The 576,716-nt window shown below is 38.6% G+C and overlaps 2 protein-coding genes across 2 annotated transcripts; one reads left to right on the forward strand and one right to left on the reverse strand.

Moving 5' to 3' along the window:
• Window positions 1-39,494: 39,494 nt before the first annotated feature.
• Stk39 (serine/threonine kinase 39) lies at window positions 39,495-310,078 on the forward strand. The gene is made up of 18 exons (XM_027946124.2): window positions 39,495-39,940; window positions 97,845-97,957; window positions 112,309-112,417; window positions 116,231-116,372; window positions 118,092-118,147; window positions 139,725-139,834; window positions 140,097-140,198; window positions 142,991-143,124; window positions 151,336-151,384; window positions 151,487-151,552; window positions 197,489-197,611; window positions 197,732-197,761; window positions 205,125-205,187; window positions 207,456-207,523; window positions 253,770-253,822; window positions 258,460-258,528; window positions 305,867-305,931; window positions 308,540-310,078. The coding sequence occupies exons 1-18, from the start codon at window positions 39,736-39,738 to the stop codon at window positions 308,612-308,614; spliced, it is 1,632 nt and encodes a 543-aa protein (XP_027801925.2). The 5' UTR covers window positions 39,495-39,735; the 3' UTR covers window positions 308,615-310,078.
• An 86,885-nt stretch (window positions 310,079-396,963) lies between these two features.
• B3galt1 (beta-1,3-galactosyltransferase 1) lies at window positions 396,964-397,944 on the reverse strand. Its single transcript, XM_027946007.2, has one exon. The coding sequence runs from the start codon at window positions 397,942-397,944 to the stop codon at window positions 396,964-396,966; it is 981 nt and encodes a 326-aa protein (XP_027801808.1).
• Window positions 397,945-576,716: the final 178,772 nt, after the last annotated feature.

The following is a 576,716-nucleotide window of genomic DNA, read 5'->3' on the forward strand; positions in this document are numbered from 1 at the left end:
CACAAGTAAGCTTAATTTTTCTTAGAAAAACCATATTAGACCATTTGCTTTTGTAATTAATGGAAACAAAAGTTGATTTTTTTCTTATATTGGATAAAACAGTAATTAGTAGCAGCAAAAAATTGTAAAAATACACATTTCCAAAACACACCTTCGTACTAAGAAAAGCCAAACAAAAGAGAGTGGTAAAACTAAATATAATTATTTGACTTCATTTAGCAAACCTCACTAGTGGTCACTATATGCCAGGTTTTAAAATGTGACTGATTTCCTGGACAGTGCTAAGTGGGGTCCTATTCCTGCCATCACTTTTTAACTTGCGTAAGTGACAGTTCACATAGCCCTGCAGTTGTGCTCAGACCAAACAGAAACTCAAAGCAAGACAGATGGCATGGGATTGAGATAGGTCCCCACCTCAAGCCTCTTCCCCCTCATTCGTCATCTCAGCCCCTGAATGTCCCAGCCAGGAAGCCCTGTCACAGCTCTAGGAACACCCCTCCTCCAGGGATTCGGGCCAGGGGCTCTTCTCCTGGCACCTCACAGGTAGTAGAGACTGAGGAAGGCACTGGCTGCAGCTGGGGGGAAGCGATGGAAGGAGGTGTGAAGATAGTACAGTTAAACTTGAAGATTCTCCCTGAGGAAGGAATGAGGTGTCAGCACACGGGTGGAAGCTGGGTAGGCTGGGCCCAAATACAAGAGAACCTCAATGCTGCCCGTTATGACACCTCCCCCTTCCTATCTTCCTTGCTGGTCCCTTCTCTTCGTGCTGTCCAATCGACAATTTACTAATTCATTTTCTGTTGCATCTCTCTTTCCCACTAAAGAGAAATATTGTAAGAGCAAGAATTTTGCCTGGTAAGAAAATGGCTGAAGCAAGGGCCTTGCAATCTGAACTGACTAGGTTCACAGGCCAATCCTGACCAGGGGTGGGGAAGGATTCAGGAGGCTGCCCAGTAAATAATTCAGGCTTGAGGTTCATCCAGTCTGTCACAACTACTCAACTCTGCTGCTATGGCAAAACAAGCAAACAAAAAAACAGCCATAGACAATCTTTAAACAAGTGACCATGACTGTGTTCCAATAAAACTTTATTTACAAAAACTGTCAGTGGGCCACATTTGGCAGTCCTTTGCCAAGTGATATTCACATATAGAAGAAAACATACAGGGTGTGTTGGTTTATGCCTACATTCCCAGCTTCTCGGGAGACTGAGGCAGGTGGATTCCAAGTTTGAGGCCAGCCTGGCAACTTGGGGAGACCCTGTCTCAAAATAAACAATAAAAAGTTTGGGGGCTGTATTTCAGTGGCAGATCACTTGCCTAGCACACACACTGTTTTCAACCCCCCAAAATCACAGGGGGAAAAAAACTGTAATAATGACACAAAAAGACAAAAATGATGTCACTAAGCAGGGAAACTACACTGATCTCACTTGTAAGTATTTACCAGGCACATTGAAAGAGTCTGCAATGGCCACAGATGTGAACATTAGGCATCTGCATAGAGTACTGAACTCAATGCCTCAGAAAAGCATTTAATGTAGTCAACTTCTACTCTGCCTGAACAAGAGTTTACACACCTGTGCATGGTAACTTCACACCCATCAAGTTGCTAAAGGTTTAAAAGCACTCCTTATTAGAAAAACACTATCATGCATGGAACATCATCAATCAGGACACGATGCCAGCTGACAGACTCATGAGCACGTGAGCACAATGGTCAGGCAGATGTACAGGGCATGAGAATGGGGCTAGAAAAACCAACTTGTGTTGGTTAAAGCTTAGAAATCTCTGCTTACTTTACCTGTGACACTGAAGGCAAACAGACTATTTTAGATCATTTCAGATTACAAAAATGATTGTGTAGGACCTCTTCCTATATCTGAGAATAGGGCTTACATATGCACCAGAGTTGATATTTGGTCAATATTAGGATTTAGACAGTAGGGAAGGGGCAGATTCCTCACAGGTTTCCCACCTAATGCAAGCCGCTTACAAAACTTTTTCCACTGATGAACAGGTTTAAGAGCTGCTGACTCATCTCTCATGTTTTCAAACCCCACCCGTTTGTGTGGTATGCCTGAACTTGACCTATATATGACCTCCCTGGAGTTGTGTTTTTAAGCACCTCCATCATCTTTTGTGAGCTGAGCACTGAGGGACCAAACTTATAAGAATAGCTCCTTGTATCAAGTACAAGCCCTGGTGCTAGCAGCAAAGAACTGACAAGACGTGTGCAGAAATCCTGGGATCATGTGCAACAGCTGACTGTATTTCCGAGAGAGCACACCCTTTTTGTCTTTATATACTTTACTCCTTGAGTCCTGTGGGAGTTCCCAGGGGCCCTATCCCGTGTGATTTCTCCCTTATGCTTAAGCATAAGCCCCAGTAAATCCTCCTTTGCTTGGTATTACTTGCTTGCCTCTTTGTGATTTGTGTTTTGAACTGAGCAAAAGAAGCCAAGGCTGAACTGTAATACTAAGAGCTGACAAGACTAGCATCATGAGTGCCATGCTTGTAAGAAAAATGACCAATAATCTATTACTAAGGTATTAGAAATGTTGACTTCCTGTGATGGTGATAATAATTGAGTCCAAAAGTAATAATTGAGTCCAATCAAGATATTCATGTCACAGGAAAATTTACACCAATCATGATCTAATGAACAATGTATTTCATTGAATTTTCACATTTCCTGAAATCCTATAGCCTATTGACCACTTTTAATGGCTTCAGCAAAAGTTTGGTTTGCTTACTAACAACACTGAAATGGAGGCATGTATCAAAGCTCTATGGCACACTGCTAAATCAGTAAACCTCACATATAAATCTAGTGTTAAGTCCTTGAAAACATTACTACCAGCAGACACAAATATTACGATCCATAAGATTATAGCTGGTGATGTCTTAAACTCATAACATTGTTTCTTGAGGGGAAATTATTTTACCCCTAGTAAAACATATTAAGTGACCAAAGGTAAAACCATCTAACACCAAATTAAAGAAACAAGATCCTGTGTATAATTACAGATAGACAATATGAAGGCGACACTCATCTTGAAAATTATTATAAAATGACCTTGAAGGCAATGACTTCTTCTACCTTTTAAAAGAGACAATGCTGGTAGATAATAATAGAAGCAATAATAAACTCCACCAACAAATATTTTGGGCTTGCTTTTAATAATATTAACACAAGATATTCAGAAATATTCAGAAATTCAAACACATCCTTGACATTAAGCAAGTACCAACACAGAGACTTGATGTAAAATACTGAGGACAGAGACACTGAAGATGGAAGTTCAGATATCATCATTCAAAAAACCTTCCATCACAAACAAACAAAAAAACACTATTACCAATATCAATCTATAATAAATACTTGATTTTTGGTCTTTGATGATTATACATGGCATCATTATAAAAGCAGCCATTATGCTTATTTTCTTGATTTTTAGATGTATTTCTTGTTAAATTGGCTTTAAGAACAAATATGTGAGAAAATGTCACTCAGATTGTGAGTGATTTGAAATTACAAGTAGAATGATATTTTTTTCTTTGAAATTATTCCACACACTTACATAGTTTGATTTTTTTTTTAGTTTATTCCCCACTTCCTTTTGCCAGTTTCTATATGTGAGAATATGGAGTAAACTCCCTTTCCCTTGGAATGTTACATCAGTATCCCCCACAAGGGAGTAACTGATTTTAACTACTAGGCTTAAACATGCATATATTCAAGATTTTGACAGAGACTATGAGAGCTCAGACTGCAACAGGGCCACACCCTGATCTTCAAAGCTTCGCCAGTTCCACCATCTTTCAGAGAGCATGTACTTGTTGTTGTGGCTTCTTTGGAAAACCAGCTTCTTTGGAAAACCACTTGAAGAAAGGCACATCTAAAATTTTAGTAAGACCACGTTCCACAGGAGCCTGTGGCAGGTGTATTCCCTGTGAGGTTTTTTCCCATTTTCCTCTCCCCTTTTAGCATTGTGAACATAATAACATTCTCTTTGCATGCCAATGAACACTATGAATAAGGAAACCATACTTTGAACATCTCCCATTTCCATCATTTGTAACACCTTGGAACCCCAGCATATAGTTGCCAGTAGCCCTCTTGGAACCTAAAGAACATATCTACAAAGAATACAACTCCCAAAAGTAACGTGGATGGCCCTCCAGGATGGCCTCAACCATGGCATCCATGGGACTTCATGGCTTTGTCCAAGCCCCTCCCTTGTGTGAGCTGACCTACTAACTGACTTCCAATCATCAGGATCTGGCAAAGGTGAGATTAGGTTTCCAGACACTATGACTTCTTTCATGTTGGCCCACACATTCTCTCTTTCTCCAGAGCTCTGAGGAAGACAGCCACCATGATACAAGCCACCCTGTGAAGGTGCCCATGTGTCAAGGACTGAGGGCAACACCCAGCCCATAGCATGCAGAGCAACCACCCCCCAGCAAGCCTATGCCCTTTCTGCAGAATATGTTAGATCCTGGGCTGGGAACTCAGGCTCCTTGCAGAAACTGAGACAAAGAGTATTAAATTTCAAGTCACCAAGTTGTGAGGTAGAGATCCTGGGTCACCACTCAGCTCCAGCCTTTTTCAGTTACAATTTCCAACACAGTCCCCATTTTAAGGAAGATTATTCAGGTACTATAATGAAACTATAGGTTACAACTAGAATATGCAAAGGACAATGTGATATCTGCAAATTTTTGAAGTATATTTAAGGTTCCTCACACAAACATATTCCAAGTGGATAGAAGAATAACCTGGAAAAACTCAAGCAATACCATACCTAGCAATGGTAGAGTAGGGAGTTTCAGGTCAACTCTGCTGCTGAAAACAGTTACAAGAAATTAGAAAGAGTGGTGCACATCTGTAATCTTAGCTACTTGACAGGCTGAAGGAGGAGGATTGAAAGTTGGAGGCTAGCCTCAGCAACTGAGCTAGACCCTGTCTTAAAAAATAAAAAAAGCCAGAAAAGGCCCAGTGGCCCGCGGCGGGACAGAGCTTCCAATCACTCCTGCAAGGTAGGCGGGCCTGCGACCCACCGGCAGAAGAGGAGCAGCGGCCTGCTGAGAGGCAGAGCCGCCCCCTCCCCCTGCGCCGGCAAGGTAGAGGGAACTGGGACCACCCACAGAGCAGGCCCAGCGGCCTGCTGAGGGGCAGAGCCGCCCCCCACCCCCGCGCCTGCCAGGTAGGCAGAACTGTGACCACTGACAGAAAAGGCCCAGTGGCCCACGGCGGGACAGAGCTTCCAATCACTCCTGCAAGGTAGGCGGGCCTGCGACCCACCGGCACAAGAGGAGCAGAGGCCTGCTGAGAGGCAGTGTTGCCCCCTCCCCCTGCGCCGGCAAGGTAGACGGAACTGTGACCACCCACAGAACAGGCCCAGCGGCCTGCTGAGAGGCAGAGCCGCCCCCCACCCCCCGCGCCTGCCAGGTAGGCGGAACTGTGACCACCGACAGAAAAGGCCCAGGGGCCCGCGGAGGGGCAGAGCTTCCAATCACTCCTGCAAGGTAGACGGGCCTGCGACCCACCAGCAGAAGAGGAGCAGCGGCCTGCTGAGAGGCAGAGCCGCCCCCTCCCCCCGCGCCTTCAAGGTAGACGGAACTGTGACCACCATCAGAACAGGCCAGACCTGCAACCGACAGACAGAACAGGCCCAGTGGCCTGAGGAAGGGTAGAGCCGCCCTGCCCCCCGCGCCTGCAAGGTAGGCGGACCTGCGACCCACTGGCAGAACAGCCCCAGAGGCCTGCAGAGGGGCAGTGCCACTGCCTGCGCCTGCAAAGTAGGCAGAACTGCGACCACCGACAGAACAAGCCTAGCGGCCCGCAGAGGGACAGAGCCGCCACCCGCGCCTGCAAGGTAGGCGGACCTGCTACCAACCGACAGAGCAGGCCCAGTGGCCTGCCAGCGTGGTAGGCACATTGCCCCAATTGGAGGAGGGGCAGAGCCGCTGCCCGCGCCTGCGAGGGAGACTTTGCAACTATACAAGACCAATATAAATATATAGGGGGAAAATTCAATAGCACAACAGTTTCACCAAGTAGAAAGGAACACGAACAGTATGAAGAGACAAGGAAAGAAAGGACCACAAGCAATGCAGGTCAACTCAACTTTAGAAGAGGTAATAGCTGCAGCAGATGGAATGTCAGATAAAGAATTCAGGATATACATGCTTCAGATGATCTGGAGTCTCAAGGAAGACATCAGACAGCAAAATCAGACAATGAAAGATCACTTCAACAATGAATTACATAAACAAACCCAAGAAGCAAAAGATCAACTATTCAGGGAGATAGAGGTTATAAAAAACAAACAAACAGAAATCCTAGAAATGCAGGAAGCAATAAACCAACTTCAAAACTCAATTGAGAATACTACCAGCAGAGTAGAACACTTAGAAGATAGAACATCAGACAATGAAGATAAAGTATTTCAACTTGAAAAGAACATAGACAGCTCAGCAAGACTGTTAAGAAACCATGAGCAGAACATCCAAGAAATATGGGATAACATCAAGAGACCAAATTTAAGAGTCATTGGGATACAGGAAGGGACAGAGTTCCAAACCAAAGGAATGAGCAATCTATTCAATGAAATAATACGAGAAAACTTCCCAGACTTGAAGAATGAGACAGAATCCCCAATCCTAGAAGCCTACAGGATGCCGAATGTGCAAAATCATAAGAGACCCACACCTAGACACATTATAATGAAGATGCCCAACATACAGAATAAGGAGAGAATTTTAAAAGCTACAAGAGAAAGGAAGCAGATCACATTTAGGGGTAAGCCAATCAGGATAACAGATGATCTTTCAACACAGACTCTGAAAGCTAGAAGATCCTGGAATAACATATTTCAAACACTGAAAGAAAATGGGTTCCAACCAAGAATTGTGTTTCCAGCAAAATTAAGCTTCAGGGTGGAAGATGAAATTAAAACCTTCCACAATAAACAAAAGTTAAAAGAATTTGCAGCTAGAAAACCATCTCTTCTAAACATCCTTGGCAAAACATTACAGGAAGAGGAAATGGAAAATAACAATGAAAACTAACAGTGGGAGGTAGGACAGTAAAGGGGGAAAAATAATCAAAGAGGAAAACAAACCATGTTTAGTAACATAAATAAACAAATATGGCTGGAAGAACAACCCATATCTCAATAATAACCCTAAATGTTAATGGCTTAAACTCACCAATCAAGAGACACAGGCTAGTAGAATGGATCACAAAACAAGACCCAACAATATGCTGCCTACAGGAGACGCATTTGATAGGAAAAGACATACATAGGCTGAAGGTGAAAGGTTGGGAAAAATCATATCACTCATATGGACTTTGGAAACAAGCAGGAGTGTCCATACTCATATCAAATAAAATAGATTTCAAGCCAAAGTTAATCAAAAGGGATAAAGAGGGACACTACATACTGCTTAAGGGAACCATACACCAACAAGACATAACAATCATAAATATATATGCCCCAAACAATGGTGCAGCTATGTTCATCAAACAAACTCTTCTCAAGTTCAAGAGTCTAATAGACCACCATACAATAATCATGGGAGACTTCAACACACCTCTCTCGCCACTGGACAGATCTTCCAAACAAAAGTTGAATAAGGAAACTATAGAACTCAATAACACAATTAATAACCTAGACTTAATTGACATATATAGAATATACCACCCAACATCAAGCAGTTACACTTTTTTCTCAGCAGCACATGGATCCTTCTCAAAAATAGATCATATATTATGTCACAGGGAAACTCTTAGACAATACAAAGGAGTAGAGATAATACCATGCATCCTATCTGATCATAATGGAATGGAACTGAAAATCAACGATAAAAGAAGGAAGGAAAAAGAATACATCACTTGGAGAATGAACAATAGGTTACTGAATGATCAATGGGTTATAGAAGACATCAAGGAGGAAATTAAAAAATTCTTAGAGATTAATGAAAACACTGACACAACATATCGGAATCTATGGGACACATTGAAAGCAGTTCTAAGAGGAAAATTCATTGCTTGGAGTTCATTCCTTAAAAAAAGAAAAAACCAACAAATAAATGATCTCATACTTCATCTCAAAATCCTAGAAAAAGAAGAGCAAAACAACAGCAAAAGAAGTAGAAGGCAAGAAATAATGAAAATCAGAACTGAAATTAATGAAATCGAAACAAAAGAAACAATTGAAAAAATTGACAAAACTAAAAGTTGGTTCTTTGAAAAAATAAACAAAATCGACAGACCCTTAGCCATGCTAGCGAAGAGAAGAAGAGAGAGAACTCAAATTACTAGCATACGGGATGAAAAAGGCAATATCACAACAGACACTTCAGATATACAGAAGATAATCAAAAATTATTTTGAATCCTTATACTCCAATAAATTAGAAGATAGTGAAGGCATCGATAAATTTCTTAAGTCATATGATCTGCCCAGATTGAGTCAGGAGGATATAGACAACCTAAACAGACCAATATCAATTGAGGAAATAGAAGAAACCATCAAAAGACTACCAACTAAGAAAAGCCCAGGACCGGATGGGTATACAGCAGAGTTTTACAAAACCTTTAAAGAGGAACTAATACCAATAATTTTCAAGCTACTTCAGGAAACAGAAAAAGAGGGAGAACTTCCAAATTCATTCTACGAGGCCAATATCACCCTGATACCTAAACCAGACAAAGACACTTCAAAGAAAGAAAACTACAGACCAATATCTCTAATGATCCTAGATGCAAAAATCCTCAATAAAATTCTGGCGAATCGGATACAAAAACATATCAAAAAAATTGTGCACCATGATCAAGTAGGATTCATCCCTGGGATGCAAGGCTGGTTCAATATACGGAAATCAATAAATGTTATTAACCACATCAATAGACTTAAAAATAAGAACCATATGATCATCTCGATAGATGCGGAAAAAGCATTCGACAAAGTACAGCATCCCTTTATGTTCAAAACTCTAGAAAAACTAGGGATAACAGGAACATACCTCAATATTGTAAAAGCAATCTATGCTAAGCCTCAGGCTAGCATCATTCTGAAAGGAGAAAAACTGAAGGCATTCCCTCTAAAATCTGGAACAAGACAGGGATGCCCTCTCTCACCACTTCTGTTCAACATAGTTCTCGAAACACTGGCCACAGCAATTAGACAGACGAAAGAAATTAAAGGCATCAAAATAGGAAAAGAAGAACTTAAATTATCACTATTTGCAGATGACATGATTCTATACCTAGCAGACCCAAAAGGGTCTACAAAGAAACTATTAGAGCTAATAAATGAATTCAGCAAAGTGGCAGGATATAAAATCAACACGCATAAATCAAAGGCATTCCTGTATATCAGCGACAAATCCTCTGAAATGGAAATGAGGACAACCACTCCATTCACAATATCTTCAAAAAAAAAATAAAATACTTGGGAATCAACCTAACAAAAGAGGTGAAAGACCTATACGATGAAAACTACAGAACCCTAAAGAGAGAAATAGAAGAAGATCTTAGAAGATGGAAAAATATACCCTGTTCATGGATAGGCAGAACTAACATCATCAAAATGGTGAAATTACCAAAAGTTCTCTATAGGTTTAATGCAATGCCAATCAAAATCCCAACGGCATTTCTTGTAGAAATAGAGAAAGCAATCATGAAATTCATATGGAAAAATAAACGACCCAGAATAGCAAAAACAACTCTAAGCAGGAAGTGTGAATCAGGCGGTATAGCGATACCAGACTTCAAACTATACTACAGAGCAATAGTAACAAAAGCAGCATGGTACTGGTACCAAAACAGGCGGGTGGACCAATGGTACAGAATAGAGGACACAGAAACCAATCCACAAAACTACAACTACCTTATATTTGATAAAGGGGCTAAAAGCATGCAATGGAGGAAGGATAGCATCTTCAACAAATGGTGCTGGGAAAACTGGAAATCCATATGCAACAAAATGAAACTGAATCCCTTTCTCTCGCCATGCACAAAAGTTAATTCAAAATGGGTCAAGGAGCTTGATATCAAATCAGAGACACGCCGTCTGATAGAAGAAAAAGTTGGCTACGATCTACATACTGTGGGGTCGGGCTCCAAATTCCTCAATAGGACACCCATAGCACAAAAGTTAATAACTAGAATCAACAAATGGGACTTACTCAAACTAAAAAGTTTTTTCTCAGCAAAAGAAACAATAAGAGAGGTAAATAGAGAGCCTACATCCTGGGAACAAATCTTTACTCCTCACACTTCAGATAGAGCCCTAATATTCAGAGTATACAAAGAACTCAAAAAATTAGACAATAAGAGAACAAACAACCCAATCAACAAATGGGCCAAGGACCTGAACAGACACTTCTCAGAGGAGGACATACAATCAATCAACAAGTACATGAAAAAATGCTCACCGTCTCTAGCAGTCAGAGAAATGCAAATCAAAACCACCCTAAGATACCATCTCACTCCAGTTAGATTGGCAGCCATTATGAAGTCAAACAACAACAAGTGCTGGCGAGGATGTGGGGAAAAGGGTACACTTGTACATTGCTGGTGGGACTGCAAATTGGTGCAGCCAATTTGGAAAGCAGTATGGAGATTTCTTGGAAAGCTGGGAATGGAGCCACCATTTGACCCAGCTATTCCCCTTCTCGGTCTATTCCCTAAAGACCTAAAAAGAGCATGCTACAGGGACACTGCTACATCGATGTTCATAGCAGCACAATTCACAATAGCAAGACTGTGGAACCAACCTAGATGCCCTTCAATAGATGAATGGATAAAAAAAATGTGGCATTTATACACAATGGAGTATTACTCTGCATTAAAAAATGACAAAATCATAGAATTCACAGGGAAATGGATGGCATTAGAGCAGATTATGCTAAGTGAAGCTAGCCAATCCCTACAAAACAAATGCCAAATGTCTTCTTTGATATAAGGAGAGTAACTAAGAACAGAGTAGGGTCGAAGAGCACGAGAAGAAGATTAACATTAAACAGGGATGAGAGGTGGGAGGGAAAGGGAGAGAGAAGGGAAATTGCATGGAAATGGAAGGTCCCTCAGAGTTATACAAAAGTACATACAAGAGGAAGTGAGGGGAAAGGGAAAAATAATACAAGAGGGACAAATGAATGTCAGTAGAGGGGCCAGAGAGAGAAGAGGGGAGGGGAGGGGAGGGGAGGGGGGATAGTAGAGGATAGGAAAGGCAGCAGAACACAACAGACACTAGTATGGCAATATGTAAATCAATGGATGTGTAACTGATGTAATTCTGCAATCTGTATATGGGGTAAAAATGGGAGCTCATAACCCACTTGAATCAAAGTGTGAAATATGATATATCAAGAACTATGTAATGTTTTGAACAGCCAACAATAAAAAATTAAAGAGTTAAAAAATAAATAAATAAATAAAAAATAAAAAAAGGATTGGGGTTGTAGCTCACTGGTAGAACACTCCTGGATTCAATCTCCAGTTTGGTAATAAACAAACAAAAACAAATAAAATAAACAATTACAAAATAAATAAATATATGTAGACGTATAGATATAACTAAATCTGTGCGACTATTTCAGAACAGTTGTAAAACAAGGAGAAATAATGGGTCAAGATCTACCCACAGGAGGAAGTGCAAACACAGGAGCCAGGTCCATTCGTCCATCTTTGAGCTCAACAACTCCAAACTGCCTGTGGAGGGGCTACTAAACTAAGACTCCAAGGATTGGGAAGAACAAATGCAGAGTTAGGTTTCCCCTTCACCACCATTAATGAGAAAGGTACTAGACCAAGGCCCAGCTCTGGGGCTGACACTCCTAAGAACCACATCCTAAAAATAGAGACCTGGACAGTGTAAACAGGTGGGCTTCTCACCTAATCTTGACAATCTTAGGACTAAGGGATCTGGCATTGTCAATGTCTGCAGCCTAGCTGCTGAGAAGAACCAAAATTGATCCCCTCTGAAGACAGAAGGAAATATCCAAGGTCCCAAATTTCCTCTACATTTATTTTTTATTTTTGACACTGCTGGGATTTAACCCAGGATTTTGGACATGCTAAGCAACCGCTCTACCATTGACCTGCATCCAGAGTCCTGCACAGCCTGGCATCACAGTAAAAACCCATCTCAAAAATGAATAAAATAGCTGATTAATATGTTGAAAAAAATGTTATAGAAATTAAAAATCATGCTGGAGAGTTGCAAAGAAGTTATTCTACGTCTAGAGTCCTACCTACTTGTGGAATGAGGAGCTCCAGGAGATCTAGGCCATGCCAGGCAAAAGAGCAAGACCTGTTGCCTTGGGTGGCAGGGGAGTTCAGAGTTTCAGCAAACAACCCCCAAACCAGCATGCACCTGTAAATCCCAGCTACTTGGAAGGTTGAGGCAGGAGGACTTTGAATTCAAGGAGAGCTTAGGTAAATACAAAGACCTAATCTCAAAACACTTTCTCTCTCTCTCTCTCTCTCTCTCTCTCTCTCTCTCTCTCTCTCTCTCTCACACACACACACACACACACACACACACACGGAAATTCTACAATGGAAAAAATAAAATCACTGTACCTTAGATCCATCTAAAGAAAATGTCCATTTTGGAGCAGAAAAAAGAGGATGAAAAATGAAAAGTACAAGAGGCAAGGAGATCAACAACAGAAAGCAGAGTAAATATGTACCAAGAAAAGTTAGGGCAGAAAAAGAGAAAATGGGAAAAAAAAAGGATAAAATGCAAACTTCTCTACATTAAAAGTTACCATTTTGTCTAGGGGTATAGAGGTAGAGTGCTTGCCTCACATGCACAAAACCCTGGGTTCAGGTTCCATCCCCAGCAAGGGAAAACAAAGCAACCAACAAAAGGGTAAGTAAACAAACCACACAAGGAGAGCATATTTGCAAGATGCAAATCTGACCCAGGACTATCTACCAAATGAAGAAATAAGTCCTACCAATTGGAATAAAAGGATGAAGCATGGCTGGGACATCCATACTTGCTTTCAGCCAACTTCTACAAAGGACTGAGACGAGAAGCTTGCAAGTTAACAGCCAGCTTGGGTAATTCAGAAACTATGTTTTTATATTGATCCTCTCCCCAGTATCAATAAAAAAAAAAAAACTAAAATTCCTGGATCTATAAGTCAGTGTTAGAATACTTGCCAAGCAGGGGCAAAGAACAGGGTCCAATCCCCAGGACCACATCAAAGAAAAATACTGAAAAGGTCTTAGATGTGGTTCAGTGGTAGAGCACTTGACCACAATGTGAGAGGCCAAGAGTTCAATTACTGTGAAAACTGAAAAAGAAACTCTAACCTGTCTTAACACAATGACTAGCTAATCAAAAAATTTTAGCCAATTTGAGCAGATAGACCCACAGTCAATCCCAAGCAGAGGCCACTGTGCCCAAATAAGGCAAATAATTGCCAAACCACACAAATCTCAGGATCACATGATCTCTGTAGATCATTTCATGTTTCCCCTTATACATACAGTTCACTAGCAGTCAGGTGGGATCAGTCCAAACAAGCTTTTCCTGAAGTTGGAATCCATTCTAAAATAAAACTTTTCCTGGCTTAAGAAAACATTGTTAAATAGAAATAGTTTCAGGGTTTTTTTTTCCTTAACAAAAGTACATAGTTATCATTAATGAAAGCCTTTTAAGTTGTAATTAAAATAAATATAACCTTATAAGCAATAATCTAGAAACTGTGATGGGAGCCGGACCAACTATCTGAGAGCTTGAGGCAGATTACTTTGAGCCCCACAATTCTGGACCAGCCTGGACAACACAGGGAGACCCTGTCTCAAAACAAAACAAAATATAAAGGCTGCCACCTCCAACAAAAAAAATACAATGGGTGCAAAATACATGAATAATATCAATTTCAAAAGTAGGTAATACCTAGGAGAAAAATCTTCATAAAAGGTACATATTTATAAAATGACAAAACTCTCCTACGGGTCATCATTTTGTGAAAAGAAAGAACACTTTACCTAAATGGAGCAACCAACCTTGTTCCCAAATTAAAAACCATCATCAGTCAAATAAAAGAGACACACCTTATAGGAAAGTACACAAACAACAAGGTGTTTAATAAACACAAGACACTGTGTTCCATCACCTCAGTGATGAAGGAAATGCCAAAAGACTTCCAATCAGTTGCAGAGATATGAGGGTGCACAAACCCTGGGTCTGGGAAGGAGCACTCCAGGTCACTCTTTTCTGGCCTCCATCCTTGATCTAGCAAGCCCCATCTCACAAGCATGATTAGCACAGCTCGGCTTAGCCCAAGGCAAACTTCTATGAACAGCTGAAATATCCGGGTCTTAATGCTTCCACGACAAAAGACCATCTCCAAGGAAACTTATAAACAACAAACTGTTCTTATAGTTCTGAAGCAGGTCAGGCAGAGGTGAGGATTGCTTCCCTGTTGCAAAAATCTTTGTTTTCTCACCTGAATCCACACTAAGGTGGGCCAAAGAGCCAGCAAGTTCCCCTGCCTCCCTTATAAAGTACTCCACCCTTCCCTGGGCTCGGCCCTCTTGTCCAATCTCATCTAATCCTAGTGACTTCCCAAAGGCTTCTCCCCTTGACCTTCACCTTAGTGGGCAGGGATTCAACATCTCAATGCAGGTTCAGATGAAATACCTGGACTCTGACCCTAGGAACATTTTCAAATGTTGAGTCAACTAAAATAATCCCAACACTTATGAGGTGACAATAAAAATGAGTCATTAACTGTCTTAGATAGTTTTGGGAGGGTTATCTTTAAGAGATACACAGAATATTTAATGAAAAATCTGTCCTAACCATGCACACATAGTTATCCAAGACAAGGGGGCACCAGCACCATCTTACCACTTTTGTGTACATCTGAAATCTTACGTAGACATTTCTAAATTTTTCTGTTTACATTTACCAAGAGGGAAAAAGCTGAGGACAAATTTGTGACTAAAAGCACACAAAATGAGTTCATTTATTTTACATTGTAGAATACATGTGCTGCTTTAAACACACCATGGTAGGGTTTTATGCTCAATAATAACCTCCAAAATATGAACAGTATAATGACCTTGGACTACAATTTCAGATGACTTCTTTTGTGATACATTTCTGCATATTCATTTTTTTCCTGGTGCTGGGCATGTATGCTAGGAAAGCATTCTACCACTGAGCTACATTCTTAGCCCTATATGTTAAATTTTTAAGTAAATATTCTATTTAGATAATTTTTTTTTTTTTTTTTGAGATGGAGTCTCACTAAGCTGTTTAGGGCCTCACTAAATTGCTGAGGCTGGTTTTGAATTTGAGATCCTCCAGCCTCAGCCTCCTGAGCTGCTGGGATTACAGGTTAAAACAGGGTGGGGCGCAGTAGTGCACGCCTATAATCCCAGCTACTAGAGGCTGAGGCAGAAGGATCTTAAATTCCAGTGGTAATTTTAAGAAGACCTTATCTTAAAAGGCGGGGGAGGGGTGGAGATATGGCTCAATGGTAGAGTGCCTGGATTAAATCCAGGCGGGCCCAAAGTCACAGCAAACCAGTTGGAGAGGCATGATGAATTCTCTAATAGGGAGTCTGCTGTTCTAAACATCAGCCCATTCACCGTTTCCTAGGATTTTCAAATAACTTGGGACTCCAACAAAGGCATCTGGGTCATTGTAATAGGGGGAGCAGAGTCTTGGGTTTGGGGAAGGGCACCAGCGCTGCAAGACTGGAGGCCCTACCTCCTCCGGGAAGAAGCCTATTTAGATAATTTGATACAACAATAAAAACAATTTCTGTGTGTGTGTGTGTGTGTGTGTGTGTGTGTGTGTATAAAAGTTCTATCACTGAGCTACATCCCCAGTTCCCAGCAATTTCAATTTTATGCAAGGGGCAGAGTTCCAATAGTAATAATATCCAGAGGTGATGCTAGTTAGAAAGGACTGAGGAGGCTAGAGCCCAGGACCTACAAGAATCTATGCTTATCCACAGAAAAGGAACCCACCCAGAGCCAGGTGCAGTGGGGCATGCCTGTCATCCCAGCCACTAAGGAGGCTAAGGCAGGAGGATATTGAATCAAGGGCAGTCCAGGCAGTATAGTGAGACCTCATCTGGAACAAAAAGGGAAAAAATGATAAAGAAACCAAAGGAGTACATGACCCAAACATCCACAGAGAATGGACAGAGGAAGAGAAAAGGCCAGAGAGTCAGAGACCAGCTACACCACCTGACAGGCAATGTCTGGAGGCAGTGTTGATTCTCCCACAAAAACACTTAAATGACAAGAGGAAAGAACAGGCTCCTGAGTGGGCCTGAGAAAACCATATCCTCAGGTGAAATATGGAATGACCAGTATGAGCTGAAGATGAAGTTCCAGGAGCTAGATTTGCAAACAATGCAAATTGCAGCAGCCTCCAAAGTAAGGGAGAGAAACAAGAGGGGCAGAGTTAGGGAGTAAGCGTAGGTAGCAAGGGGAATGTGCAGTGTGAAGGCTATAGAACTACCAGGAGACCCTGCCAGAGCTTCAGAAATTCACAGAATCCGGCCTCATGAGGCCCCTGCCTGTAATGAGCTAGCTCCCAGTGTCTTCAGAAACTTAGGCTTCACTCTAGAATCCAACCAACTTCTGAGGCATTACCTCAGTGCCCCGTTCTCTTCACCCTCATTTTGCAGGTGAGTAAGCTGAGGCTCAGGAGAGATATTCACCTAAGGTCAAGTGGGTAGAGAGTGGCAGAAGTGAGACTGCACTCTGTTTTTCAGGTCCTGTCAGGATCCTATGCCCTAACCAACTTCCTGCTTCACCACTAGCCTTGTGTGTCTCAATAAGTCATTTTCCAGGGGCTGGGGTTGTGGCTCAGTGGTACAGCGCTTGCCTAGCATGTATGAGGCACTGAGTTTGAATCTCAGCACCACATATAAGTAAATAAAATAAAGGTCCATTGACAAAAAAAAAAAAAAAAGAAGAAGAAGAAATCATTTTCCTCCAGGAAAACTGACAGATGAAGGCATGGTTGTCCCACGTGTGGCATCTCATATTGGAATAGGTAGATCCTGAGAGTGCCACCTACCCACCTGAGACATGATCCCTGTTCTTCTAGTCTTATCAGTGAATTAACTTTCAAAATAGCACTCTCAAATCTGCCTTCTCTTCTGTAATGGTTGCTACAAGATATTTCTCTCCTTCTCACAAAGAACTTAAATTTCTAATCAGCAAAAACACAGGTTGTCCAAGGACAACCCCTGGGACTGAATGAGCCACCAGCACTCTGGCAAAAACCCTCCTGAGTGGCTCCTGGAGCCCAGGGAATGGGGTTTTGCGGAGCAGCTGTCCTGTTCAGATGCACGGTGCCCAGCGGGCCAGGCCCAGGATGCTGGCCCTGACCACAGGGCAGGCTAGGCAGCAGACCTACTGTGGGCCATCAGCTGTGGACAGCTCACGAAGAAAAATAATGTTTTAAAGGAAATATCTTCTAGATTTTTAAAAAATGCTAAATAAAACAGATGCGATTAAAATTTTCATCTACCTAGACAAACAAGTTTTTTCAGTTTTTAAATTGAGCTTTTGGCTTGTTTTTGATTTTGTCTTCTCCATTATTGGGGATTAAACCCAGGGGCACTCTACCATGAGCCACATCCCCACTCCTTTTTAAAATTTTTCTTTTGAGACAGGGTCTTGTAAAGTTGACAAAATTCTTGAAGTTGTGATCCTCCTGCTTCTGCCTCCAGAGTCTCTAGGATTACTAGAATGTGTTATCATGCCTGGTTTTACTTTTTTGTTGTTGTACTCAATGTTGGAAAGGAAACGTTAAAATGAGCACTCTATTGCCAGGTGTGGTGGTGCACCGAGAAGGAGGCACACAGGGCAGAGCCAGCTTTGAAATGGCCTCAGAACCTAAGTTTACCTAGTTGAGGTTCCTGATTCGCCCTGCTTATTTACTGTCTGTGGAACGTATTCCTGCTGTCTCCAGAAATCCATATCCTCTGGGAAAATCTAAAGCACTTTTAAGTGAGTAGCATAAAGAGATAATGGATAAACTTGCAAACAACGCAAATTCCTGAAACCTCCAAAGGCAAAAGGGGACAATCGGGTGACACCCTAGTGTGAGGGCTTGCTTTTGGACAAAAAGAAAGACCAAGTAGAGTCCCAACATCAGAAACTCAACTGAAGAGAGGCAGCTGAGACCCCTGAGATTGAAGACAGGACAGCAGGATTATAGGCAATTAATAGGTGAAAACACTAATTTGGTATCACTGTGGACTCCACCACACTCACTGCTCTCTCCTACTCTGTCCCCAGTCACCACACACTATGCATGCTCTCCCACCATCAGGGAACCCTCTCCACCCACTACCCACCACCGTTACTCCCTCTCTTCCCACCTACAACATCACTATTCTCTCTCCCACGTGTTCCCCCTATCACTTCTCAGTCTCCCACTCACTCCTCACCACCGTCAATGTTTACTTTTCTACTGTCTTCCCACCATCATCCCTGTTCGCCCTCCTACCCACTCCTCCTACCTCATACTTCTACTCACACCCTATCATAACCACTCTCTTGTGTATTAGTCAGCTTCTGTTACTATAATAAGTACTCGAGATAACCAACTTATAAATTAAAAAAAGGTTTCATTGGCTCAGGCATTTAAGGTTTTTAGTCCTTGATGGGTTGTCCCTGTTGTTTTTAGCAAGATAGCTTACCATGTTATAGCATATGGGGCATCAAAACTGCTCACTCTTAGGGATGAGGTTAGAGAAAAATAGGAAATGGCTTCTCTCCCAGAAGCCCCCCAGTGACCTAAAGACCTCCTGCTAAACTCCATTTCTTAGTTTCCTCAACCTTCTATGGTGCCTTCCTGGGCAGCAAGGAACCTTTGGAGGATACTCTCCCATCCCCCTTCCAAATTCTAACTGTAATCTCAGTTATTCTGGGGGCTGAGCCAAGGAGATCACAAGTTCAAGTCTAGCCAGGCAATTTAGGGAGGACTTGTGTCAAAATAAAATTTTTAAAACGTATTGGGGTGTAGCTCACTGGTAGAGCACTTGTCTAGCATGCTGAAGGCCCTGGGTTCAAAAACCTGTGCAACAAAGCAGCAGCAGCAGGGGGGGAAGATCCGTACTATAGCACCTAGTATTCAGTTTCTTTTTATATTTACATTTCATTTCACTGCAGCTCTGACTTAATACCAACAACAATGGTTTTGCATATTTGGGCACATTTGAATATATACATTCAACGTGCAGCAGTAAATAATTTCTTTGCATAGGCTCTCAGGCTATGTGAGTTTTATTTGCAACTCAGATTTTATGGTTCCATGACAGAGTTTTGGGGTAGTTTTGTTTGTTTTTTCTTTTACTAAGATTGTGTCATGCACAAGTTGGGGACTGGAAGGTGATTGGTATGATGTGGCATTCATGTTTGTCATTCATGTTATCATCACAACAAATTTACTCTACTAATAAGGACTGAGTCCAGATCACAATGCAAAGAGCTTTAAGTTCTATTAAGATCCAACCCCTTCCTCCTGGGAGTGATCTTCAGTTACTAGATTACTCTGATAACATTTGGAAAGGGTGCTACTTCTTAGTGGTTTACATTATAATAATAAGGTGGAAAAGGCAGAAAGAAAGAGAACGTGGGGAAATAATATCTATGTAGTGTTAAATCTAAATTCCTCCGCTGGACTATAAAGATGGGGCTGGTATTGCAATGGGCTTCTTCTTATGGGACCTAAGTCCCTTTTCCCTTAACTGAAAAGAGCAGACTCTCTTTCCCCCATACAGCCCTGTCCTCTCATTAGACACTTCTCCTTCTCATCTACTTCGTGAAGAAAATGAACAATTTTCTACAGGAGTTTCCTGGGTTTGAGCAGAAGTTTCAATCCCATCATGAATGAGCTATGTCATTAACATAGGCCAAACATGTGTATGTCTTTCCACATCAGAATTCATTGAATAATAACAAATTCACAGGATACCTCCCTTGAATCAGTGACAGTTCACTAAAGACTTGTGGGTCACCTGGTAGTCATAAGTTGGGCAACCATAGGTTCTTTTATTCCTTTTTTTTTTTTTTTTTTTGGTGTGGGGTACCAAGGATTGAACTCAGGGGCACTCAACCACTGACCACATCCCCAGCCCTATGTTGTATTTTATTTAGAGACAGGGCCTCACTGAGTTGCTTAGCACCTCGCTGTTGCTGAGGCTGGCTTTGAACTAGCGATCCTCCTGCCTCAGCCTGCAGAGCTGCTGGGATTGCAGGCATGCGCCACCACGCCCAGAACTCCAATCTTAATTTCTATTGTCTTTAACACTCAAGACACATACATCCCACTTCATATAATTATATAAACATGTTATATTAAGACAGAAAAGGTTTAAGGCAGCCACAGGGATTTCGGAGGCTGAACTGAGAGGAGAGGCAGAGAACAGATATAAACAAAAACTGTAATTTTGTAGGTGAAATTGCAGAATTGTCAAAGTGCAGGAACTTATTTTAACCTAAAGTCCTGATGGGTGACAGTTTCACAGTGTCAGCTTGGAGTGTCAGCTTGAGATGTCAGTTTGGAGTGGTCAATGCATGGTAGGAGAAACTGCACTCTGCTAAAGCCTGAGGACAAAGGTTTAGAGGTTTGTCACTGTGGCAATTTTCCTGGGCAAGGCTCATGAGTGATCAAGTTATCAGGTCAGGCTTCCACTGTGTCCAGTCTTGGAGTGCCCTTTCTGTTATGGGCCTCGAGTGAGAGGTTGCTTCATTCAGCAGTCAGGTGTGTTTGATAAGCTCATAGGCCTATTTTTTTAATATGAATTTGATATACTATTCATCCATGTGCTTTACAGGTTGACTTTTTAAAAAATATTTTTATAGTTATAGGTAGACACAGTATCTTTTTTTTTTTTTTTAATTTGTATGTGGTGCTGAGGATCAAACCCAGTGCCTCACGCATGCGAGGCAAGTGCTATACCTCTGAGCCACAACCCCAGCCCCCACAGGTTGACATTTTTATCAGTATGATTAACTTATTTGTCAATTTGTACCTTATGGTTGTGCTAGGCAGGTTTAGTTGTGTACTTTCACAAACAAGGTCATTTCACCATAGCACTTAAACTCAAAAGGGACTAGCTTATGGCAAAGTATTGCTTTATGAAGGAGTAATACAGGTTTAAGAACAGCCTGGAAACTGTGGTTCCATGTATCAATGGAGTAACTCAGAGCAGGGCACAGCCTGCTCTCCATAAATACCTAGGCAGATGTAGATGTGTCTAGAAAAAAAGATAAGCAGATATAAAATGGGGAACAAGAAAATGCTAGTTGCAGAAAAATAAATGCAGTTTTGCCATTTGAGGACAGGGAAACATTCTGTTGTTTTGTTGCCAGATTTTAGGCTGAACCCATTGGTACTCTACCACTGAACTACATTTCTAACCATTTTTATATTTAATTATTTATCTGTTTATTTATTTTGGTACTGGTAATTGAACCTAGGAGAACTTTACCACTGAGCAACATTCCAGTCCTTTTTTATTTTTTATTTTGAGACAGGGTTTCACTAAGTTGCCCAGGCTGGCCTTGAATTTGTAATCCTCCTACATCAGCTGGGATTACCAGGATGCACCACCACCTCTGGGTCTCTAATGTATTTCTTTCATCACTTTGTTTGGTGACATCAGAAGCAATCAAATAACATTATCATATTCCCTGGTTTTCTACAAATGTTTAAAAGTATATACAACATCACCAAGTTCTGTACCTCTTATAAGTGGTAAATTGGAGTATCAAATGCACTTATTTTGTGTATTTCTATAAACAGCTCATGCCATGGACTATCAGTGCTCTCTGTAGTATTGGAAATAGAATCCTTGGAGACTGTGGCAGAGTGCTTCCTAGCAGTGCAAGACCCGGGTTCAATCCCCAGCAATGAAAAAAAGTTCCTCTAGATCCATTCCTGATACCAAAATCTGAATTAGTCAACGTCCCCCAAAGAGGGACTTTGTTAGCAGAATTGACCCTAGAGATTATGGAGCCTCAGAAGTCCATGGCAAGCTGTGAGTAAGCTGGAGATTCTGGGATGTCAATACAGTGGCTCAGGCCAAGCCTAAGGGCCTCAGAACCAGGGAGGCAGACAACTATTAGTCCAAGGCCTAAGAAGCACTCAAGTGGCTGCTGGAGTTCAAAGGTCATAGAGATGGAGTTCTGATGTCTATGGGAAAGAAAAGAATAAGATATCCAAGATCCAGAGGAGGGAGCAATTTGTCTTTGTTTTTGTTCTATCCAAGTCCCCAACTGAATGGATGGTGCCTACCCACACTGAGGACAGATCTATCCCTCTTAAGTTTGCTCAGACTCGCATAACAATCAACTCTGGAAACACCTTCACAGACATATCCAAAAATAATGCTTTATAAGTTTTTGTTTGTTAAAAAAATGGGTCTTGCTACATTGCCCAGGTCCGCTCTGAACTCCTGTATCCAAGTGATCATTTGGCCTCAGCCTCCCAAGTAGCTTTAAGCATAGGCTTGCATCTCTGTACCCAGCTCTCCAGGTACTCTTAAATCCAAATAACTTTTTAAATTTGACAACTAAAATTAACCATCATGGGGCCAAACTAATGCATTATTTATTTATGTTGATTATTCAAGTTAACAGCAATTTTGGCACTTTAAAAACACAAATTAATAGATAGCATTGTTCCCAGAGTACTGTTAATGATGCATATAGTTAGCTTCAGAACTAATTTTATAATATCTGGATGGAAGAATAGTTACACCTATAAAACATTTGTCTCTAAACTCAAAGTAAAAAAAAAAACTGCTTTAAGAAGGAATATCCCACTCTCGGAATTTGTTTCTTGCCTACAAATACCCTTCTACCCTGGCTTTACATGGCATTGAACAGCATAGTACATCTATAGTCTTTAAATAATTTAATTAAATTAACCAAATTTGGTTAAAAATTTTAATGCAGAATAACAACACACATGTTTCTGTCAAGAGATAAAAAAGCTTAGTGCAGAATTTAAATTAAGGCTCTGGAGTTAGAGTACATTTGAATCCTGGCTCTGCTACAGATATACTGAGAGTAGATTTGGGTTGAAATTACTTAACCATCGTGAAATTGAGTTTTCCCATCTGTAAAAATGCACATAAGGTGATCTCTACCTCAGTAGGATGTAGGTGGGCATGAAATGAGACAGTGCATCCAGAAGACGAAGCACAGTGTCTCCATAAACTGTAGCTACTGCTATCATAATGAGAGGAATCGTTTTGAATTATAGAGGTTTCTAAAAGTCATCCTGAAGCAATATATTGGGATCCAACTTTATCTTTGTTAAGATGATTAAAATTGTATTCATTCACATGTGGGGTTCTGAAAGAGAAAGTCACATTCATGTTTCCCTTACATAATCAAAGAAGAATATCATTATGTAAAGAAAAAAGCATAATATTTTTTAAAAGCTGATTAATTTAAGGTCAAAACATCTTCTAGATGGGGCTGGGATTGTGGTTCAGTGGTAGAGTGCTTGCCTAGCACGTGTGAGGCCCTGGGTTCGATCCTCAGCACCACATAAAGTAAAATAAAATGAAGATTGTGTCCAACTACAACTAAAACAAAATCCTCTAGAAAGATACCATTGTTCAGAGTACTTTATGTATTAACTCTGTATGAAGTCTAAATTGTTTAAGTGGACATTTACCTGTTCTGCCCTTCTGATCCTAGCTTCAGCATTCTCTCTACTGAGCCCTGGCTGTCACAGATGGTTCAAAACAGAACCCCATGTCCTAATAACTTGAATGTTCTACTTTGGGAGTCTTGAGGGCAAAACAATAGTCTTTTGGGGGTTGCTGAGGATTGAACCCAGGGCCTTATGCATGGTAGGCAAGCACTCTACCACTGGGCTCCAACAACAGTCCCATTTTATTTTGTTTGAAAGAGATTCTCATTATGCTATCCAGGCTAGACTCAAACTCCTTGATCTTCAGCCTCCTGAGTGCTGGGACTACAGATGGATGTCACCACTATGCCTGATCAAAACATTAACCTTATTCATATCACAAATGCCCTTATCTCTATGAAAGTATGTGCTTACATGTCTCTCTGCCCTATTTTCTTTTGGGAATAGGAACATTGCATCCTTCATCTTTTCATCATTCTATAGTCCCTTGCAGAAAGCTTTGGTAGGTAGAGGTACATGGTTTGTTTCTCTAAAACAATGCACTGAATATTATTTCACTCTAACAATTTGATGGAAGTATTTTTAAAAATAGCTTAGGGCTGGGATGTAACTCTGTGGTATAATGCTTGTGTAGCATGCATTAGATCTGAGTTCAGTCTTCAGCACTGCAAAAAAAAAAAAAAAAGAGAGTTCACATTTTGGTTGACTCTTGTTATATATACCATGGGATTGGACACCTGTATGATACTTGTATAATGGCATATTGCTACCACTATAATATAATTTTCACTTGGATGATAAAGATGTGATGTAGAGTTGTCTATTGTAACAGATGTACCACTCTGGTGGGGGAATGTTGATTATGGGGCAGACTATGGGATATCTCTGTGCCTTCCTCTCAATTTTACTGTGAGCATAAAACTGCTAAAAAAGGAGGAGAAGGAAGATGGCAGGCCTTGGAAAACTGGGAATGGAACCACCATTTGACCCAGCTATCCCTCTCCTCAGTCGATACCCAAAGGACTTAAAAACATCAATGGTGATAGTAGCACAATTCACAATAGCTAAACCATGGGACCAACCTAGATGCCCTTCAGTAGATGAATGGATAAAAAAAATGTGGCATATATACACAATGGGATTTTACTCAGCAATAAAAGAGAATAAAATCATGGCATTTGCAGGTAAATGGATGGCGTTGGAGAAGATAATGCGAAGTGAAGTTAGCGAATCCCAAAAAAACAAATGCTGAATGTTTTCTCTGTTATAAGGAGGCTGACTCATAGTGGGGTAGGGAGGGAGAGCATGGGAGGAATAGATGAACTCTAGATAGGGCAGAGGGGTAGGAGGGAAAAGGAGGGGCAGGGGGTTAGCAAGGATGGTGGAATGTGATAGACATCATTATTCAAAGTACATGTATGAAGACACGAATTGGTATAACATACTTTATATACAACCAGAGATATGAAAATTTGTGCTGTATATGTGTAATATGAATTGTAATGCATTCCGTTGTCATTTTTTTAAAAAAATCAATTAAAAATAAAAAACTGCTAAAAAATAAAGTATTTAAAACAAATAGTTCTTATTTCATGTTCTTAACTCAAGAAGATTTAGTTCTTTTTATTTGTGATTTTGCTAAAATTGTCCATTTGTTATATCAAATTCAAGAAAACTACTCATAACCATTGAGCCTTTGAAAGTTGATGATCTGCTGGGAGCCCCTTTACCCTTGTGCTTTACTAGCTTCTAGTGTCACAGTATTACTGTTAGGGTCACCACAGTTATTTTCAATTCTTGCTGTATATCAAAATTATCTGAATGATCAAACATAGGGCCTCAAATATGCAAGGCAAGCATTCTACCATTGAGCTACCTCTGCAAAATCCATTCCCCTGTCAGTTTTGCTTTGGTTTTTGATTTTTCTTTTTCTTTTCTTTTTTTTTTTTGCGGGGGGGGCGAGGGGCGGGGGGTTACCAGGGATTGAACCCAGGGGCACTTAACAACTGTGCCACCTCCCTAGTCCTTTTTATGTCTTATTTTGAGATAGGATCTTGCTAAATTGCTCAGGGTTTTTTTAAATTGCTGAGGCTGGCTTTAAACTCATAATCCTCCTGCATTAGCCTTCTGATTTACTGGGATTACAGGTGTGCCCCACAGTGCCTGACCTTGTTTTGGTTTTTGAGATAGGGTCTTTCTGTATTGCCCAGACTGGTCTCCATTTCCTGTGCTCAAGGGATCCTCCTGCCTCAGCCTATGAGTACGTGGGACTACAGGGTCATGCCACCATACCCAGCTGGCATTAAGATTTTTCCCATACTGCATAGATGATTTTGATGGACAGTCAGGCTGAAGGCCACTTGGATCATATGTGCCTTGCTCTGGGACCAACCAAAGTGCTGTTCTCCGTCATCTGACTTGAGCATGGGCTCTATGTCCATTGACATATGCCATGAAAAGGTTGCAAATGACTCTCTTCTGGACTGATGTAGATATAAGTGCTTTGTTTGGAGTGAAAAGCATTAGTGCTTTTTTAAATTGTGGAATGTTTCAAACATATAAAACAGTAGGGATAATAATGTAATAAAAACTCAATGCCCCCTCCCTTTCCCTCCCACCCTTCTGCCCTATCTAGAGTTCATCTATTCCTCCCATGCTCTCCCTCCCTACCCAACTATGAATCAGCCTCCTTATATCAGAAAAAACATTTGCATTTGTTTTTTGGGGATTGGCTAATTTCACTTAGCATTATCTTCTCCAACACCATCCATTTACCATGATTTTATTCTCTTTTAAAGCTGAGTAAAATTCCACTGTGTATTTCCATAATAGCTACCAAAGTACGTACTTACTATGCAGTCTGACAATCATTTTTTGGTACTAGGGATTGAACTCAACCACTGAGCCACATCCCCAGCCCTATTTTGTATTTTATTTAGAGACAGGGTCTCACTGAGTTGCTGAGTGCCTCACCATTGCTAAGGCTGACTTTGAACTTGGGATCCTCCTGGCTCAGCCTCCTGAGCCACTGCAATTACAGGCATGTGCCACCACACCCAGCACAGTCTTAACAATCTTATAATTTTGCTACATTCATTACATCTTTTTATTAAAATAATAAAGCATTACAGATGCAAAAGACACATTCTGTGTGCCTTTCCTTTCCTGTTCTCACTCCCTCCCTCTCTAGGGACAACAGCTGGATTTGGAATTTGTTATTCCAATCTCCATTTCAACACATATGGATTTATTCAAAGACTGTATTTAATATAATTTCTTGTTATTAAATATTACATATATGGTAGTAGATTTGATATATTTTATAAAGTTGGGCCAATGTTTCCAAACTGAGAGTTTTCACATATAATCACAGATTTGTTGGTTTCTCTTGAAACAGCACAAAGATCTGGGAGCACTGCGCGGACTTTCTGGCATGACAATGTGCTGTACTGAGCCAGTATCTTTGGTGTGACGCTGGGTCACACCTACCCACCTCTCACACTGGGCAGATGTTCTCACATGCAGCTGAACTGTGTCTCCTTTGATATGGGTATGGCCACTGATATGATTTCTGTTTCATTAGAACCTTTTTTTTTCTTCAAGGTCATTTCTACTGAGCTCTAGGTGTTTAAAGTCAACTGTGTGTAGCTCTGGGTACATCGTTAGCTGCCTTCTCACTCTTTTTACTTATTTGTGGTTTTTATTTTATTTTTGTGGGGTGCTAGAGATGGAGCACAGGGCCTCACACATGCGAGACACATGCTCTAGCCTTGAGCTGCATCCTCAGCCCTCATTTTTATTTTTTTGTCATTTCTGCCATTTCTTTCGGAATTCTTGACTTTTGCATGAACTGAAAGAGCACTTTTGTTTTGTGTTTTTAAAACCTTGCCAATCAACAGTAAAAAAAAAAAGTTATTCATTTTGATCATCACAGTGGCTAATCATATTAAATTTCTGTGACTCTGTGACCTCTTTTGATTTTTCTCCCCAAATTAAATGTTATTTATGTATTTTAGTAACTTCAGGAAGCATTTGAGGCTCCAATAGTCTGGACTCTGGATAAAGGGAGTTTTTACTGGGTTATATAATTCTTTTATTTTTAAAATTTTAATTAGGGCTGAGATAGTTTTATCTTTTATTTGCTTTTCCATAACAGCTATCAAAGTACGTACACTTTATAGTCCTTAAACATGTATTTATTAAACTGGCCATAGGGGCACATTCCTATAATTCCAGCTGTTTAGGAGACTGAGGCAGAAGAATCCTAAGTTTGTGATCAGTAAGGGCAACTTAGTGAGCTTCTGTATGGGATGAAGCTCAGTAATAAATTTGGTTTAATTAAAATTGGTTTAATCCCGAGTCCCAGAACAAAACAAAATGAGACACTACTCATATTTATTGAATAAGAGGCAGTGTAGCTCTATGGTAGAGCATTTGCTTAGTGTATGTGATGACCTGGATTTGATCCCCAGCAATGAGGGGCGGGGGGCAGTATTTACTGAATGAAAAGACATTAATAAGTTAAATTTAGTTTTATGTTATATCTTACTCCTTACAAGCCAGTTCAGCCCCTGGCCCTTCTTGGTTTCTCAGAATATTTGTAACTTAAGATGCCTCTCCTGATAAAGAGCTGAGTCTGGTGGGCAAAGCCTTTCAGTGGAGATGGAAGAGTGTCCAGGTTGTAGGATAGTTTTGGTGAAGGATTTTTGAGTAAAGTGAAAGGCCTTGAAGCATCCTTGGTATCTCAAAGAATCTGAAGATGAGAGGGATCAACAAAATATTTTCAGAAAGTGCTATTTTGCCCATAATCAATGGATTCCTCTTTGTGGTTCTTCAAAGAGATAGCAGTAAAAAAAATCATATTGCTTTAAATTTCATTTTGATATCATTCTGCCTAAGATGAAACTAACAGGCTTTAGAGAGATGACATCATAAAAGTGATATCTCTGCTGAGCAGATGACTGTAGTCCCTTCTGGTGTTTCAGTCAACAGCACCCCTTATTAAACATGGAATTCTTTCCTGATATGTAGAGATAGTAGGGCTTCAAGTGAGCCTTCTCTCTGTCAGGATCCAAATCATGGTGGTCAGAAGCTTCTGTGATAATCGAGGAGGCATTAAGGGTCACCCAAGTAATTTTGTGTATAATATAAAATGAAATAATCAATTTCAAGAGCTGGTTGGAAAATAAATGAAAACATGTCTGGAAGTTATAGTTCACATATATTTAATCCCTTAAATTTAAAAAGCAGTGTCTTTATAATAATTCAGATTGAAATAGATTTAAGCCTCTTTGCATTATGGCTGGGAAATAGGTACTAATGACACCTTAACTTGAAATTGGGTTAAGCCTAATAAGTTCGAATCATATCAGCTCTGCACTTTGGGTAGTAGTTAGCATCAGCTTGTCAATGATCAAGCTGGTGACTTCCATCATCACATTAAGTGTAAGGTGACTTGGTCTTCAAAGTTGGAAAGCTTCATATATTTTTGAATGCGTTTTTCAGATGGAAATTTGATTCCTCTGCTAAAAATCCATTCAGATACTTCTCCCAATTAATATAATGTTAAAAGGCTAGGGGTATTGCTCAGAGGTAGAATGTATGCTTAGTATGCAAGAGGCTCTGTGATCAATCCTCAGCACAAAAAAATAAATAAGTAAATAAAAATAAGTAATAGTAAAAGCAAGTCATGATGGAAAATTCAGGCTTTGATAGAGGAGTGGTTCCCAAATAGTAACTAATCTTCATTAGCATTCACTGCTCAAGTCAGTCCATATAAAATACAGTTGGTTAAATGACAAATTGCCTAATCCCACTACATTACTTTCCTAAGGCTGCTGTTACCAAGCACCACAAACTGGATGGCATAAAACAATAGAAATTTATTCTCTCACAGTGTGGGGGCCTTAGCCTTCCCCTGAGACTGCTACCCCTGAATCTGTCCTGATCAGAAATCCCAGAGCTGCCACTGTACTACTATAGTAACGTTCTGTGTGTCAAGATATACTGCACATACTGACTCACAGGCCTGGGATGATTGTGCCTCTTAAGAACACAGAGGCACAGAAAGTTTAGGCAATCCACTAGGAAGTAGGAGCAGGGGTTGAAAAATAGTAATGTCTGACTTAACCTTGTTGGCTTTCCACTGTGCCCTGCCACCACTATAACTCAAAAAATATTTGTTCCTTAGCCAAGTGCAGTGGTGCATGCCTGTAATCCCAGTGACTTGGGAGGCAGGAGGATCAAGAATTTAAAGAAAATCTCAGCAATTTATAGAGACCCTGTCTGTAAATACATACATACATACATAGGGTTGGGGATGTAGCTCAATGTACAGCATCCCTAGCACTGGTTAAAAAAAAAAAAAAAGTAAGTTTGATCCTTGTCTTTGAAAGTGATCTTTTAAATAAAAATCCAGTTCTTTTACAATTTTCCCCTCAAACATTTAGTAGAATGATAGGTATAAGAGCATTGGAGATGGTAAACATGATGCTAGATTTTCTTTATACCTAAGAACATCTGGCTTATTCCTACAAAGCCAAGGCAGTAACTTTTGTGTTAAGATTATAGATTATCCATGAACCAAAGACCATCTGTCAATCAGAGAACTTTCAATTCCTTCAATAGATGTATTTCTAAAATATTTTATAGATAACCTTTGTATAATCTACTTATTTTTATAAACATTGGTGCAATTTGACGTTTTAAGGAATCTTTAGTGTAAGATGGCAGACTAGATAAAGGCTGCACTTTCCAGTTGCTCCACGGCTCAGGATTCAAGGAGTGGGTGTACTGTTTTTTAGAAAGATGGGCAACAGAGGGAATTTACTGAAATTCAATAAAAGACAGTCAGAGACTCACAGGGACCCAGAAGTTTGGGTGCTTTGAGCAGAGGACAATAAAGAGTACATTGGCACACACTGCATATCATCTCCTTAAGCAAGCTGTGTGGAAGAATGCAATTGAAACAGACACAGAGAAAATTGTACTCAGGGGAATTCAGGTCAGAGACGTGAGAGGAGTGCAACTCTTTTCCCCCTTTGGGTCTGGTGACTCATGTGACCAGTTGAAGAGGATCAGGGAAACAAAACAGGTGGGCAGGATCACATTCAGGGTCTGAGCCTGGTAAAGCTGTATTCATGGGCAGTGGAGTGTGCAAGACTGTGGAGGGTTTGGCTATTGGACCCTATGAGTAGAATTCTCAGGAGGCCCTTGAGACTCAAAAGCCCAGCAGAAATTGGAATATGCCTGGCCCGAGGGGCATGTTGATCTAATCTCTCCAGAACGGATACAACCCAACAAAGTCCCAAAGATCTGATCAGAGCTAAACTCCAGTTGCTGAAACTGTGTATTTAGAACTCTGTATCACACCTGCCTTAATAGTGCACCAATCTCTTCTGTCTGGACAAAACTCAAATTAACAGTACTTCAGATTCCATGCTGCCTTATGCTGGTGAGAAGGGAAGGTGAGAGCTATTTCAGCCAGCTTCAGTTCAAGGGCACCCCAATTGACAGCTCAGTGAACAACATAAAAAAAATGGTTTAGCAAGCCAAAATACTTGTTCTCTCTTTAAGGGGTAAAGGGTACATAGCCTAAGAAGAAATGAAAAGAAGGATAGTTTTGAAGAAGCAGTCAACATCTATCCTTGTTGACAGTTTGATCAATCCCTGGTACAGACACACACACACACACACACACACACACACACACACACATGGAACCAAACAGAAATATTGGAAATAAAAGGTACAAAAAAATCAAATAAAAACTGTTGTTGAAAGTATCTCCATTAGAGTAGACCACGCAGAAGACAGAATTACAGAGCTGGAAGACAAAGTAGCCAGCCTTGAACTTTCAACAAATATTGAAAAAAAGAATATAAGTAACTTTGATCAGAATATACAAGAAATCTGGGCCAACATTAAGAGACCAAAATTTAGAATCATGAGAATTGCACAATGTTGTAAGATGCAGGTTAATTTCATGGATATCCTCTTCAGGGAAATAAATCCAGAAAAAATTTCAAACCTTGGGAATGAGATGTGCTTCCAGATACAGGAGGCATTTAGAACCCTAAATAGACAAGATTAAAAAAAGAAATACTCCATGACACATTATAATTAAAATGCTTAACATGGAGAACAAGGATAGAATTTTAAAAGCCTGAAGAAAAACAATAAGTCATGTTTAGAAGCAAGCCAATCAACATTGCTTCTGATTTACAAACTCTAAAATCCAGGAGGACTTGGAATGATGTGTTCAAGCCCTGAAAGTAAATAAATGTCAACCAAGATTGCTATATCCAGCAAAGTTATCCTTCAGAATCAAGAATAAAAGAAAAACCTTCCAAGATAAGCAATAATTAAAAGAATGCATGAGTACTAAGCTGACACTATAGAAAATACGCAAAGAAATACTACACACAGAAGAAATAAAAAACAAATGCTAGAGCTCACACATGGATGAATCTCATTTCAATAGTAACTAAGCAAATGAGAAATATGACCAAATTAAACATTATAAATAAATCAAAATGGCAGGAACTAATAAAGCTCTCTCTACAGTCATACTGAATCTAATGGGCTCATCTTTCTAATTAAAAGACAGATTAAAAAGTAAGACCCAACTATATGTTGATAGCAAGAGACTTATTTTACAAGCAAATACAGTGACAGGCTAAAAGTGAAAGGATAGAAACTGATATTCCATGCAAATGGAGCCCAAAAGCAAGTAGAAGCAAATTTGACAAGAAATTATGCTAAAATTAGCCAAAACAGAAATTATGCTAAAAATTAGCCAAAAAGGCAAAAAAAAGTCACTTCATACTGGGAAAGAGAAGAATCCAGCAAGAAGATATAACGATAGTACATATTTATGTCCAAAATGTCATGTCAGTGCACCTAATTATGTAAAACATACAATAATCAAACACTTAGATAGGCCCCAGAACAATAATACTAGATGATTTCAACACACCTCTCTCACCAACATGTAGTCAGACATAAATTTAGTAAAAACTCTTCAGACCTTAAAAACATTTTTAATCAAATGTGTTTAATAGACATCTCTAGAATATCTCATCCAACAACAGCCAAATTCACTTTCTTCTCAGGTGCTCATGGAACCCTCTCCAAAACAGATCATATTTTAGTCTACAAATGAACTCTTAGCAAATACCAAAAAAAAAAATGTGATATAATTCCTTGCATCTTATCAGGTCACAATAGTATAAAATTAGAAGTCGACACAAAAAAATGTTACAGAGATGATATAAAGACATAAAGTTTGAACAGAACACTTTTGAATGATTATAGGTGATAGAAAAAAATCAAGGAAAAATTTTAAAACATTCCAGAACCTCTGGAACTCTATCAAGGTGGTTCTAAGAGGAAGTCTTTGTTTTGTTTTGTTTTGTTTTAGCCAGGAGTGTCTACATCAGAAAATCAGAAAGATCCCAAATAAACAACCTAAAGATATATCTTATGGCCCTAGATGAAGAAGTACCAACCAATTCCAGAACCAGTAGGAAGAAAATAACTAAGATCAATGAAATCAGTGAAATGCAGGATAAAAAATACTAATGCAAAGGATGAATAAAACAGAGTTGGTTCTTTGAAAAGACAAAACTGATAAAACCTTAGCCACACTAACCAAAAGGAGAAGGGACAAGACCAAAATAGATAAAATCAGAGATAAAAAAGGAAATATCACCACAAACAACACAGAAATTCAGAGGATCATTAGGGATAATTTTGAAAATTTATATTCCAATAAATTGGAAAATCTAGAAGAAATAGACACATTTCTAGACACATTGCATCGGCCAAAATTGAACCAAGAGGATATAGAAAACCTAAATAGGCTTGTAATAAGCAATAAAATTGACACAGTAATAAAAAGCCTTCAAAAAATGAAAAGTTCACAAACAGATGGATTCTCCACTGAAGTATATCAAACATTTAAAGAACTAAAGGCAGTGCTCCTTAAATTACTCCCTAAAACAGAAAGGGATGGAACATTTCCAAATTTATTCTATGAAACCAGTCACCCTGGTACCAAAACTAGATAAGAAGACATCAAGGAAAGAAAACTTCAGACCAATATTCCTGATAGATGTAAATGCAAAAAATCATTAAAGAATTAGCAAATCACATTCAACAACATATTAAGAAGATTATACATCATGAATATGTTGGTTTTATTCCACAGACATAAATGCAAAAATCCTAAAAAAATTAGCAAATCATATTCAACAACCTGTTAAGAAGATCACACAACATAAATAAGTTGATTTTATTCCACGGATGCAAGGATCATTCAACATAAATTAATAAATGTAATTCACCAAATAAAAAGAATTAAGGGCACAAATCACATAGTCATCTCAATAGATGCAGGAAAAAGCCTTTGACAAAATTTAATACCATTCACAATAGAAACACTGAAGAAACTAGGAATAGAAGGAACTTACCTTAGCATCATAAAGGCTATATATTAAAACCCTCAGCCAGCATCATAGTACATGGGAAAAAACTAAATGACTTTCCTCTAAAATCTGGAACAAGATGAGGATGTCCACTTTACACTTCTGTTCAATACAGTACTTAAAATTCTAGCCCAGGCAATTAGGCAAGAGAAAAAATAAAAGGGATAAAAATAGGAAAGGAAAAAGTCAAATTATCACTCTTTGCAGATAATATGATCCTATAATTAAAAGATCCAAAACCTCCCCAGAAGACTGCTAGATAATAAATAAGATTCAGCAAAGCAGCAGGATATAAAATTAGCATACACAATTAAGTAACTTTCCTATATAGCAATAACGAATTTATTGGAAACGAGACCTGGAAAACAATACAATTCACAATAGCCTCAAAAAATAAAACTAAAAAAGAAAGAAAGAAAATACCCAGGAATAAATCTAACCAAGAAGATGAAAGACCTCTAAAATGAAAACTCTAGAACACTGAAGAACTTGAAGATGACCTTTGAAAATTGTCAAAATTACCATACTACCCAAAGTATTATACAAATTCAATGCAATCCTCATCAAAATACCAATGATATTTTTCACAGAACTAGAAAAAATATTCCTAAAATTCATATGGAAGAATAGAAGACCCAGAATAGCCAAAGCAATTCTGATCAAGAAGAGCAAAACTAGAGGCATCACAATACAAAGTCTCGAATTATATTACAGAGCTAGAGTAACAAAAACTGCATGGTATTGGCATAAAAACAGACATAGAGACTAATGAAACAGAACAGAAGATGCAGAGACAAACCCACACAGATCCTTGACAAAGGCACCAAAAGGGACAATTTTGAAAATTTATTTTCCAATAAATTGGAAAATCTAGAAGAAACAGATACATTTCTAGACACATTGGATCTGCCAAAATTGAACCAAGAGGATATAGAAAACCCTTTAAAGAGGCTCATAATAAGCAATAAAACTGACACAGTAATTGACAATAAGATTGACACGTGTAGGGGAAAAGATAGTCTTTTTAGCAAATAGTGGTGAGGCAACTGGTTATCCATATGGAGCAGAATGAGACTAGATTTTTTTTTCTCTCACCTAGCACAAAATCCAACACAAAATGGATCAGATACCAAGGAATTTAAAGAGAATCTCTGCAACTCCTAGAATAAAATGTATCCTCAACACTCCAACATATAGGTACAGACGATGACTTTCTCAGTAGGAAACTTAAAGCTCAGGAAATAATACCCAGAATGTAGAAATGGAAGGGTAGCAAATTAAAAGCCTTCTGCTCAGCAAGGGAAACAACTAAGGATGTAAAGAGAGAACTACAGATTAGGAGAAAAATCTTTGCTAGCTACTCTTGTGACAGAGGAATAATAACCAGAATATATTAAGAACTAATAAAACTTGCCACCAAAAACACCCCCCCCAATAGCCCAGTCAATAAATGGGCAAATGAACACACTTCTCAAAAGCAGAAATAAAAATAGCCAACAAATATATGAAAAAAAAGTTTGACATCTTTAACAGTTAGGGAAATTGAAATCAAACTACACAGAGATTTTACCTCACTGCAGTTAGAAAGACAGTCTATCAAGAATAGGAAAAAAAAAAAATAGCTGTGCAGGCTGGTGCAGACCTTTAATCCCAGTCACTGGGGAGGCTGAGGCAGGAGGATCATGAATTCAAAACCAGCCTCAGGAAGTTAGTGAGGCCCTTTTATGAGGGCACGAATCTTATGAACAGAAGAGCTCTTTCTAGTAAGAAACTCTTCCTGCTCACATCTTTAAGAGTTGTTCTGTAATCCTCAGCACTGGGATAGGAAAAGCAAAAACAAAAACCTGCTTCTATCCTACCCCAAAGAACCTACCAAAAGAGTCCCCCCCCCCCTTTTTTTTTAGTACTGGGAATCGAACCCAGAGGCTTTGCCCACATTATGCAAGTGCTTTACCACTGGGTTACATCTCACCCCTTTTTATTTTGTGACAAGGTCTCACTAAATTGCTTCAAATTTGCTTCAAACTTCCTCCTGCCTCCGCCTCCTGAGTAGCTGGAATGACAGGTATTTGCCACTGTGTCAGGTCCCAATGAACTTTTAAGAACTGGTTTTAAGGGGAAAAATGATTAAGTAAATATGACTTCTATTTTGTCATATGAATTCATATTTCAACTTCCAAACCACAAATTGGGATTATGAAGGCCAGGAAAGTTCTTGGGACTTGGTAGAAAAATATGATATTATATTGTTGAGACCAATATCCAGACTGAAATCAAACACAGATCATTTAGTCAGGTGTGATAGTGCACACTTGTAATCCCAGTGACTCAAAATCTAAGGCAAGAGGATCACAAATTTGAGGACAGCCTGGGAAATTTAGTCTCACTGTCTCAAAATTAAAAACAAACAAGCAAACAAACAAAAAACCCAAACAACATTTTTTTTAAGGGCTGGGGACATAGTTGAGTGTACAGTGGAATCCCTGGGTTCTACCCCCAGTATTGACTAAAACAAAAAACAAAAATGAAAAAAAAAATGCACAAGGAACAACTGTTTCATAATCACAGACTAGATATCTGTCTCCAGCTGGTAGCTTTTCAAATGGCTACAAGAATGACTAACTGCAAGAGTGCATGACTGGGGCAGACCTATCTCTTCCACCAATAAATCAGTTTAAAGAATGTTCACTCTCAGTGACTTTTGGCATAAGTTTTTTTAATATTTATTTTTTAGTTAAAGTTGGACACAATACCTTTATTTTATTTTTATGTGGTTCTGAGAATCAAACTCAGTGCCTCATGCATGCTAGGCCAGCACTCTACCACTAACCCACAACCCCAACCCTTGGCATCAGTTTCACAGATGAAGAATACAACATGAATAATATTGTAAAATTGTATAAAATAATTAGATTTGATGTATAAGTTAATGTTTCCATGAAGAATTGAGTAAAGTAGAACTTAAAACTTTAGGTATAAAGAGTTAATCAATTTAATATGCAATTTTCCCTAAAAATCCATTACTGAATTTAAGTTGAAAGATGGGGAGAGGTGCCTTTAAAATATAATCAGTTTTTATTTCAATGCTTAAGAGATGCATTAATTCAGAAACTAAAACACAGAATGGAAAACAGGGGTCTAATTTTTCTTAAATTGTATATAACTGCCTCATTATGTGTCAGCATTTCTCAACCTCAGCACTATTGTGTGCTAGATAATTCTTTGTTGTAGAGGTCTGTTTTCCTGTGCTGTGATCAGAATGTTTGACACACCCCGCCCCTCCACCAAAATTTGTATGCTGAAAACCAATCCTCAATGCAATAGCACTAAGAGTTTTTTAGCCTTTAGGAAGTGATTGGCTCATGAAAACTCTTTCAAGAAGTCCTCCTGGTGGCCAATTGGAAAGCACTCTACCACTAACCCACAACCCCAACCCTTGGCATCAGTTTCACAGATGAAGAATACAATATGAATAATATTCATGTTATATCACTGGGGATAAATATATAGTCTGTGAATATAGAATAGTTGTTGTTTTTTTTTTTTTTATGGGAAACTAAATGATTTGTGTTTGATTCCAATCTGTGATATTGGTCTTGACAGAATCATGTTTTCCTATTAAGTTCCAAGAATTTTTCTGGCCTTCATAATCCCACTTTATGGTTTGAAAGTTAAAACAAAAATTTACATGAGAGAAACAGAAGTCATATTCATCTGATGATTTTTCTCCCTTTAAAAGCCCTTTCAGGAAGGATAGGAACAACTCTTTAAGAGGTGAGCCCATGTGGCTTGGAATAAGGAGCTTCCCTGAGTCTTGGGTTGTAGCTCAGCGGAAGAGCACTTGCCCACCCTCATGTGTGAGGCATTGAGTTCCATCCTCAGCACCACATAAAAATAAATATATATATATTTTTAAAAAGAGCTTCCCTGTTGATCAGACGCCTAGAATTTGTTTATGAAAGAGTCTATTTTTGACATATATTAGAACCAATACATTTTTTAGCTTCTCTGCATAAAAGAATGTATACTTTCTTAGCATAAATTTCAACTCAAAAAACCAGAACCTGGTGGTTGCTTTATCCTAACTATCCCATAATGCTCTAAGTACACTTATGCTCAGCTTACCTCCATGTTTTGATAAGCAATTGGCTTTTCTTCTGGAGAATTTGTTTTTTTTTCTTTATTCTGAATTAACTTTCAAACATTTTAAGAGACCTTTGTACATAAAATTGAAGTCGTGATCTTTCTTTTTTTAATTACATGTTCATTATTCTTACCTGCTTTTGTTATTCACCATCATGGAACCACACAGGAAAATATTGGCCAAATGACCAATATGACCATTGGCTCACTGAACAGTTTTAGCTCACAAGGATGGTGCAATCTTGGTCCTTCTACAGGGGAACACAGTGAACTTTCAGTGTTAATATGACACTAATAATTAGAACGATCTATGGTTTTACCATAGCAATTTTAAGGGATGAGGCAATTTTGGCGGTGTTGAAAAGGCAGCAATTAATTAAAACTTTTCAGTGCAGTTTATGCTTCAGTGAATTCTTTATGTTCTGTCATAAGAAACGTCTAGTATCAGGCCTCAGTGTCCTAAAGGGTTAATGTGGCATGTTAAGGGCACAGGATTAGTGGTAAACCCTCTAAATCTCTCCTTCTCACTCTCTCTTTGGAGCCAGGGCTCCAACCCAGTGCCTCCCGCAGGCTAGGCAAGCTCTGTGCCCCTGAACTACACCCCCAGTCACTCTCCTAAATCTTACTCTAACTTCACAGCCTCTTACATCACCTCCCTGGGATCCAAGCGGCTTTAAACAAAGGAAGACAGTCTGTGAACAGCCAGGGATTTAAGGAATCAGGTTTCAAGTAGTACGAAAAAGTAGAAGGATTGAGATTAGATTAGGCAAGGTGGGAAAGGGATATTGACAGGTAAAGCGCCGGAAAGTTACAACTTGGGTTATTTTTTAACTGGCGTCCTACAAACGGACGCCGTGTAGGTGTCTCACTCGCTAACTTGTAAATGAACTTGAGGTTCTTTTTAGCAGAGTAGACTCCTGAAGCTGAGAACCTGGCGGCCGTTCAACGACCCCGCCCTCGGGGTCCCAGGGGGCGTCTTCTGGAGAGTCTGATTGTCTGGGGCGAAGGCGCAGGGAAAGCAGGGAATAAGAAGGGAGAGGACCGCAGGCCGCGAAAGCACACATAAAGCAGCCTTGCTCTTCGTGGGTGGAAACTTCCCAGGCCGCGAGCAGAGCGGGAGGGGGCGGCGGGGCGGCGGTTCCCCTAGCCTAGGCAGAGAACTGCGCGCGCGAGGCTCGGGGCGCACTGCGAGCGCGGCGGCCGCCGCCTCCTCCCCTCCCCGCCTCCGCTAGCGCTGCCTCCTCCCTCCGCCCGGCTCGGCCTCCCTAGCTCCCTCCCCTTGTGGCTGGCTCCGGCGGCAGCGGCGGGCGGGGAGGGCGTGCGCCGGTCGAGAGGTGTCGGCTGCGAGGCAAGGGAAGTTTCAAGTGGAAGGTCGTCCGCCGGCCGGCGCGTCCTCCCGCTCTCCTCCGGCAGCATCATGGCGGAGCCGAGCGGCTCGCCCGTGCACGTCCAGCTTCCCCAGCAGGCGGCCCCGGTGACAGCAACGGCAGCGGCCCCGGCGATCGCAACAGCAGCGCCCGCCCCAACCCCGGCGGCCCCTGCGGCCCCAGCCCCGGCCCCAGCGGCACAGGCCGTGGGCTGGCCCATCTGCAGGGACGCGTATGAGCTGCAGGAGGTTATCGGTCAGTGCGGCGATCGCGGCGGGGTCGGCCCAGGCCGGGCGCTGAGGCCGGGAGGGAGGTGCGGTTGTGGGCGGGAGTGGGTGCAGGATGCTGGGTTCGCCTGCAGGCACGCCCGGGAGGCAGAGGGGCCGGCTCCGGGGCCTACTGGCCTTAACATTTTTTATTTTATTTTATTTATTTATTGGTTCTCTGAGTGCTGGTGCTGCAGGAGGCGGCGCGGCGGATGTGACTCGCACTGCAGACGAGCCGCATGCTGCAAACTTTTATCTCCCGGATCGCTGGGGCGGCGGAGCTGGGCACCCGGCAACGCGGCCGCATCTCCCTCCCCCGCCGCGCGCGCGGGGGCCGGAGACCGTGGCCGACGGCCACGCGAGCAGACAGCACGGGTGGGGTGGGGTTGCGGGGACGCCGCCCTGGGCTTCGAGCGCCCCTGCGTCGCGCCTGGCGGACCGGGTCCTGGGGGACTCTGCGGGCTCAGCCGCGCCTCTGCCTCGCGTCATGACCCTCTCGCCGAGGGTAATTGGGCCACGTAGAAGCCGCGGAGGCCCAGGTTCTTTCCGAGGCCGGGGAGGATGCTGGCCTCCTTCCTGACAGCCGCCACTCCACGCCCGCCCTGCAGCCCAGCTCTTAGCGGCGCGCGGCGCGTCCGGGTACCCGCCTCCTTCAGTGCCGGGGCGCGCCGCCTGCCGCCCAGCCCGGCTGCCGGGGAGAGCGGGCGCCCTGGCTTACTGCCTGGCACCGGGCGGATGCTTCCCTCTGGTCCAGGGCTGATCTGCTAGAGTGGAACCTGGGGCTGCCTGTGATCTGCTCTCTGTCTTTAGGTGCCTTCTATCCGGCTCAAAAATATCCCCCTATCTTATATTTTTAAATGCTTGCAAAGTCGAACGGCAAGAAGCCGGTTTTACTTTTCGTTGGGCCAACCAAGTACGTGAAGGACCTTCTCTTAGAACCTTCTCTATTGGATCCTTCAGTTAAGTCTTGTCACTTGACGAAGGCTTCGGGTAAAGTGGGCTCTTAGCTTCTATCCTTATTGACACTGGGATGGGGTGCTGCTGTCCCATAATCTTGATATTTAAGGATAGTGATAAAAAGGAATTCAGGGTATCTGTGTTAAATATTTTTTCAGCCTTTTACTTAAAAATTTTAATTCCTTACCCCCCACCCCCCTTTGGAAAAATCATTGTTAAAGAAATTTCATTAGGTGTTTAAACTAGCCTTTATTTTGCCTGCTACTGTGTGGAGGAAACTCAGTTATGTATTTATTTCATAGATCTATGAAATACACACACATATGTATATGTATGTATATATATCTTTATGTCTGTCTGTGTGTGTATGAAAATGTGGGCAGGATAGTAACCTGGGAATCAAAAGGTCCAGATAACCTATATAGATATCTGTAGACAAAATTCTTTGAGTACTCAGATCTTCTTTGAGTACTCAGCCAGTCTTCTGGCTGAAGACTCTTAATGGATTAATCTTCATATCACTGCTTGAATTGAATAACTTCAGGTGCTTCTCAAAACTTAGAGTTCTTAAATAAAACCCCTTTAACCTGGCCTATATATTAGCCCCTCACCCTCAACCTGTATGCCTCCTCCCATATTCTTCCTGATTGTACCAGAATCCTCTGCTGTTCTGACAACACCTCAGGTCTTCATCCTTACCCTCTCTGCAGGCTTTTTCCTCCTCTGAGGGCCTGGCTTTAATTTTTCTTTTTTTTCCTGAAGACTGAACCCAAGGAATGCATGCTAAACACTGAGCTACCCACCAAGTCCCAAGTGCCTTTCTTTGTTTGTGAGTCACACTCAGCTTTCAGAGCCAGGGTGAATATTTTCTGAGAAGCCTCTGTTGGCTTCTCTCTGGCAAAGTATAGTGGCTGCTCGCCTGCATTTGTGTTTTTTAAATACCTCATAGCATGTAAATCTATAGTTTTTATTTGCTCAACAAGACCAGAAGGCCTACCAAGTCACAATGGTCCCTGCCCTCAGAGTCTTCAGGAGTTATTAGTAGAGGAGGGTAGGAAGGCAAAGGATTCCATAGGATCTGATCAGTGAGGGTTGGGAGAGCCCAGCGGGGAGAAGGAGTGCTAGGAGAGAATGCAAACAGGCTAATTCTCAGAAGAGGTCATAGTTGAGCTGGGACAGAAGTCTGAGTGAGTTTGTAAGGTGCTTAATTATTTCTATTGCTACTTTCCCTAACCAGTTGTCCCTAACATGGAGAGGTTGGTTTAAAGGTTGATTGTTTTCTATAGGATCTGGACCAGAATTTACATATACTCAATTTTTATGCTTATTTTGTTAATTATTAGAGATAAAATGCAAGCTTTGCCTTTTGAAGACAATATTTTGAGTTGTCCACTTTTGTGAGCTAATGGGTGAAATCTTAATGTAAGTAGAATTAATTGCAGGGCCTCTTCCTGCTTGTAGTAACAACACTGTTAATTATGGTTGATCAAATTAACGGGGGAAAAGAAAAGAAATTTACCAGTGGAATTTGAGAACAGAAATACCTGCCTATTCTACTTCTATTTTTGCACATCATATTGTGGGAAATGCTTTTCTACATTTTAAATGTATCTTATGTTTTCCCAACTAAAAGAGATGGCCTGTGTCGAGGTCCTGTAACTGAAAAACCAAATTGCTGGAATGGGTTTTGGAAGGGCTTAATGTTTACAGGGAATTACAAACCCATTTCCATTTAGTCTGTAATACTGGTTGATTGAACTTGTGGTTTAGTGCTTTTGTTTAAACATTACAAGCAAGAAGTTAGTAGCTCAAACACTGAACCAGTTTCTACATGAATGCTAAGTTGACAGCCTTTGCCTTTGCCCACCATAAGGCAGGTGTCATATAATATGACTTCAGCAGTGTGAATGGTGACCAGCAGGAGGCTAGAATATGCCTGAGCAGAAAGCCAAAGGGAGAGACATTGTGCTTTAACTTTCCAGAGTGGCACAGGAGCACTCAGAACTTTTTCTTCCTTTCCTTCTGGTTAGAGAGAGTTTGGGGTTCCAGGATTTAGGAGAAAGTAGGATTACTAAAATTCAAACAGCAGTTTCCTTTTTCTTTTTTAAACTTATTCCGTTTCAGAAAAATAAAACACAGATTTTTTCAAGTCTAAAAATAAAGTTTACTTTTTTGTTGCATTGTTGTTGTTGTGACATTAAAGAGCAGGGGAGAAATTGTATGTTTTTAAGAATAATCTGGTTCAGAAGTTTATGTGTGACCTAGAAATGATATAAAAATCTGTTGGGGTAAGCTTTATACTCAGAGGGAGTTAAAAATGAAATTATTAAATTCCTCTGTCAGCTAATATCCTTGTATTAGTAGATTTCAAACATCCCTGTCTCCGGTACAAGTAACTGTTCTTTGCAGGCTTTCTAGTCAGTCAATTTGTGTCTTTACTTTCATTTATCTTTTGTTTTTCACCTTTCACCTCAACCCACCCCCAAATTCCATCTTAAGAAATGTAAGGGGCACTTGGAGTTATGCCAGTTGAAAAATTAGTTAGTTGGTGTTATTAATAGTATCACCTTGATTCTTTAAATTAATCAAAGGTGAATTATGTAAATGTCGACTTGGGCATCTCTGGGAGAATGGAACAATCTCAATAAAGTTTGAAGATCTCAGTCTTTGCCATATTCGTTTGTGTGTTTGAAGCAGGTAATCCCAGCAGTGCTGTTATCTTTGTTTATTTTCCCCTGAGAAACTCTAAACTGACTTCTGATTCAGAATGTTTGATTTTCTTAGTCTGTGTGTGGCCAGATGAGCCTTTCTTCATGTAATTTTTTGCACTTGATTTTTCAGCATTGCTTCACTTTTGTCCTGGGTGGTCATTTAGAATGATCTACAAGTAACAATTTGCCATCTTAGTCAACAAATAGAACTGACTGCTAGAATGGTAGCCCAGTTTGATAGAGTTCCTCTTTAGGTGCATTTCTCCAGACTCCTGTATCAAGGCCTGTGGCCAGGTCTTGAAGGAGCAACAGCTTATCCTAAAATGAGATTTGCAGACAGCCCAGGGATTCCATGATTTAGGGGTTAGAACTGGTCCTAGAGGCCATTTAAGGACAGTAGTGGTGCCTAGGGAAGCTGGAGCAATGAGTGTGTATTCTGGTCTCACAGACCTTTACACCAGGCTGCCTTGCTGCTTTGATTTTGATTAGTTTAGCTTTTTTTTTTAAAAGTATTTAAAGAGGGCTACTGAAGACAGGCTTTGATTTTAATGATTTCATCTTAAAAAATATAAAGAGAAAAATGCTTGTTTTAATTTATTTGCTGTGATTATATATAGATTCTATATGTATTTATGTACATATGTATACATAGATATTATACATATTTCAAAAGTTTTTACTATTTTTAACCTTTAAAAATATTTTTCTTTCTTGTGGTGTTGGGGATGGAACCTAGGGCCCTGAGAATGCTATGCAAGCATACTACTACTGTGCTACACCTCACCCTGTTTTAACTTTGTTTTTTTCCTTTGGCAGTACCGGGGATTGAACCCAGGGCCTCACACATGCTAGGCAGGTGCTCTACTACTGAGCTACATCCCCAGGCCCTTATTTTAACCATTTTTTTAAGTGTGCAATTCAGTGGCATTTATTATATTCTCAGTAGAAGTGCTCTTTAAATAAATATGCTTTCAAACTTTAAGTTTGGGCTTCTGGCTCAAAGGCAGAAAATCTTGAGGTTAAAAAAAAATAATATGGGAGAGGGACTGAAATTCTTGCTTTGTTGATTCATTTGTGACTGATAATATACATTTCCTCCTGACTCTTGTGGTTTATTGTACACTGCACTTTTGGATGGTGTTTGAAAATAAATTGCAGCAGTGCCAGCTCTGGAGTCGGATGGTCTGGTCTGTTTTATGTCCTGCCATAGCGGTCACTGTCATTTGTGACCTTGAACGAATTACTTAGATGTGTCTGCACTCAGTTTCTTCACTGGTAATATGAAGGTGATAAAAATAGAGTTGTGAGGATGAAGAGAATGTAAAGCACTTGTAACAGTGCTTGGCACAGGGCACACTCAATTAGTCTTAGCCATAACTAGCATAAACTCCATTTGCTAGTCAGATTCAAGTTATCAGGACAGAACACAGTCCTGTCTTTGGCAAGACTTTGAAGTGGCTTGAAGAGTTTCTCTGCTTGGTTTCTGCCAGGGAAGGAAGGGGGAGGGAGAGGGAGAGATTGCCTTCATGTCTGGTGGATGCCTTGCAAGGGGAGCCAGAGGCTCAGGTGGGGCTGGCTTCTTGCATCTCTGTAGCCCCACACCACCCACACCACCGCTGCTGTGAGAAGGAAGCTAGAGAGAGACCTGTGGAGCTCCTGGCGATTTGGATAACTCAGGGGTTTGGGTGCCAAATGGCCCTCTGACAAGTGGTGAGAGCATCCTGCGGGAAGGTTGCTGGGGAGGAACAGCCCATTATGGAAGGGCTCTGAGAGCAACCTGCTAAGATGGCACTTTTCTTCCACCTCTGAGTTTGCCCTGAAGGGTGCCATGCTGGCAGGAAATGCTGCTGACTAAAAGAAATATTTACTGTGTGTCCCTGTGAGTGAGAGGAAAGGGGCCTTCACTTTCAGATAAAGTCATCTTCTTTGTGCTCCTCTCTCCTCCCCTCAGCTTACAAATATTCTCAAGACTCTCTCTTTTTTTCTTTTTCTTTTTTTGCAGTGTTGGGGATTGAAGCCCCTCCTGCATGCTAGCGAGTGCTCTACCTACCACTTGCTACACTCCCAGTGTACCACTGGGCTACACTCTCAGTCCTCTTTCTTATCTTAAAAGACAAAAGAGAACAGCAATGGACACCATCACTCTGTTTGCTTCTCCCCCCTCTGGCTAGGTCCTTATCTTTTTCCTTCCATTGACAGCTAAGCTGTTAGAAGGAACCTCCCATTCACTTCCAGCCCTCTGCAATCTGGCTTCTTTCTGTCTTCTCTGTGAAAAACCTAAGTTGCTCTCTCTACAAGCATAGCAATCCCTCTGTGGCCAGAGCCAGGGACATAGTGGTGCCTTTCAGTCTTCCCCCCTCAGCAGGTCTGGGCACCATCTTTCATTTCTGATGGAATGACAGCCGGGGCTTTGGTGTCATTTCTGGCTCTTGTACTTCCTTCTGCTTCCCCTGCCTGCCACAGCTCCCTGGAATCCATACCTCTAGGTCTGAAACTGAAGGGCTGACTTTGCATTGGTATTTGGATACCTTCATAAGGTCTTTGTTTAAATGCTGCTCGGGAACTCTATACTCACCATTAAACGAGGTCTCTCCACCCTTATATCAGTCCTAATCCTGCTTCTTCTACGCTCTGCCTCTTCTTGAAAACTCTCAAGCGTGAAATATTATAGTCATCCTGTGCTTTTTCATCTTCACCAGTCTTCTACATCTAGTTGATCAAAGCCTTAATCTTTAGCATCCTTGAAATCTTTGGTCTGCCTTTGACTTTCCAGTTGGCCCCCACGGGTCTAGTTCAAGCCTTTGTCAGTTCTTATGTGGATTATTATAATTTTCTAATCTTCATTCTTTGTCCCCATTCTTGTTTCCAGCTCCAGTTTGCATTGTTACAAAGTGATATCCCTATGCCATTTTTTTTTTTTTTATCATTGCTCACAGGCTTAAATTGCCTTAGTAGCCTTCCCATCATCCTCCAGATTCACTCTCTCCATGGCTTTTAAGGCCTCTTGGAAATTATCTCTTGTCTCTCTTTTTATCCACATCTTGTCATTTTCATCCTTAGGATGGACCCTGTAGCCAGGGGGATCCTTGTGCAGTTGCTGAAATGCTTCATGCTTCTGTAGCTTCTGTGGGGCAAGTTTTCCCTCCACTACCCTTCTTTTATCTGTGTAAGAGTTCTGTCTCTTCTTTTATATTGTACTCTATTGGAGTAAAAGATGAATGTTGAAAAGTATACCTAAGGCAGCCTTCTCTCTCTCTCTCTCTCGATACTGGAGATTGAGGTCAATGTTGGTCTACTCTGAGCTGCAACCCCAGTCTTTCTTCTTCTTTTTCTTTTTCTTTTTTTTTTTTTTTGGTACTGGGATTGAACCCAGGGGCATATTACCACTAAGCTACATCCTCAGCCCTTTTATTTTTCTTTTGAGACAAGGTCTCACTAAGTTGCTTAGGGCCTTGCTAATTTGTTGAGTCTGGCATTGAATTGGGATTCTCCTGTTTTAGCCTCCCAAGTCACTGGGATTATAGGTGTACGTTACCATGCCTGGCCAACACCAGTTATTTTTAAAATTTAATTAATTAATTAATTTTAATCAGGTATATATGACAGCAGAATGCATTTTCATTCATTGTACACAATTGCAGTCATATATGTACCTAGGGTAATGATGTCCATCTCATTCCACCATATTTTCTGCCCCCATTCCCCTTCCTCATCCCTCCCTCCCCTTTGCCCAATCAAAGTTCCTCCATTTTTCCCATGCTCATCCCCCTATTATGGTTCAGCATCCACTTATCAGAACATTCGGCCTTTGGTTTTTTGGGATTGGCTTACTTCACTTAGCGTGATATTCTCTAACTCCATCCATTTACCTGCAAATGCCATAATTTTATTATCTTTTAATGCTGAGTAATATTCCACTGTGTGTATATATATCAGTTTCTTTATCCATTCATCTATCGAAGGACATCTAGGTTGCTCCCACAGTTTAGCTATTGTGAATTGTGCTGCTATGAACATTGATGTGATTGTGCCACTGTAGAATGCTGTTTTTAAGTCCTTTGGGTATAGACCAAGGAGTGGGATAGCTGGGTCAAATGGTGGTTCCATTCCAAGTTTTTTACGGAATCTCCATACTGCTTTCCAGATTGGTTGCACCAATTTGCAGTCCCAGCAGCAATGTTTGAGTGTGCCTTTTCCCCCACATCCTCGCCAACACTTATTGTTTTTTGTATTCTTGATAACTGCCATTCTGACTGGTGTGAGATGAAATCTTAGAGTAGATCTGATTTGCATTTCTGTAATTACTAGAGATGTTGAACATTTTTTCATATATTTGTTGATTGACTATGTATCTTCTTCTGAGAAGTGTCTGTTCAGTTCCTTAGCAACCCCAGTCATTTTTTGATACCGTGTCTGGCTGTGTTGCCCAGGCTGGCTTCAAACTTGGGATCTTCCTGCCCAGCCTCCCAAGTAGCTGGGGTAAGCACCAGCATGCCTGGCTGGGTTCTTTTTTTAAAGACCCTGAATAAATGATTTCCCTGCACAGAAACAATCTCTAGAACCCTCCCTTCCTACTTCTCTGGCCCTGTTGGGTCCTTCCATCCCTAGCAGTTCTCCCACTTAGGCCAATTGTTTCCTTTGTGCCCAGCCTGGCACTAGGCTATTAATGCCTCCTTGAGGACAGAATCTCATTTCTATGCTCAATGCCTCACATGACATTTTTGGTAAATGTTTTCTGGATAAAGGCCTTAGTTCTGGGGACACATATTTTCTTCACTCCTGGTGGAAGAGGAACATTGTCTGATGTCTCAAAAGTTTGCCTTCCTGGATCCTGAGGATTTGATATTGTCTGTGGTTAATGGTGGCACTTACTCTGTTGAGTTTGGGCCAATCAGCTTAAAGTCCTCTGTAGAAATTAGCTCATTGATCCTGGTAGATCAAGAGTAAGCACTCTGAGTGCTTCCACCTGTTTGTGTTATGGGGCACAGAGAGGCCTGGCTCTCCAGAGGTCAGGGGACTGAGAAGTGGCGTCTACAGAGTACAGGACCAAGGCCTGCCTGCCAAAGTTCAGGAGTCCTTTCACTTAGTTATTCTAGGGCCAGACAGGGAAGTCCACTGCCCCCTCAAAAGCCCTAGAGCTTTCCTTTCTTGAATGTACCCAGGATCTCTGTCCTGTTATGTGTTTACATATAACCTTCATTTATAAGCTCTGTAGGGCCTCTTGCTGTGTAGAAATCAGGATTGTTGGAGAGGATCAGGAGCACAGGTGAAACACAGGAGCAGAATTGCAGACCAAGTGGCTTTCAGAGGTTGTTACAATGGCCAGGGTTGTATTTTTATAAATTATAAGGGACCAAGAGTGATAGGATGGGAGTGGTACATACCAAGACCATAGAACTAGCTTTTATTTTTAAGTTGAAACCATTCTAATGGATGCTGTAACTCCTCTTCAGTGTATCTTTTGGGAAAGATCATTTTTTTTTTTTCTTATTTAGATAGAATCCTCATGTCATCATGTGAGGCTTTACATTTCCTTCCAGGTCAGTTTTGTTTAAACTATATCAAAACAACTCCAAGATGATTGAAATGATTCAGAGGGTCTCTCTCTCTCTCTCTCTCTCTCTCTCTCTCTCTCTCTCTCTCTCTCTCTTTCTGTGTTTCAAATGTGCCATTCATTGATTCAGTTTTTTATTCTAGAAAAGGATTCAGTATTAATTAAAAAGGCACTTCAGACTTGGCTTAACAGGAAAGCAGAAGAGAAATGGTAGTGTTTTAGAGAATGGTTTGGCAGTGCTTTATTTCTAGAATTGATTTAGATACACACTTTGGAATCCAATGTGAGTAAATGCTGAAGTATTTTAAGTTTCTTCTTATTTGCCAAACAGTTATTCGAGAATGAATTCTGGCTTGGCTTTAAGAAATGTCTTAAACGTTGAGGAAGTAGATGAATTGACCTTTTAAACTGATTGTATATTTTGGTACATAGGAAAACATCATTTTAAGATGGAATTGTTGGAAATCTTGACACTCATTTTATCTTTAATTTTATTTCAAATTGCTTCCATTAAGTGACGTTTATGCTAAACTATCATATAGTTCTTCCCTTAGGTAAAATTATACATTTTGGTGACATTTATAGGGTTTTAGTTTTCCATTCTTTATTCACTGTTGGAACTCTGCCAGAAAAAACTAGATGGAAAGTGGAGATGGATGACTTTCTGCCATGTAAATGATAGATCTTCATCTGGAGAGTATTTTGGAAACCAGTGAACTGTGACATTTGAGACTTCTCATAATCACTCTATTGATAGTTGAGGTCTTAGAAGAATTCATGATCTTGTTTTGAACTGGAAACATCAGTTGGTATCAGGGTTGTAATAAGGAGCACTCCAGTTGCTTTCTTCCCTGCCCTATTTAGTTTGGTGATCAGAAAAGGATTATGTTTTTTGGGTTGGTAGCTTTTGGGGTTGTATTGCTTAGATTTTAATTTAAATAAACCAGTCTCCTCTCTTCCTTTCTTTCTCTACCTTCCTTTTCCTCCTTTTTTCCCGGCAATGCCTCTCTCCCACGTTGCTTAAGGGGTGACTCAGAAAGCAGAGGAAGAGGAGCATCAGAAGAGGGTTCCTAGGGGAAGGAGTGGAAGGTCAGTGCTGGCCTTTAGTTCCCAAGTGAGAGATGGCATAAGCATGAAGAGGGGATAAGGACATCCAGTTTTGGAAGAAAGTGAAAAGAAAATCTATTGTAGCACCTTTGTTTTATAACTGAAGACTCTCAAGGTCAGAGTTGAAGTACCTTGTCTGTGATCCCAAAGTCCTTAGACTCCCAGGCTCATGATTCCCGCCTAGTTCAGTATTTTCTTCTGTGTACATCACATTGTTTCCCTGTTTGTGGGAAGGAAGGGAACATAGAATTGAGAATTTATTAATTATAAGCTTTGGGTATAGTTCAGTGAAAAAGAGTGTGTGCTTAACATTTGTAAGGCCTTGGGTTCAATTCCTAGCACCACCACCCCCAATAATTTATTAACTATCATTTCATTTTATTTTTCATTTTTTTATCGGTGCTGGCAATCAACCTCAGGGCCTTGTGTAAACTAGACAAGCACTCTACTGAAGTAGTGAACAACTCCCCCCCCCCCCCCGAACTACCATTTTAATAGAGTAAATATACATCTGAGTACATATTTACCATATAGTAAAAATCTTATTTCTTTAGAGGTGTTAAAATGATTTTCATATATCTTTGTTCATCGTTGTGATGGTTTAACATGTAAACCAAACTGTATATAAATACATAATACCTTTCTTTTAACCATCATCCTTTGCCTGCTGTATTACAATAGTGTGAAGTATTTGGTTGTAATTTGTCAGTGACGTGGACATGGGTACGTGGTGTGCACTCCTTTGTGTGTGTGTGTGTGTGTGTGTGTGTGTGTTGCAAAGTAAGGCTGAGGAACAGGAAGGTGGTGGGTGAGGAAAGATGTTTGAGATAGATAGGCTGTAGGATTACTACTTGGAACAAAGTTTTTGCACAGGGTCGGGTTTTTGCACTTCTGCCGGGCTAGGAGTAGCTAGCAAAGAACTGTCCAGTGTGGAAGTTAAAACATGTTAAAATGTAAATTATGTTTAAATTGAAAATTAAGTGGAATTAAAGAAGTAAGAGAAGGTTCTGAAGTTGTGCTGCTAACATTTTGAGTGCCCAGTAGCCAATTGTGGCTGGTGACTGCCTTGTGGGGTAGTTCAGGTGCAGGCTATCTCTCCATTGTTGCAGAAAGTTTCGCGTGGCAGAGCTGGGTGGCATTTCTCAGATACCTTCAGAGACTGGGTGGATAATGTTACAATGGCTGTGAGTGGTGCTAGACTACCTCCTAAACATGCTCAGGCATTGCCACTACTGTAGAAGTTCAGGAAGGACATAGGCATCCCAACCCTGATTTGTTTAAAAGTCTTTGGTTTCATGTGCTCAGTTGGGAGTCTAATTTTCATATTTCCAGGTGAAGAGTTCTTCTTTTTGTGTGTGTGTGTGTGGTAACAGACACCCCTTTTGACTTAGGGAGTCAGTTTTAAGGCATGAGTTTTTATGTTACCCACTGAACTCATTCTGACAGTGTTCTTGTGATTTCTATAAACATAGAGGTTCCTCCCAAATAAAATGAAGTATTTTCAGAAGCATCAAAATGTTATATTTCTTTAAAAAAAAACTTAAAATTTTTGGGGTTGGATGGTAGCAGTCAGAATCATTTTTTTTAAAAAATATTATGAAGAATTGACTGAAAAGTTTTTTTTTTTTATTTTTTATGAAATTGCAAGGAAAGTCTGAATTTCATCCTACTTAGGAAAATAACACCTATGATAATTTTAATCACTTAAAAGGTGAGTTTTCCGGGTCCAGTGGTGCTCACCTGTAATTCCAGCTGCTGGCAGGCTGAAGCAGGAAGATTGCAAGTGCTAGGGAGACCCTGTCTCTAAAACAGGGTATGGGGCTGAGATGTAGCTTGGTAGTAGAAGGCTTGCCCAGTATGTGGAATCAGGGCCCTGGGTTTGAACCCCAGCACCACCAGCACCAGCATCAGCACCAGCACAACAGCAAAGAAGAGTTTTTTCTCCCTTGAGCTGAAAGATTTTGGTATTTGAGTCATCAAAGGACTAATGGTTTAGTATAAGTTATACATCATAAGTCAAATAAAATATCCAGTGTGTAAGTCAGTACTTTAATAAAAATTCATACAGAATTACTACTATTTGGGTTAGATACTTGCCTTACTGGCAGAAGGAATTAACTACTAAAAGGTGACAAAAAATCTGGATAGGGAGAATAATTGGTTTAATTTTGGACAGTTGAGGAACAGTCTGTACTTTCTCACGTTTAGTGTCCCTTGAGTGACTGGGGCTGTAACAGAGGATGTTTCACTCTGTAATCCTTTTTAAATTTTTTTTTTTTTCTTACAGATGCCCTTTTAAGCTTCTGGAGTCCCAAACCCAGGGCCTGATCTTAAACAAGAGTTGTTGTGGAAACATTTCTAATACGGCAACTTTCCTGGGTAGTTTGGTGGCTGAAAGGGGGAGAGGAAGTGTTTTTGTATAGCTCTGAATTGTGATCATTAGAATAAACTTAGACTAGTACTATTTTTGGCACAAATCAAGACAGAATAGATTGTTTACCTTTACTAAAATAAATACTCATGGTTGTTTAAAAAGTGACAATGCTGGGGTGGGTGTGTAGTTTAGTGGTACAGTGCTTGCCTGCCTAGCATATATGAGCCCTGGGTTCAGTCCCTAGCACTGAAAAGAAAATGTCATTGTGGCTGTCTTGGCCCCAAACTGATGAGCTTCTCAGTTCCTCTGTAGCCATCTTCCTGATGATTTCCACAGAAGCAGCAGGACTTTCTGAAGGCTCTGATTTCATGTCCTCTTTTTCGGGCCCACTAGAAACAGATAACTATGTGTGCTTAACAAGTCTTCAATGAGAAGGGGGATATTAAAGTTTCAGCTACTGAGTAGGTAAAAGTTATAATCAGGCATATTTTTCTTTTTTGCTTGTGCATATACATTATGGTCCATTTCACTCCTTGTAATAAAAATAATATTACCAGGTATAGAGGCACATGCCTGTAATACCAGCTGCTTGGCAGGCTGAGGCAGAAGGATCATGAATTGGAGGCTAGCCTCAGCAATTTTATAGTAAGACATTGTCTCAAAAAAATGAAAGGGATGGGGATCGAGCTCAGTGGTAGAGGGTCCTTGGGTTCAATCTCCAGTACCTCTACAAAAAATAAATAAATAAAGAAAGAAAAAAATATACTACCTATACCTCTGAGGTTATAAAAAACTCCAGGCTTATTTATTTTAAGCTTCCCAAATATTATAGAAGCAATAAAAGATGATCATTGCAGAAAATTTGGGTATAGATGATTAAAAGGTGGGTAAGTTACTAGTAACCTTATTACCTAAGACTAGATAGGTACTGTTTGAATTTTGGTGTCAGGAGTACAAGTTTAAATGAAATGGGACTTTGGGGGAAAAATGTAAATTGGTATTTTGGGAAATTGCTAGTTTTTTGCATTTTCTTTCACAGTTAATTTGTTCAGAGCAAGAAAGATAAGCAGAAAGATAAGCTTGCTAGTTCTAGATTAATATTTGTTTGTCAAAATAATTTGTTTGATTCTTGTGTGTGTGTGTGTGTGTGTGTGTGTGTGTGTGTGAGTATGTGTGTGTGTGTGTGTGTGTGAGAGATTTTTGGATCAAACCCAAGCGCCTCGTACATGCTCAGCAAGCACTCTATGGCAGAACTACATCCCAACCCAATTCCTTTCTTGAGAATTTGGTACACATATTGAAAAAAAGTGTGTAAGTGAATTTTTTCTTATACTTAAATGTTTTCAGAATCACAGAATATATCCATCAAAATCTATATTGTAGTTTAATATTTCTGTAAAATTACCTGTCATACTTTGCCTTTTGTCCCTTGGGTACTGTTGGAACACCTTGTTCTGATATTTGGAACTTTCTCTACTAGAAAGTGGAATGACTTTACAGAAAGTTCTGGAATAGAAGCTGAGTGTAATTTTCTGGGCTGAAAGTATAGCTCAGTGGTAGAACACTTGCTTAGGGTCCTGGCTCCTAGGTCCTGGGTTTGATCCAAACAAAGGGTAGGTAACTTCCTTATTGTTTATGGGTGTGTTTAAACAGAATGATGACTTTCAGATTTCACACTGACCTTTCAATACCAAACCTAGAGCTGGTAGTGTGAGAATTTTCTAGATTGGTGAAATATGTGATGTCTTTTTATAGAACTAGCTATCTGATTTATGGACATGTGGAAGAAATGAATCTTTGGGAATTTAATTTGAAATGAATGTTGGAATTTTTGATCTTTTAAATTTCAGGGATTTTATAGTATTTAGAACAAAAGGATGAAATAGCTATTGGCACGACTAACCTTTATTTTATTAAAAAAAGGTTTTTAAATTACAATAGTATAATACTTGAGTATCCAGTAGGTAAAAATAACAACCCTCAGTTTTCATTGCTCAGAGATATCCTCTGTGGGTCATTAGCTATGTATCTTTTCAGATGCTCTTCTGTGTATACATATACATGCATTTTTTTCCAAAATGTACATTATGCATGTAATGTGGCAACTATACATATTGTTCTGCAATTTGTACATTTTACTTCTAACATAAAAAATGTTACTCATATATTTTATTTTCATATGTTTTCTGTATATATTTATAGTAAAATATACATTTTATATGTATTCACAGATATAATTCTAGGTCCTTTCTCTTGGCCCAACCTTATTTTAAGATACTCTTGCCAGGCATGGTGGTGCATGCATAATCCCAGCTGCTTAGGGAGCTGAGATGGGAGAATTCCAAGTTTGAGGTCAGCCTGGGCAATTTGGTGAGACCCTGTCTCAAAATACAAATTTTTTAAAAGGCTGAGGATTTATCCCAGTGGCAGGTGTTTGCCTAGCATTTACAAGGTCTTGATTTCAATCCCCAGCACCATAAAATGATGAATGTATCGTTTGATTACAAGGAATAGGGACTCCCTAAAATGAGGAAAGTAATAGGGCATTTGTTATAAAGATAGATGTGGAAATAGGGAGATAGGAATATCATCCACAACCCCAGGTTTTGCAGCATCACAGGAAAAAACTGAGCCATCTATCCAGGTCTTTGGAAATTCCAGTAAAATTGACCTTTCATGGACCCTGGAGGTGAATAGGACAAACAGTAGGGATTTTTTTTTTTTTTTTTTTTTGTAATTCACCCTCTGGATCCTCTAGCCTTAGCACAGTGTCTAGTCAGTGCGCATTTGCTTTTGCACATGTCTGCTTGCTTCTCTTCTGTTCTCTTCCTTATCCACTGCCTGTGCATCTCTTCTGTGTCATATAGTTTCTGCTGAGTCAGAATTTTGGCTCATTCAATGCCCCTATGGCTCATGTAGCTTCTCACTTTTTTTCTTTTAGCCACAGCCCTGCCTGCTAATTGCTGAATTCCCTTCATTATTTCCCAGTCTTAGTTCCAAAGAGTCTGGTTTTTGCCAGAATCCCTTCATGGAACACCCAACTGCCCTAAACTTAGAAATCCTTCTTGTATAAGGGCATAACATCAGAAGCTCCTGACTGGGAAAGGACCTCAGGTATGACAGGCACCTTGAGTTAGTCATTTATGTAATAGTGAGAGAGGGGGAGAGAAGTGACCCAGTGTGTGTATCACCCCAATCAGCAAAACATAGTACTTATCTATTTTTTTGTTTAAAAATGAATACACAGTTTATTCTTTTAAGTCAGTAAATACTTCCCTTGGAAGCAACCTCCCCTTTTCCATGTGGACTATAAATTGGGAAAGCTCACATCCAGTCTCAATTGTAAACTGTCTTTTATTCTGAAATGCAGATATCTGAATCGCGAAGTGCTGTCTTACCTTTTCTGCTGGATTTAAAGTACAAGAAATAGCTCATTATGTTTATGACATGAGATTCTGAGAAAATGTACCTAAGACTAGCGGCTGCTAAAGGAGCTCATTTCCCTCTGTCAATAGTTTTATCTCAGCAGTATCTTCTCCCTGGATATTGGGAAGAGAATCTGATCCTCCCATGTTTTATAATGTACTTGGCAGTCAGAGTTTCAGGGATGAAAGCCTGTTAGTGTCCCTCTGGAAGAGTTCTCTAAGGTGCTTTGTTCTCCTGAGGGTCACCATCAAGTACCCTTTGTTTTTTTTTTTTTTTTTTTTGCCTGTTCTCCTTTCTGCTTTACTCCAAAGCAGTGGCTAGAGGGTGGAATGTTTCAGTGACCCTTGAGCCTCTCAGACCTTGACTTTGGTGCCTGTGTCCCTTGAAATCTCAAGGGCAGTTTCCCTGTTACTTCTTTAAATAAGGAACATGCTCATAGAATGCTGTTAGTCTGGTTTCAGATCACTTGAAATGTAATCTGATTTGAGAGGCAGCGTTTCAATTCCTGCTTACCAAGAGGTTGTTTTGATTATCATTTTGTAGGAATTTCTCTTGGGTAAAAGGAAGGTGAAGAACATATTTGGATGAGAGCACCAAATGGTCTGATGACATTGTAGAAAGTTTCTTCTGGTAGTCTTGAATTCTTTGTTTTAATCTGCTTAAAAATGCCTTTTTAGTACATAAGCAAAATTAAACATTATTTCATTAAAGACTGTACAATACTCTTTCTTGTTTAGGAGAAAAATCTTTTAAGTCCTTTTTGGTAAGGACATGTGCAATTTAAAGCCTTCATTTGATGCCCTGGTTCTAGCTGATAGGTATGTTAATCTCTATTTGATTGCTTTGGCTGGGAGTTGAAAAAAATCACCTAGTGCCTGGCTTAGGGCGTATTTGTAAATGTGCTTCTTTTAGTTCTCATTTTGTGAAAAAGTGAAATGAATTTTCCTACTATTATTTTATTATAGATTTGACTGTTTGATTACTGAATTTATATAAAAAGTTTTAACATTTTCTCCTTTGACTACATCCATCCTTTCTTTATCGTTTTCTGCTTGATGGATCTGATCAGTGCATAGTGAGTGTATATGTAGATTCTTCCTTATAAATTACTGTAGCATGACAGTATTCTAAGAAAGTGAATTTTTAAAATTGGCTATTCCTGTTTTGGTTTAATTTTCACTACTGTTTTCTTTGTTCTCGCCTTGGAAGTGACCAAGTGTGTGTGAATATGATTTTATGTAGGATATATGACTATACTACTTTTTTGCAATGTGTATACAGGCATACCCCAGTGGTATCACAACTGGCAAAAAATATATTTATATGTATGGGTGTATAAAATTGTATGTGACAAAGGAAAAATTATATATAATAATAGTTATTTGACTCCTGGGAATTTTATTGTATCACTTGATTTATTGTAATCATTGAGAAAATGCCCAGTGTCTTTTGTCTCCTCAATGACTTCTAAGAGCTACTCAAGCTGACAAGATGATTCTGATACAGACGCTTAATGGCCCTCCTACTGTTGGCGAAGGACAAGACCAACTACTTAACACACTTTGTGTCTGATCTTTAGGTCAGTCCTTCCAGGGTTGGTGTGAGTATCCTGATTTTATAAATTGGGAATTAGGACTCTGGCAGTCATATGTCTATTGAAGGTCACATGGCTGAGTTTGAACCCTGTGGTGTCTGATTGTGAAGCTCCTGCCTTTTCCAGGGTTCCTGTGCCTCCTCTGCTTTTGCTATCTGTGCTCCTTTTAGGATTCTCAAACTATCAGGACAAAGAGTGAATTTCTACAAGAAAGGTCCCTATTTTTAAGGCATCACTTGGCAGCTAGAGCTGAAACTCACAAGTCAGGCAGACCCTGGTTCCAACCCCAGTGGTATCACAACTGGCTTTGTGATTGTGAACCTGTTATTTGGCCTCATTGTGTTTCATCATCAAAATTGGGGCTATCATACTGGTTTTGCAGGGTTGTTGTAAGAATTGAAGATCATGAATATGAATGTATAGTAAGTAAAAATGATGATGATAATTATAATAGCAGTTAGCACTGAGGAGCTGTGTGTTTCAGCCTCTCAGCTAAAAGCTTTTCATAGGTAGCTCATTTAATCCTTACAACAATCCAATGGGCTGGTTTATCTATTGCTATTTTCCTGGTTTTACATAGAAAATCCTCAGAATATGTAGGCCCTTATAGTTTATGTTTCTGACATCAGTGTACCCTTACATTGGTATGGTTAATTGAAAATTCGCTGACTAGAGAATTGACTGCTATTCAATAAATATTAGTTAAGTACCTACTATATGATATTTAAGGTTGATAAAGGTTCTCCTTCTAAGGTTTATATTTTAGTGGTAACTTTTCATATATTTATTCAATATTTTAACAGTTTTATTTTGAGGGATTAAAAAGGATTAATTTTATAGTAATTCAAACATTTAAACATTTCACAAATAGAAAAATCAGGGATATAATTATCTACATTCCAAACCAATTTTTTTTTGTGTGTGTGCCCTTAAAATAATTACTGCTTGGAGATTGAAATGGAGAAAATAGGTTAAATGCATTTATAAAAATGTCAAAATGAATTCCACTATTATGTATATCTATAATGCACTAATAAAAACAAAAAAGAATAAAACCTAATGCTGCTACATTGGTAGAGAGGGTTCTGAAGATGATGCAAGAAAACAAGAAATCTTTAAAAAATAGTTTCTACTTGTTCCTATCTTGTCCTCTCTTCTAGCATAGAAAATACCTAAAAATGCAGTTGACAAATAAGTTCCATAATGCAGTAATTGTAATAACCTGTCTTCTGCCTAAATCAATGATTGGAACATTGGGAGGTTAGAAAAATTATTAGCACTGATGCTAAAATGTTGACCACTCTATAAAGAACACAGAATTCTGGCAGTGGATATAAATTTCAGTATAGAAGAGATACGTTCCCATGCCAAATGAAAGACGCCCAGGATTTTGATCATGCAGTTCCCCAAACTGAAATCAGACTAGTCAAACAGCAGATTTTTAAAAATTTAAAAGGAAAAACAAAACAAAACAAAACATTCTATACTCTCAGTCTTCTCCATAAATACACCTGTAATCTTTTGGCAGGTAGTACAGACACCGTGTGGGTTGGAAAACCTCTTCCTTACTTGTTTGTAAAAGTGGAACCACGCTTCTCAAATTGTGAAAAAAGGTGGGAGAGTGGGAATTCTAATCTGAGCAATCATGGGCTGGCAGCGTTTACACTCAAGGACAGTTTGATTATCCTCCACCTATTTTTTTACTCTTTGCTGAGCTCTGGTGTGTGCCAGGCTTTGCTACATCTTAGTGATATGAAGATTCCTTTTGGGATTTCACCTGAGAAACTTGAAGAGTCTTCAGGAGAAAAACAAGGAAATCATTACATCCCAGTGAGTTAATGCTCTGGTGGAGGCATGCAGCTCTGGGAACTAATCACCCATCTCCAAAGTCCTTCTGTCGTTCACTGACAGTGTTTTATGTAGTACTCCATGATCCTAATGGACAGGATTGAAAAACCAATTTGCGAAATTCCAGTGTGTTGCAAAGCTTGTTCCAAGACAGAATTGAAATGAGAGACAGGACTCAAAGGTTTGGTCAAACTTGGCAATTCTGTTCTTAAAAAGAATTCGTGAAGTTTGGTGCTGCCTTTACAAACGTAGTTCAGTGCTAACACCAACCAAATGTATATGTAAGTGTGTGTGTGTGTGTGTGTGTGTGTGTGTGTGTGTGTTGATGTGCATGTATTAATTAATGCTTTTATCTTTTATTTATACTGTGGACTCTGAGACCATCCCTGTTTAAACTTTCAATGAGGAAGAGAAATAATGAAAAGAAACAATGGTTTTTCTTGTTGCTGTTGCTAGTAACTAAATTTACCATTGTTCCAAGAACTCAGGATGTGAATTTAATGCACTTGTGCTTTGAGCAGAGGTGTCCGGGTGGCAGTGGAATGTTTTACTTCATCCCCTGCTTACATGTTCACTTGCTTACCTGGACTGAAATCAAGAGCAGTTCATTATGACCTAATCAAGTAAATAATTTCAATGCAAAGGAAACAGACCCAGGAAGCAAAAGGAATTACATTATTTCTGACTGACTTCTACATCAGCATTTGAAGCGAAGTACTTTTACCTCTTACCACAAAATATCATGGAAGGTGGTCTATTTAAAGAGACCCTTGCAGAGAAGCCCAGGTTTAGTGGGAGGCACTGTTTTTGCAGCAGTAGGGTAGTGTGTATACCTTAATCTTCTCAGGTGTATACATGTACAATTATTATCATTGATAATTTCAGTAAAAATTTTGTTGTTTTGTTCTTTGAACTTAATCAAGCTTATCCTGGAAAACTGTTTGGAACTAGAACTTTCCCTAGAAATACTGACTTTCATGTTATGAACTAATTTTTTTTTTTGACCCACTTGAAATGACTTGCTTTGATTTTGACATTGACTAACTCTATCATCTCCTGGAGTGAAAGGTGAGGTACATAGCAGTGTTGTTAGTCATATCCTCCAGGTCATCACTACTGTGTTAATGGTTGCTCTGCAAATGTTTTACATGCATATCTCTGCTTCATTTTGGTGGTGCTGGGGTTTGCATGCTAGGCCACTGAGCTACTTGTTTCCTCCTCCTCCCCAGGCATATCTCATTTTGTTCTCACATCAAGCCAATGAGGAAATGAGCCCAAAGATATAAAAAAAATTTGCTAGGTTAGATTGAGTTTGTCTGAGTTTCTTTCTTTCCTAACCTAAGACCTCCCAGCCCCATTTTTTTTCTTTTTAAATGTCAGTGGGGTCTTGCTGCATTGCCCAGGCTGTTTTTGAACTGGGATCAAGTGATCTTCCTTAGCCTTCCAAGTAGTTGGGACTATAGACCTGCACCACTATGTCAATCATGTCCATTTACCATTACTATTATTGCTATCCTGCTTTAGCAGGAGATCTCTTACCAGGTGAACCAATACCATCTTCATCATAATAGCTTCTCAGCAGAGAAATTCTCACTTTGTTTGGCATTAACTGCTTCTGCTAATTGAGATTTCTCTCAGCTTCACTGTTGCCTTCAGGCCCTCACCTTGATGGTAGAAGAGGAAATCACTTGTGTTTCTGCTTTCAACTAGTTGTCCGTCCCCAGCCCATGCTGGGGATTGAATCCAGGCCCTAGCATATATGTGTGAGGCAAGCCCTCAGCCTCTGTTTTTGCTATTTGAATCTCTGGTTTGCTTCAGACTTTATCATTCAAGGTTTATTTTTGCATCTTACTATGTGATGTTCCCTAGCACATAACAATAGGCTGTGGGGCATCTTCCCAGGGAAGAGTCAGTCTTGCCTTGTGTTATGTTTCATTCCATTATTTTCTTACATTATAACTTCTATTAACAAAGAGCAGTGGTGTTCATCAGCAGTGTACCATCAGTGTACCCTAGGAGAGTACCTAAGAAAAGGAAGACTGTTGATCTAGTCCTTTTAAAGATTGATTTGAATAAATGGCCTCTTTAGTTCCTGAATACAGATGATTAGACACCACACAGGTTGCTAGGAAGACAATTGAGAAAGGTTGTTTTTGCATTAAGAGGAGTGTTTGCCTGCTTCATACTACTTGAGGGGGGATATATCAGGGTTAGTTATGCTTTCTTCTTTATCTAAGGACATCTGTCTGTCTGGCATGAGTCTAGAGAGTAGAAGCACTGAGGGGACTTAAAAACACCACTTGCAATTTAGCAGGCAAGTAAAAGAGGCCACAGGAAAAAGTTTCCCCTTCTGGAGGAAGGAGACAGAGCCGGAGACCTCTGGAAATCTCCCAACAGTATGACGGTACTCTGCAGTGGGTGTTGACCAATAAATTGAGTAGTATGTGTAGAGATGCTTGATAATGGAGTTACTTCCTGGTTAATCCAATGTAGGTTGAAACTATCATAAGTCAAAAATGCATTTAGTACACTTAACCTACAGAACATCATCGCTTAGTAGCAGTGCATTTGTGAGCATCAGTTGCTCACCCTCCTGATCATGTAGTTCACTGTGAGCTGCTGCCCAGCATTGGAAGAAGGTACTCATATTACTAGCCTAAGAAAAGATCAAAATTCGAAGTACAGTTTCTGCTGTATGCATATTGCCTTTGCACCATCATGAAGTCAAAAAATCATTGAGTTGAACCATCTTTATTTAGGAACTGTCTTGTATAGAAAGTGAACACACCTAGAATACCTGAAATACTTTTTTTTTTTTTAACTTACTGGACATAAATGGACATTAGGGCCACTAAGGTGCTCTAGGTACCACATAGGCTGATGAGAGAATTGAGTTCTGCTTGGGTGTTTTTGCAGTTACTGGCTGCAGGGTAACAGTGTTCCACATAGATTGGTGTAGCTTCCCTGGGTATCTGGGGTTGCTGCCCATCTCTAAGACTAATTGAACTCTTCTCTCCCAAACAAACAGCACTCAGTGGAAAATAAACAAGAAAGCACAAAAGCATCCCACATTTCTTACTGCTCTGTTTTCATTTCAAAAATCTTTGGAATCTCAAATTTTTCAGGGGTGGTTATTGATATTTCTTGCCCTGAAGAATCTTTGCTTGTGGATTTATTTATTTTTTCATGCATCTAATTTAAGCCCTGCCACAGTCTGGCCTTAGTCTGTTTTTCAAATAATCTTTCATTATTCCTCATCAAGAGGAGTTTTCTTTCCTAAAAATAAATGTAAAATCCCACCTTCTTTCTGTCTTTTTTTTTCCATACCAGGAATTGAACTCAGGGGCACTTGACTACTGAGTCACATCCCCAGCCCTATTTTGTATTTTATTTAGAGAGGGTGTCACTGAGTTGCTTAGCACCTCACCATTGCTGAGTCTGGCTTTGAATTTATGATCCTCCTGCCTCAGCCTCCCAAGCTGCTGGGATTATAGGTGTGTGCCCCTTGCACCCAGCCCACCTTCTTTCTTTTGTTGCTCCTCTGTCTACCTTCTGGAATGCTATCATCTCCTGTTTTTTTTTTTTTTTTTCTCCCCCTCATAATATTATGAGTTTTTCTAGATTTAACCCAGATGTCCATCCCAATGCTGATGATGGTTTTCAGTGCTGAAGATTAAACCCAGGGCCTGGAACATGATAGGCAAGCATTCTACCCTACCCCTAAGCTACACCTCCAGCCCCCAAATTCATGATGGGTAGGATTCTTAAAGAAAGTCACATAAAGTTATGTATTGCAGCTTTTGGGGCATAAAGCTTATTTTCTCTGGTAACTTCTAATATCTTGGAGAGTAGGAAGCATGTCTCTATTGAGTTTTAAATCCCAAGTCAAGTTTAACTGATTCAGTCCACTTGGTGGGAGCTGGTCATTATTTGTTGAATGGGTGCATGAATTTACGTTTGTCTTTTTGATTCTTTAATGGCCTTTTCAGTGTCCCATTCATACTTACCCTTCTCTGATTCTAGACTGGACTTTACTTTTATTTCTTTTACTTTGGGGGATGTGTAAGGAGTGTACTCTGGGCTTTTCCTTTGCTCTCTGTGTTTGGAATTACCTCAAAGAAACTGGACAGTGTTGATTTTGTCTCTGAGCCTTTCCAGTCACATGCAGGAGTTTCTGTACAGACAGTCATGTTCTTTAGGGGACTTGACCCTTGCTCTGGCGATCCCCACCTTGCTTGATCATTTGTCTTGGAGGAGTTGGGAAGCAGAGGACATGAGCCCTTCTATCCTTTGTTGTCACCCTGGTCCTCGTGATAACTCTGTATCCCACAGCCACCCTCTGATGGTAGATTGGGGCCACCAGCTTCCTCAGGAAAGACAGGTAGATACCGTGAGAGTGCCCCTCCCCAGGACATTCTTTTGGGAATTTTCCCAATCTTTATGATTCTATTCAAGTTACTTGTCAAATTAATTTGGACCTTCATGGCACACTGCTTGTCCCTATCTATAACAAACGAAACCCTCTGCTGTCCTGTTGGCTTTCAGCAGACAACAGCAGCAGTGCTTATGATTCAGAAGAGAGGTTTTGCTGGGCAGAACACAGGAACCATCCTCTTATGATGTATGTGGTCATGTGCTGTTTAAAGCTCTTCTCCTTCAGGATTCTCTTAGGCAAATTCATGCCAGTAATTTCCGTGTATTGCCTTATTTGGTTTTTTTTTTGGGGGGGGAGGGGTGGGTATCAGGGATTGAACTCAAGGGCACTTGATCATTGAGCCACAACCCCAGCCCTATTTTGTATTTTCTTTAGAGACAGGTCTCACTGAGTTGCATAGTGTCTCACCATTGCTGAGGCTGGCTTTGAACTTGTGGTCCTCCTGCCTCAGCCTCCTCAGCCACTGGGATTTAAGGCATGTGCCACCGTGCCCGGCTGTCTTATTTGTTTTGGGGATATGGTCTTGATAATGTTATCCAGGCTAGTCTCAAACTCATGGGCTCTCACCATCCTCATGCTTTAGTCTCCCAAGTGGGACTTTGGTGCACACTGCAATGCCAGGCTTTGTGTTGCATTTGTACAATTGTATTATTTGTAATGATACATTTGTATTATTTGTAATAATACCTTGTGACAAGGTATTATTTGATTCCTAAATATCCTAGTATTTTCAATTTTCAAGACAGATTTTAATTGATTTATTGCTAGCAACCAATTTTGTCCAAATCTTGATGCTAACATAGAAGTGACCTTGAAATCAGTAAGTACTCTCGTGGTGGTGGTGGTGGATGTGTGTGTGTGTGTGTGTGTGTGTGTGTGTGTGTGTGAGAGAGAGAGAGAGAGAGAGAGAGAGAGAGAAGGAAGAATACTAATGCACTAATGCTAATGTTTCCAAGCAGGGCTGGCTTTGACTATTAAATACACACACACACACACACACACATACAAAAACACATGTGGGTGGGTGAGGAATAGAATGAGAGATAGGATAATCTGTTCCTTATGTCGTGTTTCTGAAGTAAGACTTATTTTTTTTCCAGATCTATATTTCTGCTGGTAGAAGTTACTATGAATACAAAGTTGGTCCAGGTATTGTAGTATACACCTGTAATTCCAGCTACTTGGGAGGCGTAGGCAGAAGGATCTTAAATTTGAGGCCAGCCTGGTGAATTTTGTGAGACCCTGTTTCAAAATAAAAAATAAAAAGGCCTGGGGATATAGCTTACTGGTAGAGAGCCCCTGGGTTCAATCCCCTGTACTGTAGTACTGCAATCAATCAATCAATCAATCAGTAATTTGAAACAATGAATTTGCTGCTTTTGTGCATTCTGAGACTGGTCTTTCTTTGACTGTGAGGGTTTCTAACTCACTGAATCTCCTTCTCTGGTAATGAAGGTGCATAAGAGATCAAGCCAGGTGGACCGTAATGGCATGCATTCCCTGTGTGACAAAAGAAATCCAAATGCAGTACTTCCCAGGCACCTGTTTGTAGAATGTTTTTCTTCAGTAACTTTAGAGTGGGATGCTTTTAAAGACCGCAGCAGAGCGGTGCTGAAACACACAACCACCAACTTTGGCTTTGTAAGTTTATTGAGATTCATCAGGTAATACTAGTGGAAGTGGGAGGAGTGCCCTGTACCTGACAGGGCACACCCCCTGCTGTGAACCCAGAACTGGGGCAGGACTTATCTAACCAGCCCCACACCCCAGGTACTTAGGCTGACTTTTTTAAAAGCTTCCTTCCAAGAGATATGTTAAATAAAACTTCCCTATATGCTAAAGGGGTAGGCATGCAGGTAGTCACTAAGCCCAGCCCCCCCCCCCCCCCCCAACCAGGTGACCTAACTCCTCCTGGGGAGATCAAAGTCCTGTGCTGTTCCTGAGATCAACCAGCCTAAGAGGTGTGGTGGGATTAGCCTTGCCTCTAGAAGGTTGAAAGCACATGAATAATGTCTCCTTTTAAAGGTGGCTTATAACAATGTTTCTCATGTTTCTCTGCCTAAAGACTCCTATTTCCCTAAAGTTTACTCAAACTGAGGATGGCGATTTGCCATTTCATTAGATGACTCACCTCACTGAAGAAAGACATTTAGCCTTCTCCTAGACTGTCCAAACCTAGGATTTTCTTGCAGGAATCCAAGGAGCTCTGGAAACAGCCAAACCTTACTTTTGCTTTGGTTGCAGGCACACTTCTGTTTCTGTCAAAATAAATTAGGCTGGTTAAGTCATAAATTAGGAAAATATTTTGCAAGTTGTGCTTGTTATTTAACAAGTAGGATAAATAGCTGGCCTTAAACAAGACAAAACAAAAATGAAAACAAAAACCCAAGCCAACCCCAAGTTGGTTGCCTGAAGATCATTTTACTGTTTGCCCAGAGCATACATCTTCTCTAGGAAGTGTCAGGCCTTTCCTCTGTCACCATCTGAGTTCATTCACTCTTTACCTTCTGCAAGTTTTCCATCACCTTGACCTTTTCCCTCTCTGCCCCTCAAATTGGGTGGGCAGTTGGGCAAAGGCCCAGGAGGGAAGTGCCAGGGAGCTGGTCCATATCAGAATTGTGTTTCCCATCTTTCCTCTTGCTACAAAGTTTCTTCTCCTCATTTTGTTGATTTTATCCACTCTGTGAATGATTCCCTTTGTCAAGCTTATTGGAATGCCCTGTGGGAGGGATGCTATGCAAAAATAATAATAATAATAATAATAATAATAATAATAATTGTATTGCATAACTGCCCAGTCCCTAGAGATGCCAGATTGCCCTGGGCACCCAGCAGAGCCTCTTCTCTGGCAGGTCCTGAGAGAGCAGGGGGAAGTGCAGTGGAGAGGCCTCTACCTAGGACCAAGGTCATGACATTGACCTCATCTCTGATAAAAGGTTTATTTTAGGTTTCTAAGATGCAAGCCTTTCCTTAGCCAGAAGGGATATTTCCCTGACATCCCCCTCCCCGCCCCCCCCCCCCCCCCCTTGTGTGATTCTTTCCAACTGCTGTTTCTTCACAAATAAACATCAGTTTTGTTTCTCCTGTGTCACCTCGAAGCAACTGATGTTCATGACTGATTACTTAAAAGGGCATCCTCATAGTTTATTTTGATGAAAACAAAATCCCAGCGAGCTCTGTTAGGTCCACTGTGTTTGAGCAGGTGACATGTTGATGTTTGAGGTTTGGAAAACAGACACAGAAGAAGGGTTTTTAGTATGGTAGTTGAAGAAGCCAAGGAGTCCAAATCCGGCTTGGTGGACTTCAGACTGATGCTGTGTGAATCCTCTGAGATAATTCCAGGCCTTTAAACTAAATACCAGACAGGCAGGCCAGGTGGTCACTGGTCTTATGGAAAGGGCCATCTTGGAAGAAAGAATCTATATGAACTCTTATCCACCTAACATTTTTCTCCCTGTAAAATCAAATTAAATCAACCTCAGTTTGGAAGCCATAAAAATGGTGTGTATGTGTGAGAGGGAGAGGTTAGATTCTTTTGGCCATTTGGTAGTGGCAGTCGTGTGTGGGAGGGATTTGGCTATGAAGGATACATAAAAAATAATGAAACTGTAAACTTATGTCAGAATAGGGTTTTATTTTGATATAGGCCGTTACATACCATTATTATTTTTTATTATGAAACCTTCATTTGGTATTATTATGGGAGTGGACAAGCGAAAAATATTGAGTAAAGCAAGTTGAAAACATGAGCTGTGGTTCATTTCCAGGGCCGCCACACAGGCCATTCAGGGTGGTGTGTCGAGTGAATGAAGAGAACTCCAAGATGTATAAGAATGGGTAGAAACAGCAAATGGCCAAGTGAAAAATGGAATGGAATACCATCTTTCTCTCTCTTGTTTTTTTTAAAAGTCAAAGCAATGCCGGGGGTTATAGGGTTTAAGCAGTCTTAATTTATGGCACACTGTTACCTGGGGTCTGTTAGGGCCCTTCTCAGGAATAGTATTGCATGAGTTTTTCTTTGTCTGTATTTTCCTTATTCATTTATTTTCCCTTTAGTCAGTTCTTTGTGTCTGTATATCCTTTAACTTGTATGTGTTCTTATAAAACATGTTATTGTTGAGCATGCATACTTTTCCTGGAGCAAAATTCACATAATATAATTATTCTATTTAAATGGAACACTTGAAGCCAGGCACGGTGGCACACACTTGTAATCCCAAAGACTTGGGAGGCTAAGGCAGGAAGATCACAAGTTTGAGGCCAGTCTTGGCAATTTAGTGAGACCCTGTCTCAAAACAGAACAAACACACACAAAATTAAAAGGGCTGGGGTGTAGCTCTGTGGTAAAGCAACCCTAGGTTCAATCCCCAGTGCTGCCAAAACAAACACTTAAGTGGCTTTTAGTACATTCAAACATTGTGTAATTACCACCTCTATATAGTTCCAAAAATTTCCGTCACTCCCTATACACATTAAACTGTTACTCTCTGTTCTCTCCTCTCCCAGCCCCGGCAACTTGGAATTTGCTTTAATGTTCTCAGGACATACCTATTCTAGATATTTCAAATAAAAGGAATTGTGTAGTATGTCCCTTTTTTTTTCTTTTTCTTGGTAATGGCAATTGAGTCCAGGGGTACTTGAGCACTGAGCTATATATATCCTAAGCCCTTTTTCAAAAATTTCATTTTTTGATAGGGTCTTGCTAAGTTGTCCAAGCTACCCTTGAACTTGAGATCCTCCTGCCTCAGCTTCAGAGTAGTTGGGATGTGTACTGTGCCTTGGCTCAATATGTTACCATTTTGTGTGCATGTAGGTATTTTAAAATACACTCACAGGTTGGGAATGTTGCTCAGTGTGAGAGCACTTGCCTAACATGCTCAAGGCCCTGAGTTGGATTTGCAGCATCATAAAACAAAGCAAACAAAAAACCCCACTTTTTAGTGGATTTGATGCTTTCTTTTTTCTTTTCTTTTTCTTTTTTTTGCTTTTATTTATTTATCTTTGCATCTTTTACATTTATTTACCACAATCCTGAGGGACAGGTATTATCATCATCCCTGTTTTATAGGTAAGGATGGAGGCACAGGGACGCTGAGATGTCAGGGCTTCTGAGCAGCAGTATGTGAATGTGGGTGGGCTGAGCCTGGAGTTCATGCTGCTTGGTGCCCTGTCCAGTGGCCTCTCTAGTTTCTGACATGTGCAATTTCAGAGTTTACTTTTCCCCACATTGACAGAAAGTGGCCATGGAATATTCTGCTCTAGAAAATTCTTCTATCACATGTACCATAATTGAACTATTTCCCCATTGATGAATTTTTAGGATGTTTCTATTTTTTTTTTGTAGTTACGAGTCATACTGAAAGGAACATTAAGGGCCAAGAAATTGCTAAAGTAATATACATTTATTGTAGAAATATGGCCAAGAGAACAAGCTAAAACATACATATAAATTATTTTCTTAGAGGTAACCATTGTAGACAGTTTTTAACATAGTGTTCCAGTCTCTTTTATACATTTTTAAATAGGGGGTGGGAGTCCTTTATGAGAAAGAATGATATTATAAATGAAGTTTTATAATAGAAAGCTTACAATATTCCATGAATATCTTTATATTCTACTTAATATAAGTGAATATTATTATTAATTACAGTGAATATTTACTAAAAGTGAATATTTAAGTTTTTAAAATGTGGTAGGGATGTTATTGATTGATTGATTGATTGATTATGGTACCAGAGATTGAATCCAGGGGTTTTCTACCACTGAGCTCTATCTCCAGTCCTATTTAGTTTTCATTTTGAGGCAAGGTCTTGCTAAGTTTCTGAGGCTGACCTTGAACTATGATCCTGTTCTTAAGTGTTTTATACCATTTCACAGGAACTGTATGAGGTATATATGTTTATTATAGCAGAAGAAATTTATTTGTTTGAAATATACAAAGTGGCTTTGTGTTCCATCTCTTGTGTTCTTGCTTTTAAAAATTTAGCACTATATATGTGTAACTATATATATTTTTGGTATTGGGGACTGAACCCAGAAGTACTTTGCCACTAAGCTACATCCCTAATCCTTTTAATTTTTTGTCTTGAGACATGATCTCACTAAGTTGCTTAGGACCTTGCTAAGTTGATGAGGCTGACCTTGAATTTGTGATCCTCTTGCCTCAGTCTACAGAGCTGCTGGGATTCCAGGCATGCACACCATGCTCAGCTAAATTCAGCATAAACTATATTCTTAGGATTAATCTGTCCACATACTTTGCTGTGGTTTCCTAGACATTTGATCTCACTATGGTTTCCTTATTTTCTTCAAACATGTGGTCCCCACACAGCAGTGTAGGGACACCTCTCTCTGTATGTGGGTTTGGGGAGGTGTCTGTAGGAGATGCACATCAGGGCAAAGGATAATGGATTAAGGGTCATACATATACTTAATTAAGTGTCAGAAAAGGCAGATTGTTGCCCAGAATGGCTGTGCTGGAGTCTACACTCCTATGCTGTATTTTTGATGTGTCTCCAAGGTGTGTGTACGAACACCTAGGAAAAGGAAAAGCTATATACACCAAGCTGCCATCTGGACATCTACAAGGAAAGCAGGAGGGACATGAGGGTCAGAGTACACTTGAGCTTATTTGTCATCAGATAATAATGTTGTAAGAAGAATGTTTTCATGTGTGATTTGTCATTATAATGTGCTATTTAAAAAAGGTCTGGAAGCATAACTTTTCCCTCAAGTTTACTATTACATGCAGTGAAAACACTTGGGATTGTGAATGCGTGGGTTAAGATTAGTCATAGAGCGTGGAATGATTTCTTTCGCAGCCTTGAGGCATTTTCTCAACAGTTTCCACAAGTAATACCAGTAAGCTCTCTTTAGACGTTTAATCTGGGGCCCTCACATCTCAACATCTCAGGTGGCTCAGAGAGGTTAAGCAATTTTCTTTAGGGCATGGGATCAGGAGAGTGGGCCATGTTTGATGTGGGGGAGGTGGAACTGGAGAGGTGAGTCAGAGTAAAGGGCTTCTTTCTAGAGTAATTATTGATTGGAAGGTTAAGATTTGGGGTGGTGGGTGGTCACTGCTATTTTCCTGCAGGTGAGGTGGAGAAAGCCTTCTTCAGATCAAGTTTTAGTAACTTCCTTATGCAAACACTTCACTGAATGAATGTGTTTCTTTGGTGTGTTTACTAAGCTCAGTTATTAAGGCACTCTTTGCCTTACAAGCTGTTTCTCTTTCTATAAAAAGAAAGTATGTGATCTTCAAGTCAGACTCAAGCTTCCTTCTTCTAAAGTAAGAGTAACAAAGGTTGTGGTTGACCTAAGAAAATCAAAGGTGCCTTTCAGATTCCTCTTAGACATTTGTATCACCTGAGAGACCTTATTCTTTCTCTGGAGTCCAAATGAATAATGATTAGGAAAGTAAGTGTGCTTGGGCAGGGTCGTTAAATACGACCTCTCCCACATCTGTCCCTAGTCCCAGTCACCTTCCCCATTGTCCTGACTATATTTTACAGCTTTGCTGATAAGAGAGCCAGTGTGTATTTGTGTCTTGAGTTTTATATTCAGAACCAGGCATAGAGGTAGTTATGTGAAGTTAAATGAATGTGCTGTGCAGAAAGAGGAGGGGTTTGCATGCAGCAGTGTGGTGTTTTCCACTCCTACACAGCGATGAGTATAGGTTTCCTCTGATGAGCTGGCTGAAAACAGAAGGCAGGATGTTGATGATGCACATAAAGGTACGTATGTTTGCTATTTACATCTAAGTGAAATTTAAAAAAAATAAACCAACTAGAACGCAGATGCAGATATAAAGTCACATCTTGTTCCCCCGGGTGTGTGTGTGTGTGTGTGTGTGTGTGTGTGTGTGTGTATGTGTTGTGTATTACTGGGGATTGAACCTTTGGAGTCCTGCATGGTAAGCAAGTGCTGTACCATTGAGCTGCAGCCTCCACCCTAAAGTTACATCTCTTAAGGCAAGGGATACTTCTTATCTCCAAATTTTACCCCAGAACTCAATGGTTTAGAGTTTAAAAGCTCACAGCATGGTTGAGAAGGCAGAAACTGCGGCTTATCTTGTTCCCGGGGTTGGTGAACTCTGTGAACTCTAGAGCAGAAATGACCCTTAGAAGCAGGTGCAGTTTGTGGTAAGTGCACGATAGATGTGTGCCTGCCAGTGGATACTTAATGCTATTTCCTCTTGACTCATGCGGTTGAACCGAAGGAGAGTCCCTCTAATTTTAATACCCGCTTGTGTTGAGCAGGGAGGTCAAGCAATCCTGCCATATTTAGTGACACTCTTGAGAGAGGTGGGTGAGAGGTAACAGTTACACTTTGCCTTGTGGGTGAATCTAAATTAAAACATTTTTATTGTCTAGGTTTATAGCCACCTGAGACTTTTTTTTTTTTTTTTTAGACTATTGAAGTGCAGGATTTTAAAGTTCATTTGAGAGGAAGTGAAGTTTCAGTTGTTCAGTGCAATTAAATGAATAGAGAAAATAGGCTAATTAACTGCACTTTCTCTTTTTCCTTTTTTTTTCAACTGTATAATGCCTACTCACAATCAAAATTTTGATGACTATATTTTTGCTTTATTTCAGAGGAAGAGAAATAGAGTAATAATCAAATCATATATCATTTTTCACAGGTGGGGGAAAAAACCTACCTTGATGTTCCCATAGAAAACAAAAAGGTGTGGTGGCACACACCTATAATCCCATCTACTAGGGAGGCCAAGGTGGGAAAATCCCAAGTTTGAGGCCAGCCTGGTCAATTTGCTGACACCCTATCTCAAAAACAAACACACACTGGGCTGTACAGAGCTCAGTGGCAGAGAGTTTGCCTAGCATATCAAAAGCCCTGGGTTCAAACCCTAGTACCAAAAAAAAAAAAAAAAAAAAGAAAAGAAAGAAAAAAGGTTTGAAAACGACTTTCCTAAGTTCAAATTTCAGATCCATTATTCAAAGTGTGACTGTTTGCTTAACTAGTATACAAACAAATGGAAATGGGGCTGCCTTTGTGTGTGGTTAGCTTATATGATCCTCGAACTGATAAGGAATTTACAACACTTACAAAAGCTAGAAATTTTATGAAATCACAACATACATTTTCTTTCATAGTTCTTTTATGAGCCAATATGTATAGGCCCTTTCAAGAAGGGTTGGTTAAAAAAAAAATGATGATAAATGACCTTTGAGGTGAACTTTTGATATTTGCATTGCAATTCTGTGGGTTTAAACTTTTAATTTTTAAAATTGCTGGTGATATTTGTGAAATGCATCAGTTTCCAATATGTTCTTAATAGAGGAGATATGACCCTTTAAAAAATGTAAGCATACATAAATAAATATACTTATTTTATGTTCTCTGATGCCTTCAGAGTTGGCATAGCCTATTGTAGCATGGATGGAACTTGAGATTTTTCTGGTTAATTTCTTACCTTAAGAGGAGAGTTTTGAATAGACATATATCTGAATAGACACTCAGCTTCATGAATGAGCCTCACTTTTTCTACAATCAATGTTTTCTTCTGGTGATCTCTTTGTATTTTCTATCATGCTTTAAAAAGCCTAATGTATTTTAACATTTTGACTTTGGCTTCAGACTCTTCACCACCATCAATAAATTTATCACACTACTTCTGGGCATTTGCTTCATATGGGCGTAGGGGTGCAAAGACAGGGCAGAACCCAGTATCCTATGTTAATGAAAATAGGAGATAGGTAGGCCTCCCTGGATTTAGGTGGAAGAAGGTGGAGAATGTGATTTTAGATGATGATGTATCCTTGGGATGACCACCAGGCCTGTTCTACTGTCAGGCTGGTTGGTTTGTGGTATGGTATCCAGCAGCCCTGAAGCACAGGAGCTTAACACAACACGAGGGTATTAGGGTATTTCTTGCTCTCAAAGCAAATGCTCCAGGTCAGTTCTCCTTTCCGGAGCCACTCAGGCTGCTTCAATCTTGTGACTTTCTCATCTGTCAGTTTGGGGCAGGAGGGGGACAGTGGGGGAAGCCCAGCGCAGTGCCTTCCTTTCCTCACCTCAGGGTATTCACTGCTCTGGTTGCCCCTCTCTGATCCTTGCCTTTCCCAAGATTGCATAACCCTAATCTGGACATCCCTTGGGCAGAAGTGGGATCCACCCGGTGGGGGGGGGGGGTGTATTTAGTAGTTAATGCAGAAACACACAAAACACAGATGTAGTACATTTTAATTGCTCAATAAATGTTAGTATCACTGTCATGACTGTTTCAAGGCTCCTTTCGATTTTTTTCATGACGGTTTTTATCTAACTATCTATTTATAGTGTTGGGATTGAATCTAGGGCCTTGCATATGCTAGGTAAGTGCTGTACTACTGGCCCACTATGTCAGCCCTTAAATTTATTTTGGGCTGGGGAACTAGCTGGGGATGTAGCTCAATGATAGAATGCCTGCCTAATACACAGGAAGCCCTTGGTTCAATCCCCAGCACTACAAAAAAATAGAAAACAAATTTAATGTTAAGTAAATTTTTGGATGGCAATGCAATATATGCTCATTGAGGAAAAATTAGAAAATATATAAATGCACAAAGAAGAAAATAAAAGTTACCCGTAATTCATTGTCCAGAAGATAACCATAATAATAATTTGGTGTTTATTATAATTTAACAAATTTGAGAGTATATTATGCATCATTTTAAATCTGTTATTTTTATTTAACACATTGATTTCCTGTTGTACCATTATTCTAAGATTAGCACAGTGTTATTTAAACTTGCTTTCAACACTTACTATGAAAAATTGCAAACATGCATTTGAAATTTGTCCATCTTCTATGTTCCTTTTGTCCCCAATGCTAGAGTCTTGTGCGTGCTCTACCACTAAGCTACATTCCCAGCCTCTCATCACTTGTATTCTACTATTAATATTTTACCTTACTTAATCACTTACCTATTTACCTACTAATCCATCTTATTATTTTTTCCCATATATTTCAAAATAAATTTTAATGTGCTATATTAACTATTACTGGTTTATCTTCATAATTGTACTTGGTTTACATCTAGATTCAAAGGAAAGCCCATGGAACTTGCTGAGAGAATTAATTTTTTTTGTTTGTTTGTTTTTCTTTAAAGAGATAGGAGTCTTACTCTGTTGCCCAGGCTGTCTCTGAACTCCTGGGCTCAAGGGATCCCCCTGCCTCAGCCTTTTGATAGCTGGGACCATAGGCGAGACCACCATGCCCCACCTTTAATTAGCGACTTTAATGCTTAGTAAACAGTGGCCATTGGTTGACTCCTCAGTAAAGACAAGCCAGCTTCCACCACCCTGCTGGTGGGTTGTATCCTGCATTTGATAGCCTCAGGTTCTCTGAGCAGGGGAATGAGGGACTGTTTTTGTCCTGTAACTTCACTCTTGTTCTGGTGTAAGAAATTTACCTGAGCTTTCTGTTTGAATGATTGATTCTTATTTTCTTGATGACTGGTGGAGGTCAGGGAATAGTGTGGGACAGCCTTGGTGGACACTGAAATAACCTCTTGTATCTCTTTGATGCCTATCTCTCTGATGCCTGTTTTTTTTTTTTTTTTTTTTTTTAAAGTTGTCCGCCCCAAAGGGTGAGGCCAGGTGTGGCCACTTTGCTTTGTGTGTAGTTCCCAGCATAGCACCTGTGTATTTAGGCACTTAATAAATGCCCATTGACAAGTTGACCATCTCTGTTAAACCCTCAAAGTCCTTGGGCTTGTTCTACTCTGCAAGCACCTGGTGCCTTTCACGAGCATTTCAAGAACACACATCTGCTCTTCAAACCTTATAACCCTTTATTGTATTTTTAAGTGGCAAGAGGCCCTTACGATTGAGCAGGCTCTGTGTTTCCCCCTTCATTCCCCATGTTTCACATTCCAGGGTGTTCAATCTCAGTGTCACGTCAACACCACTTAAAACACCTAATCTCTGACATTGGTGACAGCTCTGACATATTCTTTCTCATAAACTGAACCTTGGTAAAGTGTCTTCCTAGTAGTTGAGGCCCTTTTTATAACTGGATCCCTTATGGAAAATGAAATCTTTTCCCCTTCTTTTGACTTTTCTCTTCCTTTTTGGTGTTTTCCTGAGAGTAGGTGATTTCTTGGCCGTCTCAGGTCAGTCACCCAGTGTTTGGTTATTCCATGTTGCTAGATTTTTCCTGTAGGCAATTTCAATTCTTAGTGACTAGGCTAACCAAGACCTTGATAAATGGAAAGGAAATCTGATCACTTACCCGTTCCATACCCCCTCCTCTTTCCTCTTGTAGGTGGAAGTCCCCCACCCCTATTCTAAGAGCTGTGGTCCTTCACTGAGAGAGATTTCAACCACTCCCCTCCCATCCATTGGGACATTTGTCAATATCTAGAGACCTTTTTTGGTAGGAGTTGGAGGGACATGCTACTAGCCTCTGATGGGTAGAGACCAGGGACGCTTCTAAACATCCTCAGTGCACAGGACGGACCCCACAATAAGGAGTCATCTGACCTCTAGTGTCAGTATTTCGAGGTTGAAAAATCCTGACCTATATATAGAGGTCCTTTCTGGAAATCTTTTCATCTGTGGCATTATATAACCTCTACTTTTCCCTATCTGAAAGGCCATCTGCACCTGAAACCTAAGTCCTGATGCTTCTGAAGTGGAGATGAAAATGTGTGCTCACTATACTCTCCCGGCCTCATCTCAGTTCACTTGTTGAGTTTATTATCCTGCAGCCTCTTTAATCATTGTAAAAATCACTAGGTGTTTCCCCGTTTTTTCATGTACTATGTCTCTTGGATTGCAGTGATCCTATCCAGACCCATGATTTTAGCAGTCTACCCACTGCCACCTATAATGGAGAAGTGGGTATCTATGAGATGGAACTGGGGGTATTATAACTGGCTATATCTGAGGACCACTAGGAGAGCAAGAGGCAGTTACTTTTCCTATTAGATGTATTCACATGGAAGGAGAATTTTTTCATGTCAAAGGCACCTGGATCCAAATCTTTACCACTTTATGAAAAGTGTGATCTTGGGCCTCAGTGTGCTCAGGCTTAAAATGAGGTTAAGATTCTCATGGGGTGGTTTGGAGTATAAAATGAATGGGACCACGTCTGTACTCGTAAATAGGGACTTGGAACCCAGGGGTGTTTTACCACTGATCTATATCCCTAGACCCGTTTATTATTATTATTTTGAGACAGGGTCTCCCTAAGTTGTCCAGGCTGGTCTTGAATTTGCCATCCTCCTGTCTCAGCTTCCCATATCACTGGATTATAGGCGTGTACCATCACACTTGGCAGGACTTGGTGTCTAATGTACTGCATCAGTGACTTCTGTTGGACAGAATTTTGGGAAATACTTTGAGTTTGATGGTGGTTTTCAAACTTCACTGTGCAAAGACTTAGGTCCTCAGGCTACATCCCCATAGATTCTGTTTGGGAAGTTTGATCGACTCTGGGAATTTGTCTTTTTCCCAGGAAGCCAGTGGTCTTGCAGATAAAAGATAACTTGGAGAAATCCTGGCTTTCCCGTTCCCAATAAAGGAGGGGGCCTCAGCCTTCTCAGGAAGCCACACCTCCTGCTAGCTGTTTTCTGTTTCTCTGGGACCACTGACAGAGAACAGTCTTTCAGAGTGGTTTCAAGCAGGACAAACCTGTTCTTTGTTCTTACTTTTAATGACAACTGGAGATATCTTTATTTTGGATGGTCTCCTTGAACATTATTTTGACTCAGTGTCCTAAGAAGTCTTTTTGGGAACTATCTCAGGAACACAGGCTAGAAAAATTTCCTTGTTCATTGGCTGATGGAATTATGATTTGGGCGAGAAAAGGGTAGATTGGAAAGAGGTGGTATTTATTTTCAGTAGGTCTTGGAAGGCTCTGGGAACAAGAAACGAATATGGTCAGGATTTCTTTCAGCTCCGAACTGCATTCCTTTAGGAATGCAATGACAGTGACTATATTCCATCCAGTTGTAAATTATTCATGTCTACTTTATCTGTTCTTTCACTGAGTTACACCTGGCAATCTAAAATATTGGCTGCAGTAGTATTTTAAGGAGATTCTTTTTGCAGTCGTGATTTGAGGGGCGAGACGCTGGCTCACTGAGTGTCCTAAGAAGGACCCGTGATGACCAGAACTTGCTCACTCCTGAAACGAATGCTTGTAATATCCTGACATAGGACAAAATAAATAGCCCAGACCTGCCCATAAATATATATCAGTGCCTCTCTGTGCTGGAATTCTGGGTCAGTGTGTGTTCTCAGAGGTCTCTTTCTGTGGGACACATTCCACCCACACCTTTCTATCAGAGCTGTGTCTCACTGCCAGCTAAGGTTTGGCCTCTGCAATGTGGGCTGCAAATCCAAAATATTTAAAGAGAAAAATGTCAGAAGGGAAGAAATTTCCATTATTCATTTAATAAATGAAAGTGTGAGGTAGAAATTAAAAGTCAACTGGGAAGTATAGTTGGAAAACATAAGCTATAAATTGTTCCTTCAAGTTTTAACTCCTTCTTGTCAATTTTTCCCCTCCCCGAAGGATTCCCTGTAAAGTCCTGTCAGGTTTCCACATGCGGTGGTGCATGTCTGTGTTCCCAGCCACTTGGGAGGTTGAGGCAAGAGGGTCGCCTGAGCTCAGGAGTTTGAGACTAACCTGGACAACACAGTGAAAGACTGTTTCAAAAATTAAAAAAAAAATTAATGCTCTGTCAGTTGAATTTAATGAGTTCCAAGAAGTGAATGTGGATCTTAGATGAAAAGTATAAACCAGAGTCATGCTGTTCAGGTTTGATATTTTCCAATTCTTGCATTTATAATGTCTATGATATAGGTGTTAGTTTATCTGAGTAAATGGGAAATACTTATATTTGATAATGTTGGGTTTCTGAGCCCATGGTAGGTAGATATTCTGTGAATTTTATAATAATAAAATAAAATAATTTTATTATTTTATAATAATAAAACCAAGTAAAGGCAATACAATTATTTATAAATGGGTACAAAAATAAAAGGTAATAATGGTTAAATGGCACTGAAAATGAGAAAGAATTTGCTTCACTGAATAGTTATTACAATTTTAACCCATGGTATCCTTTCAATGTGTCTTAGAGTTGAGACCAAGGTAAGATGGTAGCTTGGTATGTTCTTGTAAATTTAGAGTGTGCTGATTTCTAAGGCTAAGGCATGACATTTAATATTCCTTTTTTTCCTTTTTGGTCTAATCACTCATAGTCTTTCCCACTTCTTAAATATTTTGATGCATATTTTTGGTGCATTTGTTTATTTACATACTTTTGCAGTGCTGGGAATCAAACAGGCCTCTTACATGTTAGGCATGTGCTCTCCTCCTCAGCTACATCTCCTTCCCCTTGATGAATAACATTTTCATGACTCTTTCTCCTTTTTTAAGTTCAAGAGAGAAACAAAAATGCATGAAGAATGGGACATTATTTTGTTGGCCCTGTGCTGCTATTGTGGTTCTTGCTAGAGAACGTGACATATGGACAAAATAAATGGCCCAGACCTGCCCATAAATATATATCAGTGCCTCTGCTGACCTGCTGTGCAGGTCAGACACTATCATGAAACCATGTCCAGAGATTCTTCTAGCCTGAACATTTCCATGGGCCTGCTGACAATTTAATTATTTCAAGCAATATTTGACATGGCAGAATATCAGTTGTCTGAAAAATTTGGACATCCTTTTGGGTTCTTTATTCAGGCTAAGCCCCTTCCAGAAGACATGAAACTGCATTGACATAAACATGAATACACAGGATTACTGTTTTCTTTTAGAAAGGGAGTCACTGTGGAGTTCAACATGCGCTTTTCCACCCATGGCTTTGAAACATGGCCAATTTTGGAAAGATGGACCTTTCTCAGTTTTCTAGGATGGAGTTCAGGTTCTCCAGGGATAGTATCTGGTCTGTGGATAACCACCGCTGCTTCTCCTTCATACATTCTCCAGAAATGGTTGGACTTACAACTTAAGGTTAGCAAAGAAAAGCAAGGGATTGGTGACATGCTGAGTCTGAGGCTAGTGAGCCTCCACAGGGAGGCTGCTGCTGGCCTTCTTTTAAGGCTGAACTGACTCCAGCGGTGTCATCCCCTAAATGGTGTAATCCCTTAGATAACAGTGCATCAAGAGATTCAGGAATTTCCTTTTAAACATCCCCGGAAGCTAAAGCCCCTGAAGCACCTCCTGCCCCTGCTTCTGTTAGCATTGCGGTTCCATGGGGAAGAATCTGGAGGACAGCTGGGAAAGTGGGAATTGCAAGAGCGGATGATACCTCGTTAGATGTGCACCGAGGAGTTTGGAAGCCTCAAGGGAAAGACACCTTTAGAACATGGTGTAGTAATCTGTGTATAGCATTTATTTATGTTATATATATTTGTTGTATGTGTAGTCTATATTCAGCTTCCATGTGTTTTGTATAGAGGTTTATTTCAGTGTAAATGTGTCTTTAAAACCATTCAGAGTTTTCTTGCTGCGTTTCATCTGTGGACTCTCGCAGAAAGTGTTTAGCTACTTAATGAACGCTAGAACTTTGGCAGTTACTGTTCTGGAGAATGCCATGTCCCCTCTAAATTCATGTTTGATTCTCCCATTTTAAGAAAGTGCATGTCCTCTGGTGTAGGTTCAGCTGACTTCCTGCTGTGCTTTTGTGAGTTATTTCGGTATCTTAGGTAGATAATCTTTAAGTGAAATTGACTTCTTTTTTTTTTTTTTAACTCACTTGGTTTGGCAAATCATTGACAGATAATGGTTTTATAAGCAGTTTAGTGAAATGCCAAATACAACAACTTTACAAGAGCCTTGAAATTATGCACCTGGCATTATTTTAGTTTTGATTTACACTACAGGTGGGTTATCCCTCTGAAATTATTATGCAGTCTTGAGATAAAGGTGGATGCAAAGACTAAAGGCAGTTTTCGCGGTTCAGTAACATGCTGAGATGTTGTACTACCATTAATGTAATTATAAATATGTTTTAGGAACATGAAAAGTGTGATCTAATTCTCAGAACAGCAGAATATGAAGGTATAATTATTGTGATTCTATATGTGAGCGAATGTGACTGTGAACAAGCAGAGGAATGGGAATCGTAACCAGGGTTATGTTTGGCTAATGGAGTTTAAAAAATACACTCTTTGTCCTTGTTGTTTAGCATGGCTTAATTTTCAGGAAGGAAGAAAAAGAACTTTCATTTACTATTTAATTACTTCTTTGAAGCCTCTAGAAGAAAAAGAATTGGATGGAAAAAATATCTGTAAATGCCAACTATTTCTCCTTTTGTTTTTTAAAACATTTCTGTATAGGAGGGCAGTGCATATGAACATCCATCTGTAAGAGGTGTTGAGACAGTTCTAAAACATCTCTTGGCTGTGTGGAAGGTCATCCCTCCTAGGCAGTGCCTTGGTTTTCCCTTGTTCTTGGTGTTGGAGGTTTGTTGAACAGTGCATGACAGCCAGTCCTTTAAAATTGTCATCTGAAGCAGGCAGACCATATTTCAGTAGATGGGCCAGCATTGGCAGAATTTGGGGAAGGGGAAGAGACAATCAAGAATATTCATTATAAAATACAGTGGTGATAATGGTAGAGGGGAATATGTATTCAGATTTACTACGCAAATGTTTTCTACCTACAATTATCTTCCTATTGGTCAGCAAGTGCTGTGGTTCTACATCCACTTAAGCCCCCAATTCCAACCACTTTACTCTTCTCTTTTTTGGCCACTCTAGCACATGCCATGATTAACTTGAGCCTGCACATCTGTAGCAACTTCTGCCTAGTCATGTTGCATCTTGCCTGGCATACAGCCTTGCCTCCATGTAGCAGCCAGAGTGACCTTTGTATAAATAAAATGTAAGCCAGATCTTGTAATTCTTTTTTCAGAACACTCCAAAGTACTCACGTTGGTCTACATGACTTTCTCTGTGTGTGTTCCTTCTCTTGCCTACCTGTACCTGTCCAGCCATCTTTTCCCACATGAATCAGTGAGCTCTAGCCACATCACCCTTATTTCTGTCCTTTGAACTTACCAAACTTGTTCCTGCTGCAGCCCTTTACACATGCTGTCCTCTCTTCTTGGAATGCTCTGCCCATGGATCTTTGCTGGTGGCTCCTTCTCAGCACCCCAGATATTACCACCTCAGAATAGCTTGCCTGTGCTGTTCCCACCAATTTTATTTGGTGTAACACTTAAACGGCAATCTGAAATTATCTCATTTGTGACTTTTTTTTTAAATTGACATCCCCTCCATTATCTCATTTAAGACTTTTTTTTTTTTTTAAATTGACATCCCCTCTTAAATTAAAATAAAATAGTAGGAAACCTGGTACTTTTTGTTCTTTGCTTCTCTTCCAGCACCTTAAATAGTGCCTGGCCATATTAGAAGCTCTATCAAATGTGTATTATCTGTTCTTTTTCTTGTTTGAGATATAGATTGAAGCTTTTTCCCAACTCTAGGATGCCATTATTATTTCTATGGTGAAGGCATTTGTAATTATTAGACAGAATCAGCAGATGTGTTTTTGGTCACTTTTCCTCATCCATCCCTGTTGGTGGAGGGCTTGTTATAACTGTCCATTTTGTTGTCTTATTGGATGGGTTTAAAATTTATTTTTGGTATGTAAAAATGTGAAGGTGACTGACACATTAGGAGACTGAGTCTGAACCTTGGACCTTTCCAGGATTTTGGTCCATATACTGTATTATAGGCCAAATCCCAGAACCTAAACCTGAGGGTTTGGCCAATAGGCTCTATTTTCTTTCTTTCTTTCTTTCTTTCTTTCTTTCTTTCTTTCTTTCTTTCTTTCTTTCTTTCTTTCTTTTTCATTATGGACAGGTGGCACTATCTTGACAGCAAACAAGGAAAATCAGGGAATGCTAACTGTCTTCAAGAATTCAAGGTAGGAACATTAGGTAACCAAGAACTTCACAGCAGGGATATGAAACTGAATACTTAACGTTATTTAAGTGGCGTAAATGAAACAGTGGGAATAAAGATCAGTTTAACAAGTGCTTATCAATCTTATCAGCCTAGTGGTTTAAAAAAATGATTAAGTGATTGGCTATAAGCCTTCACTAAAACTCATGCCATCCTGGGCAGCAGCTCCCTGCAGATCAAGGTCTGCTGTGACTTAGGATAGATGGTAGATTTGGGTACACCAGCCTCCTGCTGCAAGAAAGCAATTTTAATGGAAATACCAACATTTGTAATGGTTATTTTTCTTATAATATCTTGCCAGCTCATCTGTATCCATTGGATGTAGACATAGCATTGCTGTTAGGAAGTGTATTTAATATGTAACTTGGAGCTCAGTGTATGTTGAACGAAAGTGAGTGCAGTGCTCTGGCTGCTCAGCTTTATTTATTATGTTTCCTTAGTTACCATGCTGTTTGAGGTATGGTGTTTTTTGGATTAATAAAATAAATGTCTGTTTAACTGAAGTTCCACTTAATTTGAACTATAGTTGCTAGAAATAGTTTTGAAGTTGAATTACATGTTTCTTGCTAAAGAGGGAAGTAGAATTCTCCTCATCTTTTGTTTATAGTGAATTTCTGAAAATGCACCTAAAAAAATCAGATAGTAAACGGACACGTTATTGGATGGAGAAAATGTTGCATCTTCATTTTTAAAGAGTTAAATACACATAAAGTCCCAAATTATGGTTTCTTATAGAGGGAATTGCTCCTTCTGGACTCTGATGGCCAGGCAGGGGTGAAGAGGTTGGTCAGGAGGTCTCCAGGTGCTCTAGTGTCTCCTTAGCAGGTAGGTGCCTGGAAGTCTAGGGGATGACTGAAAGAAGATATGTCCATGATGCTGTAACAGTTCATCTTTGGTTCATGGATCAGCAGCATCCCTTCACCTGCAAACATAGAAATGTAGAACTCGGATGCCCCAGACCTCCTGAACTAGCATCTACATTTTCACAGGTTGTGCCATCTCCATGTCTTTCAATGCCTATATACTCCTAATACTTTGGATTGGCTCCTGGCAGGACTGCAGGAGGGAGCAGTCTCCTGATCTTCCACCAGGCTCCCACTGATGACTGGATTTGCAGGTGACTTCCATTCTGAGGAGCTCCAAGGGTGAAACTGGTGGACACTTAGCTTGCTGCTGCTTCCCTCAGGGCTTAGCTTTGGTCTGGGCCCTTCTTCAGGGCCCTTCAGTCTCTTTCTTCTTGTTCAGCTATGCTCTCAGGCCTGCAGGGGCTGTCAAGTCACTACAGTCCACCATACCAGGCATTTGCATTCCTGTATTTAGGATCTCTTCCCTTGTCGTTCTTGTGTTCTGCTATCATCTCAGACTACAACATCATGTCCTGCTTTTGGGTGAGTGTGTTGAGGGAGGGAGGAAGGGAGACATTTCTCATGCAGAGGTTGACCTTATTTCCTGTACTGTAGTTGTAACCTGGGGGAGAAAGTTGGGTTGTCAGGGGAGACCAGATAAGCAGGAGTTAGATTATGAGGACCATCAAATCAGATGGAGAGGTAGAGAGGGGTGGATGGCATTAAAGTAAATGGACTTTTTTCCTTCTGTCCTTGAGCTTGTCCTTGCTGCTTCATGGATGTGGTAGCCAGGGATGTTGAACTACCTGAGAAGTGGGGCAAATTGTATCTTAAACAATGAATCATTCCTCTGCCTAATTTTCTGTATACCCATCATTATAATATAGAAGTTAGGATTTGAGGAGGGAGAGTTGATAGGAAGCTGGCAGAAATTGGCCCTCAGTGGGAGCAGAGGTCATCATGGGGAAGGAAGATAAAAATGAATTTTCTTAAGAGGTTGCAATAAACCTAGTTCTAGTCTCTACTCAGGTTTCTGGAATGATCATATCATTGGTAATAGTAACAATGTCTAGATATTGTTAAACATGACGCAGACACATTTACCTTATTACGTTTGAGTGTATTATTGCATTTAACACTGACAGTCTCCCTGTGAGGTAGGTATTACCATTTGTTTTTTATATTGAAGAATCTGAGGCATAACACACCAGCAACTTGCCCAAGGTCATGTAGCTTCCGGCTGTCTGAGCCCAGACCCTCAGTCCTAGTTAGGATTCTACTACTCCACCAATAGGAAGTAGAGAGGTGTGGGGCTGAGCTTGGAGGTACAGAGTGAACTTTTTTTGGGAGTGTAGATATTAAAAAGGGTCATTTTAGGTACCGAGTTTGAAAATGGAGGAAAATGAGAATTTCAATAAAACCTAACATTGTTAGTAGAGCTTGGGGAGGCCCCTGTCTCTTGATGGAGCTGATGGATATCATGTTCCCTAGACTCCTTACTCATTGATTGCCTTGAAGCTCCAGACACACCTTTGTAGAATCTGCTTCCTTTGTTGGACTGGTCATGGGCAGACCAGGTTCCTCCTTTGCCTGCTGTGTTCTTCATAAACTCTGCTACTAGGGGGCCCTGAGGGAGATTCTGGAAGGCAGAGTAGGGAGGGAGAAGGGAGAGGCTTCATCTGATTTGCTGATTGTGCTTGTCAGCTTTGCTTTAGAGGTTACCACCATGCCACACATATTCAGGAATTCTTGGTTCTTCTCGCCAGCTGCTTTATACATCTTGGAACCCCTCAGAGATGTCCCACTAGCCAGTCCTTGTGTGAGTCCCAGCCCCTGTGGATCCTGTGACCAGCACCTTCTCCTCAGATATCCGTGTCCCAGTTCCATCCCTTTAGGATTCCTCCCCTGGCCTTTTAGATTCTGATTGTCCATATTTCCCTTTGGCCCTACAGCCCTCTGGGTAGTAGCTTGTTCCTGAAGCCACTCAGCGTTGTTCTGTGTTTCAGTCTTCTAGCACCCACTGGATCAAATCTTTACACCAAATAGTGTCAGTTGCTATACTTGGTGGCATTTCTATTTTTCTAAACAACCCCTGGCTGATAAACTTTCCTCAAGCCCAGGAATCTTGGTAGAGGAATGGAGAGAGAAACCAATACCTAGGAGCTGTGATTGTCTAGTTTAGGAATATGGGAGAATTGCCGAGATGCTTTATAAAAATGCAGATTCTAGGCCTCCAGTTGCAACAGTTCTCATTCAATAGTTTGGAGATGGGCTCAAGAATCTACTTTTTATTTTTTTTGTTTAGGAATCTTTAATAGCTATTCACAATTATGAAAGAAAATTTAACATTCTTCATAAGTTAATAAAAAAGTTGGCACAAATTATATTCATTATAACTGTCTTGTATATGTGCTTTCTGTGTGTGTGTGTGTATAAACATAAATTTTATACATATATGTAATTTAATAGTCAGATTGTAAATCCCTGGATAATTCATCTACCTCTGGTATACCCTAGTTACCAAGCTAATTAATGTCTAAATTTTATTTATTAAATTTCAAAACAAAAATAGCATATTGTTTTTCTTTATTTTTCTACATCAGGTATCCATCCATAGATTTCTTCTTATTTATTATAATTATAGATATGTTTTATTGGTCACAGTTGTAGAAATGCCATACAATTTGGAAATATTGCTCTGAAAAGTAATTTCCTTATATAGCAATACAGCAGAATAATTTCTCGAAATCTCCTCAACGGAATTACTCTTTCATCATTGTTTCCATACTACAAAGAGGCTACAATATAGTCTATGCCTTTCCTTTACTGATTTGTATTCACTTTATTTCTATTTAAGAACTGCTTTTTATTTAAATATTTTGTTGGTTTTTAATTAATTAATTAATTTTACAGTAGAATGCGTTTTGACACATTGTACACAAATGGAACACAACTTCTCATTCCTCTGGCTGTACATGGTGCAGAGTGACTCCAATAGTATAATCATAACATGTATATAGGGTAATAATGTCTGACTCATTCTACTGTTCTTTCCATCTCCACTTCCCCTCTACATAATCCAAAGTTCCTTCAAGGAATCTACTTTTTAAATCTTAGGTGTTATGGATGTAGTTAACCTGTCTTAGAGGTTTTGCTAATATCTGCCTAACTCCAGGGCATGTGGGGCTTACACCCAAACTATTTTTTTTTAAAGTGAGATGGAGGCTGTGGAAATGCTAATAACCTTTGACTGAAAGCCACCAAGGTTGTACATTGCCCCTGGAGGCTGAAAACTCAATTTCTGTTTAACCAACAATTTCTGATGCAATTAGCTGGGAGAAAGCAGCTTTCTCCACTAATTGTGCATCATCTGCTCGTCAGGCCCTGCATCTCCTGGTTTGTGTCCAGCCAGAGGGATACCTTTTTCTTTTTAACGCAAAGGCACTCAGTGAGCATGTAGCTGAGATGGGATGGGATGAGACCAACCTCAAAGTAGATACCAGCTCCTCTTTTTGTATTTAGAGCCCTTCCCTTTTCCAGGTGGCTTAAAGTTGGAGCAATAAGGAATCAGAGGTTACCACCATGCCACACATATTCAAACTAGGACATTTGTGCCTGTTGGCTTTTGCCAGTGGGTGTATCTGTTTATCTGTGTGAATAGTAATGGACATTCTTTTGTGGAATGTTGGCTTCTATGTGGTTGATTTAATCAGCAAAATGAGTGGGTTTTACTGGGAGGAATTGTGCTACTCGTTCAGAGCAGAACAGGAAGTTTTTCAGTCCTGCCAGATCCTGGGGTTTTGCATGTATAGGGGCAAGGACTTCAAAAGGTGACCTTTGGCTAAGTATAAAAATCAGATTTTCTCTGTGGGAAGGTGTCCATCCTGCAGTCCAGGTCCTGATGGAGTGTCTCCTGAGACGGATCACCAGGGCTGTCATGGCCTGCTGCCTGTCCCCTTTACAAGTGGAATCATCCAAGACTCTTTTTTACATTAGCCTGCCATATTTTGTGTGGCTTCATGCTTCATGCTAAGTAGGGGACAGTGGATTCGCTGTTTAAAATGTGGAACATTCTAGTGGAACATTGTTTTTTAGAATGAACTGTCCTGTGATACTGGCTCTAGAACTGAATTGGGTATTCTGATAATCAAACAAGTCTCAAGGCAGATGGCCTCCCAGGATCTTTCCTCGAAGTTAACTCCCACAGGCCTCACAACTACCTGCTTAGCCACTCACACACAATGAACAATGAAGAGAAAGCACATGGAGCAGAAGTGTGCTTTGTCCTTGCACATGGGTCATGAAGCCTGCCAGACCCAACTTGGAACACAGCTTCCCTTTCCTTGTCCAGAGGCAATCTCCCCAGTGGTGGGTTAGAGTGAATTTCATTCACTTAGTGTGAACCCTTATTGAGGGTCTCCAGTGTTCCAGGTAGTGGCCTGGGGAGAAGGGCAAAATCTAGGAAAAATAAGGTGGGAAGACATGGCTCCATAAGCATGTGCATGCTAGGGTGAGGCTGTGGAGAGTCCCTGGGAACCTTGAGGAGGTGACTGGCTCAGCAGGAGGGGGTGTTTGGGAAGGCACCCCAAATTATCCATAACTAATCCCTGGAGTAGGTTGTCCCCCAGCCCCATATCAAAACAAGTTGGTCTTTTTTTTTTTTAAAGTAGGACATTCACTGATGGAGAGGTTATGTATTTTAATCCTAGTAGTTATGTTGGGTCAGTCTCAATATTAGGACTAAAATTTTAGAAAAAAGTTTCAGCTTTAAGGGGTTGGACCTATAAGTAAGTGCTCTTGAGCCTATTTTTTTTTTTTTTTTCCTGATGCTGGGGATTGAACCCAGGGCTTTGCACCAGCTAGGCAAGTGCTCTGTCAATGACTGCTCAGTGTATTTTCAATTGGCAAAATAATCATATGCAAAGTGACTTTTTATCTACCACACATCATTCAGAAAACAAAAATGTCTAGAATATTAATCTCAATATTAATCATAATGAATTAGAAAGTAGAGTCTGCTATTTAATAGCTTCTTAGCACATGCCACTCTTTTTTAACCTGGTGTCTAGAATTTAACCATATGCTCTAATAATAATTTTAATTATTATTGAAATATTATTAAATTATTATTAATTTTCTTTACATTGTATGTGAGATAATCCAAATTCATATACCTTCTGAATATTTAGTAAATATAGTATAGGTTGTTTTTTTTTTTATTGTTGGATTAGGTCCAAGATGAGTTTCTTTACATTCATTGCAGTTTGATTCCACATCCCACTTTCCTTCTTTCTCTCTGTATCAGAACCTGGGTTGCGTTTTGTTTTTCTGTGGTATTATCAGATGGTCTTTGATGAGTTACATCCAAGGACTGCTTTTTTTGGTGGGGTCTGTGACCTCTAAGTGTTTTAATAAGCCAGCTTTCTCAGGTAAGGTGGTTTGTCCAGGCCAGACGTGAGACATAAGGACATTCTGCTGAGTGGAGTTTTCTCCACCTCAGCTTGGCATTTGCCATCTTAAAGTAAGCTCTAAATCTGCTCCAACACCCCAGAAGGAAGCTCTAACTCATTCCTTGGATGAAGGCTCACAGAAGGCCATAACTCTGCCAGCTTGGCTGTGACACATGCCAGAGAACCGAGGAGGGTCCATTGGTTTATAGCTGCCTTGAGCAATGTGGTCTTGCTGCGCCAGGCTCAGTGTAGCTCCCTGGTTTTGTACTGCACATTCAGTCAGGTCATTGTTAGAATCTGTTTTGTAAATTTATGTGTATAGCAAGTTGTGTGTCACATCTGCCTCTCCATTATAGTTCCTTATGTTTGACTTGAGATTTTATTGTGTGTATGTTCCTCTCATGTGAAATGAGCCTGATGACAGAAGAGTAGCTCTTTCTCTGTGTGAAATTGCAAGATGAGGTGGATGGACAGCAACATGGGACAAACCAGTTTGGGTCAGTGCCCTTTGGGTCAGTGCTCTGAATACATACCTATATTATGTTGAATCTTATGGCTTGTTTCAATCAGCTTTTTCACTGCTGTAACCAAAAGACCTGTCGAGAACTACTTTAGAGGAGAAAATGTTTATTTAGCACTCATGGTTTCAGAGGTATCAGTCCATAGATGTCTGACTCCATTGTTCTGGGCCCAAGATAAGGCAGAACATCCTAGTAGAAAGTGTGGCAGAGGAAAACGGCTTGGAACATGGCACCAGGAATGAGAGAGAGAGAGAGAGAGAGAGAGAGAGAGAGAGATTGATTCCCTCACCACTGATAAGTATATACCCCATAGACATGTCCTCACTGACCCACCTCCTCCAGCCACATGCTGTCTGCCTACAACAATTGCTATACAATTAATCTCTGTCAGTGAATTGATTCACTGATTGATTGGGTTAAGGCTCTTTTTTTTTAATTTTTTTTTTTTTCCCACTGGGGATTGAACTTAGGGGCACTCAACCACTGAGCCAAATCTCCAGCCCCATTTTGTATTTTATTTATAGACAGGGTCTTATTGAGTTGCCAAGTGCCTAGGAGGCTGGCTTTGAACTCATGATCCTCCTGTCTCAGCCTGGGATTACAGGCATTGTGCCACTGTACCCAGCAGGTTAAGGCTTTTTTAACCCAATGATTTTACCTCTAAACTTTCTTGCAGTGTCTCACACATGAGTTTTTGGGGGACAACTCAAATCTAAACCCCAACATTGTTTTTTTTTTTTTTTTTTTTGGCTCTGCTAGGATTTGCACCAGGGCCTTATACACACTAGGCAAGCACTCAAACACTGAACCATATTCCCATTCCAAAAATGTAACCAGTTTTGACTCATACAGCTGCAATCTAATAAATAAATTTAAATCTGGATCATCAGGTTAAAAAGAATATATCTCTGATAAATAGCAGTCACATACTTGTGCAAAATGTGACCTGCTCTGAGTCACAGTGCTTTTTAAATTTTTAAATGTTAATCTCAATCATTTGAGGTATAAATCAGTGGTGGAGTGCTAGTGCTTGTCTAGCATGCATGAGTCCTGGGTTCAATTCCCAGTACCCCCACCCCCACCCCCAAATTAAATACCAATGTTAGTAGAATCTCACACAAAACCTGAGTTTTTAGCTATTCTCCAGACTGCAGACAATCTTGCCATGTTAGGCAGCTGGGCCGTGTAGAGCTCACATGAGTCCATCCAACAGAGTCTTCCCCCACTTCTTTTCTGGCCCTCATATGACTGGCTGGCCTTGTGGGCTTTGAGGTTGGCCACATGCTATAAGTAGAGCACACAGAGTGAGCTGGGGAAAGTGAGGACTGGAAGAAATCATTTGATCCAAAGCCATTTGTTGTGTTTACTACACACCACCAGCCAGCCTCTCTTTAAAGAAAGCCTGATACTGCTCAGGACTCTGTTTATTGGCAAATGACAGGTGAGCGTAATGAAGGATTCCTTTCATGTTCTACAAGACGGTCAAGCTCATATTAAAATTTTGGCTTGGTTCTCCTCATGTAAGTAGGATGTGATGATAGAACCTCTTTCCCCGGGCCATCATGAAGGTCAAAAGCTGATGTAATGCCTTTTAAAAAATCTTGCTATTTATGGAAAGGAGTTGTTAGACAATTGACCACATCCCACTTTAACCTAAAGAACATCTTTTATGGATTAAGGAGTGTGTGTGTGTGTGTGTGTGTGTGTGAGAGAGAGAGAGAGAGAGAGAGATTTCAGTGCTGGATGTTGAACCAGAGCCTTGTGTATGTGAAGCAACTGTTCTTTCACTGAGCTACACCTCCAACCCTTTTTTAATTGCCCAGATTGGCCTCAAACTTGTGATCCTACTGCTTCAACATCGCAACATTTGGGTGGGGGGGAACTAGAAATAAAGAGAATACTCATCAACACAAAAAGGGCTAAATAAATCTAAATAAATTATAGTGTATTAATATTATGAAATACTATGTAACATTAAAATGTCAAGTTGACAGGAAACCAGTTGACCTGGAGAGATTTCCTTAAGAAGCAGTACTATCTAAGATTTAATTAGTGTTTACTGTGTACTAGGCATAGTTCCGGGGGGTTCCCAAATGTTACCTCATTTGATTCAGAACCATCCTATGAGCTAGGTACTATTATTGTCATCTTACAGATGTAGAAACTAAGATGTAGGGAAATCAAGTAACTTATTAAGGTTAAGTAGTTAGTGTGTGGTAGGGCTACATATAAATTCATGCATTTGGGTGGACAAATATGCTTTAAAAATCATTATTTAGGTTATATTTTAAAGTATGTTATAAGCCAGAAGTTTTGCTATAGAATATTAGTTCATAACTGTTCCTGAATTCTCTGGTTTCTTTTTTATTTTAAATTCTTAACATGCTGTATCAGATGTCAGAAATCATTTAGTCTCTTGCTTTCCAAATTTAGCTCTCCTTTCCTTCCTTTAAAGCCGACAGAATCTTCTTGGTGCTAAGCCTGCTGTGCCCTCTTGTCCCTTGGGTACCATATAAACAATGCTATTTCCCTCTTTCATGTTACAGATGGAGCAGTGAGTCCCAGGGAGAGCCTCGTGTTCATCGAATTGATGTTTTCAAAGGATGTGAAACACATTAGGCTATTAAGCCACATAGGTGGATTTTATTATGCCCATTAAGGAGAGCTGAAGTTCATTAATACCATAGATGAGAATTCTTCCCTTAGGTGGGAGTTCTACAATGTCCTGCCAGAGACCCTTCAGTTGAGTCTTGCCTCTTGTATTTAGTATTGCATTATTTATACTACATGTTGGTTGGAGAGTGACTTAGATGTTGAAAGGCTTTTTGTATTAGTCTGCGGGGAATGCCATAATAAAATACCAGAGACTGGGTGGCTTAAAGAGTCAAAATTTAATTCCACAGCTCTGGAGCCTGGGAAGTCCAGATCAAGTTGTGTCTAACTCATTTTTTGTGAGGACTCTTCCAGGCTCACAGATGGGCACCTTCTCTCCAGTACTTACATGGAAAGGAAATCGAGGAGAAGAGAATTCTCTGTTATCTCTTCTAATAATGATACTGACCCTCTACCTTGTTTAATCTTCCTTACCTCACGAAAGGCCCAATCTCTACAGTCACATTGGGAGTGGGGTGGGGCTTGTGTTAGTCACCTTTTCATTGCTGTGACCAAAACACCTGACAAGAACAACTTAGAGCCCAGTGTGGTGGTACACACCTATAATCCCAGCCACTCAGGAGGCTGAGACAGGAGGATTGAGAGTTCAAAGCCAGCCTCAGCAATGTTGAGGTGCTAACCAACTCACTGAGACCCTGTCTCTAATAAAATACAAAATAGGGCTGGGGATGTGGCTGAGTGGTCGAGTGCCCCTGAGTTCAATCCCCAATAACCCCCCCCCCAAAAAAAAAAAAAAGAAAAACTTAGAGAAGGAAAGATTTATTTGAGTTCACGGTTTCAGAGGTTCAGTCTGTGGTCAGTTGACTCATTGCTCTGGGCCCAAGGTGAGGCAGAACATCATGTGGAAGGGCATGGTGGAGGTCCATTGCTCCTCTCATGGCTAATGGGATGCACAGAGAGAGGAGCCAGGAACAAGATATATAATCCCCAAGGGCACGCCCCCAGTGGCCTAACTCCTCTAACCATGCCTCACCTGTCTTCAGTTACCACCCAGTAATTCAGTTATTAATCCATCAAATGAATTAATCCACTAATTAGATTACAGCTTATAATCTAATCACTGTACCTCTAGACATTCCTGCATTATCTAACATGAGCTTTTGGGGACACCCCATATTTAAACCCTAGCAGGGCTTCAACATATGAATTTTAGGGGAACACAAACGTTCAGTCCACAGGAGCTTTCTAGTCATTGTTCTTAATTGCTATATAGGAAACAATCCTATAAAAGGATGTATTCTACTTATAAAAGGAGCAGGCACCTTTGGACCTTTATTACCTAGTGAATTTCCTGCCACATGTTAGAGTTTTAATTACTGTTCATTGATGAAATAATTCAGGCAAACATCTTTTTTTTTTCTTTGCCTTTTTGCCTTTTTGTGCCTGTAGTTTTCTTGGGGCTGTTAAGCCACAAGTCTTTTCTTTCACATTAAGTGACCAGTAGTAATGTTTCAAGAAGGTGTAACTTTGGTAGACTCCAGGAACATTGTTTGAATAGTGGCAGTACCACTAAATTAAGCATGAAGAATAGAGGCCAGATAATGAAGAGGGCAAGGAGAAGTCACAGGAAATCTGGGCTAAGGATAATTGCTATTATTAAGCATGGAATTTAGGTCTGAGCTTTCTGTCAGGACAAAAAAGGAAAACATGATGCTACATATTTCTCATTATCTATTAAGTTATTTGGGAAGGGGACCTTTTTGCCTTAGAACTAAATACAAGGAGGAATTCATTGCGTGGGTCATGGAAGGAGGAACTTTGAACAATGTCTAGATTGTCATTAGCAATAGTAGTAATTTTTAGGAAAGAAATACTGAAGTTCTTTGTGTTAGTTTCTTATAGACTTAGTGAAATACCAAGTTACAGTACTAAATTATCTTTTAATGCAATATTTCTTCTGATAACGCAAAGTGTGAAATGCAACTATGCAATTTTCTGGTGATTTACCTTAATACTGCCAGCAGCAAAAAAAAAAAAAAAAAAAAAAAAGAAATGAGAAGAGATGTGTCTACTCAAAGAAGAGTCTGTATCTTGGTAATGAACTCAAGGAATCTCTCACCTCTGATTGCCATTGACATGACTACTAGCTGAAACTTGTAAGCAGCTGTTTTTAACCTGGAATTACTTACCAAAATGAATCGAGATAGAGGGACTTTAAACAGTGTTTGAAAACATGGGCAGCCATACTCTTTTAGTTTGGACATAATCCTATAGAATGATTTATTTTATTTGAAATGGGAGTCAGGATAAGCTGAGAAATTCCTGAAATGTTCAGAGCTCCTTATTCCCTAAACAGTGAATGATACATAATTGAAAACATAGGACCAAATGTTAATGAGTTATATGTATTGTTCAAAATAAAGACAAATTGCTGTTTAACACTTAGTTGCTACTATTTTATCTCACATTGCTAATGTTTGTCTAATCCTTGGATTTACAGGCTTTACATTTTTAACTTCCTGTTAAACTAATCAACAAAGCATATAAAAATCTTAGAGCAAAACTCTGCTCATATCATTTCTAAATGTCCTTAGGAATTATGCAGTTAGGTCACTTCCGCGTCTCCTTCCAAAGCATGCTTTACTCTAATCTTGAGTATGTTAATGTAATACAGCAGGTTTCCAGTTTTTGATCATGACTCACAACAATGCATGTCGTGGTGCAGCTTGGATATAACTGAAACCAAAGTTTAATAAAGTAGTTCTTGCCCTTATTATGTAAGGTGCATTCTGATGCTTTCTTTCATAAAGTGCTGGTTTCCATCACCAGTAAATTGCTTTCCTGATCAATGAATCCTGACTGGCAATCTGAAAAGTCACCAGCCGGGTGCAGGTAGTGGTAGACAAGGAATTAAGGGTGCCTTGTTCCGGGGTCCTAATCCTATGTTTTTCAATTACTGCCCCTCAAAAATCTCCACAAAATCCTTGATCTTCTCCAGACCCTGTTTCCTCATTCATAATGTGAGGGGTTGGACTCTTAACTTTGTTCTCCATGGCTCTTGCTGAAGGACATCTCTGGATTCAGGGTGGAATCTCCCAGAGTGTTCAATGAATGATGAAATCCATTCATGCTGCGACAGTGACCTCAGGTCACGAAGCTTCACATTTGCTCTGTCTTGAGATGAGAGCCAGTTGTTCTTTAGTCAGCTATAATTGTGAAGCATAACCATTCTCTGGTTCTAAAGCTCTAATACAAGATGTTCCTTCCCCCACTACTCCTGCTGGCTTTTTAGACTTCTTATTTGTGTCTATATTCTTGAACGTGTTAATGGAAGTCGGAAAATTTTATAATCAAGGATTTGACTGTGAGAGGTTCCCCATTACAAATACCCATTTCATGTTTTCTAGGAGTTGGTTTTCTTCTCTCTCTCTCTCGTTCTTTAGCTCCTCTGACTTGAAAATATTCTTGCCTGTGGATTAAGGATGAAGGAGTGGGGTTAGGGGGATATTTACAGCAGGCAGAGCCAGAAATGGCTTCCCATCAGCAGCTAGTTAAAGCTGTTTGTTGGTTTCTCTGCTGGGTACCAGGTCCAGTGCTAACCAGCTGTAGCACTGTCTCTGCACCTCCCCTCAGTGAGACTATAAAATATACTTTGCTATCACCAGGGATCTTTGTAGTGTTTGGCTCTGGTGTCTGGAGGATTCTGGATGGAACCCAGCAGGACGTGATCTGCAGGGCCGATGAAGCCAACCTGGTAGGACTCTTTGAGTAGCTGCTGACGGAGCATCCAGGTCAGGGAGAGAAAGGGAGGGCCTCGGCAACAGCTTCTGAAGATAACCCTCTCTTCCAGCCAGGGCTTGGAGAGTGAGCTCACGTGACCTTTCCCTCCAGGTTGGTTCTCTCTTGTTGAACAGTTTAGGGCCAAAGAAAATATCTTCCAGGCAAGGGCAAAGCAAGTGAGGAAGGGAAGGGTGTGCTCTAGTTTTTGGAAAGTAGGAAAAAAAGTAAAATCCCAGCTCAGGTGCATATTAGCTGTGGGGCCTTGGGCACGTTTTCTGAGTCCCAGTTTTCTCACATATAAACTGAGGCTAATGCTAAATATGTCCAGTTTGTAAGGTGGCTTTCATGAGTAAGGTGGGTGGTCAGGACAAGGGAATCTTCTTGCTGGGTAACACAGATTGCGCTTTGCTAAAATAAGAGTGTTGGAACTAAGACCTGGCTTTGGAGCATGACAGTGAAGGGGGTCAGAGCTGAATGAGGAAACAAGAGGGAGGAAGAAAGGGTGGAGCTCTCAACCTCAAACACTCATTTGGGCGCGTCTTTGGGGTGGCAGACTGCCTTGCTTTGCACTACAAGAACCATGCCTTTTTATTACATGTACTGAGGAAGCTAACCCCCCTGAGCTGTCTTCTTTATGGCCAATGACCCCCTTTCTCTTTTTTAATGATAACCAATGACTCATTTGAGAAGTGTTTCCTGAAGAAAACCTTTAGAGAGGTTTGCACCAGCACTCCACAGCGTGCTGTGTTCCTAAGCCATGATGTTTGGAAGTTAGATGTACTCAATGCATTTCTGACATGGTATGTTCCATTTAGAGTGGGTTTATCAGGATGAAACCCCATTTGAAGTTGAGAAGCCCTTGTGGGATGGGGATGTAGCTTGTACTTTGAAGGGGGTTAGAGCTGAGGAAGGCCAGAAGATGCTATTTCTTTTACTTGGCATCTTGCAGTGCTAGAGGATTTATGTGATTAGAATACATTTTTGGTATTATTTGTAGAATCAAGATGCCTTAACCGGGGGGCTTTTTTGCCCCTGTGGAATAGAAATCCAATTAGGAGCTCTTTGTGCTCTGCCACCAATCATTACACGTCTACATTTTACTCTTATAAAATATGGATAATGACATGACTGTCTCTTAGGAATTTGAGTGCATCATCTAAGGATCAAGAAACCTTAGAAATAGGAGATTCACATGAATGCCTAAAGCTTTTGTGATCACACATTTGCATTGTTTTGCTTGACATTCTTGAAAGTTGTGCTGTTGACATGAGAACACTGGGGCTGATCCCGTTTTTCTTGTAGAGTAAACGCTGAAGGAATAAGCTCCAGGAGTGCTTAGCACAGATAGGTTGACCCAGTGTCTTATGGAAGTCCTGAAGTAGCTTGGGCTGGAGTGGCTGGAGTGGTTTGGTTTGGGCTGAAGTGGAAGAAGAGCCTAAGCTACTGCAAAGCACTGCAATTAGAAAATATCAGGACTTGAGCACAGTCTTCCCGTGCAGGGAAATGATGTGGATGCTCATATCCTTTGTGACAGTGTCTTTAGTCATCCATTGTGTAGAAACATAGATTTTCCTTTTCCCTCTCCAGATAATTACTTTAGAACCTAACATAACAAATGGTAACATTTTTAATTCCTTGACTAGAAGATTAAAAAAATAGATATTTATTTTCGAAAGCGTCACAAATAGTAGCTGGACAGTGTACCATATAATAGCTGATGTTGCTTTTTTTTTCCATTTCAGGCAGTGGAGCTACTGCTGTGGTTCAGGCTGCCCTATGCAAGCCCAGGCAAGAACGTGTAGCAATAAAGCGGATCAACTTGGAAAAATGCCAGACCAGTATGGATGAACTATTAGTAAGTACAAGAGAAGGGGTGTCTGCTGCTGCACTTTCTTAACCCATGGGTGTTTGGAGTTGGGTGGGAGAAGATCAGAGTGGGTTGGTGTCATCTTCTATCTTGACACCTATATTTCTTAGGAAGCAGCCCTCACCGCTCCCCTGCTCCCCTTATTAACTTCCTTGCTCTATTATTGTGTCATCTAATGTTCACCTTACTTTGCTTTTGACAAACAGCATTTTGCTCAGTCTGCCTAATCCTAGTGGTCTCACGTGTTGACACTCTATTTTATGCATCAAGAGAGCACATTCTGTAGGATGCCTGAAATCAGTGATTTCAGACTGCAGAGTTGGATGATGAGCTTCTGGCCCTCCCTCTAGAGTGTATGGCACACATAGGAGTCACTCCCCCAAATATTTCTTAGTCCTTTTGGTTTTCAGAAATTACAAAATCACATACAAATTAAAGATGTTTAAAACAATGCATGGCAGCTTGCATTTGGTTGATGGCAGGAGTTTGTTTTTCTGACATGGTAACTTGCATTTTTTATTTGGGATGAAGGATGTTGCTTAACTAATTGGAGCTTTTTGGTGTGTGTGTGACTGTAGGAGCATCAGTTGGTTGAGGAACATTTGCTTTGCTTTTGGCTTAACTGACTCATTATTAAATGAACAGCTTGGCAAATGGTTATTAGTTGCCCAGCAAACTGTGAAGGGTTTGAGAGTTTAATCTCATAAATATAGTTGTCGTTCTGCCTGCCAATTTTCTTTCTTTTTTTTTTTTTTTTCCTTTTGGCCATTTGTTGAGGATAATAGAAAACTGAGGTGGAGGAGTTAACTGATTGGTTATCCCAACACTAATCCCAGTACAAATATTAGTCCAATAGCTCCATACAAGCTACAAAGTATAATGACGGTTGGCTCCAAATAAAGAAGCCTTTTGTTATAGTCTACATTGGGAATGGAATGTCATTAACAAGAGCTTTTTGTCTTTACTCAGAATATAGCTTTTATTTCGGGCTTAATTACAGTACACTATAGTATAAATTAAGCACAAGGATGAAGCTGTACTTTTCCAGATCTGTTTGGCCTTCCATTTTAAATTAGGCTACATAATGCATAGATTTCGCTGGGGGTGATTGCTGGCCAAAACTTAGATGAAAGCTATGGCTTCCACAATTCACTGTTGATTTTAAAATCCCACCTATATTTAAGAATTTTGCTCTTAAAATTTCAGCTGTGCTTTGCTCTTATGGAAATTGCTACCGCATGCTTGTCTATTTCTTATTATTGTGGTGACCAGTAAAATTGTAACTTTGTTATCTAACCAGTTTTCAAGGTCACTTCCCCTGAGTGGGAAAAGTATTGAAAACACTGTGGGGAGAGTTGGGTCCTGCTTCTGCCACTAACTTGTTTTTAACTTTAAGAGCTCTGGGTTGTTTTAAAAGAACTGAATTGGAAGATCTCTAAAATGCCTTTAAGAGTCCTCAGATTCTGTGGCTGCACATAAATGTACATTAACTTTTTTTTTTAAAGTTTGGAGTATTGGAGTATGCATTAAACTTATGCACTGTTTGGCTATATCAAGAAATAGCACCTGATGTTAGTGGTTTTGGGGGTGCTGTGTTGGAGGTCCCAGCTATTGGCAGAATATTTCTGTGGGATATGTTTAAAGTTCTTGTGCACTTGTGTGTACTTGGTGGTCCTGGAACCAGCCTCCTAGGCCAGATGGATCTCTGGTCTCTGATTTGTTAAGTCCTCAGTTGCCCACAACCTCCACATTTTCATCAGCAGTTGGCTGCCTGCCAGGCATGGGAGCCATGTAAGGGTCCAAGCAGAGGTCAGCAGGGAGATGATAATTCTAGTCCTGTCCCCGGTTTTCCTGGGGCCAGTTATAGCAGTATCATTTGAAGGTACTCGTACGTAACATAGCTGGCTGTGTGAGACTGGTATTTTTATGACTGTATGCTTAGCTCCATTAGTCTGATTTATGAGTTTGCCTATTAGCAATGGTTAATTTATTTCTCTCATCCTTTTTATTCTCCCAATGATGCCCAGTTGTAATATAGTGTGTATGCATTGTTATTTATTTTTCACGAGAAAAGGATACTAAACCTAATAAATTTATTACTTTGATCTTTCCTTAACCTTGAACATTTGACCTTTTGCTGTCTTGATATATTTAGAGAAGAGAAGAATGGGTTTTGGTTTTTAAGGATGTACTACTCCTAAGTCCTTTTCAAACAAAGAGAAAGAGAACTTATAGTATAGTCTTTCTAAGGTTGCCAGACTTTTGTGGTCTAGTTTATTGACACATGAGATCCTGTGGAGCAAAGTTGCTGTCATCCTTTCAACTTCTAATACTGCTGTTGCTTGCACTTTTATTATTTCTGTGGGTTCACATTTTGACAGTGTTTGGACATCCGGCATCCTAATAATCCTTTAAATCCATGGGTGTGTGTTATATACAGGTCAGTGCACTGCATCATCTCACAGACTGTGCCATGAGTTAACTGGAAACCATTGTTCTTCGAAGAAACAATGGCCACTGGGTCTTTATTTTGTGAAAGTGTTATGTCATAGAAGTCACAATTATCAACTATTTGCTGGCTGTTGGGGCAACTGCCTCTTTTGATGCAAGTGTCACCTCCCAACCCCCAATCCCTGCCTCATCCCTACTCACCCCAGCCCCTCTGTCCTGATCTCCCATTCCCTGCCCTGTCCCCACCTCCTTTGTCCAGAGGCCAGGTGTGATACCATACAATAGTTTTGGACATTTAGCCTTAGCCTGCTTCTTTATGTCAGCAGACTGTCAGCACATGTTTCTGTGGTCCTGGAGTCGGTTCCACATTTTGCTGAAGAAAGATCCAAGTCTTCCTTGTTTCTGAAACAAAGTGCTAATTGCAGTGCTGGCTTCTCTGAGAATTGAAGGGAGGAAAAGAAAAGTTAGATGAGATCATTGGCACTAAATAATTGGTGATTTAAACTGAGACTGTTGAGTAACATTTCTCAAAAGCCAAGGTAGTTATGTATCTAAGATACATTTATTTATTTATTTGGCAGATGTGGAATTTCTATTGTGTGTTTAGGGATAAGTTTGGAGTGCTTATGTGGGAGTGCATGGTTGTATACTCACTAAAAACTGCCTTTAACAGCGATTAGGATAGAGCACTCCTAGGATAAATGTTTTTATTGGAATGATTTGAGGAGCATTCAATTAATCTAAACAAATTCTTTTTCTATACATTCTTTTGAATTTTCTTATGTTGTGGAATTTGGCCCTCAGCTGATCCTAATCTCTCGGGGTGAAATGATCTGGTTAATGGGGTTTTGCTGGTTATTTTATATACTCCTGACTACCCAGCACAGATGCACTAATAATTTCTGAGATTTGTTAATCCTGTATTTGTTGTTATTCCCACTTTTGTCAATCCCACTGTGGAATAAATGACTAATTTTATAATCATCCTAACACTCTTTAGGAGATATTTATAGTTTTAGAGCCGGAACTTATTAACACCATAATTATTAAACCCTGCTACATGCTAGACATTGAGCTCAGTGATGGGAAAACAAAGAGAGTCTCTGTCCTTTGAGGAGCCCACGGACTAGTAAATGAGTATCTAAACTTTTGTGTTGGCAAGATATTTATTATTCATTTATTTATTATTTTTAATTTTTTTTGGGGGGGGGTACCAGCCATTGAACTCTCAGGGGCACTCGACCACTGAACCATATGCCCAGCTCTATTTTATATTTTATTTAGACACAGGGTCTCACTGAGTTGCTTAGTGCCTTGCTTTTACTGAGGTTAGCTTTGAACTCAGGATCCTCCTGCCTCAGCCTCCTGAGCAGGTGGGATTACAGGTGTGTGACACCATGCCCAGCAAGACATTTATTTTTTATTTTTGACTTTTTGCAACACTGGGGATTGAATACAGGGCTTTACACTACTGAGTCCATCCCCATCCCTTTTTATTTTGTATTTTGAGTCAGAGTCTCACTAACTTCCCCTGGCTGGCCTTGAACTTGTGATCCTCCTGCCTCATGAGTAGCTGGGGTTATAGGCATGTGCCATTATGCTGGCCTGATTGGTGATATTTTTGAGCTACAGATATTTTTCTGCCCCCTTCTCTACTATTTACCTAGTAATAGTTTAGCAGGTTAGTGGACATATTACTGCTCTCCAGTAAGTATCCCACTGAATGGGGGCGGGGGGTCCTCGCTTTCCAATAGGAATTTAAGACTTGCTAAATGGGTCTAACCTACTATCTTGCAGACTAATATATTCTATATAAAGATGGCCTTGCTTGAGGTTTCTAGAAAGAGCTTGGTTCTCGTGTTTGTGGTCAGCCTCAAACGTTAAGGGTGCTACCCTAGAGCACATGTGATTTCCTTGAAATTCACTCCATGAGTAGACAATCAGTCCTTTTTGAAGTCATCTGTCTTTTTAGCCTCTCTTAATGGGTGCCAAAGTAAATGCCATAGATATGACATAATCCTTCTTTTGATTTACCCTAAAACACACTCTCCCCAGCCTTTAGGATGCTCTCCTTGATTTATCCAGGGATTGATGAACATTTTGGTTCATCTCCTTACTTACCTTATGACTCGTAGGCCTTAACCATATCCCTCTTGGCCTTTTTCTCTAGACTTGAGTTCTCATATGTTTAGTGTGTCTTTGGTACCTAGCCACAGAAAACTCAGCCTCAATCTCTCATCTTTACACATACATCAACACCATCAAAACTTTACAGTGATAGGGGTAGGAGAACTGTACTTAGATACTTATGGGAGAAATCATAGCCCAGGGGCCAGGCAGAGTATTCTTTTCTTTTCTTTTTTTTTTTTTTTAAAGAATGAAAAAAAAAAAAAAGAAAGAAAAGGAAAAGGAAGAAGGAGAAGAAGTGAGAACAAAAAAAGGAAGAAGGCCAAAAATATAGTTGTGATTATTATGAAATTATGTAATGATCATTAAAATATTTTAGTTGTACTGGATGACAGATGTGAACAAAGTCATTTCAAAGAAACAGTGACTGTATGAAGCCATGAGTGCTGGGCATGAGGCAGAGGGACGATTCTCCCTGGGTCAGGATCTGCTTTCCTGACTCCCCACAGAACTCCTGCCAAGGACTTCAGTCCCTGTTTTCTCAATGAGGAATTATGGCCAAATTTTATTTTTTCTCACCAAAGTTCTATGATTGTGTATATTTGAAAATCTGTTTTTAAGTTCACTTGAGCAAAATTACACGTTACTAGCAAGTCATGCTTGATAATTTAGGATAGAGTCAAGTCACTGTGATATTATATTATGGGAATAACCTGTAAGTCAAAGACAGGGTGCACAGTGTGCTGACCTTTCTTCTGTGTACATAGTGAAAGAATTCCTCAGTCGTCGAGTTGCCTTGAACTGGATGCATTCTGGCATTTGCCCTCTCTTCCCCCATCATCTTTTTAAAGGTATCTTGCTGTATCTCTCTAAAGGGATGTATAGATACATCAAGCATTTTTCCCTCGGAACAAAGCCACTGCCCTCATTTTGCTTTCTGCTGTTATTTCTCTTTTCTCTCTTACCTGCTGTGCCAGCCCTTCCTCCTTCCCTCCCTCCCTCCCTTCCTCCCTTCCTCTCCATCTGCCTGCCCTCCTACCCTCCCTTAGAGGAATGGATGGATTAGCTATGATTTGTAGGTTATTTTGGAGAATAAGGCTCCAGATACTTCCCTGGTTTCATGATCATTTGAAGGGAATAGTTATCTCCTAACCATGACCTGATACAGGCTTCTCCTATCCCTTTTAAATGAACTTATAATATTTGGGGGCCTCTAAGCAGGTCCTCCAGGCAGAAACTTTGCCCCCTTTTCCTTTCAATTGAGATTTAAAGGAAAACAACAATATCAACAAATGAATAAACCTTCCAAATCTTGTTTTTTTTTTTTTTTTTCCTGTAGAAAGATTATACTGGTTAAAAAGCTTCCAGCTTAAGTTGACCACAAATAGTATAATAAGTATGCCTTCTTTATTGCTGAGCACTATGAGATTATTTTTCCATTCTTTCTGATCTTAAGAATGTTCAAATTAGTAAATCATTTACTCATATCTCACATCATTCCTCATCATATGTGGGAACAAACTGTGTTTGGCTGCTTGTTGTATTTCTGTATACCCCAAGGGTCTAGCACTGAAATGCAAGCCTGCTGCACTAGATAGAGTATTATTTTGAGTGTTTCAGGTCTGAACCACTAAGTTGTGTTCTGTTTGTTTCTTGCTACTCAGCTTTGTAATTATTTTCATGTGATTTAGTGTTTGTGTTTATCTAAGTATCATCCAATCAAAGACAGGATTAGAAGTGGAAAATTTTGGGCTATTTTGAAGACATGAAAACATTTTTAAAAAATTAGAGAATGAATGCTTATATGCAAAACAAATTTATTTTTATAGTTCCAAAGTTGCATTAGCTTAGAAATATGTATAATTCATTTGGAGAAAGCAATTTTCATTTTTTTGCAACATCAAATTTAAAAGTTATACCCTAGTTTCTTCAGATACTAATTAAATACCATAATTGAATTTACTTTTAAGTGTTTTTTATACATTCGTTAGAAATGGCTCATGAAGAGGGCTAAATCTCATGCTGTTAAAAAAGTCAGCAGAAATTATCATGGCAAAAGACGCTTTTCTGGGCTTGTGTGTTCTTAGTTACAGAGACCTAGCACATGCTCATTTTCAGAGTAGTTTTACCCCTCAGACAGAACATACCTTTAATGACGCTCACTCTTTTTACCTCGGTGGTGCCATCCTCATAGACAAATGGGAAAGGTTTGTGTTGAGATGAATGCTTTTGTCCCTTCCTGGGTTATTTTGAAAATGACTGCATGGTGCTCAGGGGAAGGTGGGAGGGGTCTCTGCCCCTTCGGCTGCTGTTTGGGGAGGTTTGTTCCCTGGCAGAACCCCCGATGGCTCATGGTGCAGTGCCCAGGAACAGACACAGATCCCCTCACATTCTCAGCCCTTTCTTGAGGAAGCCAGATACAGCAGCAGTCTTGAAAGTTGGCTCTTTGGTCTCCAGCAATACAGACTGGCTGAAAAGAAAAAAATTTCCTGTTTCTGTTTTTATGGCATCTTCAACTTGACTTTTTCCAAGTGCTCCCTGTCACAGTTCATTAAATGATCAAAAGGCTGTGGTAGATGACAGGGTCTGAATCCCATTCCATGATAGTTCCCACAGAATTTTCAGACCCCCTACAATGTTATCTCTCACACACACACACACACATCAAATGATATATATTATAAGTATATTTATGTTATTGAAAAAATGACTCTTCACCATTGAGTTTCCTTCCTTTCTTCCCTCTCTCCTTCCTTCCTTCCTTCCTTCCTTCCTTCCTTCCTTCCTTCCTTCCTTCCTTCCTTCCTTCCAACCAAGGGCCTCATGCATGCTAGGCAGTGCTCTACCACTGAGCCACAACCCCAGCCCTACTACTGAGGTTTTCAAAATATTTTTAGTTGTAGATGGACACAATATCTTTATTTCTTTTTATGTGGTGCTGAGAATCAAACCCAGTGCCTTCTATATGCAAGGCAAGCACTCTACCCAACCCCCTGAGTTTTCTTATAGCATTTCAGTGTCACTATTTTAGGGCCAGGGGTGTGGCTCAGTAGTAGAGTGCTTACCTTGCATGTGTAAGGCCTTGGGTTCCATTTTAACACCACCAAAACAAAAACAAAAATTCAGTATTTTATTCTTTGGCCTCTCTCCCCCCATTTCTTTGGAAGAAAGTAGGAATACTGGTGGCTTCTACATTTTCTATCAAATTGTTTAGTTTTCTCACTTTTTGCAGAGCACTCAATTAAGCTCTGGTCTGTACATTTTAATTTGTTAGCAAATAGATGTTTAACTTAACATTGTGATTTCCTGGCTACTTTTGTGGGATTTTCCAGACCTCCAAATGCCATGACACTTTAGATTTTTACAATCAACAGCTCTGTCTAATTTTAAAGACCTCTCTATAAGTACTTGTTAAGGCTTGCAGAATTTATGTTTCCCATATAAAAGATATGTTTTCAAAATACCTAGACATCTCCTATTTCTATTCCTGCCTCCAATTAGACTATGTTTGAATAAACTCAGATACCAAATCACATGAAAATAATTATAGAGGTAAGCGATGAGGGAAATTTGTCGGTTCATTTGTAAGTGGTACAGATAATACTTGACTAACTCTTCCTTGAATAGGGTTTTCTCTGCTTTTTTTTTTTTTTTTAACTTTTTTTTTCCCTAAGAGTCCAGTTTCCTGCGTAAATAGTATATTGTTTTTATAATTAAAAAATTCACAATGACATTTAAAAAAAATTTATAGTTGTAGATGGACAAAATGCCTTTATTTTATTTGTTTATTTTTATGTGGTGCTGAGGATCGAACCCAGTGCCTCACACATACTAGGCAAGCGCTCTGCCACTGAGCTACAGCCCCAGCCCTCACAATGACATTTTTAATGCTTGAAAATGACAGTCCAGAAAAATACATTGCTCTTGAAAGAGTTTTGTTAATCTTTTTATTCCATTCCTTGGCTGACATTCAAAATTACTGAAGTTTATTTTAAATCATGCTACTTACCGTATTTAGTTATTTATGAATATTGATTAAGTTGCCTTTCCTAATAATGCTGACATTATGGAAGTGCAAGCTGGAGAATGACTTTCTGAAGTGTTTTTATTTAACTAGGTTGCCCCCTTGTCTACTCTTTAAATGATAAAGGGTATTGCAAGTTGTATTTGGTTCTCTCTTCTATTTGGAAATTCACATTTTATTTGATAGTAATTGTAATATATGCATACATGTAGTATATATTACATATATATGTTTAGATTAAGTTGCAATGTGGAAATGTGCCTGGTAGCTACATGTTTTTCTCCCCACTTCACTGGAAGAAGAATGCATCTTGATGCTTAGCTTGAGGCAGTGATTCTCAGCCTTGGCTTCACAGGAGAATCACCTGGGAGCTTTTGAAAATTTTCATTCCCAGGCTGTATCCTAAACCAATTTGTGTCAGCCTCCCTGGGCTAGGACCCAGGCATTGGTATTTTTTAAAGTTCCCCTGTGATTTCATTGTGCAGCTAAGGTTGAGATCCACTGCTTTAGAATAAAGTAAGGATTAGAATTCCCTTACATTTAACTGCAAATAATGTTGGAGCTTGAACAGGTTTGATTTCTTAAGGAAGGTTGAACAGGATATTTTTGCCACCGGTATATGATAAAGAAGTATTTATATGGAATTTGTTTAAGTTGTGAAAATATGCTAATTTAGTTAAATATGGTTTAATATTTTGAATTCGGAATCCATTTAAACTCTTTCCTTTCAGTAATAAAATCTCTTTTAGTGCTTTGTAAATCTCATGGTCTCAGAGACAAAAGAAACCAGACTTTTAGATGTGTCTTGATTCTTATATCTTTATTTTATTAAAAAAAAAAACCTCTTTTTTTTGTAATTTTAGATGGACCGCATGCCTTTATTTTATTTGCTTGTTTTTGTTTGCGGTGCTAAGGATTGAACCCAGTGCCTCCCCCTTGCTAGGCAAGCATTCTGCCACTGAGCCCCAGCCCCAGGCCCCTTATATCTTTATTTTTCATTTTTATTTTTTTAGGTATTGAGTATGTAACACAGGGAAATTTATCACTGAGCTACTTCCCTAGGCCATTTAAAAAAAAATTTTATTTTAAATTTTGAAACATGATCTGATTAACTTGCTTATTAGGGCATCTCTAAATTGCTGAGGATGACCTTGAACTTGAAGTCCTCCTGTCTCAACCTCCTGAGCTGCTGGGATTACAGGCATGCACCACCACACTTAGCCTTATATTTTTAAATTTGTATTAGTTCTCCTTTCTTCTTCCCCAAACCCTTTGCATAAGTATACATTAGACTCCCTATTCTAAAAGACTTTGAGGCAGCTTACCACAATATGTAGAATGTGACAGGTGGCATAAATTAAACATAGGGTGAAATCACTAGGAAAACACAGATGGGGACAGTGTTAAGAGAGGAAAGAAGCTAAAAAATCATAACCCTGCATTACAGGAAAGTCCTTAAGGCCGCAGGGCCAAACAGTGTGCCAGGTGACCTTTCTCTAAGAAGAAGGCAGTGCAGCTGCCAAGGTCTCTCTTTGTGCCTTGAGACACAGGAACTTGGGACACTTGAGGTTAGTGATCAACAAGCAAAGAAACTGAGAATTAATATAGAAGACAAAATTAACTTTTAACATTTGTGTTACGTGCTAGGTTTTCTGCAAGGAGTTTTATGGATCTCACTTTGCTTATTTCACAATATTTTTGTGCACTTGCTAGTATTAATCTTGTTTTACAGAAAGGAAAACTGAGGCTCAAAGACAGAGGCAGGATAACCTGCCTGTTTATCAGCAAGCCAGTGGCAGAGCCAAGCTTCAGAGCCCACTGTGACTTAGAGTATAGCTGTTTTTAAGAATCTGATCAGAGGATCAGATTCTTGTTAATCAGACTTCCTGCTTGTCCACAGTGCTATTTCTTTATATAGGAATAATTTTGGGGGGTAGAAAACAAAAGTCACATAGCCATAGATGGAAATCTTTCATAAATACCCTATTCAAACAGTTCCCCCCACCATTTTGGCGGGTATTTTCCCTTCAAACCATATTTCTAGCATAGGATTCTTTATATGTGTTGTGTTCTCCATCCACCTTAACATCTTAGAGGCCACACCATGTTGTGGTCTGTAAAATTTGCCAAGCGGCTGCAGCAGCAGCATGTGGATGGCCTTTACCTGTCTTCCCCTGGCACACGGCCCAGCAGTCTCTGTGGCTGCCACTTCATTTTGAGCAAATGGGTAGGGCACTGTCCTGGTCACCCCATTTTAGGTCACCTTTTCCACTCTTATGAAATATCACTTGCCATGCATTTTGGCTGAAGGTGTGTGAGCAGAGATGAAATCCTGTGCTGCAGCTTGGTTTGGCACTTGATGACAGACAGCTCTGTCTTCTTTCACTGGACTTGCAGGTTAGCCAGTACGTGAGATTCTGAACTGTGGTCTTGGCAGATCTGTTGCCTAGATTTCAGAGTTCTGTGATTTCTTCCCACTTTTACCTCCTGTTGTCCATCCCTGTGAATTTTTTACCATTGTCTGTTTGGGTGAAATTCAAATCACTTAAATACTGCAGTCTTCCTATGTCAAACTATGGCTTCCCTTCCCTCTCTTTAGGGTGGCCTCAGCTACACAGTGCCCTTGGGCCATCCTCCCACCTGGCCCTTTTTTCCCTGTCCCCCCGCATCATGGAAGCAATCTGAGTTTCTTCCTCTCATCTTCCCTTAACCCCAGTGTTTTTCCGTCTTATCCAAAGTTCAGTGTCTGTCACTGTGCCATTCTAAGTCTGGTTCCTGGACTCACAGCATCAATATCACTTGGAAGCTTGTTAGGAATGCAGATCTCAGGTCCCTCTTTCCATCTACTGAATTAGAACCTGTATGTTACTAAACTCTCCATGTGACTGGTACACATGTTCCATTTTGGGAAACTCTGCTCCAAATTATGCTTTTCTATAGATTGTGACTTAGTTAAAAGAGCTTGAACCCATTCCTTCTGTAGGAATAACTGGTTAAAAAGTTTTCGTCCTATCAGTTTGTTTGTCTTTGGACAATACTTCAGTTATTTTCAAGGATAGGAACAAATGAGTATATTAGGGAATAAATATCTTTTCCTAACCAGATAAATGAAGTTAGTGCATTAGGAAAAGCTTGGATAATTTAGTGGATAGACTGTTACCAAGAGAGGATTCAAATAGCAACATTAGCACTGTTTTGAAAAGAAGTAGAGGAGGACTACTGTTCCCCGCCTCCCCCCCCCCCCCCCCCGCCTTTTGGTATAGGAGATTGTACCTAGGGCCTCATGCACACTGAGGGGTGTGTGTGTATGGTGGTAGGGGGGGCATCATTTTGTGAAAGGAATATTCAATTTAAGAAATGTTTATATTTTTCAAATTTTTACTTTGTTATATCTCTCTAGAAGTCAATTAAACAAAAGGTTAATATGTAAACTAAGGGTTATATAGTCCTATAGAGGACCTATTTCTTCCTTTAAGTGTATTTATCTCCTGAATTTGGGGTGTATCATAAAACATAGTGACCAGGTTTTCTCCAGAGGCAAGTTTCATCCTTAGGTATCAGAGGCTCTCCTGCATGGGAAGGCTGTGAAGTCAAATGGATGGGATAGATTGTGAGCCTAGAGCCTGATGCAAATGTATTGGCAGGTTCCCCACCCCTGTTCCCATCTGCCTTTAAGCTGCTGCTGTGGTTGTATTTGAAACAGTACTTTCTCTGAGACATCTCCTTCCCCTCCTTTTAGAATTTGTAAGTTGTATGCATCAGTTATCTGAAAGAGTTGAATACACACACACACACACAAACACACACACTCACACACTCTCAGTTTGCTCACTGCAGTGTCAGAGAACCTGACACTCTGGTTGGATAGGAGGTGATACTACAGCCATATAATGCAAAGGGCTAAAAAGTGTGTTTTTATAGACTCTGACCCAGTCCTGCTTTGATGCAAAAGAATCTCATTTCACATAAACATTGATTGTTTATTGTATATTTTGATTAATGATTTTAAAGTTGGCAGTTAGGAAGATAGACGTTCACTTACATTGAATATAAAATGTTGAGAATTTAGAGCACACCTGCATGGAAGCTTCATTGTCCCATTTTTGTGAACAATGGGCCACTTCTTTAAACTGGACCCTGCCTAATGCTGCAGGCTTTCCACATGGCCCATCCCCCCACAGAGCGGATGCTGGTGACTTAGAATAGTGATGTCCCAGGTGGTGTTCCATTTCTCCTTCAGAAGCATCTCATGATAGCAGAACATGACACTGGAAACAGATGGAAACTGGACCTCTGGTTTCAGATTTTGTTCAGAGGCAGGAGTGGTTGAATTAAAATGTGTAAGATATAGAAAACCTGTAATCAGTTAAATGGGGGAAAGGAATGATAGAGGGGAAATATTAAATATATCATGAAAAGAAAATAGAAAAGTTAGTGTATTTCTTAGGAATTTGCCTTCAGTAAGAAGCACTTTACATAAACACCCCCCACACATAAAGTATATATATACATATATGTAAAGTATATTTTATATATATATATATATATATATATATATATATATATATATGTAGATGCATTTCATGTTGTGGGATTTTTGGTTAACTTATCTGACAAACAGGATCTTCTTAGTAATTTGAGGATTAGGTAGTATTAAATATGCAAATATAACAGCCCATATTAGAACATGTTGGTCAGTAATCTTTGAGAAGTTCATTATGATTGAAAATATTCATAGGATGCATAAATGTACTTTTCTGTCATCATGAATGTGCATAATAGGATCCTTCGATGACTTAGGGTCTTGTGGTTGTGGGCAGCACCTTGGGTGTGAGTTGCCCTGGAAGGTAGGTACCTTTAATGGAGAGTTAACTATTGGACTGCAGCTTTATGGGAGTCCTCTGGCAATGCCTGGAAACAGAATACCAAAAGCAATGTGAACTTGAGCGCTACAGAAAAATGTGTTTGTCTTATTTCAAAGCTTTGTCATTTTATGTCTTTACATAAAAAATTTATTTTTTTCTATAGCGATGTTTCCAAAATGTGAACCATAAAGCGTTCTTTTTCTGCTGTGCTAATGCGGGTTAAACTATGACAGGACTTTTGGAGGCTGTGACTCTTAGTGTGAAATATAGTATCTGATGTTTCCCAAGCTTATTTTACTTTGCCTGACCTGCCCCATCCTCTTTTTTTTTTTTTTTTTCTGGAGGGAATATCTATCATGGAAGACAGTTTGGGAAATGATACTCTAGCATTTTCACATGCTTTTCTCATTGACCGTCACAGCAGTCCTGAGAAACAGACAGTTTTGCTGTCCCCATTTGGATGAGGAAGATTATGAGACCCAGCAGAGTTCATGCTGGCACCAGAATTCCGATCTCCTAATGACTCACTTGTGCCAAGGCCTTTGATTCAGGGAGGAGGAACTTTGTCCCACAAACAGGTCTCTCTGCTAGCAGACTGGAGGGTCATTTGGGCTGTATGCTGATCTGAATTTCCTTTGTCCTGTGGCTGACCCACAAGGCTCTGTGGCATCTTGTAGTGGACTGTCTGAGTTTTCCAGTTGACAAGGATGAAAGTAAGCCCTTATGTAACTGCTCTGAATTCATGGCTCAGGCAGCCCCTCCTGGATGCTTTTGAATAGCCAAGTTGCCCAGGTGTTCAACCATGCTTCACTTGCATTTTGCTTCCCTCTTTGTTCCCCATAGTACTATGTCATGTTTTGTTCTTTTTGCAGAAAGAAATTCAAGCCATGAGTCAGTGCAGCCATCCCAACGTAGTGACCTATTACACCTCTTTTGTGGTAAAAGATGAACTTTGGCTGGTCATGAAATTGCTAAGTGGAGGTAAGTGGGCTTTGTTGTTGTTTGCTTGTTTTCGTCCTCCCCCTTTTGTGGCAGTCAGCATAAACTGAGGGGACTTCAGTTTGATCCTTCACTCCCATAGTTGGAAATTCTGTTTGGTTTACTGTTGCCAACAGAATACTCTAGATTTCATGTTTCTTTTTCTTTTCCAGGAATGAGCCTGGGGGTGCTCTATCTCTGAGCTACATCCCAGTCCTTTTTAAAAATTTTTATTTTGTGACAGGGTTTCTCTAAGTTGCCAAGGTTGGCCTTGAACTTGTGATACTTTTGCGTCACACTCCCGAGTGGCTAGGATTACAGACATGGGCCACTGTGCCTTACCAGATTATTTAGTATTGTTATTCAAAGCCTTTCATAATCGAGCTGAACTTCCTGAAGTATCTGTGTCCCCTTTTTCCTGTGTTACATACCCCGACCTTCTAGGTTAGGTGAGGCCTGGGTCCCTGAATACCTTCTTGAGCTCTGATGTCTCCAGGTCCTTCCCTGAACCTCTCCTCAGCCTTAAAGATCTCTACTTCCTTTTCCATGTACTCAAGCCCTTAGAGGTTCCTCTCTGCAGCTACAACTTACTCTCTTCAAAGATATTTTTCTTTTTCCTTTTTTGGAGCTGGGGAACAAACCCAGGGCCTTACTCATGCCATGGGAATTCTATACCACTAAGCTACATCCCTACCTAGTCCTTTCTTTTTAAGCCCCTTCTTTTGTAACATTATTCAGGTCATTGCAATATACTGAGTCATTTGAGTGCTGTTTATTAACACTATAGTGTCCTATAGCTATGCTGTCCATGTCCTACCAGTAAGGTGTGACTCTTGAGCCCTTGAAATGTGGCAGCATGACTAAGGGACTTGAGTTTCTGTTCCCTTTCTCTTAACTCATTTAACTCACCACATGTGGCTAGTGGCTATGGTGCATATAGAGGGGGCTTCCTGAAGAAAGAACTGTCTAACTCACTTGGCTTCCAGGGAGTTCTTAATGTACATTGTTTCAGTTGATGTGGAGAGAGAAATACATACTCAGTTATTTGCTTATAGTGTACATCAGAAGTGGTACTATTCTCATCCTGTTGAATTTGAGAAGGGAAAACAACTTCCCCTCTCTGCCTCGGATCTTGTAAGTTATGCAAGTCATTGACAGTAGTTTAATCTTCAAGACTTTTTCATATCTATGTATTTGATTTTTTAAAAAAATCTTTTAACATCACTCTTAGGAATGAGAATGGTAACCATTAATTTCATCAAACACTTGCTGTGTGGCTAGATTCTGTTCAAGGCAATTTACTTACTTTATCTCATTTGAACTCTCTCTCTCTCTTTTTTTTTTTTTTTAATTTCATTTGATCTTGACAGCATCCCTGAATGACTGGTGACTGTCTCTGGGTTTCAGAAATGACACCAAAGCTCATGGGAGTTAAGCAACTTGCCCAAAGTTATACACACAGTGGCTATTAGTGCTGGAATTGTGACTGCAGGACCCGTTGACTTATAAAATATGCTAAGGCTGGGCATGGTGCTGCACACCTGTAATCCCAGTGACACAGAAGACTGAGGCAGGAGGATTGTAAATTCAAGGCCAGCTTTGGCAACTTAGTGAGACCCTGTCTCACAATAAAATATAAAAAGGAAGGGATGTAGCTCAGTGGTAGAATGCTGCTGGGTTTAATTCCCAGCACTGTGCCAACAATAAAAAAAACCTCAACTATTCTGCATTGCAAATATTCTCATCTTCATTTTGTAGATCTGCATGTTGAAGCTTAGAAAGTTCAAGTGGTTTCCTTAGTGCACCGAGATCTCTCCGATGTTGTCTTCAGAGGTGCAGCTCCCTTTGTTCTGAGATGTGAAGTGTAGTTTAGAACAGAGGAGAACATTTTTGTGCTGCCTGGACAAAGCCACAACTGATGCAGCTGCATTTATATGATAGTGCCCATTTTCATCTGTAGATCCAATTCCAACTGAGGTGAAACCAGGGACACATTTTAATTAATTTAATCTTTTTTTTTTTTTTTTTTCCTTTTTAAAGAAACTCTTGGATCAAGCCGAGACCCAGAAATGAGATGACGAAAGCTTTGTAATTGGCTGGAGTCTGCTTGTATAAGTCTCAGTAGGGAACCTGGAGATCCAAGTTCTGTTCTCTTCCTGGTCCTTCTTAGTCCTATGATTAGCCTTTGTTGTCTTGAGTACCTACTTTGGTTTTTAATTAAAAAGGAAAGAAATGCTACCTTCTACCCCCCCCCCCCCCCACCCCAGCCACTGCTATGGTGTTGTGTCGAACTGCCTGCTCCTTCTTGTATGGAGGGGTGGTGCTTTGCCAACTAGGTGACCAGTTCTCTTCTTGTGGGGTTCCATCCCCTCAAGAAGAATTAGAAATCTTGGTGAGCTGGCCCAGAAATAGTCCCAAGTCCTCTGTTCAAGTTGGAACTTTTACCTTTTATAAACTTGTCTTCCCTTCTGAGGATGTGATAGAAAATTCATTGTCATTTGTAAATGTATAGAGACCAATCCAGGCTCCCAGGACTTTAGGTACGAGGAATAGGCTTTCGGCAGGTTTCCACAGGCAAGGGGAACGTGGGCAGGTATTGACTCCTGCTCCCTCTTCTTTCAGTAGGCCTAGGGGGTGGGTATATGTGCTTGGCCTTATCCTTATAAGAATAAATATAGTTTTTGGAATTATTGTTATCTATATGACCCCTATATCTAAGAGTCAATGCATAAGCAGATTCTTTTTTTCCTCTGGGGAGGAAAATATGCATTTTTTTCTTCTGTACTAATTTATAACATGAAATCTCTTAATGAGAGGCAGGCCATTAGTCTGTTCAGTGGTATCTGATGGGGAAACTCAATCCTCTTATTTAATCAGAGAGAACCCAGAGCCAAAATTCAGGTACTGAGGTAAGCCATTTGTTAACTTTTCAGAAATGTGGAGCCCCAGGGTAATTATGGCTTTTAGAATGACCCAGAGGTTTCGAATATTAATTAGCACGTGTTGAAACGTGAATTCACAGTGCCAAGGATACCAATCAGTATATTGTAGCATAGTAATTGGTATTTATTTCTTCATTATAAAAGTCAGTACATGAAGCATCAGGAAGATTAAAATAAAGATTACTCAGACTCACAGATAGGGATCTTTGGGTTATAAGGAGAGGTCTAGCAGCAACCTACTTTCCTTACCTCTCACCTGTCTTTCAGGTGTTAAGAACTTTTCTTTTTTACTTAGAAGTTCACTATTTCCTTTCTCTTTGCCTCCAACTCCAGTTCAGCTATCTGGAACCCTCTTTGGAGTTTTTACCTAATTATACATATAGAAAGTGACCCTGAATGATCTTCTAGTCTCAGGCCCCCCGACCCCACCCTTTTATGATATGAGACATTTACTATATAGCTCAGGCTGATCTTCATCTCCTGGACTTAAGCAATTCATTCTCTTTAGCCTTCCAAGTACATAGGACTATAGGTGTATGCCTCTGTGCTTGGCCTTTTTTCTTTTTTTAAGTTGGGATGCCGAAGATTGAACCCATGGCATGTGCTGAGCTATACCTCCTGTTCTCAGATCCTAACCCTCAATGAGAATAATTTTCATACTGAAAGTACTTTTGCAAACTTGGTGCAGAGTTAGTGCTTCTGATCATTGGGCTTCCATTTAATTGTTAGTAAGCCTTGGTAATATTTGCATCAAATCAACAAGAAAATTTTATTTTGATGTTCCCATTAATGTTCTAATAATGGAGTGCTAATCTGATAATGGAATGAAGGTTCTTAGCAATTTCTTTTCATCTTCTTCTGTTTGTCCTCTCAGGCTCAATGTTGGACATCATCAAATACATTGTCAACCGAGGAGAGCACAAGAATGGAGTTCTGGAAGAGGCAATAATAGCAACAATTCTTAAAGAGGTTTTGGAAGGCTTAGACTATCTACACAGAAATGGTCAGATTCATAGGTATGGTACCACCAGAAATTCAACTCTTCATTTGCTTAGTCCTAATTTGTAAAGAATTATGAGGAAACATACATTTCAAATAGGTATTGGCATTATTTCCAACTTAGGCTAGGGGCTGGGGTGTCCTTAGTGGTAGAGTGTGCTTGCCTAGCATGGGTGAGGCCCTGAGTTCTAGCCTCAGCACCACCAAGAGAAGGAAAGGGAAAAAAATGCTAAAACCAATTTAGGCTGAATAGATGGAAATAAAGTACTAGGGGCTAAAAGTTTAGCTCAGTGGTAGAGCATGTGTTTATTAGCATGCACCAAGCCTTAGATTTGATCCCCAGCACTAAAAGAATCTCAAACTAAAATAAAACTTATGAGACAAGAACACAGTTTGATGAATTATATTGGTATCCTCTGGATTGGTTTATCTGCTTTCACTGAATTAAGAGCTGAATGTAAAAAGTGCTGAATGAACTCATAAAAAAGTGGTTAACATAATTACCCTTGAAGTGTACTCATTTAAATTGAATAGCTGCTCCAACTTTGAAATATAGGCAAGACTTACAAACATTATAATATGTAATTATTTTTGACATGATAGTGAGAAGGAAGGAAGAGACACTAATTTCATCTTCTTTTGTGACATAGTCTTTCATGACTTAGGGCATGTTGTTGCAAGGCTTAGTTTCCCCATCTGAGATAAGGCGATGGTGCTGTTCATCTTTCAGGCAGTTTCTGAAGTTTAAAATTTAGGAACCTGTGAGTACACTGTGTTCCAAAAGTTGCAGAGTGGAGAGGAGAAGCCACTTTGCAATAATTCTTGAAAATAGCCAAATAGCATAGAATATGAGTGCCTGATTGCTTCAAAAAGGGTAGTGATCATAGGGATTTTTGCAAGTACAAGCATTTACCAGTAATGCTAATAATGTAATTTCTCTACCTTGAATCAGCAAGCTATATATTGAATGGTCTTTATTATATTTTTTAATAATTAGGAAAATATTACTTTAGAAATCAGACTTATAAATTATCATTTTCTTTAAGTGCTGAAATTACTCTACATAGCTTCTATATAGTAAATAAGTAGTATATAGAATATTATAATTAATATTTATCATTATTATCTTTCCAGAGGAGAGATCAATCAAATTTATTTTAAGATGGTGATGGGATTATTTGAAATAACGGCACAGATGAATTTAAATGGAATTGTAATAACTTTACACAGAGAAAGCTTTAATTCTTTTTTGTACTGGGGATTGAACCCAGGGGCACTCAACCACCCAGCCTTTTTAATTTTTTTTTTTTTTAATTTTGAGAAAGGACCTTACTAAGTTACTGAGGCTGGTGTTGAACTCGTGATCCTCCTGCCTCAACCTCCTCAGTTGCTGTAACTATAAGTATGTGCCACCATGCCTGGCACAGGCTTTCATTCTTGTTAATTAAATACCACTATTCAGTTTAGGGACATTCTGTAACTCCAAAACACAAAATAGTCTACTTCGTAGTGATTTAATTAAATATAGAGAATGATTTCACAAGAAGTGAATTCTGACTGTGCTCAAGGAGCAAACTATAAAATGACAGTGTACCCTGGTAACTTTAAAAATCTATGATATAATTTTAATATTCATAAAATAATAATTGTATGTTGTGTTTAAAAGTCTTTCCCAGATGATCAATGTAACATAATGTCTGATTCTAAAATTCATTCTGTTTTTTTTTTTCTAATAGGGATTTGAAAGCTGGTAATATTCTTCTGGGTGAGGATGGTTCGGTACAAATAGCAGGTAAAGCTGATAAAGATGAAAACTCCTTACTTGTTTACAGAAATATTACAATTTCAAGGACTGTAGATTCATTCCTATGAAATGAATAAATGCATGTAATCTCTTTTAAGAATGCATCTGGATGTTCTGTCCCACAGGCCATGCATTTAGAGTATGTTTGGATCTGAAGCATGTTTTCTAGTGATTTGTTTAGATCTTCAAAATAAGTATTTTTTTTTAATATGCAGAACCTTTTGACAAAGAATGATTGTACTTTCAGTTTTATGTTTTCCACTATTCAATCTGAATACATTTACATAACCATTTATATGAACCATTTTATCTATCAAAGAAGTTTTGAGCAAGTTTTTTGATGAGTTTGAAAGTTTAAAACATGGTGTACCTTAATTTGAAAGCCTCTGATGGAAGAGGTGGGTAGAAAGAGTTATGAACTCTCAAAACCCAGGACTTAACTTTGTTCTTGAATCTGACTCCACATGGCTGTTCTTGACAGCTGATGGACAGAGCTGCAGCCAATGGCTGCTGAGTGAACTCATCAGGTGAGGACATTCCTTGTTATTCATCAGAGAACCTGAAAGGCCTGGGATAAAATGTAGCCACTTGTGTATCAACTCTTGTTTCACCCCACATCCTTGAGGGTCCAACTCGGCCCTCCCCTTAGCTATCGCCATCTCTCAGTGGAGGTGCTTTGGGAGTATTTGGCTGAATGGCCCTTTGCTGTTCTGGACTGTCCCCGCCATGGTATTCATGGAGTATTCAGCTCTCTGGTTTCCAGGCATGAAATATTATTTAGCAGCCTTTGCTAGCAGTGTCCTTGGAAAAAAATCACTGATTTGGCTTATGTTGTTAAGAATGTTGAAATTTGCCGCAAATGATGGATCAGCCTAATTGCCTTTTTTTGAGTTGGTGTGGAAGAATCTTCTCTTCTAACATAGGTTTAGGGTCTTCATATGTTTAGCTATTAGACCAATGTTGATCTTAGTCCTTGGTCCTGGTCTTGTTTCTAGACAAATCTAATGATCCACAGTTGTGAGAGATGGAAGAGTTCAGTAGAATGCCAACCCCAATATAAAGGCTAAACTTTGAATGTTCTTGTCTCATTGTTTGCCTCCCTGTGGGTGTTAAGAACCTTGCAGATGAGCCCCTGGCCAGTATGGCACGTTAGATGCTGACCTTGGCCTCTGTATAGACTTTGGAAGGAAGAGGGGCTTTTAATTTTGATTTTTTTTTTAATGGAGGGTAGACATATTTTAAAAATACAAATGGAAATTGGGAATTTCTTTTAAATCACATGCACTCCCCCCCCCCCCCCCCCCCAAGAACTAATAATGAAAGTGATTATCTTTGGAAAGATAAATTTGGTCATGTGCAATGGTTGATTTAACACCAGCGGGAAGGCACTGTAGGTATTATTTAAGCCCAAAGACTTTGGAATCAAAAGAGTCCTGATTTGACACCTATTTCATGACTTAGGGCATGTTGTTGCAAGGCTTAGTTTCCCCATCTGAGATAAGGTGATCGTGCTGTTCATCTTTCAGGCAGTTTCTGAAGTTTAAGATTTAGGAACCTGTGAGTACACTGTGTTCCGAAAGTTGCAGAGTGGAGAGGGGAAGCCACATTGCAACCAGGAAGCATTTCTATGTAAGCATTAATGTTAAATTGTATAAAAGGATCCTAGAAGAAAGGGGTTGAATCTTTAAGGCTCCATGATTTCTTTTTTAAATTTTAAAGAAATGCATTTATGCTTAATTACTGTATTTTCTATTTTAAAGAGATTGTTCAAATTGTATAAGCTTCATGTCCCATGAAACATGGATCTAACCCTGCTTATAGGGTTAATGCAATAATTAAGTAAATGTTCAAAATGCTTAGTACATCCAACAAAATCAGCAATCAATAGGAACAGTTCACTGAGCACAAAATAGAAATGGCCCTTAGCTGAAAAATAGCTTAAACTCACAAACAGAAAAATGCAGATTAAAACTACATTGAGATACTTTCTATCATAAACTTGAAAGTTTGGCAATAGAAGTTGGTGAGACTTTCAGGAGATAGGCATTTTAATACTTGTTGGTAGTACTACAAAGTTAAATCTGTAGGGTGGAGGAATCTGCTGATATCTCTCAAAACTTGAGGTCCATTTACCCTTTGTCTCAGCAACCCAGTGGGGCCTTGGAGTCAGCTCATGGAAACCTTTTATGTACCTGTGTGCATCTCTTCCCAGTTCCATGTTTGATAACATCACATTGCTTGAGATTAGTCCTGGCGGAAGTATTCACACCATGGTAATCTGCAGACACTACAGTCGGGGCCTTTTTTGAGGGAGAGTTGGTGGTTGAACATTTACTAGCACACCACTACAGCCACCTCATTGCTGGGAATTTATCCTCCAGTTACATCTGTTTATGTCTATAATGACGTAGTCATAGGTTACCTCCGGCATTATCATTTGTGATAGCAAAAGATTGGAAATAACTCAGGTGTCCTTGTTTAATATGTTATATGGTGTAGCTACACTGCGGAATACCCATCAAGTATAAAGGAGAATGCAAAGTACTCTATACACTGACATGAAAAACAAAATTGCCAGGCTCCTTGGTTAAGTGAGTTAAATAAGAGTAAACAACAGAGGGAGGCAATATGCTACTTTTTGTAAAATAATGGGGCTGGGAGAGGAGAAACAAGAATCTCACTCTATTCATTTGTATTTGTGCAAAGACAGTAAAGGATGATTGTGTGGGAGTGAGATTGTTCGGTATAAACCTTTTATCACATTTTGAATTTTAAACCATATGCAAGTATGACCTAGTAAAATACATGAAAGGAAATGACTCAGTAAACTCAAACTGTCAATAAGTCAAAGCCATTTAAAAACCTTTAACATGAAAAACTTCCAACATAGTCCACAGTAGAAGGAAGGAGCTTCTTCCACTCAGCATCCGTCGTCATTATCAGCCTCCCACTGTGCTTCTACTTTGGTGGCTCTCGTCATTATCATCCATGTAGGATTTTGTCCTTGAGCTAAGTTAGTGCCTTACATATATATATATATATATATATATATATATATATATATATATATATATATATATATATATTGTCATCACTCTAGGGAGTGCCCCTTATCCCACAGGCTAGGGAGAGTTTGAAAAAATAAATGCTTCAACACAACAAGCATCAGCTGAAAAAAATTGGTGAGCAAGACTCTGAAACCACCCAGCTCAAGAGTAGTCCAGTTGTTAAGAGTACAGATTTTGGTATCAACTGGCTTGGTTGGAATACATTGCTCTGGGACCCAGGGCAAGTTACCAAGCCTTCAGACTCTATTCTTTTAAAGGGGGATGAAAATATGATCCATCTCATCTTTTTCTGAAATTGAATGAGGCTCTTCATAACCAGGATCCTTAATAGTGGGTGGCACACAGTAGGCTTGCAGTGATGTCAGTGCAGCCCCACTGCAGCAGCAGCTGCTGCCATTACTGTCACTGGTGTTCCCATTAGGACCAGTGTTACTACAGCCAGCAGGATCACAGCTTCTCTAATGCACCTAGAGACATACAAACCTTGAGGTGCAGCTCTAAAAAAGGGAGTTTATGGGTTATTAAGAGGTATGGAATTTGGAAGTAAGTGTGCCATTAATCTTGCTCTAAACTGATAAGAAAGTACAACTAGTTTTCTCAGGTGATGAAATTGTCCTCTCTCACCAAGAGGGTCAAGGTTGGAGTGAATTGCCTTTGAAATGCAAAGGCAGGTCAACCCCTGCCTTATTCTGCCACTCTGTACCCTGCCAGTCACCTCATCCCATTATTCTTGTCAGATTAATGTTCTGAGCTCTTTCCCTTGGCCCTCTGGAACATGTTGTCCTTTTCTTTTTCTCAGCTGAGATCCCCTAAGGTAAGGTTTTCTGTTTTTCATTCTGTTTCAGGCCTTTGGGTTTTTTCCTCGCTGTGGGTGGTTGTGGTGCATGTGACCCAGTAGGACATTATGCTTGGGGGCCATTGATCAGAAGGACACTTACGAAAATCCCTCATGTCGGGGTGTTGTGAGGATTTAGTGAATCTGTGTGTAAGGGCTGTGACTTTTATGCGCCTGGCACCTAGTGAGGACTTTGTTTTCCAGCCATTCACAGTTTCCTTGGTCTCCTTTTGTACATGTGACTTCTTGCCTGAGTAATAACACGAACTGGAACTCTCCTTCCCCTGATGTATAGGGTGGTCTAGCACACCATTAAATAAATGTGTTTTCTTCATTTTTGGATCTAGAGCTTTCTAGAATTCGCATTTAATTTTTTCCATATTCTCTGACCTAAGCAAAGCATTGAATTTACCTAGAATTTAGAATTTCAACTTTTAAAGTTCCAACTGTAACAGGGCAATTAACTTTAAAAAGCTTTTTCTTGTCTCCTTGGATTGGTAGATGCTGCTGCTGTCCCTGATTTATAGGGGAATGACTTAACAAAAATTAGGATCAGGAGTCTTTGGATCGTTTGCTGGTATCTTTGGTGGATAAAATAGGGGACGTGGGTGGAAAGTGGAGATAGAGACTCAGCAGCAGCAGCCAAACTGACTCTCTGTGGTTGGTATCTATTATATGTGAACAAATAATATAATGCTTTAATCTGGATGGTCTTGCTCTTTCCCCTTTGTCTCTTTCCTCCTCTTTAGGCCCTATGTTTAAAATAAAAGTCAGGGGAGTTTCGTTTGCATATATTTCTTTGACTGTACCTTGAGAGTATTATGTACTTTGTTTTAAAGTAAGGGTAATTTTGCTACTTAAAGACATGAGTCACTCTACCAGGTGCACCGATTCCTTTTTCAGAACTTTGTCAGACAAAGTCAGATATAGGAACCTGAGGGAGACCATGAGGAACCCTTGCCTTCTTATGTACCTAAGGAGTGTGGTAAGGCTAATGTCTTTGGTTGTATTGACAACAGCATACATTCTGTGGGAGGGATATAGCATTCTCTTGACTATGGATGTAGAATTGGTAACTAATGTGTAGAGTGCTTCCTTTATGTCACACCAGTTTGGGACTTACCATAACTCTACTGGGGAGGAACTATTATGCCTTTTTTTTTTTTTTTGTACTAGGGATTGAACCTAGAGATACTTTAGCACTGAGCTATAGCCCCATCGTTTTTTTTTTAAATTTTTTATTTTGAGACAGGGTCTCGCTAAGTTGCAGAGTATGGCCTTGAACTTGCAATCCTCTTGCCTCAGCCTCCTGAGCTGCAGGTATTACAGGCAGGCACCACAGGCAGGCACCACTGTGGCCATCTCTATTATGTCCATTTTACAGACAAGAAATGAAGGCATAGAGCCAGGAAAGTAATATGCCAAGTTGGCATGTAGGGTCGTCCACAGTAGACCAAAGCTTCAGATTCAGGCTGACTCGAGAGCTTGTCATGCCTTATGGGTGAGATTTCCAGGGAGAGGACCCTGGATCTAAATTTAAATGACTTCAGTTTTGGATGGAACATTAGTAACAGTCACTAGCTTTCCTATGTACTCCTCTACATAAATTGATTCTGCTTTGGACCAGGGAACACATTTGGCACCTTCTTTCTCCTTGTTCCTTCAAGTTGAAACATAAAGTATCCCTAGTAAGATATTAGGAGATGAGAGAAGTGATTATCTTAGGTTTCATTTGGCATAGAATTAAGCTCAGTGGCACTGTACTCTTTCCAGACTGGTAAACTTCAGTTTTGATGTAGTGAATTAAAACCCAGGGACTGGGATGGGGAGTAGCTTAGTGGTAAAGTGCCCGCCTAGCATTGGCAAGGCCCTGGATTCCATCTCCAGCACCACAAGCAAACAAACAAAGCAAAACAAAACAAAAACACAGAGCACTGCCCACTCAGGGTTGAAAGAAAATGCTTTCCTTCCTATTGTATCCTCTGTGCTTAGAATGCCTGTGTGTGACTCTCTGATAATAAATTTGGATAGAATGCCTTGGCAAATGTAATAGGTTTTGCTACAATATATGATAGAAGGGGGAGTGGCTGTTTGAAATTCATGGTCTTCCCACAGCATAGCATTTTATTTTCTAATTTGATGCTGTGTCATGGTGTTAGTGGAGCTTTAGCACTTTGTCTGGCAATTGACTAAGCCTGTTGGTCCAGAATTAATGAGAGACACTATTTTAAGCAAACAGAAAATGCATATCAAGTCACTTCAGAATTGTCACTGCAAATCTGTTTATTGTAGGATTCTTTTATATAGGGACTACTCCTTTATTGTTGTTTTTAATTTTGGGTGGTACTGGGGATTGAACCCAGTTCCTAATGTGTGCAAGGCAAGAGCTGTACTGTTGGACTGCACCCCAGTACTTTTTATTTTGAGACAGGGTCTTCTTACTGTCACTCAAGCTGGCCTAGACTTGCCATCCTCCTAACTCAGGCTCTCAAGTAGCTGGGATTATAGGCATGTTCCACTAAACCCAGCTGGACCATTCTTAAGGTATTGTAAAAGTGTTGGTTTCAGAACATTTGATTTCTGAAGAACTTTCTAGACATGTAATACTGTATTCTACATGGTAGCTCTCATGCTTATTTTCACATCCTATTGCTTTTTAGGTGCGTGCATATGTGCACGCGCATGTACTGTGGTCTGAATATCTGCATCCTCCCAGAGTCGTTTCTTGGAAACTGATTCCTAATGTGGTGGTACTGGGAAATTGCACCTTTGAGAGGTGGTTTGGTTATAGGGCCTTAGCGCTCATTTTAAAGAGGCCCAGGAGAGTTGCTTTCCCCCTTCTACAGAGTGAGGGAACATCAAGAAGATGCCATTTATGAACCAGAAAGCAGATAAAGCAGGCAAAGGGAGGACTGCCAGTTTCCCCTTCTTGCCCAGAGTGCTTCTGCTTCAACTTGCAATACTTCTAGTTTCTGCTTCATGGCTTCCCTTCTTCATTTGGCTAAACTCCTCCTCTTCCACCACTCAATTCAGAGCACTCATTCCCTGTGAAACTTTTTCTGATCCTTTTCTCCACTATCTCCACCATTTCTGGGTTTAGCCCCTCAAAGTGGTGGCTTCCAAGTGCTGTGACACTGTGCTGAAAGTTGGGTCTCTCTTTTCCTCACTTTCCTCCAGACTGGTTATTTCCCAGAGTTGGTAACTCCGCGTTGCTCATCTCTACATCCCAGATAGTGCTGACACTTGGGAGGTGTTCAGGAGCTTTTGGTCAATGTGATCTGACTGGAGACATGCTAGACTCTGTCTCACCAGTAGGCTGTGCAAATACATGTGCCCGTCAGTGGCAGAGAGCACAGATGTAAGGCTGAGCTGCAAGTTCAAATGAGTAATTTTATATATATATATGCATAGATATAGATATATATAGATATACATACATATATATAGATATGTGTGTGTATATATATATATATATACATATAAAATATTGTGAGGGTGGGGGTGCAAATATTTAAAGTATTTAGGCACATGTACTACTCTATATTCTTAAGGCTGAAAACAGTTTTTTAATGAACATCTTTCATCTCTGATCTTGGGCATGCTCTGTCTTAGGTACCTAGCAATTAAATGATTAATAAACTTGAGGAGTAAAGCAGAGAACATGAAGTAAGGAACATTGGATATACCCAGAAAGTAGAATAAGTACACAGGCAAAATTTTTGCAAGTTACAAAGTGCTTTATGGTGAACCAAAATATTTGTTTTGTGTTTTGTGTTTCAGGAAAAAATTATAATTATGTGAATTTTTGTGTTTTGTGTTTCAGGAAAAAATTATAATTATGTGAATTATATGGCTTAATGGATTAAGATAAAAGTCTAATTATCAATTTCTTTTCTGGCTTAAGTAAATGTGGCTTCCTGATTTTCGGGGTCTTGACAAATGGTGACATTTGGTGAAAGCTCTAGCACGAACCAAGAATGTCATCCATTCTAGAAACTTGGCTTTCCATTCCATCTGCACATCATCGGGGAGGAATACTTGAGGGTGTTTTGAGCAGTTTTCTGTCCCTTAACAGCTGCTAGCAGTTGTTTGAGCAACAATGTAAGGAAGTCTTACTGCGTGAACCCAGAGGAGAAGAATCACTTTGCGCTGCTTCCCGGCTGGAATCTTTCCTCAGCTGTGCACATTCAGCTGCATTGGGAACAGGCTTGAGCATTAGGGCTGTCTAGGGGGGCCAGGGCAGATGTGACTGGGTCTCTCTCCCTCCTTCCTTCCCTTCTCCCTTTCCTTCCTCCCTCCTTCCTTCCTTTGCCTGCAGTATCATTATTATATTAAATTTCATATATTATCAAAGGCTACAGAGGTCTGGGTAAAACACATTTTGAGACTTTCTGAAAGCAAAGCAATTTAACTCAGTTCTTCACTTGATTATTTTTTTCATTTACTTTTCTGTTTCCCATTTGTTATATAGTCTACTCCTTCCCTGGTGAAAGGTGAACATCGGGTTTTTGGGTTCAGTGTCTTATGTGGTTAACTGACATATTTGTTGAGCATTTACTAGGTTCCAGGCACAGTCCTCTGAGCTGACAGAGTGGTGAGCAGCAGAGACATGTTTTTTTTGTCATGGAGTTTACAGTTCAAGTGAAACAGGCATTGAACAGTTAACTATAAAAATTTAATGTCCACAATTTGTATGTGTGCAAGGAAATACCTATTTCTGGGGAATTGAAGCTAGTCATACTTGGATTATTTTAATAGGCTGTCCTGGGGGTAAATCTTAAATATGTATTATAAATAGGAATGGGTTTTTGGTCAGTAACATAAGTTGCTGCATACATTGTGCATTGATTACAGATTTTCTGGAAATTTAAATAGTGTTAGCATGTATTTATATTCCAAGGTATTTAAAATTTAACCCTTGTCTATACAGAGTACTCTTGGGGTCACAGTAGCCAAGGATTATCTAGTGGACTCCCTCAATCACTGATTTATGTCCTGTGTCCTCAGCTAGGGCCTTTGCTTGTCCTGGTTTCTCTCAGTATGAAATGGTATTCTCAGGCTCTCAATTTCAACTCTAAAATTGAATAACTAAGTACAAAGGAACTCCGTTGCCCTGATGCCCTCCAACAAAGAGCTGTTCTCACAGTCTTTCCTGCTGCTTTTAATGGCAGGACCATCCTTCTATTGAATTAGCCAGAAATTGTGGTGTTGCTTGGCCCTTGTCTTTCCCTCAGATCCTATGGGCTGTCCAATGTGTTAGTAAATTCTATTGCTGATCACTTCTCACCACCTCCCCTGTTACCCTGTGGTCCAGGGCACCATCCTCCCTTGTCTGTGTTGGTTAGGTAACATCCTGAAGGCTTCTCTTCCTCTACCCTTGCCCCTGTGTTTTGTTCTCTACATAGCATCCAGAGGAATGCTATTTCACTAAGTTGACTTATATCATGCCTATTCTCACAACCGTCCAGTCCCCCTTCTGTCTTAAGAGAGAAAGTCAAGTCCTCAAGGCAGCCCACAGGGCCTTACAAGGTCTGGCCTCTTATTATCTTCTTGACCTCGTCTCCTGATTCTTTCTTGTCTTCTCTATGTTCCAAGCAAATGAACCTCCTTGTCTTGCATGTTCCTGCCTCAGGATCATTGCATGGGCTCTTCCCTCTATCTGAAATATTCTTTTCCTTACCTATGTCAGATCTAGGCTCAAATTTTGCATCAGTGATCTTTCTATGGCCATCCTGTGGCAAATTGCAATCCTCCTACCCCAAACTTTCTGTTCTCTGCTTTACTTTTCCTGACTGTACACAGCACTGTCCTCCATCGATCATAGTGGTCACTGAGGTGTGCCACTAGCAGCAGCAGTCTCAGTTTGATAAAGACGCAGTCTCATGCCCTCCCACGTGCTGACTCAGAAACAACACAGGTAAGGCCAGCAGTCTGGGTTTTAAGAAGCCCTCTAATTCCAATGTATAATAAAGTCTGAAAACTACTGCTGTGTGTTGTCCTTAGTAATTTTGTGTATTATCCACATTAATCTCATCCATTTCCCCAGCCCTAACTTAAATGTCAGCTCCACGAGAACAGGAGTTTCTGTTGTGCAGACAGTCTCAGTGCCCAGAACTAGTAACAAACAGCCCTGAGTGAGAGCTTGGTAAATGATTATTGAATGAATTAACAAACATATGTGTATTGGTCAGCTCCTCATCACTGTGACCAGAATACCTGAAACAAACAACGTGGAGAAGGAAAGGTTTATTTTGGCTCACGGTTTCAGAGGTTGTTCAGTCCACGGTTGATCAGCTCTATTGTTCAGGGCCTGAAGTGGGGCAGAACATGGGGGAAGGGCGTGACAGAGGAAAACTGCTCAGGATAAGGTGGCCAGGAAGGAGAGAGGAAGGGAGAAAAGGAGGGAGAGGGAAGGAGGGAGGGTCCAGGGACAAGATATAGTCCCCAAGGGCACATGCTACTTCCTCCAAACCGTGACCTATCTATTTGAAATTTTTACCACCTCCAAGTACTCCATTCAGATTATTAATCCACTAACTGGATTAATCCACTGATGAGGTCAGAGCCCTCATAATGCAATCACTTCCCAGAAGCCCCACCTCTGCATTAGGGACCAAATCTTTTGGGGGACATCATTCCAGATCCAAGCCATAACAATGTGACTATATGGTAAGTGTAGATTAAAAGAACTGAGCAACAGAGCTAAATATATGATCCTCATCATTTAGTGACCCTGCCTTGTTAGTTTTAAATACTAAGTTTTTTTCATTGATGTTTTGAAAATCTTAAAAATTATGTTGTCCTCGACCAATTCTTCTTGAAATTTTGTGGAAAGGATGTCAATTGTCTCTTTAAATACTTGTGTCATCTGAGTTGTGTTATTTTAATCCTCTCCCATAGGAGCACTTTCTTTCAAGTGTACAGATGGGCTATTGTGGTTCAATGGAGGCTTCTGATAGCAGAGCTAGTTAAGTGGAGATTTGTATGAAAGAGACCACCTGCAGGGATATAAATATCACATTGGAAATTTAGACTTATTAATATTTGATCTAAGTTGCTTATGCCTGTCATGTGGATAGGCCAGCCAGGAGCCCCTGTTGACTTCCGAAGCGTGTCTTTGACTTGGGAAATGATAGCACCTGTATAATACACTCATCTAGTGGCCTCCTACAATAGCTCTGACAGTTTAGCAGAGCAGGCCTGCAGACAGGGGACTGATGACTGCTGAGTACCTGTGGACTTGTTTGAGGTCATTCTGAAGGTCGTAAAGCTGATCACTCTCACATCTCCTCAGACTTCACTTGAGTCCTTGCCAGTAGGCTCCCCACCACCACCTCCCCTGAGACTTTTAACTCTATACTTTTTGACAGTTCAGTTGCCCCAGGGCTTGGTTCCTTCAGCTGTAAAATAAGGAAGGTTGACAACACGTTCTCCAAGGACCTCTCTTGCATCAAAATGGTCATTAGCTGACTCTCTCAGGACTATTTTAAAGCATTCAGATCAGAGAATGATCTTGGCCGTGGAGAAGGAATTAAGCCAAATGTCTGTTCTGGGGCTGTTGTCATCAAGAGCATCTTTAAAATATCCCTCCTACCTACTGGGAGTCAGAGAATAATGAACTTGTGATTTGGGGATTATCTTGGTTTTCCTTTGTTCATGGTAAGTATCATATTTAATAAAAAGTTGATAGTGATCTCTTGACCACATGTATCTGTTTGTGGTTGGACTTGAGAAAACTAGCATGGGATTCCAGCCTTCCAGGCCACATTTGAAGGAAATTTGTTGAATGATGGCAATGTCTAGAACCTACCCAGCTGAGACCCCAAGCATGCAAAGGCTTTCTTCTTGGTGGTTTTCTTACTTTTACAGATGAAGATACACCTTTAGGGAATAAAAAGATGATGTCTTCTGATTTCTTGCCTCCTTTTGCTGCTAGTAGAAGCTGTGAAATTGTCATTCTCCCATATTTCAAAGAAAATCGGAACAGCCTTTCCTCATTCGTTGATGGGAAACAGATTTGTCCAGAACAGTTGATTAGTGACTCTCCAGGATACAGACTCAGGAAATCCCAAATGATGGGGCAGATGCCTTGGACACCATGCTGTGGATGGGGGCCACAGTCAAAAGAGCCAAATAAGGCCATGGAGCACCATTGGCTTATAAAGAAGGAATAAGCAGGATGAAAGCCAGGAACCTACTGAAAAGGTCAGAGGAGATTGGGTAGTCAGTGAGAGTGTTGGAGGACTGTTTTTGGTTTTGTCTGGTCCTCCTGGGCCACCTGGCTGTCCTGAGCAGGACAGGTGGTGTGTGAGTAATTGATTGCTAATGGTAGGTCAGGTGCCAACATACTTACTGAATCACTTAAAAGATGAACATATCCAAGGTTTTTGCTCTGATAAGATAATGATATCACCCTTGATTCATCAGAGGTCTTCATGAGTGGGAGAGAAAGCAGTAGTGCTGCATATACCTCTGCTGAGAATGATGCTCACCTAGCTGCTTCTCTCCCTGTGTCATAGCATCTCCCCTGAGCAGCCATGAGTGATGGATAGTTAGTAAATGTTGGGATTGTTAATTGTTTTCATGTACTTACAAAAAAGCTTTTTTAAACATCTGAGTATTCTCATGAGGCATGTCATGTGTATGGGTTTATTTGTCCTACTGGACACACTAGACAGTGGAGAGTCATTGGGTTTGAGATTTCTATGTGGGATGTGACTCATATTTTGTAATGCCCTTGTACTTAGCAAAGAACATGTCATAAAATACATGAATGTGCATCCATAGATTATTTTTTCCTGTACCCTCTTTTCGTGGCCATGGTTTTCTTCATCCAAGAGGGGAAAGAAGGAAGCTGTGTAGTTGGCTGTGCATTGGAGTCTTCCAGACATTATGAGTCATGCTGAAGCACTGCTAGGAGGCTTTTACACTCCTATGTGTATTGGGCCAGCTGAGGTTCTTGTTGCAGTGCAGATCTTGATCCTGCAGCTCTGGAGTGGAACCTGAGGTTTTCATGTCTTAGGCCCCCAGGTGATGCTGACTGTGGTCTATGGATCCCATTTTGAACAGCAAGATTCCAGATTAGAACATTGAAGATATTGCTTTTTCCTGTTTCCTGGAGTGTATTATTGTGTGCTTTTTGTTTTATTAAGTTTTTTTTTTGGGGGTGTGGGTGGGTAAGCATTGCCTTAAGTAGCAACTCTTGGGGAAAAAAAAAAGTAAATTAAACTTTTATTGCAGCATGTGCCCCAGCCCCCTTTAGATACCTCTGCATTTATTTTGATTTCTGCCTCTGGTATTAAAAGCCATGCTTAATACTGGAGCTGTTTAAAAATCTGAAATAGCTCTGTGTGCTCAACTTCTTTTTTCCACCTGATTTCTACCAAGTTCTTTTGGGGATTACAAATGACTTTGGCCTTTGCAGTGGCTAAGCAGTTGGGAGGTCCGAAGAAATATGGCTGGCCTGGGGAAAAGAACGGGGAGGCATGAGTAAGAGTTAGGAAGCCTCTGAGTGTAAATAAAAGAGGACTTGATGAGGTTCAACAACAAAAACATTTGGTTATCTCCCATAACAAGAAGTCTAGGGCACTGGCCTAGGGAAATCCCAGCCATCCTGAGCTCTTCCCTGCTTCCCCCTGCACCCCCAGTGTGTGGGACAGCATCTGTCTTCCTGGGCTGCTCTTGCTACAGCATCATCTCTTCACATGACTGCTCCCGCACTGGAAAGGGAGTGGGAAGCAAAGGAGTCTTGTGGGGCCGTTCTTTTATTCAGGAGGAAAACTTCTCCACAGGCAGATACACTGCATTCCACTTGGATTTCACAGGTCTGAACCAGGGCAGACCCTCAGACATTATGAGAGGCCAAGCGCCATCACTAACTTAGATCAGTAAGATTCATCCCCTGTAGTCTGGCAAAAATGATACTGGTAGAGCAGAATGGGGTGTGGATGCTGGGTTGTCAGCCAGCCGGAGTGTGTGCCACAAAGACTAATAGCATTGAGAACCTGCTGTGTTCTAAGCTCCCCATCTTAAAGCCTGAGAAGCGATTGCTTAAAGAAGTTAGGTAAATTAGTAGGGAATGTAATTGCGACTTACATTTCCAGCCTGTTTGATTCCAGAGTGTTCCTCAGAGTGGAAACGGGGCTCTTTTCTACTCCTGGATCTTCCCTTTGCTGCCTCTTCTTTTCCTTTTAGTCTCAGGGATCTTTGGGCAGGACCCCACAGTGCCTCTGAATGAGGGCCACGTGTGTCATTGTTTGCCCTTCTGACAGGCTCACATTCACAATGTGCCGAAATGCCACTGCGATAATAGAGGGGAAACTGCTGCTGTGAGCGAGGTGGCATTACTTCAAGAAGGAAGCCAGCACAGTGAGTGTTGGTGGCTCTTGTCCCAGGTCTTGCCACATCCTGACTTGGCTCTGTGTTCTGCTACTTGCCCTGGGTTGTGCTGAGTTCTACTGATCAAGGCACAGTGTCCATCTGGACTCTTCAGGCATCCACTGGGCTCTCTCCTGCCTCCGGTTGCGGGAATGAAGGAGGATATAGCTCTCCGTTGCCATTCAGACTTGGTTCTCAGGGGCCAGAGGTCTGATGACATTTCAATGATGGCAAGGCTCCAAGAAGGTGGAAAGTTGCTCCAATTTAATTCAAAAACAAAAATAAAGCAAACAACCACTTGTAGATAAAGACTGAATTTGAAAATATATTAAGAAAATGAACCTGAGAGATGGTGATCTTTTGCGTTAAAGAAGCTTTCGGCTAAAGTATGTGACAACTGGATAAGCATTGCAGTCTGAAGGCTGTTGTCACCCATAGACAGGCTGAGTAATGGCCTGAGATGAGGTTCTTTGTTATTCTGTGCCTGGGAAAGAGAAAATTTTGACCAAAGAGTGCCATGACGAGATCTGGACATTAGGAAGAGTGACCTGGATGGACTAGCAGGATGGATTGCAGTGGAAAGAGGCAGCTCTCTGATTCTGCAGCTGCGTTCCATGACCAGGGTTCTCCTTGGTCTGTGTGTTTTCTCTCTCACGGGGGAATTCCCAGCGGAAAATGGCACTTCCAGTTCTAAGTGTGGTGCAGGAGCAAGCTCCTCCTGTTGACGTTGTTCAGGTTGTGTAGTACTCACCCTCTATCTTTTCCCACGTTAGCTGTCACAGGGAGGTCAGGATTGTGTCTAAAGCAAAATCCTGCCAGCCCACAGTGTGTCTAAGCCCAGGCAGTGCACACTGCTGTTACTGAGCAGCAGCGTGGCCCTGACACAACGTCCTGATATAATACAGTGTGAAAAGAATGAAATACGTTGAAAATGCTTACTATGGTCTACTCCTAACCGAATTAAGAAAATATTTGCTTCTGCTTTATATCCATTATTGTTTAGTTTACATAATGTAAGTCACGGTGCACTTCTTTATATGCTTCTTGGGATTGCAACATTTTAATTTTAAGGAAATCCATGCTGCTCCCAGGGGCTGGGTGCTAGCAGTGCTGAAAATGGTCCTGGGTGTTTTGCAGTAAATTTCAGTTTTGCCAGTGAAGTCTTGAGAGTCCCTCATGAGAAAGAAAGAAACGGAGGAAAAAAAAACTGGGCAGCAAATCACATTACAAAGGGATTGTTTTTGATGATATAAATATGACATTGAGGATTAACCAGAGAACCTCAAACTAGTTTTCCTGAGTTGGGTAATCACAACTTGATCTTTACTCGGGGAAGAGCTTAGAGTTGTGGAATATTAACGCCATTATCCTATTCTGAACTTCCTTTTCAGTGAAGAAAAATACACTGAACTTTCCTGAAAAGGAGCCTATGAGCTAAGTGGCTTCCTTTTTGAAGGACTGTGGATTTTATTCATGCCCTCAATAACTTGCTATGTGTTCCTTGGCAAGTTATTTAATCTTTTTTTGTTTTAAATTTTAATTTAAAATTTTTTTTAGTTGTAGATGAACAAAATACCTGTATTTTATTTATTCATTTTTATATGGTGCTGAGGATTGAACCCAGTGCCTCATGCATGCTCAGCAAGCGCTCCACCACTGAGCTACAGCCCCAGCCCAAGTCATTTAATCTTTTTATACCTTCTTCTTTTTCAATTCTTATATCCACTAAGTTGTCCTATTTTCTCAAGAATTTGTGTGTGATCCTTCCCCTTACCAGAGTATCCCTTCTCATACCGACCCTGTTGATTTTACTGCTGGGGTTACGGCTGCAGTTGGCCCTGCCCTCTCCTCTCCTGAATATCCCTGCATGGTTACTTTTCCCACATTTTCTTCTCTAGAGAGAAAGGGCAACAAGTTCTCTTCCCTGATGCTCCACTGTGTTTGGGCTCCTCAACTGTCCTTTCCAGTGCTTCCTGACTTTATAAAGCCTTGCATTTGGGGAAATGAGGCTGCTCTATAGCCAGAAACTCCCAGGGCCCCCTAAAACCAGTAGGGCTCTCTCTGTCTCCTAACTAACCCCTTAGATCACTGAAAGAATCACTGTCTCTCTTAACCCTTTGTGTCTGCCTTTAGGAAGTGCTGAACTATCAAGCATTGATTCTGTTACTCTCTAACCAATCGAATCGACCTGGAGCCAGTTTTTTTCCATGCACAATTCAGGTTTCTTTTCAAAGATAATTATAGATGCCATAGAAATTTGAGGTAGGTGAGGATTGTTCCTTACTCATGCATAACCTCCCTCTTAGACTTTAAGGAAATCAGTTTTCAGTCTAATTTTGCCTTGATTAGCAAGCAAGCCCCTAAATGGTTCTCACAATTTGTTCTCTAAGCCCAAGGCAATCCTTTTTCTTGTAGGCGAATGAGAAATTTACTTGAGGCAGACAATTCAGGATTCCAGATGCAGTTTTCCTTTGCCCTTATCTTTGGCATCAGGAATCCAAATAGAACATAGAACTGGTTAGGGGTTTAGTTTATACATGGGCCTGACTAGATCCTTTTATTCTATACATGCAGGGGTGGGGAGAATGTCTAAAAATTTTTCAGCTGCTCTCAGTGTGTGGAAAACTTAGTTTTTGCTAATGGAAAGCCCACTTGTGACCTGCATCATGGTGGTGTTCTCCTTAGTAACAATCCCTTTTTGACATTTCACCTGGACCATACTTGTCTGTATTCAGATATGGATAATAGAAATATTTCTAGCAGCTGTCCTGAATCAAGTGCTGCCAGAACCCCTCAGTGCTGGGCATTCTTGGTTAGAAGGCCAGCTGACCACTTGGGTTGTAGGGTTGCCAGCATAATGTCACTCAGTATATGTTGAAGTATTTTTAGGTAAATTTTAGACATCAGAACAACACAGCTGGCTAGTTTTGCAGACTAAATTAGGCTGGAGGAATTGCTTTCCCAGTTGTTTCTTCTTCATAAGTTTTAATGGATTTGTTGCCAACAACAACAAAAACGGGTGCTTTTACATAAAGATTGCTATGTCCGGCTTCTCTGGGAAAACTGGGAGATCTGGGGACATCAGGTCCCCATTTCCCTGATGCTGACTTTCTTCTTCAGCTTCATGGCAGAAGCCTGCCTTTGGCCTGAGTGGGGGAGGGGAGTACTGAGAATGGGCTCCAGGGTCCCCAGGGGGCCCAGCACTCAGCTGCACTGATACTGTGTGTCAAGTTCCCTGATCACTGGGCTCCTGCTGCTGGTTTCAGGACCCTCCTCCCTCCTTTAATTTCCTGCCTGGCCCCTGTAGGTATTTGAGTTCTTGACCCTGGCAGCTGTCAGACAATTTTTCTTCTTGGCTCCACACTTGTGCTTTGCTCATGCTGTGTCTTTGTCTGGAACTCATTTCCTGTTAGGCTTGACTATCAGATCTTCACCTCATTTGCAGGGTTGGGTCCAAGGCCCACTTCAGTTACAGTCTTCCATGACCATTATAGTCGTAGCCCCTGCACCTCTACACAGACAACGTAGTGTTAGATTTTATATTTTCTGTTGTTGATTATTTCATGTCTTATCCTACTGAGATGGTGACGTTCTTTTTTTTTTTTTTTAAGAGAGAGAGAAAGAGAATTTTTTTTTAATATTTATTTTTTAGTTTTTGGTGGACACAACATCTTTATTTTATTTTTATGTGGTGCTGAGGATTGAACCCAGTGCCCCACGCATGCCAGGCGAGCGCGCTAACACTTGAGACACATCCCCAGCCCAAGATGGTGACATTCTTATAGTTGAGAAACACATCTTTATCTTTCTTTCTCTCTCTCTTTTTTATCTACCTCAGAAAATTGCTAATGCTGACCCCTCAGCCCACATACATGGTTGATTAGAAGGCAGAGAACAGTAGCTTATTGACCGACCTAACAGTTATTGTAAAGAATATTCATGCATGGTAAAAATTAGCAAGAGAATCTTCCAAATATGAAAGGAAAATAAAAATAGGTGCAAGGTAAGAAGCCTGATGAGGAAACAGAAGCCCATTCAGATATGGACAAGGTTAAGTCCCTTGTTCAGTCTTAAGCATTGTGACTCTCCACCCTCACTTATCACTGCATGCTGTTTCCTGGTAGATCTAACACTCTTAAAATCTGATAACTGTACCTCAAAATCCTGTAGATCCTCCTCAAGGCTTAGCATTGAAACATCAAAAATAAAACAATGAACAGTGTTGCTTAAATGATTCTTGACAAATTAAATAAAGGTGATGGATGTACATTGACAGAATTGCAAGGTCAGGATGCCCAAACTGCTTCTGTCACTCAGGACATGCAGAATGCCCTCTGCTGGTGTCCTCTCCATAATGGACAAGATGATGTGCATGGATGATGAGCACCATGTGCAGTGGCATCACTGGTGAGGCTAAGTAGGCACTGGGGTCAGAAGTGAAAAGTAAGCAGCTGAGTGGGGCTATGTATGGGCCACTGGCTGGAGCTGGGAGCAGTGACAGGTGAGGTGGGAGATGACAGGGGGTCAGGTTTATGTGTTAGGCTAACACATTTCGACTTCACCCTGGGGGTTGTTGGACATTTTAAAGACTTTTATGGAGGACTCAGGTCTGGGCCAGAAAAGCCTGGTTGCTAGAGCCTAGATCCGGGGAGATCAGGCAGTGGGAACTTAGGAGGCTGCCATAGGCATCTTGGCAAGGAGTGCTGACTGACACTGAGGCGGTGGCTGGAGGGAAGGGAAGAAGTGGATGGGCTCAAAAGATGTTGGAACCCTTTACTTACTCGGATGACAGCTTCTTTAAAGTCCCTTTTATTATCCATATTCTCCAGTTGTTCTGCAGGTTGGAAGATGGGCTGGCTCACTCTACTTGGAGCTTTGATTTCATGTTGCTAGAGAAGTGCTTATGGTCTCTGACCCAGTATTTCCTTTGGCCACATAGATATGCCCCTTAGGAAGCAAGGGTGGCTTTCACTCTGCTGTTCTGCCACCCTGTTCTCACTGTCATACGTAAGCTAACTCAACAGAATATACCAATTTTCCTGTTTGTACAAGCACACTATGTACTTTGGTTAACATGTTCCATGTCTCTGTACATGTAAATCTTTCCCTATACACATTAGCCATACACAGGAGCAAATTGTGTATTTATTCTGCTCCCAAGAGCTAGTGGATGTTAGGATTGGTGTTTTCTGCTTCTGGAATTTTTGTTCTAAGCTTTAAGACATTTAACCATCTGTTTATAACTTTAAAGTGAATGTTCTAAGTGGAGGCTATGAATAAATATGTGAATCACGAAGGATATATTGAAGGGATATTGTCAAAAATGAAATGCTACTATATATCTTGCTCAGCTGTTTTGCCAGCCTTTAAAATATCTAATGTAAGCACATAGTATTTTTAAGGAATTGAAAAGATATGTAATGTTAATTTTGGATTTTTATCTGGATTATATTTTCAGGAAGAGACTTTAGGGTCCAAGATTGCTTTAGCTACATTAAGATGAATATATTTTTCACTTAAAGCAGCCTTTACTCATATCCTTAATTATTTACAGATTATATATATAATTTATTTGTGCTATCATGTTATAAGATAATTTCAATAAAAAATCGAATGTTGAATTCACTGAACTTAATATTTTTGAAAGCATTTTTGTATTCTTTTTCTCTAACCAAAAATAGTAGATGCCTACAAATGGTTCAGTTCACCTAATTCTCTGTAAGAGGATGGATTATATATTCTCCTGCCCACAAGAGACTTGATTGACTAGTTCTACAGGTTTCTTTTCATAAGACTTCAGTTTTCTGATAAAATTTCTTTAAATTTTCTGATAAAAATTTAAAGAGTTTTAGAGTTGGACTTATATATGCAAGTTAAATTATATGGCAATTATTTTTTCCAAAATGTAATTTTGCTTAATGTTTAATATTAACATCAGAGTAGTAGTTGGAACAAAAATTCCATTTGTCAATTTTCATTTCTTTTACTTGTAATTGAAATCCTTTGGGGAGTAGAGTATATTTAAATGTAAATAAAATGAAACTGTCACCATGTTTCTATTTAGGGAACTGGTTATCATGTATTAAATCACCCAGTTGCATAACTTAATACTATAGGCCTAAAGCAAATGTTAATACATTTTGACCTTGGTTTGTACTTAGGTTGTTTAGTAATTGCTGTCATTCTGACAGTCAGCAAAGGGAACTGGCAAAGGAGAATTACATTAAAGCTGTTTGCAGGAGCCATATTCCACAGTATTCTATGTGTTTGGTGTTGAGGTGTTAACTACCCTTTCTTATTACTATTTACCAGTTCACTATCCAGGGGTCTTTGACTTGGCTATTACTAAGTATACTAGTCTTTAACCTATTAATTACTTTTGACCTTTATATAAACATGTATTTATGATTTCATGCATTAATAAACACCAAGTGTTCCCCTCTCTCTTGTTATATATAGAGATAATTCTTACATATATGCTTGTCTGCATCTACAGTGTGCTTAATTAATCTCATACAATGAACTTTATAATGGGTGTTAATAAGTGTTATTTTGATTCTACAAACCATTCCATCTCTACTTAGGAAGATCATTCGGAAAGCAAACATGAGAAAAAAAATAGTCTTTTCTTACTGAGTTTTTCATTTGTGTTGATTGCTGCATGTGGACAAACCTAAGCTTGTTGGCTTTGTATTTGAGGGTTTGTGCATTTGCCGTTACAATTTTGCTAAGATGTTGATGAACACTGTCAAGGCGAGGATATTGGAATGGGAAAGATGGATATTATTCCTCTTTTATTTAAAAAAAATCTCTCTATACATTGAGAACTTTGAATTAAAGCAGCTAGAAGATCATAATAAAAAACACAAAAAGGAACCATACCACATACCTTAGCACACTTTCTCCAGTGATATTCTTAAAAATGATTTTCTAAAATTAATCTTGTCTAAAGATAAAACAACTTTATATTCAGTGTTTTGGAAATGTTTACATTTTCATTTGTGTTGTAATTCTTTATGATACATTGTGACTTTTGATAACATTTCAGAAGAAAACATAATTTGTTATGCTGAGCTCTGGTGCCAGGGAACTTGCTGACCCATTAGGGTGTGCAGGATGGCAGATGGTAGGACCACCCCCTTGTATGACTGAGAGATCTCCAGGAACATGTTTGCAATGATTCCTTGCCACTGTAATGCTCACCAGAAGAGTTATGTTGAAAGAATCAGAATTTATAATCAATAATGTCTTACCCAAAATAATGTTGATTTTTTTTTCCTTTCAGATTTTGGGGTAAGTGCATTCTTAGCAACAGGGGGTGATGTTACAAGGAATAAAGTAAGAAAAACATTTGTTGGCACCCCATGTTGGATGGCACCTGAAGTCATGGAACAGGTAAAAAAAAAATAGAGGTTATCTTGGTTGATACAGTGCAGTTAGTAATATCATTAACACACTAGCATTTCACTCACATCAGTCATTTTAGTAGAATGCATCATGTATCGTAGATTCAATTTCTAACTGCTAGACCTTAGCAAACTGATGTGGAAGTTATGCATAAACAACTCTGGATTTCAGACAAAAATATGGAATTTGTGATGTGTAACATGCCTGCTCCATCATTATTGTTTTTTGTTTTCTGTCTTTTTTCTTTTAGGTGAGAGGCTATGACTTCAAGGCTGACATGTGGAGTTTTGGAATAACGGCCATTGAATTAGCAACAGGAGCAGCGCCTTATCACAAATACCCTCCCATGAAAGTAATTACTATTGGAAATAATATGTTGGATTTGAAATGTGATTGAATGGCATCTATTCTCTAATGCTCTTGAACGAATTTATTTTTCTCTCAGACTTTAGGAGAATGAATGGGAGGGGTACAGTCAAGTTGAATGTTGTTTGATTTTCTCATTGGACAGAGTGGACAAAAGTAGTACAATTCCCAGCTTTGAAATTTGATTTGCATTGCTAGCACAGACTTGAGGAAAGAATCTGATCAGATTGGTTCATAGAGGTCTATAGCTATGACAAATGCTGGTCATTAATCTTTTGAGTGCAGCATAATCCCAGGTCCTCAAAGAAAGTCTAAGAGTAGATTATGGTGATGTCATCTTTGCAGATGGATTTCCCAGATTTTAAGATCTTTTTTTTTCACGATCTACACCATTGTCACCCCTGCCTTTATAATGTAACATTGGTGGCTCCTTTAATGTAAGCGAATCACAATGCTTTCACAAAGCAACATGTACTTTGGATGCTATTTTCAGGATTTTGTCGTTCTTTTATCAGACCATAGTCATTATTTTTCTTAGTTCTTAGTTGGTAGCATAAGGGTTAATTTCCTCAACTGGGTTTAGTTTTGAGGCTGAAATAGTTTAATGGAAATTATGAAAGTATTTTAAAAGGAATATGGTCTGTGGATGTTTCATGTTTATTGGGAAAAAATTAGGAGAATTAAAAACATTAAAACCAAGGATAAACAAGTTAAATAGCTTTGCTGATTAAAAAGAAGTAGGGGTGGGGGTGTAGCTGAGTGACAGAGCATGTGCTTAGCAAGTGCAAGGCCCTGGAACTGAGCTACAGGACCCTTCTTCCCTCCAAAAAGTAATAATTTATTATTTTAGAAAATTTGGAAGTAGAAATAAGAACAAAGAAGAAAAATAACCATCCATAATCTCATAATCACAGAAAATCTATATTAAGGTTTTAGTGTAGTTACTTTCTTTGTTTTTTATTGTTTGGTGCAGAGGATTGAACCTATAGCTTTGTGAATGCTAAGCATATGCTCTCTACCACTGATATACGCTCCTACTCCTCCTATATATATTTCATTTTATATTTTTAACATAGTTAAGATTTTAGAGTGTGTGTATGTGTGTGTGTGTATGTGTGTGTGTGTGTGTGTGTATGTGTGTATGTGTGTCTGTCTGTCTGTCTGTCTCTCTGTCCACATCTGATTCTTAGCAGAACATTTAAAATCCAAGTATGAACAATAGAAGTGACCCTTTTGGAGATAAAGTACTGAAATTACTCTGAGGACTTTTTCTTTCACCTAGTTTTTCTTCTTATTTTCTTTTTTTCTCATTGCTTGGCACTTCCCATCTGAATCCAAAGGGCATTTGCCATCCCAGCCTGAAGCCCATTAGGACGATTCTTCAGAATCTGCAGTCCCCTCCATTCTGCTTTTGGCTATTATCCTCTACAAACAATAAACTGTCACTTTCATCCTTCATCTATTCACACATCTGAAAGTGTTTGAAAAGAGTCTTGACATGTATAGCATTTGCATAAATTAGGACTGATTTATGCATTAATGAGGTTTACTCATTTTGTAGGTCAGTAGTTTTTTACACATTCTACTTTTTAAAAGTAAATAATTTTAAAGTTAGTGCAAAAGAGTGGAATTTTTACCTTTGTGATTAGAAGTTGTATTTCATTTTGTTCTGTCCATCTCCCCCCCACCCCACGCCCCCAATGCAGCATGGCCTTTTGGACTTATTATAGTTTTTCATAACTCAGTTATATTCTGGCTATCTTTCAGTATCTTGTTTTCTCAATTTTGCCAAGCCTTTTTAGCAATTTCTCTCTCTCTCTCTCTCTCTCTCTCTCTCTCTCTCTCTCTCTCTCTCTTTTCCAAAAGGAAATCATGTTACCTCCTGGGATGTTGTGATTTTATTTTTAGGTTTGGTAATATGTTACAGAAGCCCTGCGGACGGGTGGGTCCTCGCTTATGAATGGCTTGCACACATAAATGTGCCTTTCTCTCCCTTCCACACTCTCTTTCCCAACCAGACAGGGCTGGAGCTACGTGCTCCTTGAGGCCCTGTGAGAGCCAGTTCCCAGAAAGCCCTGTCCCGGTTGCTTTTGGAAGATCATTTTTAACACATACAGCACATTTTTGTAAGTTCTGTCAGTGGAGCAACAAAAAGGTTAAAGGGTACATGAACAGATTGGCAGAGGGAGATGAAAGCTTTTAGTACTCAATTTTTGGAAAGTTAAAACTCTTGGAAAAGCATGTTTGTACCTAATGAAGGAGGATTTTTGATGCTTTTTTAAAAATTTGTTTTAATTAGTTACACATGACAGTACCATGATCTTGACATATCATACATTTGAATCAGATGGGGTATAATTTCTCATTTTTCTGAGTGTACAGGTTGCAGAATCACATTGGCCATATAGTCACGTATACACATACAGCAATAATAATGTCTATTTTATTCTGCTGTCCTTCCTATCCCCCATCCCCTCACTTCCCCTCCCATCACTTCTCTCTACCCAATCTAATGTGACACACTTCTTTTTTTTTTTTTTCCCTCACATAGTCATACATGTATTCTGTATAACGATGAGGGTCTCCTTCCATCTTCCTTGCAATTCCCCTTCTCCCTCCCTCCTCTCTTCCCTATTTAGTGGTAATCTTCTTCTCATGCTCTTCCTCCCTACTCCATTTTGAGTCACCAGGGTCTTTGATGCTTTTGTAAAAAATGACAAATTCCACTGTAGCAATTGCTATACTGAGGTTCTGTCTTCATGCGTGTTTCTGCTGCAGGTGTTAATGTTGACTTTGCAAAATGATCCACCCACTTTAGAAACCGGAGTAGAAGATAAAGAAATGATGAAAAAGTATGGCAAGTCCTTTAGAAAATTACTTTCACTGTGTCTTCAAAAAGATCCTTCCAAAAGGTATGTCAAACTTCGTGGAGGAGTTAATGACCTGGTTTGAATCCTGACAAAGCTTTGTTTGTGGATGGGGAGAGGCTGTGTGAGGACACTGGGAAGGTACTTCTAGTCTCAAGGGAACCCTGCTCTGGCCCCCGGATTTCTATCCTATTAGTGGAAGACAGTGTCTGTCCAAGGGGGAAAAAGGAAAGTGTAGACAACTGGGAGGCAGAGGAAAATTTTTGTTAATAAGATTCACTGTACTTGTTAGGTGTGGGCTCTGTCATCAAAGGAAATGAAGTAAAACCGAAATCAAAAGAAATTGGCAGTGCCTCATTCAGAAGCTGAGCCAATATTCTGCACTGTAGGTTGAGCTGACCTCTCAGGATTTGAATATCCGGCTAGCACCAGTCTAAACCAGGCAGAGCTATTGAATTTTGCATGAGCTTCCTTTTTAGTTGTAGAACAAGTTGTTTGTGCTGTTTAAAAGATTATCAGTAAAGAAGATTAAGGAGATTTTTACCTAGAAAGATTAATCCTATAAACAGAAGCAAATGGCTTTGAATTAACTTTAGTGTTTCCTCTTTATTCCTGTGTTATTGCCCTGAAATCTAGGTTGTCTGTCTGTTGAATTCATTTCTTCCTTCTTACATTCTCTTACTTTGAAATATCCTGGGTAGTGATCATGGAGCTCAGAGTTCTTTTCCCTAGAGCAGAATGTTAATGATGTGTACCGCATGAATGCCTTGCCTGGGAAGATCCCTTTGTACAGACCTGGTTGTGTGTGGCATCATCCTCACAGACCTGAAAAGGATGCTGTCCACCCGCGGTCTACCCTAGCCCACTCAAGGATCCAATTTTATACTTATATTTTAAAACATAGTAATTTGATTTCTCTTCTGAAACTTTCTTTCATAAAGATGGACCCTCCTGCTACAAGGGATTCCTTTATTCTCTGCCTTAATCTTTATGGAACTTGTTAAGCCTTTAACATCACACAGTAAATTCCTGTTTGAGCCAGGCTGCCCTTCTCTGGATTAAACACATTTTGCAGGATATTTCAGAAGAGCAAATAGTCAAGAAGACTAAACAACCCAGCCTCTTGAATTTATTTATTGTAAATAATGCTACAAGATGTTTCAAAACTGTTCAAACATTTCAGTTGTCCTTTTATGTTTGTTGCATAGGATTCATTTCCTCAGAGTTTCTTGATTTATTTCTTTGCTCCTTTGGGGTAGAAATGCCCCTAGATTGCAGTTTGGTCCCTCAGCATTTTCTTGTCTTCCCTTGTGTTTGGCAAAACTTTTGACATCACCTCGAAGACAGAGTTTGATTTTTCCTAGCTCAGTGAGAGGACTGCTTGTTTTTCCATTTGTTCTGCATTGTTCCTGATGGTCTTTGAGAGTTTTGAACTAGTTGAGATCCCACCTAGTGGCTGTGATGCAGAATGTCTGGTAAGCACATGGCTCTATGGGGTGGAATTGCCAGTGTACTTAATGACAGAGCAGTATATTTCTTTAGGAAATTTTTAATTTGGTCAAAATAAATTAGATTGACATGCAGTGTATTTGACGGACCACTTTTATTTCTTAGTAATCTTGAAAGTTTTTCCAGGTTTCCTTATGTTATATGAGCTGAAATATTAGGTTCTATGTTATAAATAAATAATGAATAAATAAATAAATAAAATCCTTTAAAAAAGAGCCATAGGCCATGTATTCACATTCTTATGAAATCTTTCCCTTAGACTACCTGAGAACATTATTGATGGACAAAGTGTTAATTGCTTAGTCATTTTCTCTGTAACCTCATCTGCCCTCAAGATTGTGTAGTTGTTCTCCAGAAACAACCATTATAGTCTCTACTAGTGGTACATCCACTTCCTGAGATGCTCTTTACTTTATTGGAAAGACACGGATTGGAGAATGTATGTGAGTTAGAAAACAAACACACACACACATACACACACACAAAAGATTCGTAAAATATGACAATGGAAAAAAGTGATATTGTATTATTTTTACATAGGGTATTTTAAAATAAAATATGTGCTTCTTACCAGATTGATAAGGATTTAACTGAGTGATGCAATTCTGAAATTGTGAATATTCCAGAATATTTTTAGTCCCCTGAGCCTTTGCACATTGCCATTCAAGAACTCTTGCCCTCCCTCTGTCCCTTCTCCACCCTCTTTTTATACTCAGTTTGAATGCCACATCTCCAAGTGGGGTACATCTGGGTGGGATTGCCAACTCTGCATTAGCCTTCTCTTCCTGACTTAGTTTCTTGTCAATACAGTGGGTCTATACTACTGACTTCACAGGCTTGCTGGAGGATGGAATAAAATCAGGCATGTAAAGCAGACAGAGGTGGTACAGTGCCTGGGGAGTCCTTAAATGCTCAGGAAATTGATATTGCTGTTCATTATTTGCCTTTTTTTTTTTTTTTCCTGACCAAGTGGAACTGCTGTAACCTTATGCAATAATTACAGCATGCTGATGATATGGCTTTTGTAGCATGTACACACAATTACACTGTGTACATGTTGATTTACACACCCAAACTTTCCATGAATTTTGAAGAAGGACCTGTGCTATTCATCTTTATGTGCACAGTGCCAGGTCTGTCATAAGTACTTGGTGTTCTTTCTTGAACTCTTGGAGATATTTGGGTGTTTGAAATTTTGGGGGGTGATTTGGGCCCTTTGAAAAGAATTTCAGAAACAGAACCAGATTCAAGTGGGTTGAAGAGTTGATGGAAACTTTGGGGTAAATTTTATTTCTATTGCCTTCATGTAGATCATCTACCTGTAGTCTGAAAGTAGTTGACTGGTCCTAAAGCCCTGATATTGCTAAGAACCTTTTGAACAATGAGAAAAAAAAAGTATCACAGGGAAACAGTAATCAGGACTCATTGACTCCTGTGTAGGAGCTCTCAGGCTTGCTGTAGAGGGCTGAGCTTTTTGTCAACCTTGAGAACTCATGGGATTTGCCTTCTGAGAGAGAGCTGGGGTGTTGGAGCTCTATGCCTCCTGGGGTCTATGGATTAGCATAGACACAGATACATATATTTTTTGTAGCAGAACATCTTGCTAGTTCTTTAAAAAATGAGCCATGATCTTATAGATTACATGCTTTGTATGGGTGACAAACTATAAAAAGAACCAACGTTTTCTTTGAGCAACAAGGGGGTGGATGTCACACAGATTAATCTTTTAGAAATTAATAAAAACTTGACTATTTCTTGGCAGGGGGATGGGGTAAGAAGAGCAGCTCTGCATGAGGTCAGTGGGCTGTTAAAACTTATTAATGCAAGTTGTTAGAACGATTTATACTATAGCATATTCACCCTGAATCCTTTGAGAATTATTTTAAGTCTCAGTGGACTTTAGTTCATCCATATGTATTAACTGGATCCTCCAAGAGCTTTTCTTCTGAGAATGTTAGTACTTGAAGACTACTGCATTGTTTTTTTTAAAGATTTAAAATGGAAACATCATTGAAAACCTGGACCATTATATTGGTTGCTGGTAGCATTTTAGCATTTCTTATAAAACAGTGTCTGGATTTATATTATGTTAGTGACCATAGAAGACATGACTGTGCAGAATTCTTTCTCCTGAAGAACTCAGCTGAAAGGCAGGAGCACTTATGACTCCACATTAACAGTTACTATGGCATAAAACTAAACGAATGTGAGAGGCTAAAAGCCACAACAAAGAACCCAGAACAAACCCTGAGATCTAAGTAGCAGCAGGCACCTCTGCTTTCCTAGCACCTTCTGCCACTCTCTTCCCTCTGTCATTTTCCACTTCTTCCTGCTTCTTTCCCCCCCTACTTCCTCAGGTAGCTGGTTTGGCACACGTGGGATTGTACCCCAAAGCTACAAACACTTCAGCTGACTTGAGCAGGACAAGGAGCCAGTGACGCGTTAGTTACTCTCTGTATAGATTTGGAATGATCTATAGCTTAATATTTGTGCCTGGGGGTTGGGGGAGATTATGGGTTTTTTGAACCATTTTTAATTTCTTACATCATCATATTTTTATGTTTACTGATGAAGGCCAGAGGTGGAGAGAAGTGCAGAGGAAGGGGTTTTCTTTTGTGCTTTTCCCCTTTACAGTTTTGGTTACCATAGAAATGACCTTGCTGGGGAAGGGAAAGCCTTTTCCCAGTCCTGGAGCTGAAGGTATGCCTGGCATTTTCCAGCCTCCTCTCTACTTTGGTGCTAGACTTGACCTTTCCTGTGCACAAGGAGAATGGGAGGCACAGAAGTGAGAGGGTAAGGGAGGCATTTTGACTCCCCAGCTCAGTACCTCTCTCTGCTAAGTATCTCTCTTTCCTGTCCCTAATTTTTTTTTTCTTTTCCACTAGCACAAGTCTCGTTTTTATTGCATCTTTCTCACAATCCCCACTGTACTGAACAGATGCTTAGATTTGGGTCCTGACTAAATCTAGCTGCAGGAGTTACAGTACTGGGTCCACATGTCTAGCAACGTCACTTTCACCTCATAGATGATGAAAATATGAAATCGAGCTACCGCAGTTTTCTGTTCTGTGCTAGGCACTGGGAATATAAAAATAAATCCTGTGTAGTTCCTGATTTGGAAGGGCTCCTGAGCCAGTGAAGTGGAGGTGGGGCCATAGATCCAGATAAATGGAGAGTGGGAGTGTGTGTAGAGCAGGGTGAGCATGGTGAGCCTGGGGTCGGAGCTGTGCATTCTATCTCCAGAAGCTGGGAGAGGTGCCTTTGAAAATGATGACATCTCAATTGTTTCTTGACTGATGAGCAAGGTGTGCCAGTTGGTTATGGAAAAATTTGAAGCAGGAAAATCACTGTGCTCCGTGTCATGAAAGATCAAGAGATGGGTGAGAACATCACTGTAGCTGAAGGAGAGAGTACGTGGGCATGAGGGAGATGATGGAGGAATCCAGATCTAGAAAACTTGCTTTTACCTCAGGCCACCGAAATCTCTGAGGATGAATAAGAAAGGGTCAGTTCCCCCCCCCCCCCCCCTTAGGTACTAATATGGGCAGCATTGTGATGATGCAGTGAATGAGGAGCAAGAGGTAGCAGAGAGATGAACTAGGAGGCTGTTTTACCTGTTGGCCAGAGATGAGACCATGAGGGTTTCAAACAAAATAGTGGCCCTGACTTTCTTAATCATCTTGATCTTAGAGTTGCTTTCACTTTTTAGAGAAAATCTAAGTTATTTATAGTCTTCTTTTCTTTTCCCTCCCTCCTTCCTTCTCTCCCTCTTCCCTTCCTTCCTCCTTTCTTTTTTCTTTTTCTTTCTTTCTTTCTTTGTTTTTTTGAGACAGCACTTGCCACATTGCCCAGGCTGGTTTCAGCTCTTGGGCTTTCATGATCCTCCTGCCTCAGCCTCCTGAGTTCTGGGATTAGAGGGGCACACCACCAGACCCAGCCACCTTCTTGGTTTTTAAATTTTTATTTCATGTTGTGAGGTGCCACATGGGCCACAAAATCCTTCTCAGCCCCTGTGTAATGTCAGTTAAACATAGAATGAATGATAGAAGTAAAAAGCTAGAAATATTGCTGATGATCAGGATGAGTAGGCATTAAAATAATAAGCAAAGTTATGTCATTAAAATGGCTAGATTCTTTCTTAAGTTCTGTGCTTTTTAACCAAGGTGCAGATTCATAAATATAATGAGTTTACCAAGGAATATTGCCTACCTGTTGTTTAGGCCTTTATTTACTCAAAGCAATTAGCAATTTACAGCTATTTATTGTAGTGGATATGGAGACTTAGGGTCCTTTATCAGGTAACTGTAGCCAGGGTTCCATTTGAAATTTGAGGAAAGAAAAAGTAATAACAGTTTAAGTAGAAAATTTTTACTGCCCAGAAATACACTTATGGCCCCTGTTTGTGGCACTGATGTGCTCAATGATGTCTCCTAATTCTTTTTCATGCTTGGGTTTGGTCCCTAGGAACACTTTAGAGGAGCTTCCAGTTTCTGAAGCATGGTTTCTAATCATTTCAAGTACTAGGAATCTTCTAGATTTGCATGCCCAGCCCCAGTGTAATATTCCTTGTACTTTTAGTAATCACTGCCTGAAAGAATGCCCAATGATATTCAATGATGCTTACCCAACTCCCAGTTTTTGATGCTCCCAGGATTTAGAGCATACAGAAAATGTGAAAAAATAGAAAAATGCTTATTTCTATATTAGCATTTAAATTTAACAATTATTAACATTTCCCATATTTTCTGCCAACATTTGCTCAACTGTTTAAAACAAAGTGAATAATAGACTTAATACTTCACTTGCCTTACTTATAAAATGAATGTGTCCTACATAACCACAATACTTTTTTGCACCTAAGTAAATGAATAGTAGCTTCCTAAAATTACTGCTATATAGCGCATTCACACTTCTGTAATCATTTTCAAGTGTCTTTTGTAGCTTTGTCTCTTTCTTTCCAAATGCAGGATTCAGTCAAAGGTCATGTATTGCATTTGGTTTTATATCTTGTTAAGTCTGTTGCAATCTGGAAGAGTTCCCTCATGTCTTTCCCTTTCCCTTTGGGGAGATGTCTGGCCAACTGTCCTAAACTCTAGATTTAGTAAATTTTTTCTGTGTGACATTTTTTTTTTTTCTGTGCTGGGGATTGAACTCAGGGCTGTGGGCATGCTAGGCAAGCTTTCTACTACTGAGCTATACCCTCAGCTCACAATTCCAAGTCATTAGAAGGAGCTATTGGTGAAGGAAATAATTTTTTTAAAAAAATTTTAGTTGTAGATAGAAAAAATACCTTTATTTTTATTTTTATGTGGTGTTGAGGATCGAACCCAGTGCTTCACACATGCTAGGCAAGCGCTCTACCGCTAAGCCACAACCCCAGCCTAGGAAATAATTCTTTATGGAAGAATGTCAGTTAAACATAGAATGAATGATAGAAGTAAAAATCTAGTCTTCTGCCACTTTGCATGAAACAATTATTTAAAGCCACATTACTAAAGCCATTAGGGGAAAGGTTTTCAGGAACATGATATTCATACAGTGCCAAAGTATTACCCAACGGAATACTTGCTAATTGCAATAGGGAAAACCTACATTTACAGTGGAGAGCTTTGGGCCTGGGGACCAAGTGGTTCAAGTTAACATCACTAACAGTGAAATAGCCTCACAGTACTTGTGCCTGAGATGCTGCAGCAAGAAGTATAGGAAGTCCAGCTGGAGTACCTGGGATCAAAAATGCTTGTATCAGAAATGTTGCAGATTTCTGAGGTTATTTTGGATCTAGGAATATTTGCAGACTTTACCAGTTGTGTATCCCTGATTCAAAAGTCTAAAATCTGAATCTGAAATGCTATAAAATATGAAAAACTGTTAGCATCATATTAGCATTCAGATGCTACGTGAAACCTATTTGACCCTTCAGACCTAACTTTCAGTTTGAAGGAAATATAGGATGGAGAAACAAGTTGAATAACACCACAATTTGCATGTATTTCTTTATTGATTGATTGATTGATTGATTGATGATATTAGAGTTTGAACCCAGGGGTGCTTTACCACTGAGTTACATCCCCAGTCATTTTTAGTTTTTATTTTGAGACAGTATATCATTGAGTCTCCCAGGCTGGTTTCAAGCTGTCCATCCTTTTGCCTCAGCCTCCCAGATACCTGGGATCACAAGCATGCGCCACCATGCCCGGCTGAAGTTGCAGTTTATTAATCTCCACCACATTTACCTTCCTCTGGGAACAGTGGTGCATGTACACTTGAAGCAGGTTCTTTCACCAGGCAGACAGAGCTTGGATACAGGATCTGTGGGCCCTTTCAGTAACTGCTGCTCCTGGGCAATCACAGAGCACAGTAGGCTATAGTTTCTTTGACAGGGTCAGATTGCTGCTTGTAGGGTTTCTTAATAAACATAGGAATTCAGCTTACAGACATGTCAGTCTGTCACCTTTTAGAAACACTGAATTCACTTAGTGAAGTGTAAGAATGAAGAATGAAAAATTGATCATGCCCCAAGCTTTTAACTTACAGGAGTTTATGTGTTGTGCAGTAGAGGTGTTTAGAAAGAACTGGAAAACTGGCACTATTTTATTTGGTGCCGAGACTCATGATTAATTTAGTTTCTGGTTTTGCTGGTCTTAAAATTAGTCTTCCAGAAATACTGTAAGGTTAAGTTGTATCATCAAGGCAGTGTATTTATCAAGTGATCATTGTTTCAACTCTAATTTATTATTGATCTTTCAGGCCCACAGCAGCAGAACTTTTAAAATGCAAATTCTTCCAGAAAGCCAAGGTAACATGCTTAAAAACCCAAGTCAATCTGCTATTTTGAAATCACTGTGAATTCATATGTATCATGTTTGGTGTTAAACTGTTGGGATCATTTGTTTTGCAGAACAGAGAGTACCTGATTGAGAAGCTGCTTACCAGAACGCCAGACATAGCCCAAAGAGCCAAGAAGGTAAGCGCCACTGTCCCATTGCCCTGCAGGAGCCGAGCCCCACCCAAGGAAATGATTCCCACATACTCAGGACATGTTGTTTAGTCCTGATTAGTGATCACCTAGATACATGCCTTTGCCTTTTGGTTAGCTGGGTTTGCTGTTAGGTGTTCGGGTGTGGAAACTGTGAGAAACTCAAATGATTTCATCTTTCCATTTATCATCTTTGTTGAAATAAGGTCAGAGTGGATGAGGCTGGAATACTGAGGAGGTAAAAATACCTTTGAATATCTTTTCTTTGTGATTTGCAAAAGAGGAATGGTCATTTTTAAACACAGTTTTAAATGGAAAATGACAAACTCTTGTTTTTCATGGTTGTTTGAATGTTTCTGGGACATAATTCTTTCCTCGTAAAAGATCTGTGATCTCATTTGTAGTCTACCTTATGTTGACTAAGTTACGTTAACGACAATCTGAAAAATTTTCCATTCTAGTTTTTAGATTTTTAAAATGGCATGTATGTGTGAGTGTATTTATTGATGTTTGCATTTATGTAGAGTTTTATTTATTTGTAATTAAGTTCATTCTGGTATGAACTCTAACAAAATTTAACCACTGGTTTGGTTTAGCTTGATTTTAAATATTAAACATTTATAATTTAAAGTATTTACATAGTCATAGAATTTAGGAAGGGAAGTTCTTCCCCTGGCCCCTGTTAAAGTTATAAACAAAGCTGATACGAATCTGAGTTGTCTGTGCTCTAAATAAAATTGGCAAAGAAATGTGCTTTAGAGAATGCATGTCATTATGCCCAGGGTATAAGTAATGAAGGTTAACTTAGGAGGTTGCCTTTTCTAGAACATAATGTAGAAAATGCATTTAGGTGATGCTTTTAGAATTGTTTAAACAAATTTTAAAGTAGACTTCAAGGACAGACCCACTATGTGTAGATATCTGAGCTCCTCTCCTGGAGCAGCAGAACTTGGTGGTTTGTATTGTATTTGCTTTGGAGATGTTGGTCCCCCTGTTGTCTCTGAGGGAACAGGGGAAACTGGGCAGACAGTCCATCCTGTGGTGCATGTACCAAGGCAGCACAGATAAGTCTTCTGTCTGAGGCAGCAGATTAGAACCCAGAAGTGCCTGACCAGAATTTGAGGATTCCTTAACTGCAGACTGAGGGTGGAGCCTGGAGAGATTCCCTGTGTGTTGGAGTCTGGCCCTGAGTCCTTTGGTGGGATGTCTAAACTTTGTGCCAGAGAGGATAAAAGCAGTTTGGAAGCCATTGGCTTGCACAGTATACATCTGCAAAGGACTAGTGTTTTGGTATTCAGCTTTGCTTTCTTCTTCACTGAAGTTTCATCTGTTTTCATCCTGTTAGCTGTTTCCTCATAGCCAGCGAGGTTTCCTAGGCCTGCTTCCTTTGCAGAGCTTTAGCCTAAGACCTTCATCTTAGTGCTGCACAGTTGTCCAGCCTTTTAGTCACCTCGCATGCAAGCAGTTGGCCATCTCTCCCAAGCTTCCTGTGCATTGTATTTCTTCCCCCAGCCCCAGGACACTGGAATTCTATGTGATACCTCCTCCCTACCTTGCCTGTTCCATCTGATCACTCACAAGGTCCTCTCCACGTATCCCTCCATAACTTCTCTATTTTATTTTATTTTATTTTTGCTCAGAACTGGGGGTTCAACTGGGGGCACTCTAACATTGAACTACATCCCCATCCCATTTTAAAAAGTTTAATATTGAGACTGGGTCTTTCTAAGTTGCCCACGGCTGACCTTGAACTCTTGATCCTGCTGCCTCAGCCTCCTGAGGAGCTGGGATTATAGTGCTGGCAGGTGTGCTTCCTTGCCATAATCAGCAGAGTGTATTTCTTCTTTTTGAGATGTGCCCAGAGGTGAGTACTGGCTGAGTGATCACATGTTCTTTAATAAACTGAGGAAAGGCCATTTGGAACTGTTTTCCACTCACTTGAATCCCCGAATGCCTAGCAGACTTTTGCTCCTAGGATTCCTGTTAATAGTGAGCACATCCTTCCCTGTCTTTACCTTGTAATGTTGGTCAGCAAACTTGATGTTCCTTCCTGGAAACTTCTCGTGCAGACTTGGCCATAGACGGTAAATGTTAATTTAATCCTCAAGTGCAATGGAAACTTTTATCCTAGGATGTCTTCACAGTTCCCTGTTTTTTTTTTTTTTTTTTTTTTTATACAGTGTTTAAGTTGCTTTTGTTCAAATTTGGTACAAAGATCTTTCATGTTACTTGTGTCTTTCATTCTTTCTTTTAGTGAGGTCTTTTCAGCTACTTGCTTTCCTATTTGCTCCAGTGTCTCCTGGTTGTTCTGCTTTCCAAGGTGTAGATTTGTTCCTCAGAGGCTTCTTATTGATGCTGGTGCTTTGATTTTTGTCACTTCAGTTTGTTGTTTTAAAATAGAAACAAATAATTCGTGCATGCACTATTGTTTAAATGACAACTGGTTCTGTTAGCAAAGTTCTTAGACAGTCAGGCAACATGCTCTTCTCCCTTATGGTGACCACAATTAAGAGAGATTTTTTTTTAAAACACAAATGTTTTTCATATTTAAAAAATATAGGCTAGTCTTGTAACTGCTTCCATAAAATTCTGCAGAACCTACCAGTGCTGTTCTTTTGCAAGGGAGAGCGAGAAGCCTGTTAACATTGTTTGGCCAGGCTGCAAAGCATTGGTTGGAAGCCACATAATTCCAAGAGGGTGGGCGATTTGTCTTCATCCAGGTTTTAATTCAGGAAAAAAATAAATAAATAAGATACCACCGTTGCTTTTCTGGTAATTTAGTGGTATAAACTGTGTGTGCATGCATGTGTGTGCGTGTGTGTGTGTGTGTGTGTGTGTGTATGAATTGCAGAAATTAAGGATATTTGTTTTCTTACTGTAGAGCATTTGGTTCCTTCTGGGTTCTTTTGCCTATAGACAGTGTTGTTTAGGGATCTTCTTGATTCTTTGGTGCTGCTAATTTTTCTGTCTGTAAAATGGAAACTCTCTCTTACCTGAGGCATGTAGTGAAGGGTAATGAGAGATTTGATGTTCTTGGATCCTAAGGTGGTCTATATAGTCTTAAGTAAGAACATGCCAGTGAAGACCCTTGAGAACAGAGTTTAGTCCAGTTGTATAACTTCTTTTCAACTTTTCACTTATCTTTCTGTATGAGAAGAGAAGGCTTTAATGCCATTACTGCCTCTCAGCTGGCTCTCTAAGGGCCTGTCTCCAGCCAGCTTTGGAGATTTGGAAGCTTAATCACGTGCGTTTTGTCATTTACTCAATTTAGTAGGTGGGGAAGGATGTCAGTCATCTGTTAAAATTGAATTCAGATGCTTAGGGCAATGTGCATCTTCCGTAGGAACATGCAATTCTCAGCATTGGCTGAGGTGTAAGCTTTATGCCAGTGATGGGAACCTTGAGTCACTGCACCCATCCTCATGTTCAGGTGTTTTCTGAAACCCACATGTGGTGGGACAAAGGGCAAAGAGTTAGTAGTTACACACATATCTAACTGCCAACTGCTCAGCCAAGAACATATTGGCCAGAAAAGGGATAAGGTGGGGGAGGTAGTACCCAGTGCTTTTTAGGTGGTTTTCTGTGTTTTCATGGGAGGTGGAATTGCTGCAGAGCTTTTGCCTGCATTTTTTTAAACACATAAGGGGAAACTTAAAAATGATTAGTTATTATCGGAAGGTGAAGGGGATATTGCATTATTGCCACTTGTGGGTAGAATCATTGTATTTTGGAAAGATTGGGACACATTGTGGAGTTCCCAGAATTTTTATTTCTTTTTGTCTTTCTTGGATTTGTTTTGTTTTTGGTACTGGGAATTGAACCCAGGATTGCTTTACCACTGAGCTATGTTCCCAGTCCATTATTATTTTAAATTTTGAGACATGTTCTCACTAAATTTCCTAAGCTGGCCTTGAGCTTTCAATCCTCCTGCCTTAGCTTCTTCTGTAGCTGAGTTTATAGTCTTGTACCACTAAGCAGAATTTCTTATGTGAGCCTGTGAAGTTGTTTTTGTATTAAGGACCTAAGGATGTTGGTCCTATTTGATCCTCCTGTGTGCTTAGGAATCCATGAACAGAAATAATTACAATTCACTTTTATTTGATACCGTGCATTGATAACTTGCCCTATGTGTTTTATACAGTATGGTTATCAAAATCAGGAAATTCACATTGATCTGATTCTATTATTTAACTTTAGGTCCTAACTAGATTTTTGCTAATTTTGTCAATTTTCCCATTAATGTCATTTGTCTGATCCTGGACCCAATCCAGAATTGTTTAGTTATTGTGTCTCCTTTAATCTAGAATGGTCTTTTCTTTTGCAAGGAAATATTTATAGTGTATGTCTTTATGGCTGCACATTCATAGGATGTCAATGATAGGATTTCCCTGATTTTAAGTGATCCAATACATAAAGAGCACTTTGCTAGCAGATTTAGGCAGGAAGTGAAGATGGTACTGCTCTACTTCCTGCATCTGGGCTGAAAGGAAGGTTACCAGAGCTGTTCCCTTCATCAGGTGAGCTGTTTACCTTCTCTGGGCCTAACCCATATAGTGGAGCTAGCCACATTATTCAGTGCTACAGAGTGATGAGTGCTGATCTGTGCAGGATGGCTGGCTCTGTGTTTGATGCCATGGGGGTTTGGTCCACAGTGATGTCATGATAATCATGTAAATAAGGAGAATGACTATTGTGTCTGCATAATAATGGACATTTTTTTTAAGTGTGTGGAGAAGGCAGGATTGAAGAGAGTTCTGACAGTGGGGGGTGGACGAAGGAGATGTCTTCTATTGCTGTTGCCTTGGATGAAATGGAGAATAAGTCCATAGAAACCCTCAAGAAGGAAAAGAAATACAATCATGATTTTACTGCTGCTTCCTGTTCAACTATCTTTATAATTTCTTTCCAGTCTCATCAAGATACAGGCAGAGTGGGTAAGAGCCAGGACTTTCTCTCACTGTAGCAAACCCTCTCTACCAATGACAAGTTTGATGTGTGTATTTGTGAAGAGACGTAGAGCAATAAGAATTAAATGCACATGCATCAGATATTCTTCCACAGCTTTCAGATCCCTCTCATAGCTTTTCCTTGTTTGTGCTGAACAGCTATACTTGAAGACAGATGGGGCAGCTGTATTACCATACTCAGCACATGAAAGTGTGTGAGGTGGAAGGACCTGCCCAAAGTCCCAAGGCTGGCAGAGGCAGGAGTGGGACCCCATTCTTATTTCTGGTTCTGTTCACTTTCTACTAAATCATACCTCAGGAGGAAGAAGAGGAAAAAGGAGTGGACAAGAATAAGCAGAGTAACATAGAGTAAGTAGGAAAAGGGGTGTAGATTTGTCATTCTCAGCATGAGGGTGTCCACTCTATTTATGAGCACTAGGAGATGCTAAAAGCATCACAGTAGGAACCTGGGAAGTTTGCCAGAATTTGAGCAGGTGCAAAGGGAGTAAGGGGATAAAAGGGCTTTGGAGAGTCTGAAGGGTAGAAAGATGTCTAGGGAGAATATAATAGCATCAAAAGTTATTAAGCACTTGTCAGAAACTCGTCTTCTCACTCTTAAGCAGCAAAGATAATACCTCCCATGTTGGGAGAACTGAATTTGGCAACTCATAGGACATGCATGGCACAGTGGTTGGGACAAAATATGCAATAAATGTTTGTTATCATCATTATAGTAAATGTTATTATATTTATGATCACATATGTTGCTTTCATTATTACAATTTCCTCATTATGATGCCACTGTTGTTTTCATAAGTCTGAAGGACTGCTGCTGCTATGGGCCACACCTCTGCTGCTGTTCTGTTTCTGCTGCTACTGTAACAGCTGCTTCCAACAGCAGACTGAGGTGCAAATAGAGACATGCTTGGTTTTAGTTTTGTTCCAAGTTTTCCCAGTAGAGGGCAGCAGTAAGTTTTAGTCAAACAGTAAAAGTTTTGGCTTTTGAAAGGTATCAGACCAGTCTGGTAGTTAGGGATAAAAGGTAGGTTAGCTCCCTACTGATCTATGAACACAAGCAGCAGCCTTAGTCAGTCCAGGGTGTTTCATTTGGCAGAGGATTCAAGGTGATGGCCTAAGTACTTTTCATTGTTACCACTTTTATTTTAAATTTAAATTAATTTATTTATATTACGTTTTCTATTACCAAATCCAAGAAATGTACATTATTCATGTCAGAACAAAAAGTCTCAATTTTGAAGATAGGGTTCCAGTATTTGGGGGTCAAATTTATATACAGTTGGGGTGGTGGCAAGCTATTTCCAGAAAGTTCTTTGGTTTTTGCAGTTCTCCTTAGAGCTGAGTAAATAAAGGTAGGGAGGATTCAAAGTGTATGTTAATCGTGAAGGGCAAGTAAACAGACCTCTACAACAATTCCCACATGTTATAGATTTAATATAAAATACTCCTGATGATTCAAATGGGCCTGAGAGTGCAGACTTCTCTCTGCTTAGTTTCTTACTCTTGTGTAGAAACAGTGGTAATATATAAATATATAAATATATAAACAGTTGGTTGTATATCTCATCCAGGAGCCCACATAGATAAAAGGTAGGACAATGGTGATGGAGGATATTATTTTTCCTATTTTTGGAGCTGAGAGAACAGTAGACTAGAAAATTTAAAGCTATTGGTTTAATTGGGACTGTAACTGGGACAGGTATTCCCAGAGTGTAAGCTCATGGATATGTTCATCAATTTTTAAATTTTAAATGCTTTGGTTTTGTTCAGTTTAGAAGACAGAGTTTGGTCAGAGTGGTGCTTTTGGTCACTAGGGGGTGCTATCAGAATAGTACATTTCAGACTCAGGACAGGCATACTTACTAGACAAACCCTTGCAGCTGTGGAGTTCTTCCTTTTGCACTATAAGAACTTGATTGGTGTTGGTGCAGGAGGTGAATTAGACAGATAAACACAGAGGAAAAGACAAGAGAAAAGCATCATAGGGAATTGTTTTCAATGCACAGGGTGATTTGGGTTTTTTAAAAAAGCATATATTCTGGAATAGTGGCTCCTTTCTGATTGCTTTTGACTAGGAACATTGGCTTTTCACCCTGGAGATTGTGATTTGCTGGTCCCCATTTATGGGAAATGTGTGTATTTTTTTAGATTGGAGTATCTTTGAAGACACTTAGTTTTGTAAACATCTACAAATCTCAGAGGTCAACTTTTGGAGAATAAGAAACAAAGATGTATAGGCTGAAAGTATTTTAAAAGATACTATTTTTTACAACTTTGTAAAGAACTGATTTTACTCTTTTACTGGAAATGAATGGGCAAGTCAGTGTTCTCACATCACGTTCAGTTACATGTTGAGGTCTGCATATTCAAATATGCAATCATTTTTACTTTGGGGAGATTTGCTAACTTTTTCCAAATGCTTGTGTACATAAAGCTTAATTTACATACATGTGCAGAGAGAACTGCATGCATGCCTGTTTACCTCACTACCTGTGCATCCCACGCTCTCTGAGCATCCTTGGTAATCCACCAGGGCCTGACTGCTTGGAAAGCCTCCTCCTGAACTTGCACCTTTCCGAGCCTAAGACCTCTTTTGTAAAGCTTTCTCATATGGTTCCCCCACTCCCTTCCTGGGCCTGGTCTCTCACCAGCACAACTTGTACCTCTTGGGCCTAATTCCTTGCTGTACTTGGTGTCATTTGTAGTTTGCTTCCTTACACTTTTACCTTCTGCAGCAGCCTGTGAGCTCTTTGCAAGCAGAATCGGTGTCACGTTATTCACTGTGTCCCCAGTGTTCAGCACTGTCTTGGTCAATTCATGACTATTTTTTGGACAGAAACTTAGGGAGCAAAATTGTGGAGTCATGGTGATAGCCTTTGTGGGATCTAATGTTAAAGCACGAGGGAGGTAAAGCAGATCTTTTAGTTTTAAAGGAGAAAAACAAGGTGTTTTCCAGTTGGTGCTGTATTCCTGAGTGTCAAGTGTAGGACTCAGGTTTACAATTCTTTTTTTCATCAACTTTCTGAGAGTCCTGGGCCATTTAATTACCTTGATTCACCTTTGCTGCCCTTTCTTAAAATAGAATGATTAGATTTTATCATCTAATCATTATGAATTTCGGACTTTGGGTTGTTTGACAGCAAAAAAAAAAAAATTGTCTCTATGGTTGAGCATATTTTAATTTTTTCTCTCAGCCAGCAAGTACATACATTTTCCTTTTACCTGAAGCCATATTTAATTAATGAGGTATTCTAAAACTAGATTTGAATTAATTTTAGTTTTCTCTAATGTAGGATTACTTATAATTTATTCCCTCATTTAGGGGAAATAATTTTAAACTTTCTTTATCATGATCCTGCAAATCTTTAAAATGAGTATGGCATGTTGGAGAAGGGAAAGAAAAGGACATGGAAAAAAATGGAAATTTTGCACATCCTAGGGAAAGAATAATGTCACTGTCAGGGGGAGGAAGTTCAAGTGCTTCACTTCCTGTTCCCTCACTTTGTGGTCATTCAGTCTCAGGGAATATGCTGAGGTGAGCAGGGGGTATAGGACCCTGAGAAACAACCTTGAGGGTGGGGGCAGGATGTGCTTGTTTTTGGTCTAATAAAATTTGATTGGCTTAATAGAGATTCAGGATTAAATTATATTTTCTTTTTTGAAAAAGCAAGTATTTTTTTTTTTTAACTTTAAAGTCAGTAGTTTTAAAACAAATTAAAATTGAAGGGACCCAGTTAAGGCCATGCTTTGATAAAAGATTTTTTAAGCTTTCCATTGAATTACTTCTGACAGATTCAAATTACTGATCTAGAAGTGTGTCTAATGACTTTTATTTGTTTTTTTTTCTCACAGATACACACAAAGTAATGAAACCCTTGTATAACTTACAAAGCAAAAATAGAGCTAATGAATGTAAACAGCAGCCTTTAATTGAACCCAAATTTGAAAGGCCATCTGAAGTTGTTTGGGTTGTTTTATACCCAGTTTGTTAGCAGATGTAAGTAAATTGGGGAGGACCAGGGAAGGCCCCTGGATTAAGAGAAATGTACTGGCTTTGAGGAAGGCTTTGGGAAGTGGGCAGAGCAAAGGCCCAGGAGGAGCCCTGGTGATGGAGTTGGGGCTACCAAAGTCAGTGCTTGAAGGTGAAGGCCAACCCCAGCTCTTGAGACAGATTTTTAGCTAGACCCTGGCTCTGCCACTCACTCATGGGCCTACCTTGAAAAGCTGCTATATTGCCTGTGCCTCCTCTATGACATGCATTCTGTTCAGTGGTTTCTCACTGATTTCTAGGGAGAAAACTAGATTCTTTTTTTTTTTTTTTTTTTTTTTGGTCCCAGAGATTGAACCCAGGGGTGCTAACTAATGAACCAAATTCCCAGCTATTATTTTTTAAAAATATATTTTTTATATAGAGAGACAGGGTCTTGCTGAGTTGCTTAGGGCCTTGCTAAATTGCTGAGGCTGGCTTTAAACTCACGATCCTCCTGCCTCAGACTCCTGAGTCACTGGGATTACAGGCATGTGCCACTGTGCCCCTTTGAAGGAGGTTGTTGTGTGGGCATGGGCCAGTTCCTTTCTCATTCTTAAACCTTCTCTTGCACTCTATCCCCAGTTCTCCATGTGTCTGTTTACTTTTGGCCCTTGTACATGGGGCTGTTTCCTCTAGTTGGGACTGTCAGCTCCCTCCATCCTCAGCAGAACTGCATTTCAGTTCAAAGAGTCATTTTACCAGAAAATGAGATTAGTCTATGCTGTAGTTATTGCTCTGTATCCCAACTGCGTTTTCACTTCAGATCTTTGTGTATATCTTTATAGGCTGACATATTTACCGGATAATATTCTACTGCAAGAATGACTGCAATTAATAATTGATTCTTTTTTGGTGGACATTTAGATTAGTTCCAGTTTTTTTTATTGTTAACCACAGTGGGATGCATATCAGTGTACATGGATTATTGCTATTTTGTTAGAATAAAGTCCTAGGAATGGAATTGCTTGATGAAAGAATATATGACTTATAATTTCTTTTTAAAGAGATGGGGTCTTGCTATTTGATAAGACTAATCTTGAACTCCTGGGCTCAAGCAATCATCCTGCCTTAGCCTCCTGAGGTCCATGCCATTGCACCCATCTTATGGCTTATAATTATTAATTCATATCACCTTACTGATATTTACTTACTAAAATGGGAGGCATTGTATTTCAAACCCAAGCCTGAATCTTAGCTTCTTCATCCGTGGATAGTATTTTATTACATGTCTGAGTGCATGCGCACATACACAGACACCCAGAAATGCTTAGTTCACTGCCTAGCATGTTATTAAATTTTATTATTTATTTTCAGTTTTAAAATGTTATTTAGGTGCATTTATTTCATTATTCTCCTAGATATGTAGTTAGCTGATTTGCAGAGAGAATTCCAGATCTTCTGGCAGTTTTGCAATCTTGAGACCTTCAGTAATTCCAAGAGAGATTAGAATGCACGGCATATTAAAGCTGATCCATATAGAGCTGGTGACATAGGTCACAACTTGGGGCTCTGAACGCTTAGGGCCTTTACAGACATTAGGAAAGAGTCCTTGGTAGTGAGAGGTATGGGGAGCCCTGTCGTTCCGCAGCCTGTTCTTGGACAAGGAACTGTTTTCAGTGTGGCTGACTGTGCAGTATTGGGAGGTGTTTCGCCCATTATTCTGTCACTGTAATCTCTTCTGTCCAGAACAAACAATTGATAAACCAGCTGCCAGCCTGAAAGGAACGATGCTGCCATTTTCTTCATCTGTTGGCTGATGGCTTCAGAGCGCTCATTATGGATGTTCCACATCAGCCATTTGTGCTGTCCCAGGTGTTGGGCACACCGAGCACTTCCAGGCACAGATCTCATTGCACCATTTCCACGCTGCACTTTTCCAGTTTTATTTGCTTTGGTTACATACCTGGTTCAGATCTCCTAGGATTTTTGCCATTTGTAACTTCTAGAATTCTAAAGTCCATTTTTCTTTCTCTTTTTTTCCCCTTGAATGATTGCCTGGGACATTTTTAAAAAGTTTAACCTTGAGACTGCATCCCCACTGGCCCTTGATTGGCTTTGAACCTTGCGCGACGTCACCAAGCTTTTTCAGAGTCTTGATTTCCTCACCTTCCCTACTCTTAAGGGTTCTTGCGAAGTTGAAATGTGACAATTTATATCCGACGCTTGTGCAGTGTCTGGATCATAACAGGGAATTCATAAAGGCTCCCCCCCCCACCCTTTGCTTTCTCCCTTTCATTGTGGATCAGGAAACATTTTGTAAGGAAGGAATGGTGTATTGTACGTGTGAGCATAAGGAAGTATTTAAATGTCAAGTGAGGATTGCCTTTTATTTTCTTAAGGAAATGAATGTCTGAGGTTAGTGGATTTCATCCTGCTCTTTCATTCTTTCTTCCTGTTTCTGTAGAGCACAAAAACCCAGCAGCCACAGCCTTGCTTTTTAGGTAAAGCTGCTGGTTCTCGCTATTCTGCCAACGCACACAGTAGTGATACTTTTTTTAAGGACTCTTATTGAAGTTTATTTAGAAAAACTAAGATTTTTTTTTTCTGTTTTAGACATAAGATATCTGATTTCTTAATTTACTGATGAATTTTAAAGTTAGAAAGGTTTCTCTCACACACACACATATATAACACGTGTGTATGTGTGTGTGTGTGTGTATGTGTGTGTGTGTATTGAACAATTACAATGAACTTACTTACCTGTTAGGACAAAGTGTAAGGTTTCAGTAATACAGCTGAAGCAACTCCTCCTCCACCAAAGTTTTCAGTGATTGGATGCCATTTTTTTGGGAGTCCTTCGGTTTTTCATTATTTTACCTCTTACAGAGATAGTCATCTGTCCACCTTCCTCACAGATACTTAATACCTGGGTTAGTGGTTCTGACACTTACTATGCCGATACCCAGGCTCCATAACCAGAGATTCACATTTGACTGGTCTGGGGCCATGACCCATTATATAGTTTGGATCTGGAATGGCTCCCAAAGGCCCATGTGTAATAAGCTTGTTCTCCAGAGGTATTTTTGGGAGGTGATAGAACTTTTACGAGGTCGCACCTAGTGGGGAGTTTTCAGGTCATTGGGGACTGTGCCTTTGAAGGGGACTGTGGAACACTAGTCTGTGTGTCTGTCTGTTCATCTGTTTCTGGCTTTCTAGCCACTATGAGCTAAGCAGCTCTGATCTTTCGTGTGCTCCCTACCATGCTTTGTTGTTTTGCCACAGGCCCAAGTGATCATGGACTGAAATCTTTCAAACCATGTGCAAAAATAACCTTTTTCTCTTTACAAATGGATGATCTCTGTTGTTGGTTACAATAATAAAAAGCTGACAAATACAATCTAGGAGTCTACTTTTTAAATAAGCAGTCCAGGTGATGGTGATGCAAGTGATGGAGTCAGACCCTGTCTGCTCTTGTCTTCTGGGTTGGAAGGAAACAACATTGCTAAGCTCACCTTATAGAAAGTTTGTTTCATAGTTAGGTTACGTGGCTATTTAGTTACAACTTAAATACCTGTATTTTGTCTGCTGCTTTTCTTCCTTTAACCACTAGCCTTTGGGCAATGCAGTTGCCATATCTGTTACTTACATTTCCTTCTTTTTATTGCTGGAGCAGCTGCTCCTTATCAGTGTTCTCTGTTAGCATTCTACCGGTTGCTACCTAGGGTGAGGTAAAGCTGCTGTATCTCCTTAAAGCATCTTCTTTTGGTAGTAATAGGTTTTATATTCATTATTACAGCTGCAGGCGTGCTCTGATTTTCCTGGCATTACTAACATAGGCACTCATTTCCACCATCTATCTAATGCAAGAAGGTGTGTGGCAGTTTCGCATCTTGAAGAAGCAAGATGGATGAATGAGCCTTTAGCATCGCTTCATAGAGTGGGAGGTACTGCGGTACAGACCATGAAGAGGGCCAGGAAGCATTGTGGTTCTCGTTTTATAGGAGAGCCTCTAATAATATGCAGAGAGTTTCAAACTATGCAAAGATTATATAAACTGGAATTAAAATCATAAAGGGTCTCTAGAACTAAAGGAGAGGCTAGCTACACTTTCAATTGGCACTTACCATCTGTGACCAGAGCACACTGGTAGAGTGTGAATGGTACCAGTGAGCCAGGAAATGGATACCCTTATCCCTCAGGGCACTGGACAGGGCCTGTGACGGCTGGAGTCCTGCAGTTCCTGGATGAGTCACTCTATCGGCTGCTCTCAGTATACTGTACACATTTGATCATTTCCTGTGCATACTGTGAGGTAGACAAGATTATGAGACAGTGATCCAAACCACTGGCGTTACAATCCTGTGAGCCATCAAAAAATACCCTACCTGGTAGTCTAAGATTTTGACTATAGGAAATGAGGAATTTGCAGAGTCCAGTTTAAAGACCACTGGTCTCACCCCGTCTCCCTGGAGTAGAGATTGAGTGGGTTTTTAATTAGTGATTAGCCTGGATTGCTTTTGACTCCTCGTTCAGTGATTTTTTTTTTTCTTTTTAAATATTGCTTAAGCTGAAGTAAGGTGACAGAAGTGAGGGTTAGGATACAAGCTCACTGAAGAACAGGAACCTCTGATTTGGTTCTCTGTCATCATCGCTCAGCAAGATAGATGATAAAATAGGTGCTTAGTAGATGTTGGCCAAGTGAATGATCGTGAATGGAACTGGTTGTGTCCTTCCTGGGCAGATAGATGTCTTTCTAGCCTCCTCCAACAAGCATTTGGTGATGTTCTTGTTCTTATCTCTTACCAGTTTTTTTTGGGGGGAGAGGGCAAGTTTTTTGTTTTGGAATTGAGGATAGTGAAGCTGTTACATTGCACATCTAATTTATATGTCCAATAGCCTTAGAAAGATCAGATGAATTGGACAGTGGAATTCAAATAGACATGGAAAACTCCTTTTTGAATTTATAAGGAGAAAATTGCTCCTTTTTTTGGAATGAATTTTGCTAGTTTTGGGGTGTTTTTCCCCCATGCTGTGTGCATGTTCAAAATAAAATGAGTTGGTTATTGTTATCAGTGAAACCATAGCCTCTCTTTTAGCATTAGGTACAGCCCTACAGACAGAGACCCCTGCTTCTGGCACTATGATAGATTGGATAATACGAGGTGTAGACTCTGCCTCAAACACTGATTATATTTTATATTGCATTGAAAATAGAGGCGAGAGAGGGAGGGAGAGAAAAGCCCAAGGCTGAAACAGGGTGGTGTGGTGCTCAGGAAGGATGGGGTTGCCTGAGGGCGGATGTGGCTGCCTGCTCTGTAGCATCATGGGAGGAGAGCTGTGTCTAGCCCTTTGTTGAGCCCATACATTGAAGTTTCATTTATTTTAAAACGTGACAATTAGAAGTTGAGCCTAAGACTCTTGAATTAAGCCAGTAATCCTGAGACTTTGAAAGATGCCTAAAGTATCCCTAAGTGGATAATATCTCTTGGCTTCCGGCAGAAGCAAACATAAATCTTCTTTGAAAGAATACTTTCCTCCAAAGATAAATAAAACATTAGAAGTAAACAACTGATTTAGGCTCTCCACGAAATTCAGATATTAGAATCATCTATAATTGTTCTGCATCTTATATAAATACTCATATATGAAATGTTTAAAGAAATAAAAGGATCACCAAAATGAGCAAGTAACAAAATGTCAAAAATGACTAGGCAGATTAGAAAAAGAAATAGCTTTCAGAAATGAAACTTATAACTGTTAAAATAATATATAACAGCTATGTGCAGTGGTGCATGCCTGGAATCCCACTAACTCAGGAGGCTGAGGCAGGAAGATTGCAAACTTGAGGCATGCCTGGGTAGCTTAGCAAGGGCCTATCTTAGAAGAAAGTAAAAATAAAATACAAGGTCTGGGGATGTAGCTCAGTGGTAGAGCACCTTGGGTCAATCCTCAGTACTGCAATAAAGAAAATAAAATGGCTGAAGATATAGCCGGTGGTATAGCCAGCATGAAATAAATATACATCAAAACTGAGTCAAGGAAAAAAAAAAAAAAACATTGAAAGATTGAGTAGTCCTATAGGTAATAGACAGAACAGGATATTATTTATTATTGGTAGTACTTTATTAAACAAATCTAACAAAAGATGTGTAAGAATTTTAGGGAGAAAAAGTATACACCTTACTAGAAGACATTGAAGAAGGAGAATAACATGCTTATGGATAAGAAAACTCGATATAGTAAGGAAGTCAGTTTGTCCTAGATTGATTGATAGTCACCACTGTTGCAAGCCAGATTTTCTAAAAGATTTTTGAGAAACTGACAAGCTTATTCTAAAATTTACTTGAAGTACAAAGGCTCAAGAACATGTTATGTCAGTATGAGACTATGATGTTGAGGATAGTTGAAGGATCAACATAATAAAATAACCCAGAAATAGACCTTTGTATATAGAAAACATGATATAGGAAGAGGTGGGTGGTTAATCTGTGTGGAAAGGAGGGTGTGCTGTATTAAGTAAAAGTAATAGTAAGAGTAAGTAATAGTAAGAGACGAGATTTACACCCATATGAAAAAATTTACCCTATACTGTACATATAACTCATTTCCCAACTATTAGAAAGCCAATGTGAAAGGCAAAACTTTAAAACTTTTAGAAAACGAAAACATACTACATTGGACCAGACAAGGTCTTCTTAAGTAAAATCCAGAGTCTTTTCTTAAAGACTATTCAAGTCATCTGTGTTAAAGTGAATGACAGCTGTTCATCAGAGGATACCATTAAGATCATATGAAGAAACACAAACCTCAAGCTGAGAAAGAATATTTTTAAGACATACAAAAGACAGATATTTGGTATCTAAAATAACATAATGAGCTTCTTTAAGACATTAGAAGAATGAATATAAACACACAAAAGTAGGCATTTCCCAGATCAAGAAAGACAAATGGCTCAGAATTAAATCAAAGGATGCACAATGCCACTGGTGTTGAACATAATGTAAGTCAGTAAACAGGGGGTACCACCTTACCCCCATTAGGTCAGCAAATCTAAGGATTCTGGCAGCTCCATGTCATGGACAGAATGGAGACCTATTGTGTCTCCAGTGAATACCTGATGGTAGTGAAGTGGCCCATCTGAGTTGGAAGCATGTTTGGCACCTCTTGTATCTTTCAACCCTGGAATTCTGTAGGATATTCCACACACTTTGCTGGGGGACTTTGATAAGAATGTCTAGAACCATATTTATGATTTTAAACATAGGAAAATATATACAGATATATAGGAGAATTAATAAATGCTATATATCAACACATTGGGATATCATGTTGCTGTGGAAATGAACAGCATGGATGCGTTTCAGAAAATGATCAGTTGAGCAAAAATGATCAAACTATTGAAGACTCTATGCAGAATGATATTGGTTTTTTTTTTATTGTTTTGTGGTACTGGGTATTAAACCCAGGGCCTTGAGCATGCTAGGCAAGTGGTCAGAACTGTACCCGCAGACCTAGAATGATACCATTTTTATAAGGTCAAAAACAAGCAAAAGTAAATGATATAAGATTAGGGGATATACATTTGAGAAAACATGATTTTTTTTTTAAAAGCCATCAAATGATAAGTACAATAGTCACGGTAATGCCTGGGTATAGGTCAGGGTGGGGTACGTCCCTGTAGCACCATTTTAAGATGGGTATTTTTTATTGTGCTTCATAACTTACATAAATGAAATCTATGTTGTTTATATGTACATACTATTATAACTACAATATAAAGAGCCAGAGTTTCTAAGTTTTTGTTGTGATACCTCTGTTTAATAAAGGTTCAACAATGGGCAAGTTATCAAACCTCTTTAAAGCTTGCTTTTCCCAACTGAAAATGGAGTGGTACTAATAATACCTATGTCACTGAGTTGTGATTGTCAAATGGGACACTCCACAGGACGTAAATCTGTGCCTTACACAGAGTAAGTGTACAGTAAGTTTAAATTTGTCAATTCATTATCTTTTTCTTAAAACATGATGGGTGATCCTATATAAATTGCTTTGAAATATAGTCGGTAGTGCTTCTACACAGAGTGCACTTCTAAACTGACAGTACAACGGGAATGAAATGTTCAGAATGTGAATTTAAATAGGTATAAATAATACATATTGATTGATTCAGAAGTGTTGGGTGGAGGTTCCTTGCCTCTGGCAGAACAAAGAAGAGCCTCTGAAGGGAGGAGCAACCTTTATGGCCCCTGAGTCTTTTAATTTTTAGAACATTAGCAAAATGCTGCACTTAAATGTGGTGAAGGAACATCAGAGAAAAGCAGTTTTGCAGAAGTGGGTCACAGGTTGTTACACCACGGGGTCAAGCCATCTCCCACCCTGTGCTCTTGCCTTGGTGGCAGTCGCGTCCTACTTTGTCAGTTATGTATGAGCCTCAGCAATACTGGAAGACATTTAGAAAGTGTATGATTCCCTAGGTCATTTAAGTTGCATGTGCATTCCATAGTGGGTAGGATTTTGCCAGGGTTGTTGGAGCAGCTGTGTTGTAGTTAGGTTAAGATCATTTACAATTTGGTTGGTTTGGAAATATTTAGACTGCCCACATGGATGATCACTAGACTGAATTTGTCAATTATGGCATTATTTGTACTAGAGCAGGAGTCACCATCTAGTGAGTGGTTCTTGGGCTCTTTACCCATGGTGTGGGAAAACGGAAACATTTTCGTTATGTGTGGTCACTGGGCACAGTCACCATGATTGGTGGTACAGTAGCTGTTACCACTTGCATTATTAAGGAATGTGAAAATTGAGTAGAATTTTCAGTATTGTCCCAGAGTTTGGGTTATTTTCACAAGCATTTTTTATTTTACTTTTCAGTGTGCCTTTGGGGCTAAGAAAAGGTCAGCTGATTCATGGGGCAATCTGAGTGTTACAAAGTTAAATGAAGGTATATCCATGTGAAACGATGTTTTTAAGGTCAAGTAGCGAGTCAGTGAGTCCAGAGTTCCTTTATTTGATGAAAACTCCCTGGTAAGAAATGCTCAAGCTAATTCCACATTTAAGTGCTTCCCAGAGGATGACAAACAGAAATGGTGCTTGTCATGCACTAAGTATAATTAATCCTAATGTCTTTTAGGACCCATGTTTTCTTCTTTCAAGCAGGCACGTGATAGGTTAGACATCTTTCCAGGAAACTCCAGAATCCCAAAGCCTTTCAAAACATTTCTGTGTGGCAAACCGTGTTAGAGAATGACTTTCAAATTTATGACCAAAAGGTTTTTACAAGATTCATTCATCTTGTTGTGAAGTTATTCATAGGGAGATTAGAATCATAAAAAAGCAAATTTAGAATATTTGAGAATAAGAGTTGAGGATGAAAATCACAGTCACCCTGTGACTTTCAATTTAATAGCTACAGAGTTAACTAGTGTTTATTTTAAAAGCAAGAAATATTTCATAAGCATTGCCATTAATGCTAAATAGCTGTTTATTGGTAAACTACCCAGCTGAGAGGATTTTTAAATTTAAAGTTATGAAGCAACCATCATTCTCCAGGTGACTAATCTGTTATATATTAAAAAAAAAAAAAACCAACAGATCATCAAACAATTCCTTGAATTTTGTTTGGATTTTATATTATCATGTATTTCACATAATTCTGGATTATATTTTAAGCTTCAACTCAAATGGAACTTAATTTGGGATGCAGTCTGTTCTTTTAACTTTTAATTCTAATGTATGTTTAGTCAACAAAAGAGGTATTAATAACAACCATAACAGTAGCTGGCACCCAGGTCAAATACTGTGTTAAGGGTTTAATTGATAGTTTCTCATTGAGTCATTGCAGATTCTCATAAGGCAGATACTATTATATGTCTATTGCAGATAAGGAAACTGAGGTACATAAAAGGTATGTAATTTATCCAGAGTCTCACATATGGTAAGTGGTAGAATGTGGATTTGTACCTGCATTTGTCTGACTTCAAAGCTAATATTTTCAAATGTTATGCAGTCCTACCTCCAAACTGACTGTTTACTTTAAAAACACATTGGAATCTTGATGTATTATAATTCACAGGGTTTGTACAGAAGGATTGCAAAGGAAGACTGCCTTAAATGAAACCCTCAATGTTCTTTAAAGGAAGATGGAATTCTTATCTTGAATTTCAGTGCTAAAGTGAGGTTCTGAAATACATATAACCCTTCAGTGGGACACAACCAATTTCATTTCTCCCAGAATTGAAGTCATTTCTCACGCAAGGTCTTGCTCTTTTGGTGATTAATTCTAAAACCTTTGATTTTAAAATCTCAATTAATTAAGTGTCATACAGTCTTTCTGAAGACACAACTGGTATTTACTGAGTATGTCAGCTTTTCTATCAAATTGTGTTTATTTAAAAATTTCTTTTTAATTTCCCAGGGTTTATGACTGCACATTGTCAGTCTGAGCTTTCATTTGAAATTGACTTCCCTTTAGCAAGACCCTTTATTTCTGTGTCAGAGAGGTAAAGTCATATTGTGGGCATTTTCTGAGGTATGCCCCAAACAAAAACAGTTCAGTCTGTTTTTTGGACTGTGTCCAATCTACTGACTTTTTTGTTGTTGTTATTTATATAAAAAGGCTTTAAGTTACTGGCATTGTCCAGAGATGGTCCTTGGTTTGCTGAATCATTGAGTTATTTTGTTCCTAGGACAGCACAGCCCTGTGTTGCTACCAGTGAGTGTTAGGTTGAAGGGGTGTGTGGAAGCCGTGCAGTCTATTGGAGTAACTAGGGTGACCTCAGTTCTCTTTCATTCTCAGACTGACAAATTTTGTGCAAATATTAGAGGTCATAATGAAAAAAAAATAGTGAGCATTAAAAGAAAATAAAATCATGGCATTTGCAGGCAAATGGATGAAGTTAGAGAATATCATGCTAAGTGAAGTAAGCCAATCCCAAAACCAAATGCTGAATGTTTTCTCTGATATGAGGATGCTGATTCATAATGAGGATTGGGCCGGGAGTTGGGGGAGCATGGGAGGAAAAGAGGAACTTTAGATAGGGCAAAGGGGAGAGAAGGGAAGAGAGGGGTCATGGGGATAGGAGAGACGTTGGAATGAGATGGACATCATTACTCTAAGTATTTATGTGAAGACACTGGTGTGACTCTACTTTGTGTACAACCAGAGACATGAAAAATTGTGCTCTATTTGTGTAATATGAATTGAATTGCAATCTGCTGTCATATATAACAAATAAGAATAAATAAAATTAAAAAAATTAAAAGTCAACCTACCTACTACTGACTGCAAGGATCATCTTTTTGAAATTCTTTTTCACATATTACTTATCTGCTCAAAAATATGAATAGTTAGTCTTAGTTCTTACTCATTTTAGCCCCAAAAGATAACATATAGTGCATTTCTCGCCTTGCTTTTTTTCATTGAATGTATTTCCACATCTGCAGACAAGCTCCTGGCTCCTTTTATTACTATATGGTGTTCTATCTTAAGACATATCATAATTTATTTAATCATTCATCTATTGTGGCACATTTGAGTATTCTCAAATGTTTGCAACTACAAATACGGCTTCCTTAATGATTTTTGTGTATGTGCCATTTTTGGCATGTGTTTTAAGTTTTTCTGCCAGGTAAATACTTAAACTGGAAATGCAAGGTCAAAGAGGTACATATCAGTAACTGGGTTGATAGTGCCAAGTTGTCTTCTAAAACATCATATTTTTTATTTATTTTATTTTTTTAAAATTTTTTTAATTTTTTAAAATTTGTTCTAATTAGTTATATATATGACAATAGAACACATCTTGACACATTATACACAAATGGACGACAACTTCCCCTTCCTCCGGCTGAACATGGTGCAGAGTCACACTGTTATGTAATCATACATGTTTATAGGGTAATAATATCCATTTTATTCCACCATCCTTCCCATCCCCACAGCCTCTCTCCTCTTCTCATTCCCTCTGCACAATCCACAGTCCCTTCATTCTGGACCCCTCCCCATTATGGATCAGCATCCACTTATCAGAGAAAATATTCAGCCTTTGGTTTTGGGGGTTTGGCTTATTTCACTTAACATAATACTCTCTAGTTACCAGCAAATGCCATAATGTCATTCTTCCTTAAGACTGAGTAATACTCCATTGTGTATATATGTTACATTTTCTTTTTTTTTTAATTTTTTATTGTTGGTTGTTCAAAACATTACATAGTTCTTGATATATCATATTTCACACTTTGATTCAAGTGGGTTATGAACTCCCATTTTTACCCCGTATACAGATTGCAGAATCACATCAGTTACACATCCATTGATTTACATATTGCCATACTAGTGTCTGTTGTGTTCTGCTGCCTTTCCTATCCTCTACTATCCCCCCTCCCCTCCCCTCCCCTCCCCTCTTCTCTCTCTACCCCCCTCTACTGTCATTCATTTCTCCCCCTTGTATTTTTTAAAACCTTCATCTCTACTGTTTTTTAATGAGAATGTTAGACTTCAGGTAAACTGAAGCCCTAAGTAGTGTAGTGGCTGTGGAAAATATGATTGACATTTTCACCACTGCACCCAAACTCTGAAAGCATAATTTTCATTTCCATTATGTATCTTTGCAGACCTCATCCACATGTGAAACTCCTCTTAGGGGCACGTAGCTCTGCAGTTCCTGTCACTTTTTTTTTTTTCCCCTGAATTTTGGTGCCATGACTGTAGTGTACTTACTCTGGCATTTTTTTTTTTCCTGCTCAGGACTGAACCCAGGGCTTTGTGTGTGCTAGTTGAGCACTGAACTGCCTGGCTATACCCCTAGCCCCCGACACTCAATCTTATATGACCTACAACAATTATTTCTTTTGTCAAGTTTTTCTTTTCTCATTTTGAGTTTCTCCTTGATGACTCAGGACTATGTTTCATACATCATGATTTTTTAAAAAAATCATTTGAGGAAAATTGATTTATTGTTTTGGCAAAAAAATAATATATGCCTATTATGAAAAACTTAATTGACAAAGAAAAATACCCATATATAAAAATTTCTCCAAATACTGGCCTCCAGGGATAACAACTATTAGCATTTTGTTACCCATTCTTCCAGTTATCTCTTTATGAACATGTATGTACCTACATACCCACCCACCCCCACACAGATAGATATGTCCATTTTTACATATAACCTTATACTGTTGAGTGGCCTTTCTTCCTTTAATAAAAGACTTAGATCTTTTCCCATGTCATCTGGCATGCTTCTGTATAATTATTAACGGCTATACAGTTGTTTTCATGTGCATGTAATATTTAACCAATGTGGCACAGATTGGCATCTGTGGTTATAGTTTTCTATATGGGAGAATACATTAGATGTGGGTAATAGTGCTTTAATTTGGGGGTACAGGAAAGGTTTATAATGAAAGAGATGCATTAAAAGCAGGTAAACTTGTGGAATCAAATAAGTACTCATAAAAAGAACAGACAATTTACAGAATTGTCTAGATTTGAGCTGTGGAATTCAAATCATTAGTTATGGCCTTCAGTAGCACCACTCAGCCATCAAAGAGTGTTGGGATATCTTACACATAAATAAAAGGAATAAAAACCCGAGAGATGTTCTAGGAGGAATAACCTTTGCATGTATTCATGAGTAAACAAAAGGAATCATTGCTTTCTTCCTTTATCCTGCTGGGCACTAACTGCCTAACTTTCTTTGTCCCCAAGATATTTTGGAGTGCTTGTCTAATTTAGAATATTATAAAAGCATTTTTCCTCCTGCCAAAGTACAGAGAAGAGCAGTGTTTTCTGTTTCTTGGAGAATAGTTTGCTTAGAAAAGTACACAGTCTAATGAAAGGGCCTGCAGCTGTGGGTTATTTTGAAGCCTACTTGAAAACATTTTGTGTGTTTATTTCTTTACTACTTCACTTTATTTCAAAAGAGATTTGAGATGGGTTACAAAGATGCAAACAGTGTAGTTGGATAACATTTATTTGATAGATGAGAGGAAAAAGGGAAAAGAACATAAGGATAGGATAGATAGTAAATAGGAACCCAGGAGGGAAGTTAGTTCACATAATGTAAATGAAAAATGAAATTGCCATCATTGGCAAACCAAAGCAGTTGAATATGAATGATTTTTGTTTGGTTTAGCCACAATTTTAAGTCCTATGTATTTGTTCATGGTGAACCTCAGATTTGGCTCTGAGCTTGGGTGATGGGTATGTAGCCTTAGTGTTGTGATTAAAAAAAAACAAACAAACAAACAAAAAAAACCCTTCTACTCATAAAAGAAGCCCAAATATTCCTGATATTAAGGACAAAGATACAATTACTTAGAGAAGAGATATTTTAAAAGTATAAATTCATGGTCCCAGAATGTCACAGCTAGAAGGATCTCCAGGGGTTGATCTGTATAGCCATCTTAGGATCAGGCGAGACTTTGTAGTTGTGCTGTGCATTAGAGTGGGCTCTGGAGGGTGTAGGGTCTGCTTATGACTTTGACTTTGAGTCAGTCACTCAACCTCTCCAGTCCACAGTTGCCTTGTGTGCCGAATATAGGAATTAATTCTTTCCTGATAAGATTGTCCTGAGGATCAGATAAATAATACAAGGGAGAGAAATGCAAATCAAAACCACTAAGGGATACCCTTTCATACCCAACAGGATGGTCATGATAAAAATGACAATTACAAGTGTTGACAAGGATGTGGAGAAATTGCAACCGTGTTCACACAATGCTGGTGTAGCCACATTGGAAAACAGTTTGACATTTCCTCAACAGGTTAATATATATTGGAATATTTGACCAGAAATTCCAGTCCTAGGCACATACTGAAGGGAAATGAAATGAAATATATACATGAATGTTCATAGCAGTGTTATTCATAGTAACCTAAAATAGAAATATTTGTCATCAAGTAAGGAATGGAAAGAAGGACCATATATGGTATGATTTCATGTGTATGAAATATACTTCACAAGCAAATCCTTAGAGACAGAAAGCAGATTAGTGGTTGCCTAATGCCAGAGGCCGGGAAGAAGTGAGGGATAACTATTAACGGACAAGGAGGTTTCTTTTGGGGGTGCTGAAATTTTTCTAAAATTGATCGTGGTGATGGTTGCACAATTATGTGAATATACTAAGAATTGCTGACTTGTACACTTTAAATAGTTGAATTGTATGGCAGGTGAGTGTCATATCTAAAAAAAAAAAAAACCTACAGAGAAACTGCAGGACAAAGTTCTTAGCTTTGTGCAATAAGTATTCTAAGTAAAAACTCAATAAATATAGTCCTTTTTAAGAAAACAAATTAAGAAACTTTGACTTAACCTGATTATATGGCTGCCTTTCCTATACTAGACCTCAGTTTCCTTGATGTCAACACAGGCTGCCTCCCCTGCAGGAGAGCCCCTGCCAAAGCTGGTATGGCACCTGCTTTCCCTTCTGATGTGGCCCACAGTAGGGTTGACTTCCGTTGGTTTTCATTTGGCCTTGAACCTTTCTGTTGTAATGATTTTTTTAAGTTTTCCAATTGCGTATGTGATATAAACCTTAGAACTGCAGAATTTCCAGTTAGCCATGATAAACTGTTTGAAAAATTGATTCATGGCCTTGCCTGCTATTGACTCTTCAGAGACTGATCAGCCCGTCTAAGAATCACCCAGGCGTTCTGGCCTTGGCCTTTTAAAGCCATGCAGCCTGTCTGTGGTCCTTTCACTTTCATACTCTCTGGACAGCCAAAAGCAGTGGAGACTGATGTCTTCAGCAAATCTCACCTAACTTTTGAGATCGTATTGTTGATGTGAAGTGAAATTTGGGCTTAATGTTAGAACTTGGGGGAGCATGTTTTTATTATGGTATTGAAAGTGCCATTTGGGCCTTGCATTCTTGCATTTGGGCCTTGCCAACTCATTGATCCATGGAGAAATTATGAAGGTCAGTGTCAGCCTGATACTTTAATCCAGTGAAACTGACAGGTTTTATATAATTTAAATTATATGACTTTGCTATAGAGTGGTGTTAAAAAAAAAACAAAATAACAAAAAATAAATAAATTGCATGCTGGGGGTGTAGCTCAGTGTATAGCATTTGCCTAGCATGTACAACTCTGGGTTCTATCCCCGGAATGGCAAAAAGAAAAGAAAAAGTGTGTGCACATACACACACACACAGATGATCAACACCCTGAAAAACATGTATGTTTAGCTTATATCCTATAAAACTTTGTGCCTTGCAAGATGTAACTGAGGGTTTGATGAATATTATAAGATGTAAGCTTTCTGAAAATTAGATTTCCGGAATACCTAGGTTTCCAGAAAGCTCTCTTCTTAGAAGTAGTTGGGTAATGATGTCTTTGTATTAGGACCCTTTTTGGAGCATAAAGGAAGTCACCAAGTATCGTTAAATTTTAATAAAAAGCTAATGAAGAAATTGGCTCCTCAAGTTAGCAATCCCACTTGTGTCTGGATTGGTGACTTCATTCTGTGATGTTGAGACTTACTCTGATGTGTTTCACCACTATTAATGATTACCAGCTGGCTATCACAGTGTGGTCAGTCACCCCAATACTAGTTGGTTGACTCAGCAACACTAGTTTATTATGGTCTCTCGTGGTCTCATGATTGGACCCAGAAAGGCAGCTCTTGTGTGAGGTCTCTCATACAGTTACACCAGCTGATTGGTGGCTTTTTGAGGTTTGCCCCACACATGGCTGGGGGCAACTGCAGAGGGATATTTGCTACGACCCCAACTGAGATGTCTACCCTAACCTTACACCTGGATCTCCATGTGGTCTGTCTTCCTCACAGCATAAGGAACTAGGTTCATTTTGGAAAGCATAATCTGTATAGTTACTTTTTGGTAAAAGGCAATAATAGGAGGAGAAGAAAAGAGTCCCAGTGTTTGGTAGTAGAGTGATAATAGTGAGCTGCAGATGACAAAAATGTGTGTAGAAGACAAAAGTAGGAGATAAAATAGTTCAGGTGGTGATGGGGGGGAGACCAGACAAACAGCCCCTGGTAGGTAGGGTGTCGTGGGTGCTTTCTGGGCCCATGGTCACTGGAAATGCATTTGAGGTTGTGCCCTTGGTGGTATCCCTCTCACAAGTATGTGGCACCTTAATCAGTCCCATTAGGTCTCTGGAAGGCAGCAGGGCCACTCTCTAGTGGCTGTAATAAGCTGTCCATAGCAGATGGTAAAGTGCAATAGGTATTATATCAAAACCACCTTGTGGTACACATTACTAGTCTTCCTTTGAAGACTAGTAAAAGAATATTTATTATTCTTTTTATTTTTTATTCTTCATAAAAGAATACTAGTATAAAACAATTGTGCTGACCTTGAATGAGAGAAGGAGTGCTTGTAGTTATCCTTTCTCACCCCTTCTTCCCTTGACACAGACACCTGTTTAGATTATTAGCCAAATATATGCAGTTGATTTTAAAAAGTCAAATATTTACTGGGTACCTATAATAGGCTAGGCACTATTTTAGATTGGAATATTTGACTAAAGAATCTGGAAATCTAGACATTACTTAGTATTGTTTTCCATAGTTTTTCAATTACACTATATAAATTCTGAGATTCAGTGTTAGTTTGCTCTGAGGCTTCTAGAAAATCATTTAGCATCTACAGTACTTCAACTTATAGACTCTTTATTAGTAATACCTATTTGTATAGCCCTTGTAGGCATTAAGATATCTATATAAAAATGAAGAAAGCACATGTAGTACTTAATAAATGTTAATGTTATTTTTTACGGTCAGTTCCTTTGTAGACTGTAATTCAGTCAGATGTTCTCAAACAGAATTGTATGAGGTACTTGTATAAAATCAAGCATTCAATGATATGTTCGTTTAGTCATTTCAGTCACCTTGATTGAACACCTAGAATTTTTCAGTTAGTTGTCCAGGCACTAGAGACTTAAGAGATGAACTGTATAGACAAATCCCTTTCTTGTAGGACCTCCATGAGAAAGGTTCCTCTGTGAAAATGCATGATTTGGTGGAGAGGAGACATGAGCCAAAATAGCAAACTATGCACATTTTCAGAAGGGATACTTTTATGTTTCAGATAGAAGTGGTATGGAAAGGGCTTGAATGACTGTAAAACAGCCATTTTTGCAGGTGAACCTAGGCATTTTCAAAGGAGACATCCATGTGTGTGCTATTGCCTGAATAGTGTCAGGAGCTGGTGAAGACACTCCACTAGGTAGTCATCAGCTAACCATGGCTGGTGTTGGGAAATCGAATTTTAGGACCTGAAGCAGTATGTGTTAAGAAAGTTTCATAGAATAGTAAGTTAATAGCTTGTTCTTTTTCTCTCCTCTAGAGTCTTTGAGCATAATTATACCTATGCTCATTGATTCAACCTATCTATTTATAAGAGCCTAATCCAGAGTATGAATATGAAAAAGTTTCATAAGAAAGTTTATCTTTAACTCAGACATTATATCATTAATACTTTAAATCTCATTATAACATTGTAACTTGAATGCCACATCTTTCTTCCTGTAAGAAGAACTTTGAGAAAAATTGTGGCCTGATGTCCTCTATTCATTAATTATCAGTGTTCATAATGATGATCTCAAATATCTAAAAATAGTTCTATTAGGCTGCACATTTCTAAGAAAATAGATAAGTCTACAATAATTTTTAAAATTCCACCTATTTGGATTTAGTCCACAGTCCACAGGGATTCATTCTCTAAGTTTTGAAGGTGATGAACACAGTAATTTTTTTCTAGAGCAGAATTCAGTACAAAATGGCATTTTTTTTTTTGAGCATACATGAAGTTTTGGGAACTGGACTAAAATGTTTCACACATACTGTCATATTCATCTGTATCATAACCTGAGAGGTAGGTATTGTGTCTGTTTTACAGATGAGGAAACTGAGACTTAGTGGCTAAACAACAACAACAAGTGATAAGATAGATGGAACTAAGTGTCATATCTGTCTGACACCAAAACCCGTATAGTGGTAGTCACCATGCCATGCTACCACTTTGTGGAAGGGCTAATTTCATTCTTGTTCTTTATTTCTTAAATTTTCTATAATTAACATGAATCAATTCGGTGTTTAAGATATCAACAGCATAATCTAATACATGTAATTATGTTAAATTTAAAACCATATATCTTTTGTATATGGTGTGAAAGTACAAAACTACCTGACCCTGAACACTGTATTTTCAGCCATTAAATAGATGTTATCACAGTGTTTACAAATACAAAAGTATTAAGATTTCTGCTTCAGTTATTTTAAATAAAATAACACCTATTGATTTAAGATCTTTAGTCCCAGATTCTAAATTGGTCTTCATATTTCATTGTCAACATAATTAGAGAATTGCCTTTGCACATCCTCGACCTTGGTAGGCATTTCCGTATGTGGGAAGGTCATAGGAGATTCTTGAGGAAGTTTGATGATTAAAGGAAGAGAAAGATACCTGAGTGGTTGGTGGACTCAGCATAGGTTTTTGATGAGAGCAAGGAATTTGACATTTTCCCCTCTTCCACCAGTGCTCTAACTTCATTTGAGGAGCAGCTATGGATACTGTAGGAGATAAATCAACTGTAGATGATTGAACCAAGTAATTGAAAGTGGTTTCTTTAGTTCTCCCTAGTCCAGCCCACCTCCTACAAAAGCATCTTCCTTTCTGGTATTGAGTTTACCACAAAGATCCTTTGGAGGTTTCGTCTCAGTGATTCTTGGATAGAACCCAGAAATCTGTCTTCTTTGCAATTAACCTAGATGAGTTTTATGACCAGGCATATTTGAGAGCTGCTGGGCTAGAATAAAGCCTGAATGCAGAGAAGCAGTAGGGAATGAGGGGATAATGCTGGGTTTGGTCCAGAATGTGAAGGGCATGAGATTGGGGACACAGTGCTCTCACCTCTGAGGAGCCCATGACAGCACCTGGAGTCAGGGATGCAACTGTAGAAGTTGGATTAGAAAGAGTGGGTGGCAGTCTGAGGGAGGAGACGTGGGCTGACAGACACTAGTGAGGATATCTATCTAGGCCTAAGCGGATGGTGCTATGAACCAGACCTATGGCAGAGGTGTAGGAAAGAGAGAATGAGTGACACTGAAGTGCTAGAATTGGAGGAGCCTGGTAGAGAGTAGAAGTAAAGCAGCGGAGGGAGAAGACAACAGAAGAAGGAGAGGCTGCACCCATAGGAGGACAGCAGCACCTTTATTAAAATGGTGCAAATTGGGAGGGGGCCTGGTTAGGAGGGCCGAGCAGGAGTCTGAGCACGCATATGAGTTCAAAGCTCCGCTGGGACTTCAAGGTGAAGGTCTCCAGTAGGTAGATGGAGGTGTGTGGCTCGAGAGATTTTGATTGAGAGAGCTGTATTTAGGAGTTTTCCCTATGGAGGTGATTATGGAAACCGTATGATGAGATGAGATTGCCACCAAGGACATTACAGAGGGAACAGCAGTGTCCTGGTGGAATAGCTAGGAAGCAGGGAGGATGAACTGTGAAGGGGGGCGAGGAAAGTACTGTCACAGGAACCCAGCAGGTGGAGCTGGGCATCAGCTTTATGTGCTGCAGCGAGGTCAACTGAGGGCTGACAAAGGGACTTTGAATTTGGTTTTGCTTTCATAGGAGGGGGAGAGGCTGGACCGCCAGGTTAATGAATGAAGAGAAGATGAGGAAATTCGGGCAGTTAATTTTTCACAGTCTGATGGTAAAGGGCAAGAAGAGACATTTACAGTTTGGGATGTGAGGTTTTGAGGTCCGTGGAGACCTGTGTAATCCCAAAGCTCAGTGTCGGGGAGGGGAGACACAGAAGGTAAGTGAGCCAGAGTGGCAGTCGGGGGATCCTAGAGGGCAGTGGTTCACAGACAGGTACTCATTCATTCAGTGAAAATTATTCTTTTTCATATATCATGTATCAGCACTGTGCTAAGGCTAGAGACAAGACAGTCTTATTCTCTGGGTAACGTAAGAATGGGAGTGGGCAGTGTGGACTGGAGCCTGGGTGACTGGGGAGAGTGATGGCCCTGCGTGTTAGGGAAGGAGACCCACCCATCAGAGCAGATGCTGTGTTAGTGTGGTACTGGAGCTGAGGAGCGTGCAGGGTGTGGTGGGCAAGGACTGCATGGAGGACGTGGTACTCCTATTGTCCTATGTGGGATAGATGGTGGTCTTCCTTCTTTAGACAGCAAGAAAGCTTATAAGCACTGGTGAATGCTTTGGAAACATTGGAAAAGTCATGGTTTTTATCATCAGAACAGAGGGAAGATATGCAGAGGCTGCATGGGTGGGCAGGAGGTGGAATACAGTGTCTTGAAGAGCTCAGGGTTGGTTGGTTAGTTTCCTGGGAGTGCTCGGAAACTGAGATAAGAATTTAATGAGAGATATGCAACAATCCAATTTTCCCATAGAAAGAGCTCCCTGCCAGCAGTATGTTGGATGGTAGGAGAGGCAGGAATAGAAGGGAGGCCAGCCTAGTCGACTGGTGTCACATGCATCTGAGAACTGGTGGGGAGTTAGGGAAAGGTTCAGCAAGAAGAGTTGACATGACTTAGGTTTTGAAAGGTTTTCCTGAGGGAGGGAGGTTGAGATTTTGAAGGACAGGAAGAGATCTGTGGAAAGTTTGAAGTTGATTTCCTGCTTTTGGATGTGGAGACTGTTTGCAAGGTGGGAGGAAATGTTTTTTTGGGGGAAGATGCAGAACACTCAATGTGTTGAGCTTGAGGTGCTTATGGTTCATCCAAGTAGAGACAGAAACATACGCCTGCAAAGAATAAAAGGCCGTGGCCTGGAGAGGAAAAAATGTATGTCCACAGCACAGGAGAGGTGGCTGAGACCACTGTGTGCAAAAGACACCACAGATGTGTAGCGTACATAAGGCCTCTTGTGCAAGAACTGATTGTTTTGTGAATTTTCTGTGTGTGTTCTTGCCTTTCTTCTCTTAGCTCTACAATATAGCTTTTGCACTTTTACTGGGGTTGGAGGAACAAAGGGAAAAAAAAGACAATAGTAACCAAAGACACTTAGTTTTACTACTGATTAGCAGACACCACAAAAGATTGGATCCTACAGTGAGGCTTGTGTGATTATGAAGCTCACTTTGGTACCAATTCTTGCTCTACTCCATCCTTACCATGAACCATCCGACTCTGATTTCCTTTTGTACTATATTTTATTTTTTATTAACCCATGAGAATATGACTGTGTTATTTCTTGGTTTCTTTTCAAATCAGTGGCTGGTCAGATACTGTTTTTGTTAGGAAAATACATGAATTAGAATATATGGTTTTTCTAGAACCTTTTACAGGGAAATCCATGTCATTTATTTTGCTGCTCTGGCAGTCTCTTTTTAGTATGAAATAAATTAGCAAAAATAGAATTTATGACCCTTTTCAGTATTGAATTGAAGCACAGTTGAGACATTACTCCAGAAATAAGACTCCTGTCTGGAGCATTTTTGCACTGGAGCCTTGTACCATAGCTTTCATTTATTACCGAGGATTAATTTTCCTGGTGATGTAAAGGGCAGGCGTCTTATCTTTCTGGAGGTAATATTTTCTGTAAGAAGTAGGACAAACAATGAAGCTGTTAGTCTATTGTTTTGGTTGAAAAAACATTCGTTAATTCAGAACTTGCTTGAGCAGCTATGTTGCCTGGCTTCTTAGGCAACACCCCACAATGATCTGTTAGAGATTTAAAGGTGTGAACTGCTTGTACACTTTGTTTAAATCCTGGTTTTGAATAAATAAACTAAAAAAGTCATTTTTGAGTCAGAGGGACAAAAAATTGAACATGGATACTACTAGTAAGGACTTGTTAGTGATTTTGAAGATGGTTTTGTGATCATGTTTTTAAATATCCCTATTTATTAGAGATGCATACTAACATACTTACAAGGAAAATGATATGATGTCTGGGATTTGCTTTGAAAGTACTGAGGCAGAAAGAGTCAGGATATATAGATGAAATTTGATAATTGCTATTGGTGGATAAAAGAGGTTTCTTATACTAATGTATTTTATATATTATTTTTATTTTATAATGTACTTTTATATATTTATGAACGGCATTGAAAAAAAGATTTGTCCTGGGCTGGGGATGTAGCTCAGTGGTAGGGTGCTTGCTCAGCATGCCCTGGGTTTAATTCCTAGTGCTTTAAAAAAACCAAACCAAAACAAAACAAAAAACAGATTTATCCAAAGTCAATGTGGTAACCAAGAAAAAGAGGATGTTGAAGGTGTGTTCTTAAATAGCATCTCACTCTTCCTGACTCATAGGGTAACAACCTTTTTGACTCAAGAACCAATGCATATGACTCCCCAGCTGAACTGTTGTCTGGGTGACAGTGATACTGTACCCCCCCCCCCCCCCCCAGGGTGTGGGCAGGTTTCTGGGCAGTTCCTACTCCATGTTTCTCATTGGCTTCAGCCTCCAGTGGAAATGGAAGTGCAGGGGATTCTTGATCTTCTGACATTTTTGTGACTTTCGAATGCATGAGACATGGGATGAGCTATTTGGAGGCATGGTCTATAACGAAATGGACAGTAGAAAATTTAAATATAAGGGATTTCTGCATATTGGCTTGTGGTACAGTTATTGGCTCTTCTTTCTTGTAAGTTCAAACCTGCAGTGGAATCAGACCCCCTCAATTTTTTCAAAACAAAGTAAAAGTAAGTGTTTCACAAGCGTGTGTGTGTGTGTGAACTAACCTCTCATCTGAAGACTCTGCCCTTTGCAGATGGCATGGTAGTGAAATGTGTTGGTTACACAGGAAAATGATTTCAGTGAACCAACACAGACGTGTTTGCTTCTTTGAATTATTCCCATCACGAGAGGATGCTAATATATCATCTCAGAGGCAGATGGGCCCACCATCCATTTTGATCATCAGCTCCACTGTTGTTTGGCATTTAGAACTGTGCCTTTCCTCTCAGGATCTTCAGATAGATCTTCTTAAAGGAAGGCCCAGAGTTTTCCTGATGCCAGCTGCTGCTTTGCTTAAGCAGATAGAGTAAATTAAGCCCTTCAGCTGCCCTGTGCGCATTTCTGTTAACATGGTACCCCAGTGGGAGGAGCCATGATAGATGCTATAACTACAAAGGATAATAGTTTTCTGAGGACATGATGGTGAGCCTTTGGGTTTCAGGGTGAGGTAGGTTGGCCCGGAAATTTCCTGTGTCTGTGTTTTAGACTAGGATCGTTCATTTGTTCATTTATTCAACTAGTACTTCTAAGTACCCACTGTACATTGGTAGTATCTGTAATGGGTGGCGATCCACAGGGGTGAACAGTCCTTCACAGAGCTGGGATTTCTGTTCCCTGTAGCAAATTTCAGTTATATTGGATCTGGGGATTACGGATGTAAGGAGCTACAAGGGTTTCAGGAACTAATGTGGACTTCCTAATTTGCCTTTTACCCCTATCCCTTTAATAACTCTGATGTTGTGTTATTAATCCCGAGCATCCCTGAAGGTAAACTGGTGGGAAAGATTCCCTTATGGAGCAAGGTTTGCTTTTTTTCTGGCAACAAAGTGTCATTCATTCATTCATTCATTCAAAGAATATATATTTGGTTCCTACTAAGTGCAAGATATTCTAAATATAAGGGTTCAGAATAGATTTAACTACATCTTATCCTTGGGATCATGGGGTAGCTCTATTTTTTTCTTATATGCTAGAACATTTTCTTAACATCTTTGGAATTTTGTAGCACATACCAACTTAACAAAAACAACAGAGTTGAAGATGTACTGTAAAACAACAACAGCTACCTGGCTAATTGTAAAGCCAGAGCATTAATAAACATGAACTTGTATCATTGATTGCATTTTCTGTGTGTCAAAATTTTTGATAATGGTTTCACTGACTGGACCAAATTGTTTATTGTAGTGCAAGTTTTCAGTCCAGGATTTGTAGCATAAAAATGAAACATTAAACATGTTGGGAATCCTAAATTGCTACATTTATACAATAAATACAGATGAAGGTAACTTGATATTCTTGTTTTAACTCTGTTGTTATGTCAACGTTTTAAAGTTTTTTTTTTTTTTTTTTCATTTTTCATTCTTTAAAAGTTGTTTCGTAGCTCATCTTTCTATTACTCCCTTGTCTTCCGAAACAGAAGTCCTCATCTTTTTTTGCATGGCCATGTTCTCAAGGTTTTTAAAAGTGTAATTTTTAGTTTTAAATGTTTGTTTTTTAACAAGTGTCATACATAATAACGACAATGATCCAAATAATGTCAAAGACACACTGGGCAACGAAGGCGGAGGGAGTGCTTCTTCTCTCCTCATGCTCCTTCAGCAAAGCATTCTTGGTCTTTCTCCACCCAGTGATATGTCTGATTGGTGACTTTGGAGGGAGAAGTCAGGCACCATTCCCCCCACCCTCCCTTTCTCCTGGAGTGCCCTGGGTCACTGTGGCCCGGCCTGTGTGAGGGAGGAATGTGCTGGGCAGCATTGCTGGGGACCAAATAGGTAAGTCTCGTCTAAATCCAGGGATCAGTCTCTGTGGAAAGGCTGCTCACTCAGTGAGCAGTCTCCAACAGCACCTTTGCGATTTAAGGGTGATGTTTTGGCTCCAATATGCTTATTGGTCTTATTTCTAAATTAGTGCAGAATTAGGGAGACAGGTGTTTTCTACTGGGACTCCTTTCACTGTGTACAGCATAGTGAAAAAGAAGTCCCCCCTTTCAACCCGGGAGCCATCACTACATTTTGTGAACCTTTCCAGAAATGCTCTCTGTGCATGTAGACATACCTAGAAACACATATGTATCCCTCCTTTTGTTTTCTTTTGTACAGTGATGGACACTTTGTATCTGTTAGGTTATTCTGATTATTTTATCTTAACAGTCTGTTTGATGCTTTTAATCAGCTGCACACTATTCCATACATAATCTGGATGTTTATTAATTTTACAACCAGAAAGAATAAACATGCTTCCATGTGAATCCCTTACCCTGATCAGTAGTAGACACTGCAGAGCTCTGCTGCAGGGAGCCCAGGATGGCAGCTGCCTCCCAGGCATTCTCTTCCTTGTGGAAGAGGCATATTATGTGTCTCAGTCTATGCAGGTGATGAGACGTGGCCCTTGATTATGGCCAGCATGCTGGAAATTTGCTGTGTGTGGAAGTACTTTTTCTGTCATTTAACCAGGAACGATGAGCTGAGTAATATCTGAAATGTATCTGTAGGGTCGTTAGTAAGCATTTTTTTTTTCCAATGAAACTCCTTGTTACTGATATCTAAAAGTTATTCTAAAATGTTCCCATAAATTTATGTTTCAAAATCAGATGTCTTAGTGAAATTATAATATTACAGCTATCCTCTGTATTACATTCTGTGTGAGAGTTGCTGAGTCTGGATGTAGTTTTCACTGCACAAAAATCAATACATTTGAGTATCTTTCCAAGCTTTTTTCCTGTTCCATTATTCTGTAATTAGAGTTGGTTCTTAACAGAAGGTTTACCAAGGTGGTGGTGTTGATTATAGTACTCAGACTTAACATAAATGATGTTTAACCAGTAACTAACTCCTATTCTTGATTTTAGGTGTCATTTCATGGTAAGAATCCAGTCTCTGATAAGTTACCATAGTTTGTACCACCTTCGTTACTTTTCATTTTATTGTCCTTTCTGCTCAGTTCCTCTTAATATTTCACTTGGAGATATTACCACATTACACTAACAAAACCTGTGGATGCTGTTATTGGCGTGTTCTTTGCTAGCTAATTTGCCTTTTGCCTGTAAATGCCCACAGTGAGGCTTCTGGGTTTAGTGTGTGGCTCAGTCAGGCTACAGTCAGAGAAACAGAACCAGTAAGAGTCATATAAAGAGATATATTGCATAGAATTGGATTGCTGGAGTAGGAAGCTGGTTAACCAGGCTGAAGTTCACAGTACAAGCTGTTAGGAGGGGCAGGTGGGAACCCAAAGTAAAGTTTTTCAACTGATTGAGTGTGGCCCCCCCAGATCATCAAGGATAATTCCCCTGGCTTCTGATCGGGCATGAACTCTAATTTTATCTACTAAGTGCCTTCACAGCCATGCCTAGGGGAGTGTTCAAAGGAATAATGTGACTGTTGCATAGCCAGGATGACACCTGGAACTGCCCACCACAGTGTTTCTGAGTCACTGTGAGCATTCTTCTGGCTCTAATGGTCTAGCTCCCCTCCTGGAGCCATGTTCAGTTGGCTGTAGCCTCTCTCACCCCCCAGGGCTCCTTCTTCTGCAGTTAAGTTAGCTCATAACTTGCTGCTGTATCCAGGCAGCTTTGCCTCTGCTCCAGGGCCAGACATGATTTTCTCCTTTGGTTTTACCAGAAGCAAGAAGCGTTTGCTCATCTGTGTTATTTGTCTTACAGGATGGAACATTCCTATTGTTTGCCTTAATAGGTAAAGTTACAGATCCGCCTGGCACCCGTTCCAGCAGAAGCTTTAGTTCCCAAAGACAATAGTTGCAAAATTGGATGCTGCTTTCTTGGCTTGTTGCTGTTGTCATTGTTCTTTGTCGCCCTCACTTGGGGAAATGTCATATTGAAGTTCTGATAGGATTAAAACAGAATAAGAAGTCTAATTGCTTCTGTTTTTTTTTTTTTTTTTTTGGTGCCATCTTTTTCATAAGAGTTTCCTTCAAACTTCCAGAACATTCTCTTTTGAGACTGCCTTTTCATGTTGGAGTTCCAAAGTTACAAAATTCCATTGTCATTATCTGAAGAGCAACATTTATCAAATTTGATTCTGTTCATTTTTAAAATATGGTAAAACATTATAAGAAAGTTGTTACAAGGTGTCCTTCAATGAACTAGCCCAGTGTTTTGAGTCCTTTATTATTAACTTATGAGAGTCTTTTGTTTCTCTAGAAGTTCTTTAAATAACCTATAGAAACTTCATATCCTCATATCTTTAGTCTGTCCTTTTACATTCGAAAGAAAAGAATGCTAAATTTTAGCAGAACTAGATAAGCAAGGGGTCAGCAAAATGTTAATGGGAATCACTTGCAAAAAGGGTCAAGATTTAGCTGTAGCCACTTATCTATGATTAATAGAAATGGTCTCTTTTCTTCTTGGTATTTTAATATGTAATAACATGGTCAAATGGAAATAATTTGTAAATTTAAGTTAAAACCCGAGTGTTCGGAGGCCCAGAAGTCCATAACTGGAAAACACTGACCAAGAAGCAAAGTATGACAGGTCTCTTATATGGCAAGGAAAGGCAGGTCTCAAATGTTGTGTCCTTGCTTATTTAAAGAATTACTAAGTGTACAAAAATGAAAGTTAAATTTAGTAAATCTCCTAACATAGTCCTTACCCTGTCTAACTAATTATATATAACAAATCACCTTAAACCTATGCCTTGAAACAACAACAGTTCTTTCATTAGGTCTCCCAGTTCCTGTGGGTAAGGCTGGTTGGTTTCTGATCTCAGGCAGCCTCAACTTCAGTCAGGAGGTGGTCAGGCCTCTCTTCTCAGGGCTTATCTGGGCCACCTGGCAGTGTGAAGGTTGCAGGTCAGTTGGATGCCTGAGGATTTCAGCTCTAAGTGTTCCAGTGAGCTCAGTGGAAGGCTTGTCACTTTTTCTCATTTAGCCTTGGAAGGTTTTTTGATCTGCCTCATTCTGATGGCTATGGGTGAGGCACTAACCCATACAGATTAAAACAAAGGGTGCTGGACTCCATCTCTTGACATTGGAGTTGCAGGATTATAGAAGAACCTGTGGGACAGAAGATCTTTTTTAATATCTTTATTTTATTTCATTTTTTAATTTTTATGTGGTGCTGAGGATAGAACCCAGTGCCTCACTCATGCTAGGCAAGCGCTCTACCACTGAGCCACAACCCCGGCCTCCACAGAAGATCTTATTAAGGGCATCTTTTTTATAGAGGGACACGATACCTTTATTTTATTTATTTATTTTTATGTGGTGCTGAGGACTGAATCCAGTGCGTCACTTCGCTTGGGAAGCACTCTATCTACCACTGAGCCACAACCGCAGCCCTTCAGGGCATCTTTGGAAAAAGACTATTCTCTCTTTTACCCTCTGGCCATGACAGTTCACATCTCTCCCACACACAAAATACACTCTCACACTACTGAGATCCTCCAGAGTCTCGTCCTATTATAGCATCAGGCTTAAAGTGAAGGATTTGTCATCTAAACCAGATCCGAGTACAGATAAAGATCCTCAGGACCAGTTCCAAAATACAACAGGGGGACACACATCTTAGAGGCTGGCCCCAAAAGAGGAAGCAGTGGGACATGAGTCTAGAGTGATTCTGGAATCTAGCCAGGTGCATGGGGCCACTTCCTTGACCAGGGCACCGTCTTCTTCCACTGTTTTCTGTGGCTCTCGGTTTCAGTCTCTGGGCTCTTGGTTTTGCTCTCTAAGTCATTCTTCCTTTTCCATAAGAAAGAGCCAGTGTTTGTTGCTCAGTAGCCTTCTCAGACTGCCTTTGCTCTCAAGTTTGGGAATTTGAAGGCCCTTTTTTACTTGGCACTCCTTCTTTTCTTTTAGTTTATTTAACCTGGCAACATTTCATAGTACACATATCTAAATAACTTTGTGGGTTTTCTATGGGTTTTATTGGATTCATTCCATTAGACAAGATCCACATGAAAGGTGCTTTGTCTACCAGGGGCTCCCTATGAGGTGGAATCGGGACAACACCTTTATGAGCCTTAGAAGACTTGTTATTTAATGCAGGGCCTCTGCAAGGCAAGTTTTTAGGATCCTTGTTAGACCTCAGGTATGTTTCAAAGTGTCTATGAGGCAATACCTTAGATCTTTCTGAAGTCTCAATAATGAGTCATGCCATTTCACCCTGACTTTGGTGTTTGCTCTGAAGCCGTTTCTTGGTTTGAGAATTGTTTAATGTTTGGAGAGGCTGGGAGTGAGAAGCAATTTTATATTTCATAGTTTGTTCCTTAGCTCATCTCTCTCTGCTCACATTTTATCATAGGCAGGGAGTATAATCTAGGTGTCACTTTAAGTGTTCTGCCTGGAAATCTCTTTAGCTAGATCATTGAATTCATTAGGTACATTTCTGTTTCCCTCTTTGCCATAGATGTCAGTGTCACTGCAAAACAAGGTCCCGCTCTCCTCCAGCTTCCAGCAACATCTTTCTCACTTTAATCCCTCACTGACAACTTTCTTAAACCAACAGCAGTCATTTTATTATCTTGCACTGTTTGTGTGTCAAGAATTTGGAAAGGACTTGTCCTGACTTGGGGTCTCTCAGTGCTTGCTGTCAGCCACCATGGAAGCACATCTGACTGCTGTTGCTTTGTGTCGCTCAGTTTGGGGTGATTAGGTAGGTGTCGACAGTGACTGGGATAATTAATATACTGATTTCTTCCTACTGTTGTCACCCTAAAGTTCCAGTACATTTTCTGCTCTACTTTCAGAAATCTCAAATTCAGCCAGGCATGGTGGCGCACACCTGTAATCCCAGTGGTTCTGGAGACTGAAGCAGGAGGATCGTGAGTTCAAAGCCAGTCTCAGCAACTTAGCGAGGCCCTAAGCAACTCAGTGAGACCCTGTCTCTAAATAAAATATTAAAAAAAAGACTGGGAATGTGGCTCAGTGGTTATTTTCCTGTTACCCCTCAAAAAAATAATTACAAATTCAACCTTTCCCCTACCTCCCATACATGCTTGAATGCTTTCTTCATTTTCCCATCATTTGAATTCCAGACCTTCTGATGGAGTGTACAACAGAGGTGTGAACTCACAGGCCAAACTTGTCCTGTTGACGCATTATTCTTTATTTTTTATTTTTTTGGTACCAGGGATTGAACCCAGGGCGCTTAACCACCAAGCCACATCATCAGCCCCTTTTCAGTATTTTATTAGAGACAGAATCTCATTGAGTTGCTTAGGACGTCACTAAGTTGCTGAGGCTCAGTTTGAACTCGTTATCCTCCTGCCTCAGCCTCCAGAGTTAATGGGATTACAGGCATGTACCACCACACCCAGCTGATGTATTATTCTTTAGGGTGTGCAGAGGAATTAAAAAAAAAAAAAACAACTTAACATTTTTATTAACATTTTTAAAAATCAAGAGAAGTCACGTAAAAATCCAAATTATCTATTTCAGAAAAATCAGATCTGGCAATGCTGAGTCTGCCTGCCTGAGGCAGCTGTCAATCTACCTGGATGCACCCTTAGGGGGAGACAGGTTCTCGCCTGGTCACCCATGTCTTCAGCTGGCTGGCTTTCTGCATTTTCTGATTAGCTCTCGCCGGCCTTTGGATTTGTTATAGTTCTTTAAACAGCTTATTTTTAGCCATTTCCTTGAACTAACCCCTAGAACCCACTACCTTGTGATCCATCCATGTTACAAGACACAGTAGGACTCATTAAGTTTTCACTTTTTCTGGGTAAAATAACTTCTCTTGTTCTGCACGCCCAGCTCTCTTATGAATGCCTTAATAACAGATACTCTCTAATACTATCCCTTGAAAGTTATCCTCTCTTCTATGGTCTCACAGATTTATATTTTTGTCATAGCACCCACTCTTTATTGAAATGATTATCTTAAATATTGTCCATCTCTCTGAACTATGAATTACTCAAGGTAGAGGCTTTGATTTTTCTTCATCTTTGATCTATACCTTGTTACAAAGGTAGGTGTTCAATAAAACGTTGTTGACTGAATGAATAAAAAAGTGATTTTGAAAAATGGCTAAGGCAAGCTTTCTGCCCTAAGGAGGTATACAGTTGATAGTTCATCCATCAAAGGCAATGCTAAGCAGAATGGCATAAAGTACAGGCAAAATTGCAAGTGGGAGCTCCACTAAAGTCCCTTGGATTGGCAAAAAATTGATAAATAGATCCCACAGAAAGGCAGATCAGGCCAAGGTATGCATGTAATATACATGTAAAATGGTAGAGTTGGGGACAGTGTGGCAATTTGTACATAGCTGGATGGTAGGATGTCTAAAGGGAAGTGGTGGGAAATAAGTTTTGGGGGTAGAGTATGAGAGACTTGAATGTTAAAGACTCTGGACACAGCCTGTCTATGATAATGAACACTAAGAAAGTGCTCGTGTGCTCCTTGTGGCAAAACAAAGGATAAAAGAGGGAAGCGATTTGATGCTCAGAGACTGGTCAGTAGTTTGTTTTATTAGGAGAGGCCAGAGATCACTGTTGAAGGGACCTGATGTACAGTAGCAGTTGAGGAGGTCAATTTGCAAAATGTAATGTTGGATAGATCTGAGTGTGAGGAAAGATCAACATGTATTAATAACAATATCACCCGTGATGTCTTGAGTGTTTATTATGTTTAAGCCTGATGGTAGGATCTTTATATGACTGTGCTTTTTGCCACCATGGTGGGGATGTGGGTGGCAGTCTGGGGGGCATGGGGAGCTGTTGACTCAGACAACACTGGAGAGAGTCTGAAGGAAGCAGGGGGTGGAGGATTAACAAATGGGTTGGAGGTAACAAATTCAGTCTTGAGAAATGGCTGAGATGTTCATATCCAGCCAAGCACATGAAAAACAAGATGAGGAGATGAAGTTTCCAAGGACATCTCAAGTTGTATGCAGGGGAGGAACAGCCATGTTTCTGGTAAAGACAGAGTACAAAGAATAGCAGGAGGCAGAGAAGGATAAGAGAGGTAGAAGGAACAATGTCATGAACACAGGATTGAGAGAGCTCAAGGTCAAAGAATAGGGTCAGCTGTGTTTGCAAGAGATGGTGAATGCATGTCCAGGATAATCCCATGGCTGGCTTCTCAGGAATGGGTTGAATTGAGGGACCATATGGCCAGGGGCCACTGCTGGGGTACCAGGAAGTACAGCATGGAGCGTCAGCTGTGGGCTTCAAGTCTTGCATGATGGGGAGTAAAGTGGGCAGGCAGGAGAGGACCTAGGCTGGAGGGGACAGTGAGGCCAGGCATCAGGCGCAGAATGGAGGTACTGCTGAGAGAGGTGGTGCTCAGAGGGGGCGATGCCAGACTGTGAGCTGCAGAGACAGTAAAATATTTACTGCTGAAACCTTATCGAAGTCTCATTATGTTTGTTAATATTCGATCACATAGAAGGCTTTTTGTTTGCTTGGCAGTGCCTCAAGTACATTATAAACAGAAATTAATTAGAAACATTTTATATACTTCAAGTTAATGGGATGCCTGAGACCAGAAATGTCACTGACTGCTGCTTTCTGTTCTGTCCTATGTGTCCTCGATGGGCAGACAGAGGGTGAGCTCCCTGGATGACCCAGGTTTAGTCGGTGGTTGGGCACACTGTAGCTTCATCAGGTAGAGGAGAGGTCAGCCCAACCATAGGGTTTCCAGTAAGGAGGAAATCATTCATATGAAGTCCCATGTCCAGGATGAAGTTAATGTGGCAGTGGAAGAAGCTGGCAGGTGGTTCAGATGGGCATGCCAGATTGAGAACCATTCTACTAAACTGTGGTCAGTATTTCTTTGGGTCACATTTATCATAGTATGTTGGAGTCACACACTTCCTTTTCTCACATCGAATGCCCTGCCTAGAAAGTTCATCTTTTGGCTCCCTTATATTTTCCCCCATATTCTTCCTCCCTGTTCTGGTGTCAGAGGCCAAGCAGCCCCCCTGAGATCCTGTACCACCTCTTACTTATAGAAAGCTCCTGCTCAGAGGGACACTAGAATGATTAGGCAGAGCACTCTGGCGACTTTTCTTTCTACCTTGCTGCCCTGTTCTTCCCCTGGCTGCTGTCTCCCAGCCCTGCCTTGGACATCTGGCCTGGTGGCCACCAGAACTGACCAGTGAGCCACACAGCTCCTCTGTCTGTCCAGCTGAGCCCATCTTCTCCCTTTGTCAGAATCATAACTTTGGTTCTTTTATTTAATGAATTTTCATAAAAATGTTGTATAGAGAATGTGAATATTGCTCTCCTTTTCAGGTTTGTATAAATATAACTGTTTAATTGTATTTTATTTCCAGTATGGGAATAAATAGTGTTGCATGCAAAACATTTTCTAACCTCATTATTGTTGACTCTGACTTGAGGAATTTGTGGAATTATGAATTCCTCTAGGTGCTACTTAATTTGAGCTTGTTTCTCATAGAAGCACTGAAGTTTGTTTTTTTAAAACTATTGACCAAAAATAGAGAACAAATCATTCTACTACCTCTTGGTTTTACTAAATGAGCAAATCATTTAATTGAATAGGAATGATACAAATAGAATTCTGAGGTAAATAATCTCCCTTGTCGTCATCGAGGAGATAGGGTGAGAATAAAAAGTATCACACACCTTTTTTTGGAGTTTTTAATTTTTTAAACTCTTCTCCAGTTCCTAAATAAGAAGATCATTTGCTAAACTAAATGAGGCTTAGCTGCCTTGCTTCTAAAAGGTAAAAGTTGTTCTTCATCTCTACAAACTCCCTACAAGGATGTAACTTTGTAAAATTGATTTCTGTTCTTTCACTAGAAGTCACTGTCATATAAATACACCGTGAAACCTGGGTTTCAAATTTTGCTGCAAGTTTATTCCTAGGAGTAGGCCAGGGGGACATTCTCAAAGACAAACTTGGCCTCTTGTTCTCTCCACTGTTATATCTATATGTTTCCCTACCTAGATTTTTGAATGTTCTTTGTCTTAATTTAGTCAATATTTATACTTAACTTGTTTAACTAATATTTGTCACGTAAAGGCTTGGTCCCATCATTTTTTTTTAGTGTGTAGGACTGTAATCCTAGACTTTTTTTTTTTTTTATCTTTCTCTTTTCTAGCAAATAAAACTGAAAGAGACAACCAGGGTTCTGAGATAAAATAGAAATGGAAGAGGCCATTTTATTGTTTGTAGTTTGATCTGCTTGTGGAAATGGAACTGATCTTGTAAACACAGACCCAGAGAGGGGAGGGCGTGAGCTAGGGTGCATAGCTGGGCTGTTTCCAGGAAGAACTTTCCTTGGTGTGATCTCTTGAAGAATACTAATTCTCATAATTTTAGTAAGGTAGAGTTTTATTCTGTTCCTGACACATAGTTTTCTCACTTATTGGATAATAGTTTGTTTTATAACAGATAAAGCTTTAATTTTTTTTCTTTTCAGTGCAGTCTTTGACACATGGCCCTTGCCATGATCAGTGTTGCCAAGAAAATAATTCATTTTATTGTATATGTCAACAGAAAATTATTTTCTTTTCCCTTAGTAATTTCTTTGTAGCTTTAAAATGAGCAATCTCTTCTGAAAATCCTGAAGTGTATTTCAGCATTTTTTTTCTATAGTACTTTGCCATCATCCATAAGCATCATTAAAATCAGTATCATTAGAACAGGATTTTATAGGAACTCAAAATCTAAGTGGAATAAATATCTTACATCAAGCACTCAAGGGGTTTTAACTAAGTCCTAAGTGTTTCAAAGGTGAATTCATTAAGAAATATATATATTTTTTTGGATTGGGGAAAAAAAAACTTTTAAAATAATCATAACTATATGCAATTACTAATAACTTTTTACTTGCCTTTTAACTTTCTGTATTGGAGCTCAGATCTTCTAGACCAAGTGATCAGGATTACTTTTGCAGATTATATGGCAATGCCCTCCAATTTAACTTAACTGTGAGCATGTGCTGCTTGTGGCTTCACATTGACCTGAGTTGTATAAATAGTTGCTTTAGATTTAAGTTCTTTGATGCTTCCTTTGTGTTTAATGGTGTGCCTGTGATATAATTAAATCATTTCTATTATGGGAAATGGCCTTTCTTCATATCATACTCTTTCAGAGTCTTCACAAGACATTTTTTAATCACTTCTTTCTGATAGTCATTCAATGGCATAAAGAGATTGGTAGTCTGAAGCTTCGTTTCTCCCTAGATTTTGTCTTCATAGCATTGTCATCTCAGGGCACTTTCTGGGCCTTCATCTCCTTGTCTGTAAAATGAAGGGGTTGAATTGGAAGTCAGAAAGGTCATTTGTACTCCAAGATCCTCTGATTCACTGGGTCATGAGCTGTTGTTACATCACATCATCTTCATCTGCTACAGTGTTTTGTTTAATTACGACTCAGTACATTTTTTCCCCACTTTCAATTCTTATTCTTTATTTTAGTTCTAGAATAGAAGTAGACTCATGAACCTTAAGATTTAGGGGGTTTTTTTTTGTTTGTTTCACTATACTTTTTAAGACAAATTACTTTGGTTAGAGGCTCATTCTCAGTCATCCTGTCCTTTTAAAAATGTTACTTTACCACAGACATCTGGAAGGCATGCCCCATGGATTACATTTCTATCCTAGTTAGGAAGGAAGGAAGGAAGGAGGGAGGGAGGGAGGGAGGGAGGGAGGAAGGAAGGAGGGAAGGAAGGAAGGAAGGAAGGAAGGAAGGAAGGAAGGAAGGAAGTTAGTTAGTTGAAATAGTTGAGGAAGCCAGCCTGATTATAACCTAAATACTAGCAAGGCTGTGGATGATCATGCTGCATGGGTACAATCTCACAAGTCTCTAGTGTACTACACAAAGTCTGTTAGGATTAGCCTGTTACTGTTTGTTTGCTTAAATAGGTTGAGCAGAATCCTGGAAACATGGGCATGATGTCAGGTTCTAGAAAGAGCCAGGCAGCCACAGAAGGGTATTTGTTCTGTGGTCTAGGTTTTAGCTAGCTGGGACCTCTAGTCTGGTGTGCTTCATTGGGCTTCTGGGTTTCCCTGCCTTCGCTCCGTCAGTGGTCCATTGCTTGTGTGTGTTTCCTTAGGCAATTCTGAAGCCTATCACATGGCCTTGTATATGTAGTAACTGATAAAATGGTTAACTGAGTAAAAGTGAACAATGATCTCAGTGTATAATGGCTTATGTGTGTGGTGTTCTTCCAAAATAGTTGCATTTCAAGAACACAATATTTTTGGAAGGAGAATGAGTGTGGGAGTCTGGAGGCTGTGTGGTCTCTTTGGGTGTTGATTTCTAGCTATCGCTGGACTGATAGCCATGGGGGTCATCTTCAAGGTAGTGTGTGTGTGCCATGTAGCTCATACAGCAGTACCAGCGAGCCCTGCAGATTCAACTAGTGAAGTGTGGTGTGGGCTTGTTTTGATTCAGGTAAGACGAGTTCCAGGGTCAAGCGGTCACCTCCACAAAACCGAAGACGGGGACTGGGAGTGGAGTGACGACGAGATGGATGAGAAAAGTGAAGAGGGGAAAGCAGCAGCTTCTCAGGAAAAGGTAAATGACACCGGTGACCAGCAGCAAATCTGCATGCATTATATTTCTGAAGAATGTGTGTGTGTGTGTGTGTGTGTGTGTGTGTATGCACATATTAATGAGTACATATTTGTTTTACAGTCACGAAGAGTAAAAGAAGAAAATCCAGAGGTGAGCAGCAGTTCTGTCAGTCTGTCTGTCTATCTATGTGAGTATGTACTTTTCCACCACTTCATTCTGCCCTGTGGTATCAGTCTAATCCATTTAGGAGATAGACTGAAAATCTCACAGAGTAGGGCAAAAAAGGGAAGGTACGTCATTGTTGTAGGCCCCGATTCTGTCTTGAGTTTCTTCTGGCCTGCACAGATTGCAGCAAATTACTTTACTCTGAGCCTCAATTTCCCTTGCCTTTAAAACAAGGAACAATCAGAGTTCTTGTAAGGTTGCTGTTGAGGATTGATTAAATCATGTTCATAAGATACTCAGTGGAGGCCTCGGCATCAGCTGGGTAATAATTACTTTTAACTCTTAATATTACTGACATTTAGAAAACATAGGTGAGCATACAGGCAAAATTTCTTCTAAATCTTCAATTTACAGTAATACAGATACTAAATGGTTAGAAACACTATTTGTCTTGATTTTTAAATCTCTGATGTAACTAGGTAAGCAAGGTGCACTCATTTAATGACTTCATTTTTAAGAACTGCTCATCTTTTGATTAAGGGATCGTTTTTCATTTAATTCCTCCATCTGATTAATTATCCTAATCCTTAATGTCTAGTCATGACTATAGCTCAGTAATTCTCTTAGAGGAAATTTGAGCATATTTAAATAGCTCCAGATATTTTAGACTTAGTAATTAATATAGACCTTATTAAATTCTCATTATGAAAACAGAAAATGTTGGGCTACAAAGTATGTCCATCCCAACTTTTTAAGATTGGTAGGCATTTCCTTTTGTTTGGGAGGAGCAAATCTCACCATGGGGTTTTAAGTGGCAGTAGCCAGCTGGGCATTGTAAGAGTGATTGACAGAACTGCAAGCCCTTCTCCCTTTGTTCTCCCATCATCATCCTGGCCACTGTAGGTCTTTCCTGGGTGTTTTCAGTGTACCTGCCTCTCAGTGGTAGTGCTCCTTCAGGTCCTGTTGAGAGAACAGGATCATGGAGACATATGATAATCACATGAATTATTTTTTTCCATTTCACATGTAAGATATAAGCTTTAGTCAAGGACATTTTTCCCCTGTGCTAGGAGAAATGGTGATAAGCGTCAGAGCAGGGCATGTTGGCTATACAGTTTTAGAATGCTGTGCTAGAGTTTAGATGTTGTGCTAGAGTTTTAGAATGATCTTAAGTAGGTCTCATGTACTCTGCCCTCTCATTGCCCACTTTCCCATTTAATCTGGAGCAAAGCACAGAGTACAAGTTTTTTTCATCTGTTGTTAAGAGTATCTCTAATTAAAAGGACGAGTTCTTCTTAGAAGTAGAACATAATGAGATGCTTTAGGTAGTGTCATTGACCCCAAAAGCATTCATTATTGGTTTACTACAGGACATCTCCACTGAGTGATATTCATTGATCTTGCCTTACTAGTATAGAGAATGGGTGTTGGTCTTTTTCCCCATGAGAACTGGTTAAGAGAATATTTTACTATGTGCTCATTGAAATTGCTGATAACTTATTTGGCTAATGGCAGGATCTTTTTGGAAAGAATATTTTGTGCACAGGTAAGAAAGGGAATAATGTAGGGTAAACTGTGAGTTGATTCTCAAGCTTCACTGTTGATCTTGATGGGGATTTGAAAGTTGTAGGCAACATAGCATCTAGACTCATTTGATTTTCCAATGGAATGTGTCTGTCACAGATTGGTACAAATTTAAGGAAGCATATGAATAGACTTCTGAATTTTATGGAAGCATACATGTTTCATGTAAACACTACCACTACATTTTAGGAATGACCTGACCCTGTTTCTTGGGCCAGTATTCTAAACTCTTGATAGTGCTGTCATTTCATATCCTGAGCTATATTACCAGGTGCTTTCAGCTTTTAACTAAAATAGTCCTCTGATTTGCTAGCCACCCCCAACTGCTTCCTATAATTATGGAGAGCATACAGTATTTTATTTATCTATTATATAGGGAATTAAAAAGTTAAATTTATTAATATTTAATGTACCTATATATGTGTGTATATATTATATATAATATTTGACACACATTAAATATGTGCCTGCTGTGTTTTAGGAAATGTTGGGAACATATCAGTGAGAGAAACAGAGCAAAATCACTGTCCCTGTGAAACTTACATTTTAATAGGAGTAAAAATAAATTGTTAATTTGTAAATTATTGTTACAATAGGATAGGAGCAGTATGTTAAGGAAAAAAAAAAAGAATGTGTGGAGATGGAGTGTGGGAGGAGGCTGTGATTTTTGTTGGGGTTGGTCAGGGCAGGCCTGATAGAGAAGGAACAGAGAGCAAAGATTTGAAAATGGTATAGGAGAACTAGAGTTCATAAAAACTAAAGACTGCTGTTATCTTGCTACCCTGTTGCCCCTGTGGCTGTCACTTCTTTTCACAGAAGTTATCAGGTGGCAGTGTTTCTTGAGAGACTTTTTTTTGTTCATTTCTATATAAATATATACTTAAATCTAGCATATCATCTAAAAAACATGAATGGAATGATAAAACTATAATGTTTTTGCAATATGCCTTATTTTCTTGGAAATCTATTCATATTAAATATTGTAACTACCTCTTTATTTTTAATTGTGGCATAGTGTTACATTAGATGGATAGAAATGGTTTATTTAACTCTTTCTTTCTTGTCAGTCATTTAGATTGTTGTACGGATGTCATTCCCTTCACTTTTTTTGTGTATGCACTTGGGTCAGCACATATGCAAGTACAGTATAGATACTTAGAATTGGGATTGCTTGGTTGAAGCGTCTTCAGATTTTGGATTTTTCATAGTTGCTATCAGTAACTAGATCAATGTATATCTTTAAGCATCTTTGAGAATGAAATGCTTATCTGTGCAAAATGGCACATTTAAATGCCAGAGTAATTATATTTTGATAAGCTTTTCAATAATGGTTGTCATTTAAATTGCAGTCTAGTTGTGCTTTGACCATAAGCTGGTAGAAGTCTGGGCTAGTATTTTATGCATGTGTGTGCTCCCCTTGCATACATGATTGTTGGTGACATGAACATCCATGCACAGAAGTAAAAACAAGAAGCAAGTATATGAATAGGCATGTAGTATTTCTGAGGAGGTCATAAATGGGAATAAAGATCAGAAGATGTTATGTAATTGAGGTGAAGTGCAGAAAATGTAGCCTTAGTAGTGCTATGTTTAGACAGTAAGATGCTAGAATAAATGGATATTTTAGGCATGGTTAATTTGTGAGGTGCTGTTTGGTCTCTGGGGAGTCCTGGGGTACAAAGTATTACAATATTAGTTAGTGAAGATTGAGAAAGCCGGAGTAGGATCTTTGTCAGAGGGATCTTGGGAAGATGCTGCTTATCCTGGAGTATATTTGGAGGCCATTCTATGTATGTCTAGGAAAATTTCAAATATAAACAATACATTTTCAGAGTTATACCATTTATCTTAAGATTCATAGCTAGGTACTTTGAAAAATTGGTCATGTGTTCCTAGAGAAATATTTTAGAAATAGTCTTGCAAAACTATTAGTCACCCACTAGTAATTAATGATTTGTAATAAGTACATAATTCATTCTCATTTATTTATCATCTTATTCTACTTGGGTGGAAGAAAACTTCAGAGACTAAAGTTTAATAATTACATTATTATTCATGATAATATAGTTAAGTAATTGATAAAATATGTAAACTGTACCTGATGTCTCTGGAATTGGGTTAGCCATTGTGGAAATTATACAGGAAGAGAAGAGCACCTGCTTTCTGGAAGCTTCTATCTTTTGAGGCCTGAAGCAGAGTGCCTTTTGTGGGTAATGTTTCCTACTTATATATCTTCTTATCTCAACTTTTCATCTGTTATCCTCTTATTGACCTTCTTTTGATCAGTGGTTTCAGAATTTCTTTTTTTCAGGCTCTGAGATAATAAGTACTTGTTTAATGACTTTTTGTCAATTTTACATTATACTTTTAACTTTCTACATGAAAAGTGAAATAAACTTTATTTTTAAATTTAGTTTCCTTTGGTTTTTTCATTGAATGGAGGAAGATGTTCGCTAGGGCTTCGGTTAAAGCAACATTTTTTTTTACAGCGTCACCTCAGATAGGTGGCATGAGAACAAATGATTCATAGTCCTGCTCAACACCAGAGAAAGTGAAAGATTTAAAATATTCGGTGCCTGGATTCAATCACAAAGCCACAGATGCTAATTTACTAGTTAGGGGTGGTGTCCCAGCTACAATGCTTTTCAGAGGGTTGATCCTGTGATTCTGATTTGTGGCCAGGTTCAAGGTCTACTGACTATAAAAACGTCACAAATCAGGCTGAATCCAGAAACCCAAAGAGAAATCAGGAAGATTCTGTTTTAAATATCTGCGTATCAGAAATTTCAAAATAAAAGAAAGAGAAAGGCAGAAGGAAAAACATTTTTAGAAATCTCTTGGAGAAGTCCTTACTCAACCAGGCTTAATGAAACAGGAGTAAATATTTTTGGTTGAAGCCCAGTAGGACCCACAAAAAGTACATTGAAGAGCTTTGTCATGGAGAGTTTAGTCTAGCTTAATTATGAAAATCTTTCTGTTTCTTTACTCTGGGATCTTATCTCAAGGAGAAATGCATTTGAGGTGGATTTAGATTGAGGATGTTCTTACTAGATATTAGGTATAATGAGAAGGTTAAATTTATTGCTTATATTATTCATTATTGTTAAAGTAATGGTTTTTAAGACTTCCACTAGCTTTTTAAAAATTATTTCTGATGAAACATGTTTTCCAAATCCCCATCAACTCTTAAACATGTTTTATTCTCCACCCCACTTTTGTGCTACTGGGAACTGAACCCAGGGGTGCTCTACCACTGATCTGCATCCCCAGCCCTTTTTTATTTTGAGACAGTGCCTCACTAAATTGCTCAGGCTGGCCTTGAACTTGGCAATCTTCCTGCCTCGGTCTCCTGAGTCACTGGGATTACAGGTGTGTGCCATTGTGATTGGCTGCATATTTGTTTCTATATCTTTATGTAGAAGGAGAAAACATTTCATTTCTGCCTCTAAATTTATTACAGTTAGCTTTAGTCATCTTAGACTGCATTAATATGATACTTTAATTATGCCACTTTCTAAAGTATGTTATCACTATAGGTAATTGGCCTTCTGAGTAATGTTGGAAGTTAGATTTATGATCAGAAATCTGCTATATTTCTGAAAATAAACCGCATTTTGGAATAATTCTAGACAGAGAAATGGTACAAAGATAGTAAGTGCAGAGTTCCCTTCACCTGGTTTTTCACACTTGTTAATTTCTCCTGGAATCCTGGTATGTGTATCATAACTCAGAAAATAATATTTTTATATAACTATCAACTAAACCCCAGAATTTATTCATATTTTACTAATTTGTCCACTAATGTTCTTTTTCTTTTCTTGGATACAAACCAAAATACCACATTTCATTTAGCTATGTGTTAAAAATAGAAAAAGAAAAGATTAGACAGAGTTCTATGAAAGTTGTAAAGCATATGTTTTTTCTTTCTTCTGTCCATTTTGAGATATTTTCCTCTCTTTTACCCTCTCCCAGATCCCCACTGAGGTTTAGTCATAGAGTGGTGTCCAACATTAATTTATTTTTCTTTCCCCTTTCTATTGAAACATTTGTTCTCTTAAATGCCCTTCTATTTAAGAGAGGGAAAACTGTTCAAAAGGGGGAATATATCTGATAAATTTCTATTATGCTGTTGATATGTAACAGCTGCTTAATGGGTTAGCATATTTTTTTCTTTTTTGAAAGTTTTTCATTTAAGAGTATAACCAAAAGGCCATCCTCTAGTCTCATGGAGAGGGTTCACAATAGTGATATTGAGCAACTGCACGGAATTGTCAAGGAAGATATTTTTGTACAGGGGCTTTCAGCATTCTGAGCACCTCTGGACATCTTCCAAGGAATAATTTGCATTGCACCATTGAGAATAGAAGCTGGTCCTTTGGTTATATGCCACTTACACCTCCACAGTGACTCATAAGGCATGTGTGGTTCCCTTGCCCACTCCAGTCATAAGCTCTCCATCAGACCAACTGCCCAGGAATAAGGGACCTGGGTGGGTGATGGGCCTCCCCAAGGAAAGGAGATGTTTTCTCCTCTGTGTCAATGCTAGTGAGGGTGCTTAGCTTACTGTTGTTCTTTGGTTAAAGGTAGGATATGCTGTACGGGCAGTTGTGATGTGTGGTTATACATCAAACCTAAATTCAGACTGGGGAATAAGACTGAATGATTCTTCCCAAGAGGTATTTGGTGTAGGCCATTGCCCTCTGGCTAATGAACAGATATTGTTTTTTTCTTCTAACATAGTCACCCCCCAACATTTTATTATAAAACATTCAAACATACAACATTAAAGCATTTCATTGTGAATGCCATATACCTATCACCTAAGGTATAACTTACACTTGCTTTATGACATGCAAATCCATCAACTCATCCATATTCTCATCTGAATTTTTTAATGTACTTCAAAGTAAACTGCAGACCTCAATGTACTTTCCCCTGTTAGTTCAGGATGAACATAGTTATTTTTGAGGAAGCTCAGAGGGTATGAATTTTATATCCTTAAATTTTAGACAATTTTTGCCAGAAAGAATTTCTGATTATTTTAGAATTGGTAGTAGGTTAGAAATGGAAGATCCTTTTCATTTGTTTTCATTGCTGTTTTTCTTTAGTTTTTTTCTTTTCTTTTTTTTTGTTGTTGTTGTTTCTTGTTTTGTTTTCTGTCTTTCAAGGTTTACTACAGGGCAGAGTTCATAAAAGTCAGTTGTGAGGTAAAAATGATTTAGGTGTCAGCTCAGGGCCACAATTCCAATTTTTGAGAGAAAAATGTAACCGATCCTTCTGTTGGGGAAAATTATTTTAAAAAACCCACTTAACGTTATACATTTGTGAATTACAATCAATAGTTACAGTAATAATTAAAGGGGCAGTTTTTACTGAGTCTAAAACTTCTCATTAGATGAAAATATCTAATGAAAAAAGTTGTTATCCAATTTAAAATATCAAATAGTCTATGCTTTTTCACTTTGGCTGAGTCGCTCTCTCAAACCCTACAGGTCACCCTGGAGAACCCTTTAAAGACACAGATGTTCTCCCATCTAAACAAAATTCTGAATCACAGGCCAAGTGGGACCCAGGCATTTATAGCACATTCCCTGAGTGATTCCAATGCAGGCAGTCAGAAGCATTTGGGATATAGTTTAGGAAATACTACTGCTTTAAGATCTGAACATTATTGTCTCTGGCAGTTGGTACACAGTGTAACTACATTGACCTTGATGTCTCCTTTTGGCTTCCTTGAGTAATATCATGGTGGTTCTCTTAACAGATCTCGGTGAACACCAGCAGTATCCCCGAGCAAATACAGTCCCTCTCCGTGCACGACTCTCAGGTAGGTTCCTTTGCCAGTCATTTCCATTAGAGAAGCTTTGTAGGCAGACCTTTAGAGAAACCCACCATTTAAGCAGGTAGACAATTTCAGAGTACATTGCCAAACCTGGGGCTTATAAACTCTCCCTTTGAATAGATATGGAAAAAAAGGATGGTTATTATTGACCATCCTTTCACGACCTCTAGCCTTTAATGATAGGTTCAAGAGCAAGAAAAAATTACTAGAATGCTTTTGAAATTGCTGGGACTGTGGAAAGTACGCAAAGGAAAGAAAATGACTCACCCTTCTGTTATATTCCAGCCACAAAACATTGTAGCTAATTGATACTTTTCTTTTGCTCTTGGTTGGATTTCTATAACCTCTTTTCATAATTCTTTTATTATTGAATTTTATGGGCCAATTCATCTCTACAACTTGGCTTGTAAAAATAATAGTCCAGTGACAGTGAAATGCATGTACAATGCATTATTATAAAAGGCGTATGACAGAAGACCTGTGCGGTGAGTCATGCTGAGTGTAGTCAAGGATGCTGAGCAATTCAGGGCAAGGACTGTGGGTATAGAGTTGCAGTGCAGAGTCACATTCTAGTTCTGCTATAGAATTGGTAGGCAAATACTTCTGCTCTTAAAGAGGTTATAATAAGCCAATCCCCAAACACCAGAAGTCAAAGTTTTCTCTGATATGTGGAAGCTAACACACAATAAGGGGCGGGAGAGAGAATATAAATTCAGTGGATTAGACAAAGGGGAATGAAGGAAGGGCGGAGAGATAAGATTAGGAAAGACAGTGGGATGAATCTGACATAACTTTCCTATGTTCATATATGAATGCGCCACAGTGAATCTCAACATCCTGAATCTCAACATCGTGTATATCCATCAGAAATTAATTAAAAAAATAAAATAACTATGGCAAAAGTCAGAAAGATCAATAGAGGGAAGGGAGCAGGGGGTAGGAAAAGGGAAGGGGAAGGAGAGGTATTGGTATCTGAATTAGAATATGATATATTCCATGCTTTTATAATTATTTCAAAATGAATTCTACTTTCATGTATAACTAAAAAGAATCAATAAAAATTTGGCATTCCTACCACAAAAAAGTGATTATACTATAAAGCATCATCAGCCTTAGAATCACAGTATTTTTTCCTAAATCTGTATGTTTCATTTAAATTTGTTTCTATTTTGCCTGATCTCTGTTTTAGAAAGCAGTTATTTATTTGGGAGATGGCTAGAGCAACGGGGTTTCTTGGTTGTGGAAAGCCTGTTTGAGGTCTGATAACCTGGCCTTTATCCTATGGCTGAGGAATCAAGACTTGCAAAGATTGAGTAGTTTGTGCAAAGTCACACCATGGGTCAGAGGCAGAACCAGAGTTCAGTGTAGGGCTTTATGCTGTGTCAGTCAACTCAGTAAGAGATAAACAGTAGGGATTCACTGAACGATGAAAGGCAAATAATAATAATAACAAAAAAGAAAGCAAAGTGAGCAAAGGAAATAGCAAAAGGGATTATAATAACTAGAATTGTTTAATATTTTATAGTTTATGGCTCACTTTCATGTATATCGTTTTCCCAAAACTTTTTGAGGCAGGTATTACCCCTGCTTTGTAAAGGGGAAAACAAGTCTTTTCCATGGGCTTGTTCCATGTTTACACAGCTGGTAAGTGGCAGAGCCAAGTCTTGACCCTGAAGTCTTGTTATTTTTCTCTTCTTAGACAAATAAATCTACTAGTGGCTAAGGATTCATGGGAATAGGGTGGGGCTATGTGGCACAGGCACTTGAAATAGATAATCTATGTTCAAGGAAATAGGCCGTGGGTGAGAAAGGCAAGAAAGAGAAATGGATGCCAGTCCTACTGGTTCCACCGTCCTCTCCACCTTAAGGTTTAAGGTGCCCAACCTTTGTGCATCACCAAGGTCCAGTGGGTGAGACTCCATTGCTCTAGCTATAGGGTGCCACTTTCGATGGCTCCACTTTGGATGGCTGACCCTACTTTGAATTTGCTGCAGCTTGTACCAGTCATTCACAGTGTCCACCCTACTACTGAGTCTCTCTCTTTGAAACATTCTGTCCACATTTGCAATGGGAATTGGGCATCATTTTGATCTTCACTTAGAGGTGTTGTGAGGCCAAACAAAACCTGCAGGTCTGAAGTCCTAGTTTTGAAATTTCCAGAAAGAAAGGGATGCATGGTTAAAGGATATGGTGATCCTATTCATTCTTCTTTCAATAAAGTTTCCAACACCATTTGCTGTTGTGTTTTTAAAGGGCCAACCCAACGCAAGTGAAGACTATAGCGAAGCTTCTTGCGCTGTGAACCTCGTTTTAAGATTGAGGTAAATAATGCTGTTGTTTATTTTCCATCATTTTTCTTATAGTACAATATTCTGATCTCTTTCATTAACTTTTCAGGACATTAGCATAAAATAAAATTGTTTTAACTTACTTGATTTCCCCAAACAACCAGTGTATGCCATATTCCCCAAACTAATTGTGCTCTTTTAATTGCTTGCTAAAGAAGACCAAGAGAGAAAAGCACTATATGAGAGTCTGCAGACTCAGGGTACCCATCACTAAGCTTTTTTTTTTTTTTTTCTTTTCTTTCTTTCTGGGGTTTTTCCTTTTATTTTTTAACAATGTAAGATCACAGTAAGAGATTTTTAATGAGTTTCTTTCACACTCCAGCAGTCAGTCTCTGACAGAAATAAACCATGCTTGTACTACAAGTTGCCTGTTCAGAACATTTTTCAGTGGCAGGTTTGATCAGCCACTGTGGAGAAATGACAGATATATTTTGAAAGAGCCTTCATTCTTCTAGGAAATGGATACAAATATGGTGCCTGACAGTTGATAGCCTGGTGAATGAAAGCTATTTCTATTTTAAGAAGTTTTTAATTTAAAGGTTTATCTACAGATATTCTTTGTTGAGCATTTGGAATCTCAAGACAAAAGAAAACTGCTTAACCTCATTGTAAATAGCTTAATTTACCAGATTGGTCAGAATATTATCACATTTTGGAGGTATTCTAAAAAAATTGTGTGTGTGTGTGTGTGTGTGTGGTGTATTGTGTGTTCTCCTTCGGAAAATTATGCAAATAAAATTTGGCTAATGACATGTTCACATGTTCAGAACTACAAAAAGTGGGTTTATCATCATGGTTAGTTTCTGCCCTCTAAGTTGTCTTGTCCATTAGGGCAGATTATCACCACCAATCACCTTTACTTCTGACAGTCAGTCAATCTGCAGTCCATTTTCACATACTTACCAGGAGAACCTTATAGGAACCTTGGTTGTGGTTTAATTCAGAGTTGATTTCCCAGCCAAGAAGTGTAACTATTACAAGACTATTTTTCCTGATATTTGAAAGTAGCCTTGATTATTATTCGCAATTAGCAAATTTACCTCTGCCAAGGAATGAAGCAGACTGTTCCCTTTTGTTTGCCTTTAGAATCAGATATTTCTTTCATTTATTTTTCACTTATTCAATTATTCATTCATTCAACCAGTATTTATGAGGAACCTACTCTGTGCCAGGTCTAGTGTTTGTCATTGATGTGCAGGGGTGAGTGAAACTCTAGAGTTTACAGTTTTGCTCCTTGAGTATACAGAGTTGCAAGTGACCTTGAGAATGTAGTAATCAGGCTCCTGCTTTGTATATGCAGGATTCTTTTCTATGGTGTTTCTGCTAGATGGTCATCTAGCCCCTGAGTCTAATTCAGCTCTCCTTTTCTCCACAATTGCCCTTTTGACACTGAAAAACTTTGTTGAATCCTCAACCTTCTGAGGATTCAAATGACCTTCCTATTTTGGGCTCCTATGAGCTTTAATTATGCCCCATTGAGTAAATGGCAGGCTTTCTGGATAAAAGTCTCCCCAGATATGTGTCCATAAAAAGCATGATCCTGAGCCTTGCCCTAGTTATTGTTTTGTTCTAGGTACTAGAACTATATAAAACAAATACATTTCCTCTCTTTTCTGAGAGAGTCATTTGTATATTTTCAGGGCTCAATCTTCCCTTTTCCTAGGCAAAAATGCTGCAAATATCTTTAGCCTTGCTTCTTATAATATAGTTTCTACTTTGCCCTATAGTCCTGGTTGCTCACTTTTGTTAACATTTAGTCTGTACCTGCTTTGGTTACCTTTTCCTTTATGGGTCTTAGGTTGTCATATTTATAAGCTTGGGGATTATAAGCATGTTGCTCCATGAAGAAGGGTTCTACATTTAAATAAATTAAGAAATAATGTATACTATTCATCTGTTTGTATAACACACACACACACACACACACACACATACACACACCTTTTTTGGAAACCATAGGAACATTTAAATGTTCTAAAAAGTTCCACAGGACAGGAATTTGTTTTAGTTTGTTTAATCTAAATCCTTTTGACTCAGCTGTCTTTTCATGCAGTTATTTCCCAGTTTTAACCATGTCCTATTTGATCATAGTGCCCATGTGTAAACAGGACTCCCATGTGGTCTGAGCAGGGTGGAATAAGGCAGTAAGATCATGTGATGTTTTTGCAGTGCACACTCTTTCTCCTTTATCAGTTCAGGTTTTCATTGTTTTCTGAAATATCAATGCATATTGGTGACACAGTTGTCATGACACAACAGCAACCAAAACAATATATTTTTTTTTTTTGTTTCTAAGCTTAGTTCTGAACCACAGCTCATTTTAAAACTCTGGGTGTGACTTAGTTATCACTAGAACATCCACCTGTGAGCATTGACATGCCCACCACATATTTCAGTCATGATCATCTGTGTATCATATTAGTTACAATGTTTGGGTAAATGTCACTTTCCCATTGGATGAATCTCTCTTTCAATCTTAACCTAAAACATTGATTAGTGCATTTAGTAGTTTAAGGGAGGGTCAGGTCTTCTGGCATTTGTTTGAAGCCACTCATTTTTAAAAAATTTGTTTTGTTTTTAATTGACACAGAATGATTGTACATATTTATGGGGTATAATTGACATTTTACAGTGTCTAGTGATCAAATTAAGGAAATTAGCATTTCTATCACCTCAAACATTTAGTGTTGGACAGACTCAAAATCCTCTCTTCAAAGTATTTTAAAATATATAATAAATTGTTGTAAAGTATACATTCTCTTTATACTAGAGTTATGAAACTAGAGTTATGAAACTCTAGAATTTATTCCTCCTTTCTAATTATATTTTGGTATCTGTTCGCCAATCTTTTCCTATCTCCCTTCTCTCCTAATCTTGTATCCTCTAAAGACCACGATTCTACTCTCTATTTCTATAGAATTCACTTTTTAAACTTCTTCCTATAAGAGAGATTATTTGATCATCTTGTCTTTCTATGTCTAGTCTATTTCCCTTATCATAATGATCTCTAGTTCCATTTATATTGCTTCAAATGACAGGATTTCATTATTTTTGTGACTGAATAGTACTCCATGGTATGTGTATTTGCACCACATTTTATTTATGCATTCGTTAGCTGATGGGCACTTAGGCTATTTCCATTTCTTGTCTATCATGAATAGTGTCGCCATAAACATACAAGTGAGTACAGGTGTCTATTTGACACACTGGCTTCCTTTCCTTTGGATATATACCCAGTAGTGGAGTTTCTGGGTCATATGTGTTCTATTTTTATTTATTTTAGGAACCTCCATACCATTTACAAAATGGCTATTTATATTTACTCCAACAGTATAACTAGTTTCCCTTTCCTCTATATCCTTGCCCGCACTTGTTTTCTTTTGTCTTTGTGATGATAGCCATTCTAACTGGGGTGATCTTTTTGATTTGCATTTCCCTAATGGCTAGTGTTGTTGAGAGTCCTTGTACTTCATTGAGAAGTAGCCTTTGAAAAGTAAAAGTTAACTGCCCTTACATTTTTGTCATCATTCTGTGCTAATGTAAATGTACATTCTGTACATATTGAGCACCTACAAAGTGCAAGGTACTGTTCTGGGTGCTGTGATATACAGTAGCAGACAGAAAAGACAGATTTCTTGATCCCAGGGATCTTACATTCTAATGTCAGGGAGAGGAAAAATGTTAAGTATTCAAATTCTGTCTCTGTCATATCAATTCTCTGTCATATCAGTTCTCTGAAAGAAAATATATGTCTATATCTATGTCAGGAGTATAGAAAGCAAGGGGAAGATTATTCTACATTAGAGAAGGTGTATTAGTTTTCCGTTGCTATGTAAAAAGTTACCATAAGCTTAGTGTCTTCAAACAGCAGCCATTTGTTATTTCAGAGTATCTGTGGATCAGAAGTGTGGCACAGCTTGGCTAGGTCACCTGCTCATTGACTCAAAGACTGAGTGCAAGGAATCCTCTGTTGCAGCTGAAGGTCCTCTCTCAAGCTCATGTGGACTATTGGCAAAGTTGTGGGCTGAAGCCCTTAACTCTTGTAAGCCACCCCCTCCACCGAAAGTTCCACAACATGATTGCTTTCTCAAGAGCAGCAGGAGACCATCTTCCTTCCCCTCCAAGGTCTCAGTCCTTCTGGTAAAGACTTTGTCTATTAAGTCAGTCTCACCTAGGGTAACCTCCCCTTTGATGAACTCAAAGCCAAGTGATTCAAAGCCATAATTGCATCTGCAAAATCCCTCCACCTTTGCCATGTATTGTAACTTAATCCAGGAGTGATATCCCATCTTATTTTCAGGTCCTGTTTATACTCCATGGGAGAGGATTGTGCAGGACATGTATAGGAGAGAACAGAACTATTATGGCTGTCCTAGAATTCTGCCTACCATAGAAGACCTTTCTGAGTAAAGTGGTATTTGAGCCCACAGACCCTGTGATAGAAGAGAGGAATCAAGCCACAAGGTAGAGTGAACAGCAATTGTAAGGTTCTATTTGGGAAGCAAGTTTTAAGCAGGAAACCATTATGGGCAGAGTGGTAGGAGATGAGTTCCATAGTCAGTGCAGGAGCCCAGTCATGTAGGGCTCTGTAGCTTGTGGAGGAGATTTCGGCTTTCACTCTTCAAGTATGGGAAGCTGTTAGAGCCCCATGAGAAGAAGAGTGATATGATTGATCTCTGTTAAATTTTAAAGAGAGCTCTGCTGTTGCTTAATAGAGAACTGATTATATAGTGACCATTTAGGGTGGCAGCTAAAGCCCCTCAACAGGTGACTACAGAGCTTCAATGAATGATGGTGTGACTTGGACCAGGATGGGGACTAATGGAGGTAGTAAATAAAAATTGACTTCTGGGTAAGAAGCAAGAACTCAAAGATTACTCAAGGTTTTGGCCTGAAAATATGGGTTATTGGAGTTGTTGTTTCCTGAGTTGGACAAGAGAATTGGAGTAGAATCAAGAATTTAGTTTTCGACTTGGTGAGTTTGAATCATCTATTAGGTATCGATATGGAGATGTCAACTAGGCATTTGAATGTGTGATTTCAAAGATATCTGAGCTAGAGATGTAACTTTGAGAACTGTTGGTGCATACAGCATTTTAAATGATGAAATCAGATGAATCATCTAGGGAGTGAGAGAAAGTGGAGAGAGGGCTAATATCACAGGTAATGCACAGGTAAGCAGACCCAGATTGAGAGGCAGAGACTGGATAAGGAGAGGAGAATGAGGCTCCTATAAACCAAATGGAGGGAGCGTCTCCATAGTGGAGGAGTGTAAAATTGCATCAAGTGCTGATAATAGATCAAATACAATGAGAATGGAGAATTCACCATTGTATTTGGCAAAATACATTTTTGACCTTGGCAAGAACTGTTTCAGTGGAGTGACGGGGACAAGAGCACTATCACACTGAGCTCAAGACACAATGGGAAGAATGATACCAAGGACAGATCATTAGTTAAACCAGATAACTCTTACTAGAAATTCTTCATACAGGGGAGCAAGAAAATGGGGTGATAAGTCAGTGAGAATATGGGGTAAAGAGAGATTTTTTTAAAGCATGTTTATAAGTAAGTGGGAAAATCCACTTACTTATAAAGAAGAAAAAGATTATAAGAAGAAAAGATTGAGAGAGGAAACATTGTAAGGCTGATGTCCCTAAGCAGGTAAGCAGGGGTCAAAGTCAGATAGCCGTGTAGGTGTCGGCCTTGGAGAGGAGAATGAAAGGTCCAGTGCTGGATAGTGCAGTCCCATGAGGGAAGGCAGCAAAAGAGTCTCCCAGGAGGTTGATAGACCTGGGGGTGGTATGAAAGTCCTCTCTGTTGTTTGTATTGTCCAGGAAATTATTGTTTACGATAGGAAGGAAAGAAGGTGTTAAAGGTAATAGGAAGAGAAGAAGATAATTGTGCAAGAGAACAAGGGAGTGAATCTATTAGGGAAATATGGTAAGATTAACAGACTGCACAGGGATCATTTGAGGTAAATGACTATGAACTTTTAAGTGTCCTTAAAATGGACATTATCCTAAAAGCCCAGAATGTAAATCTGTGTGTATATGAGTCTAACTGAAATGGAAATACAACATTTAAAAATATTCATACTGGTCCTTTGAGTAACACTGTTTAATAAGTAAATTCAGGCCATAGAATTGCCATCAAGATGACCTCTTATGTGCAAGGTGGCAGTCCCTGGCCCTCTTTTCTCACTACCAGTACTTGCTTATATGCCTGACTTCTTTAGAACCTCCAAAGCTATAAGCTCCTTCAGAATCAAAAGCCCGCCCTCTAATATTGATCCCTGCCATACAATTTCTTCACACCTACTCCCCATTTGAAATTTACTCTGGATCATTTGTAACTCCTCTGGGCCCAAACAGCTATCTCCTGAACCAACCTGTATGATAGGATGGTAGAATGCTCTTCTCAGTCAATGTTTATCAGATTTTGAAACTAAAATCTTTTGTAACCCTTTAATTCAGTTCCATTGCATGTCAAGACTCTGATATGTGTGTGCATATCTGCAGTTACACGTATTTACATTTATATATACACATGTGTATATACTTGCATAATATGCATGTTCATTTTATACATGCACTCCCTCCGTCTCTGTCAATCACTGGCCTATACAGTCTGTGGATATCAGCAGGCATGCTTTCCTTGCTTTTTCCTGAGGCCATTTGGGGATGGCATTCATGTGTGCTGTATTCCACAGATTAGTGGGTAGTAGACTTCAGTTCAAGCCAGCCTTCTCTCAGTCCTAAACTAATGCTATGTGGGTGGCTACCCTCACCTCTTGGAAAGGTCACACTGACTTTTACAGACTCACATTCTAGGAGCATGGCTTCCTTCCTCATTGCCTACCTGTCTGTCTCCTTCCCATCTTTTTGAAAAGCCTGTCTTTATTCTGTGAGTAGTAAACAGAGAAATATTCTGCTTTCCCAAATGTCCCTTTTCACAAGAAAGGACAAATACATTGTGGTTACAGGTAGTTTATTTCCCAGTTATTTATTCAGCTCTAGTGGGCATTGGCAAAAAACTAATTCCTTTCTTTAGAAGATATATTATTGTTCCAATTTGCTTTTCAAAGTAATTTGTTATATGTAAGATTGGAAAAATAGGTTTGAACTTTAGGTCTCAATGTTAAACGCTAGAGATAAAGTGTAGATTTTTCCTTTTTTTATGTGTACTTTGCACATATTCTCTTGTCCATTATGTATGTAAATGTGATCTGTGACATAAAAAAACAAATATAATAAAGTCAGGTATGAGATAAGGAAATGTTCTTAAACACATCTCAAGAGAAAGCTATCATGTAGGCCTCCTTATAATTTATATACTGTCAGGAGATGGTAATAAAATCTCTGACTTAAGTCAAACGGTACACATACATTTTGCCATTAGTATATTTTTCAAAATTTAAAAATAGTTGCATATTTGGCATAAAACATACATTTTTTTAGAATGAGGGCATTGACTTGGAAAAATGATAAACGTATCAGGAAAATTATTCATTCCTTTGTGTTCAGTGCTGTTCATACTTTGACAGCCCAGCCCTATGGATTACTTTTATAGTTTTGCTGAAGATAGCCATAACAATCATCGTACCCATAGATATTTTGACAAGGTGTGTTCCATCAACCAGCTTATAATGAATTTGCTTTGTTTTTATACAGTAGTATCATTAGATCTTGATGGAACAGTTAAAAAGCCCCCAGATCAATGCAATGGTTTTGCTGTTTGTAGGGGAAAAAATCTCTAGAATAAGATATTTATTTTAACAAAAATCCATCAGTATAATAATCATTGCCCAATTTGACATTATTTTAATTTCTCTATTAAAAGGTAAAATATAAAGAACAGGCTTATTAGTAAATTTTGATTTCATAAGGAAAGCTAGATCTCTTAGAAACAGTGTTGATCGCTGTTTTAGCATTAGTATGCCTTAATTCTATCATATCATTATTCAGGAGGAATTAGAATTCTTAAGCTATTTTTCATCCTGAAAAACAGGGTTAATTTTATAATTCTTACTAGTTAAGTGGCTGGGAGGCTTGATTAATTTTTTTTCCCCAAAAGGTTAGAAGGTATAGGCATAGTGTTCAGTTGAGCATTGCTTTTCAGTACATGTTCCTTTTCCCCCTCCTCAATACATTACTTATTTGCTGCTTTCTTTGTGCAAGGCTTTGTTGAAAACCCCAAGATGAATAAGACAAGGCTTTTGCACTCCCAGAGCTTAGCACGTAGGCGGAGAGATCAGATCCCGCACAAATGACTCTAATGCAAGGTAGAAAGTGATAAGTGCAATATGAAGACAGATAAAAAGAAGAGCTGTGGGTAGTTAGAGGAAGGTGAGAGCCCTTTTGTCTGGATATTATCTTTGGTTTGCTTGTTCCCATAGTAACTGGTGTTTGTGTTTTTCAGCAACCACATTTTGAGAAGAGTAATGGGTAGGGTGAATCCAGGGGCAGTGTCAGGCCATGGGATTTGGTAAGAGGCTTGCAGTCTTCAATTATTTTTGACAAGACCACGTTTATTTTTCCGTTAGTGGGATGTATTATTATGTAAGTGCCAAATTATTAGAAATATGTTTTTTAGCCTGAAAAATATTTGCATTTTACTTAGCTTTTTGGATGTTCTCTTTGGTATTTTCTTTCCTTTGAAACTTAGAGTAATTGTTACACATTTTGGCTTTATTGTCAGTGGTATCCTTCAATGAAATGAGGTACATACTATGAGCCAGGCAATACAATAAGCATGTCATATACTTTTTGGTTAATCATCATAAACCACCATAACACTAGTGCCATGGTTGTTAACATTTCACAGGTGAGGAGTTCAAGGTTCAAAGTTGCGTAGTATTTGTCCAACAATAAGAAACTCTTCAGAAGCAGAAACAGGTCTTGAACCCATCTCTGTTTAACATGCCAGTCTATTCTTTTCCACTTGACCCTCTGGCCTTGCTTTATTTAGTCCTTCCTGGATGTACTAAGAAACCCATGTGTTTTAAGGAATGTCACATTTAGCCTGTCTTCTCATTAACATTTCACATAAATATTCTTTTAACAATGTTTCCTGATAAACTCATCATTAAATATTGTGACAGGAATACCTGAAAATGTTTTTCTTGGAGGAGATGCTCAAGATGATGATTCAGATAGCAACCAGCATTTGCGGTGTTATATAATTTTAAAGGCACAGTCACATCACTTGTCTGCTTTAATTGTTCCATTTGTCCTACATTTGCTACCAAAAGATGAAAAAGAAAGAAACATCAGAGATGTTAGGTAGATTTCCGACAGTCTTGAAGCTGCTTCCTCTAGCCTGGTGGGCATCTGAGTCTTCTAACGTTAATCCAGCAGTGTGATGGTGTGGTGTACAGAGATGGTTTGAATACAGGTGACAGTACAGGTGATGACAGGGTAGTGTAGGATGTTGCCTTTTGTATATTTCAAACCTCTGTGCTGGTAAACTTGATAGAGGAAAGGAGGCTTTTATTCAGAAAAATCTGGTAATACAAGGGGAACAAAATAGAAGAATTTAAAATCATTCATTGTAAAATTGTCATTTTTTGATATTGAGGAGACATCATGAATACAAAGACTGTCATCAATAGGAATTTATTGAATTCCTTAAAGGTATTATTACTTCTTTATTTTTCAGCCATATATGGTTATCTTAGTAATTTAAAAAAATCAATAAATTAAAAGAAAAAGTTAATAAGAAAATTATAGATTCTCATTATCCAGAAATAAATCATTATTACTCTCTTAATAAACATTCTTCTAGACCTTCTATTTACATATCAATACAAATTCTAAAAATACTCTTCTAGAAGCATTTTGATAAAACACTAGTTTATCATCTGCTTTCCAACTTATTCTAAATATCAATTAATATAACTCCATATATTCCTTTTCAATGCTAGCTTTATATTTCATTAATGGGCTAAAATTTATATCACTTGAAAAGTATGAGCCTGGGGATGTAGCTCAGTGGTAGAATAACTAACTTTTTTGTGAGGGCCCTGGGTTAGATCTGTAACAACAGGCGGGGGAAAGATATTATTTGATATTTAGGGAGTTCCCAGACTTTTAGTATGGCAGCATATAAAAGCTTATACTATGTGTAAAGATGATGTTTGAAAACTGTCCAGTAGAAAAAATCCCATTAGCAATGAATTTTGACCTTTGTGAAATACTCTTAAACTTTGGGAAACCTGAAAATGCATAACTGAGTAAGCCCAGGATCAAAGCACAGGGGGATTACGTAGGGGCTGGTTGTGGCTCCTGGGTCAGCTTCCCTGTGGAAGCAGTCACTGTTTCTCACGCTGTGAAAGGACTGAGTTCTTAGAGCAGGATTTTACCTAAGGCCGTGCACTGAGAAGCTATAAAAATGAATTATTATTTTTTATTTATTTATTTTTAGTGTAACTTGCTCACCAATAATAGAACACAAAAAAGGAATTCCATTTTAAAGTCCTCCATTTGGGTTTTTCCTTCCAATGTATATTTTTAAGAGAATCTTCCTTTGGCTGCTTGCTGTGAACACCCTGGGGTAGGAAGAAGTGACATGGAGACATGATAGTCAGAGGAAATGAGAGGTCAATGTTGTGCTCTTAGAGCCTTACACAATGCCCAGCATGTGCTAGACCTCTAATAAATGTATATTACACAAATGCCAGCTGAACAATTCTTAATGAAAGGCACATTTCACAAACTTCATGGGGATTTTTTGGGGGCAGCTTTCTGTTCTTGACAGTATAGCTGAAATGTGGACAAAAATACTTCTTTGTTAGACTTCATTTATAAAAATTCCTAAGCAAATTAATACTTTGGGTATAACCTCTATAGTTTGTCCTTTTAAATACTCTGCCCTTAAAATAAATATGGACTCCCTGCTGCAAGGGTTGCAAGGACAGTTTCTGACAGAGATGTAAAAGAAATCATGCTACATGCAGCCTTGCATGTGCATTTTCTGCCCTTCAGATAACCCTAGCCTAAATTGCTTCTCCTGGGTTTGTCACCAGTGTTCCTTGGCTCTCCTTACCTTTGGGTCTCAAGTCCCAGTGTTCATGTTTTATCATGCCAGTGTGATATGCTTCTTTCCCTGTAACCCCTTTCTGGCAGAATGTTCCCTAGTTTAAAAAAAAAAAAAAAAAAGTCTTCCTTATTCTCCCTTTTCCCATTGAAAATGTGATGAAGCCAGGTACCAGTAGGCAGCTAAAAGATGGAAGCCAGTCTTCTCTATGGAGCACACCCATTCCTGTAGCCCTGGGGCAGAGTGTGGTCAGGGGAGCTCTCATCTGACCTCAGAGAAGTCAGATGGGTTGGGCAGTGTCACATGACTAGTCAGTGTCAGTGCCAGGCACTGATTCCCAACATCAGCCTAAAGGGTTGAGCTGCAGGGCATCCTCTTTATTGTCCCCTCAGTGCAGTGCCACTGCAGGGTCACTGGCTGTTGGTCTTGCATGCTGGACCAATGGGTCATACATTTCTGAGTTGCATACATCTTCCATGGATTCTTGCTTTTTTATCATGGGTCTTTTAATGACATATCACAGAGAGGTGTGAGGGGGAAATGTGCAGATCTTAAAAAATAGTGGTGTTCCCTAAAAAACTTCGATGGCATTTAAGTCAATATTAATTTGGTTGAAATTTGAACAAATGCCTTAGTATTTTGTGTTATCCTTTCTGTTGCTCTGCAGAGCCTGTCTTTCTTATCCCTTTTTATATTCCACCTTCCCTGGCTGCTGATGAGGTAACCTGCTGCTCTTAGCATTCTAAAAATTCTCTTCTCCAGTTATATCAGGGATGGTTGTCTCTTAGGACTTGTCCTCTTGATCAGAGCTGAATAATTCTAGAGACTGTTTGCAAAGTTATTTCAGTTCTCAGTTACCATATCCCTGGAGATAATGAGTGGTAAGATTTCTCCCTCAAATGTTAAGTCTTGGAAAGGTAACAAGCATATTTTAGTTTGGGGGCTTTCTTTGCGGTAACTTTTTTTCCCCATTGAAACCAGACTTCCTGGAATATAATTTCAACTTTATTTTGCAATCCCCAAAGTGTTAGAAAACTTTGTTATCCTAGGTAAAATTCATATAGTTGTTAACTGGTTGTGTTGTGGGAAATCTCTGCTGCTCAGTGAATTTCATTGGTTGGTCTTTGTATTAGCTTTTTATATCACTGCCATAAAAAATTAGCACAGACCCAGTGGCTTAAAACAACACAAACTGACTATCATCTAGCTCTGTAGGTCAGCAGTTCAGCAGAGGAGTCTCTGTGGGTTAGAATCAGAGCATTCACAGGCAGTATTCCTTCATGGAAGTCCATAGGGAATGGTGTTTCGTGACCCTTTCCAGCTTCTAGCATCTGCTAGCATCTCTCACCTCCTGACGCCCTCCTTCCATCTGCAAAGCCAGCACGTTAAGAACACTTTGAACCTGCTTCTGTCATCACCTCTCTTCCTCTGACCGCAATGACAAAGGTTCTCTGCTTTAAAGCATCTGTGGGATTAGAATGGTCCCTCCTGGACAATACAGGATAGCCTCCCATCTCAAAGTCCCTAATAACATCTACACAAAGTCCCATGTGCCATATAAGGTAACTTGTTTATAGGTTCTTGAGATTTGGTCATGGACACATTGTGGGTGGGGCATTGTTCTGATTAGTAGAGAAAGATTTTAAGGGTCTCTCTTCAGTTCATGGGGTATAATTTCTTCCCTAGTTTATTTTATGCCTTCTTTCTGGTCCCACATTTCTTGATATTACAGAGCCTAATGCAGCACCCACCACATTGCCAACATTCATACTCCTCTAAATTTGACCAGTGAACTTTAGGGACCTTGAATTATTATTATGGAACACTTGTAGGGTACCCCAGTGTTTCCCAAATGCTATGAAGAAGATAGGCCTATATACAAATCTTACCTTTTCCTATCTTTATGTGTCAGATACAGTCTCATGGAAATAAGCAGTTGCTGTCTTGTTCCTTTTAGAGGGTAAGAGGGATTGCTTAGAAATACCAAGTAATTTGTACATGTGTGCCTCCTACAGTGTCTGTGGCAGAGATGCAAATCTGTGGTTCCCATGTGCTCTTCTTAAGCATCTGACACCCATTTCTCTGCTGGTGGTAGTGCACAGTGGGTCCAGGCCTTCACATCACAATAGCTCTACCCTATACACATCTGATTATTTCCCAAAGATGAGTAAACAGAGACAAGACAGGAGGGTACAGGGCACAGAGTCAAGAACTGTAAGTTCTCAGTCAGTGGCTGGATTAATAATTACCATCATAATAATATATATTCTAATATGACCTATGTATATTTTCCTATTCATAATAATATACTCTCTATATGTTATTCTGCATATAATATGGCATATTGATATATATATGTGGGTATAAAACATATAAAAATACATATGAGGGGCTGGGGATGTGGCTCAAGTGGTAGTGCACTTGCCTTAGCATGCGTGAGGCCCTGGGTTTGAGTCTCAGCACCACATAAAAATAAAATAAAGATATTGTGTCCACCTAAAAAACTAAAAAATAAATATTTTTTAAAAATACATATGTATTTTTGCACATACAGAAAAATAGCATTTCCTGCTTGCTACCATGCAAAGTAATACATTAAATGCCCATTGTTTTGTTTTCTTTACTTATAACAATGTTGCAGAATACATACTAATATTATTCTCATTTACAGATTTAAAAGACCTAAAGCTCAAAAGTTAACTTACTTGCCTACAGAGTTACACTCCTGTTTGATATCTAAACAGGAATTCCAATTTGTTATCTGATCCTGGTGGGTCCTCATTTAAATACTACTCTGTATATCTTGCAGTGAAAGAAAAGACCAGAGAGATAGATTGGCAGAGACTAGATTATGAATTCTATGTTATTCTTTGGGTAATGGAATTATATAAAATTGGTTTGGAGGCAAGGCAGTAAGAGAATCATCAGAGCCTTTGCTAAGTTAGAAGCTGAAGTTTATTGGACTCACTGGCTCTATTCCTGCCATTATTTAACATTAGCTGTATATTCTGGATGTTATGTGGCTGCTAGCCGGGAATTGGTTAACCTTGGGATGTGTTCACCTTCTTTAGTCCTCTCTCCTTCATCCTGGGTCTTCTGTAATTTCATGCTTGGCCAGTCCTTCCTTCCTTCCTTCCTTCCTTCCTTCCTTCCTTCCTTCCTTCCTTCCTCCCTCCCTCCCTCCCTCCCTCCCTTTCTTCCTTTCTTCCTTCCTTTTCTTCCTCCCATCCTCCCTTCTGTATATGCATGTAGTACCAGAGATTAAACCCAGGACCTCATGCATGCTGGGCAAGTACTCTACCTCTGAGCTATATCCCCGGAATTTTCATATTTTTTGAAACAGGGTTCACTGAGTCCCAGGCCAGCCTTGGACTTGTGAACTTCCTCCTTGAGCCTTCCTAGTAGCTGGAATTACAGGGTCTACTGCCCCTAGCTCACACTTGTTTTTCTTTGTTGTCTTGTGCCCAGTTCAGTCAAGGGTCTAATGGCTTAAAAGTTATTCAGTGACCAGTGTTATCAGGGCTATCGTTGGTTGTTCCATTTGCTGATGGTGATGGAGATCATCTTATCAAGAGCGTGATGCATTAAGTCATTGCTGGAGTTCACCAAGCTTAGTCTGTGGGATTCTGTTGAGGGTATTACGTGGAAAAAGTAAGCTCTAGGATCAAATCACTTGGGAGGCATTACCCAAGAAATCACTTGTGGAATTTCAGAGTTTGGGGAAAGAAATGACATCAGTACCTGTGTATGGTGCCAAGTTTGGATGCCACTAACAGGTGGGCAGGTGGTAGTGAATCCAGAAGGACACAGCACTGATATAAATGGAGACTACCAAGAGACAACAACACAGGAGGTAGAAGAAACAAAGTAAGAGCAGTGATGGGAAGACGTGGGCTCTTCAGGGAGAGTTTCCTGGCTTGCTTCTTTTACCCTGGTCCTGGTCTGCCTGGGATCTAGAGATGGCTTCTAAGAGGTGGCCAAGCTTGGCCCAGTGTCTATGAAAGCAATGAAGAACCCTGACTTTCCTGAACTTGAAAGCATAGACTGAAAAAGAAGTTGAAAATATCCACAGTAGTTTAGGGAACTGTGGCACAATAAAAATTCATCACTCGATAAGGATCTTAATCAGAATGTGGCTGCATAGAGTAACTAGAGATTATTTTCTGAGCTTTCTAGTTGCTAGGCCACCAAGAAGTCAGACTATCATACAAATATGAGAACCATTCTTTAAAAATTTTCAGAAAATAAAACTCTGCCCTCTCCCTTGGTAATCTACTTAACTCGGCAAGTTTCTTCAGTGAGGTTAGTAGGTAAGTGACTTTAATCGCCAAAGGAAAATAAGACTTTCAGTGGAGTTTTTAATGAATTTGGATATTGGAAATACTGTGAAATGTACTTGACCACAAAATACTTGGGTAAGTCCTCTTCAAACCCACTGGTTTATTTTTATTTCCATTTATATCTCGTTTTGAAAAAACATTGAAGGACTTCTGCCCTAGCTAAGAAAAGAAGTCACTGCAGAGAGGCCTTGGGCAGGGGCTGGATTTCCCACACCCTAAGGGAGGGTGTTCATCCGCACCATGGCTGAGCCAGAGCAAGCTGCAATGGCTATTAGAGGACTGCTCTTCAAGGCCCCACACAGGTCATTTGCCAGCATGCCAGCTATTTACCTTTGTTGTCTTAATGTAGAAGCTCTGGGGCTTTCATTAAATCAAAGCCGGCATGTCTGTCTGGAGCTGGTTCTAGAATTTCTAGCAGAGGAGCCCATCCAAGGTCAGCTCAGTTGAAAGGCTTATGGTGCTTTCAGCCTTTGATCCGCTCTTTCTGTGATTAGATTGCACCAATTTGCTCCCTCCCCTGAAAGAAAAGGCTTTCTCTGAGAATGTTCCGATGAAGTATTAGTCTCCTAAAAGGTTCAGAATGGATGTGTATTACCACAGCGTGGGCTGTACCATTTTAAACTCTCAACGTTGTAAATCACACCAAGGATTCGAGTCAGATTGGCCTTTTGACTGCATTAGCCTAACTGCTTCTGCTGCAGGGAAGTGGTGTGTTTGCTTACTTGTAGCAATATCTAAGTGGCTAAGGAGACACTTGTTTCTCAGAATATTCCTCTACCTCCCCTCTCCTCTCTCAGAAGGTCAAGAAGAAAATGGGGAGCTGAAAAAATCCAGGCCAAAAGATATTTAACAGCACTTCATTTATTCTTTTGTTTAATCAATTTATTGAACCATCTGTTCTATCTGGGATTAAAAAAAATAGTTTTGTTTTTCTTTAGGCACTACCTTCAAAGAGCTCTGTTCAATTCCCTTCCCCATCTTTTAATGGCATCTTGGGTATCAGGCCATAATTTTCCGGTCACTTAGGCTATTAAGAAAGTTAAGTCTAGTTTAAACTTCCAAATGATGCTCGGTTTCCCTTCCCCTCACCCATCTGTCCCCTCTGCCTGAAGAGGGGACACAGCTCTTTCACCCTTTTCTTTCTCCTTTCTGGGCTGCTTTCTATTCTTTGTTGTCACTGCTTCTCTAAGACTTAACTGGCAGCCACTGTCCTCTGAGGCAGGTGTCCAAAGGCTAGCCCTTTCGTGGGGACACTCAGAAGAGGTCTTAGCTAGCTTCCCTTCTTCCCTTCTCCTGGGAGAGGTGAGCAGTGGTACTTGGGAGTTGGGTAATGGCAAGATGGCTTAATTGCGTCCACCTTCCAGTTGGCTACATTGACATACCTGGCCATGGTGTGTGTGTGTGTGTGTGTGTATACGTGTACACATGTGTTTACACATGCACTCATGTATGCACATTCTAAGGCTGCTCCTTCTCAGCACCCTGTTAATCTTGTCAGTCATTAGGGGTAGTGCTGATGGGTAAATCTGTTCCTTAAGCAGGAATCAATCTAGAGAGTGAGATGCCAGGCTTCCTTCTCTCCTTGCTGTCACCTCTGATCTGTAGAATGACACCCTGGGGACACCTGCAGTTAAGTTGGTAGTGGGGAACCCTTGCACACTCCCTGGAACTGATAATGCATGATGATTCTCTTCATTTTCTAATCCCTTCCACTGTATTCTCTTTATATGGATAGTGGATGGGGGAGTCAGAGGTCATGATGAAGACTAGGATAGCCATTTTGGCCAATAAGCCATAGAGGAGGGGCTGACTTATTTATAATAATTGCAGCACTTTTTGGAATATGGGATGCCTGATGACTTTTATCCTTAGCATAGCATCCTAGCAACCACCTGTGGGGCAACAGGAAAAGATTCACTCACTATCCACCGACACGCTGATTCATTCTAAAGTATATTGCACAGCTTCTGGGCAAGTTACCATGGAGAATATTATGAAACCTAAACCTTGGCCTTTGAGGATCTCATTATGCTTTAGTCTAAGAAAATAAAGAAAGGGACATAGAAAACTAAATGTATAAGTTAACATATGGTAAATTACTCAGGTAAGTATAATTAAGAATAATGGAGGACATACAGTCAATCAACAAGTACATGAAAAAATGCTCAACATCTCTAGCTGTCAGAGAAATGCAAATCAAAACCACCCTAAGATACCATCTCACTCCAGTAAGATTGGCAGCCATTATGAAGTCAAACAACAACAAGTGCTGGCGAGGATGTGGGGAAAAGGGTACACTTGTACATTGCTGGTGGGACTGCAGATTGGTGCGGCCAATTTGGAAAGCAGTATGGAGATTTCTTGGAAAGCTGGGAATGGAGCCACCATTTGACCCAGCTATTCCCCTTCTTGGTCTATTCCCTAAAGACCTAAAAAGAGCATGCTACAGGGACACTGCTACATCGATGTTCGTAGCAGCACAGTTCACAATAGCAAGACTGTGGAACCAACCTAGATGCCCTTCAATAGACGAATGGATAAAAAAAAATGTGGCATTTATACACAATGGAGTATTACTCTGCATTAAAAAATGACAAAATCATAGAATTTGCAGGGAAATGGATGGCATTAGAGCAGATTATGCTAAGTGAATCTAGCCAATCCCTAAAAAACAAATGCCAAATGTCTTCTTTGATATAAGGAGAGTAACTAAGATCAGAGTAGGGACGAAGAGCAGGAGAAGATTAACATTTAACAGGGATGAGAGGTGGGAGGGAAAGGGAGAGAGAAGGGAAATTGCATGGTAATGGAAGGAGACCCTCAGGGTTATACAGTGGAGGGGGTAGAGAGAGAGGAGGGGAGGGGAGGGGAGAGGTGGGGAGGGGGGAGGGTGGAGGATGGGAAAGGCAGCGGAGCACAACAGACACTAGTATGGCAATATGTAAATCAATGGATGTGTAACTGATGTGATTCTGCAATCTGTGTATGGGGTGAAGGTGGGAGTTCATAACCCACTTGAATCAAAGTGTGGAATATGATATGTCAAGAAATTTGTAATGTTTTGAACAACCCACAATAAAAAATTTAAAAAAATAAATAAATAAATAAATAAAGTAAAGGTCTATCAGCAAAAAATTAATTAATTAATTAATTAAATTAAATAAATTTAAAGCCAAAAAAAAAGAATAATGGTGTAGTTTTTTGAATAACAGTGTGACCTGGAGAAGCATACCAAGGCCTTGGCCTGCAGTGGAGGGTCTGCAGAGGGCAAGTTAGGTGGTGGCTGAGTGTTTGTGCTCTGGGGTGTCTCCCCATTCTGCTGTTCAGCTTGTAGCTACTCTCTGTAGATTGAAAGGAGGGGAACACCTAGGGTATGGAAGAAGAAATATGAAAGGGTACCAAGATACAGTTTTAGGGCCAACTTGATTTTTTTTTTTTTACTGGACTGATTTTGAAATAATTATACTCTTGTATATAATTTTATCTGCCATAGTTTCTAAGATGCAAATGAGTACAGTTTGAGTATACCTTTAAATGCCTGGGACCAGAAAACATTTTGGATTTCAGATATTTTTGGAGTATTTACGTACATATAATGAGAAATTTTGGGATCTAACATAAAATACATGTTTGTTTCAGATACACATAGCCTGCAGGTAATTTTATACAATATTTTTAGTGGACCTGTGTTTTGACTGTAACACATCCCATGAGGTCAGGTGTGAAATTTTCCACTTGTGTGTCAGGTGTATTCTCAGAAAGTTGCAGACTTTTAGATTTCAAATTTTCAGGTTAAGAGGCTCAACCTGTAATGCATTTTTAAGTCTGTGCCTTTGTTTTTCAAGTAGTCAGTCAAAATTGTAAGGCATTTTCTGTTTACTGAATGCTTTTCTTTTTCTCTTCTCTGTTCAGGGCAATTCCTCTTCAGTGTACTTAATTTCTATATTTACTTGAAAGGAGTACATGCATTCTTATGTTTTTCCTACATTTACTTGAAAAGAGAATTTAACATGATTGTTCTCTTTGGCAATGGGCCTATTAGAAATGCTACCTTTCGGAGTTCTCAGTCCTTCCCCCAGAGACACTTGTCTTCTCTGACCTGGACTACGTGCGTGTTGCCTGTGCTTCTGCAGAGTGCTTGCTCAGCTTGCCACCCACTCCTGCTTCTTTCCTTGGACCTGCCCCACCCCACAGTGCAACAGATGAAGTGTGGAATTGGTGTGTTTGTAGATTTGGTGGAGTGTACATTTTCATCTTCTACTTTCTTCTCTTTTTCTGAAATACTGATGCTTTCATAGTTCCCTTCCTGTTTCCTATAGAATTACTAGAAGCTGCTCTTTTCAGGGTTCTCATCTTTTTTTATAAACAGCCTTTAGGTCATATTCCAGAAATTTATCATGAATACTTTAAGGACAAATCAAGCAGATTCTCGGTAGCTTCTCTTAGGCAAAAATTGACTTCATGATGTTCAGTAAATCACTGTGTTTAAGGGCTCCAAACTTATCACAATGGCCTTGGACTCCAGTTGCATATTGAGTGATAAGGAAAGGACATATATTTTTCCCAACCTACTCTCTACTATATTATTAGTGTTGAAACTATAGAAAGGACCATTAAGTCTAAGGTTACCTTAAAGGGAGGTTATCTCTGCCATTAAACTGACAGCACCTTTGATGTACTCAACAGTATGGCAAGGACCTTTCCCCCGTCCCTCAAGTCAGCTGTTGTTATTTACTGATACAACTGCATAACTCCAGAAGAAAGGAGCCATAGAAAAACATTTTAACATGTTGCAGAGATGAACAAGGACTTTGGAACAACCTCCCCAGAGAAGGGAGCAATGATTATTTTAACAAAGTGCCACCTTCTCTCCAATTTGAGAGGTTGCTTTCCACTAGCTAAATCCTCCTAATAATGCCCACATCTGTTATTGTTCTGACCGAAAGAATTGTGATTACTTTATATAAAGAGATCCTTACTCTAGAGAATTTCTATAGTGCATAATCTGCAGCCTTCTCAGCACAAATAAAAAAATGGAAATTAAAATTCTCTTGCTTTAAAGTAGACATCATAATGCTGCTGAAACTACAGGGGACAGAAATTATAAGCAGCTCAGAGTCTTCATAGAGTAATGTACCAATGACAAAGTTCAGGTCAGAAACCAGGGAAAGGATTAAAAGAGGACAGTGGTCCTGTTAGCTGAGGCCTGTGCCTTTGGCAGTAGTTGGAAGCTGTGTCTGTGTTGTGCTTTTGGCTTAATTGTGAAGTGTTGAATGCTTCCTGCAGTGTCACCCCTGCAAGGAGAATTTGCAGAGAAAATTCACATTTGCATTGCTTCTCTGTTTTAAGAAGCAGCTGCAACAAGATTTAATTGAGCAGGGAAATATTGTTTAGCTACATTTTGGAGGTTGTTTGTTTGTCTTTTTTTCTGTAGATACACATTTAATTGCTCCTGTTACCGTAGCTTATATTATTTATTTTCAATTAAGAAATTAGGAATCATCAGCCTTCAGATTAGACTTGCCTCTATTAGTTATTGGTGAGTGGTTTTTGCTATCAATCACTAATAAATAGAACTCAGATTAATTAATTTCCATTTGTTCAGCAAACATTTTGTTTTAGCACTTAACCACATGTCAAACACTGTGCCAGACATATAAAAAGTAAATAAAGCAAGTTAAATGATACAGGACAACACACTGGTTTCTGAGTAAAAGGTGGGCTTCAAACTATATTTTGTATTTGCAGTCAAAAGTCTGTTAGTTGATGACTGAATGTAGGGGGAATCAGACAGTGGAGACATAAAGGTCAAAGAAGTAATAGTTCCTAACCATTGGGGATGATTATGAACTTAAAAAAATCAGATTAAAGTTATAGCTTGCCTTCTCCCTGCCCAAGTGCGTATTTAACATTTACATAGCATTTTGCAGAAACCAGTATCTACAGACCCCACAGAGTTCCTGAATTAGGATGGGAGCCAGATTTAAGATCCTTGAAACCTCTTGTTAACTGTTGTTTTCCAGGAATGCCAAGACACCTTCATAACCCCTGCCTTTGAAATTGCTAACCTGTCTTGAAATAAGAACTATATCATAACACTTACCTGTTTGTTAATAACATACAAAAAGAAGAGTGTTTTCTCCTTTGAATGAAGGTTTATGCGCAGATGATTTTTAAAGGGATAAGTCTTCCACACAGATGGACAGATGGGGCAGGGTGATACTAATAATCTACTGACCAAGGAGAAGAATAGAAATTGCCATAAATTCACAGAAAATAGTTTTTGCATATGATCACTTTATAGTATTCATTTTTGCTTAACACTCATTGAAATAATGAGATATTTGTGGGAAATGAAGCGAAAGAGTAGGTAAACACAGATTCAGGTCAGATTATATTATCTAAATATTAAGATATTCATGGAGTGAAGCCCTTACACTCCATGCTTTATATGTTTTGAGCGTATTCCACTTATTGGAAATGGAAGGGGTAAGCATTGTGAAGGAAAAAAAAAGTGTTTTTAAATTGTATTGTTTTTAACTAAGCAAGAATTATTTAGCCAGAGGAGTTTTGCAATATTCATGGAAAATAGCATGTTGAATAATGGCTTGGGATAAAGGGACTGATAGGTGGTACCATGAAAACATCTGGAGGAACCCAAATTTTAGTAAAAATTAATCTAAACACATGATGTAAATGAATAATCTGTTTTTACTACCTTTTTCCTGGGAAGATTTGAGGCAACTTACAATATGAAAACATTACATAGTTATACACATGAAAGTAAAGTGAAGTTTGAAACCATCTTGAGAGGGGAAAGAGGATTGATCTGGAAACCCAAAGTGATAGACCATTGAAAAGGAAATTTGGTTTATAGCTGTTAGCAACCAGGAAATTAGAGAGCAGTCTACATAATTCTCCTTTCCTGATCCAAGTAAACCTGTAAGATTAGAAGATTATATAGAGGCAAGCTTTTGGTTGAAACTAAACTCAAGAGGATTTTATCTCATAGCTATTTCTATAAAGAATCTTGGACGACATAGCATAGAACTTGGCCCTATAGTATTTTTGCCAAAAGTTCATAAATGTTCTTAAGTATTTTTTTCTTAGGTTGACCTTCCTTAAAAGTTCAAGAGCTTGTCTTCATTGAATTACAGCATAAATTTATTTCTTCAGGGACAAAACCAGTGGATCTATTTTCTTTCTACTGATCAATTCTGAGTGAAGACCTTGAGTTAAGGAAATGCTTTTAGCAGGGACGAAATGTTTAGCAGTAGTCCAAGTGAAGAGTATGAAAACCACCCACATGCTTGTTTGCTGAGTGCTAATAGAGGAGAGTTCTCATGTTCAGATATCACATGAGCAACTAGAATGTCACCATTTTCTTAGGAAATTCAAAGAATTGGATTTTTATGTCACTCAGACAAAAGGGCCCCCACTTTCAACATGCTGCAAAAGGATGTGGGGATAGATCATGAATTTTTTTTTAAAGACCCTGAAATATTTTTCAGTGAACATTGTACTTCTAAAAGCATATATTGTAGGAGAAGTGATTTTAGCCTGGGCATATAATTTTGCAAATAGGTATGAATAATTGGCTTTCTCTTCTATAACCCATGTATATGCTTTGGAACTTTTATTATTTTAAATGCTGCATTCTAAATACATCTCCTGTAATTTGGCTTTAAAGGTTAGAAGGATCACATGCTTTTGTTTTAATTTTAGCAAGTGTTTATCACAAACCGCAATATTGGTTTTAGTGTGTTGATGTTAAAAACAAACTCTAAAGGAACAGCTTCCCCTGGACATACCTAGGGAGGTTAGATCCTGTGATCTTTCCACTAGATCATGAATTACATATGGCTGAGGACCAGGTCTACTGTTTTCACCCTGTATCTTCAGGTGCCTAGCATCGTTCCTGGCACAGAGGAGCTTATTATTAGACTTTTGCTGGAAAAATAAATGCATTAGGTTCTTATCTATGTGCTATGTGAAATGGGCATAACACCAGGTAATTAAAAAATCAAGGCATTATTTAGATGCAATCAGTGAAAGGGAAATGGGAAACAGTCCTTTTGAAAGCAGAATTTGATGGGAAGCTGTATTAGGAGATGTATTATGCCCTTGATTTTAATTATGCATAAAATCTAAGGGAACATGAGCATGGGGCCTGGGCAACTTTGTGGGTTAACTGTTCCACATGTTAAGAAAGAGCTTCCATCACTTTATTCAATGCAGTGAGTATTTTTTAAAGTGCTTACTCAGTGGCAAAGTAGTGCTGTATTAAGTACCAACAGAAAATAATCCTTGGTTTTGAAGAAAAGATAGACATGTACAGAAATAGTTTCCATGTGACAGGTTAAGTCTTTGATAATCCTAAGTTTTAAAAATCATAAACATTTGCTCAATTAAATGTCAGAAGATGCTTTTATTTTTTAAGCTTTAGCTCAATTCTCGGCCTTTAAGTCTTTATTACTCAAATGATGAGTCATTGTCACACAGCTTAGCTTTCAAATCTTAGTGGCTCTTTTTAAAGAAACTTTAAAAGGTAATAGGGAACTTTTCTTCCCTTATTATAGAAGTAATACATGTTCATTAGAGGAAATTTGAAAATACAGAAAGTTATAAAGAAGAAAATGATTACCCTTCAGACCATCATTCAGGAGGAAGGACAATTAACACTTGGGTATATTTCCTTCTATTCCTTTTACTCTACATGTGCTTTTTATTGTTCCAATTATAGTACATAGGCATTTTGGTATTCTGCTTTTTACACTTAGGATTACATTGTAACCATTTTCTCATGTCATTAAAAATCCCTTCTATAAACAAAAATTTAATAGCTGCATAATATTGCATCTTGTGGTTATTTTACTGCAATTTATTTTGTTATCTTCTCATCATTGGAGATTTAATTTGGTTCCAGATTTTTGCTACTATAAACAATGCTCTAAAAACTGGCATTATTCGGAAAACTGTCAAATTTCTCATTTATCTCCTGTGGCAGATACATAGATGTAGAATCAGTAAGTCAAGGGGTATATCCTTTGAGAAAGTTTGGACACAGACTGACAAGCCTCTCAAAAGATGGTATCAGAATCTTCCCCTAAGAGCAGTGAAGGAAAGTTTAATGGGCTGTATCCTGGCCAGCTTATTGTGTTTCCTATGATCATTTTGTAATCTTTGCTAATTTAATTTGTTAGATTAGAAAGGGGTGATTAAAGTTTATAGTTTGTATTTCTGCTGAGCCTAATCTTGTAATACCCAGGTAGAAAAAGGGGGGGGGGGGGCACAGAAAGACCAGATACAGGGTTTCCAACCCAAGAAAATAACTCCTATGTTAAAAAAATGATTTTTTTAAAGTAAACTTATTTTTTAAATGATGCATAAAATTGTACATACTTATGAGGAAATTCATATCTCTACTATTACTCTAGAAGAATTTGTGCCATGTTCCAAAATGTGCCTTAATCTAAACAAAGCAAGCCTAAGGCTTTCCTTTGAAATGAAAATGCTTATTATAATAGCAAAGAAAGAAATTGGGTTATTCTGAACTTATTTGTTTAGTGATTAGCCACTAACGTCAAGTGGTCATTATTTCCTTATTAGAATCTCTCCGATTATCCCTTTAGTAATGAGCTGCTGTGGAGCAGTCTCTTCTTAGCATTCAGTCTTGTCTCCTCTCCCAGCCTCTCCCTGAAAAGATGGGAGCACGATCCTTCCCTCACTCTTACAACAGGTGCTACTCTGCTGCAGCTCAGCCAGCCAGAGATACCAGGTGAGTCTGGAGAGAAATGCCATTTCTCCCTTTAAAATCTCTGCTCCTAAACCTGGTGTCTGTTTAGATGAGCAAACATTCTTGCTCCTACCCAAGAACAACACTAAGCCATTTCTAGAGAGAGCCTAGAAGAGCTGTTGGGTCACTACCATGTTCTCACCTTTAGGGCCAAAATAAAGATACATCAGATAAATCAGCCTTGTTTGATGCCAGAAAGTAATAAGCATGATGGCACTTGTTTTCTTCCAAAGATACAAGGTTGAATGTTTCTGTCTCTGATGGAGTCCTGTAGATTAACCTTCCAGTGATTAAAATTTACAAGAATGAATAAGGGTGGGGTTCCATTCCATGAGCCTTCTTCCCATGCCCAAATATCTTAGGACCAAGGCAGCAAGAACTTTTCCTGGATGGCCTCACAGTATTGCAGTGTTGGTACTAGAAAAGTGGTGGTTTGAATTTGGGTTAGTCCTACAGAAGAATATTTTGAGATGGGCATTGTTCTTGGCCAGCCCATCCTTGTCTGTCTCTATATAGGAAGTCTGCAAAGTAACATGGGAATTCTCCAGTTGTTTTCCCCACAATTTAACAGCTTGACAGACTTGACTTCTCTCCATGCTAACCATCTATTTGCCAGTTAATGTGAGGGAAATGTGAAGGCTGGGAATGACTCTGGTTCTGTAAGTGCTTGCTTCACAGTAGAAACATTTCTCTCACTCTGTAAATGTGTGTTTGAGAAAATAATGGAGATAGGAGTGGCAGCAGAGTGACATGGTAGCACTTTGCTACCATGGTAGAAATTTTTCAGGAAAAGAAAGAGGCATTCATGGTCTATCTGGGATGGGAGCTCTCTTAAGGAAAGCTTGTCAAACACTTTTGATGAACCTTTCTTTCCGGCTCTAAATTCTATGATGAGTCATTAGCTTATCAAGCATAGTGTGTACATTACTTCATTTCTACATGTCCTCTTTTCCAAGTCTAGAACATTGCCATGTGCCAAGTTTGTGTTCTGTACACATCTGAGCTGAATGAGTGATTTTTCTTCCGCTTAATTCTTTCTTAGCTCACTTGTCTATATAACATCTGTGTTGCTTCCTTAATTTTTTGATCATATATACTTAATTAAATGGTCTGTTATACATATTTTTGATATTTAAAGAATTATATTTGGTACATATTTTTTTGAAAAGGGCAGGGAAAAACAAGAACGGGCCTCACTCTCCTCTTTAACTTAGTTTCAAGAACTGGTTATTTTAGAATTGGAATACCAGTACTATTTTTATGTTAATAATCATTCTAACATTGAAAGAAGCTTGACAGGAAGGAAGTATGTTGGTGATCATGTGTCAGATACTGAAGTGAAATAAATTGCCTTTTGTGTCCCAACCAAAGTAAGACCACCATCACAAGCATTTGTATTTCCATTTTCTGAGACTCCTCAAGAGCAGAAATATTTTCTCATTTGTAACCAGTAAAAAGCATGGACAGCCTTTCTGGACACAGGAGGTTCCCAGGCCAAACTTGAGTCATCAACGGCCAACTTTGATACCAGCTCCAAGTCTCTCAAATACACAGCTGTTTGGCAGCCAGATCCATGCTCTAGTTCATCAAAAGCCTTTTCAGGTCATTTTAAAATGTTTTATTAATGGCCACATCAACAGGATAAAGGAGGTCAGTATGCTGAGGCGCAGATAAAAATGAGAATGGTATTTTTTCCCTCCCAGTTGGCTCAGTAGGAGATCCTATTAGTGCTCTAAAAAGTTATATAATTAGCATGGCACCCGCTGCTCATTTGGTAAGCCAAACTGATTTCTAATGTTCAGAATACAAAACATGGAAATGTCATCTTCATACGCTCTCTCTCCATGCTGTCACTGATAGCCGAGAGCGATTCTGAATGACAGAGCTGTAATAACAGTGATGATGAGAGTCACAATTAAATAGCAGCCTGAGTTTGGAGCAATGTTCCTGCAGGTGTTTCCATGTCCAGGGAGGCCCTGGATGGTGGCGAGCATACAATGTCAATGGCCCTTTCCATGCAGACACAGAAAGTGGCCAGATGTGTCGGCTAAAACCAGCAAAATGGGTGCTTTTCTAGTGTCTCCTTTCTCAGGGAATTTTCCTAATTTGACAGACAGGAGTCTGTGCTGTAGGCAGGTTTCGTTCTTCTGTTCTGCCTTTCTTATGGTGATCTCCCACATGGATTTGACTCAACAAAACCAAATATGTAAGTTATTTATAAGAGAAAGAAATATGGGACAGGTCATCAGGAGTGTCCTCTAATTCTCATGGGTTTATTGAACTTTCTGGTAGTTTTCAAAATTTTCAAATCAGATCTCGTGGCCAGTCTCTTTGTTTCTTTTCAACTTTCAGCAAGAGCATGCCATTTCTACTTCCAAATGACCAGGTCCTGTGTATTCAAGCAAAATTGGGATTCTTGAGAAAATAAAGAGGCCTGTACCTCTCTGAAATTTTGTATTATATATGTAGGGTTTTATGGTTAAAATATGTGGGACTTAGAGGAGGTCTCACAACTGCAGTTGTGCTTAGGTTAGGGAATAAGGAAGAGATAAGGAGGAAAAGATCTTGGGGACTAAGATCTAACATGAAGAACTCAATAGCTAAATTTGGTGTTTATTTTTATTGACATTATTTTAAAAATACTGACTGAATGCTTGTCTTTGCCAAATATTATTATCCATGCCTTCTCTCATCTGATCCTTGTTTTTTTTTTCTCCTGGTATTAGGGATTGAACCCAGGGATACTCTCCCATTAAGCTATAGAGCTATATCCTCAGCCCTTTTTTTTTTTTTTTTTTATTGTTGGCTGTTCAAAACATTACATAGTTCTTGATATATCATATTTCACAATTTGATTCAAGTGGGTTATGAGCTCCCATTTTTACCCCATATACAGATTGCAGAATCACATCAGTTACACATCCATTGATTTACATATTGCCATACTAGTGTCTGTTGTATTCTGCTGTCTTTCCTATCCTCTACTATCCCCCCTCCCCTCCCCTCCCCTCCCCTCCCCTCCCCTCTTCTCTCTCTGCCCCCTTTACTGACATTCGTTTGTCCCCCTTGTATTATTTTTCCCCTTCCCCTCACTTCCTCTTGTATGTACTTTTGTATACCTCTGAGGGTCTCCTTCCATTTCCATGCATTTTCCCTTCTCTCTCCCTTTCCCTCCCACCTCTCATCCCTGTTTAATGTTAATCTTCTTCTCATGCTCTTCGACCCTACTCTGTTCTTAGCTACTCTCCTTATATCAAAGAAGACATTTGACATTTGTTTTTTAGGGATTGGCTAGCTTCACTTAGCATAATCTGCTCTAATGCCATCCATTTCCCTGTAAATTCTATGATTTTGTCATTTTTTAATGCAGAGTAATACTCCATTGTGTATAAATGCCACATTTTTTTTATCCATTCATCCATTGAAGGGCATCTAGGTTGGTTCCACAGTCTAGCTATTGTGAATTGTGCTGCTATGAACATCGATGTAGCAGTGTCCCTGTAGCATGCTCTTTTTAGGTCTTTAGGGAATAGACCGAGAAGGGGAATAGCTGGGTCAAATGGTGGCTCCATTCCCAGCTTTCCAAGAAATCTCCATACTGCTTTCCAAATTGGCTGCACCAATTTGCAGTCCCACCAGCAATGTACAAGTGTACCCTTTTCCCCACATCCTCGCCAGCACTTGTTGTTGTTTGACTTCATAATGGCTGCCAATCTAACTGGAGTGAGATGGTATCTTAGGGTGGTTTTGATTTGCATTTCTCTGACTGCTAGAGATGGTGAGCATTTTTTCATGTACTTGTTGATTGACTGTATGTCCTCCTCTGAGAAGTGTCTGTTCAGGTCCTTGGCCCATTTGTTGATTGGGTTGTTTGTTCTCTTATTGTCTAATTTTTTGAGCTCTTTGTATACTCTGGATATTAGGGCTCTATCTGAAGTGTGAGGAGTAAAGATTTGTTCCCAGGTTGTAGGCTCTCTATTTACCTCTCTTATTGTATCTTTTGCTGAGAAAAAACTTTTTAGTTTGAGTAAGTCCCATTTGTTGATTCTAGTTATTAACTTTTGTGCTATGGGTGTCCTATTGAGGAATTTGGAGCCCGACCCCACCGACTGTAGATCGTAGCCAACTTTTTCTTCTATCAGACGGCGCGTCTCTGATTTGATATCAAGCTCCTTGATCCATTTTGAATTATCAGCCCTTTTTAAATTTTGAGACAGGGTGTCACTAAGTGGCCAATGGCCTTGAATTCACAATCTTCCTGTCTCAGCCTCCTGAGTAGCTGGGATTACAGATGTGCACCACTGCTCCTGACTCATCTTCTCAATTATGCTATGAAGTCATTTCTGTGATTACCTTATTTCATATGCAAAGATACTAAGACTTGGAAAGTTAAACCGGTCACCCTCAGATCTTATGGCTAGTCAGTGGGACCATACCTGTTTAAACTAGAGAATACTATCTTTAGAAACCAAGCTCTGCCAGGCTGAGTAGACCTTGTGACAAAATGTTTTTTTGCTTTCCTTTGACTTACCTTAGAACCAACTCAGAGATCTTGACAGGGAAGGAGGTTGAAGGGAGGCTGTGGCAAGGAGCTGTGTTCCCTTTCCTCATGCCCACGTGACACAAGCCTATTGTACATGTGGGAATTGCCTGCAGCTCAGCACCCCTGGCTCAGCAGCAGCATCCTAGAACCATAAATGTACCTTTTTTTAGCCACCCAGACCTCTGGTCCATATGCCAAGGCCAAAGCACTCACAGCTGGCATGCCTGTGAGTCCTGCTGAGGTTGAACCCATCATTTTCTGTTGGCTCGCTGCTCCTGTCTCCTCGCAGTGCAGTCCCCATTCACCTCTCCTAGACCCAGGCCTAGTATGATGTCCACTCCTCTGATTGTAGCTCTGACCTGTGTATCAACTGAAGTGCTCTCATTCCAAAAGCCTTCTGTTGTTATTTCAGTAGTCATTTTGGGTTGGTCACCTCCATACCTAGCAATTTTGTCAAGTGTGCTTCCAATCCACAAAATGTCATTTAGGCAGGTGGGGAGGAGTGAGATGCCCCTGAGTTCATTCGATTTCTTGAGCATTTGCTGAGAACTTGCCCAGCTGTTGAACCCTGCTGTGTGAGGCACCTTGGAGGAGACATTGCCTGACTTTGTAGCTCCTCTGATCCCCCTTTTAGATCCTGTGTGTTTGTTTAAAAGGCTTATAACTAACTGATCACTGACTGATTTACTATACTTTTATCTTTCTATAAAGATTGACATTCAGCAGTTTGCCCTTTTTTATCAAATAATTCTCTTAAATTAAAGTTGACAATGAATCAATGATTATTCAGTTTGCCTTAAACTGGTGGGGAGGGAGCTCTCCTGTTTGTTCACCCCTTGAGAAGGGTCCTCATGGCCTACACGGTCCTCCTCAGTCCCAGGGGCCCTGTTTTGTTTTATCATTTTTGATACCCACTTTCTAAAAAGCACAGCTTGAATTTATTGTAAAGAAGCAAATAGCAGGTTGTTTGCAGGATGTATGTGTGTTTCTGTAGATTAAGAACTCTTCTTTATCCCATCTGACCTCCTTTATTGTCTTATTTACTTAAGACAAGAGGTGTTGGGAAGTGAAATTGATCAAATTATGTTTTTGTGCGTATATGAATATGCCATGCTGAAACCCATCATTCTGGATAAATAACACACACCAATAAAAGCAATCAAATAAGCACTAAAAGTTATAGATACAAAGGTATTCCATCTTAACTTTATAAAAATAAATAAAATGCACTTAAGAAAGAGAATGTGTGTTTAAGAAAGCTAAGGTAGCCTTAAAAACGTGTCAGAGATCAACAGCCTGGGCATAAAGATTAGTCACTGAAAAACATCCTGAAGGAAATTATTGGGTGTGTCTTTTTTATTAATAGTTAGATAAGAAAAGTGCCTTATCCCACCATCTTGTTAAGTCCTTCGCTTTGTGTTGCAGTTGCACACATAGGAATTGCTTATTAAACATTTTTAAACACGTTTTTCAAAATCATCCAAATGGGAGTTATGATTCTGAAGCCTGGGTCTTGAGGCCCCTCCATGACCACCAGCTCCTCATCTGAGAGTCACACAGCACATAAATACAGGCCAACAGTTGTTTTGAGCCTCTGGAATGAGACTGTGTGTTCCCAGCATCTGCCTTAGGGTCCTATCCTCAGGTGCGCCCTCCATGGAAAGGATAACACTGTGCCACTCAGATGGGGCTTCCTGAATAAGCCAAGGGTTTTTCCATTTTGGGCAAACTTCAGGTACTTGGAATTTTCCAACCAGAATGACTTGATTGCTATGCCAAATGACTGGTGTTGTTTTCTTTACTTGGGACTGTTGAAAGAATGGTTTCTTCCCAAACCATTGTGATAATGAATGTCATAAATTAGCATTTCAGAGGCTGAGAACCAATTTAATTTTTAATAGAGGTTCAAATGTTGACTTTTAAAAACTTGTCAGAATCAGATGGTGTATCAGTTTGCTAGGGCTGCCTTAACAAAGCACCAAGGAACACCAAGCAACAGGAATTTATTTTCCCATTCTCTGGAACCTAGAGGTCCAAGATCAAGGTACCTGCAAGTTTGGTTTCTCTTTAGGTCTCTCTGCATGGCTTATAGAAAGCCACCTTCTTACTGTGTCCTCACAGGGTCTTTTCTTCTGCAGGTACATATCTGTGTCCTTAATGTTCTCTTCCATAAGGAAGATGTTGTATTGGATTAGGGTTTATCCTAGTGACCTCATTTAATCTTAATTACATCTTTAAAGGCTCTGTTACTAGCACAGGCATGTTCTGAAGTACTGGAGGTAAGACTCCAACGTATGACTTTGGCAGGGGACCCATTTTGAGTTTGTTTGTTTGTTTGTTTGTTTTTTGCAGTACTGAGCATTGAACGAGAGCCTTGGGTATGGAAGGCAAGTAGTCTATCTATGAGTCATACCCTCTGCTCCCCACTCATCTTATTTTATTTTGAGACAAGGTCTCACTAAGTTTCTGAGACTGGCCTCAAACTTGTAATACTCCTACCTCAGCCTCCTGGGTATCTCTTACAGAGGGGTCCACATTTCAACCCATAACAGAGAAAAAGGGAAAAGGCGATCACAGGGTGGCCACATCTTCAGGGTCACTTTGTAGTAACAGGAAGAGTTGTGTCGTTAGATCCTCAGTGGGACTTGCAAAAGTGTATCTATGGGAAACAGACAAACCCGAGCTTCAGGTTTCTCTTTTCTCACTAATGGAATCTTCAGATTTACAGAGAGAGAGAGAGAGAGAGAGAGAGAGAGAGAGAGAGAGAGAGAGAGAGAGAGAGAACATATTTCCAAAAATCTTACCCAGAGAGTGTATGGCATTTATTCTCACTTTAAATCTTCTCATACAAATCATGCTCACCCTTGCAGGATGCGTTAAGTACAAGAAGCTTCCCAGGTTCCTTTGGATGGGTTCACCCTGCTCTTCTCCCAGCAGGCTGGAGGAGTTGTGCCTTTTCAATTTTTGAGTATTAGCCTTTAGAGAATCATATAACCTCAAGTCTCAAAAGGAAGCAGATGCCTCTTCCTTTGAGAAGATTTTTCGATTTCTTTTTTTGTTTGTTTGTTTGTTTTGACATTATTTTGAATCAAAGTCCTGTCCTAATCCAGCCTTCTGACTGATGTGACCTGATGTGCTGTCACACACCTGATGTGTTTCCTTCTATTGTATATCTGCAACCTATCACATGACCAATGTGATAGCAATGTTTTTTTTTTCTTTGCAACTCTACAGACAGATAATCATTTGCTGAAGTAATATCAAAAAGTTCAACCTGAGGATTTATGAGAGCTTTGAGGACCACCAGTACTGGGCTTAGATGCATTTGCTTATAGGCCACTTCTCTAAATGGATCAAAAGAGAAAATATATGCTCACTTTCATACTATTTAACTTAATTGTTTTATGATACCACCTGTAGGACAGAGATGATTCTTTTTAATGTTCTAATCTACAAGATACTGGTATTAATAATACCTCTTAAAATTAGCCCTTCAAGATTTTCTTCTTTGTTGAGCAGACATTTTAAACCTCATTGAAAATGATCATTTTCCTTTTAATTTGCTAATTTTTGTGTAGTTTTCCGTGAATTTATTCATGTAAATTAGTAATAAAATTATAGGAATAGTTTCTTGCTACCTCTGTGATTGCCTGGCTAAAATTTAAAAGGTTTGTTGTTGTTTAAAACTTTTAAGCAAAAAAAAAAAAAAAAAAAAATTATCTCTTTATTCTAAAGCAACAAAGTTTGGGGATTCAGCTGAGCATGTGTCCAAGTTGTGGACCAGCCACAGGGGTCCCACTAGAAGTTCAGATATTCTGCAACCGCCTCCTGCAGGTGTCAGTCAGCTGGCTCTCCAGGGGAGGATGTCAGCCCCCCACATGTTCATGGCAGAATATTACCTCTGCTTCCCACGGAGGTTTCAGCCAAAGTGAAAGATCTGTGTTCAGTCAACACATAGACTATCAGACCCTTCGAACACAGATAATATAGTCCTGAAATGCCCCCTGCAGCATTGACAAAGACACTTGTGGGGCCCCAGGAAGGAGTCTGTATAGACCATCCATTTCTCTATGAGCTCCTACTGTTGAAGTAAATCACCAGGAAACAATGTACTTTGGCTGTATTATTTCAGCTTCCAGAAGAAATGCCATCGCTCAGGTCAGATATGATATTGTGCCTTCAATACCTGGGAGACAGAATTAGTTTCTGTCTTTTACCCCAGATAGTTGGAGACATTGGTATGAAAAAAAAATTACTTTTCTCTCTTTTACAACACAGAATTGAAAAGGTTGCTCAGTCTCTCTTATAAAGGGGGTTCCAGCTAAAGGTGGGAAAAAAAGGAGGGGAGGATCAGATATCACAAAGACATAGGAAAGATCAGTAGAAAAGGAGGTGGCAAGAGGGGGAGGAAGGGCAGGAAAGGAGAAGGAATGTGGAATGAATATGTAAATATACCCAGGGAATTTTACCTTTATGTGTAAGTAGAATAATCAAAAAATAAACAGACCAATAAAAGGAGGCTCAGTAAAACAGAAGAAGGAGAATGGGGAAAGGGAGGAGGGAAAACAGGGAGAATGTGAACTGAAGTCGAATTTCATGCATGTATGAATTTGTTGGAATGGACCCAACTCCTATGTTTAACTGTAATGCTCCAATTAAAAAATTAAAATTGCCACAAAAAAGGAGCTTGCACAAAAAATTTGTCCTTGAAATTAATGCCAAGCAAAACAACTACTTTTCATGTTTCTTGTTTTGAAAAGTAAGAATTGTACTATGCAGTAGTTTCTGTTCTCTTTCTTAGCTGCAAGCAAAGTTAACTCCAGTGCTCAGCTGGAGTAATTGTATCTCAAGTATGTGGTAATATCTCTGTATGTTCTTTAACTAATTTGTCATTTTTTATTTTAATTTATTTTTGTGGTGCTGGGGATCAAACTCAGGGATTTACAAATGCTAGGCAGTCACTCAATCACTGAGCTACACCCCCAGTCTCTGTTATTTTTAATAACTAAATGTTTAGTTATATATCTAGTTAAATTTTGAAATGATTTTAACAGCCGTTTTGCAAGAATTAAGTAAACTAAATAAATAGTACGCAAAGAATATCATAGTTGTCTATAGTACTTAGAGTTTGTGATGGTTTGTTCCTTGAAGGAAACTTCTTTTGTCTTAAAAGAAGTTTAAGAATGCTGCAAATATATGGAGCTCTTCTGCCCACCTCCCTGTATACTGTATCAGACTTTGTACCTACACCTCGCTGGCACGATGTCTAGATACAAAACGGATATTTACTAAATCCATGTCTTGCCTTTATCTTTCTATTATTAAGGATGTTGGTTTGAGAGCCCAGTGCATTGAACAAAGGTAGACATCACGGACACATTGATAAGTCTATGATTTCTCTACAGTAAAAACTAACACACCTTAAATTTCCATGAAATAATATTAATAAAGGCTGGTTTTTAAAAAGAGGCATATCCAAAGACCCTTACCTAATAAGCATTCTAAATATTTTTTTCTGCTACAAAAAAGTATGCTGTTTGACCAAACTATTATGTTGCTTGTCCTCTCAGCTGTACACATGAGTCTAGTTTTTATGTGGTCACTCCTTTTCCCTATTTCCTGGTAAATAAAAAAATAAAAAACTTCTGCAAATATATTCACTAGACATTCTAAATGCTGAAAAAGACTACTTGTGACACATGAAAATATAGTTCCATAATCTTGATAGGAAACAGAGCCTTTATACTATAATCTGTCCACTTGTGATTCATCATGGCTGAGACAGAACACAATTGATTTTGTGCTGCGTAGGTGGAATATTAAATTTTTAGGTATTCAGCTCTGAAGTAAATAGGACAGAATGTGACCATTTCAAAAATGGTAGGTACATGTGTATTCATTCTGTTAGTTTTGGCTCTTTCCTCTGTATTGAAATGTTTGTTTTTTTTTAAAAAAAATAACCCTAGAAAGCATTAGCAGATAGTGAATAAAGAGTCACACCTGTTCATTGAGGTTAGAGGATGGGTAAGGCAGGGCAGAGGAAATGGCTATGCCCTCTGCCATTTGGGCACAGAGATCCTCCAGAGGTTTCTGCTAAAGAAAAACACCTTAACTTAATGTAATTACTTTCAGATGAAAATGACTTTTTGTGGATAGAAAAGCCAGTTACTTGTGAGAATTTTTTTTTTTTTGGTAGGAGATTTATTCGTAGGTGTCAGCACTGTACTGCACGTGCAATCTGAAGTTTCTGTATGCAGGGCTCTGCCTGTGCACCTCTCATGTAGGTAGCAGCCGTGTGAAATCACAGGCAACCAGACTACTTGCTCCCTACAGGCTGCAAATCTAAAATAGTCCTTCAGGCTGTGTTAAAATACAAAGTATCAGAGGCCCAAGCCTGAGGTTCTAGTTGCAGAAAACCCTGCAGACAATTAGCACATGAGGCCAAATCCTTTAAGATGTGTGGAGATACTGTACTTGAAGAAAATATTTGTGTGTGTGTGTGTGTGTGTGTGTGTGTGTGTGTGTGTGTGTGTGATGGAGACTGGAATCCTGGATGCTACCAACTTATATTTTCTAGGACAAGGGCATATTGGGGGTTTGTTGAAGTATAACAATAAAGGTATTTTCGCTCTTTAGAAGACTCATTGATAAAAGACTTTTGAGGCATATTAAATACAAGGGCAGGAGTTGGGGATGAAGGATGAGGTATGTGATTCATGATCATGTTTCTGGTGCACATGGTGCCTAAAGCTTGGAGATACATACTGGAGAGGAGAACCCTGGTTTCAGGCAGAACTCTGGAGCACAATGCTGATGGGTACAATTGTGGCTCTCAAGCTCAAAATCTGCCACATCATTCATCTGAAGCACATTTCCACCTATAACATCGCTCATTGCCTAGAATAGTTCTTAACTTAGTGTAGGGGTATTGTGGGGTGGGGGGTACTTGTCAGAGATTGCACCTCTGATCACCCCACCTGCAGTTTGAAAACCACCAATCTAGTTTAAAGAGCAGTGGTCTAGCCAGGTGTGGTGGCACATGCCTGTAATCCCAGCAACTCAGGAAGCTGAGTCAGGATCGTGATTTCAAAGTCAGCCCCAGCAAAAGTGAGGCACTAAGCAACTCAGTGAGACCCTGTCTCTAAATAAAATACAAAATAGGGATGGGGATGTGGCTCTGTGGTCGAGTGTCCCTGAGTTCAATCCCTTGTACCTCGCCCTCCCCCAAAAAGAAAAGTGGTCTACATGTTTCAGTCCCAGGTGTCATTATTGCATTAATGACTCCTACTATAGGCCTGACACCTAGTAGGTGATCAATAAGGATTTATGGAGCATTGAGTGAGTTAACCAGCTGTGTAATCTTAGGCAAAACATTTAATCTCTTTAGCTTCAACTTCCTCACCTGAGGAATGAGAGGAATGGATTAGTTGACCTCTAGGGCCCCTTTCAGTTGTAAAATTATATGATTCTGTGATTGGACCTTTGCCTCAGAGGAAGATTAATTTGACAGGGGTGTGAAGGATGGGTGAGAGTGAGCACTAAGAGAGGGGAAACATCCCTTTTTCTGAGTTAATCTCCTGTTTCCTTCTCTACTACTATTTTTAAGCACTTATTTACATTGGGTTGCCCCTCTAGTTACATGATCAGCTGCATTTCTCCAGGAAGATTGCAAGCTCTGCAGGGACTTGCTTTTTCCCTGCTTCTGTGTGCCTCAAAACACAAGGCATGATAATGCCTGGCGGCCATGCCGGGGAGTTTGCACCATTTTCATATGGCTCATTTATCTGCAAGGGATGCATTACTTCTGCTGCTTACCACAGAGGAAACTGAAAGTTAGCTGAAGCGGACTACTGAAGGTCTTGTTAGTAAGTGGGTGACCTGCAAATTGAGCTCCAATAACCAGTTGATGGGTGTGAGTCTCAGTTCTTAAGGCTTCCTAGTAAATTGACCTAAAGACTGTGCTCCGGGGAAGCCAGAGCTGAATGGGGGCACTTCTTCACACTGCTGCTAATGCTTCCTGGGTCTCTTATTTCTGGTTTGTGTTGTTGCAGGTTCCTTCAACTTATTCTGACATTGGCATTGTTTTGATGTCTCACTAAGTACAAGAACCTTTTGCTGAGCTACACATTTTTCTGCCAGGCGTTACACCCGGAAAATGGCTCCCTTGGCCTTCAATAGCCCTTTTTCCTTTTTCTGAGCACCTTAGTTTACACAGTAGCAATCTCTATGGGTGGTATATGTTGTGTAAGAGTGTGTCTAAAGTATTCTTTGTTCACTGAATCATTTGGTCTTATTTGTGACCAATGATGGTGATTTGGCCTTCACTTTGTGGTGAAGTTGTAGAGAAATGGATGATTTGAGAATTCTTAAGGAGCTAGAACTCTCCTTGGTTATTGGCTTTCACTGCCATTTACTCCCTAAGAACTGAGGAATATAAGGGCATTTAACAGAAGTGACGCATTCCCTTTAAATATGTTGAGTTGGGTTTTTGTTGTTGTTTTGGTTGGGGGGGACATCTGTTTGGACATTTTGTGGAGCAATACCATATAGGCATTGCATAATGGATTTATAGCTCTGAGGAAGTACCTGGGATTGAGTTATTGATTTGGAACTTATCATCCAGGGAGGGATTAAGAAGAGAGAGAGTGGACCATAATCATTGCAAACAGGCAGACAGAGATAGAAGAGTATTGGGGGCAGATACAAAGGGCAGCTAAGGAACTGGGAACACTAGAAGATTGTACCTCAGAACTAAGGGAGGGACACTTTACAAAAGACAGATTCATAAACTGCATTCATTCATTTGCTAGTTCTTCAGCACATAGCATCTGGGTGCCCCAGGCACTGAGGGGAAGAACAGTGAACACAGGAAGATGGGGCTGGGATTTGGAACTTCCTTCTAGTGGGGAGCCAGATATTGAAGTAATATCCACATGACTACTTTATGCAAAAGGTGCTCTGCAAAAACTGGGGGCTAGGAAAGCAAGTAGGAAAGGGGCTTACTCTCCTCCGGCTGCTCTCACTTGCTTTCCTGGCCTCCTATGGAAGTCCTGGGTCTACAGCCCAGGAATCAGGAGAAGGAAGGAGATATAGGTGGACCTGGCAAAACCCAAGCAGGGGAAGAGTGGGAAAGAGGAAGTGGGGAGACAGGCAACAGCCAGGTCTGGCAGGGACCTGCTAAGGATTTTAAATTTTGTTAATAACAAGAAGAAAATGCACCAAGGTGGCATGATCAGAGTCGAATTCCCGTACGATAACTGGCTCTGGCAGACTCCGAGTGAGAAGGTTGGTGCATGTGCAGACACATGTTTGGGAAGCTGGGAGTGCCTTGGTAAGGGCTGTGCACCTGAGCAGACGGCAGGTGGCATGGATAAGTGCTGGATAAGTGATTTTGGTGATATCCTACACTCCTTCTAAATCTCATTTCCCTCATTTTCAAAATAATAGGGGATGATGATAGTAGTGCTTACTTCAAGGGTGGTTTTGAGCATGGAAGGAGATAACACATGTAAAACACCTTGCATCCCAGCAGATGGTAAGTGGTGTTGTCGGAGGGCATTTAGTGCTGTTAATAACAAAACACCAGAGGCTGTCCATTTATAATGGACATATATTTACTGGCTTACAGTTCTGGGGCTTGGGAAGTCCAAGATCAAGGGGCTGCATATGATGTGGGCCTTCTTACTGTGTATAATCCCATAGTGGAAATGCAAATACAGACAGGAAAATGAGATCAAACTGGTAACCTCAAGCCCCTTTATAATCAGCGTTGTTGCGTTCACGTGGATGGATTTCACCTGACCTAAACACTTCTTATCAGGACCCACCTGCCAACACTGCTGCACTAGTGAGTAAGTTCCCAACACAGGCTTTTGGTGGTCACATTCAAACCATAGCAGCTATGAATTATTATTGCTTCCCTGTCACAGCTGAGGAAACAGATTACAGATGACCAAACAGGTAGTTTGTGGCTTTGAACAGAGACCTCTGTCTCTACAGTTCTCATTATCTCTTCACCCTGTACTGGCTGCCTTCTGAGGTGGAGGAGGAACATCTGGCCAGCTTCGCAGAGCTGAAGTCCGTGTCTCCTCTTTAACCTGTGGAGATGAACTTCAGCTCAATGTGCAGAGTAGAACAAGAAGCAGGCTGAATTAAAATGACACCCTAATCGAGCTCTAGCCCAGCCTGTTGGAAAGGTTTTCATCCTGCCCCTGACCTAGAGAGAGAAATTCCAAGAGCTGGTAGTGTGGGCATCCCTTTAGAATTCCCTGGACACCAAGAACCTTACTCTGACCTGGAATTTCAAGTAAAAATAAGGGAGAAGAAGGCAGTTTTGTAAGAAAATTTTGGCTGCTTAGAAGAAGGGGCCATTTCTGGGTTCCTGGGAAATATGATCCCTTTCTCCTTCACAAAGCATTAGAACATCAGAGCTTGGGAAAGAGTGGGCTCTCATCCTGTCTCTCAAGCATCCTGTGCGGATGACAGAGACTCTTTCTGATACTCCCAACAGCATGTGGGCTTTGCACTTCTATACCTTTTAGTCACATCTGGTTCTTAGGGTGTGTGTGCCCCCTACCTCTGTTGGCAAGGAATAGGAGATGTTGACATGAAGCTGGAGAATGCAAAGTCCTGAGCTGGCATTTTGGCTTTTGAGCCTTCTGAAGCAATGACTCTGTCTGATGGTCCTGACACAATACATTAAGAGGCACAGATGAGTGCTGCACCCTGTGAAATCTGTACTTCAGCAGCACCAGCCTTCTCATCTTCTCATCCGCTACCACTAGGAAGAGCTATGCCCACTCAGGTGATCCCCGTCACCACGCTTTTAGCCAGCTGCCCATGTAAGTGTTTACTGTGTCACTTGAAGATGAACTGAAAGAACAAGAAAAATTTTCCATGTGCAAAACTTATTTTGAATGCACATGGCAAAAAACCAAAAGAATTTTGTCAGTACTGAATAGCAGTCGCTAAAAACTTTTTAAAAATCAGTTCCAAGCCAGGCACAACGACATGTGCCTGTAATCCCAGTGATATGGGAGGCTGAGGCAGGAGAATGGCAAGTTTGAGGCCAGCCTCAGAATCTTAGTGAGACCCTGTCTTAAAATTAAAAAGGACTGGGATATGGCTGAGTGATAAAGTGCCTCTGAGTTCAATACCCAGTACCAAAAAGAAAAAAAAATTAAATCTGTTTCAAGCTTCTTAGTTTATGGGTTATATTTTCTATCTGGTTAAATTCCTGTGACCTTATTTTTCTTTCCCATGATTAATTTTCATCCATTGAAAGCACAGACTGGTGCTCTCAGACTATGGGCTAATGCATTATGTATTTGCCTCTTTTTAGTAGATTCTTAAAAATAACATCAAAGTCTTAGCATTTCAGAAGACATTGTGCCCTTCTATTGTCCACAATTTATGTGTTAATATCAGCAGAAATGATAACTTATATTCAACCTCACTAATAAGTGATAATAGACTGAATCTGACCCACACATAACTGTCAAAGTTTTTAAATTATGTATTTTCAATTTAGAACTATGGAATTTCATATATAATGTTAAATTTCTTAATTACTTAGCAACAGTTGCTCAGATTCCTACCTGGCCATAACCAGCTTATGTTGAGTAGTGGTTGCCTCCCTTACAGTAGGGAATATGCTTTCCCACTGAAACAGCCCCCACATCTTTCTGTTCTTCAATCCACTCTCTGCTTTACTCATTTGAAGTTTCTTCAACAGTGCTTACAAATCATCAGCGAGAGTATAAATTGGTGCAACTTAGGTGAAGGAAAATTTGACAATACCTATCAAATTGCAAATGCACATAAACTTTGGCCAAGCAATTCACTTCTAGAAATTTATTGTTATACTCAGATATTTGCAAAACAACATGAGAACAAGGTTATTCTTTGAAGCATTCTTTATAATAATGAAAGATTGGAAACAATCTGTTTGCAGAATGGAACTAGTTCAGAAAAGTTAGCAAGTTTTCACAAAGGAAAACTATGTAGCTGTACAGAAAAGAATGAGAAAACCCTCAATGAACTAATATGGAGAAGTTCCAAGGTATGACAGTATTAAGAAAAGAAAGACAGGGAACAAAACAGTGGATTTATTATGCTACCCTTGGCATTGAATGTGTGTGTATGTTGGCAAGGATATGCAGAAACACCTTAGGAAGAATCCACAAAAAGTCTAACATTGATCTCCTCTGAAAGGGAAACCAGATATTTGGGTAAGGCGTGAGGGAGAACTATTTTTTCACAGAACTAGCCATTGTACTTTTGGCCTTTAAAACCACTTGATTATATTGTCTATCTAAAAATATTAATTTCCTCCTGAGCCCTATAGGCATTTGGATTTTTGATGTAGGGTATGCATACAGTGAGCAATAAAGGGGGGTATGTGCCTAACCAAATGCAAGTGTTTTTACTTTAGGATTAAGAGTGTTTTTAATAAGAGTCATCACAAGCATGCTGGGCCTTGAAGCTGTTACTGTCAAGTTTTTATCATTTCCTCTGTGAAGTTGCACTGATTTAGTTTTGAGTTTTAAATCATACCTATTTTCAGCTTCCCTGAAATCAAGAGTGTCCTGTGCGACATCAATTAAAGTAGATGTACTTTCAATTAAAGGTGTTAAGTATGCGTCTGAAAAGATTAATTCTTTATAAAAGGATGACCTTCAGTAGTTAGACCCAATTAGGCATTTTTCCAACTATATTTCATCTTGATGGGACAAGTCTACTACTCACAATCAATCACTGTGATCTTTTCAAAGGTGAGCGTCTTAGGTTCAGAGTCATAAAAGACTGCCTTGACTAGGCCATCCCCATGACTTGAACCACAGCAGACATAGGTAGAGATTGTGGGTGTTGGATGAGACTTTCTGTGGTATTCATATATAAAGCATTAGGAAGCATGTGATGATATTCCTGATAGAGTTCTTACACCTCTCTTATTGCAGTCTTAGTAGAACAAACTAATTTAAATAGGACCAATCAAAAGAAAAAGGTCAAAGGATACCAATTAGTATTGAATCAAATTCTTTTATATTTTTTCCTCATTATGTCATTTCATTATTAAATGCATTATTAGTACTTGTTTTCCTAGTGATCGTTTTTTTTTTCTTATTGGACTACTTTCATTCTAATTTAACCTCTGTTCATACACAGCACACCACACCAAGATGATTAAAGATACTAATGGTTGTTGGTGGTTTTATGATAATATGCACAATCTTAGGGAATCTTGTTCTTTTAAAGATGATAGGAATTGAGCATTGCTGTTTGTATTGGTTTCCAATATAGACTTATTTATCCTCACTCTGCCCTTCATCAAATTTGTAAACTTAGAGAAGCCATTGAATGTAATAAACTAAAAATGCAGCAGGGCAGAGCGAGAAGAAAGATGAATAATGGGAAATTAGCTATACCCCTTTGCATATCTCAAAGGCTGATTGTTGGAATCAAATGAGATTACACACACAAACACACACACACACACAATATATATATATACTTTTTCCCTGGTATTGGAGAAGGATTGGTTCCAGGATCTCCCACACAGACCAAAATCTACAGATGTTCAAATTCCTTACATAAAATGTCAAAGAGTTTTCATGAAACATTCTCTTGCATATTTAAATTATCACTAGTCTACTTTTAATGCCTAATACAATGTAAATGCTATGTAAATAGCTATTATAATGTTTAGGGAATAATAAACAGAAAAAAAGTCTGTACATATTCAGTACAGACACATTTTTTTCCTGAATATTTTCAAATTGTGATTGATTGACTTCCATGGATGCAAAACCTGTGAATTTAGAGGACCAGCTGTGTTTGTGTGTGTGTATCTATGGAGATATATTGACAGATCTATCTAGATAGACATGTAGCTATAAATATAGGGGTGTTTGTGTGCGTATGTGTTGGTGGGGGGAAGGAGAGACATATCTCTATGTTGCTTAAAGTATGGCCCAGTTACCCTGGGAATTCATTAGATCTTTAGAGAGCTCATGAGGTCAAAACTTTATAATAATATTAAAAAATTATTTACCTTTTCACTTCATGATTTCACACATGTTCAGTGGAATTTCAGTGGCTACCTACCTGACACTCAACATTGCAATAGATCTCTGAAACAGCTATAAAAATGCAGCTACCTTAAGCCAAACATTAGAGAGGCTTGCAAAAAGGTCAAACAATATATTTTTTCTTTTGGAAAAGAAAGGTTTTTTTTGTTTTATTTTGTTTTGTCTTTCACACTACTGTGGACCAAATTCAAGGCCTCATGTGTTAGGCAACCACTCTGCCACTAAACAACAACCCAGTCTAAAAATAATTTTTCATAAAAATACGTACATACATGAGATAAATTAACATCATTCTCAATTCAATTAATCTTTAAATTTTTATGATTTTTAACTTGTAACAGTAAATTTGTGTGTGTGTGTGTGTTTTACTGGATATTGAACACAAGGCTTCATACATGCTAGGCAATACTGAGCCATATATCCCCAGCCCTTTTATAAGTTTTATTTTGACATAGGATCTCACTACGTTGCCCATGCTGGCCTCAAACTTGCAGTCCTGCAATACTATCCTCCTGCCTCAGCCTCCTGAGTAGCTGGGATTACAGGCAAGTGCCACTGTGCCTTGCAAAACTTCTAATACAGTAAATCTTGATAGAGTCCCTATATAAACAAAATCCCTGTGGGGGACCTAATACTTTTTAAGAATGTAAAGGAGGTCTAATACCAAAATGTTGGAGAACTGCAGATATATAAGAGCACTATTAAAAATACATGGTGATACATACAGTTTATTAAGACACTTTAGGCTGATCAAAATAATGTAGCTTGCAGACAGCCCTTCCACTGTTAGTCACTGATTGGTAATGGCACTTTCTACTGTCAAGGTAGGGATGTGTAGTTGGGGTCCAAGAGCATCTGTGAATACCATATAATTATCTTCAGTTTCATGCATTGGTCATGCGTCTACTTTTTTATGGTTAGAGTATATATACCATTTTCACGGTTGTCAGATTCCCAGAAGATCCTAATGGAAGTACACCTATAAGATTTGCAGAAGGTCCCTGGTCCTATTCTGTTCCCAAGAAGAGCAGTGATAATGTCCAGGTGGGAATCCTTCAGGGAGCTGCAGACATCATGGCTCAAGGACCTCATGTTTGAGCTTAGGCTTTTTATTTCTCTCCACAGCACTTGTGGAAATTAACTTTTATAGGCACCGAGAAGGCCTTTCTTCTAGTGGGTATTAGGCCCTTCGCTTTCTTAAGGCCACCTTGCACTTAGTGTGGTAGGATAAGGTAGGACATAAAGACTGGAGATCAAGCCATTGACCAAGAGGGGCCCAGAGACCGTGTCATCATGGTGTGGCCGCTGTTCACAGGGACCAGGAGATATTGCAGAGGTTTAGAGAACTAAGCTGAAGTGCTGAACAGGGCCTGCTCAGCCTGGCCTACACTGGTAGGAGGACATTCAGGGGAGGGTGTTCAGCCATCTCTATCTGCTTCTGTCTTGGACACCTTGCTGCTGAGCTAGTAGTTGAATTCTGATGTAAATTACTAGTTTCCTAATGCAGTTCCGTAAGGTGTTAATAAACTTTATTAACTTTTTAACTTTAAACTTTAAATTCTGGCATCTGTTGAAAGGTGCTTATAATATTTTAGTGTTATGAGAACCTAAAATATTTCTGATTATAGCTTGCTGCCACTTATTATCATTTCTTGAAATTCAATAGAAGTAGAAAACATGTATTCTAGATATTTATTTGTTTATCTCCAGAGTGTCATTCATTTTTTAATTGCGTATGTTACAGTTTTATGTAAGCATTTTATATTTACTTAAAGTTTTATGTATTCAATGGGCAGTTTCATAACATTCAGAGGTCTGGGTATTTAGATACATAACTATAAAATGCATACCTTGGGCTGGGGTTGTGGTTCAATGGTAGTAGAGCTTAGATCTCCTGCTTAGCATATGTGAGGTACTGGATTTGATCCTCAGCACCACACAAAAAATAAATAAATAAAGTTATTAAAAAAAATGCATGCCTTGTTTTGGGCATTTTGTTGCTTGTTTTTAACAGGACTATTTCTCCTTTTTTTTTTACAATAAAATCTGTATTTCCAGGGAAAATATGAAAAAGCATGGATTATCATTTATTTTGGACTAGAGGCACCTAAAATTTTAAATTATGAAATTAGATTTATGGTTACTAATTTAGTACAGATTTTCTAAAATTAACATTTTGTTTTTGGAACTTTGTGATACAGGTATGTTTAAATAAGGTAAATTAAATTAGATGAATAAATCTTTTCATTTATTATTATCATAACCATTTTTTTCAGTGGAGGAAATATTTGGAGGTCATCCAAACTAAAATGCTAACTATGTGTTAGTAGCATCTTGTAAAACTTGGGATTTATTTAGTTTGATTAAACTTTGCTTCATTAGGTTTTAATGTGCTACATGTTATGTATTTCAGAAACTCCAGAAAGGAACTTAATGATATACGATTTGAGTTTACTCCAGGAAGAGGTGAGTTTTAATTGAAATTATTATTTTAGTGCTACAAGAAACATTTCAGAAATTGATTGCAAGCATGTGGTTATAATTTGCTATTCAAAAATGCTTTGTCTAAAAGCAAAGGAAGGAAGGAGGGAGAGAGGGAGGGAGGGAGGAAGAAAGGAGTTTTGATAATTGTAAGGATTCAAAACTGAACCACTACTGACTGCATGAATCCCGTTGACACATGCGGTACAGTGCATACTCACACATATAAATTGGATATATTAGCTCAACCATGAAAATAAGTACTGGCATGGTAATGGGAAATTATGAATATATAATGAGAAGCACCAGCAGTCCTAATGAGTGTTGAGCAGCAAACAATGGTGTCATTCAAAAAGGTAGCACTCTTTGCCTCCCGGTCTCAATTCAGGTTTCAGGAAACCTCTCTTGGGGAGTGTTTGTTGCCTCTTTTAGCTCTGTGCACCAGGGGTGAGCTTGATAGGAACAATGTCGATTGTCTAGTAGTATGCAGTTTGTGTATTTTAAATAAGTTGTTGCAACTGCTTGAAAGCTGGTCTGGTTGTTCCTTCAACTCCTGCATGCCTGAAATAAAGGACCATCTTTTATATTTTGCACCTAGAAAAAAAAGATTGGTTTGCCTTAGAACCTAAAGTAATCTTGGTTAAGTAATAGATAAATAACATTTAAAAGTTTCCAGAGATCACAATACTAATTGTTAAGAAAAAAGTATACTATTGCAACTATTTGGTTTTTAAACAAAATAACCCAGAAAACTTTAAAATCAGATGTTAATGCTGAGACCATAACAGTTTTTCATGACCTCTAAGTTCAGATTTTTACATAGATGAAAATGGTTTCCTCAATGTCTATACTGAAGACCTTTCTTTTTAAAAAAATTTTTAATTTATTCTAATGTTATACATGACAGCAGAATGCATTTTAACTCGTAGTACACATATAAAATACGTTAGTCTCATACATTTTAATTTACAAATATATGTAATATTTGATTTATTGGGGCTCCACATAAATTTTAATTTGACTAAATAAATTGTATTTGCTAAAATTCTGAAAACTCCGAGGTGCAAGGACTTTCTACCTTGATAGCTGTTCATTAAGTAAAATGTCTTGACATCATGCTTCTGTCACTTGCAAGGAGAAAAACAAACTCAAATGCCCCTGGAGCCAAAGTAAATGGTGGGGCACTTCAGGAGACAGGGCAATTTAATCTAATATATTGATGTTCAGTTGTTTTTTTAAAATAACTTTTTAGTTGTAGATGGATATATGATACCTTTATTTTATTTATTTATATTTATGTGGTGCTGAGGATCAAACCCATTGCCTAACACATGCAAGGCAAGTGCTCTGCCACTGAGCCACAATCTCAGCCCTGATATTCAGTTTTGAGGGAAAAAAAAAATTGCTGACAACTAAATAAAATATGTTCCTGGGCTATATGTGGACATTGACTCCTGCTTTTGATCTCTAGTCTTCTGTAAAGGCAAAGATTTCATGATTTCCATATATTTAAATTAAACTAAAATATGAAGTGTCTTTTGCAAAATAAATGTCCATAGGGCCCTCATGAATTGCTAATTGATTTTTCTTTCCAGAAATCTCCATCTTTAACAATTTAGAGTCTGTCTGTAGAAATTATACAGCACCACTCAGGGTTATCAACAAAGCTATTTATTTTATCATAATATAAAAATACTGACCAGACAATGCTGTGATAAAAATCTAGTAGTTATACACTATCTCAAATACAGTAAGTAGAAAGAACAGATTCTTAATTTAAGGTTGCTTCTTTTCATCTAATTGTTTGAAATTAACTATGGCAATGAAAATAAATTTTAATTTTGAAAGGTAACAAAGGAACAAATTTCCAAGTTGAGGATTTCTCTGGATAGGCGAGCCCATTAATGCATTTGCATTACTGGTCCATTTGTACTGGCTTTGGCAGCCTCATTTGCCAGGGCTCATTTGAGAGTCTCTGCTTTTGTTACCCAAACAGAAACCATAGCATTGACTTCTCAATGCTAGTGCACGCTTACTGAGCAACTGAGCACAGACCCATTACTAAGGGAAGCCCCACATACATTTCACTGCACTTCCGTGAATCCTGATACTGTCTGTATTTCAGACATGATCTGCAGTGAATCCTGTGGATGCACACCAGCTGGACCCTGAGTTTGTGCTGTGTGTAAACATGAATAAGTATATACAGCATAAAACATAACACAAATAAAATATTCTCTGTCCTCATTAGAAGACAAGTCCTTTGTGTTTACTCTGTCACTGTAGGCTCTGGAAGCCAGGCATGAATACTAGATTATTTGATCCATTGATATAAAGAATGTTGAACAGCTGAAAGAAAAAATAGATTACTAATGAAACATGAAATAATTATTTCACATTTCTTTTCTAAATTGTTACTTATGCTTTACTTACGTGCATACAAGATGACTGCATAATGGCACACACACCGATGTGGACTACTTCCCATTTTGGCCAGCTTATTATCACCCATTTGCCATTTTGATATGACTCATCTGGTGCCCAAGAGTCCTGAAAATAGAAGGACATGCTGTACACTTTAATCATTTGGGAATGTCTGTTCACCGTGGTACTGTTTTAGTGCTAGCCCTCCATGTGGCTTTGTTTGACTATCCCATTTTCAGCTACGTTCTGTGATTGCAGCTCCTTACTCAGGTATAAGATCTTATTGCTGCTTTACAGCTGGTGTAACACATTGAAATGCTTTAACAGATGATCAGTCACTGAAATATAATGACTGCCTCCTGCACACCCAGTGCCTACTAGGTGTTAGATACTTTAATTCAATGTGCTTCTGTTCCTGAAGACTTGGGTGGCATCCAGGAAGGTGGAGAATCGAGGCTGAGTGTTCCAGCAGCTTCAGAAAGAGAAATCACATTCAGGGTAGAGCCTTTCATTATGCTATCCTGGGTTCCACCTTAGGGGGTCATTTCATCACAAAGGGACTTTTATAAGGTTCCTTTTGTACCTCTGATGAAAAGGACAAGGCCCAAGATAAGTTCACTTAATATGGGATTTCATAGTTAGTAAGGTTTCTATATATTTCTTTGCCATTTTACTTCATTTTGTCCCATTGTATGATGATCCCATTATGAAATGAAACCAGTAAAATGGTAAAATAACATGATTTCTCTGAAAGTATAAAGAATATACATTAGGTTTCAAATTATTATTAAAAATTTGAGGAATTGGGCCAGGTGCAAAAGGGAGACAAAGAGAGCAGGAGGGTGGAAGGTGCCTTTCAGGTGAACTTTGTCATTAGCATCTTCCTTGCCAATTTTTTTTCCCCCAAGTACTTTCTATGTGACAAACACTGGGCAGAGCACTTCAAATGCCAAGAATTGTGAAAGACAACTGTAGCTGCAGCTACATACTCATGTGTGTGCATGCATCTCTCTCTCTCTCTCTCTCTCTCTCTCTCATACACACACACACACACACACAAACACACACACACACACACACACATATATATATATATATATATATATATATATATATATATATATATATATATATATATATATATTTAATTCATTTGCAAGCCACCAGGGCCAGTTTTTGCTGTGGGCAGCTCTTAGCACGTCAAACTACAATCCGGATTTAATGCCTGTTGGATTTAGCAGCCTTGAGTTGCTTTACTTTGAGTTGCTCCCTGACTTTGGAAGACACTGATATCAAGCCTCCAGCTACACCTGCAGGCTGCCCAACCAGTTTCTTTGTATCTAGCTACAGTTCTGGATGTTTGTGATGTTGTCAGAGGCTGTGGAGACCAAGTCACCTCTCTCGTAAAAACATAGAGGTCTGTAATGGTTCTTTTGAGCTTGTGGTAATTTCTCAATTCCTCTTTATAAAGTCTTCAAATAGAAGATAACAGTGTTATCATGTTCATTCATAACCCTTCAATTAAGCAATTTCAGCTATATTCACTTGCCACAGCCTGTTCAGTCCCATCTTTATGAGATTGCCAACTCCTGTCACTTATCATTGAGAAACTACATTATTTTACTCAACCACATTTTCTAAGAGAATGAATCTGTTGCTATCAGATGATCAATGTCATGTTAAAGGAGTTTCTTAATAGCATGAAACTAAGTGGCTCATCTTAATAGTCCAACAAGCTCACAGGCTGTTTATACCAAATTTAAGGTTGTATCAGATGCCGCTCATTCGGCCTTTGCCATAAATTCTGAATCAGTAGCTAGAAAAGGTTTGATGGTGGCTGGATTTAACCTTGGCTAGAAGAAAAGCAGCATCACAGGGAATGGTTTTATCTCCTAGAAGTGTGTTTGAGGAGGAATTCAGATCATAACCAGAAGGCAAAAGTTTTTTGGTTCATCAAAAGTGGAAAAAAAAACAACTTTATAAAACATCTGTTGAATAAATAGCAAGATGCAAATTGTACATGGTAAAATATATTTTATGTTGCTTTTGATTTTTTTTTCTTCTGACAGAATCTGAATTACTGAATTAAAACTCTTGTGGGTGATTTTTGTAAATGAAAAATATATATTTTACATTGTACTGGATTGTTGATTTTTATTTTATGGTTACTAATACATATTCATTTCACATTTGGACAGATACGGCAGATGGTGTATCTCAGGAGCTCTTCTCTGCTGGCCTGGTTGATGGTCATGATGTAGTTATAGGTAAATTGTTTTTTAGTATGCAGTGTCATTTTCTTGATGTATCACGTGAAAATGTGTTTGTTTAGAAGCAAAAATTTTCACTAAGGAATAATTCATTCTACATTTTTAAAAATTCTTGATGAATTCTTACCTATTATGTGAAAGTCAAAAGCTCTAAATATAATTCTCTCCCATTTACCTGGACGTGATTTATCAGATGAGGAACCTCATTTATTGGACACATAACAAAGAATCCAGAACTAAGATCCAAAGTCTACCATGTAGCAAAAATAAGATACAGTAAATTCCATGCACCGAAGTTTGGGAACCTTTGAGGCCATTTCTCATAGTTTCTCTATCCTTTCTAATAAATCCAGATGTTAGTTTCCCAACCTTCAGCAGTACTTATCATGAAATCTAGGTTGGAGGGGACTTTAAGATCATTCAGCCTAGTTCTTTTGTTGTATGGTTAAGGGAACAAATTTCCCAAAGAGGTTCTGAGCTTTGTCCAGAGTCATGCAACTGGGTTTTGGCAAAGCCACTTCACTTTGAAACTGTGGGTCTTTCTACCACTTTGAGAATCAAAAGATAGTTGCCTGGAAATGGGAGAGTCTGCTAGACGTGAGCCCACTGAGAGGAGCAAGCAACAGTGCTTGGACCTCCTGACCGGCAGAGGAGGTGGAGATGCTTGAAGAGGCAGGTGAGGTCACTGAAGAAAACCTGGGATATCCTGGTTCTACCCAGTAAGGATGGATAGCTCCTTCTCCTCAGCAAATTCTGAGTTTATAAATACTTTATATATTCTCTATTAGTGTCTAGCCATCATAATGGCCCTGAGTAATCAAGAGTGCTTAACATATTAATGCTAAAACATTACATTAATTATATTGTTAATTATAATAGCAATAACTAAAAGAATATATGGTCCAATAAAACTTCCTTCAAAAATACACAAATCAAAATTAATGTTTGAATTTACAATGCTCCCTCTAAGTGATGTTTTACTATTAAAAAAATCATCCATTCAAAGTAAGTTCTTCCCAAGTAATGCTGGAGTATGTGACAGAGGGAATTTGAGGTAGATATGTACAAGTATTGGAATAATTTGTTCCTATAAACTTGCATTGTTAGTCATTAGAAAGTAAATTACTGTATTTTATTTAAATAATAATATATACTAGATTTATGTTGGGAAATTAGAATTCTGATTAAAGAATCAGCATGTATGTTATTCATATGCAAATAATACAACATAAATATAAAGATACCTTTAAAATTAGAAAAAATATGTGTTGATTATATATGAAGTGTGCACAGTAACTTCACAAGGAAGCTACAATTCCATTGCCAAAGGTTCCTACAAGGGGAGATATGTCATATTTTAAAGGAAATTCACACAAACACATTTACATATTCATATATTTATTTATATGTGTATTTCTATTTATGTCCTACCTTTCACACTTTCCTTTACATTTCTGTGTGATCTCATGGCCAGCTGAGTTCTTGCTCAAGTTTTCTGATCAAATGTGAGGGGGAAGCAGAGAGAAAAGGTCGATTCAACTTTCATGTCTACTTTAAATTCCATCTCAGATTTCTTTCTCTAAACTACCAGTTCCTTGATAGAGGTGAGCACTATCATTCTCATTAGAAAAAATAAGCACACACCTTGGTATCTTGGTATCTTAGCTTGGTATCTTAGCTCAACCACAAAAGTGTGGAAAACAGTTAATGACTAGATCAGGATATCCTGCAAGATATATTTCCCTTAAAGAGAACTATGGCTCATATACTGAGCAGCCAGAATTAAAAATTAATCAACAAATGAAGTGAAAATAATAGTTAAAAACCCTCTTTTAAACAGCTGCTGATGTCTTCCATTGGGCACAAAGTCAAGGACCACATTATCTTCATTTACACTGATCCTGACAAGCGGTTGGAATATGGGAAGTAAGAGATCTGTGGGAAGGCATTAGGTCACATCTGTCTTTAGGCATGGTCTTGCTCCAGGCCTACAGTCAAATTTAGTGTACCTCTTTATTTGCCCCACACTCAACTGAGTCTAAAATAGAGGGTTTTTGTTGTTGTTGTTGTTGTTGAATGTTTAAAAGGAAGGAACTAAGAAATTAAGTCAGAATTTCTGTATAATTTATTAAAATGCGTTTTAAACAGTAAATAGCCAGAAAGCTTCTGTTTTTCTATGACTTAATTATTCTTCTTAAAAGTGTCTTCATTTTGCCTTTTTCCCCTTTGGAGCTAAAGCATGGCTATGTGTAAGATGCTGGAGAAAGCACAGGCCTGGGTAACTCTTCCTTAGACTTGCCCAAGGACGTGATACCTGAGCCTTTGCAGGGTTTGCATGTTTCACTTGATAATCACCATTGAGAACAGGTTGTTTTTGATCACTATTTTATGTAAGGTAGAGAGAACAGGTTGTTTTTGATCACTATTTTATGGATGTAAAACTGAGGTTAAAAGAAGTACCTGGAATATTGTAGCTTGTACTGGTCCTTGAATTTCTGTCTCTGGACTCCAAGTTCAGAGCCTGTCCTTGACACCCTATATAGGGTGGTTCTTGAGTCTCCTGGGGGAAAAAAAAATAGCTTGTCTTCGTTTTTTATTTCTTAGAGCAGCTTGACAGAAAGATAAAATATGTTTGATCCCGTCCTTCTAACCAATCCCAGCGATTCTTAATCCCTCCCTCCTCACCTATTTCCCTCCTTACTGGATATGTCCCACCAGCATATGAATATGTTTTTATTTCTCCCAGCTTAAAAAATTCCTACCTCTGTTCACCTGACCTCTTGATACATTTACTTTCCTTCACCCCCTTACAGTTAAATTTATCAGAACAATTGCCCCTGCATTCAATTCCTTTCTTACGGTGGTCTCTTGAACCCGCTACAGCCAGGCTTTTGACCTCCCCACTCCACTCAAACTGTTCTTTTCAAAGCCCTGTCTGGGGCGGACACACCTGGCAGATGGGATGGCAGATGCACAAGTAGGAGCAGCCAGAAAAGGGTGAGGTCCTGTGGTGTGAGAAGGACTCCATCTTCCTAAAGCTGGGGCTGATCCTCTGTGCTCATCTTCCTTGGCCTGTCAGCAGCACTGGCACAGTTGACAGGGCTCTCCTCATGACAAAGTTTTCATTTGACTTTCAAGACTCCATCCTCTTTTGGTCCTCCTGCTCCACTGGGAAGACGGTTTGTCCTCGTCTCCCTGACCTGTACATTTTGATGTGTCAAAGGACTCTCTCCTTGGACCTCTTCTCTTTTCTCTAGTCACTTACTCCTTTGGTGATCTCTTCTACTTTCCTGATATCAAATATTTTCTATTCTCTGGCTTCTAAATTTATATCTGTGATCCAGATCCTTTGAATTCTGGACTCACATCCAGCTCCCTTTTTAGCATCTTCATTTAGCATCTGAAATTTCAATTCACATCTCCAAATTCCAGCACCCTGGTGTTTCCTCCCAACCTACTGCTACAGTGGTGTGGCACTCTGTTGATGTCACCTCTAGCTTTCCAGGTGCAAAGGCCAAATATCTGAGATTTGTGCTTGACTTTTCTTTCTCTCCTGCCCGACATCTACCATATCTGAATGTGCCAATAGTTACTGACCATCTTGATTCCTGTCCTATTTCAATCCCTTCTCATTTCCAAATTACCACATTTGTCCCTTTACTGGTGTCCCAGCTTCTATCCTTGCCTCCCTTCAACCTATACTCATTTTAGCAGCCAGAGATATCAAATCCATAGAGAGAGAGAAAGAGAATAGTGTAGTCAAATCCATAGAGAGAGAGAAAGAGAATAGTGGTTGCCAGGGGCTAGGATGAAGGGAGAAAGAGGAGTAACTGCTAATAGATATGGGGTTTCTTTAGGGGTGGCGAATATTTTGGAATTAAAAATAACAGTAGGCACACATCTTTGTGACTATACTTAAAAAAAGCACACCAAATTTTGCACTTTAAAGTGGTAACTTTTATGATGTCAAATACATCTCAATTGAAAAGGAGTCAGATTACGTTAATGCCTTAATCAAAACTTTCTTAAGGATTTCCATTCCACCCCTCAGTGGCCTCTGGTCACTGCACTGTGTGTACCCTGTCACTTCTCTCCTCTTGACTCCCCTTCCACAGCCACACTGACCTTTGGACTGCCTCCAGGATGCACCTTCTTCAGGCACGTGTCTGATTACCCCACATCTCCTGGGGCTTAAATACTATCTGCAAAGAGCTTTCCCCAACCAGACTATTTAAAATTGCACACCACCCCTAGCTCTCTTCCACCTTTTTTACTTTATTACCTAGCCTGGTCTCTTCCTCTTCAGTAGACTACATGTTTCACTCATTTATTTTGTTAAGTGTGTGTGTGTGTGTGTGTGTTTCCCCTTGAGCATCAGGTTCTTGAAGGCCAAGTTTTTTATATATTTTGCAAATTGTCATATGCTCTGTGTTCCAATCTGTTCATTTCTCACAGTATGCCCTCAATAAATACATGGTAAAGATAAACAAATTCCATTTTGAAATACATAGATATCTTATAACACTTTCTTTAGAAACAAAACATACTTTGAATATAGAACTCTAGTGTTTTAAGAATCTTTTAAGATTGTAAAACTCAGATATTATTGGTAAAAATGCTCACTTGAGGAAGGCTGTGCAACAGTCCAATTCATATAGAGATTTGATGATTTCTTACATGTGTATTTTTTCAGCTTCTATAAAAATAAAATAGCTATCATTTAAATAGATTAAAATATGGGCTTTTTCCCATCAGCATTTTCTTTTGAATTGGAGTAAATGCTTACGGTAGCATGAAAGAGCTGAAAAAAGCAATAGCCTATGTTATGGAGCTGTGAATGTTATGGCTTTCACCATAGCACAGCAAACACAGGATACAGGAAAAGCTTCATTGCTTACCTTCAGGGTAATCTGCCTAGGGTACGCAGAATTTGGATTGAGGAATTTACAATTTACAAAGCAGAATTTGGATTGAGGAAGGGCTGGTATAGTGAAATGGAGTGATTACTTTTCATACAGAAGCAGGGCAGTGAAGAAATTAAATGCACTGTTTGTAGACTGAAATCATAAGCCCACTTCAGTTGTGCTTAAATTCAGCACTACCTTAGGCAAGAACAGGAAACAGTTTTAGGCTCTGTGTAAATAGACATTCATAAGGTTGGCAATGCCTTCTGGGTGGGTGTTGATTTGAAAAAAAAAAATAAGTTTGCAAGATGAAAAACTAGATGATATGCATGTACAAGTTTACTTATCTTGCCTAACTGCTTTGGCTGGAAAATGTAAATAGACCAGATCTGAATCCCTATTCCACTTGTCTCAAAGAGGATTCCCAAGGATGACCAGAGAAACTCCTTTGCCTCCTGATTAAAAAACAATCCATTCGAAAGAAGTTTTCTCTGGAAGGGGAATTGGGGAGGGGGAGAAGAAGAACAAAAAATTTATTTGTAAAAAGGAAACAAAAATCCTAAATTCTGTTCAGACCTTGTGATGAATGGTATTTTTTATTCTCTTTATAATGAGTTTCAGAGCTTCAGCATGAGAAGGGACATGGGCAGATGTGTTAAGCTAGGCAGTTGCAGGACCTGCTCAGCAGCTCCAATCTGTAAGTGCTACCAGAGTCTTAGGTACAGGACTGATCACCTGTGCAAGAGAGGATGCTACCTTGGGAATGCCCTGGGACACCTGACCACTGACTGTTCCTGTTGGGGTTTTATACCTCTTTTCCTGGCTGTGCAAGAACATATGTCTGTTTCCTTTAAGTGGAGTTTAGAGCCAGATGTTGGAATTTCTGTCTCCTAATAAAAGAACTGTTTCTGCATTCATTTGTACAATTTTCCTCTGATGGAATATTGAGCCTGGCTGATTCGTTATCACTGAAATGAAAGCTTATTTTAGCTATATGTGTTTCCACAAGCTCGCTCTGTGGACTTTCGGATGTATTATTTATGTTCCTGAAATGTTTATTTTCTGTTCTTGAAGAATCATATTCAAACCTGTTTGCTTTGCAAGACTTGTCATTTATGTCACCTCCATGATGCCTGCTTTCTGCCTGCCCCTCACTTCCACAGTTGGGAGGACAGTCTGTATTCCTCTAGGATATGGAGGATTAGATTCTCGCCACCCTGTGACACAGGCTTCTGTCACACAGTGCTTCCTGGTGCTGTCTCTTCTTCATGGGGAGGTCAAAGGGGCATTTAGGGTTAGGCCTGCTTTCTGTTATTGCCTCTATCATCCTTGTTGCACAGAGGTGTTGAATTAAATCATGGGTAAAGAAATACATTCAATTCTGTTTGACAAATGTAATTCTGGATCAGCATGTGAATTGATAATATTGCAAATATTGTTACACTCTTTAAAAATGAAAGAGTGATTCACATGATTGTTCTTCCTTTCCCCCCTCCTGCCTCCCTCTTTCTCTCTCTCTCTCTCTCTCTCTCTCTCTCTCTCTCTCTCTCAAACTGACCTACCCACATAGCCTGTGATGGGATGCCTAGAGGGTCTCCTCTCCCCTAGTGCTTGCTGAGTGTTTCTCAAACCATGGGCTGTGTGATGCCTGCATCAGGGTCTTATCTGGGTTGCTTATTCATCATGCACAATTCTGAGTTCCAGTCTAGTGTCACAGCATCAGGAATCTTGGGCATGGAGTGAGGAAATTGTGCTTTTTAAACAAGCTTCCCTCTGGGACATCTTATACTATTGGAATTTCATGGTCATGTGTACTTTCTGTTTGTAGCAAGTAACCTTTGGAGACTGTTTTTAGCCCATTTTATCACGTGTATCTTCCCAGTCTTGCTAATGTCCTCTGTTTTTCTGCTTTACTTGATTCTCTTCTCTCATTAGAAGTCTGCTTTTAGACAGTACCAGTTCTCTTTTTTAAAGTATGCATTTGCATGTATGGATGGTGCGGATGCTGTATGTGTGAAAGAGCCTCACTGGTGTCAATTTTTACCATAAGGAGTCATTACGGTTTTTATTAAAACTAACATTGCTGCTCAGGGTGCAGTAGCTCCTCCAGGTGGCTTTAGCTTTTATCTTTCTATATAATGGCCAAGTATCTTTAGGCTTCAAAGTATGCAAGCAACAGAGTCTTGGCTCATTCATGAACATATGGTTGACTGTGCAGTGCTGCTCCCCAGCTCTCTTCAGGGCAGTTCGAGTGTGTTATGAATGATTGGGATTTATTGAGCAGCAGTGCACTTTTACAATGGAAAAAGAGTGAACATCTTCTCTCTTATATTCAGTTAAGTGATTATGCTGTGGTGTTTACTGATGTTGAAATTTAGTGAAGAAAAGCAGTTTTCATTAACAAAATGGTGTCTTTGACAACTGTACTATGATTTTCAAGTGGGTGTCAGTTTAAAAAGGAAGAAAACTCCTTAACCCCTCATGTTCCATTGTCCCATATATAGGACACCTGTAAAAAAAACAGGACATAATGGGATAAGGAGTTTTCCAGGTTTAGACAGGCTTGGAGATTGTTGAATGATGTTGATAATTATAGTCTAGCTATTCCTGATTTAAAGTGGTCTCTGTGTTAAGTTTAATCCTCCAGGGAATTAGGAACTTTACATGCCTTGGGACTGCTATCCAGATTACTTTCCTTGATTTTCTTTTTACCAGAAATGTTGAACAATTAAATATGGCTCAAGCTTTCCATTTTCAAAAAAACACTGCTGCCAATTTCATTATAACTCATTGTTCCTGGTTTCCAAATACCCTTTAAAAAAATCTTTATTGAAGCATTTATTACCTAAATAGAAAAATATCACAGTGATATTAAAAATTGGTGTACAAAAATTATTTTTAAATATTAACAAGTGATAGACTAGACTTTAATATCAAAGTGCCATGAATATTGGTTATTAATTCTAATTCTGTTAAGATGAATGACTACCATTTCTAAATGAGTTAAAATATTCAGCAACTGAACTCTTTGGAGAAGAGTTTCTGAAGTGTCACTGTTTCACCATCCACAAAACTGTTTGCTCTGTGGAATGCTGGCAACCAAGCCAGAGAGGTTGTGCATACATACACACAGCCCCCACAAATTCAGCATTTATTTGGTCATAGACCTAAGGTTTAATGTATTTTTCAATTTTATCTAATTAAAGCAGAAAGACAGGTGGGCAGAAGCAAAATGGGTAAAATGGTTGCTTTAGCAGAGTGTAGTTTTTATAATCTGGTGACCATACACACCTGCCCAGAAGAAAGTGTGGCTAGCAAACTGTCAGAAGCTGAGCTGCAGTGCTCCCTCACAAGTCCTCTGCCAGCTTAGCCACTCTCTGTGCTTACCTGCATGTAGATTATAGGTAAAATGAGCAGCTATCCAGACAAGGATTGGCAGATCTGTCCTTTATAAAGAACATTTGATTTGGGACAGAAAAGGATGATGCAAAACTACTCTTCAAAATATAGACAAATATTTCCTGAAGTTCTGGCATAAAATTACATCTGTAATTTCCCTAAAGATGCTTCCTATTTCTATATTACACGATTATGAATCAGCGCAGCAGTAAACCAAGCTTGCTGCAAGCCCTGATTTTCCAATTAACACTGTCACTTTTTATTTCGTTAGGAGTTGGGTACCCTCTTTAAAAACCACTGGTACAGAGTCCAGTTAAGACTTGTACTTAATTTCACTTAAGTGAAATCAAAGCTTGCTAGTGGATTAGTCTAGGTCACTAGAGTCTTGCTCTTTTTAATTACTTCAAATTGTCCTGTTTTAATTAAAATGTTAATCTAGCTTTAAACTCAGGAATTAGATATGCCTCAAGATTATACTCAATCCAGCCAAACTTTTTTTGAGTATTACAGTAATCACCATATTACCAGTCCCTGCCTATGACAAGAATATTTTTCTTATGGAAATGTAATAGGGTTACTTTGGATGAGGAACTCTAGTCTACCCTTTATGATAACATCCATTTTTCTAAAATAACCAAGTGTGTAAGATTTAAGTTAAATGATTCTTTTCTTAAATAATCATCCAGTAGTATCTGATTCGTGTGTGTGTGTGTGTGTGTGTGTGTGTGTGTTTATCCACTTCAGAAATCTCTGGGTCTACATAAATTTTAACTATTCCCATCAATAGTACAATATTCTAGATATAAATAGATGGTCAGATATGCTTATTATTAGCCTGACAGGCAGGTCTCCACATTTCAAAATGAAATATCACTGCTGGTTTTTTAACTTTATTGGTGTGTCTCATAATAATTTCTTATATATCAGGAAATAAAACTTCTTGTTTACCTAATCACAATTTTTTTTTAAGTCAAGGGAGAAAATTAAGCCCACATTTTGGCTCCAAGTGGGCTTATTATCACTGTTTTGGCATCATGTCTAATTATGACTTTAGATTTGATACTGTAACTTGAATTTGATTACCATTGATTTTTAAACAAAGGCTTCCTTGCCAATCCTAAGAAAATAGTTCTTAATCTTGCACTTTGTAAGTTTAACATCCCACAGTTTACATAAACAGCATTTTCAAGACAAGGAGACACTTTACCTGGTCACCTTCTAATAGAGTAAGAAACTTGTCCTTGTTATCAGGATTATGCTCCCTCCAGTGTAAGATCAATATTTGTACCCAGTTTTGTTCTTGGGCTAGTGTTTTTAAAAGCACACAGTATGTTTTATAACTCATGGTAAACAACCTGTAAATGCAGGTTTTCCTGAAGTATTCTGTGTCTGATGAGCCATAGATCCATCTAGCAAGACAGTTAGGAAAGCATTCAAATAGCCCTAGGTGCAGACTCATGGGTTTGGCTATACATTGTTCTGACCAAAGTATACTTAGGCAGAAGTGAAGGAGTTGTCCATTAGACTTGGAGGGTGAGGATGTTTCTGCTTCTTAATAGTAAAATGCTGTAACCTCTACCCTTCTTGTTCAGTGGTGAGAAGTTTGTTACTTGAAGTGAGGACATTATCAGATTCAAAGTATCTTTTCAGTAATAAACCCCCTGGAGGGCTAATAAAGATTCTGAGCCACACCAGTTTGTGGTTATTGACTAGGTTTTTAGAAATTTGATATACCCATGAATAATTTCTTCACTGGATGGGTGGGTCCAAGGTCAGAAATATGTTGCGGATCTTTGTACATTTTTGTCTTTCTTTGATTTGCAGAGTCAGGACAGTACAGAACATCAAAACTGCTGAGGCACTATGTAGTCTGACTTCCCTTCCTAACTGGGTTGACTGTTAACTCTTACTTATCCTTCTCCATAATATCTTTCTAGTCCTTGTATTTGTTTATGAAAAGGTGAGAATGACATACATGAGAATGTAACACCTGATAGAAAGGTGGAGTAAGGTTAAAAGAGTATAATTTAGGAGGTGTTATTCTTGGGAAACATAAAAATACTACAGATTATTCTGATTGATGGGCTTCTCAGCCCCTGGCACAGTTCTGGATTTCTTTTTCAAAAAATGTTGGCTCTTTTCTTAGTGCTCATGAAAATTTTTATTAGGTAAGAGATGGGTATGAAAAATTAATTTTTATATTTTTTCCAGATGGATTTTTAATGTCAAAAATATAGAACTCTGCACTTAAAATAACTCTGAACAGTGGCTTTTGTATATTTAATTAGCAACCATGAAATACCTATGCAGTTCAAATGTCTGCAGACTAAATGGTTTTTGACCACTGTTCACAGATATATGCTTGGGTTTATTACTGGGAGTCCCCAAAGGGAGGTGTGCCAGGGGTCCTTAAATCACTTTGGTAGTGCTGATTAGCATGTACTGGTATCATTGGTTACCACTCACCAGTGTCACCAGCCAGCATGAGGGCCCCATAACAGGTGTGCTGCTTCCAGAGGTTCCCAGGGTACTTCCCAGGCCAGAGTGCTGCTTGCTTTGATGCAGAAGTAGGGAGAGGGGCCTTCTACCATACATTGTCACACAGGCCCTGAAGTTCCTGTACTTATTCATTTGTTAAATAAAGGGTCTATGCTACTCTCTGATGGGTACACATGGTGAACAAACAGACAGGGTCCTTGCCCTCATGAAACCTGCAGTCTAGCATGAGAGGTAAGTCTTAGGTGAGTCAACATGTCTGTGAAGTCACAATCTATGAGAAGCATTCTGAAGGAAAAACAGTGTGCTCAATAAAGAGCAGTGAACAGAAGTTCTACATGGAATTTAAGAATAAAGAAAGCCTTCTTGAGGAGATATCTGTGTGAAGTCTGAGTTCAAGTCTGTCCACATTGGGCATGTTCATAGATAATGGACTTTACAAAAGATGACCAGGGTGGACGGATCACGAGAGTGAGCAGAGGATGATATGAAATGAGTCTGGGGCAGAAGCAGGAGCCAGATCATGAGGACCTTGTAAACAGCCATTAGCTGTACTGACTTGCAAAAATGAAATCCCAGTCTTTAGTGTTTTGAGTTCCCATGAAAAGTATGAATCATGGGCCTTTCTCATCTTTTTCCTATTGAAGAGGACAAATGAATATTTTCCTTTAGACTCATTTCATTCTGCAGTTTACTATGGGTTTGATCCCTTTGCTGCCTGAACTGATTGCCATTTGAGGTGAATGGAAGCTACAGAGGGACGAGAACACTGCTCTGGAAGACCAGAGAAATAAAAGCCAAGATGATGTTTCCACATTGTAGGTTCATTATGTTGGAGGGCATTGAAAAGTGACTTGCAATTTAATGTTTGGGGACCAGGAGAACTGCAGAGATACCATTTAATAATTCTGAATCCAATTACTCTATCAAGACGAAATTAGAATTTCTAGAAAAGGTAAAACTTAGGCATTTAATTGCAGGCATTTTCCTTATATTAATTGGTAACCAAAGGGCCTTCATGTATAGTCCCAAAAGGATGAAGTAAATTTTCTATTTTATAATATTGCCTTATTCTCACAAAAATAGTGGAATGGGCTGAGATAGCACTATACATACCAGTAGAACTATTATCATTATAATAGAGTACAGATACATAAAATATTCATGTTCATTGAGTTAAAGCAAACCTGCCGTTTCAAGTCCATTAATTGCTGTTGAATTTAGTGAATTTTCTTTCAGGGAATAACATTCTAATTATCTAAATTAAAGTGTGCCTCATATTCAGAATGCAGGCTCAATAAAAAAAGTCTTTGTGTAGCTACCCTGTGTCAGGGTGAACTGGATGTAGGGCTGGGGCAATATTTTGTGGGAAAATTGCAATATTTTCCCACAGTTGTGGGAAAATTTATAAGTCAGTAAAACTTCCTCATATGACTGGTTATTTCTTTGTTTTTACCCTCTCTTTAATTTACTTTATTCTCTCTGCCATACTTTCAAGGGAAAAAGCTTTGCAACCTTCTGAGGACTCAAGAAAAGACACACATTTAATGGCATAGAAATGACTATGCAGAACTGAAGTTTCCATTAACTGACGACTCCCACAGTTCTTTCAATAACTGATTTCAGATTGTTTATTGGTAAAGCAACCAATTAATCGGTCATTAGTAAAATCAATTTTTATTTGTGTCTTTGTGTGGGCCACATGGCTCTTCATACTGCACAGAGGTTGAATATACTTTATCTGGAATATTTGGGACCAGAAGTGTACCAGATGTCCAATTTTTTAGACTTTGGGATATTTGCATATACATAATAAGATATCTTGGGAATAAACCCCAAATATAAACATGAAATCAATCTATGTTTCATATGGACCTTATGCACAGTTGGAAGTTAGTTTTATTTGATATATTAACTGATTGTGTGCATGAAACAAAGCTTCAGGTTGTGTAGTTTTCTGCCATGGTATCATGTGAGTGCTCAAAAAGTTTGGGAATTTGGAGCATTTCTGACTTGGAATTTCTAGATTATGGGTGTTCAACTCACACTATTTTTTTGCAATTATCTTTTAAAATTATCTCCATCTTTATTTAGGCTTTCAGGATCTGGTGTGGGGAAGGAGCAGAGGCATTAAAATCAGAAACATCCTGGTTTTGTCAGTCGGTGTGTGTGGCATTGGGGAGTTTGTTCACCTTTCCTGTCCTCGATGTCTTCTCCACCCATGGGGTGACCCACTTAGCCCACAGGTTACAGGAGAGGTTAGTGTGATGATAGCCTCTCAGCAGCACTAGTAAGTGGTAGTTCTTTCCTCTTTATATTTTAGAGTCAATTCACCTGTTCTCCTGTCCAATATCAGACTTCTTTTGTGAAATACCATCCCAGTCAGAGAATACAAAGCGAGCCTACAACTTCCCAAATAAAATGAGACTCAGCTCCCTGGCAGAAGTAGAGGTAGAAATTCCACCTGAGAAATAATGACTGAACCACTACAGTCCTACTTACTGTCCATGAGATTCTCATATTGGTTTTTGCCGCTTCTGTGCTTGTGGTGGGAGTTCCTTTCTCTCATTACTGCTCTGCCCCAAACGGTGCTAATAAGAGGTATAAAAACCACAAAACGAAAACAGACACTCAGAAAGAAATAGGCAACTGAATAAGTTGGTCTAACCAAATAGTTTGCTTGATGTCTATCTGGAGGTGACTCTAGGGATACCTCCTTGTTTTAGTTTTCTGCCTGTCCACCTCTGCCCTTTCTAGCTGGAAGGACCATCCAGCATGTGTGTAATGCCTCAAAATCTAGGCGTAAGTGGAGAACCCAAGAGAGAAATGCAGATTTTCTTTTTCCTTAAGTTTATTGTTTGAGCCCTGATTCCTCAGCAATGATTTACCTTTGTCACTTTATGAGTTCTTTTGCTGGACACTTAACCTCTCATATTAGATGACAGGAATGTCCACCAGCTTCATGGGGAGTTCACATCCTGACCAAATGGTGTGCTTGCCCAGAGGCTGCAACAGCACAAGCCAGATAGAAGACGAGGCAGTAAGCTTAATAAATATTAAGCATCACCTGGAACTTTATCCCCTGAATTAAGTGATGCTTTGAATCCCCTCTATAAAGTGTGAGACCCAGGGCATGATGGATGCTAATCTGTGGGAGATGGCACTCTAGTGGGTACCCTCCTTCCTGCTTCCACCAGGTAAATTTTACATATAAAAAGAGGTTGTTCCCAAACTTGCTTGCATAGGTTTATTTCTTATTAGAATTATAGCATTTAATTTGTTGAAAAAAATGTGAGTTCAAACAGTGAGGTACTTCTTCAAAACATAAGTTGAATGCTTTGGACAATCTTGATAAAAGCAATTGTTAAAACAAAAACTGTTATTAGATTAGGTATGGAAAAGATAACTCTAAAAACACAGAAGAATTTTTAAAATCCAGTATTTTTAAAATTATCTTGGCCCTACACTCCAAGATTAGACTGTAAATATTAAAACATTACATTTAGCTGGGCAAGGTGGCACATGCCTGTAATCCCTGCAGCTCTGAAGCTGAGGCAGGAGGATCGTGAGTTCAGAGCCAGCCTCAGCAAAAGGGAGGCATTAAGTAACTCAGTGAGACCCTGTCTCTCAATAAAATACAAAATAGGGATGGGGATGTGGCTCAGTGATCAAGTATCCCTGAGTTCAATCCCTGGTAAAAAAAAAAAGAAAGAAAGAAAGAAAAAGCATTACATTTAAGGCTCATTTGAATCACAGTTTTATGTATCCTGCTTAAACTATTTACATTAACTAACTCATTGATATTCCTAGCTTCATCAGATATTAATATTTCTTCCATTAGTACAGGTAGGACCAGCTATATAATTTGTGGGGCCTAGTGCCAGATGGAAAATGTAGGCTTATTTGTTCAAACATTAAGAATTTCAAGGTGGTGCAGCAGAGCATTAAACACCCAGCACCCTTCTGAGCCTGGGCCCTGTGTGTCTTCCCAGACTGCAATCTGTGAGGATGCAAAGATGTGGGGAGGAAAGTTCCCTGGGGAGTGTAGCAGCTTCCCTTGGTGAGAGACAGCTACCCGTTGGTGAATTGCTGCTTAGAATGTGTTTTACTGAGCTTAAACCTACTGTCCTTTAATTTGTACCTCTGAAACAATGCAGAACTTATCTAGTCTCCTTTTTAAGTATTTGGAAACTGCCAAGGCCTCCTTTATCTTTTCTTCTAATGCACTTTTTTGGGTAGCAATACAGTCTCCATAACTTTCTCTTCCTCATCACTGGATACTCTCTTCTTGTCTTTTAGTGTCCTTCTCATGGACAGTGCCCACCTTATTGTATACAAACTCTGAACTCCTAAGGGGATATGAGGATGGCACAGCTTGGGGACATGTTGAGAAAATACTCTATTAGAATTTTAGATAGAATAGATACATTATTTTGTTTTGAACTTGTTAACCACATACTCTGTTTAAAATGTTTAATGTTTTTGTTATGAAATATGAATACATAGACAAGTATGTTAAATACTATGATGCAGGCAATGTTCACTGAGATATCATTGCTACTTCATTTCTCTGTCCCTCCCTTTTAAAGTCTTTTCCAACTGGCTCCTACTCGCCTGATTTGCTCTTATTCATAATTTGTATACTTGATTTCTGTGGCCTGAGGCTTTTACTTTGTTTAGGTCCCTGCAGAGTCTGTGTAGCTGTACTAGAAACTTCTCTCCAGAGAGTTCTACTAACCCTCTTTCTGGCATGATATTTAAGTTTATTAAAATTCTGTGAAATGAACCTCAAAAGTATTATGCTAAGTGAAAGAAGAATAGACAAAAAGGTCACATATTGTATGATTCCATTTCTGTGAGAAAATCCACAGCGTGAGAAGGGTGCTTGGTGATGGGAAGGGACTGCTTCACAGGCACAGCATTTTCTTTCAGGGTGATGAAAATATTCTGGTCCTCGGTAGAGGTGATAGTTATACCACATTTTGAGTACATTAAATGACACTGAATTGTCCACTTTAAAAAAGTTAATGTTATATGGTATGAATTTCATTTCAATAAAAATAAATGCTGTGATATGACTTTATGGGTTTATGGAATTTAGGGAATTTAGAGTTGAATATATAGAATGAAATCAGTAGTGTTACTATTTTAATAGTAATTGTGTTACAAGTATTTACTGTATTCCCAGTGTGATGTACTGCTTTTCCTTGGAAAGCAAGAAGGTGGTTGTACATGGTGTACTAATCCTGACAGGTCAATTGTGTGTGAAGAACAAATTAGGTTCATGTAGTATCTTAGACTGTGGCTTCATTTTGCTCATGGCAAAAATGGAAAGTTCTGTACTTTAAAATAATATTTTAGGTACTAAAATGTCCTCCCTTGTCATTCACCTAAACCACTCACTGGTTGGTGCAAGACTTGGAAATGAAAGCAGTTGGATCAAACCAGGTAAGTTTTCCTTTATGGAAACTCCAAAGAATGTCTCTTGGACCAAGTTGTACAAAAATTTTAATTTCTATATAGCCTATTAACATTCATTTCAAAATAGAATGAATCGTTCCAAGCCTCTGGTGGTGTTTTACAAAACTGTGAAGAAGATAGAGCAATGGGAACATTTTCTTCTGATTCTACATGTTTCATATGAAAACAATCAGTGCCTCCCAGAAAACCACACTGTGTAAAACTTGACCCTTGAAACATTTTGGAGAATTTGAATGATTCTCTAGAAGAAAATGCATTTTCACTTAGAGCAGTTTAAGCTACAAGGGACAGAAGACTCTGTTCAGAATAATTTAAGCCAGGACCTGAACTTACCTAACTCGAAATCCAGAGGGAAGGAGGCTTCAGGCTGTTTAGCATCTCAGTGGCATCACCCAAGACCTGGGTCTTTCCTTTTCTGAGCCTAGCTCTTGTTGCCTTAATTTCCTTCTAGGGCTCCTTCTTTCAGAGTCTAGAGTCCTAGCAGGCTGCCAGTGGCAGACAGTGCTGTCTTTCCTGATTCACACTGGCTTCTATGGTACTTGTGAGGAGCCTGGCATTTCCCTTAGAACCCTGTCCCCAATCTTCTCCCACTGTCCATGCTGGCTTACTGCCCATCTCTAACCAGTGGGCAGGGTTGAGCTCCCTGGGGCCTGACTGTGGAGTGTCAGCCACAGTCTCCGCAGGCCCCTTGATCCTCTCGTCTTAACTCTTTTAAAATGTCTTACATAAAACACTCATTCTAGGCGTAGACAGTTCTTTAGAAAATTTATTATGTTGCTTTTAGGTTATGCCACAGTAGCATAACATATCTTTCAAATGTGCTATTGAAATGTGTTATTTGCAGCCCATTTTCAAAAGTAAGGAATATTAAAGAGGGGGAGAAACCAACATGTACCTTCAAGGGTGCTCATATTTCACTAGTGAGTGTCTTGTACTTGACAGGAGAGCAAAATCTGGTTTGTTTATGCATTTTTCCTTTCCTGTGATGTGTGTTTATTTTTAATAGGCGAGCCCTCTTTTACAGTGGGTACACAGTTGGCGCTTCACTGCTGATTGTGTTGTTTTGTTCCATTCCCTTAACTCTATTTTGTATGCAGAATTTCAACCTTAATTATATATTATAGGTTTTTCCCTGACTTTAAACCATGACTCCTTTTGTTTGAATATGTTAAAAAATAAATCCCAAACTGTGAAAAACTGATTTTTTAAATTACTACAGCCCACATTTTCTATCTCAAGTCTTAATTTAATCACTGTTCTTGAGGAAATGAACCTAGGCAGCCTTAATTGAGTGCCTCTGTGCCTGTGGAATTCTTTTCCTCTGTTGGCATACCCAAATTGAAATTTGTTGAGCTTCAAATTTTTACCACGAAGCCTCCAAACCACGTTTTATTCAATAATGCATCCCGCATCCTTTTCTTCTGCTCTGATTCTAGCTTCCCAACAGTTTCTTTGGGGTTTCTTCATAGTGCAGAAGTTGCAGCCTAGTGGCTCAAGGTTCCAATGTTGTGTGTAAAAAACATCTCATTTGGCCTCAACAAACAGGATTTTGGAATTAGTTTACAACATTTAAAAAGTAGGACAGTTGACATAGGAATCTGGCTCTGACCTTTCTTAGAAAACACAGAAGATCTGAAAACAGTTGGGCATAAAATTCTGAGTGGGCAAAATTCTGGCCCTCTTATCCATCTATGTACACTTAGCTCCCAGGCCCCTGAAGGAGTTTGAGTCTATGAGTCCTGTAGCAAGTATTCATGCCCACGGGCGCAATCCCGTTCTTGGCCCACAAACACAACATCTTATCTCCACAGACTTAGATAAAGGCAGTTTAAGAATACTTTTTAAGCCAAAGACAAGTATGCTTGTTCCAGCCTATCAGGTTATAGATGTTCCCTGATAGCTCATGAAAAATCATCAGCATCCTTAGACAAGATCATGAACCAGAAGAATATACTATTCATCTAACTGTCCAGTTTTTGGAGAAGGTTTAATGCTAGACCATTAGAACAGGAAGTCCTATCCTGTTAACCTGTTTCCCAAAGGTGGGGTGTCCTGTGTATCTACCAGAAGCCATTCAACAACAGCCAAGGTGAATGTCACTTCTTCTGATACTTAGTCTCTTACCCAGGTTCCCTGTTCATTTATCAAAACTTCATTTTTAGTACTTATCAGTACTAACTGAATCAGTGTGTGCTCCACACCTGAACTATAAAGTTTAAGCATTCACCTACAAACCACATTAATAAAACAGCAGCAACATACATGGCTTTTTTCTCAAAGATGATGGCAGTATCATCCTAATATTCCCTTAGTGCTCTTGAGCATCGCTATCTGACCTAACTAAGACCTCTTCATCTCCCATTGGACAAACTCATTTTATAGCTTGACCTTGGGTTCTTTGCATTTCTCCTCAGGCAGATTATCACTCCCTCTATCACCATCCATTCCCTTCTAATGTCAGCGTGCTGCTGGGGCTGCCTAAAACATTAATGAGAACTACAGACCAGGCATACCACTTAAAAGTAGTAATCTTCTCTTCGCTTAGTTTCACTAGTCTGATTTAGATGTTATAATGACAAGTCCCATGTTTGGGGAAGTTTTTTACATTGGAGCAAACATTTTTCTCTTCTCTCAGTAGTGACTTGGTTGTCCATTATGCTGTTTGTACAGTCAACAGAATTTTGCAGGCTACAGAGCTTTAAAAATGTTCATAAGGTCTGCCAAGAATATACCTGGCTTTTTTTTTTTTATTGCTAAACTGTGTAATCTGGATTGTCCTTAAAAGCTAGTTCACCTGGCATCTATTCCCATAATAAGCCACTTTAGAGTCTAGTTAAGCACTGTGGATAGTGAGGCCTGGTAAAATATAATTTCTAGAAAATGCTGGTCATTCTGTGGCTTTTAGGGGAGGGAGTTCATTTATCAGTGGACTGAACTCCATGCACACAGAAATGTTTGTTGGTATTGTTGACCAATGTTTCTTAGAGCACTAAAATGATAAAATGTTTATTCAGTAAATATTTGTTGAGTGAATGAATTATTGAGTTGACTTAATGCATGCCATTCTGCATATTATAAAGAAATATGGGGTTCTTTTTGCTATTGGATTTTGTGGTTAGTCTTAAATTGCTGGCATGTCCTCCAGCAAAAATGGGGGTTCACATTTATACAATTCAGGTTTAGAGACTAAGCAGGAGGGGAATTCCAGAGGTTTCTATCTTCTAGAATTATGTCTCAGAAACCAGAAGTTGGATGTGCAATCATTTTTTACTACATTACCCAGGCAAGAATGAATTCATCATTTTTATCTCACCATTTCTCATTAAAAGCCTAATGCCAATATCTCGTGCAGAACAGTGCCAAGTTTCAGCTTCTACTAAACTAAGAATTGGATGTAAGTCTGAACAGCACACTGTGGACCTATGGCAGATTAACTCTTTGGAAATGGAAAATATATATGTGTGACGGACCTTCAGCCAGGCAGAAATAAATCCTCTGCATAATCTTGCCAGAATGTCACTTGGTTGTGAACCGAGCCCCTCATTTGTCTTGGGATAGCTTGTGTATCAAGTGCCAGGCCACTGCAGTCCTTTCTGCTTCTCCTGTTCTCCCAGGAAGCTGCATCTTCACTGTCTGGTTGGTGAAGGCCCATCATTGTCACCCCTTCCTTTGTCATTAGCAGCACTCTCACCTTATTGAAATCTGTAAGATGAGGAGTTTTTCTTTTTAGTATAGTTTTTAATAACTGTTTAGTTGGTGTTTAAACATGCTTCTTATTTTGTTCTTCAGCTTTTAACCCATTGCTTCTTTTTATTTGCCTTTGAATTATATTTCATGTAAGTTTTTCTTTTAAAACCGACTAGAAATTTTAATCTCTCATCAATAGTTATAAAAATAAGTTTTTTTTTTTTTTGCATCTAGTGGACAACCTTGATCATGATGTTCCTACTGCTTAGCACACTGTTTATTTAACTGTGCATCTAAGGGGTGATTGATTGGTTTCCTTTCTTTTATTTCTTTCTTTTTTTTTTTTTTGTTGGTTAGAATTTCCTGCAATTTAAAAAATTCTCTGTCTGTAATAAATATGTGACATAAGTAACACTTTATTGGACTGAATGACTGTTTCATTTCTACTTTTTTAGAAGAACATCTCTGTTTCTGGATATGTATAGAGAGAATAAAACTTAAAAGATCCAAAGTTGTTTTTAAATTTCTCACATAATTATTCTACAGAGTGGTACTGACATCACCTCCTTCTTCTCTCTGGCCATCCTCACATTCTCAGTTGTTAAACTGACTACCTCTCCTACACCACTGACTGACTGTTTAACATCCAGATTTTGTGTTTCTTGTTCTTGCATAAAAATCAAATGAATTCCCTGAACCAGTTATGGTGGGGTCTTCGGGAACAATGAATGGGGATGGGCTGGTAGCAGAGGGAGTGCCATCTGGGAAGAGCTAGTTCTTGAAGGCAACTTACATGATGATTCATCTCTCTGATAACTAGAAGATGGGTAAGCAACCCATCTCCTCACCCTATTTTGGCTCTGTAAGTCCTCTAGAAGCATTTTTCTGAATACACCAAAATATTGTCATTTTTTTTATTGACCTTTGTTCATACCACTTCTGTATCTAAAAATCTCCAGTTGCTTCCTTTGCCCCACAGGTAACATTAAAATTATTTTGTCTACCATACAAGGGACTTAAATCCTGACCTTTTTATTTTTAATCTCTGTGACATTATTCCCACAGATTTCATTAAAGTAATCTTTACTTCAGCCAAACTCTAACTATGAACGGCCTCACTCAATGCCTTGTACCCTCCTGTCTTGGTGTGTTGCTTCATGTTCCTTTCCTTTGTTTAGAGCAGGAAGTATTAACTTGGAATTTGTTGGTCAATGGAAGAACTTCAAAGAATGAACACAAATTTTGTGCAAAATTTTGTGAGTCTTGGAATGTGATTTTTTTTTTTCCTGCAGGAGAGAAGCCAGAACTTTCCTTAGACTTTCAAAAGAGACTGTTAACTAAAAATAACAACAAAAGGTAATAATAATAATTACTGGTTTAGGCCATCCTTTGGCTTTATTCTTCCTTTTAAATAGCAATATCTTACCATTTTTCAGGGCCCTGCTTGCAGGTTACCTCCTTCATGATACCTCCCTCTTTATTTGGAAATACTGTGTTCTTTGGCTTGACTCTCAGACTAACTTTTCAGATCTTAAGGTACTGTTATGGTTTAGACCTTGAATGTCCTCCAAAGGCCCATGTGCTAAAGACCTGGTCCCCAAGTGGTGCAGTTGGGAGGTGGTAGAACCTTTGCAAGGTAGGGCCTAGTGGGAGACCTTCACGTCTTTGTGGGGGAGCATGCTCTCAACAACGATTTTTGGGACTCTGGCCTCTTCCTCTTCCGCTCTTTCTATATAATTATGTAAGAAGTTTTGCTCTGCTACATCCTCTTGCCATGATGTGCTGCCTTACCACATGTCCAAAGCAACATGGCCAATTGATCATGGGCTGGAATCTGCATAACTGTGAACCAAAATAGACCCTTTCTTTTATAAGTTAATAATCTCAGGTATTTTGTTATGGTGACCAAAAGCTCATTAACAGGTACTATTTTACTTTCTATCCTGTATTCTATGTAGTTGTCCATATATAGAAAGTTTTGGAGTTGGATATACATGAGTTTGAATCTTGTTTTTATCATGGAATAGTTTTGTGGCTTTGAACAAGACGCCTCTTTTTAGCTTTATTGGTAAAATAATAATAATATCTATTCCAAGGGGGTGGTTGAGAGGATTAAATAAATAAAACATATTAAGCACCCTATTTTTCCTGGCACATAGTAGGTGCCCAATATATGTGAATCCCATTATCATAACAGAAGATCTACTGGTGGCTTAAAACATAAGGGCATTTTTGTTTACTTATGAAGTCTGGAGGTGTAGTTCCAGGTGGTCGTTTCATTTAAATGGCTGAATGATATAATGAAAAAGCTAAAATGTTTCCATTCTTTTGTGCCACCATTTAGAATATGTGGTTTCTTGTCTTCATTTTTATTGCCTCGTGGTTGCAAGGTAGCTGCTTAAGCTGAGGGCATGGCATCCTCATACATATGTGACAAAGGGCCAAAGCTATACGGTTTCCTAGAGAAAGCCTAGTAAAACATTCCACAGAAGCCTTCTAGAAGATGTCCATTTACAGTTCTTTGGACAGAATGTCGTCTTAATGACTATTGCTTCTGTGGAACATTACACTAGGCTTTCTCCAGCCTGCTGAGAAAACCATGTATACTGAATACTGTGGAGTGTATGTACATCCTCACTCTTCCACAGTTGGCTAATCCAAGTCTGTTAATCCTCTTCTTTGTCATGAAAGTGTGAGGATGCCAAAGCTTGTTTGGATTTGGTCTCTATTTTGGGTCTTGATCAGTGACATTTACATAATTTTGGTACTCTTGGTTGTTCTAAATGATCTGTACTGTCATTTTTAAGGTGGTTTTAAACATGCTCATGATCTCTCAGAAGTTTTACATGTAAATATCTAAAATTGGTAAATAACATAAACTCAGTCACCTCCATCACCACCTTCTATCCCAGTGATTCTTTTCTCATGTATTAATAAGATGTCACCTTCACCAACGGGGGGCAGAAATTTTCCCCTTAGAGTAAGTAGGGAAAGGTTTTTTAAAATCTTCCTTAAAGCAGGAAAAAAAAAAAAAAAAAAAGATGTAGAAGCATCAACAGCAAAATAATCCTCAAAGCAGCTTTCCTTTGCTACAGCTTTAAATGGGACCAGCTGTCAAATTCTTGAGTATTGAAGTGTTTAAAAAATCTCGGCTGAAAGGAAATAAGATCAAAACAATGATGGTATTTCATGGTGGGAAGTGTTAGCTCCAGTTCTCTCTAAAGTGGTCATGATGGAGAATATGGTGGGGTTTTTTGATGTTTTCCACTCCATTTCTGGGTTCCCTATTTGGCTCCCCAAAGTGATCTTCACACAGGCCTCATGACTGCTTTACAGGAGCGTAGAGGGCTCTTAGATGAGCTGGAAGTCACACTGGCACCTGCTCTTTGAGGTGGTGGAGGGGACCCCATGCATACCACTAGTAGTGCCTCTTAAGTCCTGACTCTTATTTTAAGGACATCTCTTAAAGCAATAGCCATCTGTTTTAAGAGGGTAGATATTAAGAGGCAGCATGAACTCTGGCTGTTTAATACAAGTAAGTGGAGGGGGACAAAACTGCATGTGCTCAAATCCTCCATCAGTCTCTCACAAGTTGGTGTAACCTTGTGGGCAAGTTGTTTTATCTCTCTGTGCCTCAATTTCTTCTGTAAAATGGGGTAAATAAATATTAGGTTCAACCCCACAGCATGGCTGTAAGGATTTAAATCTAAAAACATAAGTTATCATTGACCACTAATAATAGTTTTATTTATTCTGAATGATCTCATTATTCTAGTTTGTAGAACTTCTCAAAGTCAAAATGAGGAACTGTCAACTCATGGACTTGCTCAACAAGTAGTCATTAGCCATCCATGAAGCTAAAATCTCACTACAGGGAACATAGAAAGATGGAAAGGACTTTGTGACTTGGATGTGATTTCAGCCAGCTGGGGTTGCCCCTGCCATGCCACTCCCTTAGGGTCTTAGCAGACATCACCTGATGATTTGTTTTGTTGAATTATTGGATAGCCATGAACACTGCAAGGAAAGATAGAAATAATGTTTCTATTTATTCTCAGGATTGGCATATTTTTATTTTACCATAAATACTCCAGAGCCTTCTATGGTTAACTTCTAAATATACTCTGGTACCAAAGAAGCTTCTATGAAGAGGAATGATGTTATCACAGAATTTAAAAAGGCTGTGGGGTATATATACATCTTCACTCTTCCACAGTTGGCTAATCTAAGTCTGTTAATCCTCTTCTTGACATCCTAAAAGTAGAGGATTATGATAAGCCCAAGAAAGGGGCCGGGAGGCCGGCGTCTGCTTTGTAGTGACCTGTGGTAGGCTGGGAACTGCCGTGCTTCCCCCGTGTGCCTGCTCTTTTGAATCAACTGGAGTTGCAGCTCACTGCTTTGGAGTCGATTTTTTTCCGGTGGGAAGAAAAAGCCAGATCTGCCCAAAGGTAATGAGATCTGGCTGCCTTAAATAGCACGGGAATAAGCAGCACTGACTTGTTCTCTCTGCGCCACGCATGCAGCCCAAAGCCTTGTTTGCCCTTTTCACTGCTGTCAAACACTCTTCTGATTTTTATTCCTTAGTGCATTATTGATGATCATCCCCAAGTCAGCGTCTCTTCCCTGACTCCTCTTGTGTATTTTGATTGCTTGTGACGCCTCTCCACACCCACCCTCATTACTGCACACATCCTACCAGTGCCTCCTTCTCTACCATAGCCAACAGCTTTATTGACACAACAGCAATCTCCTGGCATCTCCTAAGGACCTCACGGTGTCCCTTTCTTGTCTATTTCCTTGCCAGCATGTTTTGTTTGTCTTCTTCTGGTTTTTTAATTCCCCAACTCAATGTGACATCTATTCCCCTCATTTTTTTAACCTGGAATGTTCTTGCTCCATTTGTTGTGCTAAGGTATCTAAGGCAGCAAGACAGCAAATTGAAGCGTTCTCTCTCTTCACCTATTAGGGAAGGAGTGGAATTCTAAAATTCACATCATTTTCTTATGTTTGATATATGTGTAAGGTACTTGTGGTCTCTCATTCCTCTATAAATACATAACATTTCTAAAAGTTCAGTCATCTCCAATTTCAGAAGTTTAATTATCACTGCAGGGTCCAAGGCAAAAGTCAAAATAATTGTTCCCTGGATTGCTCTAGTTCTGTAGGTTTTAGCATAATAATGATCTAGGCCCCCTTTAGTCCTCACCAATCCTGCACATCCTCACTAGTCTGCCTTCTTTTCTTCTGCCTTTTTTCAAACAATTTCTGATAATGGCAACAACAACAAATAATATTTCTGATGCTCATGACTGTAGTTGGCATTAAGGATAATGTTCCTGAAGAATACACTTAAGAGGGGGTCTGTTTCCTCCATTTCAAACAAGATTGGAATTTCTAATGAATCAGTTTAATTGTACTAGCTGCTGGTGCTGGCCATATACCTATAACAGGTGAATTCCCATCTAGAGAAATGCGAGTAGGGTCAAGACTTAGAAGAACCATTACTATGGATGCCGAGATGTATGTATTTGGCATACCAAGTATTTTCTTTCTTCCAAAAACAATGGTTTATTTAATGAATGAGATAAACATGAAGGCCATTGCAGCAGGGTGTCTTGGGCTGCCAAGAGTTTGAAATGTAAGGATGTTTCAAAGCTATTGCATTTTTTAAATATTTATTTTCTGAATATACATTATATGTTATGGTAGGTGCGCACTGAATATTTTGATTTTCTAAAGCATGCAAGTTAATATTTATTATTAATAGTAATGCATGTATGAAGTCTTTCAGGTTATGTTTTACTATTTAGATAACCACTTTTCTCCCAAATTAATGTCATGTATCCACCAAGAGTTCAATAAGGCAGTGGTTTCATTAAGATGCACTGCCAGGTAATAAAGTTGTAACCAGTGTACTGTGGAAATAGGTAATGAAGGAAGATTGGAACTTCCTTCTATAGACAAGCTCAAATGTAGGATAAACAACTTCCTCTTGATCATAAGTGATGCACAGACAGCCCTGCCTGAAGATGAAAGGCTACAGTCAGTAACCCCAAGGGGTGTACCTTTTGTTGTGAGGACACATTATTGCTGCTTTTCCCTGCTAAATTTATTCGTGCAGTGTTGTATGAAACACATAAAAAAAAAAAAATCAACTCAAGTTCTTCTACTGAAGAATGTTTTTCTTCTACTGTTGTTATGTCCCCCTACCCCACCTTACAGTGCCACAGATGGAGCCCAGGGCCTCTTGCATGCTAAGCACTGCTATACCACTGAACTGCACTCCCAGTCCCTGTTATCTTCTTTGCAACAGTGGCTGTTCTATGTTACCTTTAAAAGCCCAGAGGCTTTCCTGAACAATGGTATCAGGAAAGAAAAATTAATTCCCTGATAGAGGGTTTCTTATCTGTCAATTAAAGGAACAAATACACTGAGATATAGTGATTTCTCTATTCATAAATCATCTGGAGAAAAAAGCTTCCCTGCATATGGTTTGTTGTATTAGAACACATGCACTATGCACACATGTGTCTTCAATATATGAGGCAGAGCTGCCTGAGAGCCTAAGGCCAGGTCCTTTAAATGCCTACTTCACTTTGTCTTTTTTATATAAATATTTTTTTAGATGTTGATGGATCTTTATTTTATTCATTTATTCATATGTGGTGCTGAGAATCGAACCCAGTGCCTCACACATGCCAGGCAAGTGCTCTACCACTGATTCACAACCCCAACCCCTTCACTTTGTCTTAATGTCTCTTTACACTTGAGTGAGAACATCATTCTACATGGGCATTAATTATGAAGATTGATTTTGTGTGTAAAGCTTTTCATTTTAAGACATACAAAGAAGTTAGTTTAACATATTTAATGATAATTTCAATCCCAACCAGCAAATCACAACTACTAAAACATTTTTATTGTTACAAAATCCAAACCAAAATTTTGTGTTTCCCCAAAAACTTTTATAAATACTAACATTTTAAAATTTCATTTTTAATGGATGTGTGAGATTTTGATACATGTGTACATTGTTGAATGAAATCAATGTGATAAACATATCTAGCAATAACATTTTTCAGTGTGTATTGTTAACATAGTTATTAACTGGCTTCATGTTTAAAATTTTTGACTATGAAGGGGCTGGGGTTGTGGCTCAGCGGTAGATCCTCAGCACCACATAAAACTAAATTAATAAAATAAAGATATTAAAAAAAAATTCTTGACTGTGAGATGAAGTTTGCAGTCCTTGGTGGAAAGACCTAGAAGACTGGACTGTGTCAACATCCTCTGTCCCCTCTGCCCTCCAGCTCCATTCCTGTTCCAGGGTGCTGGGCCACTGTGATGTAGCTCTCAGCCTTGCTCTGCCAGTACCTAGGCACCTCTTTCACCTGCTTTTCCTCTACTTGGAACATGTGCATTCCCCACTCTCCTTTTGAGAGGCATATTAAGTGTGCCCTGTTCCTGGGATCTGATCTAGACCTCTCAGGCACTGTGCCTCTGGGCTGAAGTTGTACCTTGCTTCTGCTCCTCCAGGTGCAGGATTCATTTGTTTGCAAAACACAAGCCAAAGTTTGCATTACTTATGTTTATATCTCCCCACATCTAGCAGGAACACCAGCTTATAAGAAACTGTTTAGTAGCCAAATGATCATACTGCACATATTAGAATGCACACCTGTTTTTTTTTTTTTTTTTTTTTATCCATGCACCTTAATAGGCAACAGCAACAATCAACTTTCTCATAGGCAGCTTCTCACCATTCCATCCCTGTTAGTGCCCCCTAACCTTGACCCCAATTCAGAGGCCAAGTTCTCTGTGTGCTCTTTTCATGAGCTGCTTTTACATGATAAAATGTACAATCTGAAGAGTCTTGAAGAAGTACTGCTGCCTGTCCCCTTGATACATCCAAGGGTTGGAAACAACTGAAATCAAGCTTTTGCATTTTCGAAATAGGATGGAAGCTGGCATGAAAAGGCAAGAGAACTTTGATCAAATCCCATATTGCATGTTAGGGAGAAAAGACCTGGGGCAGGTCATCAGAGTCAAAGGGATAATCTAGCAATGAATCCCTCACCTCCATTATCTGGGAGACCATGCCTAGGGATCATTGAGGTGGCCTCAGGTTGAGCGTACTGTCAAGAGGCACATGGGGATGCCTGAACTCTTACTAGATTTAGCCAAATGGGGAGACAGAATGAACCCACCACTTTCCTCCCCAAAGGAGAATAATTCCATCTCTACTAGTTTCTAATCGCTTACAGTTTCTATAGTACGAAATTTACCTTTCTATCTCAAACTTAATCACAGATGTTTGGGAGCATTAACATATTATCCTCAGCATAACGTGCCGCTCATTTATTTTTATTCATTCACTTCATAATTCCTTATATGCACCTTCTGAGAACTGTGCTGGGTTTGGGGTGTACAGCAGTGAGCCCAGCATTTGTCTTTGTCCTCACTTTACCTTGGCCATTGCTGGTTTGAGAGGGGAATGAGTCTTTCAACATCTCATAAGATTGGGGAGGTTACTTCTGTAGAAAGGGTTGGGTGGCATAAAGGAGAAGCTGGAGTTCTGAAACTATGAGCTTTGATAACTCCATCCTGATCAACTCTGCTGATCTTCGTCTTTATGGGGGTGGGGGAGGGGGTGGAGAACAGCTTCTGAAAGGTGCTTCCTATTCTTGGCCACCAGGCATGCTCACAGAGGTTAATTCATTCTATGCTCACTGGTGCCAGGTGCGTGTTGGGTACTGACCGGGAACCTGGAGATGACAGATGGGTCTACTGTAAAGGAGTCCCAATCTGGCTGCCTTGTAATTCTGGTGACTATATCAATTTATCATCTAAACTAGAGCATTTGAGGGTAAAAGGCATCCCTTTCTGAGTGACACAAACATCCTTTCTGCTGCTGCACTGAGTCATTGTTTTGGGGAACAGCCTTCTGCAAGTGACTGCCACCTCTCCAAAGAGATGCTGATGTTTCTTCAGTCTCCAAGTCTTGGGGTGGCATCAGTGAAAATGATTTCAGCTCCCAGGACGGATGGGGATTTGTGTGGGTTTTGTGGCTTTCTGGAGAAATAAATTCAGTACTTAATTTTGTATTTAACATGCACTTTTTTGTGTTTTATTTTATCCTTTTTAGTTATATACAATGCCAGGATACACCTTGATATAATCACAAAAGCATGGAATCCAACCTGCTCTGATTCAGTCCCTAGCATTCATTCCCCTACTCCCTACCCTCTACTCCATCACTCCATAGATCCTTCCTCAGTTCATTTTTTTTTTTAAATTAGTGTCCTGTGAATATACCTGATCCTGGACCCACCACATCACACCCATGCAAAAGTTCAGTTGGATTTATTCCACTGTTCTTCTCTTTTCCTATTCCTTCTTCCTCCTTGTCAATGCCCTTCAGTTATTCTACTGATCTTTTCTCTATTTTGATGAAATTCCCTCACCTCTTTTTTTTCCCTTTCTTTCTCTCTTTCTTGTTGTTTTAACTCCTCTGCCTAATTTTGAACATATCAGAGAAAACATTCAACCTTTTGACATGCACTTTGTAAAAGCTCATTGATGTCAGATAATTTAATGCAAAATAAAAGAGGATTGCTAATCAAGAAAATAAATAAATAGCTGTAGACTTATACCAGACAACAAATGGCAGGACTACTATAACAAGTGTCCCTCTGTGTCCTGGGGCAGGACTAGGGAGGTTTTAATTTCTGCATATACTTTATGTTTATTAACCTCTAATTTCATAGGTCCACCAACTGGTGTCCTAATAACTTTGTGTGTCTCTCAGGCCCTTTGGTGACCCTCAATACAACCAGCTGGCACCTCAAATTTCTGGCAGGCATCAGCATCGACTATTTTGCCCACCCCCTCCCTAAACAGAAGCACTTAGCTGCCCCTTCCTACTACTGTCTTTCAAAGAAAGGTGTTAAGCAACCTTGCAGCAGGAAAGTGGGATAAGGGCAGTGGCTGGGGAGGGCCAGGGGAGGAAGTTATCAGAATGATCATCCAGCTTTAATCCTGTTAAAGCGAGAACTTTGTTCAGTATAGTTACATCTCTCACTTTACTAGGTAAAATTGAAGCTGGAGATACAACATAAAAAAAAAAAAAAATTTCAAACCCATCCCACCCATCCCAGCTTGTACTCTGAAACAATTAACAATAATTTATTTAAAAATGAAAAATATGGGTCAAGTGTTAAATTGGCTATGACAATGGAACAAGCTCCTTTGGCTAGGTGTAGCTCAGTGGTAGAGCACTCGCCTGGCACCTGTGAGGACCTGGGTTCAATCCCTAGAGAAGCTGCTGCTTTTTTTTATTTTTTCCTGTGATACTGGGAATTGAACCCATGGCCACATGCATGCCAAGCAAGCACTCTACTGTTGAGCTACATCCCCAGCCCAGTCTTGCTGAGTTTCCCAGCATAGCCTGGAACTTGCCGTGTTCAGCCTCAGTCTCCTGAGTAGCTGGGATTTCAGCCATGTGCCACCACCCGGCTCCCAGCAAAGTACTTGTTTTTGATATTTCATAGAACTCTTTTCACATTCCTGGAAATGTCTCCATTCATCTCTTATTCCACCACCGATTGTGAAGTTTCTGCCAAGAAGTTTCATTTACTGTTTTACCTTGATGTTGGCTATTGAAGCACACCTGGCTGGTTTTCCTATATAGTACTTAGTCAAAACCAATTCAGCAAGGATGGTCAGTCGGGGGGAAGTCTAAAGCAGTGCCACTCAAAGTGTGAACATGCACTGGCTTTGGCCTCGGTATCAGCCAGCTACGTGATTAAGCACACTATATGACAAATATTTTGGCAACTAGCTACTTTGGGCTGCATAGGGAATATTATCTTCCAAAGTCTCATATTAAATGTTAGAAATAGGATTAGATTTCAAGTCCTTTAGATTTTAAGCCTAGTTAACCCTTGAACTGATTTGATTCTTTGTTATTAAAAAAGTGAATTATTATCTGTGCCTCATAACTCTGATTTTAAAGGCTTCAGAATAAATCATAAAGAAACGAATAACTCAACACATGAAGATAAATTAGATGCCTTTCTGTGGGGCAGTGTCACATACTGTGAACCAAGGCTGGCTCCTTTCCTCCTCCACATACCTGGCCACGTGTGCAAGAACTGTTTCTGGGGTTGGAGGTGTAGCTCAGTGGTAGAGTGCTTGCCTGGCATGCTCCAGGCCCTGGGTTTGATCCCCAGCACCACAAAAGTAAAAGAAAAAGTGAAAAAGAAAAAGCTTCTCTTTGGAAGGCTGCCACCATGTGCTGGGCTCAGAGTCCTTCAGGTTTCTCTGGGCTTTGTGCTTGTGCCAGATGGCTCTGCCTCAGTTGGCTGGGTTGACTCATAATTCAGGTAGTGTTCCTCATATCAGTGTATTTACTGTCTCATTAATTTTAACTTTCCCAAAGCTTTTCCCAGGCCAGAAGCCACTAGGCTAAATCTCAAGCTTTGTGTGTCCCATTAATATGTGACTATGTGAAAAACTTCTCTATAAAACCATCAAGGTAAAATGAGAGCGATGATAAAAAATGTTGATCCCATGAAGTGGAGCATTGCTTTTCATTTCCCACTGCTGTAGCTCCTCTACCTGATTAGAACTTTCCTGCAATTTGTGTGATTTGACAAGGTTGTGAAGACAGCTTGAAACTTATTTCTGTGTTTTTGTTTTTAATCAAGTGATTATATGCATTGAGGGAGACCCACATTATTTTTAGTCTTTTGTATAGACTATCTTGGAGAGCAGTTTGGTCCATTGTTTTAGTTTATAGTACTTACTGCCTGTGAGTCTTCAGGCCCTCAAAGTTGGTTGTGAGGTGGTCATTAGGTCCACCAGTGTCTTACCTTCATGCCTTATATATGGATAGTCTTGCTGATATTCCCCAAATATGCTCCAGGATGTAAAACTCTTATTTGAGAATATAGACATTTAGCAAAATTAAATAAGACCTTGCTGTACAGGCCTGGGAAGGCATTTCTTTGTGCCTTTAGAAATCAAAAAGGAACACATTTCCCATGTTATATCTCTTCTGCCTTTCCTGATATGTTCACTTTCTTTTCTTCTTTGTTTAATTCTCCTCAAACTCATGACCTGTACATCTAAAATCCCCAGTGGAAGAGAGTTGAGGTTTCTGAAGCTGCACAGGAAGCTCTAGGAGATTTTCCATCATGTGGACTGATGCCACTTGAACTCTGTCCGGTACCTTTTCTGCTGGGTGAGCCAGAGGGAAGGTCTGATAGGCACTTATCTGATGAAGAAATGTCGATAGCTCTTTGACAAAGGCAACAAAAACCACACTTACATTATTGTCAGAAAGTAGCTGTAAAAAGACACTACCAACTATGCGTATGAAAAGATGTTCTATTAGGAAAATTCAAATTAGGACAATTGTGAGATAACACTGTGCATTTATTAGAATGGCTAAGATTAAACACTGATCATGCTAAGTATGGTTGGATATATAAGAAACTGGAACTCTCGTATACAAATGGTGGGCCTATCCATATAATGTACTCATATAATATGGGTACATATTATATGAATCCATTTGTATAAAATATTAGAAAATACAAACTAATGTATAGTGACAGAAAATAAATCTGTGGTTTCCTGAGGAGAATAGAGGGACAGGGATGAGACGGTATGGATTACTGAGGGGCACAAAGAAACTTTTGAGGGTGATGGATATGTTTATTGTCCTGATTTGAGTGATGGTTTCACGAGTGTCTCCAGATCTCAGAACTTATATTCTATATTTGAATTTGAAGTATGTGCACTTTACAGAATGTCAGTAAGGCTCTTATAAAACAAATAAAAGACCTCACATCTGAGTTCCTTATGTCAGCATAAGAAAAGATATTAGGAAGCATTTGAGACATTAGTGTTAAGATTTTATTTTATTTTATTTTTTTTTTAATTTTTTATTGTGGGTTGTTCAAAACATTACAAATTTCTTGACATATCATATTCCACACTTTGATTCAAGTGGGTTATGAACTCCCACCTTCACCCCATACACAGATTGCAGAATCACATCAGTTACACATCCATTGATTTACAAATTGCCATACTAGTGTCTGTTGTGCTCCACTGCCTTTCCCATCCTCCACCCTCCCCCCTCCCCACCTCTCCCCTCCCCTCCCCTCCTCTCTCTCTACCTCCTCCACTGTATAACCCTGAGGGTCTCCTTCCATTACCATGCAATTTCCCTTCTCTCTCCCTTTCCCTCCCACCTCTCATCCCTGTTAAATGTTAATCTTCTTCTCCTGTTCTTCGTCCCTACACTGTTCTTAGTTACTCTCCTTATATCAAAGAAGACATTTGGCATTTGTTTTTTAGGGATTGGCTAGCTTCACTTAGCATAATCTGCTCTAATGCCATCCATTTCCCTGTAAATTCTATGATTTTGTCATTTTTTAATGCAGAGTAATACTCCATTGTGTATAAATGCCACATTTTTTTTATCCATTCGTCTATTGAAGGGCATCTAGGTTGGTTCCACAGTCTTGCTATTGTGAACTGTGCTGCTATGAACATCGATGTAGCAGTGTCCCTGTAGCATGCTCTTTTTAGGTCTTTAGGGAATAGACCAAGAAGGGGAATAGCTGGGTCAAATGGTGGCTCCATTCCCAGCTTTCCAAGAAATCTCCATACTGCTTTCCAAATTGGCTGCACCAATCTGCAGTCCCACCAGCAATGTACAAGTGTACCCTTTTCCCCACATCCTCGCCAGCACTTGTTGTTGTTTGACTTCCTAATGGCTGACAATCTTACTGGAGTGAGATGGTATCTTAGGGTGGTTTTGATTTGCATTTCTCTGACAGCTAGAGATGTTGAGCATTTTTTCATGTACTTGTTGATTGACTGTATGTCCTCCTCTGAGAAGTGTCTGTTCAGGTCCTTGGCCCATTTGTTGATTGGGTTGTTTGTTTTCTTATTGTCTAATTTTTTGAGTTCTTTGTATACTCTGGATATTAGGGCTCTATCTGAAGTGTGAGGAGTAAAGATTTGTTCCCAGGGTGTAGGCTCCCTATTTACCTCTCTTATTGTTTCTTTTGCTGAGAAAAAACTTTTTAGTTTGAGTAAGTCCCATTTGTTGATTCTAGTTATTAACTTTTGTGCTATGGGTGTCCTATTGAGGAATTTGGAGCCCGACCCCACCGACTGTAGATCGTAGCCAACTTTTTCTTCTATCAGACGGCGCGTATCTGATTTGATATCAAGCTCCTTGATCCATTTTGAATTAACTTTTGTGCATGGCGAGAGAAAGGGATTCAGTTTCATTTTGTTGCATATGGATTTCCAGTTTTCCCAGCACCATTTGTTGAAGATGCTATCCTTCCTCCATTGCATGCTTTTAGCCCCTTTATCAAATATAAGATAGTTGTAGTTTTGTGGATTGGTTTCTGTGTCCTCTATTCTGTACCATTGGTCCACCCGCCTGTTTCGGTACCAGTACCATGCTGTTTTTGTTACTATTGCTCTGTAGTATAGTTTGAAGTCTGGTATCGCTATACCGCCTGATTCACACTTCCTGCTTAGCATTGTTTTTGCTATTCTGGGTCTTTTATTTTTCCATATGAATTTCATGATTGCTTTCTCTATTTCTACAAGAAATGCCGATGGGATTTTGATTGGCATTGCATTAAACCTATAGAGAACTTTTGGTAATATCGCCATTTTGATGATGTTAGTTCTGCCTATCCATGAACAGGGTATATTTTTCCATCTTCTAAGATCTTCTTCTATTTCTCTCTTTAGGATTCTGTAATTTTCATTGTATAAGTCTTTCACCTCTTTTGTTAGGTTGATTCCCAAGTATTTTATTTTTTTTGAAGATATTTTGAATGGAGTGGTTGTCCTCATTTCCAATTCAGAGGATTTGTCGCTGATATACAGGAATGCCTTTGATTTATTTGTGTTGATTTTATATCCTGCCACTTTGCTGAATTCATTTATTAGCTCTAATAGTTTCTTTGTAGAGCCTTTTGGGTCTGCTAGGTATAGAATCATATCATCTGCAAATAGTGATAATTTAAGTTCTTCTTTTCCTATTTTTATGCCTTTAATTTCTTTCGTCTGTCTAATTGCTCTGGCCAGTGTTTCGAGAACTATGTTGAACAGAAGTGGAGAGAGAGGGCATCCCTGTCTAGTTCCAGATTTTAGAGGGAATGCCTTCAGTTTTTCTCCATTCAGAATGATGCTAGCCTGAGGCTTAGCATAGATTGCTTTTACAATATTGAGGTATGTTCCTGTTATCCCTAGTTTTTCCAGAGTTTTGAACATAAAGGGATGCTGTACTTTGTCAAATGCTTTTTCCGCATCTATCGAGATGATCATATGGTTCTTATTTTTAAGTCTATTGATGTGGTGAATAACATTTATTGATTTCCGTATATTGAACCAGCCTTGCATCCCAGGGATGAATCCTACTTGATCATGGTGTACAATTTTTTTGATATGTTTTTGTATCCGATTCGCCAGAATTTTATTGAGGATTTTTGCATCTAGGTTCATTAGAGATATTGGTCTGTAGTTTTCTTTCTTTGAAGTGTCTTTGTCTGGTTTAGGTATCAGGGTGATGTTGGCCTCATAGAATGAATTTGGAAGTTCTCCCTCCTTTTCTATTTCCTGAAGTAGCTTGAAAAGTATTGGTATTAGTTCTTCTTTAAAGGTTTTGTAAAATTCTGCTGTATACCCATCTGGACCTGGGCTTTTCTTAGTTGGTAGTCTTTTTATGGTTTCTTCTATTTCCTCAATTGATATTGGTCTGTTTAGGTTTTCTATATCCTCCTGACTCAATCTGGGCAGATCATATGACTTAAGAAATTTATCTATGCCTTCACTATCTTCTAATTTATTGGAGTATAAGGATTCAAAATAGTTTTTGATTATCTTCTGTATTTCTGAAGTGTCTGTTGTGATATTGCCTTTTTCATCCCGTATGCTAGTAATTTGAGTTCTCTCTCTTCTTCTCTTCGCTAGCATCGCTAAGGGTCTGTCGATTTTGTTTATTTTTTCAAAGAACCAACTTTTAGTTTTGTCAATTTTTTCAATTGTTTCTTTTGTTTCGATTTCATTAATTTCAGCTCTGATTTTAATTATTTCTTGCCTTCTACTTCTTTTGCTGTTGTTTTGCTCTTCATTTTCCAGGATTTTGAGATGAAGTATGAGATCATTTATTTGTTGGTTTTTTCTTTTTTAAAGGAATGAACTCCAAGCAATGAATTTTCCTCTTAGAACTGCTTTCAATGTGTCCCATAGATTCCGATATGTTGTGTCTGTGTTTTCATTTATCTCTAAGAATTTTTTTATTTCCTTCTTGATGTCTTCTATAACCCATTGATCGTTCAGTAACCTATTGTTCATTCTCCAAGTGATGTATGCTTTTTCCTTCCTTCTTTTATCGTTGATTTTCAGTTTCATTCCATTATGATCAGATAAGATGCATGGTATTATCTCTACTCCTTTATATTGTCTAAGAGTTGCCCTGTGACATAATATATGATCTATTTTTGAGAAGGATCCATGTGCTGCTGAGAAAAAAGTGTAACTGCTTGATGTTGGGTGGTATATTCTATATATGTCAATTAGGTCTAGGTTATTAATAGTGTTATTGAGTTCTGTAGTTTCCTTATTCAACTTTTGTTTGGAAGACCTGTCCAGTGGCGAGAGAGGTGTGTTGAAGTCTCCCATGATTATGGTATGGTGGTCTATTAGACTCTTGAACTTGAGAAGAGTTTGTTTGACGAATATAGCTGCACCATTGTTTGGGGCATAAATATTTATGATTGTTATGTCTTGTTGGTGTATGGTTCCCTTAAGCAGTATGTAGTGTCCCTCTTTATCTCTTTTGATTAACTTTGGCTTGAAATCTATTTTATTTGATATGAGTATGGACACTCCTGCTTGTTTCCGAAGTCCATATGAGTGATATGATTTTTCCCAACCTTTCACCTTCAGCCTATGTATGTCCTTTCCTATCAAATGCGTCTCCTGTAGGCAGCATATTGTTGGGTCTTGTTTTGTGATCCATTCTACTAGCCTGTGTCTCTTAATTGGTGAGTTTAAGCCATTAACATTTAGGGTTATTATTGAGATATGGGTTGTTCTTCCAGCCATATTTGTTTATTTCTGTTACTAAACATGGTTTGTTTTCCTCTTTGATTATCCCCCCCCCTTTACTGTCCTACCTCCCACTGTTGGTTTTCATTGTTATTTTCCATTTCCTCTTCCTGTAATGCTTTGGCGAGGATGTTTTGAAGAGATGGTTTTCTAGCTGCAAATTCTTTAAACTTTTGTTTATCGTGGAAGGTTTTAATTTCATCCTCCATCCTGAAGCTTAATTTCGCTGGATACACAATTCTTGGTTGGAACCCATTTTCTTTCAGTGTTTGAAATATGTTATTCCAGGATCTTCTAGCTTTCAGAGTCTGTGTTGACAGATCAGCTGTTATCCTGATTGGCTTACCCCTAAATGTAATCTGCTTCCTTTCTCTTGTAGCTTTTAAAATTCTCTCCTTATTCTGTATGTTGGGCATCTTCATTATAATGTGTCTAGGTGTGGATCTCTTATGATTTTGCACATTCGGCGTCCTGTAGGCTTCTAGGATTTGGGATTCTGTCTCATTCTTCAAGTCTGGGAAGTTTTCTTGTATTATTTCATTGAATAGACTTCTCATTCCTTTGGTTTGGAGCTCTGTACCTTCCTGTATCCCAATGACTCTTAAATTTGGTCTCTTAATGTTATCCCATATTTCTTGGATGTTCTGCTCATGGTTTCTTAACAGTCTTGCTGAGCTGTCTATGTTCTTTTCCAGTTGAAATACTTTGTCTTCATTGTCTGATGTTCTATCTTCTAAGTGTTCTACTCTGCTGGTAGTATTCTCCATTGAGTTTTTAAGTTGGTTTATTGCTTCCTGCATTTCTAGGATTTCTGTTTGTTTGTTTTTTATAACCTCTATCTCCCTGTATAGTTGATCCTTTGCTTCCTGGATTTGTTTGCGTAATTCGTTGTCGAAGTGATCTTTCATTGTCTGATTTTGCTGTTTAATGTCTTCCTTGATACTCCAGATCATCTGAAGCATGTATATCCTGAATTCTTTATCTGACATTCCATCTGCTGCAGCTGTTACCTCTTCTAAAGTTGCGTTGACCTGCATTGCTTGTGGTCCTTTCTTTCCTTGTCTTTTCATACTGCTTGCGTATCTTTCCTGCAGGTGCGGGCGGCGGCTCTGCTCTCTTCTTATTCCAATTGGGGTGTCGTGGCTACCACGCCGGCAGGTCACTGGGCCTGTTCTGGGAGCTGGCGGCGGCTCTGTTCTGCCCCTACTCCAATTGGGGTGACGAGTGTACCACGCCGGCAGGCCACTGGGCCTGATCCGCCGGTCGGTTGCAGGTTTGCCTACCCTGCAGGCGCGGGCGGCGGCTCTACTCTGCCCCTACTGCAAATGGGGTGACGTGTCTGTCGTACCGGCAGGCCACTGGGCCTGTCCCGCTGGTCGGTCGCAGATCTGCCCACCTTTCGGGCACGGGTGGAGGCTCTGCTCTGCCCCTACTCCAATTGGGGTGTCGTGACTACCCCGCCTGCAGGACACTGGGCCTGTTCCTGGCACGGGCGGCGACTCTGCTCTGCCACTACTCCAATTAGGGTGGTGTTTGTACCACGCCGGCAGGCTCCTGGGCCTGATCCGCAGGTCTGTTGTAGGTCTGCCTACCTTGGAGGCGCGGGCGGCGGATCTGCCCTGCCCCTCCTACCACGCCTGCGGACCCCTGGGCCTGATCTACAGGTTGATCACTGGTCTGCTCACCTTGCGGGCACGGGTGGCGGTTCTGCTCCGCCCCCGATTGGGGTCACGTGACCACCACACCGGCAGGGCCTGATCCGGGCGTGGGAGAAGGATCTGCTCTGCCCCTACTCCAGTTGGGGTGACGTGTGTACCACACTGGCAGGCCACTGGGCCTGACCCGCCAGGCTGTCACAGGTCTGTTTACCTTGCACGCTCATTCGTCACAGCGCGAACCGCGGCTCTGCCCTGCCCCTCCTACCACGCCCATGTACCACTGGGTCGCGGGTCTGCCCACCTTGCGGTTGCGGGTGGCGGCTCCGCTCCGCTCCCTCTCCAATTGGGGTCACGCGGTCACCACGCTGGCAAGCCGCTGGGCCTGCTCCGGGCGCTGGCGGTGGCCCGGCTCCTTCCCTCTGGCTCGACGACAAATTGAGGAGACTCGGGTGACTGTGCCTCACCCCCCCTACCAGGAGACCAACTGCTTATGTCACCACTGGTATTGATGAAGTTCCCTCCTCCGCCGCTTTCTGCAGACATCAGATCTCTGCCATGTTGGTATCCTATGCGAATGGCAGCATTTCGTTCCCCTTGCCGGGCAACCAAAGCACCGGGTGAGTCCTGACCGGCCCTCAGCAGGACCCGGACCGAGAAGCAGTTTCCGCGGGCTCCTAGCCCCGGGCCAGGGAAGTTCCGGGAGCCGGAACTCGGCCACTCCGTGCTCGGTGTAAGCTCCTATAAATGTAAGCTCCAAGAAGCAGTCCCCGCGGGCTCAGTTCCGGGAGCCGTAATTCGGCTGCTTAGTGCTTGTTGTATGCTCTGGTAGGCGCAGGGTCCAAGAAGCAGCCTCCGCGGGCTCAGCAGCCGCTCCGCGCTGGGTATTCACTCCGATAAGATCAGGTTCTAAGAAGCACCCAGGCGCTGAGCCCTAGCAATCTGTCTGCAAGCCGCAGGCGAATTGCAGCCTGAAATTACCTGTTCTATGGCTGAATGAGCTGCGGTCAGTCGAAAACAGCGGTGGTGACGTCAGTTTACCAACATGGTGGCTGCTGGCCTCCTCTGTGGTCTGACCGGTGTGGAGAACCGAGATGGACCGCTTCCTTCCCCCGTCTCGAACCCAGAATTCAGCCCTGAGTACGGTGCTTGCGCGGCTGGCAGAAACTGCAGCGCTGTAACCCTGCGTCTCTATCCCAGCGCACGCTGCAGATTCTAGCCTCGGGCCGATTTGCTGAATAAGCAGTGCGACAAACCTCTCGCGTTTGAGTCCCCGTAGCTGATCCTCGTGCGATGGAAATCCTTCCTCCAGGTTCCGGAGCACCCCACTATTGCTGGAAATTCCTAACAAGATATCCTTTAGCCGTCCTGACTTGTCATACTCCCACACAGTGAAGCAGCACACGGGGGCAATGCACTCCCCTCGCCGCCATCTTTAAACTTCAGTGTTAAGATTTTAAAAGATATGGCCCACCCAAGTGTCTGACAAAAGCTATATATTCTCTCCAAAAATGTGCACACGGTTTCAAGAGTTCCAAGACCAAGCACCCAGATTACCTATAGAATTCTTTATATTTTTGAAGGGAAAAAAAGTACTTTTCAACAGCTATGTCTCATCACTATAATCCTCTTTGTTTTTCTAAGCAAATAACTTAATTCTTCAGCAAGGATGACTTTAAAGTTTGTACATCTCCCAGATAAAAGGACAGCTTAGGCAGGAGGATCACATGTTTGAGGCCAACCTAAGTAACACGTGAGACCCATCTCAAAAAAAAAAGGAATTTTAAAAAAGTTAATTATGGCCATCCTTTCCATGGTATTCATGGTATTTTTATTTTTATATTTTTTTACTTTCTTCATCTTCATTCTGAGAAGGAATTAAATTATAAACTTACTGGTATATTACCACCACTAGCTCAATGAGGCTGAATTTTTATTGATTATACAATTTCATTGCTTTCAAAATGAGCAATAATAACATAATGATTATTGGACACTTCCAGTACCATGCTGCCAGCCAGTTCATAAAACTCTACCTTAAACACATTAAAGGAAATTCATGGTCAAAATACCAATTTTATGCTTATATTTTAAAGGACAGATTTAGTATCAGCCAGTTTTGCTATGCCAAACTGTCTCAGATTTTCACACTGAGCTCACATAGCCTAAGATAATATTAACAAACTGTAATTTACCCAGACTTTAAGAATAATAGCAGGTGTATGTCTTTGTTTATTTTATCTTCCATAATTCCTTCCTCCCACGTGTAAATAATAGTAATACTTAACTCAAGTATTTTTGACATTTTGCTCTCAAAAGTTACCTGCATATAGTACCTTTTATATTCCTAGAATTTCTTCTATTGCTTTTTCTCACCATCCAAAATTTTAATGGAGTGAAATGCAAAGTACAGTAATTTTCCATTTTCCTCCAATATTTTTTCATAGACACCGTCTCATAAATTTGATAATGAGAAACACCTTCTAAGGTGACTATATTATATGTGTCCGTAGGCAGAGTCCTAGACTTTTTCAACAAAGACTCAGAGGCAGAGATTTGTATGCAGGTAGCTTTTTGGGTAGTACTTTCAAGATCAATATCTGTAAGGGAATAAAGGAAGTAGAGTTTGGCAGGTGGAGGAATTAAATTGTGTTTCAGCTACAACAGAGACCTCCGTCAGCAAAGGGAGCTTTGAAGATGAGATGCCCCTTAGGGCTGCTCAGCCTTGAGGCAACAGAGCCTTTTACTCTGTGACCAGTCAGTGAATGCAGGCTGCTTCTGGAAAAGGGGCCTGACCTGGGCTGACACAACCTCTGTGGCCAAGGGGAGTTCCCAAAGAGAGGGACTAAGCTGAGTTATCAGCCACCAGTAGTCCAAGCAGATGGGAGGACAGTTTTCTTCATTTCCTGTAGCGCACCACAGTATCCATTACAGTCCACCCCTTGCATGGTTTGTATACACCTAGGAACAGTTCTTCCAGGATCAGTTAGTGTTTTTGTTGTCTGGTGGAAATTGTAAGTGGTAAGATTAGTGGCATGAATTATGGTCTACACGGTAGCACCTAATCCTCAGGCTGCACTGATACTCATCATCGTCATTCTCTTCTAACCACTATAGAGCCCCTCCATCAGGGCTAACACCTCTGCTAGTTTCAATGGCTTACCTGGGAGGGAGAATATAACCTAGACTAAAAATGAATGAAAAATGGTGAACTTTAAAATCATGGTCATGTAGTATATGATAGTATAAGTATATAGTATAAGTATGTAGTATATTTAGTTGGGATGAGCCAAGAGTTCATTTATCTGCTTTGGGAAAACAGGATTGTTGCTTAGGAGACACTTAGAGAACTCTTTCTAAAATATGAATAATTTTTCTGTCAGAGGGTCTTGGGATTTTTAGTGTCCTGGAACGCTCTAAAATTATATGCAAACTTTTTGTATGCATGCTTCTGGGGAGAGAGCCTATAGGATTTTTACCAACGTCAGCTGGGTACTAGTGTCTCAAAGATTCATTTGTTCCCTTAGTCATATATTCAATACAGAGTTACACACACTCTGTGCCAGGTACCAAAACAACTGTAGTGAACAAGACAGAGATGGTTTCTGCACTCATTGCCTGTTACATTCTGGGCATGTGGAGTTAGGCTAAAGAATCACATCCAAAAGTAATTCATAAATATCTAGCTTGTGGGGTATTATAAGTGCTATGAGAAAGGGATAGAGAGTGAGGCAGTGTCAGGGTGGGTGTGGTGTGTGGACAAGGTAGCCTGGGACATTTGAGCAGAACCTGGAAGGGGAGGAGGCAGTCATGGAGGAGGATTCCTTCCAGCAGAGGGAGTGGCAGGTTCTGGGGTTCTCAAGTGAAGCCTGCTCCAAGTTCTTAGAAGTCATTATAGAGGCCACTTGTGGCTGGAGCAGGAGAAGGAAGGGAGAGAATGGTGAGGGATGAGCTCAGAAATGGACCTGGAAGCCAGCCAGGTCAGATGGTTGTGAGGCCATTGTAGAGACTATGACTAATTTTTTTTTCTCCCTATGATTCTGGGAATAGAATCCAGGGCCTTATACATGCCAGGCAATCACTCTCCCTCAGAGGCTGCATTCCCAGAACAAAACCATGATTTTTACTGTGATCTGGAAAACCATCAGAGAGTTTAGAAAAGTAACAAGGTCTGACCTCATGTTGGAAGACTCACCTGACTGCTGGGTGGAGCCTGGCTGTTGAGCCCATGTGGAAATGTCACGGTGGCCTCACATGGACTGTAAGAATTCATCATTTTCTGTACATGAAGATACATATCTTTCTAAAATTTGTCTTCATATACATTTATTCTGGGTTTGAATCAAAAGGTTGAATCAGGCAAGGAAATCAGATTGGTGATTGGTTCTAGTGATTTCAGCACACATTGATAAAACTGGTGGTAGAGACCTGGAGAAGTGTGGAGTTATGGAGCCCTTCCTGGAAAGAATTGAGGTAGGGGATGGCAAAAACAAAAAACAAACAAACAACAACAACAACAACACTAGACAGTGTTACCTTGAGGCCAGACCACAGTGGAAAATTTGGATGTTATCTGGAGTTTAAACAGTAATCCCTAAGGAAGCAGCACGTTCTAAATCATGACTAAAATTCTCCAAGTAACTGACAAGTGTGAGCAAGAGGGTTATGAGGCCCTGAGGCCAAGACAAGGAGAACAGTTTCTGCATTGCAGTGCCCAGGGCAGAGATCATGAGTAAGTGTTCCTTAATCACTTGCAACATACAGAGCTCTATTCTGAGCACCTTATGTGCATTAATCTAATTAATCCCAAGACAACCCTATCAGATAGGCACCATTAATATCTACATTTCACAGATGCACTCATGCACAAAGAGGTGAGGCAAACCTGCCCCAGTTTGGGGACATTACACAGCCCTTGGTACGAGGCAGGATTCAAACTCCTTTGGAGTTCAGGTTCTTACACACTGTGCAATGATGCACACCTCACTGCCTCTCGTGAAGATAGGAGCCTGGGCATTTAGGGAGAATGGGGCCAATCTCTTAATTTTGTCTCAAAGTGAAATGAAATAATTTTACATTGGTGTTACAACAGTGCCCCTGAGAAACACCCTTCATCTCATCTTGTTTTCTCCTAGCCTAGAACTTGGGTTGTCTCCATCTTCCTTTGTCATTTCATGCTGCCTTTTCTGCATCAATGTGATGTTCAGAGCAAATGTTTAGGGTGTCTCTTTGGATGAAACAGTATTTTGAAGTCATCACCTTGGTGGGTCTCCCAGACCATTCTTGCACCTTATCCTAGAATTTCTTACCATTCTCAGTACCTCAGACGCAGCGTCCATTGGTCGTCTTTTCCCTACAGCTTTTGTTTGGAATTAGCTTGAACCAATTGAATTAAATCACTACCTCTAGAATATCACTAATCTATGGGTTGTTGTGAATTAAGCTGGTATCTGGTGAGAAAAGGTGTCTTTTGACTAATTACTAGAATACAGTCACAGGCTATATATTGTCATTAAGTAACTGTTACTTTTCTACCTGTCAAAATGTGGAGCATTTGAGTAGTACTAGGAATCTGTGAAGAGAACAGTGTCTGAATACCCAACTTACTTGTCCAAGGAAACCTGGGCTGCACTGCATGCCCATTGATAGATCACCTCAGGACAAACTTTTTTCCTTCTCTGTTTAACAGATCCAGGGAGGGCTGGAACATCAGTGTTTAATCCATGTGGCTGTTAATGATACTATCACAGTTTGATAAAGTCTAATACCTATCATACCTCAGGCAGCATGTTTAAAAAAAAAAATCAAATAAGAACTTGATCCCTGACAGGTATTCAGTCCTACTGTGTGATACAAGGAAACAAAAACAGCAAATGGGGCTATAAAGCCTCAGTCCCTGGGCCTTCAGTGTATATTTTATTGTCCACATTTTCCCAAATGAGAGGACAGCATTGTCCCCTTTCACTTGGGCCTGAAGTTCTGAAATCAGTGGCCTGGGAAGGAGGAGGAGAAGGGCAAACTGAAAGAAGATAAAAAAGAGTCTGCACCAGAAACCAGGGCAGTGAGTTTTATTTTGGAAAGCTGGTAGGGTTTGGCAATGAGCCGATGGCCTCTGAGTAAACAGGTGTCTGAAGCCCTTAGTTTTTGGAAACGACTGTCCCTCAAAGCACCAACTTCAGTGTTCACACAGCCACCAAAAGCCCTCAAATCACAGCCAGCCCTACCCAGCCCTTCCTTCTCAGCTCACGTTCCAGGTAAGGAGCATTTTTATTTTTGAAATCCAGGTGCACAGTGAGGAGAAGGGAGAAAACAGTGACACCCATCTTTTTAATGAGCATTGCTACTGGAAGAGAAATTAGCATCACCCTGAATTTTATGTGATGTCAGTTAAATGAAGGTGTTTTATAGCACTTTACAACAAATTAGAATCAACTAAATTGAAAATAAGCCTAGCAGCTGGGATAAGTAATCAGGTAAGTGGCCAGTTTTGCTATTTTTGCTCTGAGCTGAAGACAGAATTTGAATTTCTAATGTCCTAGAGGTGTGGGACTCACAATTGGGGAGCCTGGATCCCAGGATGATTGTTTTAGATGCTATCAGCTCAGTCATGCCTTCCAGTCTCCAACCTGCTTAGCCATTCCTTGGAAATTGGCCCTGGTACACACGCGTGTGCACCGCAGAAAGGATTGTGAATTAGCGTAGGACACAACTCTGCTTTGGGCTGAACATTAAAGAACAGCCTGGAAATAGACAACCCAGAACTAGGCAACAAATCATCCACATTAGTTAGCCAAGAGACTCTAATGAAAGGACTGAAATTCTTATGAAGATTTTGTGGCTATTCGCAGAACCAACCCAAATTTGAGGAACTGTCAGAACACTTTTATGTTTTAATAAAATGGGTCATGTGTTCACTTACTGTGGTTTGCACATAGTCAGAATGCCTGACATCACTCACACTGGCCTTGGTGGACAGAATTTTAGAAAAGGACTTTTTACTTTAGGAGCCAGTATTTCCTACATGAAGTACCAGAAGATTTTAGCATTTAAAATGTGTTCAGGGAACTGTTTAAATGCCAAAAGAAGCTTAGTGGTGATAACTTTTCTGGGGTAGGTGGCCTAGCATATACCTGATATATGTGTGTGTGTGTGCGTGTGTGTGTGTGTGTGCGCACGCAAGCTTGTCTGGGCAAAAGAAAAAAGAAAATGATGGGGGCGTGGGGAGGTGGGCGGTATTGGTGAAAGTGTAGCCCTGCAGATTGCTCAGAATGGAATTACCAAGAGGGCAACAAATGAAGATAAAAGGATGCCTGTAATTATGGTTTATAAAGAGAAATAGGCCATATTGAATATATAATTTTCATTTTTTTCCTCCTCTGCAGCTGATGAATTAAATGAAATAAACTAATCTGCAGAAAATCCCTGTGCTTAGGGTGTTTTCTGTCAGTCTCAGAGAAAAATAAAATTTGCACAGATTTCCTCCTTCTTTCTACTTATAAACTTTCTATTTGAGTCTCTCTTCAAAATATTTCTGAATATTCTTTTCTCTTAAAATTTCTTATATCAAAAAAAAAGTTCAGAGAACTTTTTAGATACCCAGTTGCTAAAGCAGCAGATGATTTTTCTCATGACAAGTAAAAATGATAATCAGGACCTACTCCCCTGATTTTTCCAGTAGTAGCTTCCCCGAGCAGTAGCCTTAACATGACTCTTCAATAGATTATCCTTGAAGTTTGGATATGGAAAGAGCAGAGTTTTAAATTGCCACCATTATTACCTTTTGATAATTCTGCTTGTAAAGAGTGCCCTAAATTAGAGGAGTAACCAGGAAAAACTGATGTGTCTAGTGAGGTATCAGACAGACCCCAACACCATAGAGAGCAGGACAGGTCTCTGATGATTCCCGCTGACACAGAGAACAGATCTTCAGTACTGAGCTCCTGGCTGACAGCCTCCAGCACTTGACCCTGTTCAGCTGACTTGGGTCTTGTTCAAGGTGGCACTTCATTGTTTTGACAGATCACTGTGCTCTGAAAGCATGAAAACATACCGAGTGGTAGAGGTTGTCCACTGCATTTTGTTGCTCTGACAAAAATGGGAGCACAGAATTGAGTAGATTTATAGGCCAGGAGTTCGATGTGCTGACCTGTCATTTCCTGAAAAAGTTTTTTGCAGTTCCTCTCCTCTTTGTTTTTGTACTGCCCTCTCCTGGCTAATAAGTTTTTTAGTAATGAATGTTTAGAAAAAACCAAATGGTTGAGACTCTGAGGGCTGCTATAATTTCTACTTTCCATTAGGAAGGTAATTTCAAATTTTTTTATATGAAATGTGGGGTTGACATATAGTGATTAATTCAGATGCACACAGATACAAGATTGCTGAAATGATATATCTGTATGAGAGTAATTTGGTCATTTATATGGACTTTGTAATGTCTGTGAAAGAAATGATTTTACCGTTTATTGCATCATTAGTCAAATTTTCTCAATTACTGGTGTGAAAATACAGTGTCATTAGAAATAATCTGAACTGTTTTCCTCCATGTTCTGTGTCTTACAGTGGCTGCTAACTTACAGAAGATCGTAGATGATCCCAAAGCTTTAAAAACATTGACATTTAAGTTGGTAAGTGGGAAGCTATAGGAAAAGGGTAATATTGTGTCATATTGTTGACATTAATAAGTAATAATATAGCTTAATAAGCTACTCTATAATTTTGTTGTTTGGGGATCGGTGTTTGCTTTCATCATTATTTCTCTGCAGCATTTGGGAACATTTTCTGATCATAAGTAGACGTTTCCTCTGCCATGAATAGCCTCATTCTTCCACCATCACATCTTGGACTAAAGAGTGGCCATTTAGGAATCTTCAAACCTGCATGTTCCAGTTGGCTTTCAGTTTGTGTGGCAACTTGACCAAACAGACACAATCAAAATCAATTGAGAGCAATACTCTTTACTAAAGCTTTCCTGAGGTGAAAGCCAAGTGGTTCCAACTTTAAAAAATAGAGGCTGATTGTTGCAGAAATGGTCTAGGTAATTGGAAGTGATTGCAGAACAGCTCACCCCGAAGGCTGGTGAACAAAGACATCACCTTTTACACTCACCTTTCAAATCACAGTACAGGTTTTTGTAGAGAGCAGATATTCCAACAATTTTTATGCACTAGCAGATTTTAAACTTAAAGACCATAAAGCCATGGAGCTACAGAATCCTGGGGTCATTGTGATAAGAAGAGACGATGGTCATGGATGGAAGTGGAGAGAAGACCAGATATTCAAAAGTGACTTGTTTCCTGAAAGTCTTAGCAAACAGTACATGAAGGCCAAATAAGTGGCTCATTTTAAAATTATGAATTAATCTTATCAAGAGCCAGTCGGAATGCCACAAGCAATTTAGGATTTGGATCACCAGCACTTTGCTGTTCACAGCATATATTGATGAGCTGTCTTTTTTGTTTCTTGTGAAAATTAAATGGAAAATGTGTGTGGCCAAAAACGCTAAATGATTAGTTATAGTAAATGTGAGCCTAGTGCTAATTAACTTTCTGGGTTTTGCTTCTCGTCTAATTTCAGATAACTAGACTGTGTGATAAAAGAAAAACACAAAAGATTTTTCACAGCAAGAGCATATCTGAAGACATTCTTTTTTCTTTTGATAATAAAAGAACATTTTGTTCAGACAGAGTGCTAGATTAACAAATTGTAAAAATCCATCTTCTAGTTTGGGACCATACTCTCACTTAACTGTGTTTCTAATTTACCTGTCATATAAATGTCCCTTTATTCACTTTTTATACCATCTCTAGAACATTTTCCTGATTTGGGATATGTAGACAAAGATAAGCATTTGAAGGTTTCACATTGGCTGCTGTACTGTCTTTAGGTAAACGGGAAGAGTAATGTAACACTCTCCCTCATCTCCTTCTCCAATCAGTTTATAAGTTTCCTAGATTCTCTCTCCATTTTCTCTGCTTCTCATCATCTCCATTTCTAGCACCTTAGCAAGACACTGTCATCTGCAGAAACTGGTCTTTCTGCTAACACTTAGCCAGTGCCCAGCCCTGTGTACTGTCTGCATCTGTAACCAGAGAAATCTTTCTGCAGTTCTAAAAAGTTCCAGAGATGTTAACAGCTCTCCTCTTCTCAAACCCACACCCCTGAACATGCTTTGAAGCCCCCCTGATCAGATCTACCTTTAGATCCCCTGCTGTGCCTTGTCTCTGGTTGTGGGTCCCTTTGCATCTTGGGAACCCAAGGCTCAGTGGAGTGAAGGTGGCCAGGATCATAAGATACAGGCTGCAAATTCAACTCCAGTCTAGCCTCAGAGTTCATGCTCTCAACCACTATTTACCTCTAGAGGCAGGCCTCCCAGACTCATGGTTCACAGTTCTATTTCTTTGTGGATCCACCTTCAGATGACTGGACACATTGACATCGGCTGGGACTGGGTCTCTTTGTCCTTAAAGATTGAGTAACACTGCCTAGCCTGGCACAGTCCTGGAAACAAGTCCATACATGTGTTCCGTCCCATTGCAGCCTGATGGTGTCATTGTATGATGCTCTTAAAAAACCTAACAACCTCCCACTAGGCCCCACCTCTTAAAGGTTCCACCACTGCCTAATAGCACCTCCCTGGGGACCAAGTCTTTAACACCCTAACTATTGCAAGTAGTTTTCCCTGTAAAACTTACTCTCTAGCATTTAAATAGCAGTTGTCAATAATGAGCCATGCAATACTGGGTGACTCCCTCCTTTCCTCCCTCTCTCCTTCCCTCCCTCCCATCCAAAATTTATAGTGGAAGTAATGGGAGTAAAATAACAAAATTACTTTAGTGACCTATTCAATCTCTTCTGCATAGTTAGACATTGTTGTTTTTATTATTACAAAGAGGATCTAATTAGAAAGTATCTTTAGAACAACTGTTTAGTTATTGAAAACTCTCAAGTGCATCCTTTGGCAGTCATGTTTCCTTGGCAGTTCAGAGCTGCAGGCCAGGGTGTGGGTGGCACCTCTGCTCTGTACTTGATGGCATGATGACCAAATTCCTGACAGTAAAAGTCATTCTAGAGGGTGACTCTTGGGGGGATCTCTCCTGGAAGAGACGGGGACACTTGGTCCCATTACAAACCATGCCTTTGTTTGGATCTGCCATCGCATAAACAAGATTTTAAATACCCACAACAATGACAAACCAGCATTGAAGGTTTTGTTTTTTTGTTTCCCTTTTTCAGGCTTCTGGCTGTGATGGGTCGGAGATTCCTGATGAAGTGAAGCTGATTGGGTTTGCTCAACTGAGTGTGAGCTGATGTATGTCCCTTGCTGTCACCCTGATCTGTCGTGGCCCCCCCCCCCACACCCACTTCCTGTCCACTTCCTCCCACCCCCTCACTCCCAGTCCCAGCAAAATCAGAAGATTGTGAAGAGGCTGGCTTCAATGAAATGGGATAAAAAATAATTTTTTAAAACTTACAACACTCCGAGTTCTGCTTTATTCTCTAGCAATCCACTGTATGAGAACAAGCAAATGCTACAGCTGCCTGACTGTTGCTGATTTTTCCAAAAGCTATTTAATATTCTTAGCATTCAATTCGGATAGCCCTTAAATGAAAAGAATCTGAAATACACTCAGGTGGTCCTATTTACTGGCAACAAAAGGAATTTTCTATCAAAAGCCTATTTCTCCTTTCATTGTTGTTATTTCTGTTATAACACTTCAATTGTACATCTGACAATACTGCCTCTTTTATGTTGTACTTAGAAATTAATATACTTATAAAATTAAGATTTATTAGCCAAACTTGAATTCTAGTTTTAAAACTGACTGTGAATTTTATTTTTCATATATTTATGCATTACACACCTTAGCTATAAGAAAAAAAAGTTTTTTGATTATATGCTTCTTGCAGTTAATCTCTTGTTATTTAAACAAAAAGTTTCAGGTCTATCTTTGGAGTATTTATAAATTCTAATTTTTGAAATGACTGAATTAGGAACTTGGATGCTTATTCTTTTGGCTTGTTTGCCTAAAAACCAATCCACAATCTGATTGTCTCTTGGGAGAGGGAGGTGCCTTGCATAATTTCACATGAAGAATGTGCCTGAGGCTGCTTTCCTCTGGAATAGTCTCAGATCTAAAATTTCCTCTACATAAGGTGGCATATGTAAGATCTGCTTAATTGGAACATTTAGAATGCATTAAAAAAAATGTTGCCATTCTGTTAGGTTGCTAACTGTAAACCCATCTCTGATTTGGCTCTCCTTAAGAGATAGGATTTGTTATTCTAAAGGTGATAAACTTGAAAATATCAGAATCTGAGTTTTACTTGAAATTCTGCAGAATACCTAGATGGAGTGAAAATAATAGAAAGGGTTTTGTGCAATGACTAAAAGGTAAAATGCTGTTAAGTTTCAAGAATAAATACTTTCAACCCAAGTAGCCTTCTGCTTGACTATATATTCTGGAACTAGTACACCTTAGGATTTTCACAGTTGGAGTCTAAACTTTCAGGGAGGTGGGCTCCCAGGATGGCACCATGGCTCTTTCCTAGCTAACCCTAGATACGGCAGCTCTTTAATGTACTTTCAAAAGCAAATATATATTACTAAGGACAAAAAGTTATTTATAATTGCCTTGTCATAATTGTTAAGGTGTTCTAGAGCCATTTGCATACAATTTAATGTAATTTCATTCCATTCTATTGTTTACACAACGATTACTCAAAGATGACTGCAAAGGTAAAAGGAAAATAAAAGTGTATTGCACAATGAAACTGTGTCACATCTTTTCTTTCCTCCTTTAGGTATTATCTGCATTTTGCTGTAATGATATTTAGCACTTCCATAAAATACATAGTAAGAATTAACTAGTGAGAAGTGCCCTAGAGGAAGAATAGGGCATGCATCCAGTCACAGAGGGTTGGATTTGACATGAAACTCAAATTGGCTTGAGGAGAGAACGAAAGGCAAACATCCACACTCTGTGTAGACATATTGTCTTTGAATTAAAAATACAGGGCTTCAGGGGACAATAGAGAATCATTCCTTCTGAATGCCTCATTCATTTAAGTGCTAGGTATGTTGAAGTCGAGAGTGGTTAAATGGCTTGTCCAAGGCCTTTCCCAGAGCTGCTTGCAGAGCTGGACTCCCAGGGTCCTGGCTTCCTGTCATCAAGAGCATGCTCTTAACAGTCTTGTGTACAACTCATGGATGAAAACAGTATAAGACAAGACTCTCACCTTCTACTCAGGGAAATGCACATGAATAACTGGAAAACTTTGCAACTTGGTAATAAATATCATTTAATATCTGCATTTATACCCACATTGCTATGTCCTTCCTAATGACATTTGACATGGCTTGCATACATTCATATAATAGGATAAAGATTTTGAAACACAGATAATGTAAGACTAAGGAATAATAAGAATTGGCTAATCAATGAATGCAAGAATTATTTTAGAACACACAAATTCACCATGAGGACCTGCATAGTTGCTAGAATTTATAGATTTGAAGCACAGCTTCCTAACACCATACTAACTTAGTACTCAGCTATGAAAAGTGATCTATAGATACAGTGCAATCCCTGTAAAAATTCCAAAAATTTCTATGGGACCACAGAAGATTCTGGAAAAACAAAGCAATCCTGAGCAAGGAGAAAGCTGGCAGTATTGTGTTTCCTCACTTCAAAATATGCTACAAGGCTTTTGTAATGGAAGCAACATGGTGCTGGCATAGAAACTGACATATAGACCAAATGGACAGGGTGGAGATCCCAGAAGTAAACCCCCACACATTCACAGTCAACTGATCTTTGACAAGAGTGCCAAAGATGTGCAATGGGAAAAGGATGATCTCTTCAACAACTAATTTTGAAAAACTGGACATCCACAGGAAAAAGAATGAAATTGGAGCCTTACCTTACACCATATACAAAAGTCAACTCAACAAGGATTAAAGACAAAATCTAAGACATGGAAGTATTAAATGCCTAGAGGAAAAGGGAGAAAAAATCTCTTTGCCTTTGATCTTGGAATTTTTTTTTCATGTGATACCAAAAATACAGTAAACCAAAGCAAAAACAAGTTTTATTGCATCAAACTAACAAGCTTCCTCAGAGCAAACAACCAACAAAATGAAAAGGGAATCTGGAAACTCAAACCAAAACCACAATGAGAGGTAACCTCACACCTGTTAAGATGACTGTTATCAAAGACAAGATAAGTGTTGGTGAAGATGTGGAGAAAAGGGAGTCCTTATACAGGTTGGAGATGTGAATTGGTATAGCCACTGTGGAATATACTGTTGAGGTTCCTCAAAAAAAAAAAAAAAAAAAATCGAACTTCCATACGATCCAGTGTTTCCACTTCTAGGTATGTATCCAAAAGAAATGAAATCAGTATCTCAAAGAGGCATCTGCACTTTTGTGTTCATTTGCAGCAGCATTCACAGTAACCAAGATATGGAGATAGGTATCCATCAATCAATGAATGTACAAAGAAATTGTTATGTGCATGTCCAGTATATACACACTCAATGGAATATTATTCAGACTTTAAAAAGAAGTCTATCATATCCAGATAAACTTGAAGGACACTATGATCCATGAACTGAGCCAGACAGGAAAATTTTGCATGATCTCATAAGTGGAATCTAACAGTCCAATTAATAGAACCTAAGAGTAGAATGGTGGTTACCAGGGCAGAAGAAATGGGACCATGTTTGTCAAAGATGCCAAATTTCTACTATGTCTGATAACTAAGTTCAAGAGAGCTCAACTACAGCACAGTAATTATAGTTAATAATATTGTACTGTATACTTGACATTTGCTAAGAGAGTAGTAGATCTTCAGTGTTCTTCAGTGTTCTCGCCACATGTGAAAAATATTGGTAATTATGTGAAAAAGTGGATATATTAATTGGCTTAATTGCAGTAATAAGTTCAGTAGGTGTATCAAAACATCTTTTTGTGCTCTTTAACAATAAACAATTTTGCTTTAAAAAGTGAAGGACAACCATTGGTCATAAGCCAGTAGTTTTAAAATGACATTTTCCATCATGCATTTACGTAACTAAAAATTCAGGTGTTATGAGTATGGTTTTAAGAGTGTTTCCTTTAGTGGTGCAAGCCTGTAATCCCAGTGGCTGGGGAGGCTGAGGCAGGAGTCTCATGAGTTCAAAGTCAGCCTCAGCAAAAGCGAGGTGCTAAGCAACTCAGTGAGACCTGTAAATAAAATAAAAAATAGGGCCGGGGGGTGGCTCGGTGATCAAGTGCCCCTGAGTTCAATCCGCAGTACCACCCCCTGCCCCCCAATCCTTTAAGTTGGTGCAGTACTTTCTGGAGTTTTCATCTTGGGATGTCACTCCCAGGAATGAGCATATGCTCGATCCATAAAGTAAGGGATTATAAGAGCATCTCTTGAAAAATGATAAAATAACTGACCCTCAGCATGCTAGAAATAATACCTATCCACACCCAAAACACCACTTCAAATAAGCTATCCCATGCCTCCCACTGGAATGGATGAGCCATAAAAGATGGTCAAAAGTATCTGTCTCCAAATGTCCCAATGATTGCCTAGGTGCTATTTTACTGTAGAAAGAATGCATAGTTAAGCAACAGCTATGTCCCTTTACCTGCCTCCTACCTGCTTGCTCAGGGCTAATTTGAGGATCTAAAAAGGTAAAATAAACTTCACAATCAGTTCATCTACTACTGTGCATTTTGCGCCAAACCAGTGGATGCTGGGGGTTTTGATTTTTGTTTTGTGATCATGGTGATTGAACCCAGGGGCACTTTAACCAGTGAGCCACATCCCCAGCCCTTTTTATTTTTTGAGACACGGCCTCACTAAGATGCCCAGACTATCCTTGAACTTTTGATCCAGCTGCCTCAGCCTCCCCAGTCAGTGGAATTTCAGGTGAGCACCATTGTGCCCAGCATCGATGCTGTTTTAATGGAGTATCTGCAGGTGAACAAGAATCATCTAGTTAAGAAAAATGCACAGAACTTCACCGTACCTGAATCTAACCCTCAAAACAAGCACCATTAGACAATCATTGAGCCCATATATTTAATACATAATTCATCAAAGGGCAAAAATAGTATTACTAAGAGTTATGATCTTGCATCATTATAAATTGAATTTGCTACAAAATGATGGAAAGCCAGTTATAGAAAAATTATTGTCATAGTGTGCTTTTATACCTCATATAGAATGTCAGCTTGAGAAACCAAGACTTGTATCGTAGAGGAAAGTGGCTCATCAAGTAGAATGTTCAGTAGACTAGTAGGTCCATAATCTTGGAGAAGTGGGATAGTTTTCTTCTTTAAAAAGTGGCACAGACAGGGGCTGGGGTTGTGGCTCAGTGGTATAGCGCCTAGCACATGCGAGGACCTGGGTTCGATACTCAGCACCATATAGAGATAAATAAAATAAAGGTATTGTGTCCATCTACAAATAAAAATAAATATTTTTTAAAAATTGGCAAAGACATTACTCTGGTCCAATTTTGACCCAAACAATTTGGTATTTAAAACAATTCTGACAGCAACATTTCAATATATAAAATGAACATGTAATCGAATAAGAATGAGCATATTTAGGTAAACGTTTTATATACATCTTTTTCTCCTCCAAAACTTTATAAGATTCTTCTTAAAAAATGGAAATAGGTGCATCAAAATGAAATGGAGGAATGAGGAAAAGGACAAGTATGTGACATACTGAAATGACATACTGCTCATGCTTACTGGGAAAGCCTGAATTTGGATCTATCTCTCTCTATTGTTCATTCTAGAACATTAAATGAAGCATAGTTCTATATATTTTAAAAATTTGATTCACCCTATAGATCTATGGTAACATATATGTGTACTGTCATAATTTAAGATCTATTTGTTACTGTGGAGTGTACCAAAAAGTTTGAAAAACTACTGCTTTAAGCCATATTGATCTTCTGATGTTTGAGTGTGTTGTTGTTTGGTTATTTGTGGCCCAAAGCAGTCAGTCACTCTGCAAAGCACTTTCTATCATCTCATTTAACTTTAAGCAATGCTGTCAGTTAGATTTTATTACTCCCATCTTAAAGTTGAGAAAACAAAACCTTGGAAAAACTAAGCTGCTCAAGAAAACACAGTAAATATTGCAATATGAAGCAGGAATTTGAATGTGGGTATATTTGGTTCCAAAGGCAATAGTCTCAATCATCAAATCTACCTCCTAATACAATACAAGAAGCATTTGATTTCAGGTTTGTTCCAGGCATTAACCAAATGCTCTTCCCACATTACCCTGCTTAAGCCTCATAACAATTCCAGGAAATCGGTGTTTATTAGAAGCACTTTATCGGTGAGGAAAGAGATGTATAGAGTTCTTAGGTAACTTATTCAAAGTCAGCCAGCTAGTTGGTAACAGAGGATTTGAACCCCAATCAGTGCCCAAAGCAATTCCCCTGTCCATACTGCCTCTCTGAGTGTACCTTAGGATAGTGGCCCTGAAATTGAGACAATTTGGGATAAGGGACTCAAAGTTTCATGTACAAAATTGTGTGTACTGAATTAGGCATAGAGCGTTGGAAGAGGCTCTGAAGGCTCCCTGACAACTCCGCAGTGCTATAGGCACTGCCCTTGCTTTTCATTTCGTTGTTTGTAGTGTGACTTTTTATTCATCAGACTCGTGATCTGGCTTCTAAATCCAGCAAGGTAAGTCATTTTCCCCGAGATCAAAGAACCAGACAGCTCTATGAAAAGAGACAGTTTCGGCCTGATTTTTAATCTTCGCCTTAAAAAAAGAATTTTTAAATAGAAAATAAATGAATTGCAGACCATGGTATTAATATATAAAACCAAAACGCCTTCCACTCCAGCCTCGCTGTCTGTGAGATGGACTCACTCAACTTCCGTTCCACTCCACTAAGGCACAGGGTACTTGTTTTTAGATTGAGAGGGATTAATTAGTTGATCATTAACTTCCTTTCCAGCAAGAACATTCTAGGGGCCTAATTGAGCAGAAGAAGGAATAAACTGGTTGCTGCTTGACTGAACTGGTCCATCCATTCCCTTTTACTAATTGAGCTGCTGTTGAATTAGATTCTAGAAATTCCAATCGGCTAATTTGGATGTTTTATAATAGCAAGGATCTACCTGGTGGAAGTTGACACGTGGTGGAGGGCCAGGGCTCTACTACACAGCTGGAGCCTTGTGGAGGGTGGGGGGCCAGAAGGGGACACCCTAGTTTTCTCACTGCAGGCATCATCACACAGCCTTGGGCTGTGAGCATAGAAGAAAGCGTTTCTCTCAGGATCGGGCTACCTCTGTGAATATTATTGGAAGCGTCATCCATCCTTCTTGCTTTGAGCTTTCCTATTTGGGGTGTGACTGTGAGTTGGGGAGTGAATGGTCAAAATAAATCTTGGTCCAATTGTGGACAGGAGTGCTGAAGAAGAAGATGCCTGGTGAATGCTCCTGTTTTTGTTCTCTCCCACCACATTTTGTTCCCTGTTTCCCATTCAAAACCCAAATCTTGGAAACTGTGTATTCCTAGTATTTCTAGCATTTTTAATTTAGTGAATTATTAATAATAATTTGAATTATTAAATAATATTACTAAAAACAGTAACAAGAGCACCTGCCACATTCCAGGTGCTTTTTCTATGTATTATATCTCTTAAAGCTAAGAATCAGGTAAGGTGAGTATGCCTGTGGCAAATTTGCAGATTAAAAAAAAACTTCTCAGTGAAGTTAAGTAACTATCCATGACTGCACCACTAGTAAATGGAAGTACTGGAATTTGAACTCACATGTATATTTCTAATCTTCTATTGCCTGCCAGTTAAATCTGTACTTCCTCTTATCTGATTGCTTTTCAACACCACCAACAGAGTGTAAATTTATAGGATTTGTTTCCAATGAAGCTTGGAGATGTTAAATGATTTGGTATAGACCTTGACTCAACATGTGTCGAAAAATCCAGTACATATAACTGGCAAAACCAACCAGCTAAAACAAACAAACAAACAAACAAAAAAAAAAAAAAAAAAAAAAAAAACATCAGGAGAAGCATATTTTTTTGTAGAAAAAAAAATGATTGCAATAAGACCAACAAAAATTCAGGATATAAAAATTGCAAATGATAGTTGCAGGCAGATCTAGAAAAGGACAGTCTGACTGGTGGTAATATTTTCAGCTGTTTCTCTGAACTGGCAGCCTTTCAAAGCCACAACAACTCTTAAATGCATTAGAAGGAAGAAGACTGCCATAGAACACAGTCAGTCATGCAAAATGAAAAGTGATTGACAGATCAGTAGACTTTAAGTAGCAAATTGCTGACAAGATCAGCCAGGAGCTGTGAGACATAGATGGATACTTTACTGTGGGTTAAAAAAGAAAAGAGTTGATTTATCCATTTCTAGAGCCACCTTAGGTATCAGCCAATTTTTCCTTGAATTTTTTGGTACTAGCATGATAAAGAATAAGGTTAAACAGCTTTGCAAAATATCAACGGGACAATGCTCACTATCACAAGGGGATTGCCTTTGAATCTCAATTTTTAGACAAAGCTTTTTGCCTTCCATCGGGAAGACAAAGATCTTGTTTTGAAACAGTGACTGAGTTTCATGAAGAAGTTCATTGCTGCCTTTTCCAAAGTGTATCATTGCTGTATGTGCTCCATTAATGCAGGGAAACTTTGAGCCCTCCCTGGATCCCACTATCCCACAATTGAAATAACCTTCAGATATGTCTAATCAGTCATAGCTCTTACCCTCATTGGTCCTTAAGGTCTTTTTCAACTGAGCAACTCATACAAACCCAACCAATTAAAACTGGCACTTGTCAAGTACCATAAAGACAAGAACCTCATATCTATTTTATCCATGACAATATACATATGACTTAGCTAATGGGAATTATGCAATAACTTTTGAATGAATGAATGAATGAATGGTTATATCAATTCCCTCAAATTTAAACTCTTTTAACAGATTGTAAGATTTCAAAGATAATCCAATGAAATCTGGCCATCTTCCTTGGAACTCTTGACTTCTGACTCCCAGACTTGTGTTTCTTATACTCTGCACAGAAGCAATTTCCCTACTGTTAAAGAAAGATCATGCAAATATGAGATCAGTTTTCCAAGTGGGGCCAAAGTTCGTGTTTCTGAAGTTTTAATCACAGAGAAAATATTTTTATGTAGAATGATCCCAAAAATGTCATCCCAGAGATACCTGGTCTAGAATAAGCACACAAGCAGATATTTGACATATAAACTTAATGTTTTACCAAACCACCTTGAAGCCCTCTGCTGCAGAGAATTAATTTTTCAACAATGAGTCAGGGAACTTTGTCAACACCTGTGTTCTGTGTTGCATACTATGAAGGGGAGGCTCTGTATCCATTTCTTGTCCTTGAGTTTACAATTGATGTCTACAAGGTAGCTATAGTTTTGTAAAGTCAAGCCCTTCGACCAAGATCCATCTAAGATGAGGAAAGAAAGTCAACCACTCAACTATGATGACTTCATTCAACACAGTCTTCAAACACATTGTCTACCTAGCTCAGAACACAGGTTGAGAATGTAGTTTCCAATAACTTCTCCAACTTCTTCTTGTTGGAATATGAAGCTGTGTATTGACTTGTATTGACTTTGAGAAAGTGCAGTGAGCCTATGAAAACTTCTTTGTGCAAGATGAATTTGCTGTCCTCTTCTTGGCCTTGGTTGAGACCCCCATGCTCTGCTGGAAGTCAGGGTAGGGAACTGAGGACCTTAAGTGGCCTTCTTGGCTCCTATCCTCCCTATTCCCTTCACCCCAGACACTCTGGCCTCCTTGCTGTTCCCCGAGCACACCAGTGTGTTAGCCCTTCTTTCTTTGGAGACTCCTTCCTACACATCTCCTTGGACAATTCCCTCTCCTTCAAGTCTTTGCACAAATGTCACTTCTTCAATGAGTCCTCCCTGGATTCCTCAGTTGAAGTAACCTTGAGCCCGTCTTTAACCCTCTAACCCTATTTCTTTTTTCTTTTCCCAAAGCCCTTACAACCTTCTAACAGCCTACACAATTTACTTGTCATGGCTACTACACCTTATCTCAGTTGTTCCCAAAAGTTGGAGACCTTTGTTTTATTTCCTGATACATTTGAGCTCCCAGAACTGTAAGGAAGATATCATAGGCTCTCAGTGAATAATGGTGGATGAATATGAAGAATTTCTTAAGTGAAATGTGGGGAAGCTGTGAAGCTAAGGAAGCTCTACCTTGGAGCTTTTCATTTCCCCTTAAAACACAGCCTAAAATTTCACCAGTTATCAATTTATTGAAGGAATTTTGTCCTTTAAAATATAAATGCTGCAGTAATGGTGCTATGTCTGTTACTAATACAATACTGTGAATCCATGTGAGCTCATCATATTCTCCTCTGTAATAACCAGCTTCCTGGTGAAAATGGGAATATCAGAGGGATATTTTGGAATGCAGATTATTTTAGGGACCATGGAAATCCTGACTGGGAGCCAGAATGGGGAGGCTTAAAGCAGCATAGTAGGGCTCAGCTTGGAGAGATGGGGATGGTTTCACATTAATGTTTAGTTTCTGTGATGATCGTTTTAGAATCCCTCCAAGAGAAGCTTGTTTAGATCAATGACAGCTTCCCTTAAATCGTTAACATCTGTTGGCCAAATGTAGCCTACATCCCCAAATGTGGCCAGCCGGAACTTGTTTGGAGGAGTAAATGGGTCTGGGATGGGTTTTTGATTTCTTGGATCGCCTGATGTGTCTCTTGCCAGGACAATGAAAATGCTTATCAGATTGGCTTCATCTAGAAAGAATGATTCTGTTTCCCATGCAGCTCACTATAGACTGGTCCAGCTGATTAGCCACCCAGATTTCACTACCCAACATTGTGCACTTCCATAATTTATTTGGCCACCATGAATAATGCCAATGTCACAGCCCACACAAACATCACTCTATGGCTATTTTATGATTGTTGGATTGTTAATGGGTCAAGCTGTTTTTAGAGTCAACACAACCTACCTTAGAGTCCAGAGATTTCAGATACATCCAAGGCTTGAACCAAACAACTTTTAGGATAATGATGAGGAGCTGTGGAGTTGGTACGTTGAGGGGGCTCACCACATAATAAAGTTCGTGATCATTATAGTTACTCTCATTCCATAGAGAAATTTAATGTGAAATCATTTTTCTCTCATTTTCCCAGAAACCAAATGACTATTTGTAAAATGATTTGAGATTTCTGAGTAAACAAGGAAGAGAGAATAGAATGAGAAAGCCCATAAACTCTCAGGGCATTGTGTTCCTGTGAGCCAAACTGAGAGATGCTTTTGCAGAAATGCTGAAGATTGCCCTACAAACGAGTCTGGACTTTAAATCTTTTACAGTAAATAATACAACAAACTATACCATTTACTCAATGCTCACTCCTCGCCAAGCACTGTACTAGAAAGTCTGCATGTAATCCTCACAATAGCTCCTACAGGTGGTGTTATCCTCGTTCTGCAGGTGAAAACATTAACATTCAGCTAAACTGCGTAACTGCTCACGTTCCCAAAGTGAAGAAGGGGCTGGGCGAGAGTCCAAGCCAGTGACTGAGCTGACACTCCTGCCTTCTTCCACCTGGTCTCACGTATCACATGGGCACCAGGTCCCCTGAGTCTCTGGGCTTTGTGGAGAGAGTGTTTCAAGAGATTATTTTGCCCCAGAAATTTCCTTCATGATAGCTTGGTATTCGGTTTGGGGGTATATGTTTCACTAATATAGGAGAGTAAGAAAAACTTTTAATTTAAAAGAAATTTTTAATAAAATGTGTTTACTTTTAGCCTAAAGTAGACTGTCCATGATCAGGAAGGTGTGTCTGGCTTTGCCACCAAGAAATGAAATTCTTTTAAGCACTCCCAGAGTTGCAGTTCTCCTCTCATTTAGCAAAGCGCCCTCATCCCTGGACCCCGCAGGCTTCAAGGGATAAAAGGCAATGCAGAAAAGACAAGATCTTGGTTTATTTCCTTCACGAAATGAACCAAATGTTTTCTCATTTAAAGCAGGAGCTCAGAGAGCTGTCATTAGTTGGCAGCACTGATATGGGGATTGGGCAACTCCGCGCTGCTTCCTGAAGTGTTTTTAAAATGGGTTAATGTGAACAAACGTTACGTTTTTGTTTGCCAAATGCCTTTGGGGATGTGAAAATGAATGATGTGGGAACAAAGTGGGAAAATGTCTGAGATAGAGGCTTCTCTTTGCTCGAACAGGGACAGGACATAAGAGCCCTAATGCTCTGTATTTTGGAGGGGCTTCTGGAAAAGAGCCACATGTTTAAAAATCCAAGTCTATGCTCAGCTTTGATGGTGAACATTGTGAGTACTTATGCCATTGGGTGTCACAAGAGGGAAGATGAATGAGAAAGCCCACAAGACAACACACAATCAAGAGAAGAAAGAAAAAGTGTCCTCTTCATTTTCCCTTGACCCACTAAATGCCCTAGGTCCACTCGATGACTTCTTGAAGAAGTTCCTTGCTCCATATGCCTCTCCTGGCACCACTGACACAGTGCAGCTGCCAGGGAATGCTTTGCTGCTACCAAAAACTGTCACTAAAAACAATCGTAATGGTTTTGGTGGAAATAGTGTCACAAAATGAAAGGCCCACAACTCTAAAAGGAAGCCTGTATTTTCCAACTATATTGATTTTTCTGAAAAGTCAACACACAAATACTACATTTTAAAACTCCATCAAATGGCAAACTATTGAGATGTTGATGAAATACAGTTCTTTAGTGAAGAAATTAAGCCTGTCATCTATGCTACAATCCCCAAAATGTAACTTCTCTAATCCCACCTTATTCCTATAACCCTACCATACAATAATGTTCCAAATATATCTTAGCCAATAAATGCTCTTTTTATCTTGTGTACATTACAAGGTGTCTAACTAAAAATTGTTTTTATTATAGCATACAGACTGAGTACCAGGAATTATTGATGCTTAAAATGAAACCAATATGGGAAATACAGAATATAGTAAAACCATCAATTAAATGAAAAGGAACATAAAAGATGAGATTTTTTTTAGTTTTGACTGAAAAATAATTCCAAGCTGTATTAATTTTACCATGAACCAATTTATCTGCTCAAGGAATCTTTCTGATCCCATGTGAATATATCTAAAGCTAAACACACCGTTTCTTATCTGTGATCACAAGTACCAACACAGCACTCTGAAGATGAGGTAGATCCTTCCCATAGTCAGTGATCACGTTTCCCTAAGCTGATTGGGGGCCAAACAGACACCTACCAAATATTTGTGAGTAAAAGAAGGAATGGAAAAACACAATTACCAAGTCAAACTAAGCTCTGACATTTTTCTTCCATTTCTTGGATCTTGAAATTAATGGACATAATAATGCCTGAGAACTTCTTTGCTAAGAGTCAGGGCAACATTCTGACAGCAGTTACATTTGGGAATTCAATTCCCAGTCATATCTTTTCACATATGAAGAAAGCGGAGCCCAGAATAAAAGGAAACTCATTGTTCATGTCCCATACCACGTTAGCAGCAGAGCCAAGATTAGAACCCATAACTACAGTCCAAGGGTGTCAGGCTTCATTGTGGTCACCTCTCCAATACTTTACCAGGGACTTGCTGGATTTCCATCTGGATTTCCATAAGTGCTAAATCAATCTGAGGAACTGCTAAAGACTTTAGGGATGCAAGCAATTATGCTTGATGTTGGGAATCTTCCAGAATCCTGAATGCCAGAAAGGCCATGGAATGGACCCCATCCAATTGACAGTTCACTTACAGTTTACCTGCTTTGTAGCTGGCTACATGATAAACAGTGTCATGGTGGCAGATATTTTCCAAGTTTCAACTGCTCCCACCTTCAAATACCTTGTTAAGTATTGCTGATCACAGAGTGACAATGTGAAAGTAGCAAAAGAAAGAAACATGAACTGGGTACATATTGATGTGGACAGTCCTTTTTACCCCCCATTTGGAAGTTCAGTTATGTTTCTTTAACATAAAGTGTTTATAGTGAAACAGCAGTTAATATATGAGCCATTATATTCCTGACAGAGAATGGAGCATAGATACATATAACCTTAAAAAGACTTCTAATTTCTGCACTCACACTAAGTCTTGGAGCTAGAGGAAAAGCAAAATGATGCACAGAATTGCAAAAATATTCGACTGGTAGTAGAGGGATCCTATGCTGCCTTTGTTGTTGTGTTCTTCTAGATATACATGACAGTACAGTATATTTTGATATATTACACATACATGGAGTATAACATTCTAATTAGGGTCTCATTCTTGTGGTTGAACATAGGAAAGTTATGTCCAATTCATTTGACTATCTTTTGACATTAACAAAGCCTTTTGGTCTGGACACATGTAGATGTGGCAAACAGAACTTTTTTTTTTTAATAACATGGAAGATATACTGAAGATATATTAGAGTTCTCCAGAGAAAAATAATCAATGAGAGAGAAAAAAACAGAGGTTGTTTAAGAAACAAAGGGATATTATAATATTCACTCATGCAATTACCACTGATGACAAGTCTCAAGATCTGTGTGGACAAGCTGGAGACCCAGGAGGGCAATGGTGTAGTTCCCATCCTGAGAATCAAAAGAGCTGATGTATTTTTAAGTCTGGAGATCCAAAAGGCTCAAGGCTCAAGAAAAGCCAACACTTCAGTTTGAATTACAGGTTAGGGAAGACTGATGTCCCTGCTTAAAGACAGGCAGTGGTTTTTGTTTATTTTATTTTTTAGGATTAGTTCTATTGGCCTCCCCGTATTTTTATTAGTTCTAATCAGTTATACATGACAGTAGAAAGCTCTTTATTGTACACAAAATTTTTCACTTCTCTGGTTGTGCATGAAGTAGAATCACAGCATACTATAGTGATACAGCCACTTCAATATTTATAGCAGCTCAATTCACAATAACTAAACTGTGGAAGCAACCTAGATGCCCTTCAATAGATGCATGGATAAAGAAACTGTGGTACATATACACAATGGAATATTACTCAGCATTAAAAGAGAATGAAAGTATGACATTTGCAGGTAAAATGGATGGAGTTGGAGAAAATCAGGCAGAGTTTTAGATAGCTTTCTGCTTCTGTGACTAAAAGATAGGCAGGAGCAATTTTAGAGGAGGAAAAGTTTATTTGAGGGCTAACAGTTTCTTTTTTTATTTTTATTTTTAAAGAGAGAGAGAGAGAATTTTTTTAAATATTTATTTATTTATTTTTTTAGTTCTCGGAGGACATAACATCTTTGTTTGTATGTGGTGCTGAGGATCGAACCCGGGCAGCACACATGCCAGGCAAGTGCGCTACTGCTTGAGCCACATCCCCAGCCCAAAGGGCTAACAGTTTCAAAGGTCTCAGTCCCTAGTCAGAAGCCTCCATTCCTCGGGGTTTAAAGTGAAGCAGAACATCAGGGTGGAAGAGTGTGGTAGAGGGAAGCAGCTTACATGATGAGCAGGAAGCAGAGCAGAGAGACTCCACTCACCAGACACAAAGTATATACCCCAAAGCCATACACCCAGTGCCCCACCTCCTCCAGCACACCCTACCAACCTTCAGTCACCACTCAGTTAATCCCTGTCAGGGGATTAATTAACTGATTAGGTTAAGGGTCTTATAACTCAATCATTCTCTTCTAAACTTTCTTGCATTGTCTCACACATGTGCTTTGGGGGAACACCTCATATCCAAACCATAACAGGCAGAAAGACTGAATTCTCCATTACTCCCCTTTTTGTTCTCTGGCCGAATTGGATGAGGCTAACCAACATTGAGAAATACAATATGCTTTATTCAGTCTACCAATTCAAATGTTAATCTTCTCTAGAAACACATTCTCAGACACACCTATGATAATGTTTGACCCAATGTCTGAGAGCCCCATGGCCCAATCAAGCTGGCATAAAAATATCTATTTGCATCAATTAATGTTTGCCAACATATTTTTGGGGGAGGAGATATATCTAAACACATAATACCTTGTTTTAAAAAGATGTAATAATGATAATGAGGTCAAAATCATTTGTATAGTTAGCAATCTGGTAAAAACTATAAGTAGAATAAGCATATGACTGTTTACAGCAGGATAAATGTTAGGAATGTCACTGAGATAAGAGCAAAAATATGTCTGAAGCAAACTGGGATGTATGTTCGCCTTGGTTATATGGATGAAATGTCAGGTGCAGTGCTGTTGAAAGTCTCCTTTTGCTATCTAACCCTAACCCTAACTCAAAATCTGACTAGGCCTGGCCATCATCAATCATGATTCAGAATGAGGAGGTTTAGAGCAGCTCACAGCTTTAACTCCAGTATTGTTCAACCATGCAGTGGAATGTCCTGCTTCAGACCTCCCTGATCACATTAGGATTCCCCCGCCTCTATGTTTTACTCTTATAGCTCTATCCTTCTTCTTAACATTATCAAGGTTGTAATTAGATAATCGTGTTTCTAGTCATTGAATATATGACTTCTCCATTAGACCAGTAGTCCTCCTGAGGGCAAAGACTGTGTCTCTCATTCCTCACTGTGTCCTCACAGTCCACATTACAGCAGTTAACATTAGACCTTAAACATAAATGTATCATCAATATATGTCGAGTGCCTAGGAATTAGACCAGAGACCCTGCACCTAATACAGGAAAAAGTAGGCCCAAATCTTCATCACAATGTATTAGGCCCTGGATTCCTTAATAAGACTTCTAAAGAGCAAGAAATAAAATCAAGAATTAATAAATGGGATGGATTCAAACTCAAAAGCTTCTTCTCAGCAAAACAAACAATCAATGAGGTGAAGACAGAGCCTACATTTTGGGAGCAAATTTTTGCCATACTCATGTCAGATAGAGAACTAATCTCCAGGATATATAAAGAACTCAAGAAACTTAACACCAAAAAAATAAACAACCCAATCAATAAATGGGCTAGGGAGCTGAACAGACATTTCTCAGAAGATACGCATATGATCAACAAATAAATGAAAATATGTTCCACATCTCTAGTAATTAGAGAAATGCAAATCAAAACTACTCTAAGATTTTATCTCACTCCTATCAGAATGGCAGTTATCAAGAATATAGACAACAATAAAAGTTAGGGAGAATGTGGGGGAAAAGGTACACTAATACATTGCTAGTGGGACTGCAAATTGGTGCAACCAATCTGGAAAGCAGTATGGAGATTTCTTAGAAAACTTGGAATAGAACCACCATCTGACCCAGCTATCCCACTCCTTGGTCTATACCCAAAGGACTTAAAGTCAGCATACTATAGTAACACAGCCACATCAGTGTTCATAGCAGCTCAAATCACAATAACTAAACTGTGGAAGCAAACTAGATGTCCCTCAATAGATGAATAAAAAAAAACTGTGGTGTATGTATACACAATGGAATAAATAAAATTATGGCATTTGCAGGTAAATGGATGGAGTTGGAGAATATCATACTAAGCAAAGTAAGCTAATCCCAAAGAATCAAAGGCTGAATGTTTTCTCTGATAATTAGATGCTGATCCATAATGGGGAGGGAGTAGGCATGGTAAAAATGGAGGAACTGTGATTAGGCAAAGGGGAGGGAGGGAGGGTGGGGAGGGTGCATGGGGGCAGGAAATATGGTAGAATGAGATGGACATCATTACCCTGGGTACATGTATGACTGCACGTATGGTATGATGCTGCATTGTGTACAACCACTAAAATGAAAAGTTGTGCTGAAATTGTGAACAATGAATGAAAATGCATTCTGCTGTCATATATACCTAATTAAAATAAATTAATTTAAAAATTCTGTTGAGTGAACATAAACCATATTTCTATGAATGCTTAATATATGATCATTAAATAAATAAATGAGAAACATCCACACCCACTGAAATGGACCTTGTTAGCTCAAACTTTCTTGTTATTATTTTTAATAACCTTTAGAATATGCCACTGTATACTCATGGTAGAATGGAAATGAAAAAGGGTCATAAAATGATTATAAAACTCATTTTGACTTTTTGCAAACCCTTAAGAGGGTTCTCAGGAGTTCCCAAGAGACCATGGGTTATACTTTCAGAACCACTACTGAGGAAAGAGAGAGAAACCAGGATCCCTGTCTGATCTCATGGAGCAGAACCCACTAACCCCACACACCCTGCACCTTCTATGAGCATAGACCTTCATGTGAATGAAAAATACATCTATCTTTACTGTATTTTGATCTCCCTTTAAACAATCAAATCAACATGCTAACTAATATAATCCTTTGGCTGGCAAGGTTGTTTTTTATATAGTAATGAGTGAAATGAGTTATTTTTCCTTAATGAAAGATGGGAATCAACTACAAACCCAGTGGAGATTTTCTGGAAGGAAAAGGAGGTGATTGCAACAGTGGTTGGTCACGAAGATCAATCTGATTACTATTGGGAAAGTGAAGTAGAAAAGAGAGAGGCCAATTTGGAAAGCTATGCAGTTGGGAGGCTGCTACCAGTAGATTCCATGAGAATTAGTGAGAGTCTAGATTGGGTCCTAGGTGGGAGATGTGGACTAATCAAAAAATATTGATGTCTCAATTTCTGTTACTAAATGGCAATAAACAGTCATAATGCAAAGTATACCCCCCAACTCATTCTTAATATGATTTCAGAATCCCATCTATTGGTCTGGACCATTGGGAACATCAAGGATCCCATTAAGCTTTTTCCAAAGAGTATAAAGGAAGACCCCATTTTCTTTTACCAGGGCCTACTTACCACTTGATGTTGAGGGCATGTGGAACAGAGGACATGTGTGAACACATTTCACCACTCCATAGGTAGCAGAGGAAAGATTTGCCCCCTCCAGGATGACCACATTATAATCTCACCAAAAGGTTTGCCTTCCAGACCCAGGGGAAAGGACAAGAGAGTCATTATCCTGGGTATGTGTCCAGGAAATCCTTGATGATTCTTGGAACATGTATCTCATCCTACCTAAGTAATAGAATTAACTATGAGAAAGAAAAAAATATGTGCCTGGTGATAAGAAGGATAACAATAGCTAAGATAGATAGATAGACCGGTAGATAGATAGATACATAGATAGATAGATAGATACAAAGGAGACTATTTATAATGTGCCATGTATACCTTTGAGTGCTTTTATACAAAATAAGCTACTTAATATTCATAATATCATTTCCATGTTATAAATATAGGAACTTTTGCACAGAGATGTTAAATGGCTTCCCAAGGTCATATGTCTAGTGACTAAAGGAACTAGAATTTGAACCAGGTCATCTGTCTTGAAAAGCCCGTAGTCTTATTATACTATCTCAAATATAGTGCCAAGGATTCAAGCCTGGATTCTGGGTCCCCCAAAATGTGAGCAAGGGAAGGGTTGATTTTATGCATCTATTCACAACACCTGAACCCTATGCAAATAGAATTGGAGAAAAGTCAATCCAATTCTCCTTCTCTGCCTTTGCACCACGTGCCCCAAACCATCAGGATCTCCTGGGCTGGAGACAGTGGAACTGAGTATAAATCTAAAGTGATCCATTTGGAGTCCTGCACTATCAGTTTGGAGTCTAATCAGGGAGAAACATATCTTGTTCTAGGTTGCTATTGGGTTTCTTACTACACATCACTCAGAAAAAAGAATCTGTCACCAATGTTGATATTTTGGTGATTCAAGCCTTACCTATATGCTCAGAGGAAGCCATCAAAGTCTTCCCCTCACTCTCCACTGGGGGCCTGCCTGACAGTTGAATTCCTAGAATCTCCTAGTTTTGTTGAGGGAGACTTTGGCACAGTTGATCAAAAGCCATCCCTATGTTCTTCCTGTAGAATGATTGTGAGTTACATTTGCTGGATTCACACCCATACTCTTTGCTCTTAGGCAATTTTCTATTTTTTTTTAACAAATACCTATTTAAACCTTACCAAATGTGACAACATTTTCTTTTCCGACAGGTACAATTACTTTCCTGGGACTTTGTGACACCTTGGCCACAGTTTTAACACCTGCTAAACTACATTAAAATGGATTATGTATGGACTTGCTCTTCCACTAAATTATGAGCCTATGAAGGTGAAAGGTTGGGAAAAATCATATCACTCATATGGACTTCGGAAACAAACAGGAGTGTCCATACTCATATCAAATAAAATAGATTTCAAGCCAAAGTTAATCAAAAGGGATAAAGAGGGACACTACATACTGCTTAAGGGAACCATACACCAACAAGACATAACAATCATAAATATATATGCCCCAAACAATGGTGCAGCTATGTTCATCAAACAAACTCTTCTCAAGTTCAAGAGTCTAATAGACCACCATACCATAATCATGGGAGACTTCAACACACCTCTCTCGCCACTGGACAGATCTTCCAAACAAAAGTTGAATAAGGAAACCATAGAACTCAATAACACAATTAATAACCTAGACTTAATTGACATATATAGAATATACCACCCAACATCAAGCAGTTACACTTTTTTCTCAGCAGCACATGGATCCTTCTCAAAAATAGATCATATATTATGTCACAGGGCAACTCTTAGACAATATAAAGGAGTAGAGATAATGCCATGCATCTTATCTGATCATAAAGGAATGAAACTGAAAATCAACAATAAAAGAAGGAAGGAAAAAGCATACATCACTTGGAGAATGAACAATAGGTTACTGAATGATCAATGGGTTATAGAAGACATCAAGGAGGAAATTAAAAAATTCTTAGAGATTAATGAAAACACAGACACAACATATCGGAATCTATGGGACACATTGAAAGCAGTTCTAAGAGGAAAATTCATTGCTTGGAGTTCATTCCTTAAAAAAAGAAAAAACCAACAAATAAATGATCTCATACTTCATCTCAAAATCCTAGAAAAAGAAGAGCAAAACAACAGCAAAAGAAGTAGAAGGCAAGAAATAATTAAAATCAGAGCTGAAATTAATGAAATCGAAACAAAAGAAACAATTGAAAAAATTGACAAAACTAAAAGTTGGTTCTTTGAAAAAATAAACAAAATCGACAGACCCTTAGCCATGCTAGCGAAGAGAAGAAGAGAGAGAACTCAAATTACTAGCATACGGGATGAAAAAGGCAATATCACAACAGACACTTCAGAAATACAGAAGATAATCAAAAATTATTTTGAATCCTTATACTCCAATAAATTAGAAGATAGTGAAGGCATCGATAAATTTCTTAAGTCATATGATCTGCCCAGATTGAGTCAGGAGGATATAGACAACCTAAACAGACCAATATCAATTGAGGAAATAGAAGAAACCATCAAAAGACTACCAACTAAGAAAAGCCCAGGACCGGATGGGTATACAGCAGAGTTTTACAAAACCTTTAAGGAGGAACTAATACCAATACTTTTCAAGCTACTTCAGGAAACAGAAAAAGAGGGAGAACTTCCAAATTCATTCTACGAGGCCAACATCACCCTGATTCCTAAACCAGACAAAGACACTTCAAAGAAAGAAAACTACAGACCAATATCTCTAATGAGCCTAGATGCAAAAATCCTCAATAAAATTCTGGCGAATCGGATACAAAAACATACCAAAAAAATTGTGCACCATGATCAAGTAGGATTCATCCCTGGGATGCAAGGCTGGTTCAATATACGGAAATCAATAAATGTTATTCACCACATCAATAGACTTAAAAATGAGAACCATATGATCATCTCGATAGATGCGGAAAAAGCATTCGACAAAGTACAGCATCCCTTTATGTTCAAAACTCTAGAAAAACTAGGGATAACAGGAACATACCTCAATATTATAAAAGCAATCTATACTAAGCCTCAGGCTAGCATCATTCTGAATGGAGAAAAATTGAAGGCATTCCCTCTAAAATCTGGAACAAGACAGGGATGCCCTCTCTCACCACTTCTGTTCAACATAGTTCTCGAAACGCTGGCCAGAGCAATTTGACAGACAAAAGAAATTAAAGGCATAAAAATAGGAAAAGAAGAACTTAAATTATCACTATTTGCAGGTGACATGATTCTATACCTAGCAGACCCAAAAGGGTCTACAAAGAAACTATTAGAGCTAATAAATGAATTTAGCAAAGTGGCAGGATATAAAATCAACACGCATAAATCAAAGGCATTCCTGTATATCAGTGACAAATCCTCTGAAATGGAAATGAGGACAACCACTCCATTCACAATATCTTCAAAAAAAATAAAATACTTGGGAATCAACCTAACAAAAGAGGTGAAAGACTTATACAATGAAAACTACAGAAACCTAAAGAGAGAAATAGAAGAAGATCTTAGAAGATGGAAAAATATACCCTGTTCATGGATAGGCAGAACTAACATCATCAAAATGGCGATATTACCAAAAGTTCTCTATAGGTTTAATGCAATGCCAATCAAAATCCCAACGGCATTTCTTGTAGAAATAGAGAAAGCAATCATGAAATTCATATGGAAAAATAAAAGACCCAGAATAGCAAAAACAATGCTAAGCAGGAAGTGTGAATCAGGCGGTATAGCGATACCAGACTTCAAGCTATACTACAGAGCAATAGTAACAAAAACAGCATGGTACTGGTACCAAAACAAGCGGGTGGACCAATGGTACAGAATAGAGGACACAGAAACCAATCCACAAAACTACAACTATCTTATATTTGATAAAGGGGCTAAAAGCATGCAATGGAGGAAGGATAGCATCTTCAACAAATGGTGCTGGGAAAACTGGAAATCCATATGCAACAAAATGAAACTGAATCCCTTTCTCTCACCATGCACAAAAGTTAATTCAAAATGGATCAAGGAGCTTGATATCAAATCAGAGACACGCCGTCTGATAGAAGAAAAAGTTGGCTACGATCTACATACTGTGGGGTCGGGCTCCAAATTCCTTAATAGGACACCCATAGCACAAAAGTTAATAACTAGAATCAACAAATGGGACTTACTCAAACTAAAAAGTTTTTTCTCAGCTAAAGAAACAATAAGAGAGGTAAATAGGGAGCCTACATCCTGGGAACAAATCTTTACTCCTCACACTTCAGATAGAGCCCTAATATCCAGAGTATACAAAGAACTCAAAAAATTAGACAATAAGAGAACAAACAACCCAATCAACAAATGGGCCAAGGACCTGAACAGACACTTCTCAGAGGAGGACATACAGTCAATCAACAAGTACATGAAAAAATGCTCACCATCTCTAGCAGTCAGAGAAATGCAAATCAAAACCACCCTAAGATACCATCTCACTCCAGTAAGATTGGCAGCCATTATGAAGTCAAACAACAACAAGTGCTGGCGAGGATGTGGGGAAAAGGGTACACTTGTACATTGCTGGTGGGACTGCAAATTGGTGCAGCCAATTTGGAAAGCAGTATGGAGATTTCTTGGAAAGCTGGGAATGGAGCCACCATTTGACCCAGCTATTCCCCTTCTTGGTCTATTCCCTAAAGACCTAAAAAGAGCATGCTACAGGGACACTGCTACATCGATGTTCATAGCAGCTCAATTCACAATAGCAAGACTGTGGAACCAACCCAGATTCCCTTCAGTAGACGAATGGATTAAAAAAATGTGGCATTTATACACAATGGAGTATTACTCTGCATTAAAAAATGACAAAATCATAGAATTTGCAGGGAAATGGATGGCATTAGAGCAGATTATGCTAAGTGAAGCTAGCCAATCCCTAAAAAACAAATGCCAAATGTCTTCTTTGATATAAGGAGAGTAACTAAGAACAGAGTAGGGACGAAGAGCATGAGAAGAAGATTAACATTAAACAGAGATGAGAGGTGGGAGGGAAAGGGAGAGAAAAGGGAAATTGCATGGAAATGGAAGGAGACCCTTAGGGTTATACAAAAGAACATACAAGAGGAAATGAGGGGAAAGGGAAAAATAATACAAGGGGGAGAAATGAAGGACAGTAGAGGGGGTAGAGAGAGAAGAGGGGAGGGGAGGGGAGGGGAGGGGGGATAGTAGAGGATAGGAAAGGTAGCAGAACACAACAGACACTAGTATGGCAATATGTAAATCAATGGATGTGTAATTGATGTGATTCTGCAATCTGTATATGGGGTAAAAATGGGAGTTCATAACCCACTTGAATCAAAGTGTGAAATATGATATATCAAGAACTATGTAATGTTTTGAACAACCAACAATAAAAAAAAGAAAAATAAATAAATTATGAGCCTAAGAGAAGGACTATGCTTTTTCTCTTTGGGCCTCTGCAACGAGTACTACTGACACATAGTAGTTCTGTTTCCTATGACTGATGACAAAAAAAAAATGGAAAGTTAACAGCAGATAATGAATGGTAGGAACAACCTTTTTTTAAAATTTCCCCCTGTTGGTCAAAGTTTTATTTAATAGGGCACAAACCTCCCCACTCTTCCATGATGGACATATTTGAGTGCAATAATTGTCATATGGAGATATCATTGGGTGTCCCTGGGCAGGAGGCAGTGCTGTCTGGCTGCAGTGCTATCTAGCTGCACCTGCATGCAAGCAGTCAGAACATAACCCAAGAGTGAGACATCTCAGTGGTAGCTTTTAAGGAAATAGATGGAACAAAGAACAGGAAGTATCACATAAAAAGTACCAAAATTCAGTTATACCCCTGGTACTGTCCAGGTCCTCTTTGCCCCACTATTATATCCAGATCCCCAGGAAGAGAAACATTAGTCCAATCTGTCACAAGTTCCCCTTCAAGATCAAGGTCAGTCATTCTGGTTGAGGATGAGTAAAACATACTTCAGTCCACATGATTCTTTTTGGATCTGAAGTCATAATTAAGATTTATCTCCAGTCTCTTCCAATAGCCTGTATGTCCCTCACCATCAACCTGCACATTAGTTCTATGGGTTCATGTTCTGGTAGGGCTGTACACACCTTCAGGTTTAAGGGGGGAAGTGCCCTTGTTTTCTTTGCTTTTAGTAGGATATCATTGTTGCAACACAACTATATGTCAACTTGACAATATGTAACTATTGTCTCATTGGACATTGAAGCACCAAGATGCACACATATTATGAAACCCTTGGGTTCTACACAAGCTTCTTCCCATCTCCATTAGGTACAGCAGGCCTAGCTCTTTAGGATAATCAAGGGCTATTACTTTCATGAGAAGAATTTTTTAAAATGAATATTTTTTTTTGATAGTTATGATTTAAAATGTTCTGAACATCACACTCCTATTCCTAAATTCTTTTCCCTAGCTCTGCTTCTACTATAATCCAGGAGTTGTGAAATTGCAAACAACATGGAGAAAACAATTCTTCCTCAGCCCTTCTCTGTTAGTATAGGATGGAATAATTTATACAGAAAGTTTCAGGGAAGACAGGGATTGGCAAAGATTGGGATTTGAGGTGCCCACCATGCGAGTCCTAGCCAGGACCATAGACATTGCCTGGATAAATAAAGGAAGGAAGGATAAAGAAAAAGGGTAATGGAATTACAAATTTCCTATGTCATAACTGTCTTAAGAAAAACATATGATCATTCTTCATATTATCATGGGTGCATTTTTGGAGTCCTGGTGCTTATTTTAGTCTCAGGTTTCCATGTAGATTACTAAAGATTTAACAAGTAGTCTAATTTTTCTGGCAATGTGGGACCCAATGAACCAAAGTGTTGAAGTGGATAATTCAGTGTTTTCAAGGCCAAAGCAAATGCTGCACATTAAGCCTTCCTTTTTTCCTGAATAAATTAACTAATCAGTCCATTGGATGAGCCTACATTTTCTTTGCACAGCCAAATCTCACATAATACGATAATGATTCTCCAGCCCCCAGTGGTAGTTGAACCTGGAATTGGTGTTCTATATGATTTGGTGGCTTAGCAAATTCCAGAGACCTCTCTGACTGCCTTAGACCTGGGAGAACAAACTGCCCTGAGCTCCCATGAACTATGGGTATGAGGCTGCTGGCTGCAGAGACTTTAGCCTTCCCTGTCCCTGACCACCACCTCTCTTTGCTCCTATTTGATTCCCCCTTCCCTGGCTGCCTACCCTCAGGGTCACTCACTCTTCCACAGCCACCTGCTCCTCGACTCTGAGTTCCCAGGTGCCAGCTCTCTGAGATTTGACCTTGGGAAGTGCCAACTCAGAACTGAGATGGCTTTTCCCATCTGCAGCAAAAGCCATTTCAAAAAGCAGAGAGAGAGAGAGAAGAGGAGAGAGAGAGCGAGCTGAGCTTCTCATATTTTCCTTGCTGGATGTGTTGAAGGCTGCAAAAACCAATTACTGAAGCTCAGCTGTAAGAAATAAAATGTATTTAGTCACAGGTAAAGTTCACGAACACAGTATTAGCTACAGAATGTGTGTGGTGGCATCTTTTACAAATGAATGCATAGCCTATGTCCTGCTCCTTTTACAAATAAGCTATCTCCAGGGCAGTATTGATGGCAAAAACAGAAACAAGTCTAATGGGCAGGCAATCTCAATGCTGCTCAGAATAACAAGCCGTGGCATACAGTGCTTTATCTTCATCAGGTTCTTCCCTTTGCTGGGTTAAAGTATCTGAAGGCTTCATATTCTCTTGGGATCTAATGGGCTTGTAGCCCTGCAGGATAAACTCTTCCCTACACACCTGGGTTATTTGAAGTTGTTGCACTACCAGAAATTGTTGTATTGAGGAAAATCAGAAAGCAGTTGAAGGCACATATGGATACATTTTGGCTACCAGGACCACTCATGAGAATGACTATATGCTCCTCTCCAATTGACCAACCACCATTTAGGAAATAAGGAACCAACCCACTGGATTTAGTTGTCTTGTTCACACTGGATACAATTTCAATAAATAAATATATGTATAAATATATGTGAGTGTGTGTGTGTGTGTGTGTGTGTGTGTGTGTGTGTATTATTGAAAGGGTAAGTTGCTTTTGAGGATTTTTAGTTCCATAAAGAGGTTAAACCTGGAAGACCCTCTAACATCCATATTATTCTGGGTGGTCATGGAAAACTTTCTAAACTCATAGATCTAAAGGACCACAAAGAGTCAGCTTTCCCAGGCTGTAGGCTTATTGTTCAAACCATCAGATGAAAGGTATTTGTATGGTTCACTTAGCTCTTTGATGGAGTCATGGCCTCTGCTGTAGGGGGCTCTCCTTGGTTTGCCTCCCAGTAGAATACACGCACACTTACCAGGTTGAGGGAAGATTTCTACTGCCAGCTCCCTTATCAATACTGCTGGGTGGCACAAGGTTAATCCTGCCATATTTTCTGATTGCTTTCAAGTCGTTTTTGTTCTTTATTTTTTACTTGAAGCCAAGATGGGAGAAAAAAAAAATGTCTGAAGGCATTTTAAATTTGAAAAAAAAAAAGTTCAAATGACTCTTTGCAAATGCTTTCAGGGATCTCTTATCCACTCATCGTTTATCACTTTTGGCCAATGACCTCATTGTTTTCTTTCACCAGTAGGACAAATGTAGGTTTTCTTGTTCTCCCTTCAGTCTTTTCAAATTTTCGTCTTCATATGACTGTTCTCTCTCTCTCTCTTTCCATTTTGTGGTGTCTGGCTCTTCTTTTCCAGGCTGATTAGGTCACCTGAGTTCTTAATCCCATTTTCCTCTCTTCCCCTGAGGGCTTTGCTCCTTGACATTTGCTCTTCCCTGGACCTTCAGTTTCTCCTCCCACTTTGGTCTCTTCCCAATTGCCTCCATATAGACACACACCTGTGTGTGCCTCTGCTTCTTCCTACCAAGGTCCCCCATCAATGCCACTCACCATCCACTTGTAATAATAATGATATCATTAAGAATGATAAATAACATTTGAGTCCCTGCTCTGAGTTAAACAATTTACATACATTGTCCTTCAGCCTCTCAGAATTCTATTATGTGGGTATGATGATGACCATTATTGTCCCCATTTTAAAAATGGGGGAAATGGAGGCATAAAGGAGTCAAACAGCTCCTATAGGTCACATAGCAGGCTTGCAGAAGACAAGGGATTGAGACCCAGGCAGTCTGATCTCTAGATCCACAATGTGTACCACTATCATGTATGGTTTTTCTATCCTGTCCTGTAACCAGCCCCCCCACACCCTGCCCCAGCATTCTGAACCCACATGCAGAAAGCACACTGACCTTGTGGGTGCTGAGTCTGTGGACATGATCAATTCCTCATTCTCATCCACCTTTCTGCAGTATCACTACAATTGATCTGTCCCTGCCATCTTTTTGACCCTCTCCTCTCCTTTGGCTTCCCAAGGGTATGCTACTGTTATTTACTATCCATTCTTTCTACCTTTTTTTTTTTTGTTTTTTTTGCTTCACCTCCTCTATGTCCTTCTCTTAAAAAAAATATGAGCATGGCCCAATCATCAGTCATTAGACTTTGCCACCCAGTAGTCTCAACCCTCGCCTCATGCTTTCAATTGTGTATCTGCTAATGAACCTTAGTTCTAAACCTCTGGTTCTGAGGGCCCTGCTGGTACCAGGTGGGAATTTCCAACTGCATCTAGTGGTGAATTTTCTACTAGATTATCTCACCTGCACTTCAAATTCACTATGAATTTATGCCAATGAATCATATTTCCCCCAGATTGCTCAGGCATTGTTCTCAGCTTTTGTTCAGTGGTACTATTACTTCTCCAGCTATCCAGACTTCAAATGCGTACTTCGCCTCTAAAGGGTTCTCACACTGACACCAGTTAGAAGTACTTAATCAAAATAATATTTTTCCCCAGTTCTTTCTTCCATGTTTCTCACAAAATTCTCCTTTAGTTCATTTCCTTTCCCCTATTTGCACCCTATCAGTGCCCTTATTAGCTAATGCTTGACCTACAGCTTAAGCCAGTCTCTGACCTTCCTTCCTCTGTTGCTGACCCCAATCTATGTGGCTGGCTGCCAAAATGTCATCAGTGTAAAACGCTACTTCCATCATGCTATTACTCTGCCCATAAATCTAAAGAAGCTTCCTATGAGCAAAACCCAAGCTCATTAGCTTGGCATTTAGTGCCTGCTCTAATCTGACCACAATTTATCTTTCTAGTTGTATGTCCTCTCCTCCAGGTGGGCTCTTGCTCACACCCAAACATTTTCAACTCATCCTTTCACTCAACTCCTTTCCACAGGCTACTTACCTTGCAGGCTCTAGCTTCAGTTCTTATTTGTTCAATCAATATGTCATGACCACATTCCCCTAGAAATAATCTGCTTCCTCTGAATTCTGTAGTAATGATCATCAACTTAGCACTTAGCATTTCCTGCCTGTATTTTCATGTGATATATATTTCTTCCTCAACATTTTTTTAAATGAACAGGTGTTATAGTCTGGGCACTATATTAGGTACTTAAAAACCACCATATTTAATAATTATCTTGAGAAGTTGGTATTTTTTTTAGTATTTTACTGCCTTGAGGGCAATAGTCCAATTCTTTTATCTGCTGGTATATTTTCTGATACCCAGCACAGCTCTGGGTATCATAGAATATACATAGTTAGTGTTCAGAATATTGTTGATTAAAAGATATGTAGCCAAAATATAAAAGTCTCCAACACAAAAAGCCAGAGAATAAAATTGCAGGACAAAATTATAAAATGGAAATCCTTATCATCATATTGAAAATGGAAATAGTTAACATCAGTAATGTATGGGAAAGTGTTTAAAGCAATTCAATTTAAGATTTTTTTAGTAATAAATTCATTTACATAAATGTCCTTAGCCCCCCATACATACACACACATACACGCACACAAAAAAATTGAAATTCAAAAGTTTCAAAAGAGCATTATTTTAGTTGGGTTCTGGAGGTAAACAAAATCTAAGATTGAGATTTGCATATAAGAAAGAAATCAATGGGCAGAGCCTTAGGTATGTCCATCAGCCAGGGGATGAAGGAAGCCAGGTTGGACAGAGGCAAAAGCTGAAATGTGATATAGTTAAAAACAAAGGCCTTAGTTGATAAAACCATCCGAGACCCATGAGGAGTTTTGGATAAAATGGCCCTTCAGATGTGTCCTGTCTCGAGGTATGGAGGCCCATCATCTTTATTAAGGCAGGCTGTTCTAGCCAGCTGAGGGCAATTCCCAGAGAAGGGCTTACCTGGGTAAGTGATATTCATGGGAAGGCTCCCCAGAGCATTCACTGCAAATATACAATGAACCTATGTCTCCCAGCCACCAAGTTGCCTTCTCAAGAGATAACCAATGTTATCACTTCTTTTGTTGCTGTCCAAAAATATTCCATAATATTAAGCAAATACATATAAATAATATTTTCCTTCTTTTTACTCTAATAGTACTACACTATAAATATTGTTCTGTTTTTTTGTTATTTTCACTGAACTACATTGGTTCAGTGAAAATAATATGTATATTTAAAAAAAATTAGTTGTTGATGGACTTTTATTTCATTCATTTATTTATATGTGGTGCTGTGAATTGAACCCAGTGCCTCACACATGTGAGGCAAGCACTCTACCACTGAGCCACAACCCCAGCCCATCATGCCTATTTTTCAAAGATGCATCTTCATTGAAAAATAATGTCTTACTTGAGCCATAAAAAGTGAAATATTGTCATTTGCAAAAAATGAGGGAATTGGAGATCTTATGTTAAGTAAAATTAGCCAGACACAGAAAGACAAGCACTACATAATCTCACTCATCTGTGGAATCTAGAAAGAGCTGATCTTATAGAAGCTGAGAGAATGAATGTTAAAAGGTTGGGATAGGTAAGAAGAAGAGAGAAAGGTTTATCAATGGGTACTAAGTTATGGTTAGAAAGAAGTTCTGGTGAACTAATGTACAGCAGGGTGACTATGGATAACAACAATATACTATATATTTCAAAAGCTAGAAAAAAAAGGATTTGAAATGTTCCCCTGTGTAGAAATGATAAATGTTTGAGGAGATAGAAATGTTTAACTTGATGTCAACATTATACAATGTAAACATTTTATTGAAATATCACGAGATACCCTGTTAAGATACCAGTAAAAGATAAATTTAATTTTTAAGGGCTTCATTGTATGTGGATATATAACAATTTATTTAATTCATCCCCTACTTGTAAATATTGAGGTTGTTTTTAATCAAATGCTATTGCAAACAGTGCTGTAACAAATAGCCTTGTACTTGTCTCATTTCATTTACATGCAGGCATATTATACAATAAATTCCCTGAAAGAAAATGAGTAGTTTAATATATATATATATCTGTGACTTTTATACATATGGCCAAATTATCTTCCATGTAGTTTATCCATGTAGGAGAAAGAGGTCTGCCTGTTTCCTCACAGTTCCAACAACAATGCATTATTAATGGTTTAATCTTTGCATATGTGATAGGTAAGATAATGGCACAGCAGTATAAGTTCAATTTGCAATTATTTATTTCACTTTTATAATACTATATGACTCCCCAGAGCATGTGTTAGAACATTTCAGAACCATTTCACAAAAACCAACTCATTTAATCTTCCTAAGTATCTTAAAGAGGTGGGTTCTCCTGCAGTCCTCACTTCATCCACATAAAACTGAGACATGATGACATCAGGTCTCTTGCATATGGTCAACAATTAGTCATCTGGATATTGTTCTCCATATCGTTTCATATATGATATGGTTTAGATGTAAGTTGTCTCCCAAAAGCTCATTTGTGAGACAATGCAAGAAAGTTCAGAGATGAGATGATTAGATTATAAGAGCCTTAAACCCGATTAGTGAATTAATTCTCTGGTAGGGATTTACTGAGTGGTGAGTGTAGGCTAGCAAGGTGTGGTTGGAGGAGGTGGATTATTAGGACATGCTTTGGGAGTATGTATTTTGTCCTTATTGAACGGAGCTCTCTTTCTCTGCTTTGTTTTTTTTTTTTTTTTCTTTTTTGGTACTGGGCATCCAATTCAGGGGCACTTGACCACTGAGCCACATCCCAACCCTATTTTCTATTTTATTTAGAGACAGGGTCTCACTGGGTTGCTTAGTGCCTCGCCATTGCTGAGGCTGGCTTTGAACTCACAAGACTCCTGCCTCAGCCTCCCAAGCTTCTGGGATTACAGTCTGTGCTGATGTGCCCAGCCTCTGCTTCTTGGTGGTCATATCCAGAGCTGTTTTCCTCACCACACTCTTCCGCCGTAATGTTCTGTCACACCTTGAGCTCCGAGGAATGGAACTGCTTTGACAGACTGAGACCTCTGAAACCATGAGCCACCCAAAAAACTTTCCCTCCTCTAATTGCTCTTGTCATATTTTTGGTCACAGAATTGAAAAAGCTGACTAAAACAATATCCTTGTCATGTCCTTTAAAAAATATATTTGTGACCTTGTCATGTTAGAGGATTAGCTCTTTTATCTGCTTTTGCAAGTTTATCTTTTGACTTTTGCCTTTGCTTTTAGTAGTTAAATTGCCATGTACACAATTCTAATTATGTAGTCAAATTTATCAGTCTTTTGCCAGGTGCAGTGGTGCACACCTGTAATCCCAGCAGTTCTGGAGGCTGAGGAGAGGAGAATCAAAAGTTCAAAACCAGCCTCAGAAAAAGCAAGGTGCTAAGCAATTCAGCGAGACCCTGTCTCTAAATAAAATACAAAATAGGCTGGGGATTTGGCTCAGTGGTCGAGTGCCCCTGAGTTCAATCCCCTATTCTCCCTCAAAATTATCAGTCTTTTGAAATTTTTGAGTATTTCCCCCCCATGGTGACAGGGATCGAACCCAGAGCCTCCTACATGCAAGAAGTTGCTCACCATTGAAACTCATCACAGCCCATAAAATTTGAGGTTTGTTTTATAATTAAAAAGGCCTATGCACTTAGAATTTATTTTTCTAAAAATTGTACTGTTTCTTGTAGTGGTTTTATAACAGCTGTTTCTTCTCCTCCTTTTCCTTCTCTTTCTTCTTCTCCTCTTTCACATCTTTGATGCACTTGAAATTTATCCCAGTATGAACTCTAGGGCCTGTTGATTTTCAGATGGTTTACCAATTGCTTAATAAAAACTTTGTCCTTGGCTTATTTTTTTAAGGGTTAGCTCTGTTGCTCATCTCCTTAAAAAATTTATATGAAAATCCAGTCAAAACCAACAGGGTATCCTTTGAAATGTCATCTATATGGACTTCCAAGTAGACCACAGGACTGTATACTGTCTCAGAATGTCCTCAGAAAGCTCTGCCATTGAACAGGTAACAGAGTTAAAAACCCCAGAGTCTTTTCTTTCAAATGGAAGCGGGAAAGACAGGGACAGAAGAAACTATTCAATTTTCATCTTCTTTCCTTGTGGCTGTGGTCTCCTCCTCCCCCTCAGCCTGCCCAGAAGCCTCCTTACTCCCTTTAGGCTCTTGACTCAGTCCAAGTTAACTTTTTTTCCATCAGTCTCACCATCTTCCAAGGCCTCTTTGCTGATTTAAAATGCCCTTTCTAATTTCATTTTGCTACATACGGATTTCCAGTTTTGCCAACACCATTTGTTGAATAGGCTATCTTTTCTCCAGTGAATGTTTTTGGCACCCTTGTCTAGTATGAGATAACCAAATATATGTGGGTTTGTCACTGTGGCATGTGCTTTTTTTATGCCTCTATTCTGTACTATTGGTCTAAAAGTCTATTTTGGTGCCAATATCATGCCATTTTTGTTACTATGTGATGAAACCACATCAATGTTGATAGCAGCTCAATTCACAATAGCTAGACTATGGAACCAATCTAGGTGTCCCTCAGTAGATGAATGGATAAAGAAAATGTTGCATATATACTCAATGGAATATTACTCAGCTTTAAAGGAGAGTGAAATTATGTCATTTGCCAGTCAATGGTTGGAGTTGGAGAGTATCATGCTAAGCGAAATAAGCCAATCCCACAAAACCAAAGGCCAAATGTTTTCTCTATTATGCGGGTGCTAATTCACCATAAGGCGGGAGACACTAGGAAAGAATAGCATTACCTTAGATAAGGTTGAAGGAAATTATGGAAGGGGAGGGAAAGGAGATGTGCGGATAGGAAAGATAGTAGAATGAAACAGACATTATTCCTGTATGTATATATATGACTACATGACCAATATGATTCTGCAACATGTACACTCAGAAAAATGAAAAATTATATCCCATCTATGTATGATATATCAAAATGCATTCTACTGTCATGTATAATTAATTAAAACAAAAAAATTTAAAAAATAAATAAAATGCCCTTTCTAATGGATGAAATCTCGTTAAGTGCCCCAGTTTCTGGATTCTTGTTACTTGGATCTGACTGTCTGTGCATACAATAATGTTTTTGTTATGTGGTTTTTGTGTCATGTGTTTGCTAGAACTAGTCACCCTTCACTACTCTTTTGTAGTTTTACCCCCAGAATTTTTCTTTTTTTTTTTAATTTTTTATTGTTGGTTGTTCAAAACATTACAAATTTCTTGATATATCATATTTCACATTTTGATTCAAGTGGGTTATGAACTCCCATTTTTACCCCATATACAGATTGCAGAATTACATCAGTTACACATTCATTGATTTACATATTGCCATACTAGTGTCTGTTGTGTTCTGCTGCCTTTCCTATCCTCTACTATCCCCCCTCCCCTCCCCTCCCCTCCCCTCTTCTCTCTCTACCCCATCTACTGTCATTCATTTCTCCCCCTTGTATTATTTTTCCCTTTCCTCTCACTTCCTCTTGTATGTACTTTTGTATAACCCTGAAGGTCTACTTCCATTTCCATGCAATTTCCCCTTCTCTCTCCCTTTCCCTCCCACCTCTCATCCCTGTTTAATGTTAATCTTCTTCTCCTGCTCCTCGTCCCTACTCTGTTCTTAGTTACTCTCCTTATATCAAAGAAGACATTTGGCATTTGTTTTTTAGGGATTGGCTAGCTTCACTTAGCATAATCTGCTCTAATGCCATCCATTTCCCTGCAAATTCTATGATTTTGTCATTTTTTAATGCAGAGTAATACTCCATTGTGTATAAATGCCACATTTTTTTTTTATCCATTCATCTATTGAAGGGCATCTAGGTTGGTTCCACAGTCTTGCTATTGTGAATTGTGCTGCTATGAACATCGATGTAGCAGTGTCCCTGTAGCATGCTATTTTTAGGTCTTTAGGGAATAGACCGAGAAGGGGAATGGCTGGGTCAAACGGTGGCTCCATTCCCAGCTTTCCCAGAAATCTCCATACTGCTTTCCAAATTGGCTGCACCAATTTGCAGTCCCACCAGCAATGTACTAGTGTACCCTTTTCCCCACATCCTCGCCAGCACTTGTTGTTGTTTGACTTCATAATGGCTGCCAATCTTACTGGAGTGAGATGGTATCTTAGGGTGGTTTTGATTTGCATTTCTCTGACTGCTAGAGATGGTGAGCATTTTTTCATGTACTTGTTGATTGACTGTATGTCCTCCTCTGAGAAGTGTCTGTTCAGGTCCTTGGCCCACTTGTTGATTGGGTTGTTTGATTTCTTATTGTCTAATTTTTTGAGTTCTTTCTATACTCTGGATATTAGGGCTCTATCTGAAGTGTGAGGAGTAAAGATTTGTTCCCAGGGTGTAGGCTCCCTATTTACCTCTCTTATTGTTTCTTTTGCTGAGAAAAAACTTTTTAGTTTGAGTAAGTCCCATTTGTTGATTCTAGTTATTAACTTTTGTGCTACGGGGGTCCTATTGAGGAATTTGGAGCCCGACCCCACAGTATGTAGATCGTAGCCAACTTTTTCTTCCATCAGACGGCGTGTCTCTGATTTGATATCAAGCTCCTTGATCCATTTTGAATTAACTTTTGTGCATGGTGAGAGAAAGGGATTCAGTTTCATTTTGTTGCATATGGATTTCCAGTTTTCCCAGCACCATTTGTTGAAGATGCTATCCTTCCTCCATTGCATGCTTTTAGCCCCTTTATCAAATATAAGATAGTTGTAGTTTTGTGGATTGGTTTCTGTATCCTCTATTCTGTACCATTGGTCCACCCGCTTGTTTTGGTACCAGTACCATGCTGTTTTTGTTACTATTGCTCTGTAGTATAGTTTGAACTCTGGTATCGCTATAACGCCTGATTCACACTTCCTGCTTAGCATTGTTTTTGCTATTCTGGGTTTTTTATTTTTCCATATGAATTTCATGATTGCTTTCTCTATTTCTACAAGAAATGCCGTTGGGATTTTGATTGGCATTGCATTAAACCTATAGAGAACTTTTGGTAATATCACCATTTTGATGATGTTAGTTCTGCCTATCCATGAACAGGGTATATTTTTCCATCTTCTAAGATCTTCTTCTATTTCTCTCTTTAGGGTTCTGTAGTTTTCATTGTATAAGTCTTTCACCTCTTTTGTTAGGTTGATTCCCAAGTATTTTATTTTTTTTGAAGATATTGTGAATGGAGTGGTTGTCCTCATTTCCATTTCAGAGGATTTGTCGCTGATATACAGGAATGCCTTTGATTTATGCGTGTTGATTTTATATCCTGCCACTTTGCTGAATTCATTTATTAGCTCTAATAGTTTCTTTGTAGACCCTTTTGGGTCTGCTAGGTATAGAATCATGTCATCTGCGAATAGTGATAATTTAAGTTCTTCTTTTCCTATTTTTATGCCTTTAATTTCTTTCGTCTGTCTAATTGCTCTGGCCAGTGTTTCGAGAACTATGTTGAACAGAAGTGGTGAGAGAGGGCATCCCTGTCTTGTTCCAGATTTTAGAGGGAATGCCTTCAATTTTTCTCCATTCAGAATGATGCTAGCCTGAGGCTTAGCATAGATTGCTTTTACAATATTGAGGTATGTTCCTGTTATCCCTAGTTTTTCTAGAGTTTTGAACATAAAGGGATGCTGTACTTTGTCGAATGCTTTTTCCGCATCTATCGAGATGATCATATGGTTCTTATTTTTAAGTCTATTGATGTGGTGAATAACATTTATTGATTTCTGTATATTGAACCAGCCTTGCATCCCAGGGATGAATCCTACTTGATCATGGTGCACAATTTTTTTGATATGTTTTTGTATCCGATTCGCCAGAATTTTATTGAGGATTTTTGCATCTAGGTTCATTAGAGATATTGGTCTGTAGTTTTCTTTCTTTGAAGTGTCTTTGTCTGGTTTAGGAATCAGGGTGATGTTGGCCTCGTAGAATGAATTTGGAAGTTCTCCCTCTTTTTCTATTTCCTGAAGTAGCTTGAAAAGTATTGGTATTAGTTCCTCTTTAAAGGTTTTGTAAAACTCTGCTGTATACCCATCCGGTCCTGGGCTTTTCTTAGTTGGTAGTCTTTTGATGGTTTCTTCTATTTCCTCAATTGATATTGGTCTGTTTAGGTTGTCTATATCCTCCTGACTCAATCTGGGCAGATCATATGACTTAAGAAATTTATCGATGCCTTCACTATCTTCTAATTTATTGGAGTATAAGGATTCAAAATAATTTTTGATTATCTTCTGTATTTCTGAAGTGTCTGTTGTGATATTGCCTTTTTCATCCCGTATGCTAGTAATTTGAGTTCTCTCTCTTCTTCTCTTCGCTAGCATGGCTAAGGGTCTGTCGATTTTGTTTATTTTTTCAAAGAACCAACTTTTAGTTTTGTCAATTTTTTCAATTGTTTCTTTTGTTTCGATTTCATTAATTTCAGCTCTGATTTTAATTATTTCTTGCCTTCTACTTCTTTTGCTGTTGTTTTGCTCTTCTTTTTCTAGGATTTTGAGATGAAGTATGAGATCATTTATTTGTTGGTTTTTTCTTTTTTTAAGGAATGAACTCCAAGCAATGAATTTTCCTCTTAGAACTGCTTTCAATGTGTCCCATAGATTCCGATATGTTGTGTCTGTGTTTTCATTAATCTCTAAGAATTTTTTAATTTCCTCCTTGATGTCTTCTATAACCCATTGATCATTCAGTAACCTATTGTTCATTCTCCAAGTGATGTATGCTTTTTCCTTCCTTCTTTTATTGTTGATTTTCAGTTTCATTCCTTTATGATCAGATAAGATGCATGGCATTATCTCTACTCCTTTATATTGTCTAAGAGTTGCCCTGTGACATAATATATGATCTATTTTTGAGAAGGATCCATGTGCTGCTGAGAAAAAAGTGTAACTGCTTGATGTTGGGTGGTATATTCTATATATGTCAATTAAGTCTAGGTTATTAATTGTGTTATTGAGTTCTATGGTTTCCTTATTCAACTTTTGTTTGGAAGATCTGTCCAGTGGCGAGAGAGGTGTGTTGAAGTCTCCCATGATTATGGTATGGTGGTCTATTAGACTCTTGAACTTGAGAAGAGTTTGTTTGATGAACATAGCTGCACCATTGTTTGGGGCATATATATTTATGATTGTTATGTCTTGTTGGTGTATGGTTCCCTTAAGCAGTATGTAGTGTCCCTCTTTATCCCTTTTGATTAACTTTGGCTTGAAATCTATTTTATTTGATATGAGTATGGACACTCCTGCTTGTTTCTGAAGTCCATATGAGTGATATGATTTTTCCCAACCTTTCACCTTCAGCCTATGTATGTCTTTTCCTATCAAATGCATCTCCTGTAGGCAGCATAATGTTGGGTCTTGTTTTGTGATCCATTCTACTAGCCTGTGTCTCTTAATTGGTGAGTTTAAGCCATTAACATTTAGGGTTATTATTGAGATATGGGTTGTTCTTCCAGCCATATTTGTTTATTTCTGTTACTAAACATGGTTTGTTTTCCTCTTTGATTATTTTCGCCCCCTTTACTGTCCTACCTCCCACTGTTGGTTTTCATTGTTATTTTCCATTTCCTCTTCCTGTAATGTTTTGCCGAGGATGTTTTGAAGAGATGGTTTTCTAGCTGCAAATTCTTTTAACTTTTGTTTATCGTGGAAGGTTTTAATTTCATCTTCCATCCTGAAGCTTAATTTCGCTGAATACACAATTCTTGGTTGGAACCCATTTTCTTTCAGTGTTTGAAATATGTTATTCCAGGATCTTCTAGCTTTCAGAGTCTGTGTTGAAAGATCAGCTGTTATCCTGATTGGCTTACCCCTAAATGTAATCTGCTTCCTTTCTCTTGTAGCTTTTAAAATTCTCTCCTTATTCTGTATGTTGGGCATCTTCATTATAATGTGTCTAGGTGTGGGTCTCTTATGATTTTGCACATTCGGCATCCTGTAGGCTTCTAGGATTTGGGATTCTGTCTCATTCTTCAAGTCTGGGAAGTTTTCTCCTATTATTTCATTGAATAGATTGCTCATTCCTTTGGTTTGGAGTTCTATACCTTCCTGTATCCCAATGACTCTTATGTTTGGTCTCTTAATGTTATCCCATATTTCTTGGATGTTCTGCTCATGGTTTCTTAACAGTCTTGCTGAGCTGTCTATGTCCTTTTCAAGTTGAAATACTTTATCTTCATTGTCTGATGTTCTATCTTCTAAGTGTTCTACTCTGCTGGTAGTATTCTCCATTGAGTTTTTAAGTTGGTTTATTGCTTCCTGCATTTCTAGGATTTCTGTTTGTTTGTTTTTTATAACCTCTATCTCCCTGTATAGTTGATCCTTTGCTTCCTGGATTTGTTTGCGTAATTCATTGTCGAAGTGATCTTTCATTGTCTGATTTTGCTGTCTAATGTCTTCCTTGATACTCCAGATCATCTGAAGCATGTATATCCTGAATTCTTTATCTGACATTCCATCTGCTGCAGCTGTTACCTCTTCTAAAGTTGAGTTGACCTGCATTGCTTGTGGTCCTTTCTTTCCTTTTCTCTTCATACTGCTTGCGTTTCTTTCTGTTTGGTGAAACTGTTGTGTTTTTGAAATGTTTTTTTTTTCCCCTATATATTTATATTGCTCTTGTATAGTTGAAAAGTCTCCCTTGCAGGGTCGGGCGGCAGTCTGCCTACCTTGCAGGCGCGGGCTGCGGCTCTGCTCTCTCCTTATTCCAATTGGAGTGTCGTGACTACCACGCCGGCAGGTCACTGGGCCTGTTCCTGGCGCGGGCGGCGGCTCTGCTCTGCCCCCCCTCCAATTGGTGTTACTTGTCTACCACACCCGCGGACCGCTGGGCCTGTTCCGGGCGCAGGCGAAGGCTCTGTTCTGTTCCTACTCCAATTGGGGTGATGTGCCTACCACCCCTGCCGGCAGCTGGGTCTGTTCCACCGGTCAGTCGCAGGTCTGCCTACCTTGCAGGCACGGGCGGCGGCTCTGCTCTGCCCCTACTCCAAATGGGGTGACGTGTCTGTCACACTGGCAGGCCACTGGGCCTGTCCCGCTGGTCGGTCGCAGGTCTGCCCACCTTTCGGGCATGGGTGGCGGCTCTACTCTGCCCCTACTCCAATTGGGGTGTCGTGACTACCACGCCGGCAGGTCGCTGGGCCTGTTCCTGGCACGGGCGACGACTCCGCTCTGCCCCTACTCCAATTGGGGTAACATGTGTACCACGCCGGCAGGCTCCTGGGCCTGATCTGCCGGTCTGTCGCAGGTCTGTCTACCTTGCAGGCGCAGGCAGCAGCTCTGCCCTACCCCTCCTACCACGCCTGCGGACCGCTCGGCCTGATCTGCAGGTTGGTCGCAGGTCTGCTCACCCCGCGGGCACAGGTGGCAGTTCCGCTCCGCCCCCACTCCAATTGGGGTCACGTGACCACCACACAGGCGGGGCCTGATCCGGGCGCGGGCGAAGGCTCTGCTCTGCCCCTACTCCAGTTTGGGTGATGTGTGTACCACGCTGGCAGGCCGCTGGGCCTGACCCGCCAGTCTGTCGCAGGTCTGCTTACCTTGCAGGCACGGGCGGCGGCTCTGCCCTGCCCCTCCTACCACGCCCGTGTACCACTGGGTCGCGGGTCTGCCCACCTTGCGGGCGCGGGTGGCGGCTCCGCTCCGCCCCCTCTCCAATTGTGGTCACGCGACCACCACACCGGCGAGCCGCTGGGCCTGCTCCGGGCGCGGGCGGCGGCCCGGCTCCTCCCCTCTGGCTTGACGACAAATCGAGAGAGACTCGGGTGTCTGTGCCTCACCCTCCCTACCAGGAGACCAACTGTTTCTGTCACCGCTGGTATTGATGAAGTTCTCTCCTCCGCCGCTTTCTGATGACATCAGATCTCTGCCATGTTGGTATCCTATGCGAATGGCAGCATTTCGTTCCCTTTGCCGGGTAACCAAAGCAACGGGTGATTCCTGACCAGTCCTCAGCAGGACCCGGACCGAGAAGCAGTTTCCGCGGGCTCCTTAGCCCTGGGCCAGAGCAGCTCCGGGAGCCGGAACTCGGCCACTCCGTGCTCGGTGTATGCTCTGATAAGAGCAGGCTCCAAGAAGCACTCAGGCACTGAGCCTGAGTAATCTGTCTGCAAGCCGCAGGCGAATGGCAGCCTGAAATTACCTGTTCTATGGCTGAATGAGCTGCGGTCAGTCGAAAACAGGGATGGTGACGTCAGCTCTCCAATATGGTGGCCGCTGGCCTCCTCTGTGGTCTGACCGGTGTGGAGAACCGAAATGGACCGCTTCCTTCCCCTGTCTCGAACCCAGAATTCAGCACTGAGTACGGCGCTTGCATGGCTGGCAGAAACTGCAGCGCTGTATCCCTGCGCTGCTATCTCCTCGTTTCCCAGCACGCGCTGCAGACTCTAGCCGCGGGGCGATTTGCTGAATAAGCAGTGTTACCCTCCGTGCAACAAATCTCTCACGTTTGAGTCCCCGTATCCGATCCTCATGCGATGGAAATCCTTCCTCCAGGTTCCGGAGCACCCCACTATTGCTGGAAATTCCTAACAAGATAGCCTTTAGCCGTACTGACTCGTCATACTCCCACACAGTGACACGGCACATGGGGGCAATGCACTCCCCTCGCCGCCATCTTCTTCCTCCCAAAATCTCCACAAGAGAGAGAGGACTCTTCCAGGAGACGACACCAATGAGTCCCGACAGCAGCAGCTTAGCAAGACTCTACAATCTTCACTCAGCCAATCCCAGAATTTTTCTTGATATTCTTGCTTGTTCACTTTCTATTAAAACTTCCGAAGAAATGATTCATTCCCTATTTTGCCCTCCCTCAAAGTGTATGTAGGTCCCATTAAATTTATTAATTAATTTAGAGAGAATACATATCTTTATTTCTGATATTGAAAATTTTATCAAAAAACTAGTTATATTTTTCCATTAGTACAAAATTTTATTTTCTTAATTTATGACAATTTTCAAATTCCATTCATAGAAATTTTTATATTTTAAGTTATACTTATTTTGTTTTTAATGGGGTCTTTATTGTCATTTGATTTTATACCTGCTTATTATCTGAGTGCTCTTAATTTCAAATATTTATTTTATGTCAGATACCTCAGTCAATCCTCATTGTTGGTAGTCAATTTTTAGTTGATTCTGTATTTTATGAGTATAAATTACACCATTGATATTGTTTTTATCTGTATAGTTTTGTCTGATTTATTTCTCATTTCTAATTCCATTGTCTAATACCCCCAAAATATTAAATAACAGTGATGATGATGAAAACATTTGTTTTATTTCTAAATTTAGTGGGGATGATGTGAATATTTCTCCATTTGCCTAATGATAAATATATTTCATTAAGTTATAAAAATATTCATCTATTTCTAATTAAGATTCTTTAACATCACAAATGGATTTGGTGAGTCTGGTAATATTTTATCTAGACATATTTTGAATGATAATCATAAGAGAGATTGACTTTTCTTTTTTATGCCAGGAATTGATTTAACCAAGGGGCATTTACCTCTGAGACATATCCCCAGCCCTTTCTATATTTTATTTTGAGACAAGGTCTCCCTAAGATGCTGAGGCTGATTTTGAACTTGTGATTCTCCTGTCTCAGCCTACTGAGCCGCTGAGATTTCAGGAGTGCACCATCACACCTGGCCTTGTAACGACTTTGTTTTGAAAATGTGTTCTGAATTTTGGAATGAAGCTACTTTCTATTTCATAAAAGAAAATGTTGAAGTTTTTCCTCTTTCCCTGTGCTACACAACTTGCTCTTTGAATATTTGTAGAAATCCCCATAAAACCATTTGGTCTCTGTGTGTGTGTGTGTGTGTCTTTGCGAGGAGGGTGTGGAATAGGAAACGCTCTTTGAAACCATTCTCCACTTTTTCTATTTAATATGCTTATATATTTTACCTGTATGTGGGTCTGTTTTGGTAAATTGTATTTACTATAAAATTATCTACTTTATCTGGATTTTCAAATTTAATTGAATGAAATTGAGAAAAGTTATGTTGTAGGATTCCTTTAATTTTTCCTGAAAATATAATTGTTTGCTCCTATTTATTTCTTATTTTGTGTATTTGTGCTTCCTCCTTTTTTGATTACGTTTGTTATGGGTTTATGTGTCTTATTGTTTTTTAGTTCTATTATTTGTTTCTTAATTTATTACTCCTTAAATCTTTATTAGTTTATTCTGCTTTCCTTCAGTTTTTTTTACTCCTTTTCCAAGCCCTAATGTTGAATATTTAATGGACTTGTTTTTGTCCTTTATTTTTCCTATTGTAAGAATTAAAGTTTCTGTGTTTTCTTCTGAGTCCTGCTTTACCCAGTCACATAGATTCTGCCATGTAGTATTTTTATTATTTTCAAGGTATTCTAAAATTTGTTTTATAGTTTCTCTTTGGTAATAGGGTTTGTTTTCTGGTTTTGTTATTAATTTCTAGTTTTACCGCATTGTCATCAGTGATTATACTGTGTCTACCCTTGGAACATAAAGAGTTTTTATGAGCATTTCTATAGATTCTTGAAAAGTAGAAATGTTCTCTCCTTCCAGTACACAGAATTTGATAGCCATATTTATTTTTTTATCTGCTTACTTGGTGACTGCCCAAGAGTAAGGAGCTAAAATTTCTTCTTATTAATGTATTTTTACCTTTATCTTCTTAAATTCCTGAAACTTCTGGTTCATGAATGTTGCTGCCAAGTTGCTTGCTTCGTAGATATTCATAGCTATTACAACCTCATTATGCACCTTTAATATTATAAGGTGCCCTTGTGCATTGCTTTTATTGCTTTTGGTCCTGAATTTTACCTTTCCTGATATTAAGATCATGACCCCTACTTTCTTTTTGTTTGTACTGCTTTGGAGGCTAAGCTCTTCTCCATTATCAGTCTGTTTGAAATGCTTTTGTAAAAAAGAAATATCTCCTCAATCTTCAGCACAGAGTTGGGTTTAGCAATTCCAATCCAAATTATTTATCAGAAAAAAAAATCTTTGTATTTACAAAGAAAAAAAATCTTTGTATTTACAAAGAAAAAAATCTTTGTATTTACAAAAATTTACATGTAAGAATAATTTTTTAAAAAACTGGAGGTTGATAGCAGAAATTATTCTATACTCAAAACATATAAACACATGAACATTAAAGTCAGATGGATTAAGTAAGAATACTTAATGTCTTAACAAAATATTTAAAATAGAGGTGTTTTATATTCTATATAAAATGTTAAGTGACAAAGTTAGTTACAAAATAGATGGCATAGTTTGATCACATATCAACATCCATACTCATTTCTTTAGCTATGGAGTTATCTAAATATAAATAAAAAGAGACCAGAAGATGTGTATAAAATATTAATAATTGCTACACCTAAGTCATAATTTTATTGGTTGTTTTGATTTTCTTCTTTGTGCTTTTCTATATTTTCTCAAGTTTTGGTAATTGCATGGTACCATTTTTATAATCTCAAGAAATGATTTTTCTCCAAAAAATGGAAACACTTTGAAAAGGCTGTCATTATTAAGCAATCCTGGCATGAGCTGAGGATCAGGCTTATTATCACCTGCTGTATCCTAACCCTAACCCTAACCCTAACCCCAACCCTAACCCTAACTCTAACCTAAAGATCCTGGCAGAGTTCTGGAGGGTACACAGTCTTCTGAGAGTCCAGTCCTCAAGACTTTGGACTGCAGGGAGCCAGGTCACTGTTTCCCCGTCCCCCACCAGGCTATATGCCCGACTGCCTGGGATGGGGGTGTGGGGCTCACTCCTTTCCTTGGATCCCCCTGTTTTCTTTCAGCACATGGTATAAGGCCTCATTTTACCTTCAGATTTCTATGGCTGCTCATTTCCCAGTATTCCTCACAAAATAGTTCCTAGGAAAATGGGTGTTCTTTTTTTTTCCTTTTCTTCACTCACTAGTCTTTGCTTACTTGGGAGACATGAGCACTCCTTCAGATAAAAACCTGTTGATTTTGCTTTTCTATTCCTTCAATGGGTAATTTAACTGTCTCGTTAGTGTTTTTCTGTATGAACTTTACTAGACTCCTCTGAGTCTTTGTTGTCCTTTTACCAGTTGATGTGGGGACACAAGCTATCATTATAAAATCTCTTAAAAAATTAAAACCATTTCTCTGAAATAATCTCAATAAAGAACTGCCAAGATGTGTATCTTACATCTCAGGCGAGACTCCCCTTTGATTAGATTCTTTGTCAGTTTCTGAGGCTGAATTGAAATTTATTGGTGCTTTGATGTATTTCAAATTTGGGGGATGGCATAAAACACTTGCAAATATGTCTTTTGTTTTTTTTTAGTTTGTTTGCTGGTTGGGCTTTTTATCTCTTGCTTTGTTTTTGTTTCTAAAGATTTAGCTTTTCCCATAAAGGGTTGAGCAATTATAAACCAGTAGAGGAAAAAAAAACTGTCTAAAAATGAAACCAGACCAAACAAAATGAAATGAAATCTTTCAAACCATTAATCTCAACTTCTCTCAGCATAATTTGGGGTTGGGGGGGGATATTCAGAGTTAAAACCTATAATTTTGTGGTGAGTGTAATACACTCTTTTCCTCCTATGAAATTTCTACATCCAATCCCTTAGTGAATTCTTAGAGCAAGGGCTATATTGATTAGGTTTTTATATCAAATCTGTGCTAGCTGAGATAAAAATGACCTAGCTGATAAGACAAATACTTCCTTCCTTTTGTCTCATACTAGGACCATATCCAACAGTTACAGGATGCTCTGTGTCTCTTCTATTATTTTGGCTCTTGCCTAGGGTCCCAGCAGTAAACCCAAAGCATCTGTGGATATTTGTGTGAATCCTAAAGTTAGATTACCCATAGGTTGCATTTGACTAACAAATATATTTTGTGTAGTCTGTACATTGGTAAATGTCACTTCAAAATCCAAGCATACAGAATCTCCTGGAAGACTGAAAAATTCGGTCTATAGGAATTAGAGTACAAAACAAGCCTTCACCCCAGTAGGCTGGGCAAATGCTCTTGCTCTCAGTTTTGCCACACTCTGCACTACTTCTTGCTGTTCCCTTTATGTTCACTCATTTATATAGCTTTTGTTATTGCTGCTGGCATTTGAATCTGTGTCCCCAGTCCTAAAGCAGAAATAGAGGAAGACTTAACTTTAAGGTTGTGGTTCTTAAACTCTAACAGATATTAAAATCAGCTGGAGAGTTTGATAAAACACAAAGGCCTTGGCAAATCTCCCAGAGTTTTTCCTCTCTAGCGTCCACCAATGAGAGAAAACATGCCCCTTATTTTTCTGAGTCTGGCTTATTTTGTTTAACATAATGTTATCAAGTTCCATCCATTTTTCTTGCAAATGACATAATTTTATCTTTCTTTGTGGCTGAGTAAAACTCGATTCTACATGTATACCACATTTTCTTCACCCCTTCATCTATTAATGATGGATACCTAGACTGATTCCATAATTTGGCTATTGTAAATTGTGCTGCTATGAACATGCACGTATCAGTACAATATGATGGCTTTATTTCTTTGGGACAAATACTGAGGTACATATAGGATAGCTGGGTCATATGGTGGTTCTATTCCTAGTCTTTTGATGGCCTTCTGTACTGATTTCCATGGTGGTTGTACTAATTTACAATTTCACCAGTAGTCTGTAAGTGAGAAACACTGCTTTACGGTATTACTCCTGTAAGGAATATCTATACTTTCATTCATTCATTCATTCACATGCTCAATATTTATTACAAGGTGCTGTGATCTATATTGAAGATTGAGTAGTGACCAAATACATACAGTTTTCTCCTTTCATGATCAGGCCAAGTTAGGCAATTTTGTTTTGTACCTAGAGATATAACTGCAGCTGTGACAGTGCTGTGGAGAGAATTCAGGCATGTCTTTCTTAAGGAAGGATATTGGCCTAAGCTGTGAAGGATAAGGAGGATGTGGTTATCCAGATCTGGGACTTCCTAGGTCACAGGGAGAGTGTGTCCGAGGATGGAAATTTGGCAAATCACAAATGGATCTCTGATGAGATTACAGAGACAGTGGGAAGCATTTCTGGTTGGGGTGCTTTCCAGCCAATCATTCCAAGGAGCCAGGTGCCTATTTTGATGACTTCTGAGGAGAGGATAATTGTTTCCCTAACTGCAGTGTACAGAGCCAAGAGAGGAGCCATCAGTACCTGTAATCTGATCCAACTGTCCTAATGAAGTGGGCTGCACAGGGGCCCTGGCAGAGAGGATTTGAACGCCTCCATTTTAAGGGAAAAGCCCAGTGGCATGCTGGCAACTGTTCCCAATTTCCCACTATTCCAGTTTCTGAGCTTCTGAGCATCCCAGAGGGTGGGGAAGACACCACACTGCTAGATGACATCCCTGCCATTTCAGGCTCAGTTCAACTGCGTCTCTTTCCTGCTTGTTGCTCTTTTCATTCTCCATCATAAACCATCCCAGCCAAAGTTCTCCTGTGACCTCACACCTCCAGTGTCCTCTTGTCCTCATCTGAACTGGAGACCTCCTTCGTCATCTGTGGATTCTCCTTCATACCATCTGAAATCACTGATTTTTACTTATTTGACCCAGAACACTTTTTCTTATTATTTGCAGTGTCTGAGTATAAAAAGCCTTTGCTTTCATTTGCCCTCTGCTTTCTTTTTCTCTTTTTTCCCCTCACGATCTTTACAAAACTACTTGCTGTTTTTGAAAAAAAAAATCTGCATTTCCTTATTTATATTTTCTATTTATGCACATAATTAAATTCACTTGCAAATGAGGATATTTAATTCTTGCCTCTAACCTTTTGATGTTACTCTTCCTGTTGAGAAAATAGAATGTTTTAGACATTACCAGCTTTTGTTGGCTATTTTAAAAGCTAATTTGTTTTCTGCCCCTTCATTATTTCTCATAGATGGTTTTGTCTTCATTTTCTAATACAGTGTTAGTGTGGATGTTCCTTAAGTTCTCATTTCTGAAATACTATACTTACAAAGACTTACCTTCTCTTCCATACGAACTTTGAATTATTCACTTTTAATAAATGAATTTTGCTCATTTTTATAGCATCATCAGAAAAAGATTGTGCCTTTCACTTTGTATCTTACAGCTTTTCTCTTACCTTGATAATTAATTATACCAAAGGTACTAGGCAGCTTCCTCTTATGTGGTTGTATTTTGGACTCTTAAAGTGCATGCCTAAAGATGTGTCCTCTCCTGAGAGTGTACCTTACAGTGATTTTACATATTTAACTTTGGGGGTTGATTTGGTGTCCCTCCAGGCTTGTCACAAGGCAGTGGACTGGTTATGCCATATTGTATGAGGAAGCAGAGCAGAGACTTCAAACACCTTCTTTGCACCCACCCCGAAATGCTGGGATCCAACCCAGGGCCTCAGGATGCCAGGCAAACCTTTTACCATGGAGCCTCATCCCCAACCCTCCTTAGCACATTTCTTTAGGGAAAATATGCATTTTGGCAATCTGATTTTATGCCCTTCCCAATTTGAATATGTACACTCTCTTTTCAATACAGAATTAATAGATCTTCCGGTATCTGATTGATAAATCAAAAGTTTATCTAGGAATAAGCTCCCTTGGTTCCTCTTTACCTAATATGCATTTGGGAGACGTGTAAGTCCCCAGTCCTGAGCCTTTTATATGAACTACATTTTTCTTAGTCTCCCTACTTAAATATGACATTTGTCTTTTTCTTTCTTCCTGGCTTGATAGCATCAGCAGTTTTGAGCTTCCCCAACCTTTTTGTTTTATTTCCAGTTCGGGTGATTTTTATTTGTTTGGATAAGATTTCCTGTGACCTCACAGTTTTCTCCATACAGTTTACCTTAATATTTTCATTTTCTTGGTTATTTTTTTTCAGTGCTCTTGCCTTTTCTTCTTCCTATAAGGATTTCAGGTGAAGATGCACTATTTTTCTCTGATAACTTGTGATGCATGCATATTAATTAAAAACTGTTAGTACTAATCTTTATTATGAACATATTTTAACATATATATGTATATGTGTTTGTGTGTGTGACAGACACACTATTTATTTTTATTTTCAGCACTGGTAATTAAAACCAGGGTTTCACACTTGCTAAGCAAGTACTTTATCACTGAGTTATATCCCCGGCCCTTTTTATTTGAGATAGGGTCCTCCTAACTTGCTGAGGCTGGACTTGAACTTACAAACCTTCTGTCTCAGTCTCCTGAGTAGCTGGGATTATAAGCATATGCCACCATGCCTGGTTTGATTTTATATTTCTTGAATTGTCAAAAACAAGAAAGAAACAGAAAAAAAGATTCTTTTTTCTACATAGGTTTTAGCATATCTTTATTTAGCCAATCTTTATTTCTTCTCATTTTTTTCTAATACATTCTAGTGATTGTTATATACTTTGTATAGTTTTTTCACTCAGATTATTTTGAAGTCATTAATTTAATCTTGAGTCTTCTTTAATTTCTAATTTGGAAATATTTTAAATTATATAGCTGTATCATAAAATTTATATTTATTTAATCTGTTTAAACACTTTTCATGCTAGCCACAAGCAGTAATCCAATCTGGAATTTAACATTTTTATTTATTCCTAGGTCAATAAGACCATATCTTTAAATTTTCAGAGAAATTCAGTTAAAATACCTGAAAGTCTCTTACTGATAAGAAAAAAAACTTAAAAATATGTATATTTTGGGGATACAAAATTTTGACCTTCATAACTCTTGTAAGTTCAAAGAGCACACTTTGTTCATTGACATGGTCTAGTGGACTAGATAGTGATCCATCCACACAACAAAATACTAGAATAGTATTTTAAAAAGGAATTAATGAAAAACTCTTTGTAGATGATGTTGGAAAAATCTCCAAATTATAATGATGAAATGAAAACATCAGCATGTGATGGACCCACTTTCATAGCAGTGCTGTTGTCAATAGCCAAGAAGTGGAAGCAACACAAGTGTCCATCAAAGGATGAGTGGGTACATAAAAATGGCAGCATAAACATATAACAGTTTGTCAGCCTTAAAAAAGGAATCCTGACACATGTTCCAACCTAGAGGAACCTGGAAGATGTTATGCTAAATGAAATGTCATCATAGAAAGGAATACCATATGGTTCCATCTATACAAAGTATTCAGAGTAGCCAAATTCATAGAAACAGAGCAGAATGATGGTTTCCTGGGGCTTTGTGGGGAGTTATTTAATGGGTAGTTTCAGTTTTTATAAGATGGAACATTCTGAAGATGGGTTGCACAATGGTGTGAATACACTTCACACTACTGATATGTACACTTAGAAATGGTTAAGTTGGTAAATTTTGTCATAAACATTTTCATTATAATAAAAATCATGGTACAGAGTATGAAAATTCTGGGATAATAAATGTGTTAAAATAGGTATGTTTTTTTTTCAATAATACCAAACAACTGTACTCAACATTTTAAAAAGAAGAATCTAGTTGTAAATCTTAAACTCTTCACAAATTTTAACTCACATGAAGTAGAGCACAGACCTGATGTAGAAAAAAAAAAGCTATTAAACTCCTACAAGATATCACAACAGGAAATTTAGAGTAACTTGGTTTTAGTGATGATGTTTTAGTTGTAACACCAAAGACAGGATCTTTGAAAGAAAGAACTGATGAGCTGGACTTTCTTGAAATGAAAGATTTCTGTTCTGTGAAAGGCATTGTCAAGAGAATGAAAGACAAGTCACAAATTGAGAGAAAATATTTGCAAAAGACATCTGATGAAGGAATATTTTCCAAAATACACAAAGAACTCTTAAAACTCTACAGTAAAAACACAAGATTTTTGTAAAAGGTCAAAGACCTTAAAATTTATCTCACAAAAGAAGGTCTATAGATGGCAAATAAGATGCTTCACATCATATTTCTCCACATTTCTCTACATCAGGTAAATGCAAATTAAAACAATGATACCACTATGCATCTATTAGAATGGCCAGGATATAGGACACTGTCAATACCAAATGCTGGCAATGACATGGAGCAAGAGAGATTCTCCTTCATTGTTGTCATGAATGCAAAAAGCTCGAGTCACTTTGAAAGATAATTGTTTTTTACAAAACTAAACATACTCTTACTATATGATTCAGCAACCATGCTCCTTGGTTGAAAACTTATGCTTATACAAAAACCTTCATGTAGATGTTTAAAGCAGTTTTATTCATAATTACCAATATTCAATAGTTCAATATTTGGAAGCAAACAGGATGTCCTTCAGTTGGTAAGTAGCTAGAGGGTGGACAATTTATTGCTAAAACAAAATGAGTTCCAGTCACTAAAAGACATAGAAGAAACTTAAGTACATGGTGCTAGTGAAAGAAGTCAACCTTATAGACTGCATAGTCTTATTCCAACTAGATGACATCTGGGAAAAGCAAAACTATAAAGACAATTAAAAAAGATTAGTGGTTTCCAGGGGTTAGACTGGCAGGAGAGATAAATAAGGCAGAACACAGAAAATTTTGGAAGCAAGGAAATATTAAGTATGGCACTTTAATGGTGGACACATGTACACACGCATTTGTTAATATTCAGAATGTACAATATCAAGAGTGAACTCTAATGTAAGCCATGGACATGGGTGATTATGATGTGTCCCTGTCACTAATTATAACAACACTATCATTCTGGTAGTGGATGTTGATAATGAAGGAGACTATTCATGTAGGGAGGCAGGAGTTAATGGGATATATGTATACCTTTAGCTCAATTTTTTCCATTAACCTAAGACTTCTCTGAAAAAATAAAGGCTAGAAAATGGATAGATGTATTTGTAATTATTTGAATATGTATAAACAGTGAAGTGTACACAAGAATAAATCAATAGTAGCTGTATTTTTTTAATCATGAAAATGTATTACTAATTAATTAAAAGTCAACAAACCAAAAAAGTGAGTAAATGTTATTTATGTTCCCAGTAACCAATTTCCCACTTGCTAGGGAGAGAGGCTGTGTATCTGATAGGATACCCAGAATTCAAAATTTCTTTTACTAAAGAATACCTGTTTGTGGCTATGGTAGGTAAAATAATGCCTCCCTCCCAGATGCCCTTTTGTAATATCTGGAACTCATATGTTATTTTCCATAGCAAAGGGGAACAAAGGCAGCAGATAGATTTAAGATTGCTAACCAGGTGACTCTAAGATATCCACGTTATTTTGCATTATCTGGTGGGCCTTATAAAACCACAAGGACTCTTAAAAGTGGAAGAGGATGCAGAAAAGGAGGTCAGTGATTTAAATATGAAAAGGAGTCAACTTCCTAAGGGGCTGTGATCTCTGGAATACCATGGCCTCTAGAGCTTGGAAAAAAAAAAAAAAGGCGAAGAGATCAATTCTGCTCCAGTCTCCAAAAGGGATGCAGACCTGCCAGCATCTTGATTTTAGCCCAATAATAACCAGCTAGGACTCTTGACCTACAGAATTGTAATATAACAAATTTGTACTGACTTAAATTGTTATATTTTTAGTAATTTGTTACAACAACAACAGGATTCAGTGTTATGAAGTGGGCTGAGGAGATGACAGGGAAGAAAACAAACTCAACTAGTCTCTAAAAATGCAAGTGTGTATTTATCTTCTGAATGAGATTTGGATAAAGATGAGACTGAAGTGTTCTCTGCCCCCATCCCTTTCTCCCCATTCTGTTATGGGTTGAATATGTGGTGTCCCCAAATAGCTAATGTGTGAAACAATGTAAGAACTTTCAGAGGTGAAATGATTAGGTTATGAGAGTTGTAACCTAATTAGTGGATTAATCCACTGATATGGATTAACTGGGTGATAACGCTAGGCAGGCAGGGTGTGGCTGGAAAGAGGTAGCTCACTGGGGATGTGCCTTTGGGTTTATGTTTTGTCCCTGGTGAGTACAGCTCTCTCTTGGTTTCCTGGCACCATGTCCTGGGCTGCTTTCCTCTGCCATGATGTTCTGCCTCACCTTGGGATCGGAGTTGTGTAGCTGGCCATCTATGGACTGAGACCTCTAAAACCAGGAGCCAAATAAACTTTTCCTTCAGTAATTGTTCTTGTTGGGTCTTTTGCTCAAGTGGTGAACAAGCTGAGTTAATCTTTCTCCCTCCTTCCCTCTCTCTCTCTCCCCCGCCCCATCTACTCCCCCATGGACCTGCTGTCTATCACATGTTGAAACATTTGCCTTCTACTGCTATTTTTACCACATGGTCTCATCTGGGATTTGTTTTGTAGAAATTCCTTTCAGAGTGTCAAATCCTTGATAAATATTTCCAATTTTCTGTGCTGTCACACCTTCGTGACTCATGGTAGCCTTTTATTGTTATTGCTACAGGAATGTTGAATGGGGTGAGTCAGTACCTTGATGGTAACCTGAAGTTCCCTCTGCAAGATGTCTGGGCTGTGTAGTGCTTCCTGGTTTTGTCCTCAGCCAGAGCCTTCAGCTCTCCATACTGCTTTTCATCCCTAGCTACTTACTTTATTTTCCTTTACCTCCAGCTTCTTGATTTTTTTCCCCCATTTCTTTCTGAAGCCCACCTTGGCTATGTGCTCTTGAAGCACCAAAGGCTTTCTGTGTTCTGTTGGGCAGCTGTTAATGTTTTCATTTGTCTTCAATTGTGGGCACTGGTGGCCTGACTCCCATTCGGGACCTTGAACGCTTTGCCTACATGTGGCCCTCTTTTATCCTTAAGGCTGCATATAACGCCCCCTGACCTCCAGAGAGCCCAGCAGTGTCTTTTTCTCCAAACCTAACATGTCTTTCCTGACTGTAGGCTCTGTTCAAGTGATTTATCGAGTCTCATCTGTAATATGTCTTTGATTCCTTTATGCTGTCTGAGAACCTTCTGTATCCCTAAATGAAAAGCACTTGGCAGGTAGTTAACCTTATCTTCTTTTACCACAGTGCTATTTCATGCTGGTATCAATGAAACCAACTCCTAAACTGTTTGCTACTTTTATTGAAACTATCCGTATGTCACAATCTATCCTTATGAAATCACAGATTCCTCGACCCTTAGTGTTAAAAGGGGTCTTACAAGTAACTCAATTATATATAATGACTTGAGAATGGCATGTTATAAAATTAAACAACTCATGATGTGAAACTATATATACACCATGCAGGTATGTGTATATTATGTTCTGGAAAGGTGTATGCCACAATGTTAATTAGGCTGTCTCTGGATGGTATATTTATTGATGGTTTTACTCTTCTTTCTTACACTTTTTCACCTTTTCCAAATTTTCTACAGTAAGTAATACTAACTTGTAAAGAAAAATGTTAAACTTTTAAAATGTTAAGCTTTTAAAATTCTAAAGGGGAGATTTTTCTGTGTAGAATTCTATATCAATCCAATTATTTGTTGGTGGCAGGATAGAATAATCACATGTATAGACATGAAACTACTCAGAAAAGTTCAAATTCACTTTGATTTTTTAGGAAGTCCAGGGAAGATGATTTCCTATTAAACAAAGAAATAAGCTAATAAAGCAGAAGGCACAAGATGGAGCAAACTCAACCCCAAAACCAAAGCAGTGCTTGAGGAAATTCTTAGTACAACAGGCATGCAGGAACCGTGGAGAACAATCACTTTAGCCTGGAAGAGAGGCTGACACAAGAGCTAGTTTATTTCCCTTGAAAGAAATAATTAAGAAGAAACGGCTCTGATACATCCCTAAGTGTCAGCGCCCATGCAGTGTTATTCACACCTTCCTTCATCCGGGTGATTATTTATTAAGCACCTATTTTGTGTCATTGCCGTGCTAAATGTTGGGGATACAACAGTGGACCAAATATATGCTTTCTTTTTATAGAACAGAAAAAAATATAATAGTGATTATCTTCTTTACTTTTCCCACAGCCCCAGTTTATAAACCAGGTATTCTTCCCATGTTACAAAGAAGAGGTCAAGTTCAGATGGCTACATAACTCGATCAAGGGTCGCCAATTAGCAAATGTCACAGCAGCGATTCAAACAAGGAGTTAAAGGCCACGTATTTTTTGCTTCTGTTTAGTCTTTTCTTCATGGAGAAAAACATTTTTTTGGCTAGGAAACCTGCTTTCTTAGAATTGTATACTTAGCAGAAATGGTGAGGAAAATAATTTTGAACATTCTCTTGGCTGGCCATCTTGCAGATGATGTGTCTGGGTAAATCTGCACCTGATGGTCTGTGACCATACAGCCCCATACAGATGGACGCTCGGAGATGGTGCTGCATCGTGCCTCCTGAATTACTGCTGCACAGCCCAAAATGTCTTCTCAGCATAACCACAAATTGAAAATAAACTTGTAAACCATTGTCAGTGATGTAGCTCGAAGACTTTATGTGCTGAAGTGTCTTCAAAGCTGTTTTTCATTACACTGTGCCCCTTTTCAGTGGGCAGAATTTATTTTCTTCATTTTAAGTGTGCTCAGTGAGGGGAAAATGGATCTGGAAAGGAATACACGGGTCTAATTCTTCAGTGCCAGGTGTGAAATGCATTTATTTCTTTAAAGATGGGAATCCTCCTCTCCCCACCCAGCCAACTCTGACAGTCTGTCACTCTCAGACTAGCAGCTCTAGGGTCCTGAATCTCTGCATCCAGTCAAGAGGTATTTACTGGGTATGGATGGCATCTGCTCTATACCCAGCCTCTGGGATGGTAGGTTTGATGCAATCCCTACACCAACCTCAGGCTTGATGATTTCAGGCTTTGATTCTGCAACCAGCACCACCGGGCTCTAATCTCACCTCTGCCTCTTACTAGATCTGTGACCTTGGACAAAGTGCTTACTTTTTCTGTGCCTTGGTTTTCTGTAAAGTGGGGGAAATATGCATAGCTCCTTTTTTTTTAGTGTGAACCCCGGCAAAAGGTGTGATTTGGGGGCTTTAAGGAATGATTTCCTCGTGGATTTTTTTTTTTTAACTATGTCTCTGGATCCTCAACACAATCTGCCCCTGGATTTTAAACAAAAGATTCCCAAAGGCAGGTGCAATCTGTCTATAGGTAATTGACTCTGGATTTGAAAAGCAATCCATTTTCTTCACCAATCTGTTCTCTCTCATCCGACACTGTTTCCCCTCAGGAAATACAGGCAATTCAGAAGCCTCATATCTGTAGGTCCTCTTGCCTTGCTAGTATTCCATCCTTAGACTATGATGTTCTTTCTCACAGGACAGCCACACCTTTCTCTCCTGAAAGTTGTCTTTCCCCAGCACCTCACTGCTTTCTCATGATACCTGCTAACTCTGAAAATCTGATTCAGGATTTTGGCAAACACTGAATTGGTAACTTTCTCATCGTTGTACATTATGGGACTGCTAAAGGCCAAATGAGATTTTGAAAAGGAAAATATTCCCTCTCAAACTCAGAAAAGGCAATTAGTATTCTACATTAGCTGTACAGGTCATTCTAGCTTCCACCTTGGGCATGTCGTGTGATTCAGTGGTGAAGTATCTGTGCAATTCCAGTGCCGACTTATGTTCCCTGTGGTTGGCTAATCAGGAATTAAGAATGCAAGCTGCATCCAGGCTGGTCCTCACCTTCAAAGACTCTGAAACCAAAGCCAACAAAACCTTTAAGCCTTTCTTAGAGTTTGGTGATTCCCCAGGGTCTGGCACAAGACTCATCACTATCTCCCTTATTCACATCCATGGCTTTAAAGACCATCTCCAAATGTATAGATATTTGGGAGAGAAGTCTTCATATTATTCTTATTGCTCACAAGGCCAACTGATGATATGACTCCCTTTCAATGTAGGCAGAATCACTGCATATCGAGGGATCAGATCACAAAGACACTGCCTCCATCATTACTTCCTTTCTCCTGACTTCAACATTAAAGATCCAGACTCAGGATTTCACAAGAGCAGGCTCTGCTGCCTCGCTCTGACTTCCCTCCAAGCTTGTGGTTGGCTGCTCCAATCTGCTGCATCCTGGCAGAACTGCTGCCTTCTGGTTGCTGTTGGTTCTTCCTGGACTTATGGTTTTCTTTTCACCATGATTGGTGTGATTAGGGCCAGGGCCCACTTTGCATGAAGTAGCAATTCAGCCTTGTATACCTTTCTCTCTCTTTTGCTTTCTCCCTCTCCTCCTTTTTTCCCTTTCTCCCACATACCAGCTGAGCTATGGCAGCTTGTCTGATTAAGCAATAGGATTTGGGAACAAATATAAAAGGTGCATTTAAAATTTTCTAAATTAAATTTCGTTTCCCTTTTCTATCTCTCCCTGAATATATTTTTAGTTTGATATCCATAAGTACTTTTTACTGCTGTGTCTTGCTCTCCCTCTGTATCTGATGGATATTTTTACTTGCATTTTCCATGAAGCAAATTGAGATTTCTAAGCTTAGAAAAATAAGGTTATAGTGGAGCTCTGTTCCTCTGCTGTTTTTACCTCCTAGGGCCCATTCACTCTTCTCTTGGAAATGATGACCCAGTTTATTTCTGGGACACTTCCTTCCTCTCTACCCCCAATTCATGCTCTTTGGATTTTCCTAGAGCATGTGACTCAGGTCTGACCATAGTGCTTCTTTCAGAGATCAGAAACCAACATGAATTTTCCTGGTCTATTAAGGACAAATACTCTTTTCCACGGGGTTTGTTTGATCTGGGAAGATGTGATGTGCACTCTGGAAGCCACCTTCCAATCACAAGGGGACAGACAGCTTGCCTGAGAATGAAGCCAGTGTACAGATGTGTTAAGATATTGTAGAAAGATCCCTGCTCCTGTGACATTGAACTACCAGATGAAGTATCCCTTAAGCCAGGCCACTCTGGAAGTTTTTCTTTATAACCAATAAATTCCCTCCTAAACCAGTTTGGACATGATTATCTGCTTCTTAAAATGGAAAAGAACCAATTGACAAAGGCATGAGGTGGTGGTACAATTCTAGGCTCTCCAGTTCAGTTTGCTAGAATTTCAGATTTGGGGCTCTTACCAGGTTAATCATAAAATGCAGCTTTGATTTCCTTGACTACTTTTCCTTGTACTTTTAGCTTCCTCTGGAAGCTACCAATGAGGGAAGATTTGAGCATCTTTTGATTCCATGGTAATAGTGTCATAGTGGCACGAGTGTAATTTTTCAGGATTTGACAAGCCTTAAAACAATATCATCAGACTACAGTTTTAGCTCTTATATTTAAGTCTATGGTCCATTTTGAGTGTGGACCTTTTGTGTATGGTGTGAGGTAATAGTCTAAACTCTTTTTATTCCCATATGCATATCCAACTGTTACAGATAATTTGCTAAAATTCACATATTTTCCTCCAATGAATTGCCTGTCACTGTTGTTGAACATCAAGGAACCATAAAATTAAGGATTTATTTCTGAATCTCAATTCTATTCCATTGAACTATATTTCTTTCCTTACACTGGAACCACACTTAATTGATTTTGCACTGATTTTTATACTGGGTGATGTAAGTTCCCCAAGTTATCTTTTATTTTTTTTCATTGTCTTGGCTATTCAGGGTTCCTAATATTTTCATAGGAATCTTAGGATCAGGCTGTTAATGAAGAAAGAATACACCTTAGGTTTTAACTATTGAACATTATCCATGTGTATGAAATGTTTCTGTTTATTTAGATTTTCTTTATTTAACTCAGTAATTTGTTATGGTATTGAGCATACAGATCTTTCAATGCTTTTGTTAAATTTATTCATAAGGATTTCATTCTTTTTTGATACTCTATTAAATGAATTATTTTCTTAATTCCATTTTTAAATTGTTCATTGCTAGTATAAAGAATTATAATTGGATGTCACATGTTTCTAATCCCGGCAGCTTTGGAGGCTGAGGCAGAAGGATCGCCCGTTCAAAGCCAGCCTCAGCAATTTAGCAAGGTCCTAAGCAACTCGGCCACACCGTATCTCTAAATAAAATATGAGAAGGGCTGGGGATGTTGTTCCCAGGTTAAGGCTCCTGGGTCTAACCCTGACCAAAAATTTTTTAAAAATAACTTTGTATGTTGATCTTGTGTAATAAAACCTTGCTAAACTCATTTGTAAGTGCTGATGGCAGAAAAAAGTTGTTGGATTTTTGTTGTTGTTTCTCTCCATTCTGTAATCTTTTAGTTTTTCTTTTCTTGCTCTATTGCACTGGTTAAAGCAACCAGGTACATGTTAAACAGAAGTGGAGAGAGTAGAGGTCCTTACCTTTTTAGGAGAAAAGTCAATTTTTTCTTGTTTGTTTGTTTATAGATGCTCTTTATCAGATGGAGGAATTTGCTTCTTTCTATCCCTACTTTGTTGGAAGTGTTCTTTCCTGTTTGTTTGTCAAATATTTTGTCTGAGAAAATCATGTAGTTTTTGTCCTTTATTTTATTAATATGATAAATTACATTAATTGATTTTCAAATGTTAAACTTACATTGAATTTCTGGGATAAATCTTACCTGGTCATGATTTGCAATGCTTTTTGCATGTTGCTTTTGGCTTGCTAATATACTCACTTGTCAATTCACAAGAGAGCTATGTTCCAAGAAATGTGTCATTAGCAATTTTGTCCTTGTGAAAATATTGTAAGATTGTACTTGCACAAATAAGATGGTATAGCTTACCATATACCTTGGCTGTGTGGCATAACATATATAACATTGATTATAAGTATAGTTTCATCATGTAACTATACTTATAATACCATAGGCAATTGTAACACAATAGAGTTTGTGTTTCAAAACATATCTAAAAAAGAAAATAAAAAATAGACATAACCAAATGTAAAAATAATGAAGTAAAAATACAATGTACAAGAAAAAAAAAATGATACACCTTTGTATTTACCATGAGTGGCATTTGCATAATTGGTCCAGGTGAGTCACTGAGTGAGTGGTGGGTGAATGTGAAGGTCTGTGGACCACAAATACTTTACACTTTGGCTACACTAAGGTTATAAAAATATTTTTTTTTACGTTTCAATAATAGATTAGTCTTGGCTTATTATAACAATTTTTTCTTTGTAAACTAGCTTTTTAAAACCTTTTTGACTATTGCAAAACAGTTTGAAATACAAAGTATATGATATATAAAAATTTACTTCTTTATATCCTTGTTTTATAAACTCTTTTCTATTCTAAAATTATTTATTTTACTTTTCAAACTTTTTGATAAAAATCGAGATGCAAACATACATGAACCTAGTCTGCACAGGATGAGAGTCATCAGTATCACTGTCTTCCACCTCCACATCTTGTCCTGCTGCAAAGTCTTCAAGGACAGAAACAGACATGTGTCTGCCACATCCTGTGAGATCAATGCCTCCTTCTGGAATTCCTTCTAAAGCACTTGCCTTAGGCTCTTCCTGATGAGGTGGCACTTTCTTCAGAAATATGTCCATGTGGGTTTTTCATTCATTTCTTTTTGCATCATAGACATGCTTGCAAGTAGATAATGCACCATGACTATTCCTCTGCACTAATGAAAGCCTTTCTGTGCTGGGATCCATGTTTTCAATCTTTATAAGGAGCTTGTTGAGGTCTGCAAACGCTTCTGTTGAACATTTTTCACTGTAAACTTTTTGAGGGGTTCTTCATCTCCTAAAGTTGACTTTCTCTTGCCTCTTCTTCAGTGATATGTTCCCTAGGTGACAGAACTATTTTCACTCCCTTGTAACCCTATGAACCCCTCTCATGTACATGGTCCCATTATTGGCCGCAGCATAGTTATGTGGCACATCACTATGTTTTTCTTCATTTCTCTTCTCTTCTTGGGACTCCTATTACATTTGTGCTAATATGCTTATCCCACAAGTTTCAGAGGTACATTTTCTTCCATCTTTCTCTGTGTTCTTCAGTTTGTATAACTCTTATTAACCTATTTTAGTGTTCACTGTTTCTTCTGCCATCTCCTTATTATAGCTTATATTTCTTTATTGAGTCTTCCTCTCCTGAACTATTTTTTCTATTAATTCCTTATATTTATTTTTTTAGTTTTATTGATTTTATTTTTTTTAAATACATGAAAGTGGAATGCATTACAATTCTTATTACACCTATAGAGTACAATTTTTCATATCTTTGTTATAATTGCTACTTTGAATTATGTCAACAAAATCCAATACCTAATCCCATTCACTGTCAACTTCTGTTGATTTCTTTTTCCTGATGGTAGCTAATACTTGAATGTTTCTTTTCATGTCTTAGAGTTTTTTTTTTTTTTTAAACTGGGCATTCTAGATAATACTTTATAACAATTCTGAACTATGATTATTTTTTTCCCTGCCAGTTGTTAGTGGTAAAATTTTGTTTGGCATCTTAGTTTGTTTCTTCAGTGCTGGGGATTGAACCCAGCACATGCTAGGCAAGTACTGTACCACTGAACTACATCGCCAGCCACAGCATCTTAGATTTACTATGTGGACTCTTTTTTTCTATAATGTGTGGCTACTATTGCCTCTACTCAGCTTATGTTTATTTTATTTTTCATCCATGATGCTTAGGGGAGTCACATCTGCTTCTGTATAACTTAATGATCAGCTAATGACTTGTCAGAGATTGTGCTCTGACATTCTAGCTATAATTCTTATCACTCTGCTGATGGATCTGTATATGAATTGATGGTTTATGTTCAAATTTCAGAGAGTTGTCAAGTCTGCATCGACATTTGTTATATTGTAGGCCATCTCAGTTCTACAGTGTGAATCATGTGTGTCTCCCTCCAGCCAGAGATGGGCGAAGAATTTCTATAGCCTCTCTACATCTCTCTTGTTTTCCAGAACTCCCTACTAATGTTCTAGATTGTCCTCTGGCACACTACTGTGCCCAATGGGGCTGTAACTTCTGGCTAGCAGAGCTGCTGCCTTTGCCTTGGCAGGGCTGCTGATTATCAGCACTGGCACTAACAGCTTGGTGGGACATGGATTTCCAATTCTACTCCAAATCAGCTCCATGCAGCTTTTTTGTGGTTAACCTCACCCTGGCAAAATGACCCTCTTGAATGGCCTAGGGGAAAGGAAGGAAGAACATGAACCACTTGACAAGAAAGCCATAGACTCCCACTGTTGTCCCACTGTTGGAGTTCTTGCCCTTTTTTGAATTAATGTTCCTTTATTTGTTGTTTTCTTTTAGTTTATCTCCAGAGCCCTGAAATAGTTATGGTAATTTTACTCAGTGTTACTGCTGTTTGGGGTGAGGAGAGGATTTGCCAACCTCTTCACTCTACCACAGCCAGTGGTTGGATGTTTTAAAATGCAAAAATGACAGTTACTTATGTGTATATTCCTACCTTTTATTTTCTTTGACTATTTTGAGTCAATAAGAAATGTCTGTTTGTCAAAACCATTTCTTTGCAATTGTCTAAAGGCTTCACAGATTTGGTTAATCCCTATAATCATAATAGTCACCATGTTAAATTATAAATTGCTGTTATGGTTGGATATGAAGTGTCACCCAAAAGCTCATGCATGAGACAATGCAAGAAGGCTTAGAGGTGAAACAATTGGGTTATGAGAACCTTAACTGAATCAGTGCATTAATCCCCTGATAGGGATTAACTGGATGATAACTGTAGGCAGGTAGGGTGTGGCTGGAAGAGATGGGTTATTGGGGGTGTGCCTTTTGGGTATATAATTTGTGTCTGGTGAGTGGAGTCTCTCTCTCTGCTTCCTGGCATCAAGATCCCAGCTGCTTTCCTCTGCCACACTTATCTGCTGCAATGTACTGCAATGTTCACCTCAAACCCTGAGGAATGGAGCTAGTTGTCTGTGGACTGAGACCTCTGAAACTGTGAGCCCCCAAATACAACTTTTTCTCTTCTAAAATTGTTCTTGACAGGTCTTTTAGTCACAGCAGTGAAAAAGCTGACTAAAACAATTTTTACCAGTGTTTTATTCCTTAAATCCCACTAAACTGTGAACTCCATCAAGGCAGGGACCATTTTTTTTTTTTGTCATGAACTCTTGACCTGAGGCCTAACGTAGTCTGCTATATCGAGTGGTGCTCAGACTTACTTACAAATATTTGCTTAATAATTTTTCCTGTCGTACCCCTTGTCCTGAATCTGTGCTGAGGTAAAAAGGGAAGGAATATTGACTAGAAATCTGCTTTTATATTATTAGTCACCTGGGCCTTCTTTGTTCAGGAAAGCACAGCTTTGTTCTCAAACGGGCTGGGCATTTAACCATCAGTATTTTACTTGGCAACCCCTCAACTTGTTTTAGAAAGCCCTTACATGAATTATAGTTTTAGGTAGGCAGTGTAATAGGGCTGGAAATATTGCTGTAAGTAACCAGTCGAATATCAACTTATTTGGGTCTCCATTTTCCATCTGAAGAATAATAAAGTTGGACTATTAGTTTTCAAACCTGGCTGCGTGGGTGAATAACCTCTGATAGTTGTCCTGTTGTTAGAATCCCAGGGCCAAGGAATGGTAGTTGGCGTTTTTTAAAAGTTCCAGTGGTGTTTTGTAGTCAGCTGCACTGGCAAGTGGGTGGCACTGGAGACTCACTGGAATAGATGATCTCAAAGGCCCTTTTCAGTTCTGAGCTTATCCTTTCCCATTCTTCTTAAAAAAAAAAAAAAAAGGAAAACTTTTTTGGGTTATACACTCAGGGTCACCCCCAACCTCTGTGCTGAGAGGGAGTCTTTGAAGAAATCACTTATTTAGGCAAAGAAAAACAGTTTCTGGGTTGTTTTTGTGTAGTCATGTAAAACTTGGGTTTCGTGTGCTCCCCAGAGTGAAGAACATAATGAGAAATGGGAATGGGATGAAAGAAACTTTCTTCTTTTTTTGGCTGACTGATAATTGATATAGGTTGAGTACTGCTAATTATCTAATGAAGGAGGTTGACAATGTATTTGATCACTCTATCCTTTCTGGATCTGCAAGTGAATGTCTGCTATTGTCTCTTTCCTAAGCTTTAGAAAAAGCAGCATGAGCTTATTTTAAAATAAATTGAGTGAGATCTTGCATTCAAAGAGGGTACACTGGGACTCCTTTTTTAACAAATTTCACAGATTTATTTTCTGGGGAATAGAATGAAATAGACTTTGAGAAGCATGTCAGAGAGTTGCCTTGAGGGAAGTGTGGCTTCCAGACCACTTGCATGTTCCTGCTCAGATGCAGGCATTTGATTCCTTTTGTCGGTGAGAAATTAAGACCTACCTAGGTCTCTTAAGGGGAAGCTGAGATCAATGAGGTAGTCTGAAAATGCTAATGATCCTGGTGTTGCTGGAAGAGAATGCTTCTTCTGGACACCATTCTTTGCTTAGCTAGGCTGTCACCAGGTAAGCCTAGGGGACAACTTCAGAATGGCTGCTCCTAAGACATCAGGGTGCACTCTGTTCTCCACGTGTGACTCTACGCCACATCTGTTCTTGCAGAGGTCCTCCATTGAACTTGGTGTTATTATTTGGCAGATAGCAATTCTATTTTAAAGGCAGAAAAATCATAAATAGTTTAAATATAGAATTTCCTAACCCAGGGATTCAGTCTTCTTGGAATGATGACCCACATTTTTGGACAGTGATATCTGATAATGGTAGATATTTTGATGAAATCATAATATTCATCCTTGCAGAAATATAACATATTCACTAAAAATAATATTTACAAAGAGTAGAACCATGCATAAAACATGTCTTTAAAAACGTATTCAAAATAATGTGGAAAACACTACTAATATGTAAAAATAGACACAGGAAAATCATTTGAAGGGAATGTACAGAATAATAAATGCATTACCAGCAGATAAATATGATTGACAACAATTAGTTGAATATTTCAAAATTAGCTACTAAAGAGGATTTTGAATGTTCCCAACACAAAGAAATGATAAATGTCTGAGGTAATGGATACACCAGATACCCCGATCACACACTTGAGAGAAATGTGGCCCCGATCATTTACATTGTGTACATGTATTGAAAGGTCACACTGTAGTCCATATGCATGTATTTTTTCTGGGACACTATAAAGGCAGTACTAAGAGGAAAGTTTATTGAATTGAGTGCATTCATTAAAAGAATAAAAAGTCAACAAATAAATGACCTAACACTACATCTCAAAGCCCTAGAAAAAGAAGAATAAATCAACACCAAAAGCAGTAGAAGACAGTAAATAATTAAAATCAGAGCTGAAGTAAATGAAATTGAAACAAAAGAAACAACTGAAAAATTTGACAAAACAAAAAGTTGGTTCTGTGAAAAAATAAATGAAATAGATAAACCCCTGGCCATGCTAATGAAGAGAAAAAGAGAGAAAATTTAAATTACTAAAATACAAGATGAAGAAGGAAATATCACAATGAACATGTTTGAAATACAGAAGATAATTAGAAACTATTTTGAAAATTCATACTCTGATAAAATAGAAAATACCAAAGACCTCAACAAATTTCTAGAGATATATGAACTATCCAAACTGAATCAGGAGGTCATACCTGATTTAAACAGATCAATTTCAAGTAATGAAATAGAAAATGCCATCAAAAGCTTACCAACCAAGAAAAGCCCAGGACCAGATGGAATCTCAGCTGAGTTCTACAAGACTTTCAAATAAGAATTAACACCAATGCTCCTCAAAGTATTCCATGAAATAGAAAAGGTGGGAACCTTTCCAAACTCATTCTATGAGGCTAATATCACCCTGATCCCAAAACCAGACAAAGACACATCAAGGAAAGAAAACTTCAGACTGATATCCCTGATGAATATAGATGCAAAATTTCTCAATAAAATTCTGGCAAATCACATGCAAAAACATATTAAAAAGATAGTGTGCCATGATCAAGTGAGATTCATCCCAAGGATGCAGTGTTGGTTCAACATATGGAAATCAATAAACATAATTAATCATATTAATAGACTTAAAAACAAAAATCATATAATCATTTCAATAGTTGCAGAAAAAGCATTTGACAAAATACCTTCATGTTCAAAACATTAGAAAAACTAGGGATAGTAGGAACATACCTCAACATTGTAAAGCTATAAATGCTAAAGACAAGGCTAGCATCATTCTAAATGGAGAAAAATTGAAAGCATTCTTGCTAAAAACTGAAACAAGATAAGGATGTCCTCTTTCACCACTTCTATTCAACATCATCCTTGAAACTCTAGCCAGAGCAATTAGACAAAAGAAACAAATTAAAGGGATACATATAGTAAAGAAGATCTCAAACTATCACTATTTGCTGATGACATGATTTTATATCTAGAAAATCCAAAAAATCCACCAGAAAACTTCTAGAACTGAAAAATGAATTTAGTGAAGTAGCAGGATATAAAAATCAACACCAAAAAATCAAATGCATTCCTATACATCAACGATGAATCCACTGAAAAAGAAACTAAGAAAACTACTCCACTCACAATAGCCTCAAAAAACCAAAAAACAAAAAACACAAAACCACATAGGAATCAATCTAACAAAAGAGGGAAAAGACCTGTACAATGAAAACTACAGAACACTAAAGAAAGAAATTGAAGAAAACCTCAGAAGATGGAAAGATCTCCCATACTCCTGGATAAAAAAATTAATATCATCAAAATGGCCATACTATCGAAAGTGTTATACAGATTTAATGCAATTTAAAATCCCAATGACATTCTTCATAGAAATAGGAAAAGCAATCATGAAATTTATTTGGAAAATAAGAGACCCATAATAGCTAAAGCAATCCTTAGCAAGAAAAGTGAAGTAGGAGACATCACAATACTAGAACTTCAACTATATTACAGGGCTATAGTAATAAAAATGGCATGGTATTGGCACTAAAATAGACTTATAGACCAATGGGACAGAATAGAGGACACAGAGATAAACCCACATAAATATGCTTATGTCATACTAGACAAAGGTGCCAAAAACATTCACTGGAGAAAAGATAGCCTATTCAACAAATGGTGCTGGCAAAACTGAAAATCCATATGTAGCAAAATGAAATTAAACCTCTATCTCTGACCCTGCAGAAAAATCAACTCAAAGTTAATCAAAGACTTAGGCACTAGAACAGAGACCCTGCACCTAATAGAAGACAAAATAGGCCCAAATCTTTACCATGTCCACCTAGGATCTGATTTCCTTAACAAGACTCCTAAAGTGCAAGAAGTAAAATAAAGAATCAATAAATGGGATGGATTCAAATTCAAAAGCTTTTTCTCAGAAAAGGGAAACAGTTAATAAAGTGAGGAGAGAGCCTACCAATTGGGAGAAAATCTTCACCACATGCACCTCTAATAAAGCATTAATCTCTGGGATATATAAAGAACTCAAAAAACTTAACACCCAAAATAAATAAATAAATAAATAACCCAATCAATAAATGGGCTAAGGAGCTGAAAAGACACTTCACAGAAGAAGAAATACAATTGGTCAACAAATATATGAAAAAGTGTTCAACATCTCTAGCAATCAGAGAAATGCAAATCAAAACTAGTCTAAGATTTCATCTCACTCCTGTCAAAATGGCAATCATCAAGAATACAGGAAGGTGGGAGTTCATAACCCACTTGAATCAAAGTGTGGAATATGATATGTCAAGAAATTTGTAATGTTTTGAACAACCAAAAATAAAAAATTAAAAAAAAAAGAATACAGGCAACAATAAATGTTGGTGAGGATGTGGTGTAAAAGGTACACTCATATAATGTTGATGGGACTGCAAATTGGTGCAACCATTATGGAAAGCAATATGGAGATTCCTCAGAATATTGGGAATGGAACCACCATTTGACCCAGCTATCCCACTCCTTGATTTATACCCAAAGAACTGCAAATCAGTGTGCTATAGTGACACAGCCACACCAGTGTTTATAGCAGCTCAATTCACACTAGCTAGACTATGGAACCAACCTAGGTGTCTCTCAATAGATGAATAGATAAAGAAAATGTGATATATATATATATATTTTCAATGGAATATTACTCAGCTTTAAAGAAGAGTAAAATTATGGCACTTGCCAGTCAATGGTTGGAGTTGGAGAATATCATGCTAAGCAAAATAAGCCAATCCCACAAAACCAAAGGCCAAATGTTTTCTCTAATATGCAGAACCTAATTCACAATAAGGCTGGAGACACTAGGGAAGAATAGCATTACCTTAGATTAGGTAGAGGGAAGTGATGGGAGGAGAGGGGAGGGGATGTGGGGTTAGGAAACATAGTAGAATGAAACAGACATTATTACTATGTGTATATATCTGACCAATATGATTCTGCAACATGTACACTCAGAAAAATGAGAAATTATATCCCATCTATGTATGATTTATCAAAGTGCATAAATGTACTCTACTGCCATGTATAACTAATTAAAACAAATTAAAAATTTAAAAAATAATTTGATATTTAAAACAGAAATAGATAAAAAATTTTAAAAAATATGTTAAAAATAATGAGTACATTAGAATGGTGGGGTTGATGGGTCATTTTTTTTTTTAATTTTCATATTTCCTGTAAGGTGCTTTAAAAATTATCACTATGTTTAATTAAGGATGAATGTTAATGGAGTAAGGACCATCTCACAGCCTGAACAGCCATGTCTACCTCTATCTTCTCTTTCCTCACATACTCCTTATTCAAAGAGTAATAAAGAAGGTGCTGATACACAAGAAAGAGACTTAGAAGTTTGAAATGGCTGTCCTAAGGCGATTTAGGAGATTTTGGGGTGCTGGATCACTAAGCACACTAGACCATTGTACTAGTTGAACTCTTTCTTTCTTTCTTTCTTTCTTTCTTTCTTTCTTTCTTTCTTTCTTTCTTTCTTTCTTTCTTTCTACCAGTGTTTGAACTCAGAAGCACTTAACCTGTGAGTCATATCCACAGCCCTATTTTGTATTTTATTTAGAGAAAGGATCTCACTGAGTTGCTTAGCACCTTGCTTTTGCTGAGGCTAGCTTTGAATTCAAGATTCTTCTGCCTCAGCCTCCCGGGCCATTTGGATTATAGGCCTGCACCACTGTGCCACGCTAGACCATTGTACTAAATATGAGATACTCTATCTTAAAAAGAATATTGACAAATTGTTCTGACAAGGAAGAATTCTGGTAAATGAATGATGAAAATGTTACTGCACCTGCCCCCTCAGTCCCACACTTGGGTGGCTACCTAAACTTGCTTTACTTAAATCCAAATGACTCTTCAGTTACTGAAGAGTCCAACATCCACTGCTACTACCTTTAATACCCTAATGCCATTACCTACTCTGCTTTAAGACCTTTAAGTAACTCTACTCCCCATTTTCTGAAGCCACTCTGTTTCAGCCAAATAGAACGTCATGGCATTTTTATCTTTTCTGTCTTTGCTCACACGATTCTCTTTACCTAATATTGTCTGCCCTCTTCCTTGACAAGCTTTTAATCAGTTTATTTAGTTTAGAAGTCACCTATTCTATAACACTTATAATAAAGCCACTATGTGATGACTTGCTTTCTCATCTCCTCCTCCCTCACATTCTTTTTAGATACTTAATAGGTAAATAATCACACTGTATCATCAGGATTTACTTCAGTTTTGTTTCCTCTGTCCCAAAACATTCAACTCCCCTGGGGAAAGAATGCTACCTTATTAATCTTACTATACACAGCACAGTGGTAAGTTTTTTGACACACAATAAATAATAAATATTTGTTAAATGAAAAAACATTCATTCATCAGTTATTATATGAATTAATGAATGAATTAATAAGCTGTCAGCATCATTTTCTAGAATAGTGTAATAAGAACCTCTGAAAATCCACTCCACTATAAAAACAAGGAGAACACTTGCAAAAACTATCAGATGTCAAAATCAACATATTTGGAACTCTTCAAATTAACTAAAGACTTGCAACAATCTGAGGAGGAGGCTTACTTAAGAAATATGGCTCAGCCTTGATAGAAATAGCTGACTTTTGAGAGGTTTAATTTACCCAATCCCATCCACCTATCTCTAGTTTTGCAGTAATCTTGAAAAGCAATGTCCTCATAGCTAACTACATCAGTTAAAGAAACCAACAGCCTAGAATGCACCAGAGGAGGCATAATGGGTTCAGAGCTTCCAAAATAACAAATTACCAGAGAATTGTTACCATTTTTCCCTGTCTGGTAGCTTGCCAGTCAGTTTCATTCTCAGGGTTTGCATTTACTGATCCTGACAGAGATCTCAGTTTGTGCAAACAACCCTACCCACAGGAATTTGTTCAAAACAGTCAGTGGCAATTGTTTAATAAAATGGCTGTCTTGTCAAGGCTACCAGTTTGGATTGACAAGAGGTTTACCAAAAATCTTAAAAGGGAAATCTGGAGAATGAGATGTTTACAAGGAGAGTTTGAAAAACTCTAATAAATAAATATGTATATTTGTTCTCATAATACATTATCTAAATTTTCCAATATCAACAAAAGTTAGGAGACATATAAAGGAATAAGAAGTATTGCCCAGTTAGAGGAATGAAACCAGTCAATAAAAAAATGTCATGAGGAAGTCCAGATATTGGACTTTTGCAAAAGACTTTAGATCAGCTATTGTAAATATGTTTTAGAAAAAGACAAAAGAATCTTCTTCAAAAGAAGTAAAAGAAAATATTTAAACAAAATGTGTCTCACCAAAAGGAGAAAATCAATAGAAATAAACTATTTTTAAAAGAATTAAACAAAAATTCTTTTGAAGAGCCCTTGAAACAATTTCCAGGTTAAACCATATGCTTGGCCATGAAACACAATTGCAATAAGTTATAATAAGTGAAATAATTAAAATGTATTTGCCAACCACATTGCAATTTAATTAGAAATAAGTAATAGAAAAAATACTAGAAAATCCTCAAATGTTTTAACATTAAATAGCACACTTCTAAACAATATGTGAGTCAATGAAAGATCATAAATGATATTTATTGGAAAATATTTTAGTTAAAAACAAAAACACAATGTATAAAAAATTATGAGGTGTACTTAACAGAGTGCATATAGGCAATAGATAGCCCAAAGTAGCATACATTAGGAAAGAAGAGAGGTATAAAATCAGTAAGTTAAACTTCACCTTCTGAGAATGTTTTTCAACCTCTGTGATAGGGGATAATGAAATAAATTTATTGGTTTGTCAGCAAATTTCCTTTATGAAATAAGAGGGACTAGAATATATAAAGATAGAATGGATCAGAGAAAAAAAAGAATAGAATAGATACACCAGAAAGGTCTACAATCAGTAAGTTAAACTTCACCATAAGAAATCAAAACATTTAAGTAAGTCCCATTTGTTGATTCTTGTTATTAACTCTTGTGCTATGGGTGTCCTATTAAGGAATTTGGAGCCCGACCCCACAATATGTAGATCGGAGCCAACTTTTTCTTCTATCAGACGCAGAGTCTCTGATTTGATATCAAGCTCCTTGATCCATTTTGAATTAACTTTTGTGCATGGCGAGAGGAGGGGATTCAGTTTCATTTTGTTGCATATGGATTTCCAGTTTTCCCAGCACCATTTGTTGAAGATGCTATCCTTCTTCAATTGCATGCTTTTAGCCCCTTTATCAAATATAAGATAGTTGTAACTTTGTGGATTAGTCTCTGTGTCCTCTATTCTGTACCATTGGTCCACCCGCCTGTTTTGGTACCAGTACCATGCTGTTTTTGTTACTATTGCTCTGTAATATAGTTCGAAATCTGGTATCGCTATACTGCCTGATTCACACTTCCTGCTTAGCGTTGCTTTTGCTATTCTGGGTCTTTTATTTTTCCATATGAATTTCATGATTGCTTTATCTATTTCTACAAGAAATGCTGTTGGGATTTTGATTGGCATTGCATTAAACCTATAGAGAACTTTTGGTAATATCGTCATTTTGATGATGTTAGTTCTCCCTATCCATGAACAGGGTATATTTTTCCATCTTCTAAGATCTTCTTCTATTTCTCTCTTTAGGATTCTGTAGTTTTCATTGTATAAGTCTTTCACCTCTTTTGTTAGGTTGATTCCCAAGTATTTTATTTTTTTTTGAGGATATTGTGAATGGGGTGTTTTTACTCATTTCCGTTTCAGAAGTTTTGTTGCTGATATACAGAAATGCCTTTGATTTATGAGTGTTGATTTTATATCCTGCCACTTTGCTGAATTCATTTATTAGTTCTAGTATTTTTTTTGTAGACCCTTTTGGGTCTTCTAGGTATAGAACCATGTCGTCCGCAAATAGTGATAACAAGAGAAACAATAAGAGAGGTAAATAGGGAGCCTACATCCTGGGAACAAATTTTTACTCCTCACACTTCAGATAGAGCCCTAATATCCAGAATATACAAAGAACTCAAAAAATTAAACAATAAGATAACAAATAACCCAATCAACAAATGGGCCAAGGACCTGAACAGACACTTCTCAGAGGAGGACATACAATCAATCAACAAGTACATGAAAAAATGCTCACCATCTCTAGCAGTCAGAGAAATGCAAATCAAAACCATCCTAAGAGACCATCTCACTCCAGTAAGATTGTCAGCCATTATGAAGTCAAACAACAACAAGTGCTGGCAAGGATGTGGGGGAAAGGGTACTCTTGTACATTGCTGGTGGGACTGCAAATTGGTGTGGCCAATTTGGAAAGCAGTATGGAGATTCCTGGGAAAGCTGGGAATGGAACCACCATTTGACCCAGCTATTGCCCTTCTCGGACTATTCCCTGAAGAACTTAAAAGAGCATACTACAGGGATACTGCCACATCGATGTTCATAGCAGCACAATTCACAATAGCTAGACTGTGGAACCAACCCAGATGCCCTTCAATAGATGAATGGATTAAAAAAATGTGGTTTTTATATGCAATGGAGTATTACGCATCACTAAAAAATGACAAAATCATGGAATTTGCAGGGAAATGGATGGTACTAGAGCAGATTATGCTAAGTGAAGCTAGCCAATCCCTAAAAAACAAATGCCAAATGTCTTCTTTGATATAATGAGAGCAACTAAGAACAGAGCAGGAGGAAAAGGTTAACATTAAACAGAGACATGAGGTGGGAGGGAAAGGTAGAGAAAAGGGAAATTGCATGGAAATGGAAGGAGACCCTCATTGTTATACAAAATTTCATATAAGAGGTTATGAGGGGAATGGGAAAAAAAAAAACAAGGAGAGAAATGAATTACAGTAGATGGGGTAGAGAGAGAAGATGGGAGGGGAGGGGAGGGGGGATAGTAGAGGATAGGAAAGGTAGTAGAATACAACAGTTACTAATATGGCATTATGTAAAAATGTGGATGTGTAACCGATGTGATTCTGCAATCTGTATTTGGGGTAAAAATGGGAGTTCATAACCCACTTGAATCTAATGTATGAAATATGATATGTCAAGAGTTTTGTAATGTTTTGAACAACCAATAAAAAAAAGAAAAAAAAAGAAATCAAAACAAATGAATAAACAAGCAAAAAATTAATCCAAAAGTAAGCTGAAGGGTTAAATGAAGGAGACAAATGTACAAATCAATATAATAGGTAAACAAAAGCAATAGGGGAAAAACTGATGGAGTTGAATCTTGCATCTGTGAAAATCAATCAAATTGATAAATTTTAAATTATTGACCATCAAGAGAAGGAAAGGGAAAGACACAAATTAGCAAATCAATATTAAAAGGAGAAACATCACTATCAAAACTATGGAAATTATAAATGATTGTAGGGAATACTAAGAAAATCATACAAATGAGGTCGATTTATGCAATGCATATTATTTAGTCACAAAAGAATGAAGCTCTTTTACCTGTTACTACATGGATAAAACTTGAAATATTACAATAAGCACAGGAGAATTGTGAGTTCAAAGTCAGCTTCAGCAACTTAGTGAGGCCATAAGCAACTCAGCGAGAACCTGTCTCTAAATAAAATATAGAATGAGGTTGGGGATGTGACTCAGTGGTTAAGCACCATTGGGTTTAGTCCCTGATACCAAAGAACATACAAGCAAACAAACAAACAAAAATAAAGGTCACGTACTTCATTTTATTTATATGAAATGTTTAGAATGAGTAAACCTATAGAGAGTAAATAGATTAGTGATTGAAGTTCCAGTTGAAGAGGCAAGATCCTTCTATGGAGGATGAATTATGGGACTCAAAGAAATATGCATTAGCCAGTACCACAGAGTGCAGTTTTCCAGGGAAGAACTCAGAGACTCAAGGTAAACCTCTCACACCAAGAAACAGTCAAGAGTGAATAATAGAAACACTGTAGAACCAAACTTTTCACTCTTATGTGTTAGAAAGTATGTTTCAAAAATAGGTCCAAGTAAAAAAGATGTTTTACTTTTCAATGCAGTGTTTATATGTATTTATATGAAAAATTGAAATAATTTCCCACAAAATAAAATCCTTACTACCTCTGATGTAACTATTCTATTCTATCTTTTTTTTCCTTATCCATCCTATCTTTATCTATTCTAGTCCCTCTTATTTCATAAAGACAATTTGCTGTCAGAACCCAATAAATTGATTTCATTATCCCCTATCACAGAGGTTGAAAAACATTCTCATAAAGAGACAGATGGTAAATATTTAAGCTTCATGGGGAAATGATCTTTGTTGTTACCACTCAGCTCTGAAGTTCTAGCATGAAAACATCTACCAATAATTGTAAACAAATGGCATAGCTGAATTCTAGTAAAATATCTTCATAAAAACATGTGGTGGGCTATATTTTGCTGACTCTTGCCCTCATGAAGACCTGAAATTCAAATTCAGGGTCTAAAACCCTCTGAAAAGGAGCTGATGTCTGAGGGTTTTGTTGTTGTTTGTTTTACAGTACTTGGGGTTGAACCCAGCAGTTTGCGTTTGCTATGTATGTGCTCTGTCACTGAGCTACATCCTCAGACATTTTTTTTTAATTTTATCATTTTGAGACAGGGTCTTATTAAGTTGACCATGCTGGCCTTGAATTTGTTATTTTCCTGCCTTAGCTTCCCCAGTAGCTGGGATTACAGGCATGCACCACCATATGTGGTTTGAAATCTGAGTGTTTAATATTTATTTACTCATGTGATTTATTACTTTTAAATTGTCTGCTCCACTATGCCATAAGCTGTATGACAGGAAGGACTAAATTAATTTTGTTCAGCACTATATTCCTAGCTCTTCTCACAGAGCGGGGCACACTACGAGTGTTCAGTATATATTTGTTGAATTAACAAATGAGTAAATGAGCATATGCTAACTGTCCGGCACTGTTCTAGGAACTGGCACTACTAAAAATACGTTGCTGCGTGAATACTACAAAACTACATCAGCAGAGGTTTTTTTTTTTTGGTCTATTTGTTGCTGTTTTCCCAGTGCCCAAAATAGTGTCTGGCACATAATTGGTGCCAGTAAGTAATTATTGAATAAATGCATGACTAACAAAACAAATGAACGAAGGCAGGTGCAACTTCTTCCCTCATAGAGCTGTCTGGGTGGGAGATAAAGAGAGGTATGCAAGTGATAACTCTAAATGTGATCAACAGAGTTAGAAAGAGTGTTTTGCTAGTTTAGAGTGAGATGGAGGGTGTGTCAAGCAAGGCTTCCAGAGGAAGGTCTTCAGAACTGGGAACTGGGAACTAAGAAGTAGGTATAAGGGGAACAGGTAGGAGAGTGGAAGAGGGAGGAAGGAGGCTATTTTGATTTGGAGACCAGGTGTTCCCCAAAAGCTCCCGTATTAATGCTGGCTGCAAAATGATCAGATTATGAGAGCTGACACCTAATCAATGGATTAATCTTTTTGATGGATTCATACTTTGAAAGGATTAGTGTATTAGGTAGTAACTATAAGAAGGTGGGGCATAGCTGGAGAAAGTGGATCATTGGGGGCACACCTTGAGGATTATGTATCTTGTCAATGGTTCCTTCTTCTCTATCTCTCCCTCCCACCTTCCACGCCCCCCTTCCCCCACCTTTTCTTGGCCACCATGAGCTGGCAGCTCTTCTTGGCCATGCTCTTCTGCCATGATGTTCTGCCTCACCCAAGGCCCAGAGCAACAGAGTCTGCCAACCACGGACTGAACCTCTAAGACTGTGAACCAAAGTAAACTTTTCTCACTCTAAGTTGTCCTTGTTAGGTATTTTGGTCACGGAGATGAAAGGCTGACTAACACAAGCCAACTGATGAGAAGAGAGGATAATGTGAAAAGTGCAGAGTTGAGAGAGGGAGAACACTCAATAGGATCTGGACACAAAGGCGAAAGAGAGAGGTGTAAAAAAAAGGGCCAGCTCACCAAGACCAGGTCAACTCTGCTTAACCCTTTGTCCTTCCTTCTGCAGTCTCCCAGTTAAAAACAAGGGGAGAAAATAACATGACAGAACACAGAGGGACAAAAATAATTATTAGTAATAATGAGTAAATGAACGTATGATAACTGCCCAGCACTGTTCTAGGAACTGGCACTACTAAAATGAGTTGCTATATAAATACTATAAAACACATCAGCAGAGGTTTTTTTCTGACTATTGTGTCTGAAGGTCATTTGATTTTCACAGAAAGGGAATGTGCGGCCCTAGGAATGAGTGAGCTCTCTGCATCTGGAGTGAAGTGAAAGGTGGAGAAGCATGTATCTGGACATCGAAACTGTCAACTTCGATTTTTTTCTAGATAGTAGATTTTTCTACTATCACTTTGAAAGGACTGAATAAATTAAAAAGAAAATAAGACTGAGGTAAAATTAGCTTTGTTTAGAGAACTATTTGGGATTCTCCTTGATATTATAGAAAACTTTGTTGATTTAGTTATTCAATAGATGCCTACTGAATACCTTCTGTGTGTGACTCCATGTTTGTTGCTGGACAGAAAATGTGGACAAAACGGACATTGTCCTGTCTTTACGAAGATGGTAGTCTAGATGAATAGGTACACTTTAAGAAAATAAATTCCCTAACGATGAACAGTTATAACTATTGATACACATGAAGAGAAATAGCCAGGTACTGTGCAACTGAGTGACAAAGAGATTCATTTCAGGCAGAAGAATCAGGGAAGGTCTCTCTGAGGATGATACCTATACGAGTTCTGGGTCGGGTGGGGTGATCAAAGAGTGATCAAAGTTCCTGGAGATGGGGAACTGTGAGAGGTAAAACCACATGAACAGAGTAGAAGTAGGTTCTGAGGAAGAAGAGTGCTGACCAGGTTCTTGGAAAGGAGAGAAGGTCAGTGCAGCTGGCATGTGAAGAGGCACAAGGTGAGGTCTCAGATGTAGTCAGAGCTCCAAAGGACAGGTTTCTCCATTGAAACTGAGTGGATAGCTCATCAGAAAAAGAATCATGCAAGACCTTTTGGCTACATTAAGGATTTTATATTTTAATCAAGGTACTCGGGGTGGGGATAAAATGGTCTGATTTTTGTTTTCAGAAGGCCTTGCTGGATGCTTTGTGGGTGAGGGATTGGAGGAGGGATGGTAGATTGGAGAGATGAGCAATCAAGCTACTAAAATAGTAAAACCATATTAGAGGACCTGATAAGGGACTCTTTGGGTGAGATGGAAGCAGATGTCAAGGGTGATTCCCACAGTTCCTCGAGCAACTGGGACTTCAGGAAAAATTGGGTGTGGGAGAAATATCTGAGAGAAGATAAATAATGTTTGCAAGGTCCAAGGTTGGTAATCATTGCTTTGGTCCATTCCAAAGGAACTCATCAGCTCTTTTAAACATGAAGGGAAATGATCCAGGAAATCCTTCTCTTACACTGCTGGATTGATACCAGGAAGTATTTGTGGCTTCAGAATTCTATCTAGTGAAATTCATATTTGGAGAGATTAAGTAGCATCATCAAATGCATTGAGAATTCCCACAACCCTCATAATAGGTGATTGATTGCTCCACCTGCATGCTTTCTTTGAGTAATAACGGGTACTAAAGAGCTTCATGAGTAGACAGCATTTGACTTAAGTTTTTAAGTGTGAGTGAAATGGAGATCTGGTGTGGGAGAGTCATCTCAGACCATGGAGCAGTTATTTGTATAGGGGAGATTTCTGAGGGGCTTTCAAACTTATTGAGTATTTATGTGGAGTTCAATAAAGTTAAGTAAGAGATGCCTGAGCCCTTGTGGGGCAATTGATGAATGATCTGGAGATTTCAAACCATGTCTGGGAGCACATTTATGGCTATGTATATAGATTGGACACAACTTCCCACTCAGGGCGGGGAACTGGGACGTATCTGCTCCCCTAAAGCTCTTCATCAAAGACTATTTCCCATTGTGCAATATGCTTCTTTTAATTTCACAGATGTTTTTATTTTAAATTAGTAAACCTACTTGGAATTCTCTGTAATCTTCCATTTGTTCAATGACACCTAAGTATCACCTCAAAATGCAAATTAAACTTACAGGGACTTGGTTGTAGCTGGGCAATGAGAATGAGTTTAGGATCTGAGAGACTTAAATGTATAGGACTAAATATGCATTATCATGCTTCTTCTCTGGCCAACAGGTACCAATCTAACCCACATTCTAACCCATTAGGTTTATTCACAAAAACAAAAAACTGATTCCAAGAACAAAGTTACAAACAATTCTGGCTTGGTGAACCCAGATCACAAGTCTGATTAAGAATGAAACGTCACCTACAAAGACATTCAGGTACTGGGGAATTTGAAGAAGTACATTTTGATTTTGAATATTTTCACAAAGTAGTTTGAACTTTGAAACAAATATTGGACCATCAGTTCATATATATAGTACTTGGTGCTAACATTGTGTCTGGTCCTTGTCAGCCTTCAAAGAATATTTAATAGTAAACGGTTGACTGAATGACTAAGGCTCCATAGACTTCCATCAACATTCTGCCATCTATCCAAGGGTAATAAAGCAAAATGACAGGTTTCTCAATTGAAATTGATTTTATAGTTTATCAAAAACTAAATATGAATCTCATTATTTTGACTTTAAAGCTAGATTTTAAAGTGAGAATTGCTTTAGCTTGTAACTGCCTTCTAATGTAGCAGAGAGCAAAGTATCTAGTAACATCCTTCTCCACTTAAAATGCTAGAGCTGTCAATGATTGTTTAGTCCATGCCCTTGGAAATCCAAGCAGGTCTAATCTCTGGGATCTGATCTACCACACATCTGAAAAAAATTAATGAAAGAAAATGTCATGTTTTTGATTTGGGCATCAGAATCAACTAAGTTTAATAAAGTAGAGAAAAACAAACAAATAAGCAAAAAATAAGCTGGCAAATAAGAAAATATGATTTGATGAACATATTACCTTAGCAAAAGGCTTGGGTTTGTGTCTGCCTCAGGGAAACACCTCCACCCATCCCTCTTCTAGTTAAAAGAGAACTGATGAAAAGTGGCTATGGCAGTACTGTGCTTATGGCAGATACTTTTCACAGTGGCAAAAGCAAAGGAATACTACCCAACATATTCCCCAAACAGCTGTGACTCTTGGCTCATCTTCCATCTCACCCGTGTTACTGCTTTCTACTCCTACTTTCCTGTTCTCCCTGCTCCTCGCTCGTTTTCTCTTTTTAAAGTTCTTTTGTCTCTGTTGCTTCCTTCTCCTTTGGTTACTTTAAAGTCATTTTTTTTCTTCCCTCTATTGCCTTGGAAATAAGAAGTTCACATAGAGCCACTGAAAAGTGTGTTTTATGTTTTGTTGAAAAGCACTTATTTATGGTTACATTTGATTGAGTTATTTCTAGATTCTAATGCAGAGAGGTACAGTCCTCCCTCTGCCTGTAGCCTACCTAATTCATAGTGGTTAGAAGTATTCATGGATGAAAGCTCTGCTTGAAAAATCTGGTTCTCTGTGTTTTGCCACTTAATATTAAGTAACTCTGATGGATTTTCTGAATCTGTTTCTCTGACTCTTACCTGAATTCTGACCCCATTGTCTTAGTTATTTGCATGTCCTTTGGGCGGCATGTCTGGACTCCAGATCATTTTCTTTTTTTTAATGCTGACTTTTCAAACTTGTCCCTTACTCTTAGCACTGACTGCCCATTTGACCTTGGATTTATTGCTGATTCTAACCTTTAGAGCCAGGTTTTTCTGGTACTTTGCTTCTAGAATTGCAAATGGAATAGAGAGCAGTACAATAAAATGGGAGGAAAAAGCATTGGACTCCAGTCAAATGGGGTTGAATACTATCTCTTCAGTTATCAATGTTTTACTTTTTATGCAGTATGAGGGATTGAACCCAGGGGTTTCATACACTGAGCTATCCCCCAATTTTATTTTATTCCCCCAATGTTTTATTTTGAGACAGGGTCTCACTAAGTTTTCCAGATGGCTTTGAAGTTGTGGTCCTCCTACTTCAACCACCTGAGTAGCTGGGAATTCAGGTGTGCACCACCATACCCAGCTTCCAGTTATCTTTTTTTTTTTTTAATTAGAAAAGCCACTTCCTTGACTCTTTCATTCTTCAACCCCAAAACGGTGGCAATGATAAATGCTGAATAAATGCTGAATCCCTTTTTAGGGAGATACCACCTAGTTTTTCTTTTCTTTTCTGATTATTATTATTATTATTATTATTATTATTTTAATGCTAAAAACAAGATTCCAAGATTCCTTCCTATCTGGTCCTCTCACGTGGTCATATTTCTGATGTGGATGCCCACTTTCTTTCTGTGTGTTTGTTTGTATTTTAGTGCTATGTATCTGAACCGAAGTCCTCATGTATGCTAGGCAAGCACTCCACCACTGAGCTACAGCCACAGCCCCTGAATGGCCATCTTCTATGACAATTATTTGGCCACTCTCAAGGGGCATGTAACAATTTGCTAACAGGTGACATACTTGTATGATTATTTCTGCTGCCTTCCTTCCATGATCTAGAACCAGGGGCCCTTATAGCCTGGCCATACATGTTTCCCTTCTTAATCTCTTTTGCCTATTGTTTGGCATGCCCACTCTGTGTCTTGATAAGTGTTTGGTAGTTGATGGGAAGATGAAGTCATCAAGCTCCATGTTGACCTGAGCTAGGTTATGAGCTCCAACTTCATTTAACAAAGTATCCTGTACAACTACGAGGTACTAGATCCTCAAAATAGTAGTGTGATATCTTGCTTCAGTGTTTTTGTTTTTTGGATGTATTTCTTCTTCTTCGGACCTTCTTTGAAGTCCTATGAGGTTGTAGGGACAACTATACATAAAAAATAAAAAAGGTAAAGTTTGTACATAAAACTGTACTAGAGACTCAAGCTTCATCTATCTTAATGTTTAATTACAACAGAGGATGGGAAAGGCAGTGGAGCACAACAGACACTAGTATGGCAATTTGTAAATCAATGGATGTGTAACTGATGTGATTCTGCAATCTGTGTATGGGGTGAAGGTGGGAGTTCATAACCCACTTGAATCAAAGTGTGGAATATGATATGTCAAGAAATTTGTAATGTTTTGAACAACCCACAATAAAAATTTAAAAAAAAAAAGGTTTTTGTGAATATTTAAAGAGGCAATGTATTCAAGAGCTTCTGGTATGGCTCCAAATAGATGCTTATCAAATGCAAGCACACCTGTCTAGAATTTAGCTTGGAGTCTTAGAGCCTTGTTACTCAAAGGGCAGGCCATGCACCAGCAGCAGCAACTTTGCTTGGGGGTTTGTAAGAAAATAATCTGGGAACACAGACTACCCTCAAAATTTTAACAAGATTTCCAGGCAATCTGCGAAGCATGCCAGAGCTTGTATATCCCTCATCCTGTCCTTTCTGCTCCAATATCCTGTTTTTCTTCCACCATGCATGCTACCTATGGTTTGGACTCCCACAAGGACAGAGAAGCATCTTTTTGCGCATGGCATGCTTTCCCTGTTCACTCAGAAGCTTCTCTCAGTGAAGTTTGAAGGGCACCACTTAATAGTGAAGTTGCCTTTTCCTAAAGGAATTGTGAACTAGCATATATTGAAGAAACTAATGGAACAGAGGCAAATCAGATACAGAAGAGTTTGTCTGAGTGTAGTTTGACATAGATGTGGAGACAAATCTAGAGCGCAGAGAGGGCTGGCCTTTGTGATGAACTAGCTAGTGATAGATGCCTCTCCAGAGGATCCTTTGCTTCCAAGAGGGAAATAAAGCATAATTGAACTTATAGATTGTTTTCTCTACTGAAATGTGTGTGAGAACTCTGATGGATGGAAGCTCTAGTAAAGTTCCTAGTGAACTGAACTAACCTGGCTGAGTGGGGTAATGGATTTATGGTTTGCATGCCATCACACACTAAGCTTGTATATTCTTGAATCAATGGTGTTTTATTTTAAAATTCTGAATCTTTCACTGGTACTTACATGGGGTTTATTTTCTTATTTTTTTTTTCATTTGCTAGACCTTTTCAGTTTTTCCATTTCTTTGGTTACTAATATATCACATTGATTATCTATAGAAATTTTTTATTTACATTAAATAGATTATGTATGATAACTCCTGGAAAACATGCAAATGTCATGTAAAATAAACGTTTGGAAAGAGAACAGTTATTGCTCAGGACGAGATGAGGGGGGTTGATTTTCAGGGGAAATGAGAAAATTTGGGGAAGTGATAGAACTCTTCCATATCTTGATTATGGTGGTGGTTATCCAAATGTATGCATTTGTCAATAGCTCACATAACTGTGCACTTTAAAAGGATGAATTTTAATGCATATCAATTACAACTCAGTTTTATTTTTTTTAAGGGGAGTAAATTTTCCATTTGAAAAACAAAATAAGAAGCACTGAGTTCCACAGGAACTAGGGTCTGGGATGGTCTGGTATTTTGAGGTATATATTTCTTATTTTGGGGAGCAACATGCTGTATTGATTAAGAACATGGCCTTTACAGCCAGAGGACCCGAATTCACCATGTATATTCTCTGTGGCCTGTTTCTTAATCTGTCAGCTGGAGATAATAACAGAATATACTTCATGGGTCTGTTAGGATTAAACAATGTCAACTACAGCACAGAGGAATGGGCACTGAAAGCTTAAGGCTTTGCGATGGGAGAATTCCCTAGCAGTTTTCCCCTCACCTCACATTTGCTAAGGTCATCCTTGCCTTTGTTTGAAAAATAGTCTTCATCACATACTACCCCCTCAGTGTAACTCTGCCCAGCCTGCCATATCCCGAAGCCACTGCTGAGTAAATGCCCTGGAATAAACCTGAGAGAGAGAATAAATCACCTCTTGTGCCATGTTCCCTCCAGGTGAGGACTGAGGTCATTGCAAGAGGCATAACAAATAGTCAACATAATGCACCAAACTAATAGATTCTATAAGGAAAACTAAATGGAAAAATTTTCTTGAGTGCTGGGCAACTCTGGCCAAAGAGACAGTGGAGCCAGCGTTATTATAGATGTTGTCGAATCAATAATACTTTTTCATTCATTTCTTTTTCATTTCACAAAACTGCCCATTTTAACCAGCAAAGAGGTGAGGAGATATTATCAAGGGCCATTTTTCATGTTCATATGGATTATATTCTGGGACACACTGCTCTTCTAAATAGCCCTATTTCTGTTATTTTTTTTTCTACTTAGAAATGTATTCAATTCTCTTCCAGCAGTGGGAGTTCATTTGGAAATCTATGACAATCAATTAAGCAAATGAGAAAATAGAATGCTTGTAATTATGATAATCAAGCGATATGAAACCCACCCTCTTAGGTCTGATACCCATGCATCTTTAAGCAATATATTAATTAAACTGTGGATAATTGTTACAATTAGAATCAAGCTTTTATCATTTTAAAAAATCACCCTGAAAGAGAAAAAGGAAATATTTTAAAAATATATGCAGCTGTCAGTTTTTGATGTAATTCATTATCATGACTGCATTGTCATTTCCTTAGCTACATGGAGAAATGATTTCAACATGCTTTATTGATGTGATTCCTTATTCATACCTGGAGACACTTTGTCTGTACCCCATTTTCTCCTATTTCTCCTGGTCAGAGGTTGTCAAACTTTTCCTACAAAGGGCCCATAGTGAAGTCCTGAATTTCAACATGCTTAAGAATCACCTACAGGGCTTGTTGAAATAGATTTTTAGTAAGGACCAAAGTTTTTAGTAGGGACCAAAAATTCCTTGCATTTCTAGCAAGTACCCAGATGAATAAAATGTTCCTGGTCTGGGGACTATATTTTTAGAACACTGCTTTTGATGTTAAAAAAGTCAAGTGGAATACAAATCTGTATACTTGTGTTTTTGTTGTTTAATCACATTATTTTTTCTTACCTGATAGATTTTACCTTTTGGAACTGCAAGGAACAGAAGGAATACATCTGAAGTTAAATTTCAGTTAATAAATGAGTACCTGCTTAACTAGATCAGAATTGGAAAGAAAAAAAAAAACCAAACAATGAAGCACCACTTTGTTTCTTAAACAGCTTAATATCTTGCTTATGGAGTTAGGTATTAGCAATGTCTACTTGTCTTTGGTTAAAGAATGTCTGAATAGCTATTTCCAATCCCATTAAACTTTAAGGGTGTATGCAGTATTCCAAAGGATATATGTGGGTGAGGTGTAAGAATGACATCTCTTTTGTTTTAGATTTGACATGCCCTAATTCACCAAGTACATTATCAATATAATGCCATTGGAATTTGTCCTTAAAACAGAGTACAGTTAAAACGCTTCTGTGAGGCCATCAAGGAGATACCTGTTTCCTAAATCCAGAAGTGGATTTAGCCCAAATTCTACTTATAGGACCAAATGGTGTCCAAGCTGACCGTTGGAGTTGTTCTGGGCTCTTGGGGATGAGCTGTGATGGGGATGAGTCATCACCTACACTGAGGTTAGGGAGACCTTGGTAAATTGTGGACATTAATCAATTTTCACAATCACATTTCTCCAAAGAGATTCATGCACAAAACCCCCAACAAAATGGGTTATGTTCTCCTTCTGTTTATTTGCCTCAATGTTTAAAAAAATCAGCTTTATGGAATTGTACTCTTCCTCAGGACAGATGGGCCTGTACATTAGCATCGTGCTTTCAATTAACAGTTTACATTTCAAGAGGAAGGTGAAGAAACTGAATGTAAAGTCATCTTCAGCATCTATTTGTCATTTTTAGTTTCATAACATCGATACAAAAAAATAGTATTCTGATTAGCAGCTTGATTGGCAACCCATGTAACCCTAAATAGTACTACAAACCCGGAGAGTGCACTTTTACAGACAATTACTTTTGGCGAAACCATATGTACAATTTTGAACAAATAAATACATAAATACAATCATTCATATATAACGATATACCTAAATGTCAATTATCAACAAGCGTTTCTAGTAAATTACTTCTTTCATTCACAAGTTACTTTGTTGCTTATAAAAACTATCTTCACCTTTACAGAAGAAATGACATAATCAATTCCCCCACTGAACCCACATATTAGGAAAGGTAGAAAATATCCCAGATGCTGTACGGAAATATTCCATTGTCTTTTGGTAGAAGAAATTTGATTGAAAAACTCCTTCCTTGGCTTCTCTGTAAAGAGTTTGTTTTCCCCATATCGTATCGCACAAGGGGTTTTGTTCTTCTGAATTTATTCCAAATTGAAAATGATCTTCGCTTTTTGATTCTGGTTATTTCAAAGTACATTATTGTGTATTGAAACTGCTCCAATATAAGAAGACACAAAGCCACGCAAACTAGCCACCAAAGATAAAACTTATTTTCAAAAAAGAAAAAAAAAACTTTAAGAACATAGACACTGATTATCGATACCCATTGTTATCTGGTGCATAATGAAAAACAGGTGGGGGAACAGTTTTGTAAAAACTGTCTGAATGACTCCTGGTGGAATACTGCCATTAGTTATTTATGTCTTTGCGGTGCTGGGGATGGAACCCAGGGCCTTGCACGTGGTTGGCAAGAGCTCTGCCACTGAGCTACATCCCTGGCCCCAGAATACTGCCATTATTTATTACGAAACATTATTTTATGTCAAGGAAATGATAATAATGGATTCACAAATAATTGTGACAATTTGGCCAGTGTCATGTCAAAAAATTAACAAAAGTAGAAAGCTAGAGATTTTTCTTGATCACTTCAATATTTTGTTTTGAACATTCAGAAAAGAAAGGGCAAACATGCTTAAGGCTATTGAAATACTGGACAAATGGCCTTGCCTCACCGAGCTCCATGCAGAAGAAAATGTTACATAGCAGGCAGAGTCTAGCTGTACATACAGTTGGGGAGAAGAAAATAATGGCTTTAAAATATATACATGTGGTCTTTGATGAATATTTACATATTTGTCACATGGGCACTACCTAGCATAAAAAAGTTAGGAGACAGGTTTTTAAGATGTATGATTTTCTGATTTTTGCTCCTTTTCAAGATTAGGGCTTTATTCATACCCTATACACACCTGTATGAAATAATTCAGAGATGTACATATATAATGTTTATAATGTGTGATTTCTTGACATCAAAGGTGGCTTGGCTGAGCGTGGGGTTGATGCAAGGCAGTAGTATGAGACGTGGACTTGATTCAGCTGCATGGTTGGGAGGTGAATCAAGAATGAAGTCATGAGACTTCCCCAGTAACTGGAACTCACAGCAATTGAGGCTACAGGGTGGGAGGGTGGTTCACCTTGTGCTGCTCCATTTCTCCCAAGGTCACTAACATTGTTCTGTAATCAAAATCATCAGTCTTGCTAAACAGAGATGAGATGTATTAAGGGACAGGAAGTCCTGTCTTATACTGGGAACTTTGGGGCTGGAGATGAGAGATCCAATGTCTTCAAGAAATAGGCCTTGACTTCTGTTTGTTCATTTTGTTTGCCATCGACTTCTATGGGGGCTCCCAAAGGTCAGGTTAAAAAATAATAAATAAATTAAAAGGTGTACTCTTTCAGCTGGGGACTTTCTTTAAAACAATGAGTTTTCTAATGAATGGGAGATGTGAAATGTGTAGGTTCACTGAGTGCCTGTTTTTCTGATAGAAGTGATTCTCCCTGTCCTCAACGCTTTTAAAGATAATTCAGGCAAAATATTTCCTGAGACCTAAGTTGTCACGATGCGTTTTGCAAGTGTATGCTTCACTTACTGTAATAGACTCCCAGCCAATGCTTCCCCTAAAGAAAGAACAATGCCTTCACCTACAGCCCCTGGGGCTAGCAAAGAAACACATGGAAAAGATAGCTTACTCATTGAAAACAGAAGAGATGGCAGAGAAATTGAAGCTTCGCCAAACAACTAACTTATAGCCAAGGAAAAATCAAAGTCTTGGAGGAATTAAGAACACTGATAGTTCATAGTTCATCTTTATTTTGGTAGATTTTATATTAAGATGATGTACTACTACTGATGACCATCATTATAGTTATAGTAATCGTTTTAGCATTTGGCATAATGCATGATACATTGCATTATGTAGCACCTTTTAAACTAAGAATCTCAAAAATCTTAGCAAATGCAATTTGCTCTCACAGCACCTGTGAGGTAGGTGTTTTTTTGTTTGTTTGTTTTTTTAAACAGCCATTTTACAAGTGAGAATATTGAAATACAGCAATGTTAAAAGGCCTGCTCATGTGGTTTGGTGGCATTAATAGAATCTGAACCCAGGCTTCCCCACCCTTCCTTCCTATGGTACTCAATCACATAGCCCCGAGAACACCTTATAATAGCTTTGCTGTTGAAGGTACTTGGATATTTCTGGTGTTACTATCACTTCTATCAATGGTAGGGCCAAATCTTTCAATAATATGGTACCTGTTAAAGATTTTCTCACATGCTTTGCAAATGTGTGGGAAGGGCATCTTATACTATTTCTAAGCTTATGTTAATTTTAATGTATACCTAAATTCATATTTTCTCAATGTGATTCATTGTTCTCTGGCTTCCTACCAGCTTGTTTTCTACATATGGAGACATGTGCTTGCCTGATCCAGAAACTGAAAAGCATTTAGCAGCATTATGCAGAAGGAAGCAGGTGAGATTATTACATTTGGCAAAGTCTCCTTGGAGGCACCATGTAATGTTCCAAAAGAGCAGAATTTTTTTGTTGTTGTTGTTGTTGTTGTTTAAGTAGCATTTTATACACATTCTACCTGCTGACCAGGTTTAATCCTCGGATGAGCAAGTAGAGTTGCCTTTCAAACACACAGACTATTTGATTCTCAATTTTAAGTTCCCATCCATTTCACTGCAGCCTCTCTGCCAGTGTTGGAACCACAAATACTGTACACATTACATGGCAACATATGTAAAAATTCAATGTAACAATAACACACACACACACACGGTATTAATAATCACATCCAGTGTGTCTTCCTGACTGTGCATCGTTTCTGAATTGTTTTTGAAAAAGTTGTTTACTTATCTACTTATTTTTGCAGAGATGATGTGAAGATGTTACTGTAAGTTTCAGTTTCCCAGAACCAGATTTTTATCTCAGATGCACAGTGCATAAATCCTAGGAGTTGTCTGGAAGTCACTTTTTTTTTTTTTTTTGATAAATTGCATGTCTTAGGACCTGAGGATGAAATTTGGTCCTTCTAATTCATTTATTGTTTCTAAGACTGAAGCTTAGCATTTGGGAATTGGTAATCCAAGAAGGAGCTAGGAGTAGGAGGCAAAATCTGTACAAAACCCCTTCACCGGTTCATTTCCCCTGGGGACACCTGTAATATACCAACACCTTAGGCCCCATTTCTTAAAAAAAGAAAAGAAAAATATTTACATGGGTAAAAATTTTAACATCTGAGGTGTTTCTTGCTTGACATGTCATTCCAGATTCTGTGCATTTCTTCTGGAGAGATCTGATGCACAGTGATAACTCGGCGATACCGACACAAACTGTAGGCCATTTTCCAGTGATTGAAGCCACTGTTCTGGAAAGGATGTATGCCTAGCTTGCGAAGACACAGTCCCACATATACATCTTCAAGATGAAGCAGCCTTGTGTGCAGTGAGGTCTTGTAAATGAGTTCTGCCACATCAGCTGAAAAGATGTAGCCAGTCCCAGAACAGAATGGTGGGTAGTTGCTATCAGGGTACAAATCTCTGGGCATATACCACTTACTGCGGACATCCCTGATGGGCCCTCCGTTGATGACATAGCCAGTGAAATACCTTCTTCTTGGCTTGGTGGAGGGTTTCAGGAGTTTATAAATTAGGTTGTCCATGTTTACAAAAATGTCACTGTCTGTTTTCATGACGTACTTGGCTTTTGAGCAGAAAGTGGCCACCCATCTCATCCCCATTAATGTTTTGAGAGTCAGGTTATGGTAGGAGTCAATGAAGTCCTCCACAATGATGTCGTGGAAGATCTGGCTCTCCTGCTCCACCATCTGATTCAGAACAGGGTCTGCGTTCTTGCCCAGAAGGAAGAGGGTAGCTATCTTGATCCCTTTAAAGTTGTCCTCATCCCCCCACGTCTCCCGGATGGCCTGGCGGGCATCGAATTCCTTGTGGGTTGTGCTGATGAGGATAACAAGAAAAGGAATGTTTTTCTCACATTTATTGGGCTCGTTTATTAGAAATTCAAAAGAATGTGGGTTTATAGGTCGAGTTCTTATGTTACCAAATGTAAAGTTCTTCCTGGCAACTGTTAGGTGGCTGAATGGCTTGGAGCCAGTGTAGGATGAAGTAGGACGAGTCACGCTCAAGTACCAGAGAGCGCTGGCCCAGCACACGACCGTCAAAACATATAAGCAGGAGACCTTTGAAGCCATTGTCTTGAGAGCGTGTCTACTCCAAATATTGAAGAATATACCTTCTTGGCATTAGATTTTTTTTGTTTTGCAGAGGCAGCATATTATTAATAAATCTTAAAGTTTGATAGAGAAGAGTGAGTTGTGGATTGTCCATGGGCCTTAGCAGCAGTCTAGCATCTCTGCATTCAATTTACTTTCTTCCAAACCAGCCGAAAGTTTCCATGTGTCATAAATCTTCCTCTTAACTCTGAAAAATCAATAAAGTACAGTTTTTGTTCAGATTTATTTGTCATTTTTACATCCTCAAGTAAACATAGTAGGGGTATAAGAAATAACCATGATGGTTAAAATAAACATGATCACTCATTTTTATAAGTCCTAAAAACTTCATGATACAACCACTCCACTTTTCCTCTCCCTATAACAGAAGTTGTTTATGAATATATATGCCCAATAAACAAATACATAGACTATAAACTCTAGATGAATATGAGGTAAACATCATTAGAAAAATCTTTAAAATATCCCCTTCTTCACAAGAAGACTTCTTTGCAGTTGAATACTTTCTGGCACTAAAATCTTCTTTCAAACAGGAAAGAATCACACATGGCCTCAGATCTCATTCCCATTTTTTCATGTCTGAGCTTTTGTTTGCTTGATTCTGATGAAGGAATCAATTATCAGCATCTATTTGTTTTTTCAAACTCTACCTTTGACAATGTGTTGATCACCACTGGAAAGTCTCCACTAATACTGAGTCTCTCCTGGAGAGGAAGAATTCCCAGCTGTTCCTTACTGTCTCCTTACTTTGGCTCTCACCACTCTTGGCTCATAACTCTGCTTCCTATGAGGCTTGCTATGGGGCGTAACCTTATCCTTCATGCATGGAAATCATTATTACCCAAGCATCCTTTTAGACAGCTGGCAGCATTCACCTTGGTCTAAGTTGCCTTTTATGGTTTGCAACAATTCACCCATATGTTCCCTGGATGAGATTATTCTGACCCCTTTTAGTACTTTTTTACTTAGCTACACTTGCCTATAAACATTGCGGAAGTATAATGGGAGAGACAACTGAACTTGAGGGCCATAAATTCAATGACGATGTGGCCAAAGAATAACTGGTGTTCAAATTAAGAAGCTGTCCTCAGGAACACTAATCCTTTCTAGAACTTTTTATATTTCCTAGAACTTTTACATTTTATGCCAGTTAAAAATATATGCCAGGTTACAAAGTTCATTCATATAAAAATTATTTCATCATTCCCAGTTACAGCAAAATATAGTAGCCCTGGAAAGTAGATAGAGTAGATGATAGATATCAATTTCAACAAAGCCTGCTTCAAAGAAAACTATTTTTAATTGTGAGCTATGTTGAAGGAATTTCACTAGGATTACAGATTGAAAATCAGGCTTCTAAGCACAATAGTCATAATGAAATAAAAAGACACGAGGGGCAATAGCAGAGACAAAGTACATACTCTTATCTGCGTGAAGAGCTAATTGTGAATGTGCGGTCCATATGAGAGCTGCAATAACTCAGTGTGGTTAGGTTCTAACTGAGTATTAGAGTGTCTTCCAGCAACATGAATGCGGGCAAAGTCAGGCCCCATTTGGCCCGTAGTAAGTACTCTGTAATTACATGATCTAGTATTTTTGGCCTTCTGGAAGAACTTTTTGCTCTAAGGAGCAGGAAAGCTGATAAAAAGGACATGACGAATGGCCTCAAGCAAAGAAGACAATTTTGAAACGTGGGTCAGTAAGAAAAGGGAAGTGAGAAAAACTAATAATAAAGAAGTTAGGAAAGTGCTTCTCAACTTGGGATATACAAATATTGTCTCCATTTCAATTCCAAGGGTTTGTGAGTCCCAAGATGGTACTAGAAAACCAACTTTGTCTATCATTGTCTTAGCCTATATCTCATCCTGTTGCTCTTGTCCCCTTGCTTACTACTAAACTGCAAGCAACCCATGACTAAGATGTCAAGAAACTGTGAAACAGACTCACCTGGAACAGGCTAGGGAATCTTTAGGAGGCATTAACCAAGTTACTAATGGAGGATTTACTTCTTCTTCATTTTGATCTCCTAATTATTGTCTCTTTCCTGACCTTACAAAGTCAAGTTACTATCCTCACTTCTGTAGGTAATCCTTCATTTAACTCTTTTACATAGTCATTTGTGAGTTCACTTATCCACCAATCACCAATTAATCAAATATTTATTGATTACTTATTATATGTGAAGTAATGAGAAGAGAGATAGAACCCATATTCCAGCATCAAGAACTCCTACTCTAGGAGGAAAGATTTCAAATAAATTATGTAAACATTTTTATCATTAGGTTATTGGAGTAGGTAGAAGCTGTGGGGTGGAGAACAGAACATAGGAGGACAAGGTACAATCCTGGAGCCCAATCACAGGACCGCTTCGGGGGGCCACTATCCACATAGGTTGTGATGTGCATCTCACTCCCCAACCCCATCCCAGAGTCAAATAACCAGGGAACCCCTGGGGAGGATGGCATGGAAAATTGAAAAAATGTGAGCTAAGCTAAATATTCAGGTATTCCTACCTAGGAATTATCTGGATGGAATTTGGGCATTCTAGGCAACAGGAACATCATATATAAAGGTATAAAATGAGATGGAGCATGATATGCACCTGGGTATGGACTGCTGAGAGAAGAAAGAGCATGGTGAGGAGGGTGGGTGTGTGAGAGGAGGGTTACAAAGATGAGCAGGGTCAGGTGGTAAGTGGTATCCAGAGACATTCTGCTTAAGGAAACTGTTTACCCATTTGTGCAATCTAAAGGGTATGAGGAAGAATTTTACCTTCCCCAAATTGCACCCATTGACTTTAATAACAATTCCATGCTAGGGATGTCTTTCTCCTATAGCTCTATATACTAGGAGAATAAGTGAGGATTTGTTTTATTTGATACAATTCTGTGAGATTTTTCTGGGGGAAAGGACTGCATAAATATAGTTGCCTAAGAGATTAGGAATGGGCTGGGAAAGGGAGAAATATGAGAAACAGGTGAGATCATGAAGAAAATATATGTATTTTTGCCAAACAATGAACATTCCTCCTGGACAACAAATAACCATAAGACTTCTTCCCATTATTATTGGTAGCTATCATTTTAAAAATGCATATAGTGGACCAGGCACTATGCTATGTGCTGTGTTCTATGCTATTCTATCCTATTTTATAGAGCTTCATTCCTTAGAGTGTTATAAGAGAAGTCTCATTTTCTCCATTTTACAGATTAGAAAGTGGAAACTCAAAGGTATTACAGTTTGTTCAAGATCATGCAGCTAGTGGATAACCTAGAAATGGTCATTCCCAGCTTCCTAAGGCCTATTCGGAACACAGGCATTGTCTTGGGTGGGAAAACCATCCCAGGCCATTCAGGGAGCCTCTCAGCTTGCTATTCTTCCAGTGATCAACACATTCATTTCCTTAGATATGTGTCCATTGTCTGGATTTTTTTCTAGTCTATTCTGGTTTGTTATACACTACACTATGCTACCACTGTAGGGATTCCTGGTCACTAGAACTAATGATTTGCAAAAATCACATTAAGGCTTGAAGATGCTGTGGGTGGGATGGAAAGGTTTTGAAGTGCTTTGCAGGTCCTCTTCTCTGTGAACCCCAAAGCCCGCACACATTCACTGAAAGAATCACCATTTCATTTGGTATTTTTTTCCTTTTTCCTTCAGAAATGAAAACAAAAATAGGTATTGTCAACACTAAATATAAATTAGTATTTACCAAATCCTCTATTTAAAAAGTGACAACAGAGAATCAGAAAAGTGAAAAGGAACCAGTGTAGAATCTGAAGAGCGGCCAAGGATAATGTGGACTTATGGACCTGAGTGTTTAAAAAAAAAATAGCCTTTTTGCAGACAACAGAACAGATTTCTCAGATGACCAAAAAAATAAAAAAATACGCCTTTGGGCAGGAAGTAGTAGTATAACTGAAGAAAGAGCCACGTGATGCGTAGATCTATTTCATGTGTGTTGAAGTTGGCGGCAATGGGCCAGCTGCTCTGGATTACTTTGAGTAATCCTATATTGTGATTTGGATTTTCTTTTTCTCAGTAGCCTTAAATATAAGGTAAGAGAGAGAATTTTTGTCTGCTTTGTCTCCAAATACATTGGCTGTATTAATAACTCTATTGCCGGACCATTTGAGCTTCTGGGGAAAGTCTTCTATACAGGCAGTATTAGGATACAAAGAGCAGGACCTAATGGGGACAAGGGGATTATGACAGTTCATCAGTTCATCATTTGGGATCCTGAGCACATGAATTGATAAATTCTACTAAATTAGTAGGATCACTATCAGAGTTTTATAGATTTTTTTCACCCAGAGCTGGGAATCAAACCCCTGCACACTGGGGAAGTACTCTACTACCAAGTCACACCTCCCACCCCATAATGCAGATTCTCCTGCTAGAGAAATCTTTTCTCCCCTTATAAAACTTATAGTCAAAGACCCAGTGGAAAACAGAACAAAACACCCCCTCCCCCCCTCATACACACAAAAAAAATCAACTGAGAAGATCTAGGGCAGTCACTGAGTATCACAAAGTAGAATCCTCTGGGGGGTTCTTTTAGTTTTATAAGATGTTTAAAAATTCCTTCTTAACAGACAAGTTAATTTATCAGTGAAATGGAAAGTTGCACATATAACATTTGTCACTCCTTTTAGCAGCTTTACCACAACTGCAAGACACTGACGACACATTAACTTGTCATCCATTAAATACAAATCCCTCCAAATAGGAACATTGAGCTAGAACACTTGAAAGATTTCCTCCCCAGGGCCATACTGTATTGCAGATTACCTCATTCACAGAACTCTCCAGTAAATATCCACCTTTACCTTTCAGGAAGTTAATGGGGCAGAATTTTCAATTTAAGAAGCACATGTTTCTCCTAGAAACTGTTAAGCTGTCTGCTATTTTGAATAATTTATTTTAAAAGACCCAAGCCTTACTAAAAAATTTTTTTTAATCCAGTCAGAGTTAAGGCCTAGGTACAACACTACACATGGGTAGTGTTGCTGGTGAACTGTGCATAATTGGGTATCCAATTCCATCATGGTGCAAGCAATATGATGGTTAATTTTATGTATCAACTTGACTGGGCTGAGGGATGCCTGGACAGCTAGTAAAACATTATTTCTATGTGTGTCTGTGAGGGTGTTTCTGGAAGAGATCAGTGTTTGAACTTTTAGCTACACTGATGGGCACCATCCAGTCTGTTGAATATCTGAATAGAATGAAAGGGTGGAGGCAGAATAAATGTACTCTCTTGCTTGAACTGAGACATTCATCTTCTCCCCTTGGAGATGGGCATTCCTGAGATTTATAGAACTGGTTTCTCCTTTATTCTTAGGATTTTGGATTGAGATTGGAATTATACCATCAGCTTTCCTGGGCCTCCAGCTTTCAGACGATAGATCATGGGACTTCCAACTCTCCATAATCTTGTGAGCTAATGTCTCCTAATAAATTTCTTTCTATATATTTCTTATGGTTTAGATAAGAAATATATAACATATGAGCTCATATATAACATATGTTAGACAATGCAAGTATTTTCAGAGGTGAAATGATTAGATTATGAGATCACAACATAGTCAGTGGATTGATTCACTGATATAGATTAACTGAGCAATAATTATAGGTAGGTAGGACGCAGCTGGAGGAAACAGGTCACTGGGGGCATGCTTCTGGGCTTTACATTTTGTTCCTAGTGAGTGGAGCTCTCTCTGCTTCCTGGTTGTCATGTTCTGAGCTGCCTTCCTCTGCTACACTCTTCTACCATGATGTTCTGCCTCATCTTGGGCCCAGAGCTATGGTGTTGCTTGACTATGGACTGAGCCTCTGAAAGCATGAGGAAAAATCAACTTTTCCTCCTCTAATTATTCTTGTCAGGTCTTTTGTTCACACACACACACACACACACACACAAAAAAAAAAAAAAACATAAAGCTAACTAAACAATGTATTTTTATATATCATTGTTTCTATGTCTTTGAAAAATCCTAACTAATACAATCAAGTACAACACTGGCTTCCTATGTCTTGGTTACCACTTATCCTGAGTTAGCTTAGCTATGATTCCAACTTCCCTCACCCATACACAAAGTTTACAGGAACCTCAACAAATGGCCTGCTTGTCTCCTCCAGTATCTCAAACAATATCTCTAGATTCTGATTTCCTTTGCATTTTTAAATCTGCTTCACTTCATCTATCAAAGATGCACTGAACACCTACTAGGTGCCAGGCACTGAGCTCGTAGGATGTGTGGAAGCTTACTTTCCAGGAGTGGGAGGCAGCAAAATAATGATAATATGTTACACAAATACAAGATTCGTCCCAGGTGGTAAGAAATACCATTAAGTAGATAAAGTAGAATAATGGGGCAGAGACTAAACAATGGTGGGAAGGAGAGAGGCTACTGAAGATAAATTGGAGGGCTTGGGATGTCAGCAGTAAAACACTTGCTTAGTGTGTGCAAAGCCCTGGATTGGATGCCTTGCACCAGGAAATGAATGAATGAATAAATGAATAAGTAAATAAATAAATCAGTGACACTCTAAGGAATGGACAGTTATCTCTGGTTCAGTCTTTGAGAACTTTACTACGTTTTTGTTGCCTTTGCTTGGCTCTTTGTGGTTAATGCCTCAGTAGGAGCATATTTCTACTTCTGATCTCTGCCCTCCTGCTCTTTTAGATTTTGTTCTCTTTGTATTTCCCAGCTATGACCATTCTGCCCCCTTCTGCTTCTAGAGCTAAAGATGTCACCTGCTGTATTATTTTGCCAGAGCTGCCAGAACAGAGTACTACAAATTGGGTAGCTTCACAGCATACATTTATCGTGTCCCAGTTCCAGAGGCTACAAGGTTGAGAGGGTGGCAATACTGGTTCCTTCCCAGGGCTGTGAGGAGGAATCTGTTCCATGCCTCTCTTCTAGCTTTTGCCATTCTTTGGCTTGTAAATGTGTCAACTCGATCTCTGCTTTCATCTGCATGTACCATTCCACTGTGTGTATATCTTTTGTTCCTGAGTTTCCCCATTTTATAAGGACACCATATTGCCCACCTTAATGACCTTTTTGTAACTTTACTTGTATGTAGACTCTATTTCCAAATAGTGTCATATTCTGAGGTACAGGAGTCAAAGAATTCAACACATCTCTTTTGCACAATTCAACCTGTTGCATCCACTTTCCTGGGTAGTAATAATGAAATATGTTGCTCCACAGACCTTTCTCCTTCTCACTTTAATTTTTCCTGATTTAAGCTAGTAAACAAGCAAGTAAATTCTTGGTTGGTAAACTAAACTTTCAAAGGTTGAAAAACTTGTAATTAGCATTCGAAGAAGAGTGAAACATAAATGTGAAAAGGGACACAAAATTTGGTTTATTTTTAGATTTAAAAAGAAAGAAAGAAAAGTCAGCTTATGACCATATGAAGTGTGTCATAGTTTTAAGTAGTCCTTCAGTCCTGCCATCTTCTTTTTCCTCTGACTCCTTTAAAAATTCACACTAGTCGAGAAAGACAAGCCAGGACTGTGGCATTTCCCAGACTGACAGTTCCTGAGATACTGGCTTGGTTTCTGGAGAAAATGACCATTCTCCTGAGTCATCTCAAATTATCAGCATTTCTATTATTGGGAGCCAATTTGGGATATTCATAGAGTACATGGCACTACAAAAGTGGTTTTAATAAAAATAAATTTGCATACTAACATTAAAAAATGGTGAAGAGAGGACAGTTGGGAAAAAGTAAAGTCATTGCAACCAGTTCAAAGAGAAGCAAGACAAGAAAATGGGGGTTACGTGGCAAGGAAGCACTAACTACTTCTGCTTATGAGATGCTTTTACAATGAGTGAGGCTTTGGTGATTCACAGTACCAAGTAAAATCCTTTCTGAAAAATGTTTTCCTCTCTAATGACATTCCTCAGAGCAGGTAGATGAGTGAAATCAAAGTATCTTCATTCTTTGGGGAAACACAGGAATTCAGACCACAACAGAACTAATTGATGAATGAGCCCCCTAAGCCAGAGCTTCTAGTAGGCTGCATTAATTTGGCATATGGTTATCCTGATGTGCCCAGCTCTCTCCCTTTTTCTTGTTCTGGTAATTATGCTGTAAATAAGCACAGGAGAGAAAGAAATAAAGTACAATTACCACTAGATAATGGTCCTTCAAGGAAGAATTTCATAAGCCACTACATTATTCAGCTCGCTAAGTTATTAACTTTCTGAGTGACAGGGGATGACTCTCTCCTGTCTTTCTTTTAAGCAGGTCCCCTGGTTATGTAAAGAGCCATGCCCATCTGCAGAAGTTGAAATCCCCAAGTGCCCTTAAGAGCAAAGATAGACACGGAGCTAATTTGTTCCTTTTAAAAATTTAATTATGAATCTTTTCAAAGAGACCCCATAATTGAACGTACCCAGTAGATCATGTGCAGCAGGAAGTGGCAAAAAGCAAATGGTAAGTTCATCATGACTTGGCAGCTGAAATCATTTCCCTCCCAAATCTAGAAGAAATGGTTTGAACCTTTCTCTTTTCCAACTAACATATCTTGACATTTATTCAAAAGATCTTTATAAATCCCTGCATTGGGAAGAATAGGGCCAACTTGAGAGAGAGGAGGGATGGGGTGTCTTCGTGTGGGCTCAAGGCTCTTGCTATTCTGAAAGCCATACTTTATTTCATGAGGAGAATGTGCACTTCAAATTAGAAGGGAAGATTATAGCTTTCTTCAAATCAATGTGTTGCCCTAGTTCTAGAATTCAGAGAATTTTTTTTAACATCGTTACAATCCTCTCAGGGAATAAATGAAAATGAGGATATCTCATTATTTTAAATAAATGCTTGGCTTCCTTTGCAGTGATGGATATTGTATCTTATATAAGACACGTTTTTAAAGACGGGAAGAGCAATCACTTATTTAATCATAGGCGCCTGGAAGCTTGGCAGTTAGATTGAGCCTCGGGTGGAGCTTCTCTATTGGGAAAGGAAATGCCAGTATTTTTTATTAGAAATGTGGAAGAGGATGAGAGGAAAGACATCTGACTAATATAAACAGCAGCTGGGAGAATTTTAAAATGATGAGCTATGTGATACCAAAAGAGTATTCATTTGTCCCATTATTATTATTTTTTTGTGGGGGGAGGCTGATATAAATGCCCATCTTTAGAAACCAGAAAAAAAATCACTGTGTTCATGCATTTACTGTCTAAAATGTAAAAGTCTAGGTAGATCTCTTAGTTCGTTGCAGAGAGGTAATATTAAGTACAATTTCAAAAGAATAATATTAGTACTATGAAACAACTGATAACATAGGGAAGAGAATTTGGGATTTTTCCTTTCCCTCCTTTTTGTTTTCTAACTCAAATGCTCCCTTAATAATATCAGCTTATTAGAATCCCAAATAGCCCAAAATAATTTTATGTAGATGCTGCTGGTGGATATTATTTTGTAGGTAATCGATTCTATGTCATCAGAAGACCCAGACTCATCTCCCCAATGTTAGTCATCAGATCTGAAGCCCCTGAAAACCTATGCTTCTATTTCCTTATTGATCAAATGAGAATTTTAAAAACTGGTTGGGCTTTGCAGAGTCATTGTAAGGACCAAGTGAGATAGTATGATTGAAAATACTTTACAAGCTGAATAGTGCTACATGAACATAAAGCATTGTCACTATTCATATAAACATGATAAATAAAGTCAGAAAGGATTGCCTATAAAATGTTTCATGAGGAATGATCAGCCAATGTATCTTGACTAATTAGCACAAAAGTGGTTTTCTTACTTGGCTATTGCTCAAAAAGATAAAAATAGCACTTGGTATCTCCAGTTGACTATTTTCATAAGAAGCTTTCAATTTCATTTTTTATGCCTGGTATAAAAAGGTCTTGCACTTGTGTTGAGAAAAAAGGAAGGGGCATGTAGGTTAGAGGAAATGTCATTATGTCTATTTATCATTAGCACTAAGTGACATAACATTAGAATTTTTTTCTAATACAGCTTCAGAATCAACAGTTGATAGAAAACATTCAAGATGAAGTTCGGCAATGAAATCTTGGGGAATTTTTTTTCCTTAAAATATTACTTAGGTTCAGAATTGCATGAACCCTCACTGATGAGGAATTCTGATGCTAGTACTTTCTTTGCAATCCCCCCTGAAGAAAGACTTCTTTCACATTTGGGATTTTTAGTCTCTTTATTTGCTAGCTCCTCTTTTATTTCTAGAAATGCTGTCTTTCCTTTGCTTGGAAAAATGACAAGACCAACCAATTCTTCTCTTGACCCTGACATTACCTTGAATTATTGTCAGTTTCCTTCTTGATTTCACACCACGGCATAAATGAGTGCTCTCTCCTGTGTCTTCCTCATTTCCTTACCCATTTAACTCCTGAACCTCTCAGACTAACACACCATGGCATTCTGAGGAAAGCGGGAAACTGTCCCAGTCCCTTCCTCCCTGGTGTCAACTGCCTTTGATACACTGGGGCACTCTTCACTTCTGCACTCACACTCATCAGCACTCACACTCTTGAGTACATGGCTTCTGCTATTTTCTCTCCAACATTGTTTTCTGGGAAGATGGGTTGATGCACTCACATCCTTCCTATTTTTAGTACTGCCCTTTTCCTTATATTGAAGGGAGAAGTTTTACTTCTATCTTGCTCCCCTCTCTTTGGAAGATGATATATTTCAGAGCACAGTGTTTTAACCCAAACACATTTCAATTCTCATTCTTTTGTTAATTTTCCATACAAACAGAGAAGTTTATCTCATGGACAAGCTAAACCAGTATATAAGACAGAGTCTGTTGAAGACCACAAAAAAGTAAAAATAAATGAATGAATAAATAGATAAATGACATTATGTGTACTTATATAGATGTGAACTTTGTTTTTCTTCATTTTTGAGATGTCAGGTTATTGCTAAAATGTAAAAATTATCATGCAGAGGATATTTTACTTGGACCATTAGAGATGAATTTCTATGAAATTCTGAGGCTATTTTAAATTTAAAGACTGTATTTTAATAGTCTTTTATTCACCAAGACCTGCTCAAATGATTATAAGTGATTTTTCTAAGAAATTTTAAGTTATTTCATTTCTTTTTCTCTTAACACATAATTTGAAAGTCCATCAGACAGTTTTCAAGTTCTGTAGAAGGAGAATTTAGGAAAGGTCTCTAATAGTATAGTTAGAAACTGGTCAATTATAAAAGGAAATAGTCCTTTTTGAAAATACACATGACACCATACAAAGGCAAAACCATCAGAAATTAAAGGAAAAAAATGATCTCTTGCCATTCTTTCCTATATCTCTTCAATCAGAAGGGTAACAATTTTTATGACTGGGTACAATAGCATGTAATCCCTAAGATGTGCTAATCAAATTTACAACATTTAGTCATTAATTCTTTTGAAATACTATATTAAGCAATGGTTTCTCTTTAATGAATTCCTACTACTTTCTAGGATCATATAATATACTTTATAAGTAAAACGTTATGTTATGGTTTGGATCTGCACTGTTCCCCAAAGGCTCATACATTGAAGGCTTTGTCCCCAGCAGCAGTGTTCAAAGGTGGGACCTTTAGGAAGGGCTTTGACCTCATCAGTGGTTCAGTTTATTGAGGCAACATGATTTGAATGGTCTAATGGGAGGTGGTAGAAAGTATAGTTAATGGGACCTAGTAGAAAGGGATGGTTCCTTGGGCACTTTATCTTGGCCCAGGCTCCTTCTTCTCTGTTTCTGATTCCCTGCTGCTGACTGCCATGAACTGTGCAGCTTTTCTCCTCCACACCTTTTTTCTATCATGTTCTGCCTCATCTCAAGTCTAGAACAATGGAGCCAGCTACGAAAATCTCTGAAAATATGAGTCAAAATACATATTTCCTCCTTTAAGTTATTTTTCTCAGATATTTGTCACAGCAATAAGCTGTCTAACCCATCTTGCTAATAATATTTCTACTAAGAAGTAAATTGTCATGGTTCCCATCTTATAGAAGAAAGTGAGTCCAGAGAAATAAAGCAGTTTGTTCATCTTCATGCAGATAACGAGTGATTAAGCCTGGATTTAAACATAGATCTACTAAACTGTAATATGTGGGTATTTATACCACATTGTGTATTTCACTTTTTGCATGGTAGACAGAGAAAATATTTTTTCATATGCCCTTTAATTATCCATGAAGTAATGTGAGACGTAGGGAAAATGGACTCATAGCTTCAATGCATCTCACCTTGGCTCTGAGCTTCTGTTTCATAGTGTAGATGTTGTCAGGCAGTATTTTTTATAGAGCTAAACACAAGTTGAAGAACCCATCTCCATTAGCTCATTAGCTGGGCTAGTCCCTTCAAAATATTGATATCTTGAAATTCCAATCAGTAATAATGCTTGGATCTCATGGAATTAAAAGGAAATATTTGTTCTTAAGGTCTATTTTAACTAAGCTCTGAAGGCCATGTGAGCTACTCATCTCTACCATTACGGGGCACTCATTTATTTTGGAAAGACTGTAAGACTTGGTACCAGAAGGCTCTGCCATTTAACAAGCTAAGTGACTGTGGTCAAGAAATTCTCCATTTATGGAAGATTTGCTAAGTTTTAGCAACTCAATTCTCATTCCAACACCTCTTTAATATTTCTTCCTGGAAATGGAGTAATTGTAAAAGAAGCTGAAATCTATAATCTAGTTTCCCAGGCTCCTTTATAACTATGATAAAGTTGTATGCCACCATCAGATGCCTCCAGGCAAGACATAGCTGCAGGAGGGAGCAACATCAGGAGGCAGCAGCTTTCTGACTCTTGGAATCTCCTAGGAAGCACTTGGGAGACAAGGACATTTGATTTTTCCTGAATGAGCAGAGAAAGATTTACAGCCTCCACAAGCAAACATCTTAGCTCTGAATCCAGGCAGAGGAGGTGGTGGAGTTCCAGAGAATGCAAGTACTTTTGGGCCGCCTTGTCCTTGACCATGGTGTTCCAGCTGGGTAGTTGCCAAATCTGGGTCTTACCTTCTCAGAAAGTCCCCTACCTAATGCCTTTTCTACCTGGCCTGCTTACAATGAAGAATCCTGCACCAAAATCATTATCTCTACTTTAAGGATAAAATGAGACGATGATCATCTAATTTTCAGATTTTAAGGCAAATGTCATACTGTAAAATGGCATACAGAGTTTAATTTTTGTTAATGTTTATGTCTGGTCACTTTGGCATTGCCTGAGAGAACTACAAACCACCATAAAATAAACAAATTCCTACTATACTCACCTCAGAAAATATTACGTAGCATTTCCATGTGAGGAGCAGCCCTTTGAACTGAGAAATAGATTTTAAGGCACAATTTTCTCTTTTCATGTTTTCTAAAGACGTATGGCATGTCTTTTGACAATGTCCCATGGCCCTCATGTGATCCTGCCCTGAATGACAACCATTATCTCTGCTAGGAAGCTGTTTCATTTTGAAATAGTCCTCCTTAAGTATACTCTGAAAAATTGTTGAAAATTCATTTGGTTCTTTTTATGATTTGCTAGTCTTACTTTATAATCATACATGTCAGCACACATGGTCCTACTGGTGAATTTGGAGACAGGCTGACACTTATTATTCTCCACTCCCCCCTCACCTTTTTGTACTGAAAATGAACCACTATGATTTTGTGTGTGTTTGTCCATGCATTACATTTGAGAATCCCATTGCTAAATTTTATTAACATTATACTAAATACACAAACTAAAATGTAAATCCCCTATCTTTAAGGAGCTTAGAGATACATTAATTATATGTGGGGAAAATAAGTGGTAATTAGAGGTACTATTTACATGCTATTATAACTGAAATACTTAATTCTTGATGGGGATGATTGGATGATTCTTGGGAGAGGTAGAATTTGGCTTGATACTAAAATTTAAAAATAAATAGAAGCAAGGCATAGTAGCATACTCCTGTAATTCTAGCTACTCTGGAGGCTGACGCAGGAGGATCTCAAGTTCAAGGTCAGCGTGGGCAACTAAGCAAGACCATGTCTCTAAATAAAAAATAAAAACCACTGGGGTTATAGCTCAGTGGTAGGATGCCCCTGGGTTCAATCCCCAGTACTTTGCTAAATAACTAAATAGAATAAAAACGAATACAGAAAGCTCAGTAGGAGAAAAATTTATTGTAGGGAATGGTAAAGAGAAAAGATTTGCAATGCATTTGCAAAGAGACAAAGGTTTTAAATTACTTGATTTATTTCAAGAATAAATTCTCTATTTCAAGAATAGAGAGCTGTCTAGCGTGGGATCATGGTAAAATGTACTTGAAATTGAGAATGAAAGGGAGTCATTGCTCATGAGTTCACCTTTTCCTCCATTATACCTTATCACTTCTTCATCTTCAGTATACCTCCATCAATTGTATTTAAGTAGATCATTTTCTTATATCATATGGGAAGATGCCTTAATCAATAGGCTAATTTTCTGAATTGCTTTTAACAGTGTCTCTTTGATAAACTATAATCTCTTTCAGGGCAATGATTTTTATCTTTTTCACTATTTTCCCCCTTTCATTATTATGTCTTTCTTTATCACTATGCTTTAGCATAATAGCATAGTTCAAGGAGCATTGTAGTTGATAAATAAATAATTGGAGTAAATTACATCCAGTTGGCCATGAACAGTAATTTGTTATCTGATAATAGCATCAACAAGAGTCCTTTGATGAGATATTATAGATAAGTGTCTATGTGCTGGAAAGATACCTCAAAAGGTGCTCTACATTTGCAGTATGTGATATCTTCCCCCATACCTGATTCTTTTCACAGTGCCATTCAAAGCAAATTTCTGCCTCTGATTTAATTCCTGAACAAATATCACTTCATTATAATGTTTCTGAATTAAAAATGGATTTAAAAATAGATTTTATAGCTAAAATATAGAGTTTCTGTGTTTAATAAAATATTCCTTGTGGAAGGTAACACACACACACACACACACACACACACACACACACACACACCATGAACACAAGAGAAATTCAGGAAATATAAAATAGCATCTGACCCTTCTCTGAGGTGAATATTTATCAGTTTTTCGCAGGTTGTCAACTGTCAGATCTTCAAATTATTCTTTCCTGAATGTCTTTCTGAACTGCTTTTTTATATATTATCTGACTTGCTATTGTGGTGGGTCATTGGTGACTACATCCGTCTTGTCCAGCTACAGCAGCAGCATGTGTAAATTGCATCTCTGAGGAGTGATAAAGTGATGCAAATAGTATTTTTCACCTTGAGTTACCATAGCCACAGTCATTATCTGCAGTAGCCACTGTGTTGTGTTCTTCTATGAATTCCCCTAACAAGATGCTTCACCCCACGTCACATCCAAACTACAAGTAAGAATATCTACACTGAAAAGTTTGAAGACAACATAACTTCACTGCCCAAACTGCCCTTCTAGGAAGTTACCTTCTGAACTATTGTTAAGTTGGTTTGAAAATTATTTTCAGAAGCCATTTACTGAAAAATATAAAAAGCTATTTACTGAAAAATACAAGAGAAAAAAATTGCATTTGGGGGTAATAGAAATGGGGTGAAGAATAACACTCTAATGACTGGAAAGTTTTCAGGGCATCATGCACAAATGTAATAATGATTTCCATGGCTCCCCAGGCATATGTCAGTCCCAGAAGACAAATGGAGAAGTATCATTCTTCGGGGTCCCTAGAGAGTTCTAGAGCAGTGTTCTAAGTAACTGTCAGAAATTAGAATTATTATTTAATCTTATGATTGGGTTATAGAGCTAAGCATATCAGTAACTGCACAGTAGGAGTAGTATATTCATAGAGGCTTGGGACAAGTTTTTCAAAGTGCTGCTATTACTTTGGATTGTGAGATGCTAATGGAGGAAAACATGGGTTAAACAAAATTCATTAGATGAATTCACAGCAGGACTGCTCAGAATCTTTAATATGATCTGTTTGTTCCCTTGAAGATCGTAAGACAGAACTCTAACATGGCCCACAGAACTTTCTTGGGAACGCATTGGGGATGCCACACCAACTAGACAGTTAAGATACTCCATGACTTCCCTCTTGAAATTGTAAATGCCTATCATCACTGTTTTGTTAATGTACTTTTTTTGTTGTTTTTATAAAAGAGAGGGGAGGGATGGACATAGTCTTTTATCTGCTTTAATGGTGAACATAATCCTGTTTGAGTATCTATTTTTTTTTTTAAGTTTAAAAATCTGGCACCTTGTAGCTCTTGATTTGCTTTGTCTTTCTCTTTCTAATATTTTAAGATGGTTGATTTTGAGAAAGCTTTTGTTTTAGTGTTACAAACTGATACATGCACAAGACAAAAGATGCAGAGGATAAAATTAAGCAAAAAGGAAAAGAAAAATCAACTGTAACCCTATCAAGCAGATATAAGCATTGCTGACAAGTAGATGTAGTTGTTTTCCCATTTGTATTTTGTAAGTATGCGATCATGTTGTCTGTGCACTTTCATGTGCGTTTTTCCCAGTTAACAAGCATCATCAATGCTCTTGCACGCTATAATGTACTCTCATGCCATTCATTTCCAGTGACTGCTATATTCCATTTATGTAATCATTCCTCTACAGTCAGATATTTAGTCTAACACTTTCCCCCAAGTCTGTTAGCATTCTCAGAGACTGCAGTGATGTGACTATTAAAACAGATGAGAATGTTCTTGGTTCTAGAAAGCCTTATCCTAGAGACAGCACAGGTCTCAATTGTGGAGTCTTGAGAACAAAGGCACCAACAATGATCTGCTGTTTGGAGTCCCTGAAATCATATTCACGACACTAGTGCCAGTGATAACTCCCAACCTGGCTCATCAATCTGCAACTACAACTTATTCCCAGGCCACTAGTATTTCAGAGAAATGATTCTGACCATTTAAACCTATAGTTTATGGTTCAAGTCCACAGAACAGCACTAAGTCAATTTTTCTGGTATTGAGATAAGAAGAGTATGGGATCTGGAGTTTTTAGGGTGGCAGTGTAAAACAGTTCCCTGTTTCTTTTCGAAGTCTTCCAGGTCATTTATCTCAGAGCTTATCCTGAAATGAATGCCCACATCATTTACACCATAAATAGCATCTTCAGCATCAGAGGGGCAGTTATTATAAGGATGAGTTCAGCAATACTGGTAGTAGTGATGAGTCAAGTCCAATAATGATTTGATTTGATTGACAACTACTGAGGATTCCTATCTGGAGGTTCACTGTAAGAGTCCTCTGGGCATCTGTTCAAATGTGGCCTGATGGAGCCTGGTGCACTGGATTTCCCTGGTCTAAATGAAACTTTGCCCCAGATGAATTATCTTACAGACATATCTTAATTTCCTCTCATCTTAGTTTACCTAACTATGAAGCATCTTGAAATAATAGTCATATAAAGGAAGTCAAATTGGATTAGATATACCTGGCTATTTCTAAGTGTCAAATGTTTATGAAAATTTGCAACTACATTTTTTACATTCTGAGATTTTTAGATTCTTGTCAGAGGTTTTGAAAAGCACGTAAGGGTCTTACACCAGAAGGCAGAACTGTGAAAGGTCAAAGCTGTAGATCATGTAGTCAGACAACCTGAGTTCAAATTCTGCTATTTGTTGGCTATAACATCACTCACCAATTATTTCCTCAGCTTTAAAATGAGAAAAGAGTGCCTACTTCAGATTCATAAAAATAAAATAAATCTCAGGAAAGCACACAATACCAATCTTGGCACACATTCATGCTTAATAAGTACTAATATTAATTTTAGCATTTAAAGAAAATCACAAATACTTTTAAATATTTTAATGCAATTTATTAGCCATTATGGATGTTGTTATTATTATTGTCCCTACTATGTGTATGTAACTCCTATCCTCTAAGGAGATGAAGTCTACAGAGTAGTCACTTAGGATTTATTGCAATGAAGTGTAGGGAGTGATGAAATAAATGTCATGGCATGTGTGTGAGATATTGTGGGGGTGCACTGCTTTGTGCAGGCAGATTCTGGCAGATTTCCTGGAGCCATATTGCATGTGCAATGAATTTTACTCACAGGCAGCAGGAAGTGTGACTGAAAGGCTGTGGTTTCTGCTTCCCTCCAGGATTTTAAACTCAGGCTCATATCTGAAGAACTGGCGACATCTCATGTGTTTTCATCTTGTTTTGACCACTGCCTTTTATTGTCTTAGAGAAGATGTGATAAAATAAAGTATGTTTCCACCATTCTCTGTACAAAGTAACTTTTTATAATAACATGTATCTTTATCTATCCCAGGGAATAAATTTTATCCTCAGGAAATGAATTTTAATTCATTTTTTTTTTCCAGCTTTGTTAACATTTATGCTGAATCACATTTTATTCAAGTATTTAAAAACCAGGACAAAGTCAAGTCGATAGTGTCAGGTGTTTAATGAAGCAAAAACAAGTAAAAAGAAAAGACAATTATTATCTTAAAGGTAATATGTTATGCTACAGACAGTTACTTAAATATGTTAGCCTTCCCATCCTTATTTTCTATGGTTAACTTTATCTTCACTCTCCCTGAAATATTCTCTTTGCAAATACAAAGTCTCAAAACCTATACTCATTGTAACCATTCTGATTTCTTATACCTTTGTCTGGGGCAACTTTCCTAATTAGGAAGATGGCTCAGTAGCTGCTGGCTAAAAATCAGCTGGTGTGTGAGTCTCACTGTCTATTAGAAGGAGGTAGCTGGGTGGGGCCCCTGATCCTCATCAGATGGCTGGTACATTTCATTTGTACTTTTCACAGAAGTGCTCAGGCAAGTGTGGTGATGCCATTTTGGCCAGGTTTGCTAATTAGGAAATGAGAAAGAGTGCCCCTATAATCTCAGTGTCTCTGGAGAATTTGCCAAATTAGAGGTTTAATCCTATTGCCTTTCTTGTCCTAAATGCACTATCCCTTCAGATACAAATGGGGTTCACAATGACTAAATTCCAGATGTGAATGAAACAGAAAAGTTGACTTTCTTCCTGGAAGGTAAAAAGAAAAAGTGAGGATCTTTGTGCCCAATACTGGGTGGAGGATATTGCTCCTGAATAACTCTTTAAAAAGGTCTGTTTCAAAAAATCTTTTGGAGGAGGCTATGAGTCTCACATAGGCATGTTGATCAAGCTGTCATTCTCAGTAAAATTAATGACATGGCATTTGCAGGTAAATGGATGGAGTTGGAGAATATTGTGCCAAGTGAAGTGACTCAAACCCCCAAAACCAAAGGTCGAATGTTCTCTCTGACAAGTGGATGCTGATCCAAAACAGGGAGGGAGGAGGCAAAAAAAATGGAAAAAAAAAAAAAAAAAACTTTGGGCAAGGGGGAAGGAGGGAGTGAAGGGGGCAAGGGGGCAGGAAAGATGGTGGAATGAGATGAACATCATTACCCTAGGTACCTATATGACTGCACATAGGGTGTGATGCTACATCGTGTACAACCAGAGAAATGAAAAGTTGTGCTGCAATTGTGTACAATGAATCAAAATGCATTTTGCTGTCATAAATACCTAATTAAAATAAATAAATTAACAAACAAAACAGATGTTAGATGGAGGAGGAGCTTCTTATCTTGCTTGAAAATGTCAGCCCTATCCTTAAGTGCTGGGTTTGAGTTAGGATGCCATCATGTTTATGAAACATAATTAATTCAGAAACTTCATGACTATATCTTATGGGAGAAGGATTAACTGTTTGGGACTTAAGTAAAAGAATCTGTGGAATCTAAGCTAAAGCACAAGTCTTTGATTGTACTATGAGATTTGCTGTCTTCTGGAAAAGAGATTCCACTACGGCTTCCAGGGACAGATGAATCGGGACAAGCCAATCTTTCTCCATCTTGCCGTATTGTGCCCTTACAAAGGAAGTGATCTATGGTCATCACTATTCAGACATGACTGGCTTTTTACAAAGAAAAATTTAGGCTCCATTTGGATGCCATCAAGCTTAAGTTTTCCATTGTGGACAGATGGTTATATAAAGCATTATTATATGTACTAATAATGTAATTATTATATGTACTTCATGATAAGAAGAAAGGAGATTTCTTTTCATCTGAGTATTTATAAAGATCATACGGCCATAAGAATACCATTGCCTTAACTTGACCAACATTAGAAAGTGTTTTTGAAATGGAAAATAACATACTCTATTTTGTGCAGCAAAGTTTTCTTTATAAAAATCCACTCTCCAATAGAGTTCAACTCCTCAGTGATATAGAAATGCAACCTTGAACTTGACTTTTTTAAGAACTCTGATTTTACCCTTAAAATCCAAATTTCAGGTTGCAAGTGGTTTTATGAGATGATTTAGGACTCCAGGGATTACCAGAACCTTTTGCAAAAAAATGTATTTTAGGAACTACAGGGAAAAAGTTTTCAGTATTTCCTTTGGGAATTTGTACCTGGATGGGATCAAGTATACTTATAGATATCATTTTTAATATGTGGAAAACCTGTTCATATAATTTCAGCAACTATCTTCTAGTTTTTCCTGGGACTTGGTCAATTAATGATTTTTTTATAGCACTTACATTAGGATGGACAGTAACTTCCAATTTCTTGTTTCCACATTAATCCATGCCTATTTCAGTGGTGGGGGAAAACAGATTTTACCCCACACCTAGTTCTCTTATTGCCCAGGGTTATTTCAATGAGCAAATCAGGAAATAGTTACCTTCAGGTAGTGATTTTTATCTGATCTGTAATCACTGAAATATTTCTGAATCTCATTTGAGATACTCACTGCATGTTCTTCAAGAGTCACTGGTCCCTCTATTTTTGTTTTTGTTAAATTAATTTCCTAGCCTGCAAGTTTCAGGTTCAAAACCTCTGTGGGAGACACTGCCATCTGCTTAGCCTCTGAGCTGTGGGTTTAGATGAAACCATATTTCAAAGACAAAGTAGTCAACAAGGGAAGGGGAACATGTCTATTTTTACTTTTCACAGACAACAGTGGGAGTGGATGTAAATTCTGGCAGGGAGACTATGTTAGGTGGCAAATTACCACCGTCATTTGCATAATGTGTAATCTAAGGTGTTGATTCATCTCTGGTAAACAGGCATGTTTAGTGAAGAGAGGCGAAATTACGCATTGCCCTCTGCCTGCCCCTTAAGAAACCTATCACATTCCTTCTCTCCATCAACTCCACAGATCAGGAAACTTTCTGCTCCATTGAACTTACTTCCTGTCTCTACTTAGCAAACTGACTAATAGCTCTGGCTCATTCCCTGCTGCCACCTCTGATGTTGCTGCTCGCAGCTGCCACTTCCCCAATGGAAAGAATTGATGTCCATGTGATGGACTGGTTTGGGGGGAATTCTCAGAAATATAACTACTACATTGCACTTATCCCATCTCACCCCTAGAAAGGACTTTTTTTGGGGGAGGGGGGATACCAGGGATTAAACTCAGAGGCACTTGGCTACTGAGCCACATCCCCAGCTGTATTTTGTATTTTATTGAGACACAGGGTCTCATTGAGTAGCTTAGCACCTCATTTTTGCTGAGGCTGGCTTTGAACTCATGATCCTCCTGTCTCAGTCTCCTGAGCCACTAGGATTACAGGAATGGGCCACCATACCTGGCTAGATAGAACTTTTGAATACTCTGGGAAACTTATTTATTAAGAAAGTGTTTGCTGTTAAAACTGTAACCATATGATGTTAATTCAATTATAGAGTAACTGACTTTTAATAGGCTGTTCATTGAAGGGGGGGTGGTTCTGCATAAAACTTCAATTTAAAAACTTGTCACATGGGTCTGGGAGTGCAGCTCAGTAGTAGGGTACTTGTCTAGCATGCACAAAGCCCTGGTGGGTTCTGTCCCCATCAGCACACACATCAAATACATGTTTGCCTGGTTATAAAAACGCCTGTGCTTCAGCAAATGAGACCTCTCATTGTAGTAGTACGAGTCCTAACATTAACCATGGGTGAAGTTTGTATTTTTAAATAGATGGTGGTCAAAAATGAGACTCTTGTAGCTTCTGCTTCATTGTCTTTACTTTGTCCCCATTCACATTGCACAGTAATAGTTTTCCTTCCTACATTCACTGTGGGAGGTTTCCACATCACTTCTGCCTTTGTTTATACAGTAAGTAATAACAGAGCTATTACTGCTACTAACGTGTAGTAACTTTGTGTCAGATACTATCCATTTTCTCTAATTCTCACTTTTATAAATAATGAAACTGAAGGCCAGAATAGTTTAGAGACTTTTCTAATTCCACTTGTTGGAGACACCTACAGTTGTCATTTATGCAGTTTAAAAATGGTCGAATATCATCAACTTTATATGGGCTTAACCCACTAACTACTCAGGAAAGCCAGTATTCCAACTCAGGCCAACCAGGACCTAATGTCAGCCTTCCATACCTTGTCTCATACTGCTGCCTTATTTATTTATATTCTGTCTTGTTTCCAGAGTAGAGATTGCATGTATTACACACTCAATATACTATGTGGTTAATAAATATTTGTTGATTGAGTTGCTTAAGTGATTTTGGAGAAAATACCACAGATTTGTCTTGTAACCAATTAGCAAAGCACTGATCTCAGATTGTAGCACTGTAACTCTAGTGGTCATCAAGGCCTATTAGATACTATCTCTTGAATCATTAATTCCTCTACTTGACCTATAGAGCAGATTTCCAAAGCTTGAGTAGTTGTCACTAGTCATGGGCTTTTCCTGGGACAGGTGAAATCTTGCATCTCTGTTCTCTCTTCCTATTTCTCTGTTTTCTCCAACCAGAGACACTTAAAAATTTCACAAGTTTTATGAGATGGCTGAGAAAACATCTGGAAATCCACCTCTAAAATATCCCTTCCAGTTTGTTCTCCTTCTATTAACACATTATTTCCACACTCATTTTTTTCCATCTCCACCACTTTCTTACTTCCAGAGATATTATTATTATTATTATTATTATTATTATTATTATTATTATCATCATCATCATGATCATCATTATTTTGGCTATAGCCATTTACATCAAATCCTTATTTTGACCATTTTAAGAACATGTTTGCCCATTTTGGAAGAACCCAGATGATTTTAATATCATGTTCAAAAATATGAATTTTGAGAGCAGACCAGTGACTATACAATTTAGATTGTAATTACATAGTAATTACTCAATTTGCTCATGAACACTGAATCATCTCCATGGGTTTCAGACAGATGTCACAACAGATGCACCTCATAAAAATGAGAATTTCCATTAACTGCAACAGTAGTTGGGCTTATAATCTGCAGCAGTGCTGAATTAAATTGCTTACAGAGGGCACTATTGAAAACTATTAGGAAATATGATTCGAACAAGAGAGAAACAGAAGTCAATAAGGAAATTCCCATAAATAAGAGCATGAAATAAAGTGTTGACATTTCAAAGCATTAATGAATAATTGGCTTTAGGGTTATCTGACAATTATCAATAGTAATAACTGGATTTTGAGGAGAACTTTCCAGCGGACATACTTATTTTCTTTTACTTTATGTCATTTGATTACCATCAGAATCTGGGATGTGGATATGGGATCCTCAGAGGTTCACTCAAGTTCTCAGTGCTGGTGTGTAGCAGAGCCCCAGCCCAAGTGATGGCTGCCCAACTGCCAGGTCTTTTTTCTTACCATTACATCACCCTGCTTCTTCATGGAAATAGGAAGTTCAGTTGCCAAATCAATTAACTGTGCATGTGTGTGTTTAATCAAATTGACTGACCTTCTGACTTGTTAATTTAAAATCAAAGTGATTAAATCAGCTGTTTGTAAAAACAGGTGAAGAAGTGCTTGTTTATTTTTACATCAAATCCTCACCCTCAATTTTGCTTTGATGTAAAAATATTTTTGATATTTTCAAATGATTACAGTTTGAAATCAATTCTTTGTGCAACACAGGAAGTCACTGAACATGAATCACTTTTTTTAAAAAAGTAAATCCATATACACAGCAGATATTTACACTTGGTAGCGTTATCTGTACTATGCAGCACAATGAACTCATCTTGATGTTGGTGGCTCAAAATTGTGAACAAGTGTGAAATAAATGAATGTGCAAAAACTCCTCAGCTGAAATCTTGGAAACATTTACTGAAGGCTGGAAAACCTTGCATATCTCCTTGATTTTCCTTTGTGACCAAAGTCTTTATTTATTTATTTTATCATGAATGAAGTCACTGAAGCTGGCCTCAAACCTGTGATCCTCCTGCCTCAGCCTCCAAGCCACTGGGATTACAGGCATGTGCCACCATGCCTGACTAAAATTCAATTTTCAATAATGGATAGAAAAACAAGACAGAAGATCAACAAAGCAATAGAATGTATGAAAGACTGTAATCCTAATATAAGGACTAAATATATATATATATATATATATATATATATATATATTTATATATATATTTAGTCCTTATATTTATATATATTTAGTCCTTAAGCACACCACCCAACTTTATTGTCTGCACCTCTCTGCACCTACTTGGTGTCTTTCCACATCCAAATCTGGACAACGGTATGCCTGCCCCACAGCCTGCCCACTCTGGCCTTGCTCCTGGGTCTGAAGAAAAGGGTTGGTCCTGTGAAGCTTGTCACTCAGAAGTCTACTCCAGTGTTAAGGGCTGGAGAGAATCTGATTTTGCTCCATCTCTGAAGACATTTCCCTGGGCCATGACTTCCTGAGGCCGGTGATGGTTGTCAAGGATGACAGAAATGATGCAGTCGTCTGTCATAGGACTCCCCCACATCAGAGCTTGGCTGGGAAAAGCTACTTTTTCTCCTTCTGGTGGTTCTCCTTCTTCATGAAAACTCATCAGTGCTCCCTACATATTTCTTTCCCCCTTTCCTCTCTTTCCTAAAGACTCTGTGGTGCTTATAGCCAGCCCCTTCTGCTGCCTGTCAATTTCCTTCTGGAGAGAGCTGGCTCCCGGACTGCACTACTGCTCACCTCCTGCCCCACCTGCTCATTTCCTTCCTTAACTGTACTTGGCATTTCTGTGCTCCTCTTGGAGCCCTTACCCTCCTAGGGCTTCTCTTTCTAACAATTCTTCCTGCCCCATCCTATGCATCTATTTTCCTCCTACACATCTCAGAGGACTGTTCCCCGACACTGACCACTTATCATGGTCCATTAGAAAGCCGTAGCTCAATTCAGAGGAGGGGAGAGCTGGGGATGAGGCTGGTGGAGAAGGAAACTACCAAGAGGAGGAAAGGCCTCAGTGAGATGTGCAAAAATGGGGAAAGAAGAAACCAGGGGCCCAGGAGCCTGAGGACCAAATTTTTAAGTGGTTTAGGTCTTGGTCTCCCACCTTCTATCCTGCTCCAGCTTCATATTTAATACTTTAGATATCTGTTATTATTAGAAATAATTTAAGCAAAATGCCTGACCTAGTGGGGCTGGGATTGTGACTCAGTGGTAGAGTGCTTGCCTAGCATGCATGAGGCACTGGGTTTGATCCTCGGCACCACATAAAAATAAATAAAATAAAAGGATATTGTGTCCAACTACAATTAATTTTTTTTTAAATCTGACCTAGTGAGTAGAACACAATAAACACTCAATAAAAGACAGTTATTGTCACTTTTTAGGACCCAAAGTGACTCATACAAATATAGGAGAACTGGGTTTGAACCAGAGGGCAGCTTTGACAGCTTTGACAGAAGGAGCACAGTTTTTGTGATAACAGGTTCTTTATATTATCATCGGCTGATTGTGGCAGTCAGTTGTGAGGGACATCATGGATTATTTATAAATGTAATCGCCAAGTGCTGGAATTTGAGCATAAGATACATACAGTCTTGGAAACATTCAGGCACCTTTATATACCTGTGTTTTCTTGAAACCCACCACCCAGAGAACCATCTAGTTCCAATAGACTCATATGTGCAAAACTCATGGCATAAGGCATAACACACAGTAAACACTCAATTAATGCTATTCCTGGGATTATAGTTTTTAACATTACAGCAGATTCAAGTTTGTCTTTGTAAAATTACCGGTTCGACACATTTGATCCCTACTTACTTTCCTGGGTGACCAAAAAAGGGACATGGGTTAGCTCACCTGTTAGGAGCATCGGACCCATGAGAGATTCATCCCATACATGGACTTTAGCAGGAAAAATATCAGTAACCACTATGTTGGTCTCTCCTCAACTTTATGACCTCTGCCAGTCATGTTTCTGGCCGTTGTGAATGCTCACAGAACATTTTCTACAGAGTGGTGTTCATTAATTCATGAGGCAGTCCATCAAATGCTAGACTCATTTCACTAGAGTCTGAAGGCTGTTTCGTGCTATTAGGAAAGATTAGAGAAGCCATTCGCGGGATGGCAGGTAGACTCCATTGGTAAAGGAGGATTTTTTGACTGTTTCTTGTTAGAGGACATTCTCCACATCCTGGGATGACATACAGTTTATGTCAACTCATTTGGCCAAAATCTACTGAACATTGACTTCTTTTCAAACTTTGGGTGCCAGGGAACCAAGGTACACTAGGCAGAGTCATAGGGTGATGAGAAGCAAGAGTTCTGGTTCACAGCTGAATAAATATTTGTTGAGGCACCTGGGAAATAAGTCGTTAGTTAATTCTAAGTATTGTTTGAGAGCTCAGAACATCCTGTACTCAAAGGGTAGGGAGGGAGCACCCTGCTATGGTCATGGCAGGTTTACTGCCTGCAGAGGTCTTCCTTGTGCTTCCAGATCTCTCTGTGGTATCTCTTTAGCATTCTCTCCAGGATTCTGTGACATGTGCTGAGAATAGCTGTCACAAAGTCCCAGCAAAGAATACTGGATGTGGCCAAATCCTAACCCCAACAACCACTCTGGATGCCTTTAAAAATTTTTAATTTTTTTTTAATTTTAATTTTTTTTTAGTTGTTGATGGACCTTTTTATGTTATTCATTTATTTATATGTGGTGCTGAGAATTAAACCCAGTGCCTCACACATGCAAGGAAAGTGCTCTACCACTGAGCCACAACCCCAGACCCAATGCCTTTAAAATTTTTAAACCTAGAAATTATGGATTAGTATGGCTTCCAATCCGGTTTGTTCAATGCCTGATATGTTTGGGAAGGACTTTGGTTAAAGTGCACTCAAGGCTGTAAATAAACACACCATCAGAAAAGCAAACTGCTGGGCAGCGGCCAGCCAGTGCAGGGGAATTGCCATGCCCATAGCCAGAGAGAGGCACAGGCGAATATTATTTGCAGAGAACGTGTCTGGCTTCCTGCTTCTTGGCCTTCTACTGCCCACTGCTGGAGGTGCTCAGCTTCATCTTGCTGGTTTGGTCTCACCCAGGTGCCAAGTACACCAATCCAGTTCCCTAGCCAGGGAGAATTTAGGGGGCTTGAAGTCAATAACACCATGGCTGAAAATCCCATCAGATTTCCACCTAATATTGGGCTCAGCCCATGGGAGCTGAACCAACTACATTTTGTTTTGTTCTTGGTGACTAAAATGAATCATCCTGAATGCCGTTTGCTATAATTGGCATCTATCTTGTTCTTTGTACCCTAATCTTTGGAACCTTATTTCCTCAACTGGCTGGTGGCTGGTGGATGCGTCAACTTACTTGGAGGGCTGTCTTCCTTTCTTTTTCGGCTGTGCTGGGGATGCAACCCAGGACCTTGTGTGTGCTACGTAAGTGTCTACCACCAAGCTATACCCCCAACTCTGCAGGGCTATACTGAGCAATAAAGGAGATGACCTGTGAGGCAACTGACATTTAGAAGAGGTACCATTTGTGCTGAGTCTTAACTTTTGAGCATTTTGACTCATTTGTATTTCGGGGGCCTGGGGTTCTGCCTCTGAACGTGAAGCAGGATTATTTTGGTATGGAGAATATTTGGTAGCTCACAGGGAAAAAACATTTTACTTATAAATATCCCAGTGTGCCTCAGACAGTCTTGCTTCTCATCCCATCCCTGATCTTCATCCTTCCTCTCAGCCTCATTCAGTACTGACCACTGGCTCACCCCTGCCCTTACCCCACTCCTGAAAGAGTGTCTCCTCACTGGTTTCCTTGAGGGTTTGGGCCTCAGAGACCTCTTCAGGGGTATAGAGAGGCAAATGTTTTACTAAGCCCATACCTGTTTTCTAGAGCATGGGGAGTTGAGTCTATTAAAGAATCTCCCGCTGACTCTTTTTTTTTTCTCAAACCAAAGAGTACTGGAGCCCACCCTCCCTCTCAGCTCCCCTTCCTAAGGCTCTGAAAGTGTGAAGGGTGTGGGGAAGCCTGATCGATACTGGTTTCTAGGCAGAAGAAGAATATGCCACAGGAACCGAGGGCAGAGTGGTGATGGGGACAGAGCACAGGACTGGGATCAGGGGACCCCGCTCATTCCCACTGTGTGACCTAGGCCTACCCCAGGTAGCTTGAGGACAAGTAGCTGAGAGATGCAGAAACTAGATGCAGATGTGGCCTGCCACTCTTCTCAGCTGAAAAATGTCAAAAAGAGCTCACCTTGAGCAAAAATGTATGGCATAGGACTCTATTGATAATAAAAAGAAAAATTGGAATCAGAGGAAAACCATTTGAATAACTATCTCTAAGTTCATCATGGTCCAAGATCCTTATCAGTGTTTCATTTAAAAATAAAAATACAACAACTTGCCAACTTCACAGAAGCTACTGCATGATGAGCTGAAAAATTCGTTCCACACCTTTGTAATGTGTAGAGAATTAAGAGGGCTATTGCACAGGCTCCCTGCCTGTTATGGTTTAGATATGAAGTTTCCCCCCAAAGCTCATGTGTGAGATAGTGCAAGACTTTTCTGAGGTGAAATGATTGGGTTATGAAGATGTAACTTAATGAGTGGATTAATCCCCTGGTATGAATTAATTGGGTGGTAACTCTAGGAAGGTAGGGTGTGGCTGGAGTGACCTGTGGCTGAGGTCACTGGGGGTATACCTTTATATCCCAGGGGTTTATATTTTGTCCCTGGTGAACAGAGCTCACTCTCTTCTTCCTGATTGCCATACCCTTCCGCCATGATGTCCTGCCTCACCTTGGACCCAGAGCCATGGAGAAAGCCAGCCATGGACTAAGGCCTCCGAAACCTTCAGCCCCAACTAAGCTTTTCCTCCTGTACATTGTTCTTGTCAGGTCTTTTGTTCACAGCAACACAAAGGCTTACTAAAACTCTGCCCCAAGCCCTGGACAAAGAACATCAAAAGCACATTCATAATTTCTCAAAGAGCTAAGGGAAATATTGGTGTGATTTCTGAACAACTGCTCTGGATAGATCAGAGAAAAGGGATGGATCCCCATCTCAGAGGCGAGAGTGAAAAGGGTACCCTAAGGGTAAAATTATTGATGGCATACTCTGTATGACAGTGTGAAATTAGCAAGAGAATTGTCTTCTATTGTTAGCCTATCTCTGAACAAATTCCTTTGGCTTATTATAGGAGGAAAAATCCTTAAAATTAATACTTATTTAAAAGCACCACGTTGGAGGCATGAGTACGTGATGGAGAGTGTCCATGGGGTAAACCCTGGGTAGGGGAAGCTTCAGGGTTCCTTCTGTCTCCTGGACTCTTCCTGCTACCTTCCCTGTTCCTTCCTTCCCTTCATCTCCCACTGACTTCCTAACTACCAGGAGCCTCTTCAATCCTGCATTAAGTTTCAGCTGGAGAAGGGCCTCCAGAAAAGGAATTCACATAAAACTAGGAGTGGTTGACACCAGTTGTCTCAGGTAGGAGATGCATTTTAACAGGGAATCCTTTAGGGCTTTATCAGAAGAGAATGAAGAAGGAATTTATTTCCAAAGTGTCACAGCTCACTCATGAGGCAGGTGTCTTGGAATGGAGGTAGAAGATAAACAAGTGCAGAAGATACTCCCTCTATGCATCAGACCCTTGTCTGAGAAGAGGTCGGGTACCTCCGTGGCATTTCCTTCCTTGGAATGGTTCTGTGCTCCTTAGACCCTGCTGCCACCAGTCCTTAACTACGATGAATCTTGTCTATCTTAAGCATAAGAGCTAGCAGTTATTGAACACCTACTATGTTCAGTCAGGACAAATAAAAGGTGACATTAGAATTGAAACCCAGGCTGTCTGACTCTAGGGCTCTCTTTGAAAACTGTGGTATAAGTCGTTTCCCTGGTACCTATGGTACAGCCTGAGAAGCAGTCACTTTTCTGGGTTTTATTTCATGTCTCTGTAATATTAATTTTATGAGTCAGCTTGGCTGGGTCACAGTACCCAGATATTTGGTCAAATATTATTCTGGATGCTTCTATAAGGGTTTTGGGGTGAAATTTATATATAGATCAGAGAATTTACTCAGATTGCCCTGTATAATATGGGTGAGTCTTATCTGGTCAATTGAATACCTGCATAGAACAAAAGGCTGACATTTCCTGAGAAGAACAGTGCCTTTTATGTTCATCTGCAACATCATTTCTTCCTGATTTTATAGCAGTTGTCTTTGGACCCACACAACAATCCTCTCCAAGTCTCCAGTCTGCTGGACCCCCACACCAGATTTTGGACTCAGCAAACCTGCACAATTTTGTGAGCCGATTCCTTAAAATATATCTCTTCACCACACACACACACACACACACACACACTCACACACACACTCACACACACCACCCTATTGGTTCTTTTTTCTTTGGAGAAGTCTCATACAATCTTCTTTGCTAAAAAGTTCCTCAAGGCTATGTCCTAGGACCTTCCCCACCACCCTGCAAGTTTTGCTGGTTTTCCAAAAGCAAATATTTTCCTGTCAATGGCCTAAGTTGCCATCTGCATGGCAATAACTCTTGAACTGATACTCTCCCTCAGAGGTACTGATGGAATTCCAGGCCCATATAGCTGATTGTGTACTTGACTGTGTCCTTGGATATCCAAGGGGCACCTGAATGCAACAGGCACAAAGGCAAATTCAGGACCCTGAAACCCTGACCCTCAGGGTGCCCATCCCTGTGAAATGTGCCTCTGTCCATCAGAAAAACCAGCAGCCATTCTTAACAGCTGACATCTTTACTTCTTTACCCACCTTATTAAAGCCTTAGGCCTCGTTCATCTCAACTCCTATGGTGACTTGTCAAGTGATCTATCTATTATTAGTCTCTAATCCTTTTTCTCAATGCTTTGGCTACAGTGATCTTTCCAAAAATCAAAGCTGATCATACCATCAGTTCCATCACCTATTGGAAACCACTCAGTGATTTTCTGTTGTGCTTAGGAATTATGTTTTATTCTCAGCACAACTACATGGTGGTTCCCAAGTATCTGTCTCTCCTCCTGCAGCTTTAGCATGTTCTTCCTGTCTAAACTCTAGCTACTCTGACTTTTTTCCCCCACTTCCTCAAAATGCTTCCTCCCATCATAGGTTCCTTGTATATACTACTTTTTGGTTTATTTCACTTTTAAAAAATTGGAACATTCTTCCCCTACCTTTCAACTATTATATAAAGAGTCATTTTCAAGGGAACCTGTTGTGTTTCACACACTTCTCCCTCAGTATATTCAGATCCCATTATTGAACAAACCATAGTATTTACCTAAGTTAATATGAGTGTTAACAGCGTTGATTTATCAACTTGTTAAACTGAAGTGTTAAGCACATACTATATACTTAATAATTATATTTAAATATTATCTAATTAAAAATTACAACAAAATCTGAGAAGCAGGCAATACTATTATTTTTATTTTACAGAAAGGAACCTGATATCCTGAGTCATAAGCTGAGTATGAATTCAGTAGTGAGATAATTTAATAGATATTTGGCTTCCCCAGAGGACTGTGAACTTGGAGTGAGCTGGAGCCAAGGTATTATTGATCAACCCTGTTAGAGGATGACCTGGCATGTAGAATGTGTTTGGTATAGTTGTTGATTGAAATAATGAATATTTTAGTGATTAATAAACTAAGACATATTTTTAATATGGAAACTAATAGGGTATTCCTTTTGTTCTCTAATCCAAATTAATCACCTGTGAGATTGTTTACAAAATTCTAAACAGCTGCTTGCAAATGAGAAGATGGCATCCCAATCCTGGAGATGCTTTAGAGCATCTTCCACTCTTCATTTTGATGACCATCTGCTCCATTTCTAAATGAGGGATCAATTCAGTTTAATTTTACTCAGTTAAAGGTGATTTGTTTTTTTTAGTCCTATTTCTTCTCAGGCTTCTAAAATAAAAGGAATAACATTCACACAAACACAAACTTTCTTGTGTTAGGTTAAGTATATACTCATAGCTGTAACAAAGAAGTCCTAAATTTATGAGACTTTATATAATAGATGGTTATTTTTAATTTATGTAACAGTCTAATGGGGTTTGTTACTTGGTGACACAGTTTCCCATCTGGTGACTCAGGGGCCCCGATTCCCTTCCTCCCATGGCTCCCCCACCTTAGGGCCTGAGTTCTCTCACTGATGGCAACAGGATAAGAGACATGAGGAGGGAACACCTACTGCCTCAAAACCCTGTCCCCCCCACCCTGCAAAAGCCTGTCATTTCCACTCACTTCCCAATGCTAACATTCATCATATGGTTATATCCAACTCCAAGGAAGGCAGGACAATGCTGACTGTTTATATACCCAGAAAAAGAAAGAAAGAAAGAAAGAAAGAAAGAAAGAAAGAAAGAAAGAAAGAAAGAAAGAAAGAAAGAAAGAAAGAAAGAAAGAAAGAAAGAAAGAAAATGTTTGAGTGAATCATCAACAGTTTCTGCCCCATCCTTAACCTCCTAATATAAGGCAGAGAGATGCTCTAAGATTAGTACAAAGCACCCTGGGGGATGGGAAGAGGGAGCTTAATTTTCATTGTGAACATCTGAAAAGGAGGCAGTTTTGAGTGTGTCTTGAAGGATAAGTAGGTCCTCGACAGAAAGAGATGGCAGCAGGCGTAGCTGAGATTGTGTCAGTGGAAAGGAGGTGTGAAGCCAGGTGGGAGCCAGGAAAGGAGAAAAAGGTGTGTCCATGTCTTGATCTATGTGTATGCGTTTCAGAGTCAAGTAGAAATTATTTTAATAATCTCTTTGTCTTGGTTTTCCTGTGCTCCTTTTGTAAGTAATTAAATAACAAACAAAATCCCACCCTTCACCATAAGTATCTTGGTCCCTAATGTGAAGATATGAAATAATTACACGTTGTGCTGTGCAAGAATTTTAATGTCATAGACAACTTCTATTTTCAAGACTGTGCTAATTATAGAGGATGAGGCTGAACAAAGGAAGATGCACAATTAGCAGAGCAGAGCTTATTACAAACCAGCTCTGTTTAGAAGCTCTTCTGATTCTCTATAATTAATAGATCAATAATGATCTAGTGTTTATCTTTTAGAGGAAACCTCTGGAGATTTTAAGAGTGTGAGATTTGGCCATTTTGTTTGCCTGCGGTGATGGTATTAGGCACTTTTACACTCTAGTCTAAATGATAGAGAGGAAAGAGCAAGGTCTTCAGAAGGGTGGGTGGGGGACAAAACCCCTGTTGCTTTTGTGTTCTGCCACTCATGGGCTGGTTGACCATAAGCTCTCTCAGCTGCTTCCTCTACTGCATGGGGATAATAATGCATATGAAAGCATCTAGCACTAAGCCTATACCATATTAAAGACTCAATTTTAATTTTGGATACCTTTCCCTTTCCTTCTCCTACTTTCTTTTTCTAAAGCAGGATTTTATTCACCTCAAAAATCCTTAAGACTTTAAGAACCGTATAAGAATGACTGTAATATCAGATGGATGTTCTTCCTCTAAATCTACCAAACTTCAATAAAAGCAGTTATAATATCAGCAGCTCTATCTTAGCAGTGTCAAGGATGAAGCAGGGCCTTAGTTGTCTAATCCCACAAAGGCTGACTCAGCACTTCTTTTCTTCCTAAAAGGATGAACTGCATTCCATGCAGTTTACTCTTGGCTAAGGGGCTTCTTGTTTTGTTTTGTTTTCAAACAAGAGCTTAGGTGCAAAAGACAAGCTCTGCTCCATGAACATTAAGGGGCTATGAAAAAGTCCAGAAAAGTTTGGGATTTTCCCTAGATTTTGTTGCCAGAATAATAAGAAATAGATATGAGAAGCTGAGAGCACAACATTACATGTTATTTACTGGAAAATGCTGTGGGTTGCTGATCCTGATCCTTAGCTCAGCTATGAAGGGCCTATACACCCAAGTGCATCCTGGTATTGACTGGAGGGCTAGAGGCATAAGGATACATTACCATATCAATAGCCCACATGCAAAGTTCTTGATAAAAATGATCATAATCCAGAGGCATGAGATAAAATATGAGAGTTTGATTTGTGTAAACAAATCAAAGGCATTTAGAGTCAAGCTACTTAATCTGCCTTCAAGCATTGCCAGGAATATAAACATCAGAACCACTTAAGAGCCCGTCAGCCTAGAGCAGAAGGGAACTCTGAAGATCCTTTGCTACTTTGTTCTGATTTACTGTAATCTAGCCATATTGGCCTTCCTTCAGGTTTGTAAACCAGCCAAGCTTAAGGCTTCTTTTGTCTAAAAACCTCTGTAAACCATCCGTCTGCCTCTTCAGAGATGCCTCTTGGCCTACTCGGGACAATCTTGGTTATCCTGCATTAACAAAAGCTTCCAGACCTTGGTAGCTTGGTTTGTTTGCACACGCTACAAGTCCTTTGTGAATTGCTGGGGGGAGGCACTTTGAGGTTATATAGGCTCCAGCTGAATGTGGAACTACATCTTGAGCCATCTTGTCAGCCAGAATGCCATGGGGAAGAGGAGCTAAAGGTCCTTGCAACAGCAATTAAATGTTCCAGCATGAAAGTGACACACAGCATTTCTATTCACAATTAACTCATTGGCCAGACCTTTCCCATGGCCCCGAGGAACAGCTGAGAGAAAAAAAAGGCTCTACAATCCTATCATGTACCTGGAAGGAAGCGGCACCTCCCCTGACCACCCTGTCTAATATATGGTCCTTTTATTCACTGTCTGAGTACTGTTTGTTTCCCGGAATGCTTATCACAGTTGCATATTTATTTATTTTCTGTTTTTAGTCTGTTTTCTCCACTGAGCTCTTAGAGTTTAAGAGAAAGGACCACACAGGCAGGATGATTGTATGCTCAATCTGCCTAATATATTTAAATACTGAATCGATTTGTTTTGAATTTGAGAATCATTATGGCTATAACCTTGTGTCCCTCAGTCTCTCTGACCATCCTTTTTTCTCTGTGCTAAATCTGTTCCATTGTTCCTTATCATAGGGCCCAGGGCTGAAGACAGAGACAAACTAACTGGACACTCCTTTAAATGCTGTCATGAAATGAAGGGGGAAAGATGATCAAATAAAACCTCACGGAAATCTACAAAGGCTGTGAAAACCAACACATTCAGTGCAAAATGCTGTTTTTAAATAAGGAGAAAGGACAAAGGAATTTGGCGAAATGGCATTTTCTTGAGTTTGCTCTTGGCAAATCAGCTTGCCGGGAATGAGCTCAGAGCTGTCTATCTTGCATCCTGTACTCCTGTTGTACTTCAGCGTCGACTTGAGCTTGGCATCTAAAAGGCACAATAAGTGTTCATTTTGTGCACAAGGAAACAGTAGTTTAAAGAGGGTAGGTGGTCAGCCTCAGGTCACAGAGGGTGATAAGGGAAAGAAGAAATCATCCAAGTGTCCTCTTGCCACGTCAGAGGGAGGGCCTCAATGACTTTTATTGATTTTACATGCTATTTAGGTCAGAAAGCATATAAAGTAACCTTCTGAGTATTTGTCTTGCTTTTTGTCACTTTCAATAAAAACATTTTAACAATTATTTATTTTAGATATTTATTTTCATGTTCTATACAAAATTCTATTATTTTCAACTGAAACAAGAAATGATTGAAGTACAACTGCCTGAGAGACAAGGTTATTTCAGTAAAGAAGATTCAAGAATCAATGATTGAAGATCAATTGCCTTGGAGCAATGGATCTTAGATAGAATACTCTGGGGTCACCCGAAGCATATCTTTAGTCCCTAATAGTTCATCTTAAAAAAGGCCTGTGTTAAAACTAGTCAAAGGTTTCATAGACACTTGTAAATATGATTTTAAAAATCATCCCTTTTAAGCTGTGGTTTTGTTTCTCCTGTGTCATTCAGGAGTAAAGGTTTTATGACAAGAGTATTTTACATACTGTAGCAAATAAAAATTAATAAAAGAAAAAGGAACTAAGCTTTTCTATTCATTAGTCCTTAGATGTGGACTTGGGGATTTTTAGCATGGCTGTTATTTTCCCTCTGGGTGGGCTGTGTAATGAGTGGTGTTTTCCTCTCCTACCTGTTGGACCAAGTGTGCCGTGTTCTTCTTACTACAAGGTGCAGAGTACAAGCATGGTCTCCATCTGTGAGGAGAATTGAGGGGCTCCTGGCAGGAGAAGTTCTGCTTAGCAAACTGAAGAATCCTAAGTGGACACCAAGAAGACAAAAGACTTTAGAAGTGATGAAAATTAGTTGGGTTTGGAGAAATGAAGACAGAATTCTGTGACTTAAAAAAAAAAAAGATGATATCTATTTAGTAGAATGGCATGTGGGTAAGCCTTGAATAGAGGTTCATTGCCAACAAGCAAGTAAGAAAATTATTACTCTGATTATAGGCCTCTAATTTAGGGTGTTATTTGGGGTTCTATTGGATACATTTGCTGGCTTCTTATATAAAAGCCTATGCTTTGTGATGGCTGTATATGAATTGTGTTTAAATACGGATTCAGACACTGATTGTAACTTAACCTTTCTAGGTTCCCATATGCAAGAGAGAGATAATAACAGTGTCTGAGTCATGAAGTCATATTGAGGGTTAAATGATCTGTATATAGAAAGTGCTTAGCATGGCACTTGCACAAGGTAGGCAAAAGTATTTTGTAAAAATAAATGTTAGCTATTGTAATAGGGTACTGTAACAATTGCTAACATTTACTACTCTGTGCTAATTTGTTTACATTTGTTATCATCATCACCAAAATCCTTTTTGTTTTTACATAATCTGTACTTTAATGATGAGAAAATCACGACCTTTGGAAATCAGTGGTGTAGACTGCACAAATCTCTTGGTGTTGAGGACCAGTGTTGGAGCCTGAGTCTGCCCAGCTGCCCAGTCACTACCCCACTTCTCCAATGACTTCTCAGTGTTCATCTGAAGGTACCTCCAGATCTTCAAAAGACAGCAAATCAAATTTTATCCAACACCAAGTACTCATCAAGTCAAATACCAAAGCCAAGAAGTCCCCAAGCAAACAACCAAAAGCACTACAGTATGTGGAACAATTTTACTTTATTTAAAAAATGTATTATTCAGGTGGATGTGGTGGTATACACTTATCACCCCAGGAACCTGGGAGGCTGAAGCAGGAGGGCTGCAAGTTCTGAGACAAGCCTGGGAAACTTAGCAAGACCTTATCTCAAATTAAAAAATAAAAAGGACTGGGGATGTAGTTCATTGGTAGTGCATTCCTTAGTTCAATCCCCAGCTTCCCCCTACTCCACAAAAAAGTAATGGAAATGTCCTATGTGACTAAGAGCATGCGAGAAAACATATAATTTTAAGTCTGTATGAACCCTCATTCTCTTTCTTCAAGAATGCTAAAATTCTGTAGTTCTTAATAGGTTATTTGCTTAATGTTGGTAAAATAATTTTCATGGAGGTTGCTTTTAAGAAATTATAAACATATTGATGTTGAGTTTGGGGAAAGTAATAGGAATATCTTACTGCAGCTTATTTTAAATACTTCCTTTGCTTTTGTAAAATTTTCTATGTAAAAAAAGAGTAGAGGGCTAGGGTTATGGCTCAGTGGTAGAGCACTTGCCTAACATGTATGAGGCTCTGGGTTCAATTCTCAGCACCACATATAAATAAATAAAATAAATGTCCATTGACAATTAAAAAAATTTTTAAAAGAGTAGAATAAAATATAAACATTATTAAAGTGTATTAAGCATTAATATGGAGCATCTTCTATAAAGCAGTTTTAAATGAAGAAAAAGAGAGAAATGAGAAGTTATTGAATGAAACCATAGCTGTACCCTAGGTCAGATATTGACATTTTTTTAATCTTGTTTTTTATTATTTATTTATTTTAGATATTGTTATTTTTATCATAGCTTTTACTGAGTGAGAATAACCAGACCAGTGCCAAAAAAAAAAATAGTGTAGAGAATGTGTGTATAGCTACTTCAATATTTCATAGGCAGATATTGCAGTTTAAATATCTTGAGTCTTATTTACTTGTCCTTCAGATATTGAATACTCATTCTCTTTGCATTTTTAAAACATATCTTAAAGAAATTAACTTTACCCAAACAAAAGCAAGGAAGGAAGTTTCTTTAAGCCAAAATGATTAGTTATCATCAATGCCAGGAAAATAGTAACTAGGAAATATATAGACTCAATTTTTCTCTGCCTTAGGATAAACTTAACATTTTCCTAAAAAAATGACATCAATTCACAGCAATAATATAGAAAACAGGAATGTATTTTATGAGATGAGATGAAAAAATGCACCTACTTTTTTACATTCTGATTTCTAAGGTATAATTTCAGTATTTAAGTTGGAGGCATTATAACTGTAGAATATAAAGTACATCCACCTTCAAATGTTGGTTTTAGAATACGAAACAATATTTCAAAGTCATATATAAATGAATTTGTTCATTATCTACTCTTTTGGATAATTGCCATTATTACTATTTCTCCTTGAGCAGATAATTGAAAATTGACTATATAAATTGTTGTGTTTTTCTGGGGAAATAGCCTAGACTCAACATTTGTCTCCCTCATTTTAATCTAATTTACAATTTTACCAGGCCTAAAAATTATAGCTCTTCTAGTACATTATTATATTACATTCCATTAATAATTGTCCTTTCTTTTTAGCTTCTGCTGGCAAAAAAAAGGAATTTTGCCAATGCCTTTTATGGGTAAGAAATCTATTCATTTTGTGAATTTACAAGGGTGAATTTTAGTGACATAATAGGATAAATAGGATAGTAATAATATTTGGACATGAGATTTAATCTCCCAAGTTGTGTTACAGCCCTTTTTATGGCAACAAAAAAAATTTGCACCATGATTCTTTAATGTTAGCCTCTGGCCACATTTGATCCTAGTTTGTGTGTGGTCTGAGTTAAAGATCTCAGCACTAGAAAAACAATTGCATTTGAATAGAGACCAACAGAACAAAACCAAGCCCTTCTGAGTTGCCTACTTACTAAATTGTCAAGGTTTACTATGTGACTTCATAGGAAACCAAGTGGAGGCCATAGTTGATCTCTTGACTTCAGGAGAGAGAACTGAGGACTTCAGGAGAGACAACTGGCGACTTTTTAATTTCGATGACAATGAATTAAGCTTTCCATTTCTCTTTGTCATAAGTGGCATCCTTGGGAAGACTTTGAGACTCTGCCAGTCTCATGCAGGAAGTTTACCAGGGCCTGTTCTTAGGAACAACACCAGAGATGGAAAAGGCAAAGGGAGAAGCTCACTGCCAGACAGTTCAACAGAGACCTGCGCTGAACCCCAGGAAGGCCTGGAGTTGAACAGCTCTGCAGAATCCAGGATGTGCTGGAATCCACCGCATGGTCCAGGCAGAGCTGGTGGTATACATGTCTTCCTAACTTCATGTTGGGAACATCATAGTACCTTGAAATTGTGCACAGATATTTGCAGCAGAGTCATAAGCAAATGCTGGAAGTTAGTGCTATTCCCACTCTGTTCTGCCGAATCCTCAATCCCTGGAAAGCTGAGTTGTCAGGGAAGAATTGCCTCAATGTCTGTGCCCAAATCCACATCATGAATTCTTGATTGTATATGAGACCATGGAAAAGGAGTTATGTACTATATTCCTGGGTCATGTATTTCTATAACTTCTCCAGGCCAAGTCCCCTCTTCTCTAGAGTATTATTCTAATCTTAGTGTTTGAGTTTTGCTGTGCTGCCAGTGATATTTATTTTTTTTCCCTTCTGAAAGAGGCAGCTAACCATCTCTCTGAGGCATAACTCTTTGTTATGACCTCTAAAGTCTAAGTGACAAAGTTATTAAAGAAGTAAGTGCTGGCGGATCCAACATGGCGGCGAGAGGGGAGGCAGTGCTTTCAGTACCTCCTCAACAACGGGGTCAGAGAGACGCATGGATACGCTTAGATTCGACCTGCTGAGAAACTCCTAGCAAAATTCCACTAAAGAGAGACTGGCCGGGAATTGGAAGGATTTTTGGAGGTGACAGTCTGCGCTAGACGAGTGAATCTCCGCCACGCAGCGCAGAGGTCCAGACCCGCCAGCCGCTGCCCGCGCGACTTGGCGACTGTTGGCTGCCTGCACGCGGCCCCCGCGTCAGGGCGGATAGCCTCCGAGGCGCAGCGCAGCAGGAGCAGTGCAGGGACTCTAGGAAGAGGTCTCTCGCCAAGCCTTCATGAAATAGCAAACCGGGAGCTGAAACCAACCAGACAGACCATTCCCACCCCTCCCTTCGGACACTCCGGCAAGGAGCCTGGGGCCCGCCATAGCAGAGTGGTGACATCACCAGAGTTCCGCCGACAGAATTCCTTCCCAGCGGAATCCACATTAGCAGGTGTGTGACTCCCACCCCCTCCAGATACAAGCAGCCAGGAAACCACCGGGGGCGTGTCTGTAGGGAAGCAGAGGGGATTCCAGATCCCCACCTCCCCTTAACACCAGCGGCGACACCCAAGATCTTAGCCGCCAGTTTCTGGGGGCGTGCCCACCAAAGGGGTCCGGAAAAATTAAACTGTTGGTTCCCAGATCACCCCACCACAGCACTGGGGCTTAATTGAATGACAGAGAGGGTGTTCATCGTTCGGGATATAGGACACGCGGTGGGGCTGCAAGTGTAATCAGATCCTTGGGGAACCGCCTCTGGTGAACAGGACCTGGCTGGCTGGCTGGGAGGAGGAACAGGGGGAGGGGCCGGATAAGTGAAAGGGCTATGGACTAACAGGATTGAAAGGCTCCCAGGAGCCACCGTACAGGGATTTCTGTCAGCACATAGAGGGCAGAAACTCGGCTCAGAGGGCACAGCTCCGCCTATTGGAAGAGAAGAAAATGGGATTCAGCCATAGAACAGGGGATGCCAGCATGGCAGAGATCTGATGTCATCGGAGAGCGGCCGAGGTGAAAACTTCATCGGTGCCAGCGGCGTCGGAAACAGTTGGTCCCCTGGTAGGGAGGGTGAGTCACAGATACCCGAGTCTCTCTCGCTTTGTCGTCGAGCCAGAGGGGAGGAGAGGGGCTGCCGCCCGCACCCGCAAAGTAGGCAGACCTGCGACCAACCAACCTGCAGATCAGGCCCAGCGGTCTGCAGGCGTGGTAGGAGGGGCAGGGCAGAGCCACCGCCCGCGCCGGCAAGGTAAGCAGACCTGCGACAGACCGGTGGATCAGACCCAGCGGCCTGCCAGCGTGGTACACACTTCATCCCAACTGGAGTAGGGGCAGAGCAGAGCCTTCGCCCGCGCCCAGATCAGGCCCAGCAGCCCGCCTGTGTGGTGGTCAAGTGACCCCAATTGGAGTGGGGGCGGAGCGGAACTGACACCCAGCCCGCAAGGTGGGCAGACCTGCGACCAACCTGCAGATCAGGCCTAGCGGTCCCCGGGCGTGGTAGGAGGGGCAGGGCAGAGCCTCCGCCCCCACCTGCAAGGTAGGCAGACCTGCGACAGAACGGGGGATCAGGCCCAGGGGTCCGCGGGCGTGGTAGACACCTCACACCAATTGGAGGAGGGGCAGAGCTGAGCCCCTGCCCGCACCTGCAAGGGAGACTTTTCAACTATACAAGAGCAATATAAATATATAGGGGGGGAAAAACTTTCAAAAACACAACAGTTTCACCAAGAAGAAAGAAACGCAAGCAGTATGAAAAGACAAGGAAAGAAAGGACTACAAGCAATGCAGGTCAGCTCAACTTTAGAAGAGGTAACAGCTGCAGCAGATGGAATGTCAGATAAAGAATTCAGGATATATATACTTCAGATGATCTGGAGTATCAAGGAAGAAATTAGACAGCAAAATCAGACAATGAAAGATCACTTCGACAAGGAATTACACAAACAAATCCAGGAAGCAAAGGATCAACTATACAGGGAGATAGAGGTTATAAAAAACAAACAAACAGAAATCCTAGAAATGCAGGAAGCAATAAACCAACTTAAAAACTCAATTGAGAGTACTACCAGCAGAGTAGAACACTTAGAAGATAGAACATCAGACAATGAAGACAAAGTATTTGAACTTGAAAAGAACATAGACAGCTCAGCAAGATTGTTAAGAAACCATGAGCAGAACATCCAAGAAATATGGGATAACATTAAGAGACCAAACTTAAGAGTCATTGGGATACAGGAAGGTATAGAACTCCATACCAAAGGAATGAGCAATTTATTCAAGGAAATAATACGAGAAAACTTCCCAGACTTGAAGAATGAGACAGAATCCCAAATTCTAGAAGCCTACAGGACGCCGAATGTGCAAAATTATAAGAGATCCACACCTAGACACATTATAATGAAGATGCCCAACATACAGAATAAGGAGAGAATTTTAAAAGCTACAAGAGAAAGGAAGCAGATTACATTTAGGGGCAAGCCAATCAGGATAACAGCTGATCTTTCAACACAGACTCTGAAAGCTAGAAGATCGTGGAATAACATATTTCAAACACTGAAAGAAAATGGGTTCCAACCAAGAATTGTGTATCCAGCGAAATTAAGCTTCAGGATGGAAGATGAAATTAAAACCTTCCACGACAAACAAAAGTTAAAAGAATATGCAGCTAGAAAACCATCTCTTCAAAACATCCTCGGCAAAACATTACAGGAAGAGGAAATGGAAAATAACAATGAAAACCAACAGTGGGAGGTAGGACAGTAAAGGGGGGGGCGATAATCAAAGAGGAAAACAAACCATGTTTAGTAACATAAATAAACAAATATGGCTGGAACAACAACCCATATCTCAATAATAACCCTAAATGTTAATGGCTTAAACTCACCAATTAAGAGACACAGGCTAGTAGAATGGATCTCAAAACAAGACCCAACAATATGCTGCCTACAGGAGACGCATTTGATAGGAAAAGACATACATAGGCTGAAGGTGAAAGGTTGGGAAAAATCATATCACTCATATGGACTTCGGAAACAAGCAGGAGTGTCCATACTCATATCAAATAAAATAGATTTCAAGCCAAAGTTAATCAAAAAGGATAAAGAGGGACACTACATACTGCTTAAGGGAACCATACACCAACAAGACATAACAATCATAAATATATATGCCCCAAACAATGGTGCAGCTATGTTCATCAAACAAACTCTTCTCAAGTTCAAGAGTCTAATAGACCACCATACCATAATCATGGGAGACTTCAACACACCTCTCTCGCCACTGGACAGATCTTCCAAACAAAAGTTGAATAAGGAAACTATAGAACTCAATAACACAATTAACAACCTAGACTTAATTGACATATATAGAATATACCACCCAACATCAAGCAGTTACACTTTTTTCTCAGCAGCACATGGATCCTTCTCAAAAATAGATCATATATTATGTCACAGGGCAACTCTTAGACAATATAAAGGAGTAGAGATAATACCATGCATCCTATCTGATCATAATGGAATGAAACTGAAAATCAACGATAAAAGAAGGAAGGAAAAAGCATACATCACTTGGAGAATGAACAATAGGTTACTGAATGATCAATGGGTTATAGAAGACATCAAGGAGGAAATTAAAAAATTCTTAGAGATTAATGAAAACACAGACACAACATATCGGAATCTGTGGGACACATTGAAAGCAGTTCTAAGAGGAAAATTCATTGCTTGGAGTTCATTCCTTAAAAAAAAGAAAAAACCAACAAATAAATGATCTCATGCTTCATCTCAAAATCCTAGAAAAAGAAGAGCAAAACAACAGCAAAAGAAGTAGAAGGCAAGAAATAATTAAAATCAGAGCTGAAATTAATGAAATCGAAACAAAAGAAACAATTGAAAAAATTGACAAAACTAAAAGTTGGTTCTTTGAAAAAATAAACAAAATCGACAGACCCTTAGCCATGCTAGCGAAGAGAAGAAGAGAGAGAACTCAAATTACTAGCATACGGGATGAAAAAGGCAATATCACAACAGACACTTCAGAAATACAGAAGATAATCAAAAATTATTTTGAATCCTTATACTCCAATAAATTAGAAGATAGTGAAGGCATCGATAAATTTCTGAAGTCATATGATCTGCCCAGTTTGAGTCAGGAGGATATAGACAACCTAAACAGACCAATATCAATTGAGGAAATAGAAGAAACCATCAAAAGACTACCAACTAAGAAAAGCCCGGGACCGGATGGGTATACAGCAGAATTTTACAAAACCTTTAAAGAGGAACTAATACCAATACTTTTCAAGCTACTTCAGGAAATAGAAAAAGAGGGAGAACTTCCAAATTCATTCTACGAGGCCAACATCACCCTGATACCTAAACCAGACAAAGACACTTCAAAGAAAGAAAACTTCAGACCAATATCTCTAATGAACCTAGATGCAAAAATCCTCAATAAAATTCTGGCGAATCGGATACAAAAACATATCAAAAAAATTGTGCACCATGATCAAGTAGGATTCATCCCTGGGATGCAAGGCTGGTTCAATATACGGAAATCAATAAATGTTATTCACCACATCAATAGACTTAAAAATAAGAAACATATGATCATCTCGATAGATGCGGAAAAAGCATTCGACAAAGTACAGCATCCCTTTATGTTTAAAACTCTAGAAAAACTAGGGATAACAGGAACATACCTCAATATTGTAAAAGCAATCTATGCTAAGCCTCAGGCTAGCATCATTCTGAATGGAGAAAAATTGAAGGCATTCCCTCTAAAATCTGGAACAAGACAGGGATGCCCTCTCTCACCACTTCTGTTCAACATAGTTCTCGAAACACTGGCCACAGCAATTAGACAGACAAAAGAAATTAAAGGCATAAAAATAGGAAAAGAAGAACTTAAATTATCACTATTTGCAGATGATATGATTCTATACCTAGGAGACCCAAAAGGCTCTACAAAGAAACTATTAGAGCTAATAAATGAATTCAGCAAAGTGGCAGGATATAAAATCAACACGCATAAATCAAAGGCATTCCTGTATATCAGCGACAAATCCTCTGAAATGGAAATGAGGACAACCACTCCATTCACAATATCTTCAAAAAAAATAAAATACTTGGGAATCAACCTAACAAAAGAGGTGAAAGACTTATACAATGAAAACTACAGAACCCTAAAGAGAGAAATAGAAGAAGATCTTAGAAGATGGAAAAATATACCCTGTTCATGGATAGGCAGAACTAACATCATCAAAATGGCGATATTACCAAAAGTTCTCTATAGGTTTAATGCAATGCCAATCAAAATCCCAAAGGCATTTCTTGTAGAAATAGAGAAAGCAATCATGAAATTCATATGGAAAAATAAAAGACCTAGAATAGCAAAAACAATGCTAAGCAGGAAGTGTGAATCAGGCGGTATAGCGATACCAGACTTCAAACTATACTACAGAGCAATAGTAACAAAAACAGCATGGTACTGGTACCAAAACAGGCGGGTGGACCAATGGTACAGAATAGAGGACACAGAAACCAATCCACAAAACTACAACTATCTTATATTTGATAAAGTGGCTAAAAGCATGCAATGGAGGAAGGATAGCATCTTCAACAAATGGTGCTGGGAAAACTGGAAATCCATATGCAACAAAATGAAACTGAATCCCTTTCTCTCACCATGCACAAAAGTTAATTCAAAATGGATCAAGGAGCTTGATATCAAATCAGAGACACGCCGTCTGATAGAAGAAAAAGTTGGCTACGATCTACATACTGTGGGGTCGGGCTCCAAATTCCTCAATAGGACACCCATAGCACAAAAGTTAATAACTAGAATCAACAAATGGGACTTACTCAAACTAAAAAGTTTTTTCTCAGCTAAAGAAACAATAAGAGAGGTAAATAGAGAGCCTACATCCTGGGAACAAATCTTTACTCCTCACACTTCAGACAGAGCCCTAATATCCAGAGTATACAAAGAACTCCAAAAATTAGACAATAAGATAACTAACAACCCAATCAACAAATGGGCCAAGGACCTGAATAGACACTTCTCAGAGGAGGACATACAATCAATCAACAAGTACATGAAAAAATGCTCACCATCTCTAGCAGTCAGAGAAATGCAAATGAAAACCACCTTAAGATACCATCTCACTCCAGTAAGATTGGCAGCCATTATGAAGTCAAACAACAACAAGTGCTGGTGAGGATGTGGGGAAAAGGGTACACTTGTACATTGCTGGTGGGACTGCAAATTGGTGCAGCCAATTTGGAAAGCAGTATGGAGATTTCTTGGAAAGCTGGGAATGGAGCCACCATTTGACCCAGCTATTCCCCTTCTTGGTCTATTCCCTAAAGACCTAAAAAGAGCATGCTACAGGGACACTGCTACATCGATGTTCATAGCAGCTCAATTCACAATAGCAAGACTGTGGAACCAACCCAGATGCCCTTCAATAGACGAATGGATTAAAAAAATGTGGCATTTATACACAATGGAGTATTACTCTGCATTAAAAAATGACAAAATCATAGAATTTACAGGGAAATGGATGGCACTAGAGCAGATTATGCTAAGTGAAGCTAGCCAATCCTTAAAAAACAAATGCCAAATGTCTTCTTTGATATAAGGAGAGTAACTAAGAACAGAGTAGGGACGAAGAGCATGAGAAGAAGATTAACATTAAACAGAGATGAGAGGTGGGAGGGAAAGGGAGAGAAAAAGGAAATTGCATGGAAATGGAAGGAGACCCTCAGGGTTATACAAAAGAACATACAAGAGGAAATGAGGGGAGAGGGAAAAATATTACAAGGGGGAGAAATGAAGGTCAGTAGAGGGGGTAGAGAGAGAAGAGGGGTGGGGAGGGGAGGGGAGGGGGGATAGTAGAGGATAGGAAATGTAGCAGAATACAACAGACACTAGTATGGCAATAAGTAAATCAATGGATGTGTAATTGATGTGATTCTGCAATCTGTATATGGGCTAAAAATGGGAGTTCATAACCCACTTGAAGAAAAGTGTGAAAGATGATATATCAAGAACTATGTAATGTTTTGAACAACCAACAATAAAAAAAAAAAAAAAGATCTGCACAGGAAAAAAAAAAAAAAAGAAGTAAGTGCTGGCAATGATTGAACCACATCCTGGATTAAATATTTAGAAAATAAACAAACTGAAGTGATTTGCTTGAAAACAAAGCCATTTCTTCAGTAGTAAACAAGGCTACTCATACTAAAGAATTTAAAAAAATAATTGTAGTATGTCTTTGTTTAATAAAGTGATAAAATATTTTTGGAGCTGGCTTAGCATGTGTATCATAAAGTGGGAGGAGATTTTAGATCTGTTATCCAAGCCACATAAATATTTTAGGTTAAAATTATTCCAGCTATTTTCAAAGTTAATTCCTGAGAAGACCAAGTAAGCCAAATGCTGTATGTAACAAACAGTATCTTTAGGAAATTCAAAGAGTTGATTATAGAGTTCAAGGATAGCAGAGACTTGGAGGTGGGTTATTATGCACAAAGATACACATCTATTAAAGTTATTTCTTCTTCTCTTCCTATCAAAATTACTTCCAAATTGTGAACATCTTTTTGCCCTATCTAGTGTGAGGGGACAATAAAGGAAGACAAGATTTGACTGGCACAAGTTCTTTAGAAATTCTTCTCAGCTTTGCTCTGTCCCTCTTAAGATACCCATGCTAAATCTTGGTAATGTAGGAATTGCAAAACCACCAGGAAACATAATATGTAGAGGGGAACTGGCAAACTTTTTGAAATAGATATAATTCAACTAGTATAGTAATGGAGATATTAAAGCAGAGGAAAAACCCTTAACTGTGTGTGTGAATGTATGTATTGGTATGTGATTAAATATATTTTTGTCTATCAAATGAGATATTCAGAATATTGATAATCCAATTTAGGAAAATCAGTAGGCATGGAATGGAGAAGATTTTATGATTTTTTTTTTTGTATATGAGACAAGAATTAGGAAACTCAGTAAGATGTTTGGTTGATTCTGAAATATAACTAAAAAAGTGACTCAGAATTGATACCTAGTCTATCAGCTACCACTTTTCTGTTATAGGCATCAAAGAGGTCAGGAAGTAAGATTTCCAACAAATGTTCTTTCATAACTTAATATCACTGGGTGCAAACTATCTTATACATTATAACTTAGCACAGGCCTTGCACACAGTAGGGGCTCAGTCTGTCTCAATATATTCATACATGAATTGGTGAGATAAATCCAGGAGCACAATTGGATCCCATAATCAGTTTCTCAATTCCTTGCCTGTAATAGCTTTTATTTCATTCATTGAGTATTTTCTGAATTACCATATCTTATTAGAAGATGAAGCTATAAAGGAACTTGTATCCTCTTTTAGACAGAGATAAATCAGATAATAATGGAGATATCCAGGCATACAGGAAAAAGCTCTAATTGTGTGCATGCATGTATGTCTTGTGTGTTATTAAATGTATTTTTAATTTTGAATGAAGCATTCAATATCATGTAGATAGTTAAGTGAAAAACTCCCTTTTTCTGATTGAAAAATATGAATACAGTCAATATTTCTGTTCATCAAATAAGGGACATTGGTAAGATAAGGAATGTAGCCTGGGACCTAAAAATAATCTGGCCTGTTTTTCCTAATTTTAAGCTGAATATTTCCATTTTCCTTTGATATGTAATTCACATGCTAGGTCCTGAAGTCTTACTAAAGAAGAAATTCCAAATATCTGATATGCCATGAGTTTAAAAATTTTTTTTAAATATAATTCCATGATACTTTTGGGAAATACAAATGTTTATAGCTACTTGCCAAACTTCAGTCTAGATTAAGTGAGTTATTTCCTAAATGATTTGGATAAACAAGAATTTACCTTTTTAACAAGCAAACAGAACAAGGTGATAGGCTCTTATTCATGTTTGGCTCTCAGACTTTTTAGCTGTAGCTTTAGGTCTCTATCTTTTTAGATGACAGTTAGCTCTTAGAATAAAATTATTATAAGGCATGTGTGCAAAGAGTTTTGCCAAGCTTGAATATTGACTGAGTCCACAGTTGCCTACCTGAATTTCTTAGGTACTCAACATAGTTTGAAAATACTTTCATAGTAAATTATACCCTGTCCATTCATGGAATTTGAACATGACTTCTGATTTTGACATAGACTCTCTGGATCCATCAGTTCTGTTGAGAACTGAGGCTGCACCATCTCTAGGCAGTTGTTTTGCTTTTGTTATTTGCTATTTTATTTTCTACGGGCATTTTGTTTAGATCAATCTTTTCATAAATGGATATGGCATCTGTCACTAGGGACAATGGATGAGACAACAGGTCAGCATCTGTACACATATATCACCACTGCTGAAAAACAGCAAAGTAAAACCAACAGCTTAAAGCACATGCCCTACTGACAGCTGAAGCAGCAATAAATAGAATCTTAATTCAAAGGGTAGCTTCTTGACCTGACATGTGCCTGGAAAATGATCCTCTTCCTGATTTAAGTGGTTCCCCATACTCAGGTCCATCTGGTGTGGATGCTAGCAGTCACATCGACCTGAGGGAGGCATGACCAAGAACCTGCAGCAGCTCCCACCGAAGGGAGGGGCTTGGGAGCTGGGACTCACAGAGAGTTGCCCCTTTTCCCTTCTTGGATCATACTGAAGGGGGATTTCATTATTCTAAGATTAATGAGACTTGCTGAAGTTGTGGTCTGGCAAGCAGTAGGGCAGTGCAGGACAGATGTGTTTTCCTGTGAAACAGAGCTTTTCTCTCACCCTAGGTTTTTACTAATGAGTACTTAAACGTGAAAGGAAAACGCACACCTGTTACTTCTATATTGGGCACGTTTTCCTCAGCAGGCCTTCCTAAGGATTGGAGAGTTAAACCTGCAGCTGTGAAAGTGTTATTCACATTTCTAAAGTCAGTTTAGAAATGTCATGAATAAATAGGCAAATGGTTAGAGTCCTTTTATTTGCAAAACAAAGACAGCTGTCGCCCATAGACTAAAGGTCTCATAGAAGAACCACATCTGAATATCACATACCCAAGCAATAGGCTCATAAGAGAAGGCTTACAATTGTTACTACAATTACAAGTGAAATTTTATTTATTTCGGTGCTTGGATGAATGCTATTGTTTTTCTAGTGCTGAGATCTAGAACCTCCTGTTTGCTAAGGATGTCTAAAGGCTGCTTACACCTTTCTACCTCTATAGTCCTATGTCACCTGGGTTGCCTTGAGCCTCTCTGATGTTTAGCCAGCGAGCCCATTCCTCACGGAGAGCAGGTGAGTGAGCTGCGGCCTCATGCTTTCTCTTGTGTTATTATTTTTGCCTGATTTCTTACTGAGAGAACACTGTACATTTAATGGGAAGATCTAAGGAGAAAGAACTATTTTTCTGCCAAGATTACAACTGACGACCTTGGGGAATATGTGGAGTTTTCTGAAACTCTATTAAAAGTTATCTGATAAGCTGTCTCTGGGTCTGAGCATTTTCTTTGTGTGTGGCAAGAAGTGGGGCCTAGGAGGCTTAGTAAGCTTAGCTGGATGCTACTTAAACTCTAGGTAGCAAACAATGATGTGCTTTGCAGCACACAGGTGCTAGAGTGATCCTGTTAGAATTAAGTTCCATTAAGAGGTACCCGGTTCTACCTATGTTCACCAAATGTAGCGCAATAGTAACTTCAGCTATGGTCCCTTAAGGAGACCATCTGTTCTCTCTATTAAAACCTTCTCAATCTGGCTGCTAAATACCAATCAGTTAGTTCACTTTTCTCTTTCAGTGTTGAGGGCAGGGGGAGAAGTTTTGAGAAGAGTCACACATCAGGGCAAATGTGTGTGTATTCCTCGCAGTACATTTTCCTCTGGAAAAAGTGGTAATAAATACAAGTGCATCTGAGAAATATAGCTGCATTAGATAAACATAGCCCTTTTTGTGAGGCTAAATGTGTACCCTAGAACTGCCATTACTTAGTGGGATGGTGATACATGTTGTGAGACATGAGTGTGGCTGCGTCAATGAGAGCACCTTATAAACGGAGTGTACATTCCTTGAGAGGGTTGGGAGGGATGGGCAGAAAGTTCTTTCACTTATAAGGCCTTTGCTCAGGAAGCCACTGAAACCTAGTGTGCAGAGCAAAACCTTCTGCTAAAGGTCAAAAGATGCGTGAGTAGCTACACACAACCCCTACCTGCAGAGTTTTCCAAAAAACAACACAGTTAAGCCTATTGTGAAATCTCAAGGACAATAGAAAGCACCACATATGCCCACATGATACCACCACCACAGTGGCAGTTTTTATTTTTGTAAAGCAATTATCAACTTATGTATAAATGATTACAGTATTTGAGATTCAAGATCCTTGGAAAATCTGATGTTGCAATCAAAACATAATTGAGCTATTTCAGAAGAGAAAGTCTATTTGCTCTTCAAAACACATAAATATCTAAAAATTAAATGATGACCCATTTAGAACAAATGCTTCACTGAAAGTTTTTCATGATTTATTCTGTGTGAATTTCCTGGCTCAGGGAGAGTTTCTATAGACTGATGCTGTTATGTCCCTGCCCAGGGTTGTGTGTTGCAGGTAGGTAGCTGTGGCCAGCAGTGGTTGATTCATTTCCTCAGGGGATCTGCATACTAGTAATTATTTGCAGCCTAAATAATGTCTCAAACATGTAGGTATTATTACCTTTTCAAATGTGTCTATATATCTTTGTGATAAAAAAAATTCATTGAAAAATGTTGCTAAGTTCATTGTAAATTTTTGTTTTTATTATTTTTCAATCCTCAGATCATAAAAGCATAACAACTACTGGTTGACCACTAGAGAATTTTAAATGTTAGGCAGGACTTGAGAGCAGTATAGTGGTACATGCCTGTAATCCTGCATCTGGGGTCATTTAGGCAGGAGGAGCATAAATTTGAGGCCAGCCTGAGCAACTTAATGAGAACTTCAGTGACATAGATAGAAAGTGTCTAAAAAATAAAATAGGCTGCCGGTGTGGCTCAGTGGTAAAGACCCTCAGGATTTCAATCCCTAGTGCTGGGGGGCGGGGGGCGGGAACTTGTCCTTTTTGGATTAGATGCAACAACCTAACCAGTGCCAATGTATTAATGTATTTCAAGAATTACTGATAAAATAGTTCTAATAGGAGATACACACACACACACACACACACACACACACACACATATATATTTTTTTAAATGGGAAAATTATAAATGTAATGAATTTTTAAAATTATGAATGAGTCCCATTATAAGAATCATTAAAACACTGGGTTATATTGAAATATTTAGGCTTAGCCCCCAAATAAAACACTTAGAAAACAACTAACAGACATTAATTACCTCCAGAGAAAGGAGTGGAATTGTGTAATAGTTGGTGCAAAGGGATTTTTTTTTTGTTCTCTATACCTCTTTGTTGTTTGAATTCTTTACAAAAACATGCATTCAATAATATGTGCATTCAATATTTATATTTTTAAAATGGTGAAATGAAAAAAGTCATATAAAATGAGTTTGACAACCTCTGTGGAGGCCTGCGAGATACTGGCTCTAGCCCCTCTCTTCTATCTTTTCTCCCCCACTAGGCTCTACCACTTCTGTTTAGAAGCTGAGAATTGAATTCATTCCTTGTAAACTCAGAGGCTGCCCCCAAATTGGCAACCATGGAGCCTGAATCCACAGAGATGACGGTAGTGCAAGTTTTTTACTCCATTATGTGTATGTGTGTGAAGGCTAATGGACTACAGTGTATCCCCACTCTCCTGTCTCATGGCCCATCTAGATATGGGTACAGAGAGAAAGACTGATTCTTGCCTCCTGCCATCAAACATGTATTGGGACACTCCTGAGAGTACTTAGGAAATTTCACTTTGTCCTAAACAGGAGATTACAGCTGGTTGATCTATAGTGGCTTTTTTCCAAGATAATTCTGTGAAAGCTGGTATTCAGAGTTAGGATGCACAAGGATCATGTGATTTTTAATGCAGTTAGACTCAAAAAGCTGTTACAAATTCCATGCAACACTTGCTTGTATGGTAAGTGAACCTGAAATACTTTAAATTCTTTTCCCCCCAATGCTGTCATGCTGAATTACCCCAGGTTACATATTGTCATGGTGTATTATGGCATGGCATTCAGGTAGTTCATCGTAGCACATGAAAACATTTCTATCCTTTAAGGAAATTTCATGGAAAGCAGATGCACTATTTTTTTCCTAAGGAATTTAGTCCAATTGTAGTAAAACATAAGTGAAATGGATGAAAACATCACAAATATGACTCAGGTTTCTTATTTTGTCCATAAACGAGACCTTTACACTTTAAGTATAGTCTGGGGGAGATGAATTATTAAATCTAAGGCTCATATTTTCTCTTCCATCTTCCATATCTATAGTGATTTTCCTTCTTCCTTGAAAGGGAGAACAAAACAAGATGGGTGATTTTTCTGGTTAATGGGTTCTTTAATTTAGGAACAATATTTATCAGCTTGTTTTGCTTTCACTATTGTCCCTAAGTACATATGTCTTCAGGCCCTGATGTTTGCAGTAGAGTATTTGAGACTCTATATATGGCCAGCAAATAGATTGCTCTTGCAATGGAGCCCAGGAGCAGGTTTTGTCAAATAGCCAATGTATAAATTCATTATTTTTGTGATTGATTGACTATTTCACCTGTCACTCTGTCTCACAGAAACAACCTTCAGTGGATATATTCAGAGAGTGACTCTTTTGAAATAGTTTTTTTTTTTTTTTTTTTTTAATGTATGGTTTATAAACACAGGTCCAGAGAAAGTTTCCTTTCTATAAACACTTTCTCTGGACTCTGCCTCTCAAAGCTAAACAAACTTAGGGCCCCTAGCCTAGGACATAAAAGGTGTGCATCTAAGCTCTTCTTCGTGGTTTCTAAGGTTTCATTCAGACAATTGCCCTTCCCTAGGCACAAAGACAAGGACCAACAAACTCCCTCTGGTTCCTCAATAGCAACTTCTCTTTGAAGTTGAAAAAGTGAGTTCAAATAGCGTCAGGCCGAGTTGCTTTCAGAGGGCCTTAAGTACTCAGAAGTAATTTTACAGTTTCAAAGATCCATGCCTAGATAGGGATGCCGAGTTGCAGATAATACTTTTAGTGTATATAGTATTTTCTTTTTAGGTTGGGACTTAATTATATTTGTATATCTTTATGTTTTGCTTAGATTTTGCTACATTGGGGAAGAGGACTGGAGGGAGGGTTATGAGGCAGGGGCTTCAGGTGACAGTTTTCTCTTCCTAAACACTTGATTTAAGGGTAAGAAAAAACTGCTTGAACATAGAAATAAATAGTCTTGAGTTTATGTATTTTAAGAGGCATCATACAAGGATGCTGAGCACTGACAGTCTGGGAACTAACTACTTGTTATGGCCCATGATTTTCCTCCTGGGCTTCGAGTCCCAATGATTATATAGCCATAAAAGAAAATGATGGGAAAAATTTAATTGTACTGCAATAGAGCTAATAGTGAAATGCTAGCTTTCACTCAGCATGAACTTTTTATATTGATTCAACAAATGTCTACAGAGAACAGGTTCGTGTCAGGCACTATTTTCAGCACTATATTCTATTAACAGAACATTTATTGAAGTCAGGTAAAAATTTGGTTAAAACTAACAACCTTCATCTGTGGGTCTTGAACACATTTTAGATTTCACAATGCAATTAGCTTGCCCTTTAACATTTACTTTAAACTTTTCCCCTCATTTTTAATAGCTCAATAAGAACATGCACTAAGAAAAGAAATAAAACTATGAAAAGCTGCTTAGAATGTCTTAGAAAGCATGACTTCTCAAAACTCAAAATCATGTTTAATGTTTTGACTTGAAACAGTTTCCGAACTCTGTATTTTCTGGATGATCATTTTTAGCAAAAGTTAGTAAAAAAAAAAAAAAAAAAAAAGGGAAAAAGAAGAAGAAGAAAAAAGATAAATCTTTCAAATTGATTCTGTCAATTTTCTTTGGTTCTAAAAATGACAGTCTGCTTTTCAGACTTGATTTTGGTACATTTTATCAACAACAAATGCTTGGCTGTGGGCTTCTTTTAATTTAATCATTTCCTGCCCGCAAATGAAATTATTTCAAAATTAAGGAACTGTATCAAGAACCATGTTAAGGAAAGGTATCTATGGCAATGCAAGATCAAAGTACACTCATCAAAATCATCAAATTGAAAAGCACCTCGAAATATTTTTTCTTTTCTTTTTCTTCCTCCCTCCCCACCCCCAGGACTGGGGATAGAATGCAGGATCTCATGCATGCTAGGCAAGTGCTCTACCAATCTGAGCTCCACTCCAGTCGTTTGAAATGGTTCATAAGAGATGAATATTTCTGAATATGTGAAAAATAATTTTGCATTCAAAGTACTTATTGAAGGCCTACTATGGGTCAGATATTATGCTATCCACTGGGAATGACTAAATCATGGGTCATATTCTGAAGAGGCCAAGAGCCAATTGAGGAGTCAGAAACAGACAATCTAAGTATGACTCTGTGCTATAATGATTATATATTTAAGGGGATGTGAAAAAATTGCCAAACCTATCCTCCATTTCCTGGCCTCTGGAAAATGTTCAGTCTAGCTCACTGGAGAACACTCTTCATTTTTCCTCATTGCTTTTTAATGTCTAGTATAATCCACCACGCTCATCTCTGTTTTTCAGAGAAAAAGATAAAATACCTAATTTGCAATTTCTTTACAAACCCTATATTGCAATTTCTTTATAAACTAGTCATAGATTTTAAAATCAGAAAATTATTACACCAAAATAAGGAATATTTTAGTTGTTGAATTTACTTACATGCCATCTGTTTGCAACCAAAGATTTCATGAACATAAAGCAGAAGACATAATCATAAAGCAAATCAAAAAGAAATCGAAAAACAGACCAAAATTATAAAAGAATCAGATAAGTTTGTCATGAGAGTTATTACTGTCACCAATAGCTTGAGATCTTTTATTTTTATTTTTAGATTTGTATTGAGCTTCCTGACAGCCAGTGTAAAGATAAGAAATGCAACAAGTTAGTTACATGTTTATATAATATAAAAATAATAACCATGCCATTTCTGAATAATGAAATTCTAGAATAAGTTTCACATAGAAAGGGGAGGATAAATTATATAATGAGCACTATCCAAATGCTGAAGCATATTTCATACAACCAGTTATTAAATGAACTCCAATAAAAGCCTAGGACAAATATTAAAACACAATTTAGTGAAGGCCATTCTGGAAGGAACCAGATCATTATGATGTGAATACATGGCCCAAGACACAAATACATGGATAGATCAATTGCCCTCCACTTTCCCTCAAATCACTCTTTCTTCTGGCATTACAAATATCTCTATCCCTGATAATTCAAGGTTAGCTCTCAGGAGAAAACCTTGGAGATCTAGTTTTCTATCATGCTGATTGTGGTGGATCTATAAATTTGGAATTTAAATCAATGGATGTCACAGTTTACTTTAAGAATGAGAATGCCAGCCAACAGAGACCTCTTGTTCAGGGACTGGGGCCACCGGTCTTAGCCAAAGACCTCATGATGGATTCTAAGGCTGGGAGGAATATCCTGAATATCACCAGAGAACAGAGAAAAAATGGTTTTGTGGGAGATTTTTTTTAATAGCAGGTACAAAATAACCAATTATTTTAGGAAATTCAGGCAAATAAAGGGCAGTTCTGCAAAAAAAAAAAAAAAAAAAAAAAAAAAAAAAAAAAGCAGCAGAAGAAATGCAATGATGTAACACTCAGAGCAAAAAGTAACCAGGGCAAAAAGGAGCAAGTTACATGCAAAAGAAAGTTGTTTAGTGGTTTTTCAAAAATTCTCCTAATTAAAATTTTCAAAAGGGAGCAGTAGTGTCATATGGTTCTAGAATATGCTTCCCCTTAGATTTCTGTTCTGGAATGAAATAATTTCAGAGTGACTGTATTTTTCCTTATAATTCTGCTCTCTTAATTCTCTTAACCATATACCTTATGCATAGATTCTTGTGAAAATATAAGTCATTGTTTGTTAATAGAATCTTAAACTAAATAATCAAGGAGCAAAGGAAAGCTGAGTTTGATAGTGGAAAACTGCTCAGATCTCCCCATGCAGTCATGGTGCCCACTGAGACCACTCTGCAGCTAGGGCACCTCTCCTCCAAGTCAATGGTTTCATTTGCTCTTGTTCAGAACCTATTGTTTGAAAGAAGAAAGTCAGCAAGTACCTGAGGCTCTGAAATTTATTTTACATCAATCCATATATAATTTCAAAGGCAGAAAAGGAAAGCCATTTCTTTTTTTATCTTGATATTGGTAATTGGAGCTCTGCTTGACTGTTTACCTTCCATCTTCCATGGAGGCAGGGAGATTAAAGCAAGGTGGGAAATAGCTTAGGCTTTGATCAGTCTGACTTTGTGGATTGGGTGACCAGGATGAAAGTCAACAGTTTATCACATTAGTGCAATCCAACTTCAACTTTTTAAGACAGGAAATAAAAAGGATTTGTTCAACAAATAGCACGTTAGAAAAACAGTGACAATGAAGTTGACCTTTCTGTTACATCAAAGGGGCTTTACTAAATTCCTTGTGGATAAATTTCAGGGTTGAGGATGATAACTGACAGACAGAAAAGGCTTCTCGTCTTTTGGTGTGTTGGGCCAGCCAGGAAGGGTCAGCATTTTAAGCTATCAATTAAATTGGGTGTCTGAGAAATGAGGGAATTTTCTATATATAACTTGCTTATTAAATGCTCTGGTTAATGTAATACAAACTCCAGCAAAGGATCTGGTATTCTTTGTTGTAAGGGTCAATTGACAAGAATACTTTTGTTCTTTTACTTCATGAACTAAAGGGGCATGTCCTATGGTAGGCATTTCTTTATTAAAAACATCCAATTTAACCAGACTTATTCGAATAAAACACAGATTGATTAGGCTCGCTGTGAAGTTTTAGTTCATTCAGTGATAATAAAGCTGAAAAATAATTGAACCAGACGAGTGTTAAACCCAGAACAAGCTTGGATTTTGGGAGATATTAGACATATTTTTAAGTGGATAGATATAGCCCTCCTGAATGTGATGAGGGTGTGGAGGATGAAGATTTCCAAGGTGGATATGAGGATTTCAGCACCAAAAAGTGCATATGTCTGCTGAGACTCCTTCCTACTAATGTATCTGGTGGTGCAGAATCTCCCAAATGCCCCCCTTTTAGAAAATTCTCATTTGAGAAAACGGACTGGTTTTGAAGTAAAGGCTAAGTCTCAGGTCTGATTTCTTAACCTGTCCCCTGTGAGGAGGGATTAAAGTGACCTTGTTTGAAAGAGGAAGAGTTCACATGATTTGTAGAGAAATAGTCTGTAACTAGAGACATCCTAACAATTGAAAGGAGGCAATGAATATCTATCACTCAGATGTCTGCCAAGTATTAAGGGCTAGAGATTCAGGATGCACATCAGCTTAGAGGGCTGAAATTTTTATTGTTTCAAATAAAAACAATGGAAGATGTCTTCTTTATCCTTCTAGTATCCCAAACACGGATCATTTAGGCTATTGGTACTGGGAAAACTTTACTTACCACCTCAGTTGGAGAATTCTTCTCTGCCGATCCCATGTGCCTGGCCTCCACAGCCTGACTGTGGAGGAAACATGGGACTCATGACCTCCCTGCAGCAGCCCAGGTCACTTCCTGTCTAGCTCCTGTTCTTTCCTGACCTTTGCTTGGTGATGGGATTTTGTTCCAGTCTACCTTGCCTTGAGGAAAGGCAGATGTCAGCCTCAGGTCTCCGCACAGTTAGCCTAATCTAAACTGCTCTGTAAGGACCTTATTTCCTCTGTTACTGGTTGGGTTTGGCAGGACGTTTGACCGTATTCTGGCATGGAGGCTTGAGAGCAGAACTACTGAACAATTCCAGGAATGGCTCCCCTTACCTGAGAAAGATGAGCCCTTGTGTACCTCCTCTTTTCATGCCACACAGGTTGATGTGTCTGCATGTAACACTTAGACTCAGGAGTGCCATGCTGTCTCTGAGCCAGTATGGAGAATGGAAAGATGGAAAGATGGAAGGAAAGGGAACCTAGGCCCTGGTGATCTGGGTTGAATCAACCATCCCAGGCTTCTCTGACTTGTACACTTGTGGTGACCCCAGTGGCTAAAGTCCCATTTGGTTTATGTTGTTTTAGTTGAGTTTTCTTTTGCTCCTGAAAGCACCTTAAGTGATTAATTTCTTTCCTAATCTCAGAGAATGACACTATGACACTATTTCCCACAAGCCATGTGAGTGAGTAGTCATATTCTATTTTTCATCCCCCAATCCTAATTATTTTACCTCCTTCCCCGCCCCCTTTCTGTTCCTTTTTCTTAATTTTGTTCCTGGATGTCTTTCTTTGGGGGCTTTCAGAATGATATCAATCTGACCTCTTTTCCTGCAGCTTGGACCTCTCTATCCACTTGGCAGCCTGTAATCATTGTGCCTCTTCTAGAAGACAAACTAAATCCCCTCATTCAACAGCTTAAATTCTCTAGTAGTGTCTAACTGTTGCAAATGGTGAACAAAGTCCAAATGGTGTTTTATCATCTTGTTCTTATCAAGTTTTCTATCTTAAAATGCTCTTTTTTTTAGACACTTTTCAATTGTCTCCTACTTGTCGTACAATATCTTGCTAAAAAGAGATTCTCTCTGAGTTACTGCTGACCCATTGAGATCAACTGATCACCCCCTTTTGTGCCAACTCACTATCTTACAGGTAACTTGACCAGTACTTTTCTCATGATATTTCTTATATTTGTTTGCAAGCCTGCCTTCACTAAACTTCTTGCAGCCAGAGATCAGGCTTTGTTTATTTCCAAATCTCTGGTGCTCAGTCTAATGACCTACGCATATTAGATGTTTAGCAGGTACAGTTGGTTGTGCTCTTGAGAGCTTACAGCCTCCCTCTGAAATTCCATATCTTGTGGAGAGACCACATAGAGAGACCATATGGAAGTATCCACTGGAAGGAAGGAGAACCCTCCAAAACAAAGACCCCAGCAACAGCAAGAACATAGCACTGCCTCTATAGCAGTGCCGAACAATTCCAGGCACCCTGCAGCAGTGGCACCAGACATGTGAATGGAAAAGGCTTCTTGGACTTCCCAATCCCCACACATGTGGTGCTGAGGATTGAACCCAGTGCCTCACATATACTAAGCAAGGGCTCCACCACTGAGCTACAGCCCCAGCCTAGGATGCCTATATTTCATGACTAAATCTGGAGAAAGGCCTCCAGGGCAAAAGTGAAAAAGTTTAAGTGAAGACAGTGTCATTGCCAGTGTGAGAAATGTATACAGCATCCCTGCTACCTCTACCTGATGCTATCAATCCTATGTCATGATAAGGTAAGATCAATACCACGATAATAACAATCCCATCAAAGAGATTACAGTAAATTGTTCTTTTTTTATTTGCACTTGTTTTGGAAAATCATTCTGGAGTTATTGATAAGTGGCCTCTTAGAAGTCATAAATTGCACTAAATAATGATCAAAGTATGAATTGTTCAATAGTTCAATCCATAAAGAAGTAGTTACTGCATGTCTATTACATGAACTGTATTTTTGATTTATTCTTTTTTTCTAGGAGCAGGTTAAATGACTAAATATCTTTGTGAATTCTTTTGAGAAATATATAAAATAAATACAAGGTCCAATGATCCAAAGGTCAAAACAATGTAATTTTCATTCCCGTTTACAGGGAGAAAATACAATTTCAGTTAAGTGTGCACCACAATGCTCATAGGAATATGGCAGCCTTGATCTATGATCACACTGTGTGGAGATAATTTATGGCTTTCTCTGTAATTTACAAAATGGATTCATTACAGGACCCTCTGGGCACCTGTGTTCTGCATTAGTTAAAGGCCGGATCTAATAACTGTATTGATAGCAGAGTGAAGTGAGGAAGTAAGATTCTATAGTAAAACTTCCCTCTCATTCATCCTCAGAGACTACCCTGAATAGACCCAGATAAGCAGTAGGCAGGTAGTCTATTGTAGCTAGATTTTGGGTTTACAAATACTGTACTAAATTTAAGATCTTCCTATTTATGACATGAAAAAGCTACTTAGCCATTTAATGATCAGTTTCTTTCCATATCTAAAAATGATGACAAAATTGCCTTCCTCAGGGGTTTTCTTTTCTTTTTTTTCAGTGAGATAAAGAATGAGAAGTTGGTTTGTATAACAAACCCAGGCAGGATGGACTATTGGTAAAACATGGTCTCCAGAGCAAGGCTGCCTGGGGATGACTCCTCCCACTCATTTTAGCTATGTGACTTTGGCTGGGTTACTCAACCTCTCTGGGCTTTTCCCCATGTGTACGTGGGGGATGATGATAGTGCCTATCCAGGGCTGTCATGGGAATTAAATGTGCTGATGTTTATAAAACACTTAGAAAACTGCCTGGCACACAGGAAATGCGATGTAAGTGTTTGGTGGATAAACAGTAATTTGTATTCATCTCCTGACACAGTTCCAGCAAATAGAAATCTGAAGTGGAGATCCTTGAGTTTATGCCACATCTACATAAAAGGGCAACTAGAAGAAAATAATGTAATAACATAACTAGACAAAAAGAGAGGCACCTTGTTTAAGAACTTAATTAGGTCAATACAAACTGTAATTTCAAAGCTTTGGCTGGGTGCTTATTACAGCTGAGGGGAACAGCCATTAAAAGGTAGAAAAATCGTTATTTAAAAAAAATTCTTATAAGAACAAGGATAGCACAATTAAACAGGAAAAGGAAGGAGAGGTTGATCGAAGGCTCTAACCCTGCTTTGCATAAGAACATGCTCCTGATGCCCTTGTGGGTGGTGTGTGAGAAGATGGGGCCTTTCATTTTTCCATGAGGGAAATGCTTTTCTTCCTCTGCCTCTGTCTGAGAGTCTTAGTTAGTGCTTGGGGAGTCTGTGGTTGCATGTCAGGGAGGGTAGGTGGGGATGGGGATGGCAGTGAGTGGTTCAGTCATCTGTGAGATACTCAGCAAGGGAGAGTGTGGCTACCGCCTCCTTAGGTGGAGTGGCCCAGGGTGGAACCAGGCTCAGCAGCAGCCCCTGTCCTGTCTCATGGTGCCTGGAATGCAGACCACCAGCCTGCCTGTCCTGGGAAGCCCCTGTGGAGGGCAATTCTAGGCTGGAACACTCAGTCTTTGGAAACTGCCTTCAGAAAAAGGAGCTCAAACTTGAGTGGAGACCCTCGCTAGACAGAGTGCGAGGTCTCAGGGGGTGGCTGGCAGGTTGCTGGTAGACATGTGGAAGGAGAGGTAGACACGTCTGATTAGGGGAGCCAGCTTGGGAATTGAGGGTGGCAGGGAGGGACATGTTTCTTCTGGAGCTTCATTGGACTAGGAGCTTCATTGAATTAAGATAACCTGACGAAATATATGGTTTCAAAAGACCCTGTCTCTTCCAGAAGTCTCTTTGGTTATAGTGCTACCCCAGTGAGGTTTGACCTTGGGTTATTTGTCCCTCTTTTCATGGTGGTATTCATGTAGAAAAATAAAGGAATGAGGCCAAAGGGGTATGGGCTGACCCCACATCCACCCTTTCTGTGTGGATCGGTGCAGGTTTGATGTTGTGCCAAGGATCCTGGGTCTATAATTCCCAGACTGATCCAGGAGGTGACAGCTGATTCATGGTGTAGCTGAGAACTGTGGGGGAAGGACGGAATGTAGAGAAGCAGCAGAGAAGGATGGAAAATTCTGGAGAGATCTCTGATGACATTCCTCTTCCCAAATGTGTACTAAAGAAAAGTATCTATTTGGTGTTGGTGTGATAATACTTATTACCCAATAAACAAAGACACTGGCTTTGGTAATATCCTGTCAATAACAATGGTTATTATTATAATACCACAATCATCATTTCTGTGTAGAATCTTCCATTATGTGGCATTGGAGTGCCACACACTGTGACAAAGGCTTCATTTATACTGTTTATTCAATCCTTAAAGCAGTCCTACAAAGAAAATACTATGCCCATTTTGTTGGCAAGAAAATCAAGGCCACAGAGGTTAAGAAACATATGGACATGGTGCGGCTAGTGACAGAGGCAGGATTCAATTCTAAATCAATCTGACGCCCAAGCTCAGTCTCCTAACTTTCTCTATATCCTAGTGTGTCTGGGGGCCCAGGACCACCATCAGGAGGAACAGGTTCGACAGCAACACCACAAACCTTCTGCTGGGGCTGCAGGAAAACTAGAAAGAGAGGCATTGGCCTGTCTCCTGATGCATCAAATTAAATAAGAATTAAATAAGTGGTGTGACACATGAGCTTAATGGCTGGCACCAATTTTTAAAATGTCAGGAAAGGCTTTAGCTTGAAAGAAATCAAGGGAGCTGCTAGCACGGTCTGTGTTGGAAGAGCCCTGGTGCCATTTCAAGTCATCTGTGCCCTGGGAATCTAGACATAGCAAGGGAGCATTGGACCCTCTGTCCAGGACACAGACACAGGAACATGGTGTGGGCTGGACAAAGTAGATGCAGTCACAAACTAATTCACGTCCCTCGCCCCCTTCTGCCCTGGACCTATTCTATTGTTTTCCCCCTCTTCTCCCTCCATCATTATCTTGGCTCATCCCATAGATTTTTCTGGTCACTATGCAGCATTAGAAGAGTCTCCTTTTCAAGTTATTGAAAAGTCAAGTGCCATCTAAATCAAAACTCAACTTTTCACCCAATTTGAAAAAACTTCATTTCCCAGCTCAGAGCCAGCCAGCAGTTCAACAGGGCTGAGGCATGAACTTTTGCCTCACTACTGTACTTTACTGTTCTATTATTCTTCTCTTCCCACACCCCACTCACCATGCTGCCTCCACCTCCTACCGGGGTGGGAAGGAGGTGAGTGATAAGCAGACAGCAAGGCCCCACCGGAATGGTGCTCTTGTAATCTGGAATCTATATTCTCGTTAATGGCAGATACCTAAATGCTTGCTTGCTCTTTGGCTCATAGGACAGGCATATCACTCTCTGTCTATTACCCACCCCACGTCCCCAGGTCCTCTGCACATGCTCATTGCTGATACCTGTGATGCACTCTCCAGATGACCTACTCTCAGCTTCTGATCTTTAGGCTAAGGCTGCTCTGCCCTCAAGAGAGTCCTCTTGGGAAGAATCCTTCATTTAGCAACTTGCTCTGCCTGGCATAGTGATGGAGTTGGGGTCACAGAATCAAGTTTGCTACATGCTGGTATGTCTTGTGTGAGTGGGGAAGTACCTCTTTTTAACATGTGATGGTACATGAGTCCCTAATGTGTCAGTTTTAAGGCTTTGGCAGAGACATAAGATAAAAGACAAGCCTGTATTTAATCTTTATTTATTTGAAGAGAACTGTAATCAGGTATCCTTTTGATGAGAAAGTTTTCATTTGACTTAGATAGTAAACCTTATTCCCTAAAGTTAGTGGCTGGAGAATTTTTCCATTTGCCAGCCAGGTCATAATCATGTCCCAAGTATTTCTAACCTTCTTAATTCAGTTTGCTCATGGATGAGGAAATAGAACCTGGTTTGTTGCATTAAGTATCAATAGAGCTTTCATTTTTGAGAGGCTGTAGGCATATATGTCTTGATATAAAGTTCACAGCTGTCCTATAAGTGCTGTTATCTCTATGTGACAGATGTGGACAGTGAGGTCAGATCACTCACTCTTGGTAACAGAATGGGGCAAATCTAGATTTCAGCTCAGGCTGGCAACAGAGTCATAGTGCCTTTTATGTCCACAGCTGAATTTAGTTATTGTGGATATGGATGGTCCTCTCTCTTTTCAAAAATATGGACTGGCCAGGGTATAATCACACCTGGTTAATCAGTCTTGGTTACATGGTTGAGATATGTGGGGAGCTTAAAAACAAAACAATACAAAAGCCAGATACATGAGCATGCACACACACACACACACACACACACACACACACATCTTTAGAGAGAGAGAGAAAGAGAGAGGGTGGGAGGGAGAAAAAGACATGGCTAATGGCTGATACCCACACCAAATCAATCAAGTGAGCTTCTGAGGCTGCGGACGGGCTTCTGCCTGGAGTGCACCAAGCTCCCTGGTACTTCTAATGCAACTGGTTGAGAACCATCCCCTTCTTACTTTGAGTACTTGCCTGTATCAGAGGGATGCATTATGGTTCCTAAAAAAATAGTCAAAATGTTTTTTAAAGAGAAATACTAGGAGATATGTTCATACCATCAAAAGGAAAGTAACAAAATAGTGCAGACTTGGTTTTCATTTATAAATACTGTATTCCATGTCCCTAAGTGCCACTCTGTGCCATTATACGTGACAAAGGAATAAAGATGCATTCAGTTGTATTTGTTAGTGCCTATCATTTTACTTATTTCAAATTACCATTTAACTGACTAAAATACTTATTATAATGTAGAAGGAAAACCAAAAACAGGAGGAAGATTTTTCTGGCAATAACCTGAAGTCATATGATTGAATAAGCTCTAAACAAGGGTAATAAGAATGCAGCAATGTAGAAAATGAACCCATGAGCTGCCACTGCACCACTCTCTTCAAAACAGCCAAATGGTGCTGTACAGTTGAATTATTGTTTCCCCATAGTTATTTGATTTGACCTTCATCACAGTACTGTTAAAAAAAGTGATGCTATTATTCCTGTGTAACAGGTGAAGATTCAGAGATTCTGAGTAGTGAAAAATCTATCCAAGGTTTGAACTAAAGCTTAGTTCTTCTGAAAATTGTTCTGTTTGCACCACTTCATGCTAACAGGAAGGATCTAGATTTAAGAGATCTTTTGTGATTTTCAAACCTGACCCAAATTCTGAGCAAGAGGTGTCTGCCATTTGTATCTGTGTTGATTTAATAGCTATAGTGATTCAGAAAAGCTGACTAGTAGGAATGACTTGAAATGAGCAGTGGAAATTGCTTTCAATGTAGCACCCATGAATCAATGGTTCTTGCTGATTTGAACAGTTCTTAAGAGTTTACTGATATGAAATTGAAAAAGCCGTCGTGGAAAAGCCCTAAGGGTGAACAAAGCTTTGTCAACCTTCACAGAGGGCTTTTGACTTCTCTCATTTGACTTCATCAACAGTGAGCAGAGTGAACATGAATGCTGCTCCCTAAAGGAGAAGTCCTATACCAAGAGGGAAACCAGAGTTTGCCTGGCCACTGGATTCATAAGGAAAGCCCTATATAAATAATTCTAGATCCCAACACCACTGCTAAATGCCTAGTAAAGTTCATCATTCAAGGATTTTATATATTTTGGTCCAATTAGGTATGTGATTTATTCCACCCATAGAAAATAAAATACTGCTAATAATCACGATTTACACCAGTGCATCGTGATGTCCTTTACCGAAAATTGTACTGTTCCATTTGAATCTCAGAATTCACATGGCCTCTTCACTATCTTCCAACCTGACTGGAGAAATGTGGGCTGGACACTTACAAGAAAACCTAAGTGTGGGTCCTGTCCATGGGGTAGCTGGGTAGCTGTGGTCCTATCCTCTGAAATGTGAAAACAAGAATAAGGAGGATAAAAGCTGCTCCTGAGATAACCTGGTACTACAGAAAGCCCTTTGAGGGCTCTGCTTCTCCTTGGATTCTCTTTGGGTTTGGTATTCTGTTCTTCTTCTACACCTCTATACCTTCCGCCTCCCCACAGACCTCTGTGCTTCTAACTCAGGTTTTCTATCCCAGCTCTGAGTTTCCCTCTGCTTGGTTTCTTGGCTATGGAATTTTTGACCTTGATTTATATCTTGAGTCAAGTGGTGAACGTTGCCAAAAGCAGAGTTAGCACTTACTTCTAGGGAAGGCCAGTTATCTATTGTTTTAATTCATTGACTCCTCCAAGGGCACTACTTCATGCTGATTTTGTGGTATAAGTGAGAAGCACATAGTCACAAACAGGCAGACTAACATGTGCAAGTTTCAATGCTTTTTACATCACAGTGATGATAGTATTGTTAGAAACTGTATTTTAAAACAGCTATACAGTTTATGTAAAAACAAACCTTAAACTACCTTAAAAATACAAAGTCCTCATTTGTACTGAACACCAAATACATACAGATTTGAGCATCCTTAATCCAGAAGTCCAAACTCCAAAATGTCCCCAAATCTGAAAATTTTTGAGTGCCAATGTCATGCCACAACTGGAAAATTTCAACCTGACCTCATGTGACTGATCAAAGTAAAAACACAGGCATACTAAAAATATTGTAAAATATTGTATAAAATTACCTCCAGACTATGTTTAAAGATGTAAATGATTTTTGTGTCTAGACATGGGTCCCATCCCCAAGATATATTTATACATGCAGATATTCCAAAATTTAAAAAAAAAATGAAATCCAAAATAGTTTTGGTCCTAAGCACTTCACATAGGGGATACACAACCTGTATAAGACTTTGGCCTCTTCTTATCATTGTTATGAAATGAGATTGACATGGTTTTAATCAAGTTCGTGATTTTATATTGTGCTTGGAATACTGTGCCGTCTCCGGTTTAATGCCACATTGTTTTATGCTGGCTTTCTGAGTATTCACATGGTCTAGAAATTCATCATTTTCATTGCCACAGACTTTATTACCGTATTAAAGTTTCAAACTTTGCTTAATCACTCCCTAATTGTTGAGCATTTGGTCTGTTTCCAGTTATGTGCTATTACAAATAAGGTGGCTATAAAGGCTTTGTACAAGCAGTCTTAAACGCTACTTTCTTTAGATGATTCCCCAAGGTGGGAATGCATTGCTCAAGGCCTTGCTCATTTTATTGAGCCCTTGCAGTGCCAGAATGTTCTCTAAAAATAACACTCTAATTAGCAGTGTCACTGTTAATGAAAGAGGGCACCTGGGCATCTCCATTTTTTTAATTTTACCTCTGTGAATATTTATACTATCATGAAAAAAAAATGACATAGCTTAAAGTGTCTACAAAACAATAGGCTTTGGACAAGTTCTCAGCAGTCCAGTGCCAAAGGCTTTGCTGCAGTGTGTGTCTCCTGCTTGCTCATCATTTGGCCTTTGTGCTTGTCAGATGGCCTGAAATTCAATGCTCTGGGGACTGCCAAGGGGACAGACCCAGGGGCAATGGTTTGGAGTTTAAGAAGAAAACAGACTAGGTAAGATAGCTCAGAATTCTCCTGGTGTTCCCAGCTTCAAATTCCTCAATGCCATCTATTTCACAGCCATTTACTTTGCTGGTTCCTCCCCAGCCCCTCCACTGTCGCTGTTGCAAATGATCCTGTTTATTTCTGCTCTATGCAGACACCAGCTCTGGCTTCTGCCAGAGGTTACTGGCCTGGAAAAACTGCTTTTAAATCTAATGAGATGGGTATTGTTCTCAAGAAAGTTAATGACCACAGCAACTTCACTGAATTCTATTTCACCTGACTGGAGGACTTGGCATTTGAAATCAAGATTAGCTAGAGGGCCACATGGTCTCTTTGGCCTCTATTCCTGCTCTACCCTCTAGTCACTGGGGAACTAACATGCACAGGATCAGAGTTTCCTCCCATTTTCCCACCCTGTTCTCAATATTCATCTTGCCCATCGTTACTATTTACTCTTAAAGCTATCAGCTAGCTCTGTTGGGAATAAGAAATAAATTTCCAACTAGCTTCAGGATAAGAGAGTGTGGAGAAAATGACTGTACTTTCTTTCCCTTCAGCTTCCAGAAAACAACTCCCACTCACATAGTGACTCAGAGTCAGGTGTGGGGTGGAGGTGTGAAGGGAGTAGAATGGATCTTGCACTTCACTTGGCTCATGGAAATAATGACTGCAGAAACTCTCAGCCTTTACCATCTTCTCCCTCACGGCCAACAGCTGTCGTTGACACAAAGATAAATAGAAAAATGTCCCCCACCCCCGTTGGGTCACAAACATTTGGTATTTCTTCCCTCTGTGTATTCCTGTTGAGTTCAATGATTAAACCTCATTGAAAGAGACAACACTTTCTTTATACCCTCTTTATTCTTTCTAATCACTTTTACTTTTCTTTCTAACTTCACTTCATTGCAATGAAATCAGGGGCATCACAGAAAGCAGAAGTGGTAAATTTAAAATTGTCTCCCTTACTCCCCCATGAATACAGAATTTGCAGCGGAGAGCCTGCTTTCTTGTTCTCTGCCTGACCACCATAAATTAAACATCCCACCAGACTCTCTGCCTGTACATTTGGGAGAGATCCCTAGTAATCACACAAATCATACAGCCAGCAGCTGTGTCTAGTATTTAATTTACAATGTTTATTTCTTATTATATTCTTATTATTCTCTTTCTTCTTCATCCTAAAATAATTTCATGACTTTATGAACACAGCTTTCAAAGGGACTTTGATAGAGAATATAATTATACATATTTAGGAAGGTTTTACAACACATTCCATGTTTTTAGAAATTATGTCCAGAAAAAATGTTTGCACATATTATTACTGAGAATCTTAACATGCATGCTCTTTTATCTCTTCCCACCCAGGAGCTTGGAAGGACATATCATTAGCTGTTTTACTTATGGAATAACTGATTTAAATATACCACATTGATTTGGATGAGCAAATTCTTTTGTGGTATTGTTGTACTAAAAAGTCAGGAGTTGATTCTTTTGGAAAGGATATTTGTAAGGTGGAATTCCGGTTGTGGGAGCATGTGTGTTTTCCCAGAGGATTAAGAGTGGTGCCCCATCTCATCTGACAGCTGCTGACATGCCTGGATGCGACTTAGCAGATGCCAGGTCCGGGCCCCTTTGCTGGGTCTGAGTTCCCCATGTCTATCCTACTTGGGCTTATTTAGATAGCCCTGCACACCCACAAGAACCATGCAGGGATGCTAAATAAGTCATCAGGTACATCATCGTCCCTCCTCAGAATTCCTGAGGCCACTTTCATTTGCCTGCTCTGTGGCTGCTCTTTCATCTCAGCATCTTCCTTAAGCCAGGACTCTCAGTTAGTGTAGCCCACGCAGGCCCCTGTCTCCTGGACCTTGTTTGAGACTTGCTATTCTAATATTCCATTTCAGCTGACTGTCAGAGACATAGCCTCTGGTCTCTTACTTTTCCCATCACAGTTATGCACAATAGGCAGACAACACCCCTCGCAGCCCAGGGGTCTAGACCAGGAAAATCCCTAACCACATTGCATCCCCTACCTGGGGGATGGGAAGGGATTATTGGAGGTTGAGTCAAAATCCTTTTGACTTTTCAGGTACTTTGTATCTTCCTCTTTCTGTTTGGTCCCTGATGGTTTATGTAGAGATACAGCTTTCAGAAGAATGGCAATGTGCCTTTTTACATGGACTACTGTACCCATTTGAACAAACTTGAACTTAAAGCTTTGGGAAAGATCTTGTAAAGAAATCTACTAGATTTTGCAGGGAATCAAGGATGCCACCATGTCTTCCAGGATTCCACTGCCCAAAATATTTAAATCCCCAAAATGGTCAATAATCACTGTCTTTATTTGCCCCTGAATTTAATTATGTTTCAGAAACCTGAGTACAAAAAATTCTGAGCAGGACTAATTTATAGTCATTAATTTATTAGGATGGCTGATAAACATTCTTATGCTTATTTAAAAATTTAAAAGAAAAAAATTGTATGTAACTTTAGTTATCCTGAGGGGTATTCTATGGGCTAGACTAGGTGGGCTCTGAACCCTCCCTAATATTGTATTTCCTTGATTTTCAATGTGTTGAATCTTTTTAAATTGAGGTTAAATTCATAGAATTCACATGATATAAAATTAAATATGTTATGGTAGTGGGATCCTGTAATATTAATTCCACTCAAACCCTCCCCAATTAGCCCAGGTCATATGCTATGGGGACTACCCCAGGGGGTTGAGAGAGCTGACAGCCCCCCACCCAGGCTGGGCTACTAGGGCCTGTCAAATTTGTTGGTTAAGTATGGTTTGTTGCCTTTCACTAGTGGCCCAACGGGTCCTGCCACATTCACTACAAGGACTATGAGTTGTTAAGAAATGGAGATCTGGTTTGCCCAAAAGTGAACCAAAAAATTTTGGGCCTACTCTCTCTTCCCCACTTCAGCTTTGGAATTTCTGAGGGCCTCTGACAGAGGTGGAGGTAATAGGTGCTGTAATCTGCAACATGAAAGCTCATTTGGTGAATTAAATTTTCTCATGTTGACTATTAAAAAAAAATAAAGATATTAAAGCCTTATGTGTCTGGCTTCTTTTGCTTAGCAGGATGCTCTGAGATTCAGCCATGTTGTAGCAGTCTCAGGACTTCATTCCCACATATGTTTTTAATAGCACATGACTCCTAATTCTTTCTAGACATGGTTTGAAAATCAACACAAAAATAACAAATCCATTGGGTCATATTTCATGTTCAATTTCTAGAAAACCAGAGTACAATGGAATGTATAGGTGTACCCAAAAGCTACAGAATACTTCTTTCCATCATGTGGTATCTGCATCGACTGAACCAATCCTGGTGCTACTGAAAGAAACCAAGAGTCATACTCTGTTGGAGATCTTCAACTTTGAAATTTTTCTTTTATTTGAAAAAAAATTTTTTTCCTGTTTGTCTTCAGCTCTGTGATTCACACACATAGATACAGTAACTTTTGTAGGTAACTCTGAAAAGCCTCTCTCTGGTCTAGGCGTATTCTGTCAAGGACTATAGAGACACCTCACACACTGACTCAGCCTGCCTGTCAGCTATAGTAATGCCTACAGAACTGCAATCAAGTTGAAGTTCATACCTGAAATTCAGCATGCATCATATCTCTGGTTTCAGAAAAGTAGCATTTTGGTCGTGTCAGGAAACAATTCAAGGGAACAACTATGTTTCTAAAATATAGTAATCTAGTCAATGAATAGAGCTTTATCAACAAAGTGTGCATCTGTAAGAGTATGTCAAAGATGTGCCAACCAAAAGATGCGAAAGTCTCTAGAAGCTTTATGGGTAGAGCACTGTTGTTGAAATTAATGACCCATTTGAAAGTGCATGGTAACAGGTGGCTATGTAAAGATGCCATCAACATAGCTGCCTTCTCTTTGTTAGCAGGTTCTTAAAATTCTAGTGGGCCATCGGTATGAATGTAGCATGATTACCAGAGTTAATTGTTAAAAACAGCACTCTGAACCATTTCATGCCCAACAGACACACAGGAAATTATGTGAGAGCACATTGGCATTACTGGTTAGAGCTGATCCTGTCTGGAGACAACTGGACCAGGGGTTCTGGCCACCAGGCCCCTTAAGCCACTCTCAAGGCTCAGAGATCAATATCTCAGCACACCATCTTGGAAGTTCTGATCTGAAGATTTTGTGCCATGCAGTATTTGTCATTCAGGATTCTCTTAGCCACATAAAGTCTGTGTTGTCAAAAACTGCTTTGGACTCTTGCTTAGCTGTCTGGGAGCACTTTGTAGAATATGGTGGAGATTACACAGGAAAGATAAAATAAACTCTCACATTATGTTTCCCTGAATCTCTTTGAAACTTGCTGAAGATTTTTGATATATGCCATAAGACAGATTTTGGCAATTAGCAATCAAATAATTTTCCTACTGTTCACATTGCCATTTTGATACATATTTTAAAATGTTTAATGTTCTTAAAATATGTGATATTAAATGGAAGGGACCACATGGGCTAAGTTTTTTTTAGTAGTTTTCCACAACTCTCTAAGCAGATGGATAGAACTCTATCATCCAATAATTATTCTAACAACAGTTATGAGTTTGAGTGGCATAGTGAGAACAATACAATATGCAATGCTCCAGTTCTTACTGTTCTTTTTGATGGTTGTTTTCATAAACAGACATTCAGGTCTGGCTCTGTATGCTAGACACTGAACCACAAAAACCCTGGACACCTGAAATGACAAGTAGCTACAAATTAGTGAGAGCCACTAATAATCCTTCAGAGCATCCATCCTGGTTTGTATTTCAACCATCTCAGTGGAGTAGCTCTGATCAATAAATTTCAAACAATGAAAAAAAACAAGCTTATTGATCAGGGCTAACTGCATCAGAAAAACAGGAAATGACTTGTGGATATATTTTATGCAATTCAGAACCCTTCTACAATGGGAAAGAAATGAATCTATCATAGCAGGTAACTTAAAGAAAACTGTGGGACTTAAAATATTTACCAGCCTGAGACATTTCCACTAGCTTTCTGATGAGCCTGTCATTCCTTTCTAATCATGCAGATCATTAAATTCAGATTATACCTACACATGGCAAGCAATTTCAAGTGGCTCCAAATGTCTTTCTCCTTCTGCATGGCTTGTATAAAAAGACTCCAAAAATGTGTGGAGAGAAAGAGAAAAAAATAACCTGACGTGCTATCCAAATGCTTCACTCATATCTGGCATATAGTAACAGTCAATAAACGAATGAAAACAAGCGAGTGAAGAAAAGAGAGATGTATTTCTGTTTGGTAAGCCTTTCTTAGTATTTTTCCTGGGCTTTCTGGAGTAGTCGATCTGCATAGAACCAGCCTCCTTCTGATTTTGTGGTCAGATCCTTGCATGCACTGGTATTGTTAAGAGGTAGCAGCTGATAGGTGTCACAGGAAAACCTTGTCATATCCTTATGGGAAGGTAAAGAGAATATTCGAGTGAGACTCTGCATCTATCCACCCTGACCTTTCCAATGAGGACTGAGCAGCTCTGTGTGGGCCCCTCTCCTCATCCCAGAAGAACATCCTGAGGTAGGTAAAATGGATGGCTGTAACATTTTATCAGTCCCTAGAGAACTGTGAGCTAAAGGATTTGCCACCCACACCCATTTGTTCAAGTTGGTGCTCCTTTATACATTCTCCTTCTTTTTTTGTGTGTGTGAAATGTGCTCTTAAAAACCCATAAGATTCTGCTTGTTGAAAGGACTAAGATACCTAAAAATCCTAAGTTTCTCAAAATACTAACATGAGGAGAGGATAGCCAAAGCATTCAAATAGTTGTTGGGTTACTTGGTCCTTGGTCCACTACAAGTAATACTAGTTCTGTGCTTCCACAGTGTTTATGCTTTTATAGGGAAGAATGTTTAAATACTGTGATCTTAGAGATCCTTTAAAATTAATCCAAAACCAGAGATTAAAACAGGACAGTAATATGGAAAGTACAGGAGGGGAGAAATACAGAGTGGGTTGTAAGGAAACAAAAGAAAATTGACATGGGGGAGTTGATGGAAGGGAAAAGAAGGGGAAGGAGAGGAGAAAATAGAATATAGAAGAGATTGTAGGGAGTAGCAGTGAACCAATTCAGAGCTGAGGAGATACACCTTTTTATTATGTGATCTAATTACAAATGTTCATCCTCCCCAAATCTAAATTATTGGTGGTACTTTGCATTGGGATTCACAACATATGGAGTAAATGCATGGAAATGTTACAGATTGTCCCTAAGTTCATTATTATGCTAGGCCAAGAGTTTTTTTTTAATCTCAGAGCTATTGACATTGGGTTAGACGACTCTTTGTCATGGGGGCTCCATTGTAAGATGTTTAGCAGCAGTTCTGGCTTCTGCTTACTAGATACCAGAAGCACTATGTTCCCTGTAAATTCTGACAACCAAAAATGTCTCCAGACATTGCTAAATGTCTCCTGAGGGCAAAATTGCCCTTGTTTGAGAACCCTGTCCTGGTCCTGATGCACACTGGAATACACTTATTTGGTGCTATGAAATGACTTGATAGTTATTAAACTGTGTATGCACAAGGATAAAAATATGGTACAATGTACAATGTTTGTAATTGAGAAATCTTTGAAGTTAATTGGTCTCATGGGATTGTCAATGTCTTCCTTTGGAAGAATTCTGCTATAATAGTTATTTTTTGCAAAAAAATGTTTATTGATAGACTATGATTAATAATGATCATTCAAAATAGATGGATTGGGGGGCTGGGACTGTGGCTCAGCAGTAGCGCACTTGACTGGCATGTGTGAGGTACTGGGTTTGAGTCTCAGCACCACATATAAATACATAAATAAAAGATAAAGGTTTATTAACAACTAAAGAATTATTTAAAATAAATAGATGGATTGGTAAATGTCATTGGGTGTCATTTCCATGTTAAATATATGATTGCTCATTTGCTTATTCTATAATTTTGTTTTTATAAAAACTCTATTATATCCTGTTTTCCCCAAACTCTGTTAAACTGTGGGACTGAATATTTTTAGATTCAGGTTAAATCTGCTATGTTCCCAATACTCAGAAAAATTAAACAGTGGCTTTGTCTCTTATTCCTCCTGTTCTCTCTAGTCACTAGGAAGTTACTAACATCTATTTTATTCCATACTACAAGATCATTTCTTGATCTTTTGTTTTTGTTTTTGTTGTTGAATTTTTGTTTGCATTTTTGGTACCAGGGATTGAACCCAAGGGCGCTTAACCATTGAGCCACATCCCCAGCTCTTTCTATTTTTTATTCTAAGACAGGGTCTCACTAAATTGCTTAGAGACTTACTAAATTGCTTAGAGACTTTCTAATTTGCTGAGGCTGGCTTTGAATTCAAGATCCTCCTGTCTCAGCCTCCCAAGCAGTTGGGATTACAAGCATGCACCACCACACCTGGCCTGTTTTTGTTGTATTTTTTTTAGACCTTTATTTTATTTTATTTATTTATTTTTAATGTGGTGCTGAGGATTAAACCCAGTGCCTCACACACATTAGTCATGTGCTCTACTACTGGGCTACAACTGCAATTTCTCATTTCTTGAACTTAAAAAACAAAACAAAAGTAAAATTGAAAAACCCTAGTCAGAGTATACACACAGAAGTAACACACATAAGTGGAGACAAACACCAAATGAAAGTATTTGAAGAGAAAGCTTTTTTCTTTCAAAGACAAAACAAAACCAAATAACACTAAATGCAAGACAAACAATTCTGAAATGTACTTAGAAAGGTTTTCTAGATATCTCTCCCAATTCTCTTACCATCTAAGTCATATTTGCTTCTATAGTCCCTCAGATATTTAGAAGTAGAAATTAAAGTTATATAGTATTCTCATTTCATAGACCAGGAACCCAAGGCAGCTGAAGAAGATAAATTCTGTGACATGTATATCAAAGAGGGTGCTAAATAAAGAGAAGAAATCAAAATTAGTTCTTGGCCTGTCCACTCCAGTTAATCCATGTCTAGGCTCTGAATCTAATTTCAGGTAAACTTATCGACCATCTACTCTGGGTCAGCATGACCCCAGCTCATTCACTTGTTTTCTCTGATTTACTGTTCAGAAAACCCCATGTCATCAGTTCTGTAGTTCAAACTTGAGAGAAGAGAGACAGGTGTAAGTAATTTAAGAAACTCAGTGAGTGGCAGAACTGGGATGTGGATAGGGGTCTCTTAATTCTAAAGTCAGGGCTTTCCCTCTACACCGTGTTAATCTCAGGAGAAGGATGGTTTGGGGGGAAAGGCATGGGATTTCCCCCAGTGACATTCCCCCACATAGTTTACATCTCCATAGTCCTTCATCACTCACATGTATGTCAAGTCATGTGAACTACATAAATGCTCAAAGCTGGATGAGAGAGACCACATCCAGGTCTGGAGGTGCTGGGGGTCAGAAAGGTCTGCAAAGGTGACAGAACATTTTAGATACATGTAATTGTTCATGTGTGATCATAGTTGCACAATAATCTATGTATATAGGTACTTATAAATATTCTGATGTTCTTTTTACACCCAGGTCTCTTCCATCAATAACTGGTCCCTGAAATGTAAGGACTTGGTTGATTATCTCTCTTGGGCTTTTGACAGTGCCTAGAGTACAGTTCTATAGTAGTGAAACCACATTTCCTATTACTGTTTGGTTTACATAAACTCATTGCTGGTCATAAAATCAGTTTTTCAGAAACTGGTGATACATGCCATATTATTTCTTCATACATTTTGCTACAGAGACAGCTGTTGAGGTTTTCATGTGTGTGTGTGCACCCATGTGTTTAGGTATACTTTAAAAAATAAATTAGAATCATACTTTTTTATAATTTATACAATCATTTAACATTATATCATAAGTATTTCTTCATTTTTAAACACAGATTTTGTTTCATGAAACATATGCTGTCATTTGCATGTACCATAATTTGTCTCAACAGTATATTTTCTTATTCAGAAATCTTTATCTACATCTTTATTTATTATCCTTCTTATAGAGTCCTAGAAATCTGGTTATGGGGTCAAAAGGTGGAAACATTTCTGAGGCATTCCAAGAGAGTTACATTCTTACTATAAGTTGAACATGAGAATGATTCTCTAAAGATAACCTCATCAGCATTAAACATTATCATTTAAAAATTAATGCTTCTGCTCTGAGAGGCAAATGATAATATCCTATTGCTACTTTAATTTGCATTCCTTTGATTGTTAGTGAGTTTGATTTTTTAATACGTTTATTAATGTAATTAAGAAAACCCAGTTCATTAGCTTAAGTTCAAGCTGAAGAATAAACAGAAGGAAGCTCCAGAAGCAAATATGCAAAGGTTAGTGGCTCTTCTAGGTATACACGGGAAAGATTAAAATCTTGGAATGGCAAAGGCAAAGAAAACCTCTTCAGCCTTACATATTTTCAATGATATTCACATTTTGACATGGGATACAGGTGCTTGCCAGGGTGAGTTTTAAGAAAGGTAAGAGACTTTGACTCTTATGTACATATTTATCTTAACAGAGACTAACAATAAATATTCAAATGATAATTATTATAGAATTTGAACATGCTGTCTCATACGGTTGGTTTATTATAATGTGGAACTCTTGAACCAAAAAGAAATTACTTTCTCAGTGATTTCATTATCACCTGCTTAACAGCCACATGGTAAATAAACAAGTGAACATCAGGCTATGAAAAAAGATGTTGCAAAGTTTAGGCATAAACAATAGTATTTCAAATACCATAAAATGGGATATCTGAAGCATGGATCTTTAAATTGAGCATTCAGAATGACTAGCTATTGGCTTACCCTTTCCCTTAGCTCAATTATCAATATGTCCAGGTTTGGGGCTGGGCCTCTTGGTCAAGAGATAAAAATTTCTTCCAGATTACTCAATTGGCAAGCATGAATGAACACTGGAGATTGATAATCATTGCTTCTCCATTGTTTTACTTTGAAGCCTGCTAAGAAGAGTTGGGAGATAAAAATCCTATGTGCTTTACGTGGCCCCTATTCCCTTTGGGAGAAACACCAAAGTGTAATTGAGTAGCTTCCATGGAGTGAGAAATCTGCCAGGTCAAAGGAGCACAGAATGATTTGGGCACTGAATTTTGAGTCTTTACCTAGGGAAAGTCATGTGAAATTGAAGGATCTAATCACTATCATTTGGGCAGTGTCTTGCTCTTCTTTAGAGAATTTATATATTTTTTTACGTTTCTTTAGGCCTATATAAGGTGCCAAAACAAACACCATCCTGCTGTTTATGACTTCTATTATTTCATGAATCTTTCATGCAGTTCTTCTGCAATGGTGATCTAGTTTATAGAAAGCCATTGAAAAATGTCAGTCATGGAGACACATCTATGAGTTATAAATATAGTATCATAAAAATGCAAAGTAAATTAGAGCAAGTTAAACCTGATATTTATGTTTTTCTTAACATATATGCATAATATATATTTATGATCTTACATTTAAATTATATATAGTATGAAAATTGCTTCTTTTTACTTCTAAAATCTATTCTAAGTGGGCAAAACTTGCTAAAATTTATAAGCAGAGTAATTAATTCTTTTATTGTCCACCCTAAAAACACTTATTGAGTTAAAGTTTGCCATTCATTCACCAGTACAACAAATATTTATTGGTTCTCTCTTCAGATTAGTATACTGTGCCATGATAAATAGTATATTGTTCTTTTCTGAAGAAGCTCCAGGAATTTTTTTATAACAGCAAATATTAGAGACTCCAAACAAGTCTTCTTCGCCTAAAGGGTTAAGGGAATGTTTTCTTTTGACTGGAGAAATTCTGCATTTTGCAAATTAGGAAACATTTGGACAGCTCTGCTAAGTGATAATTACCTTTTGACAGGTATCAATAATGTTTAATCAGTATCACTGCATATGTTTAGATGATCTTGAGAAGAGTAACATACTTGGTATGTTAAGTATTTGAAAGTGCTAAAATGTTTTGGAGATTAATAAGGAAACAAAAAACTAGAGTGACCTTTAATCTTGTAATTGCAAATTGAAATATATATGCACCTAATCAAAGGTCTCGTGCTGCATATCTAAAAGTTTGGAATATTCCTGACTTGCTGGGTCTCCAAAATTTAGGGTACATGTTTTAGAGAGCATTTCAACATGCTATAAACCATGCAGCATAAAATGATAAAGGATAGCAGTTAAAAACAGAGCCCTTCCGCTAATACAACCTTGAGTTCAAATTCTGCATTAATCATTTTTCAGTAGAGTGACCTTGAGGCAGATATTTAACCTAAGCCTGCAATTTTTCTGTTCATGAAATAAGGAGTCTAATAATACCCACTTCACAGGATTGTTATGAGAACTAAATTAGGTAATATACAAAAAGCCTCAATGACGCTGCCTAGCATTGAACAAGTGCTTAATAAATAGCATCATTAATCGAAAAATATCACTTTTCTTTCAGATAATTTTTCAAAAACATCCATTTTAAGAGCACCGCAAGACACTGAATTGTCCTATGCTTCTAAGCTAACTAATTTTGGGGATTACTTTGTAGCTTGTCAATCAAGCAACATGAAGATTTAGTTTACTAACCTTATTTCTGGGACCAGAAGCTATGCCAGCATTTTTGATTCCCTTGGTTAGTCATTAGTGAATACTGCTAACTGAGAAGAATCCTCTTAGCTCAAGAAAAAAAAATTCTGGGATTTTATAAGAAATTGTAACACAACTTATAATGGTAATGATTTAGTACACAAAGCATAAGCAGAATCATTCTTCCCCAACTTGTATTTAATTATTAGTTGACAATTAATTAAATATTAGTTAAAAATTAGTTTTCATTGTCAGGTCCTGATTAAGACTCCTTGCCAAAATTCAATATATATGAGTAGGGATTCTCTCATGAATGCTTCACTCCAGGTTTTCTCTTTACATACTATCCACACCAGTCTGGACCTTTTTCTTTCCCTCTTCATTTGTGCAATGTAAGGATAGTCCTAAGAAGAGAAGCTACTGAAAATAGGTACATCTAGCCATTTTAGTTCCCTTTACTAAAAATGCCACGAATATATGAAAGAAGATATTCAGTGAGAAAATATGGAATATGCCAATTCACAGTGAGGTACTTTCAGTTATTCAGAACCAGAGCCACCGGACTCTTAAACATATATGTAGTTTAGGATTTGGGATGGGAAAAGGAAAGAGGGAGAACACACTCTTCATAGAATCCTAAAATATGCCAGACACTCTTACATGTCCCCACACACGATCTTCAAAAGAATCTTGAATGTATAACTAGTCCATAGTTTTAACTCAGGAAACACAGCCCAAAGAACTACAATACCCTTCCCTCAAGGTCAGAGTGCCAGTGAGACATGAGGCTGACTATGAGCCTATCTTTGTTTTACTAACAATGCTAAAATAATAAGTTAGCTTATCTAAGAAAATTTATTAAATCCTAACAAGTATTTATTAAACATCCAGCTCTTCACAAGGATGGGGACAGGACAAGTCACAGTGATGTCACTGTGAGATGTAGCCTTTTTGACTTCAAGGAGCTAAAAATTTCCCCGACACCTTACACTTTCTATTTCCATGTATGATACTCAGATTTCACAGAGTAGTTAACAGCCTCATTAGGGTGATATATTAAAAAAAAAAAACTATAAACTTTTAGAGGAAAATATAAAAGAAAATCTTTGTGATCTTGGGTTAGGTAAAGATTGCTTAGGTCTAACCTATGAAAGAGAAATAGTTGATAAAATAAAAGTAGATAAATTATATATCATGAAGATTAATTTTGTTTTCTCTGAGAAAGACATGGCTAACAGAATGAAAAGGACAGATGGAGAAAATATCTCCAAATCATATGTCTGACAAATGGCTTGATATCAAGAATATCTAAAGAATTTTCAAACCCATCAACAAACAATCCAGTTAAAAAGTGAACAAAAGATATGAACAAATATTTTGCCAAAGAACATATATAAATGGCAAAGACATGAAGTAATGCCTAATTTCATAAGCCTATAGGGAAATTAAAGATCCACAGAAAAGGATCACTGTATATTTAGTAGAATGGTTAAAAAAAAAACTAAACAAGACAAACTAGTAAAGACAATAACTAACAATACCAGGTACTGAGAAGTACACAGAGCAACTGGAAATCTCATACATTGCTGGAAATTGGTGGGAATTCCCAGTGCAAGTATAGAAAACATATGATGGTTTCTTACAAAGCGACTTATTATATGACTCTGAAATTTCACTTCTAGATATTTCAAATGAAACAAAAATCCAGATTTTCACAAAACCCTGAATTTATAGTTCATATATGTCTAATTCTGGAACATTCCAATGGTAAACAAACGATGGGACATCCACACATCAGAATACAACAATAAGAAGGAAAAAATTATTGATATATGAAAGAACGTGTCTGAAGCTCAAATGCATTAGAGATGCAAAAGAAGCCATATGATCCCATTTATATGACTGTGTTAATCTGCTTTTAATTACTGTAATAAAACACCTGACACAATCAACTTTAAAGGAGTAAAGGTTTATTTTGTTCATGGTTTCAGAGGTTTCAGTCCATGGTTGCTTGGCCTGTTGCTTTGAGCCCACGGTGCACAGTACGTCATGGCAGGAATATGTGGTGGAGGAGGTCTATTCACCTCATGGTAGCTGGGAAGCAGAGAGACAGAGAAGAGAGGAAGGGCCAGGATCCTAATATCCCCTAGTAACTTAACTTCCTTCCATTTGGCCCCACCTCTTAAAGGTACCACTACCTCCCAGTAGTGTCAGGGGCTGGAGACCAAACCTTCAACACATGGGGTTTAGGGGTTATTCAATATCCAAGCTTCAGCAGTGATACTCTGGAAGTGACAACACTACAGGATCACAGAATAGTTTTGTTCTTTTTTAAGGAGAGAGGGAGGTTTTGATTAGAAAGAGGTAGCATGATGAATCGGGAGGCTATGGTGATAGGATTGTTCCATACATTAATAGTGGTTGTTTTTATGCAATTCTATCCTTTGTTAAAATTCATAAACGCCTACACCAGGAAGTAAATTTGACTGAATGTAAACTTTAAAAAGAATGAAAATGAAAATACCAAACCACAAGGAGACACTAAGATTTATGAAGTTCAGCAGAGGACTTTACTCCTCCTCACACAGCCTTGTTGAAGCATGGAAGGCACTGGAGGGGCAGGGCTGTGGTCTGGCTGTAGGCACAGTTCTCACAGCATGGCATATCTTGTACATTCTAGGACGTGGGCAGTCTAAAGTTGCAGCTGTAAGGTCTCAGGGCTCAGAGATTCCTCTTGCCACTGCTGAGCTGGTGAAGGATCTCAGAGCTGCTGGTTTGCCTTGCCCAGGGCACTAGGTACCCCCAGGAGAATCCAACTAATTTAGTGCAATTTCAAACACATATTTTTTCTGCTTCTACCAGGTCCTTTAAAGACAGATTCAATAGAAAAATTTCTTATATTAGTCCTTTAAAGGTGAGAAAATTAGGTAATTTGAAAGTATATTACTTTTCCAAAATGACTAGGATCCTGTTAAGCAATACTTTCCTAAATGGAATAGCAAAAGATTCTAATTTATGATCAAGGCATTAGTAAAAGCAAATAAGATCCAAAGGCACCTTGTCTATTGTAAAATTCTTTACACATTCACTATCAAGCACAGTCAAACCTGGCAATCTCTAAATGTCTCTCATAAACTTCAGACAATTTTAAATGCATTTGAAAAGTATGTAAGTTTCAGGTGTCTAGGTGAGTTACTGGTGACGATATCAAGAAAAGATGGATTTTTATGAACTTTTCAGAGGCAAATATCTCCATTACACACTGGGAATGACCTTTGTTTTTCTCGGTGTCAATTTGAGTATATAAGATTTTAATTTGTGTTCTGATATCTTCAAGAATAAATATGCTCTTGTCATCAAAATAATTGCTTCTATTATCAGAGGAATTTGTAACTGCATGATCATTCTATAGCCTCTGAACTAGAGGAAATGTGCCACACAAGTTAACAGGCTTTTATCAGAGAGTAACGTCTTAAATACTAAGTGCAGAGATTTTTTCCCTACCATTTTTTCAGATAATGATGATTTTATTTTCTTTAAGGAAAATCCTCCCCCACAAACAAAAGCAAAGCCAGAAAAAGTCCAGGCAGATATAAATAAACCCAGTCTTACAATTCAGAGCAGAGAAAGATTCTGGATATTGGAAAGCATGGAGCTATTCAGAAAATGCTTTCTATGATGGCTGATTTTACATGCCATCTCAACTGTGCTGAAGGATGCCAGATAACTGACCAAACATTATTTTAGTGTGTGTTTATGAGGGTGTTTCTGGCAGATCCTAAATTCCAACAATTTGCCAGGTTTCTCTTTCTTCTACCTGGAAAGTTAGAAAATATATGAGACTTTTCTACATGGCTGAAGTTTCTACAGTTAAGATTTATTCTCCTAACTTATGTTTCATTTCCTAGAAGTAATGAATAGAAATAATGCTAGGAGATTCAAGTGTCATTGGTGAGTTCAGATCACTGAATTTTACATGAATCTCCTGTCATTCACAAATCCTTCTTTTGACACTGGCTTCAACTTTGATTTCCCATTGATAGGTTTGTCAGACCAAGTCACATGCACCTTTCTTCCTTGGATACAGAACCAAGTAGGTAGAAAGATCTTCAATGCATCAGTAGTCTAAGGGAGCCAGGTCACTTTATATTCTGCCTGTTATGGGTGAGGGAAGCATTATTTTTAAATACCTTGGAATATTTAGGAAAACCATGTCTGATAACCTCTGCCTGCCCTTACTGTTGAACAGAGGGGGCTGCCAAATGAGCTAGCTGCCTGGTAAAGGACATGTGTGTTTCCACTTTGTCACAAGGGTGTTATTCACTTCTCTGTATTAATAGGTAGCAGCAGAGTTTGAATATTTGTGCGAAAGATCCTTAGCCAGAATATGAGAAAGGTGTCAAGAGGCTTCATCAGTAAATAATGCACTTTAGAAAGGCAATGTCCCCAGTTTGTTAGTTCTGTCCTTATCCGATGAAGAAAATGCATTTTCTAAGATGCATTTTCCGAGTTTAATCTTGGGGCTTAAGGAATCTTTTTATGTATATATTATCTAATCAGATTCGGTATCCTGTTACATTGGCATGAAAAAGTATTTCCTCCATATACTCATGATTTTCTTTTTAAATTTAGTTTCACTAAGGTAAGCCAAGTAAGAAAAGAGTAATGTTCATTTGGGTCAGTAGACAAATTCTAGTTATAAAACCAATTATTTAGAAATAAAACTATTCAGAATTACCTTGTATCAAGAACAAGAGATTTATTAAACATTTCTATTTTCCCACAGCAACATGTCATTTATTTCAACTGGTCTTGACATACTAACACCTGAAGGGCTCCCACTTCCTTTTGGACACACACATTTTCTGGAGCTCCATGTTCAAAGAGAGGGCTTCTGTTTCTAATTGTTCATCTTCCATTCACACACATGCAAATGAGAATGTCCACAGTCAGTCAAGTAGTTAATTCCATGGGGAATTGTGAATTGCAATGTGGACCGACTGCTGGCAGCAATCACCCTCACACTCAGCTGGTTCTCTGAGGTGCACTGATAAGTCAGCTATTTCCCAGGAAAACTGAGTCTGGTGACCTCAGAACTGTATGGAGTACCTGTTCCTTCCAGAATGACAGTAAGAACTGGCTTTTGAAGTGAATAAAGATTCCCCTCTCTACATTATCTGGTGATGAGTCACTCAAAAGCAGAGGATGCCAGCAATATCTAAAGAAATAAGTTATACTATTCTGTCCCTAAATGGTTTTTTTCTGGCCTTTGTGAAGCAAGGCCCACCAAATCTTCTTGGTTCAGATCCAAATAGTCAGTGTAGCAGCATGGATCAAGTTCAGTGCAGAAAGCCCTTAGTTATTTTCATATCCTCATGTTCTAATACATTTGGGGCTGAAGGAAAGCAGTATATGGAGTCTTTCCTTATTTGCATTCATTATTTGCTCTCTTATGTTTTAGGCCCTTTAGCTAATTTGGAATAAATCAGGAAATAATTGTTTTATGTGTTTTTTTTCCCCTCACAAAAAGGGTGTTTACCTAGGAGTGGAATTATAAAACTCATTAAACTCTCAAAATGTATTTATTTTACATATTTATAAAAGTGAATTCAAGATGCATAAATAAAAATGAGAATTTTTTATTTATGCCAACCTAATTTAGACCTTTATAAAACAATAAGAAGGCAGGATTATTTGGGGAAATAACTCATTCATGTCTTTGGGCATCAGTATGCATCTGCATACCTACCCCTGTGTATGCAACTCTCCCCCAGCTGTGTAGACAACTGCTACTCCATACCCTCTTATTATTAATAACTATAATAGAAACTGTGCATTATACCATACAACTGAAAGGGGAAAATGAGAAGCCAGCTGTGGAGGATTGTAAAGTCTTTCAGATTAATTTCTGAATATGATAATGGTGACTAACATTGATACCCAATGAAGATTATTTGGAATTTAGGGACTTGAATAGATCAGGAGACTTTTGTGAAAAGAAAGGGGCACTATTTGGAGCCCTTAAACCTAAAAAAAAAAAGAGTAAAATTTTTATTGCAACAAATCTTACTGTTGAAAATTAAGGTAATTGTGTATTTAAATGCAGGCTGTGCTTTCCCATAGCACTTAAAACCGGAAACATGTAGATGGCATGTCTTTGACCCAAGCAGTGATTTCATTTCCCACAGCACCTTCTATCTTTCCATGCAAATGTATCCTGGCTGTGTTTTATTCCATGTTTAGCTCTGCATGAGCACCCATCAGAATGAGAGCCCCTTGTCTTCAGGACATGACGCAGCTCAGGTTTTCCTTTGCTCTTCTTAAGACTATTTAGGATGTTTCTGAATGAGCTGGAGATGAATCCAGTGATTAAAACTTTCTGTTTTCAAAAACACAAAAACACTAGTTTCTATTTTTCACATACCTGAACAGTTTTACCAGGGATCTTAAAATGACTCTGATGAACATAGAGTCGTCTATAGGGAAGGAAAAGCAGACCACAACTTGTCTCCTCTTTTGTGATCACAGATGTCATCCAGCTTCTGCTTGTATAACATGTGCAGCTGTTATGTACATTCCAAAATGTTTATTTAATTTAATTGATAAACTTATTAAACCAAGTTGTTCCTTTATGCCTGTCTAATCACTAGCAGTAGAGTCAGTTAAAGGTTATAGAAATGTTAATTTCTCCAATCTTCACTACCATAAAAATTTTCAGCATTTATTTTATAATTTAAGATAGAGAATGGGACATGGTGGCACATGCCTGTGATCCCAGTGGCTCCAGAGGTTGAGGCAGGAGGACTGAAAATTCAAAGCCAGCCCCAGCAACTTATTGAGGCCCTCAGCACTCAGCAAGACCCCATCTCAAAGTAAAAAAAAAATAAAAGACAGGCTGAGGATGTGGCTTAGTGGTTGAGAGCCCCTGGGTTCAATTCCTGGTACCCAAACAAAGAGATAAACAAACAAAAAAACGAGTCTGTATAATTATTCACTCAGCACTTTTGGAGTGCCTAGTATTCTATATACAATGTAGGTATTGATAAGTGTTCACTGTTTAAATTGCTTCTGACTATAAATACATTTTAATAATTATGGAATCCAGAGGTCACTGGGGAATGCATATTAGGATCCTCTATGAAGGAAGAATGCATTTATTAACAGATGCAATTTTCTTACATGGCTGATGAGTTTCAGGTTTATTCACTCTTTGGTCAAGAATGATAGCTACTGTTTTAAATTCTCAACTCTAACAGAGTGCTTTTTGTGCTCTAAAGCAAGCAGTTTGGGGCAGAAATTAATTTTTATAGAAGGATCTTTCCTGTGGGATTCTTATTGGTTTTTCCACTATTTAAACCTTAAGTTAGCTAAATGGCACCAGCTAAAAGCCTTCACATGCCTGTTAAACTCATTAAGTCCCAAGTGTACCATTCTGTGAATATTTAAGTAAAAATGACATAGGTGCATTGAAATATACTAGAAATCATAATCTAGAGCTTATTTGTTTTTATATTAATTAACATTATAATATAATTATATAATTATGCATGACATACTTTATATTTACATTACATATTTCAGTTGCACACTCAAAAACCTAAATAGAGCAACAAATATGCTATTTATGCTAACTCTGAAATACTATTTGATAGCCAAAGCAATTCTTAGCAAGATGAGTGAAGCAGGAGGCATCACAATATCAGATCTTAAACTATACTACAGAGCTATAGTAACAAAAACAGCATGGTATTGGCACCAAAATAGACATGTAGACCAATGGTACAGAATAGAAGACACAGAGACAAATCCACATAAATATAGTTGTCTCATACTAGACAAAGGTGCAAAAATATACATTGGAGAAAAGATAGCCTCTTCAATAAATGATGCTGGGAAAATTTGAAATCCACACATAACAAAATGAAATTAGACCCCTGCACAAAATTCAACTCAAAGTGGATCAAGGACCTAGGAATTAGACCCTGTGCCCAATAGAAGAAAAAGTAGGCCCAAAACTTCATCATGTCAGCTTAGGACATAACTTCTTTAATAAGACTCCTAAAGCACAAGAAATAAAAATCAAGAATCAATAAATGTGATGGACTCAAACTAAAAAGCTTCTTCTCAGCAAAGGAAACAATCAATAACACGAAGAGAGAGCCTACAGAATGGGAGAAAAACTTAACCACATGCACATCAGATGGAGAAATAATCTCCAGGATATATAAAAAACTTAACCCCCCCAAAAAACAAAAAACCCCCACAAATAACCCAATCAATCAATGGGCAAAGGAACAGAACAGACACTTCATAGAAGAAGATACACAATTGATCAACAAATATATAAAAAATGTTCAACATCTCTAGCAATTAGAGAAATGCAAATCAAAACTACTCTAAGATTTTTTTTATCTCACTCCAGACTGAATGGCAATTATCAAGAATATAAGCAACAATAAGTGTTGGTGAGGATGTTGGAGAAAGGTACACTCAAACATTGCTGGTGGGACTGCAAATTGGTGCAACCACTATGGAAAGCAGTATGGAGATTCCTTAGAAAACTTGGAATGGAACCACCATTTGACCCAGCTATCCCTCTCCTTGGTTTATATCCAAAGGACTTAAAATTAGCATACCACAGTAATACAGCCACATCAATGTTTATAGCAGCTCAATTCCTAATAGCTAAACTATAGAACCAACTTAGATGCCCTTCAATAGGTGAGTGGATAAATAAAATGTGATACATATACACAATGAATATTAATGAGTCTTAAAAAATAATGAAATTATGGAATTTGTAGGTAAATGGATGAAGTTGGAAAATATTATGCTAAGTGAAGTAAGTCAATCCCTCAAAACCAAAGGCCAAATGTTTTTCTCTGGTATGCGGATACTGATCCATAATGTGTGTGTGTGTGTGCTAGGGAAGAATGGAGAAACTTCGGATTGGACAGAGGGGAGTAGTGGGGAGAGGGTGTGGGGGTGGAAAAGATGGTGGACTGAGATGGACATTATTACCATAAACATGTTTGATTGTACAAATGGTGTGACTCTGCATCATGTACAGCCAGAGAAATAAGAAGTTGTGCTCCATTTCTGTATAATGAGTTGAAATGTATTCTGTTATTATGTATAACTATTTAGAACAAAAAAATTAAAAAGAACTAGGGTGGGAATTTTGACAAGTAAAAAAGGAAAAAAAGAAGAAATACTATTTAAATATTTATTATATTTCCAGGATTCTTAGGACTTAATGGCTTAACCGAAATCTCTCTCCAAATTCTCATAAAAAATTTGGTGGACTTTTCTTCAGAAAGGAATCTGGACATATCCCTAAGTCTAATGTAGAAGGGCTTTCCCCTCATCAGCATCTAAGTAAACCACTGAGTAGAAATAGCTGTCTTCTTAAATTTTCTCTTCAGTTCATTAGTGTGTGTGTGTGTGTGTGTGTGTGTGTGTGTGTGTGTTTTAAATTGGTTGAGACTTCCTTTGCATGCATACATCCATTTCTTTCTTTAAAACTGTCCTACAGCTTCCAGGCCATTGGTTTGACCTGAGTAGACAGAATAAGAACCTGCTCCCAAGGAAGAAGACTCATTTTTATTCTTCTGGAATTTCTGAAGTTATAATCTCAGCTTTGTATGGAGATGGTAAAACTTCTCTCCAAAGGTATGTACAACTGAGCAGGAATCACAGAACTCACTAGAAATGCCATATTCTTGATGTATTAAATTGAATTTCATGTATTGATATTATTTTAATGAGTTTACATGAAAATATTTTTAAATTCTTATTTTCATCTCAAGTATCAAATGACATGTCATAGTGTTAAGCAGTTTAAGGGAATAAAAGTGAACCATTTGAACCATTAAAGAGGTTGAAATTACCAGGTAGTTGGTTATAGGGATGTTTGCTTTTTAATTTCTTGTTGAATGTGTATACAAATGTGTGAGTGTGTGTGTGTGTGTGTGTGTGTGTGTGTATGTATTGCATCATCCCATGTGTACATTTATTTTAATTAGAAAAGGAAAAAAAAGGTTGAATTCTTGGATAATTTCCCTTTCAAATCTGGGATTTCTCAATCCCTCAATTCAACTAACATTTATTTATTCATTCGTTTATTTATTTATTTATTTTTGTGGGGGTACCGGTGAACTCAGAGCGACTCGACCACTGAGCCACATCCCCAGTCCTATTTTATATTTTATTTAGAGACAGGGTCTCACTGGGTTGCTTAGTGCTTCACTTTTGCTGGGGCTGGTTTTGAACTCATGATCCTCCTGTCTCATCCTCCTGAGCCGCTGGGATTACAGGCATATGCCACTGTACCTGGCAACTAACATTTATTGTGTGTCTATTATGTGACAGGCATTGTGGTGGGGAATCAATAATGAACAAAAGGACAATTGTCTAGAACTTGGATAGGTACAAATATGACAGCCTATGAGACCCTGTACCCCCCACCTTTTTTTTTTTTTTTTTCAGAAGGGCCTCAGTAAATTGCCCAGGCTGGCCTCAAACCGGCAATACTCCTGTGTCCGCTTCCTGAGTTTCTGGGAGTATAGGTGTGTGCCACACACTCAGCTCTCTTTAAATAATTTGGTTGAATATATCCATAGGACTTTTTATTCTATGGAGATTTATTTATTTAAGCAGATTTCTATTTACTTATCTATTTATTTGAGTATATCTGTGGAGTCTTTTTATTCGATGGAGATGTTGAAAGTGGGAAAGACTCTTATCTCTTTTATTTCCAGATGGTGAACTGCATTTCTTTGGAAATACTTGGACCTCTGAACAAAGATCCAGAAGAAGAATGCTGATGAAATAGCAGGGGTTTGGGTGCCCAGTTAGTTACAGATCTATGAAGCATTGGCTCAGTGCCCTGGGTTTCCTTTCACACAATGTCACCTCCTCCCTTCAAATATCCAGCTGACAAATGTAAAAATACCTTGATTCACAGTATCACAAAACACTTCCATAAGGATGAACAAAATTAAGTAAATGAAAACATAGAGAAAAGGAAAATGCAGTGAATCTACTGACCTAATATGTATTGTTTCCAGGAAGAGGTGTTCAACCTATAATTTTAAGTCTGATTTTTATACAAGGAGTAAAAACATATTCTTTTTATATGAGGAATATAAAAAAGTATTCTTTTTATACAAGGAATAAAGAAGTATTCTTTTTATATAAGGAATACTCCCTTTTCATGAATGCCATTTCCCCAGAAAGGGAGGGTCTGATAATGGCAAGAGAAACAGTGTCCCCAGGGAGACAGTACTTTGTATCAATCCAGCATCATAATTTGAAAATCTGTCTTTTGTTCCAGAACCAAAAACTGCTACTGAGGTTCAAACTTGGACTTTTTAAAAAATTATATATTTGTTTATTTGTATTTATTTGTTTTGTGTTATTACAAAAAAAGATGCTGATGATGGGGAAAACTATCACCATGTGATGACTTTTCAAAATTATTTTTTCTATTCCTCTTTCATTTGAAAGCATAAGGTAGAGCCTTGGAACCACACTGCCAAAGAATGCAACTTAGTTCTCATGGAACTTAAGGTCAAAGACTCACACGTGATATTGAAGTATAAGGCACCCTGTTGCACTTTTTGTTCAAGTATGCTGCATCTCAATTCCTGCCCCCGGTGTCAACTAGTAAAAGTGTTATAAACTCCACATGAACACCAATGACATGGGTGACGTCTGTGTCCCCTTATTCTTCCTTTTGTAGAACTTTAAATCATTGTCCCATTTTACTCATTAAGCATCCTAATACACCTGTTACAAAAAAAAAAAAAAAAAAAAAAAGAGTTCTGTTTATTACGTAGCTTAACAAAGTAACGAAGTAGCCAAGGTCTTGCAACAGTTCTTCTTTGGATCTGTCTATATCTTAAGAAATGTCTAAGGTAAAGGGATTTTATATAATGGAAGATAGTTATTTATGCATAAAATAAAGATGGTAAGAAGTACAAAAAAATTTAGTATTTTTATCTCAGAAAAATAAAATGGAGGAAGTGATGCCTGAGTTTTAGCTGATTCTTCTTGTCATTTTAATGCATCGCTCTGTCCCTGATCACCTACTTGCTCAGCATGTTGCAGGGAGTAGCTTGGCCTAACTAAGACAGAGGACAATTGCTGCCGTGACACCTAGCTTCTTGGCTCATCAAAACAATTTGTTTTCCCACACCCAGGGTCCTTATATTCTCGGTGATTCACAGAAGCCTCACTGCCATCGTGATTCTGGTCATGTTAACAGTACAAACTGTGGACCTCTCGTCAAAAATTTGTTCTGTTCATTTGTTATGAAAAAGGACACTTTACTTTTCAGAAGTTTAAACGAGTGTAAGTTTTCACTATCTGGTCTCAGGAAATCACAGAGAAAAAACAAATCTTTGTGGCTATTAGTTTTGTGTTTAATTTTTCATGTGATGCAAACCAAGTGTGGCTGTATCCTGAAATGAACTCTCCTCCTGTAACAACCTTCTTGGTTGATATTTAGACTTTCAAACGAGTACCCTCAGTTGAGTCTCCAACAAGGAAGTAAAACTTGTGCTAAATAAATCTGAGAGCATAGTCATGTATTTTTCATACTGTGTTTTTCCCTAAGAGCAGTTAAACTTAAGTAAACAAACCCTCAAAATGGTGGCTCAGCAATAATAACACCCGGAAAGGCCTAGAAGAACACAAAATCAATGCAAATCTATAGAAACTCTTGAGTTCTCCCATTACAACAGGAGATGCACTTTGCAAGTATTGCAGCAGTTTACTACAGATGTGGCTGCAGTTGCCCTTTAGCACATGGCACACCTCCATGATTGCCTCTCGCTTCCAGTCAGATCCTGGGAGAGAAGCTGCTACAGCTTGGGATGCCACAGGGCAAAATCACATTTACTGTGCCCAGGGTTTTAGCCTCAACCCTGCCAACCAGTGGCTTGGTCCTAATAACTAGCTCCTGGGAGAGGCTTTTCTGACCCTCATTCTTATCCTTTTGTTCCTTCCAAGGCGCTTTATGGATACTTTCATTTTAACATTTAGGTTACCTTGGAAAATACATGGATGGTCTTCTGCAGCATCTTTCTATGTTAAATGATTTATGTACAAATTTATATATCATAGCATCATCCAAGTAAATGGTTATTGTTCCCATATTCTCATTCTCCATGAAGCACCAGGCTGTGTGGCTATGGAGTCCATTTCCTGGGTGCTATGGTTTGAATGTGTTCCCCCAAAGCTCCTGTGTTGATGACTCAATTCCTAAACCCTGGCAGGGTTAGGAGTTGGAGCCTAATGGAAGATTTTTGCTTGTTTTTGTTTGTTCTAATTAGTTATACATGACAGTAGAATGTATTTTGGCATATCATACATAAACTGAATACAACTTCTCATTCTTCTGGCTGTTCATTATGTAGAGTTACACAGGTTGTGTAATCATATAAGTATACAGGTTAATAATTTCCAGTTCATTGTGCAATCCTTCCTACCCTCATATCCCCTCCCCTCTTCACGCCATCTGTCTAATCTTCTGTTCTTCCCTAGCCCCACCACCTTGTTGCATCTGCATATCAGAGAAAACATTCAGCCTTTGATTCTTTAGGATTGGCTTATTCACTTAGCATGATAATCTCCAGTATGGAAGGGTTTTGCTGGTGGGGCCTAAGCCCTACTGAATAGATTGATGCCTTCCTTGTAGGAATGGGTTAGTTTTTGCAGGAGTATGGTACCCTTTTGTCCCTTGTGTTCATGCTCTCTCCCCATTTTTTGACTTCCACCATGGTATGAAGCAGCAAGAGGTCCTCACCAGCTACCTGATTTTAGACTTCCTGGGTTCCAGAACCATGAGCCAAAATAAATCTTTCTTTTATAAATTACTCAGTCTTAGACATTTTATTATAGAAACAAAATTTATTAAGATGCTGCCCCTACCTTGTATTTTCCCAGCACTCCTTTAAAGATGAGGAAACTAAATCCTAGGAAGGTTAAGATCACTTGGCTGGTAAGTAGAAAAATCCATGATTTGAATTGGTGTCCAAAGCCTATGCTCTTAGCTACTGTTATAGGCTGTTATTCCATGGACATCTAGAGATCAGGGGCACTATTTTATTCAATCACTCTTCTGTGTCTTGCAGTGTTGGCATTTAGCAGTTCTTTTTTGATTTGTGCATATTTTCCACAGAGATCTTTTATTTGCATGCCAAAAGCAAAAGTATAGCCTACAGCCAGTTGGCCATACAAGAGACATTTTTGGAGAACTTATTCTTTTTTTTGTTGTTGTTGGAGGAAAAGTATTGCAAGGCTGAGAACCCACCATGCCCAAAGTTTCTCTTAGCACAGAGTACTATGCCCAAGAGGACTTATTTGGTCCAGGGAACACAGTTACCCTGGACCAGAGCTGACTGGGTCAGAGATATGGCCACCTATAGACCAATCAGTGGCTTCCAGGATGACTTGATATAGGTGCCTCTGTAATAATTAAATTAAGTAGATTTCCTTCCTGAGAGATTGAATGTTAGACACACACAGAAATTACTGATACCAAGAGATACACAGGAAACAAGTGTACTAAGCAGGCCAAGAGGTAATAATGGAAGATGTGATGCAATGGTTTTGGGGGCAGAGAGCAGAGCAATGGTAGGGACAGAAGCAGAGGCAGAAAAGTCACAGAGACTGGAGTCACTGTTTTATCCACAGAGATGCTAGAGTGTCCCCAGGAATGATTCAGTTCTCCATGAAGTGCCAGGCTGCAAGCTGCTGTAGGTTCCTTCTGGACTCATTTGCTTTCCATCCCCAGAACTAAGTTCATCTCAAAATGTCCCAGAGCTGGGGGAAGGAGTGGTAGGAGCTGGTGGTGAAAAAAAAAAAAAGTCATAGAAACACATGATCCCTCCTCTCTGAGGAGCTGTGATCTAATGAGGCAGATGAGATGCTCACAGTTGATAATAATCTAGTACTGAGTATGCTTGGGAACCGGGTGAATGATCTCTCTACGGGCTCTCTCAAAGAGACTCCTGGGACATTGTTATATGTTCTCATTACAGTTTTATTTGATGGAGCTGGAAGTGGAGGAAAAGGGGAGGAAGGGAAAGGATGGAATCTGGGAAGACTTAAAAAAAAAAGAAACCTATTATAATTCTACTCCCATTTGAATTCATATATTTCAGTAATTGCCTGCAGTGCTAAAAGAGAAGCTAACCTTTTTCTTAATATCATGTTTAATAAAAACTATCTCTTAGTGTATTTTGAGTGAGTTCAGTGCTCATTAGAGTGAGGGACAAATAGCAAATGAGTTACAGCAGTGCATAATGAAGAGGCAACCTGTGAAGGCTGCTTCATCCTCAGCCAGGGAATTTGCTACTTGCCTTGACTTGGGGGGACTAGAATCATACATAGAATTGGAGGCTGGCTGTACAAGATGCAGCCCAGATAGTCCAGAGCTAACTCCGGCCCAGAGGTAAAAGGCAAATAGGAAATCAAATTAAATCAACCACAGGCTCATCTTTAAACATTACAAGACCTAGGCAAGAAAAGGGCCCCCATATTTTTTAGATTGTATTCAGTCCTGTCTTAGATTATGAGGGAGATGGTCATGTTCTTTCAGAAAGTTAACTTGTCATTCCCCCCCACCCCATCCATAACCATGCTACCTTTACTGGGAGAAACCTGAGGTCACTGAAGGGCAGCTTTAAGGAATAGTGGATCTTGCCACCCTGGACCAACAAGGTCACAGGAGATGCAGATTTGGCCTGGAGTGTAATGATTTTGTCTGGGTAGGTAGACTAAGGTGCTATTATACATAGCCCATTATTACACTGAACTGAACAGGCCACAAAATTATTTCCTTCAACCTAATAACAGCTTACACTTCGTGAATGCTTAAAGTGTGCCAGGCTCCTTCAGGAATGTCTTCTTCCTTATGGCTTTCTCTGAGGTAGTGGATGATAATAACTATTATTAGTCCCATATTACAGATGAGGAGAAGGATACTTGAGAGAATAAGGACCTTGTCCCAAAATAGATGTCTGAAAAGTGGTGGTGAGATGGGATTTGAACCTGCTCATTTAGATTTGAGAAGCCCCTCTATTATTGCTCCAATCCACTCCCTCCTAACATCAGAAAGAGACACATTTCACTCTCTTACAAAGAGAATGGGGTGAAATCTCTAAGTGTTTAGTTTTTGCAGTAAATGCCAGTCAAGTGGCCCGTCCTTCTGGTTGAATTTTACTCAAACCCCCAGCTTCTCTTGGACAGTCACATAGCTTCTTTCTCTTTCCGCCTCTTAAATCCTTCTCCTGCAGTGATTATGTTTTTTCCTCTCTGCAGAGCTTTCTGGTTGAAATACAACAACAGAGAGCACTGATGTGGAATGATTTCTTTCACTCACCCCCCAAAAGCTTCGCTTGTCACTAGCTTAGTCCACGGTAAAGTGATATATATTTCAAATTCCCTTCCCGGTATAACTAAAGTCTGCTGTTTTCACCAGCAGAGCCAAAATTAATTAGAGATGATATCATAATAGAACAATATTGATTGTAGTATATCACTAAGAAGTGCTGGTCTGTGTTAATTAACATGATTCACCATAAACACTTAGCATATTTACATACAATCAGCATGGGTGTTTGTCTACGTAGGCCAATACATTTTTCAGTAGCAGCAGAACCATTCAGAAACGATTCGTATGTTCTGTTGGTATATATCTCTACCCAGTCCTTGCCCACCACAAACATATCGGTGGTCTCATTGCCTCCACATTGGATGCTTCAAAACCTAATGCATAGTCTTTGCAAAATCTAGGCATTTGAAAGTGGAATAATAGAAGTTGTTGGTACAAATGTGAGAAAGACAGCTCTGGAGAGGATTCTTAGGCAAATCTCACCACTTATCTCCCTTCCCCCACAAAGAATCTGAATATTTCTCTTTAATGTTCATGTAGTTCTAATATTATGCAGCATTGCTTACCATTTCAACAATTAGAGACTCACTTTTTAAAGATTATCAACCTATTTTAAAAGGCAAATATTACTTGTAAGGGTAGGGGGCTTTTGACCATTTACGTACTTAATCAAATTTGTCCCACTTTCTCTTCATTACATTTAGTTCAAACCAACTATATTTAGGAATGTGAGTTTTAACTGGAAATGAAGGAAGACACAGTACATTTTGGAACATAGAATCCTCCAGAGGGAAAGGGAGGGCACGTTTTAGGAGGGAGAGTACAGAAAGCTCAGGGAAGTAATGCTCAGGAGAATAAGCAATGCAATAGCAAAACCAGTTTTCTTCTATTCAAAATTCTGCCTGGGGTCATCCTTGAATCTAGAAAAGAGAAAAATTCTCTCCTTCTCCTCTTCCTCATGGCTTCATAGGGGCATTTTACTGCCAGATCTCAGCTGGGTGTTTTATTGCATAACCTACTCTGGCTATGTTATGGATTAAAAGGTCTTGTATGGGCTGGCCTGAGCTGTTAACCACAGCATGGAACATGGTTTCCAGAGGAAGCCAGGCTCTGAATTATGAACATCAGGTTACAGATCAAGGTGTACGACAGAATCTATTTGAACCTGGGGAGTGCCTGTGCATGGTTCTAAGCTGTGCCATCACCCCACACCCTGCAACATGCTCATCAGACACTTCTGTGCCATCCAAATGAAAGGCTTGAATGAATGGCATGCTCTGTAACCAGAGCTAGAACATCTGGGTGAATGGAAACTAAGTACACTATCCAGATGTTTTCTAAATACTTGGTAGGGCAGGCAACATATTTATTTCTTTATTTTATCTTGGCATTAAGTAGTCCTCATCTTTTATCTGCAGTGTTGCTTACTAAAACCTGCCTTTATTCCTGAGAAATGAAGAGTGTTGAACGCAGTGGGTGTGTTAGAGACCGCGGGGGATTAGTGCTGGGTTCTCTTGTGAGAGGCGGCCTCGGTGTGGATCAGGTGAAGGGGAGCAAGGTGAGTGGCCTGGCTATATAGATTTCTTTTTATCCTTTCCTCTCTTTTGGCACTCTGAACCAGAGGCTTGATCTCAGCTCTGATTTCAGCTATTTTAAGCCTCTTAACTTTCTGTCCTCTTTTTTATATGTGTCCTGTGAAACCTGATTCAAAAGCAGAAGGTACTCTGTTGCAGTTTTTCTCAAACTCTCATCAAGAGCCATCAGGATAGAAGCATGTGGGCTATTTAGTCTAAATGCAGATTCCTGTGCGCTCCTATAACTTCTGAATCAGAATCACTGGAGGATAAGGTACTGGGAATCCTTTTTAAATAAGCTCCCCAGGTGAGTCTAATGCAACACAAGAACTGTTGCCTTGCAGCTTTCTTCTGAGTCCAAAGTTTCACTTTTAAATTTATTAACTTATAGATTCTAGAAATCAACAAACATAAGGAAAACTATAAGTCTGAGTATCTGGGTGCTTCTGAAAATGTACTATAAGCAAGTTAGAAACTTGATAACAATTCATCATAGATACTTGCTCTGGAATCTATTCTTAAGCATGTCAGGCATTTTTTTTCTATCTGAAATCTGATTTCCATAGAAGATCGATAAGGGAATACTTTGCCAATATGGTAAGCATTTATTATTTGACTTTTACAAAATCCTTGCTCTAAGCAATTGGCATTCAGAATAAATCATTCTTTCATCAGCTATAATAATACTTCATTGCCTTTGTTCTGAAGTATTCATTTCATTTCCATTATCCCCATTGTATAAAGCAGGCAGAAAATTAGCAAAGCCCTGTTTATCACAGGGCAAATTGAGTGGAGAGGTGAAGTGGATGTGATCTGGTGAGTCTTCCCTGAGATTAGCAACCAGAAGAGTTTATTTTTCTCTAAAGTCCCCCAATTGGTCTGTGATGAAGCAGTTTGTGTGAGGAAGGGTCTGCAATATAGAATAATACTTTCAAAATCATTGCTAAGGTAATTTATTACCATGAAAATAGTTACTGAGAAGGTTGTTTGGATTGGAGGCAAACCATTTGGTGAGTAAGCGAATCTCTGCATGTTTCATAGGAAAGGCAGAATCTCCAAAAGATGTGGTGTCAGTGGAGACAGAGGTGCTCCTGGAAATACAAAAGCTTTGCAAGGCCTGTTTTGGTGTCTGACTTCACCTGTCCACATGGAACATGGGAGGATCAGTGAAGGTCAAGACCCTCAGAACCAAAACCAAACCTTCTCTCCTCTGAAGATGGTGTGCTTGGGTTTCTCCTGCTGGTCAGAGATGCTCCTAGCTTTGCATGGCTTTGAACCAGGAGCCACCCCAGACTGAGGTGTCGAAGACTCACTTGTAGTTTCTACTGAGGAGTATGACTTGGTGGGGGGGTCATTCTGGACATGTGTGAGTGGCCTTTGCTATTACCTTCATTTTCCTATATTTTTATTTATTTAAAATGATTGCTGCTCAGATCCCCAAATTTAAAGCTCATGTGTATTGTTGCATTTTGGATCTCAGTTTCCACAGTGTTATGGTTTAGATGTGAGGTGTTTCCCAAAAGCCTTCAATGCAAGAAGGCTTAGAGGTGAAATGATTGGGTTATGAAAGCCTTAACCCAATCAATGAGTTAATCCCCTTGACAAAAATTAACTGAGTGGTAACTGAAGACAGCTAGGGTGTGGCTGGAAGATGTGGGTCACTGGGGGGAGTGCCTTTGGGGTATATATTTTGTACTGGTGAGTGTAGTCTATCATCTTGTGAGTTGCTTCACTCCACTACACTCTTCTGCCCTGATGTTCAGCCTCACCTTGAGCCCCAAGGAATGGAGCAGGCTGTTTATGAACTGAAACCTCTGAAACTGTGAGCCCCCAGATAAGCTTTTCCTCCTTAAAATTGTTCTTATCAGGTCTTTGGTCACAGCAGCAAAAAAGCTGACTAGAACACATGGCAATTGCCCCTCTCCAATGTTTTGCATGTACAAGGACCTTCACTAATGCTGATGGGCTGCTCTGAATGTGGTTATTTTCTAGAATCAACTTGGACCTGGAGGTAGATGTTCTAACCTGGCTGTTGTCCACATCCACTCTTCACATGCAGATTTATTCGTGCTGTTGAGGTTGTTCAGTACAATCAGTGTTGTGAGCACTGAGCTAGCTACCATGTCTCTCCTGCTCACTTAGGAGATGTTACAATTCAATTTATCTCGAATTCAATTCCTTTACTTCTGCAGTTCAACAGCAGCTCCTCAATTGTGGTTGTCAGAGAGCCATGTGACTAAGGTGTCAGTTTTCTTGTTTTCAACTATTATGGGAATCTAAGTTAAGGTGTGTGTGTGTGTGTGTTTCTTTTTTTTCTGTTCACCAAGGAGATATTAATTTCTTGGAACCAGGGTACACTTTTCCTTCCAGGAAAATCTTATCTAGAGAAGCCACTAATTGTGATGTTAAAGGGGGCTATTATTCTGTAGGATGGGAAAGGCTGCATTTTATTCAAAAACAAATAGAGTATCTCTTTTTGGAAAGTCTACAATAAATCTATATTAATGGTGCCCACAGTCACATGGGTCTCCTTGTGGCTATATAAGCATGCTTTACCTTCATATTGCCTTTATAAAATTAATATCAAGTATTCTTCTTTACTTTCCCTTGTCATAAAAAGTAGAAATGTTTTTTGAGTGTTTAAATATACACATAAGGTTAAAAGTATTGTTCTCCTTATTTTTTAAAGTAGTCTACATTACAATAATTCATCCTCACTTGAAACGTCTACTGTACATAATACCTTTTATGCTGTTCTTTGTTTCCACTTTTCATCTTGAAACTGCTTCAGTTTCCAAGTTCAATTCTCACTGCATCTCTTAAACTCCTCACAATGTAAAAGTTCTTTATGTGTCAAAAAAAAAAAAAAAAAAAAAGTAGACAATATGACTTTCCATAGATAAGATTCTCATGGAACAATGCTGTATTAGGCAAAGTGTTTGATTTTCCTGTGGAGGTATAAGTGAGACTTTATCAAAAAAGAGTTCATTTCAGGCTCTCGCAGTTTTGCCCTAGCTGAGCATAATGCCTTTAGCCCTAATTCAGTCAGCGCTACATGGTTCTTGGGTTTTGATCCTCTTCTCCAGTCCCTGCAGTGGACATGCTGGCAACTACCTGATCTGTTGATCAGTAACTGGTTCACATACTCCAGAGGTGCCTTAATTAAATCTTTCAGTACCCCAGGAATTGTGGTGCCTCGGGGAAACCTGAATGACTAAGTTAGCTGCTGATAACACAAGTTTTCAGTTTCTAGGTTTCTGAGTTACTCATCAATCACTCCTTGCATTCCTCTCATGCCTTGTCCTCCATCGGCTCTCCAGACTTCCTCCCACCTAACATACATTCCTCTACCAGTCCAAAGTGGTGCTTATTGAGCAGTCCAATGTTCCTGCTGGGATGGACTCTCTTCTCCGAACTGCCTACTAGGCCAGGGCCCAATTATCTCTGTAGCTCCTACTTTCCTAAGTTCCTGGATGGATTCTTATTTGGAATGAACATATTGGCAAAAGTCTGGAATTTCTCCCACAGTCAGAGACTCCCTCCTCTACTCCCACTTCAATGCACTTAACCCCTTCACTTTTAATATTTGGGAGAACATAATGATGTACGACTGTCTAGTCTCTTTGCCTGGATCTCTCTGGTTATCTTTGGCCCTTCACTTAAGAACTTGTTGCCTAGGCTCCTGCAGACCTTGAGCAAAGGCTTGCTGGTGTCAGGACACACTTTATCTACTTATATACTTACAAAAAAAAAAAAAAAAAAAAGATACAGGGTCTCTCTAAGTTGCTGAAGCTGGCCTCAAACTTGTGGTCCTCCTGCCTCAGCCTCCTGAGTAACTGGGATTATAGGTGGTTTTGGTACACTTTTTAAATACCTGTTCTGTATCCAGGAATTCTAATATTTTCTCTGTGTGAACGTAACAGGAAAAAGTGTATTGTTACTATTTCTTTAGTAATGTGCCAAAATATAATCCTCAGAGGGCTCATATCTTTTACCAGGGGTCAGCAAACTATGGTGCACAGGCTTCATCTATTCTGCTCTCTTTTTTTCTAAATAAAGTTTTATTTGGACATAGCCATGCTTCTTTGGTCATGTTGTTTATACCTGTTTTCATGCTGCAACAGCAGAGTTGAGTAGTTGTGGCAGGGACCATATGGCTCACAAAACCAAACACATTTATCATCTGGCCCTTTCCTACTCACTCATGACTTCATCTGTCTCATTAATTTCATTAATTCCAAGTAGTCTCCTACCTGAGAGGTTAGTTCCAGGTACTCAGGTGTTGACTTGGTTATACCTCAAATTATTTTCACTAAAGGGGATGAAAATTCTTTTCAAATTAGTAACATCTAATAAAGATGGTATTTGTAAAATAAACCCAAAGCTGAGTTCTAGACTTCTAAAAGAAATGACTTTTAAAAATGCTGCTCAATGAGTGACCCTTTTAGAACTCATTTACACTGACCACGCCCTGCCGCTAGACAAATTCATTCTTACTGGACTGGAGAGAGAACTGGCATTTATTTCTTCCCATGAAGCCAAATATTACAAAGGCATGCTTACAAATGTCTATTGTTCCAAATAGACAAGATAAGAAAATTTTCTTAGCCCCCTATGCTAAATTGAACCTGATGGAAAGAAAGCAAAATTTCTTATGTAAATCAAATGATAAATGTGCTAACGGTTAATGCTGCAAAATAGTGATTTTTACCAGGATGCAAATAAAACTCCTAAAATTGAAAATGGCTAAAGGAAGGGCTTTTGCACCGTATCATGCTAAGTTTTATTTTTTTCCTCAGCATTTATTAAAATAAAGGAGTCATCATTGTCAATGGGCAGAGCCCGTCACATTGCTTTTATCAAATGCAAGGAGGTGTAAATACAAACTGTAAAACAGAAGAGAAAGATCATGACTCACTGTCTGACAGCAAAGCTATTCAACATAATCAAAGCCTGAGAGTGAACTCATGTTGCCTTTCAACACATTGCTAAAGAACCCTTTTCATTGTAAAACTAGGATAGAATGCTACAATCTTGAAACCGCCACAGGAGAAACTTGGTTCACGGCATTTAAAACAACTTTTAAGATGTACTTACCATAGGACAAGTCACACTGCTTTTAATCTGGACACAGGGCTTCTCAAATTGTAATCAATAACTGATTAAAGTTGATCCTCCAGGACATTATCATTTGATATCTCAGGACAGTTACTGGTGATTAAAATATGTACTCTATTGAATGAACGAAGCCTCACCTATGTTAACAACAAAATCAATGTTTGTTGTCTCTTATGAAATACAACGACAATGATTTATTCTCAGGAAGTTAGTTGGACTATGAGGTAAGATACACAGTTCTATATTGAGAGGTGAAAATCCTGCCCATGGCACAGGATTCTGGGGCTTGAGTGAAAAGAACAGATGGGCAGGAGGACGGGACATGTAGGTGTAAGAGGACAGACACAACAATCTGAGAGTACCCAGAAGTTACCTGAAAAGAGCTTAGTGATTTTTTTGCTCAATAGTACTTTAAGGCATTTTCCTCAAGGTTAAATTGTTATAAAACATCTGTCTCTGAAAGGGTTGTAAACCAAAGGACATTTGTGATTAATCATATGAGTTCTATGAGAGGCTTAGTCAGGACTATTTGAAAGTTGAGGCTAGTCTTCTAAGGTCAGCCCCTGGCAAGCCTAAGGAAAATAGGTGCAATTGAGCTGAGCCTGGACTATGTGTGTGCACTCAGCACAGAGCCTGGAACACATTTGTTGTTTAATAAATGTGTATGACATGAATGACTGTGAAAGTGATTCTCACTTATTACCAAGTCACAGGAGGACACAAGGAGAGAGATGCTGACCAGTCCAAGGAAGACTGGTTTGTCTGGCAACGTCCACTCAGTCTCTGGCCCAATAAATTTGACCTCCTACATCTCTCCTGAATACTCCATTAAAGCAAGTCTCAAGTGCGAACATTTATTGTGGGGTTGAATGTCACTTAACATAGAATCCGGGCTTTGTACTCTGACTTCAATACCTGCTTCTGACTCTTTCTCACCTGTGTTTCATTGAATTTCTTCTTCTGAAATTCTGAACCATGCCCTTCCACATAGTGGCCCTCTTTGAACCTTCTTTCAGCCTCGGTACCTTCTGCTACCTCCACTTAGATCTCGGCTCTAACCTCAAGCACTTTGGCATCTCTCAATCCCCAACCCTACTGTACCATGACAAGGAGCAATCCTGACTCAAAAGGCATAATGTCAGAAAAAGCTTCAAAAGATATTTGAATTTCCACTTCCTTTTTTTAAAAAAAAATAATGCTAGGGACCTTTGGGAATTTCTAGCAGAGGTGGGAGCAGAAGTTTTTGTTTTTGCTTTTATTTTTAAATCAATTGTTAATTTCCAAGATTTTGAGTTATCTCTTCTCCTAGAAGATAACTGATGGCTTGCTTTAGGTGATCTGCATGGAAGTAATTGACACTCCCAACTGCCAATCTTTATGGCAATGGCTGAACATGTTATTTATAATTAAAGGGTTGAACACTATTTAAAACTCAGCATGCCATATGTGCTTCATCTGTATTTCCCAGAGAGCTCACAGCATAGTCTTAACTGGCATTATATTTATTGTTTTATTTTCTTCTTACAGCCCTTTACTAGCTACTTGGGAACAGCTCTTTTGTATTTTTTATTCATTGTATTCCCCAGAACACTGGCAGTGAACTTTGTACAAGTGAAAATACCAGAAGTACTTACTAAATGTAAGATGAGAACAAGGGAGCTTGTACAAACATACCCAGTCCTAGTTTGGTGAGATGACTATTAAAACTCCAGATTGAAATAAGATTTTTGACCAATTTTGTGCTTAGTTTGAGTAGTCATGATCATAATTACTCATGTGTCATAAAATCCTATAAATGCAATGAACAACCTCTAGCTCACCCTTGACACTTTCACACTTTTGATCACCTCTGAGTTCATTTTCATGGGTGCTTTCTACTCGCCATGACTCTTGCCTAATAAAATCCCAGATGAAACTGTGCAGGAAACCATGTCCCCTAGGCTAGATCCATAGGGTGTTCAGGTAGCTATTGCTTCCTTCACTTTTTGAAAAGTTCACACTCAGAAGCAAGGATAAAAAAACAAAACAAAACTGGGCATCAGATGAGTTTCTTCAACCTCTGGTTGCTTTTGCTTTCCCTCTTCTCTGTATGAAATGGTCCCCTACTGCTGCCTAGATGGTTAGCAACTTTCTCTTTAAAATATTACTCCCAGACTAATTTGTCTGGAAATGTTCCAATACATGTATTAGTTGAATGATGTTAATGAATGATAACAGCTTAAGGCAATTTTTTGGCCTAAAGGAATTTGCATTTTGATAAGGGGCAATGCCCTGGCCCAAAGGAATAAATCGCTAATGTTAGAATTTAAGTCTTCAGGGGAAGTATGCAGGGTCAGAAAACCTTCCAACTCCACAATATTGGCTGCCTACTTTGGTGGTACAGGGGACCCCATTTCCACCATACTGTCTCCGTTTATCACCAAGGTAATCAAGAAATCATTTGGATAGAAGTCCTAAATGCTGACACTGCTAATACTAAGCACAGTGCTCCAAGTCATTTTTGGATTTGGCAGGGTAGGATTGGGGTATAAGGAGGGGGAAGGAAGGGAAGGAGAAAGGCAGCAACATGGGGACTGCAAGAATTATCTCTTTAATCAGAATTATTGAAATATATTAAAGATATAAAGAATTCATGTATTCTAAATATGTCTTCTGAGATCAAAATATGTATTAGTCTAATTTTTCTATATAACTTTGGGGAAAGGGAGACTGCAAATATACAACATTTTAAAGGGCTAGACTACTAAATATGATGGTAAATTTAAAAATTAATCTCTCAATGATAGCTTTGTATCTTAAGTTAGTATATAGTAAAGAGTACTAATTTTTACAAATGGATGCCTCAGGGCTCTTTTGCAAATTATTATTTGCTACCGCTAACAACAGTGGAAAAGTAGCTCCATAGTCACAAACTTCTGAAGAAAGTCAGTAATAAAAGAATTTGTTTAATAGGAGGAAAATTCAGCAGCATTTTCTGAACTCATGATTGTTTGGAATTTTTAAAAATTATTTTCTTTTACTGTTTTGGAAAACCACAAATCACACACAGAACATGGTGCTGGCCTTTGATTAGGTCACACAGACCATATTACAGATGGGAGGAAAAGGTTCCAGGGGGCTTAGGAGTTTATTATGCATCAAATAAATCATTGCAGTGAGCTTGCAAATCCATGTTACTGCATTAACTTTTTAGCTTCTTTGCTGAATTTTGATATTTAATAAAAATCTCATTTTATTTGTCTTTTTAAAAGATAAATGTTTTCACAGAAAACTTGGAAAAAAGTTAAAAAAAATTTAAGTGAAAAGTTAATGGTATAGCATTAGTTTTATAGATATCCTATAAGAAACAGAGGAGTGTTGAGAGTGGTTATTAATGCACGTTACCTAGGAAGAGAATTAATAACATCTATTTTTGAAATGACTACCATTTCCTAAATCATCCTTCATTCTACTTCTCCATTTCTGTGCATGATCAACAGGTCAGACTCAGAAAATTAGAAACATATGAAGACTTAGATCTGATAAAAAGATGCAGACACAAGAAGATTGAAATTATTGGAGAGAAGTTAAAAGACATGGGGATAAACATAAGATATTAGTCATATATCTGTAATTGAAATTATAGTAAGAGAGACTATAGATAATGGAGGAGAAGAAATATTTAAATTCAATATTTGTTTGAATTTTTTTCCAGAACTGAATAAAGATGGGAATCTATCTGGGCATGGTGATATGCCTGTAATTCTGGTGACTTGGGAGGCTGAGGCAGGAGGATCACAAGTTCAAAAAGCCAGCATCAGCAATCCAGTGAGGTGCTAGACAACTCAATGAGACCCTGTCTCTAAATAAAATACAAAATAGGGCTTTGGATGTGGTTCAGTGGTTAAATGTCCCTGAGTTCAATCCTGGTACAAAAAAAAAAAAAAAAAGCACCAGCATGCCTGCAAATCCCAGCTACTCAGGTGGCAGAGGGAAGAGGGTCACAAGTTCAAAGCCAGTCTGGGAAACTTAGCAAGAATCTGTCTCAAAATAAAAAATAAAAAGATCTGGGGATTAGCTGAGTGATAGAGCTACCTTGGGTTCCATCCCCAGGACAAAAACAGAACAAACAACAACAACAACAAACCCATGAAATCACTGATAATGGAAACACATAATGTTCCAGAAGGATCTATGTGAGAAATGAACATCTAGACATAATAGCTGAGATTGCAGAACAGCACAAATACAGAAATGGTCCTCAACATAGCTAAGGAGAAAAGAAAGCCCAGCTAAAAAAGAGGAAAATTTGATCACAAAATTCCCAACACTACCAGTGAAACCCGTAAGCCAATAGAGTAATGTCTTCAAAGTGCTAAGGAAAAACAATTGCAACATAAATGTCAAAACTATCTTTGAAGAACATAAAAGTAGAGACATTTTCCCTAAAAAAAAAAAAAAAGGAGACCCTCGTCGTTGTACACAATACATGTATGATGTTGTGAGGAGAAAAAGAAAAAAAAAAGTGTGTCACATTAGATTGGATAGAGAGAAGTGATGGGAGGGGAGGGCAGGGGAAGTGGGGATAGGAAGGGCAGCAGAATAGAATAGACATTATGATTGCTGTGTGTATATAGGTTACTGTATGACCAATGTGATTCTGCAATCTGTACAATCAGAAAAATAAGAAATTATACCCCAATTGATTCAAATGTATGAATTGCCAAGATCATTGTAATGTCATGTGTAGCTAATGAAAAAAAAAACAAATAAAATAGGAGATCTAATAAGTAATCAGTAGAGGAATATCAAAGTTTATGCTTCTTAGAAGGAAAATGATCTCAAAAGAACAGTCTAAAAATGTGGGCTGGGGCTATAGCTCAGTGGTAGAGCGCTTGCCTTACACATGTGAGGCACTGGGTTTGATCCTCCACACCACATAAAGATAAATAAATAAAGATTAAAAAAAAAATAAGAGAGAGAACAGTCTAAAATGAAAGAAGCAATGGTGAGAAGAAACTATCTAGTGAGTAAATAACTAAAAAGTCAACACTATCTGTGAGATACCTAAGCACAGCATTCTAATTTAGGAAATTAAAAAAAAAAAAAGGTAGATCACAAAGTGAACATTAGTAGAGGGGTTATTTCCTTGTATTCCTTGTACTATTTTTTAGCGTGGGATTAATAATATTGAGTGACAATAGATTTCACTCAGCATACAGGTTAAAATTTCTAGTGCAAATGAAGATGTTAGGAAAAAAAAACTCCAATAAAGTAGAATAACACATATAATAAGGATACATTTTTAAAAACAAGTGAAATAAATTGGTTAAAATAGATGGTCAACAAATTAGTTATTTCTTTGAAGAAATTATTAAGATGTTCTAATAATGACAGATTAAGAGAAAAAGAGAGAAGATGAAAATTTTAAAAGATTGGAACATAAATGAGACCAAAAGTACAGATATATGAGATATTTAAAAATTATAAAAATATATTAAAGGAAATTATGGCAATAATCTGGAAATGTGGACAAAATGAATAGGAACCATTCTTATCAAAATTGATTTAAAATATAGAAAAGCAAGATAGTTCTGTAATTACAAAAACATTTAAATAGAAGAATGGTAAAAGATAAAAACATACATATCTTAAAAGGGAAAAATTATACTATACTAATAATCTAATAAAATAATAATCGCACATGAATACATTTAAAAATTGCATTAACTATCAAGGGTATACAAATAAATACTAAAATAATAACCATTTTATTGTTTCCTTCCTTGGTTAAAGAAGACAAAAAGTTTGATAATACTAAAGGTTGGTGCTGATGTGGTTCAATGTTGGTGGATATTTAAGTTGGTTTAATTACCACAGAAAAAAATGGTACACTATTTTGTATAGTTTGAACCTCCATAAACCTAACTCTCGGTAATTTCTCTCCTAGGTTTACATCTGAGAAATTCTTGTTCATATGCACCAGGATATGTTGCTATAATAACCAAAAAGTGAAATGCCCTTTAGCAGCAGTGTGAATAAATAAATGTGGGATGTTCACATTGGCCTATCAGGTAGTAATGAAAATGAATGACATATAGCTAAAGGCTTAAAAGTAACCATCACAGAAAAAGCAAGTAATTAAAGCTATATGTAGAATGATTCAATTTTTATAAAGTTCAGAATCAAGGAAAACCAAATGACATATTGTTTAGGGCTGTATATATGATATTCTTTTTCATTCTAAATAGCAAAGATATGATACAACAATTCTTCACAGGTGAGGAGGAGGTAAGAAGCAGGTTGGAAGAAAAGCAAATTATATACACAATAGTATAAGAATAATAATAGTATAAGAATAATTTTGGTTGGGTGGTAGTATCCTGGATGTTAATCATTATTATTCATAATTTTACATAGATATTTGAAATATATTTTTGAATGTTCAAATATTCTATGATACAAAATGAAAAATAGAATTACACAATTTCTGCAATATTCCTTTTTTTAAATGGGTCCTTATTATTTACCAAATAAGGACCCCAGTAATTAGCATAAAGTTCTAGGTGCAGCTTCTTTCTTCTATGATAGGTCATCTTTATGCAAAGTCAAAACAGATTTCTTTACCTCATCATATGGTGCCACACCCCCATATTTTAGCCTTGCTGCTTTATTCTGTTTTACTGAATATACTTTTTTTTTTTAATGTTCTTGTGTCTTAAACTATTTCCTTAGCTTTCAATACCTTCACTTTATTGAAGATTTTCTATGAAAATCATTCTTATCTATCAGGGTCCAGCTATTCCTCATCTTTCCTGTAAGGACTGAATTCTCCAGCTCTGTCCACCACTACATTACTTGTATCTTCACTGCAGTGTATTCTGCATCCTTCAGTAGAAAACAGCAAAGTCATCATGGTCAAGTAACTGTCTTTAATACCACAATGGACAATGACCACACTTAAAGTAACCTTGGGGCAAGTGTTTCCCTGGAAAGTGAAAGTGAAAACACTTATAGAGGAGTGACCTTCCTGTAAGGACTAGATTTCAGCCCAATGGAACATACCCAAAAGAGCATAATAGTTTAAGCTGTGTTAGCAGAACCTCCTAGAGTCATTTACATTCATTATGGAGATTTTTTAGCCACATCTAGTTAAGAGATATCATCATCTCCTTAGTAAAGACAAATTGGAAGCATATATCAGTTGTCCACTTTTTGACATTAATATTTTGTGGCATATAATTTTCTTTATCCTATGATATACCTTCAGATAGTTTCAATAAATTCCTCAGCTGCCCTTGTCCAGCACTGAAATACTCTCTTTACCAATATTATAATAGCTAGAAAGCTCTACTACATTGTTGTAATCAACTTTTGGCTCTTCATCTGGCTAGAGTAGTATGTTTTAGAAGGCTTATTTCTTTAAAGTGTGAACTTTATGATACAAAGATGTTGCTACGTGTTTTGAATAAGGGTCCCCCATGGTTGCTTTGTAAAAGGCTTGGTCCCCGGTGTTGCACTTATGGGAGGTAGTGAGGTGGGGCCTTGTGGGAAGTCTTTAGGTCATTGGTGACATGCCCTCAAAGAGAATTACGTGGTCTCTTCCTTTTCCCTTTTGCTTCCTGGCTGATGAGGTGGGCAGTTTTTCTCTGCCATACACTCTTGTCATGATGTGGGCCTCATCACAGGCCCAAAGCAAGGATGGATTAGAACCTCTAAAACTCTGAGCCATAATAAACCTTTTCTTTTATAAGTTAATTATCTCAGGTGTTTTATAGTAATAGAAAGCTGACTAGCACAGATATTTAGTTTGATATTAAAGTAGTTATTTAAAAATGGTGTACAAGGTTCGGGGGATGAAGGCAGTAAGAATTGCCTACTCTAACAGGGAGAAGTATTTTATCACTGACATTATTTAAAATTGGGTATGCATGGTGATAATAAAATTACTTACAGTTTATTATTATTATTATTATTATTATTATTATTATTATTATTATTATTAAAATGCTCTGTAGACAATGCATCCCCTTATCTCCTGAATTTTTGATGTGCCATCTCACTTCAGAATCACCACTCACCTTGGTATTTACTTTCTGGTGTTTCTTACAAGATTGTTACATCTTTGAGGACATGAAAGATGTCTTAATTGTCTTTGGACCTCAAAGTCTAGCATTTAGTAGATGCTTAGAAAATGTTTGTTGAAGAAAGGAATTTAATTTGTTAGGAAGTACTTGGTGGCAAGTAATCAAACATCCAATTTACATTGATATTTATGATAAAGCAGATAAATTGACACAGGCAAGAAGCTTGCTTCCATGACTCAACCATGTCATCAAATACCCACTTTCTTTTTTCTACCTTCTGGAGTGGGGTGTCGTATTACCTGCATAGACACTGAAACTAGCTGCCAAAAAATCCAGGGGCTATGTAAGTCCTCATCCATGACAGAGGGTGTGAGCGAGGATGGAAGGGAGGAAGGGGGAAGGGAGGGGAGAGAGGGAGAGAGAGAGGGGGGGGGGGAGAGAGAGAGAGAGAAATACAGTTTCAGATGCATCCTCAGAAGAGCAAGGAAGATTCTTTTCCAAACCTTGTTCTCTCTTCTCAATGCTTTGCCTGGGCTAGGTTCTTATCCCTGAATCAATAACATCTAGAGCCAGGGAAGGACACACCTCCTCTCAGAGACTGAAGGAAAACTACCATTTTTATCAGATGAAGTAGGAATGGATGTTGAGAGGCCACTGCAGTTTCAATCAAATGACTGAACTGTAATTGGTTGTATTGTGAGGTTTTGAGATTTTGACTTGAAAGAGAGATTTTGATGACATACTGGGCAAAATCTAAGAAGTGATCCAATATCTATGAACCATTCATAAAAAAAAAATTTATTTACATATTGGTTTATTTATATTGGTGATATTTTACTTTTTAGAGTGTTTGGATAAAAGTAATTTTATCTTATCTTTGTTATCATTCAGAGGGGTATCCAGGAATGATACTTTTACTCAGTACTGTTTTTACTCCAGTTTACCATGTGGGCCATTTCTATAATGTTTTTTCAAAATATCAAAAAAAGGTATTTATTATCATCCTATAATAATATTGTTTTAGTTGTCACATATAATTGGATTAAAAGGAAGTCCACAAAGGAGTTTTATTTAGTATTATTTTGGATCCAAGTCAAGAATGCCAATAGGATGAACCACATCTCATTATAAGGTGACTTTACTGGTGTTCAAATGAAACATGCCTAACATTTCTGGAAAGAAATAAGCCAAGTAGTTCTGAAAACCAGAGTTTATATATTTAAGTGTATGCTTCACTTTCTGGCCTGAGATTGTAGACACTGTGTACCATCTGTCCTCACTATTGCAAAAAGTGGACCACTCAGAGATGCTATTAAATGTTTTTTATAGTTCCGTAGTAGAACTGCTTTAAAACAATGTAAAATTTAATAAAACAGGCTCTCACCATTCATGCACCTTTCATTTCAAAAATATAGATAATCCCTGCCTTGTTATGGTGGCTTGACTTAACAATTTTTCAGCTTTATGATGGTGCAAAAGTGAAATGTATTCAGTGAAAATCATACTTTGAGTTTTGAATTTTGATCTTTTCCTGGACTAATCATGTGCTATGAGAGTCTCTTTTGATGAGCCAATACTCTATGATGTGCTGTGTGAGTAAGCTATGGTATTTTGTAGGTTAGGTTTATTAAATGTCTTTCGGCTTATAATATTTTCAACTCACAATAGGTGCATTAGGGACACAGCCCCACTGCAAGTGGAAAAGAATGTGCATTTATTGAAATTCTACTTTGGGCTCATCTTTGAAATTATGGAGAGTTTACAGTCTAGTTATATAGAGGTTGATAATATAAATATATGTTAGTTGGAGAGCAATACCAAGGAGAAAATAAATTAGTCTGGAATCAGAGGAGAGAAAAATGTGAGATTTCTAGAAAATATGTGGTTGAAGCGAACACGTGTCATTTTTCTGTACTTTTCCAAATATGGGAAATAAAGCCATCTGGACTACAGTTCTCTTGATGGCAGCTTCCAGGAAGTCTTTGGCCTTGGCACTATGGACAGATGTCTCCTGATTCCCATCTTCACTCATTCTCCTTCAGGCTTCCCTTCTTTGAAACAAGGAAGCCGCTATATCTTATGGCTAGATTTCTGACCTATCATCTTAGGGATTACTTAAAATTTTCATCATTATACAAAGATATCCCTAAAGTTATACCAGAGTCATATGTGAATCATAAATTTCAAAATTACTATTGCTTGGGAAAAACATAGGAACAACAATTCAGTTTTAAAATATCCCCCACTCAATGAGGTGTAGTTTTAAGAGATAATTTTTTTTTCTTCATCACATGACTCCAATTGTTATAGCTTTGGCAGCTGAAAGGATGATAATTTTCAGCAATAGGGGAGGGATGGAACCTGGACTGAAATTAATCAGAATGAAACTGAGAAATGCAGTAGAAGGAACACCCAAAACATAGTGAGATAGACATTTCATGTCCATAAAGAAATGATTTTTATACTACTGTCTAAAACAGTCATAGATTTCAACCCAGAACTGTCATGGGAAACCTGGAAAGATATGCATGTCAGAATATGGAGACATCAAGGATATATGGAGTTCAATGTGCAATTGTTTCTTGCTTTCAAATATGAGTAACAGTGGTCCCACAATAGAAAGTATATGAGCAACAAGACAATCAGAAAGGAGATTATGACTTTTCTCTGAAACATCTAGCTATTCTAAAAAGCTCAGAAATCTAGAGGTATTATTTGAAATCTCAGATAGAGGTTTGAGTTGGAACCCTGTCTCTCTGAGAAGGATCCTGAACTGTGTGTGTATGTGTGTGTGTGTGTGTGTGTGTGTGTGTGTGTGCGCGCGTGTATGTATTTGTGCATCTGTGTGCATGTGTTTCACACAGAAGATGCTGGTTCATTTGAAATCAAAAGAGAAAAAAAAAGGAATGCTACTATGCTGCTCTTTTTTAGGAAAATATCCCTTTATCAAAGTGAGAGATGAAATTGTCACTGCCTTTAGGGTATTTCCTGAGTGGATCCTACCTTCTAGTTGCATTCATTGTGAAGGCACACTTTACTGCATTTAAAAAAATGAATTTGATCTTTCAATTAATTTGGAATTTTCACTCATTGACCCATTCCATATATACAGTGCATGATGACATTTAACCAAGAAAGTTTCCCTGTTAATTAAGACTATTGCCTCTCTAACTTGTTCCCTATTACTTCAATGAATTTTTGTTCCACCCAAAACATTTTCTATGAGCTATCTCATTAGTTCTTGTATGGCTTTTCTCACAACCCTGTCATTTTAGAACTCTACCACAAGACCTGAATGTCTGATGCTATTGTCATACATCATTCCTCAGGTCTTTCTAGTAGAAGCTTCTTGGGAAGAGAAAACATGGGATCTCATACTCTGAGGATGCTCAGCACATCATTGTGAGGGTTTGTAATCATGAAGCATTTATGTGTCAATTTATGGTTCTCAGATCCAGGAAAGACATCTAGCTTAATCAATCATTCCATATTTAAATTCCCTTCCTAAAATTCCTGCCAGGTATTTTTCTGGGCTGTGTAAGATATTCCACTGCTGGGTTAAGTCTGAGGCACAACTGACATCATCAAATTGTTCGGGCAGAGAACTCTTTCCATGCTCAGCTACCACATAGCTTCTGCTGGCTGTATCTCTCAAATTCATAAGGAACATGTCAGAATCATAGATTGTCAAAGAAGCATGGAGATGGACTTTTCCGGGCCTCTTATTCACAGGTTCACCTTGCTTTCTCCATCACAGCTCCCCAAATATCTCAAGACAGGACCACGTTGAGCTTTCTCTTCTCCAGGCTCAATGTTGAAGGCCCCTGAGATTCCTTTTCAGCTGAAGTGGTTGTGGACCCTTTGCCCTTTACATTGTTCTTTTCTGAGCACACTCCAGTTTATGTATATTATGCTTAAACTACAAGATCAGAACTCCACAGAATATGCAACCCTTCCCTGATGGCAATGATCTATTTTAATCTACTTCTTCTGAATATAATGATTTGACCAGCTATGAGTTCAATGAATGCTGATTAAGAGCTCAGGCTCTGCAGTCAGAAACATCTGGATTTGAAGCTGAGCTCTTTTTAGTGATGTGACACAAGATAATTAACAAACCTCATTAAGCCACGGTTTCCTCATCCTTTCAATAGAGATTAAACAAAATCTACCTCAAATAACCTACTAGAAGTAAAGTTCTTGGCACAATGCCACCACATAGAATAAATACTCAATGAAGGGAAGTTTCTGTACCTCCCTACTTTCTTTACCTCCTTAAAACTGACATAGAAAGAGATAGGAAAATCTAAAGAGTTAAGCAAGAAAATATTTTTTTGTGTGTGAAAAAAAAATGATCTGCATTGCTTGGAAACAGAGTTTCAACAAAGAAAAGAATAGGCATCATTAATTGCTCCTGTAACAGAAATTGATTATATTGAGTTAAGTGGTTTAATTCTGTCGAGAAACCTAACATCTGGAATGTGTTCTAGCTGAGTTCTTGAAATCGTTTGAATTTATTAATCCAGTTCAAGAGCAATCTAATTCTGCATGAACAACAGAGTCAACTAGGTTGCTGGCTTGTAAGTTTAGAATGTGATCTCCTCTCCCCACCTATCACCATCTAGAATCCCTAGTGCATGCTGGACAGTCCTACCTGTGCTGTAGTGAGGACACAATGTTCAGATATGTGGAGTTGTCTCTTGACATAATCATCTCAGTATTTGGGCCACGATGACATACTAGTCATGAAAGAATCAATTTTCATTATAGCATATGTAAGGACCCAGTTTTCTTAAATACAGTAATAATATTTTTGCTGTTAAATTTCCATTTGAGTGTCTCAAGTGACATTCTAATATACTGAAAAGCATGTGAATTTGGGGTTGGCACAGCAGAATCTGAAGTCAGTTGGCTGTGGTTTAAATCCAAGAGGTTTCATTCACTGGCTTTGTGACTCAGACACTTTATTTTCGTCTATGCTATCTTTTTGCCCTTCATCAGTAAATTAGAGATAATATTACTTATATTAGAGAGTTACTGTAAATGAGATAATGTATATTAAATGCTAAGTACAGGGTCTGGTGTAGTAAATATTAGTCTTCCTTCTTCTCATGCGATGGGTTCATTCATGGATAACTCTACCACTTACTGGGTTACCCTTAGCAGGTTATTTATTTAATCCTCTTGAAACTATTTTTTCTACTGTTTTGAAAGGTATATTTATATGTACTTCCTAGGAAAATTGTAAGTTTAATATATATACACACTTGGGACAGAGTAGGGCCAAATGAATCATTATGCTTTCTTCTTTTCCTCCTCCTCCAATCCCTTTCCCAGTGTTTACTGATATCTGTCTAAATCCATAGGAATATATGTAGGAGACATGCATGTTTCCCTACTTTTGTACAACTGGCTTTGAGCCCATTGAAAATGTTTCTTAAATATTATGCTACACACCATCAAACATAAGCAGTCTTGCTAAGACAGCAAGGAAGCATAGAAATAGATTAGAATTCACATGCTCATTGCTCTGGCTTCATGGCTGGCCCATTGAGATGTTTAGCTGCGGTAGGAGCAGGAGGTCTCTAAACAGTCTACCAGAATTTCATCTTGCCAAATGCTGGAGTTAGCAGGGACCTAGGAAATATATTAAAAAGGCTTGACTCCCAGAATTTATTGGCAAGTCCAAAGTAATAAAAAAGCAAAATTTGATATAACCAGGGGTTCTTCACACTATCATTTTTCACCTTTGCCACATGCTCTCTAGCTGGCCTCAGCTATTTCTTAATGTGGTTTTGGAAATCGGAAGGGGGATTTAATGCCTTACTTGAGCATGCTTTCACTTGGCACAGGCTGATTTATATTTAAGATTGTATTCCTTCCTCCAGAGACAGTTGGAATATTGTTGAAGTGATTGTTTCAAAATATAAAACCATGTGTAAATTCAGTTACTTGGACAGAGAGTGAGATACTGGCAGCACAACCAGAAAGGGAAGAAAAATAAAAATACTGAACATATTAAAAATGAGAGAAAGGCAGGAAAATGGCAATTATGAATGAGGTATTTGAAATCAGTCAGAAATCAAAGATAGACAGAAGACCAAAAAGATGAGAAAAACTGTAAGAATAAAAGAAAGGATATGGGAAAAATAAGTCACATGACTTGAAGCATCTCTCTCTTTCTCTCTCCCTCCCCCTCCCTTCTGTTAATATAATCTATTTTATTTAAAAGAAAAGCAGTCGAGGAATGATATCTGTGGAACTGGATGGTTAGCAAGAAAGACATTTTGAAATAGAAGCTTTCAAATTTATTCTCAGTTCTTTCAGATGCATATTTAAAAACTTTAAAAAGTTACCATGTGGCTGTTGAAACTGCCAGCACCTCCTTGGGTACTCTCAGAAACCAATGGATCATGGTGCTGATTTCATGGCCAAGAATTCATATAGTGTGTGGAACTCTTTCTCATATCATTTGTTTTTTGCTGTCGTAGTCTCTGAAGTGTTCCTGCACATTCAAGCCATGTCCACAGCTACTGAAAATTTGCTATTGCCTTAAAGCAATAATGTCCTGGAAATTGCTTTAACTTGATGTTACTGTAGCAGCCACAAGCAAACAAACTTATAAACTGGTAGCAAATGAGACAAAAGACTACTGCCACTTTCTTCTATCTTTATATTATGGTTTGGGTGAAGAGTGACTAGACCAACATATGTTTACTTCCTTACTGATTTGTTCTAAAATATATGACTAGGCATTTTTTTTCTCTCCAAAACATTCCCTGGACTCATGTTTCTGTAACTTTATAGCAACCAATAGTTTTTAGAAACCTGTAAATAGGACTCTCAGATGTCAACAAACACATTATTAGTTCAATGTCCTGCCTATGCACAGGGAGAGTGATATATTGCTTAGGGACTGAGCAGACTGGGATCTATCTGCACTCTGATTCACCTTAAATTCATACTGCCTGCTTCTTACTTTCTGCCTTTGAAAACTGGGTAATATGAGTTAGGTAAAATCAGGAGATGGAAAAATGCCTGCTACTCTCAAATGAGAGTACTGTACTACAGGCCTTCACCTAGCACCTTGTGGGGTGACAGGATATCATGGATCTTGTCAATTATCTCAGAGGATTTCAAGACCACTACAGTCTGAGGAAGTATCCACACCAGTCTCATCTGTGAAAACCTGAGTCAGAGATTAACAATGGTTCTAAAGAATAGTTCCATGATAAGTTCAATGCTCCCATGCTGCTAAAGAGTTTTCATGAGGACCACCAACAACTAACCTTGCATTCTTATCAGTCACCTGGAATCTCTTTGTGCCTCTGCTGTTAGTCTGTAAAAAGGAGATGGTATGTCTGACAGAATTGCTGCAGCATTCAAACTGTATTCAACTGCATTGGTGTTAGAAAGTTAGGAGCCACTTAAATCAAGAGTTAGGTACTGTAAAAGTAAAGAGCACACTAGAACAAAACAGCCTGGGTGAGAAACACCGGGGTGTCATCAACAATGTAGGTGAATGTGTGGGTGCTATAGGCTCCCCTCATGTCCTTGACTCCAGAGATTCTGCTAATAAGAAAATCAGGTTCTCTTCCCACTCTCACCAATAACTCTCCTAAAACTGCCCTCTCAGAGGTCATAGATAAAACCCCTTGGGGAAAGACTCTGCAGATTCTTTTTTTTTTTTTTTTGAACTTCAGTGGCCTTTTTGGCAAACTTGAGATTTTTTTTTTTAAATTTTTGATATTTATTTTTTAGTTTTAGGTGAACACAATATCTTTATTTTACATTTATGTGGTGCTAAGGATTGAACCCAGTGCCTTGTGCATGCTAGGTGAGCACTCTACCACTGAGCCACAACCCCAGCCCCCAAACTTGAGATTTATGTAAACTATTCCTCTAAGGCTTTTTTTTTAAAATTTTTTATTGTGGGTTGTTCAAAATATTACAAATTTCTTGACATATCATATTCCACACTTTGATTCAAGTGGGTTATGAACTCCCACCTTCACCCCATACACAGATTGCAGAATCACATCAGTTACACATCCATTGATTTACATATTGCCATACTAGTGTCTGTTGTGCTTGGCTGCCTTTCTCATCCTCCACCCTCCCCCCTCCCCACCTCTCCCCTCCCCTCCCCTCCTCTCTCTCTACCCCCTCCACTGTATAACCCTGAGGTCTCCTTCCATTACCATGCAATTTCCCTTCTCTCTCCCTTTCCCTCCCACCTCTCATCCCTGTTAAATGCTAATCTTCTTCTCCTGCTCTTCGTCCCTACTCTGATCTTAGTTACTCTCCTTATATCAAAGAAGACATTTGGCATTTCTTTTTAGTCTATCTGCCACTTCCCAGCTGTGTGAAATCCACTTGCCTCACTTTCTTTATGTGCAAAATGGGAATAAAGACACTTCTGTCTCATAGGATACTGTGAGGATTTAAGAAGGTAACATCTAAAGAATTTGCACCATCCCTGACACACAGTAAACATTCAAGAAGTGTTGGTTGTTAATATAATCATCCTAAGTTTACAAAAGAATATTTTTTGCTATTCCTTTTTTCTTCCATTAATTATGTTAAAGAGAGTATAAAAATTACAGGCATAAGAAAAATGTGTCACAGTAGATTGGGTAGAGAGATGTGATGGGAGGGGAGAGGTGGAGAGGGGGGGATAGGGAGGGCAGCAGAATACAACAGACACTAGGATTGCTGTATGTATATATGTGGCTGTATAACCAATGTGATCCTGCAATCTGTACACGTGGAAAAATGAGAATTCATACACCATTGTCTTGAGAAACTAATAAAAAAATAAAGAATATACATACAGTTTTTTACTTATACAAAGTAAACAACCAAATCAGCAGATTCATTTACCTCCCCCACCTCATTCAATGACAGATTTCCCATCAGGTTGACCATGGCTTAAGCTTTATGCATGGACACCAGGACTTAACTATGGAAGCAGATTTTCTGCCAAAGTTACAGATAGGCCACAATCAGATTCAGATTCAGCAGTTTCCATCCTCAAGCTTATTTCCAGGTGAAGCTAAATCCTTGACAATGGTATATCTGACTGCATGTTGGCTCCAGTGATGACTTAATTCTGGCCATCTGCTAAAAGTTTAAAAATGTAATTGTCTGGAGTAAGCACTGTGAATCCAAATAGGTTCAACTTCTAATCAAGTGCACATCTCACACTTGTATTGTTTTTTCAATATGGTGCCCCCAAATGAGGAAATCTGACAGAAAGTCTTAATATAATATCTTGTAATATCAATAAAGCTTATCCACATGTCCAATTTACAATTTTATGCTTTTTAATGTGTTCTAATTTTGGCTACATTGGCTGTATGGAGTGAGTTTACAGAAATATTCAGATCATAAAACATCTGTTCTAATTAAAGGCATTTGAATTTGTTTTATTGCAATGGCATTAGATTTGACATTGAGCTTAGAGATTTTGTTCTGGCCATATTCCTAGAGAAATGCAACAGACACCACCATACTGTGTATAAAATGTTGCCTGTTGAAATGAGTCTTAACACAAGTGTTTCACCAAAGCACTGTAAATCAAAAGCAAAGTGAAAATCTGTCTGGTAAAGTCTAGGGGCTGATGAAGGAGAAAAATAAAGTCTTGCAGGAAGACAATTAACAGTTGGGGCAAGCGAGTCTGAAAACAAATGCACCCAGGTGCAGAGAGCCATCAAGAGCCATGCTCTGTCTCTAAGGGATTATTCCATGATCCAGTCTATCAGTAGAAAAGAAGATGGAGCAGAAAAAAGAGGTACCTTCAGATAAAGCCTCTGATTTTAAATTACAGAGTGTAAATGGGAGATGGCTGTAGTGAAAAGCGGTTTCTTTTATGCACAGATAGTGTGCTCAAATAGCCCAGAGAAATAACCAAATGAATTCAGGCATATTGAAGAAGAAGATATCGAGAAAAGATGGAGTGGTAATAATACTGTAAAACAAAAAAATGAACAGTTACACCCTCATCTGAAACAGCAGCGACCCACACCAGGCTGAAAATGAGTAACTGTGACTCTGTACAGTGAGAGAATGGTTCAAATACAGAAAAGAAGAAAGAGTGCCTGGTTAGCCTTGGACTCTCTTGTGCAGAAGAGATGGATCTTCTAAAAACAAAGTGTTCATATAAATAGTCCAGTACCCATAGCAGCTGCTCAATACATATTTGAGGTGAGTAATGTCAGTAGAACACTAGCTGACATTTACTGACTACAAATTAGGTGCTGATTTCTGAAACTTATTTAATAATTTCACAAACAGAAAAGTCAAACTTCAGGGAGATTAACTATTTCCTAAGTTAATGCAATTAGTTAATGTGCAGAAGAAATTCTACTTAAGGTTGGATATAAAACCAGCCCTATTTTTTTTTCTTTTTTTGTGGTGGTGGGGATTGAACCCAGGGCTTCTGTATGTGATGCAAGTGCTCTACCAACTGAGCTATATCCACAGCCCAAACCATCTTAATTGCAATGGTTCAGTGGTTAATAGCATACTCAATGGAACCACATGTGTTGGGTGTAAGTCCCTACCACTTACATGCTGGAGTGACTTGCATGATCTCTTACAACTTTGATTCCTCATCTATAACATTAGTACTTTCTTTATACGTTTATTATTAGACTAATTGAGCTAGTACTTGGAAAGCACTTCATAATGAGTATTGTGCACCATAACACTTAATAAATGACAGTCATTTGCATCTTTTAAAACACCTGCCACTGTTTTGTGTGTCTTGCTTTCATGCAGACAAAAACATGAAAAAAGTATTTCTGACCAAAATCTATGGTCCAAATAGCCTTCTAGACATTGCGATTTGTCTCTTTTCCATTAAATAATAATTATATTTATTATTGCTGTCTATAACTTCTTGTGTGCAAATCATTTGTCAAGAAAGGAGGCATCATTGGTTTGTATAATGGCCATAGCCTTTGGAGACAGATAACCAGTTTCAGTCTCCATTACTTGTAGTTGTGCAGTCTTTGACAAACCAATTAATGTGTGTGTGTGTGTGTGTGTGTGTACATGTATGTGTGCACATGTAAGAGAAAGAGAGAGAGAGAGAGTCTATGGATAAAACCCATAGTCTTGGTAAAGAATGTTCCTAATAATACTTCCTTTCAGGAGATGATATGTTTGAGAATATTTTGTAAACTGTAAAGCACTATAAAAATATTAGTTACTATGTTAACACAGTGAAAAGGTTTGAACGCAGTAAGAAAACAACACATTGCTGGTGAAGTTTGGAGAGCTTTCTAATTTGGGAGTTGTTGTAGACACCACTAGGAATTGAGACACAGTGTACTATATTTAGTTTAAAGCAAACACACGTACATAAGAAAATGAAATGCAATTCAACTTTGTAAAAAACATAATTTGCTATACATGAGGAAAGGACTCTGAATTAGATTCAGGAAACCTAGAGAGCAACATTATGGATGAGTGACCCAGTGGTTATAGCAAGCCAGAAAATAGAGGGGAGTTTTTACAATTTCATGCAGCATTTAAAAGGGCAGTTCTATTTTAAGCTTTTATAAAGAGACAATGGACTCTTTTCTTCCTTTGGAGTTGGGACAATGCTTGCTGAGCCCCCTTCTGGGCACTGCAGGTCAGCTGTAAGGCCAGGATGCCTCTTCCATCACACACATCATCTCTTGCATTTTATCTACCAGGGACAAATGAGTCTAATTGGAGGGGGAAGACCTAGGGAGGGCAGCGACTTGCAGACTTGCAGGTCAACACAATGCCTCTTAGCTCTTTTTTGTGCCTTTATCAGGGGTTTTGGCCATTTCACCTCAGTACATGACTCTTTTGGCTCTGCTTGAATCTGAGTCTAAGTATACAGACAGAAGGTAGGAAAGAAGTGATCACTGAGAATATATTAGAAAGGGTAGAAGAATACAGTGATTTATAGAATGGAATTATACAATTTGAAAAGGCAACATGTTGAAGAATAAACCCAGGCTTCATTTATTAAAGATTTGAATAAAAATCTTAAATAATAGGAAAAGGAAGAAACATGTCAAATAAATAGATATGCTTTTCTCTCAACAGGTCCCAGCCTGTGTGTGAACCTCTGTGTGTGAATCTGGACATAGTTCCAGGCTGTGACCTTCCTCCTATGCTTGTGAACACTTAGTCTCAGAGCTGGTGTTTCAGGAGCCAATATGCTGCCTTCACTTTCCCTAATTGCCTAATAATATCCTATTTGAACCTGCTCTTTAACAGCAGAGGATGCGTAGTGGTAAGTGCATTAAATTACATAGGGTGATCAGGTGAATCCTTAGGGTAAATTAACAATTAGATATTATTTGACTTCCACCATCCTCCATCATTCTTGTTAGTACCTTTCCTCACCTGCCCACTCAACAAGCTCATCTGCTAGTGAATCTTAGGTGACTCTTTGATGGGCAAGGCTGCATTTCACTTATACTTACTCCCTCATGGTCCAGGTCTTTCCTATAACCTTCATTCCACACAACTCACCAGGGCCATTCTTTGCCAGGTCATTCTGATGCAATGAAATAGACAAGTGTATATAGGTAAGGTGGTTTTTTTTTTTTTTTTGGTTGTTTTTTGTTTTTGTTTTTCCCCTGCTGTGACTAAAGGACCTGACAAGAACAAGTAGAGGAGAAAAAGTCTATTTGGGGACTCATGATTTCAAAGGTCTTAGACCATAGATGGCAGATTCCAGGTGAGGCAGAACATCATGGCAGAAGAGTGTGATGGAGAAAAGCAGCTGCAAGCATAGAACCCAGGAAACAGAGAAGAGAGTTCTGCTTAACAAGCACAGAATATAAATCCCAAAGGTACGCCCCAAAGATCTACTTCCTCCAGCCACATCCTACCTGCCTAAAGTGACCCCTCAGTTAATTCCTATCAAGGGATTAATTCACTGGTTGAGCTAAGGCTCTCATAACCCAATCATTTCATCTCTAAATCTTCTTGCATTGTCTCACACATGAGCTTTTGGGGGACATCTAACATCTAAATGTTCCTGATTGATAATGACTTAATAGGCTACCCAATCTATTCAAACAACAACAACAAAAATATACTGTTGGCAAGTTAAAATAAGAGCTAAGAAGAAAACAAACCAGAAATTGAGATTTTAAAAATGCATTATTAGTATTTACATATCAATCCAAGATATCTCCTAAGTTCATATTAAGTTGTCTTCTGAAATAAATGTTAAAATATGTGAATATTTCATATTTCATATGAAAGTACATATTGCAAACTCCAGTTAAAGAAATATTGGAAACAGACTTCATGTTTGATTAAAATAATGTACTGGGCTGGGGATGTGGCTCAAGCGGTAGTATGCTCGCCTGGCATGTGCCGGGGGGCGCTGGGTTCAATCCTCAGCACCACAAAAAATAAAATAAAATAAAGATGTTGTGTCCACCGAAAACTAAAAAATAAATATTAAAAAATTCTCTCTCTCTCTCTCTCTCTCTCTCTCTCTCTCTCTCTTTAAAAAAAGGTACTGGTTGTATACAATATAATCAAATAATGTGTAGCCATTAACTATGACATTATAAAAGACATTTATAGAAATAACTACATCATCTTAAGTCTGAGATCCACATAGCTTTTATTTTCACAATTCTGATGTTGGAAGATATCTCTTACCTAACTACAAAAAATTTAACAGTTATTAAGTAGATAAGTCAGTTGTGATCTAAGATGTTTGCATGAGACATGTAGTTGTGTGTAGAGAAAGATTTCTGTTCCTTTGTGCGTCACTTAGTTATTTGAAATGATACAACTGTGTATGTTGAATTTTTATCCAAGTTTGTGCATCTAATTATTAACTTAATTATCTTTTATTTTTAATTTTTTTTTAGTTTTAGTTGGACACAATATCTTTATTTTATTTATTTATTTTTACGTAGTGCTGAGAATCGAACCCAGCACCCTGCACATGCTAGGCAAGAGTTCTACTGCTGAGCCACAACCCCAACCCATAAACTTAATTATCTTAACATACTCTTTCATACAGTTTTGACTTGGAAAATGTTGTGTATACAGAAGCTTGTATCTGTTACATGGTAGACAATGCAATTAAAGGCAGCAGAAACAGTCAAATCTCCAGGAATAGATTACAGGAGTTTCAAAGCCAGGAGAAGCTAATGTGACTGATTAAGATAAAAGGATGGGCTCTCACTTCAGGCACCAACATATCAAACATTTCTGACTGACTTTGAAGAGGAGCTGTTTAACCTTCATCCATTTGTAATACAATTAAGCAGAAAACAAAACTGAATCTAGTCAATGAAAAAAAAAAAACTTCCTATGAGGTCTTTGGGAAGCTTTGATTTCCCTCAAAATTTTAATACTAACCCTGAGGGAAAATATCTAGAAAAAAAAACCATGTGTTATGAAAAGTGACAAAGAGAGGAATTTTGCCCCCAGGATGGAACATACTCAGCATCTAACCCATTCCTGATGTAGATGATTTAGATGAGAAATCTAAATTATTGGAGACTTCTGAGACAACGGTATTTAGATGAGACTTTCAGATGAGATTTAAATGGATCTTGAATTGATGCCATAATAGGTTGAGATTTGGAGGTATGCCAGAATGGTGTAAATGTATTTTGCACATGAGTGGATGTGATCTTTGGAGACAGAGGATGGACTGCAGTTGGCTGGAAGAAATGCTCCTTCCTAAAGTACATTTTCTAATTCCCAGAGCTGTGTACTATAACTTTATATGGCAAACAATATGACTAAGTGAAGGACCTGAGAGGAAGTGATTATCCTGTGTTACTACTAGCTGGTGGGTCAAGGAAGTGCTTAATCCAGAATTTGTTCTTGGAGCTCTGGAATTTTAAAATTAGAAGGGATTGATGATTGAATAAAACTAGAAAATGAACTCTAAACATGTGAAAAAAGCTAATGGAGATAACTACATCTGGCTCTCAAAGGACAAAGCTTAAACCCATCACTTGTGAAACTTTCCTTCATCCTGGCTATGGGGCATTATGGCATTAATGGTATTTCTCAGCTCAAACAATGTTAAAGATTCCTTGTGCTGGTCAATGAGCTTCTGACCTAGAGCAAGTGGTTCTGATTCAATTGCCTGTCACCTGGTTCAGAGAAAGGGGTTAGAGGTTTTTTATGACATAGCTTTACACCTGCACTCCATCATTTCCTATCCATGGTCAAACATGAATGAACATGCATCAAAATGCAAAACTGCTCAAATCAAAGAGATAGTAAAAGTCAAATGCCATGTATTGTTCACATGTAGATATTCATGAAATTAAGGATGCCTCAGGTTCTTTGAGACTATTCTTCAAGGAAGAATGCACTAGGCGAAATGAGATAGACTTCAGTATGAGACTGCTTGTGCTATAATACTAGTTGTGTTAAATTGGACTGACTATTAACTTCTTTGAGCCTTGGTTCTCTCAACTGAAAACTGGAGATAATAATATTGATCTGATGGGGACATTGTGAATATTAATTAGACAAAGTTTCTAAACCCAGCGTTTAATCCAGTGCCCTATGTGAATTTAGTCACTATTGTTCTCTGATGCCACATTCTCAAATGGAAGTTTAGTCACATTGCAAGTCCAAAAGGAGCTGCCTTGGGGGCAGAGCAGGAATTCATTCATTTTTAAATCATGCTTGCTAGTTACTCTTAGGTTCATTCTTGGCTACTGTTATGTATCAAGCAGAGCTGTATGCCTAGACCAGTGGAAGCCAGTCCAGGAATAGAAGCAGGTAGGCAGGTTCTTGACAAAGATGAAGCTAACACAAAGCAGGAGAGGAACAGATAGAAGGTAGGGCTGACAATATTAACCTGCAGTAAAAAAAATTCTGGGCATAAGAAATGTAAGCCCCATTTCAAGAAATAATCATAGCAAGAATCACAAAAATGCTTGGTATTCGAGAAATATTTGGAAGAAAAGCAGACCTAAACTTGCAAGGCAGTTTGAAAAGCAAGTACCTAAGATAAGGACCATGGACAGCGCCACAGAAACCCATTTCTTCCTTCCAGAACAGACAGCAACTCAAAACTGATTTTATGCAGGAGGTACTATAAAGGTGTTGACAGGACCAAAATTGATTAAGACTTATTTGATCCTCAATACCTAAGGAAATTTTTACCCATTGGATATTTCCAGACAGCTCAGGAATGGCATAATATCTGGACAGAACTGTTTTTAATTCTTTTTCTTAATAGAGAAGGAAGTCTATTGTGTGACCTTCAGTTCTGTCAGGAAAACATCTCCCTCAACATGACTCTGATACTGAGAATTAGGATTAGTGGGGTCAACTGTGGAATGTTTCAACCAGTGAGGTTGGATTGTGAGAGAGAGTTCTGAGTATGTTTTCCTAAAGCCATATTCAACCAGTTCAGTAGATTGTCTAACTCCACTGATGTTCTGTGTCCACAAAGGAGTGGATATGAATTTTGACATTCTTTCCATGTTTGCTTTTAGTCCTTCTTAACTAGAAAATCTTAGGATCAGATACAAATTTTTATTATAAAAAATAAAGTAATTTAGAGTATTTGGTTGAAAATTATTATTTCAGTGATGCCAGAGATAAACAATATATCCCTGAGGAAAAAGAACTGTAAAAGTATATAGAGCCTGAAATCATCCAAGCATTTCCAAGACCACCAAAAACTGAGGTGTTACTGAGAAGGGGATAAGAGAACCCTAGCAATGTGCTTTGTTGCAAAGGACCATGGTGACTTAGAACTAGGGATCCTGTCAGGTCTGTTGGGCTAGGAATTGGTAGACATACAGCTTTACATGAATGAGTTTGAATTGACAGTTGTCCTCCAAGTTTTAAGACTTCTAGAGGACAAAATACAGGGGTTCATAAAGTTCAGAATGTCTGAAGAGCAGCACATCAGAATATAGGAGAGATGTTGCCTAAGATATGCCTGCTCAGATACACAGGCTTTGGGTTATAGAAACCACTGTGAAAAAAATGTGGCTGAGAAGCTTGTGTATTCTTCTGGGTAAAGGGTACTCATTTTCACTTCTGAGTAATGAATTGAGACTTCTCAGTGGTCATGTATTCCAACCACTGAAAGGAATAAGGCCTTGTATTTTCTGGAACAGTGATTCTCAAAGTGTGGTCCTTGGACCCTTGTGAGTCAATGATATCACTTTAGGAGGTTCACAGTTTTCGGCCTTTTTCCAATTGTATGTCTTCACAAGTTCTACATTTCTACTTATACTTCAACCAAAGCAATGGATCACAACAGATTGGTTACAAAAAAGGATATAGAATCTAGTTGTTTTCTAATGGGCCAGGTAGTAAAGAGATTTGCAAAAGTATAGGTAATGCCATCTACACCCTAATTTGTTTTGGAAAATGTAGTTATGTTCTTTTCAAAAAAAAATGCCACTCATTTAAATATATAGTTAATTGCTTCTTAAAATTAAATAATTTTAACTCTTAGTTTTAATTCTGAATATGGTGAATACTGATAAATATAACCCACATAATAAAAAGCTCTTTGGGGCGGCCGTGATGATGCCTGTGATCCCAGGGATTCTGGAGGATGAAGCAGAAGGATCACAAGTTCAAGGCCAGCCTCAGCAACTTACCAAGACTCTGTCTCAACATAAAAAAGAAAAAGGGCTGGTTAGAGTACTTTTCAGTGGTAGAGTACCCCTGGGTTCAATCCCCAGGACTGGGGGAAAGAAAAGCTCTGAAGGGTCTTTAAAATTTTTAAGAGTATAAAGGGTTCAGAGATCAAAATTTTGTGAACCATGATTATAGTGGTATCAGAATTCACGTTTCTTTGAATAAGTAACTAATCCTTAAATAAGTAAAAAGTGAACAAAATCACTTGGTTTCTGAGTTCTTAGGAGATATTAAGTTGTCTGGAAGATGTAAGGGTGGCTCTTTAGATATTTAGATTTTTTCACTTAGTTTGATAAGGGCTGATCCATCTGGCATGTGAAGTTTCCTCTTCAGGGTTCTGTATTCTCCCCCTTGGGTTGGATTTTAGCTTTGGAGTAAGCCTTGACAAAGAATATGAATGGCTATGTCACTACTAACCTACATTTCGGCCTCTAGAATAACCCAATGATCTAAGAAAGTGTCCTGCAACTAGACATGATTGAATCCAAGGAAGAAAAAATTAAGAGAAATGCAAGGAAAATCTCTCTATTGATATTGATGTGAAATATTACATTTTGAAATATTATCTCTATGTAACTGGTTTAACTTTCATCCTTAGATATATCAAATGTAAAAATAGTTCTCAATATTTCACAGGAGTGCAATTTTTAGGAAACAGTAAACAATACCGTTAAGCTTTATCTTTGAAGCAAACAGATTTATGAGTATAGACCAACCTCAGTCAACAAGGCCAATTGAGATGAAGTCCAAAATAAATATAGTATGGTGATACCATAAATAGTATAGATAGAACACTATAGTAACATATAGTAACATGGTAATACTTTCATATAAAACGGTAAAGGAAATGAAATCTTAAAGTTTTGAAGCATATGTTGTATTTCCAGCTACTACATAGTTAAAAATTTAAAAATATATGAATTACTGGATTTACCTTAATAAAAGGAAAACTTGGGTTTGAGATTTTGAGCAAGTCATGTAGTGTCTCTTTTTTTTAACTTTTTACATCTCCTAAATGAAGACATTACATCAATTATCACCAGGCCTAACATTCATTCCTATGCAAGCCATAAGCAGAGTAGGTTTCTTGGGTATAGTCTATTCTCTCAGGTAGTTTAAATTTGTTTCCTGATGGGTTATAATTATTTTTGTTTATACTGTGAACTAAATTTATTATAAAGTTTAAAAGCAACAGGTGTCACAATCTTAAATGGATAATCCAAAATAGGGAATAGTAATACTAAGCAAATGACATTTTACAGAGGACGTTAAGACAATCTTCAAAGAAAAATTTTCTTTGCTATGGTTTAGATGTGAGGTGTCTCCCAAAAGCTCACATGTGAGTCAATGCAAGAAGATTCAGAAATGAAATGACTAGATTATGAGATCTTTAACCTAAAAGGTGGATTGATCCACTGATAGGGATTAAGTGGGATGATAAGGATGGTAAATGTAAGCAGATAGGAAGTATCTCAAAGAAGTAGATCAAAGAAATAGATGGTATGCCTTTGGGTTTTATATTTTGTCCTTGGCAAGCAGATCTATCTATCTCTCTCTCTCTCTCTCTCTCTCTCTCTCTCTCTCTCTCTCTCTCTCTCTCTCCCCTTCCTGATTGCCAAGTCCTAAGCTGATTTTCTCTATCATGCCCTTCAGCCGTGATGTTCTGCCCCACCTCAGGGACAGAGGTATGGAGTTGGCTGATCATAGACTGAACCTTGGAAACTATGAGACAAAACATACTTTCCTCCTTTAATTGTTCTTGTTGGGTCTTTTGTTCATCAGTGATGCAAACACTGACTAAAGCATAGTATTTTTAGCAGAGTAGAATTTTGTTACTTAAGGATTTAGATTTTTTTAAATACAATAATTTTGGATTCACTTGCCCTTGAGTATTCTTTGTCCTTTATACTTCTAAAAGTTGACGATTATTGCAGTGGTACATGCCTGTAATTCCGAGAACTCTGGAGACTGAGGCAGGAGGATCACAAGTTCAAAGTCAGCAATTTAGTGAGGCCCTAAACAAATTAGTGAGGCCCCATCTCAAGATAAAAAATACAAACAGCTGGGGATGTGGCTCAGAAGTAAAGTGCCCCTGGGTTCAATCCCTGGTATAAAAAAAAATGTACGTATGTATTATTTTAATTAAACATGTTTGTTGGCTCTGAATAATGAACAAATCAGGGTCATTAACCATTTCCATCTACTTAAACAGTTTCTTAAAAGTCCTTTACACTTTTTTTTTTTTTTTTTTTTTTGCTGGGCTACCTTGGAAGTGGTGGAAGTGGAGTGGAGACAGAATGAAAAGAAGAAATCATTCTTGACCAATTCATATTTTCCCTCTGGTTCACTAACGCTTGTGCCATTTGATTTGGGAATTTCAGTTTCCACTATTTCTGATTTTTGTCCAGTTCTAAACAACCCTGTCCAACAGCACATGATTCCCAAGGCATTGGAATAAAAATCTTATCAAAGACTATGCTAATTCAAAGCCATCAGCTTACAGCTTGTCTACCACACCATTGCATTTTAAGTAACCAATTATTATGTAAAATTCTGGCTTGTGGCATTAAGGATATGCAGGAGTCATGAACTCTGTATGATTATAAAAAACTTGAATCTTCATTAAAAGGACATATAAAGTTAATTAAAAGATAATTAAAAGGAATGAGGATTTTTGAATATCTGATATTTTCTACTTATCCTTTATATCTGCAAAGCTGAAAATTGTGGTCAATGTCAGGTCAAAGACACGAAAGTCTTTCTCTTGAGGTATTTTCATCCTCTTGACTTTGTTTGAGAAGAGGAGTCAATTGTTTGTATAACATAATCCACTCACATCATATCAAAGAAGGAAGGAGCATTCAGTCTGAAATGTACTGCACAGATTCATTAACTTCAGAGTATCTGATAGGAAATTCTCTGCTACAAGGTATCTATATTTATATTATAGTACATTTAGACTGTAGCCTGCGTTAGAGCTATACTAAGATTCCGAGTAAATAAGAACTGGTACTACAATTAATTTGAGAAGACTAATTAGTTAACTTTATCCCTTTACACAAAACATTTCTTTTTCAACAAAAGCAACCAAAAGTGAACACTGCAGTCAAAGGTAATATTTTTGAAAAAAAAAATCAAAATGAATAAAAAACAGTTAACACTAGAGAATATTTATCATTAGAAAAAGGTTGAGGCCAAATAAGCTTATTCCCAAAGAGGTCAAATGTTGATAAGTAAATGATGGCACTATTAAGGCAAATGCCAGTCCCTGATGGCTCTCAACCTCTGCTTTTCTAAGGACCAGGTTTCTTCCTCAACAGGACCAGTCCTGCTCAGGTTCAGAGCCATTGCTGCCTGATGGTAGTGTGTAGGAGCTCTAGGCAGCTGTGAGTCCCTGAGACATGGCAGCCACAGCCGTGCCCCTGAGATTCTACCTTGGTTTCCTCTTCTCTCCTGAGCTGTATCTTTCTTGTTCTGGAACCTGGACTTAGGTTCTGGCACTTTACACATCTTCCCCAATTTCTTCCTCCCTTCCTCATTTTGAGGTCTAGTTCTTGTCCTAACAATTTGTAGCTGCTGCCTGGTTCTTGTTCCCTTAAGTTGCTCACTTACAAAAGGTAACACTGCTATACTTCTCTCAAGATACATCTGCCATTCTGTGACAGGGAAAAAATTTCTCAATTGTACTGTTATTTTCTGCTTCTGTCCTTATTTGTCCATAAAGAAGAATTTCTACAACAGGAAATCATCAAAGGCAATGTAGGCAGTGAAGTATACAAGCTCTCCCTTCACTGCATTAAATTTGCTAAATTCCTTCCTGGTGTCCTTAGTTGCTCTTGTTCCTATTGGAGTTGTGGTCAGATACCAAGACTTCCTGGTTGCATTAAACAAATTGTCTGTAACTGTGTATTTGCTCTGGCACATAAACTAAATTGTCTGTAACAGAGTGTATTTTAAATGATGAATAACACCTGCACAGCATTTTCTAGCTGAGATAAGAGAGAAGGGGGCTGGGGAGAGAGAGAGATTAGATGGAGGGAGGGAGGGAGAGAGAGATTAGATGGAGGGAGGGAGGGAGGGAGGGAGAGAGGGGGGGAGGAGGGAGAGAGGGGGGGAGGAGGGAGAGAGATTGAACAATAATAATACACATTAAATGTTAATCCTATAGGATGGTTCATGTGAAGTTCTCAATACATTTTCCAAGTGGGTGATGTACTCTTTGTACCTCTTCTCTAGGGAAACTTTTAGAATGATATACTGTATTCTCGGTGCCTAAAAAATAGGGATCTGCCAGTCAGAAGGCCCCATGTAATATACTCTGTCAAAAGTCAACCAAATCATAAGTTCAATGCTTATAAGGAGGGTAAATGTGTGGCAGGGGAATTTTTCTTGGAGAAAATTTAAATATATCACACTCTAATGCACTTCCCAAACCAGAATCTGGTCCAAATTAGAAGCATTGCATATACTTATTGGATGACTTATTGAGTTGGTGTTTGGTGTCCTTACATGTCCTGTCCCTGGAAGCCTTTTCTGGTGACTATACTGATGTTTAGTAACCTTCTTTTTGTTGAATCCCCAACTGAGATCTACTTCATGGATGGTATGCAAGTTATATGGCCCTGATATTTTAATGCAAGCAGTCTTCATTGACAATGACCAAGTTTGGTATGATTTCTAATCATCTGAACAGTTTGAGAACAATTTTCAGTGTCCAGATGTTTGGCATGATATAGGTGAAATATTCATATAATTGCATATTTAACTTCTACCCAAATGTCTCAGCTGGTATCTCCATATTATGCACTTTACCAGCAAAGACAAAATAAGCAAATAAATAGTAACATCAAACCACAAAACTAAACAAGCAACAACAACCAAAAAAAGAAAAGAAAAAGAAAAAAGAAACTTTTTGCACAAAAATGTCAACTTCTCAATAGAACATGTTGAGATAAAATTAGTACTTTTTTATAACATGTTCTATAGGTTTATATTACCAAGAAAGCTCAGTGTAAGAAAAGTCACATTTTAACCACAATATAGGATGGAAAGGAAACTGCAGCATAGGTTGCTAGAATTTTAGAGAGCAAATAACATTGCTCTTATTGATGGATGGATTTTAATAATGCAATTGTTTTAATAATGATAGTCATATCATTAGGCAAACCAAAAAATAGAAATGCAACTCACTTTGCTCAAGAGTGGTAGCTACTTATTCCCATTCACTAAGGAAACTGCCACCCACCAAGCCTGGCTTTTTAAACTACTCTCATCTTTATCACCTACTTCTTTCCCCTTTTTCCCTTCTTTTTCTTACAGTCCTGGGGACTAATCCCAGGGGTGCTCTATCACTGAGTTATATCCCCAGCACATTTTCTTTTTTATTTTGAGGTAGGGTGTCATTGAGGTGCTGGGGTTTGGCCTTGAATTTGCAATCTGTGTGGTCTTTATAATCTACTGCTCTGATAAATAAAATACCAAACTTTTAAAAGAATAGCTTAACTGTGGAACCAACCCAGATGCCCTTCAATAGATGAACAGACTAAGAAATGTGGTATATATACACAATGAAATATTACTCAGCCTCAAAAAGAATGAAATGATGGCATTTGTAGGTAAATCAATGGAGTTGGAGAATATCATGCTGAGCAATGTAAGCCAATTCCTGAAAACCAAAAGCCAAATGTTTTTTTTTCTGATAAGTGGATGCTGATCCATAATGGAGGGGGGGACAAGGGGAAAGTGGAGGAACTTTTGATTAGGCAGAGGGGAGTGAGAGGAGGTGGGCATGGGGGTGGGAAAGATGGTGAAATGAGATGGACATTATTACCCTATGTACATGTATTACTGCATGAATAATGTGACTCTGCATTGTGTACAACCAGAGAAATGAGAAATTGTGCTCCATTTGTCTACAGTGAGTCAGAATGTATTCTGCTGTCATGTATAACTAATTAAAACAAATAAAAACAACAACGACAACAACAAAAAGAAGCAGTTGTATCTGGTGATTAGCCATTTTTTCCTCTGTAAGTATGAGTTGGGGATTAGGTTTCTGTTATAAAAGATGGTAACCATGGACATGATATAGTATTTTCTATAGACTTGATAAGCTTTTATTGAATTATATTATGCCAAGTTTGGTACAAGTAAAGTATTTGCAATAAGTTATTATGTATTACTACTGTTAAAGCACATCAAAAATACACTGAACCTTCCTGTACATAAAACATTATAGTATTTAACAAAATTTATAAAGTAGCAAAACTTATATGTTATTTTAAAAGATATCTCAAACACCAACACACACACACACACACACACACACACACACACACACCCCTGACACAAATAAATAGAAAATGAGTAAAATTAAATTGTTGTTATGGAACTTGGGATATATTTCAGACTCTGAATAGGTGTGATGATGTGCTTCATAGTCAAACTTAACATATGATATCCTTTTGATTGACGTTGATTGCTTAGAATAACTAACAATATTTTTCAGGTTGTTTCATATATTGATAATAAACCTATTAATGAGAAGATGTGGCATTAATCAAATATCTTACCTAATTTAGTGTACATTGGCATATTATAAACTAGAATTCTTGTTTAACCATTGATGGGGTTAGAACATTCTATCCCCCAATGTGGCACATTGCCCATAAACAGAAGTTTTTCCTTTCCCCACTCTTATCTCTTAAAGCGGGCCTTGTTTTCTCTGCCCTTAAAGACTTTCCTGTGATGAGTGTCAGACAGGATACCTGGAAGGAAGGAATGTCACACAGGGAGGTCACAAAGAATCTGAACTTAGAGACCTTGCTAAGTTGCCCATAGTTTATTACCATCAGATCACACCCTTGGTCCTCCAATTATACTTTTTCATGATTGTCCATAAAAAGACACTGCCCTGCCATTTGTTTGGGTCTTCATTTCTGAAGGTTCTGATGTTACCTAAAATAAACACTAAATTAATTTGTATGTCTTTTTTTTTGGTAGAGATCTCAGTCATGATTCTAATGATGGGTCAAAAAAGACATTACTTTTCTACTCTACATGATCCTATATTGACATTCTAAAGTAGTGCTTATTGAGAACACATTCGACATAATACACAGAGATGCTAACATGTTTTTATACAAACTTTGTCATGGAGGATGAAAGACATACTTATTTGTTTCATGACTCATAAAGAAGAAAGGAGCCCAGGCATGGTGGCACATGCCTGTAATCCCAGGGGCTCAGGAGGCTGAGGCGGGAGGATTGTAAATTCAAAGCCATCCTCAGCAACTTAGTGAGGCCCTAAGCAACTCAGTGAGACCCTGTCTCTAAATAAAATATAAAAAGGGCTGGAGATGCGGCTCAGTGGTTAAGAGAGGAAACAGAATTTATTACTGTTTATGAAATAACTTGGATGAATCCTATTTAAGAACTACTAATATATATGTCTGACACAAGAAAAGAATACGTTCATCTATTGTGGAAGTTGCTTTTTATTTTGTGATTTGGTGACAGTTTGATTTGTGTCTTTAATTTTTGTTCTTCTCTCTTTGAACTCAATAATCCAATCCAATTAACATCCTCTGCCTTTCTGCACCTGTTCCTTCATCAACCTGGATTTTTGGTGAAAAGACCCTTCTAACACAATAGGGAAAACTAATTTCAAAAAACTAATGCACCATGGGAAAAAAAGAAATATAAATATTCCTTAACATGTTGAAATCATCTCACTAGTAATAGCAGAAAGGGAAATTAAAACATGAAAAAAAAAGCATTGGTAGCCTTTTAGGTTGCAAGGACAAAAGATGGTTCGATAATCTTGTTGTTGAGATTGAGGTGAATCTGGAATCCTCAAATATCACTGGTGAAAGGATTAATTGTTTTCCCTTTTCAAAATACTATACTAAGAGCTGTAAAAATATTCAGAAGCATAGATCTGATCATCTGACTTTTGTAAATTTATCCTAAGAAAAAAAACCCAAAGACCAGACATGGTGGTGCACATCTGGAGTCCTAGCTACTCAGGAGGCTCAGGAGGATTGTGAGTTTGAAGCCAGAATGAATAACTTAGTGAGACCCTGTTTCTAAAACGAAAAGAAAAAGGGTTGGGGGTGAACCAACCAAAGGAATAGGGGGGAAAACTTGACCTATGAAAATACCCATTTCTAATGTTTTTGATGTTGAAAGAGACTTAAAAACCAAATACTAGTGGCGATATTAATTAAATTATATAGAGGTACTTGATAGAATATTCTGTTGCCAAGTAAAAATTGGTAATTATGAGGACAAGTGTGGTAACAAAGGCAAAGGGAAATGTGTGTTTTCTTGTGTATTTTCCAAACATATTGTAATATTTTCACATGGTTTTAGAGTAATGATTAGTTACAATAATTGGAACTCATTTTTATCTCCCAATCCAAAGAGCCCCCTTCCAAGAAAGCTTTCATAATAGCTTATTTACATTCTAGTTTTAGAATTTAAATATATTCTTGCATTGTTGTTTTAAGTAAATTCATAGTAAGTCAATAAGCTGTGAAGCCATTTGGTCCTAGATTTTGGAAATGAGCACAAGAGTTTATAAATGGATCCTGGGTTTCATTAGTAGTACGCATTGTGACTAAAATTGTGAAATTCATCTACTCATTTGTCTGACCTGCTCGGAAGAGATAATTTCCATATGTGCATCTGAAAAATTCATGAGGCCTCTTTCTCCAATGACCAATTATTATCTAATAGCCTCATAGAGGAATTTTCTATTCTAAATGGTTACTGATCTCTTCCCTTTATATGGTATTTTTTTTCCTATTGACAGCAGAAAAGCTAATCAATGCATCAATTTAAAACAATTTTGCTTTGAACACATTGTAGTTCCATAATTTCTACTATTTGAAAAGGGGGGTCAGTTAAAAGGAAGTAATACTTTCCCCTAGAGTCTGAAAGGAAGATGACTTCATCCCTCACCTGGGGCAATCTTCCTGGCTTCAAGAAGTTCGTGGGCAGTAGAATCCACAATAGGATCTAAAAGGAAAAGAGAGAAAGGGTCTTGTTTCAAGTTCAAGTTCTCTCAAGTAAGCACAGAGTCATGCAATTTGCTAAAGATTTAGTCCAAAATGTCTAGTGAAATTCAGAACAACAACAATAAAAAGGTAGGAGGCTGGGGCTGTAGCTCAGTGGTAGAGCACACATGAGGCACTGGGTCTAATTCTCAGCACCACATAAAAATAAATTAATAAAATAAAGCTATTGTGTCCATCTAGAACATATAAAGGTGCACACACACACACACACACACATATATATGTGTGTATGTTTATATATATATATGTGTATATATATATGTATATATGTGTGTATATATATAAAAGAACCACAGAATTTAAGACTTAAAGAAGCATTATTTCAAGCACTTCAAGCATGGGCCAAGCTAAGGATCAGGCTTTTCAGAGGAAATGCTGGGTTTTGCTCTCCTAAAGAATGTTGGCTGGCTGGCCTGTGGCATGACTAACTACTGGCAGTCTTTGAGAGTGCAATGCTATTTGCAGGCAGGTAGATTCAGTGGATTGCACATTATTTCTATTCTCACTTCTTCATCCCATGCTAATCACATATGGGGGTTTGTACTTGGAAACCATCTGGTAGGCATTGTGGTTATTGCATTCTGCAGCATAGTTAGATTCTTTCTTGAAAATGCAAATAGTAAATTAATTCAAGGATGCAAAAATCAGGTTCAGGGCCATAGCTCCTTGATGACTGTCTTTTCCTACTGGCCCATTACTAAAATTTAGGTTAAAATTTGGTAATCAACCCATAACTGAAAGGCAGAAATATTAAGAAAGAATGCTTCTGAAAGCCTTAAAGAAATTAGGGAATGAAAGCCAAGCAAAACAAAACAAAAACACAAAAAACCTGAATACAGTAGAATTAACAAAGTTTTGCATTATATATTCAAGGAAATGGTGACTTTAAAAATTTTAGTTTTATTTACAAGATTTAGGATAGTTATATATAACTCATTGAGATAAAATATCCTATCACTTGGAGATTACAATAGCAGGTTCAGACCATGGAAACAATACTGAGTGATTTCACTTTATCCCTTAACATTTGGTGTTCCAAGTCTCTTTCTCACATATTCTTGGCAGTCTACAAGCGCTTTCAGTGACTCAGCAGAACTTCTCATATCATCTTTGCTACTCATAGTGCCATTCCTTCATTCCTTCATTAGACACATATTTATTGAACATCTGCTCTTGTCATACATTGATGCATGTGCTGGGATTACAAGGATAAGCCGGGTAAATAACACAGGAAGATATTAGATGCTACAATGAAAATAAAACTGAGTGATGTGATGGAGCGTGACTAGGGACCCTGTTTAGATTGGGTGGTTGAGGAAAGCATATTTGAGGGGGTGATGAATACATAAAGATGTGACATGCAGTAATGCACTATGAGAGACTTTGGTAGAAGAATATTCCAAACAGAAGCAGCATAGCACTAGGACTCTAAGATGGGAAAGGACTGGGAGTGCTCACAAAAGAGAATAAAGTCGAGTATGGCTGGAACTATAGGACCAAATAGATGGTGGGCAAGAGAGAGCTTGATGAGGCAGAAGGAGCCAGTTCACACAGGATCTTAGAGGCAGTGTGAGGTATTTGGATATTATTCTCAATGCAGCAGAGAGCCTTGGAAGATTTTACACACATCTGCTAAATTGATCTACACTTAGAAGATCATGTCATTGTAAAAGACAAGATGAAGCCAGGAGACCAGCTGTGAGGCTTTTATCTTAGTCCAGGCACAAAATGATGGCATCTTGGAATAGTTTGTTGTTTTTTTTTTGGGGGGGGGGGTGCGGGGGGTACTGGGGATTAGACTCAGGGGCACTCAACTACTGCACCACATCCCCAGCCCTATTTTGTATTTTATTTAGAGACAGGGTCTCACTGAGTTGCTTAGTGCATCGCTTTTATTGATGCTGGTTTTGAACTCTTGAACCTCCTGCCTCAGCCTCCCGAGACCCTGGGATTATAGGCATGTGCCACCGTGCCCAGGAGGGCATGTGTTTTCAAGGCAGCTTCAGCAGAGTTTGCTGGTTGATCTGATGGGGTGAGGAATAAAAGGCAAAGAAAAAATCAAGGATGATCATGTTCAATAGACCTTAAAACTCAGTAAAAATATTTCCAAGTTTCAAAATGAATGACAAACAGAGAGGTGGATTTGACAAAATTCCAGTGAGCTGACATCTGTATTGCATTAGGTATATACATTTTATTTTAAACATTTATGTCTCAAGAGCTTGGTCTGTTGTCCACTTAGGAGGACCTGCAGACAACACATTGAGAAGCACAGTCAGTTCTAAAAGGTAGACAGGGCAAGGGCCTAACAGAAACTTCCTCGACAGTTCCACGAGCCCTTGGGTAGATTGGGAGCACAGCCAGGAGTTTCCCTGCTGGAAGAGCAACAGCCTCCTGTCTGTAATACAAGTAGTTTTAAAGAACATGTTCTCTAAATTTTGTTTTTAATTTGAAATTTCTTTGTCTTAACACCCCACCTGGCCTATTCCAAGGCTCTTGAGTATATAAGCCATATGTAATAAGTAAGTTACAGTAATAAAGACTTCCAGATTATTTATTTATTTATTTATTTATTTATTTATGTTTCAGTACCACACTTAGTTCTGGATTAGTTTTTTTTTTTTTTTTTAAATCTTGGTTTAGTATTTATAATTCTTCTGAACTGACAGAAAGTAAATTGCTTCTGCTTGAACACAGTCTATGCTTTGTGCCTGGGGTAAATTATTTTCCTTAGAAGTACATAAACCCCAATTAAAATATTTGCCTTTATTGTCACAAGAAGTTTTTTTTCCCCCCTTCTTCTTCTTCTGGGTAACTACCTTGCAGGGTCACCTCATTTGAGTGGGAAATATGCACTATGTATATGCACATAAATATACATTTAAACATGTTTGCCATCACTGTGCATGCGCCATGGGTCACACAGTGTGGAGATGAGGGATTTTTGCACATCAGCTTTAATGAATCTTCACCATGAGAGGTGGCAGGAAGGTTTACCTCATTTCATAAATGAGTCATCTGGATCTTAGTATGTTGTGGAGCTAGGATTGCAGCCCAGTTCTGCTGGAGTCCTTGACCAGACTTGTATCCTTGGAAATGGGAGAAAGATGCCTGCTTCTGCTGCTGGGAGAATTAAGCTGATGTGATAGGTGAAAATCACTCAATGCATTCAGTGTCTCCCTAGCTGCTCCTGCAGCAGCCTGGTGTGCAGGCAGCACTACACCTTTTGTGCTATTTGAGGCTGTAGCCATTCTCATATTCTCAAATTATTCATGTTACTGCCCCACCAAAAATTCCCATCGAAGCTTAATACATCTTACTAAACAAATATTAACACAATTTTAGTATACTCCAACCTCACGACTTTTTAAGCCCCTGTGTACTGGTGAGAACAGGAGTGTATGCCACACCTGTGACTGCTTCCTGAACGGCCTCTTTCTTTCCCTAATCACCTTTGTTTCCCTCTTTCTCACCTCATCCAAAATTTAGCAGACGTCTACAGGGCATGGGACTCAGAAAGTGTAATCTGGTTATTAGTTTTTAATTTTCCTTGGAAACTCTGAAGCACTCCTGTCGACTATGGATTACATCTGGGTTTGTTATCCTTCCTGCCTTTGGCGTCATGCTACCCTGGGCCAAGGCCAGATCCTGGTAAGAATGCTTTTTTAGATTCTCAGGCACTCATTAGAGGTACTTCACCCTGCTGATTAGCAGACTCCTCAGTCTGCCTGCCCTGCCTGCTTTTGGTCTCTGGATTCCAGTAGAGCGCAAGTAGCACAGGAGCAAAACAACTCAGAAGAGCATTTATCCTAAGGTCTGCAGATCCCTGAATCCACAGGATTCCCCAAATACCAAAGTTACATAGATTTTATTTATGTTCATGTAACTGGAGGGGAACTATATTTTAAAGCAAAATTGACATAACCCTTTTTACCTTCAGGAGGCAGGGTAGAGAGAGATGGTGGCATTATTCACAGTAGTCTGGAAATAAATCTTTCTGTCTTCTGTCCCTTTCTCTTAAAGGGACACTGGTGGGGGAAAGAAAAGTAAGAAATGGGGCACAGAAATAAACTTTTGGGCCACAGGGGAGGGCTACAGCTGAGCTAGGGAACAGGAGCTAAGGCCATAGAATGATTCCATTTTCTTTTGTTTTGCTATAGAAGAGATAGCAGAGCCTTGTGGGGCAGCTGGCTTGTAGCAGAACTGGTATTCTGTCAGAATGTCTAAAGTGCAATTCTGAGTTGCTCTTGTTAGGCAGACCCCTTCCATATCCGTGCACTTTTCATCAAATCTCTCTGCAATTTTATCTTTTACTATATTTGTCTTGATTTAATTTGCTATTTTATGACAATCAAGAAAATGAGGGGAACTATATCTAAGTGAGATAGTGACAGAACTGGGAGCCTATGTGTAGGATAGTGAGAAAATGCATGATCTTATAAATTTAGGAGACACCAGAGTATAACAATGGAGGTGACTAGGAACAATGGAAGCCATCCTCTTCCTCACTAGAATTCCTGGAATGACTAGGAAGAATGTAAAACTCACATTGTGGACGAATTTCACTTATCTCAATGGGTGGAGTGTTTTGGCTACTTTCTACAGGCCAACGACCAATTCAACTGCTATTTTACTATAGTAATGCAGATTTCATTTGTTTTTGCCCCTACTTATTGTGGTGACAGAAAGTGGTACCACAAACATATCCACATCCTAAACCTTGGAACTTGTGGATATTGGGGATTACATGGAAATGGGTAGCAGATAGACATGAGCCCTAGGAACATGAAGTTAAGGGGACACTGTGCTGCCCCCACATTCTTTATTTTCTTTTTTTATCTTATTTACTTTTAAATTTATTCTTTTTAATTGTACATAATAGTAGAATCTATTTTGATATATTTATATTTGTGTATTCTTAATTTATTCTTTTATTGTACATAATAATAGAGTCTATTTTGATATATTTATACAATATATTTATATTATATATGTACACAATATATATAGATACATATGAAATATATCTTATTCTAATTAGGATACCAGTCTTGTGGATATACACGATGTTGAGATTCATTGTGGTATATTCATATATGTAATTAGAAAGTTATGGTCAGATTCATTCCACTGTCTTTCCTATTTCTATCCCTCCTCTCTTCCCTTCATTCCCCTTTGTCTAGTCCATAGAACCTCTATCATTCCCCTCCCCCACCTTGTTGTGTGTTAGCATCCACATATCAGAAGAATATTGGACTTTTGTTTTTTTGGGGGGGATTGGCTTATTTAACCTAGCATGATAGTCTTCAGATCTGTCCATTTACGGGAAAATGTCATAAAGTCATTCTTTATGGCTGAGTAATATTCTGCTGTGTATATATACCACAATTTCTTTATCCAATCAGCTGTTGATGGGCTTTTAGGTTGGTTTCATAATTTAGCCACAATATCAATGTGGCTGTGTCACTGTAGTATGCTCATTTTAACTCCTTTGGATATATACTGAGGAGTGGGATAACTGTGTCAAATCGTGGTTTCATTCTTAGTTTTTTGAGGAATCTCTATACTGTTTTCCAGAGTGGTTGCACTAATTTTCAGTCCGCCAACAATGTGTAAGTTTAGCCTTTTCCTCACATCCTTGCTAACATTTGCTGTTACTTGTATTCTTGATAATTGCTATTCTGGTTGGAGTGAGGTGAAATCACAGTGTAGTTTTAATTTGCATTTTTCTCTAATTGCTAGAAATGATGAACATTTTTTCATATATTTGTTGACCACTTATATTTTTTTTTGAGAAGTGTCTGTTTTGTCCTTTTGCTCATTAATTGTTATTTGTTCTTTTTGGGGGCAGGGGTCAAACATTTTGAGTTCTTTGTATTTCCTGGAGATTAACACTCTGAGATACAGATGGTAAAGATTTTCTCCCATTTTGTGCTCTGGATTGTTTCCTTTCTGTGAAGAAGTTTTTCAGTTTGATCCTATCTCATTTATTGTGTTTTTAAATTTTATTCTTTGCTTTGAGGAGTCTTGTTGAAGAAGTTGGTTCCTAAGCCAACATGTTGGAGTGCTGGGCCTACATTTTCATTGAATAAGTGCAGTTTCTGGTGAAATGACTGGGTCTTTAATGCACTTTGAGTTCAGTTTTGTGCAGGGTCAGAGGTAGGGGGTTAAATTTCATTCTATGTTTTCAGATAGGCAGTATTAATATTGTCAAAATGCCCATGATACCAAAAGTGCTATACAGATTTAATGTGATTCCTATTAAAATTCCAATGACATTCTTGATAGAAATAGAAAAAAACAATCATTAAATTCATTCATAAAAATAAGAGGCTCAGAATAGCCAAACCAATCCTTAGTGAGAGAAAAGCAAAGAAGGAAGGATCACGATACCAGACCTTAAATTATACTACAAAGCTATTGTAATAAAAATCACATGGTACTGGCTCTAAAACAGGCATGAAGACCAATGGAATAGAATATAAGACACAGAGACAAACCCACACAAATGGGGTTCTCTTATACTAGACAAAGGTGCCAAAAACATAGTTTGGAGAAAAGATAGTGTCTTCAACAAATGATGCTACGAAAATTAGAAATCTGTGCTTTCTCTTAAAAAAGCAATTTGCCAAAGGACATTCTGGGCCTGTTCTGTTCATTCCTCCACAAACAACCCATTATCCTCCAGATTGTCTCTCAAGGTAAAGCTATTCTTTCAGGCTCCAGAAATTTAAGACTCTTCTCTGCTGATAAAAACCCAAGTTAATACTGAAGGGGAAATTTTTATGAACTTTACACAGACCAAAGATTCCAGACTCATAAAGACAGGATAATTTAAAACAAAAACCATGAACTATGAACTCTGTAAGAACAAGTGTCAGGTAGAACTAGTAAGGGCAGGGCTGAGGTGACCTAGCTTTCCTTTAGATATTTAGAGTATTATTATTATTATAATATCCTTCCTGTCATGGGTTTTGCTTGGGTAATTATTGGTAAGACCCTGCCCAATAGGAACTTGTCAATCTTACTGTCAGTCAAAAGTCTAGAAGAGGTACCCGGGTGGAACTCTCTATTGACTTTCCCAAGACCTCCAATAAAATGGGAAACAAAGGGGCCATGTTGTCACTCTCCTCTCTGAGAGGACTCCCCTCTCTCCCTTGAGTGTGTTTTCCTCTTTTCTTTCATTTCTAATAAAATTTGCTATACTTTTTGCTAAGTCTCATGTCTCGCCTGAAATTTTCTCACGTAAGGGCAGAAGAGCTGAGAACACATCATAATTTCCAGTATCAACGTCATGGGAGATCTAAGGATGAAGCTGGAATTAAGTTTACTAGCCACATGTCTTTAAAGGACAGTTTGTTCTGGACTATATAAGTGGAGTCAATGTAATCCTAAGGGTCCCTAAAAAAAGAGGGAGGCAAAAAAAAGGCCCTATATGATGCTACGAGAGAAAGACTTTGTGCCATTTCTGGTTTCAATAGGAGGAGAGGAGGCCAAGAGTCAAGGAATGGGGGCTGCCTCTAGAATCTAAATAAAAAGCAAGAAAGTGGGTTTTCATGAGGAAACTTTAGAATGGAACTCAGCCTTGCCAACACCTTGACTGTAGCCCAGTGAGACTCAGGCTGAACTTCTAACTACAGAATGTTAAGATACAAAATTTGTGTTGTTTTAAGCCACTACACTTGTTAATGGCAGCAAAAAGCATATCTGTGTTAGTTATCTCTTACTACATTATACATTACCCCATTACCAGTGGCTTAATAGCAATAATCCTTTATTTGGGTCATGAATCTGCAATTTGGGAAGGGGTCAATTGGACAGTTTTTCTCATGACTATACACTATCAGCTTGGATGCTTCTTCTGGGGCCTGAAGAGTCTACTTTCAAGAAGGTGCACTCCTATGGCTGACAGATTTGTACTAGCTGTTGGCTAGTCCCAGATTGGCTGGGATTCAGCTGTGACTGTGGCCTTGGGAACTCATTTGCTTTCTAGACTACACATATCTCTTCACAGCCTATTGGGCTTTTTCATGATAGGAAATATACGGAAGGCAGCAATAGGAACATGAGGTTAGGAGAATAATTCTACAAACTGGGCCCAGTCTGCTTCCTCCCACATGATATTGAATGAACTGCTAGCTCTGAGTGGTTTAAACAATTTAAGAATCAATACTCATTACATAATGTGAAAGTGAAGAAGAATTTTTGGGAACTAGATGAGCTGATAGTGGAGTAAAATTACTCACCAAAGCAAATCTTCAATATGGACCAGATCTCCTATAATGGTTAATTTGAATGGTCAACTTGATTGGATTAAGAGATGCCAGTGATTAAGAGGCTTCTGGGTGTGTCCATGAGGGTGTATCTAGGCATGATTGGCATGTGGGATAGCCAACTGAAGTGAAAACCCTCCCTAAGCATTGACAGCACTGTCCAATAGGATGGTGGCTTGGATGGAATAAAAGTTGGAAGAACAAGGAAGCAGCAACAGATACAAACTCCATTCTTCTTGAACAGTTTCTTGATTGCTCCTGCAATCATCTGAGGATATCGGCCTCTCACTTCTTCACTCTCTCAAAGCAGACTCTGTCAGTGATTCTCCAGGAAGTTTCTTGAAGACTTTGGTCTTGGATTGGGGTAGCGCATCTCTTTTATTCTGGGGCTTTAGCCTCTTGGACTGTGCAGCTACTGGTTCTTCCAGCTCTCCAGCCTGCAGATGGCCATTGTGGACTATCCAGCTTCTGGTCACATAAGACAATCTAATCAATCCCTTTTGATAATCATACTTCCCGTTGATTCTGTTCCTCTAGAGAACCCTGACTAATACACCTTCATGACTTCCTATTCTGGAAACAGATGTCTGAAAAGAATTTCATCCATAGGAGGCCTGGTCAAGTCCAGGTTTCAAGGCTTTTAATGACAGAATGACAAGTTTTGCTTAAGGACAGTTTTGCTTGTAGGCTCCATATTGTGGGCTCCAAACCTTTGTGAGTGGCACTAGGGTCCTTGAGCATATCAATACACACACATTGCCAGTGTACTACAAGGGCAATCAGAAGTCATGACCCAGCTCCTCTTCCAAGATGCCATCCTGAACTGCTAAGCTATAGAAATGGAAAAGTGCTATCTGGAGAATAACATACCTTTACAGGGTTTTCTAATTGTTTATAATGCTACTATATATCTTTCTTTTCATCTCATGATCACAGTGGTGTTTCTCCTGCAATATAACACTATTTGAGCCAATGAATAAATGAAAGATTATCAGCAGCTTTTAAAATCTACTGCCTAAGGATAAAGTTTCCCTGGGTCATTGCTACAACTGAAGCAGACACTGATGCCAATAAGGAGTGTGTAAGTGGCAAATGGGAAGAAGACACTGAAGAGTTCCATCCACGACTTCAAAGGATTTGCCAAGGATGAAAAGGTTGCAAATATCAATAAAGCTTGGTTGAGATGGCAAACAGCTTTAACCTGTGTGTGCAAGAGGGTAACAATGATGAGGTGGGTCTTGAGAAATTGACTAATGAGGAGTTGAAATTCAAACAGCAATGCACAGATGAGGAAGAGGCAAGAGCAAAGGAAACTACAGGAGAAGAAGAAGAAGAAGAGGGCTGGGGTTGTATCTCAGAGATAGAGAGCTCGCCTACCATGCCTGAGACACCAGGTTCCATCCTTAGCACCACATAAAAATAAATAACTAAAAAATAAATATTAAAAAAAAGAAGAAAGAAAATTCTCAGTGAAAGATTACACAACAGTTTTTGCAGATCTCAACTCACTCTTTAGAAGTCTGAAAGCATGGAGCCCAATATCAAAAGCTTTTCATCAATAGGAATGTTCCTGGTGCATTATGTGATTACTGGCAAGGCTATGACAAAAATAGAAGCAAACTGAGCAAACTACCATGGACATATTTCTGAAAAAAGTGACATCTCCTCAGGAAGAGCCTCTAGCAAGTCCTTTGGGAGGGATTCCAGAAGAAGGCATTGTTATCATAGGAGATGACAGCTCCATGTGTGCTAATGTCCCTGAAGACCTTCCAGTGGGACAAGATGTGCATGGGGAAGACAGTGACGCTAATGCTCCTGGCCCTGTGTAGGACTGAGCTAATGTGTGTGTTTGTGTCTTAGTGCCTAACAAAAAAGTTTAAACAGTAAAAACAAAAAGTAAATTTTAAAAGCAGAAAAAACTTGAAGAATGAGGATATAAAGAAAAAAATATTTTTTTACAGTCTATAACATGTTTGTGTTGTAAGCTAAGCATTATCAAAAAGTGTCATTTTTTAAAAAAAATATTTTTAGTTGTAGATGGACTCAATACCTTTATTTTGTTTAGTTTTTTTATGTAGTCTGAGGATCAAACCCAGTGCCTCATGCACGCCAGGAAAGCGCTTTAACACTGAGCCACAAACCCAGCACAAAAAAAGTTTCATTTTTTTTAAGCCTAAAAAGGTTATAAAGTAAAATAGTTATAGAAAGCTAATATTTTTTCTTTATTTATTACTACTTAAAGAAAAAAAATTAAATAAATTTAGTCTATGGGTGTAGTGTTTGTAAAGTCTAAAATAGTAGACAGTAACACCCTAGGCCTTCACATTCTCTTACCACTCACTCATTTAGTAACTCACAGAGACCAAGTTCAGGTCCTGCAAGCTCCATTTATGGTAAGTGCCCTACACAGATGTACCATTTTTATTATCTTTTAAACTGTATTTTTACTGTACCTCTTCTATATTTAGATATGTTCAGTTATAATTTTAGCCACATCACTGAATTGAACTCAAGAATTTAACTGGACTTTGGATTTATATCCAGAACATTTTAATTTTATGAGGTTGGCTTCATTTATCAAAGATATAACTATGCAAATTATCTTGTTGTCATGGAATTCATGGCTGGTTTTTACTAGAAAAGACATTCTTATTTTTCTTTGAGGCTCCCCAGGTCTTGCCTTGACATTGGCAATGTCTGCCTCAGGCCTGTATTGACTTTCTCCCAACTTTTCCAATATGATGAATAGAGCTAAGTACACTGCAAAAGAGTTCTCCCGGGATTGAAATTGAGATAAGTTTTTCTTTTGGATCATTTATAACTACCATAAATCAGCTACTGCAACAATAATACTATGTAACAAATTATCCTAAAACTCAGTGGCTCACAATCTAAAGAAGTATAGGTTGACTGAGTTCAGCTTATCTTAGCTGAGTACAGCTGAATTTGGCTCCTAGCTCCAGATCATTCAGGTCTGCTTGTCTCTGTATTATAGTTTGGATCTGAAAGCCCCTGAAGGCTACCTTGTGGTGCTGTTGGAAGGTGGACAACCTTTAGGAGATGCAGCCTAGTGGAAGGTCATTGGGGTGTGCTCTTGAAGGGGATATTGGAACCTCCAACTGCTCCTCTCTCTTTTGGTCACCATGAGTTGAACAGCTTTGTTTGATCATGTGCTCCCCACCATGATACTTTGCCTCCCTAGAGGCAGAAAAAGCAATGAGGCCTAGCAACCAAGGACTGCAACCTCTGAACCATGAGCCAAAGTATATTACTCCCTCTTATAAGTTGATTATGTCAGGTATTTTGTCACAGTGATGAAAAGGTGACTTATATACCCTGTCTCAGGTTGTGTTCTGATAGAGATTTTAGATGCTCAAGCAAATCACATAGCCAACCCAAGGGTCAAAGAGTGAGAAAATACCCTTTTCCCACTAGAAGGTATGGATGATGTAGAACACTACTATAGGAAAGTGAAGAAATAACACCAGTAGTTCAAAACATCATGACTATGCCAGTATCTCTCATTTTCTCTACCCTACTGCCTCTCCTTCCCTTATTCCCTTTATTTTCTGGAAGCTATAATGGAACCAATATTTAAAAACAAACAAACAAAAACCATTTTCTATTCCTGTAAAGCAGATGCTCTGATGGTTCTTTTTTACTTTTTTTTTCCTTTGGAAAACTTTTTTTTTAATCACATTTAAAAAAATTTAGTTGTAGATGGACACAATACCTTTATTTTATTTATTTATTTTTATGTGGTTCTGAGGATCGAACCCAGTGCGTCACATGTGCTAGGCAAGTACTCTACAATTGAGCTACAGCACCAGTCCTTAAGTCATACTTTTTAATGGTAAATAGATAAGCTAATTTGGTTATCTGGAAATTATAAAATACTCACTATGGTCTTTAATAACTTAATTGATATTCCAAGGGAGGCAATGAAATAATTAGTCTCAATGCATTGATTGATTTTGTTACCTTTCCTCTTTTATAAAGTTTTTCATATTCATTTATTTAAAAACACACTCGTTTAGCATTGGACTTTCTGAAGCTAATCCATTTGAGGCCTTACATGATCTTGCTAAAATAATCCCAGCTCAGTCCAAGCAAAAGTTTTAGAAGCTAAATCTTTAATACAAACGCTGCTTTGCTATCTTTTTGTAAAAAAAAAAAAATAGGTTAAACAGTTGTGTGTGTGTTCATGATATTACTTACATAAATAAATATTTGTGATTGTTTTGTGTATGTGTGTGTATGTGTGTGTGTGTGTGTGTGTGTTCACAAGAATGAGGAAAGGTAGGTGACCCCTAGGAAATGATGGTGATGTGTCATTTTCATTTTATCCTTTGCAAACTATAATTATCTGAGGGTTACTCAGTAAGCAAGCATTATTTTAATAACACAAAGTTGTTAAAAATAAAAACTATCCATCATTATACTTTAAATATTTTGACAGGCTGTCATAGGTGGCAGGTGAGAAAGAAACTTCATGTTACCTTGACTTCCTAGTTTCTGATTGTGAATTTCCTTTTCAGAGTAGTAGAGAAAGACACAAGGGTGCTTTTGAGGGGTCAGTAGGAGTCTTTCAGGGTTCAATAGGAGATTTTATTTTGTATTGCTCTAGATCCAACTAAGTTTTTCTGTGCTCCTTCATTTCTAAATATGTGTTACTGAAATGATTTGCCCTTGCAATCATTTCTAGGCATTCCAGATTTAGCTCATCTTCCCTTAAAGGGATGTCACTTACAGGAAAAGTGACCTAGAGTTTCTGCTTTCTTACAAAAGCTCTGTGGTCTCTGTAGCATCATTTTGTGTCATCTTAAAATGATTTGTAGTTAGGTGGCAGATGTCATCTCTTTTAACAGCACAAGCTGCTTTCTGCAATCCTCAAATACTCTTTTTTTTCCTTAAACCTTAAGATAATATTAATCCATCCATACCAACTGTCAAAGAGAAAAAAAAAAACAAAAAACAAATAAAACCTGAGTTTCCCAGGACCAGGTTCCTCCTGTGCACCTTAGCATGGGCCAGGGATTTATAAGTCAAATTCATAGCCATTCATGGAAGTCAGTCTCCCTATTCCAACCATTTGTGTACTTTCGGGGAATCTAATGGAGACTGGAGTGGCCCAGTAAGCAGAGCAACCCCTTTTACTGCTGAGTTCAAAACGTGGCTATTTCCATTACTGTTGTATGACATCTGGCAAGTTACTAAAGCCTTATTGAGCTTAATTTTTCTCACCTGAAATGTGGGGATAAAAACAACCCCTACCTGTTGGGGTTCTGGGAGGATGAAATAAGAGAGCACATGGAATAATCTGGAGGAGTGTCTGACCCTATGGGCACCCAATAAACTTAATTAATTACTCTCTTAATGCCTTGAAGAGTTAATACAAAACCACACAATGAACATTTACTTTCTAGAAATTAATAGGATTAAGTATGCTATTTTATGAGAAAACCCATAAGTATCTGTGATCTAAACCAGAGGTACTTACATATGAATATTTTATAGCCACAGCATGCTTAAAACTGAGGTTTACACTGGAACAAACTTAGGAGCACATCTGCTTTGTAATGTCTCTTGTAGCTTTTCTTATGTCATTATAGAATATGTACATGATTGGAGAAAAGGGGAGAAAGAATCTCTTGCTTTGACATAAAATTGCTTTTAAAGTTTGAATTAGGGGACTGTAAATCATGTAACAGTGTTCCAATTTTATTACAATGCACTTCAGGGAATGAATTTGATTTTCTGAAAAATTTCAACAGATATAGCTTTATTATTCACTTTCTAGGGTTCTAGCTATATTGAATTACACATCATCACATAATGTTACCAAATTTTATTTTCATGTTATGTATTATCCCTTTGAAATCAATATGTGGAACATTTAGTTCCTGTAAATGGGAATTTGCTTATTAAAAATGCATAGGATGTAAAACAAACCAATGACTCTTCCATCTATACTAAGCAATATCATCCTCTGCTCTTGAACATATATACACATTATTTTAATCACACTCTCCCAGAAATTGAAGATGGAAGAATATTGCTTCATCAAGCAAAACATTTCTCAGAGAAATAATATTATATAGGGATAATGTATATTTGGTGGGTACAGGAATGAATCTAACTTAGGCTTGACTATGCAATATGAAAATTTCTCTTGTGTCCTGTTGCTTTTTGTCAGAGTTGCTGGTGAGTAACCAAGGAGGAATTTGGAGCTTGGGGCATCTTGAGACACAAAGTAGGGTAAGTTTCTCATGGAGCCACTAGGTGGGTGGACTTCTGGTAGAAAGAGACTGCATCATGTAAAGACACTATAAGCTACTGCTCTGGAGTTTAAAGAATTGTAGATCCCAATGTTATGAATGTATAATGTTTATTTTGCAAAGGATTTCAAAGTCTCAACTCCTTTAAAACTCAATCATAACTCAGATTGGTAGCTGACATGCTAAATTTTAGTGGGCATAATTTGAAACAGATGAGAAATTATCATAGGTGTTAACAGGTCTAAATGTGATGCAGTAGTAAAGCACCAGAGCGCTTACAAAGGACTCAAAAGAGGCTTGATGGAGTGTGTTGTTCCCTGCCAAACAGCATCTGTCCTCAAAATGCCTGGCCGAGGAACTTCATGCCAAATGTGAAAGCTTATCTGAATTTTCGTCAAAGAAAATGCCTTGCATACTGAGCGCTATTTGCAATTATCAAAGACCACAGATTTATATTGTAACTAATTAAATTTTGATCAAGGACATCTGCTTCAGTAAAAACAAAGGAGCATAAAGAAGTCATAAGCTCTTAACACTTCTTCCCATTTAACAACCCTTAGGGGGAAAAATTGAGTTTGAGACATAACTTATTTTTATTGTTACTAAACCCAGCATTCATTACTCTGCAGATGCACTTACAAAGGAAACTTTATGAATATCATAGGTGTCCTCGTAGGAAGTAGGTAGTTTTCATAAAGAACATATTGATGGACTTGGCCTCTGTTGGCTTTGGGGCCTGGTGGTCTCTTTGCCCACAGGGTGTTAGAATGGAAACCTTTAGTTAGTCACCCCATCATACTTAGCCCCAAGGCTGTTCCTGGCCAACTCCCTTCAGTCCCCACACCAGGGTAATTCTACCCTGGTTGCACCAAGACTTTCTGCTTATTCTTTGCTTTGGACTCTCCTGAGAAACTAACATACTTTTTGAAACTGTGTGAGCTACAACAGTAAACAAGTGTTCCACTAATTTATTCCCTGTTTCTCTTTGAATAGATAAATGTTTATGATACCAATAAACTTTAGAAACTCATCCATTGAGAACTAGCCTTTAAATCTCAGAAAATGCACATTTTTTTTTTCTAGTCATTAGTTCCCAAAGTTGATCTTTCAAAGATTATATCTCTTTTGTGAATGACAATGTACTTTTCCTTTGGAGTAATTTTTCTAGGTCATTTCTTTAGTGGAGAGAAATATAAATGAAGGAACACTAAATGATCAAGAAAAGCTAACCCTTCCCATTTTTATTACTATACTGACTAGTGTTATACTTGATGAAATATCATGTAGTAATAGCTATATTAAAATTTGATTTAAAATTTGTCAAAATATATTGGTTCATGTTCTTGGCTTTGCAAGTTAAGTGTACTTTATGTTCCCTAATATTTTATTGCTAACTATGATGATATGGTGACTAAAAGTAATTTTTTTTTGTGAAATTCAGTTGTACTTTTAAGCATTTAGACACAGTTATTATAGCAAATTAAATATGTACTTGTATTGTCACATCTGAGAAATTTGCTTTAATATTTGCAACACTTACTTACTCATCTTTTAATCATTTGTTCTTTCAATTAAAATTAGAGTAGATAATATTATGGATAATTGGAATTTTAGTAAATAGTTTTGTTTTTTCATAGTGATGGGGATTAAACCCAGGGCCTCACACATGCTAGCCAAGCACCCTCCCACTGAGCTTCATCCCTAACCCAGTGGACAGTTGTTGTTGTTTTAATTAGGAATAATGACAAAAAATATCCTGCAAAACCAATAAAAAAATCCTTCAAAACATGTGCATTGCCCATTATGTTGATGTTTACAAGTATTTTCATTTTCTATTAAATAATTATTTTTTAATAATGTGAAAAACATTAAAAATTTAGTTATTATCATTATATCACTAAAACCACAGTGAATGCTTTTATCTAAAGAGAAATAAAGATACCTACATCTTTTAAAATTCACAAGAACTTCATGGAATTTTTTTTTCCCCATTAGTGAAAAAAGTAAGGATTCCCTTTTGGCTCCTGATGGTTCTTTAAATATAGACTACTTTAAAATTATTTTAAACTAAGAACAGTTTTTTTCTTTTATTTTCCTTTTTTTTTTCTTTCTTCTTCTTCTCCTCCTTCTTCTTCTTAAGATTTCTTTACTCCTCTTCATTTCCATTCTTAACAGGGGCAAAAAAACAAATTCCCTTTGGGGATAGAAATTCTTTAAAGAATCTTCTGAAGATGTATTGTATATTCAAAGGTAAGGAGAGAGAAAAATACAGTGGTAATAAAAAAGCTCCAAAGTCCTGCCTTAGAGCAAGCCATAGGCCTTTGGGGCAAAAATGCAAATACTAAACCTCTAAATGGCAAAGATTTCTTGAGCGGTAGTGTTTTCCTAGTGTATTATTTTATTGTGTATAATTGGGCTCTAACAAACCTGTTTCCACAAGATTTTCTTGGAATGGTTTACCCTTGAATGAACTTGTCAAAACTCCAAGCTTTATGTAACTTCCAGAAACTCTAAAATAGAAGTCAATGAGTCTATTGTTTTACTTTTCATTTTGCCTCAGGAATAATGATTTGGGGTGGAGAAAAGCCCTGTGGACAGGTAGTTGGATGACCTCTGTGGTTTGGTTCTTGCCTCTGCCTGGACTGGGTAGGTCCCTTAACCTTGAATTGCTGTGATAATTTGTAACAGGAGGAACTTTGCAGGAGATCATCTCTAATACCTCATTTAAAATATCTTTCCATCTAAATCCATTTACACACTAATGGATTGCAGAATAGGAAGGAGATGACCTTAAAATAAGTGCTTTAAAAATCACTTTCTATTTTTTCCTCACTAAGTTTATCTCTTTTGAATTTGAAAGTATAGCTTAATGAGCAATAAATAAAATTTAAACCACAAACAAAACTTTTAGTTGCTTTTAAACAAAATATCCACAAAATATTGTGCTTATTAACCACATCTCCACAAAACAAAATATTTTGTCCAAGATGGTTCAAAATATTTTTCTTCTTTCCATAAAACTACTAATTTACAAAACCACATTGTTAAGTAATGAAAATAACTCTCTATATAGTCAGACTGTCAAGCTTTCTGAGACTGGCCCAGAAGTCACAGAGCAGGCATAAATAAACATGCTTGTTTAAAATTCACAGTTATGAAGAACACTCACAACAATATCCAACAAATAAATATGTTTTCAATGCTACATAATTTAAAATTTTAAAAAGCTTTTACTTAGGAGAAAAAGAAAACTGAAACTGCATAACCACGTATTTCTGAAGACTATGTATTGATGGGTGAGACATCAAGTGGCAAACCTGCATGCCTTCTTAATGAACAACTAGTTAACTTATTTGTTTCCACTAAGTAACATAATATTTTCATGTATCTGCTTCTCCAGCTATGCTCTTCTGGAGAAAATGTAGGGCAATTCATTTCTGATCTTTTTATTTCCCTCTCCAGACAGTACTGAGAAATTGATGTGACTCCATTTTTGAAAATAAATTAATAACAGCAGCTTCTACCTTGTCCTAAGGAAGGGGGTGTGACCCTTGTCCTTGGAAAAACCCACAGAGCCTTTCTAGGCACATACCCACCCTGCTGAGTTGTTTGTCTGCAAATAACAGGAGAGATCGGTGGCACTAGGTTAGGCTAGGTGATTCATTTAGGCTAGGTGAGGACCCATAGCAACCCCCTAGCAACCACCAATCAGCATGAGACAAGGAAAATACCTAGGATGCCAGATGACCCCCCAGTAGTTTATGGTGGTTGATAACATGTTGGGAAACCATGTAGTTTAGCATGTACACCCCTCATGGCTTAAACCAATCAGTTCAAAGGAATCCCCCTCTTGTACTAACAAATCACCCCTACACAACTTGTTCCTTCCAGTGAATGTGCTAATCAATGTCAAGAGTTGTTTGATTTTCCCACAGTGTGGAATGATTGCTGTGTGATGTTGTGACACATACAGTATCCCCCCTATAAAATCTCACTGAACAAAGGACCAGGACTCACTCCCTGGGACGGCTACATTGGGAATGGTTGTGAGTTCAGACTCGAGCTTGCAATACAGACTTGTGTGATTGCATCAGATTTGGCTCCTGGAGGTCTATTGGGGTCCCACAGATCTGGTATTACAGTACCTATCTCTATTATAACATCTAGGTCACTGTCTTCTAATACTTGATTTTCTGGTTAACTCTCTCACCATTTATGAGCTTCTTCTTATCTTTAATATCAAACAGAGGCTGTGTCATCAACACAGGTAGATCCACTAGGACAGACTGAGGAATTTACTATAAGTGATAGTAAGATGTGTTTGGAAGAATCCCCAATGTGGAGGATTAAACATGTGATTCAAATGGGAAACCAGACACAGAGGGCTATCAAATTGAATAGGATCCCAGATTGCCCAATCCGATTACATTGGAAGGCAAACAACCATAAGAGCTCAGGTGTGGACTTTTGAGGCTCAGATTGAAGGGGCTGGTTCTTCACAATTGTAGGGCTATTTTGAATCATGGTTTGCTTTTCCCAGGTGACTCATTCTGTCAGTCTTCTCTGTCAATCTTTCCCAATCTTCTAATTATAAATGATCATATTTAAACTTTGAAAATGGTATGCAATTGTTAAAACCACTTAATTTTACAACATAGTTATTTCCATGTAATATAGTCAATGTTATTTGATCCAGGGAAATTCTCCAGGGCTTTGGAATGTATCACAACTGAATCATTCCATCAAGGCCATCTGTGTCTTGAGAGTAATGCATGAAAAACAACACCAATAATAACAACTGCTCAATATTATTAAGTTCTTACTGAGTTCAAGGAACTGTGCAAAATAATATTCATGCATTATCTCATTTAGTCCACACAATAGTGTTAGGAATCACTCTACATGGTTTTGTAGATTAAAATAAACAGAGGCCCAAAGATTAAGTCCTTAGTCCACAATAATAATTATATTAAACTTAGATCAAATGTATCAAAAGTCATTGTTGCTAGAATTTATTTCTTGATAAAAGAGGCTGATAAGTATTCTTGAAAACGTTAATAAGTATAAAACCTGTGAAACAACTCTGCTTTTATTTATGTTCCCATATTCAACACAATTTCAACATATTTCTCAAAATAATATGGAAAACTTATAATGTAGATGATATTCTTGATCTTGACCTTAGCTTAAGGTTGTTTTACATTAACCTCAATTTTGAGGGCATTGGACCAAATACATTTTTATCTTTGGGCTGATGAAGTCGACAAAGTCTGTAGAACAAAAATACGACATGGTTTCTATTCATGGTTGGAAAGAAGAAGCAATACACAGGAAACAGGGGCAGCCTTGTTACATAGCATGGAACTTATTATTAAATGTTTGAAATTGTATTGAAGGACAAGGAAGAGCTTGTCCTGAGAGCTAAGGCAGTCAGCAAAATTTTAATGAAGGAAGAAATACAGTGTGATCACCATAATAATTACTGACCACCAACTCCTACATGTTGAGTGTAGTTCTAGATGTTTTATATGCATTATTCCTTTCAATAACTTTGAAAAGCACATAGTATTTTTCATATTTTGCCAACGAGATTAAGACATGTTAAATAATTTGCCTAAGGTCTTATGACTAATAAAAAGTGGGACTGGGATTTGAATGTTTCTCTGTCCAATTCAAGGGTAGAAGATAGTTGAAATATAAACACAATAAATATGTAAGCGATGTGTTGCACAGATAACTTTTTATTCCCAATGTCCATTTTCTTCTGGTTTAGCAATAGAATCCTCAAATTGTACTTGGGCACTTGGTTGATGGTTCAAGTGTACTTCCCTTTATGTTTCTTTACAGCAAGCCATGTGCCTGCAATCTAATCCATGGGACATAACCTAATAGATGTGAGCAACTTCTTCACAGAGAAAGTGCATGAACTTCATTTTCCTGCCCTTTCTCTCTCTGGTTGGAAAGTGAACTTGATGGTGGGAGCTAGAATATCTATCTTGAATGAGAACTGCATGCTGAGAATGCAGGTCGATGTCAGATTTCCAACACCGGGAGTCACAAAGCCAGCCCTGGAATCAGTATTACTGTTTAAATAGGAAGAAATAGCTTTCAACCTGCTTAAGCCTCACCTGTATCTTAATGAACTCATCAAGTGAACCAACAAAGGTTAAGAGGCAGGATCAGTAATAAAAATAATTGTATTGGGTAAAAAATTAAAGGCAAGGCTGCATTTAATGTGTAGCAGAAAGTATTCTTAGGAACAGAAGTCAGGTTATTAAGGAATTTCTTTGGTTGAGTCAAGGAGCAGAGATTTGCATTTCAGTAAATAAGAACAATCAAAGAGATTTGAGCAAAAATCTGTACATGTATATTTATTAATTTTCTAACTTGCTTGTTCATCAAATATATGTTCATATATACTTTGAGTGATGTGATTTAAAATTTCTGTTTTTTAAAGATTTCAGATAACTAATATTTAAGGATTTGGTGGAATGATGAGTAACAAATATCCAGGATACAGGAATGTAAGTTAGATTATCCTATAATATAGATATAGGGTACTGATTTATAAATTAGAGACTTTCAGACTGAACTGCATTCAAAAATAAGAGATTGATGGCTGGGGTTGTAATCCGATACAGAATCCATGTTTTGCGTACAATCCTTAGTGCATGCATACACACACAAATAAGAGAGAAGATGGGATGTTAATTGAAGTCTATAAGTAAAATTTTAGAAGAAGTGATGCTTGAGACCTAAAAGGGAGATTAGAAGTAAATAAGAACACAGAAGTGACACGGTAGAAAATATTTGGGGCAGAGCTTGAATGAGAGAGCATGGCCCATTCCAAGATCAAAAGCCATCCAGAATGGTCAAACTAGAAAGTGTTTGGAGATAAGTGAGGGGCATTTTCATGATATTCTCTAAGCAAAGAATTTGGAAATGGAGAAGTAGAAGGCTAAAAAAATCCAACCCTTCAACAATAGTAACACTTATAGGTTGGGAAGATAAACAATAAAAGATAAATATAATATATAAAGGGAGCTACAAATTCTTTGTCATTGCTCCCATTGAGAGAGGGGGGGTCTATGCCACTTACCTTGAATCCTAGCTGTCCCTTGAATCTGGCAACCTGATTTTAGCAATAGAATGTGCTGGGAGTAACACTGGAGAATTTTCACACCTAAACCTCGGAAGGTCTTGTGCCTTTCATTTGTGTGATCTTAAAGACCTGAACCATGTCAGACATAACGCTGAGAAGGCCTAGCCAACCTTAATCTCTTCCAGTAGCCATAACTTCTCCAAACTTATGAGTGAGACCACCTTGAATGCTAAGTCCCAGCTGAACTCAATCAAGTTGCACAGAAACTCCAGCCAGTATCACATGGAAAGAAGAACTACTCAGCTTATGCCAGCTAACCAGTAGTATTGTGAGAAATATTCAGGTATATTTTTAAGCTTCTACGTTTTGGGATGGTTGATAATGTAGAAATAGCTGACTGATATAGTGGGAGAAACAAAAATCTGAACCAGCTGGGGAGGGATCAGAATAACGGAGTGTTAAGGAAGGATATGGAAGACAGACTTTTAAGTAGGGACCAATCTACAGTATCAAATATTGTCAAGATGTCTGATAGCACGTCAAATTTAGAAGACAAAATTATTATGCATAGAGCCGATTAGCAAAGTGAAATATCTGAACATGTCAAGGGTATTCAGTCGGTGAAAGGGGCATTTTCTCTTTTTCCTATTTAATAAAGCATGACTATGAGAGTTTCTCCCCTTAAAATTATGGTTATATCAGCCAAAGAACTTGTAGATTGAACATCCTGAAGCAGACATCCCTTTATTTACCATTCTTAATGAGGTTGGATGAAGCCTGATGTTCTATTGATTTCCTTGTGTATTGCAGCTTGTCCAAGTTCACAGCTGTGGTATGGATGTGTAAGTGTGTTTCCCACAGTCCCATGTGTTGGACGCTTGGTCCCTAGTGTGGAGCTGTTAAGAGGTGGTGGAACTTTTAAGAGGTGGGGATAAATGGAACATCCTTAGGTCATTGGGACTTGCCCTCAGAAGGGATTAATGTAGTTCCCCTTGTAAAACCCTAGTCTCCAATGTTCTTTTCTCACATGTAGTCCCTCCTTATTGCACATGTTTTGCCATGATGCCACCCTTCATGGTGTGACACAGCCAGGGGAACTTTTTCAGATCTAGTGCCATGCTGTTTGGACTATCAGCCTCCAAAACGATTAGCAATAAATATCTTTTCTTGATAAGTTTCCCAGTTTCAAGTTCCATTATAGTACAAAATAGACTAATGTGCTCACTCATAGTCTTCCACTAAGGGGAAGGGCTCAAAAATCTGTGCCTCTTAAATATCAGATTTCTGTTTCCCTGGCTCTTCAGAGAGGCTGTCATGCTCATTAGCAGCTGGTACAACATCTACTACTATCTCTTTTTTGTTCTAACTCCCACTGATTTTCAAGTTGGTATTCAATTGCCAGTCTGGCTCTTAAAAAAGCCTCTTGAAATGACTGAAATTAGATAACCATTTACCCACACTCTACAGGGTATTACACCAGGACCCTGGGCACTCTTGTGTTGTGAATTCTCATTTGGCTTACCAACATCTCAATGCTCCCACTGAGAGCCCCAGAAGATTCAATCACACGTTCAGCAACCCCTTATGTTGCTCTTATTTCTTTAAGGGCTATCATTTCACTTAGCATGCTGTCAGTCTGAGTTCTTACAGTCTTCCTTCTTTTCTTGGCTCATCAAACTTGCTGGAAATTGGCCTGAATTGCATATCTGTGAAACTTGAAAGAAGAAGAGCCCATCTCATCAGTTTTCCCCTGGAAGACCCACAGGCCATAAGGAGTTCACTGAGTTAAAATAGCAGAGCCATAAATGATTGAAATAATTAAGATAATATTTTCTTTTAGAATCACTTATTTATAGTTATATTATCAAGTAGATGACACTTGGCATTTGATTTTTATGATCTGGAGTAATTTTCAAACTCTTGAGAAGTTCTATTATTCTTATTTTTAATCAGAAAAAAAATATCTGAGCCCATTAAAGTTAAAATATCTGTTTAAGTGCAAAGAAGGACATGAAATTTAAACTACAGGGCACTTACAAAGCTTGTAGCAAGTTAATAATAAGTGTACTTTAGTTCTCAGACTAACTCATTGAAAAGAAGAAAGGGAAATTGTGCTGAGTTCTAAAATTTCACTAAGTGAGTATGCTTGCTCTTCTTATTACAAAGTAATACACATTTGCATATATAATAATTTCATGAAAATTATGCCATGTGGGATATGATGCAAGGTAGACTCTGAGTACATGATTAAGCAAATTACCCTAAAGGCCATGGAACTGAAAGGCTCACAGACTAAATTAAGATGCTTTGAATCACTTGGTTCATTAAATCAATTTAAACACATAGTAAGAGGAAAGAGACAAGAGATGGGGCAGAAAAAGCTCCAGCAGAGCAGGAGGCTACTATTGGAGTTTTGGAAGATGCAATGTTATGTTTTCTCTCCTTATGATGATATGGTCACGAGGACCAAGGATACATTGTGAGCAGAGGGGCTTGGCAGATGGAAGGGACCTAGATCAATACACTTTATAAAAATAGGTTAGTATGCCTGGCTACAGCTAGAGGTTACTATTAGCTTGATGAGAAGCAATAGGTTTTACTTTCTAGAATGTATGTCATAAGGGGTGGACAACTTGATACACTTGGATATTGAGCATACCATGTATCCACATATATTTAGCATATGATGCAAATTAGGTACTAGAACATAATGCTCTAATTATTTTATGCATGATTAATTTGTCAAATAGATTATGAATGCATTTATTGTGATGGTTAATTTTAGGTGTCAACTTGATGGAGTAAGAAATACCTAGAGAACCTGCAAAACACAATTTTTGGGTATGTCTGAAAGGGGGTTTCCAGAGGAGATTGTGTGTGACTTAGTAGACTGTATGGGGAAGATCTGATCTCAGTATGGGCTGGCATCATCTAAGATGGGGGTGGGTAGATAGAAGAAAAAAGGCAGAGAAAAGATCTCCTCTTCTTTCCTGGAGCTGAAACACTTCTCTTTCCCTTGCACATCAGTACTCAAGGCTTAAGGCCTTTGGACTCCAGGACTTACACCAGAGACCCTGCACATTCTCAGGCCTTTGATCTTGTACTGAGCATCACTCTATTGGGTTCGCTGGTTCTGAGGCTTTAGAACTTGCCCTGGGACACACTACTGACATCCCAGAATGTCCACCTTAGAGATCGCCTGTCATGAGACTTCTCAGCCTCCATAATCATGTGAGCCAATTCCCCTAACAAACTGTTTTTCCAATTCCCCTAATAAACTGTGTGTGTGTGTGTGTGTGTGTGTGTGTGTGTGTATATATATATACACACACATATGAAAAACAGACATTGGTTTGTCTTTCTGGAGAACTCTAATACACTTAAAATGACATGTAAGTTTTTCATCTGTTTTAAAAACTGCTCACTTATTCACTATTTTTATGTAAAATAACTTATTAAGTTTGCCTATGCTGTATAAGATACTAAATTATTCATTATCCATACCTAACACATTTATTCTATATTCTTATATTCCATAGCAAAATTAATATTCTTAACTACAGCAAAACACATATTATACAAAACTTATTTAGTAAGTATATATTGAATATCTTTTAAGAACTAGGCAAATTTAAGTCCTGAGACTACATCAGAGACAAAGCAGACAAAAACATCTGACTTCCTAGAACTTCTAGTGAATTCTGAATGGTCAAAACTTTCTTTAAATCTTTACGACATGCACCTCAGATAGAGCATTAAACTCCAGGATATATAAAGAACTCAAAAAACTTAACACTAAAAAGACAGACAAGCCAATCAATAAATGGGCTAAGGAACTGAACAGACACTTCACAGAAGAAATACAACCGGTCAACAAATATATGAAAAAATATTCAACGTCTCTAGCAATTAGAGAGATGCAAATCAAAACCATGGAGATTCCTCAGAAAAGTTGGAATAGAACCACCATTTGATCCAGCTATCCCACTCCTCAGTTTATGCCCAAAGGACCTAAAATCAGCATACTATAATGATACAGCCACTTCAATGTTTACAGCAGCTCAATTCACAATAGTCAAGCTATGGAATCAATCTATATGTCCTTCAACAGATGAATGGATAAAGAAAATGTGGTATATATACACAATGGAATATTGCTCAGCCTTAAAGAAGAATGAAATTATGGCATTTGCAGGTAAATGAATGGAGCTGGAGAATATCATGCTAAGAAAAAAATAAGCCAATTCCAAAAACCCAGAGGCTGAATGTTTTCTCTGATATGCAGATGCTAATTCACAATAAAGGGGAGTTACTAGGGAAGAATAGAGTTATTCTGGATTAGGCAGAAGTGAGTGAAGAGCGGGAGGGGGTTTAGGGGTATGAAAGATAGTAGAATAAATCTGACTTTATTACCCTATAAGCATATTTGATTACATGACCACTGTGATTCTACATCATGTACAACCAGAAGAATAAGTTATACTTTATTTATGTATGATGTGTCCAACTGCATTCTACTGTCATGTATAAGTAATTAGAACAAATAAAAATAAAAGAACTTAGAACTAAAAAAAAAACAAACAACTTTCCATTCATAACAATGCTATAACGTTTTTTTAAAAAAATTTTCTTTTAATCATCTTTAGTTTTTTTGTTCTTAATCTTTGACATTAAATCTGAAAAAAAATTCAGCTGATCCTATACTTATATTTTGAATATGTTCTCAAGATGAAAAAAAGTGATTACACAGTGAAAATAAAATGTCACTTTTTGATATTGGTCATAGGTAACAGAGACAAATTTAATACTTGCAGGTGGGAATGTATAACTGTGATTAAAAAGGCCTCATCCCATGTGGGAAGGAGTTAAAGCTGTTCAAAGTTCAAATTGAATACTCTTTGAAACAAAGGTCATATTGAACAAACATAAAGGTAAAGCTCTGGCTAACTCCAAATACGAAAGGAAGTCGAGAGAGAGAGAGGGAGAGAGGAAGAGGGAGAGAGAGGGAAGAGGGGGTAGAGGGAGAGAAAGAGAGAAATAGGAAAGCAATCTGTAATTACTTATGAGGATTTCATTTTTGAGAACTTAGCTATAATTTATTAGAAAATTTAATATACCAAATTTCTATAGGCAAATGTTCTGCTATTTTAAAGAACCAAAATACTATTTTTTATTTGTATTTGTGCATGTGTATGTGTATGTGTGTGGTGCTGGAGATTGAACCAGGGCCTCTTTCATGATTGGCAAGTGCTCAACCATTAAGCTACATACCCAGACCTTCATTTGTTATTTAAGATTTTTAGAAAAATATGTGAATTTGAATTATGTTCATTTTATAATTTGGTCAGAAAGTTTCAAACTCATTAAAATTTTACATACACAGAGATGCACCTGCTTAGAAAGCATTCTGCATCTGAATAAATTTCAAAAGAAAAAGAACAATGAAAATTGATAGAGCAAATCTTCAATTGCACAATTAATTCTTACTTTAGTTCAAAGACTTTCTGAAAAGTGGACTTTCCATCTGTAAGTGACGAAGCTAAGGGAAGATAAATTGGTACTATATTCTTTGAAACACAAATTGCAGCTTTCAGTCAAAAACATTTCAGCTCTTGCTGAAATATAACAAAAAGTTGTTAAAAATGATCTCCAAACATATCAAATAAGACACGAATAGTTTGAAAATGAAGGAGTAAAAGAAAGATAGTGGGAGTTGGTTCACAACAATGTCCTGACTCTTCCCTTTTAGATTCAGAAAGATTTTTTTATAAGAGCTAGAATAAGTGCACCAAAAATACACTTGAAAATCAACAAAAGCCATCTTGTTTTTTTTTTTTTTTTTTTTTAAGGATTTCAGTTTTTGGGAAAATAAATATTAGCCCACATTGTTTTCCTTAAAGGTTCAATTTCATTTATGTTTAACCTTGTGAGCAGTTGGTTACATTTGGACACTTTATTGTAATTATTTTTGTTGGAATGTTAAGGTATGCCAATCATTCTTTATTTTATAGTTAATTATTACTTGATGTTTTGTAGTGTTTGTATTTTAATATATTTTATGTTTGTTTTAAATCATGATGTTATGGTTTAAATATGAGGTGCCTTCCAAAAGCTCCTGTGTGAGACAATGCCAGAATATTCAGGTAAATGCTTAGATGAGAGCTGTAAGATAACCAGTGGGTTAATCCACTGATGGATTAACTGGGTGGTAACTGGAGGCAGGTAGGGTGTGGCTGGAGTAACTAGGTCACTGGGGATGTCTCTTTGGGAATTATATTTTCTCACTGATAGGTGGAACTGGTTCTTTCTCTCTCCTTGGGCCCAGAGCTATGGAGTGCTACTGACCATGGAATGAACCCCTCTTTCCCTTTTCCTACAATTAATCCAACAGCAAATTTTGTTGACTCTATCTTAATGTATATACAGAAACAGATCACTAATCTCCATCTCCTGAGACTCGCTGGTCTCTGTCCCTGCCGTCTCAGTCTGGGTTACCCTGATCATACTGCTGTTCTCACCTGGTGCCCTAGAGATCCTCCTAAATGCTGGGTCTGATCACATCATTCCTCTATTCCAGATGCCTCCCATATCTTTTGAAGTCTAAAAGTTATAACAAAGTGACCAGCCCTCAGGCCTTGCTGAACACTCAAGAGCAAAAGAAAAGACTTTTATTCATGCACATTTTTGTTACCATTTTTTTCTTCCTCCTGAATATCCCAAGATACCTCCTTTTATTATCTCCTTTGTATTTAGAGACACTCCTTGTTATGGTTTGGATGTGAGGTATCCCGCAGCAGTTCATGTGTGAGACAATGCAAGAAGTTTTATAGAAGAAATAATTGGGTTATAGCCTTAACCTAATCAGTGAATTAATTCCTAATGGGACTAAATGAGTGGTGAGTGAAGTGTAGGGAGTGGCTGGAGGAGGTGGGGCATTGGGGGCAGGGCTTTGGGGTATTTTGTATGTAGAGCTCTCTCTCTCTCTCTCTCTCTCTCTCTCTCTCTCTCTCCTTCCTCATCACCATGTGAGCTGTTTCCCTTCACCCAATCTTCTGCCATGATGTTCTACCTCACCTTGAGCCCCAAGGAATGGATCCAGTCTTCTATGGACTAAGACTTCTGAGACCATGAACCCCTAAATAAACGTTTCCTTTCCTACCATTGTTCTGGTCAGATCTTTTAGTGATAGCGGTGGAAAAGCTGACTAAAACACTCCTATAGCCATTCTTTTATGGTAAGTCTGTTTGTTATAGGTTTTAATTTTTCTATACACTGAAGAAGTAATTTAATTTACTTCTTCAGTGTATAGATTTGTGGATTTTTTTTTGGTTATGTTTGAGAAAATTCACCCATTATTATTTTCTAATTTTTTTTTCCAGTTTCACCCTCTTCTTTCAGTTCTTCTCACAGGATGTTAGATTTTCTTTGTGTGAGTCTCACAGTTACCTGAGATTGTGTTCATTTCTTTTTCTTTGATTTCTTACTTTTTTATTTGTTCTAAGAAGTTATACATGATAGAATGCACTTTGACACATCATACATAATTGGGATAAAATTTCTCATTCTTCTGATGGTAGATGGTGTAGCATTACACCAGTAATGTGGTTATATATGTAAATTGGGTAATAATGCCTGATTCATTCTATTATCCTCCCTTTCCTCATACCCACACCCCTCCTTGACTCCTCTATACCTAATCTAAAGCAACTCTCATCTTCCCTATTCCCACTTCCTTATTGTGAATTAGCATCTGCATATCAGATAAAACATTCAGCCTCTGGGTTTTTGGAATTGGCTTATTTCTCTTAGCATAATATTATCCAGCTCCATCCATTTACCTGCAAACGCCATAATTTCATTCTTCTTTAAGGCTGAGTAATATTCCATTGTGTATATTTACCACATTTTCTTTATCCATTCATCTACTGAAGGACATGTAGATTGAATCCATAGCTTGACTATTGTGAATTGAGCTGCTATAAACATTGATGTGGTTATATCATTATAATATGCTGATTTTAAGTCCTTTGGGCATAAACTGAGGAGTGGGATAGCTAGGTCAAATGGTGGTGCTATTCCAATTTTTCTGAGAAAACTTCATACTGCTTTCCATAATGATTGCATCAATTTGCAGTCCCACCAGCAATGTGTAAGTGTACCTTTCCCCTCATATCCTTGCCAACATTTATTGTTGCTTGTATTCTTGATAATTGCCATTCTCACTGGAGTTAGCATTTTTTAAAAGTTTATTTTCTCTATATCATTTCATATTAAGCGATTTCTACTATCCCATCATTAAGTTCACCGATTTTTGTCCCTCTACTCTATTGTTAAGACTATCCAGTGATTTTTCAAATTTTTCACTTCTTTTTTATATTTTCTATTTCTTCACTGAGATTTTTCATTTTTGCTGAGACTCTATCTTTTCATTTAAGTGTGTTCATAATTGCTTGTTGAAGCATTTTTATGACAGCTTCTTTAAAATCTTTGGCAGATAATTCTGACATTTCTGTCAGGCCAGTTTTGGTGTCTACTGATTGTCTTTTTTCATTGTTTAATATCTTTCTGGTCTGACAATGATCCTTTGCCAGAGGTGATTTTCTTATGCCTTTTTTCCACATAAGAGAACTGGGGCTCCGATGAGCCCCAAAACAAATCTTTGGAAGCAGAACTGAGACTGAAACTAGAATACAAATGGGTCTGACAGAAATGCCAGGCTCTTAAGCTCTCAAATTACAGGCAAATATGTAGAGTGTGATTCTATTTTTATAAGAAAAAAAAATATAGCTACATATGGATTTCTGGCATAGAAAAGAAGTTAAGAATAGATCTCAAAATGTTAGCTGATATTTTAATGAATATGACCTGGATGATTTCCATTTTTTGTCTCTCTTGTGTCTTAAATGATCTACAATAATCTCATTTAATCACCTGTCCATCTTATGATTTGGAATACAGCAGTGAATACTCGTATGTTTGTTGAAAATTGTTGAAAGTTGTGCTTCAAGAGTTTTGTTTCTTATATTAATATTCACAAAGTATGTGCTTTAGAAGCAACTCATTTAAATGGTAAAAAATATAAAATTATTCTCCATATTAGACTCTTACTTGCAGGAAGTCAATTTAGCACATTTTGTGTTTTGTATTTATTTCTCATGTTCTTTATTTTAACATCAAATTTGGTTTTAGTTAAATTTATTTAGAATTTAAATCATATTATTTTCAAATCAGCATTTTCTTAATAAAAATTAACTATATTCCTAAGCTCCTCTATCTTTTCCTCCTCTTCCTTCCCCTTCTGCAGTTCATATATAAAAGTACAACAAAAACCTTTGGAATGATAATATATTTTTTCTAATATACTTGAATGACATGGTATATTTTCACATCATGTTGCCATGACTACCAAACCCTTTAGCTCATCTTCACTTTAATATGCTCACTGTTAAATTAGAAACAAGACTTACGCAATTTGGGATGCTCTGGAGTTTTTGTTTAAAACAGTGGTTATATGATAAATCTCAAGTTCACTCTTTCAATAAGAATAATTGCAAAAGATTTGCTGGCTATGGAATATGTATTCTAGTTTTCATAATTCATCCAAAGCTAGCTTTTTTTTTTTTGTCTCAAAATCTAACAGAGCTTTCCATGTTTTGTGTAGGAATTTGTCCACATCCACAGCAAAATTTTTGTGTTGTGAAATAAATTGGAGAGTTTTTCCTCAATTCCAAGATGTCTGGGGTGATATTAAGTCTTAAAAAAACACATCCACCCATCCATGTTAGAAAATGCAAAAACCCTGAAATGACAATAAAGTTCTCCAAGTTGATTCAGAAAAGTCTCTGTAGATGCAGTCCCTTCACCTCCTGTGTGTGGGAAGGGAGCATGTTGATTTGCTGCTCAGAGTAAGTTCCACAGAAGAGAACAGTCATCATCTGGGAGTCCCCCCAGGGGCAGCTCTGTTCTGCAAACCTTCTGCATAAGAGAACAAGGTAGGAATTGACTGTGTTTGCATGTACAGTCGCACAAGGGCAAGCTGAAAGAACATGCAATAGAATCAGTATCGGGGCAGTGCGCACTCCAGGTTGCTTTGATGCTCTTTTTAAAAAAATTAAATGGCTTTGAGGTCAGGTTATACTTTACTCAAATACTGTCAATTGAAAATAAAGACCAAATCTCTAGGTAACAACACAACAAAGGAAAAAGAATTGGTTTGTTTTGATGACTCTTAGATTTGATCTTTAAAATAATATTCTTTCAAATATATCTAGATATCTCTGATAGCTAACATACTCCTCTAATAGGGTAAAAAATATATAAACAAATAAGTATTAATGAATTTTCTGATATTATGTTTTAACATCTATTAAAATATTTATTTAAATGAGATTTTTGCTTAGGTGAGAATTATAAAATTAGGTTTTTTTATTAAGTTTACATAAGTTTACTATAAAGTTCAATAAACAATTGTGGAAAAATGTGTGGGACTGTTGGGATGATATGCAGGACATGTTTTTAATAGTACACCTAATTTTGCATAAAATATGAAAGCGTCTTATTAAAATCAGTTGTTTGTAGATCCTAATGCACTGTCTAATCTTTCTGCCTCCAACTTTTCTCAAAACAGAACGTGCAAAATAATTACCACATATAAGTAAGGAAAAAAATTTTAATAATCCTTCATTTTGAATTCCAGGATCATAGACTGACACTCACTACTTATTGCAAATGACACCTGATCTTATTTTGGTTTGCAGAAAAGCAAACCAATAATAAATAAATTAAAAGTGACCTTTTCATTTAAGTGAAGTTTGGTGGAATAAAATATTAAACAGGTTTAAGAAAGCAAACAAAACAGTGAGTGTCCTTAGTTGATTTAAATTTCCCTGAGAGACTGCCTTTCTGCTTAGTCCTTTCCCCCAAAGGGAAAAAGGAGCTTAAAGAGTGGAAGTTTGAGCCACTGCTTTACAATTCTTCACTGCTTAGAATAAAGCTCAACATTTTTTTTTTTTTTTTTTTAAGGTAGGGTCTCCTTATGTTGCCCAGGCTTGCCTCAAATTCCTGGTTCAAGATCCTTCTGCCTCAGCCACCTAAGTAGCTGGGACTACAGGCATTTGCCACCATGCCCAGCTTACAGAAAACTCTTAACTTTGGTCCACAATACACTTATGAAGTCCAGCTCATTCCTGCTTCAGAGCATTTGTATGTGCCAGAGATTCTCTTCATCAGATATTTGCAGGGCTCAGTTCAAACCAAAGGTCTTTTCTGAGCTCCTCTTAGAAACCGTGAAGACAATTTTAATTATTTGTTCATTTGTTTTCATATGTTCTTGTTTCCTATTTACTCTCACTAGAAGATTGAATGAGCTTCTTTTAGAACCATGCTGAGAACCCTTTGACATATATCATGTGCTTAAGAAGTATTTATACACTGACCACCTCGGAAGTTGTTTCAAAGGGAGGCTCCATGGCAGTTGGAATTTGTCTAAGAATTATCAGTGGCAGAGTCATCTTACAACTTACCAATATTTCACTGTGTAGTATCTTGTTATATCCTTAGACCCTTAGGCAATCTGAGAGGCAATTAAGGTAAAGAGATTATCCTTAATGCTACGGTTTAAGAAGTGGCCATGTTGTGACTCAGACCCAAACTTAAGTGGTTGTGGTTGTGGTTATTTTGATGCCTTTCGCTGTCATATGTCCACTTTTCATGAGCCCCAGATGGCTCTGATTAACTGATGGGATGGCAATACATGTACTACAGATGGCCATGTGGACTCTGCTAACCAATCCTCCCACATTTGGCACCAGTGCTGCCTGATCTGACCACCCAGCCATTGCCATCACGGCTGGGCACAGGTCATCTGTTCTTTCTCTCACATTGATTCTGCTTAGAATAAAGGGAAAAAGTTGCTATGTGGTTAAAGTCATTGTATTGAACCTGGGAGAACAATCAAGGCTTATACTTATCAGTAGAGCAGGTATTTTGCCTGAAATGGGAAGATTTTCTTTTTGAACTCACAGATTTTTTTTTCCCTCTGAGTCTTTTCAATTTATACAATTCATTCCTGTATTGATATTAAATCAGACAGTGGGTAATGTTTCAGGGATCAGAGGCACAAAAACAATAACAAGAAAAATTTAATTTGTAGGATGTGACTATTCATTAATTTGTATTAAATACACATAAACCATTGACTCACTGGACAAATATGCACTTAATGCCTTTTTTATTGTAAGTTCTATTCTAGACACTGGGATACAGTGGAGAATATGATAAAATTTCTCCTTGGGAGAACCTGCAGTCCAATGGAGTGACCAACCAGTCAATGTGTGATTTTGATACACTGGCTTATGAGCAATGATAAAAATAAGCAAAGACATGTGGCAGTTTACCTGGGTGGAGGCAGACAGAAAGGATTATTGGACAATATGTCTTCAAAGCTCAGATCTGAAGGATGAGCAGGAAAGAGCCAGAGCCTGGTGAAGAGGGAAAACATTCCAGGTAAATAGAAGAAAGTGCAAGGTGATGGAGGTGTGTTAGTGTATCTTCTCATCCAATAGGGTCAAAACAAAAAATAAGGTAACAAGCCTCTTTTCCTCTGCTCCTCTTAACCACAGCTCTTTGTGAGAATCACACATGGTACTTCAGTGACCACATCACCTTGGATGTACTTTTATGTGGACTGTTACTTAATAACAAATCCAACACCTAAAGTGGGTTATAGAGAGAGCCCACTGGCTAGAACTGCAGAGGAGCAGAACTTTACAAATTTGAAGAAATCTAGGCTCACTTTCATTTTGGATCATTCCTCACATTCCTTGAAAAGCCTTTGGTGCCTTCTGCCATATGCCATTTAAAGTAAAGAAGGATGCACTCTGCCTGACAATACCAATATGCTGCTCCAGATGAGCAACATCATTCTATATCACTTAAAGCATTTAGGGAATCTGTGCCTTTGTAAATTAACAAGTTTAAAATTCAAAGCAAATGAATTTCTTTTCTAAAAATCTACGTGCTTATGAATCACCTTGCCAATAATCATAATAGTCATAAATTAGAATTTCCTCCCCTAAGGAGATCCTGAAATAGTGTTAATCAGAACCAAAGCTGAATGCTCTGTATGCTTTCTTCTAATCTTTGAACAATTGATTTTCCCTGCCCACCTCCTTTGTAATGGGGATTGAACCCAGGGGCACTTAACCACTGGGTCACATCCCCAGCTATTTTTTATATTTTATTCAAGTTTCTTAGGGCCTCACTAAGTTGCTGAGGCTGGCTTTAAACATGCAACCCTCCTTCCTCAGCCTCCTGAGCTTCTGGGATTATAGGCATGCACTACTGCACCCAGCGACTAATAGACTCTTTTCAGACAGTTGTTAAAACCTCACAAGTTTCTAGTTTTATCAAATAAGATAATAACTTCAAGTAGTGCTTCCTTCTTTCATTGAAAAGTCATTATGGAAACCATCCATTTCCCAGTGGTTCTGGTTGGTGCTGGGGACACAGATTCCTACTTGTGGGAATTTACAGCAAGGGAAGAGAGGGAGAGACAAGGGAGAAGGTAGAAGTAGATACACTACCAGGAAAGGTCATGAGGAAGGCCCACACAGGGGTGGTGGGTTGATTTCTTAGTTGCATCTCAGATCACTGATCAGAATCAGGTTCTCAGGAAGTTTGGCTTTGAGAATTTCAATTTTTAAGAAAAGTTTCTCAGGTTATTCTCACACATATTCAAATGTGAGAACCTTTGCTTTGGCAGTCAAAGGTCCTTGAAGATTTTTGGGCAAGAGAGTAGAATCAGGGGTCAAGTGTCTTGGAGAAGCATTCCACACACTGTGTGTGGGGAGGCAGGCATTTTAATTTTGCAATGTGAACTGGACCATTTTGATAATATGACAGCATCAATTATAGAATGAAAGACAGGAGATGCAAAGAGATGAAATAATATTTAGGACTTGGATGAAGAATTAGCTTCACACCTTATTTGATCAATTTAATTAGTTTAATATTTTACTTATTTTATCTTATGTAAAAGCTTATTCCAATGGATTAAAATGTCATCATAAAACTATCAGGTAACAAAAAAGACAATAAATTGGAGCTAGTCAAGAACAGAGAAAGTGTGTAATAGTGTAAGTGAGAGGTAAGGAGGATGGGAACTGAGGAGATGATAACAGGATGGGGAGAGAGAAGCCACACAACACCAAAGGGAAAATTAAAGGATTTGGTCTCCAATTAAATGGAAAATACAAGGAGCAAAAATAGCTGTGGCCTTTACTTAAAAGTAAAAAAAAAAATATTATTTCGGAATTATTGGAATATAGAACTGATTCAATATGATTTACTTAAATGAGATCACATCACAAAAATGGTTCAATGCAAAGCCGACCCAAAAAAAAAAAAAAAAAATACAGTTCAGTATAATTTATTTATTTATTTATTTTACCATTCTGAAAACAAACTGCACTAATGACCAAGAGTTTGTGCATTATCTTTGGCTTTAAGGCTTGTTCTTCTTTGGGCCTCAGCACACTGTTGTAATTGTATGATTTTGTGTGAGTTTTGCCCTATGCTAGGAGCAGCCAAGCTGTTTGATCCATATTCTTCTTACATTGCAAAAGTAATTTGCACATAGTAGGCTCTCCATGCGTGGCTTTGGAATATACAAATTGTGGTTCTGACTGGGAGTAGCACTTTCTGGTTGAAAATAACTCCCACAGAACTCTTAATACATGCCTCTGTTTTCAACTCAAGGTCATACCTAAATTCCCTGCAGAAATCTGTTGTCCTCTAGCAGTGTTCTTACACTTTTCACTGGAAAATCTAAGTGAAAGGTGCTCCAGTTCATCAGAGTTATTAGGACATTGTATGGCATAGCAGGGAATAGTTTGAGGCTGGGAGCCCCTGCATGAACTGTAGCAGATGGCTTTCCAGATGTTTTTTCTGGTTGCAACAGCCATCAGTTTGACTTTGGAGAAATGACCTGGGTTTGTCGATGGTCTTGCAGATTAAATTCTGCAAAGCCATTGCATGAAAAGAGTGAAAATATTGCTGTTTGAAAAGACAGCAGCTATATTTGCTTAACTGAACCTTTGAAAGGGAACAGGAATTATAAAGGATTTGGATTTGCTTTACTTATAACATCCTCCCAATTCAAAATGTTTTTAGAATATAGAATTGAATGGGACCTGCAGGATGATTTCATCTCATTTCTCATAGGCTAGAAAACTCAGATTCATACAAGTCAGGTGATGTGTGAGGTCTCTGGCTGAGCAGGGCAAAACCAGTATTAAAATCCAGTTCCTGCAGCACTATGTTCAACGTGCAAGGATTTTATTTGGGGTTTATTTTGCTTAAGGGCTTATTTTACTCTTTCACTTATACCTATTGCCTATTTCTTTTTTTCAGGGCGGGAGGGTACTGGGACCTTTAACCACTGAGCCACATCTCCAGCTTTTAAAAAATATTTTATTTAGAGACAGGTTCTCACTCAGTTGCTTAGGGCCTCCTTAATTTGCTGAAGCTAGCTTTGAACTCTCAATCATCTTGCCTCAGCCTCTTGAACCCCTGGATATCAGGCACATGCCACTACACATGGCTATTACACAATTCTTTAAAAACATTTCCTCTATTTCTGTGGTGCTCATCTTTTTTTTATCTTCTCCAAGATTTGTGATTAATAAAATGTTGTCCAATGGCGTTATCTAATATAAACCAGCCAGTATCCTTATTGGTTATTTGACGAATATCAAGTTCATTTCTACATAAATCATGATACATAGTGAAGCTGAGAAAGAAACTTCTGTGCTAAATGAAAATAATTACTCAGCTGGTATGAACTTGAGTTAGAGAAAAACATTTGTTTCTACTGTTTGTTTAAATATTAGCACTGTGCTAAGTCTTCCATAATATCACTGTATTTAATCCTTATGGTGAACATATGAGGTAAGGTTATCTTTATACTTTAATAAACGGAGACTCAGAAATATAAATACCTTCTTTAAGGTCACACTACTAAAAAGTGACAGAGCTTGGAAGACATTCAGGAACCTGGATCTGTGACTCTACAGCCCCTGCCCTGGCCATTTCTGTCAACAGTCATCTCAGAGAGGAGCATCATGGGAGCCTCTCAGGGGAATCATGGGCTGCCCTGGAAATCTTCTCTCAGAGGGTCCTTGATAGGAGGCATTTCACAGTTTCACAGACTATTAGGGTCATTAAAGGGGAGATAAGGAAAAAAATTAATTGACTCAAAAGTCTCTGCTTTAGCCAGCAGAAAATGCCAATTTAAAACGGATTTGGGGGATAAATGGAAAAATATATCTGATGGCTGCAACTTGACTCCTTGAAAGGAAAATGCCATTGTAGAGCCGGTATTTCTACATCAGTGGCCCTCTTCCAAGCTGCATGTTAGCCACAGTGCGGCAGCTTTCCACATTACCACACCATCCATTCCCAGTCTCCTTTTTATTTACCCAGGGCTTCTTATCATAGCCTTTGCTATCATGCTTTTTGCCTTTAATTAGACAATAATACTAATTATAACCATCTTGTAAGTATAAGTAGAAAATTAAATAAGTGACTTAGCTATAGAATTTTTTAAATGACTAGAAAGCATTTGCAGAAAAATAAAAAAAAATTATCTCTATTTCTGTATAATAATCAAATTTCTACAATATGTTCAACTTATTTTGTGTTATAATTAATCTTATTTTATATAATTTATTTTTTGAGAAGTATAGTGAGAAAAAAATTTCTTAATGCTTTCACTTCTTTGAAAGAGTAAAATCTGCATCAGGAATTAGGGAGAATGTGGAAAATGTCTTTAAGCCCTTATTCTAGCCCTGACTTCACATTTTTTGCGACCTTGGCTTAGAAAAATTCCTTAACTTTGGGATACAGACTTCACTCCCTAAAAACTACATGAATCACAAATACATAGCTTTCTCAGAATCTCTGGACTTAGAAAATGTTAGAAAAACAGTTTAATGTGTAAAACCATTGGATAAAAGTGATGGAAATAGGTTTTTATTGTACTGTACTTAAAAAAAATATTATCATCCAGTGTCAACTGCTTATGAAGTTTGGTTATTTAGTCATCTGAACATTAGAAAAGCTACTCTCCTACCCTGCATCATGCAGACCACTGGCAGATTGTGATATATGCTTGTGAATGCATAAAAAGTATTATTATTACAACTTAACAGATTGACTTGTTAATAACTTTTTATGTATCAGCTTCCTTAGAAACTATCCCATAGAATTGAAAGGAAAGAAATCCTTCTAAACTTACTCTCTGGGCAAGTGATACTGTTATCAAAATCTGACAAGGACATATCAAACAAAACAAAACAAACAAAAACTGCAGAACAATTTCCCCGATGAACACAGATACAAAAATTTTCAATAGAATACTAGCAAATCTAATTCAACAGCACATAAAAAGGACCATGCACTATGACCAAGTTGGTCTCATTCCAAGGATGCAAGGATGGTTCAACAAAGGCAAATCAATAAGCATAAATATACATACCATAATAGTATGAAGGAAAAAAATCAAAGAGCACCTCAATAGATACAGAGAAAGCATTTTATAAAATTCAACATCCTTTTTGATAAAAACTTGAACAGATTAAGTATAGAAGAATCAGATTTTAACCTAATGAAGGCTATATATTTATATATACATACATTCTATTGTATATATAAATATTATACATAATAAATATGTAATGTATATACATAATTATATATATTCATTATATATGTATACACACTCTGTATACATGTATATATCTCTTCCAGATCTAACACTGCATGGAATAGGGAAACACTGAAAGCATGTTATTTAAGATCAGGAAGAAGACAAGGGTGTGAACATTCAGTGCTCTTATTCAATATTGTACTAGAAATTTTAGCTAGGGCAACTAGGGCAAGAGAAAGAAATGAAAGGAATACAAATAGGAAAACAGGAAGGCAAATTTGCAGATGATTCTATACATACAAAAACCAGGGTCCCCACTAAAAGATTATTAGAATAAAAAAAAAAATGAATTCAGCGAAGTTGCAGGATACAAATTTAAAAAATCTCACTAACTTTTTGATACACCAATAATGAGTTTGCTGAGAAAGAAATAATGAAAGCAAGCTAATTGTCTCTCTCACACACAGATACACATACACACACACAAACAAACAAACAAACAAAAAAAACTTCCTAAGGATAAGTTTAATAAAACAGAGAAAGACCTCAATAATGAAAATTTAAAAACACTTAAGAATCGAAGAAGACACCAAGAGGTAGAATATTATTCCAATATTCATCAATTGGAATAATCACTATTATTCAAATGTCCGTAATATTCAAAGCAATCTGGAGATTCCATACTGTCCTCATGGAAACACCAATGACATCTGTAACAGAACTAGAAAAACCTCATAACCTAAAATTGCTATGGAAGCACATAGACCCCCCAATAGCTAAAACGATCTTGAGCAGAAAGAGCAAAGCTAGAGGTATCACCATACTTGATTTGAAGACATGCTGCAGGTCCATAGTAACAAAAACAGCCTGACACTGGCATAAAAACAGATACATAGACCAAAGGAACAGAATAGAGAACCCAGAGAGGGGAAAAAACCCCAACCCTCTACAACCAAGTAATTCCTGGCAATGGTGCCAAAAACATATACTGGAGAAGAACAGCCTCTTTAACCAACAATGCTGAAAAAACTGGATATTCAATGGAGAAGATTGAAACTTGAACCCCATCTTTGACCCTGTACAAAAAAAAAAAAAAAAAAACCTCAAAATGAATAAAAAAACTAAATATAAGACTTGAAATTATGAAAGTACTGGAGGAAAATACAAGAGAAGCACTTCAAAATACTGGTATAGGTAATAATTTTCTGAAAAGGACTTGAAAAGCACAGGAAACAAAGGCAAAATTGAAAAATGGGATTCTATCAAACTAAATAGCCCTCAACAGCAAAGGAAATACGCAAAAGAGTGAAAAGTTAGTCCACAGAACTGGAGAAGGTATCTGTCAGCTGTTAATGTCCAGAGTATATAAGGAACTAAAAAAACTTAACAAACAAACAAGAAATCATTTAATAAAAAATTAAATCTGAGCAAGTGATGTGAATAGACACTTCTTAAATGAAGGAATACAAATGGCCAACAAATACATGAAAAAATGCTCAATGTTATGAGCCATCAGGGAAATTCAAACCAAAAGTATAATGAGATACAGTGTCACCCCAGTTAGAATGACTATTATCAAAAAAAGAAGGAATAACAAATGCTGGTAAGAATGTGGAGTCAAAGGAAC

This window comes from Marmota flaviventris, chromosome 11 (assembly GCF_047511675.1).
Source record: "Marmota flaviventris isolate mMarFla1 chromosome 11, mMarFla1.hap1, whole genome shotgun sequence".
Taxonomy (NCBI): domain Eukaryota; kingdom Metazoa; phylum Chordata; class Mammalia; order Rodentia; family Sciuridae; genus Marmota; species Marmota flaviventris.

Coding starts and splice junctions, on each gene's coding strand:
- Stk39 (XM_027946124.2), top strand. CDS start 39,736: ATGGCGGAGCCGAGCGGCTCGCCCGTGCACGTCCAGCTTCCCCAGCAG. Junction 151,553..197,488: donor TAGCCCAAAGAGCCAAGAAG/GTAAGCGCCACT, acceptor GTTTTGATTCAG/GTAAGACGAGTTCCAGGGTC. Junction 207,524..253,769: donor AACCTCGTTTTAAGATTGAG/GTAAATAATGCT, acceptor TATGTATTTCAG/AAACTCCAGAAAGGAACTTA.
- B3galt1 (XM_027946007.2), bottom strand. CDS start 397,944: ATGGCTTCAAAGGTCTCCTGCTTATATGTTTTGACGGTCGTGTGCTGG.